Genomic DNA, 576,716 nt, shown 5'->3' on the forward strand with positions numbered 1-576,716 from the left:
CTTTCTTTGCATATGTTATACCTTCAGGCGTATAGATGTTAGACTTTTTATTTCATAGCGTTCGCTATTCTTAGCAAAATGAATAAATGCAAGAAATTGTGCCCAATATCCTATTCATATTATGGTATCAGAGAACCTGTCAAAAAATGAGCAAGAACAAGTATCTTCAATTCGATTCCGAGCATTCACAATTATTGCATTTAAAGAAATTGACAGTGTGTCATTTTGTTTTTAAAACTGTTAATCTGCTGGCGATTTCCTTTCCTCTTGCCTCTGCGACGAGAGACTACGGATACCTCAAGTGCAATCTGCAAATAACGGAATATCTATTGAGAAACTAGGTCGTTTTACAATTGTATTGGATAGCTTGAAAAAGAAAAAAAGTTAAGTTAAGTCGGAACAACGGGGCAAAGATGTAATATTTTGTATATATTGCAAATTTTGCATATATTATACGTTGTTCATATTTGAATACCTTGTGTGTGTTTTTTCATGTATTGTTTATATTTGATACATATTATGTCCTGCATATTTGTGCTGAGATGAGAATTGGCAATTATATGACCGTATTGTGTTGTAAGTGATTTAAACACAGTAAACATCACTGTTTACGCATCTTTACGAAAAATAAAAATATATGTTAGCTTCTTAATTTTTCATTTGAATAAGTAACTTAATAAATAAAGCAAAACAGATTTAGATCGACAATTTTTACGTACTTCGAAAAGTAATGGTAATTTTCAACAAACAATTTAAACTCCGGAAACTCCATAAGGAGAGAATGTCTTCTTCTTACCCACTACTTTTATAACATCACATCTAATACAAACATAAAATGATTGAACTAGGATCACCGCATTGGAACGCTGAAAGTAAACCATATTGGTTTTGTGAGCTAACAAAATTTGGCAAAATAGACGAGTACAGAAATGAGAAGTGTTGTCGCAACATGTACTATTTTATAAATACGTTGCCGATATGGCTTCAAACATTTTAATTCAGTAGGAACTGTGGGATTCGGTCGAAATGGCACTACCAATTCCTCGTATTTAATGTTCTTAAATGTCGTTAACAAAGAGTGGTCATACTTTAAAACAGGAAATCGCGTCGCGTGTCAAATAACTTATCGATAAAATTGCTATAAATGCTTCTTCGTCGAAGAAGTGCAGACAACATGTTTATATTGATGTATTGTTTATAAATGTGCGATCAAATAAAAGAAACACGATCTTAAGTAATTAATACATTTACAGCTTGACTCACTATTAGTATACAATATCAAAGCAGCCTTGTGCGAGAACAGTTATTAAGGCATCTAGCAAATAAGCTTCCGAATTCACAAACAAAATATTATGACTCTTATTTCTCTTTTAAATGATCTCTTTTATGGTATTACAAATTATCGTTAAGGACCCTATCCACACCTGTGGTCCATGTCTTTTTATATACATTTGCTGCGCATGTAGTTTTCTTTTTATAAAAAATCATCGTATAGGACCCCGGTCACATATGTAGTCTATGTCTTTTTATATACATTTATTGCGCATGTATTTCTTGTTCAGCTGAGGTTAAATATTATATTGGTTTTATATGGGTATTATAAATATTAATATTCTAGTATATACGCTTAGACAATAAATCCGAAAACAACTAAAGTAAATATTGTTAATACGTTTGGTATAATTAAAATATGACAATTGTTATGGCTAAGCAAGATTTAGTCAACAACTTGTGCACAATTACAATTAAATATATATGTATATTGAATAAACTACATCAATCAAACAAGTTTTACCGGTACTCTTAGTATAGTTGTCTGTTGTTGTTTCTTTTTCTCTGTGCGCCCACTAAAACGACATACGATATGGGTCCAACAGATGTATTTGTTTACGCTTTAAAAAGTATTGGATTCATTTGGATTACAATTGCTTAATTTAAATTTAAATTTAGTTGAGAAACAAAAATCGAGATTGCAATGATCATTATATTTTTACGAACACGGCATGCCGGTAACTCTGTCATACGAAAGAATGAGCGGGCCTTTCTCTGACAGCTTTGGTGTTCAATAATTCTGGTATAGACTGTACATTTTTAACTGACTCATTTGTTCGACGTTTTTGCAGGGCGTGGTGTTCCTGACACCAGAGGAAATGCATGCTAAGATGTTAGAGATGTTCGATTAATGCACAGAGATGGCAAACGACACATTGCACAGCAATATATCAGGTCAGTCTTAATTGGCTGGGTTGAGGTAATTTTAACGATCACTCTGGCAGCAAGCCAATTTATTAGCATTTTTGTTCGTCAGCCAGTCATGTAAGGCTCGAGCAAACTGTCGCCTTGATATAAGGTACATCTTTCATTATCAGACTAATAAGACTTAGACCCAGCGCATTATCTAAACAAAACATATAAACGAGTTAAATCTAGGAAAGTTGTCATTAAAGAATATACACGAACATATATTTGTTGATCATTAAACTGTTTGAGAACTGTGACATCAACGGTCAAAGTTTAATCGCTTCTTCACGTTCATGTTTGATTGTGTTCATTTATAGTTTAATGAGCTATTTGAGCAGAGTCCGTAAATATTCACTGTATATACTGTCCTCAGTATCGTTCCTTTTAATCACATTTTATAAATTAATTTAAATGTCATCGCAATATACAACACATGTAATATATTGTGGTGCAATCATCTATTCTGGAAGCTGTCAATTAGCAACTCAACAAATGATGACTATTCAAGTATTAATGTTTTGACTCGGCTGTTCTTTATCTAAAATCATGTACGTTTGCTTGTATACAACTTTCCGTTTGCGACCCCCATCATTTTCTGAACAAATTGAAATGACCTCTTTGTGATTAACAGTTTTATATGTCGTTTTATTATGAAACCCCTGACGTTTGGGAGTTTTTTTAATTTACATCGTACATTTTTGCTGATAAATGATTTAAATCACGTATAATATATATTATTCTAGAAATATCGGTAATGGATCTCGTTAATACAGCTGAGACTTCATTAGATATTTTTGGAACTTAATGTTCTGGAGAAATATCAAATATATATTTGAAGTAACATTATAGCTCAAAGATTAATGAACTTAATTTGTAGATGATGGTAAAGAGGGAATGTTTAGCTGCGACAGTTTTTGCAGAGAAGCGGCCTTTATACACTTTATCGGCCACATGTATTCCCAAATGTCATGTTTACAAAGAGAGAATCTTAAGAACACTCTAGAGGACACACTTATTGTTCAATCTTAATGAAACTTGATAAGAACATTTGCGCAAGTAAAATCTTTCGTTCGAAACAACGTCTCGGCTAAGTTGAAAACTTTGTCAAGTGGGTAAACATCTAGGTCACTAAGTCACACCACAAACATTATTGAAGACTCTGGAGGCCACATTTTAATTATGAATATATAATCCCTAAAGTGTGGGGGATTATTTCTTTCTACTTTTTACTACTGAATGGATCTCGTTTAAACATTCAAAGTTGAATGACTGTAGGTGCAGATTATCGTAAAGAAAGAATTTTAGCTGCGATGAGCTTTAGAAGAAATGTTCTTTGTCCATTATAGAGCATATAGTTCCGAAGGTGTGTGTTCAACACTTTTAACTGCTTCGAGGATTTAGCTCAAACTTTCAAAAACGATTATGCAGATGCTCATAATGGAAAGAAATTTAACTCCGACCAGTTGAGCTCTTTGTCGCTTTGCCCACTCTAGAATATATACTGGATGTTCTTTTTCAAATTTTTATTGTCAGGGTGTAAGTATTTGTTACACTTTAATAGTGTTCTTCTATTGCGGGATTTTTTCCATATTATGTCTAACGATGTCGAATCTTAACAGACTCGGAAATGAAGATAACTTCTTGATATAACATGTCGCAGGTTGTGTGATTGTGTCATTTAATTTCTGCTTGCAATCAAAATACTGTGTTTGTGAGGTTCAACTTTTGAATTTTTTCATTCATATTATGCAAACATTTAAACACTGTCTTACCAGATCATATATAGAAATAAGTCCAGCGTCATAATAATTGTTCAGTGAACAATGCCATTGAACGATTGTTAAAATATAATTGTGTTGTTTAATCTTTTAAATGTAAAGATATGAGCTATGTTATTGTATTTTCATATCGAGAAAACTATCACCGGGCATTGTGCATGTATACTTGCTATTTGAGAATACATTGTTCAATATGTAAGTTTTATTACATCGATGTTGTTTTTTTTTTTAAATCGCTTAGCTAAGCTTAGTCTATTCCAAAACTTTTCTTATATAATATATTTAAAATCACTTCGTATTTATAAAGTCATCCATGCAAAAAGGATCCATTTTTTTACAAAGGACTTATAATCATGCTTTTGAATTAGAAGTTCACTATAACACTAGGACATATATATAAAAGTTTCCTTTTTCTCATAAAACAATAAGCAAAATATACTTGTAACAAAGTTGTTTAGGGTGTCAGAATTTGCATTTGTGTTGAATTAATAGACTGCCAGCAGACATGTGAATAAAATGGAAACATAAAACATAATGAAATACCAACGAACATATATAGGTATGGTAACTTTATTGTATTCCGTTAACCAGCGTGTTTGATAACTTATGCTGTATTTAATTACACATAGTTTAGAGTTCATCAATTCTGATCGTTGAAAATACATCACTTGAATACATCAAACAGAATTTGAAAAGCATATTCTCAAAAAAAACTCTTATCATTAAATCATAATTGTTTTGGATTTACTGTTGTCCCAATAAAGTTGTCAACATTTTAACACGAAATATCGCAAAGATATTTCTGAGTTTAAAGCATCAAATGCAAATTAGAATATCGCGTTCGTAATTCGTATGACTTAAAAGTTCAAAACCACACTACTGTCATTATTTTACATTAGACATGAAATTTTTGACGACATTTACGTGCAGAGATAAAATCAATTCACAGACTATCCCATGCATTTGCATGGATCGCTGTTCTAATGTGAATGCCAATATATTCTCTCAAAAAGACGTTTGCTGTCGTGTTATGGAATAAAATGGTATTATGCCATAACTCTTTATATTTGTGCTAATGAATTCAGCAGGTCACATTTGCGAACATAATATATCAATCCTTTGGGAACAATAACTATACGTTACTTTTTGTTCTAGAATTAAAGTCATATTCATTTAGATAGATAGATAAATAGATTTATTTCAACATAAAATGCATAGATTTACATGGCAGCATGTTATATACACACAATAAGTAATAAAAACAACCTGCATGTATAAACAAAGCCATGTCAATCAACATTATACGTTAAGGATTGCACAATAAAGGGTTTGCAATTAAACCCTTATTTCCATTGTGGTCATTGTGGTTTACATTTAATGTCATGACATAGTAAAAGACAATGGAACATCATGGTATTTGTATATATTTTAATAATATACATTCCCTTATTTTCTTCAATACATTATCAGTCAATAAAGTATGTTACACTGTTATGGTTGCTTTGAATAGCATTAACAGAAATCACAAACGAGTATTGTATATCCATGTTGTTGCTATTATTAAAAGTGTATAATAAGTTAATACCATTTCATGTTTATAGTATGTAATAGTAATAGAATATTAAGGGTTTTCGCAAAAAAATAGGGTCGGATAAATGTTAACAAACAACTCTTTAACACCTACAAATTACTAAAACCTAGATGCGTCTGGTTGCATCATGTCATCGGTGTGTGTTCAATATAAACAACGGTTAAAAAATAACTTGTGATTTTTCTTAAGTTTTTAGCATAAATGACACAGTCTTATTGTGTGACTCAGTTTTAATTAACAGCAATTTAACCGTTTTTCTAACTTGAAATTGAGTATTGTTTTGGGTTTTCGATAGCTCTATTAGACAAACTGTGCAATATCGAAGCAAAGAGAATCGGCTCGTTTAATCGCGTCGTCATTGCATACCATCTTTTTCAAGTGTAATACAGAGAAACCACGTATTCTGCTTAAAATGTTGCGTATGAAAACATTAGATTAGAGGATATATTGAATTCATATAATGCTTAAATAGTGACCAATAGGCGATCCAAATTAATGCCCTTCTCAGATATATTCCAGCACAATATTTTAGCATATTCGGGCGTGTGCCCAACCAGAACTACGTCCCGCAGACAAATGACCTCAAAGACAAATATTTTAAAGTCAATAATCGCATTTTATTTTTTAGTGTATCACAATTAGTTACAATTAGGTATGCCATTTACTTGCTAACAAAGAGTGCGTTCTCAAGAGCGCTTTCTCAATAAGATTGAACACTAAGTTATCGATTGAGACAAACTGCCATTTTGCTGATAAATCAGCAAGTATCCGGAAAGTCAAATCTGCGAAATGGCAAATGACTGGTTAGGCATATGTTCTACATTCGCGTATCAAGAATTAAGTACGTCACTACTGGTAGTTTTAGAACACTTATTTGTTTTATTTGCAAACGTAGAATTTCATGAGACCCACATATATTAATAAAATTTGATGTGAGTGTGAGTAACAAAAACCTGGACAACGCAAACTTTTAAAGTAACGTATTTTAAACGTTATATAAGTACATGTTTCTCAGTCTGTAATGTTTTTTTCTCTTGTTGGAATATCGTGTAAACATTCGTTCTCGAATCAAAGACAAATATTTGATTATTTGCTCACAACTAAAAACAAGTACTTTTAATTTGGTTGCATTACTCAAAAAATGACGATCAATGGCCTGCATGTGTAACTTTGCGTATGTACTATGTACTGTTTTTAGTGAGTTACAAAAACCTTTTGATAGCTGCAAGTGTTTCTCTTCATGGCATGTATGACTTGCGTTGGTGCAGACGTCGTTTTGCTGCCATTTGTTTTTAGATGTTAAAATAACGAAATAAATTAATCAACTAAAATCAACCATTTTGCACAATAACCAGCATCAAAAACATAGAAAATATGTAAATACATACCGCACGTTAACGTCACGCGATCGAAAATAAATCGAACTTGGCAAACAAAGGGAAAATAAAAATGGTTGGTTGGGGCGGTCGTTTCCTCCACCCTCGAAGTACCATGTGATTCCCGGAAATCGAGAGTGTACATGTTTTTATTATGAATTTGTTTTCTATAGTTAAATCAAAAATCATAGGTAATTGTAAACAATGCCAAATGTATTCATTTCCTGATATCACTTTTTCTGAACTCGTATTCAGATTCTATGTTCCTCGACCATTCATCTGTTTTGATTTTTTCAGTTATATTGTGTTTGAACAAGTATGTTTTTGTGAACAGATATAATTGTATGTGTTCTTATCTCCTTGTTTATTGGTTTTAGTTCATGTTTTCAAGATTAATACTCTTTAATAAGAGATTTAAATGTTGTATATAAGTACAGTATGTTTTATACAATTAAATGTATTATATTAAATGGAGAATCATAAACAACTGTCAAAAAGATATTCTTTTTGTGCAATAATTTGTAATGAATGAGCTACGCGTTGTTTTCTTATTATCGTTGGTTAAATGATAACGATAACAGATTTTATTTGATGTAATGAATTATATCAAAACGCTTTAAGATGACATCTTTTTTTCAAGAAATTCACTGGAATGCGCAAATGAAAACACGTATTTCGAATGGTCTCGATTGCTTCATTAGCGTTGGGTCAACTTATTTGATGGGGAATATGACCATCTTATTACAAAATACAGTTGTAAAACGGTGATAACATAAATATTACTAAGTTTCTATTCCCAACAATTCTTTACTTTATGTTTATGACCCGGATGAAGACAATCCGTCTTTAAATGAACAGGAGTTTGATATAAAATCGATAAAATTTGCAAAAGCAATACAAATTATAATTTGAGACTTGAATTAAATGCTCGACCCAGTATTAAATTTTATGTACTATTTATAATCAAATATGTATAGTATAGCAATAGACCTGTTATTTGTGTAAATAATTAAATAGAAATTCCAAATACTTTTAGACATATTAACTGTGAGAAATAACTGAAACACATGGAAGCGGTCTTACTCATTTCAACAAGCCGCCTTGACATTTTACCTTATTACGAATAATATGAGTGGATAAACAAATGTTAATAACAAACAAGCTATAGATCAGAACATTCAATGATTGACATGTTTGAAAGTTTTAAAATTATAGATGGTAAATATTTATTGAAATTTAATAACGACTTGCTATCTGATTTTGATTTTTTGTCAGAAATGTATGCATTGAAAGATGCTATTAAACTGAAATAATGCATTCCTTGGTGTTATTTAGACGCGTTAAATGATATTCATCAGAGCACAACAGTCAGTTTGTTATTAACGATCAGCTTTTTCAAGAAACATTGTTTATGGGTATAAGAGGAAATACCGTCTCTTATCCAAATCACGAAGCATAATCACGAAGAGCACACGGAAGTATATTAATATCAAAACTGATCTTTTGGAGAAAACACAGACAGAGAAAAACAATGAGAAATTTATTACACGTTTTAATTATTTGAGAATTAATTAGACAAGAAAGAATGAAGGATTGCTTTATATGTTCTCGTTCAGACTGGATAGATCTATTGTCATTCAACAAAATCTCTCCGAAAATATTGTTTTGCATTCAAAGAGAAGATTGAACAGTGAAAAAGACAATTAAAAATAGTCTTAATATAGCTAAATGCTTTCAGAAAAGTTTATATCCATAACAACAAACTACCGATTATGATATAAATGATAAATTTAAAATGGTGCATCTTCGAAATTTACTGATTTAGGAACGAACATGTTAGAGCTATTTTCTCTTCCAGAGGAGACATGTTCTCTTAAACAACATTTATAATGACTAGAGCCCGGGCTCCAATTTATGCATGGCCAATGTTCGAAAACATCAGGTGTCTGTGTGGTTAGAACAATTAAATACAATGAACTTATCATACACAATAACTTTCAATAAGGCGAAAACAGAAAAATGGAACAAGGAGTAAAATTCTAAACATTTTTCAAAGGAAACCAATTTGCTTGTAAATACGGTATAAAAGCTAGCATCATGGACGCATGCTGCCGAGATACGGGCGTCAATATATAACACACCATCCATAAAAGCAACGAGGAAACTAGTTTGAGAATGTACATTAGTTCAATTATTACTTTTAACTTTTTATGTTGATCTATTTTTACTGATTAAGAAATATTATCATTGTAATCTGGTTAAATTAAAAGATAGCTTAAATAGATAACATGAATAGGTAAGTACACATTCACATTATGAAGGTATAAAAAGGTGTACTTTCTTCATAAATGGCCTTATTAAAAAGGTGAAATGAGAACAGTACAAAGTACACTTATACCCCAATTTGTAAACCCATATTAAACATATACGTCTGAATTAATGCAATAAGATACAATAACATTTGTCAAAACGGAATCCCAACATGCCAATCAATCTCGACTAAATACTTTGTAAATGATAACAGTCACTCGATGAAATGTCGATTATAAAGTGTTGAAAAACAAAACAAATATATAATATATTAAATGGATACAAACTGGGATTAATCATAGAATATTGGGAACAAACTCACTCCTATTCAGAATGGGCTCCTCAGATAGTATTGCACGACCATTCATTTTCATTTTTCAAAATGTCAGAAGTTAGAATCAAGTAATCCCAAATGTTGAGGGTCAAAAGGCTTACCCAATATAAGCTTAATTTTGAAAATTAATGCAAGCACAACAATTTAATCAAATCATGATTTTTTTTCGAAAGTTATAAAACGTATATGTAATTAGTAATAAATTAAAATAAAATAATTATGTAAAACTAGAAACTCCCATTATATATTACACTCTTCAACTCTACTTGATTTATTTATTTGTGTTGATTGAATATTTGACTCACAGTTACAATTGATTGTATTGTAAAACCTACTTCTGAGTGTTATATCAATTGTTGTTATTTATATCAATTATTAATGAAACTAGCCAACTTAACATATTTGTTTTTTATATTTGTTTGAACATTATTATCATTGTAAAAGTGTATGATGTTGTAATTCTGAACTCTATTCTGTAATTCTGTTTGCGAAGAATCACGTAATTTTTAAGTGTTTTGTTTTTGAAAAGTAAAAGTAAGTATTGTCACTTTTTGTGACTAGTTGTGTTTGTGTATAGATATTAATAACACAGTTTGTACACATTTCATACCGTAAAATAGTATATGCATGTCTTGGTAAGTTACATATGTATTAAAATTAGTACAATCATTGAAGCAGGTTAATAATTGAACTTTTTCCTGTACAGAAAAATACATAAAACAAACTATAAATTGCAAAATAATTGGGTCACCGCCGTCAGTGTTTTCTTAATAAGATAAAGATACGTTCTTATCCAACCTTAGGGGCTAGGTAATATCAATATCCCATTGCATATAACGAAGTAAGGTGTAAAGGAACTACTTTCTGGTTCGAATGTGTTCAAAGCTAGAGGCCCATACGGTATCCTGAATGTCGTACGCAAGAACTGTGCAGCTGAACTAGCTCTTGCAATTAAATATATCTTCTAGAAATAATTGGACCAAAGGAAACTTCTAGTCGCCTTGCGGAATGAAAAAATCGACTCTGTTCTCAAGTAAGGAGATGTTCACCTAGCATAGAACTATAGACCTGCTAGAGGTATCTAGCATTGATATAATGTAAGCTATTAGAACGCATAATCGGCAAAAACATATATGTACTTAATCATCTAGAACAGTACAAGATATTTTTTTTCACTCAGGTACGGATTCAGATCGGAATATTCCTGCAAATCGCAATTAATGACAATCATTCATAAAATTCTGATTAGCTTTGACGGGAAACGAAATAAACATAGCCATCCTCATATTATCGAAAGCGTTCGAAACCGTTCCAAACGAAAAACTAAATAAACTTGCCAGTTATAGTATCGATGAACCACTAAATACATGTCTCAGATACTTACTTACAATCCGCCACATGCAAGTTGTTCAAGCCAATGAGAAGTCCACATCTGCCCATGTTGAACCGGGAGTCCCTCAAGCAACCGTCCTGGACCCAACCTTGTTTTGTGCCATATGAACGACCTCCCTGAAACGTTAAAGTCGCAAGAACTACAATTCGCCGACGATTACTTCATGTACATACATAAAAGAACTATACAAGACCTCACAGCCCTTCAAGAAGACCTGAAATCGTTGGAAACATTTGCATTTTTATGGGGAATGCGTGAAACAAACGTTTCTTAGGTCATCCTTTTTTACTTTTTCAGGATTAACACAGAGCATTCAAAACAGGAAAGTCAAACAAAAATGTTCAAGTTTGTCCTTACACGGCCGTTGCTGTAGTTATTATGCATACTATTTAGCGAATTGCGAATCCTGCAAGGGTATAAGTATGACAGTATGACAAGTGCACGTGTTAGTGAAATAGCTTGTTTTTCAAGTTGTACTATTTTGCAAACACATACATTTTGTGTTGAAATACGCTGTTCATTCAATACGTGTATCATACTGAAGAACAAACACGGTGTAAATTGTATATGTTATAGAAAAGAAACTATTCACCGAAACGTGGATGTATCTATTGTGTGCCGCCACTCCAAAAGAAATTGCATGAGGGAGACGATTCCGTTGATGCGTCTTGAAATTGTGTTATTTAAGTTCAATAGCCCTTTGATTGTAAAGTTCACTGCTATACTCTGTGTTTTCCGTCAGCGATTGTCTTGATCGAAACATTTAGAATTATTACTTATGAAACATTTAGAATTATTACTTCTAGACATAAATATTTTACCTCATAATGCATATATAGAGTATTATTCTTGTCTACGCCATATCCAAAACCAGTATTTTAAAGATCATCGTATCTTGATGGTATAAGAAAAACAAATAAAAGGAACATTATTGCTGATTTACGTTTGTCGCCTAACTAACTTATTATAGAAACGGAAAGACATCAATACATTGTAAGAGATCAACGCAAGTATGTGTTATGTAACGAAAATGACCTCGCGGATAAATATCACTGTGTTCTTAAATGCCCTTATTATACTGATGTTAGGAGTGCAATAATGCCAGAGTATCATCAAATTAATCGAATAATCGAACTATTTAATAGCTCAAACGAAGTTGTATTTAGATAGCTGGCCATGTTTAGTTAAACATGCTTTGTAATTCGAACACATGTCATATTTATGTATTTTAAAATATTGTGCACAATAACGAGTTCCATAAATTGATAAGATCGCACCAGATGCTATCATTTTCTGGAATTTTAGAGGCAATTTAACATATCAATAGCATACTGATTGTATGGCACAAAGAAGCATCCTGTTTGGCCCTCGGTATCTGTCGCATACTATTATTGTTCATTCTTGTCGGCATGCATACTTTGACACAATGCCGTGATTGCATTGTGCTTGCCAGATCCAGTAAATGTCATATATGTTCAAAAATATTATTTGGGAAATTCATATTGTTGTCTGGATGTAAATGATCGCCCATGATCTTTATCAAATGTGTGGTATTTCCTTCAAGACAAAACCATATATAATTGCAACACTTTTGACGAAAAAGACACTTGATATCACGCATTTAAAAACATCACCATACGGAATTAAAATCATAAGAAACTATGTACCACAATGCGCGTTTAATAGTGATGAATTTAAGGAATATATGAAATTTCAATAGGACATTAATTGTTAAGCCATAATGTGGTCATAAATAAATCAACTTGTTTTTAAGTAAACATATGTACAACCCTCTAATTTTACCAGCTATAATTTATTTTATACAATTATTTTGTTCTTTTAATTATTCTATTATCGAAATATCTGGGAGAAGCAACTTAACAAATATGTAATATCTTGAAACTGCAATATACTTTACTTCCGTTACTACTCCGTTAATACAACAACTGATTCAGAGATCCGTTTGTAAGACAGAAGGCTACACGAAGTTGGTATATATTTCTCTTTTTTTATAAAATGCAAACTTAAATCAATAATGTGATGGTCAGCGATATATGTTGCATATGTTTTGGAATAGCACTTGAAATATTCATTTGCATAAGTTGTTTAAAAAAATTTACATATTTTCAACAAAATATCGAGACATATTGATAATAATGAACACTAGTACTCATTGCGTGGCAAGAACACAATGCTGTATTCATTCACATAGTTACACAACTCTTTTATTGAGTCATTAATTCCTGGTACACATATTAATTTCTGAGAAAATTTCAAGTTATTATATATATATTAGTATTGTTTGTTTGTTTATTTATGTATCTATTTATGTATTTCAACGCTTTTGTCTTTTCTTTTCATCGTAGCTAATATTTCTGATAAGAGTTTCAGAATGTTCGTATGTTTCTTATTTTAATATTTGATCTTTAATAAAATTCAGTTTTGGTCTCCGATAAACGTCAACAGCGTTATAAATTCACATGTTGAAATAATGGAAATTGTATCCGTATATCATCGTATTCCTGTAGAATATATTTGCACAGTACGTTTAAGTCATTTAAGACATCAATTGAACTTTTTCTTCCTTCCTAAACCTACACTTGTGTGTGTTTGTGTTTTATTGTCGCCACTGCTGGTTAATATGCCATAAACAAAAGACTGTTCTACGTTTACTATTTTAACTTCTTGCTCGCTCGTTTAATAGTGTTTACTGTAGCTTTTTAATATGATTCCACGTGACCTCGGACGAAATCCAAGATGATGTGCAGATGTTTTACGATTAGTGTGTTTGTTACGTTACATTGTTTAATATAAATAAAATATGGTTAACGCAAATCGAAATAGTCGTGGTTTGTTTGTAATAAGGACTATGGTTTGTATTAGGAATAACCTCATTGGCATATGATGTCATATTATTGCCATAAAGCACTCTCGTATTGACATAATATGCTTCATAAAGCATATAACGTTAAAATCGGTCCTCGTAACCTATTCCCTCGTATCCTTTAACTGACCGTTAACAGTCTTTTAAAGCACTTAAATAGAATAGTAATTGCAAGTAGGTTGTACTTTTACATTCCAATTAACTCAATTTCGATCTCAGAGTTGTGCTGCCTGCACGTTGCCCTAATTTTTTACCATGTGAGATTGTGCCATAATATAATGCTGACTCCAGGTTGATGTTTGTTCTAGATGGTTCACTTTGCTAGAATGTTGATCATAGAACGGATATAACACAGACTGTGTTGCACAATTTCCATAATGTACATGCTGCCCAGCGTGAAACCACCTTGTAGTGTGTCTATCATTTACATTTAATGCCACGCTGATAATAACGTCTCAAAGTGACATCGCAAGATTGTAACTTGAGCAATAATTATGTTATAGAAAACAAAACCATATTGTTTTTAAAATATATTTTTTTGTTCTATTATATTTTTGCATACTTCTCACTTTAAAAGAGCGATCATAATCAATATTTAAGCAAATGTCGAAGGTTACTTTGCGTCGAAAATTCTCTATGAAATGTCTACGTGAGAAGATATAGATGTATTTCGTGGTTTTGTACAAGACAAAATGTAACAGGTGAAAGAAATAGCATAGGTAGCATATAATTATTTTAGCCTCATTCTTTGAAACCTGTGCTTAATGAATGCACGTGTAGGCTTATCTGGGACGACCCTTACCGCTTAAAGTGATATTAAGGGCATTTTCCACTGTTGAATTGAGGTGAAAAGAATTAACAGGTCAAAAGAGTTAGTTTAAATGTGGTAACTGACCAATTATCTGCAACACATCTTGCTACCAGTTTTTTTTTTTAATATATATTATATTCGATATTCTACATGACTGTCCCAATCATCTAAGCCGAGCGGAACTGTCTTTTTGTTAGCATCGTATCAATAGATATCGTTGCAGGAAACTAAAATAATTCGTAAAACAAAATTGTGTCTTTGTATCGTATGAACGAATCTGCACTTAATCTCAATATAGATTCACATCGTACATTTCTGTCGTCAGTTGTCAAAACGAAAGTACGAGTGATACTCAAATGCATTATTTTTCTCTTTCCGTGATATTGTTTTAGTATGTTGATGCTGCATTAACAAATACAAGTGTATATGAGGTGAAATAAACAACGGCTGCGACAGACACCTATAAACATAGCATATACTGTACGCATCTTATGTTATTTTTAATGGACTTTTACGTTTAAACGATCCATTTTTAGGCGGAAAGTATCGCCCCTGATTAGCCTGTGCGAACTCCATAGGCTAATCTGGAACGACACTTTACGCGCATGCATTAAGCTCAGTTTTTACCAGAACGAGGCTTATTTTAACGCGTCTGTTTTCAGGTGTTCAGTGTCCGGCTATTTGGGACAAGGTGATATGCTGGCCTCAGACTTCAGCGGGCACCCTGGCCAGTCAAAAGTGTCCGCATCATATCAACATGTTCAAAACCTATGGTACAGTGTTCAATTTTATACTAATTTCGTGTGGCCAGTCAAACATATCCGCCTTATATCAATATTTATAAATCCTAGTGTACAGCGTACGATTATTACCCATGTATTTGCTGTATTTGTTTTACATAATTTAATGAACAGAACAAATAAGAATATTGTTCATATATAATAAATGTCCGCCTTATATCAACATGTTTACAACCTATGGTGCAGTTGGTGCCTTCATGGTGCATTACTGATTTACTTTATGTTTTTAGTTTTTTTTACTTACTTTAAAATATATTTATTATTTTAATTTTCTTTAACGTTAGAGTATTTAAAATCTCCATAACCTATGGTACAGTGTTCACAGATTTTCTTCAAGTTATAGTATTCTCAATAGTATTTTAGTGTATCTGTTTTCGGGGCTATATGTGGTCGATGACTCAATCAAACTTTATTTGCGGTCTAAGGAAACGGGGTTTAATGCCTGTGCATAAAGTGTCGTTCCATATTAGCCTGTGCAGTCCGTATTCTCCGCAAAAACGGGATTTTCGTTTAGAAGAGACTTCTTTTTGAACGAAAAATCCTAAACCAGCAGAAAGTGTGGTTGCGGACTGCACATACTAATCTGGGACGACACTTTAAGCAGATGCATTAGACCCCGTTTTTCCAGAGCGCGTATTATTTCTATTCTCCAGAATGGATGACAAGGGAATGTCTTCCAAACGGTACCTGGCACGACCCGCGACCAGAGAGGGCGTCGGACGTTGGTTTCACAAACTAAACTGCATGCATCGGAAATGTGCCACGTCGCGACATACCGTTTAATAGCTCTGGACACTCACATACAGTTATCGCTTCGATGACGGTAAGAATTTTTCCTGCAGACTGGCCTGATGACTTTGAATGTTGGGTGTGTTAGAACACAAATTTCAAACTAAGACGCCATGGCTTTATTTTAAACCTATTTATTTTAGCTCGATTGCATAGATAATCTAAGGCTTAATTGAAACGTTCTCGATTCCGTTTACTGGGACTAGACCAGTACTTCGTGTTTATAGAGGAGATCTAAAGAATGCTCCCACAGCGGGTATAGAACCCGTAACCCCCCGATCGCTAGGCGGACACGATATCCACTACGCGACGGCGGTTTACGTCACGGACTTTACCAATGAACAACTGAAATATGTTGTTCCACAACAACTTTATGAAGTATTGAAAGCAAGGCCTGCTTTTGAGATTAACAAATTCCATATTCATAGGCTAGAACGTTTTGTAATGCAAACGTGAATCATTTGGAGTAGAACTGTGCGTTTTGCATGAAACAAACGCTTCTGAGACGTTTATCGTTTGATGTAAGGTAAGAAGGCTACAACGCTATTTATCAATAATGCTATGAATAGAATATATCAGGTTATCTACGGAAACGGATTGCCTGGAATATATTATCTTAAGACAACGTGGTCATTGACTAGCGACCCATATCTAAGATTATCGCGTACATGGTTATTCGAGTGTTGATTTTGGATTGTTTCTAGAACGTATAAGTCATCGATAGTTGAATGCACACAATTCTCTGTACAATACAGGCGTATTTATCAAACGACGTCTTCAATGCCTATGGCAGCAAGCACCCATCTAAGAAATTTGCTCAGTTCATTGTCTGCCCGTTTATTTGAGTAATTATCTTTACGGTGAATCAAACGTTGTGACTCCAATAGCAATTTATTGAGACATTCAACGTGTAAGGTCTGTAATTGGTAAACTATGACTTTGCAACACATGCCTTTTAAACGGTTAAGGAGGGATCACACCATTTGTACGTACAATAAATAAAATAGCGATAGCAAATGTGTGTTTTTTTCTAGTGACGGATATAGCTGAATGATGAACCATCAGAAAACTGCGAGAAAAGAAAATTTCGTCACCATCTTTTAGTCCTTTATCAAATGCAGGAAACCGATAGCATACACGAGAAAGTAAAAAAATAACATGAAACATAAAAAAATGGTTGGATTTTATTGTTTATATTGTTTAAATCTGATTACTTTGGGGGGTAAGCTCCTGTGTGCAGCCAATACAAAGCATTTGGGTCTAAATCAAATAAAAAGCACGTTGCACATCATACTGAACCACAGCAGCATGAGTAACTCTTTAATTGTCTTATTGTTTTATAGAAATGTTATTTTAGTTATGGCAGCATTCTCTTGCAATATCATTGCATTGTAAGAACAATTTGATTGCACAATCATACTTAAAACGCGGTATAAGCTTGTGTTCAGCATATTACAATATAAATATTATAATTGACTTTAAAAAAAAAGATAATATTTAAATCGAATATTGAACTTTCAGACTTTCATGTATTAATGTCATATAGTCTTCACTGTGGTTAGCCCATTTATTAATAGTTACTCTGTTACTAACTAATGGTGCATGAGATATACACCCTCGGTAATTTCATACTGAGTCATACATGTGGCATCTAGATTTGACCTGTTTACCAAGTGTTTGATCGCATGTGACCTAAATTGAAGCTCTTGAAAAAAAATCGAGATAAATAATCTGATCAAGTTTCCTCAAGATTGAGTCGTAATTTGTGTGGTATAATTGTTACAAGTTTTTTTTTTTTTAAGGTATAACCTTATGACCTAGGTTTTGAACGCACATGACCCAGATTTGTACACTACTTAGTTGTTGCCAATACAAACATGCTTACTTATTGTCATCACGATTTAGTCATATATGTGGCCGCTCGATTGGAAACAATGTTTTTATACGATTTGACTTGGTGACATAGTTTTGGACGCACGTATTCCAGATTTAACTTGTCAAATATGTCAATATTAACATTCTGACAAAGTGTCATCAAGATTAAGTCGTAAATGTGACCTCTAAAGTGGTAACTGGGTGCTAAAATTTGACCTGGTCACCTAGTTTTTTATTAGCACGTAACCTTATAACTCAGCCTAGATATTGTCAAAATAAGCAATCTGACCGAGTTTCATCGAGATTTACTCATACATGAGTGATGACAATTTGTTTCTATGATTTTTCTGGAATAACTGTTTTTCACGCACGTGACCCAGGTTCAAACCTGGCCGAGATATTGTCCAGATTAATATTCTGCCCAAGTATCATCAATATTGGATATAAATGTAGCCTCTAGAGTTGACGTCGCACATCGTAAGACAACGGACGTCAGACGTTGGGTTATTACAATAACTTACTTTGAGCTCTCAGTGGTAAGCTAAACGACGGCAACTAAGGAATATTCGAAAAATATGGGATCTAATTTCCGACAAATACCACTCATCTGCGCTATTAGTTCACGTGTTCATTTAGTGAAAATATGCACATGGTTTAAGCGCTGCAATTCTCAGAGTTATGTTATTCAGTTCGAGTACGTTTTTAAATAGCCAAATAATAACGAAAATCTTTGCATACAATTTCTCAGCAAACTAATTGGGACCATATAGATGTAGACCTAGACGTAAACACCGCGTTAATGTCACAAATACTTAAATTCGTCGTTGTTGTAAGCGTTATTATCGAACTTATATCAGCATTTAGCAATGCAAAGTGTTAGGTTAAGTGGCTAGTTCGAATTAAGACTGTTGTTATCTTAGCTCATGTCTGTTGTGATTCTCTTATTAGTACTTATTTTACAGAAGCGCATTTTAATGCAACTGAAGGGTTTAGCTTTTTTCGAAACAGTTCAAAAAGCGAAATAATAATTGAACTGCTTTATTTAATGTGTCCACGAAAATGCGCCTCAACGGAAGCTTTGGTATATATAGGTAACATATCGTCTCGCTGTCTTTCTGACCTTCTTTTTGAGAGGAGCTTCATACAACTAAGGGGATTAGAAAGATGCCAATAGATTACGTTCACTAAACATTCTGCGTGGGCAATGTCGAATACTACCAAACGTTACTATACCATTACAGGTTTTTAACATATTGATTGAAGACGTCATATATGTATATCACTCAAAGTCACTTACGAATTATCTCAGTGAACATAAACGAAATTGCAATGCTCTAAATGAATGATTAGGTAACCATCTATACATATAGTTGTTAAAGTCACTTAAAATAACACGATGCATATTTGGATTAATAGAGTAAAATAACAGTAATCATTCCGTCAGTATTAACGCGCATGTCTCACGTGATTTATTTTAACGGTGAAAAGAATAATTGTGTCTTGTTCTGATAAAACTGGGCTTCATTCATGTGCGTAAAGTGTCGTCCCAGATTAGCCTGTGCAGTTCGCACAGGCTAATCAGGGACGACACTTTCCGCTTTTATGGTATTTTTAGTTTCAAGGAAGTCCCTCCTTACCGAAAATCAAGTTTTAGGCGGAAAGTGTCGTCCCTGATTAGCCTGTGCGGACTGCACAGGCTAATCTGGGACGACACTCTACGCACATGTATTATGCCTAGTTTTATCAGAAAAAGACACAATTATTTATCTGGTGCACGACTCTAAGAAAAAGTATTTAAGGGATTTAAATAATATGTCAACATAATAATGACAAATTCGTTAAAGCTTAAGCGTTGATTGTAAGGTCGTTAAGGCTTTCACCAATATAACAATTTGTGGAAACACGCATCGTTCACAGTATGAACGCAAGTGAGTTTTGAATAAATATCCGAATTAAGTGTTAAAATTCACTATTAATATACCGCAATATATTTAAATGACGTATATAATTACACAAAATGAATGATTTTACTATGGTTTTACCATTTTACTGCATAAAGAACCTTTCATGACTGAAATAAACGGCATTTTACATGCATACCGTCTTTAAACCACTGTCGGAATGTGGCCGTTAATCATAAATAATTGCTTCCCATAGAATACGCCGTTTTGCTAATAAGCAATAAGGCAATACGACCCCCGTATTATGAAACCCTGCACTTGACCTGCTCCCGAAATATGAAGACATAGCGAATGCAATATCTTGAAGTGCTATAAGCATAGCGCTCTGTGGTTTATATAGAACGGTTTTATGCGCGGGCATGTAATTAAAGTTTCGGTTTGTTTGACTTAAATAAAAAACCCGCCGATCTGAAAGGGAACCTTTTTTTTTAAGAAATACTTCTTGGCAGGATGCATGCAATTATAAATTAACGTTACAAGCGCAATTAACTGAGTGTGTCTTGTTTACGTCTACTGTCGAACAGATGACAATTATGCAATTAACGGTGATCAGATTTTACGATTAGACTGTCAAAACACGTAACAATTAACACAGTTGAATAGGACAATTATCAGTATGGAATGTTGCAGTTTGTGCAAATTATTAGTGTTTGTAGACTCAAACAACTACCCTCTTAAATGCAATATTTACGTTTGAACACCTTTACAATTACGATTTAAGCTACATTATGCCAGTAAACAGTTTCTAAACTTTCGATAGCTAAGTCACTTTTCCGCTCGCTGCGACTATTTTTGCATTACTCCCTATAAGGCTTGGTTACATGTCCGCTCTATGCAACCAATGTTTTTAACATCAATTCCTATATGATCGTTTTGGAAGCTCGAAAAGTAAACAAACAAATATTTTTTTTAATAAGTTAGGTTTCTGTATTGATCAAAATCAGACTACGACCATTGCATATTTAAATGACACTTTTTCTTTTTAGGGACTAGTCCATCACTGGTAAAAAGTATTAATTAAATAGTTTTATTCAAGTTAAACTGTACATACATTTTTTGCAATGGACATTGAAAACCTATTGAAATACCTATAAAAAGGGTGAAAGCTGATTATTCTCTGGTGTAAACATTCATGTACAATATTGTATGTACCGTTCTTACTTAGCATTATTTAACTTCTATTATACTTAAAAACACTTTTCGTATAGAAACATACTTATTCAAATACACGGCAGTTAAGTGAAGACTTAATTCATTGCTCTAAATAGCAATGTATTCAAAACGTTGACATGGACACCAGCGTTGAAAAGAGCTACTCATTTTTCTGGAAATCTGTGGTCCATGACCGTCATTATATGTGTAGCTATTTTATAAATTAAACTGATAATTTGCATCCTTAATATTTATTTGTTTTAGAAATATCAAGGAGCTTTGAGGGCCATGCACAACGTTGGGTTTGGCGTGTCACTCGTGGCCCTACTGATGGCGTTGTTTGTAATGTCCTACTTCAGGAAAGCATTGAGTAGTGTCTGTTTGTTAATCCTGATGGCATTGTTTGTAATGCGATATTTCAAGTATGCACAACACAGTGTTCGTGATCTGACCTTGTTTGTAATGACATACTTCAGTTTGCGTGTTACCATGGGTATATTCAGTTTGTTTTTCTTTGTAACCACAAATTGTGCATGCATGTCCTTTTAACAGACTGCAAGTGCTGTATCGTCGTTGTTACTGTATTCACCATATTTACAAGCATAACGAGCCCCACCAGTGTTGTCAAATACATGTGCTTATCTTTAAACAAACAGGATGTGTTGCACATAATCGTTGTTCATTTAGTTAAATATTTTTCTTCGAAGCAAACTAAAAAATGCTCCATATACCGGACACAGAACCGCATCAAAGAGCGTGACCCTACAAATTATACTCTTGATGATTCGGATAAACATATGTTTTGACGCATTCTTGAATATATCGCAATGTTTGGGCGTTTTCAAAATAATAAAGATCGCAATCTTTATAAAGAGGATGCATATCAAAAACCTTATGCATTTCGATCGTGTAAATCTGGATAGCCATGTCAAAGTTTCCTGATAATCGGGTCTTGCGGTACAATTTGTTCGAATACCACTGCATACTTTATTGCGAAAATACCTTCCCCTGTAAAATGATATATATATTAAGCTATTATCAATTTCCTTTAATTTTCCAAAGAGTTCAAATAATTGGAACTGGGAATTCCTCTCATTTTTCGGTAACATCTGCATAGTTTATGACAACCTAGTGGATTACACCACATAGGCCGCAAAGATAAGCTAATTAGCGGTGTAACATTTAATGCAAAAACGGATCAGCGTGGGCCATACGTATTACCCCGAAAAGAATTTAGCTGTCAAAATTTGCATTAAGCATATGCATTGTTTGATTTCTTCAGAGACTTGGTTCTGATAATTGATAACCAAACATGACGCGAGCTGCAAGTTTATTATCAGTCCCATCAATAGACAATGCAAGAGTATTTTTCTTCTCATATCAGCAGAAAAAAACATGCCAATTTCTTTGAGGTTGTGCGCAGTCCGAAATCTAGGCATTGTTTGACTTTAAACATTCTCGTTCCGAAAAATGTGTCTAGTACGATGCTATTTTGATTAGAATAGCACAAGGGGAAGATTTATGTGCAATCCCTAATACGAGCTTTGTAACAGTTGGCTTAAACCAGATATCAATGATACAATTCAAATATAAGCAGTGAAGTTTCTTTTTATTTTGTTCTGATAACAACAGCTTACTCAGAGAAAAACATGTGATACTGATCCTTGCTCTGCGACAGCGGGGTTTAATGCCTGTCCGTAAAGTGTCGCCCCACATTAGCACGTGGAGTCTGCAAAGGCACATCAGGAACGACGCTTTCCAGATAAACTGGTTTATTTGCTAACAATATACTTCCTTTTAAGGAAAAATATCATGACAACAGTAAGTGCCGTCCCTGATTTGCCCGTGTAATCTGTACAGGATTATCTGGGGCGACACTTAACACAGAGCCCTGTTTTCTAACCAGCAAGGCTCAATAACTCTTACAAACCAAGAAGTGTGTGCATACTAAAATATTGGAATTGTAAAGATTTGCTGCTCAACCAGCAAAGCTGCTGGCGCTGATAGATATAGAGAAATCAAACAGGTATAATGCTGCGTCACCAAGTCATTCTCAATATTTGTGTGTAATTTATTTTAATTTTCTTTAAACTATCAACTGATTGATAAATCGTTTTGTGTCTGTTATTGGTATTTTGAATGTGCGAAGGTTAATGTGTGCACCTGTTAGAACTCGATCGGAGACAGCGCGAAACGCACCGCTCTTATCGCTCAGTAGTGATGCGTAACACAACGTTTTAGTTCTTGATAATAGCGCAAGTGCTTTTATGCCCCAACAATAGCATCAATGCTCGCATGTTTCGATAGAAACGCGCGAGACGATATGTCCCAATAATATCACGAATGTTATCATGGTTCGATAGAAGCGCGTGAGAAGCAATGCTCGTATGTCCTTCTAATAGCACGAATGTTATCATGGCTCGATACAAGATCGCGAGACGCAATTTTCTAATGTCCCAATAGTAGCACGAATGTTATTATGGCTCGATAGCCTTATGACCAAATAGAAGCACGAATGCTATTATGTTAAAAAAAGTAACGCCTGCTCTCATGTACAAGCAGTAGTGCCAACGCTTTTATGTCGGAATAGTAGCACTAATGATTTTATGTCGCAATAGCAGTATTACTCAACACAAATAAAAAACCGCTTTAGATTGAGATAGTGTGCGGAATACACATGTTTACATTGTTTGAACGATACTATCATGAGGTGATGTATACGAAATGCATGTGTTGGATAACAAACAACTGTGTATGAAATGGCTGTTTTCGAAAATTGTATGAAGTTAATACACGTCCGTATTTCAAAACGCTATAGATTGTCGCTATTATTATACGTAGTATAATAATAATAATTAGAAAAATAGTTTCAATGACAATTGTATCAGGATAGTCGATATTTTTAAGAACAACTACACCATCGGTGTTTAGGCAGCTAACGATCAAAACTAAAAAGCAGTATTGTTCATGAGTTAATTATAAATAAATATAATGTTAAAAGATAACACATTTGTTTCCTATAAGATCAATGACAATAGGTCGGCTAAACTTTGTTTGGTAATGGCTCAGTTCTCATTCTGTAGGAGATGCAATTTAAACTATACTAACACACATACAAGCATGTGTTGAATTTAGTCTTGTAAATGCATTATCAATTTTACTTTGTAATTATGATAATTATGTGAATTATAATGTCTATATCAGGAAACTCCACTGTCGCCACACTAACATTCACATAGTTTGGGGCTTGTATTTACCACGCATTTTTTTTAAAATTCATTCTTGAATATATGTGGTAAAATGTTTACTTCATAATAACACGAATATTGCTGTGTATTGCAGGAAACTCCGCTGTCCCCGCAATTACATTCACCTGAACCTGTTTGTTGCATTTATTCTGCGCGCGTGCACGAACATCATCCGAGAGAACACGTTCGTTCACAACCCGGGGTTTGAGAAGGACGTGGTGGAGTTACCCAACGGTAATGTCACTTTCACGGAAGGATTGGTAAACATTGCTGTGAAAACTGTAAAAATTACTCTTTACCTCTGAGATACGCATTTCGACCCGCTGATTTGTAGTCCCTAAGACAATAAAATAGAATTAACGAATTTTGCTAATATATTAAAGTTGTGAAGGCTTAATTTCCAACCTTAAGACGGATACAGTGATGAGCAGCAAACAGCATACAACCTTAAATTAAGATTGCAATTTACAACTTACTTTCAGGCTGTTCTAGTTTCAGGCTGTTTGCATGTAGCCATTTCAATTTTGCTGTTGTTCTGGAAAGGAATTAATAATTGTATTTAAATAGCAAAGGGTTAAATAATTGTTTGTTTAAATAGCATACACAGAAGAAACAAAATAATAAACGTTTTTTCTCCCCATGGAGCAAAATGCATCAAGGAATGAACTTTTCTGTCCATACGTACATATATTCTGAAGCATGTGTTTTTGATGTCTCTTAAAAGTAACATAAATACTCAAAATCAAGGAATATTTTGCTAAATACTTCGTAAAATAAAGTTAACCAATTCAAAAGCAATGTACCTAATCGCAATACTCAAAATTTAAACGCTAGATGTGGTATGGTAGCATAGATTTAACGAGATACAAAATGCTCATTTTTATTTTTTGTGGCACAATATATTTCATGCAATTTCTCGCAACGTTATCTGTTCATACGACACACGAACACTAACTTGGTACATGAACATGTGTTGAATATATTGTCCCGCAAAGAACAAAAAAGATCATTATCTATCATGTTAAATATATGCTACCAGACCACATCTAGCGTTGGAATTATTGCTATTGCTATATGGAACATTGGTTTTAATGTGTTAACTTTATTTTTAGAAATAATGTATGAAATATTCGTTGATTTTGCGCTTTTAACTACTTGGTGGATCAAACTCAAACATTCACAGTTTAATATTCTTTATTTGCAGATGATTTTAAAGATAAGAAAAAAGGCTGTAATAAGCCTTGGAAAAACTATTGCCCTTTGCTTATCCACTTTTTAATATGCATTCCCTTAAGCTTCTGTTGTTCACTCCTAAGTTGGAATATTTTAGGCCAAAATATTACAGCACTGAAAAATCAAGCTTTTTACACCTGTATCTTCAATGATTCCAAACACTGCTTTTATGCAGCCACCATTGAATCTTTCATAGCCTTGAAATTTAAGCCTCGCTATGGGAAAATGGGGCTTCATTCATGTGCGTCAAGTAAGTGTCATCCCAAATGAGGGACAACACTTTTCGCTTATATACAATTTTTCATTTAAAGACAGTCCATTCTAAATGAAATCCAGGTTTAGGCAGAAAGTGTGATCCCTGATAAGCCACGTACGTTGCACCCCGTTTTCTTAGACCGAGGCTCATTTATATTGTGTATTCTATAGCACTGGTAATGCAGGCTGTTTTATACGACCTACAACTATGTACTGATGGCCAGCTATGTCTGGGTGTTCGTTGAGGCACTCTTTATCCACACGGTCATCTTCATTGCTGTCTTCACAGAGAAAACCAAACTCATCTGGTACATCGTCTTTGGATGGAGAAAGTAAGATAAGTAAATACGATTGTGAAGCAAAAGCTCTTTCTCACCATTTTGAGAAATATGACCTGCCCTATGAAAGCGGACGAGCGTATGAAAAGAAATACACACACTTCCAAGTTTTAGTCCAAACAACAGAATGTGTTTCAATCCAAAGGGGAATGGTGAAATAAATCAATGGTTGGCCTACGAATGAACAAAATAATCGAAATTAAGTATGTTTACATGCAGCACACAACTGGGATAATTGAAATATCGATTGCAACTGAAACTGTGCTGTACATTAGAGTGATGACACAATTTAAGCTTTAACAGGAGTCATACAAAAATAATGTAGTACAAACAACACACTACCCTGAATGCAAACAATAGCAACTTTAATCAATTGCTTCGAACAATAAAGTTACTATATGCATTTCTATGGCAAGCGAAATGCACATTTATTCCTTAAACCACGGTTTAACAGTTAACTATAGAGTTAAGATACTTTGAACTCGGGTTCAAAGTGCCGTTTGCACACCGCGGTTTAAAGTCTCTTAACTCTTTAGTTAAGAAACGACCAATGAAATCGTGACTTTTGCCTTCCAATCGTGGTTCAAGCTCCGCTGAGTGGTTGTCCCTGAATTATATAGATATCTATCTTTAGACACACTTTGAACCGCGGTTCAAACTCTTGAACTCGGGTTTATGGAATAAATGTGCAAACGGCACTTTGAACTTTGAAAATTGCAGACGTATTTAAATGTTTATGAAAAATTGTGATGAATGTTTCTAACCTTATTGTTCCAGACTACAATATTACCAGCCTGTCAATACCATATGTTTTTTGTCTTGTAGTAGCTTGGCGAATGATATGCATATTTCAAAGGAAATGTAGCGATTTGTAGACACTGATAGCATTTACTTTCCGGAGACATAAGATAAACATACCATACTTCTGCTGCACAAGCAATGCATTTCATTTGGCTCTTAAATTGCATTGAACCGATTATGTAAATATTATACAATGGTGAGTTTTCTTATCTGTTAATCATTCAATATGTATCATGTTCAATCTTCTGTTTTGTTTTTACTAATGTATGATTTTGTAAGTGTCTTATTTATTTGAAACTGTAAAAGAAATTCGAAAGGAAATTTCTATCTAAAAATATATTTTCTTAAATATTTTAAGGTCATATAAATTGCAAATTATAAATGCTTTTTGTTGTGGTGTGACATTTTAATATGGAGGAATTACTTTAGTAGTTTTATACAGACAATAACTAAAGAAGTTTAAGGCATTATGAAAATGTACGGCAGTGTGTTTAAATAAGTCTTTCAATAACATGTCCCATTAAAAACTTAAAAAACAAACACAAACATTAAATGTTGCTGAAAACCATTGTGAAACTCTTTGAGAAGTTTGTGTGCAATCATAGATTGATACTAAAACACCAATATGTGTTATAGAACATGTATAGTTAAAAAATAACTTTGTATTCGTAATTCGGCCAATCATAAAAGTTTGAGCTATGCCCCGTTAAAAATCTTTAGCTAAGTTGAGTGAAGGAAAATTAGAGAAGTATTTGTGAAATAATTATAAAACTTATTAATTAATTCCTGCTTGTAAGGACACACATCTGACTTGCAGAGTTCTAGTTTAAAAATGCATCGTTGAAAATGTTAAACATGTCAAGAAATCTCATATTACAATCAAAATATATAATGAAGTTCACCTGTAACATGCAGTGTCGTGTGTTTAAAACTTTGAATTTAATCAGATTTATTGTTGAATTTGTTGACATAATTTTCTGCTAAACTTTCAGCATTTCCTATACCTTTTGTGCTAGCTTGGGCCATAGCCAGAATCTATGTCAACAACCAATAATAAGTGTTTATCTTTTTGCTTGCTTCAGCCAAGGTCAGAAGCATGTCAGCCAATTGTAAGCATAAATCGTTGTGCTAGATTTGACCATATACAGAATCTTCAAAAACCACAAATCGTTAGTTTAGCCCTTCATTGTAACCTTGGTTAATGACCAGAATCTAGGTAAACAACCAGTATAAATAGTCCTTTGTGCTAAATGTAGTTTGGGCCTTGGTCAAAATCTACATAATTAACGATATCAAGTATAACCCTTTGTGCTAACTTTGGCTTTGGCCAGAATCGACATAAACAAACAATATTAAGTATTTCTCTTTGTGCTATCTTTGGCTTTGGCCAGAATCAACATAAACAAACAATATTAAGTATTTCCCTTTGTTCTAACGTTGGCTTTTGCCAGAATCGACATAAACAAACAATAGTAAGCAGTTCCCTTTGTGTTTACTTTTGCTTTGGCCAGAATCGACATAAACAACCAATAAGTAACTGTCATTTGTGTTAGCTTTGGCCAAAACCAACCAAAAGTAAGTAAAGCAATTGGGTCAGGATTTCCCTGGCTCACTCACCATGAGGCCCATATTTTGTAGTATGTGTAAGTCTGCATTAATAGGATATATTCTGAATATATTGTATACCGTTTTGCACACAAACTGGATAGTTGACCATACAGAACAAATTCCATAGCGAGTCTGATATAACGTATTCTGGAGGTAACCATCATACTTGCGCAATTTTTCGACTTAAAATATCATTTATTCATAACAAATGACTTAAACTATTAAACATGGGCGCAAATACTGTGCACATGAATAAGAAATTTTAAGTTTGTTGACATAGTTCTTCTTTAACAAATGAACACCAAATTTAATTTTAATGACACAATTTTTATTAGAATTTCATATGTTTTAACCAATCAAACAACACACATGACCACATTCTGATCACTTTTCCGTTCAAACACTTTTTTAATCTGGGAGTTTTTTCTAAACAACAATCTGCAATTAAAGGAATAATGTGGTAATAATTAATGTCATTGTTAAAGTTGCATATATGAAACAAAACAATCGGGGTGCAACACTATATTGGTATACCTACAATACATTAAAATGGTATGTTGTATCAGTACCGTTTATTGTATCAGTATAGTATATTGTATCAGTATGATATATTGAATCAGCACAATGTTTTGTATTAGTAAGGTATATTGAACCAGTACGATATATTGTATCTGTATGGTATCTTGTATCATCACGGTATATTGTATCAGTACGGTATATTGTATCAGTATGGTATATTGTAAAAGTACGGTATATTGAACCAGAACGGTATAGTGTATCAGTATGTGTATAATGTATCAGTACGGGTATATTGTACCAGTACGATATATTGTTTCAGTATGGTATATTGTATCAGTATGGTGTATTGCATCAGTACAGTTTTGCTGCCGCTTAATATCAATTAAAAATTTGTACGAAATGCCCAGGGCTTTCATTTGACCCTGTCCTCTAGGTTTTTATGCTCATAAATTGTTTGCATATTATGATTGCACCCTTACGATCCAACGCTTACCTGGCCAAAAAAAAATTCACTTTTTAAATAAATTTACGCTTAGACCAAACATTCATCATGTTTTCGACATTGACATCAAAATCTGGCTTAAACCATATGGAAGGATTCGTCATTGACATACATGTTCAAATTTAAAGGCAGAAAAAAAAACATTATTATAGCTATTTACTTAAATAAATGAATTTGCTGGTCTGCATTTTATAAATTTTTGATTAAGTTTTAACATTCTTTTGAAATTTTGTTAAAATATGAAGAAATATTAAATGAAGATATTCATTGTATTAGAAGATATGTTTCGTAAATGAATCTTGTCAATTAAATAAAAAGTTCTCAAAACAGTTATATACAAGTCGCGATTAAAGAAAAGTGTGCTGCTATAGGACACAGTTTTTTAAACATGAGGGAATCTGACCAACAATTTAGGGGAATCGGATGCAGCATATTTGGTCCAGAAATCCTGGATATGGAAAAAAGTCTTGATCAAGTGACTAAGTATTCCAGGCAAATCTAATTATTAGAAAGATCCATTCCGTCCCATTCCATCGTGGATTCAGTATGGCGTTCACCAATGTACAGATATTTACATTCTCGGTGATTTATGTCTTAATATTGACATGACTTGAATTACACTGTATTCATTTGATTTGTACGTGCTTGATTAATATTGAATCCCCTGTGTTCCTCTCTGCCAGTTCTTATTCGTATTCTATCGTTCCTAATCTTTCATTTTTTACCAGCGTTTGGTAATAAGAACCGTTGACAGTGGAAAAATGATGGGTTATTTTTCTAAATACATGTTTAAAGCTAAAACAATTCAAAATCCAAGGTGATACAATAAATATATTGCAATTTGGAATTTTCAATAACTTGGAACAAGGAATATTCTCATTTTGGGGGGATGGTTAGTTTCTTTGCATTATCATTATTAAAAATAAACACAAACTATGTTAATACTAATGTTTAACTGAACAAACAATTTTTAAATTCCATTCATCATTGTTCTTTGTTAATTTGGTGGAAGAAGATTTTCGTTCACAGTGAAAGGGGCTAAATTTTCGCAAACAAATATGGAAGAAAATATGCCATGTAAGCTATGAATAAATGTCATTGAAATATCAGATTATTCACGTTGGTAATGCGGATACTTGAATAACGGATGGCACTTCTGTAACATAGAATACAGAAAAGCCATATAACGAAATATCAATTGCTTTTTTAATGTATATCCTTAATATACGTTTTTGAGACACGGTACATGGTGAAGTTGATAAATGGTATATCCTTGTGTAGTATGAAGGAAGAATTTCCATGTAGAATGATAGATATTTAACATTCCTTCGGAAAAAGCATACACTGGATGTTCAGTACCTATTTAACAAAATAAACATACTTAGAAATATTGCAATTCTGTGTTTGCTATTGCATGTAGAGTAATAACTGTGCTTTAAGTACTGATATTTTGCTAGTATTCGGTAATAAATTTTACTAGGTATGTCTACCAAGTAACTTCCAGTTAACTATTAATAACGCAAGTATATTGATCATCGTCGTCACGTGGTAAACACAGGAATGCAAATTGCGCGTGCGTAGTGTATTGTATACATTATATATATATAATAATCGATCTACTTGCGTTACTTATAGTGTGTATATCGATATGTCACCTATTTTCGTGATGTACTTTCGATTTCACAACGCGAAAATTTTATTTCCGAATATACTGAAAATATGTAAATTTAACACCTTATTTTTCAAGTAATGTAATATGCCAGTCGTGATATTTTAATCAATATCAACTAATAATTGAAAAAAATACGGTATTTTAGAAATTTTCTTTTTTCGTTAATCTGGTTGACAGCCCCTTTAAAGAGTTAACTGTGTATATACAAATGTTATGTCAACATTTAATATTCTAAATCTTAAACCAACTCTTCAATGACAACAAGCACAGTGAAATAAATACATAAATTACATGTTAATGATACCATTAATAATTGTTTTTACTTCAACAAAATTAATTACAACCAAAGAAGTATTTAAGCACTTTGCTGGTGCCGTAATGTTTTCATTGGTATCTGTTGACGATCAAAAACTTGTGTCCATTTATTGTAAGAATTATCGGCCTTCAACTATTTGTTCCTACTTTTCCTACTTTTCCCAACATTAAATTGTCATTTGCTTTTTTTACTTCTATTTTCCCACTTAAACATGCTACTTTTTTACTCTTTGCTGACTTTTTAAAGATGTATTTTCATAATGCAAAAGCTGTTAAACTGGAAATTTTATATTGAGGACAGATGTGGCTAGCTGTTCCAGCCATCTGATGTTTCTATGTTTTAATGTCAATATTGAAGTTAATGATGAATTGTTAGTTTTTAAATGGGTAAAACTCCAGAAGCATCTCGATGCGCTTTGAATTACAAGTCTTGTTCTGGGAAAACTGTGCACAAGTCATGTGCGTAAACAGTCATAAATTACTGATGTTTTTCTGAACAACTCTAGACTCTTTACATTCACTTAGTTAAACTAATTGGTAAAGCTACTAACTTTAAACTTATTGAAGAAGCTTCTTCGAGAAAGTAAATGCGCAACAAAGACTAGTATTTGTAAAAACAATTTTGAGTTTTAAAATATGGTTTGAGTGACTTTGTTGATGACTCTAGCTTTAAATCATCAAAGCGCTGCAGGCACTGAAGTTGTTCGCTGTTGTCGTCCTTGATTAGCTTGTGCGCATTTCACAGGCTGATCAGTGTGCACAGGCTTATCTTATTTGACGTGCATTAAGCCCCGTTTTCCATGTAAGCAGCAAATATGTACAGATTTCAATGATAAACACTAGACTGGCCAATGACGACGTACAAGCTGGTATATAAACTCACTGCTACAGGGTTTATACACTCACTGCTAGAGCAGAATCATTTATCGTCTGCTGCAGAGAGGCAGCGGTAATCATCCCTTGCAGAGTGAGTTGTGGTTCTTACCGTACTTAAGGCTTCTAAGCACTTACTGATTTGCAAAATATGCTCTGTAAATTTAGCTGGCCGCTAACGCGACCAACTTAAAACTATTTAGCGACCCAACAATTACTCATGCATAACAGTGTTGGCCGATCAACATTATACATCAGTATATGGTCTTTATTTTGCATTTTGCCTTGCATGTTGCAAATCTGGATTTTAATTTGCAAACGAATGTTTTACATTTAATACATTTATATGAAGACCTTACTACGAACCGGCAACAATATATATGCCTTCTTTATTGTCATTTTGATAACATGACAGTTATTTACTCTAAGCACACAACAAATGCATGTAACCATCATGTTTACTCCCACCAAATGCAGAACTAAAATGTGTCAATATGTTGTATGTAAATATCTTAAGAAATAACGGTGATTTCCCAAAAGAATATATCCTTTATGCTAAATAACACAACACAGATAGTAAACTAGTTTTTTATAGTATTATTAAACACTTTTTGAATATAATGCTTAGTTAAGCTATTTTTAACAAATAAGAACATTCCAGTTATCTATTCGGGCCTACTTGCTGGAAAGTTTTCCCAAAATTTTTATTTGCTATTTGATAAGTCCAATTGACATAAATCCCGAGTAAGACAGCTAAGCCGAAAAAAAAATTGCATTTCTGTTTGCCGAACTGATGATTTTTTCCATAACAGTGTTTCTAGCGATTATTGTAACTTATTATCTTCTTGTGTATTTGATATCGGAAATTAACCAATATTATGAGGTTATGACGAGCACATGATAATCCCCATTTCTTGCAGATACGCCTGTTTTTTCTGCCACTTGCGTTCCTAACATTATCCTTATTATAGGTGATTTTACTGCATGCTTCTTTTGTTTAAAGAGTTTTTTGTCCAAATACAATATTTTTTGGAATCCAAAATATAATTATTAGACTAGATTTAACTGAACATATATATTAATATGGATGTAGCATATCTTAATAATCCGAGAGGGCATTAACGTCCTCTCATGGATTTTTTGGCAAGATCCATCAAATCCCCTTGCTTGATTGTGCGTAGGCATGATCCATACATTGCTGCATCATGCAGGTATGTTTCCAGATTATATATATATCATTTGTACATTGAATATTGATTGAATATTTCACATATGTTTGCTATTTATACACATATTTTTAGCACTTGCTTACTGCTTTGAAAACATTTTCGGAGTTGACCCAACTAAAAGAAGGTTTTATATAAACATGCCAGTGATATAATAAATTAACTTATTTTTTCATACTTTTTACTGGAAACCAGTTGGAGATGTCATTTACTCTGCATAGCATTTAATGAGTTTTTCACTTTACAAACAATAATAAATTGAATTGTGAAAAACGCTATCTTTGAGTTGATGTCTTGGTGACCATGGCTTAGGAATATGTGTTAGTCACCTAGCAGTTTCTTCATATTTGTATCTCATTTCTGTGTGTCGGTCTAATTGTCTGGGATGAAACTTTGTATACAAAAATTTCACCAGAGGACTAAGGTCAGGTCGCTGTTGTAAAAATAAGAACACAAATTAAAATTGAAATAAATAGAAAAGAAAATGCCGTTTTTCGTCCATCTACATAAAATGGAATATAGGTTTTATGTAGGTCTGTCTGTCATTCCTTTTCTTTTATAATTGATCCTCTATTCGTCTATATGCAAACGACTTAAAAACCTTGAACACTGCAAATCATTTAATTGAATTCTGTAGTGTCTCAGAAAGAACTGAATGTTCTTGGGCAAAACTGTGTTTATCAAATGACATGTGGAAATTATGCAATACTTATCAGTCTTCACCTGAAGTCAAATGTCAAGTCACTGTTGCTCAGAAAAGAACAAAACTAAATATTGAAAATACTCAACAACAACAAAAGATTATAATCCTTCCTTTGTTCACCCATCCTCTGTTTGCAAAAACGAACATCTTGAAAAGCACATAAAATTGATTAAGGCACTTGATCTACATATTAAAAGTCATGCACAGCCCTGTATTTCTGCACTTGGTAGATGTTAGGCGACTGTTTCTCAAAATGGAATTACACAAAATAAGTTAGTTTGGTGGCCAATCGGATCTATCTGGTGTCCGCCTAGCAGCCTGGAGGCCATGGGTTTGATCCCCACTCTTGGAGCGGTCTCTAGATCTCTATCAAAGATACCAAGTACTGGTTCCTATTAGGAAATAGACTCAAGGGCATTTCAATAAGCCTAACGCCCTTGATGCCATTCAGTTTTAACAAATGGGTTTAAACTAAAGGAAGTTAGGATACAATCATGAAACTTGGTATCCTCTAAAATAGCAATGAAAGTGTTATATTCACGAGCTTTTTTAACTTGAGATTTATTAATCTGGTGACTGTTGAAATACAATTCATAATATAGGTGTGCAAATAGACGCTGTATTTCATTATGAAATATTACAATTGTACGGGTAAAGGGCAATGTGAATGTAATTCAGATTTTTGTTTGGTAAGGGTTTTCACCAGACCATTAGGGGACTGAGTATTGAGTACAATATTGTCAGCAACTTGTTCTAGCGTGTTATTCATCAATGTTTAATGTGTTTTGTAAAGACTAGTCAAATCATATATATGTTCGTTATAAAAGTGCAAGGTAATGCTATATTTAAATACCCTAATATCTGGATTATTTAATATAATTTAAACATTACACAAGATAGTTGTGACACAGAATCAGTCTATGAATTTGATAATGACAATTATTACACTTTTTTTCCAGAATTGTCTTTTTTTATTTAAAAACCAGTTTATTAAGAGACCAATATGGTTTCTCCCTTTTGTGGTCTCTTAAATCAAGATTGACTGTAAATTAATCAAAATTTTATAGTGTTATATAATCAATACTTGTCCCTAAAAAGTATCCACATTATAATGAGTAAACTGTGTTCTCTTTTTAAATTAATTTCAAGTGTGCTGCATAAATTATGCATTCTGCATCATCTTTTAACTCATTTTGTGAATCATTTGCATAATTCTTCATGAAATGTAAACAAATCACCATAATTGGTTGAACAAAAGGTCAAATATCGAAATGCATTTGACCGCAGCTTGATGCCTTCTGTCAGCTTTATAAATGAGCAACTTGCAAATTTGTCTGCAGTAGGCGTTGCCAGGATTTTCGCAATGCATTTCGTATTCTTCTTTTCATAAAATGGATTTGATAGAAGTTAATTCTGCGCATATATTTCATCATAAAGAAGTTAATTTGTAGCTGGGTATAAAGTAGTGACAAGGTTGTCTACATTTTTTTGAGAATTCTATTAATTTCATGTTAAAACTCTATTGAGAACCCAGGAAATATTATGAATGTATCTTCATCATTATTTTTTAATGTTTTCAGTAGCATAACATGTACAGAGAATATGCATAGTAATACCATAGAGTATTGCCTTCTGGGGGTTATGCTTAGAATTTACAAATTACTTTGCACTTTGCCTTTTTCAATTTAGTATATCCTTACTCGTGCTTTTTTGTGGTCCACATGCACACTAAATGATTGACGGAAATTTAATTTTGAGATAGTGAAAGCTTTTAACTTTAAACTTCAATTTCTCAAGTGATTTAATTCAAACTTCAAATATTTCTTCACCATGAAGTGAAGATGGGCAAGACAGGTTTTGTCCCCATACAACGCTTGTTCTGAGTAATTTGACCTCTAACAAGGCTGACAAAGGACAGTCAACGTAAATTGTTTCAAGTTTGTGGACTAAACTACCTCCATATTTCTCAAAAAAAATCTCAAATAATATAATAAAATGCCATCCCCTTAAAGTGAAAATGTACATGTGCAAGACATGCTTTAAATCAACATTGATCCACTAATTCCAACATTTTTGTTTAATTGAACAATACTTAGAAAGAGGTGAAGATGTATTTGCCAAGTTTGTGACAAATCTCTAGTTAGATTTTTAAGCCCACGTTTCCCACTGACTGGAATGTTTCAGGATTTTGTACTTATGTTTTTTTGCTATAGGCAAATTGCTCCGTTTCCTACTGACTAGGATGTTATTTGGTAATGCCAAATTGTATTTATTATGGGCGTATTGTCCTATTTGCAAATAAATTAGTTTAGACGTAGGTTTATTATTTTATTGGGTGTAAATTGTGTTTAACCCCTCTTTGGCCTGATTTACATATATTCTGATACATGTGGGTAATGCTTTTTTCTTACTTAAGTTACTTAGTATAAATATGTTTGACAATTTGACAAATTATTTATGCTTAGGAGGCATTATGTATATTAATCCCCCATTGAAGCATGTAGCATATAGCAGTTGCACTAAATGTATGTACTTGTCTTTATGTAAAATTTCGCATAAGTTATGTCTCAGCCATAAGTTGGGAACTATTTGCCCTGGCTACAAGGTCGAGGTCAAAATTAGCGATATGATTTTTAAGGCCACGTTTTCCGCTGTCTGGAATATTTCAGGATTTGTACTTATGTTTTTTTGCTACAGGCAAATTGCTCCGTTTACTACTGATTAGGATGTAATTTGGTAATGCCACATTGTATTTATCATGGGCGTATTGTCCAATTCGCAAATAAATTGGTTCAGACGTACGTTTATTATAATAGTAATACGTAACAAAAATCACATAATAGTGTCTAGGTTTCATTTTTTGGGTTTAAATTGTGTTTAACCCCTCTTTGGTCTGATTTACATATATTCTGATACATGTGGGTAATGCTTTTTTCTTACTTAAGTTACTAAGTATAAATATGTTTGACAATTTGACAAATTATTAATGCTTAGGAGGCATTATGTATATTAATCCCCCATTGAAGCATGTAGCATATAGCAGTTGCACTAAATGTATGTACTTGTCTTTATGTAAATCTTCGCATAAGTTATGTCTCAGCCATAAGTTGGGAACTATTTGCCCTGGCTACAAGGTCGGGGTCAAAATTAGCGATATGAGGTCAAAGCTGGGCCACGAAACAGCTTGAAAGATGCAGTCAAAGCTATAAATTTGCCATATATTGATGGACTTTGGAGTAATTTGACACAAATCATAGCCATCGTTTGATAATGTGTTGTCTATAACAACCGTCTCCGTATAAAAAAAACTTTGCTAGCCCTATTATCAACTTCAATAGAGATATTAGTTTAGACACAAGGGGTCATATTCTCACTTTATTTTTGACATAAGTAACCTTTTAGACAAAATAGGAATGAGGGAAAATCAGTGCCCTCTCGTCTAGTTTCATGAATTGACGATTGAGGAGAAATTTATTATAGGTTTGCAAATAATAAATGGATGAATTTGGTAATTAGATATCTAAGATGTGGGTATGTTCAAGGATTAATTTAAAAGATATTCATTTATAAGAACTTTGATACGAAGATGGCGTTTGGAAGATGAGTATGTTTCCGGATTGAAATTCTGCCCAACCATTGGCACGTTTCTGAGCACAACTCTTATCACACGAAGGCTCCTACCAAACACTTCCTTCTCACTTTCCAGACACTATTATTCCTACGCACTTGTTACAGTTTGAAGGTGGGTCTCAATGAGGGTGACCAGTGTTGTTGTTTTTTTATCAAATTGGAGGCCGCTATTCGGCCCAATTACAAATGGAAAAAAGGTATATATTTTCCCGAATGGGACCTTAAAATTCCCAATTGAATGTTTTAGCAACAAACACGTTTAAATGTTCTCAACATTAAATTCCCATCCAGCTCTATAGGTTAAACCTTTGTACATGTAATATTTAAAACACTTTAATTCTCAATTGTAATGTATTTGTTAGCACAGCAACAAATAAACTAATTTCCCAATTTTAGTGGGATGGACTACTGGTCTTCATATCATTATAATAAGTGACTGGACAGTAAATTGATGCCATCTTACAGTTTACAGGTCAATATGTTTGCCCATAAGAACCTAACACTCTATGCGTCCACATTGGAAAATGCCAAGAACCTTATGTAACAGATAACAAAAACTACAGATTCATTTTTTTCATAGACAAATAGTATGAAGACCGACATAATATGAAACTAGGATGCACCACAACACTTATTTTTGCCATTCCATTTCAAGGGAGGCACTCATGGGCGTTATGACAAATTATCTGCAAAATACCATCCTTATAACTTAATAAATAACATGTGTTAGAATTACATGTTTTCATTTTTTGTTAATGGTTTTTCTTGTCCCTATGATTAAATAAGATTTTCCCTAAACAGGTCTGAATGAATGACATCAACATAATCAAATAATGTTATGCAAAATGCATTAGTTTGGAGAAAACAGGATTGATCACTGAAATTATATTTTTGTTTATAATAGCTTACTTTCTCATTTTAAAATCCCATATAACCATCCCTACATACGTTTAATATCCTATAAATGTTGAATATACAGTGGAAAACATTGAAACAATAATACTTCCGTCTTGACGAAAGCGAAGCTATACATAAAACAAGGCTTCGCAACAACATACTAGCGCTCCTAGCAAGTGGACTTTTGAACAACACAGTGAGGAGATATGCATTTCATGCTATTTTGACATAAAACTTTTTCAAATGTTTCACAAACTTTTTGATTTTTTGTAAAGCTTTTTAATTCTACTAAAAAATTAATCATGAATTAGACTTGTTTTAAATGTGTGACATCACACATGGTCTGACTCCGCCCTCACCCCTGTCACAAACTGTCACACTTTCTGAAACCTCGTTCTACCCATGGAGCATGACAAACTTTATGGACAACAAGTTCAATCCCGAACAGGGTATAACTATGTATTATCTTCAAGCATGGACCTAAAATAAAAGCACTGTTTACACACACAAACATCTATAAGCTTACAACATTTATGTTCTAATTGAAGAAATAAGGATTGGTGTGCACTTTATTTTCTCAACATTAACTTGGTAAACGTTTAGTTCAGTATTTATTTCTCATATAATAATAAACAAGCAACGACATGTTTTGTGGTATTGTCAAGACTGCCTCTTTCAAAGGGATATCATACACTGTGGCATTCTGCCTCAAACAGTTGACATAACTGTCCTCCGGATGCTATATTCACACCGAGATAATATATTAATATACTGCTGGTTGTCTAAAATATATAGCCAGGTTAACATAAAAGTGTGTTATCTGGAATGGAAATGTTGTGCAGATAAAACAGTTTAACACCTGATTGAAATGTGATATGGTTGAAGGATAAAATACTGCGACTTTGGAGAAATTTGAAGTGACACATCTCTCATGATTTAGCATATATGTGTAAGAGATCATGTCCATTTTCAATTTTCTAAGGATGATTTACTTCTTACTCCTGTTATTTTCAAACAGGAGATTAAAACAAATTCCCTACACATTGGACACGCAGTATGAAAATAAGTAGATTCTCTATTAGAAGGCTTATTCAAAGATTATATCAATATAATTTCAGAAATTTATTGCTTTTCTATCAAAATGACGACTAAACAGATTGATAGGAAATATATAAACAAATCAGGGTTGCTAGGTTTCCTTCAAAGAATTTAAGGTCCCATTTGGGTCAGGGGCGAAGGGACAAAGGATCATGGTCTATGGGCACATGGGCAGAGGCACAGGGTCAAGGGCAAAGGGTCAGAGGCACGAGACTAGGGACACAGTGTCAGGGTCTAGGGGCACAGGGTCTATGGGCACAGAGTCAGGGGCATGGGGTCAGGGGTACATGGGCTATGGGCACTGGGTCATGGGCACAGGGTCAGGGGCACATGGCCAGGGGCACAGAGTCTAGGCCCTCAGGTTATGCGGCACAGGGTCATGGTCTAGGGGCATAGGGTCCAGTTCTAGGGGCACAGGGTCAGAGTCATATTTAAGCTACAGTATTATGTATATTATTGTTAGTGGGATGTTTTATCACAGGGTGAATAATTGAAAGTTCTGAGAATGGTAATGTTTGGATTTTGGGTTAAATTTCGTTGTAGATCAATTTCTATATTTTTTTTAAGTTACATTTACTGATTGAATCTCATTGAAAAACAGTATTTGGGGGATGTCTTAGAAAGTTTTTCACACAAAATGTCTATCTGTCTGTCTGTCTGTCTGTCTGTCTGTCTGTCTGTCCAATTTTATATCCTTTCATCTGTCTATCTTTCTTGAAAAGTACTGAAGATAGTGAAGATACTTAAGTTTTCTATATTAACGGCAATTAAAATTTTAAGTCTGTTTTTTAAAAGATATAAAGGATCAGGACATTGCACTTAACAAAAACAGAAATAATACATTTGTTGTCATTCAATATTATATTAGAATTTATCATTAAACATGGTTTATATATATATATATATATATATATATATATATATATATATATATATATATATATATATATACTCAGTAAGAGCAATCTGATAAATTATTATCTTAAACGCGAAAAAACATTGTTTAAATATCTTACCATGGAAAGAAAAAAAAAAACCGTAAATTTGCCTAATTAAGTTATGGTTGTTCATTTTACTCCATAAATATGTATATTGATTATTGACATACATATATTATAATGTTCATATTTTTGTTTCCTTTCATGTTCACAACTTTTTTTGCAGGTGAATGTCTTCTTCTTTATCATCATAGTTCGCCTTCTGTTGACAAAGATGAACTCTGTTCAAGAGCTTAACACCAACAGACATAGGCCATAGGTGAATTATTGGAGTTAAACATATATTGTTAATACCTACCAGTAAACAATTAATAACTCGACAGATGTATGTGAACCAGGTGCACTGGCGCATGTGCTCAACATCCGAGCCGCAATCCGAGGAAATGGGGTTTAATAAATTTTCCGTCTCATATAAGCCTGTGCAGTCTGCACATGGTAATCAGGAACAACACTTTCTGCTTTAATAGAAGTTTTTTTGTAAAGGAAGTCGTTTTCGAAATGAAAATCAATGCTAGGCAGAAAGTAACGTCCCATGGGGATTTTATTTTTTCCTAAAAATTCATAAAAATTTTAGAAGTGTTTTCAATAGTGTATTTTCTAAGGTTCAACCCATAAAGCTGCATATGTAAATTGACCAAATATTGCATTTAATTACAAAAAATAAGACATTTCTGGAAACCTTCAAAAGAAAATTTAGGCAGTCATTTGGGAAAAATTATTTACGTTTTGATATTTGAAATGGGGCAAAATAATCGCAAATTTGACAAAAAAAACACCCTGTATCTCTATGTCAAATACTCCAGATTCAATATTAATTCTTATAAATTGCTGCTTCTATGACGCTGGCCAAGAGCCTGGTGGTGCTGACAGTGCTGTTTGGGGTCCATTTCATAATTGCCACCCTGCAGGCAGAAGCCATCGACCCCGAGGGCACCGTCTTCTTTATCCTGCTGATCATCGAGATGTTCTTCAACTCCTACCAGGGACTGTGAATCGCTGTCCTCCTCTGCTTCACCAAATCTGATGTAATTTTGTTATGGTGATAACAGACACATAGATGGAAGCGATCTGAATCTTACTTTTAGTTGGCTGCAAATGGTATGCCCTGTCCTTTTGTCGTTCTGTTGTGGGGCATAATTAAACAAGGATTTTTTGTGGGGTAACATTTTCACTGCAATATTTCAGTGGGGTAGCAAACATTTCTAGTTAATTTTGTTGCATATTTCTAAAAAGGGGCTGACACTTGACAAGCATATTACCCTTCGTTTGCATTTCTATATTTTATTTTGCAGGTTTTGACACAACCAGTGAGTTTTAGCGCTTTTAAATACTAAAAAATGTGTCCTTGAAACTCAAAAACATATATCTTCTAGAGAGCTGAAACTTTTAAAGCATACTGGCCAGCATGTGAATGTACGCTCCATAATTTGGTTCAGAAATAGGGCCCTTTTTAAAACAAGAAAAAGTGTGTTTAGCTCACCTGAACACAAAGTGTTGTCAGTCTGTGAGCTGTGTCTATTGTTGTGCTTCGTGTTGTGAATCGTCAGAAACAGCTAGTTAAAACTCTAGAAACTTGCTATGAACATTCTTCTTATGATCTTTTCTCACACATGAGATAAGGTTCCTGTCCAAGGACAAACATTGCCGCAATCAAGTTGGACAGTTTTCATTATGTGGCTATAGTAAAACCATTGGAATAGTCTGGACAACGTTTTCTACACAATCATCATTAATTAAACTGGCTAAGGTCATTCAATTATTGTATTGTAATGATTTATTGGCAAGTTTAAACAATTATTTTCGAAAACATAGATGACACGAGTTCAAGCAATTTCCCTTATTTTAGTATTTAATGTGAAACTGTGTGAACATCTCCGCCTCAGCACAATTTAGTCCCATGTGGTCACAGGTTAGCGCCAAATGGCTTTTACCCCCTTTTTAAGCCTAAAAATTATTACAATTTTACATGGGCATAGTATTGTTAATTATGTAATGCTAGGTAAACTGCATAATTGTGTGCATGCTTAGGATTAAAGATACTATGCGATCATGTCACATTAATTAACTTCCTCAATTAAAAAAATCCGTTCTGATCGTGGCTAAGCTGCGATCCAATATATCACTATACATGGTTAGAAAGAAAAGGACATAAACGTTTGGCAGACCCCCTTCAAAACAAAATCTGTATGCCGTAAATCAAAATATTTACCTTAGAAATAACTTCTTGCCGCCATCTTGTGGTTGTCGTTGATAAATGTGTGTTTTGAAAGAGAAAAATAGAAGGGTATTTTGAGCCGAAGACTTCAATTGTTAATTGCAATGAATAATTGTGTGTATTGAAGTAAAAGGAGGGTGGTATTTTGAGTCCCACCTATGTTTATTGCAATGAATAAATTAGTGTATTGAAGTAAATAGAGAATGGGGGTATGGTGATCCCTGCCCTTTTGATTGTACATTCCAATAAATAAATGTGTGTATTGCATGAAGTAAAAATATAGACATGTACATATACACATTTTGTTTAAATATTTAAGGTTCGTTCTAAGGTTAAGAAGTCTTGGAGTAGGATAAGCATGCGACGGTCGAGTGCCGTATTCCGCACGAGTTTTCTGAATACCCGCAGGTCGTTCAGTATAGCAACGAAAACATCAGAAGTCAGTAATTTGAATTCTGCGCATAAACGTTACACGATAGGGTGGAAATCCTCTGTAACAGACATTGAACTGACTGTGCCATTTAAAAACACTCTTGTTGGACCTTGCTGCAGCATCGAATGCGACGCTACGGATACTGACATGGGTATGGCCTCGGAAAACAACCTGACCTCCGGCTCAAAATCAAACGGTCATTTGGACTTAAAGCCGGACAAGTTTGAACTTAAAATAAACGTGGTGAACATTGAGTTTACAATTCGCGATGGTTTGAGTCGAAACACGACAGCGTTAGACATTCAGGCGTTGAAGAATGGTTGTCCTATCAGCAGCGAATAGATTCTAAGCAATAACGTGAAAGAGCCTTCCCTTCGATCAGAAATGTTGGATCCTTTGTTTTATGTGGACATAAAGGAGACTAAGTAATGTTAGCCCCTTCTATATTTGATGATATAGCGCAAAGATTCTAAATAATAATTTGAAAGAGCTCTGCCTTCGCTGCGTTCATCAGAAACCTTGGACCCTTTGTTTTATGAGGACGACAATGAGACTATGCTATTTAAGTCTCTTCTATATTTAATGTTATATTGGGTTTGTGTGCTATCATTGTGTAACTTACCACTTTCTGAAAAAACAAAAACAAGTAATAAATTGTAGTACGATATTACCAGACCATTCTGACAGTGATGGTTTTGGGACTTTCGCTGAGACTGATTGGGTGTTTTATTTGACTCCGAATCTTACTAAAATGTAATTACTTTTACTATAATGGTATATTAAAATAAGGTTTTCTGAAACCACTTGTAATATTTCAAAATAATACTGCATCTACACATTTTTTTAATTAAATTATTTTGATTGCTGCCATTGAGGTGTGTAACTTGTGGGCTGTTTTTGGCATCTTTTTTATGCTCATGCATCCGAGTACCAAGTTTGCGACCTGTTTCTTCTATGTACACAGTTTCACAATTCTTGCACGGGATCTTGTATACACAGCCACACATCTCTTCCGTCAGCGTCTTGTCCTTAGGATGTACGAGAAAGCGTCTGAGAGTACTGTGTGGTTGCATTGCTACACTTATGCTGTGCTTTCTGTAGACTCGCGCCAGCGCCTCAGATACATTTTTCACATGAACAGAAGCTGTATTAAATATATTATTTATCTTAAAGCTGTTTATTAAAAGTAATCTGCTATATAACGGCGTATGCAGAACATTTTAGAAAAAATATCATTAAGAGACCATGTATTAAATTAAAAACAAAAACAAATGAACACTTTAATAGATAAGTAAGAATTGTTATGTTTATCATGACTTTTTAAGATGACTTTTTGGTTGAGTAGAATGTTTAAACTGCCTTGAAAAATTATTGTTAAGTAAAATGCACAGCAGAACTTAATAGATGATATTTTTGCTATTATATATTGCAATACTTTCGCAATATTGGCATCTCAAATTATTGGTATTGTAATGTTGATTTTTGTGTTAATTACTGTATTAAATGTTTTGTTTTTAAAAAACTGTCGCCAAAATTGCTTTGTTCATGAACATGTATACAAACTGATCATTTTATCACCATCAAATTTGATATCCAAATAAAATGATGTTTACCATGCAGTTTGACAATCTGTGTACAATAACTATATAATGTATATAGCCAACCTTGATATGAGCGTCCGAGAAAACCGGGCGTAAGACATGTGCTTAAAGTATGATCCTAGATTGGCCTGTGCAGTCCACACAGGCTAACCGAGAACGCAACTTTTTACTTTTATGGTATTTTTTGTTTCAAGAAAGTCTCTTTTAGCAAAAATGCTGTTTATGCGGATAGTTGCGGAGGGCGGATGCTAATCTGGGCTCACTTATGTTACGTAACGAATGTGTGTTATGAGTTGGTTGTTTTTTATGTTTTGTGTATTCTATTAAAACAAGAGAAAACCTTCCTCAGTATTTGTTGAGATATTTATCAATCCTTGTATTTTAGAAAGTTTGTGAGTATTTTTTCCCAATTTTTGTCTCAAGCAATTAAGAATTTTAGCCATGAAAGTCCCATATGAGCATGAAATTTACAAAAATAGAGCTCATAGCTTTCATTTTTATATAGTTGGAAGTGAGAATAATTTCCAAATGGCCATAATGCTGTAATGCACTTTGTATCTTACTATGTATAATATGTTTCAGCTTCACTATTTCAATACTAAGGCCGTTGACCATGCATCTTGAGGTAAACTAGTTGTCAAAAAGGTAAAACAGTTGTTGAAACGGTAACAAAGCACTATTCTTTCTCTAACAAAGCAGTTGAATTTGATTACAAAATCACCTACTGTGTTTCTGTCCAATGTTCCGTTTGTTAGAAGCACTTTTGAACAGTTTTATAAAGCATTTATGTATTACAGATCAATAATTTGGCTACGCTAAAGAAGAACATGCGGTATATTGGTCATTTGAATGACAAAGTTTTTTTCCATTCTGTTTCATAGAACGTCATTAAAATATATAATAAGCTGAATTAGTTTTGGAAAATGCTATGTTATGGCCCTTACATTATTTAACAAAATTTCAATATTTTCATTAGTCCTTCAGTATTCATCACATCTTCAACAAATTGCATGGTACTATTGGAAGATAAATTCCATTATAACCATATTTTGTTTTGAAAATTGTTGTGTTGAAGATGGTCTTTGAATTATGTGAAAATTGCCAAATGCCATTTCGGGTAGGCCAACATTTGCCATCTTTTCAAATTTCACCAAACTTTGAAAAGATAGGAAAATTGACCGTCAATAACTAACTAAAAAGGAAAAGATGAGATAGTTCACTAAAATTCTTTAACATATTGGCTAAATTTTAATGTAGAATTGGAGAGCGCAATGAATCTTGGCACAAAAACATAAATGGTTGAACAGACAATTTCCTAAATGAAAATAAAACAAGCTTTAAACATAAGGAATCAGCTATCATTGCAATTCATCTTAGAGACAACTTAAAACAATTCAGATATAGCAACATATTTTTCATACAAAATGTTACAGTTCGTTGCTCTTAGCTTGCATCTGTTATGTTATTTATATTTTACAATGGACATCGGATTAGTTTTCTTTCGATTTTGTGTAGCAAGAAAATCCGTATGGATAAAAACTCTCTATGTATAACGGATATATTAATAATTAAGTTTACAACACTAAAGTTACTGTTCCAAATTATACTTTCTAAGCAGAAGTATATCATAGGAAAAACGTTGTGTATAACAAGATTCTAGTTGAGAGCTTTTAATTTTAATCATTAAAAAAGCACCATAAGAATATTAATAAAATACAAAATTATAAATTATTAGTGTACTATATTCTTTAACTAAATTAGTAGTTTTTAAATTAACAACAAAATTACAATACTATAAAATTTAACAAGATTCACAGTGTAAATGCTGGATGCTGTTCTTTAATGCGCTTTGTGAATACGATTTGTTAATGCATGCGTTAATGCATTTAACAGAATGCACAGACAGAAACAGAAATAATAGGAACAAAACAACGATATCTTTTCAATTATTCTATGAAAGATCTTGAGGACAATAGCAACCTAACAAATATGCTAATGACTCTTTGGTAGGGAAGCTGCCTTAAAAGGTTATTGAAATTTTGTTATTAATTCCACAGATATTGTAAAGCTATGTAAGTGTCATACGTTTACTGAAATCAACATTTTCCTCAAAATTATTGGACAGGAAGGACCTGCTTATCCACCCTTATAGAACACTGTATACAGTTCCATTGATAAGGGATCTTAATGTACTTATTTTTCGAGAAGAAAACAAGTTCCATTATAAATGTCCTATGTGTAATCAGTGGAGAATGACTTTCTTGAAAAAATCGTTCGAGCGTTCGTCGTGACTATATGCGCCCCTATACAGATACCGCTTATAAAGCTACATCGATAGCATTGGTTCCTTCCCAAACGCAGGTCTTGATCACAATTTCTTTGCTGCAACCGCTGTATCCTGATTGCACGACACAATTCACAGTTTCATTTGCACAAAAGCGAAAGCCCGTTATCCTTACCTATTTAAAGTCTGTCATTTTCAGGAACCATCACGTACTTCAATTACTAAAGAACAGTTTTTATTAGTTCAATGCCTTCATAAGTTAAAGAATTGATCAATGTGTTATTTTGCTCATTTAGTTCCGCCAAAATGAAAGTAAAACTACTGCAAATTTTGTCACCAAATGTATGTATTCTGTCAAGTCTTGAGTTTATAAACACTTGACTTAGTGGGGTAGTGCAAACTTTGTCAACAAATGTATGCATTATTTTAAGTATTTTGTATATGAACACTGTGACTAAGCCTGGACAAATTAACATCACAGGTTTTTTGGATTATTATAATTGTGTCTATTATAAAAATGTCATTGAATGAAAGTTATACAAGTAATTGAGTAAAGGATATTGTTTCCAAAAATTAATTTATTTCTACTGCTTAACGGCTAAAATATCTTCATAATGGTTGATAATAGTAATGATAGCTATGCATGAAAATCTTTAATGGGAATGTACATAGATAACAGCGATATTATTCAGTATATATTCGTATCAAAAGTATTTCACAATTTGTATTTCTTTTGCTGGAATTTATTCTTTTAGTAGACAATAGAAAAATTAATACACTTTGATCACCAATACAATATTTTCGAAAAAAAATAATTGATTTTTTAAAACAAATATATGCACGAATATATCACAAAATCAATATAAACAGACATGCCATCCTTTGAATAAAGTCAACACACAGGAATATAACATCAAGAAAACAAGTTCTCTTTCTTCAAATGGAATAATAATTATCAGGGTAAATTTTTCACAAACGGTTCCATCTTTGTTTTTAAAAAACCTAAAAATACTCGATTTTGTATATTTCTTCTGATAAAATATCTTATTATTCGTGTTTTGCTTCTCTTTTGGCCGACAGTCTTTCCAAGTTATCACACTTTTGATTGGGGTATGATCTGCATATTGTTTTAGTAAGTAGGCATTATAAACTTACTATTTTAGTTGACATAACGGATGCTTTTAACTTGGTGTTGAAAAAGTTTTATTTCCGCTGCAGAAAATTCTAAACTAAGCAATATTTGCCGGCTTTACATGAGGTAAGTATGATTATTATCGTTCATAACTTAACATTCATTATACAAATGCATATTGGAGTCAGGTTCCGCAGCAAGAGAGACCTTATCTATTAAATGCACACATGGATGGTAAATGAATGGAGTCTTTTATTGTTTATCTCTTTTCGGAAGGTGTAGATATTCGATTGTTATGGAAAACATAAAAAGAAAGGTCAATATATAAAACACGATCGTGTTTGTATTTTCATAACAAGTCTGAACGAAAGATCGGTTGGTTTAGGACCATAACAATGGCTAATTATTGGGGACAGGGTCGCTTAAAGGAGCAAAACCTTTAGATATAAGTCTTTCACGTAATCTTCCACTCACGTAGTATACGACATGTTATGTAAGATAATTTGCATAAATATAAAAATATAATAATGTAACAAATTATCGTTCATATTTCAAATTTATTGGTTGTTTTAAGCGCGAAAAAATACTTTAAAATTATGATCGATTTTTCGCATAGTATCTAAATAATACTAAATGGATACATTAACATGATTGATAGCAAAACAAACCTTGCACCTAGAACGATGCGATCTTAAGAAAAAATGCGTTGTAACTTGATGTGCACTTTCACAATACTTGAGCTTAAACATATGATTAGAAATTGAGAAATTGTAAAACGGTATATTTCAGTTGCGTTTTATGTTTAATGTTTCTTAAGTGAATTAACGTCTTAAATTTAGTTCCATGCATAGAGAAATAAGGTTTTCGGATAGACCTTGATTAATTCTCAGACAGAATTGTTGACAATATAAGCGCGGAATTGTTTACAGTATAAACATAAACCTTTCAACAGGTTCGTGTACTATATTGTTGATGTATCGATGTCTTCCATAAAGTGAATTAAAATACATACATCTGCCACAGCGCTGGCATATGTATCATTATCATTGATGATACGTGATACATGATTGACATGAGGAAAAATATTGATTTAGTTAAGCGTACAATACAGTATTTAGGTACACAAATTACATTTAAACTTATTTATTTGCGTTCACTGGATACCCAAACTTTAAAAAAAAACAACTCATTTTTACCGTTTTGAGGTTTGTCTTTTTGTTGCTAGCTATGTGCATTCCTAAAAAGAATTGAAAGAACATAATGCACTGCTCTATTGACTTTCCTTAGTGTTTTCTTCCTCCCAAAAATACCTTGTTTAACCAATCTTAGACCTTTTGAATCTCTAAAAGTTCGGAAATATTTTAAGAATTAAAATAAAATTTATATTTGCTTAAAAATTACATTTAATACTAATTAAAGATGAAAATGCAATTTAATAGTTAAACAAAACTACACATATACTAAGACACATATTTAAAAGCTTTATTAATAGAAGTTTACTAATAGGTGTTCAGTACTGTTCACAAGAGTTTTTCCACCCATTGTGTCATAGCCTATGGCTCTGTCTGCCCGTTTAAACTTTTCTATGTCCATCCGTTCGTCCTTCGGGGGTATTCCTATTATTCTTATCTTTGAAACTAGATTTACATCTACATCTTCAAGACCTAACCAAATGTCTTACAATATCATCTCGACAGTAATATTAAGAGAGACAAAGAGGTAAATGCATAGGTTTATAGTCTATTATTGTACTAGATTTATCTGCAACCCGATCATGTTACCCGATCACTGGGATATAAATCGTCCGTTTACATTCTGCGCAGTATGCAGCCACGGCATTTTGGCTTATTGCCCTCACATGTTCCAAATTATAATCATGTGTGGAGCAAGCGTTGGATTAATTATTTGCTCAGGAAAATACCGTGATCTGAGCAGGACTGGAAGTAGGGACCTTCCTCTTGCTAGACGCGAAACCTACAACGAACCCACGTTCCTATGAAACAAAACAAGAAACCAAATTTGAACTCGATTACGACAGTATAATTACAATATTTTGCATCGTTACTTACACACTGCATTCAGATTGAATAATACACTCACCTGGTCTGTGTTGTATTGCCCGATGAACCAAATAATTCATGACGAAACTACTTTGTTTACACGTACTGGCCAAGTGCAAATCTTAACATTGCTTTACATTTATATGTAATGAAATGACTTCATTGTTTGTCGCGGAATTTAAAGCTGTGTCGTTCGACATTGCGTTGTAATTATAAGTATGAAATAGGATTTTCTGTATATCATAGGTGCATTAACTTGAAAAGTACGCCTAAATTGAAAATTTTCACTGTATTTTAACGAACAAAAAGATGTCCCAAATATCAATACGCTAAGATTCAAAATTGTATTGTGAGTCGTTTGAAAATCACTGTAATTGAGTCTTTAAATAATAAATATATACCTAAATCTTGTTAAATATATAATGTTGTTTGAATCAAAGTGAACAAAATAAGTGGCTTGTTTTTTTAATATTTTGGTGATGTTTCAGAGCATAATTAGAATGGTTAAAATAATTATCAGTTAATGTAGTGTTTTTAATGAGGCATATATGAATAATTTTTTAAAAATCAAATCATGTTTGTTGTTAAAATACATGTTTATCACATACCATACCCTGTTTCCCATGTTATATAACCATTACAAATATTTTTATCTTACACGTGTGTAATATACTTTTAATCGTTTTAATTGGCTTATTTTCGTTCGATTGACCAATCGCATTTTGTTATTTTGATAAAATGACGCTGCAACGTCAAAGGACGTCACGAAATGTAGACAACATTCGCGATTTAGCAATATGTTTGCGTACTTATTTATTTTATTTGCTCATTTAAAAGCATGTGATAAAAATATCTGACACTCGTTGTCATTTCATACCATATTTTATTAAACTCGTCCATGAAATTCGTTAATAAGCTCGCCAAAGGCTCGCTTACTTACACAATTCCTGAACTCGTGTAATAAAATATGGTATGATATGACAACTCGTGCCAGATCCTATATTTTTCATTCAAGCAGTTTTAATGATTCGAAATGATGATACACGTTTAGAAACACCAGACGATAAAGTATTTCGAAAGCACAAACAGCATGATGACATGATCAAATACAATACAACAAACGAGGTTCGCGTCTTAAAAGGTAGATTGAAATTGTTTACTTGTAACAAATTACCATAAAGATTATTTGTGTTTTACAGAGGTCGTTATCGTCTTCAATATCCTTAAATAAGAAGAAGATTATCAGTGGGTCTGCACTATGCTTATTTAACTATTACTATTATTACATTGATATGTTGAAATGCTGACGTTGATATCGTTGATAATTCTGCATTAGAATACTTGTTCAAGCAATCTCTAGACACACATAATGGTACTATATGAGGTGAACACGACAGGGTGAAGCATCTGAATCTGTATATTTTTTTTAATGTTTCATATCCCTTCTAGCTTTCTTTATGCATCTTTAAAAGCGTTCAATTTGACAACTTTTTCCGGAATTTGTTGCGTACACGAAGATGACACGTATAGCTGTATAGCTACGAAAACTTTGCATTTATCGACAGCGATCGGATTACCAGTGAAATTAAAACTAAAAGACGTTTTGATGGGCCAGATTAAGAGGCAATAAAACACTCTCAAGAGTTTAGAGTTCTTTAATCTCGTATCAATAGTAACAGTTAATGAATATCATAAAAAGAATGCGTTTATTTGCAAAACAATAATATTACTTTTAACGATTCAGCATCATTTAATAACAATTCGTACACGTGTTACATATATATGCATGTTTGTATGAGAAGATCATATCAATTAGTAAAGTTCTACAATTCCTCTAATCATGCGGAATATTAAATAATAGTTTGATTTATTTTTCAAGTTGTGTGCAATATTTTTTCAAAAAAGATGCATAGAACTATTCCAGAAATACACTTGAAGTCAGAGTTACGATACGTTATATACATAATCATTTCATCCTGCTGAATATGTTTTATAAACATGTTGTTGACGAATTTGTTAGTCAAAAGAATGACATCATCCAATTGAATCAAATCGTAGAAAGTTGCCCGCTTTATGCCTTATGTAAAATAATATCAATAAAGAGCATTTCATCGCTTCCTAATATATCAATAACACAAGCCAAGCAGAACCTTGATCCAATGCTTCATTGTTAATATATCTCATTTAACCATCTCAAAAGATTTATTTGCGTTACGTCACCAGATCTTAGCATAGTTTTATATACATTATATTTGTCCTAGTGCTAGTAGTTTGCGCTGTCGATGGACAAGAGACATGTTATCTTGCAGCGAAAACATCTGGCTTTGCATCAGTAATAATATCAATATCATCCTTTTCATAAACACAACTTCAGCATGGTGTGATTATCCTGAATGGTAAAAATGATAGGAAATCGATGAAAGTATTGGCAACTTATTGTATCCATAATTCGTATAAGTCGTTATTGTTTTGTTGATGTCAGAAATCTATCAAATATTCAATGAACATATCGCCTTTTAAACATAATTATGTATATACCGGGTTAATGAAAGATATTCTTACCTCCTTGGATTGCTGGCCTTCTCATTTCTTAATATTCAGTAAAGTATGAACAAACAATTATCAATCATGCTTAGAAACTTTTGTTTAACGTATCATGCACTTGTTAGTGCAAAATCAAAATATTACTACAGTATTAACCAGCTTAAAAAGTGAGAACACAGGCTAGATGAACATGTGCACTTATGTACATTACGACCACACGCGTAATTCTTTATCTCATATAATGGGCGTTTAGAAATTAAAACAAAAACAACCGAATACACTAATTTGCAACGTAAGCTTATTTACTTTTCACAAACTGGTCCAGTCAATAAATATGCAATATGTCTAAGACAAGATGTTTAATTTTCAAGTTTTATTGTTCAAATTTCTTATTCCACGAACTCAATCAATCTTTTGCTTTGACATACAAAACGACCATATATCCACCAATTAATGTATGCTAATTGACTCGTAATTTGTTTTTTAATGTTTTCCTTCTTATCACTTATTTGATAAACTAGGGTCGACTAAGGCGCAGGCACATTTATTTCTCGATGGTTTAGTTGATTGGGATGTGAAAATATACAATATTGGAATCACTATAAGAACGAACATGTTTTTGAATTGATTGAACGACTCGTAACAATCGAAAGATCAACCATATATTGAAATACTCTAATTAGAGTAACTCATTTATACTACTTCCCTACCATATTCAATGTTTCTTTTTGTAAATCAATTACTAAACTAGTTTATATTTGATCGGTTGACCTAAATTGAATGTGCCATAGTTGGAATAATGACTCACCGGTGCGATGAGTCTTTCAAATATGACGGTAAAATTAGAGACACCATAATAATGGAAATTATTATCATAACCTACAGGTCTTTTAGGTAATAAAAGTAACCACTTTTAGGTAATAAAAGTAACCAATAGTAAATCGATTCCGTACACTACTTAAATAACGAGACAGTATTTAGCTTAGCGATTATGTGCTTGTGCTATTGCCAATGCATTTACTTTTGATTGTGTTACATGTTACCATTTCAATATTCATAATATTTACTGTTCATTTAAATACATGGAAACCAAGTTTCTGACATAATTTATCTTTAACTGACAATTTTCTTTTTATAACTGACTTAATGTTATTTGATAACGAAACTACATCTCAGAATTATTCATACACTTAAGCTTCATAACATATTACTTAACATTTGGTCTTTCAACGAACACAATTGAGATTATTTTCATAATATGGTTTACTTTTGGTTTTGTCATCTTAGCATGCTGATTTTAAACATGTTCAAATATCAACATTAAAAAAATTGAATCCAGCCAACTTTCGGAAAGTTGGGTGTTAATTAAGTAATGTAAGTCTTGTTGTACCCAGTCTTATCTAAAAGTGTCATAAATTAAGAACTTTCTTAAAGCGTCCAAAACCATATGACACATATGTATATTTAAAATTTCGAATTTGTTTATTAACATCGTTGTACATTCCTAGTACGACAGCAACACCTATTATTGCATATCCCTATTTTTAAAGACTATCCAATATCTTGATAAAATTCGCATTTTAAACAGTGCTTTGTGGTCTTCATGAAAAAAGACGTACTTTCGTAAACTATGGTTGGAAATAGCAATAAGTCATGTTCAAGAACCGGTTGACTTTGACAAGAACAATTCATTAAGGGAAACCTCGATTCGTCTTGATCGTGGGTTCATAAAAGGAACTTGCACTGGGTAATGATATCTTGACATATTTGACAAGACAATTTAACACGTTTATCTTCGAACTCATGATAATATCCCGACACTTTTGTCTACGAATTTCAGAAACGTCTTAGCCATTTAGGTCCAAAGTTTATAACGTATTCATCACACAAATCATAAACTTACTGTATATCTTTGTAACAAACATGCAAGAAATAGTCAAGATCGCTCACAATTAAAATCATTATGAAATTTAGAATACATAAATCAATCAGTCTTAACGTATTGATGGTTCAACAATTATAGTGAAAATTGTCCCGGATTTCAGTTTCAGAGAAAGGATATCAATCAAGTTAAACATAAAAAATACTAATGTGCCATTTCATTACCTTATCGCCCTAAACAAATAGCATAGGACTCTCATTATTGCGATATGGAAATGAGAACAATTGAAATTCAACAATGTTTCTTTAAATGTAATTGTATTGACAAAACCATTGATGCTAAGAATGTTATAGTATGGTATAGTATGTTGCAAATTAGTCTATTCCGTTTAATGTCTCCTTAATGGCTTTATCATGTCACACATATGTTGGGAAGCACAAGATAATTAAGTGGGTCGGATTCCAGGCTCTAAAGTGATAAATCAGAAATTATGTGTTTGATTATTATTTTCTAGCTTGGATGCATCGTCTCAAACCTTCGAGAAAGTTTTCGAACTTAATGATGAAGACTAGTTACCTGTGAAAATTATGTTTTAAAAGCGCGATGATTGATTGGAATTTAATTTTTTGTATCTGTAGTTCAACGTGTTTTGTTTTTGTTTAAAATGTGTTATATAATCAATGGCAATACAATATGTATAAAGATCCCTGATAAATGATTTATTTACATTATTTGTCATATGAATTTTTTTTTTTAACTCAATGCAAGAGCATAGAAAAAATAAAGTTGTTTTACGAACACAAACCTTCCAATGCTGGTGTAATGAATATATCACGCCTGTTGCTTATGCCTCAATAATAAAGATGATATTGAACGCTTGGCTAGCAAAATTTATAATCTGCTGCATACTTCACTCAAAAATATTGATATACATATAAATACAGACAAAAACGTTGAAAACGTTGCGCGTAAATATTATAATTCTATGAAACTGTGAATATTAGTTCGCACAGCAATCTTCGTTTCTTCATGGGTTTTATTTCTAATCAAAATCATGCTCCATACGAAAAAGATAATATAAATATATATAATAATGACACAATACCGTTAATATCACTGCACATGCTACTTTTCATATTGTGTTGTTATATTGTGCTTCTGCTAGACTATTTATAACACATAACCGCTATTCTGAGCAAGATTGGTGCAAGCCGCCGTTTCAAGTTAAGAATTATTTTATCATTATCAAAGAACCTGTCATAAAATTAATATATCCCATTATCTTCAAATCGATTACAAGCATTCGCAATTACTGCGTTACATAAAATTCCCGTCTGTCATTTTGATTTTATCGTGTTAGTCTGCTAGAGATTGTGTACTCTCTTTCTGCTTTGCGGCGAGGATTTAAGGAAACGTATAGTACAATCGCATGTGCACGAAATACCGATTCAGACATAGCACAGTGAATGCAATGATTAGTGTTCGCATTTCTTATTTCACGAACTCACTAGATTGTGTCTTTTCTGCACCGACATAAAATTATCTATCTTTTTCTCCCTCCATTGATAATTGGAGTATAATTAACCTGTTGTAATTGTGCATGATTTATTTATTTTTATCACTGTGCTCAACTTGGGCGAAGACCCTTTTCTCGAAAAGCAAAAATAAGCAAAAATATAAATATAAAATATTGAACTTTAAAGCACTACCGTAGGCATCGTAAGATTAAGAATTGTTTATACTTAAATGAGAGACTTTCATGTTTTACTGCTTAGCGTATACAACATTCTAAAATGATTTAAATTTAACGATCAAAAGAGGTCATATGGCATTGGTAGACCGCTGTGAAATGTCTTCTTTCTGTAATATTTACTCACACGCGAGATAACATTTTCCAAAATAACATAACACCAGAGACTGTTTGAAAACCGTTTGCACATTTAATTGTCACCATATCTTGGAAATGGAAATCATTGTTAGTTATTACTATATTTCAATTGCATTTTATAACGTTCCTTGTTAAATTAAAGAACTGGAAAGTTAGCTTCTTCTCTGTTCCTATTACTCACCTTTTATAGATAGACAGTATAGACAGACGGACGGACGGACGGACGGACCGACAGACAGACGGACAGACATACAGACAGACAGACATATGTCAACATGTATACGCGAAGAAAACAAGTGCCAACATATATATGAATATGTAGTAAACAAATGTATATTTAAGAACAGAGGATGAACAATTGGTAAATTACTATATACGATTTAATTCGATCTTATACACAACGAATCTTTTACAAATAAAATTTTATTATTGCATAAACGCTATCTATAATGCCCTCTGGCGGGGTGCAGAAACTTGGCAAAAGGAGGGCTTGACCGGGAGAAATCGTGTATCAACAAGGCGATTCACGTGCCGTTCAAGCCCTGTTATGTGTTTTTCATATCCATAATATGGTCCACGCGCAGTTACTTCCCTTCTCCAGCCTTCGACGACTTTCCAAACATAAATGGGGAAACTGAATAAGCACCAGTTTCCTCATGCATGCAGGGATAATGACTATTTCAATCCACTTTTCAAGTTATACCATCTTGACAACAGCTTTATTTATTGGCAACGTCAATGAAGTTAAGGTTATTTACTCAACACTTTCAAAAGACTATGATGTCAATTTAAGTGTTTATGTACCTTCAACGATCCTGCTGTAAATTCCAAAATAATTCCTCATTTCTTCCTTTGCGCGGCCTCATTTCAACTTTGCATTAATCCGCTGTTTAAACAAATTTTAATCGAAAACTGCCCATCCTGGTAATGTTTGTGGGCATATAATCACTACTTAGTTTGATAATCTGCCCAATATCATCATGCTTCTCTCAATAATGGCCTGAGAATTAATCAACATTTGCCAAACAAAAAAATGTTGTCTGATCTCTTGTTTTCGGTCAATAATTTTACTTTGCATTTACCAATACATGTACATATATATCAATATAACTTCTATAGCGAAAATTAAGCCAAAGAGCGTCAGTGGCAAGAGATTTATAAACGCTTCATATTTTTATTCAATTAAAAGATATAATAATAATACGCATTATTAAAATAATTATCATCATGCCGTATATTCGAGTGATCTTTCAACACGGTAATCGTACAAAGCGCTTTCCTCAAATTGTCAGTGAATCTGTTATGTATGATACAACAATCGAAACGGATATATGTTCGAATTTGAACCATAATTCTACGTTCATATCAACCTAATAAAAGGGTACCTGATTATTGTTTCACACGCGAAAGGCCACAAAACAGCTTCACACGTGTTTTTTTAGTAATAAGTCCAAGTTCACATGACGTCATTATAGATACCTTAAGCGTCAGACAGCATATTCATTCACAAATGCAGATCTGTGTCCATTATATTTTATTGTTTATTAAAGGAAGGTTAAGAAGTAGAAGTATGCTTAACAGAAAAACTGTTATGCTATATATCAACGCATAATCTTGACTCATTTCTTAATCATGACGCTCGTGAGAATCATTTACATTATATCACCGTATTACTCAGGTATCAGAGATTGGTGCCTTCATAGTTTGATTGACGTGTTTATAGTGTAGTGTCTTGTTCTAAAATATGCTCCTGTAATTTAGCAGTCATATTTATTTTTGCTTGTGGCAACATCTGGCATTTTAAGTTAGCATATGTGTTATATTATCGTAAATGTTTTGTGTCTGTACTCTTAGATCATTCAGTTGCAGCATTCTTTGAATCAATATCTTTTATCACCATAATGATGCACAATACTATTGGAACATTGAACTTACAGCTATTTTTTCATTTGCTTTTTTTAAATAAGAAATAAGAAATTTATTAAATCTTTAAAAAGGCTAATCTTTATTTTCTGAACTCGATACATTATATGCATTATATACGTTGAATACATATTCAGCGTCTCTAATGCTTCATAAATGTTCAATATTTAAAAAAAACACACACGTTTAAATCATTATTAGAAGAAATGGCATCGGCGTTTTAATGAAGAATACATAACCATAAACTTAGTAATATATGCTAATTGATATCAAATTTATTTTGCTTCCACGTTCAGAGCATCATATTTAGACCTAATTAAGCACCATATTTGACTTTAAATGTTTTTAAATAATTTATCAAGAATGTTAAAGTAAATTTGGAACTCGCTCCTTAGCGAGATACTCCGTGCTAGAAATAATATGCAACAACATTACTTTATATTATATGATGCCACCGACTTGACCCTCTGTCTTGAAATATAAGGCGATGATATGATTAAGCCATTAAGACGACAAAATAAACGAAGATACCAATTGACAGAGATTATTACATAACATAGCAACAAATGGATTATTCAATTAAATGTCAATACATCTAAGAAAAAATATTAATTTTTCTCTTGTCTTACTCCATGGACCAATACGACTGTTTTTATTTTCACAAAAACACAGTAATTTATCAGCCCATTAATGAATGATAACTGATTCGTTGTTATTGTAATAGGAAAGCTTTGCTATTATTTGTTGCGAACCTAGTTGGTAAGGGCAAATCTGTTGATCTGTTTTCGGTTCATTTGTTCCTTAAATTGTAAACAATCTAGTAGTATACTTTAAAACATTGGCATTGATAGTAATACTAATTATCAGAATCGATTTCCGTATTTGACATATGCATACCTGGAATTCTGACTCACCTTTGCGATTGTTTAATACCCAAATTAAAAACGTGATACTTACACAGCATGATCAGGTAAAAAACCCTAATTAACCTCTACATATCTTTTATTTAATGCATGTGACCAATGGTAGTGCCAAACAATGAATAAAAACTGTAGAGACCGTACAGATCGATTTTGTTACCTCAGATCTATTTTTATTCATCCTATGACCGTTTTAGCTTTTAACTTACAAGTAACTGTGACGTTTGTAACCATCACGAGAAAATACTACAATTTCAATCAACTTTAATTACGTATTTGATATTTACTAAACGGATTGCAAAACATAGATTATGTTCATTCGCCTATATTACACAGTTTATTGGTTTGAGGACGGACTAACTAAATAAGGAAGCGCCACACTTCAGAAACACGTATACACTTAAGATTCAAAGTATTTCACTTCTCGTTTTGACCTTAATGAACACATTTAAAATGTATATGATATGGTTTACTTGTGGTTTCGTCCCTTTTCAATGCGCATATTAAACATAATCTTAGCAGAAACTGCAGATACTATTTTATAAAATACATCAATTAATTCTCCAGGAGCAGCACTGTTAAAGAAACATTTATGAACACTCAATCACTCCATCGGAACGACAATTCAAATAATCGTAGTAAACTGATTTAGGCACACTTAACAATCGTGTAAATTCGCTTTGGGATCGCTCTGTTGTTACGTAAGGAGAATATTCTAAGGGCGACCAGGTCCACACAGTCTTCATCTTTAAACTACATCATTGTGAATTTCAATCAAACAAAATATAACTTAGAGAAACATTAATCATCAAAGACCGTGAAGTTGCGTTTTATTGCAAATAGTTTGAAATATAATGGTAATATTTAAATGAGAAATGAAAAAGATAACATGTAATGAAACCTTGGATTTTTAAAATGCATCGCCATTTTATTGACGGAACCATCGGATGTAAAATATGTTTAAAATTAGTTTACTCCGTTGTTATGTCGCCTAAAAGCGTAATAAAGTCACCCACATATTGGGAGACAAATATAATCTTGAAGAATTTATAAGAAAAATATATTATGGATTGTTGTTTTGTAGAAAGGATAACTCGTCTAGAAATTGTCAGTTATTTTAGGAACTATTGTTTTGTTCGGAACGGCAATATTTCAAATAGGTTACTTCAGAAAATGCTGTTTCGAAACCCGATTGTTGATCTTTTTTTTCTGGTTCAAACATTGTTTATTTGATAAGTCGTATAAGCAACATATTAACGTAAATCCTCTGCAAATTAATAATTATTTTAAATTATTATTCTATTTTTCGTAAAATAAGCCTTAAAATTATTTGATCTGATCTGATGCATAGATATTCCGATCATGATATAACTTTTTTTATAACTTATCAGGATTTTAATAAGTGAATATGTTGTCGATGTAATTTACGAATTTTCACAGAAAATAAACGTAATTATATGAAGATAACATGTGCTTGAATAATGACAGTTATTAACTTTGGTAATTCTTTTTCATAAAACTTGCGGAACAGGCACCAAAACGTTTCTTTTCATCGCGTGGATGCATGACGCAACAAGTGGTAAATCTTCACTAAATGATTATTTATTCCCACTGTATTATGTTGGTTGTTTGTCTTTTGTTTGTTTACACATGCAATATAGTTTTTCACGTTATGTTCATGTACCTATTACTGTGTTACATAAAATGTAACAACGTGAACACAATAAAAGTCTGTAAAACAAAACAAATATGTACAAATGCTTTTACATTTTATCAGGAAGGACACACGCGTTTTTCATCCATAATTTTTTTTCATGCCTTGTTAAGAAATGTGCCATTCCAAAAGATTCATTGAAAATAAATTGATGTAGGGACTTTGAAGATTTTACAAATAAAAGTCCATTGCTTATCTAGGAGTAAAGAAGTGTGTAAACGGTAAATATTTCGGTTGTAAAAATCGTTCTCCAATGGATAGGACTTTATTGTAACTGATTAATAAACTATTTATATACAAGTTTGTAGGAGTATTTTGTTCGATTGGGTATTAAGCACACGAATATACCATATTGGATAATTTCAACATCTATGATAATTTTCTAAATAAAACAATTTGTTTATTCCTTAATCAATCCAAAAACAAATGTGCTAGCTTTGATGCTTTAAAATGCGTTCATTCAAATAGAAATTTACTGAGTATTGGCACAAAATAGATAAAGCATTCGCGTGTTATAGCATTTTGAAAATGTATCACACGCTAGAGGTGTCAGTGAATTGTATCTAAAAATTTGTGTTAAGCTGGTTTGAAATGCAATTTGGTTTCTTGAACTGTCTGGCTAATCGAATGAAACATGAAATGAAATTATTGATATAAATTCGTTCCCTGTGGAACACCGAAATAGAAATAGAACGCTTATCACAGTAAAATAGATTGCCGAGCTTGATTGAATGTTTTTGAATTTCGTTTGAAGACATTTCAAAGATGTAATACGCAATGTCAACTTTACAAGTACACCATGTAATGTTCAGATATAATTTTTATTTTTATTATTACCTTTGTTAAGTCCATTTGTTAAAAAAAATAGTGGTTACTTCGATAGTTGCAAAAATGCATAAGAACAATACCACGAACACAAACACGACGGATAAATTATTACAATACATGTGTAGTACACTGAATTTGTTTAGCATGCAGCTTTATTTGTTGGGTATTATATCTGCCAGTGTTTATTTAATAGAATATTAAACTTAAAACGTGTACTATACGAACAAATACATTATATACCATAACTGTCACAAAGCTTTTCTTGGCATACGTTAAACCTTCAGGCGTATAGATGTTAGACTTTTTATTTCATAACGTCCGCTATTCTTAGCAAAATAAATGCAAGAAATTGTGCCCAATATCCTATTCATATTATGGTATCAGAGAACCTGTCAGAAAATGAGCAAGAACAAGTATCTTCATATCAATTCCGGGCATTCACAAATATTGCATTTATAGAAATTGACAGCCTGTCATTTTGTTTTTTAAACTGTTAATCTGCTGGCTATTTCATTTCCTCTTGCCTTTTTGGCGAGAATGTACGAATACCTAATGTGCAATCTGCCTAAACCGAAACATCTAATGAGAAACTGGGTCGTTTTACAATTGTAATGGAAAGCTTGAAAAAGAAAAAAGTGAAGTTAAGTCGGAACAACGGGGCAAAGGTATTATATTAAATATATAAATATGTTAAATATATATATGTATATGTTAAATATATGCAAATCTTGCATATATTGTACGTTGTGTATATTTGAATACCTTGTGTGTGTTTTTCTTGTATTGTTTATATTTGATACATTGTATGTCCTGCATATTTGTGTTGAGATGAGCATTGGCAATTATATGACCGCATTGTGTTGTTAGTGATTTAAACACAGTAAACATCACTGTTTACGCATCTTTATGAAAAATAAATATATAAGTTAACTTCTTCATTTTTCATTTGAATAAGTTAATTAATAAAAATAGCAAGCAAAGACTAAGATCGACAATTTTTACGTAGTTCAAAAAGTAATGGCAAAATTTTAACAAACAATGTTAATGTAGTTCTTTTTTGCAAACACTTAAACTCCAGATACTCCATAAGGAGATAATGTCTTCTTTTAACCAGCTCCTTTTGTAACAGCACCTATTTAAAACATACAATGATAGAACTGGGATCACCGCATTGGAACGCTGAAAGAAAAACATATCGGGTTTAAATCCGTTTGTGAGCTTGCAAAACTTGACTAAAAAGACGAGTACAGAAATTCAAAGTGTTGTCGCAAAATGTACTATCGATTAATACGTTTCCGATCTGGCTTTAAATATTTAAATTGAATAGGATCTTAGGGATTCGATTGAAATGGAAATATCAATTCCTCGTGTTTAATGTTAAATAAAGGTCGTTAACAAAGCGTCTTAATACTTTAAAAAATGAAATTGCGTCGCGTGTCAAATAAATTACCGATACAATGGCTATAAATGCTTCTTTGTCGAAATACATGCATACCAGTGCGGACAAGATGTTTCTATTGATGTATTGTGTAGAAAGTTATCAATATACCCAATGAGTATACAATATAAGAGAAGCGTGGTACAAAAACCTGTATTAAGGTAAATAGCAAAACATTTTACGAATTCACAAACAAAACGTTATGACTCTTATTGCATCAACCATCAATAAATGATCCCTGGCCTGGTATTTCAAATCATCGTTAAGGACCCCATTCACACATGTGGTCTATGTCTTGTTATATACATTTGTTGCACATGTAGTTTTCTATTTATTAAAAGTCACCGTTAAGGAACCCATTCACACCTGTGGTCTATGTCTTTCATATAGATTTGTTGCGCATGTATGTTACTATTTCGGCTGAGGTTAGATATTATATTTGTTTTTTATGGGTATTATACATATTTATATTCTAGTATATGCGCGTAGACAATAAATGTTATAAATCCTAAAACAACTATAGTAATTATTGTTAAAACCTTTGTTATAATTAAAATATGATAATTGTTATAGCAAAGCAAGATCAATAACATGAGCACAATTACAATTAAATATATATGTATATTGAATATACTACATCAAACAAACACGTTTTACCTTTACACTTAGTATACTAGTCCGTTGGTGTTTCTTTTCCACTGTGCGCCCACTTAAACGACATACGATGGGGACCTAGCAGATGTATTTGTTTACGCTTGAAAAAGTATTGGATTCATTTGGATTACAATTGCTAAATTTAGATTGAACTTTAGTTTTGAAACAAAAATCGTGATTTTCAAATCAATAATCAATAATCAATATTTGTTTACGAACACGGCATGTCGGTAACTCTGGCATACCAAAGGATGAGCGGGCTGTTCTCTGACAGCTTCGGTGTTCAATAATTCTTGTATAGACTGTACAATTTATAGCTGACGCATTTGTTCCATGTTTTTGTAGGGCGTGGTATTTCTGACACCAGAGGAAATGCATGCTGAGATGTTAGAGATGTTCGATAAATGCACTGAGATGGCAAACGACACATTGCACAGCAATATATCAGGTCAGTCCTAATTGGCTTGGTCGAGGCAATTTAACCGATCACTCAGTCAGCAAGCAAAAGTAATAGCATTTGTGTTATCGTATTTAGGTCAGTCTTGTTAGGTCCAAAGAGTTTAGCAAACTGTTGCCTTGATATAAGGTGCATCTTTCATTATCAGATTATAAGACTTAGACCCAGCGCATTTTTTAAACAAAACGTATAAACGAGTTAAATCTAGAAAAGTTGTCATTTAAGAATATACACGAACATATATTTGTTGATCATTAAACTGTTCGAGAACTGTTACATTAACGGTCAAAGTTTAATCGCTTCTTTACTTTCATGTTTGATTTTGTTCATTTATATTTTAATGAGTCCGTAAATATTTACTGTAAATACTGTCCTCAGTATCGTCCCTTTTGAGTTTTGATCACATGTTATGACTGAATTTATAATATCAGCGCAATACAATATATTGTGGTACAATCACCTTTTCTGGCAGCTGTCAACTAGCAACTCAACAAATGATGACTATCTAAGTATTTATGTTTTGACTCGGCTGCCGTTATCTAAAACCATGTACTTTTGCTTGTATAAAACTTTCCATTTGCGACCACCATCATTTTCCGAACAAATTGAAATGAACTCTTTGTGATTAACGGTTTTATATGTCGTTTTGTTATGAAACCCCTGACGTTTTGGAGGGTTTTTTAACTTAAGAAGTCTTTTTTTGCTGATAAATTATTTAAATCACGTATAATAGATAGAATTCTAGAAATATCGCTAATGAATCTCGTTATTACAGCTGAGACTTCATTAGATATTTTGGGAACTTAATGTCCTGGAGAAATATTAAAAATAAGTATAAGAATACATTATATCTCAAAGATTAATGAATTTAATTTGAAGATTATGGTAAAGGGGGAATGTTTTGGTGCGACATTTGTTGCAGAATCATGGCCTTTTATCTGTTTTAGCTCACATGAGAACAACGTGAACATGGTGAGCTTTTGTGACCGCCTTTTATCCTTCGTTTGTTGTGCGTCGTGCTTCGTCAACATGTCTTTGACTACACTTTATTGCCCACATGTATTCCCAAATGTCATATTGTCAAAGGAAAAGAGAAGCTAATGAACACTCTAGATGCCCCACTTATTGCTCAATCTTAATGAAACTTTAAAAGAACATTTGTGCAAGTGAAATCTTTCCTTTGAAACAAGGTCTCGGCTGAGTTGAAAACTTGATCAAGTGGGAAAAAAACATATAAAAAACAATAAGTGAACACTCTGGAGGCCAAAATTTCCATAATGAATATATACTCCCAACATTTTGGGGGTTATGTCTTTCTACCTTTTAATAGTGAATGGATCTCGCAAAAACATTCAAAGTTGACCGAAGGTGTAGATTATCGTTAAGAAAGAATTGTAAGCTGCGATGAGCTTCAGCAGAAATATTATTCTTTGTCAATTATAGAGCATATAGTTCCGAAGGTTTGTGTTCAACTCCTTTAACTTCTTCGATGATTTAGCTCAAACTATCAAAAATGATTATGGACATGATCGTTATGGAAAGAAATTAAACTGCGACCAGTTTGGCTCTTTGTCGTTTTGCCCACTGTAGAATATATAGTGGATTTGCTTTTTTGAATATTTATTTGAGTGTGTAAGTATTTATGACATTTAACTAGTGCTCTTCTACTTTGGGATTGTTTCCATAATATGAATAACGATGTCGAATCTAAGAAGACTTGAAATGAAGATAATTTCTTGCGATAGAATATGAGTTATTTGATTGTGTCATTTAATGTGTATTGGCAATCAAAAGACTGTGTTGTATGTTTAAACTTTAGATTTTTTTCCATTTATATTATGCAAACATTTAAACAATGTCTTACCAGATCATATATAGAAATAAGTCCAGCGTTATAATAATTGTTCAGTGAACAATGCCGTTGAACGATCGTTTAAGAATAACTTTTTAGTTTCATCTTTTAAAATATAAACATATGACATGTTTTTTTAAAACTTCTTGTATTTTCATATAGAGAAAACTATCGCCGGGCATTGTGCATGCATAATTTTTATTTGAGAATGAATTGTTCAATATGCAAGTTTTATAAAATGGCTGATTTTTTAATCGCTTAGCTCAGCTTCTTCTAGTGTCAAACTTTTCGTATCTAATTATACATTTAAAATCACTTCGTATTTATAAAATCATCCATGCAAAAAGGATAAAAAAATTACTAAGGACTTACAATCATGATTTTGAACTAAACGTTCGATATAAATTTAAGTTTCTTTTTTGCTCAAAGAACAATAAACATAACATACCTATTTTAACAAAAATGTTTACGGTGTCAGAATTTGCATTTGTATTGATTTAATAGTCTGCCCTCTGGCATGCGAATAAAACTGGAAAAAGAAAACATAATGAAAAACCATTGAATACATATAGTTATGGTAACTTGATTGTATTATGTTTACCAGCTTGTTTAAAACCTAATGCTTTATTTTATTACACATATATTAGAGATAACATGATTTGAAAAGCAACTTCTCAAAATGCTCTCTATCATTGAAGTTTATAAAATATTTATATTAAAATGACTAGATATCATGATTTCATTGTCACACGTACAACGTATCATAATATCGTGTCCCAATAATGTTTTGAACATTTTACTACGAAATGTCGCGAAGATATTTCCGAGATTAAAGCATCACATGACAATTAGAATATCTTGTTCGTTATTTGTATGACTTAGAAAAAGTTCAAAACCACACTACTGTCAGGATTTTACGTTAGACATGAAATGTTTGTCGACATTTACGTGCAGATATAAAATCAACTTACAAACTATCCCATGCATTTGCATGGATCGCTGTTCAAATGTGAATGCCAATATATCCTCTCAAAAAGACATATGCTGTATTTTTATCAAACTAAATGGTATTGTGCCATAAATCTTTATATTTGTGCAAATGTATTCAGCAAGTCACATGTGCGAACATAATATAACAATCCTTTGGGAATAATAACTATACGTTACTTAATGTCCTAGAATTAAAGTCGTATTCATTTACATTTAATGTCATGATATAGTAAAAGACAAAAGCACATCATGGTATTTTTGTATATTTTAATCAAAGACATTCCCATATTTCCTTTAATACATTGTAAGTCAATAAAGTCTGTTACACTGTTGTGGTTTCTTTGAAACGCTTTTAACAGAAAACACAAATGAGTCGTGTATTTCTATACTGTTGCTTTTATTTTGTTTTTGTTTTCTACTTTACTAAAATATTGAATGAATTTCGAATAAATTAATATCGTTTCATAGTTATATTGTGATATGATTTTAAATAAATAAGTCGTTTTTGTTCATTCCTCCTACTTTTCACTTCATGAATATGCAAACGTGAAAAACTCTTTAACAATCACTTGTTTACTCAACATCTCCATAAAAGTAGTTAAACTGTATTCATTTTTCGATATTTTTTTACAATTTTCAATTTATCAAGAATATGCGGTATCACTCACAAAAAAAAATCAAATCACTTTTTAAATTATTTTTTAGTTAATTTAAGAAAATTACAAGTTATTTTAATGAATATGATCGAATATACCAACACTTACCACGATCTAATTAGTTATTTTGTAAATCAATCAAGAATTATCGAAAACGCCTGAAATAAGGAATTTAAAGTTAAGGTTTATGCAAAAAACTTAGAGTCAGTCAGATATATGTAAACAAACCCTTGTACGCCTACAAATTACTAAAAACTTTATGCGTCTGGTTGCATCATGTCATCTGGGTGTGTTAAATATAAACAACGAAAAAAAAACATGTTTTTCTTCAGTTTGAAGCATATGTGACACAGTCTTATTGTGTGACACAGTTCTAATAAACAACAATATAACCGTTTTCCCATTTAAATTGAGTGTTGTTTTCGATAGCTCTTTTAGACAAACTGTGCATTTTGAAGCAAAGAGATGAGACTCGTGTAATTGCATCGTTCTTGCATATCATCTATTTCAAGTATATAAAAGAGAAACCACGTATTCTGTTTTTGTCGAAAACGAAACAGATACAAATTTCAGATATCTTTTCAATGTGATATTTTGCTCTTGATTGTAAATGTTGCTTGTGAAAACATCCGATTAGATGATATATTGAATGCATAGTATGCTTAACACGTGACCAATAGGAGAACCGGAGTAATGCCCTGCTTAGATATATTCGAGCACGATATTTAAGCACATTCGGACATGTGCCAAACCAGAACTACGTCCCCCAGACTAATGCCCAGCAAGACATACATCATTAAGTCATAAATCGCATTTTGTTTTTGTAGTGTATCATTATAAGTTACAATAAGTTAAACTATTCACTTGCTTACAAAGAGTAGGTTCTTAAAAGAATGGAGCACTAGGTTATCGATTGAGACAAACGGTCATTTTGTTGTAATATTTCAAATTAGTGATAATTCAGCTAGTATTCGGAACGGCAAATCTGCGAAATGTCGTATGACCGGTAAGGCAAATGTCTAACATTCGCGCATCAAGATCTGGGTACGTCACTACTGGTATTTTTAGGACCCTTTTTTTATTGTTATTTGCAAACGTAGAATTACATGAGACCCACATATATTTATAAAATTGGATGTGAGTGTGAATAACAAAGACTGGACAACGCAAGCGTTTAAAGTAACAACGTATTTTATACGTTATATACTTACTTGTTTTTTAGTCGGTAATGTAATTTCGATTGTTGAAATATAATTCATACATTCATTTTCGAATAAAAGACACTTATTTGATTATTTGCCAAACTGTGAACAAGTACTTATAATGTGTGCGCATCACTCTACAAATGACGATGAAGGGCCTGCTTTGTCACTGTGCACCTATGTACTATGTACTTTATTTAGTGCGTTACAAAACATTTTGATAGTTGCAGGTGTTTTTCGTAATGGTTTGGTTGAATTGCTTTGTTGCAGACGTAGTTTTGTTCTTTGATTCTAAAATAACGACTCAAATATGTCAACTAAAATGAACAATTTTTCTCAATTACGAACAACGATGACTTCGAGTGATTGAAAAAAAAAATCAGTAACATTTTATAAGTGTGTTAGAACAAGTATGTTTTTGTGCACATACGCAATAGTATGTGTTCTTTTCTTCTTGTTTATTGATTTAATTTCCTGTTTTCAAAATTAATACTCGTTAATAAGAGATTGAAGTGTTTTATATAAATGCAGTATGTTTTATACAATTTAATGTATTCTATTTCATTGAGAATTATGTATTATTAGCTGTCAAACAGAGATCCCTTTGGTTCAATCATTTGTAATGGATGAGCTACGCGTTGTTTTCTTACAATCGTTGGTTAAATAGTAACGATAACAGATTTCATGCAATGAGTTATATCAACGCTTGGAATTGGCATCCTTTTTTTTCGAGAAATTCACTGGAATGCGCAATTGGAAACACATATATGTTTCCAATGGTCTCGAGTTTGCTTCATTAGCATTGGGTCAACTTATTGAAGAAGGTTTCTTCTTATTACAAAAATACAGTTGTTAAAAGTTGATCAAATAAATATGAGCCTCTAAACTAAGCACATATATATATATATATATATATATATATATATATATATATATATATATATATATATATATATATATCCAATCAGATTGCTTCATTAGCGTTTAGTCAATTCATTTGATGGGGATAATCATCTTATTACACAATTCAGTTGTATAAAGTTGAATAAATAAAAATGATTGCCTTTAAACTAAGTTTCTGTTCCCAACACTTCTTTAAGTATTGATTAAGGCCTAGATAAAGACAATCCGTCTTTAAATGAACAAATCTTATTTATACAATCGATACAATTGCAAACCAAATAAATATTATAATTTGATACTTGAATAACATGCTCGACAGTATTAGAACATTTATTGGAAAGCAATGTACATGATATTTGGGTAAATAATTAAAAAGGAAATCCAAAATACTTGAATACATATAAACGGTGAGAAAAACCGATACTCATGGAGGCGTTCTTAACCATTTCAACAAGCCGTCTGGATCTTTTTACGTTATTACGAATAACAGTAGAGGATATTTAATAAAAAGTGAACTACAAAAAAGGCTATAGAACAGAACATTCAATGATTGACATGTTTGAAAGTTTAAAAATTATAGATGGTAAATATTTATTGAAAATTAATAACGACTTGCTATCTTATTTTGAATTTTTTGTCAGATATTTATGCATTGGTAGATGCTATTAGACTGAAATAATTCATTCCGTGGTGTTATTTAGACGCGTTAATTGATATTCATCAGAGCCAAAGTCAGTTTGTAATTAACGATAAGTTTTTTCTAGAAACACTGTTAATGGATATAAGAGGAAATACCGTCTCTTATCAAAGTCACGAAGCATAATCACGCAGAACACACGGAAGTATATTATTATCAAATCTGATTTTTCGGTGAAATCATAGACAGATAAAAAAGGAAAAAATAACCACAATGTTAAATAATTTAAGAATTAATTAGACAAGAACAAAATGAAGGATTGCTTAAAACGTTTTCGTGCAGTCTGGATAGATATATTGTCATTCTAAAAAAACCAATCTCCCCGAAAATATAGTTTTAAAATTAAAAGAGAAGACGGAACAGTATTCATACATTTAACAATCTTATTAATAAAGCTAACTGCTGTCACAAAAATTTATATGTAGAACAACCAAAACCCAATTTTAATATGAAAGATACATTTAAAATGGTGCAACGTCCAAATAATCTTATTTAGGAGCGAATATGTTAGAAGTTACTCTTTCTTTACCCGAAGCTTCACGTTCTCTCAAACAGAATTGAAAATTACAAAGCCCGGGCTCAAATGTATTTTTTGGAAAAAGGTGTCTGTGTGGTTAGAACAATTATTTTTCATATCATACACAATAACTCAATAAGGTGAAAACAGGAAAATGGAACATGTTTTCTTAAGGAGTCAACTCCTTAAGAATTTTATAAAAAAGACAACCTGTTTGCTTGTAAACACAGTGTTTAAAGTAGCATCATGAACGATACCTAACATACTTACGAGAGTCCCAAATAATATAGTTACCAATGACAAAACTGATTTCATTCAAGGCAGGTAGATGGGGAATAATACCTGATTATTATATGATATTCTGAATGCAAGCATATCGCTATCCTGCTGATGCTAATTGATTCAAAAAAGAGTTCGATATTGTATTATTCCGTTTCATCAACCAAGTGTTTGTTTGTTTTTAATTTTGGGCCATTATTTTAGAACTGGATTACACTTTTTACTTTCATGGAAATTCAATCTAAATTAACGCATTTAATTCAAATAAAAGGAAGTGGTTGTCGACGGGTAGATCCGAACAACAATTAAATACACGCAATATCAACATTTGTTTATGATACCTGTATATTGATGAACGGGGAAAAACATTTGTATAGTTCAGGTGTATGATAGTGTTATTCTAAATCAGGTTTGCTAACAATCACGTAATATTTTAGTGTATGCATACACAAGCATACAAGAAACATTTTTGAAAAGTTTAAGTATTTTTACTTTTTGTAAGTTATGTTGTTTGTATTTTGATATTTATAACACAAATATTATGCATTTCATATTGTATAATAGTATATGCATGTTTATGTCTTTGTAAATTACAAATGTATTGACATAAGTACAATCATTGAAACAAGTAAGTAAATGACCAATTGCCTATACATGTAAAATAATACACTAATCATTGCAAAATAATTGGGTCATCTCCTTGGAACGGTCAAAGCAAAGTTCTGCAGATGAAACTTGTAAACTATCAAAAACAAAAGCCATGAAAAAAGATAAAACGTGTTATTATCCAGTGAACAGCATCCGAGATGTTCAGCTATGTTCAATCTTTATAGAATAGATTACATTGAAATCTGTACAAAACGTTGTGTGGTATTTTCATACGCCGGAATTTGATGTTATTATGAAACGACATTTCGTTGGATGTTCTCTTAATAGCGCTTTGCATGTTCTTCTGAAAATGGTTTGTCAAACATAATGTAAAAATATGTGCTTATGCAGACTTATGCTAATTATCATTATTTAAAAAAAATCATTTAAATAAAGATTTGTATAACCAGAACGTATCTTAAACTCGCTCAAGTCTGGGGATATGTTCAATCACGCCGCCAAGACAACCCAGGCATGACACCGTTAAAACGGGTCAACATGTTAATAACAGCAAAATAAAGGCTCAGATACTAATAGAACGATTCAGCTCCGTTTGCACTTAATAAATTAAAGATGAGCCCTTATCCAACATACGTGGATAAGAAAGACTAATATCCCTTTGTGAATAACAAAGAAATGCGTAAAGGAACTACTTTCTTGTTTGAACGTTTTCGAAGCTAGAGGCCTAGACGGTATCCCACACATCATACCCAAGAACAGTGCAACTGAACTAGAAGTCAGAAAATGTTTACCTAGCCGAGAACTAGGACTTGTATATCTAGCATTGACGTACTGTACACTATTAGAACGCATAATCTGCAATTATATTCAAGAAGACCTGAACTCGTTGAAAACATTTGACTTTATAGAGAATGCACGAAAAACGTTCCTTATGTAATTCTTTTTTATGATGAGCCCACAGATTTCATAACAGTTAAATCAAACAAATATCTTAAAGCATTTACTTACACGGACGTTGCTGTTATTATGGTGCATACTAGTGACCGAAATGAGAATACTGCATATGCGTAAAGGAGGCGATTCCGTGAAATGGTGTTATTCAAGGGCAATAGCCCCTTGAGTGGAAAGATTGAGTTCACGCAATGAGTTCAAACTCTGTGTTTTCCGTAAGCGATTGTTTTTATCAAAAGGGAACATTTTTACATTAAGTATTATTATTATTAAACATGAATAGATTATTTATTAAACATCTAATGCCAGAGTATTATATTACTCGTCCTCATATGTTCAAGTTTATCGAACTATTTAATAGCTCAAACGAAGTTGTATTAAGACAGCTGACAATGTTTAGTTAAACATGCTTTGCAAATAGAGCAAATTCCATATTTACGTAGTCTAAAATAGTGTTTTATCAAAATAAATTAGTACTTATAATGTTATAAGAATTGCAATTATTGAAATATTATGTTTGAAATTGTGTCGTTAAAATGTATTAACCTCCTCAATTTGACATTTTCACGAAAACCAGTTTATTTCCTGTCCATTGAAATGTATTGTTCTTCAAAGTATGTCTTGTATATAGTTATTACTATTTTAATAACGATTAGCTTTATATGCTTAAATCAAAATAAACTATTCTGTTCTGTTGATGTCTAGACCGTAATGATCAAATGCAAGCAAAATATTGTCTTCTTATATGTGTCATTTGAATATTTCTTCTTCATTTAGTTTAATACCACGTTTATCTCATACTGTAGCAACACCTGATAAAACTATTTTGATCCTTGCAGAATGTGTCCTACAAAAGTTTAAGAATGGGCTTAAGCATGAAACACTATAATTTTATATCGCCGTTATGTAAAATTGATAAGATAGCACCAGACGCCATCATTGTCTGGAATTGTAGAGGCTATTTTACAGCTCAATAGCACAGTGATTGTATGGCGCAGGGAAGCATCCTGTTTGTCTCGTGGTATCTGTCGCGTCCTATTATTGTGCTTTCTTGTTGGCATGCATACGTTGACACAAGTCTTGGATGGCATTATGCTTGGCAGATCAAGTTAATGCTCTATATGTTCAAAGATGTTCTTAGGGAAATTCATATATTTGTCGGAAATGTTATTATCCTTTACGTATGTGGCTATTAATTTATATATTTTCCTTTATGGATGTCCATGATATTTATAAAATGTGTCGTATTTCACTCAAAACAAAACCATGTGTAATTGCAACACTTTGAAAAAAAAACAATTTATATCACGAATTTAAATACAAAATCCCACGGAATTTAAATCTTAAGACACTATGTACCACAATACGCGTTTAATAGCGATGAATTAAAGTAATACATGAGATTTCAATAGGACATTGATTGTGAAGCCATTATGTGGTCATAAATAAATCAACGTGCATATTCAAACATCTGTACAACCCTCTGATTTAACCAACCATAATTGCGTTTATACAATCTAATTATACTTTAACGAAATATCAGGCAGAAGCAAACATACACATATGTAATGCCTTGGATCTACAATATACCTTACTTCCGTTACTATTCCGTTAAAACAACAACTGATTCAAAGATCCGTTTGTAAGACAGAAGGCTACATGAAGGTGGTATATATTTCTAATTGTTTCATTTTTAAGGGAATAAAACCTTAAATCAATAGATTGATGGCCAGCAATAACTGTTGCATGAATTTTGGGATAACACATGAAATATATACTTGCATAAGTTTAAAAAAAATGTAAATATTTTCAACAAAATCTCTAGACGTGTTGATAATAATGAACACTTTACTCATTGCGTGTGAAGAACAAAATGCTTTATTCATTCACATAATTACAAAACTTTGTTGTTGAGTCTACACCGTCGTAAATTCCCGGTACACACTTTAACCCATTTATGCCTAGTGGACTCTCCCATCCTTCTAAATTGGTTCAATTTATTTCCAAAATTAGGGATGTCAGGTATATATTAATTTCTATGTATATAATATTTCTTATAGAAATTCCTTTAAGCAAACAGCGCTGACCCTGATGAGACGCCGCATAATGCGGCGTCTCATCTGGGTCTACGCTGTTTGCCAAGGCCTTTTTTCTAGGCGCTAGGAATAAATGGGTTAATTTCTGAGTAAATGTCAAATTTATTTTGGGTCAAGGCCAGATAAGTTTTGTTGGTGCGTTCGAAGTAGGGCTCCGAGTTGATTTCTTAATAGCAATCGAGCAATTTGGGTTTAAGAGTATATTAACGGATTTGTTTGTCATAATGCATTAAATACGGTCGTCGTGGCACCTAAATATTTGTTTGTTTGTTTATTTATTTATGTTTTCATTTATTTCAACGCTTTATTTTTTTCTTTTCATCGCAGCTAATATTTCTGGATAGTTTCAAAATGCTCATATGTTTCTTATTTTAGTATTCGATCTTTTATAAAATTCGGTTTTGGTCTCCGATTAACGTTAACAGCGTTATAAATTTCTATTTAATGCTGAAATAGTGGAAATTTAATTTGTTATATTCTCGCTTTACTGTAGAATATATTTGCTTAACTTGTTTAAGTCATGTTTTACATCAAGTCAACTCTTTCTTCCTTCCTTAGCCTACAATTGTGTCTATTTGTGTTTTATTGTCGCCACTGCTGGTTAATATGTCATAAACAAAAGACTGTTCTACGTTTACTATTCTTACTTCTTTCGCGCTCGTTAAAAAGGTTTTACTCTGGCTTCTTTATATGATTCCACATGACCTCGGGCGAAATCCAAGATGATGTGCAGATGTTTAACGAGTTCGCTTGAGGAAAAAAGGCTGGTCCCATTATTGTTTTGTTGAGTACATTGTATAATATAACTACAATATTGTTAACGCAAACCGAAATAGTCGTGGTTTGTTTTTATTAAGGACTATATAAAGGACTATGTTTTGTAGTGGGGATAACCTCAGTGACAAATTATTATATATATATTTATATAATTGCCATAAAGCTTTCTCGTGTTTACATAATATGCATAATAAAGCATAAAACGTTAAAATCGTTACATATTCCCTCGTTTCCTTTTACTGACCGTTCATGTCTCTTAAGGCGCTTTAATAGAACATTCATTGCAAATAGGTTGTATTTATACATTCTTATTTGCTCCATAACGATCTGTGATGTGTACTTCTTGCACGTTGCCCTTATAATTGTCTGTACTAGTACGTGTAACAGTGCAATAACATAATGCTGACTCCCGGTTGATATTTGTTCTAGATGGTTTCACTTTGCTAGAATATTGGTCCTACAGTGGATATAGCATAGACTTTGCTGCACAATTTCCATCATTTACATGCTGTGCCGCGTGATACCATCTTGTAGTGTGTGTGTATCATTTCCATTTATTGCCTTGCTGTGAAAACAATGTCTCAGAGTAACATCACATTATTGTAACTTGTATTATCAACAATGAGCAATAATTATGTATCAGACAAAAAAAAGCTTTATTTTGTACGCAATATATATAATTATGTAATTAATAAATGTATTTAAGTAAATGCTGAACGTAACTCTGCGTCCAAAATTTCTCTCTGTAATGTCTACGTTAGAAGATATAGATGTATTTCGTAGTTTTGTACAGACAAAATATTACAGGTGCAAAAAAAAATCGACCGGAAGCATGGTTATTTTAGCCTCAATCTTTGTAACATGGGCTTAATAAAAATACGTACAGGCTTATCTCGGACGACACCTACCGCTTTAATGGAATTTTACCATTAAAAAATTTCTCTTCCTAGCGAAAATCTATTTTAAGTTGGAAAGTATCCCCCCCCCCCCTGATAAGCCTGAGGGAACTCCAGAGGCTAATCTGTATCGACACTTTAAGCACATGCATTAAGCTCAGTTTTTACCAGAACGAAGCTTATTTTAACGCCTATGTTTCCAGGTGTTAAGTGTCCGGCGATTTGGGACAAGGTGATGTGCTGGCCTCAGACTTCAGCGGGAAGTCTTATATCAACATGTTCAAAACCTATGGTACAGTGTTCAATGATTGTCTTTGTGTTTTTGTAAGTTTTTTTTTTAACTTTTCAACTGACTTCAACAAGAAGTTTGGCAAGTCGAAAGTGCCGCCTTATATCAACATGTAAATAACAAATGGTAGAGTGTTTAATGATTTCTTTTATGTTTTTATATTTTTTTTTACTACTTTAAAATATATATTTTGCAATTTTTCCTAAACGTAAGAGTATTCAAGATGTGCTTACCCTAGGGTACAGTGTTAAATAATTTACGTTTTTGATTTATATTGGGTAACAATATAATATACATATGTTTCATATTTTCTTCAAGTTATGGTATTCAAGATAGTATTTAAGTGCATGTATTTTCGGGGCGATATGTGGTCAATAACTCAATTAAACATAAGTTGCGCTCTAGGAAAACGGGGTTTGAAGCGTGTGCGTAAAGTGTCGTTCCAGATTAGACTGTGTAGTCCGTATTCTCCGCCAAAACGTGATTTTCGTTTAGAAGAGACTTCTTATTGAACGAAGAATCCCAAAACAGCGAACAGTGTGGCTCCTAATTATCCTGTGCGGACCGCAGATGTATTAAGCCCCGTTTTCCCAGAGTGCGCATTAATTCTATTCTTCAGAATGGGTGACAAGGAAAAGTCTTCCAAACGGTACCTGGCACGACCCGCCACCAGAGAGGGCGTCGGACATTGGTTTCACAAGCTATACTGCATGCATCGGGGACGTGCCAAGTCGCGACATCTTGTTTAATAGCTCACAAAAAGTTATCGCTTTGATGACGGTAAAAACATTTCCTTCAAACTGGCAAGATGACTTTGAACGTTGTGTGTTTTAAAACACATATATCCAATTAAGGCGTCACGGACTTCACCAATAAACAACTGATGTTCGTTGTTCTATAACAAGTTTATGAAAAATTCAAAGCAATCCCGGATTTTGAGATAAACAAATTTCATAGACGCGGGGCTAGAACTTCATGTAATGCAAACATGAATCATTGGTAGTAGAACTACACGTTCTGCATGAAGAATACGCTTCTGAGACGGTAATCGTTTGATGCAAGGTAAGAACGCTACAATGCTACATATCAATAATGCTATGAATAGAATATATCAGGTAATCTACGGAAAAGTATTACCTGGAATAGCTTACAAAAAGACAACGTGATCATTGACTATCGATCCATATCTTTAATTATCAATTGCATGATTGTTCGAGTGTTGATTTTGGATTGTTTCTAGAACGTATAGGTCATCGATAGTTGAATGCACGAAATTCTCTGTATGATATAGGCTTATAAATCAAACGACGTCTTCATTGCCTATGGCAGGAAGCACCCATCTAAGATAACTGCTTAGTTAAATGTCTGCTCGTTTGAGTAATTATCTCTACGGTGAATCAAACGGTGTGGTTCCATTAACATTTTATTGAGTTATTCAAAAAGTCAGGTCTTTATTTGGTAAACCATGAACACTTTGCAACACATGGGATTTAAACGGTTAAGGAGGGATCACACGATATAAACGTCCAATAAATACAATAGCGATTACTCAATGTGTGTTTTTTCTTGCGACGGATATAGATGAATGATGAACCATCAAAACAAATCCAGAAAAGAAAATTTCGTCACCATCCTTTAGTCCTTTATTAAATGCAGGAAACCGATTGCATAGACGAGAAAGTAAAAAAACAACATAAAACATAAAAAAAAAATTGGATTTTAATGTTTATATTGTTTTAAACTGATTACTTTTTGGGTCAGCTCCTGCGTGCAGCCCATACAAAGCATTTTGGTATATAGCAAATCAAAAGCCAGGGGGGGGAACCTCACACTGAACCACCGCAGAATGAGTAACTCTTCAATGGTCGTATTGTTCACAGAAATGTCTTTTTTAGTTATGGCAGCATTCTCTGCCAATATCTTTGCAGTGTAAGAACAATTTGTTGCACACTCATACTTAAAACGCTTTAGAAGCTTGTGTTAATCATATTACCATATAAATATTATAATTTACATTTAAAAAAGATATTTTAAGAGAATATTGAATCTTTAGACTTTCATGTATTTATGCCATCTAGTCTTCATTGTGGTAAACCCATGTATTACATGTACACTTCATCTTACAATACTGATTTATTTTAGATTGAATTCAATCTCTGAAATAAAAATCACATTCAACTTTTCATGTTGAAATTTCCAAAATCGGTTATTCTGTACACCAGGTCGATGTATACATGAATAAAAAGGCCATATTGCTGGTTTTGCGCTCACTTGTGTTCCCGGACACCAATCGTTAAAGACTTTAACGTATGGTCTAGTTTTGACCCCACTTGACCCAGATTCAAGAATGAAGTTCATAATGTCAGAATAAACATTCTGATCAATATAAATAATAGACTTAGTCATACATGTGCCATCTAGATTTGGCCTGTTTACCTAGTGTTTGATCGCACGTGACCTAAGTGGAACACTACTTATGTATTGTCAATATAAACATTCTGACTAATTGTCATCAAGATTGAGTCATATATATGTCCGCTCGATTGGAAACAATGTTTTTATACGATTTTACTTGGTGGCCTAGTTTTGGACGCACGCATTCTAGATTTAACTCTTCCTAGAAAATGCAAAGATAAACATTCCGAAAAAGTTTCATCAAGATTTAGTCCTTTGACATCTACAGTGGTAATAGGGTTTTTCTCAGATTTGACCTGGTCACCTAGTTTTTACAAGCACGTAACCTAATAACTCTGCCTAGATATTGTCAAACAATCCGACCTAGTTGCTTCGAGATTTAATCATAATGAGTGATGACAAAGTCTTTCTAAGATTTTTCTGGAAGAGCTGTTTTTTACGCACCTGACCCAGGTTCAAACCTGGCCGAGATATTGTCCAGATTAATATTCTGCCCACGTGTCATCAAGATCGGATACTAATGTAGCCTCTAGATTTTACGTGCACACTTTAAGACAACGGACGTAAGACGTTGCAATAGCTCACGTTGAGCTCTAAGTGCTAAGGCAAGAGGCAACAACTTTCGAGAAATTGGGACTTGGTTTCCGACAAAAAGCACTCGTCTGCGCTATTCATTCACATGTTTATTTAGTGAAAATATGCACATGGTTTAAACGCAGCAATTCCCATAGTTATGTAATACCGTTCGAGTACGTTTTTAAATAACTAATTAAAAACGAAAAACTTTGCATACAATATCTCAGCAAACCAAGTGGGACCATATCGATGCAGACGTAGACGCAAACACCGCGTTAATGTCACAAATACTTAGATTCGTCGTTGTTGTAAGCATTCTTATCGAACGCATATCAGCAATTAGCAATGCAAAGTGTTATGGTAAGTGCATGGTTCGAATTAAGACTGTTGTTATCTTAGCGTATGTCTGTTGTATTTCTGTTATTAGTACTTACTTTATAGAAGCGGCTTTTAATGCAACTGAAGGGTTAAGCTTTTTCGGAACATTTCAAAAAACGAAATAATAATTGAACTGATATATACTTAACGTGTGTACGAAAATGCTCCCAAACGGAAGATTGGGTATATATTGTTAACACATCATTTCGCTATCTTTCTGACTTGCTTTTTGAGAGGAGCTCCAGAAAACTAAGGGGATTCGAAAGATATTTCACTTACCAACATAATGACGTTCACTCAACATTCTGTGTGGGCAAGGTCGAATACCAGCAAACGTTACTTTACCATCCCATTTTTTAAACATATTGATTGAAAACGACATATATGTACGTCACTCAAAGTGACGAAGTCAATTACGACTTATCTCATACAATGAACATAAACGAAATTGCAATTCTCTTTATGAACATTTAGGTAACCATCTATACATGTAGTTTTTAAAGTCACTAAACATAACACGATGTATTTATATATTTATTGAATAAACGAACAGTAATCCTTCCGTCAGTATTTACGCTGTTATCTCACGTAAATTATTTTAACGGTGTAAAGAATAATTATTTATCTGGTGCACGACTCTAAGAACAAGTAAGGGATTTAAATAATACGTCAACATTATAATGAAAGATTCGTTTAAGCTTAAGCGCTGGTTGTAAGGTCCTTAACTCTTTTGCCATACTACGATTTAGGGAAACACTCGTCGTCGACCGTGGGAACGCAAGTGAGTTTTTAATAACTATGTGAATAAAGTGTTAAAATTCACTATAAATGTACCGCAATAGATTTAAATGATATATATGTACACAGATTTGGGACCATATGAATGATTTAACTATTGGTTTTACCATTTCACTATGTAAATGACCTTTCATGACTGAAATAAACGGCTTGCAAGAACGCAAACTAATACATGCATACCGTCTTTATACCACAGTCGGAATGCGGTCGTACATCATAAATATTTGCTTCCCATACTGAACGCAATTTTGCTAATAAGCAATGAGGCAATACGACCCCCGTATTATGAAATCCTGCACTTGACCTGCTCCAGAAATATGAAAACATAGCAAATGCAATATCTTGAAGTGCTATGAAAATAGCGCTCTGTTGTTTATATACAAGTTTTATGTCCCGGCATCTTATTGAAGTTGCAGTTTGTTTGACATAAATAAAACCCCGCCGATCTGAAAGGGAGCTTTTGTAGTGTTTTTTTTTTAAGCAAGACTTTTTTACAGGATGCATGCAACTGGAAATTAACGTTACAAGCGCAATTAACCGAGTGTGTATCTTGTGTACGTCTACTGTCTGACAGATAACAATTATTCAATTTACGGTGATCAGATTTTACGATTGAACTGTCAAAACACGTAACAATTAAAACAGTTGAATAGGACAATTAACAGTGTTTGTAGACTCAAACCACTACCCTATTCAAATGCAATACTTACGTTTGAACACCTTTACGATTAAGATTGAAGCTACATTGTGCCAGTAAACAGTTTGTTTGTAATAAACTTTAAATAGCTTAGTCACTTGTTCGCTATCTGCAACTTTTTTCTTAATTAATACCTAAAAAGCTTGATTACATATCCGCTCTATGCAACTATTTTTTTGAACATTATTATATATATATATGGTCTTTTGGGAAGCTCGAAAAGTAACAAATCAAATATTTATTTCAAATACGTTAGGTTTCTGTATTGATCAAAATCAGACTACGACCCTTGCATATTTAAATGACACTTTTTCGTTTTAGGGACTAGTCCATCATTTGACAAAAATGTAAATAAAATATTTTTAATAAAATAAAACTGTACAGACATTATTTGCAATTGACTTCGAGCCTATTGATATATCTATAAAAACGGTGCACGCTGCCTATTGTCTGGTGTAAACCTGCATGTACAATAGTGTATGTACCGTTATTATTTATCATTATCTAACTTCTATTATTCTCTACAAAACACTGTTCGTATAGAAACAAACTTTATTCGAATACACGGCAGTAAAGTGAAGATGTAAGTCATTGTTCCAAATAACTACGTATTCAATAGGTTTACAGGGACAACAGCGTTGAAAAGAGCTACTATTTTTTTCTGGAAATCTGTGGTCCATGACTGTCATTATATTGGTAGCTCTTGTATATATTAAAATAATAATGTGCATACTCAATATTATTTGTTTTAAAAATATCAAGGAGCTTTGAGGACCATGTACAACGTTGGGTTTGGCGTGTCACTCGTGGCCCTACTGATGGCATTGTTTATAATGTCCTACTTCAGGTAAGCATTACATAGTGTTTGTGTGTTAATCCTATTGGCATTGTTAGCAATGTACTACTTCAGGTAGGCATTACCATAACGAACTGTTTGTGTGTTAATCCTGATGGCATTGTTTGTAATGCCATCTTTCAAGTTAGCACAACAGAGTGTTAGTGCTCTGACCTTGTTTGTAGTGACATACTTCAGTTTGTGTGTTACCACGGATAATAGTTACCGGGTATATACAATTCGTTGTTCTTTGAAACCACAAAGTGTGCACGTATGTTCTGTTAACAGAGTGCATGTGCTGTATCGTCGTTTTTACTTCATTCAATATATTTACAAGCATAACAAGCCGTACCAGTGTTGCCAGATACATGTACTTATTTTTAAATAAACAAGATGTGCTGCACATAATCGTTGTTCATTTAGTCAAATAATTGTATTCGAAGCAAACTAAAAAATTGCTTCTTATTCAGGACACAGAACAGCATCGAAGAGCGCGACCCTACAAATTATACGCTTGATAATTCGGATAAACATATATTTTGAAGCATTCTTGAATCTATCGTAATGTAAGGGCGTTTTCAAAATAAAATAAAAAATCGCTATCTTTATACAGAGGATGCATATAAAAACCCTCATGCATTTCGATCGTGTGAATCTGGATATCCATGTTAAAGTTTCCTGATAACCGGGTCTTGCGATACAATTTGTGAGAATACCACTGCATACGTTATTGGAAAAATACCTTCCACTGTGAAATGATATATATATTAAGCTATTATCAATTTCCTTAAATTTGCCAAAGAGTTCAAATAATTGGAAATGGGGAATTCCTCTCATTTTTCGGTAACATCTGTATAGTTTATTGCCACCAAGTGGATTACACCACATAGGCCGCAAAGATAGGTTAATTAGCGGTATAACGTTTAATGCCAAGAATGATCACCGTGGGCCATACGTATTACCCCGAACAGAATTTAGCTGTCAGAAGTTGCATTTAGCATATGCATTGTTTGATGTATTCAGGCACTTTGTTCTTCTAATTGATAACCAAACATGACATAAGCTGCAAAGTTATTATCAACCTCATTAATAAAGAATGCAAGAGTATTTTCCTTCTCATATCAGCAGAAAAAAGCGCTAGTCGATTTCTTTGAAATTAGATTCGGCGCAGTCCGAAATCTAGGCATTGTTTGACTTAAAACATTCTCGTTAAGAACAAAAATGTATCTAGTACGATGCTATTTTGCTTAGAATAGCACAAGAGGAAGATTTATTTGCAATCCCTTATCCAAGCTTTGTAATTGTTGACTAAAAGCAGACTAAGCCTTGGTGCAATGTGAATATTAGTAATGGTAGTTTGTGTTTTGTACTGATAACAAGAGCTGACTCAGGCAGAACATATCATACTAAGCCTTGCTGTGAGACAACGGGGTTTAATGTCTGTCCGTAAAGTGACGTCCCACAATAGCCTGTGGAGTCCGCAAAGGCTAATCAGAGACGACACTTGCCACCTAAACTTGATTTTTTGCTAAGGAGAGACTTTCTTTGAAGGAAAAATAAAATAACAGCAATAAGTGCCGTCCCTGATTTTCCCGTTCAAAGTGCCCAGACCAATTTGAGGCGACACTTCACGGAAAGCCCCGTTTTCCAAAAGCAAGGCTCAATAACTCTTACAAACCATGAGGTTTGTATATTGAAATTTTGAAATTGTGAACATTTGCTGCTCAACTAGCAACGCTGCTGGCGCTGGTAGATATAGAAAAATCAAACAGGTATAATGCGGCGTCTCCAAGATATTCACACAATTTTTGGTCACTAATTATACTTTTCTCTAAACTATGACATGGTTGATAAATCGTTTCGTCTTTGCAATTGGTATTTTGTATGCACGAAGTTTAATGTGAGCACCTGTAAGAACTCGATCGGAGACAGAGCGAAACGCACTGCTCTTATCGTTCTATAGTCTAACACAACGCCTAACACACCGTTTTATGTGTCGATAATAGCGCAAGTGCTCTTATGCCCCAACAATAGCATCAATGCTCTCATAGTTCGATAGAAACGCGCGAGACGCAATGTTCATATGTCCAAAAAGTAGCACGAATGTTATCATGGTTCGATAGAAACGCGCGAGACGCAATTCTCATATGTCCCAAAAGTAGCACGAATGCTCATTTGTGCAAAAAGTAGTGCCAATGCTCTTATGTACCAACAGAAATGTCAACGCTTTTATGTCGCAATAAAAGCGCCAATGCTTGTATGTCGCAAAAGTAGCGGCAAATAGCTTATGTCCAAACAGAAACACCAATTTAGTTATGTTCCAATAGTAGCGCAAATGCTCTTATGCCTCAAAAGTTGCGCCAATGCTCGCTTGTTCCACTAGTTGCGACAATGCTCGTTTGTCAAAATAGTAGCGCAAAAGCTCTTATCGTACAATAATAGCGTCAATGTCTTATGTTCAACTAGAATCGCCTATGCTCTTACGTCCCAATGGTATCGCTAATGCCTTATGTCCAAATAGGATCGCCTATGGAATTATGCCCCATTATTAACGCCGATGCTTGTATGCCCCAATATAAGCGACAAAGCTCGTATGATAAATTAGTAGCGCCAATGCTCGTATGTTAAATGGTAGCACAAATTCTCGAATGTTCCAATATAGCGCCAATGTGTTCGCTTTTCATTGGATCCGCATTTATATGCACCCTATCAAATCGATATGGCGAGTATTAGCAAATGGCTGTATCGCAGATAACACTGTGATACCCAATATCTTTGATAGCGTGTTTGTTGCCTCGCATGCACTGTTTTATTTTTACTTGGAAACATCTCTCTTCCCGTAATCACCCCGATATGCTATGCAGTGAAAACTGAACAAAGGTATCATTTGTACTGAGAACCGGGTAACTGTATTTGTCGCGCATGATCAATGTTGATTATTGCCCCCCGTTTCCAAGAACATCGCTACTTTTCTGTTCACATATACCCGTGGATCTTTCGGTAGGTCGACAAAAGTTATCCGGCAATAACAACAGGCTCCTCGTGTTAAGACTCGTGTGCAGTTGTGTTTGTGGGCCAGATATCATGGTGAAACGGACAATCAGCATCAATCATAAGCGGATACTACCCTGTGTCTATGTTGGTGTTGCTCTCGCTGCTGACGGTGATTTTGATAATAATAATGATCATCATCGTAATCATTTCCGATTGAGCGGGCACTACCATGTGTCTATGTTGGTGATACTACAGTTGCTTTCGCTGCTGAGGGGGATTTTGATATATTAATTATCATCATCGTCATCATTTCCGATTGAGCGGGTACTACCATGTGTCTTTGTTGCTGATTCTGCAGTTGCTTTCGCTGCTGACGGTGATTTTGATAACATTAATGATCATCATCGTCATCATTTCCGATTGAGCGGGCACTACAATGTGTCTATGTTGGTGATACTACAGTTGCTTTCGCTGCTGACGGTGATTTTGATAACATTAATGATCATCATCGTCATCATTTCCGATTGAGCGGGCACTACCATGTGTCTATGTTGGTGATACTGCAGTTGATTTCGCTGCTGACTGTGATTTTTTTGCGCAACGACTTGTGCAATACTACTTTGCCACATAACTAGTGAAATATGGGAATGTTAATTTGTAAATGTTAATTTTTTTTATTTAAGTATTACTTACAACAAATGCAGAGCGCATAAGATTGCGATATTGTACGGAATACACGTGTTTAGTTGTTTACATTGTTTGAACGATACTAGCATGAGGAGATGTGTACGAAATGCATGGTTTGGAAATTACGTTAACTTCAACAAAAACAGTACCTTAAAGGTACGGAATCCGGATAGTGCCATCTTTAATCTCGCCCTTCTTTCATCGAGGTCGACACCTTACGAAGCGATACACGATTTTCGCGACAGTCGCGGCGACGCACGATATTTTTCGCGACGGTCTCGGCGATGCACGATATTTTATTATTCAAATATCGCCCATATTATCCGAATCTCGTGTATCGCGGTCTTATTTCAGAACGCGACACACGACGCACGAAGAGATACTCGATATTTTGCGCGACAGTCGCGGCGACACGCGATTTTTGTACTGTTCATATATCGCTGAAATGATATCGCCTGTCGACTGTCGCGTTTTCAAAAATTTGGAATTCGACAATTGCCCTTTTATATGCGATATCTAGCCCTTTGAACACGACCGTCGCACTTTATGAACACGACTGTCGCCCTTTATGAACGCGACCGTCGCCCTTTTATAGGCGATATCTCGCATATCGTGTATCGCTTTGTGTGTCGTGTGTCGACCTTGATGAGAGAAGGGCGAGATTATGGATGTCCCTATCCGGATTCCGTAGAAATGACTGTTTTCGAAATTGTATTAAGTTAATTCGCGTCCGTGTTTCAAATATCTATAGATTGTCGGTATTTTTATATTTCAATCGTTTAATTTTAAATATAGTTACAAGTATGATTCGATCAGGATACTATGTAATTTTATGACAGACCACACCATCGGTGTTTAACTAGCTTACAAAAAAAGCAGGAAACTCCACTGTCGCCACAATGACATTCACCTGAACTTGTTTGGTGCCGTTAGTTACCAAGCATTTGTAAAATGAAGTTTTGTACATGTGTTATTAATTTTATACTATCATTAATCTTGCTGTGTATTGCAGGAAACTCCGCTGTCCCCGCAATTACATTCACCTGAACCTGTTTGTTGCGTTTATTCTGCGCGCGTGCATGAACATTATACGAGAGAAAACACGTTCGTTCACAACCTAGGGTTCGAGAAGGATGTGGTGAAGTTACCCAACGGATATGTCATTTTCATGGAAGGATATTGCTATATGGATCATTGATTATGTATGTGTTAAATTTATTTTTAGAAAAAGTGTATGAACTATTCGTTGACTTTGAGGGTTTACGCGCTATAAACTACTTGGTAGATCACACTCAAAAATTCACAGTTTATTATTTTTTTATTTGCAGATAATTGTAAAGAAAGGAAAAGTGGCTGTGATAAGCTTTGGAATAACTATTGCCCCTTGTTTATCCACTTTTTATTATAATGACTGCATACATTTTCCAATTGAAGGCATCCAAAATAGCAGCATTTAGTAAATTTCTCTATTCAGCTCTATGAGTTGAACCCAAGTAAATAATATTATTGAAAACACTATTCTCAGTTTATAAGTATTTTAAAAAAAATACAAGTATACACAAATTTCTCATTTTAAGTCAAAACAATGCATTTTTTCCAAATCCAAAGGGGAATGGTGTAAATAAATCAGTGGTTGGACCACGAATCAACAAAATAATCGAAACTAAGTATGTTTACATGTAACAAACAAATGGGATAATTGAAATATCGATTGCAACTGGAACTGGGATGTAGAATATAGTATTGACTCAATTTAAGCTTTAACAGGAGGCATAAAAAATAATGTATTATAAACGACACACTTCCCTCAATGGAAACAATAGCAAATTTAATCCATTGCTTAGAGCAATTAAGTTACTATATGCACTTTCATCGAAATTTATTTCAAACTTCACTATTTTATTGTATCCCTTTCGAAGTTCATAAGTATGCATGACAAACACACAATATAAGATACTTTTTGGATTCGTTCGATGCCTTAAACACATATTCTACTGTTAAAGTCACTATCACGCTCACCAATACATACGGCTACTGTATTATGCTGTATAAAAACATTCGACAACAAGTAGTACCATACGATGGTTAATTACAATAGGAAGACCATAAAAACAAGTAACATTGATGTAAAAACGTTATATTACAAGCATTCGGCAAGTTTTAAGCATCTAAATATCTAAATATCGTTCCACGATGTAATCTACTTTCGCTTTCGAGTCAGGATCGGATTCATTCGGGTTGCGTTCATTTGCATAATTTATACAAGCCATTTTCGCATTCGCTAAGTTCCAGTTACCCAGAATTCATTTTGATTTCAAAGAATGTTTATTCATGAGAGCTACGTCATGCTTCCGACGCTTAACGTATCCAATCTCGTGTTCGCCCGTAAATGTTCGGATATTTCACGGGAGATATAAATGGAATTATTTGTGGCCACAAAAAAATAAAAACGAGCATTTTGTATCTCGTTAAATCAATTCTACCAGACAACATCTAACGTTGAAATTTTGCATTTTGCTAAAAGGAACATTGATTTTTGTATGGGTTAGCTTTATTTAACGAAATATTCGATGTTTTTGAGCGTGATTGTTAAAAAAACACAACGTCTCACTTGACCTTAAAATTCAGAGAATCTTACTTAAACTGGTATGTTTCGTAACATAAATTACGTCAAAGTCAAACAACATATGTCATGCATCGCGCAACCATTTAAATGAAAAATAAATGTACAGAGAGCTTGTGCAGAGATAAATTTCAGCAGAAGAGAAAACTAGGATTAAATGTAAAATAAACGATAACACACGGCAACGCAGGGCCGGACGTTTAAAAATTGCACACATTAAAATAATGATAAGTATATTAAAATCTCTGCGACAATTATGTTATCATAATAAAAAGAATAAATTAATTTTAAAATTTGATCTCCACACTCATTCCATTCCGCGAAACCCTTCAGGTGCTGCAATTATAAAGTATGCATAAGGCACTTTCATAATCCAGCAAAAAAAATTCACCATTTCTGTCTGAGAAATTACAATAAGAAAGTTGTTTTAATTTTGTTCCAAAATCACATTTTCTGCAAGTTAACAAATAGAATGAGCACTGAAACTGAAGATTTCAGCAAACCGACAGGCAAAATAATTTTTAGATGTGTGTGTGCATGTAAGTACTTAAAAATAATCATAATTTCCAATCGGAAGATTTCACAACGAAACATTTTCCAATTTCAGGGTCTTTCTTGCTTATTTTTCCCAATCTGCGCAGTACCGATATTTTTTCGAATTGTGCGATGAAAATCGCTGCCTTTTCTTTAGCTCAACAATAGCAACAGTGAGAGGAATGTGTTATGCTTTCTCCTTTTAACAAGGATAATTTAGTAAAAAACTTACACAAAACACTTCTTTTTAGAAAAATTGTATAAATCAAATATTTCTATTCTTACATCAGTAGTAAAGTTGCAATGTTCAATATTGATGAAGGTTTCAAATGTTGGCATGTTTTATACAGGGAAAGATAACACTTTAGGTGTAAGATTTAAATCTTAGAAGACATTTAAGTGCATTTGACAAATCTAAATACCTAATAAGACGAAAAAACATTCTAGTGTAAAAACAATTTATGACATACATAAAATGTGACACTAGCACTGGTATTTTCAAACTATGAAAATTGCAGACGTATTAAAATGTGTATGAAAAATTGTGATGAATGTTTTTAACCTTATTGTCCCAGACTGCCAAATTACCAGCCTGTCAATGCCATATGTTGTTTGTCTTGTAGTTTCTTGGTGAGTGTTATGCATATTTCAAAGCAAATGTAGCGATTTGTAGACACTGATAGCATTAACATTCTGGAGAATTAACCTAAGATCTCCATACCAGACTTCTGTTGCACAAGGCAATGCATTTCATTTGGCTGTTAAATGGCATTAAACGCAATAATGTAAATAATATACAATGGTGCGTTTTCGTATCTGTTAATCATTTAATATGTATCATGGTCAATGTACTGTTTTGTTTTTACTACTGTATTATTTTGTATGTTTCTTATTTATTTGAAACTGTAAAAAAAAAAATAAGGAAATTTCTATCTAAAAATATATTTTCTGAAATATTTTAAGTTCATAGAAATTGCAAATTACGACTGCTTTTTTGTTGTGGTGTGATATGTTACTATGGTGGAATTACTTTAGCAGTTTTATACGGACAATAACTTAAGAAGTTTAAGGCATTATGAAAATATATGGCAGACTTTTAAATAAGTCTTTTAATAACATGTCCCATTTAAAACATAAAAACAAGCAAAAACATTAAGTTTTTGTGAAAAACAATTGTGAAGACGCTTTGAGACTTTTTTGTGCGATCATAAATTGATAATAAAGCGCCAATATGTATAGAACACACACAAAACTTGATTGTATGCGTAATTCGGCCAATCATAAATATTTGAGTTATGTCCTGTTAAAAAACTTTAGCTTAGAGATGTGAAGAAAAAGTAGAGAAGTATTTGTGAAATAAAACTTATACATAAATTCCTCCTTATCAGGCAACAAATCTGACTTGCAGAGTTCTAGTTTTAAAAAATGCATTGTTGAGAATGTTGAACATGTCAAGTAATCTCATATTTAAGCAAAATATATTATGAATTAAACTTGTAACATGAAGTGTTGTTTGTTGAAACCTTTGAGTTGAATCAGATTTATTGTTGAATTTGTTGAAATAATTTTCTGATTAACTTTCAGCATTTCCTGTACCCTTCGTGCTAGCCAGAATCTATGTCAACAACCAATAGTAAGTGTTTATCTATGTGCTAGCTACAGCAAAGGATAGAAACGTATCAGCCTATAGTGAGAATAAATATTTGTGCTAGATTTGCCCATATACAAATTCTTAAAAAACACCAATAGTAAGTTTAGCCCTTAATGCTTCCTTGATCAATAGCCAGAATTTGTGTAAACAATAAGTATGTATAGCCCTTTGTGCTACATATATTTTGGGCACATTAACAACCAATATTAAATATTACACTTTGTGCTAGCTTTGACTTTGACCAGAATCTGCATAAACAACCAAAACGTAAAGTATCCCTTTGTGCTAGCTTTAGCCCTGGCCCTGGCCAGAATCTATGTAAACAACCTAAAGTAAGTGTAATCCTTTGTGCTAGCTTGGGCCAAAGCCAACCAATAGTAAGTAAAACAATAGGGCACAAATTTCCCTGGCTCACTCACCAGGCCCCGATTTTTCAATATGTGTAATTATTTTTGTCGAGACATATTCAGAATATTGTATACCACTTGTCACAAAAACTGAAAAATAGGCCATGAAAAGCAAGTGCCATAGCGAGTATGATAAAACGTATTCTGGAGTTAATCAACATACTGGTGCATTGTTCGGATTAAAATGCCATTGGTGCATTAAACATGCCTTAAACTATTTTAAATGGACACAACGACTCTGCAAATCAATCAGAAGTTTCTTCTTCAACAAATGTACACCGAATTAAGCTTTGATGACACAAGTTTTAATTAGAATTTCATATGTTTTTAACCAATCAAACTACACACTTAGCCCCATTCTGATTACCTTTTTCTTCAAACACATTTTTTTTTAATCTGGGAGTTTTTCTTTAAACAGTCAGTGTCTGCATCTCAATGAATGAAGTGGTATTAATTATTGGCATGGTAAAAGTGTTGTATATGAAAAAATCAATAGGGGTGCAACAATATATTGGTATATCCTAGTACATTCAAATGGTATATTGTATCAGTACGGTATATTGTATCAATACAGTATATTGTATCAGTATGGTTTATTGTATCGGTATGGTATAACAGATGGTATATTGTATCAGTACAGTATATTGTATCAGTACAGTGTATTGTATCAGTATGGTATATTGTATCAGTATAGTGTATTGTATCAGTACAGTATATTGTATCAGTACAGTATATTGTATCAGTACAGTATATTGTACCATTACAGTATATTGTATAAGTATGGCATATTGTATCAGTATGATACATTGTATCAGTATAGAATATTGTATACGTACGGTATATTGTACCAGTATGGTATATCGTATCAGTATGGTATATTCATAAGTACGGTATATTGGACCAGAACAGTATTTTGTATCAGTATGGGTATATTGTATCAGTACGGGTATATTGTATCAGTACGATATATTGTATCAGTATGGTATATTGTATCAGTACAGTTTTGCTGCGGCTTAATATCAATTAAAACTTTGTACGAAATGCCCAGGGCTTCATTTGACCCTGTCCTCTAGGTGTTTACGCACGTAAATTGTTTTCATATTATGGTTGCATCCTTACAATCCAACACTTTCCTGAACAAAAATTTTTTCGACATAGACATCAACATCTGGCTTTAACCATATGGAACGATGCGTCATTGACAGGCAGACACAAACATTATTATAACTATTTATATATTTTTTTGCATAAATGAATTGCTGGTCTCAATTTTATAAATGTTTCATTTTTTGTGTGAAAATTCTTTTGAAATTTTGTTCAAAAATGAAGATATATCAAATAAAGAAATTCATTGTATTAGAAGGTAATTTTCGTAAATAATTCATGTCAATTAAACAATGTTCTCAAAGCAATTATATACAAGCAACGATTAAAGAAAATTGCGCTGCTATTGAAGACAGTGTTTTGATCCACATGAGTGGATCTGATCAACAATTAAGGGGAAACGTATGCAGCAAATTGGGTCCAGAAACCCTGGCTATGGAGAAAAGTCTTGATCAAGTGACAAAGTATTCCAGGCAAATCGAATTATTAAGAAGATCCATATCGATCCATATCGTCCCATTCCATCGTGGATTTAGTATGGCGTTCATCAATGTACAGATATTTAAATTCTCTCTGATTTATGTCTTAATATTGAGCTGACCGAACATGACTTGAAAATTACACTGTATTAATTTGATTTGTACGGGCTTGATTAATATTGAATCCCTTGTGTTCCTCTCTGCCAGTTGTTATCCGTATTCTATCTTTCCTAATCTTTCCGTTTTACAGGCGTTTGGTAAAAAGAACCATTCACAGTGGAAAAAAAGTGATGGGTTATTTTTCTGAATACATGTTTAAAACTAAAACAATTCCAAATCTAAGGTGATCAAATAAATATATTGCAAATTGGAATGTTCAATAACTTGAAACAAGGTATATCCTCATTTTGGGGGGATGGTTAGTTTCTTTACATTATCATTATTAAAAATAAACACAGACTGTGTTAATACTTATGTTTAACTTATAAAAGAATTTTTAAATTACATTTTTCATTTGTCTTAGTTCATTTGGTGGAAGACGATTTTGGTTTACAGTAAAAAGAGGCTAAATTTTCGCCCCAAAATATGAACGAAAAAGTGCCATATACGCTTTGAATAAATGCCAGTCAAATATCAGATTACTCACGCTGGTAATGCGGATACTTGGATAACGGATGGCACTTAGATACACAGTGAAAAACAAAAGCCACGCGCGGCATATAAATTCCTCTTTTTTTAAATTTATATACTTAATTTAAGTTTTTGTGACACGGCACATGGTGGGGTTGATTAATGGTATATCCTTGTGTATTATGAAGGACGAATTTCAATGTAGAATGATAGATATTTGCCAAAATATAAGAACATTCCTTCGGAAAACAGCATACACTGGATGTTCAGTACCTATTCCAACAAAATAAACATACTTAAAAATATTGCAATACAGTGTTTGCTATTCCAGAATGTATAGTAATTACTGTGCTTCAAGTACTGAACTTTTGTTTGTACTCAATGAAATATGAACAAAGATAGAGTATATTTTAAAACGAGGTATGCATGATTTTGTAGACACTTCGATTCCCGATAAAGGGCACGTCGGATAACGAAGAAACTCAACAAATTGGGCACTCTGATATCCGAGTTTTATCTTCTACTTGAAATGCGTTTATTTATATTGTTACTATTCTTACCAAGTTGTTTGCTATTACAGCATGTAGATTAATTTCTGTGCTTAACATACTGAAATTTTGATGTTTCATGAAATATGAACGAAGACAGAGCATGTTTTAAAATGTGATATGCATGATGTTGTAGACACTTTGATAACGGACACGTCGGATAATGGAGACTTTTAACAAATCTGGCACTTTGATGTAGACCGGCGAGAGTACCTCTATAGTACCAAAGAAGTAGACATCGAAAGGAGTAATATAAGCTTTAGCGTTACAATCGATATAAGAAAACTAATTGAAACTTCACGATATAATGGTCAGAATTTAATACCCGAGATGTCTTGTCTTACTTGAATATGCAATGAAAAAGAAAATCATGCTTATATTTGAAAGGGATAAAAAAAATGAAGCAAATATTCGGTGATCCTTTTTTAATTTACTTAAGTCTAGAAATTGTTTTTTATAACATCTTTTCTATAACAGTATTCAACAGCAAATTTTTTATTACTGGTTCACTCAAAATTGTGTATTTTACCTGTTAAATAAGGGTCAGGTATTTGGAAGCAGAAGTGCCATTGTAATTGAGATTATCGGCTGAAGAAGTGTCCATGAAAATGTGGCATCCGTCTCTGTAAAATTCGAAAATTCCTCTACTATGTAAGTGAACTAGAAATTTAAGACGCTGTAACTTTATGTGACATATTGAACTTGTAATTTGAATACTGAACACGTTCTTGATTCATTTTTTTTAGTTGAAAATGTACTTTTCATCCAATTCATGCTTATTTTCAATGGAATGTTATCGTCTTTTTTCATATTATCAACCGTTTTTCCGCGAATTTCTTTCTTCGCAATACGAAGTGCTTGACCATTTATCGGCCAAACAATGTTCCGTGTCTTAAAACCCAATGAACAGAAAATAAATGCGAACAAGCTGAAGAACTCACCTCTTGTGCATGGCTTTTGTTATTTTCTGTTTTCGAAGTGCCACCCGTTATCAAAGTATCCGCATTACCGGCGTGTTATTTTCAAAAAACTATGCAACATCTTTTGGTATGCATCCCCCAGGTCTATGGAAAATCATACCCAGGAAAATAAATTTGCTTAAACCATTATATATTTATTGGTATCTGTTGCAGAATACAACCATGTGCCTGTGTGTTGGATGAATCATCAGCCTTCAACTATTTGTTCAACATTTCCTTCGTTTTCGGACATTAATTTGTCATTTCTTTTCGTCCTATTTTTCCACTTAAACAAACTACTAATTCTATTATATGCTGATTATTTTTAAACATGTATTTTCATAATGCAAAAGCTGTAAATCTGGAAATATATTGAGGACAAATGCGGCTAGCTGTTCCAGCCATCTGATGTGTCTATGTTTTAATGTCAATATTGAAGTTATTGATGAACTCTTTGTTTTAAAGGGGCCTTTTCACAGATTTTGGCATTTTATAAACTATTCATTAAATGCTTTATATCGATAAACGTAAACATTGGTTCGTAAAAGCTCCAGTAAAAAATCAAGAATAAAATTAAAAAAAGGAAAAGAACATTGCCCGGACCAGGTTTCGAACCAGTGACCCCTGGAGTCCTGAAGTAAAAACGCATTAGCCTACTGAGCTATTCCGCCGAGTACACATGTTGGACGTATTTTATACCTTATATAAGCAATCTTCGTAGTTTCACAAAATTTAACGACAAAAACTGAACTCTCCAAATTATTCAATCGTTTCGCGTTGCAACGCTTTATAATTTTTAGGTTTTAAAATCGTCAAAAGATGAATATAATGGCTATATTAGACCATGGAAAATGTCCAGTATTACTGTTTCCTCACAAATATCATAACTAAAACGAAAATTTGCGAATCTGAAACAACTTTTTTCAATTTTGTCAATTTACCAAAGCGTGAAAAGATCCCTTTAAATGGATAATACTTCAGAAGCATCCAGATACACTTTATAATATGAGTCATTTTCTGGGAAAACCGTGCACAAGTCATGTGCGTAAAAAGTCATAAATTACTGTGTTGCTGATGTTTTTCTGAACAACTCTAGCCACTTTACATTCACGTAGTTTACAAACTTAACGGAGAACCTTCTTCAAGAATGTAAATGCGCAACAACGACTAGTATTTGTGAAAACAAGTTTGGCGATTTAAAAAACAAATTCAGTTACTTTGTTGATCACTGTAGCTATAAATTACAAAATAATTAATCATGTATAAGAGTGTTGGCCGATCAACATTTCATAGTATATGGTCTTTATGTCTTTATGTTGCATTTGCCGTGTTGCAAGTCTGGATTTTTATTTTGGAAATCAATATTTTACATATAATACGTATCGTTGAAGACCTAACTTCATTTTTCACAAACCGGCAATAATATATTAGGCTGCTTTGTTGACATTTCCACAAAAAGCTGAACTAAAAATGTGTTTATGTGTCGTATGAACATATCTAATGAAATAATGGGGATTTCCCAATATAGTACTTCCATTATGCTAAATTACACAACACAGATAGTAAGCCAGTTTTTCCAGGTATAATTGCACACTTTTATAATATAATGCTTAGTATAGCTATTTGTAATAAATATGAAAATTCCAGTTATTCATTCGGCCTACTTGATGGAAAGTTCTCTAAACAATTTTATTTGCTATTGGTAAACGTCAATTAAGGTGAAACATGAGTTAGACAGCTTCCCCGAAAAAAATGCATTTCTGTTTGTTTTCCATTAAAATGTTACTAGAGATAATAATAACTTAATAACTGCTTGTATGTTTAATTTTGGAATTTAACAATAATATGAGGCTATATCGAGCACATGATATTCCCCTTTTTCCTGCAGATTTGCCTGTTTTTTTGCAACTTGTGTTTCTAGCATAATCTCGATTATAGGTGAAGCACTTCATGCTTCTAATGTTTAATATTTTTTGTCCAAAGATAATATTATTTAGAAATCCAATATATACTAATTAGATTGATTTTTTTGTTAAGACTAAGTTTACCTGTTCATATTTGGTAATATGGATGTGACATATGTTAATAATCCGAGAGGGAATTAACATCCTGTCGTAAATTTCTTGGCAAGATCCATCAAATCCCCTTGCTTCATTGTACATAGACATGGTCCATAAATCCCCTGCTGCATCGTGCATCGTATGTTTCAAGAGTATATCATTTGTACAGCAATATTTATTGAATATTTCATATATGTTTGCTATTTATGTAGATATTATTACCACTTGCTCTCTGCATTGAATACGTTTTTTGAGTTGACCCAACTAAAAGAAGGTTTCATATAAACATGTCAGTAATTGAATACTACAACTTTTTTTCCTTCTTTTTACTGGAAACCAGTTGAAGATGTCAATCACTTTGCATAGAATAGTTCAAATTTCACAACAGTGGAGATTTTGTTTTCTCACATGAATAAGTTTTTGACTGAACAAACACAAATAATTTGCAATTGTGTAAAACTCTAGATTCTCTGAGTTGATGTCCTTGTGACTATTATTTATGAATATGTGTAACTCCCCTTCTAGTTTCTTCATCTTTTTCTCCCATGTCGGTCATGCCTGGGATGAAACTGTGTTCCCTTTTTTTCACCTGAGGATTAAGGTCAGGTCGCAGTTGTGAAAATAAGACCAAAACTTAAAATTGAAATAATTACTGGAAAGGTACATTCCGTTTCTCTGTTCATCCACAAAAACTGAAATATAGGTTTTCTCTATGACTGTCTGCCATTGTTTTTCTGTTATCATTGCGCCTCTCTTTGTTCATCTGCAAAAGACTTACAAACCTAGAACACTACAATTTTTTTAATTGAATTCTGTAATTTCTCTAAAAGAACTGAATAATCTTGCGCACAACTTTGTACGAAATGCCATGTGAGAATTATGCAAGACTTATCAGTTTTCAGCAGAAGTTCAAGGTTAAGTCACTGTTATTAAATACATAACAAAACTAACTGTTGAAAATGCTCAACAACTACAACAGATATGTCTATGTAACTTGGTAAAATTATTTGGCTTCGGTCAACTTATCCTTCTTTTGTTCACACATCATCTGTTTGCAAAAAAACCTCTTGAAAAACACATACAAATTGATTAAGACACTTGCTTTGCATATTAAAAGTCATGCACAACCCTGTATTTCTGCTTTTGGTAGATGTAAGGCAACTGTTTCTCAATGTAGAATTACACAAAATAAGATAGTTTTGCGGTATAGTGGATATGGTGTCCACCTAGCAAGCACAAGGTCACGGTGTGATCCCCACTCAGGGCGCGTTCTTTATTTCTCCCTCAAAGATATCGGTAAGGTATGGTTCGTCTCAGGAAATAGACACAAGGGCATTTCAATAAGCCTAATGCCTTTGAGGCAATTCAGCTTAAACAAAAAGGTTAAAACTAAAGGAAGATAGGATACAATCATGAAACTTGGTATCCCCTAAAATAGCAATGAGAGTGTAATATGTACGAGCTTTTTAACTTGAGATTTATAATCTGGTGACTTTTAAAATACAACTTAAGAACTTTATTTTTGCTAATATCTCAAGTTATTGAAATACATTTGCACAAATCTGTATTGCATAACATTTACAGTTTTTCTTGCAGTTTGTACCGATACCTTAAGGTATAAGAATAAATCCTTGAATACGTCTGAAATCGGGGACAAAATTTAACGTTGCGTGAAACATAACCGGCCATTAACCGTGTACAACGTATGCAGTAAAAATGAACTTTTTGAACAAGAACACATGCTTATTAAATAAAGTAATTCTGATGTATTTCACATTGCCATAAGCAGCATAAAAATCTGTCTTTTATGCACTAGTTGAAATTCTAAAGAAAACTTGTTTAAAAGAGCTATTTGAAATAAAGCACCGCTTACCGTCGTGTTTAATCTATCGAAGTTAAAAAGTGGAACCCCAAAAAGTCACGTGATCCTGCACCCTGATTCATAATAAAGGTGTGCAAATAGACGCCGTTTTTCATAATGAAATATTACAATTGTACGGGTATATGGCAATGTGATGTAATGCAGATTTTTATTTGGTAAGGGTTTTCACCGGACCATTAGGGGACTAAGTATTGAGTACAATATTGTCAACAAATTGTTCTAGCGTATCATTCATCTATGTTTAATATGTTTTGTAAAGAAGAGTAAAAATCATATAAATTTATAAAAATGTTATAGTTTTATATAATCAATTATTGTCCCTAAAGAGTATTCACATTATAATGAGTAAACTTTGTTCTCTTTTACATTAATGTCAAGTCTGCTGCATCAATTATGCATTCTGCATCATCATTAAACTCATTTTGTAAATAATTTGCATAAGTCGCCTCGAAATGTAAACAAATCACTATAATTGAATGAATGAAAGGTTTAAGATCGAAATGCATCTCACCGCAGCTTGATGCATTCTGTCAGATTTATAAATGAGTGACTGGCAAATTTGTCTGCAGAAGGCGTTGCCAGGAATTGCGCAATGCATTTCTTATTCTTCTTTTCATTAAATAGATTTGATAGAAGTTACATCCATGCATTCATTTCATTGTAAAGAAGTAGATTTATAGCTGGGTATATAATAGTGACAAGGTTGTCTACAATGCTTGAGAATTCTATTAATTTTATGAGAAAACGTTCTTGGGACCCCACGAAATATTATGAATGTACCGTCATCATTATTTTTGAATATTTTAGTATCATAACTTATTGTTTCATGTCACAGAGAATATGCTTAGTAAAACTAATGCATATTGACTTGATTTATATCTGCGTTTATAGCAGTTACAAGGTTGTCTAAATGTTTTGAGAAGTCTATTGATTGCATGTGAAAACGCTCCTGAGAACCCAAAAAGTATTATGAATGTATCGTCATCATTATTTTTGGAATAATTTCAATATCATAACTCTTTGTTTCGCGTCACAGAGAATAAGCTTAGTAAAACCGTAGCGTATTGCCTTCTGGGGATAATGCTAAGAATTCACAAATTACTTTGCACTTTGCTTTTTTCAAGTGTTTCCCTAAAGCATGCTTTTTTGTGGTCCATTATGCACACTCAATTTTTGACGGGAACTTAACTTTAAGATAGTGAAAGCTATTTGCTTGAAACGTCAATTTCTCAAGTGATTAAATTCAAACTTCAAATATTTCATCACCATGAAGAATAGATGTGCAAGATAGTTGGTATCCCCATTTAGCTTAGTACTTGTTCTGAGTAATTTGACCTTTAACAAGGCTAACAGAACACAGTCAACGTAAATTGTTTTAAGTTTGTGGATTAAACTGCCTACATATTTCTAAAAAAAAATCTCAAATAATATAATAATATGTCATCATCATAAAGTGAAAATATACATGGGCATGGCATGCTTTAAATTCCGATTGATCTACATATTCCCACATGTTTTAAATTGTTGAATTGAGCAATGCTTAGAAAGAAGTGAAGGGGTATTTGCCAAGTTTTTTACAAATCTCTAGTTAGTTTTTTAAGGCCACGTTTTTCACTGTCTGGAATGTTTTAGGATTGTACTGGTGCTTTTTGGCTACATGCAAATTGCTCCATTTCCTACTGACTAGGGTGTAATTTGGTAATGCCACATTGTATTAATCATGGGCGCCTTGTTCTATTTGCAAATAAATTGCTTTAGACATAGGTTTATTATAGTAGTAACACGTAAAAAAAACACATAATAGTGTTTAGGTTGTATTGTTGTTAACCTCTTTCGGCCTGATTTACAAATAATCTGACATATGTGTGTAATGATATTTTTGTTAAAGTTAGGTATACATATATTTGACAACTTGACAAATTATTAAGGCTGAGGAGGCATTAGGTATTGGTTATGCCCTCCACCCCACTTTGAAGTATAGATTTTTTTTGTCCCCCTTTGAAGAATGCAGCATATGGCAGTTGTACTGTATGTATGTGCTTTTGTCTGTATGTAAATCTTTGCAACAGTTTGATCTCAGCCATAAGTAAAGCACATTATGCCCTAGCTACAAGGTCGAGGTCAAAATTAGAAATATAAGGTCAAAATTAAGCCATAAAAGAGCTTGACAATTCAACTCTCAGCTATAACTTTGCCATATAGTGATGAACTTTGGAGTAACTTGGCACAAATCTTAACCGTCTCTTGATATTGTGTTGCCTGTAACAACCGTTTCCTTACAAAAAAACTTTGCTGGCCCTATCATCAACTTCAATTTGGATATTTTTAGACGCGAGGGGTCATATTCACAGCTTATTTTTTTAACATGAGTAACCTTTTTAGACAAAAGTGGAATGCGGGAGAATCCGTGCCCTATCGTATTGTTTCATGTATTGATGCTTGAAGAGAAATTTATGTTTGCAAATCATAAATGGATGCATTTGGTAATAAGATATATATGATTCGTGTATGTTCAAGGATTATTTCAAAAGATTTTCATTTATCAGAACTTTGATATGAAAATGGCTTTTGGAAGATGAGTATATTTCCTGATTGAAATCCTGCCCAGACGCTTGGCACGTTTCTGAGCACAACACTTATCACACTAAGGCTCCTATTCCTAACAGTAGTTACAGTATGACGTGGACTCCTACCTTACAATTACGTTTCCCTGTCCAGATGTTATTCCTGAGCCCTAGTTACAGTATAACGTGGGCTCTTACCTAATACTTACTTCTCCCAATCATGATGTTATTTCTGAGCCCTAGTTACAGTATGATGGTGGGTCTGAAGGAGGGTGAGCAGTGTTGTTGTTGTTTTCAAATTCGTGGCCGGTATTCGGACCGATTCTGTATGGAAAAAAGTATATATTTTTCCCAAATAAGACCTTAACATTGCCAATTGAAGGTTTTAAGAACACAAAAATATTAAATAATCAACATTAAATTGCCGTCCAACTTTATAAGTTGAACCTTAGTAAATATAATATTTAAAACACTTTAATTCTCAATTGTGATGCATTTGTTAGCAAAACAACAACAAAACTAATTTCCAAATTGTAGTTAAAATGCCGTGATTTTTCCCAATCAAGAAGGACCCATTCCAAAAATGGTGAAAAAAAATACACTGGGGAGGCAATAAATCAGTGTTTCTGGTGTACATTACATAGGTTTGATCTAGTAATGGTGCAAATATGGGGATAGAGCAATACTGAGAAATACCTCAATGTGCCTGTGTGTCTCTTTGTATTTTAAAACTTGTGACCTGGTAATGGGTGTGGATGAGATTAGGTGATGCGATACATCAATATGCTGGCACTGCTTACAAAATGTGGGCCCCTATGATGGGACCAAGGTATGAGTAGGGAGCGAATTGATTGAGGCAATTCTTCAATCTGTCTAATTGCTTAAAAAAGTGACCAAGTTTAGGAACTAAGATGGGAGTGTGGGATGTGGTGGGGTCATGCATCAATCTGCCCGCTATGCTCACAAAATGTGTGACCTAGTTATATGGAAATACACTTTTTTATTGTAAATAGTAATTCGTTTTCATACAATATTTGGGGACCCGTGGGCTACAGGGCCTCATCTTATTTTAATCTGTGGAAGTGACTTGACAGTGAATTCATTTTGCAGTTTACAGATCAATATGTTTGCCCATAAGTACCTAACTCTCTATGCATCCACATTGGAAAATGCCAAGAATCTTATGTAACAGATAACAACCAATACAGATTAGTTTTTTCATAGACAAATAGTACATGTAGTATGATGACCGACATAATATGAAACCATAAAGCACCACAACACTTATTTTTGTCATTCAATTTCAAGGGAGACACTCATTTGCTTTATGAAGAGACGAATAATCTGCGAAATACCATCCTTATAACTTAAAAAAATAACATGTGATAGATTGAAATGTTTTCATTTTTTGTTAATGGTTTTTCTTTGGCAGACTTGTTCCTATGATTAAATAAGATTTTGTCTAGAAAGGTCTGAATGAATGACATCAAAATAATCCAATAATATTATGCTGAACGCATAAGTTTGGAGAAAATAAGACTGATCACTGAAATATTTTTTTATTATTATTATGCCTTGCTTTCTCATTTTAAAATCCCATATAACCATCCCTACATACTTTTAATAGCCTGTGAATGTTGAATATGCAGCCGAAAACATTGAAACAATAATACTTCCGGCATGACGAAAGTGAAGCTATACATAAAACAAGGCTTCGTAACAGCATACAAGCGCTCCTAGCAAGTGGAATCGTGAACAACACTGTCAGTAGACACGAATTTTAAACTATTTTGACATAATAGTAATTCAAATCTTTCACAAACATGGTGAACATTATTTTTAAAGCTTTTAAATTCTACTAAAAAATTAAAAATAAATTAGAAATAATATTTTTTTTTAAATGTGTGACATCACACATGGTCTGGTCCTGACCAAACCCCTGTCACAAACTGTCACACTTTCTTTTACCCTAACCTCCCCCCTGGAGCGTGACGAACTTTATGGACGGCCTTGTCTATCCTTAACAGGGTATAAATCTGTATTATCTTCAAGCATGGGCCTAAAATAAAAGCACTATTTTACATACACAAACATCTATAGGCTTACAACCTTTATGTTCTAATTGAGGAAATAAGGATTGGTGTGCACTTTATTTTTTCACAACATAAACCTGGTTAACGTTTAGTTCAGTATTTATGTATCATATAATAAAAAAAATAGCAAAGTCTTGTGGTATTGTCAATATTGCCTCTTTCAAAAGGTTATCTTACACTTTGGCATTCTGCCTCAAGCAGTTGACATTACTGTCCTCGGGATGCTATGATAACTATTCACACTGAGATAATATATTAATATACTGCTTGTTGTCTTATATATATGGCCAAGTTAACATAAAAATGTGTTATCTGGAATGGAAATGTTGTGCAGATAAAACAGTTTTACACCTGATATTGAAATGTGATATGGTTGAAGGATAATACATTGTGTCTCTGGAGAAATTTGAACTGACACATCTCTCATGATTTAGGGTATATGTGTGAGAGATCATGTCCATTTTCAATTGTCTAAGGATGATTTACTTATAACTCCTGTTGTTTTCAAACAAGTTACTTAAATATATTCTCTGCACATCGGACACACAGTATGAAAATAAGTAGATTATCTATAAAAAGACTTATTTAAAGATTATATCAATATTATTATAGAAATTTCAGAATTATTATGTTTTTCTATCAAAATGATGACTGAACAGATTGATAGGAAAGATATTCACATATTAGGGTTGCTAGATTTCCTTCCTACAATTTGCCTGTCAGTAAGTGGTGGACTACAAGTATACAGGTAAAGAGGTAACTTGTACTAAATAAAAAATATTTAATTTTTTGGTTGACTACTGGTAACTTCCTTACATATTACAATTAAAGGTCAGTTTTCTCTTCTATTTTTATGAGAAATAATAAAATTGAACAGAAAATATCCATTCTTGGAAGGTGTGCAATTCCGATCCACAAAACATACTGAACAAAACTGTATTGTCTCCCTTGTTGTTATATATATATGTAATGTTCAGAGTTTGACTCATATTGATAGACATGTGTTCTGTGAAAATCAAACCGGATGCAAAATACTAAAGGGAGAGATTATGATCAGAATTGCATGTTGGGTATAGGGGCAAAGGCCAAGGGTCATATTTTAGCTTCTTTCTAATGTCCATACCTCAAAGTTAGTGTGATTTGTTGTCATAGGGTGAATAATTGAAAGTTCTCAGAATGGCAATTTTGGATAACTTTGGATTGTAGATCGATTTCTATAACGTATTCAAGTTACATTAACTGATTGTACCTCATTGTAGAACAGTATTTGGGTGATATCTTAAATAGACATTCTGCATTGCATTCGCAGAAAGTCACGTCCCTGGGGCATTTTATTTTGTCCTACAAATTCTTAAAAACTTATAAGTGTTTTCAATAATGTATTTTCTAAGGTTCAACCCATAGAGCTGCATATGGAAATTAACCAAATATTGCATTTAATTACAACAAAAAAACAAAAAAAAAGGCATGTTTAGCTCACCTGGGCAAAAAGTGTTGTCAGTCTTTGCGAAGCGTCTGTTGTTGTGCGTCGTTTTGTGCGTCATCAGAAAAAGCTTGTTAAAACTCTAGAAACGTCTTACACTCGTTAAAACATTCTTCTTATGATCTTTTCTACACTTGATATAAGGTTCCTTTCCCTGGAATAAACACGGCCTCAATCAGGTTGTACAGTTTACTTATTTGGCTATACTATTTTAATAGTACAGAAGTAAAGTTTTTGACCCACTCATCATGAAACTTGCTCAGGTCATTCAATAATTGTGTTGTTATGATTTGTTGGCTGGTTTAAACAACTATTTTGGTTTGTTTGAAAACATAGACGACAGGTGTTGAAGCAGTTTTCCTTATTTTAATGTTTAATGTGAAACTGTGTGAAAACCTCCACCTCAGCACAATTTGGTTCCTTGTGGTCAGAGGTCAGCGGTAAACGGCTTTTTTAGCCGTTTTTATTTTTTATTTAATATTACAATGCCAGGTAAACTGCATGGTTGCGTATTGTCCTTAGCAGTAAGGACAATATGTGATCATGCCACAATAAGTGCCTTCCTCCATCAAATATGGCAGGTTGTAGGTTACACATGCTAGTCCTATATATAATTTTGCATTTTTTTTCATGTCTGTTTTGACCATGGTCAAGCTGCAATCCAATATATCAGTATGCATGGTTAGAAAGAGAAGGCCATAAACATTGGGAAGATCCCCTTTTAAAACAAATTATGTATGTCATAAATCAAAATATTTACCTTAGAAATAACACAGGTAATATACTACAGGCTATATACTACAGGTATATACTACAGGTAATATACTACATGTAAAATATTATAGGTAATTACTACAGGTAATATCCTACAGTTAATATTCTACAGGTAAGATACTACAGGTAATAAACTACAGGTAATATACTACAGGTAATATACTACAGGTATTATACTATAGGTAATATACTACAGGTATACATGCAATATACCAAAAAAGTTATATCAGCATGACAATTATTTTAAAGCTTAGCGGTGCACACTATGCAAAATAGTACAAATTGTGTTACCACCATATCCATGTTTTGCGACACACTTGTGAATGGCTTTATACAATTTCTTTCCATGTGTCTGAAGAAATCTGTTCCATGACTTACGCGCCATGCTTCCTCCTTACATGGAACTCATATTTATTTTGCCAATTGCAATTTAAATCATTTAAATGGTGTGTGGAAAGGTCTTGATGATGTAAACATTTGCCAAATTGTGCTTGAATTTGCATGTTGCATGACCTCTCATGAAAGCTGAACCCCACATATAAATAAACCTTTGAAGTTGAAATTCTCAAAGTGTATTTGTTAGCATGCTTCATTTTGTTTTTGGATAAAATGATTTATTTATAAATTTAAATATCTTTGTTAAGTTAACAAAATGTACAATCATTTTGCATGGTTTACTGGGTTCGCATGTAACGAAAGCATCTCATACCCTTATGTGTACTTGTACTAGAAAGAACATTTAAAGTTCGCATGGTGCCAAAACATGCTATACCTTTTACCAAATATATATAATACATTTGGGTTGCGTTCTACGAAAATGGGGTTCAATACATGTGCGTAAAGTGTCGTCCAAAATTAGCCTTTGCAGTTCCCACTTTCCAACTTAACTGAATTTTTGCTAACAGGAGATTTCATTAAAATGAATAATGGATTAAAATGGAAAGTAATGTCACTGATCTGGGACGACACCTTATGCACAAGCGTTAAGCCCTGTTTACCAAAAGCGAGGCTCATTTAATGTTCACTCCTGTACGTGTACATGAACACATTTGTTTCCAATATTTAAGGTTCGTTCTGAGGTTAAGAAGTCCTGGAGTAGGATAAACATGCGACTGTCGAGTGCCGTGTCCCGCACGAGTTTTATGAACACCCGCAGGTCATTTAGTATAGCAACGAAAACATCCGAAGTCAGTAATTTGAATTCTGCGAATAAACGTTGCAGGGCGGAAATCATCTGTAACATGCATTGAGCAAACTGTGCAATTTAAAAACACTCTCGCTGGACCTTGTTGCAGCATCGAATGCGACGCTACGGATACTGACATGGGTATGGCCTCGGAAAACAACCTGACCTCCGGCTCAAAATCAAACGGTCATTTGGACTTTAAGCCGGACGAGTTTGAACTTAAAATAAACGTGGTGAACATTGATTGTACATCTCGCGATGGTTTGAGTCGAAACACAACAGCGTTAGACATTCAGGCTTTAAAGAATGGTTGTCCTATCAGCAGCGAAAAGATTCTAAACAATAACGTGAAAGAGCCTTCTCTTTGTTCAGAAATGTTGAATCCTTTGTTTTATGTGGGCAAAAATGAAACTCGGTAAGCCTGTTACATATTTAATTTTAAAGCGCAAAGATTCTGAATAATAATTGGAAAGAGCTTTGCCTTCGCAAATCCATCCATCAGAACCCTTGGATCCTTTGTTTTATGTGGACGACAATGAGACTATGTAATTTAAGTCTCTTCTCTATTTGATGTTATATTCGGTTTGTGTGCTATCTTAGTGTAACTTACCACTAACTGCGAAAACATGCATTCAAGTACTTCAACGGAATTAGTTTTGAGGTTTTGTGAATTCTACTCACTAGGGGCTGACGAGGCCAAAGCGTAGTCCGTTTCGCTACGACGTCGGGTATATGTTTTACTACAAAAACATTGTTTAAATACACATGACATCGAGAACGGATTAGTCGAAAATTGTGTTTAAAACAGGTAAGATTATGCTGTTCTAATAACAAAACTCTGAATTTAAGCACAATGACATTTCATAGGTCTGTTAAATCAAATTATAATCCAAGATATGTCTGGTTTATGCAGTTAAACATGAAATATACCGCTGATTTATCAAACCGAAGACAAGTTTCACTTAAAAAAATGCAATTAAAGTTTACAAATGTGTTTAATTGACACAATTTTACAATTTTTATATTGATCTATGTATCGTTAAGCCACTGGTGTGTTTAGAAAGGTGTTGGGTGACCCAGTTAACAGAAATAAAGGCTAAATATTATTATAAGGCATGATCATGTCTCTGACAGTATACCTGTATGCCTCGCTACGACAACGCTTTAGCGTATATGCGTTTCTCACAGAAGACGTATTGGTTATCTCTCAAAGGCAAAATAAATACAGATTCATGGAGTCGCTGGATGTTTCCTTTGAGGAAGAGGTAGTAACAACGGCACAACATGATCCGAAGCGCACAGTCGACATGGTAATGCACATTATTATGATGTAATTAAATTCACGACTAGGCCAAAGGAAACGATTAAAATCGAAAATCCATATATAAGATGACAGTTAAGAGTCGAGAACCTTATGTCGTCGGTCTCCATAAAAATGACGCATCTTCACCTCGTGACAATCCCTTATACGTTCATTTTGATAGAGACCGACGATAGGTTTTCAGCATACGGTACTCTTTATAAAATAGCATTCGATTCTCGTTATCCCCAACTCGCTTATCTCGAAACTCTGCTTATGTCAAAGTAAATCCCATATCCCAACTTCGATCATTAGTTATCTCATACGGATTATGATTTTTACATTGTATATATCAAAGCGATTTTTCTTGAAAATCGGTGATCGTCAACTAATTTTGAGATGAATTTCATGTTCGTATACATGATTTTACCTGTAAAATCCACAACTGTAACAGCCGTAAGGTGTGGAAAGTAGGACACCAATGGCAAAAATCCGCAATTGCCTAATCAATATATTGTTGTTAAGGTGTGGCAGTGGGTTTCTGTCACAGGTTATTGTTTACTGCGTACATGACGGCCGGTAAATTTACCTCGTGTTACAATACGGTTAAGGCCCAGTCTCACTATGATTCCGGCTGAGCCACAGTGCGTGAAGAAGGCATCTACCGGGATGAACCGGGGCCCTACCGGGATGAACCAGTGCTCCACCGAGTTGAACCGTGAACGACCGGGGACAACTGGGGCTTAACCGGGAAAGTATTAAAATGTTTAATACCTCCGGGATGAACCGGGAGTCACCGGGTAGGACCGGCAACGACCGGCAAGGCACCGGGAAGAACCGGGACTGCACCGAGAACTACCGAGACGGCACCTTAGCCGCAGCTCTACCGGGGTCTGATGCCGGTATAGCCCCGGTGATTGTCGGCGTAGTGACGGTATACCGGGGCTCTGCCGGCTTTCACCGGGTTCAACCTTTTCGTTTGGATGTTCATGCGCACAGTGAAGCACGGCATCTTTTGCACTGTGAAATGGCAGTCTGCAGTAACTGCAAACTTCATGTGATATGTCCTGAAATGGATACAGAAACTTCGTTGAGCAACCTATACATTATATTTGTACTTCGTTGCGCAACCAATACATACTCTGTGCGAAACCTATACATAAAGCGACTTGTAGTTTCCTTCGAAACAAAGCATTTAGATAATTAAAATACATGTTCGTAACCTGTTTTGTACTTTAAAATGTGTAATGTATACTGAATAAAAGTAACATGTAGTTTTATTTAATTTAAGTTTCCGTAATTGGCTATTTTAACAGAATAACCACCTTATGCATTGCTTCAAATAAAAATATTTCGATTTTAGCTCAAAATAAACTTAAAGGTTGCAACTACGCGCATTTGTTATTAGTTTGTTATTGAAAATAAGTACCTACCATTCCTGGATGTTCCGTTCTCTAATCAATTAACACCAGAAAAGATGAACTCGCCTGATTAAGTAGTGTATTTACACAATTTTTCGTAGTAAAACATATACCCGACGTCGTAGCGAAACGGACTACGCTTTGACCTCGTCAGCCCCCATTGCTACTGTTAATTTTAATACAATGTCCTTCATTGTGTACCAGTCTAAAAAACTGATAGATCAACGCTAAGTGAGGTGAAGTTGTCATCTAAGTGGTTTTAGCAATTGTCGGATATCTTTTCATAACTGATGATGTATTTACGAAATCCTTAACCACAAAGTAATCATAAAGATTATGTAATTCAATGTTCAGCGGTGCTAGAAAAACACTTTGAGTTGATTAAAAAGCTGCATTTTCATTGCTTATTACCCTTTTTTATACACATTGCCTAACAAGGAATATTTTAATGTATCATATTTTTTATTTTAGACATATAACATTAACAAGATGTCCTCTGTCCTTGCTCCATAAGCAAACATGCTAAATTATTTAAGTTGAACATGCTGCGCGAAAGCTGAATATAGCAATTACAATGGTCGTGAGTATTTGTGGTCTTATTTTAAGATGTCAGAGTTTTCATTGTAACTTTGTAACACTAATTTTCTATCATAACACAATATTTTGGATGTAAGACCTTAGAGATCATATGTTCAATTTTGTCATATATTGCCTGTCTTGACTGTAATTGTGTCATCTCTCATGCAAGTTGAAATAACTTTCCACAAATAACTACCTAGAAGAGATGATGCATGTGACACCTTTTCCCTTCCTGAAAGGTCAAACTTCAGTATTATGCAATGTTAAAATATTTCATCAAAGCAGGAATCCAAGAGGACAAGGAAGCGTCTGTGCACAGCTACTCCTTCATTTTGCATGTGATTTTCGTTAAACTTTATCAGAACGATTATCTCAAATTGCTTCAGCGCATATTGTAAAGGTTTCACAATTCCTTTATGTTTTATAGAGTTCTTGTCCTTTGTTTAAAACGACATACTGCCAGTGCCTTGTGATTGCAGTTTTTTCGTTTTTTCTTAAAGGGAATGTCAACCATGACGACAAAGAAAAGAAAAGTTGTAAAATACCGTATTTTTTAACAATTATTAGTTTATATTGATTAAAATATCACGACTGGTATATAACATTACTAGAAAAAAGTTGTTAAGTTTTCATATTTTCAGTATAGTTGGTAATAAATTTTACTGGGTATGTCTACCAGGTAACTACCAGTTAATTATAAATAACGCCAGTAGGTTGATCATCATCGACACGTGGTCAACCCAGGAATGCAAATTGTGCACACGTAGTGAATTGTATATATTTTATATATAAAATGGTCAATCTACTTGCATTATTTATAGTCTGTATATCGTTATGTCACCTATTTTCGCGATGTACTTTCGATTTCACATTGCGAAATTCTATTACCGAAATACTGAAAATATGAACTTTTTTCAAGTAATGTAATATACCAATCGTGATATTTTAATCAATATAAACTAACAATTGTAAAAAAATACGGTATTTTAGAACTTTTCTTTTTCGTCATTCGTGGTTGACAGTCCCTTTAAAATTCTGCTATTAAATTCTTACTCTACATTTTGACAACAATGCACTAGGGCTTTGTGATACACTGTCTAAAAGCTTCTTGTAAAGATGTAACAGGGGTTTTCAACATAAAAACAACAACAAAGCCTCTTCAGAAGAATTATCAATACAAATGATCAGTACTAGCCCTTCAATTGATCGGAATACATAAACAGCATTAATTATCTCTTAACTTGATTTAAAATGTTAAACTTTGTAACATTGTTGAGCACCTTGATTAAGTGCTTGTGTCTTTAATCTGCAAATCACTTTTTGTTGACATACTGTATGATGTTCAATTAACAAAGCCCTAAATGACTAAGAGTGGTAAAATTGCGCATCACATAACCAAATTTTAATCTGAAGTTTGACCGGCATAGGGAATCTAGTAATTGCAGTTTTCAGGATATTTCTTATGTATGTTATATAGGGGTAAAAAGGGGGCTGGATATTGTTCGGTTTTGAGAGGATTCCAGTATAGAAAAACTGCAATTTTATGTATTAAACAAGAAATGTGTTTGTCAGAAACACTATGTCCCCTTCTGCGCCGCTTTAAATTAGTATTTTTGACATTTGACCTTGAAGGTTTACCTTGACCTTGACCTTTAACCACTCAAAATGTGCAGCTCCATTGAATACACATGCATGCCAAATATGAAGTAGCTATCTTCAGTATAGCAAAAAATATTGCAAAATGTTCAAGTTGGCACAAACAGACCAACAGACAGACAAACAGACCAACAGACAGGGCAAAAACAATATGTCCCCCACTAAAGTGATGGGGAACATAAAAATATTGTGGCCCAAGGGTAGGATATTTTTTTATGTTCCAAAATGTTATCTGAAACAAATTGACAGGTTGCATAAATATTGACATACTGTTCTGTGGGTGGGTTACAATTATCAAAATTATTCAATATGCTTTTATATATAAAATAACTGACTGTCAATGGGCTGACCTGAAAAGGCCTCGGATCAATTTGTATTTACAGTGCCGTACGAATTGTATTTATTATATTTTTAATATTAGGAAGGTCTTGTTAAATTTATGCTTTATTGGGTCACTGTTCTTGAATTATTCCCTTTAAAAAGAAATCATGCTTTTTTGGTGTTCACAGGTTTTTTTTGTTTTGAGTATGACTCTACCCTGCGTTAAAGGAGAAATATTATGAGCATATTCTTACAGCTGAGAATTGAGTTTTTGTACACTGACACACATTCTCAATACTCAGCTGAGTTAAAACTCAAATCTCATCTTCTGATTTGAGCTCAAAATTTGATAATGTTCGTGATACCACGCCTCAATGGCCAGTAAACAATTCCGGTCAAGAACTTTTTTGTAGTACGATATTACCAGACCTTTTGGCCAGTGATGGGTTTGGGACTTTCGCTGAGACTGCTATGGTGTTTTCTTTGACTCAGAATCTTATTTATATGCAATATATTGTACTTTGACGGTATATTAAGATAAGGTTTTCTGAAAACACTGGCAGTATTTTTTTAAAGTACTCCATATACAGAATTCTTATTAATTGGTTTGATTGCTGCCAGGGAGGTGGGCAGATAAATTATATTTTGCCATTTTGTATCTATATGCATTAGTTTGTCTTACTTCGAATTTGGTTACTCGTACATTGTATTTCCTCATATTTTCTGATACCATCTTGATTTTTCATGATTTATGTTTTTAAATGTTTCACTTCAGGATCATTGTAACAGAGCTTGCATTATTTTTTCATGTGATTAAGGATATGAGCAAAGCAAAAGCAATTTTTTGTATGTTTGCTCCAACAGTAGTTGTATTAAATATATAAATAATGGTCATGCTATGAATCAAAAGTAATCTGCTTTGTAACGGCTTATGTAGAGCATGTTTAGGAGAAGATCTTATAAGACACCATGTGAATAAACAACAAAAACAAATGAACATTTTCATATTTAATTAAGATTTGTTATGTTTATCGTGACTTTTTAAGATGACTTGTTGGTAAAGTTGAATGTTGAAACTGCCTTGAAATATTATTGAAAAGCAAAATTCACAGCAAAACATAATATATTGATATTTTTGCTATTAAATATTGCAATACTTTTGCAATATGGGCATCTCATATTCCTGGTATTATAATGTTGATTTTTGTGTACATTACTGTATTAAATGTTGTTGTTTTTTTAAACTGTCGCCAACATTGCTTTGTTCATGAACATGTATACAAACTGATTATTTTATCACTATCAAATTTGATATCCAAGTAAAATGATGTTTACCATGCAGTTTGACAATCTGTGTACATTAAATATATAATATATATAATTTAGCCAAACTTTATATGAGTCTCTGTCCGAAAAAACGGGCTTAATTTATGTGATTAAGGTATGATCCTAGATTAGCCTGTGCAGTCCACACAGGCTAATCGAGGACGAAACTTTTCACTTTTATTGTTGTTGTTTTTTTGTTTAAAGGAAGTCTCTTTTTAGCTAAAATCCTGTTTAGGCGGATAGTTGCAGACTGCACAGGCTAATCTAGGAGGACACTATACACATGCATTAAAACCCTGTTTTCCCAGAGCTAGGCTCATTTATGTTACGTTAAGAATTTGTGTTATGAGTTGGTTGTCTTTAATGTTTTGTGTATTCTATAAAAATTTGATAAAACCTTCCTCAGCATTTGTTGAGATATATTTATCAATCCTTGTATTTTAGAAAGGTTTGGAGTCATGTTTTCCAAATTTTTGTCGCAAGCAATTCAAACTTGTAGACATAAAAATCCAATATGGAGATGAAATGTACAAAAATAAAGCTAGCAGCTTCCATTTTCACATACTTGGAGGTGAGAATAATTTCCAAATGGTCACTATGCTGTAATGTACTTTGTATCTTACTATTTATAATATGTTTCAGCTTCACTATTTCAAAACTAAGACCGTTGACCAAGCATCTTGAGGTAAACTAGTTGTCAAAAAGGGAAAACAGTTTTGAAATGGTAACAAGGCACTATTCTTTCTCTACCAATTTGCAGTTGAATTTTATTACTAAACCACCTATTGTGTTTCTGTGCAATGTTCCTTTTGTAAGAAGCACTTTTGAACTGTTTAATAAAGCATGTATGTATTAAAGATCAATTATTTGCTACGCTAATGAAGAAAATGCGGTATATTTGTCATTTGAATGACACAGTTTGTTTCCATTCTGTTTTACATAACGTCATTCAAATATATTATAATTTGAATTTGTTTTGGAAAATGTTACGTTATGGCCCTTTATGTTGTGGAGGAAAATGGTCCTTGAATTATGTAAAAATTGCCAAATGCCATTTCGGCTAGTCCAACATTTGCCATTTATTCAAATTTCACCAAACTTTGAAAAAATAGGCAAAATTGCCGTCCATTACTAACTAATACGGAAAAGTTTAGATAGTTCACTTAAATTCATGAACATGTTGGCTAAATTTTAAGGTCAAAGCTGAAATTATGTCAGCAATTGTTGAATTAAGGCACTATTTGTTCAAATATTGAATTTGAATGATCTAAAATTGTCCCTTTTCTTTATTTTTAGTCTAACCATCCATTCTGATGTAATCCTCACATTAATTTTTTTTATCTTTAGTATTATTTTATACACAAACACAACTTCAGTTATTTCAGCAGTGCTTTATATGTGCTATAAATTTGGTTTTGGGAATATGCTTGTAAGAAGATCTTTAAGAAGTAATCTTCACATGATATGTAGAGAATGCTTTGACCTACAATCATACATCCATACCTGCAATCATCCATACATGTTTGTATTCTCAGAGAAAATAAAAATGCCTATTATGAGCAGTAGGTCAAATGTCAAGGTAACAGGGCTTGAAGCATGTGTGCTATGATATTTAGAGAACACTTGAACAGGTAAAATTCACAGGGGCTGGTGGCATAAATACCATTTTGGTAGTGCTTTGTGAAGAAGGGATGTAATGCATGTGCGTAGAGTGTTGTCCCACAGACGACACTTTCCGCTTGTATGATATTTTCTGTTTAAAGAAAGTCTCTTCTTAGGAAAAATCCAGTTTATGGGGAAAGTGTCCTTCCTGATTAGCCTGTGTGGATTGCACAGGCTAATCTAGTACGACACTTTACGCACATGCATTAAACCCCTTTTTCACAGGGCAACGGCTCATTTTGTTTTGACCTGGGTTCATTGAAATTGATACACTAGTTACTTGGGAGGAAAGGATAGAGCTTATCAAATGGAAGATCAACCGTCTGATGTCAAGATCATGAACTCATAACATGAAACTGGTTCCACAAAATATGTTAAGATCTTTTCAACTGTAGATAATATATATAAGTGTTGAAGGAAGGAAGACCCCTATGTCTGTTAAGATCAATTTTCGGATGCAATAACAAAAAAAAATGATAAAAACTATTGAAGATATTGACGACTTGGTCCTTAACCAGGAGGCATTGGTTTTCTAGACTTTAAATACCAAACGTTTTCAAAATAATGTTTCCTCTGTTTTGTCAACATATGTCCTGACATGAAAGTGCTTTGTTACTTATATGGTTTAAATAATGTTTTACTCGCAAGTATGACATTGCCATGTTTCAGTTAAACAAATAAATAGGATTTATCTTAAAGATAAAGAAACATTTGGAGTCAATGCCTAGCTTGCGCAAGAACAGTGTTTCTAGTTTAATTAACAGTTGTTAAATGACTAAAATAATGCGAAGTTATAGCAAACATACGCACAGTCATACACAAATTGTTATGTGAAATTCTTGAAGAATAACACAGAAGCGGTATTGGTTAAGCAGTTGCAGTAGGACAGAAGTGGACAACACATATACATATAAACATGTATACGCACGTACGAACACAGGGACATGGGTAACACAATATGCCCCTCCGCAATTATCATGGCGAGGGCATAAAAAATATAGGGAAGGGAATAATACAATTTCCAAACGCACACTAATAGGGAATGTGATTTTATATTTCACAAACGCGAAAACTACTTTTGAACCAATATCCCTTTATCAGATACGTGTGCACAGCAATATACAATATCAATCTTTTGTTATAGCGGTCAGAAAAATAAACCTTCGTTTATTAATTCACAATGTGCCTTTTGCGGGATTATGCCTAGATGTACAGATAAAACACAACGGGAAACTCCGCTTATTTGTGCAAACATTTCATCAATTATGTATCCAGTTACACTACTCGTCTCTCAATTGCAAAGTTTTAAAGTAATAGCATGAAAGTATTTGAAGTTTGAAAGCAATAACCTTGTTGCTTTAGAACAGCTATACAAATAAACTATCCATCAATTGTATCCGGTTGCCAGACAATATAATTATGTTACAATGGCAACTTGCGCGATGAATCTTGGCACAAAACCATTAAAAGTTAGACTGACAATTCCCTAAATGAAAATTAAACAAGCTTTAAACATAAAGAATCAGCTACCATTGCAATTCATCTAGGAGACAACTTAAAACAATTCAGAAATAGCAACATATTTTAATACAAAATGTTACAATAAGTTTCTCTTACCTTGCAAACAAATAGTACTTCGATCGTCATCTGTTATGTTTATTATTTTTTTACATTGGAAATCGGATTAGTTTTCTTTCGATTTTGTGTAGCAAGAAAATCCGTATGGATAAAAACTCTCAAAGTTTAACGGATATATTCATAATTCAGGTTACAACACTGAAGTTACTTATATTATTTACACCATCTTAGCAGATGCATATCATACGAAGAACATTATGTGTTTAAACGGATAGTCGAGCATGCTATGGCCTAGTCTGTAATTTTAATTTTTCATACTTAACTTTGAAGAGTTTAGATCATTATTAGACTTCTCACGTCTTGGCCCTCTGTGTTTTATAATAAAAAATGTAACGTCCGACATGTAATAAACAAATCATGGTTTCTTAATTTGCATTACACATGTTTAAGATAAAAAAAAATTGTTATGGTCAATATTAAACAAAATTAGCCAATAAAAAAGCTAAACAGCGTTACACATATTTAAGATACAAATAATTCGTTATGGTTATATTACATAGAAAACAAGGAGTTGCATGCGATAAACATAGTTCTATATACATATTAATTTTCACCCATGCAAAGACTAAGTAAGAAGGAAAATAAAAAACGAAACAAACGTGAGACTTAAGACCAAAAATCAGTTTGCCTTCACTTCTTATTTCCACACTCATATCCGGTAATGTAAATGACTATTTTCTGGGTTTATTTAAATGATTCATATGACGCCATCTTACATGCATTGCGGCAATTTTCGCATCAATGAATGGCTTTCCCAGTGATGTAAAGCCATTAAACGTACCTTTTTTGTTTACTTCAACCGTGTTTATACTATACTAACTTATCGCATTTAGATATCACCTTATTATATTAACACATTTACCAACAACTCAAATGACAAAAGCACAGCCAAAAACAGTTAGGTGTTGCAAAAGTAGGTTTGTTCACATGGTGCAGTCATATAGATCCGCAGATGATCTCGAAAGTTTAATTGAACAGACATTGAAGACAGAATGACCACGATCTAAGCCAAAACACGTTCCATTTTTGCTCGCCAAGCCTCTTTTCAGCTTTTGTAGCGACGTCATTAGGTTTATTACATTTGTCTGATTGATTGCAACGATAAATCCTTATCAATTGTGTTTTAAAATCAATGTGTATGGTGTCTCTAATGACGGTGCGTGTAGCAAATATATGGTTTGTTCCGTAATGGATCACCTTGACCTGGCTGTTCTCCTTGTCTACGTGTGTAACTACACCTTGATGTCGTATTCCATAATAGAGAAAGTCAATTATGGAACCTCGTTCTATATCAAACCAGCTGTATGCGTTATAAAGATTCACTAATTGGTGTTCACTGCTAAAATGTGGAGATACTACCAGCAGGTTACTTTCATATCCAACCTTTGCCCATTCCACAAAATGGCGATTTGAGTTTTCTTTACTGTCATAACGCCTTTCGTCGATCCGCGATCTGGCTCTTGCGATGACAGTGGTAGCATCGAAAGAATTCACGTATGCTTTTTGGATAATTGTATGTTTATGCAAATCGAAAAACATTGCTTTCTCAATAACTGTGGTAATTCCTTTCGGTGTTTGTTGATAATTAACAACATCAACGAGGCCAAGTTGTTTATCTGCCCTATGCGGTGAGACCACGGTTACTATACCTTCCTGAGTGTTACTCTCGAGGTTGAAGATTACTGCATCACCAGGTTTCAAGTCGTCTATATTCGTTACTTCCACACGGTCGAAGGCTGCAGCCATTCTTTTCCTTATGACAGATTGTTTGCCTTAATACACGTAAATCACTTTTTTGCTCAGTATAATACACTCTGAAATAAAATGTAAAACAACTTTCAGCGTATCATTTCTTCCCTAATCAATAAAACGAAGCATATTAGAATAATGTTAATATAGTTTATACCGAAAACTCGCGGCTGTCCATTACACGTTTAAACATATATATACTACAGTCGATTGGTGTATAACGGATAGCTAAGGACTTCGAGTCTCATTTCAACGTAAATACCACGTATTCAGTAATTAAACCATCAAACCTAGATAGACACATGTCTTTCCTATTGAAACATGCCAACGGTTTTAAATTTCGGAAAAATTATATTTGTTAACAGCGCGAATTTCATGGTACACTGATTCAGTCATTACCGGATCGCTTAGTTCTTTATCGGATTACATGTGTATCGTGTTATTTCTTGAAATGTGACACATCATTTCTACAAAATAATTGCAATATATGTAAATTTCCAGAAAGGAAATTTATTTCTGCGTTTAATAAGACCAAGTTCATGGAAATCGCTGCACAATTGATGAAGTACTGGCTGTTCAACGCGATGCACCCTATATTCGGGTCATTTTGAATTGAATACCTTGTTATATATATAGATTTGATAGTGAAAAATATGTTTTCAGAGAAATCGATTTTCGTTATAATTTGATTATTTTTCATTAAAAATGATGTTTTCACTAATTAATATCATAGCCACACGCTAACCAAATGTGTATTTGACAACTTCAATCGAGTTTATATTTATTTTGAGACAATCCCCACATTCCTGAATATGGGTCACCACATGTCCGTTATTCACTAAATCCCACGTTGCAGCTTTCATGCTTATTTTATATGGTACGCATCAATTTGGTTTCTGAGCATTCTTACTTTTGTACAGGACACATTATACTCAAATATTACATCAATGAACATTATGTTTACCAAACAAAATCTGCAAAATTCAAGAAACCATTCGTCTGCACTTTTCCTGTCGTCACAAAAACGGTGCGTACATAACGTGACCTTGTTTTGCTTTCGAAAAAAGAAACAGTTATAAACATTGACACACGTCAACAAAAACATGAATCGACTTAACAATGATAGGCTTTTTGTATTCAATTCATAGAAAACTATAAATCTTAACATAAATAAAAGTATTTTGCAAAAAACGTTTTACCTATCCGTTACTCACTAAAATCCGCTATACACCAATCGACTGTACTCTATCCGGGTTGTTCGCATAATCAATAAGCAACTGTAATTTAAAACTCTTTCCAAAAGACGAGACGACCATAGACGACTCGACAGTGTTCATGTTGTGGTTTATGACACGAACCACTAAATTCATCGATACATAATAATGGACATTAATATTCGATATATACTTATAAATACTTTATATATTAATATAATTTGTTTGAAAAATGCAACGACGCAAATATTTTTAAGCATTGTTTCGAACGTTTGGTCGTCTATTCCGACAATGGATGGCTGTTTAAATTGCAATAGGGGCTTAAACGATTTCCTGTCAATGCCTACTATTATACAAAAATGCCTACACAAATACAAAAGAACACTAGCTTTCATAGTCGCTTAAGGCCACATACATTGGCTTCTGAAATAGCAGCATACGCTTCTTAATTAAAAACTGTGGTCGTCTATGGGCACAGTATTTGGCTTTTTTCAAGGCACTCTGCTTCGGGTCTTCTTTGGCAACAGCAAAAATCCTAAGAAAGGGACCATAGTACTCCAAGTCTGATATTATTTGATCTCAGTTATTAACAAATCAGCATAAATCTCTATGTCGGGCTGCCTATAGCCAAAGCGCAAGGCTATTTGAAAACGACCATAGTTTTCCATGTGTGGTTGTCTATGACTACACAATAAAGATGCTTAAAAAGTAGTCTATAAAAAAGAAATTAGTTTTGACGTAGTTTCGTCGTTGGTAAAAGTAGTTAGCTTTTTAATTAGAAACCATAGTCTGTATATATTTTCCTCTGTAGCTACAACGCTTATTTTATTACTATTCAAAATGTTAGACATTAGCTATACAATGCATGCAATGAGATGTTCACAAAAGACGACATTATGTGACAAAGTCACTTTAAAATGCCCTCAATTTAAAACATCCCGAATAAGGCTTCAATGGCAACAGTTGCCAAATAAATGTTGATATAACAATCCCATAGTCAGCTATGGTTTTATCATGAACAGTTTCTGTGTGAACCATAAGGTATTTGTTAAAACCAGTTTATAACATCGTTTTAGGGGTTAGAGAATTTGGAGTTTGCCGGAAAAATAAGCCCTAATTCTCTTCTTTGTGCGTATCGTAGATACGGAACCTGCCCTTGATCGTTAGTGTTGTTTTTTTCTCAAATTTTCCATTTAATAAGTTTGAACGGCTCAAAACATTTGATACGGGATAAAAAAGACACCACACATACTGTTTAAATTAAAACGTTTTTTTACCATACAAATTATTACTGACAATTGAAACATCGTATATAAAAAAACAACGTTATTTCGTTTCAATGTTTCATACATTTTATTATATTTTGAAGTTTTTATTCCTTAAAAACTTTTACAAGAATAATTTAAACAAACTTTTACATATATACAATTTTTATTATTTTCAAATAATGTTGCACAATTAGTTACTAAAGTCAATCTTACAGATTGTAAAATATGTAAGATATTTTATATTCACGCACTGACAATTTGGTTCCATATATTTAAGGCGCTGTATATGTATATATTGTCGAAATTAAATCATATAATGCTCTTTTTCATAAAAGGACTTATGGAATTATATTTGCATCATTTAATTCACTATATTGACACATCCGTTAAGTATACAGCAATAATCGACCCGACTTGGAGATGTGTGTTACTTTTAAATAGTCGATAAGGCCACGTGGACATCAAAGGTGCGACTTCAATAGGCTTATAATGGGCTCGATTTTGGAAAACCCCAATAATGTGTGGGTACAAACGAACTAAACATGAAAGGTCAAAATCACGTACCAATCCGCATTATTGAGATGAAACTATCATAAGTGGATAGAATGGATCAGCGTTGTTTTTACCGGATTGGACGGGATGTTCCAAACTTGTGGAGATCCGGAAAACACCAATAGCTTATGTCTAGAATGTCGACTTTGCGACGTATTCAATATTTTGTATAATCATGTTGATGCCTAAACTATTGTTTTTGGATGTATGTCAATTTACACATACAGTTTAATGTGTGCCCTCATTACAAATCATAAAAGTATTATTTAATTTATTCGTGTAAGGCCCACATAAGATGTCACTATGTTTAGAATCTATGGTTCTTATATGGCTACAATAAATATCTCGTTTGTGGAAAAGAGACGCGTCCTTCGATTTTCAGCCGATATTAATTACTCCGTCACGATCTGACTATTGTATACAGTGTTCGATTTGTTTTGTACTCCGATATCCGATCTTTACTTTACTGAACGGAAGTAAATGTCTGGTAAATGAAGGGCAATTTCGGTTTAACACAATATGGATTTGTGAAAAATCTACAGGATTTCGAAATTCGAGTCCTTCTGGGATTGGCATTGTTATTTCGCTGGGTACATGATTAAAGCTTAACTTGCAACGTTTATTGATTTGCTTATCATATCTCAGTAGTGAATATAGTCCGATTTTTTTCTCAAGTGTCAAAGCATAGTGGTTAAATCAGCAAGTTATATCATCGACAATACATCATGTAATTTCTGATATGTAATCAGGAATTCAATACAGCAATATTTTCTACATACACTATATTAATTTATGGCATATACTTGCAATAGGAGAACCATATAAGCTTCGAGAAACGAGTTTTTGTTGACTAAATAAAATCGCGTTATTTCATTATAATTTCCAGCAAAAGAAAATGTAAGAGGGATGTAAACTGGAATCAGTTTGACCGTCTTGTATTTGGTGCGGGCCTCGGGTTTCTTGTCTTGGACATACCTCAAAAACTATCAGACATATCATCTTAAAACTTCATAAAAGTCATATAATTCATTAAATTGACGTGTTACGAGAGTATTGACGTGCAATGATTTACGTAAGCAGATAATTAAGCTAAAAGTAACAATAAATATGAACGTGTCACGATTAATTGTGTTGGATAAATAGCATGAAACATTCGCGATAGTTATATATTTGGTAACCTAGTAGGCAAAATAAATGTAACGTACATGTATGTCACTGTGTATTTACTTTGTATCCCGTTGATTAAAAAATACTTTTAACAATAATTTAACTAACAGGAATATATACGTAAAAAGTTGTAAATCCTGGTCTAAAACATGTCTTAATCTCCCCAAAACTATTTATCCGTTATGGAAAGTGCAGAAAAAGGCAAAATGAAAAACGTTGATTTATTCACCTCTAAGAAAACTAAAACAAAACAGTTAAATATGTCTGCCTTTTCATCGTTCTTTGGGCGAGTGTACCAATACAAATTCACTTTTGTGTAAGTAGTTTTATGTTTGGTGATCTTATGTTAATAAAGCATAACATTTTAAAGATAGACAAACGATCAGCTTGTTTCTATTAAAGAACAAAAACACTATGACATAATTTATTACGTCGGCATCCTACTAGAATATCATATTTGCACTTCTCAGCTCCTCCGTCATGAATAGATTCAACAGCTTTTAAAATAATTGGTGGATACCGATCATATCTGGGGAGATAATCAATATATTTTTTAACCTTATCAGTCGTTGTCTATAATTTGTATGAGAAGATAAAATTGACGAGATAAAAATTATATTGTTTTAAGGCATGTGTCCTTGGCAAACCAGGTGTTGGGGTTTATCTGTGTGTGTGATATGTACACGTAGAATCTATTACTAAAACTAAAATTAGTTTAAATATAAATTGTAGTCGTAGCTTGAAATTAAAAGCTGAACTAGTAACAATTGTTAAGTCTTGTTATGTTTGGTGACGAATTGTATGATAACTAAATTTAAAGGGATCTTTTCACGCTTTGGTAAATTGACAAAATTGAAAAAAGTTGTTTCAGATTCGCAAATTTTCGTTTTAGTTATGATATTTGTGAGGAAACAGTAATACTGAACATTTACCATGGTCTAATATAGCCATTATATGCATCTTTTGACGATTTTAAAACCTAAAAATTATAAAGCGTTGCAACGCGAAACGATTGAATAATTTGGAGAGTTCTGTTTTTGTCGTTAAATTTTGTGAAACAACGAAGATTGCTTATATAAGGTATAAAATACTTCACGTACATGTACTCGGCGGAATAGCTCAGTAGGCTAAAGCGTTTTTACTTCAGGACTCTGGCAGGACTCCAGGGGTCACTGGTTCGAAACCTGGTCCGGGCAATATTCTTTTCCTTTTTTTAATTTTATTCTTGATTTTTTACTGGAGCTTTTACGATCCAATGTTTACATTTATCGAAATAAAGCATTTAATGAATAAGTTAAAAAATGCCAAAATCTGTGAAAAGGCCCCTTTAAGAAGGGCGTATACAAATAGTACGAAAATATAAGCGCGATCCTGGGTTCTATATAACCAATAGAAAAATACTTGAACATTAAATACATAGAAGAAGAATCAAGTTTAATGCATGATGTGACGTATACATTTTGGCTCGTCTAAACGACATACCTTTTAAAATAAAGTCGTGAGATCTGCGAGCGATTTTGGCATATTAATTGTTATACTCTTTTTATTCCCGTCATATCGGGCCGGCGTTATTGCTGCGAAAATACAGCAGCCCTAGATGTGTTACGAACAACATGGACATCGTCAACCTCCGCGCAGAGATTTGACGGGAACCTGCATAGCTGGATCAAATTCCTGCCTTCATAACCAACCACGTGATGATAGCCTAGCCACGTGGAACAATCATTTGACCGTTGTTATTTTTACTTGTTTAATTTAGGTAATTATTTTCTTTATTATGAACCTTAAAACGTATACATGTAAAAGAAAATTATACTACTTTTCATATATAATACTTAAACCAATAAAATAAAATCCTACCAAATCTGGTAGGATATACTTGTGATGGCAGAGATTGTATGTGAGAGCAAGGAACGACAACTCTGCGTGGAGATTGGGACATCGTGGGGTCGTCGTTTTAGGTTTGACACAGAGAGAGGATGAGTCAGATGAGTGGATGTCATTTCACCTGCAACAGCAAATTTTGTCCACAGCTTAAATGCAATGTCGCTTACATAGATAAAAAATTCTTACACTTCTTACTTAATCAGACAGCATGTCACACACAATGTCTCAGATACCAAGGCCTTTTCCCTCTATGTATACCATATCAATGGATGTTTGACTTTTAACACTTCATACTTAACAAGGAAGCATGTCATATACATTATCTAAAAGAGGGGTCTTTTCTCTCTATATATAACATATCAATTGATTTTTGACTTTTCATACTTAATCAGACAGCATGCCATGCATAATGTCAAAGTCCAGGGCCTTTTCCCTAAATATATAGCACATCAATTGTCCTTGGACTTCTAACATTTTTTACTTAATGAGACAGAATATCACATAGCATGTCAGGTAGTCGGGCTTCTTCCCTATATATATAACTTATCAGTGGTCCTTTGGCTTCTTACACTTCTTACTTAATGAGACAGAAAATCGCACACAATTTTCCAGAGAGTAGGGAAGGTGAACATAATATATTCCCTAAATATATACATGTAGCATATCAGTTGTCCTTTGACTTCTTACACTTCTTACTTTATGAGACAGCATGTCATGCACCATGTCAGTGAGCAGAGCATTTTCCCTCTGTGTATAGCATATCAGTGGTCCTTTGACTTCAAATACTTCTTAGTTAATGAGACAGCATGTCATGCACCATGTCAGTGGGCAGGGCATTTCTCTCTATGTATAGCATATCAATGATTCTTTGACTTCTTACACTTCTTACTTAATGAGACAGCATGTCATGCACCATGCCACTAGACAGGGCCTTTTTCCTCTGTGTATAGCATATCATTGGTCCTTTGACTTCAAATACTTCTTACTTAATGAGACAGCATGTCATGCACCATTTCAGTGGGCAGGACCTTTTCTCTCTGTGTATACCATATCAATGGTCCTTTGACTTCTTACACTTTTTATATAATGCGGCAACATGTCACACACCATGCTACTAAGCAGGGCCTATTCTCTCTGTGTATACCATATCAATGGTCCTTTGACTTCTTACACTTCTTAATTAATGAGACAACAATTCATGCACCATGTCAGTGGGCAGGACCTTTTCTCTCTGTGTATACCATATCAATGGTCCTTTGACTTCTTACACTTTTTACATAATGAGGCAACATGTCACACACCATGCTACTAAGCAGGGCCTATTCTCTCTGTGTATACCATATCAATGGTCCTTTGACTTCTTACACTTCTTACTTAATTAGACAACATGCACAAATTCCGTGGGCAGGGCCTTTTCTCTCTATGTAATGCATATCAATGATTCTTTTACTTCTTACACTTCTTACTTAATGCGACAGCATGCCATGCACCATGTCCGTGGTCAGGGCCTTTTCTCTCTATGTTATGCATATCAATGATTATTTGACTTCTTACACTTCTTACTTAATGCGACAGCATGCCATGCACCGTGTCCGTGGTCAGGGCTTTTCTCTCTATGTATAGCATATCAGTGGTCCTTTGACTTATAACACTTCTTAGTTAATGAGACAGCATGCCATAGACCATGCCATTGAGCAGGGCCTTTTCTCTCTATGTATAGCATATCAATGATTCTTTGACTTCTTACACTTCTTACTTAATGAGACAGCATGTCATGTTCCATGCCAGATGGCAGGTCCTTTTCTCTCTGTGTATAGCATATCAGATAGAGAGTAAGTTGGTTCCTTTTTCCTAGTTCCTCATTAAGTACTCGAATAAGGAATAAGGAACTGTTCCCTATTCCTTATTCACGCGTCACATATTTGTTATAGGGTTCTAAAGAAAAATAATGCAAACAATTCGGAAGTAAATCAAAACAAAATAACTCGAATACATTTACTTTATGTATATCGTAACATATTCATGTTTCTTCTTCGCTCTTGCATAGGATTTCTTGTTTAAACTGAACCGATATTTTCTAATTCGAATACTAACTTCACATCAACAAAAACACCTAAAGCATATACTATTATTTTACATGTATGTGATATAAAAGTGAAATATTGTACATTTAAACATGTTTGTTTTTATTTATTATCCAGTTCTTTAATCGCGGCTGAATAAGAAAAAGGAACTGGTCCCTTATTCCTTTTTTCAAGTCGAATAAGGATCTGGCATTTTCTTACTAAAACATCAATGAAATTGATCCAAAGTTAACCACATATAAATGAACATATTATTTATATATTGGTTGTAGACATGTAAAATAATAATTGCAATATATTTCTACTAAGTTATAAGTGATGATAATCCAGTTCCTTATTCACTTTGAACAAGGAATAAGGAACTGGTTCCCTATTCCTTATTCAAATCGAATAAGGAACTGGCATATTCATACTAAACAAAATATGACAAAATGAACCAAAGAGACCAATAAATCAATGAAAATCATTGTACATGTAGGTTAGGTATCAAAAACATTAATTTAAGTACATCTCTTCTTTGTTTCATTTATCGATAAGATATTTCAAAATTCGGATTGGAAAAGGAATAAGGAACTGGTTCCTTGTTCTTTATTCAAATCGAATAAGGAACTGGGATGTTTCTACTAAATAAAATATCAAAATAAACCAAAGAATCGAGCAAATCAATGAAAATCATTGTTAATGCAGGTTGGGTATAAAAAAAAATTAATTGCAGTACATCTCTAATAAGTTTCATTTAATGATAACCTAATTCCTTATTCGGATTGAAAAGGAATAAGGAACTAGTTCCTTATTCCTTATTCAAATCGAATAAGGATCTCCCATTTTCTTACACACACACACATACAAATAAAATGAACCAAAGAAACCAGTATATCAATGAAAATCAATTTTAAATGTAGGTTGGGTATTAAAAATTTGTATCGTAGTACATGTCTAAATAGTTGTTTTTTTGCGACGTGATAACACATTTTTTTCGTGGCAAAAAGTAACCATGTGCACAATCTTCATAACAAAAAGGACTGGTAACTTCCAAGACCAGCGCTATTTTGTCGTTTATCACGACCTTTAATCTGGTGGCAATGTTGAAGATCGCCGGATGTACCGTTGGCATCCAATATGAAGAAGACACGTTTTTCGTTTTAATAGCTTGTTAAGTATGAAAATGCCAGTACCTTATTCGATTTGAATAAGGAATAAGGAATCAGTTCCTTATTCCTTTTTCAATCCGAATAAGGAACTAGGTTATCATTAAATGAAACATAGTAGAGATGTACTGCAATTAATGTTTTTGATACCCAACCTAAATTTACAATGATTTTCATTGATTTATTGGTCTCTTTGGTTCATTTTAATAGTGTGTTTAGCATGAAAATGCAGATCTTTATTCGATTTGAATAAGGAATAAGGAACCAGTTCCTTATTCCTTATTCGCACTGAATAAGGAACTGTGTTATTATTTAATACTACTAGGAAGAAATATATTGCAATACATATTTTGAACTTCGAACCTACATAAACCATGATTTTCATCGACATTTAATATTATATGATTAATTTCAATTTATGTTTGAGTAAAGCGATACCATTTCCTTATTATCTTCTTCATAAAACTTGTTTTTAGCGTGTATCGTCACATCGTCAGAATATAAAAAGAAATCTGACAGAATACGTCCATATAACATATTCAAGCTTAAATAACCCACACCATCTAAAATATAACATATCCGAAAGTTATCGTCCGAAATACAGGCTTCCGAATAAGGAACTAACTTTACACCCTTTCCTTATTCAGAGGCCATAATTTCGGATACTTTAATTCGTATCATTCTATAATAGTACAGCTTTATATTCGTTATTATTGGCGAGTTTTTGTGCAAGATTTGTAATGTATATCTCTGGTACAGTTCTTGAAGTCTTATCTGACCCTGAACTTTGGTCAAGACTATGTAATAGCTCAAAACTAAACATGTTTTAGATAAGAAAAAGGAACTGGCCCCTTATTCCTTTTTTCAAGTCGAATAAGGATCTGGCATTTTCTTACTAAAACATCAATGAAATTGATCCAAAGTTAACCACATATAAATGAACATATTATTTATATATTGGTTGTAGACATGTAAAATAATAATTGCAATATATTTCTACTAAGTTATAAGTGATGATAATCCAGTTCCTTATTCACTTTGAACAAGGAATAAGGAACTGGTTCCCTATTCCTTATTCAAATCGAATGAGGAACTGGCATATTCATACTAAACAAAATATAACAAAATGAACCAAAGAGACCAATAAATCAATGAAAATCATTGTACATGTAGGTTAGGTATCAAAAACATTAATTTAAGTACATCTCTTCTTTGTTTCATTTATCGATAAGATATTTCAAAATTCGGATTGGAAAAGGAATAAGGAACTGGTTCCTTGTTCTTTATTCAAATCGAATAAGGAACTGGGATGTTTCTACTAAATAAAATATCAAAATAAACCAAAGAATCGAGCAAATCAATGAAAATCATTGTTAATGCAGGTTGGGTATAAAAAAAAATTAATTGCAGTACATCTCTAATAAGTTTCATTTAATGATAACCTAATTCCTTATTCGGATTGAAAAGGAATAAGGAACTAGTTCCTTATTCCTTATTCAAATCGAATAAGGATCTCCCATTTTCTTACACACACACACATACAAATAAAATGAACCAAAGAAACCAGTATATCAATGAAAATCAATTTTAAATGTAGGTTGGGTATTAAAAATTTGTATCGTAGTACATGTCTAAATAGTTGTTTTTTTGCGACGTGATAACACATTTTTTTCGTGGCAAAAAGTAACCATGTGCACAATCTTCATAACAAAAAGGACTGGTAACTACCAAGACCAGCGCTATTTTGTCGTTTATCACGACCTTTAATCTGGTGGCAATGTTGAAGATCGCCGGATGTACCGTTGGCATCCAATATGAAGAAGACACGTTTTTCGTTTTAATAGCTTGTTAAGTATGAAAATGCCAGTACCTTATTCGATTTGAATAAGGAATAAGGAATCAGTTCCTTATTCCTTTTTCAATCCGAATAAGGAACTAGGTTATCATTAAATGAAACATAGTAGAGATGTACTGCAATTAATGTTTTTGATACCCAACCTAAATTTACAATGATTTTCATTGATTTATTGGTCTCTTTGGTTCATTTTAATAGTGTGTTTAGTATGAAAATGCAGATCTTTATTCGATTTGAATAAGGAATAAGGAACCAGTTCCTTATTCCTTATTCGCACTGAATAAGGAACTGTGTTATTATTTAATACTACTAGGTAGAAATATATTGCAATACATATTTTGAACTTCGAACCTACATAAACCATGATTTTCATCGACATTTAATATTATATGATTAATTTCAATTTATGTTTGAGTAAAGCGATACCATTTCCTTATTATCTTCTTCATAAAACTTGTTTTTAGCGTGTATCGTCACATCGTCAGAATATAAAAAGAAATCTGACAGAATACGTCCATATAACATATTCAAGCTTAAATAACCCACACCATCTAAAATATAACATATCCGAAGGTTATCGTCCGAAATACAGGCTTCCGAATAAGGAACTAACTTTACACCCTTTCCTTATTCAGAGGCCATAATTTCGGATACTTTAATTCGTTTCATTCTATAATAGTACAGCTTTATATTCGTTATTATTGGCGAGTTTTTGTGCAAGATTTGTAATGTATATCTCTGGTACAGTTCTTGAAGTCTTATCTGACCCTGAACTTTGGTCAAGACTATGTAATAGCTCAAAACTAAACATGTTTTAGATATCTTGTTACGTTTTCATACGAAAACTGTTACGAAGGCATATGATTAAGAATTCATGCAAAATGATTTCAACACGTCTCCATAAAAGAAAGACTGCACCGGAAGCAGCGGTCCAAATGCCTGTATTAGACTGAAAAGTTTCCTCGTAATGCCTCAATATTTTATTTTATAACTGAAACGAAAAAGCGCACATCCTAGCTGTAAAAGTGTGTTTTCTCGCTCATGCAGACCAACGGTACATTCGGCGACTTTCAACCTCGGCACAAGACGAATGCCAATGTTCCGGACAGCATTGTTCATCAGTGCGACGTCACTGATGTCAAAATAACGCGAGACTGAACCGGAAGCAGTGGCCTCTTGATTTCGTTGTTGCTATTGTTTTTTTTTTTCAAGTAAAAACCAAAACTTACACTGCTGTGATTGGGTGGTTTTATTTTAATGGATTTTTTTACCTCCGGAAGCGCGTTTCCTCGCTCTAGGATGCTTACATTACATCCGGCGACCTTCAACATTGGCGCACGATTAGAAGTCGTGGGAACTGACAAAATAGCACTGTTCTCGGTGGTTATAAGTGATATCTTTAGATATTGCAACTGGTTACGCTTTCCTTATTCATCCGCGGAAACGGCAATATGTTATCATTACAAAAGAATACTAAACAGAAATGTACTGTAATAAATACATATATTTTATTCCCCACATACATATAGTGATTTTTCTTGATTTATGCGTCTCTTAATTCATATTATTTTATTTGTTAAGTAAGAAAATACCAATTTCTTATTCGATTTGAATAAGGAATAAGGAACCAGTTCCTTATTCCTTATTCAAGCCGAATAAGGAACTATGTTATCATTAATAAAACCAAGTAAAAATGTACTGCAATTAGTATTTGTTGCACCCGACATACATTTACAATAATTTTCGTTGAGTTATTCGCCTCGTTGGTTCACTTTGATTCATAATTTATAGAAAGAACATCCCAGTTCCTTGTTCGATTTGAATAAGGAATAAGGAAAAGTTCCTCATTCCTTATTCAAACTGAATAAGGAACTGGATTATCACCACTTAAAACTTAGTAGAAATGTATTGCAATTAGAATTTTACATATACAACAAATATATAAATAATATATTCATTTATATGTGGTTAATTTTGGATCAAATTCATTGATGTTTAAGTAAGAAAAAGCCGGTTCCTTATTCGGCTTGAATAAGGAATAAGGAACTGGTTCCTTTTTCCTTATTCAGCCGCGAATAAGGAACTGGATTATAAATAAAAACAAACATGTTTTAAATGTACAAGATTGATTTTTGTATCACATACATGTAAAATAATTGTATATGCTTTGTTTTTGTTGATGTGAAGTTAGTATTCGAATTAAAAAAAATATCGGTTCGGTTTAAACAAGAAATCCTATGCAAGCGCGAAGAATTAACATGAATATGTAAAGTAATACATAAAGTAAATGTATGAGAGTTATTTTGTTTTGATTTACTTCAGAAATTTTTGCATTATTGTTCTTTAAAACCCTATAACAAATATGTTTCGCGTGAATAAGGAATAAGGAACAGTTCCTTATTCCTTATTCGAATAAGGAATAAGGAACTAGCAAAAAGGAACCAACTTACTCTCCATGCATATCAGTGGTCCTTTGACGTCTTCCTCTTCTTACTTAATGAGACAGCATGTCATACACTATTGTTACGCCCGAACCCCCGTAATAGAAAAACACCCTAGGGTAGCGTGGTGTGGTCCCCGAGCGGCAAGGGACTGATTTCTTTATAATGATTACTAGGGGCTGGACGCAAGCATTTATAAATAACACAAAAACACAATAGTCATTTACGCATTTATTAATCTTTTGAGTACGTTTAGATCTAGTTAAAAGTGTATTTCACTCACTAATCAATACCCTCAACGTACAATATTAATTTAACATACCATCGAGCTCGGAGCCTCGGCTTCCATCGTAAATCGAACTCCCGCCAACTAAACTATTTATGACGTCACTTAACACAGAGCAATTTTAGGTAAAGACCGAGGGACACCGAAACTAACGTAAAATATAGTTTAACAATCAGCGGTATAATATAAACAGATAATTAAGGGGTTCAAAGTCGTCGAACAGAGTTAATATTCGGCATTAATATATATTAGTTTCTATATTTTCGATTACATGTAAAAATTAATAGGCAAAGAGACATTTTGTCATTTATCATATAAAACTATGAAAAATATTAACCACATGGAATTGAGGTTACAACCCACTACAATTTTAACTATGGCCAAATCGACAAGTTCGCAACATTGCATCCTACCCTGCGAGCTTCAGTGCCTGAAGTAATAAAGTAACCTCAATTTAAGGTAAGTGATATCGTAAGGTAATATATTTTTACATTAACATATAAAACATGAATCTTCTTATAAGCACAATATTGACTTGACTGACCAATAAATGAATAAGGCAAAGACCTAGAGAATACATATTCTCTAGGTCTTTGAATAAGGTAACATAGCAAAAATGTAATCTATATCAGACATAGATTCAACCTTCAATTTTAGTAATATAACAGTTATTTGTTATGGCATATCAAACATACCATACTGTCTCCACTTAACTTCTTAAGGATTTTACACAACAATTTAACAAATTATTATACTTTAGCAAAACATCCCTCAGCTCTGAACGTTCAACTAGGTTGAATCCATTGAGTCTGACATCTAAACAATTTAGCAATGTCTTATATATCAAACATAGAATATATATTGCATTTTTTTGACAAAAATGGAAACAAAATGGTGTTAACATTAAACTCACAAAAACAATGGAACATCATTACATGGATTTACTATTCTAAGTAAACAAGACACAAGCACCTTTTATCTATATCAGTATATGATCTATATTGTCAGCAATTTACAGTAAGATTTCGAAGTGTATCATACATTATGTTACTGCATAAATCCATAGTCGTTCCAACAGACAAGACAAATAACAACAATTTAATCAATAAGTCAAAAATGCAAAAGTTTAACTATTTTCAAACTTGTTTGCATGTGGAATGACTTTGACATCTACTTATCAGGTTAAGAACATTAATAACCCACATTGCAGATTACTTAAATTATAAATAATGGTATCATTTAACAATGGTAATAACTTGTTCCTTTAATATAAAAAAGAACAACAATAACAAAAAAAAAAAAACAATATCAATAAAAAAAATGTTTGTAAATTCTATATGTACAGATCACCTCCAGCCCACTTTAATCCAGTCCCTGGACACACAAGAGTTTAACCCATTTATGCCTAGCGTCTAGAAAAAAGGCCTTGGTAAACAGTGTAGATCCAGATGAGATGCCGCATCGATCCAGATGAGACGCCGCATGATGCGGCGTCTCATCTGGGTCTGCGATGTTTGCTTAAAGGAATTTCTGTAAGAAATATTCTAAATATAGAAATAAATATACTAGACATCCCTAATTTTGGAAATAAATTGATTCAATTTAGAAGGATGGGAGAGTCCACTAGGCATAAATGGGTTAATAACTACCCAGACAAACATTTCCCAGCAACTAGAGATTTAACTAGAATGAACAACCCACAACTCCTTACTTGTGGACATACAACAAGGTACGGTGTTTACAAATAAAAGCAAGGTAATTCCTTTAATTATTTTTGCCTTGCAGTACAAGTAAAGAATAAATAAGTATATTAATCCATCATATATACACAATTAACAATGCATTTTATATAATAAAAAAAACACTTTTGGAGTGATTTCAAATCTGCCTTAAAATTCATATGAGAAGGACAGGCATTTGAAAATGTAGTGTATATCACCATTACAAATACTGCAATAGTGTTCCAAACCTTTAACTTAGGGCGAAAAAAACAACACACAAATAAACAACAAAATTAACCATATAGTAATCATACTAAACATCTTCATCTTCAGGTATCGTAGAGTCATCACTGTCACTGCAGGCCACTGGGTATTGAGGACTTACCCAAACCAAATTTATTATGGGGTATTAAGGAGTTACCCAAACCAAATTTATTACATCTGAAAGCAAAATGATATTTCTGGAACGTGTACTCTTTATTATAATTGTTATCTGAAAATAAATAAATATTAAGAATGAATAAATCGGATGAAGAATAAGATTTCTATCAAATAAAATTATTGTCATTTATTTTAGTAAACTTTATTTTTTCCTGAATGATGGCAACAAGGCAGGGCAATCAGTAGTATTTGGCCTCTGCCAGTAACTCGTGTAGATGCTGTAAATTGTATGGTAAACAGCCTTGTTCAAAGTTTCCACCATCTCTGTGGAAATTTAAAATAATTATCAAATGATTGCTGTCACGGTCAATAAAAGAACTTTCAGTTGCATTATGTAGTATGGAGTCAATGTCTGCCTTAACTAGGGTTTCCTTGCTGGTGGTAAATGTCATTCCGCCAATATTTACATTGAGAGTTGCTGCTGTCACCATTGAGAGTGGGGACGATAACATCAAGTGGAAGCTCCTCAGACATTGAGACATCAATGTCATGTAGCATGCTGAAGTGTTCCTCACGATCCTGTTCAAGTGTTACATGTGTAAAAATCTTTGGTTTCTCCATGGAAAAAACCATTTTTTTCTAAGTCCTCCAATAACTTCATTTCAATAAGGCCTCTGCCTCTTCTCCTCTTGCAGTTGACATGGTATCCACCAATACATAATCACATTTACTTGTGGTGCCGCATGGTTTGTGGGTACCGACATTCCTTGTGAAAAAACAGTTGCACCTCCTACTTTCGAATTATAGGCCAGAATGCATTTCCTCACAGTGTCTCTCCACTATAAATTTTTGATTGGCCCATGTGGCGTTGGGACATAAGGCACAACAATAGCGCCAACCCTAAAACAAAATTAAAAAAAATATTGAGATTTTAAAGATAAATAGCAAGTCCAAACCATATTTCTCAGCACAAAATATAATTTTACTACAATTTAACTACATATTAATTCATACATGTGAACAACACACAACTATTTACAAGAATTCACTCTGCATATACATTCACATGTGTTTGAACCACACGGGAGGACTATTTTCTTGATAAGGGTTTTAAAGGGGCCTTTTCACAGATTTTGGCATTTTTTAACTTATTCATTAAATGCTTTATATTTATAAATGTAAACATTGGATCATAAAAGCTCCAGTAAAAAGTCAAGAATAAAATTTAAAAAAGGAAAAGAACATTGCCTGGAGCAGGTTTTGAACCAGTGACCCCTGGAGTCCTGCCAGAGTCCTGAAGTAAAACCGCTTTAGCCTACTGAGCTATTCCACCGAGTAAACATTTTTGATGTATTTTATATCTTATATAAGCAATCTTCGTAGTTTCACACATTTTAACGACAAAAACAGAACTCTCCAAATAATTCAATTGCTTCGTGTTGCAACGCTTTATAATTTTTAGGTTTTAAAATCGTCAAAAGATGCATATAATGGCTATATTAGAGCATGGTAAATGTTCAGTATTACTGTTTCCTCACAAATATCATAACTAAAACGAAAATTTGCGATCTGAAACAACTTTTTTCAATTTTGTAAATTTACCAAAGCGTGAAAAGATCCCTTTAATCTATCATGATGTGCTAAATTGGGTTTTCCCCGTGCACCATCTTGTATTATGAACAAAACATCATTTATTTGTTTCATTACTACAAAAGGAACTTTCCAAGGTTTTTTTAGGTTAATGTTTTTCCCTTTATCTCTCTTAGGGTCATTTGTATTTCTATCTTTTTTTTTCATATACTCACTTGTCATATTTAAATGTCTTCTTGCAATTTCATGAATGTCTTCTAATTTGTTTTCTAAACACTTCACATATTCTGTTTCATTTACAGATACATCTTCAACTGGCCTACCCAACATTAAATCAATAGGCAAATTGACTTCTCTACCGAACATCATATGACAAGGGGGAAAACTGGTGGATTCCTGAACTGATGACCTGTATACATGCTAACATAAGTAGCGTTAATTTTTCATCCCAATCATTTTGACTATTATTTACAAAGTGAGACAACATGTCCTCAATGGTTCTATTAACTCTCTCAGCAAAACCATTTGATACTGGTCTGTAACCAGATGTTCTTGTTTTGTGAATTCCCAGTATATTACAAACTTCCTGAAAAAGTTTTGACTCAAAATGTGCAGCTCTGTCTGCATGTTACTCTAGTGGTACACCAAATTGGCATACACATTTGTTAATAAACTTGGTGGCTTACACTGCGAAGCTTCAAATGTTTGTTATGGAATTGCCTCTACCCATTTTATAAACATACACTCACTACAAAAATGTATAGATTACAAGAAGTAGAGATAGAATGAGGACCCTGAATGTCAATTTGGACTCTTTCTATGGGTTGACCTACATTATAAACTTTTATCGGAGACTTAGCCTTCCGTGATAAAGGTTTTCTACATGCTTATATGTCACAAGTCATAAACCTATATTTAACATATGCCTTGAGTTTATACCAGTGAAATCTCAGTCCTATTCTTTTCAGAGTTTTCTGCACACCAAAATGTCTAGCCGTGATCCTGTCATGTGAATGGGAAAAGCCTGGGTTCTGGAGAGATTTATGGACAATTATCTGTCAGATAGGTTTGTCTGAATTATCATTATACCACAAACGATATAAAATACCATCTTGTAACTCAATAGATTTCCATCTATGCCAGTATAATTTAAGCTCTTGTCCGACCTGAGAGATCTCAGACCATAAAGGTTACTTATCACTGGTCTGTTTCCAGCCTATAATTTGATGCTGCTGCAGTATATGTTATCTTTTGTTTGGGCTACCTTGATATCATTTAATGATATTGAGTCATGGCAAGGAGGAGTTTCAGTCTCCTTATTATTACAGTAGATTTCGCTTAATTGAATAGCACATTTGTCACATCTGAATATTCAATTATCCAGAGTATTCAATTATACGGAATCAGTTATATTTTCAAATGTTATCACTAACCGAGTGTAATCCTCCTGGAAATTGTGCTTTTCATGCATAATCAAAATATTGTTTCGACACATAAAGCGTTTAAAAAAAGTTAATATTGGAATTTAATATTGAATCCATTATAAATACAAGGGCTGTTTGTAAAACATGCATGCCCCCATATGGGCTCTCCGTTGTAGTTACAGCCATTGTGTTAATATGTTTTTTGTCACTGTGACCTTGACCTTTGACCTAGTTACCTGAAAATCAATAGGGGTCATCTGCCAGTCATGATCAATGTACCTATGAAGTTTCATGATCCTAGGCATAAGCGTTCTTGAGTTATCATTCAGAAACCATTTTACTATTTCGGGTCACCGTGACCTTGACCTTTGACCTAGTGACCTCAAAATCAATAGGGGTCATCTGCGAGTCATGATAAATGTACCTATGAAGTTTATGATCCTCGGCATAAGTGTTCTTGAGTTATCATCCGGAAACCATTTTACTATTTCGGGTCACTGTGACCTTGACCTTTGACCTAGTGACCTCAAAATCAATAGGGGTTATCTGCCAGTCATTATTAATCTACCTACGAATTTGTATGATCCTAGGCATATGCTTTCTTGAGTTATCATCCAGAAACCATTTTACTATTTCGGGTCACTGTGACCTTGACCTTTGACCTTGTGACCTGAAAATCAATAGGGGTCATCTGCGAGTCATGATCAATCTACCTATAAAGTTTCATGATCCTAGGCCTAAGCGTTCTTGAGTTATCATCCGGAAACCATTTTACTATTTAGGGTCACTGTAACCTTGACCTTTTACCTAGTGACCTGAAAATCAATAGGGGTCATCTGCGAGTCATGATCAATCTACCTCTTAAGTTTCATGATTCTAGGCCTAAGCGTTCTTGAGTTATCATCCGGAAACCATTTTTCTATTTTGGGTCACCGTGACCTTGACCTTTGACCTAGTGACCTCAAAATCAATAGGGGTCATCTGCAAGTCATGATCAATGTACCTATGAAGTTTCATGATCCTAGGCCCAAGCGTTCTTGAGTTATCATCCGGAAACCACCTGGTGGACCGACCGACAGACCGACCGACATGTGCAAAGCAATATACCCCCTCTTCTTCCAAGGGGGGCATAATAATATAAATGTTTCGTTGAAATCCCAAATGAGAATACAAATTTTGTAATCCAAAACACAATTTCTAGCTGTAAATAAAACGTCCACATGTATTTCCTTTGCCCCCAACAAAAAGCTAGCGAAAACTATGCAGCAATGTACAATGTCACGCCATAGGGTGCGTGTAATGATTTTTCCTATTTTCATTTTATAGCTTACCCAACGCTTACGCTAGCAACATCTATTGCTCATGTATTGTCCTGGTAAAAAGCGCGTGAAAATTAGCGTGGGTGTATATACACTGTCGAAGGAAAACTTTGTAGCGAGGAGAATGCTGTATCTTTGATGTTACGCTCTTTCAGGTAGTTTAGTATTGAAACAGATAATGTACTGTGTACTGATTTACCGGAAAATCTGGTCAATACTGGATTTAAATTTGGTTATTGTGAAAACATGATCAGCAGTGTTAAGACTGCCATGTTTTGACAAATGTGTGCGTTTTCGATTGTTTGACATCATGTTTAGATATAATTTACTGTGACGCATTTGTGTAGGTTTATATACATGAACAGAGAATATAGTGTATCATTCCATCACCTATTGAAAACTGTCGAGCAAGACATGTCAACAGTTTGTTTCTAATCAGCAACACACTCTTTAATTGTTTCTAAGCGACAACAAACTGTTGAAGTGTGTTACTCGACAGTTTGCATTCGAAAGTTTGCACCCGACTGCACACCGGAGACTCCAGTGTTTGCATTTTACTTGCTTGCATACTACACCTGTTAGTCACGTGACGCTTGACAGACGCTGCATACATGAATGGTGTGAAATTAAAATAAAGGCAGTCAGTTGAGTGTGCCTGTCAAAATCGTCGATACGATGCGTATCCTTGGAGATTTATGACATTCTTTGCTGGATTACAGTGTTCAATAGAAAATTGGCTATTCAATTAACCGAAATATGCCATATTTCCTATCAGAATATGTGGAGTGTTTACAACGGGAAGAGATGCAAATGGTTTGGTGTTTTCAATTTCTATTCAATTAACCGAATTATTCGATTATCAGATATTCAATTAAATGGAATCTACTGTATCACTTGGACTGGGCATTTGGTCTTCATGGATAACCGAAGCACTTGCACTACACTTCAGTGCCTTCTCATCTGATTTACAGTCTTTTGAAGGAGTACCCCTACAACTGTGTGCGGTTTTAACGTATTTAAATTCTGGTGCTTCAGGATTTAATTTCACAGTATTAACCTGTTCAGTGCAATATTTCTGTTCCATTCTAGCACTGTATTTACAATTGGAGTCAATACAAGGGCGTCTAGACAGAGAGTCACAATTGGTATGTATCCCTCCTTGACGATACTCAACTGTGAATTGATGCGATGACAGAAATTCTATCCATCGAGCTAACTGACCTTCGCAATTTTTGAATTTAAGTAAGTATTGCAAACTACCATGGTCTCGTTCAATTGAGTCAACAAGAGCTTTTAACTCTTTCCTCGTCACACAATAATTGATTTCTGTCTTTGTGAAACACCTGGAATAGTAGGCTATTACCCTTTTGTGACCATTTTGTACTTGTGAGAGTACACTACCTAGAGTGTTCTGAGATGCATCACAATCAATAATGTATTTACAGTCTGCATTGGGATAGGCTAACACAGGAGCATTACTTAATCTTCATTCAAGTGTCACAAATGCTTGTTCACATAAGTAATTCCAGACAAATATGCTTCCTTTTTCACTCAATTTGTTTAGCTTATAATAGCTGCAAAGTCTAAAATGACCATCAACCGCAATCGAGAAAAAAGAAAAAGAAAATATTACTTGAAAAAAGTTAATATTTTCAGTATATTCAGTAATAAAATTGCTCAATGTAAAATTGAAAGTACATCGCGAAAATAGATGACAACAATATACACACTATAAATAACGTAAGTAGATTTATCATTTTATATAAAAAATATACACTTCACTAAGCATGCACAATTTGCATTCCTGAGTTTACCACGTGACCATGATGATCAATCTACTTGTGTTATTTATAGTTAACTGGTAGTTACCTGGTACCTGTACTGAAAATATGAAAACTTAACAACTTTTGTCAAGTAATGTAATATACCAGTCGTTATATATATCAATATAAACTAATAATTGTAAAAGAATAAGGTATTTTGGAACTTTTCTTTTTTCGTCTATCGTGGTTGATGGTCCCTTTAATCATTTTCCTATAATAACTTGCCAATCCCACAAAACTTCTGTCTTCCTTAACTGTCTTTGGTCTAGGCCACTCAACCACTGCCTTAACTTTCTCAGGACAGGGGGTTACACCTTCCTCACTCATTTCTTGGGGCTTAGTTTTAATTTGGCCTGTCGTAACCGATCAAATATGGTAAACAGATTTTCCAAAATTGTTTCAAATGTTTTACTTGGGGACATCAAATCATCTAAATATATTAAACACTTTTCATATGGAAGACCAGATAAAACTTTAAATCAAACGTTCGTAAAAATGTGGACAAGTCATGATACCAAAGGGCATTCTTTTAAATTGCCACTGAGAACCGCCTGATATGGCAAAAGCTGTTTTACAACGGTCTTTTTCAGCAATAGTGACTTGGTAATATGCTGATTTGCAATCCATTGTAGAAAACCATTTATTTCCTGCTAAGTGACCAATTAAATCATCACATCTTGGTAAGGGTTGAGCATCGCCATGGACAATTGTTGTCCCCTACCGGTGAAACCGGAGGGGTCTTATGGTTTGCGCTCTGTCTGTCTTTCAGTCTGTCTGTCAGTCCGTCACACTTTTTTGGATCCTGCAATAACTTTAAAAGCCCTTCATATTTTTTCATGCTACTTGAAACATGGATAGATGGCAATATGGAGATTATGCACGTCATTTCATTTTGTTCCTACGTCAAGAATTATGGTTGCTATGGCAACAAATATAAATGTAAAAAAATAAATAAATACTGACAATGGTTGAGTTTCACCGGTAGGGGACCATATTGCTTGGCAATCTCTTGTTTTATTTAGTTTTCTGAAATCCAAACAAAATCGTTCATATCTCACCGCTGCCACCAAATTAATGTTACGCCCGAACCCCCGTAATAGAAAAACACCCTAGGGTAGCGTGGTGTTGTCCCCGAGTGGGAAGGGACTGATTTCTTTATAATGATTACTAGGGGCTGGACGCAAGCATTAATAAATAACTCAACAAACACTAACACGCATTTATTAATCTTTTGAGTATGTTTGGATCGAGTTAAAATATCAAAAACGTGCATTTCATTCACTAATTAATACCCTCAACATACAATATTAATTTAACATACCATTGAGCTCGAAGCCTCGGCTTCCATTGTAAATCGAATGCCCGCAAACTAAACTATTAATGACGTCACTTAACACAGAACGTTCTTAGGTAAAGACCGAGGGACTAACAAAAATACAGTTTAACAATCAGCGGTATATAAACAAATAATTAAAGGGTTCATAGTCGCCAAACAGAGTTAATATTTGGCATAAATATAAATTAGTTTCTAAATTTTCTATTACATGTACAAATGAATAGGAAAAGAGACATATAGAAATAAATTAATGAAAAATATTAACCACATGGAATTGAGGTTACAACCCACTACGATATTAACTGTGGCGAAATCGACAAGTTCGCAACACCATGCTACTATGCAGAGCCTTTTCTCTATGTATAGCATATCAATGGTCCTTTGACTTCTTACACTTCTTACTTAATGAGACAACATGTCATGCACCATGTCAGTGGGCAGGGCCTTTTTCCTCTATGTAAAGCATATACATGGTTCTTTGACTTCTTACACTTCTTACTTAATGAGGCATCATGTCATACACCATGTCAGTGGGCAGGGCATTTCTCTCTCTGTGTAAAGCATATCAGTGGTTCTTTGATTTCTTACACTAATTACTTAATGAGACAATGTGTCATGCACCATGTCAGTGGGCAGGGCCTTTTATCTCTTTGTATAGCATATCAGTGGTTTTTTGACTTTATGATAAAAAACCTGTTAAGTCTGTCTTGCAGTGTTTGGTTATACAGATACCAGATGTAGATGATCACCAGTTCTGGTTATGCCCCCCTTCGAAGAAGATTGGGTATGTTGGTCGGTCTGTCGGTTGGTCAGGTCGTCCACCAGGTGGTTTCCGGATGATAACTCAAGAACGCTTGGGGCTAGGATCATGAAACTTCATAGGTACATTGATCATGACCCGCAGATGACCCCTGTTGATTTTGAGGTCACTAGGTCAAAGGTCAAGGTCACGGTGACCCGAAATAGTAAAATGGTTTCCGGATGATAACTCAAGAACGCTTATGCCTAGGATCATGAAACTTGATAGGTAGATTGATCATGACTCGCAGATGACCCCTATTGATTTTCAGTTTACTAGGAAAGGTCAAGGTCACAGTGACCGGAAATAGTAAAATGGTTTCCGGATGATAACTCAAGAACGCTTATGCCTAGGATCATGAAGCTTTGTAGGTAGATTGATAATGGCTGGCAGATGACCCCTATTGATTTTCAGGTCACTAGGTCAAAGGTCAAGGTCACGGTGACCCGAAATAGTAAAATGGTTTCCGGATGATAACTCAAAAACGCTTATGCCTAGGATCATGAAACTTCATATGTACATTGATCATGACTCGCAGATGACCCCTATTGATTTTCAGGTCACTAGGTCAAAGGTCAAGGTCACGGTGACCTGAAATAGTAAAATGGTTTCCGGATGATAACTCAAAAACGCTTATTCCCAGGATCATGAAACTTGATAGGTAGATTGATAATGACTTGCAGATGACCCCTATTGATTTTCAGGTCAAAGGTCAAGGTCACGGTGACCCAAAATAGTAAAATTGTTGCCGGATGATAACTCAAGAACGCTTATGGCTAGGATCATGAAACTTCATAGGTACATTGATCATGACTGGCAGATGATCCCTATTGATTTTCAGGTCACTAGGTCAAAGGTCAAGGTCACAGTGACAAAAAACATATTCACACAATGGCTGTCACTTAATACAACAGAGAGCCCATATTTTCAATATCTTTGTTCCTAAAACATACATGTAGGTAAAATGGAATATAATGCCGTGTATAGTAAATGTTTATGCAGTTATGTAAAGGAGCATCATCATATATCATATAAAGTCTACATGCAATAACATTATTATTTGACCCATTTCCGTGTATTTTTTGCATATGATTTTAGTTGGCTCTTAGTAATATCACATGTAATTTCACCAGATCAGTGATTAATTGGCTTATTTAACCTCTCCGTACATACAGTCAACTCATCCTTGCAAAAGAACTTTTATTGTGGAGCAAACATCCATCAGTTTCATTGATATTCTAGTTATCTATTGAACTGGTCATCATTTGCAATATATTACGTAGTGAAAGATCATAATTATATAGCGTGTCTTTTCATATTGTTATGAAAACATTTTATGACCTGTGTGTGCCAATGTTGTTTGCGCTTTGACAGTCACTGAATAATTAATTTGAGGAGTGTAAGTATCATATTTGATTTGGGTGTTGTATAAATTTTTATGATATGCTTGAATAAATAAGAAGTTCTTTGACTTAATTATTTATACAGTGAGAATGAATTACTCTTTGTAAATGTAAAATATGGAAATTCTATCTGGTGTTATGTATAATAATGTATAATATAATAATTTTTAATCCTTTGCATTGAGCTAACATTCCATAATGAGAGAATGTGTAATTCCGCAATTTATTTCCTTCTTTATAAACTACCCATAAAAGGGCACTTTCCCAAGCATGGAAAAAAATTCCAAAATTCCCAAATGTCACTCAGCCTAAAAATTCCCAAAAGGAACTAAATTTCCATAAATTATGTTCTAAAATCTCATTGTCTGCAAGAGAACAAATTAAATGAGCACTGAAACTGAACAATTCAACAAAAAAGCATGTTTTTATAGAATATTTCGATTGCATTGTGTAATGAAGTACATTAAGCATTTAAAAAGACCCATAATTCCCTTATCTGAAAATTCATTACACAAATTGGCTTAATTTTAATCGGGTTTTTGCGCTAATTTATCATTATTTGCGCAGTACTGGTACTTTTCCCAATTAGGCAAAAAAATCACTATATCTACATAATGTAGTATTATAAGTCTTGAATGTATAATTGTATGTTACAGGTGTGCCCAGTGTTTTCAGCCTTTCCCAGATGGAGTATTTTATGAGGTAAGCAGGTTTTTTATGGAATCAAATCTTGATATATATAATAAGGATTTAGCTTAAGCAGAATAACAGATCCCCTCACATTCTGATGCCCCATCGTGTTAAAATATTTAGCCTCCCCCCCACCCCCTCCTCTTCCATTTGTATGCCCCTATTTTTATTTTATTGTTTGTCCTTTTTTTACCAAAACACCTATTGTGATTCTATTGGATATTGATAATTTCATAGAGTAACATCATACAGCATTGAATTTAATTACATTAACCATGGTCAAAGTTTGGCGACAATGTTTTATCACTTTACAGGCATTGACTTTTCTATGATTGCTCAGTTGTAAAGGACTATTTCATACTTACTGCTGATTAAAATGCACTGATAAATTCACATAGGCTTGTCAAGTCTATGCAAGTTAGAAAGTTAACCATGTAATTTTTATTTAAGGTGGACATTTTTTGCAATTTGTCATAATGAACTGAACAGCAAAATGCTTCTTCAGAGGGAATTGTTCATGTAATGGTTAAAAAAATGTTCATTAAATCTTCAATTGTTGAAATCATTGTGTGCAAGTTTATTATAAGTTCCACTGTAGTTTGAAAAGATATTGTATTGCGAGCCAAAATGTTTCATGTTGTCATTTTGAATGAGATCTAGCTTGTTCCAGAATGTTTGGGTATGGGGAAAACCACTTATAATACATGTAGATTCTAGATCTTAAGATAAGCAATTGTGTATTTTTATGACTGTATTATTACATGTTCATTGTATATTTCACAGTTTGAGGGGCGGAAGTATTGTGAACACGACTTCCATGTGCTGTTTGCTCCATGCTGCGGAAAGTGTGGTAAGATTTCAATAGCCTGGTTTTGTTTTCATGATTTCTTTTCTGATTTTCTAAAAGGTTACAAAGTATGAATGGCAAGTTTACCTAATTTTATATCTTATACGCTATTTAGTGTCGTTGCTTAAGTGAAAACATTATAGACACCTTTCAGCATCAGAAATTAATACACGAGAGAATTTTGTAATCTTAAGAAGTAGACAACTAGCTCGCTATGCTTGTCAGATATATACTGCGCTAAAAAGTCCAATGTAAGTAATTAAGTACTGAAAATTTATAAACATATGATATGGACTTAAGCAATTATGCATCTTCCAAAAATGTATCGTATCGTAAATGTGTATAACGATGTTTATTGAAACGGTCCCCTAACTAATATAATGATAATACAACCTCAAGCAACATAACCCAAGCAGATGAAAACATGCTGTGTATAATTGTAAAACATCCTTGAGCCTTTCACATGCTGGCTCATCCCATTACCAGGTAACAAAACCCCACAACAGCTTGTATTGATGTCAACTTGATTGCCTATTGTACAGCTAATTGTTTGGTCACACCCATCTGATTTCCATTTACAAATTATTATTTTTACAATTTTCTACACAAAAATACATTTGGAACAGCTTGTAAATGTAGTATTGCTGATAAACACTAAGCATTTTATTTTAAAGAATGAAATGATAATTGATATTAGGAATATTTAATTAGAACTGTAAATGATAATTGATATTAAGAATATTTAATTAGAACTGTAAATGATAATTGATATTAAGAATATTTAATTAAAACTGTAAATTATAATTGATATTAAGAATATTTAATTAGAACTGTAATGTGAATAGGTGTTAGTTTATTACAAAAAAATATGCAGTTCTTAGGGAAATCAGGACTTTATGCATATGTGTAGTGTTGTCCCAGATTAGATAAGCCTGTACAGTCCACACAGGCTTATCAGGGATGACATTTTCCGTTTTTAGGGAATTTTTCATTGCAAGGGAGTCTCCTCTAAACAAAAATCCAGTCTAGGAGGAAAGTGTGATAAACGATAAGCCTGTAGGGACTGCGCAAATTCATTTTTGCCTGTATGTTTTATGTGCCCCAAAAAAATCCAAGGTCAACAATTATGTGTGAAAAATTGGTCTCAGTATGCTTATCAATGTCGGAAATAGCTGAAATCAGAAAGTGTAGAATAGTTATCTATTAAACAAAATTTTTTATATGCATTTGTTTTTAAAGATAGATAGACAGACAGACATACATCAGGGTTCGCCAAAACTTGAAAAATCTGTCAGTCATTTGGACTGACAGACTTGAAATTTTTGTCAGTCCGAATCAGTTTCTGTCAGTCCCACTGTCCGACTAAACTATATCAGCAAAACACAACAAAAGAGAGTACCTTTTAGGTGTAAATTGGTTTTTATCAAATTAAAATACAATAAAAACATGTCCAAAGTCGATATAATGAAACAATTATTATATTAATAATAAACCACATATAAACCAAAGGCATGTCAAACTGTGTTTAGCCTCCACAGCTCTACAAATCAGTGTTCTTGAAAAGTTAGGGTGCCATCCAATCAAGTTTGACTTAATTGCACACACCCATTCACACTACTTTGGATGACTTCAATTTCTGTTTATTAGCCAATTTCCCAAGTTATAAAACAAAACCTATTGTTAAAATATTTTCTCTTAGCTGAGGTGGTTGATTTCCAGGTTCAATTAAATTAATGTCTTTCACACCTATTACTTGATAGAAAGGCCCATGATAATTACTACCATCCATTCTTGTTGTCTGAAATAACACAAAACATAATGCTACAATCTACCAACAACAAATTAAGTTTTTAATTAACACATGTCCGAATTTTAAATTATCCGAAATATAGTACATTGGGTGGAAAAACTTCGTTTGATTTCAGAAATTGTTGGTATGTCAATTAAAATATATCCTTCCCAGAACAATATAATAATGAAACTATTTAACAGAAATGCTCACAGATGACTGTAGAAACAAGTTTTCATGCCGTTTTTGTTGTGGAGAAATTAAATGGAACAAACAAAATGGCGGACGCACCCGGATGCTTTTTAAACAAAGACCGTTGATTTTGAACTCGCATGTGATAGTCAATTCTAATCCAACTTTTAACATCAAAACATCAAAATGAAGGTAACAAAAAAAAGGATTTTGACAGAAGTTGAACAAAACGCATTTACCTTCTTTTTATCCATTAGCACATTATACACTTTGAGTGATCTTTTTGAAACCATTTTTCATCCGATTGTGTCGGTCAGTCGGACCAATTATCTTAAATCACTTGTCGGTCCTGAGCAAAATTTGCCGGTCAGGACCGGCGGACCGACGGTTTTAGCGAACCCTGCATACATACATACAGACAGATAGACAGATAGTCCATAGATTTAACTGCCCATATTGTTTTAGGTGAGTTTATAGTCGGACGTGTGATCAAGGCCCTCAACAACAGCTGGCATCCGGACTGTTTCCGTTGTCAGTTGTGTGACAACTCCTTTGCTGATACAGGCTTTGTCAAGAATGCAGGAAGGTAGGTCTTTGTCATCAAGTTACCTTTTGGGAAAGCTTGCTTAGTACTTAGAGTGCTGGGTCCTTATTCACCACCCCATTACTAGAATTAAACATTATGAATATACTAAGCTTGTGTGTGGATTGGTCATATAATAATTTATGTCCTACCTCTGCTTAAATTGTGGCAGTTGTCAGTTACTGGCATAAGGTATGTGCACTTAATGCTGCTGGATCAGCTAACCCAGGAAAAATGTGACAGTGTTAACTGACTGCCGTTATAAGGCTGAAATTCTCTCAAAAAGAGCAAACAAAGATCAAAATAAGCCCCTCTCTGATAATAAGGGGCTTAATAAATGTGTGTTAAGTGTTGTCCCAGATTAGCCTGTGCAGGCTAGACAGGCTAATCTGGTACAACACTTTCTGATTAAAGTGGGTTTTTGCCAAGGAGGGACTTCCTTTAAACAAATAAAACCATAAAAGCGGAAAGTGTCATGCCTTATAAGCCTGTGTGGCTATATCAGGGACAACATTTTTCACACATGCTTTTAAAACAGTTTCCCATAGGAAGGCTCAAACAACAAAACTAAGCTCTATTTCATTAAGCTCTATTTCATTAAGCTCTATTTCATCTCTATTTCATGAATTAACTAAGCTCTATTTCATGCTCTATTTCATGCTCTATTTCATTAAGCTCTATTTCATCTCTATTTCATGATTTAACTAAGCTCTATTTCATGCTCTATTTCATGATTTAACTAAGCTCTATTTCATGAATTTTCTTTTACAGAGCCCTGTGTCGAGACTGCAATGCCCACCAGAAGGCGAGGGCTATCGGCAAGTACGTCTGCCACAAGTGTCACGCCATCATCGAGGAGGGACACATCAAGTACAAGGGAGAGGCCTTCCATCCCTACCACTTCAACTGCAACTCATGCAGGTAAGGAGGAACTTAGGTGTCTCACGAATTATCTCCCTTTAAATGCAATTCCTGCAGGTAATGACGAACTTATGCTTTCAACCAAATATCCCACTTGAAATTCATGCAGATAATGAAGAACTTCAGGGTCTCATCAGTTATCTAATTTAACTCTTTCCCACTTAGATACGTATTTTGATGTGTTTGTAGTCTCTTAGAAAGTTATATTTAATTAAAGACCTTTCTTACTAGATTCAAGTTTTAAAGGCTTCATTTCCAACCATTAGATACTGATGAGCAGCAAACAGCATAAAACCTGAACAGACTGCGAGTTACTCGCAGGCTGTTCTGGTTTTAAGCTTTTTGCACATAGCAATTTTCACTTTGCCTCTGAGTGGGAAAGGGTTAACTGTATAGAATGTATGTATTACAGGGGACAAAAATTCCACTCGTCCACTCGTATTGACGAGTGAAATCTTGAAAGGACGAGTGAATTTCCCTAAAGCTCTCGTCCTACAGGACGAGTGAAAAAAGCTGATGTTAAAATATGTATTTTTTGACCAGTAAGACTCTTTTTCATTCAATAAAATAATTTTCTTAAAGCATTTCTATTCCGAAAGTAGTACGCAAATGAACCAGAAATTGTAATTGTAAATTTCATACAGCAGGTGCGCGTTGTTATGCACTGACATGCGCACCTGCCAGTAATACCTGCGAGGGGAGTCCGGCAGTATTTACAGATAGATAGATAGATAGACTGTGTCCCCAGTAAATATTGGCATTTTGGTGTAAACATTGCGCTTCCATGTTGACAGGGAACCATCCGACTGCTTTCACTACATAAGTATTGATTTTTAGCTCATCTATTTTTTGAAAAAAAAATATGAGCTATTGTCATCACCTTGGCATCGGCATTGGCGTCCGGTTAAGTTTTGTGTTTAGGTCCACTTTTCTCAGAAAGTATCAATGCTATTGCATTCAAACTTGGTACACTTACTAACTATCATGAGGGGACTGGGCAGGCAAAGTTAGATAACTCTGGCGTGCATTTTGACAGAATTATGTGCCCTTTTTATACTTAGAAAATTGAAAATTTTGGTTAAGTTTTGTGTTTAGGTCCATTTTATTCCTTAAGTATCAAAGCTATTGCTTTCATACTTGCAACACTTACTTACTATCATAAGGGGACTGTGCAGGCAAAGTTATGTAACTCTGACTGGCATTTTGACAGAATTATGTGCCCTTTTTATACTTAGAAAATTGAAAATTTGGTTAAGTTTTGTGTTTAGGTCCACTTTATTCCTACAGTACCAAAGCTATTGCTTTCATACTTGCAACACTTATAAACTATCATAAGGGGACTGTGCAGGCAAAGTTATGTAACTCTGACTGGCATTTGGACGGAATTATGGGCCCTTTATACTTAGAAAATTGAAAATTTGGTTAAGTTTTGTGGTTTGGTCCACTTTACCCCTAAAGTATCATAACTATTGCTTTCATACTTGGAACACTCAAAAACTATCATAAGGGTACAGTAAAAGGACAAGTTGCATAACTCTGGTTGTCATTTTTACGGAATTATGGCCCTTTTTTGACTTAGTTTCGATCCACTTTACTTCTAAAGTATCAAGGCTATTGCTTTCAAACTTCAAATACTTTCATGCTATCATGAGGTTACTGTACCTGGCAAGTTGAATTTTACCTTGACCTTTGAATGACCTTGACACTCAAGGTCAAATTATTAAATTTTGCTAAAATTGCCATAACTTCTTTATTTATGATTAGATTTGATTGATACTTTGACAAAACTACTCTTACCTGACATACCACAATAGACTCCACCCAAACCATCCCCCGTGCCCTCCCCCCCTCCTTCCCCAAATCCCCCCCCCCTAAATTTTTTTTTTTAGATCATCTCACAAATGACCACCATACCCTCACACTATACCCCACCCCACGCCCCCCCCCCCCCCCCCCCCCCCCCCCGAATTATTTTTTTTTTGCATTTTTTCCCCCGCATTTTTGGAAGATAATGTAATAAATGTCCACACACCCACACTATACACCCCTCTTCACTTCAACCCTCCCTCCTATCAGCGATTTTCCTTGTCCAATTGGGAAAAGTACCCGTACCGGTCCAATTGGGAAAAATTGAGTCGTGAAATCCTCAAAATTGGGAAAAATCGAGTCGTGAAATCCTGAAATTGGGAAAATTGCGTTGTGAAGTTTTGGTCTTATTGAATACATCATACAGTTCATACTTAATTGAACATACCCATTAAAAGAATCATTTGCAGGCATGCCTTAATGACCACTAAGTAATAAAGTTGAAATAAATAACAAAATATTATAAAGAACACACAAAATCAATTACTAGTTGTTTTAATCTCTTATAAAGCAACGTCTCTCTCTTTCATTTTTTTGTGAAAATTTCAACAATCTTTGTTGTTTGATCATCACTCAGTTGCTGGCATCCCTCCCTGCACAGCATCATTAGTGCTGTCAATGTGTCCTGTGATAGATGGTTCCAATTGTTTTTTTGCATAATATTTGCTATTATGACTCATTTCAAACTACGATAAGGTTACAAACCGACGTAAAACAGTACGCTGGCTGCCTGACAAAAGAACTGGAAACAGTAACGACTCTATTGATTGAATGCGCTGAATAATAAAACCCGAAATTAATCGAGCTCGTGGTTACACACAACTATACGATTTTCTTTGTTTGCTCGCCGAAAGTTGGGTTTTGTTACGAAACTTTCGATCGTTTTGAGAAAAAATTCGGACGCCGATTGGGATTTTTTCAGATGCCCATTGGGAATTTAGGGAATTTTTGCTTGATTGGGAAAGTACCGTTTACCGGTACTTTATAAAGAAGGAGGAAAATCGCTGCCTATGTGATTGAAATTGAGAGTCCCTTCACCTTTAAAAAGAAAATAGATGAGCGGTCTGCACCCGCAAAGCGGTTCTCTTGTTATAGAATTATTTAACCGGAAAGTACGGTTTTAAACCAGTCTGAATTTCATCAGAAAAATTTCTGACATACGAGTGTTCTTTAAAGAGGGCGGGGCGATGTTTAAACGTCCAAAACGGAAAGCACACGAGCATTCGACAAAAAAAGGAAATTACAGCAGTCGGTGTACGATAAGACCAAACGTTTGTGAACTGTCCAAAATGCGTGGTTTGATGAATATTCGTGGGGCCTTTGAAATCTTTATTATGCCCCCCTTGGAAGAAGAGGGGGTATATTGCTTTGCTCATGTCGGTATGTCGGTCGGTCTGTCGGTCCGTCCACCAGGTGGTTGTCAGATGATAACTCAAGAACGCTTGGGCCTAGGATCATGAAACTTATAGGTACATTGATCATGACTCGCAGATGACCCCTTTTGATTTTGAGGTCACTAGGTTAAAGGTCAACGTCACGGTGACCCGAAATAGTAAAATGGTTTTTGGATGATAACTCAAGAATGCATACGCGGCCAACAGGGCGAACTCTGAACAATATAACTGAAGCAACTTGTCTGTAATCCTAAATCTATAATTATCAGTCCAATGAAACATCATCCTTTGAGTATAATAAAGTGGATCAGTAAAAATATTATCAGAATATGATTTTTTTGTATATTTTGTATATTAAATATTGCGTTAATGTTTAATTTTGTTGATTAATATAAATATAAGCAGGACAGGGGAGGTAATACACTATAATATCTTTCTTATATACAGGGGAAACAAATGCAATCAGTTAAAATTTTATGTTTAATGAATAGAGGATATCACCCCCCAATTTTTTTTTAAATATCATCTAATAAATTACCACACCCCACATTAAACCCCCCTCTCACCCCCCACCCCCCTACCCCCCCCCCACCCCTACCCCCCCCTACCCCCCCCCTACCCCCCCCCCCCCTACCCCCCCACCCCCTACCCCCCATCCCCCCATTTTTTTAAACATCTAATAAATAACCCCACCCCACATAATACCCCCCCCTCCCCCTCCCCTCCCCCTACCCCCCCCCCATTTTTTTGTTAAACATCTAATAAATTACCACACCCAACATTATAACCCCCCTCTCTCTCCCCCACACCCCCTACACCCCCCCCCCCCCACCCCCCTACCCCCCCACCCCCCACCCCCACATTTTTTTTAAATCTAATAATTACCACACCCCACATTACATACACCCCTCTCACTCCCCCTACCCCCCCCAACCCCCCCCCCACAATTTTTTTTAAACATCTAATAATTACCACACACACCCCATATTATACCCCCCTTTCACCCCCTACCACCCCCCCACCCCCCACCCCCCACATTTTTTTTAACATTAATAAATTACCACACCCCACATTACAACACCCCCTCTCACTGCCCCCTACCCCCCTAACCCCCCTAACCCCACACCCCCCCCCCAACCCCCACCCCCCTAATATTTTTTTTAACATCTAATTAATAACCACACACCCCACATTATTACCCCCCTCTCACCCCCCCCCTACCCCCCCAACCCCCCCCCAATTTTTTTTAAACATCTTATAAATTACCACACCCCACATTAAACCTCCCTCTCACCCCCCTACCCCCACCCACCCCCAATTTTTTTTTTAACATCTAATAAATTACCACACACCCCACATTATTACCACCCCTCTCTAACCCCCACCCCCCACCCCCCACCCCCCCACCCCCCCCCCCCCAATTTTTTTTAAACATGATAAATTACCACACCCCACATTATACCCCTCTCATCCATCCACCCCCCCCCCCCCCCCCCCCCCAAAAAAAATTAAAAAAAACAACAACGTCTAATAAATTACCACACACACATTTTACCCCCCTCTCACTCTCCCTACCCCCCCCCCCCCCCACCCCCCCCCCACCCAAAAAAAAAAAATATTTTTTTTAACATCTAATAAATTACCACACCCCACATTATACCCCCCTCTCACCCCCACCCCCCCACCCCCAATTTTATTTTTTTAAACATCTTATAAATTACCACACCCCACATTATACCCCCCTCTCACCCCCCTACCCCCCAACCCCCCCCCCCCCCCAATTTTTTTTAAAACATCTAATAAATTACCACACCCCACATGATTACCCCCTCTCTAACCCCACACCCCAACCCCCCCAATTTTTTTTTAAACATTATAAATTACCACACCCCACATTATACCCCTCTCACCCCCCCCCCCCCCCCCCCCCACCCCCCAAAAAAATTTAAAAAACAAAAACAAAAAAAACACATCTAATAAATTACCACACACCACATTTTACCCCCCCTCTCACTCCCCCTCCCCCCCCCACCCCCCCCCCAAAAAAAAAATAATTTTTTATTATTTTTTTTCAAACATCTTATAAATTACCCCACCCCACCCCCCCCCCACCCCCCACCCCTCCCAATTTTTTTTTTTTTAAACATCTTATAAATTACCACACCCCGCATTATACCCCCTCTCACTCCTCCCTTGATCATGACTGGCAGATGACCCCTATTGATTTTCAGGTCACTAGGTCAAAGGTCAAGGTCACAGTGACTCTAAATAGTACAATGGTTTCCGGATTATAACTTACATTAGGTCAAAGGTCAAGGTCACAGTGACAAAAAAACGTATTCACCTAATGGCTGCCACTACAACTGACAGCCCATATGGGGGGCACCAAAGTTGACCAAACATTTGTGTTGACATAAAAAAATGAAATTATTCTACTACATAAACTAAAACAGAAAATGCTATGTTTTTGATATTTTATCATAGAATACAGAATATATTGGTGGGAGAAAATCAATAGATATAGAATAAGGTTTGTTTTATTGCTGATATTCTTTCTACAACTGTAAAATTATATTAAGTTTTGTTAGAATTCAATGTATTCAAACTGGATTTTTACAAGGCCAACATTTGCTTAAAATGCTGGACTATATTTTATTCCCTAGAGTGTATTGTGGCGTTTATGATCATAATATTATTCATAAACAATATTATTATTTAAACCACTCATGAGCTTGTTTTTGCTAAAGATCTACCTTAACTTGAAACAAATACATCGTAAACAAAGAACTAAATTGTATACATTGTTTAAGATATTTTGATGAGGAGAGGTTTTAAAATTTCCTCTTACTCTAAACTATATTCAAAATCAAAGCACTTAAGGAACTGAATTTGTTTGCTGTTGTAAAATCTTAGACGCAACTCAGTTTTTAACATAGCTTTTTATATCGCAAGTTTGAAATGACCACAACCCATTCAAATTTATAAAGAGTGTGTCTTAAAACACAGGTCGAAATGTGTTGTTTTATATGCCCCCCTTCGAAGAAGAGGGGGTATATTGCTTTGCACATGTCGGTCGGTCGGTCTGTCGGTTGGTCCGTCCACCAGGTGGTTTCCGGATAACTCAAGAAGGCTTGGGCCTAGGATCATGAAACTTCATAGGTACATTAATCATGACTCGCAGATGACCCCTATTGATTTTGAGGTCACTAGGTCAAAGGTCAAGGTCACGGTGATCCGAGATAGTAAAATGGTTTCCGGAGGATAACTCAAGAACGCTTATGCCTTGGATCATTAAACTTCATAGGTACATTGATCATGACTCGCAGATTTTCAGATTTTCAAGTCACTAGGTCAAAATTCAAGGTCATGGTGACCCTAAATAATAAAATGGTTTCCGGATGATAACTCAAGAACGCTTATGCCTAGGATCATGAAACTTGATAGGTAGAGTGATCATGACTCGCAGTTGACCCCTATTGATTTTCAGGTCACTATATCAAAGGTCAAGGTCACGGTGACCTGAAATAGTAAAATGGTTTCCGGATAAAACTCAAGAACGCTAATGGCTATGATCATGAAACTTCATAGGTACATTGATCATGTCTTGCAGATGACCCCTATTGATTTTGAGGTCACTAGGTCAAAGGTCAAGGTCATGGTGACCCGAAATAGTAAAATGGTTTCCGGATGATAACTCAAGAACGCTTATGCCTAGGATCATGAAACTTCATAGGTACATTGATCATGACTCCCAGATGACCCCTATCGATTTTTAGGTCACTAGGTCAAAGGTCAAGTTCACAGTGACCCGAAATAGTAAAATGGTTTCCGGATGATAACTGAAGAACGCTTATGGCTAGGATCATGAAACTTCATAGGTACATTGATCATATCTGGCAGATGACCCCTATTGATTTTCAGGTCACTAGGTCAAAGGTCAAGGTCACAGTGACAAAAAACATATTCACACAATGGCTGTCACTACAACGGAGAGCCCATATGGGGGGCATGCATGTTTTACAAACAGCCCTTGTTTGTAATTGAAGTCTCATCAGTAATGTTGCTAAACCACGTTGATAGGACAGCCTGGTGTATAGCGGTATTGGACATATTGTTGGCATGGCCAGCCATAACTTACTGCGCAACAAACGAAACTGGTGTCATCTCAGTGGCCGGTACTTAGTGGTGAGGCAACTCTTATTGGCCAATAAGTAAAATAATTTGAGTCTTGCACTGGTGAAACCGAGACTAATGTGTGTGCATTAAATCGAAACTTTCCACTTAAACTGGATTAGTTTAAAAAGGAATTGATTTCATACAAAAAATTCCCTCAAAGCGAAAAGTATAATCCCTCATCGCCTTTGTGGACTGCACAGGCTAATTTGGGACGATACTTTACACACATGCATAAACCCCTTTTTCCCAGATGGAGGCTCATTTCATTGAAGTCTTTTTATGCCCCCGGATCGAATGATCGGGGGTATATTGTTTTTGGCCTGTCTGTCTGTCGTTGTATGTGTGTGTCTGTCACTAATCTTTAACCTTGGTCATAACTTTTGCAATATTGAAGATAGCAACTTGATATTTGGCATGCATGTGTATCTCATGAAGCTGCACATTTTGATTAGTGAAAGGTAAAGGTCATCCTTCAAGTTCAAATGTGAAATATATTGCTTCAAAGCGTAGCAATAGGGTCATTGTGTTTCTGACAAACACATCTCTTGTTTTTATCTTGATTGACACAATGCTGGATCTGGAACACAATATTCACCATCTACCATTCTTAGTCTTAAGTGTTAAGAATAGACTTAAATCCAAGTTTAAATCCTATCCAATCTTACTTGAGAGTTTTAACAGATCCTTGATACAAATGATGCTTAAGGTCTCCGTGGTGTAATGGATATGGAGTCCTAGTAACCAGGAGATCACGACTTCAATCACCACTGTGGGAGCGTTGTTTAGATCTCCCCCAAAGACAGCAGTTACTGGTTCCAGGCCAAGTAAGCGGACTCTAGCGTTTCAATAAGCCTGAGGCTTTCGATGCAATCGAGCTAAAATAAATAGGTTTAAACTAAACTAATCATGCTTATTTCATATGCACAATGTTCAATATGAAAAATGGTGTCATTTGAGGGGTCACAGCTCAATTGAGAATCAACAATAAAGAAAACTAAGAACATTTTAAAGAATATTCCTAAAATTCTTAGACTTAAGGCTAAGAACAGGTTGGTTTGAATGGCCCAGCTGTGGCCCAGCTGTAGCAGTGTTTGTAGACTCAAAGATTGTGGACTCATTGTGAGTTAGAATTCAGCGCTGGACAGTTTCTGGAAGGACCTGCAACAAATGTCAACACACACTTCTTTAGCCTTGCTGGTGATTCCTTTATAAGCAGCACAATAACAATTGTTTTGCCGGCAATTGGCATGTTTTTCTTGACAGATAAAACATAATTATAAGAAATGTTCCCATATGTTCATGTCTGCACAAAATTACAGTGTATTGTGAAGAGCAGTATTATAATGGAAATGTTTGTATCAATTGATCATCTGTGCACATTGCTCTTCACCTTCAAAACCTTGCTGGCAATATTGCATCTTACATCAATCTGACGGTGTGCATTTCTGAAATACTTTCCTCAATAAATGTTGTATCCACTGCCTTATGTTTCCACATTTAACCAATAAATTTAACTTCATAGAAGTCGTACTGAATGAAATTAGTTCTTATTTAATGAATAAGTCTATTTACAGAAATGCATTTGAATGCTGAGATAAATATTTTTTCATCACAGTTTAAAGATAAAAAGAGACATTTACAGTATGTTAAAATAAGGTGCATTTAATTATCAATTAACCCATTTATGCCTTGAGGACTCGCCCATCCTTCAAATTGGATCAAATTATTTTCAAAATAAGGGATTTCTAGTATACTTATTTGTATATTTAGAATATTTCTTACAGAAATTCCTTTAAGCAAACAGCGCAGACCCTGGTGAGACAAAAAAATTGTGGGGAGCATATAGTCTCCGCTTCGTCTGTCCGTGCTTGTGTGTGTGTGTGCGTCTGTCTGTCCGTCAGTGCACAATTTTTGTCCGGGCTATTTCTCAGCAACTAATGACTGGAATTCAATGAAACTTTATGGGAAGCTTCCTACCAAGAGGACATGTGCATATTATCAGCCGGTTCTGGTCGGATGATTTTTCACAGAGTTATGGCCCTTTGAAATTTTCTATTAACTGTACATAAAGTGCTATTTCTCAGCATATTATTACGGGAATTCAATGAAACTTTATGGGAAGCTTCACTACCAACAGGATATGTGCATATTATCAGCCGGTTATGGTCGGATGACTTTTCACAGAATAATGGCCTGTCGAAATATTCGATAAACTGTACATATAGTGCAATTCTTGTCCGGGCTATTTCTCCCTAACTACTGACTGGAATTCAATGAAACTTTATGGGAAGCTTAACTACCTTGAGGAGATGCGCATGTTATTTGTGGGTTCTGGTTAGATGATTTATTTAGAGAGTTATGTCCCTTTGAAATTTTTAAGTTGCTAAAACATCCATCGTATTATTTTGTCCAAAGTTATGCCCCTCAAGGCTTTTCCTTTTATCTAAATATATATAGTGCAATATTGTGACAAAAAAAAACTTTGGGGAGCATCACCCGTCTCAGACGGTTTCTTGTTCATTATGGGATGAATAAACTATTTTCTTCTCAAACTAAAAGTTTATCAAAATACACTTGGAATAACTTTTTAATTATAAGAGATAAATGCATACATGTAGAGCGTGAAAGGTAGACCAACATGTTAACTATCCATAAATGTTAACCCTTTACCAAACAACACATTTTGGACTGCCCCAAATTGAAAGAGATTGCAGACGAGAAATAATATTGTAAAGGACTACTTAGGTGATCTACGTCATTAGGTATTTTGCATATGTCATGAACTATATAAGTAAAAGAAAACTTTGAAACCTACAAACACTTTTTGGAATTTTGGAAAAAGATTCATGATTGAATGAAGGAACTTTCATTAATCTTGTAGAACATGCGTAGATTTGATCTAAAAATATGTGAAATAGAAAGAAGGACAATATCTTTTGGAGAGATAAATGTACCTACGTTATAAGCAAAGGACCTGTGCGACAATTCCTGGGCTTTTTAGTCTGTTTAGTTAACACCGTAGTAACGTTTTCCATATATAAAAATGCTCACCCTTCCAACTTTAAGCGTCCAGTGGGACGAGGGATAGAAAGAGAAAGTCACATATGCTTGAGTACATTTCACCACACGCGCATTGCACGCTATTTTCACATAAAAAAAAAACAGTGGAGTGATTCAGGGCCATCATGGCCCTCTTGTTTTTCTTAACCCCGCTTTGATTTCTAAATAATTTCTCATATATGTTCTTTGGTTCTCTTAAAAGAATCATGACCAATTGTGCCAGTTGATAATTTCACTCTCATATAATTAATATAAATGTTTTATAAAATATAAATGAGTGCGTATAAGTACCAATTAAACACTGCATTTGTACAATGCATGCCCCCCCCCCCCCCCCCCCCACCGCATCTACACTGTAATATTATACTTGCATATCATCTTAGTATTTAACTTGCATATCATCTTACTATTTAACATAAATATGTCCACTCCCATGAAATGATAAAACTTGTATATTTTTACAACTACAAGTAACACAATCAAAGATATCAGTGCCGATGTACATTAACCCTTTGCATGCTGGGAAATTTGTCTGCTAAAATGTCGTCTGCTGAATTATTATTTTTTTTAAACATTTTCTTTGATTTTTTTCAAAGAATACTAAAAGAATAGCAAACAGTTTGGATCCTGATGAGACGCCACGTTCTGTGGCGTCTCATCAGGATCCAAACTGTTTGCAAAGGCCTTCAAAATTCGGTACGAGCACTGAAAGGGTTAAGCTTGCTTCACATACAGGGCCATCTACTGAATTGTGTGATAAAAAACCAGGGCAAGGACAGATTCACGGTTATAGAGGCATTTAAAGTGCCAAATGCTCCAAGCAATTCGATTATGAGACACCATTCCGACATATGACAGTTTTTCAACTTAGGGGACCAGCTATGACAGAGATTAAATTCCTTATTTTCTCTGCCTCGACTTTTCATGCAGTCTTTTATCTGATGTTATCTGATATTGTCTTAAAATTTGTAATGCATGTTAATTAAACTAGTATTATTGCTAAATTCATGCATGTGGAAAGAAAAGGAGTTAAGGGGGATTGTGAAGATGTTACAATTCAATGTTTATTATTCTAATTCACTGTAATGTAAGGCGGGCATTTGGTTGATGCTTGTATGAGACAGGTTTGTGACTCTCATGTCCATGAATTAAATTATATGGTAATTAGTTGAAAAATTATTTCTAATCATGTACAACTGGTGGATACCTGGATACAAATTACTGTGTAGATAATTTCATATGAACATCATAAGGTTTTAATACTTGGATTGTTTTGTATTATTTATGTTCATCTTTCAGGTATGTGTTAATATATAGAGGATATTTGTAGGATTAGATGGAATAATGTTTTCATTTAATGAGTGATCATATAAAATATATAATTTTTTTATGATCACGAGTGAAATAAAATCGCTATTCCATGGAATCCAACAAATTTATTTTCATTTTATGCTTTTTAACTGTTTATTTACATTTTTAAAGAGTTTAACTGGATAATTTCGCTGGATTTATGACATCATTTCATAAAAAATGATGTCATTTCACAGTAAAACAGTTTTAAAAAAATTGATATTTTTCACTGTTATTTTTCACTGTTTAAAACAGTGAAATATCAGTTTTAATTCACTGATATTTCTCTTTAAACCACCGTAAAGCATAAAATAAAATAATTTTAGTATATATTTTTTTATAATAATAAATATCATTATTATTGTTTGAAGTGTTTCAATATATTGTATTCATATTGTTTCAACCTTTTGTTGTTGTTTAAGGTTTTGGCGTGAAGTGTTGTTCTTTAATTTGTTAATGCCTGCAACAATATAGAAGAAATCATGTATTTGTATGCCCCTAGCATCTGCAGATGCCACAAGTCATCTGAGGCTTCGGCTGTCAGTTTTTCCGTCCGTTCACCGGAAACATGTTGAAGACTTTTCAAATGGACCCATGAATCAATACTGACAAATCTTCCACTGTCCACATTTATTGAATGCATCATCTTTTATATAATGATTATAGTTATTGACATTATTAACCCTTTGAGTGCTGGAACCGGATTTTGAAGGCCTTTGCAAACAGTATGGATCCAGATGAGACGCCACAGAACGTGGCGTCTCATCAGGATCCAAACTGTTGGCTATTCTGATAGTATTCTTTGAAAAAAATCGAAGAAAATGCTAATTTTTGAAATTTAGCAGACGACATTTTAGCAGACGACAAATTTCCCAGCATGCAAAGGGTTAAACTTTATTTTGTATTTGTTCATCATGTTGATTGTTCAATCATATCATATGTACATCTAAAATAGTATGGGGAAAAAAAAAAGACAATGTTATAAATTTTTTATAATACCCCAATCAGCTTGTAATTATTATATACCTGAACCTACTGTTATTGATGATGGTATTTAAAGGCTTAGCATTTATTAAGATAAAAAGGGCTGTCCAGCCAGGGCAGTGGTTGGATGATTATGCAATTTTTAGGTCAGCTTTATATATTTCTTCCTACAATTAAACATTTAAACTACTAAATAAATCATAATTACCACACACAAACAATAATTATGCTACTGAGACATTTGAAAACTTCTGTGTAGTTTGATCCGCAGTACAATGCATGGTTAATTGCAGTACGTTAAAGCTACAACATTTTTTATGTCCCCCACCACTATAGTGTTATTGTTACAACATATTGTTTTTGCCCTGTCTGTTGGTTGGTTTGTGTGTTTGTTTGCTCCAGCTTTAACATTTTGCTATAACTTTTGCAATATTGAAGATAGCAACTTCATATTTGGCATGCATGTGTATCTCATGGCGCTGCACATTTTGAGTGGTGAAAGGTCGAGGTCATCCTTCAAGGTCAAAGGTCAAATATATGGGTCAAAATCGCTCAATTAATGTACACTTTTGCAATATTGAACATAGCAACTTGATATTTGGCATGCATGTGTATCTCATGGAGCTGCAAGTTTTGAGTGGTGAAAGGTAAAGGTCATCCTTCAAGGTCAAAGTTCAAATATATGGCGACACAGTGTTTCACAAACACATCGCTTGTTTTTAGTTATACAATAGTGGTTTCACAATCGAATAACTAAAACTTGGACACACAAGAAGACGCATGAGACCACCCAGGTCAAATTCTAGCACAAGTTGTTTCATTATGAAAACATGTTTGCAAATGTGTCATGTGTTATCAGAATATGTGTTATTTAGAATAATTAATTTCTTGTGTAAGTAAATTCATATCTTAGAAAAGACATTAAACAAAATGTATTGAAGGTTTTTTGTGAATAGAATGTACATGATAGACCTAAAACGTATGGCTGTTATAAACATGTTTTGGTTGTCAGCAAATTAAGCATGATGTTTTTTTTTTATCTAAATTCAGTTGTTTTTGTGTATGTTGAATGGAAGATAAACTTAACACACAAAAAACTTGACATCAAAAGTTACAAATAAGAATTTCACGACCTGAAATGTTCAATAAGTAGAACATCAAGTGAAAGTATAGGATTGAATTTTAAACATTTTTTTAGAAACACTTTGTACAATTTCAATTGGTGCACTTATTACACAAATGTAATCTATGTTAACTGGACACAAATGGATGAATTCTTTATGTCCAAATATTCTGAGGAACAAGCCATATTTGTTCAACATCTGCACTAAAGAACATAGCATCTACAATGCTTTAAAAGTAAATAGGTGATTGAAATTGTGCAATTTTTTACGTGATCTATTCAATACTTTTGTTGAAGATGTTTGTTCATCAGCAAATCTTTTTTTTCTGTCCATTCTACATACCAGTTATCATATTGTATGTATGTTTTATGATTAATGTACTAAAAATATGAAAACAACATACAACAATATGTCTTTATGTTTTTCTTCAGACTGCAGTTAGAAGTTAAATTTAGATTCTTATTAAAATGACTTTTTTGCATGATATTAAGTTCAACGGAGCACATGCAATAACCATATTGATCAAGTTCAACATGAATGAAAATATCTTACCAGGTATTATAAAGGATGTCAGATCATGTAATAAAAAGTTAAATTGCGTACAAAGAAATACAACTCTCAATTGACAAGTTTTCAACCGAATATTGGATTACTTCTCTTCTTACAGAATTTCTACCCATAGTTCTACTGCTGTAAAAATTATTTTGTATAATATAATTTTTTATCATTTGGAAAATTACAGTTGGATTAGCATTGTTGTCTTGCAAAGTCTTACAATAAGGCAGTGTATATAGTGACAGCAATATGTAAAAGTTGTTTAGTTTAAACCTATTTATTTTAGCTCGATTGCATAGAAAGCCTAAGGCTTGTTGAAACGCTCTCAAGTTCGTTTCCTGGGAAGAACCAGTACTTGGTGTTTTTGGGAGGTTGATCAAAGGAACGCTCTCAGTGGGGTTCGAACCTGTGACATTCCAATCCTGAGACGGACACCATATCCACTTCGCCATGGCGACCTCAAACTGTTGTTTTAACTGTTGTTGTTTAATATAAAAAAATCTTTTTTTAATTAAGAATTTTATATTCATACTCTATATGTTATCAGTTAATGGTTTTTATCAGTTTTCTTAAGATAAAAGGACATCAATTCATCAAGTTTTAACATCATATCAGGGGTGGCGAAATCAAATGTCTGAGTTGCCCGAGTCGTACATTTGCTTGTCTGGGCAACTGATTTTTTTCAATTAAGTTGTCCGTGGACAACAAGTTTTTTAAAAGTCGGGTCCAGGTATACAAAAAAATACATTGTATTAAAGCCGTAATTAAGTTTTACAAAACCGTAAGTTGACATGCGATTACATTGTCAGTGCTATTTGCGGAGCAATCAAGCTAAAATACGGGCACTCTCCTGCGCAGTGATCTCCCTTATTCTATAAGAGACCAGGAGCATGCCACATTTTAAACATTCGGCCCGACTGTTAGACAGTGTACAGACTGGTTTCTTTATTTTTACAATCAGACGGAAATAAAAAGTATCAAAGTAAGACAATCAAAACACGGTCTACCTTGTTATTTAAGACGACTTTAATGGTAAAAATGGAACATTTAGTTTTTTTAAATCTTCAACAACGGAGCAGAAACCCGAAGCTTTGAGCAGTCCACCTCCATTAATCAATAAATGCGTTTATAATTTATATAAACATTAACAGACAAGTGTAGTTCAGCAACGGACAAGTTAAATTTCCTAAATGGTTGCCCGTGGACAAGTATAGTTTTTTGAGATTTCGCCACCCCTGCATATTCCCAGTTTACAATACTGACATTTTAACATTTTTGTTTTACACAGTGAAAAGATTTGAAACCTGATTTATAAAACCTACTCCAGCCAGGCTTCAGACTTCCTTAGAAAAGAGACGACTATTGAAAGTCATCCCACCATGTTTGGGGGAAGTCAACCAGATCCCGTGACTGCTTATGGCAGCTACACAACACAGCCCACACAGGTAACATTCTGCTATGTAATGGTTACAATGCACTCTAAATGATCCCCGCTTTGGTAAAATGGGGTTTAATAAATGTGCGCAAAGTGTCATCCCAGATTAGCCTGTGAAGTCTCCGCTTGTATGGAATGTTTTGTAAAAAGGAAATCTCTTCTAAACGAAAATCCATGTTGAGATGGAAAGTGACTTCCCTGATTAGCATTTACAGACTGTGTTAACCCTTTGCATGCTGGGAAATTTGTCGTCTGCTAAAATTTCGTCTGCAGAATTTCTAAAATTAGCATTTTCTTCGTGTTTTTTTCAAAGAATACTATCAGAATAGCAAACCGTTTGGAGACTGATGAGACGCCACATTCTGTGGCTTCTCATCTGGATCCAAACTGTTTGCAAAGGCCTTCAAAATTCGGTTCCCGCACTGAAAGAGTTAAAAGCAACTAAAGGAAAAAGATGACAGTTCATCCCTCGATGTTTGGGGGAGGTCAACCAGATCTCACACAGGTTAATCAGGGACGACACTTTGGGCACATGCATTAAACCCCATTTTGTAAGGCATGGCCCAAACGTTTATGTAAATTGAATCATCCATGAATGATTTGCTGTGTATATTGTTTGCTCAAGTGAGCCTTGGGCCCAATAATTAAGGCAAGCATTAATGTTGTAGTCTTTGATTGTCTCTCATCATCATAATTGAGCAATAAGATTAAAAGACTTTATTATGGCAAGTTTTAATTAGTTTAAGATCTTTGTATTTTTGGTCAATTGTTGGTCATCTCTGTCGTAGTTTATCGTTTTAACTTAATTATTTCTCTAGATAAAGTATCCTGCTTTCGTATTTTAGCTTATTTGAGCCTGAATGCTGACTAAATGTGAGTCCTGATCACTGTCTAATAACACATGACATGAACACATTTTTGTCCCTAACGTGATAGAAAATGGTTTGACTATTTTAACTCTTTCAGTGCTGGAACCGAATTTTGAAGGATTTTGCAAACAGTTTGGATCATGATGAGACGCCACATTTTGTGGCGTCTCATATGGATCCAAACTGTTTGCTATTCTTATAGTATTCTTTGAAAAAAACATGAAGAAAATGCTAATTTTATCAATTCAGCAGATGACATTTTAGCAGACAACAAATTTCCCAGCATGCAAAGGGTAAAGCTTTTTGAGAATCGCTTGTATCCTCAGGGTAATGTACTTGAATGCAAGTAAATATTGCTTTTCCATATTTTGTGTGGTAGATGCGGTAAATTCTGACATATTTTGCTACAAATTGACATTTTGAATATATTATATATACTAGAAATGGCGCGGCAAAGGCCGCCACGCCGCATGTTTGACCCAGGGGCATCCCAGGGTTGGTAATGGGGCCATTCATAGTTGAGATTGACCGTATTGTCATAAGAGAAGTTCAGTATCAATAAGAAGTGAATTGGTGAAGAAATGAAGAAGTTCTAGTAAAGGGCAATTTTGGGTGGATGTGGCCTATGTGGGCGGGGCGCCCCAGGGTTGGTAATGGGGCCATGCATAGTTGAGATTGACTGTAGTGTCATAAGAGAAGTTCAGTATCAATTAAAAGTGAATCGGTGTAGAAATGAAGAAATTATAGTAAAAGGCAATTTTGGGTGGGTGTGGCCTATGTGGGCAATGCGCCACAGGGTTGGTAATGGGGCCATGCATAGTTGAGATTGACCGTATTGTCATAAGAGAAGTTCAGTATGAATTTGAAGTGAGTCTGTGTAGAAATGAAGAAATTATAGTAAAAGGCAATTTTGGGTGGGTGTGGTGCAGTGGGCGGGGCGCCCCAGGGTTGGTAATGGGGCCATGCATAGTTGAGATTGACTGTATTGTCATAAGAGAAGTTCAGTATCAATTTGAAGTGAATCGGTGTAGAAATTAAGAAATTATAGTAAAAGGCAATTTTGGGTGGGTGTGGTCTATGTGGGCGGGGCACCCCAGGGTTGGTAATGGGGCCATGCATAGTTGAGATTGACTGTATTGTCATAAGAGAGGTTCAGTTTCAATTTGAAGTGAATCGTTGTAGAAATGAAGAAATTATAATAAAAGGCAATTTTGGGTGGGTGTGGTCTATGTGGGCGGGGCGCCCCAGGGTTGGTAATGGGGCCATGCATAGTTGAGATTGACTGTATTGTCATAAGAGTAGTTCAGTATCAATTTGAAGTAAATAGGTGTAGAAATGAAGAAGTTCATGTAAAATAACCTAAAAAAAGAGTGAAAATCTCTGACCTGGCCCCACCCCAACCCCCATAACTTTTGACCCAGGGGTCTGATCAGAATTCCAAATAGTGCAGGGTGACACATATGCTCATAGCTACCATGTTTGTAAGTTTCAAGGTTCTAGTGCTTATAGTGTAGGAGGAGATAGTGGCCAGGACGGACAGACAGCGGAGATAACCACAATATCCCCACGCTTTTCAAAAAGCGTGGGGATAATAATGATTGCCCTTTTGCATAAAAGATGGTTACAATAACTGTACAAGTCATAGATCAATATGAGCATTATGAGTGCTATAGATACAGTAAAAGAAAACAAACTGTTTATTGATAGATCTTTGTTATGGCATGACTACAGGTAATACCTTTTTTAATGAGAAAAAATACCAAGTCCAAAGTTAGTTGAGTTCAGTAACTGTACTAAAACAAACACCTCATTTAAATCTTTTGATTTAGCTGTTATTACCTTGTCTAATTTATCAATGATTCAGGTATAAAATGATTTTGTTTCCACCATGGAAAGACTAGTTTTTGGCATCAATCAGGGATAGAAATTCATGTTTTCCTGTATGCAGGGTTAAGAATTAGGTCCAGGCAAGTAAATTTCAAAATGTTCAGGCAACTCGCTTTTTAAAAGAGCTTGAAACAGTTTTCCCCACACTTTTTTTTTACATCAGTTTGTTTTTAAAAAGCAAGAAGATTAATGTTTCTTAAAAGGGCATGCTGCATTGTGTCATGACATAAATGCTGTAATATTTTCTGATCTCTTTTCTTCAAAAATCTACAGTAAAAAGGTTAGTTTCTATCGCTGTTGATATTGTACTTGTCACTTATAAGTTGACCAGAAAATCCAACCAGTGTAATGGTTCAAAAACCAGTGATAAAATGAACAAGTCGGACATCCTGAGGAATCACACACACCTTGTTCCTTAATGTTAAGATGGTATGTTGTCATTCTTTGATTGTCCTCTGTATCTTGGATTACTTTAATAGTCTTAATGGATAAAAAAGCTGTTTTATTTTAAGTGAACATTTAAGTTTGTCTGGATGGAATGATGTTGGCAAAATTGTCTGGTTGAAATGAAGTCTTTTTTAGCTGCAATAGCACAAACATTATTTACCATTCACTGTTACCCAGGGTCTTCCCCAGGCCATTTAAGCCATTGAAATTTTCCGATCAGTGTATTCTTCAGTAAAAGAAAGTGGAGATTGTCAAAAAAAGTCAAGGTTTCCCTATCAGTGTATCAATATTCCCTGTTTTAAAAGAGCACTCGGTACCTACTTTCACAAGTAATCGCCATAAACACCACATGGGGTAATGGATAATCCTCTGATAAGAGAATAGCATGACGCGCGTATCGATTATTCTAGCCACATTACACGGTCATTTAAATGCTGACAAGGATTATCTGGTAACTTTCCAGTCGTCAAACTGTTAAGTTCATCGTCCAATCGGTTACGCGAATGCTTATGAGGGCGGGGTTAACTATCGACCATTATTTTTGATTGACGTCGGGCATGAAGTAAGACTTTATCGCAGCTTGATTAGCAAGTAGTTGTACCATTTGAGTAATATAAAACCGGTAATTAGTACAGTACAGAACATTAAAGACGGTTTCGGGCATCATCATCACACCTTTTTATTGTAAACAAATGTCACCTATGACTAATAATTAATACGAGAAATTAAGTGCAAGTGGTAAACAATTAATTATTATAGCGGTTACAATTATGTGATAACAATTTATTTAATTCCAGTACATGTATATTTCAACATGTCCATTTATAGAACTGATTCACCTCGTTTCTAAATGTTTCGTCCGATAATCGATAGTTAGAAGACTGATGATGGCAACCGGCCGTGATCCTCGTGGACAAGGTGAATTTCATGCATAATTCCGTCAAAACATTTATTCGACTCGTAAAGTGTGTAAACAAATTATCGTTTAATTTATAACGCAACGGTTAATATTTGTTGAAATCTCAAATGGGAATAATTAAATTTGTAATCCGAAACCCATTACCGTAAGTCGATGTTAACGCGTTTTTAATCCGAAACACACTTCGAATGTAAATGTTACCGCAACGTTAAATATTTTTGCTTCAAATTAGCTGTGCAAATTTATTTTGTGTCGAATCTTTTTCTCAATTAAAAAGAGCGCTAAAATTACGCAGCATGTACAACGTCGCTTCTATTGCATACAAATGGCGTGTATTGAGCGTTTTAACAAGCACACAACAGGTCAAGGGATTGACGCATATTCAGAGGCAATATTTCATCAAATCTATAAATAGTCACTTAAAAAATGTCAAGGTTTGTGTTAAAGAAATAACTGAAAGCTTTTATCGTAAATATTTACCAGAAAGAGATTGATAAAAACGGAATAAACGGGATTATCGGGTAATAAATAGAAACTTGCAAAAATAGAAAGTATACAGTAATAGAGTCTGGTTGAAACGGATGTATTGGGGAATCGTTCGAGTCGGGATTTTACTATCTGTGCGGAAAAGTTTTAAAACAAACAATATAAAAAAATATATTTTTAAATGACTGGGGGATTTTTTTGAAGAGTCATAGCGCACCAAATGACGTCTTTTGACGCTGTTTTTTAGCCGGATTTTTTTCGAAAAAATCTCGGCTTATAGATTGATGTTGTCGGGCGGGCGGGCGGGCGGGGGGGCGGGCGGGCGGGCGGGCGGGTGTCGTGCTCGAAAATGTTAAAGTTCTTATTTCATGGTATAACTTTGGTATGCTTGGACCTAGAGTCTTCAAACTTGACATGAAGGTTGGCCAGGATTAACAGATGACCACTGGTCATTTCAAGGTCATTCATTTGAAGGTCAAGGTCACTGTGACCTTCAATATAAAAAATGTTAAAGTTGTTATAACTTTGGTATGCTTGGACCTAGAGTCTTGAAACTTGACATGAAGGTTGGCCATAACTAGTTAGTAACCACTGGTCATTTCAAGGTCATTCATTTGAAGGTCAAGGTCACTGTGACCTTGAATGTAAAAATGTTAAAGTTCTTATTTCATGGTATAACTTTGGTATGCTTGAACCTAGAGTCTTCAAACTTGACATGAAGGTTGGCCAGGATTAACAGATGACCACTGGTCATTTCAAGGTCATTCATTTGAAGGTGAAGGTCACTGTGACCTTCAATATAAAAATGTTAAAGTTGTTATAACTTTGGTATGCTTGGACCTAGAGTCTTGAAACTTGACATGAAGGTTGGCCAGAACTAGTAAGTAACCACTGGACATTTCAAGGTCATTCATTTGAAGGTCAAGGTCACTGTGACCTTGAATGTAAAAATGTTAAAGTTGTTATAACTTTGGTATGCTTGGACCTAGAGTCTTGAAACTTGACATGAAGGTTGGCCAGAACTAGTAAGTAACCACTGGACATTTCAAGGTCATTCATTTGAAGGTCAAGGTCACTGTGACCTTGAATGTAAAAATGTTAAAGTTCTTATTTCATGTTATAACTTTGGTATGCTTGTACCTAGAGTCTTCAAACTTGAAATAAAGATTGGCCAGTACTAGAAGATGACCACTGGTCATTTCAATGTCATTCATTTGAAGGTCAAGGTCACTGTGACCTTAAATGTTAAAATGTTAAAATTGTTATAACTTTGGTATGCTTGGACATAGAGTCTTCAAACTTGACATGATGGTTTGCAAGCACACTTAGATGACCACTGGTCATTTCAAGGTCATTCATTCTAAGGTCAAGGTCACTGTGACCTTAAATGTTATTGTTGTTCATGTATATGCATGCATTCAAAACATAACACAAGGTTTGCTCATGCCTTGAAAAGTACTTACATTTCATTTTGACCTTTGAACAATATTTCAGTAATTTAAGTATTGCATTGACAAAAACACGAAAGGTACTTTCCTGTCATTTAAATCAAAAATCCGGCTTCAATGCGGTCATCTCCGACCGCGGAACTCTTGTCTTTGAGTTATAACGCACCACAGAACGTGAATTGACACGTTAAATTTTTTTTTAAATCAACGTCGGTAGGGGACACCCCTCCCGAACCCACCCCCGGGGCGCCTGAACAAATTCCTGGGGAAGGCACTGCTGTTACCATCAATTGCTGATTTTTGCTCCACAGCAATATTTTTTGTGTGAACTTGACTTGAATTAATGTCTTATGACATTATCATCATCAATCAATCATCATTATCATCATCAATCATCAACAACATCAATCAATTATCATCATTAAAATCAATCAATTATTATCATCATCATCATCATCATCATCATCATCAATCAAGCATTTCCATCATCAATCATCATAAACATAAACATAAACCGATTCTCATCATCATCAATTATCATCCTCTTCATCAATCAATCATTATCATCAATCAATCATCGGCATCAATCAATCATCAGCAATCATTATCATCATCAACCTTCATCATACATTCATAGGATTTAAATCCAACAAATTAAAAAATATTGCAATAAAAAAAGGAAAAAAATTGTAAGTATGCTTGCTTTAAAAATTACTGTTACAATATTTCTTTGATGCAGCTGCCATACTCAGTGGATAAGATGTGCAAAAGGCAAAAGGGGCTAAATGCATGTGCACAATGTGTTGTCCCAGATTAGCCTGTGCAGTCCACACAGGCTAATCAGGGATAACACACTCGGCTGTTATTTCGATTTTAGGAACCTTTCTTAGCAAAAATCCAGTTAAGGCTTCAAGTGTATTCCCCATTAGCCTGTGCAGACTGTACAAGCTTATTTGGGATGACATTTTACGCAAATTAATTTAGCCTGGTTATCCCAGACAGCCATCAGGCTTCATGCATTTATGTGTACATTATTGTGTAGGTTAGTCTGACACAATATTGGACCATTTTTACTGTTCATTTGTCTCTGTGATGGTGTTCCCAAACATGAAACAAACAGCATGTCTGAAGTAATTCTCACTGGCAGTCATTCACAGCTGCAGTCTTTGCACATGTGTCTGCCATCCCAAAATGTTCATTGCCTGCAGCAAGTTTGTAGAAATGCTATTCTTATGTCAATCTTAATTGAACCCAATCCACATGAGTCTTGATCTGGGATAACGGGGCTTAATGCAAGTGCATAATTTTTTGTCCCTGATTAGCTTGTGCAGTTGGAACAGGCAAATCAGGGAGGACACTTTCCACTGGTATGGTATTTTTTCACTAAATGGAAGTCTCTTCTTAGTGAAAATCCATTTTAGGCGGACAGTGTAAACTCTGATTAGCCTGTGCAGACTGCACTTTTGCCCGAGACCTAATTACAATACACTGACTCTTTTATCCCCCCCCCCCCCAAAGGCGGAGGATTATAGGATTGGCGTTGTCCGTCATTTGGTCAGTCCGTCTGTCTGTAACACAAATTCAACATGAAACTAAATGGGTGTATTGGTATCGATAAGATAAGAACCATAACCCTAAGCATTCTTAAATTAGAGTTATTGCCCTTCGTTGTTTTTTATATGATGTTACTTTGCAGGGCTCTATCTCAGATAGGCTACAAGATTTCAACATGAAACTTCATGGGTGTAAAAATATCAATTAGGAGAATTGCAATGCATACAAATAATTACCCGACACTTGACAAAAATGTTTGTTTTAGGATTATATCGTTTATCAAGGGATTTTCGCACATCCATAAACAAAATTTATTTGGCAGGGGATATCTATTGAAAAAAATTGCTTGTTAATGTCAATCTGCAGCATTATTGATATGCAATAAATGCATGTCAGTGCCATTAGGCAGTAGGTTTGATATTTGAATGGTTAATCCATGCTGTCAGCAATGTTGCAGCTGCAGTGTTTCTGTTTGCCAGGTGGGAAGATTAGCTGATAATTGATGATTAGTTGCCATGCTGTTATGAAACAGAATGATGGGCCATAAATAAAATATTGTTTTTTTCCTGTCCTTTGAAGGACTGAGTAAAATTGCTTCAACTTTACAAAAACATTATTGACCAATGAAAAGTGAAAAACTTGTTAAAGGGTTTAGGATAATTTATTATGATGATATACCCCTAACATGGTGTAATTAATGTTATTTTTGTCTGCTATTATGGAAAAGGAAAAAATAGATACCAGCATCAGCATTTAGAAACCAAGAGAGAGGATTGGAAACAACAGTAATGTAATTTCTGCTATACAGCATAGCCTAGCCGGCTCACCTTTTTAGCTCCACTGGCCAAAGGCCAGCGGGGCTTATGTCATGGTCCTTTGTCCGTCGTGTGTGCGTCCGTGCATGCGTGTGTGCATTAACTTTTTCTTTAAACATCTTCTTGTCCTAAACTACTCGTCCAAATCTGATGAAATTTCTCAGGAATGTTCCTGTGGTGAACCTCTTTCAAATTTGTTCAAAAAAATGCCCCTGGGGTCAAATTTGACCCTGCCCCGGGGGTCAAACAATTGAAAATTTGCTTATATAAGGCCTTTTTTGTGCAAACTTTATAAATCTTCTTGTCTATAACCATTAGGCCTAGGGCTACCAAATTTGGTATGTATTGACATCTTATAGTCCTCTACCAAGTTTGTTCAAATTATGCCCCTGGGGTCAAATTTGACCCTGCCCCGGGGGGTCAAAAAATTGAAAATTTGCTTATATAAGGCCTATTTTGTGCAAACTTTAAAAATCTTCTTGTTCATAATTATAGAGTCTAGGGCTACTAAATTTGGTGTGTAGTGATATCTTATAGTCCTCTACCAAGTTTGCTCAAATTATGCCCCTGGGGTTAAATTTAACCCTGTCCCGGGGGGGTCAAAACATTGAAAATTTGCTTATATAAGGCCTATTTGTGCAAACTTTAAAAATCTTCTTGTCCATAACCGTATGGCATAGGGCTACAAAATTTGGTATGTAGTGACATCTTATTGTCCTCTACCAAGTTTGTTCAAATTATGCCCCTGGGGTCAAATTTGACCCTGCCCCGGGGGGTTAAAAAATTGAAAATTTGCTTATATAAGGCCTATTTTGTGCAAGCTTTAAAAATCTTCTTGTCCATAACCATTGGGCCTAGGGCTACCAAATTTGGTATGTAGTGACATCTTATAGTCCTCTACCAAGTTTGTTCAAATTATGCCCCTGGTGTCAAATTTGACCCTGCCCTGGGGGATTAAATTTTTTTTAAATTTGCTTATATAAGGCCTATTTTGTGCAAACTTTAAAAATCTTCTTGTCCATAACCATTGGGCCTAGGGCTACCAAATTTGGTATGTAGTGACATCTTATTGTCCTCTATCAAGTTTGTTCAAATTATGCCCCTGGGGTCAAATTTGACCCTGCCCCGGGAGGTCAAAAAATTGAAAATTTGCTTATATAAGGCCTATTTTGTGAAAACTTTAAAAATCTTCTCGTCCATAACCATTGGGCCTAGGGCTACCAAATTTGGTATGTAGTGACATCTAATAGTCCTCTACCAAGTTTGTTCAAATTATGCCCCTGGGGTCAAATTTGACCCTGCCCTGGGGGGTCAAAAAATCGAAAATTTGCTTATATAAGGCCTATTTTGTGGAAACTTTAAAAATCTTCTTGTCCATAACTGTATGGCATAGGGCTACCAAATTTGGTATGTAATAACATCTTATAGTCCTCTACCAAGTTTGTTCAAATTAAGCCCCTGGGATCAAATTTGACCATTCCCCAGGGGTCACAAAATTGAACATATGCTTATATTGGGCCCATTTTGTGCAAACTATAAAAATCTTGTCCATAACCATTGGGCCTATTTCTACCAAATTCGGTAGGTAGTGACATCTAATAGTTCTCTACTTAGTTTGTTCAAATTATGCCCTTAGGAACAAATTTGACCTTGCCCCAGGGGTCACACAAATGAACATATGCTTAAATAAGGCCTATTTTGTGCAAACTTTAAAAATCTTCTTGTTCTTAATTATAGAGCCTAGGGCTACCAAATTTGGTATGTAGTGATATCTAATAGTCCTCTACCAAATTTGTTTAAATTATTCCCCTGGGCTCAAATTTGACCCGGCCCCGGGGGTCACAAAACTGAACATATGACGTTTACCAGTGGAGATTACTGCGGCCGTTTGGCTGTGACCAACAACAACATCAACATCTTGTAAACATGAGATAAAACCCTGTCATTTAGTGCCATTTTAGGTCAGATGGTGACTGCTTACAAAGGCATTGAAGTAAGAACATGTGTTATGAATGTTTTTCTTATAAACTGAAAAAAGTCGGGTTTTATTTAAATATGTCGAAAGTGACCATATATCCGGATGAAAATATTTTGGATGACATGTTAATTTCATGTCTTTTTTGTAGTGTTAAAACCAGTTTAATAATATATTATTGATTTTAAAAACACAACTTCCATGAACATAATTATTTCAAGGAAAATCAATATATGATACTGCACGGTAAACTCAAACTTTGTATCCAACAGAAGGTGTTGAAATTAATGAAGTGCAATGTTCTTAACTATCGTATATGCTGCTTTTTAATAACTAATGATTCATTGTTCCATTTGTGAATAGTGACTGATTGTGAATTGTTGAAATGATTGTCAATTGCTCAACAATCCATGTATATTTCTGACCATTTTATAATTTTCTTAATACAAGTTATGAATTGATCTTAGAAGTCAAATGTATTACTTAATTAAATACATTTATAAATATAAAGAAATAATCTTTAGATTATCATAATATTCTCAGGCCTGTTGGTCTTAGGGATGTGTGGGTTGATGAGCAATTTCTCCTTTTATCACAATTATTTCTACCCTACCTGATCATTTCCTTCATATTCCATTTTAATTCAATTGACGTCTGCAACCTCTTTCAAATTGGGAAAGTCCAAAATGTGTCGTTTGGTAAAGGGTTAAGGCATTTTGATTCCTATGGGTCTTGTGAATCTGTTTCAAATCAAATGCGTAGATTTGATCTTCAGCATCTAAAAATATGTGAAATAGAAAGAACGACAATATCTTTTGGAGAGATAAATGTACCTACGTTATAAGCAAAGGACCTGTGCAACAATTCCCGGGCTTTTTTGTCTGTTTAGTTAACACGGTAGTAACTTTTTCCATATATAAAAATGCTCACCCTTCCAACTTTATGCGCCCAGTGGGACGAGGGACAGAAAGAGAAAGTCACATGCTTGAGTACATTTCAACCCATGCGCATTACACGTTTTTTTTTTCACAAAGAAAAAACAGTGGAGCGATACAGGGCCATCATTGCCCTCTTGTTTCTGATTCCATGGTATCTTAAGTATGTTTCTTTACAGACAAGAATTTGATTCTAAGATAAGGTTTCCGATTATTGAATTAGATTATTGCATTATTTTTAAGTTTAGTACTGGGGTAATGCGAAATTTAAAGTCTGTTATGAAAAATCAGGTTCAAAAGTTTATCTGTGTATGTTTGGTAATGTGAGTGTATATTTAACAGGTATTCTACTAAATAAAAAAAAACACATAAAATATTTGAAATATATTTTGATGTCACGATGTAGATTTAATGTACAACATGTTATTTCTTTATTTAGAGTACATAAATACCACATAATTTCAGTTGTGGGGTAAAATTGTAGAATAAAAACATAACTTTTCTGAAGTATAAAATTACTTTTTGCAGTCTTAATAGACTGTTTATTTGAAGTAATATTCCTGTCAAAAGAAAGTATGATTCCAACTGGTAAATGTTGCATATGCTATTGTGGAATCATTTGAATTTGTTGACATAAAATTCAGTTTTTTTTTTTTTTTATTGGACATTTTCATTGGATCTTTAATTTGTGGAACTTACTATAATGTCTGATGTAACGTTGAAAGTAAAACTAGTCCACATTTATTTACCTCGGACCATCAATATCAATTCTCAACCAATTTATAATAATTAATGCGAACACATGTTTATCACTTGTTGTATACATACCTGATAATTCTGAATAATCCACTGCACTTCAATATTTAAAAGCTAATTCTGATCGAAAATGACCGTAAATGTGTCTTAAAAAAATGCATAGACACAAGCGGCAGCCATTTTGTCTGAAGTCTCAAGTTCGCAAAATTATTATTAAAACACGGTAGTACTGGGAAACGCATTTTTCGACTCGATTATTTCGGTCGGAAATTGGGAATGTTTTTTGATAATTGGGAAAAAACATCTATATTTGGCATTGGGAATGGGTCCGAATATTGGACCCGTGAGATAAGCAGTAAAAAGGCCTGCCGGTCCATCCCAGTTTGCTAACGCCGGTCACCTGGCGAGAAGCGGGATGATGTGTAGAAATTTTTTAAAGCAGTCACACTATTTCCTGGTGACGCCCCGGTTGAAGCCGGTCAACAACCCGGCAGAGTCCTGGTCAACCCCTGACTAGCTACGGTTTATCTTGGTGTAGCCCCGGATGGACCACGGTTGTCGCTGGTAATGCCCTGATGGAGCCCCGGTGAAAGCTGGAAGAGCCCCAGTATACTGTAACTCCACCAGCACTCACCGGCATCATACCCTGGCAGAGCTACGGCAATGCCCCAGTTTAACCTTGGTCGTCACCAGACATGCCGAGCAGAGCCCCGATGAATGCCTTTGGCATTCTGGCAGAGCGCGGGTTTACCGATGTACCGTAGCTATACTGGGACTATGCGGGCATTCATCGGGGCTCCACCGGCGACAACCAGGGCGTTGCCTTAGCCTTATGGGCCTCGTTGGAGCTACGGTGCCATCCCGGTTGTTCCAGGTGCTGCCCCTATTGTTGCCAGTCCTTCCTGGTGACTCCCTGTTCATCCCAATGGTATTAAACATTTTTATACTTTGCCGGTGGAGCCCCGTTCATACTGGTTACCGCTGGTTGAGCCCCGGTTCATCCGGGTAGAGCCTCGGTTCATTCAGGTAGATCCTGGATCACGCACTTGGGCTCCAACGGCATCTTAGTGAGACTGGGCCTTTAAGGATGGAAATGAAGCCTTTTAAACTTGATTATAGTAAAGAAGATTTTGAATTTAATTAGATTTTTTAAGGGACTACAAACATATAAAAAGTGCATGGATAAGGGGTAAAGGGTTACAATCACCTGAGCATTTCATGTTCATGGTGAGCACATTTAAATCAGGCATTGTGTGTGTTTTGAGTTGTGCATTCATCAACTTTTACCTGGTCACCAATCTAGAGGCCTCATTGTTCATTCAATCTTGATGAAACTTGGTTAGAATGGTTATCATGATAATATCTAGGCCTAGTTCATACCTGGGTCACATGCTTCCAACAGCTAGGTCACCAAGTAACTCTTAGAAAAGCCTTGTTACCACTCTAGAGGTCACATTTAGGATTCTTAAGGAAACCTATTCAGAAGGTTCATCCTCATAATAACTAGACAAATTTTGAATCTGGGACATCCAAAAACTAGGTCACAAGGTCAAATCATAAAAAACAACTTGATATTGCTGTGAAAGCCAAATGCTACAAGACTCAATCTTGATGAAACTAACACAAAATGTTCATCTTTACAATATCTAGGCCAAGTTTAAGTCTGATTGTGCATCACACAAACAAAATCATGAGGTCAAATCATAGAAAAATCTTCGCAACGCTCTGAAGGCCACCTTTTTAAATCAATCTTTATGACATTTGGCCACAATGTTTTTCTGAACAATAGACCAAGTTTGAATTCGGGACATGCACATCAAAATCCTAGGTCACCTTGTCAAAATGTAAAAATACCTTGTTACCATATTAGAAGCCACATTTATGACGTAATTTTCATAAAACTTTTTCATAAAGTTTATCCAGACAATACCGAACCAAAGTTTTAATATGTGGATCCAAAAACTAGGTCTTCTTATACAATCTTAAAAAAAACTTGTTACCTCTCTAAAAATCACATTCATGTTTCATACTTGATGACACTTGATCAAAGTGTGGATCCTGACAATATCTAGACCAAGTTTCAATCCAAAAAGCTAGGTCGTAAGGTCAGATCTTAGATAAAACCTTATTTCCACTTGACAAGACACATGTATGACTCAATCTTGAGAAAACATGGTCAGAATGTTTATTTTGACAATATCAAAGCATTGATTGAATATCAGGTAAGTGTAGTAAAATAAAACCAGGCCACAAGGTCTTGGACAATGGGTGTTCCCTGTACTCAGGTGAGCACTTTAGTGCCACTCTTGCCCTCTTGACCTTGTTGAATGAGAGTTAAGTCATGAGAAATGGCAAGAACTTTTTACAAGGATAAGTATTATGGCACTAGTAATATGAAGTGTGTCATGTGACCAAAATAGTTTGTTTTATTTTTTTTCAACACAATTTATTTTAACCCATTTATGCCTAGTGGACTCTCCCATCCTTCTAAATTGGATCAATTTATTTCCAAAATTAGGGATTTCTAGTATATTTATTTCTATATTTAGAATAATTCTTACAGAAATTCCTGTAAGCAAACAGCGCAGACCCTGATGAGACGCTGCATCATGCGGCGTCTCATCTGGGTCAAAGCTGTTTGCCAAGGCCTTTTTACTACACGCTAGGCATAAATGGGTTAAGATTGCAAACAAATGCATATATAAAAATGCAAAGTTACACAATAATGTTTTGTAATCAGAGATATGAATCATGTAATATTACAACAAATCTTAAGTAATATAAATACATTTTTGAAAATTTCTATAAGAGCATATGCATGTAAATTTTCTTGTATGTAATATGCTCGTAATGTAATTATTACATTTGCTAAAACAAGTTTTAGGCGACCAGAATAGTTCAAGCCCTGCCTGCACTTAATTTTGCCGCCTGGCCAGGAGCTACACTGTCTGCTTATGACCTTCTTATGACCCCACAAAGCCTTGGGTGACATTATAGGGGAAAGTGTCTAAGCTCCCAATCAGACCTGCTCTGACTTGTCAGGGACCATGCTAGCGGCATATGGCTTGCACCTCAATATAACAGGCTCTTTCACAGATTTGGAATGTTTGAAACTCAAGTCATGATTGCTATTTTATGTTAATTATGTTAATAAGGATTATTATATACCTATGTGTATGTATTGTTGTATAAAGTACCTTAAGTTTCAACATAAACTTTTTTATCTGGAATCTCTGTATTGTAAAGAAGTATATTTTACCGCAAAAAAAATACTTCAATTTGCATTTGAAAGTCTGCATCTTAACCCTTTCCCAACTCAAAAGCAAAGCGAAAATGGCTATGTGCAAACAGCATAAAACCAGCCTGCGAGTAACTGATGAAGCCCTAACAACCTGAATCTAGTAATTAAGAAAGCTCTTAAATTAAAAATTACTTTCTAAGGGACTACGAATGCCTAAAAATACATATCTAAGTGGTAAAGGGTTAAACACGAGCATTGGCGTAAATATATAGGATTTATGACTGTTTTGTCTTACATATGATTTATTTCCATTTTTTCTCCATCTCCAGACCATTTTATGACATTAATCTCACTGCAGATATCTGAGTTTTTGGTCTGAAACTGAAAGAATAATCATGTGAAATATTGTTTTTAGTATAACCCTATTTATTTTACCTCGATTGAATCAAAAGCCCTAGGCTTATTGAGACTGAGTCCATTTCCTGGGTAGAAAGAGTGCTTGCAGTGACTTTTTTACCTGCGAGTCCTGCGTCCTGGGCTCATAAAAACCTCTGGGGATGCAAAGTTTCGAATTATGTGAGTCCCAAAAATGTATTGAAATTTCTCAAAAAATAATATTGTTTAATATTTGGACTCATTCTTTCAATACGGGTACTCATAGATTTGCAAGTATTCGAGTCTCAGGACTCAGATGAGAAAATTTGTAAAAATATCACTGTAATCTTGGTGTCTTTAAAGGAGAGTGAAGCAACTCCCCCCCCCCCCCCACACACACACACAGAGTGAGGATTGAAACCCTGACCTATGGTCCTTATCCAGACACCTTATCCAATATGCACAGTGACCTTTTAAATATTGTTGTTAATGTGACTTTTTTGGGCTGTGATCCAAGTTGATGTGTGAACTGTTCTCGTCTATTTTTCTTCTTTTACTAATAATACATTATATATCCATACAAATAAGTCTCTTTCTAATGAAGTGCATTAAAAAACCTGGACAGTTTTGCATTTGCCGAATGGATTACGGGAGAGTATTTGTAATTATGAATGTATAGATGCATGTTTTGTGCATCATTTTCGTCAATTAACATGACGCTCCTAGCAATTATGTATAAAGTATAGCTAAATTACTTGGATGGGAATCAAAACTACGGATTGTGAGTGTTTTAGAAGAAAAACAATGAATTTCCTTTGAAAGCATACTTTCAACACATAGGCATACCCCAAAATGTGATGATGCTGATGGTTTTTGCACATTTTTTTGTAGGAGATACTGATGATTTTACTTTGAAACTATTTGCGCTTCTTTTCATCATTAAGTGAAGTTTTTCTTCGGATCATTTGCATTTCAAGCAATCAGTAATTATTATATTTGTTTTGGTTTAAGAATGAGGCATAGAATGAAAAGATGTATAGAGTAGTTGCAGCTCTGAGCAAAAATGCTAAATGATTATCAAAAAAAAAAGACTGGTTTAAAAAAATCTTGCTGTATTGACAACGAATCACAGTTTCTGATTAATAACTGATACAATTTAAATAATTGAAGGTTAATTTAAATACTTTCAGCATATCTAGTGCAGATTAAAAAGGAAAAAAAAACATTTGGAAATAAAATGCTTGCAACAGTTCCCTTTGGTTGTTTCAGCATTCTGTATTACCCTGGCAGGAGGGGTACTGTTTTTGGCAATTCTATAAGTCGGTTTGTCCACTTTATATTATATAAGATTTTGGATCAAATTACTGCCACATTTCTCAAGCAATTTAACTTCTGATCCAAATATGTCCTGAACAGTATATGTGCAAGACATATAGAATATTATGTGAGTTTTGGATAAAGATCAAGTTTATCATGCGAGGCTTAGAACCATGTTAGTGCGAGGCTTGCCGAGCGCTACCATGTTTCGAGCCGAGCATGATAAACTTGATCTTTATCCAAAACTCACATAATATTCTATTTATCCTATTATTTCCTCCCTTTTTCCATTAATAATTATAAAATGTTGCATTTTTTGATGATTTTATCTTTCCGTAGTTGACAAAAACATATTATCCAATTTTTGGAAAAACCCAAATCTGATCTAAAAATAGCGATAGTATAAAGCTAAAGTTTATACGATCGTTGTTATACTATCGATTTTCATCTGGTAATAGGATAAATTTTCATTCACAGTGCTCAAACATTCCTGAGTTATTTGCCCTTGAACATAGCTGACAAAGCAGTGCAGCTTAATGTAATTACTCAGAGTTATTTGCCCTTGAACATAGCTGACAAAGCAGTGCAGGTTAATGTAATTACTCAGAGTTATTTGCCCTTGAACATAGCTGACAAAGCAGTGCAGGTTAATGTAATTACTCAGAGTTATTTGCCCTTGAACATAGCTGACAAAGCAGTGCAGGTTAATGTAATTACTCAGAGTTATTTGCCCTTGAACATAGCTGACAAAGCAGTGCAGGTTAATGTAATTACTCAGAGTTATTTGCCCTTGAACATAGCTGACAAAGCAGTGCAGGTTAATGTCATTACTCAGAGTTTTCAGACATTCTAAATTTTCGGACACCGCATTTTATTGCCCAAATAATTCAATGTAAATTTTCACACATACAGGTTTTCGATAATAATTTATTACTCAATATTTTCTCACATTACATTTTACAGTGCTATTTACCTGTTTTTTTCCCCTGTTTTCGCGTACCTGGTGTCACTTTTATCATGCATTTTTATGACCCGATTAAGGTGCCTAAGGGCGATGGACCATTACGATTGCTTCATTGGGTAAACAAGCATAACTGGTTATAAACAATTGTTTCACCCGGTCCAGAAAGATAAGTGTGAGGAATACTTATCACTCCAAAACGGTAATAATGCATCCCTATTTTTATACAAACTTTGAAGGTCTTAGACAACAACTGAATAACAAACACACAATTAATAGGTTGCAGATTTTTTATTTAATTGCATTAATTACAGGTTCTTGCTAGATCATCTTTGAACCCGTTTGTAAAAAAAGAGCTTTATAGTAACTTTCTGTACACAAATAAAGCATGCGCAATTATGTTGAGTTGTTAATATAATACAAGTAATGTTTACTTATAATACAGCAGGTATGTTTACAAGCATGTTATATTAGTCGTTAATACAATGGACGTTATATGAAATAAAGAAAAAATATTTTTAAGTGTCGGAAAACTTAGAGTAATTACAGTATATGTGTATTAGTAATGTTTGTGACAGAGGATAGTTTAAATATCAAGTGCTTGAGTAATGTTTTAATGAATTTGCTACAAACAAATTAATTACATTCCTTGTTAATTGTATAATGCATGTGTAGACATTATTGGTACTTAAGAATCCTCTATTGTTGCAGAATTGTTTGTAGTGTTGTCAATAAGGAAAGCACTTCCAGTATTCAAATTGGCCTCTCTAAGAATGTTACTTTTGATTTGTAACAAAGCATCAAAAATAACTTATATATTTCTTTGGATGTGGCATGAACATGGTTATGGAATAAGTTTATCGCACTTACTCTTTTGATGGACATTTTAACTTGGTCCTGTTGCGTATTTTTCTGTTTCGCAATAAATCTACACTAAATCTCTTTAACTATTTGAACTCACTTCACAGCAGTGACATTATTCATAATTTCGCTATCTAAAGTTGAACATAATTGGTTCGCAATAGCTAATACAGAAGTTAGACGGATCACAATCAAGATAAACAGTTTTTAAACCTGGATAAAGTTAATCCTTATGCTACATACTATAAGCCATAACAATAAGTGATTCTAACAGGTTTGGATTGAAGGGTTTAGGATGTGTATGGAACTGGCATTGAACGGTTAAGTAGTAAAGTCTGACGTTAAACGCTAATTAGGCCAGGACAATTAATTGCTTGGTGTTTTGTATCCCTTGTCCGACCCAATTGTATAAAGGAATATTTATTATAAATAATATGGTTAGCAATTAGTGCTTTAAGTGGAATGCATCATCAATATCTGCAGTAGTGTTTTATGATTTGTAAAGACATCTTTTTTTGGTAATTGCTTCATATTGTGCTGAAATTACAAACGCTACATTAAATACATTTAATAATTTTGACAACTCTCTGTTATCTTCAAATTGTTCATGTGCTGTGAGTTAATGTTCATGATTATGGGAGTTCTTTTAGAATAAGCCTTCAAATAATAAAAAAACACATAATACATCATTTTTAATTCAAATGCATTCAAAGTATTTTACTTTCAATTTACATTCAAGCCAAGCGTGCTGCTAAACATATAATTAAAACCATGATCTTTAAGACCAAGGAATAGCTGACAATGATTAGTTTAGTCTACCTTTAGCTTAAATAACTTAAATACAATTATTGACTGGAGTAAATGTTTAGCCTCAATGTGAATCAGTGATTTGTAATTACATTTTTATTCAATAAGAATTTATGTTGTCTTGCCAATTAGTGGATATTTGTTCTTTAGGAATTAACACGCTATGGATATAAATTGATTGCAATTACATTAACACTGTGCATGGAATGCATTGCTAATTGATTATATTGACATTGTGTTGTTTAATGGAAAAAAACAACGCTTCATAACTTATCAAATTAAATTGAAAACATTAAGAACATTTGTTAGAATCAACCGCAGCAATTTTTGAAGGTTGATATGCATCTTGACTAAGGAACACATAAAAATGAACAAAGCACTTTGATTATGATTAATATGCTAAAATCGTAGATCAGAATTAAATTTCTCATTAAGATATTAACAATTAAATAAAATAAAATCAAACATGGCACTAGTTGGAGGTCGATTGCTGACTTTGCAAGGGAAATCAGACAGGACCGGTTTTACTACCGCTCTGGCACCAATTATGACGTCCAGCCTTCCATCACAGAATCTTGTTTACACCACACCTTTGACGATAGGCGTACCGGTAGGAGTTCTTGTTTTGTGATACATCTGTTTTGGGTTGGGAATAAAAACTTTTAAGGATTGGTTGGGAATAAAAACTTTTAAGGATTGCTGGTTATGAATATTTGTCTCTACAATATGTGTTCTCGTTTTGTGATGCATCTGTTTTTGTTTGAAAATGTTTTTTTGTATCAGGCATTGCTTGATAGGAATATATGTGTCTTGTTGAATGACTTCATGTGAATGTTTGCATCTTGTATGTAACATAAGCGTATAGTGCAGGCTTCTTATGAACAGCAGCATGTTGAGTTCCTAACCCTTTGCATGCTGGGAAATTTGTCGTCTGCTGAAATGTCGTCTGCTGAATTTTTAAAATTAGCATTTTCTTTGATTTTTTCAAAGAATATTATCAGAATAGCAAACAGTTTGGATCCTGATGAGACGCCACGTTCTGTGGCGTCTCATCTGGATCCAAACTGTTTGCAAAGGCCTTCAAAATTCGGTTCCCGCACTGAAAGGGACTCCTTTCATCTTTTTTTTTCCCACAAATTTATGTTTCTAATTCCCTTGAATTATGTTTGGTTTTATGTGCAATAAAGTATTTAACTTATCAAGTCGATAAAGACTTTTTAGGGCATTTATGATGTTCTAGCACTTGAACACTTCTCTGGAAATGATATAACTTATCAATTGGTTTAGTTCATAATGGCAATGTTGTTGGGCTGAGGACAGCAGTATTTGACTATTCCTGGAGGCCATATAGGCTGAAGGCAGGGACGTTACAAGCTGGGCTGATTTTTCAGTGTACGCAAACGGCAAGGCATGCTCCCGCAGATTTTGTTTATCTCTACAAAGCCGTACGTGCATTCTAGAGAGGTTTCAGACGATATTTTAGTGTGAAATATGGCGTGATAAACTCGGATATGATACCATTTATCTTTGATTTTAAAACATGTGATTTTCCTTTAAGATTTATATTCTAGAATTATGTCGGGGTATATCATTTAATGTATGTCTAAATAAAACCATGATATGGTATGGTATAAAATAGGACATCACACTTTTGGATAAAAGTCACTAAATCTTAATTTGTATTGTTAAAACGCAAATAAAAGAAACATTATTAATAAAGCCAAATATCCATCTTTTAGATAGCAACTATGTCTATCATATTTACTCGATAACTCTAGTCACTTACATCTCGTCTTGTATTCTCTACCTTTTGCAAAATACTTTAAAAACAATACACGTTAATTGTATACATTCTAATTAATGCAATGTCTCCTGTATTACATGCATTAGATTGCACACGAAATAAAAGGGCCAAACGTTGCTTCTTTCGTCTGGCAAATACGTCAACAACCTCCTCCAGATCGATAAAAAAAACATGTCAAATTTGTGCACATAAAATATAGTAATGCGTTTCTGATGGTTTAAACCCTTGCCGGAAAATAGCAATTATATTTGAAACTGTCATACCTCAGTATTTTACAAAATGATGATAATTTGGAAAAGATTTTAAATGTCATGAATTTGCATGCACATAGGACACTAAGGTTTAACCTACCTAACAGGGAACTTATACAAATGAACATCGCTCCAGTCAGCAGTCAACAAATGTATTTTATCTGTACTGCCAATGTTGGCTGGCCTGATTTTCTGTGAAAACATCTCTGTACGGGGGCGACCTCAAATTAGCAGCCATTCTTAAAATCGCCCTCTTCGTTAACAATCCATTTGGATACATATGTCACATTATGGTTAAAAATTGTAGCTGGAATATGTGGGTTTACCTCATGTAAGAAATATTGAACATTTTATCAAAAGGGCCAGTAAACATGACAGTCACAAAGTGCACATATGTTCAAATAAGCTTATCGATGAGGGAGAGATTTAAAAGAATAGTATAGCTGACACAAGGCCGGGTATGTTTGTATTGGTCAAGCAACGCATAGACTGACCAATGGGATTCTGAGTAATCTAGCCAATCAGCTTATTTAGAAGACTGACCAATGGGATTCATAACTGAGTTTCACGGGGCAAATGTTAGAGGGAAATAGTTCAGTTAGCGTTTAGACCTAGAGGTGTACAGATGGGAAAAAGACACAATCATGTAGCAATCACAACGTATTTGTATAACTGAAATATTAGTTAAGTCAGACATTAAATTGGACTAGAAACTGATATATGGTGTTGTTGAATATTTTATCCTACATTATGCAGAGAAATTAACATTAATAGAGAGGGACGGACTTGTCCCATGCGTGACGCGAGAAAATGGTAGTTAATGCAAATCTCGTCATCTTGGCAATACGCGCATGACGAGATATCGAATGATAGGCTACACACCGGTAATTTAAGAGTAATGAACATTGCTAGTAACTGTGTGTCGTCCATGAACTATGAACGATTACGTGACACATAGCAGAAAACAACGATAACGCGCAGTCGATGATAATGTTAAGTATAGTCATCACCAAAAGAAACGTGACCTCGCAAATGGTAAATCATGCGTATTCTATGAAGTCAAATAAAAAACAAAAACAGTTTAAGTGTTTTCGATATGAAAAGACATCTCTCACATAGAAAATATGCCTAACCCGGGTTAGGCATCACATTTTATTGCATTTTTTGATCACTTTAGTATTGTATGTTTTTCTAAACAGCGTACGCATGTGCGTATTTGCGTATGCCCAGCTACGCCCCTGGCTGAAGGTTAATACTTTTTTTTAGCCTGATAACCTGGCAAATATAAATTCAACTAACACATGGGGCTTTTATTTATTGGCAATATACTATTATGCAGTATATTTCAGTTTTACATCAGTTAAACATCAAACAAAAAAAATAAGTTGAAATTAACATTTTTTCAAAAATTACCGGTTACAGCAACAACAACATGCAAGCTAATGCTTTATTGCATATGAAATATATAGTTTTCCTGTATTATAAGCCAAAATTTTTTCTGTTTTGTTCACTTTTCTATATTCATCAGTTAGGTTCTTGCTTAATCTGACCAACAAAAACAGATTTGCATCCAATATTTTTAAGTGGATTAATGATGTATAATATTTTGCAGTCCAATATTGGCATTACCCAGGGTACCTAGAGATTAACATGCTTTATTTTTATGCCCCCCTTCAAAGAAGTGGGGGTATATTGTTTTGCACATGTCAGTCGGTCAGTCCGTTGGTCGGTCCGTCCACCAGATGGTTTCCGGATGATAACTCAAGAACGCTTAGGCCTAGGATCATGAAACTTCATAGGTACATTGATCATGACTGGCAGATGACCCCTATTGATTTTCAGGTCACTAGGTCATAGGTCAAGGTCACAAAGACTCGAAATAGTAAAAAAGTTTCCGGATGATAACCCAAGAATGCTAAGGCCTAGGAGCATGAAACTTCATAGGTACATTGATCATGAATGGCAGATGACCCCTATTGATTTTCAGGTCAAAGGTCAAGGTCACAGTGACTTGAAATAGTAAAATGGTTTCCGGATGATAACTCAAGAATGCTTACACCTAGGATCATGAAACTTCATAGGTAAATTGATCATGACTGGCAGATGACCCCTATTAATTTTCAGGTCACTAGGTCAAAGGTCAAGGTCACAGTGACTCGAAACAGTAAAATGGTTTCCTGATGATAACTCAAGAATAATTAGGCCTAGGATCATGAAACTTCATAGATACATTGATCATGACTGGCAGATGACCCCTATTGATTTTCAGGTCACTAGGTCAAAGGTCAAGGTTACAGGGACAAAAAACGTATTCACACATTGCTGCCATTACAACTGACAGCCCATATGGGGGGCATGCATGTTTTACAAACAGCCCTTTTTTAATGAGAAAATTAACCATTTAACAATTACCTGATGTTGTTTTTATTTAATGAGGCTCATTTATAATTATAAAAAACAGACCTGATCAGCAATATTTCTTGTATCAGATGACATTTTACGCGTAACAACCATCCATTGTCTGTTGTGTCATTTTATCCTTTAATCAGGTTGTCTTTTGGGCCTTTTGTAGTATTTAATACAATGCATATCCTGATGGTATTCTGTTGTAATGGAGTAAATCCTTACAGTATTTGTAACCAATTGATCATTTAAATACCAAGATGGTGTTACTGATTAGCCCTGATTGATTCTCACAAGATAACCAAGTTTTATGCCATTCATTGCATCAACTTGTAAAACGTCAGTGGCCCATATTTATTTCGACTTTTTTGTTACTTTTAGCTCACCTGATCACAAATGTAATGTGCTATAACTAAAAGAGATCTTGACATAACAGAGCGGGTAATCACGTGATAGTCAAGATGGCGATGTCCTTGGCGAGACAAGTATTTTTCGCAGTTTTATACCCTTGATTACTTGTGTTTAATTTTTTAATGACGTGCACTTTCCACGCATTTTAGTAAGAAAGTGATTAGTGTTTATTTTGTTTTAAAATTTTCTTTAATTCTCGATTTAAGTGGAGGTGTAATAAGGTCATCCCTCTAAGAAACTTGCAAGTAAAGTCAAGATATTGAGCAAATATCAATACGAAATAAGCCCTTTTAACCCTTTAAGCGCTGGAGCCGAATTTTAAAGGCCTTTGCAAACAGTTTGGATCCAGCTGAGACGCCACAGAACGTGGCGTCTCATCAGGATCCAAACTGTTTGCTGTTGTGATAGTATTCTTTGGAAAAAAATCGAAGAAAATGTTAATTTTAGACATTCAGCAGACGACATTTTAGCAGACGACAAATTTCCCAGCATGCAAAGGGTTAACTGTCTTGCTGATATGGCTGGAAAATGAGTGGCATTTAAAAAATTAATACTACTAATACAGGACATAAAACGTTCATAAATACCTGTCTCAGCATGGACGTCACCATCTTGACTTTCTTGATTACTCCTTCTGCATAATACAAGAACTTATTTTAAATAAATATTATTAATTAATTTTGGTTGCAATTAAAAACCACACACAAAATTATAACAAATTGGTACAAATATAATTATACTTCAAGTATACTTTAAATGCAAAAAATAAAAAATTGCGAATGTCACTATTGTGCGATACATTTGAGAGAATCATTTGAAAAGATTGCTTAAAAATGGCCATACAGTTCGGGTCTCAAAATGCTAACAAGAAAATGTGTCATAACTGTCCTTCCATACATTTCAAAGAATCTTTGCAAAAAAAAATGATGTTCTGTGACATCTGCACAAAGTCACAGAAATGAGTTATGCCTAGTGGACTCTCCCATCCTTCTAAATTGAATTAATTTATTTCCAAAATTAGGGATGTATAGTATATTTATTTCTATATTTAGAATATTTCTTACATTTTCTTCCTTTAAGCACACAGCGCAGACCCTGATGAGATGCCGCATCATGCGGCGTCTTATCTGGGTCTATGCTGTTTGCCAAGGCCTTTTTTCTAGACGCTAAGCATAAATGGGTTAACCCTTTGCATGCTGGGTAATTTGTCTTCTGCTAAAATGTCGTCTGCTGAATTTCTAAAATAAGCATTTTCTTCATTTTTTTTCAAAGAATACTATCAGAATAGCAAACAGTTTGGATCCAGATGAGACGCCACGTTCTGTGGCGTCTCATCTGGATCCAAACTGTTTGCAAAGGCCTTTAAAATTCGGCTCCAGCGCTTTAAGGGTTAACAAAGGTGAGAGATGCATCTGTAATTCAGAATTGTGATTCTTTTTTTTCAACAAATATTTGTTTGAAATTAATTGTAATATTTTTCTATCTGACATCCCATAGAACATAATTTTGTGAACATCTGATGGATTATGAGCAATGCTGTTAAGCAAAGCATCTCAATAGACTTAATTCACATAACAATATTTCTGTCCAAAAGTGAGTCTGCAATGGCAACTTGCGGGGATATGTGGGTGCAAATAAATGATGTGAAGTATTTATGATCCCGTACATTACAACATGCCATGTAGGTACTAAATAACTCAATATTGTAAACATGCCATATATATTTTTGTGGGTATAAAGCCTTGGCAGGAGAACTAGATATTTGACAAGTATATAATTGTGCTGTTATTGTAACAGTGTATGTTGTATTGAATGTTAATGGACAGAAGTATTAAATATGAATGACATAACTTCCCTTTTGTTCGTATTGTATGTGTTGATAATCAACGTGTTGATAATCAACTGCACACTAAGTAAATGCATTTTATATGTATTATCCATCTCATACTATAGTAGGGCAACAAAATGGCTCTTCGGGTGTTTTTTTTTTTTAAGTTGCAACATTTTTTTTTAAATTGTGAAATTAGGTGGAGAAAGAACATTTTTGATCAGCAAAAGCCCCTGGCCCATTGTATAAATATGGATAACTCTAGCCTATCTGAAAGATAACCTTATTCGGATAAAGATAACAGAAGTCAAAATTCCTTTGCAAAATCTTATCCAAAACTTAACCAAAACATGCACCTGTTTGGATATCTATTTTTTATACAATCGATAACCGAAAAAATATATCCTACAAAATTGAAGATAACCAAAAATCACGGTGGGGAATCATGTGATCACAAAAGTACATTGTACGCACAAAAAACAGAAGCAATTGACAGATGATGTCCTCAAAACCGTTCAGACGATGTACTCAAACAAAAAACGTTCAGACGATGTACTATTTTCCAAATTCCTCGCCACAAATCTAAAAAAGCTTAAACAACGTGCAAAACCTTGTACACAATATTCTAACCATGTTATCAAGCAAAAATTGTTGTATTTATTTCGTTGTGTGTCGTCTTGAATAGCAAACACGTCAAAATAAAGTATGTTCAGACGATGTACAATTTTCATTGTTTATTGTTCCTGAATGTTTGAGAAAACTACAGAAATCTAAGAAAAACTACAATTACCAGAGTACATAAGGCGACTAAGCGGGTACTCTGCGCATAGTTATCATTTATTTTGATATTGTAAAATATGAGAATACCTTGATTTTCGTCATTAAGCGAGAGCTTTTTCCGCCATTTTGTGCGTATGATGTACTTTTGTGATCACGTGATTCCCCGCAGTGAAAAATTATCTGCTTGATAAGAGATGTCCAGATTTATACAATTTGCTAATCATCCAAATAAAATTTAATTAAAAGTTTTTTAATCATGAGTAGCTAAAATACCTGGTTGGGGGCTTGTTGGCCCTGCAGAAGTTTTTAGGGTTAACCCATTTATGTCTAGTGGACTCTCCCATCCTTCTAAATTGGATCAATTTATTTCCAAAATTAGGGATGTCTAGTATATTTATTTCTTACGGAAATTCCTTTAAGCAAACAGCATCATGTGGCGTCTCATCTGGGTTAATTTTAAAATCTATGTTCTGCTGATTACATTACATTAACTGTTACAATAAGAAATGAAGGCACATTAAGTAGCATCACTTGAATCTTTGTTTAACTGTTGGTCGAACATTTCAAATTTAAACATAATGATTTTTAGCTCACCTGATTGCTCAGGTGAGCTTTTGTGACCGGTCTTTGTCCGTCGCCCGTCCGTCCGTTAACATTTTTTCGTAAACACTCTAGAGGCCACATTTATTGTCAGATCTTCATGAAACTAGGTCAGAAGCTTGGTCCCAATAAAATCTCGGTCGAGTTTGAAACTGGGTCGTGCCGCTTCAAAAACTAGGTCAAAAAAAAGGAAAAACTTGTAAACACTGTAGAAGTCACATTTTATGCCCAATCTTCATGTAACTTTGTCAAAATGTTTGTCTTAATGATATGTTGGTTAAGTTCAAAAGTGGTTCCGGTCCGTTGAAAAACATGGCCGCCAGTGGGCGGGGCAGTTTTCCTTATTTGGCTTTAGAGAAACCTTGTAAACACTCTGGAAGTCACAATTTTTGCCCAATCGTCATGAAAGTTGGTCAAAACATTGGTTTTATTGATTTCTCGAACGAGTTCGATAATGGTCCAGATCGGTGAAAAAACATGGCCGCCAGTGGGCGGGGCATTTTTCTCTATATGTATATAGTGAAAACATGTCAACACTCTAGAAGTCACATTTTTGGCCCAATTTTTATGAAATTTTGTCAGAACTTTTGTTTCCTAGATACGTGAGTAAAGTTTGAAAATGGTTCCGGTCTGTTAAAAAACTTCGTTGCCAGGGGGATGGGGCAGTTTTCCTTATATTTGTATAGTAAAAAGGCTTGAAAACAATCATGAATTAAGGTCATGTAACATGCGAGACAACTCTTCTAAATATTGCATTTAAGTTTACAGTAGTTACTCCCCTTTGATTATTATTGTTTTCATAATAATACAGTGTAGTTGTGTTTCATTTATGTGTTAATTGTTATTCGAGGTTGGATGTTTTTATGCCCCCTTTCGAAGAAAAGTGGGCATATAGTGTTCAGACTGTCCGTCCGTCTGTCTGTCTGTCTGTCTGTCTGTCTGTCTGTCTGTCTGTCTGTTCGTCTTTCTGTCCCACTTTGCATTCAGGTTTCCAAAAATGCTCATAACTTCTATGTCCCTTGAGATACAACCTTCATATTTGGTATGCATGTGTATATACAAGGCCTTTCCATATGCACAAACATTTTTAGCCCTGTGACATTTACCTTGAAGTTAGGGTCTGCGTTTAGGTTTCGATATCTGCGTTTAGGTTTCGAAAAATGCTCATAACTTATACATCCCTTGAGATATAACCTTCATATTTGATGAAACTCTCTAGAAGTCACATTTTTTGCCCAATTCATGAAACTTGGTGAATAGATTTGTTTTATATATATCTCAGATGAGTTTGCAAATGGACCCGATGGGTCAATGAACATGGCTGCCAGGGGGGGTGGGGCAGTTTTCCTTATGTGACTATATAGAGAGAAACCTTGTGATCGAACACTATTAAGTCACATTTTTTGTCTAATCATCGTGAAACTTAGTCAATAGATAGGTTTTATTGATTTCTTGGACAAGTTGGAAAATGGCTCAGATCGGTAAAACACACTTGTTAGCTCACCTGATTGCTCAGTTGAGGTTTTAGGATTGGTCTTTGTCCGCTGTCCATCCGTCCACATTTGGTTTGTAAACATTCTAGCTGTTGAGCAAAATCACATAATTAATGCCATAATTATTGCCCTTAGATTGTCAAAATTTTCATTATATTATACAAAATCATGTAAGCAAAGTTTGATGTTTGGTAAGGGGGGTCAACTCAAATTATAGGTCACCATTTCAAATCTTACAAAAACAAAAACACTCCCTACGCCAGAGTTTTGGTTCAATAATGATAAAACTTGACCAGGATGTTTGTCTGGTCAATATCTAGGTCATGTTTGACATAAGGTAAAGATTGAATGAACCGACTCCTCTCAGGTGAGCGAACTAGGGCCATCTTGGCCCTCTTGTTTCTTTGATCACATGATTTAACTTTGGTCAGATGATTTGATTCTGATCAAATGATTTGGGTCTGGTCAGTTGATTTGAATGTGTTGTTATGATTTGTTTTGGTCAGATGATATGTCTTTGGTTAGATAATTTGGGTTTAGTCCAGATTTGGTTAGGTGATTTTATTTTGTTCTCTTTTTTTACATATATATATATAGGTCAGATGATTTGGTATAGTCTAAACTCGCCCATGTTGAGATTCCAATCTGAGACCTTCGGAAAAATAACCCAGTAGTTTGCCAATGGTTATAAGGGAAATACCTATAAAATTGATTCCAGATCATGGTAATTGACCGGTGCATGATTGCAGGCCCAGTTGGTCCCATGTGGGATGGAATCCTGGCCAGCAATCACATAGCAATTAGCGATTGTCAGAGCACAGTGCTTTGTTTCCAGGGCACAAAAATAACAAGTCTGTTTTCTGTAAGAGAATCTAGTGTATAAACCTTCATGGTGTTTTATCATTCTGCTATTCTGAAATACAACATTAAGATTTTATACAGCTTCCGATACGTGATTCTTGTGATTTGGCTTCCAGAGTGAGTATCTATGCTGGATTTCCATCAAAATTCTGTGAAAACACACTGATTTTATTGTTATATCTCTCTTGCAAAGAATTTATGTTCTCTCTCACAGTGGGCTTTTATATGAAAGCGAGATAGTAACTCGACTGATTCAGCTACTGGTGCTAGTGTTTGGGGGACTCAAATGAAAAGCTGCTGTGTGCTTCAAAACTCAAACCCGAATGCAGGTTGTTTTCTTGTTGACTGAAGGCTCTGCGAGTTAAACAGTTAAACGTGTGCCAGAATTTGAAAGTTTAAATCATTCTGCAGGGAATTTTTAAGTTTACACTGTGCTGCGTACATTGTGTGTTTGTGGATTTTCAAAAGAGAGGTATTATTAGACATAGATATTAAGGATTTTTTCCGGTCAGAATATTTCACATTTGAATTTGACAGTCTGGTAAGTTTTTAATGTCTACTCAATATTGTTGTGTCATTGGTGTTTTTAGTAAATGTTCAACTCGTAATAGTTACATTGTCATATTGTATGATTTGATTATGAATCTTTGCTGCATTTGCACATGTTCAGTTTGGCAACAATATTTGCATGGAAATGCTAGCAAAGCAATGAACATTCAGTCCTTATGATTTTCTAATTTGTACAGTCTGGCAATTTTGTACATGCATTTGAACATCTTAACATCCCTTTCATGCACGGCCATGTGCTTTACGTGCTTTGTTTTATCAGAGAATCTGAACATGGGCTGGAAATAAACTGAGAAAGCCCTGTTGTTAGAAGATTGGTTTGTTGCAAAAGGATCAGATACTGATTCAATGACAACTCAGAACATTTTGCTGTTTAGTTGTTACTCAAATGATGTTGCGATAATGTCCGACACTGATTATTTATGTCAGACATTTGGAACTGTTTTTGCAAAAAAACATATCTGTGAAAACAAACATGGATGAATAGATTTGTGTTTTAGAGTTCCTGGTTCTACCCAGGAAATGGACCCAAAAGTTTATCAATTATGAAGCCTAGGGCTTACAGCAGCAATGGAACTGAAAGAAATAGGTTTAAATTAACAGCATAGCAAATGCATTGCCTTTCATCAAAGCTTATAATGTTATTTGCTATAAATTTGCTGTACCATTTATATAGTACAAGTAAAAAAGGAAATAGCTTGTATTGGTTTTATCAGCAGCTTTATTCTAGCCCTGCAAAGAGAATTATGTAGTTTGTAATCTACAAGACTTTATCCATATGTTTATAAACAGTGAATTGTAAATAGCATTTAACATTAGATAAAGTATGTTTCCCTGAATGACAGAAACAGGCCAAATATTTTGGGTCATAATATGCTGTTCTTTTGCGCTGATCTTTGTTTGCTTTGATGTTTTTCCTTGAAGAAAATTGTATCCTGATTGGTCAAAAGGTTTTTTTATGCCCCAGGATCGAATGATCAGGGGTTTATTGTTTTTGGCATGTCTGTCTGTCTGTCATTGTATGTGTGTGTCTGTCCCAAAACTGTAAGGTTGGTCATAACTTTTGCAACATTGAAGATAGCAACTTGATATTTGGCATGCATTTGTATTTCATGGAGCTGCACATTTTGAGTGGTGAAAGGTCAAGGTCATTGTCATCCTTCAAGGTCAAAGTTATTTTTTCTTAAATAGCTGCCGTGAGGCTTCAAAGCGCAGTAGGGGGCATTGTGTTTCACAAACACAGCTCTTGTTGTAAGTGATATCTGATTCAATATTTGATGGTTATCTTTATTCACTGCATTTAATGAGACAATGGACTGAGTTCTCTTATATTGAATACACATTTTCATATCTCTGTTTGTTTGGCTTTAAAAAAAAATGTTTTAGTGATTTCCAAGCAAACTTTGAACACATTACCACTTGTTCATGCACATTACCACTTGTTCATGCACATTACCCATTGTTCATGCACATTACCACTTGTTCATGCACATTACAACTTGTTCATGCACATTACCACTTGTTCATGCACATTTTACCACTTGTTCTTACTTGTTCATGCACATTACCACTTGTTCATGCACATTACCACTTGTTTATGCACATTACAACTTGTTCATGCACATTACCACTTGTTCATGCACATTTTACCACTTGTTCTTGCATATTACTACTTGTTCATGCACATAATCACTTGTTCATGCACATTACCACTTGTTCATGCACAGTTTACCACTTGTTCTTGCACATTACTACTTGTTCATGCACATTACCACTTGTTCATGCACATTACCACTTGTTCATGCACATTACCACTTGTTCATGCACATTTTACCACTTGTTCTTGCACACTACTACTTGTTCATGCACATTACCACTTGTTCATGCACATTACTACTTGTTCATACACATTACAACTTGTTCATGCACATTACCACTTGTTCATGCACATTACCACTTGTTCATGCACATTACCACTTGTTCATACACATTTTACCACTTGTTCTTGCACATTACCAAGTGTTCATGCACATTACCACTTGTTCATGCACATTACCACTTGTTCATGCACATTACCACTTGTTCGTGCACACTACCACTTGTATATGCTCATTACCACTTGTTCATGCACATTATCACTTGTTCATGCACATTTTACCACATGTTCTTGCACATTACTACTTGTTCTTGCACATTACCACTTGTTCATGCACATTACCACTTGTTCATGCACATTACCACTTGTTCTTGCACATTTTACTCCAAAATATCTGTTTACTCTATAATTTAAGCCGCCCTCTGTATAAAGGAGGTTTAATGCTTGTGTCATGGTTAAGTGTTGTCCCATATTAGCCTATGCAGTCGGCACAGGCTAATCAGGAACAACATTTCTGCCTAAACTTGATTTTTGCTAAGAAAAGACTTTCTGGAAATGAAAAATATCATAAAAGCGGAAACTTTACCCACATGCATTAAACCCCATTTTCACAGAACACGGCTAATTTATATGTAAATACGCAGCAAATGTTAATTTCTGAGAAAAAATCTTCAGTTAAGAGCTGAAATTGCCTGCTGAGTTAATTAAGAATGTTTTTTCGCTACTTGGAAATCTGTGTATTTCTGGCGACTTCCAACTGGGAACATTCAAGTTTTTAATGGAAATTCTTTCTGAAATTTGTGTTCACTTAATGCAGATGTATACAAGATTTATTTTGCTAGATTAAATTCCTATCAGTTAAGGAGAACATCTTTCAGCTAGCACCACAAAATGATTTGTGCATGTGGAGCAAATGTTTGTGCTAATTAAGAATTTGAAAAGGTAGTTATTGAACCCCACCAGTGAACTTTACTGTATAGGCAATTGCTATTTAAAAAAAAATTCAAATCTACACCCGTAAATTAAGAACAGTCAAGTTTTTAAGTGAAAATTAGATGTCCAACCTTTTTGATAAACAGTCATGCAGTGAGTGATAATTGAATACATTCTAAACAATACTGTATAATCACAATAATACGTAATTATAGTTATATCCCCTGTTACGAAATAAAGATGTACTTGAATCACCATGGACGTCTGGATGTCCATAGACACAAACTTTTCACCAGGCGTTCTTCTAAAATCTTCAAGTACAACATTCGCACTCAGGGCCTTTTTTTCTTCTTTGGCAAGGGCCTTACATAGGCCCCTCCCCCCAAGAGAAAAGACCCTTCCTCTAAAAGAATATCTTTAAAATGATGAAAATTTCCCCAAATTTCAAGATTTAACGTAAGGAAATTAATTCCCCTTTTTTGAGTTTTGTCGATAAATTTTCCCCTAAAATGGAAGGCCAATCTGGCCCTTCCCCCAAATCAAGAAAAAAAAGCCCCGGAATTTGCACACATTCTTCCTCATGATAATTTTTATGACATTGTCTCTAGGATTGTTATCATTCTACCATAAAAGTTACACATTAGTTACCAGCGGCTTCTCAGTAACAGTCGTTTGCAAGTTGTAAGTCCCTTGACATTTGGAACATCTCCAAGGTAATCAGCAATTACTGGTAATCTGCTGTGCAATAAGATCGAAAAATCTTGCACAGGGTTGTTTGAATGAATGAATACCACATGTTTTTACGTTTATTGGTACAATGTTACCACTTAATTACTGCCAAATAATCTGTTTGTCATGTTTTTTACATACGATAACTCATTAATGTAAGCAGATAGCAGAGATATTAATGACATTCTGATGGCATCATAATTATGTTGGCCTCATTTATTAGCTGGGCTGTTTTGGGAGAAAACCCGAGGTATTGTCATAGCCAGCTCGTCGTGTCGTGTCCGTCATCGTGTTGTCCGCGTCCACGTTGTGCTAAAACCTTAACATTTTGTCAAGGTTTTGAACATTGGCTCTAAAATCAAAGTGCTTCAACCTACAACTTTGAAACTTCATATGCAGCTGCACCTTGATGAGTTCTACATGCCACACCCATTTTGGGGTCACTAGGTCAAAGGTCAAGGTCACTGTGACCTCTAAAAAAAAGTAATCTGACAAGCTTTCATCTATTCAAAACTGCACCCGCAGCCAAGCGTGGCACCCGTTATGCGGTGCTCTTGTCATGCTTACAGTCCAACCCCTCTTAAGCAGCCAGTCAAGGGAAACAGCCAAATTGGCTGCTTAAGCGGGGTGGCCTCTTATGAGGGGGTTGGGTCATAGGGAGTCTGGAGTTGATGAGTGCATGGCCAACTGTTCAATTTTTGTATAAACAAAATGGTAAATATGTGTACATGTACTAAACAATGTATAGACTTAAAATAATTTTATTTCTTCCTTTCTAAAATCAGCTATAAGACAACATTTTTATTCAAAAAATATTCTATTCATCTTTCTAATCATCATCAATATCATCATCATCAGAATCAAGTCAATGAAAAAAAATCATTCTCATGATTCATTGTTTACACAATGCGCGTTGTATGGCCCCAATGCACTTAAGATGGGAACAGTTGTGAATCAGTTATGCGTGAATAACTCCCGTGTCACTATAAATCGATAATTTAATCGGTTTATTGCAGTTTTATGGCTTTGAATACCTACCGCACTAATTGGTCCCGACAGTGATCTCCTTCACGATAAAATCGTGGCCAGTTACTTAAGAGACTGATAATAGCAACCGGGTGTAATCCTCCTGGTAATCGTGCTTTTCATGCATAATATTATAAAAAACATTTTTTCGCCGCGTAAAGGGTTTTATCAAAATTAATATTGAAATCATTGTAAATATAAAACAAATATAAATGTTTTGTTTTATTCCCAAATAGAAATAATAATTTGTAATCCGAAACATACTCCCGATTGTTTAATGTTAACGAGACGTTTACAAATTCTAGCATCATGTATTTCTTTTGTCCCGACAAAAGCGCGCGAAAATTATGCACCAATGTACAATGTCACGCCATACCCATGGTTCGAAAGCATGCGTGTATTGATTTTTGGATAAAAACTTTTAACTTTTAATTAGCCGATAATTGTCATAAATGTGTGCTTAAAATAGTATGAGCTACAAATAATAAATTATAAATTAAGAATCTCCTCTCCAGTAATAATAGGTGATATTCGCACGTGCGGAAACAAAAAGATCAAACGATCGCATATTGCTTTTAACCCGATAACCCGATAATCCGCCGCTAATTAATTGCAATTTGCAAACTGGCTGTCAAAATGTTTATCACCCATCACGCTTCAGTACTACAGAGCCTAAACCGCAGACTGGACGTACGTATCGATTTTTTTGCCGTTGCGTCTGTGTAATTTTGCCAATGTACATGGCTGACTTACTTGCGCGTGACCACTCATATGGGGGAAATTTAACATTTGGGATGCAAAATTGCTGGCCGCTGGCCGGAGAAACGGGGTTACCGCTTAAGAGGGGTGCATTATATAGTGTTTATCGACGGTCGCGGCACAGACCGGCCGCCTACACGGGGTGACCGGCGATGAGGGGTGACCGGAAGTAGGGGTTGGACTGTATATTGACCCAAACATACAAATTGTGTCACAAAATAAATTATTGAAAGTTACTTTTGGTGAGTGTGTTTTTTTGAATTAGAATCATTGTGATTTATGTGGACATGTAAGCACAGCCTGTTGGTCAATACCATTGGACTAGTAAACATTGCCTGTTGTCAAATGCCTGTGGACAAGTAAAAATTGTCCTGTTGCCTTAAGTATGATGAGTAAAGCTTGCCATTGCCAAATGCCTTTAGACGAGACAAAGTAAGCATTATTCAATGTGTCTGGACAATAACACATTTCCCATTTTCAAATACCTGTATACAATGATGATTAAACTTTGCCTGTTGCCTACAGAGTGCCTGTGTGTTAGTACACATAGCATATTGCCCAATACCTGTGGATAAGTAAACATAGCCCAGTGCCCAATGCCTGTGTGCTAGTAAACATAGCCCAGTGCCCAATGCCTGTGGATAAGTAAACATGGCCAATTGCCAAATGCCTGTGTGCTAGTAAACATAGGATATTGCCCAATACCTGTGGATAAGTAAACATTGCCCATTGCCCAATGCATGTGTGCTAGTAAACATAGCCCATTGCCCAATGCCTGTGGATAAGTAAACATGGCCAATTGCCCAATGCCTGTGACAGTGCGCAAGAAAGCATAGCCCATTGACCAAAGCCTGTGTGCTATTACCATAGCCTATTGCCCAATGCATGAGGAAAAGTAAACTAGCTCAGTGCCCAATGACTGTGTGCTAGTAAACATAGCCCATTGCCCAATGTATGTGTGCTAGTAAAAATAGCCCATGATCTCATGCCTGTGGATAAGTAAACATAGATCAGTGCCATATGCCTGTGGATAAGTAAACAAAGCCCATTTTCCAATGCATGTCGATAAGTAAACATAGCCCACTGCCTGATACCTGTGGATAAGTAAACATAGATCAGTGCCCTATGCCTGTGGATAAGTAAACATAGTCGATTGCTAAATGTCTGTGGATAAGTAAACATAGCCCATTGCTCAATGCCTGTCAGGGTTCGCAAAGACCTTGAAAAGTGCTTAAAAATCAAGGTTTATCTTGAAAAGTGCTTAAAAAGGATCTGGAGTGCTTAAAAGTGCTTATTTTCAACTATAGCCTTGAAAAGTGCTTAGAAAGTGTTTGAATTTGGCTGGAAAAGTGCTTGTAAAACGGATAAAAATATTTAATTTCCGTGAGTCGGAAGTCGTAGTTATTTTTCACGATTTATGACGGTTCTGATCTGTTAATACGGGCAGGTACTGGATCGGTACGGGTTGGTATGGGTTTTAGAACCTAAGGGAGGCAACTACTACTAATCTTCTGCCAATTGGTTTACTTCGGTTTGTGTTGTACGCATAATGCCATTACGGTGCTGACAAATATGCCAGCGAATAAGTGCATTTTTCAGAAAGGGTGGCTTTTGAAGTACCCTTGGGTTGTTGACAATGCCGATTCTAAAGTCAAAGCATCTTGTAAAGAACGCAGAACAGGTATAGAGATCGACAGTATGGGGGAATCGGCGTTGAAAAGCCACCTAAAACGGAGTTTGTCTGTGAAGCAAATTCATTCAGTTAACCCAATTCATTCAGACGTACTGCAAAAGACAAAAGACAAAAAAGTTGCACTTGACTGATTGTCAAATAAATTAGATGATACTGTGAAGAAACTGCAATCTGTTTAAATGAGTGCAGACTCTCAGTCTGAACATATACAGTAAAATATTGCATCTCTAACAGATTTTACATGTACATGTGTACCTGCTGTAGAAAATTACTTAATAAGTATAATTTTTACAAGCCTCAATTAATACATGGCATTTTATATTGGCGTTGCGAGATTCTGTACATTTGTAGTTTTCTATTTTAACTTCAGATTTAATTTGTATCAGATGCATAATTGTCTTTAACATTTTGTAGCAGCTATATTATACCACTGGAATATCTGTTATGAACATTTAGAATACATAATGATATTCAATACAAATAACAGGGTTTTTTTGGTATGTGTAATGTCTTGGTCAATTACTATATCATAATGAAATATCTTACTTTTGATTAAACAGTTGTTACTGTAGCAGGGTAGTGCAGACTGTTGAAATTCACATAGAATGTTAGGCAAGAAGAGACCAATTTAGCGAAAAATATTGTCAGTATTGGCCACAGAATAATATACAGTTTTCAGTAGGTCGGACTAAAAAAGTGCTTCAATTTGGATTTTTTCCCTTGAAAAGTGCTTAAAAAGTGCTTGAATTTCATTGGAGAAAATCTGTATGAACCCTGCCTGTGGATAAGTAAACATAGCCCTTTGCCTATGACAATAAATGACTTTGACAGTGTGCTATAAAACATAGTTCAGTGACCAATGCCTGTGTGCTAGTAAACATAGCTTAGTGCTCAATGCCTGTGGATAAGTAAACATAACTCATTGCTCAATGCATGTGGATAAGTAAACATAGCTCATTGGCTCATTGCCTGTGGATACATAAACATAGCTCAGTGCCTGATGCCTGTGTGCTAGTAAACATAGCTTAGTTACCAATCCTTGTGGATAAGTAAACATAGCTCAGTGCCCTCCATTGCTCTATGACTGTGGATAAGTAAACAGAGCTCAGTGTTCAATGCCTGTGGATAATCAAACATACCGTATACGTGCGCTTATAAGACGCATTTTTGAGACTTAAATTAATAAGTTACAGTTGGGGTCGCGTCTTATAAGCGAGATACTGGTGAAAATAAACACAAAATTTCAAAATATCGAGTTTACTGGGCTTATGCTAGCCAAGTTGGACACTTGTCAGTTGTTTTGAATCATCGCGGCAGCCATTTGCATTTTCTCTAAAGTCTGTATTGGCCTGTACCGTGTATCGGAACGCTATGTTCAGTTACCGATTTATTTGTAATAAAATGTATTGTTACTGATTTTGTTGTCTATTATTTTTAATTTGAATTTTGTTATTTTTGGGGCGTAAGACGTTATATTGTCCGTGATTATTCTTGAAAAGTTTTTATCACCCGATTGTCTGCGCGCGATGTCGTTAAATGCCATATAAATTGGCCATTATAGTATACGTGTGTAAGCGTCTACACGATGCCAACAATATGCTAAAAACAACAGCAAAATCAATTCTTAGTTTGAAACTGTCAATTGTTTAATAAACACGCTGCCGGTTACAAATGCTATTTGACAACTTTGTATCACCTGATCGTCTTTGTTCCACGTCGTTAATTTTCAATTAAGACATAATTGGCAATTAGGGTATCCTCTGAAATAAGTTACCAGTTTGCAACTGTCAATTGTTAAATAAACATGTTTATTCAGACGACCCACTAATGCCGATGACACATTATTTATTAGGGGCCAACAACGAAGGGAGCAAAGAGCGACCGCATGCAATTATCCGCATATGGCTTTCTTCTTGACACGTGATTTCGATCTGCGCTTCGGAGTCTATCACTCTATCACGCGATTGGCTAATTTTATGAAAGTAGGCGTTACCTATTGTTGATAGACAATGGGCGTAAAATTTGCATAATCTAGGTAATAAAACTAAACGCTTTCAAAATATCTGCCTATTAGATTTCAATACCTGTCAAACAATACAATTAAGATGACTGACACAATCAATTTTGCTTGTGCATTGATATTACGAACGTAATATGTTTGCAATTGTTTGCAATTGTTAGGGCAAATGATTAATACGCAATTGTTAGAAATTTTGTCAATTTGATAATTATTTTTATTGCATGAATAATACTTGAAAATAAATTAAAACCCACTAATATATCATAAAATAAACAAATATTATTTACTTTGTTGTTTGATTGTTTTATTTTTCAGACTTGCGTGAAATACTAATTGCATGCAGCGCGAGTTTGAAAAATTCTCAATGTTTTACTAATTGATGATTTTCTTTAACATTCTGCCATTTTTCGTCCATTTTCCGGCCGATGAATATGGCACAATTTGACCGCGTCTTACACGCGGGTCAGTCTGAAATCCACCCATAAAATGTCCAAAGTCGGTGTGCGTCTTATAAGCGAGGGCGTCTTATAAGCGCACGTATACGGTACCTCTCAGTGTTCAATGCCTGTGACAATTGCTAGTAAACATAGCCCATTGCCTAATGCCTGTGTGCTAGTAAACATAGCTCAGTGCCCTTTGCCTGTGGATAAGTAAACATTGTCCAATGCCTGTGTGCTAGTAAACATAGCCCATTGCCGAATGCCTGTGGATAAGTAAACATTGCCCATTGCCCAATGCCTGTGTGCTAGTAAACATAGCCAATTGCCCAATGCCTGTGGATAAGTAAAGATTGCCTGTTGCCCAATCTCTGTGGATAAGTAAACATAGCTCAGTGCCTGATGCCTGTGGATAACTTTACTTAGCCCATTGCCCAATGCCTGTGGATAAGTGAACATAGCTCAGTGACCAATGTCTGTTGACCAATTTTCCATTGCTCAATGACCATGGGCAAGAAAACATGAAAAAGGCAGAAAAAAGAAGAAATATGTAAATATAGAGTAACTCGAAAGGCAAATATATAAGTGATTCATTAATGTGTTAAAGGGTGGAAACGCCTGATAGCAAGAGCCCCAGTTTGATGGTTGATTCTATCTGCATTTCTTTGAGAAAAACTCATAAGCTCATACAACTGTTGGCTTGTTCCAAAATCGAGCTGTTTTGATGATGGAGAGGACGCAAATCTGATGTGATCGTTGGTGGTGTGGGAGGGTATAAGGGTATAAACCTGTTTGGTGGAGAGGACGCAAATCTGATGTGATCGTGGGTGGTATGGGAGGGTATAAGGGTATAAACCTGTTTGGTGGAGAGGACGCAAATCTGATGTGATCGTGGGTGGTGTGGGAGGGTATAAGGGTATAAACCTGTTTGGTGGAGAGGACGCAAATCTGATGTGATCGTGGGTGGTGTGGGAGGGTAAAAGAGTATAACCCTGTTTGGTGGAGAGGACGCAAATCTGATGTGAGCATGGGTGGTGTGGGAGGGTATAAGGGTATAAACCTGTTTGGTGGAGAGGACGCAAATCTGATGTGATCGTGGGTGGTGTGGGAGGATATAAAAAGGGTATACACCTGTTTGGTGGAGAGGACGCAAATCTGATGTGATCGTGGGTGGTGTGGGAGGGTATAAGGGTATAACCCTGTTTGGTGGAGAGGACGCAAATCTGATGTGATCGTGGGTGGTGTGGGAGGGTATAAGGGTATAAACCTGTTTGGTGGAGAGGACGCAAATCTGATGTGATCGTGGGTGGTGTGGGAGGGTATAAGGGTATAACCCTGTTTGGTGGAGAGGACGCAAATCTGATGTGATCGTGGGTGGTGTGGGAGGGTATAAGGGTATAACCCTGTTTGGTGGAGAGGACGCAAATCTGATGTGATCGTGGGTGGTGTGGGAGGGTATAAAAAGGGTATAAACCTGTTTGGTGGAGAGGACGCAAATCTGATGTGATCGTGGGTGGTGTGGGAGGGTATAAGGGTATAAACCTGTTTAGTGGAGAGGACGCAAATCTGATGTGATCGTGGCCAGGTGGTGTGGGTGGTGTGGGAGGGTATAAGGGTATAAACCTGTTTGGTGGAGAGGACGCAAATCTGATGTGATAATGGGTGGTGTGGGAGGGTATAAGGGTATAACCTGTTTGGTGGAGAGGACGCAAATCCGATGTGATCGTGGGTGGTGTGGGAGGGTATAAGGGTATAAACCTGTTTGGTGGAGAGGACGCAAATCTGATGTGATCGTGGGTGGTGTGGGAGGGTATAAGGGTATAAACCTGTTTTGTCTGTTATGCCGTTCGGGGGGGGGGGGGGTCATTCCACTGAAATAGGTTTTCTTGCCAAATACAAATCTTAGGGTAATATTTTTTTCCTTTTTGAAGTAATATCCTTGTTATATGTAATTATTGATAAGTATCTTATAAAAACATACCATACTCATATTTGTTAAAACAGTTAATTGTTTATCTTTGTTTCCCTTTGAAGTAAACCTTAGTGTCTTTGTTTATAATTTTCTCAAAGGGAGATCAGGTTCCACAGACCTTACTTGACCCCTTAATGGCCCTTTTATCTGAGAATCTGGTCAGTTTTGCTGGAACTAACCACCTTAAATTATTCACTAATACTGAATTATCTCTAAACTCATCAAAAGTTAATCTGCAAACCATATGTCATAATCTCTTAGACATTAAATATGTCAGGGGCCCAAATTTACCTGGCTATGATTTGGCCCCAGATGTTTAAGGGATAATTATAGGGTTTTTATTGCTGGGTTTCTAGATAAGATTTGTTTGCATATGTGTAGACAGTATTTTCTGGAGAACTGTCAGTTCTGACAACAGGCTGGCATGTTCACTATGGTTAGAGGTTATTTAAGTTGTGACACTGCTATTTTTTTCTTGGGCGAAAAAGTAACGCTCATGATAAATTTTGTTTTGCTTTTTCTTTCGTACATGCCAAATATTGAAATATTGTTGGCACATTGCGCTATTATTGCATGCTTACTGGAAATGTTTGTACTTTTAGAAACCTATGCTTATCATAATGCCAGGTAATTGGCTTCAAAACTTCACAACCAACAAAAAGCTTAATGTGTACCCCATGGGTATTTAAGAAGATTTCCTATGCACCATGAAGTGTGTTGTATTCACTGTTGTAAAATTGTGATTAATTAATACCATGGCTTGTTGGGATTTCAAGGTTTAATTGATAATTTATGAAGGTGTCATTAATTTCCACACCATAAGACCATTTCAGCATGATAACATTTGAAATGAGAAACATTAAAACTCCTCTAAATGCTCATCCCTGCACTTTAATAATGATTGGTATCCTGCTGTAGATCTCTCTGTAGTATTAATTAATTAATACTTAAATTTATGTCTAATGGGATCTTGTTAATCAGTTTTGATGCCATCATAAAAATGTGAATAATGAGCTGTGCCCTCACAAAGTGTGTTTGTGTTTGTTTGTTGTTGTTTTTTATTTGGGGGGGGGGGGCATAACATATAGCACTTTTATGCCCTTCTTATAACTTCATAATTTATTGTGCAAATTTTGAAATAACTTGCCAAATATTATCACTGTGTCAGGAGGGTTATCCTGCACAACAACTTTGCCACACAATTAACCCTTTCCCCATCAGAAGCAAAGTGAACATGGCTTTTGCAACCAGCATAAAACCAGAACAGCCTGCGAGTTACTCGCAGTCTATTCAGGTTTTAAGGTGTTTGCTACTCATCAGTATCTAATGGATGATGGTTGGAAATGAAGCCTTTAAAACTTGAATCTAGTAAAAAAGATCTTTAATTTAATTTAACTTTCTGAGTGACTACGAATGCATCAAAATACATAATCTAAGGGGTAAAGGGTTAAAAGGTCTATTACAGCTAAATACAGTTGACTGTGCCCATCTTATACATGTCTTGTTTTTATGTTGCATTAACTCTTCCAGTGCTGGAACCGAATTTTGAAAGCCTTTGCAAACAGTTTGGATCCAGATGAGACGCCACAGAACGTGGCGTCTCATCAGGATCCAAACTGTTTGCTATTCTGATAGTATTCTTTGAAAAAAATCAAAGAAAATGCTAATTTTAGAAATTCAGCAGACGACATTTTTGCAGACGACAAATTTCCCAGCATGCAAAGGGTTAAATGGGGAGTTTGGGCTTGACCAGCATGTGAGTATGAATGAAGAAAATAATATAAAATTTAATAATAATCTTTATATGACACCGTCAATCAAATATTGTTTAATTAAATGAAATTGGTTACGAACAAGTTTAAAAGGATATCTACTCATTTATTGTTGTTTGTTACAGAATCAAAATTGTGTCTGTTTGTCGAATGTGTGTCGAATGAATTAATATGCGAAGAGTAAATGGGTTTTTCCCTGCTTTGAATAATTTGTCTTGCATAGATAGGGCAATTTTTTGCTTTACAGCGCAAAATTATGTGGCATTGATAAAAGTGTGCTTTCGTTTATTTTCTAATACTGATTCTTCTGAACTTGTATTCTAGTTTTTTATGCCCCCAGATCGAAAGATGGGGGGTATAATGTTTTTGGCCTGTCTGTCATTGTATGTGTCTCAGTGTGTGTGTGTGTCCCAAAACTTTTACAAAAACTTTAACTTTCTTCATAACTTTTGCAATATTGAACATTGCAACTTGATATTTGGCATGCATGTGTATCTCATGGAGCTGCACATTTTGAGTGGTGAAAGGTCAAGGTCATCCTGTAAGGTCAAATGTCCAAAAAAAAATCAAAGCGGTGCATTAGGGGGCATTGTGTTTCTAACAAACACATCTCTTGTTATTCACAAGTGTTATTTTTTCTGTTTTGAAACAAGTAATAATATACATAATTATGCTTTAATTGCTTCCAGCTGAGTTTTATTTACAATAATAATAAATTATGCTATCATCATAAACGTTCACAAAAAAAAGTAAAAATTGTTGATATGCATGTTAAAAATCTCTTGCTGCATTGGCACAGAATTTCTTCACCCCTTAAAAAATGATGTGAGGTTACTGCATGACTGTATTATAATGAATGTGTTGTTCACATGACAGTAATAAATAATTAAATAAGAGGTCAAGTTTATGTTTTGATCACACCTGACCTGTCACACAGTCACCTGATGAGCGATTGTAAGTGGTTTGAGTGTGAAAATGTTGTATCTGATCCTCATCTTAATATCAGATACAATTGATTAACGCTGAACCCTTGACATACAAAATGTTCTTGCTGTAGCCTCACAGACTGAGTACAATTGCATTAATTTGATGTTGTAATAAATGAGTTACTGCTGGCATTTATAGCCAGCAAATATTTGGCAATTATGTATGGGATTTATGACTGACTTGATTAATTTTTGCATCACATAATAATAATTGCGCTATTAATTAATGAAGACATAGAGTAATATGATGGACTTTGGGTCCAGTTCATTAACCCAATTAATTTACTATTGTCATGCGTTTGTTGTTAGCTCGGCTTTTTTCGGAGGAAACCGGAGGTATTGTCATAGCCAGCTTGTCCCCCGTCAGCGTCTAGCTAAAACCTTAACATAGGCTCTAAAATCAAAGTGCTTCCACCTACAACTTTGAAACTTCATATGTAGCTGAACCTTGATGAGTTCTTCATGGCACATCCATTTTTGGGTCACTATGTCGAAGGTCAAGGTCACTGTCCTGTCACAAAGCTTTCATTTATTCAAAATTGCACCCACAGCCGAGTGTTGGCACCGCTATGCGGTGCTTTTGTTACTGTTTATGTTCATTTGGGAAATAAATTTTCATTACATGTAAATCTCAATCAAACACATTGTAAATAATTTTAAGCATTAATATTCGGCAGTTGTGGTTTTTTTTAGTATCTTGAATAAGATCCATAATATGTGTAATATGTGTGAATAGATTATTAACCTTGTTTGTTTCTGGTACTTATTGCTTTCACATAATGTTTCTTAGTTCTTTCCTTCCCCTGCGAAATGTTGTTCTGCAGTTCACGAATAATTCGTGAACAGTTCATGAACTGTTTGTGAACTGAGTTCATGAACTGTTCACGAATAGTTCGTGAACAGAAAATGAGCCACGTCTGTGAAAAGTTCTTGAAATTTTAGTTCATGAACTGTTCATGAACACTAATGGCATGAAGTGTTCATGAAATATTCTTGAAACCTAATGGCATGAAGTGTTCATGAACTATTATTGAACCCTTATGGCATGAAGTGTTCATGAACTATTCTTGAACCCGTGTGGCATGAAGTGTTCATGAACTATTCTTGAACCATTATGGCATGAAATGTTCATGAACTATTCATGAACATCAATGGCATGAAGTGTTCTTGAACAGTTCATGAACAACACAATTCTTGAAAAATTCTTCAGGGTTTTGCTGTTCACGAACAGTTCATGAACATTTTCCTTCTATTTTTCAATGGCTCATTTTCTGTTCACGAACTGTAAGTGAATAGTTCATGAACCATAGTTCTTCAAGAGTTCATGAACTGAGGTGGCATGAAGTGTTCATGAACTATTAATGAACAAGAATTTGTCAATTTATGCAAAGGTTATCATAAGTGTTACTAAAGCTCAACAAACAGGTCAGGGTAAGAAGAAACAAGTCTTGTATTAGCACTTAACATATTGATAGCAACATATAACAATAATTTAAATATAACACTAATAACTGAGATACAAGTGGTTTGATAATACTCTTTAAATTTCATAATACAACTTTGCACTATATGTTCATGAATAATTCATGTATTGAAAAGATTATGAATAGTCTCATTTTCAGTTCAAGAATCATTTACTAATCAATGGTTTCCCTGAAATGGTTACACTTACAGTGCCAAAGAACTTGAAATGGAACCAATGGCTGATCAGTTCAGCTGGTAATTTATTAAAGACTTACATTTTCAAATATAACATAAACCATGTGCCTTCCGTTTCAACTTCCTGTGCACACAATATTCTTTCTTTGTAAAACCAGCAATGCAATGTACTTGAGTTCTTGATATCATCTTAAACTGTTCTTGAAATAAGATGTCCTTAAAACGTTCTTAAACTTGTCTTTTAAGTCTTCCAAGAACAATGACAGATCCTTTTAAGAACATATTGGATTCTTAAAAAGTCCATCATACGTTCAAAAACATTGTGTAGACCTGTTTAAGAACATCAGAAGGAAACATGTTGTTCAAAAAAGTTCTTAAAGTGTTCAAGAATAGTTTAAGAATAGTTCAAGAACAGGAAAGGTCCTTAAAAAGTTATTGAAGTGTTCCTGAAGGCAGTTCTTGAACAGTTCTTGTACAAATGTTCTTAAAATTCTCTAGAACAGGTCAAGAACTTTAACTTACAGTGGTGAAAGTACTATGCATATTCATACTAACTTCACAGGTTTCACAAATCTACAAGATTTGTATGCTAGACATTTCAATATTACTTTCAAAAATATGTATGAAACATCTAGCACAAAGGAATTCATGAATTATTCATGATGGATCCTTAAAGTCTGTCTCAGAAAAGACATTAGAAGTACTTGTGCATGAAATGTTCATCACTAAGTATTTATGGTTAGATGAAGAACTGTTCATGAACTTTGAAATGTTCAACAATAATTCATAAACAGTTCATGAACATGTCTTAAGAACAGTTTATGTCCAAAAGTTCATGAACCAAGCTCAGGAACTTTTTCAGAACCGTTCATGAACAGTTCTTGATTGGCTTGAAGTGTTCATGAAATCATGAACAACATTTCGCCGGGGTTAACTCTTTCAGTGCTGGAACCGAATTTTGAAGGCCTTTGCAAACAGTTTGGATCCAGATGAGCCGCCACAGAACATGGCGTCTCATCAGGATTCAAACTGTTTGCTATTCTTATAGTATTCTTTGGAAAAAAAAATGAAGAAAATGCTAATTTTAGAAATTCAACAGACAACATTTTAGCAGACGACAAATTTCCCAGCATGCAAAGGGTTAAAAAGCAGAAACATTTGTACCAAATTTTTGTTTCAAACCATGTCTACAGCGATAACAGCAATTGCCATGTTATGTTGCTGAGCATACATGTATACATCCATGTTTCTTACCAAAACATTCTGTAGCACCTATGCATTTATTATTTAATTAGACTGGTTCCTATCAGACCCTGCCCCAATTATTGATGTTGTACAGACCCTAATTAGCACCAGTCTGATCAAAATCATTCATAAACTGAATTTGTGAACTCCTGTCTTTATAAAGCCAGAGCAGCCTAAATGTTGATACTCAAAGCTTGTCTTGTAGTAGTTTTGCTCCGAGAAGAGATTTGGCCCTCATATTTTTACTGGTCTGTTATTTTTTGCTGCTCCTCATCATGATAATTGGCTACTTTTCCAGTAGGACTTATTTGCCAAATTATTTTGTTATGACAGGCGTTGATGATTTCTTAAAAATCTCCTTCTGTAACCAAGACTGCTTATCGTACTCAAGTTTTGCCAACTCATCAAAAATTGTATTTGTTAACAGTCATGTTATATGCAAATGTTTATCCTTTCAAACCTCTTAGAGATCTAGGTGATATCATTTGTTAACCCTTTAACCCTTAAATACATATTTTGATGCATTTGTAGTCCCTTGGAAAGTTACCTTTAATTAAATACCTTTCTTACTAAATTCAAGTTTTAAAGGCTTCATGTCCAACCCTTAGATACTGATGAGCAGCAAACAGCATAAAACCTGAACACACTGTGAGTTACTCAATAGCCATTTTCACTTTGCTTCGAAAAGAATTAACTTATTATGTTAAGAATTGAAATTATAACTGTCGAATCCTTAACTAGGTAATTACTTGTTTACATTTGTATTGACAGTTTTAGTCATAGATTATTAAAACAGATGCAATATTAAAGTTACATCTTAGAATGTTGATTAAAAAGTATTGTACAGCTTTGTTGTATTTAACCCTTTGCATGCTGGGAAATTTGTCGTCTGCTAAAATGTCGTCTGCTGAATTTCTTAAATTAGCATTTTCTTCGATTTTTTTTCAAAGAATACTATCAGAATAGCAAACAGTTTGGATCCAGATGAGACGCCACGTTCTGTGGCGTCTCATCTGGATCCAAACTGTTTGCAAAGGCCTTCACAACTCGGTTCCCGCACTGTAAGGGTTAAAAAAGAATTACTTAAATTTTCTATTTATTATTTATCTTTTGATTAATTTCTATCAAATTTATATAAAATGTTTATTGTTGTTCATTACTTCTCATTCTCAAACAAAATTTTAATTAAATAAAGTTAAAAAGCAAAGCATTTCATCATTTACTCTGGCAATTTATGTAAACATCTGAAAATACTATTGTTTATGTGAAAAAGACAGTGTTTTGTGTGCCCCATTTTTGGCATTCTATGATGCTAATTGTAAAGTTTTGCTGTTGAAATAGAACATTAATCAAATACCATCTCAAAATAAATAAAATTCATTTCATGCAGTTCAAGCCAGTAAAAATTGTTGTTATGCTGATGTGAATCAATTTTTTCTTCTTAATAAGAAATTCAACTACTGTATTATAAAGTTGACTTGCTCCATCAAAACTAGTAATTTGTGGAAAATGAAATTGTCTTATAAATAACAAATTATAAGTGATATGAAGACGAGTGATAAATGATTAGATGATTTTTATCTGCTGAGATTTATGCCCCTTGCCATTTATGAAGTGAAAATAATCAAGACTCGGCATCTGTAAATAAATCGTGGATAAGTTTGGGAATAAATCACGTGCAATGTGATATAAAGAGTTGTAAATAATTATTATTCATGTATCTGTTATTTTCAGATTGAAATGATTTTTTTCCTGAAACTTTTGTGAATAGAAACTAGACCCACACATTCTAGGTCCTGTTTCTAGCTGTCTGACATAGAAATAGATAAATAGAAGATGTCAGTGTTTCATTTGATAATTGATAATGGTACTGAACACTCAAGGTTATCACGAGTATTATTGATTACTTATCAAATTACTTTGTATGCGTTTGATTTTTCAATAACTATGATTGGATAAAATGACAAGCCTGCTGAAACACTTGCCAAAATGCTTATATTATACCAACATTGTTTGTTTCCAATGATAACCATGTGAACATTGTTATAACTCAGCCAACAATTGTACAAAAGTAATGGTTTTGTGGAAAAAAACAGGGTTTCATGGATCCATTTCATTCACAATTCCAGTTGGACAAAACTGGCATTGTGTTCACAACTTCATTCTCAAAATGATTGAAACAATGTAATTAACAGTGCAGGTCCAGATATAAATGTTCTAAGAGTTTAGCATTCTACAATCCAGCTAAAGTAAGTGAGATGATAAGAGGAAAATGTAGCAGCAAAGAGATAGGGTAATGGTCTGTGGAGGCATGAATGAATGAAACCCAGGGTGTGTGGCTTGTGAGTGGTCCAGAAATTGTTACATCAATCTATTGTGCGGGCAATTGGTTTGAATTGTATTTATTTATTCTGTTAGGCCAGGTGTATTAATGGACCTAAGTGGTCAGGACCTGCAATTTTGGTTGATCTGTAAATTTTGCTGGTAGGGGCAGGCTGTGCTCTGGCTCAGTTTCTTGGCTAAAAAGTATGGCTTGCTTTAACTTACATAGAAAACATGACATTTATCTAGCTCATTTCTTTTGCTAGCGACTTTTGGAGGAATAAAATAGTGAAATAGCTGAGCTGTTTCCGACATATGGGATTAAAATTTAATATATATGTGTTATTGATTTAAATGCCCAATATAATGCAAGCAATGTAGGTTAGGCACTCTTTGAAGAATACACTCATGTTTATCTAAATGATGCATTCATTTTAACCTACTCATTTTCCATGATTAAATAGCAGCTATTTTCAAAATTTAGTGCATATTAATTCGGTTAGGGGGTGGTGGATTTTTTTTACTAAGGGAGTTAATCCATTCAAAAGGCTTTCACTTAAAAGGATCTCATTATTCAAGTGTTGTCTCCCTTGCATCTTCTATTTTGTATAAAACTTAAACAACTTATATTCTAATGAATATATTTTGTCAAAATCTATTCAGAGTTTGTGATGGCTATTTATTTAAAAATTTTACTACATTGATTACTAGCAGATTTCTACCTATTTCTGCAAGTGTGAAAAACTCTCGTAAGCAATAAGATTACGAGCGCATTCAGGATATCAGTATAGGGCTAAGCAAATATTGTTAGTGTCATTGTTATTTTTGTCATTTTTTTTCACTTTTGCAAGTCTCATTCTATTTGTGGAGCTGATATTTACTGTATCAACATGAAACTTAAAGGAAATGTCAATAGGAAGCACACTCATATTTCATGAGTGAGATTTTTACTGCAGATTTTGTGAGGCATCATTAATATTAAAGGGCATCATTTTCAGCACTAGTTATATTTTTGCTATCATGCAAACATTTTACAAATCCCCTGCCACTCTAAATGCATGCTTTATATAACATGGTAGAGATTTTATCAGACCTGACTTTCTTGGAAAGATCATATTTCATTTTCATGCATTGAAAATTGTGAATAACATGTGCTCATAATTTCATACCTGATCAGTTGAGTATGGGAGTGATTTAGTACATCTTGTAACATGGAGGCAAAATATGTTTCTTTTCTGTTAATTCTTTTTGTCCTCCACTGACCCCTGGAGTCCTGGAGTAAAATGTCTACCACTTAGACCACTCGGCCATTCTTCCGAATACATAGCCAGATGTATTTTATACTTTGTATAGCAATCCTCGTAGTTTCACAAAATATAACGACAACAACAGAACTCTCCAAATTATAAATCGTTTTAAGATGCATATAATGGCTATTTTAGAGCATGTTAAATGTTCGTTATTACTGTTTCCTCATAAAATGTCATAACTAAAACGAAAATTTGCGAATCTGAAACAATTTTTTTCAATTTTGTCAATTTACCCAAACGTGAAAAGGCCCCTTAATATCTCCAGTACTCTTGTTATTTCTTACTCCATTACCTGAAATATTTCAAAACTCTGATCAAAATTCAGTCTCTTTTTTGTAACAATTTCCAGGTTTTTTTTCCCACTTTTTGGGTAGATAGCCCATGGCTTTGGAATTGGGAATTTTATCGGCATTTTCATGAAATTGGGAAAATAAATTCATTAGCCCTTTTTTCCACACGAAAAGTCCACTGATTAGGGAAATACTAAATTTGATTTAACTCTTTATAATCATTAAAATTAAAAGAAAAAAATCATATAATAATTTGTTAGATGTAATTGAATTAAAATTGAGATAAAATACACATAAGACTTCTTTCTAAAAAAAAAAAAAAAAATTTTTTTTTTTTTTTGGAAATTGGGAATTTTTTGCCACATTTTGGGAAAAAAGAATACTTTTTGGGTTAGGGAACATATCCGAATTTCGGCTATAAAATCGGGCCAAAAAAACCCCTGATTTCCATAGGTTAAAATAACATTTCTGTTACAATTTTGTGTTTAATTTATGATTTTTTTCATTAAGTCAATCATAATTTAGATTGGAAAAAACTTTAAATAATAGTACAATGATAGCAAATGTATTGTACTCTGTCAATGCAATCGGTAGTGAAATTTAATGAGAAAAACATGAATAAAATAAACAATTAGCTGATTGCTTCTAACCTTTTTATTCTGATTTAAGATTCTAAGAGAATGTTTGCAACAGGACAACAATGGGTGTGATTGTGGGAAAATAATTCAGCAGATAATAGGGAAATGTTGAAATGCACTTGTTCCATATCTTCTGGTGTTGCGTTTAACCCTTTCAGTGCGGGAACCGAATTTTAAAGGCCTTTGCAAACAGTTTGGATCCAGATGAGACGCCACAGAACGTGGCGTCTCATCAGGATCCAAACTGTTTGCTATTCTGATAGTATTCTTTGAAAAAATATCGAAGAAAATGCTAATTTTAGAAATTCAGCAGACGACATTTTTGCAGACGACAAATTTCCCAGCATGCAAAGGGTTAACATATTTTTCTGGCATAACTGTGAACATGATAGTCCTAGGCTATCTTGTTAGTGCACTTTGCCTATGGAATGCATGCATGCGCATTTGATGTGAACAAAAACCAAATTTGACAAAGCATAGCTGTGCCTGATGTGAAGTTGAGACAGAGATAAGACATATTATAAACGCCCATTGTTTTCTGGGCAGTCTTTTCTATGAAAAGCCTGATATTTAAATTGGTTAATCACATCACTATAAACTATGGTTGTCAGAAAAAACAAGGGTAATGCGGTAATGGTTATGCTATGAATGCAAACTGATAAAGGGAAAATGTGTGTATAAACAATTTGGCAACTTCAAGGCAGCTGCTTTTTGACATTTGTGGGAACATTTTGGACTAAAAGCAGGTCACAAATCTTGTATGGGTCTCTATGTTAATACATTTTAGGTCAGAAGCATGGGTTCAAGTCAACTTTATGCCCATATAGTCTAGATTGAAAGTCCATATTGGTTTTTCAGGTAAAAAAATTGTGTCCAAATTGATAAAACAATTTAAAGCCAGTGTCCATTAATCAATTTTTCAAGTCAAAAAGCAGCGTCTACATTGATTGCAAATCTCAAGAGCCAGTGCACTAATTGTCCACATTGGTTTATCAGGTCTAAAAGCAGTGCTCAGCAGTGTCCAGTTTGATTGAAAATGTCAAGAGCCAGTGCACTATTGTCCACATTGGTTTATCAGGTCTAAAAGCAGTGCCAAGCAGTGCCCAGCAGTGCTCAGTTTGATTAAACATGTCAAAAGTCAGTGCACTAGAGTCCACATTGGTTCACAGGTCTAAAAACAGAGCCCAGCAGTGCTCAGTTTGATTAAACATGTCAAGAGTCAGTGCACTATTGTCCACATTGGTTTATCAGGTCTAAAAGCAGTGCCCAGCAGTGCTCAATTTGATTAAACATGTCAAGAGTCAGTGCACTAGTGTTCACATTGGTTTATCAGGTCTAAAAGCAGTGTCCAGTTTGATCGAAAATGTCATAAGTCAGTCAGTGCACTAGTGTCCACATTGGTTTATCAGGTCTAAAAGCAGTGTCCAGTATGATTGAAAATGTCAAAAGCCACTGCACTAGTGTCCATATTGATAAAACAGGTCAAAGCCAGTGTCAATAGTGATGAAATAGGTCAATGCCAGCTTCAAAATTGATTTATTCAGGTCAAAAGCCCATGTCCACTAATTGGTTATTCAGGTAAAAACCAGTGTCAAAATTGATTGGAATGACACTTTATGCTCTTGCATTAAGCCCAGTTTTCACAGAAAGAGGCTCCTATGAAAATTGCTACAAAAGATTAAAACCTCTGGAAGTCGATGCACTTGTTGAGTATGCCTTCGAAGGAATTTGCTTATAGTTTCTGCAAGGTCCGCCTGTTAGTCTGTCGGCACATTTTGATGTCTGCTCTCTAACTCTACCATATTTTATCTGCTCATTATTAAACTTTCTGAAAAATGTGTTCATCATAAAATTGAGGTTGTGTTCATTAACCCTTTCAGTGCTGGAACCGAATTTTGAAGGCCTTTGCAAACAGTTTGGATCCAGATTAGACGCCACTTAACATGGCGTCTCATCAGGATCCAAACTGTTTGCTATTCTGATAGTATTCTTTGAAAAAAAATCAAAGAAAATGCAAATTTTAGAAATTCAGCAGACTACATTTTAGCAGACGACAAATTTCCCAGCATGCAAAGGGTTAATTACCTTCCTACCTTAAATGTCAAGGTCACTCATGAGAGTTCAAAAGTTTAAATTGGGCAAAAATACAGCTTAGCTGGACTGTTGCCTTGCAGGTATATAACATTGTATTTTAGACTAAATTACCATTATAATCAACATGGGGTGTAGGCATCTTATGTGTAAAGGCCTTTGCAAACAGTTTGGATCAAGATCAGACGCTACAAAACGTTGCGTCTGATCAGGATCCTAACTGTTTGCTATTCTGATAGTGGTCTTTGAAAAAATTGAAGAAAATGATGATTTTAGAAATGCAGCAGACACCAATTTAGCAGACAACAAATATCCCAGCATGCAAAGGGTTTAAGATCAAGGTCACATTGAGAGGTCAAAAGTAAAACTTGGCCATAAAACAGCTTATCTGGTTTGTAATTCTTTCATTCTTTTTTTAAACAAATGAACAGAAATCGCCACCGTAATGAGACTGAGTGTCGTGTGTTTCAACCTTCTCATTACCTCAAAGGTCAAAGTCACACTTAGAGGTCAAAAGTCCAGTCTCTGACCCTAAACAGCTTATTTTTGACATAGGTGGATTTTGAAGAGAACATAGGAATGTGTGGTTATCTGTGCATCAAGCACACATGTCTTGTTGTAAAATTGATTTTGCCGATATTGTCTTTTGCTGATAAAATAATGAATTTTCGCATGAAACTGTTATTTTACTCTCCATTTTACTCTGACACTGCACACCTTGAAATAATTTCAGTAAAACTGAAATCTGTTAAATTTGCCACCTGGGGTGCATTTGAGTGTCAGGTTTGAATAGTTTGTACCTTGCGCTTTCAATATAAATAAAGTGTTCTGTCAAAATGCACTTTCATCTTGTCAAAATCTGTATCACAAATTGAGCAGGGTGCTAAGGCCAACTGCCATCTTCTGCAGGATTTCAATGTACCAGATATAGGAGGACACTTGAAGAAGCAATGCTGATGCCACAAATCAATGTGATTAAAAGCCATTGGTTTTAAGCAATTATTACTTTTATAACCAGGCATTTTGGAAGAGGGGGTTTCAACTTCAAGTGGTTACAGCTATTTCGCAGCTAGATACGGATTTGTAAACAAATCTGCACGCCTCAAGTCGGAATCATATTTTGTTATTAAATTTTTGCTATTTCCCCATTAGATTAGGTTTTATTTCACATTCATCTGTTAAAGGATTGTGTTTGTTTGTATAGAGCGCCATTTAAACACCTACATGAAATATAACTGATAGACATCTTCGCGATGGTTTGTCAAAACCTGGAAATTTCTTACATGTTATGGTATTTTTTCTTCTGTTGATAATAAATTTTTATTTCTTATTGTAGACTTACATTTGAAACATTCTTTAAGAAGAAAACGCAACAACTTAATATTGAGGGGAAAAAAACAGTTTTAAATATGTCTTAAAATAAGTACTTATTCTTCATCTGAATAGTTTAAGAGTAAAAATAAACAGACATTGTTAATCCTTTCAGTGCGGGAACCGAATTTTGAAGGCCTTTGCAAACAGTTTGGATCCAGATGAGACGCCACAGAGCATGGCGTCTCATCTGGATCCAAACTGTTTGCTAGTCTGATAGTATTTTTTGAAAAAAAATCGAAGAAATGCTAATTGTAGAAATTCAGCAGACGACATTTTAGCAGATGACAAATTTCCCAGCATGCAAAGGGTTAATTAAAAATCAGTAAATCAGTAGATTAAAACTTAAGGTTATATACAAATAAATAGAAAATACTGGGTTAATGGTTATTACTTAAACCACGGGCCTTGGCAAGTGTTGAATGTTTTTGAGCAGAACATATTAACTTATCATGGGAGGAAATTATTGAAACTTGATACTTACAAACTTATCTTTGTTCAACTCTTACCTAGAACTATATTTATGCGAACATTTTTTATTTGTTTTTCTGTTTTTATTTCGAAAGCAAGCAAAAGAAAATGGCTTAAAACAACAATAAAACATCATATGAAGTCGTGAAAACAAACAATGATGCCACTATTTTTGTTAAAAGTCAAAAAGGGCCCAGAGTTTACAAAAATGACTGTTTGATTTTTGTTATGCACTAGTCATGCTTAAAATAAAGTTGTGAAGTTAGAAGATGAGGAAATGTTACTTAATATTTGGTATGCAAAGAGCTTGTGTATATTGAAAGTCATGTCTCTGTTAATTCTATGAACATTGACTCAACTCTCAATAACAGAACAGTTTGTTTACGACTTAAAGGGGCCTTTTCACAGATTTTGGCATATTTTGAAGTTTGTCATTAAATGCTCTATATTGATAAATGTAAACATTGGATCTTAAAAGCTCCAGTAAAAAATCAAGGGCTTGAACCAGTGACCCCTGGAGTCCTGGAGTTAGTCTGAAGTTACAAAACACATTAGCCCTCTCGGCTATTCCGCCGGGTATACACAGGATAAGTATTTTATACCTTATATAAGCAATCTTCGTAGTTTCGTTAATTTAAACGACAACAACAGAACTCCAAATTATTCAATCGTTGTTTCGCGTTGCAACGCTTTATAATTTTTAGGTTTTCAAATCATCAAAAGATACATATAATGGCTATATTGGACTATGGTAAATGTTCAGTAATGCTGTTTCCTCACAAATATCATAACTAAAATGAAAATTTGCGAATCTGAAACAACTTTTTTCAATTTTGTCAATTTACCAAACCGTGAAAAGATCCCTTTTTTTTCCTTTTTTATTTTATTCTTGATTTTTTACTGGAGCTTTTTAGATCCAATGTTTACATTTATCAATATAAAGCATTTACTGACAAACTTCAAAACATGCCAAAATCTGTGAAAAGGCCCCTTCAAGGATACACATCTCATCTTCAAAATAACAATAAAGCAATAATAAATACACATGTGTCAAAACAACAATTTTGTGTATGCATTTTTACTTTAAAGATTTTTGTGAGAATGTAATATGTAAGAGAAGGCTCTTTTTTTTAACAAAGTTAAGTGGATATTCAAAATCCGTAATTGATTGAAAAAAAATTATGCAGTTAGATATCATATACAAAATTTCAAATCTGGCGTGGAAATATTCTCCATTAATTTTCGACTAAGTCGCATTATACAATGTGAGCTTTGCAAGGATGTGCATTTCTGACACCATCACAGCTGTTTCAATATTATAAATTGTAGTCCGAATGATTGAGTGATAATTGTTGGATGCAATAACAGAAAACTGGCCTGCTCTTGTTTAACTTTGATGTGATATAGGAGTGCAAACCAATGCAAACAATGCAAATAGCGGTATTCAATATGGGACAAATCAGATACCTAAATCGGAAAAATAGGAAAAACAACAGACTTGTAACAAATGCTTTTTAATGATCCCTCCACAATCTAATTTGATGCCAAAGTATTAAAATACCTACTTAGGCGGATCAAATATCCACCTACTTTATCACCGGTGTACGAAATTTATATCAAGTATAATATTCTGTCAAAAAATCTCGGTGAGCTAAACTCTGTGCTGGCTGCATACCTTGCGATAAAATAACACTGTGACAAGATACTGTGGTTAAGGAGGAAGGTTCATTTACGTCTCAGGTATACTGAGTTTAAGTGTCATATACAAAACAGTTCCATTTTGGTATCTTGCATCTTGACCATAGTTTAAGAAATTGTGTTGGGCAAAGACATCTGCTGTGAACTGTAACTGTATATTGTTGAACTTCATCCTGTTGTCTGCTTGAAGTTTGAAAGTCTTCTGCTGTTTCTTGAAAGAGTCTGCTGTTCAGCTTAAAGTCTTCTGCAGTTTCTTGAAGTCGTCTGCTGCTGTTGATTTTGAAAGTCTTCTGCTGTTTCTTGAAGTCGTCTTCTGTGTTTTTTGTTGTCTGCTGCTGTGAGACCTAGCATCCCAAATGTCGGTCACCATTGGAGACATCAACGAGTTCATGAAGAGGCAGACGTTCCTATTGGCCAATCTACCACAGGTTTGATTAACATTTTAATTGCATTTTAATTGACAAAATTGCAGTTTGTTGAAGTGACGTATTCTTGATAATAAAGATGCATGGAAAAATAAGTACATTTTACAATGTAATGTCATTTTGATTGGAAAAAAATGCCACTTTTCTTTAATGACATCGTTTGATAGTGAAGATGTTTAGTAAAAATATAAATATTTTGCACAAATAATGGCTCGTTTGTTTTTTTGACCTCTAATCTTTTAAATATCATTATTAAACATTAAGGAGAACATTTTTCATATGAATCGCTGTATTTTAATCAAAGTTATTAATGATTTAGGGATTTAATATTACGTCATAATAATGAAACAGTCTTTGTTTTTTTTCACAATCCAAGATCATCCCTGCAAAGCAATGTTTGGTTTAAGTGATTGAGTGAATGCTGATTGAGTATAAATTATTCTGCTGTTGTTTTATATAATAACTACTATAGTGATGAAATATTGTGCTCTTATTTAGTTTATGGATGCCTGAAGATTAAATATTATTTTTGGATACTTTGTTTACCTACCTTAAAATATACATCAGAAAGTAGGAAGTAAAAAATGTTTTACACATTTAATAGTTACCCTTTTTTGCTGTCAATGGCAACACATTCAAATAAAAAAAAGAGAGAAAATAGACTGACTTTTCACAGCCCTCCTCACCGCCCCCCCCCCCCCCCCCCCCAATAAAAACAAAAAACAAAACAAAAACACAACAAACAACAACAAAAAACACAACAAACAAACGAAACAAAACAACAACAAACAAAAAACAACAACAACTCACAAGGCTTTGTAAATTGTTAGCATTTGTTCAAAACTATCTTGAATTGATCCCTTTTCTTCTGATTAGTGGCAACAAAATCATGTTCAACATTGCTCTATATTTATATAAGGTTCCCTATGTATTACAAGTTCACACTGGCTCAGTATATGAGCCTCACTCTTAACCCTTTGCATGCTGGAAAATTTGTCGTCTGCTAAAATGTTGTCTGCTGAATTTCTAAAATTGGCATTTTCTTTGATTTTTTTCAAAAAATACTATCAGAATAGCTAACAGTTTGGATCCAGATGAGACGCCATGTTCTGTGGTGTCTCATCTGGATCCAAACTGTTTGCAAAGGCCTTTAAAATTCGGTTCCAGCGCTGAAAGGGTTAAAAAAAGGGGCCTGTATGCATGTGTGTAAAGTGTCCTCACAGATTAGCCTGTGTAGTTCATACAGGCTATTCACGAAAGATAACTTTCTAGATCGACTTGATAATGGTATAGAAGTGACTTCCTTTAGATGAAAAATTCCATAAAAGAGGAAAGTGTTTTCGTTCCTGATTGGCCTGTGCAGACTGCACAGGCTTATCTGGGACGTCACTTGATGTGCATGCATTAAGTCACATTTTGCCAGAGTGCAGCTCATATCATAAACTGTCCCATATGGTGCAGGTTCAATGCCCCAGCATCTTGGATTGCGCAATCTGTGCCCATATAATGATTACTATTCCTTTGTTAACAAAAATATATATAATCAATTAAAGTTTATGTTTACAATGCTAGGGTAGCTATTATCAATGCATCCCGTATGTAACAATCATACTGAATAACATTCTAGAAATGTGACCTATTTATCATTCCTGACCCCTCACTCACTCCCGGACCTGTGTAAAATCTTTATCTCAATTTGAAGTCTGAACAAAAATTGTTGTTTACAGGGTCCTGTGCGTTAATCATTAAGAGTTTCAAGTCAACCATTTAATTAAAAAAATAAAAATGAATAAATAGACGACAATAACAGTATTTTGGTTTTATTAGAAAGTAAAAAGTATGACACTTTAATGAATGTATGCCTTTTCACTTTTACAGATGTGATGATGTACAGCTGTTGAATGTTGATTAATTGAGTCCTGTTCTGAGAAAACTGGGCATAATGCATGTGCGTAAAGTGTCGTCCCAGATTAGCCTGTGCAGTTTGCACAGGCTAATCAGGGACGACACTTTCCGCCTAAATTGGATTTTTGCTAAGAAGAGACTTCATTTAAACGAAAATTGTCATAAAAGTGGAAAGTGTCATCCCTAATTAGCCTGTGCGGGTTGCATAGGCTTATCTGGGATGACACTTTACACACATGCATTATGCCCAGTTTTCTCAGAACACGACTCAATTTATTGCAATATATTTGTTTAGATTTCATTTTTTAAGTTTTTGCCTATGAAGCAAGTTTACAAAGCTTCGGTTTAAACAACATTAAACTTAATGTGTGCTGCATAACAAAACAAGATGTGTTTGTGAAACACTATGTCCCCCCATATATTTGACCTTTGACCTTGAAGAATGACCTTGACCTTTCACCACTCAAAATGTGCAGCTTCATGAGATACACATGCATACCAAATATCAAGTTGCTATCTTCAATATTGCAAAAGTTATGACCAATGTTAAAGTTTGACGCAAGCAAACCAACAAACAAACCAAACAGACAGGACAAAAACAATACGTCCCCCAGTATAGACTGGGAGACAAAAAAACAGACTCTTTATTTTGCATTATATGTTTTATGATGCAAAATTTAAGAGGAGCTGTGTTTCTATTGAGATATATGCATGATAAAGCACTTTTTTTAATATGAATCGGATAGAGCACTTTCTTAATAGACCCTTAAAGAAATGTTCATGGATTGCATGCACATCCTGTAAAATCACATTATAAGCTTATCACAGGGCAGTAAAAGTTTATATATATATTTATATAACACTAAAATTTCATTTCATTTTTATTAGTATTTTAATAACTTTTCAAGTTATGACTTCTCCTTTTAAATTATTAAACACTCAAGTTGTTTGAGATTTTGTCCTTACCATGAGGTTCGCAAATCCGCAGAGATTGTTTTTGATGCACAAGAGTTTAGAGAATAGTTAAAATGTTGTTGATATTTGAATAGTTTTTTCCAAGAATCTTACTGGTTTTACTGTTGTATGATGTCTTGGAGAAATGATTCATTTTCAGAAAAACTGGCTTTTAATATGAATTTCTTGTGCTGTTTACTTACCTACCTTGTATGCAGGTACAAATTAACTCTTCCAGTGCTGGAACCGAATTTTGAAGGCCTTTGCAAACAGTTTGGATCCAGATGAGACGCCACAGAATGTGGCATCTCATCAGTATCCAAACGGTTTGCTATTCTGATAGTATTCTTTGAAGAAAACGCTAATTTTAGAAATTCAGCAGACAACATTTTAGCAGACAACAAATTTCCCAGCATGCACAGGGTTAATGCACTAACAGTGGTATTTTGTGTTGTGTTGGCCCTGAGAATTGCGTCCATTACTCTGGATCATCCTTCTGTCTGTCAGTTAAGTACTTCTGTTTTGCGCAAGATTTCAGAAACTGACGACCTGAATTAGATGAACTTTTTAAGGCAGCATCTTCAGAGTGTTTATATGAGCATATTGACAGGTCGCTGCAAGGATTTTTCAGGGAGTTAATGTCCTTGGAACACAAATATCTTTTTTAAAGGAATTTTGTATCTGCTTTTAATAAAACTTTGTATGAAGTTTCCCTATATAGTGGACAGCTTGCACATATTGCTATCAGCGCCCTCAGACTACTTTGGGGGAAGGGGTCCGCAGCCCTTAGGAGGGGGAATTTTTCGGGGCGTTTCCCTTTTTGGGCGATTTTTTTACTTACTCTCTCATTATTACATTTGTACATGTTTGCACTATATTCATTGCATTTTTCATAATTTAGTATGTTTGAAAAGATTAAATTGAAATAGAATTGAGATATAATAATCATGAGACACATCTTTCTATTAAAAAATGGAGAATTTTCCCCCCCAAAAGGGGAAAAAAGTACTTTTCAGGTGGGGGACTGCCATGCCGCCAAAATTCGGCGGCAGATTTGATAGATTGAGGGCCCTGGCTATTCATGACTGTCATTTATGTTACAGGCATCTTATTATTTGAGCTGTAATCTTTGAAAACCAGGCTTTAAATGCATTTGAGTAAAGGATCGTCTCAGATTAGCTTTTTCAGTCCGCCGCGCAGGCTAATAGTGATGTTTTAGGAAGTTTTCTAAACAATAATCTAGTGCAGGCAGAAAGTGTTGTCCCTGATTATTTAAAGGAAGTTTTCTAAACAATAATCCAGTGCATGCAGAAAGTGTTGTCCCTGATTAGCCAGTGCAAACTGCTAAGCCTAATGTGGGATGACACTAACCACACATGAATTAGGCCCCATTTTTCCAGTGCAGGCTTATTTTTTATTGTTTCCATGTTCACAATCAGAGTAATCAACTAACTAAAAGAGTAATCAGCTAACAAAAAAAAACATCATCAGGGAGCCCCCAACAGTACCAGCAGATTGGTTTAAAATACTGAAAAATACAACATCATTTTGTTAAATGAATGTTACATTGCTGAATAATGGTATAATTCAGAATGTTTCTAGAAATGTTAGTATATGTTCATGAGTGGTAACTCTGGCTTTGGTTTAAATGCATTGTTATCTCCCTTACTCAATCTCTGAACTCTGAAGCCATAGCTTTTTACCTTTTTTCCTTCTCTCCCTTTTCCTCCTTATAAGGGCACCAGCCCCCAAATAGACAGACCCAGATGCAAAATTTCCCCAAATGTTAAGCTTTTTTTTGGTAAACTTCTTCCTCTTTCACAATTTTGTCTATGTTATTTTTCTATAATTATCCCCAAAATTAAAGACAATTCCCTTTCCCCACATCAAGAAAGCAAGCCCAGGTTAATGTGACTCTTGCGCATTTCTGCACACTTTGCTATTAATTAAAATTCTCTCTGTTTTGAAGGTAAATGGCTTTAGTGCCTGATTTATAACACAATGTTGTATTTGGATATGACACTATTAAATTGCCATTGGTGGTTATGTAGCTGTTTTTAAGTACAATTTGCCATGCTCATTTCACTCATATTACTTGATACTGTATTTTGGTATGCATTATGCGGTTATGTGTTCTAGATTGTAAAATTCTTGTATTTATTTCATCGTTGACCTATGATCCTTAAATGGCGGGCATAATTTGATATCAGCGCAGAGTGTCATAAGATTTGGTATGTGGCATCCATCAACAATGTTTATTTATTATAAATGACACTGAACTGCGAAATATTATCCGTCTATGGTATGCGACAGGCTCAACAGTGCTCGACAAGCTCCGTGAATGGGCCTTAGCACCCATAGCTGCAATGAAACACTGCTAACATGGGCATTGGTGCAACCAACCAAAACATTTTTAAAAAGTCGTCTGTCTTATCATCCTAATGTATACCAGTTTCACCTATTTATATCACCTGCTGGTACTCAAAAGGTTGTATAACATTAAATGATTAAAAGAAATAATATAAAAAAGTTACGTGGGGACTGTTTTTAGCAAAAAGTTTTTAGTGGTTCGAAAAAGTTTTTTTGAAGGATTCAAGAATTTATTGAAATTTGATTTTTTTCGGCAGGGTGGGGAGTTTATGTTGGGATTAAAATGGGATTGCAAATAGATACCTTGGATGTTATGTTTGGGCGTGAAGCGAGGCGTGTAATCAGACCATCAAATATTTCTATTGAAGATGTTAAATAAGACTAGATAGTGAATTGTTGAAGAATGTCTTCTTTTTTTTGTGCCTCAATTTCTTCAAGGTGTGACATTTATCATTGCATAGTCTCATGTTTATGTGAAATTTGGTAATAAATATAATATTTTCGTGTCTCAGTACAATGAAAGTGGAAACTATTTGACAGAAAATGTATTTTTCTAATATTGATTTGATTGACGTGCTGTAGTAATTTCCCCAAGTTATGCTTGCTATTTGGTTTTATTGTGTTTATGAAATTTACAACATGTTTATTTGTTTGCATTTATCCAAGAAACCTTTGATGAGATTGTTGAAAATTTGATGATAAAAAATATAGGTCAATATATTTAAAATTCCATAGCAACCATAAACATAATATATGGCTGTATATTTTGCAAATATGTTATGTTTAAATTATTCAGAACTTGATTTAAGATTTGTGGAATATTTATTAGATATTTTTATATAAGGTATTACTTTATTGGTATTTTTATCACTGTTAGACTCGAGCATGACTATTCATAGACATGATACTAAGCTATTAAATTCGTTTTAATGCCCATTACAAATAGTTAACATTTGGAAACACTATGCAATTAAATTGACAGTGTTTTTTTCATTTTTACTAATGATTCATACATTGATAATGTTCACTAAAACAGAAAAATCATATTATGTTTACCTTAATTGATGACCCCTTAAAAAGTAGTGGGTAAACTATAAACCAATTTTAGGAAACCTCTCAAAATGGTGTTGCGATGTTTTTAATTGGAAAGTATTATGTTATTGTTTGTGACGGCAGTCTGGCGTATTAATCAATAAAACATGCTTGAAATTTAAGTATTGAATTTTAAAGCATTGTTAAAAAACACTTAAAAGTGTACTTAAATATACAGAGTTAAAAGTTTATTATTGCAGAGTTAGACATTATGATCCATTAATTATAAACTTCACTGAAGAATATATGAGTTGTTTTAGCTGTGAAACTCAGTTAATTATAATAAATGAACAGGTATCATGCACTCAGGTATATAACATACACAGTAGATTTGCTCGTAAACAGGCCAATATTGTATTAAGTTCAGTATTTAAGAACAAATACTTGATTATCATGTTGTATTCAAAGTAAGGTTGTCTGATAATAAATTTTAAATGAAATAATACATTGTTAAAATTGATTGAGGTACATTACCCTAGTGGCTATCTGGGATGGCATGCTCAATGATGCTGAATATTTTTTTAAAGTGTTTGCCTGGGTTACAATTTAGTATTGGATTGTAGGTTACAATCTAGTATTGTATTGTAGGCTTATTTGAGCCTTGCTCTGGGAAAACAGGGTTAAATGCAGGTTCTTAAGGTGTCGTCCCAGATCACCTTGTGCAGTCCACACAGGCTAATCAGTGACAACACTTTCTGCTTTTATGGTATTTTTCATTTAAAGGAAGTCCCAAATCCAGATTTGGCAGAAAGTGTCGTCCCTGATTAGCCTATACAGACTGCACAGGCTAATCTGGGACTGCATTTAACTTACATGCATTTTATTATTAAGCCCTGTTTTCCCAGAGCACGGTTAATTTATTTGTTGAATTTGATTTGTCTCCCTTTACACCTAACAGTGAACATAATAAAGAGTTGAAGTAAGAACACGACTTTTTATGCCCCCAACGGGCGGCATATAGTTTTCGCATTGTCGGTCTGTCTGTTTGTCTGTCTGTCTGTCTGTCTGTCTGTCTGTCTGTCCGGCACACTTTTCGTGTCTGCTCTCTATTTCAAGTAGTTCTCATCCAATATTCACCAAACTTGGTCAGAAGTTGTACTAGATAATGTCTAGGCCAAGTTCAAACATGGGTCATGCCGGGCCAAAAACTAGGTCACGGGGTCACTTAGTGCGTTTCAAACATTCATCATGGTATCCGCTCTCTTATTTAAGTAGTTTTCATCCAATCTTCCCCAAACTTGGTCAGAAGTTGTATCTAGGTAATGTCTACGCCAGTTCGAACATGGGCCATGCCGGGCCAAAAACTAGGTCACGGGGTCACTTAGTGTGTTTTAAACATTCAGCATGGTGTCCGCTCTCTAATTCAAGTAGTTTTCATCCGATCTTCACCAAACTTGGTCATATGTTTTATCTAGATGATCTCTAGGCCAAGTTCGACATGGGCCATGCCAGGCCAAAAACTAGTAAGTATAAGAAAATGTGTTTTTTTCTACAGTTGACAAAAAGATACGTGCATTCCTGTTATTTGCATGCAAAGAATTGGCAGAAAAAAACATCTACAAACTGCAGCAGATAACATTATGTAACAAACAACAAAATTTAAATATTGAACATCTGTTATGCAGCAATTAATAGTTTAATAAAATAAAGGCGATATATATCTCAAAAGCATTTACACAGTTATGCTTTTATGTAGTGACAAAGTTACAGTTGGGGGCATCCGTGTTGTGGGGACACATTTCTTGTTGTTTTAATATTTTGTTAAATGGTTTTTGGTTGTATAAAATAAAGATTGTCTCTGATGATTCATTACTTGTTTGATTCATCAATATAAATCATATTATGTTAATAGCTTGGCTTTGTTAATGATTGCGTAGTAAGTAGTTAGGCAATAAAAGCTTTCTTTTAATCATCAATCTCAATAAGTGATCATTTCTTCAAAACATCATGATTGGTGTTGTCTATTGTACAAATTATGTATTAATCACACACATTTATACACATGTATGTGGACATTTTATTCATATATAGATACTACTTTCTTGCATCACTTTCATTCAGCTATTAATTATAATTTATTCGAGTGGAATTCATTTTATTAGGGTAACTGTAGAAGGTGCGGAATATACATGTATTCATGGAGTCTTTGGTTTTGTTTATTTTTCTTATGCAAAGCATATCTATTGGTATTAATTAGATTATAATAAAATTGCATATACCAATAATGAAAATTGAGAATTATGTTTTTCAATAAATACTTACAACGGGGAGGGGGGAGGGGGGTTGAAGGAGGATGACAACTTTTTTTTGTCATTGATTAATAGAACAATAAATGATAGTTACCATAATTGTGTGATTTTGTAATTTCCAAGAATACTTAAATACAAATTAAATGACCAAGAAGCAATATGATGACATCATGATCATCAACAACAACGACAATTATAATAATAATAATTGCAAAATCTCATGGTAATAGCCTGCATGTAGAAAACTAAAGAAAAAATGTTTTGTAAGTGATATTTATGTGAGGTCTAACGTTTTCAGTGCTGGAACCGAGTTTTGAAGGCCTTTGCAAACAGCTTGGATCCAGATGAGACGCCACAGAACGTGGCGTCTCATCAGGATCCAAACTGTTTGCTATTCTGATAGTATTCTTTGAAAAAAATCTAAGAAAATGCTCATTTTAGAAATTCAGCAGACGACATTTTAGCTGACAACAAATTTCCCAGCATGCAAAGGGCTAAAGTGATAGAGGACAGAAATAATTTCATGTTGAATTGCAGATTTGCAAAAATTGGTCCCGGCAAATGTCACAAATTACTATTATCTGGGGACTCACATTTCAATCTGCCCATGAACAGTCCTGTGTATGAAGTTTCCGATGTCACGCCAGGCGGGTTTCCCCCAAAGGCCCACGGCTTGAATATTAATTATTTGCAAACTGTTGCAACAAGGGTCAATATTTTGAGAAAAATAAACTTACTGGAAATCGTTAAATGTAATCCTGATCCGGCGACATATGTTTCAATTATTGTTGTTAATGCTTTTGACGCCAAATGGACTTGATATTGGAAAGGGTTTTACATGAAATAAGTATCATACCTTGCTTGCTAAACAGTTGGTTATGATAATTTTCAAATGTAAGATTTCTTAATCAATTAGAGAACTCTAAAAAAAAATTGCGTTTATATTTGGGACAATTAAGTGTAATAAATCTCAGTAAAAATTTTGTCATTAATGATGAAAGTAACAAAATGGATATACATGTATGATGATCAAGTTAATTAAACTCAAATGTCAATACTATAGATCTCAGCAAAAACTGCTTTTGTCAATTATGAAAGTAACCAAACAGACATGCAATTATCAAGTTTGTGCAACTCAAATGAAACTGTTCACATACAGGCATTTAAATACATTATGGTCATACTCTGGTATGATGTTAACCCTTTGCATGCTGGGTAATTTGTCTTCTGCTAAAATGTCGTCTGCTGAATTTCTAAAATAAGCATTTTCTTCATTTTTTTTCAAAGAATACTATCAGAATAGCAAACAGTTTGGATCCAGATGAGACGCCACGTTCTGTGGGGTCTCATCTGGATCCAAACTGTTTGCAAAGGCCTTTAAAATTCGGCTCCAGCGCTTTAAGGGTTAAGAAAAGGTGCTTGAAGAAAACTAAACCCTCTCAAGTGGACAAAGTCTGCCCTTATAAGACCCAGATTTTATTTGGCAGGTATCACAAAGATGGCCATATGCTTCATTTGGGTATAAAGTTCAGGATACAGTATTTGAGACACATTTCGGTTGTGGCAGAAAGAATCGAGTGTCGCATTGAAACTAGTGATGGATAATTCAGTATTGCACCAAATACCTTGAGTTTGTTGTTATTTTGACACCTGTTGGGTACATTAAACCATTTTTTACAGATACTGAGGCAGAATCATATTTCATCTGGGTCTTTTCTCTGCAGATTAATTGCATTCCTATAAAGTGGCCTTAAATGTTTATGATTGCAATATCAGGACAAGCAAAGATACTGGAAAAATGTTTGTTTTCAAAATGATATGATAAATATGCACAAAATGTATGCCCCACTAATGCAGTGATCGTCATATTCATCTGTTTAGCTTTCCATGAGTCTTTTATGATGCTTCTGTGACTGGCAAAGTAGATATTACAATTAGTCTTGCCGTTTACCACTTAGATCCACATATTTACGTGTTTTTAGTCCCTTAGAGAATCAATTTAAATCAAAGACTTTTCTCACCTATACTAGATTCAAGTTTTAAAATCTTCATTTCCAACCCTAAGATACTGATGAGCAGCAAACAGCATGAAAACCTGAACAGACTAGACTGCAATTTGGATCTTCTGGTTTTATGCTGTTTGCATATAACCATATAATAGCCATTTTCCATTTGCTTCTGTTCGGTAAAGGGTTAACACAAAATTGCTAAAAATCATTGATATGTTTTCAGTTCTAGTTTAAAGATGTTCTGTATTCACTGGTACCACTCAACCTCGCTTTAAACTTGACCTTGCCTATTTGGACATTGTGGGCTATTTCTTGCTTAACTAGATAGCACTGTTTTGTCTTGCAGCATCACTGATTTGTACAGTACTTGGATGATTAAATATCAGAACAATTTTTGTAAAATTTTATAGCATATTGTTCATCGTTGTTCAGTATTTCATTAAATGTGTATGAAACAATGTAAAGTTAATATTTTGAATACATCTTATCATAATAAGTTTATGTTATTTTATGGGCAAATAAAATAATAGAATGTTTTCAAGGAACAAAACATTATTTTTTTGGCCTAATCAGCTCTTTATAGCCTCCCAGGTATTTCAATGAAGAAGTGCCTTCTAAATGGCTATTCAAGCGGTCAGCACAGGTCAGTGTTACAGATGGAGGCTGGCCAACTAGGGTCAGTGGTTCAGTCATTTTTCAGCCTTAATTGTTTAAACCTTTACTGCTAAACCTTTAAATCTTTTATTTTGAAGGTTTTAGTCACCTAGACAATCAATACAATTTATTACTTTTTTACTAGATTCAAGTTTAAAACCTTCATTTCCAATCCTAAGATACTGATGAGCAGCAGACAGCATAAAACCTGAAGAGACTGCGAGTTACTGAGTTACTCGCAGGTTGTAATAATTTTATGCTGGTTGTATGTAGCCATTTTCACTTAGCTTGCGAGCTGGACAGGGTTAAACCCTTGATGATGTCCCAGCATGCACCATACCATTGACATGTGCTGACCTGTCCCACTTGTAACTTCTGGGTCCGGTTTAATGAAAAATACAAAACCCGACTGTAGTCGGTTGACTGTGAAGTCTACCGACGCTCGTCAGCCGCAAACTAACCACTCGTCGTGTTCAAGGAGCAAGTTGTCATCAATGATGCCGTTGCCATCACCATTCAAGCGAAAATACATGTGAAAAATGGAAGACAAAGACAGCAACGATTCGAGTCAGTGCCATTCGTGGTCCAAAAGGAGATAGATATGCTTATAGAGATTGATAACGAGAACAAGAACCTGCTGGAGGGAACGCAAGAGCCATTGGTGACCGAGGCAAACAAGCCGAAAAAGTGGCAGGATATTTTGGCAGTCATAAACGCGTGTGGGGTGGGGTTGAGGACAGCAGACACATGTAAAAACAAGAATATCAGTGAAACTGATGGATGCTCCCCGATGATGCGCTTTGTCAATCTATGTGTTAATAACCACCTAAAAAAAATCTATTATAAGCTTCAGTGACCTTGACCCCAGTGACCTCAAACCTCATCAAAAGTTAGAGGTCCATGCAAGGTACGTACATGCCAAATATGAAAGAGATCGGTAAAGAAATGAAGGTGCTATGAGAAGATTTAAAAAAGTGTGACGGAAAAATCTATTATTAGCCTCGGTGACCTTGACCTTGAACCCAGTGACCTCAAACCTCATCAAAAGGTAGAGGTCCATGCAAGGTACCTACATGCCAAATATGAAAGAGATCGGTAAAGAAATGAAGGTGCTATGAGAAACTGTCAAAAAAAGTGTGACAGAAGGAACTACAAACTGGCAACTATATGCTCCACCGAAAATATTTCGGGGAGCATAAAAAGCTACGGGACATCAAGAGGAATGCACTAGACTGACCACTCGTGGCGTTCAATGTACAAGCAGGAGACTCCCAGATAGTCTGAGACGGTGCCAAGACCGCATTGACACCTGCAGGAGACTCCCAGACAGTCTGCGACGGTGCAAGACACCCTCCCAGACTGGCGGTGCACCATCAGGAGACACCCAGACAGTATGCAACGGTACCAAGACCGTCTGGGTACCTGCACTAGACTTCCATACAATCTGTGACGGTGCTAGGCAGTCTCTCAGACAGAAGGGGTTCCTGCAGGATCCTCCCAGGTCTGGTATATTGTCTGGCACCGTGTGCGAGTCTCCTGCCGGCGCCCAGTCTGGCACCATCTTGGAGTCTCCTGCAAGTACCAATACGGTCTTGGCATCGTCACCGACTGTCTGAGAGTCTCTTGCAGGGGCCCCCGAGGTCTAGGAGACTGTCTGGCACAGTCTGGGATTCTTATGCAGGTTCCCAGACGGTCTTGGCACCATCGTAGACTATCTGGGAGTGTCCTGCAGGTGCACCGCCGCTCTTGGAGACTGACACCATCGCACACTGTCTGGGAGTCTCCTGCAGGTGCCTCGCCGGTCTTTAAGACTCTCTGACACTGTCGCAGACTCTCTGGATGTCTTCTGCAGGTACCCAGATAATCTGGGAGACGTTCTGAAACCGCCGCAGACTGTCTGGGATTGTCCTACAGGTACCCAGACGATCTTGGTACCATTGCAGATTGTCTGGGAGTCTCCTGGCAGGGGTGTTGGGTGCCGACAAAGCGTCCAGCGACAAGCAGTCGTGGTGTGAGGGGTGGATTGCTGTCGCTCGACAGTATGTCGAACAACGCGCGGTGGACTGACGATCGTCGCTCTCTATTAAACCCTGTTATCGTCACACGACGATTATTCGCTGGTACAACCATAGTCGCCCGACCATGGTCGCTCTCATTTAATCGGACCCAGCCTTGTTGTGTTGGTGTAATAATTGTGATTATAATAATAATCAATTAATTTTCTGAGTGAATCTTTTGTCAAGTGATATATATTTATTTATATATATACCTGCTGACATATATATTGCTGACATGAAGTCTTCATATTGGTTGAGAGTTATGCATGAACAATGAGTTAATATGCAAAGTTCTGATTTGGTATACAGTTCTTTTTGGTCCACTTGTTGACAAGCCTAAAATGCATTTTAGTATTGTAATAGTTAAGTGGAACATCTTGCAAAAATTACCCTCGCTCTTGGAAATTGGGTTTTAATGCATTTGTGTAAAGTGTTGTCCCAGATTAACCTGTGCAGTCTGCACAGGCTGATCAGGGAAGACACTTTCCGCCTTCACTGGAGTTTTTCAAAAAAGATATTTCTTTCAAATTACCATAAGAACACAAAGTGTAGTCCTTTGTTAGCTTATGCAGATTGCAGAGGCTAATCTGGGACAATAATTAACCCTTTTAGCGCTGGAACCGAATTTTAAAGGCCTTTGCAAACAGTTTGGATCCAGATCAGATGCCACAAAAAGTGGCGTCTGATCAGGATCCAAACTGTTTTCTTATCTGATATAGGTCTTTGAAAAAAAGTGAAGAAAATGATAATTTTAGAAATTCAGCAGACAACAATTTAGCAGACGACAAATATCCCAGCATGCAAAGGGTTAACGCACATGTACTAAACCCCCTTTTCCCAGAGCATTGCTAACATATTTTAGGGGCTGCCCATCCATGTCAATATAGTTTTCATATTGTTAGGGAAGATTTTCATATGACAACATTTTAATATTACTTTTAAAAATATGTGTTGATTTTGAAAGCAGATAAGGTCTCAGGGAACCAACTGAAAATGGCTGTATGCAAATGAGGTTGGTCAGGTTTTATGCTGTTTGCTGCTCATCAGTATCTTAATGTTAAAATCGAAACCTGTAAAACTTTAATCTAATATTTAAGATCTCTAATGTAATTTGATTTTCTAAGGGACTACACACGTGTCAAAATGCATATCTTAACAGTAAATGGTTAAGTTAAAATTGCGAAGAGATGAAAACTGTGAAGAGAATTTTGTTTTCCAATCACTTAACATACCGTTTCTTGCATAAATTACTGCGTAATCTCAAAATCCATTCAGGTCCAATCATATCTATCGTGGTCGCTCGTATCAATTATTTTGACATCATTTGATAAAAAGAACCTATGCAAAACACCTACGCTGACTATTTTAAGTCCTTTTCTCAATATTAGACACTCTAGGTTTTCGATTGATTAATGTTTTATAATCTTGACTGTTCAATGGTTTTAATGTTGACTCGGTGAAAATGTTTAATATAGCACAATTAGGTGTCTGTTTTAAGGGTGGACCTTATACATGATAACTAGATTAGATCCACTTGGGGACTTTTACCCTGCGGTAAAAACAAATCATATAAGGGTGGGTGGAAGGTCGTGGGTGGATCAACAGAGTAGGAAACAATAATTTTCATGCTGTTTGGGTTTATATTAACCCATTTATGCCCAGTGGACTCTCCCATCCTTGTAAATTGGATCAATTTATTTCCAAAATTAGGGATGTCTAGTTTATTTATTTCTATATTTTGAATATTACTTACTACAATTCCTTTAAGCAAACAGCGTAGACCCAGATGAGACGCCGCATCATGCGGCGTATCATCTGGGTATACGCTGTTTGCAATGTCCTTTTTTCAGGACGCTAGGCATGAATGGGTTAAAAGATAGTTCACTTTTAGACTGATTACTCTTTCAGAATTCATATTGATATGCACTCGGGGAAAAATGGGGCTAAATGCATGTGGGTAAAGTGTTGTCCCAGATTAGAATGTGCAGTCCACTCAGGATTATCAGAAACAACACTTTACACATTGACTTTTGTTTTGAAGGGACTAATCTCTTAATGAAAAATTTCATAAAAGCGAAAAATGTGTCATCCCTGACATTTTGCATCTTGAGGCTTTTAAATCTAATATTTCAGGATTCCTTCCCATCCCTATTACGAAGTTTTTAATGCTTTATAATTATCTCTCTAATGGTTGTTAATCAGTGGTCAGTAATTTAGGTTTAATTAGGGGGGCTTAAGTTTTAGTGGCGTTATCATGGTGAGGGCTACAACCCACTAAATAATCATGGGCTATTCTGCAGGATGACATCTTCTTGTTATCATTTTCACCATGCATCCCTATCGCTGTCTTATTCAAGTTACAGTATTGTTAAGATAAAAGAGGATCTTTAAAGGTGGTAGTCCAACATTGGTTTTCATGAATTATTCAATTTTCATACAAGACTGCACCAAAAGTACAACTTTTTAGAAAGCTATTACATGGTGACTAAATGGTATAGAACATTAAGACATTGAAAATAAAAACAAATATAATGAGATCCCTTTGTACAAAACCTTTGCCTTCTTTATATTAAAATAAACGTTTAATGATGATCATTCGCAAACTGTTGGAAAGAGCAGAATCGGCATAAAAGGTAAAATGTATATACTCAAGGTTCATTACTCTTGATGATAGTAACAGAGTTATTTGCTTAATCATGTTATTGTGTATATTCTTGTTGTTGTTGTTTTTATTGCTTTTGTGCGTGTCATATTAGAATGGAACACTAAGGGTTTTCTTTTGTCAGGGCATGTTTCACTGTTTGTTGTTTGTAAAACATTTAACTATGCAACTTTTACAAACAAAGAAATTATCGAAATGTGTAAGAGTGCAATTGCACTAAGAATACTCCAAACAATATAACATACCTTACAAATGTCTTATCTTCCTTAGGAATGAGTACTCTGCCTTTAACAATGGTGATCACTCTTCAGGGAATTTTCAATTATAATAAGTTAGTATATGGTGAAACAATTTGTAAAGTTATCAGATGTTTTCTTGAGGAGTTATAAGTTCCTTTACCGACAGTTTTCTTTTGAATATTTAGCTCTTTTATATTTCTGTAAATTTGTTCTATGTGCGTGTTTATTTGTAACCGTTATAGCAAATTCTTGTAGCTTTGCAGAAAGGAATATAAAATTCTGGTATTTTAATTCTTATGTCAGTTATATGTTATTTAGATCTAAGAATGAGTTATTTAATACTCTGAAGTGAATTAATCCTGACAATGAAATTATTTATGTCTGCCAATGCCATGTTTATTGGGCCGCTGCCTGAAGATATGATATCATATTTAGACAGTTTCTGCGAAAAGTTACACCCATATAAAACATTAATATTCTATGAATTTAGTACTACATTCAGTATTTCACATTTGTTTTGTGTGGGCCATCAAGTATTTATTAAACCATTATTTCGATGCTAACTTTATCACAGCCAGTCATTTAATTTTTGAGTGTAGTATCATTTATATGGATATGATATTTCTGTGCAAGTTACATCTACATATAGCAGTAATATTCTATGTATGATAAGTATTACATATAGTATTTTACATTTGTTTTGTGTAAGACATTAAATCATTATTTTGAAGCAGTATTGATCAATACCAGTCATTGAAATATCAAGTAGAGTATCCATACTTTTTTTACAAAAGTGCATCATTGTTGATGCTGTTAACAAGTCAAACATTGAATAACAAGCAAGAATTAATTAAAGCAGCTGAGTTACGCATTGTTGCAAAATTGCTTTTCAGCAGCGTTTTGTGATTATATGAACAAGGAGTCACCACTATTTGTTGCATTCAAGTAGTTAGCCATCACCATACACCTCCAAGCTGGATTACTACGTTTTCTATCCATCATTGGAGGTAAGGGCAAAATAATTTCCTGCTCAGTCAAGCAGATTTTAGATACTGATACATTGTTTACTGTTTAAATAGTATCGTTTTGACAAGGAATTCAAAGTATTTGTAATTATCTTGCAGCTTCAGCATTTAATGATTTAATGTATGCCAAAATGTCTTAAATCATGTTTTGTATATTAAACGGAGTTTACTTTCATTTCTAGCTTGACTAGTAACTATAAATCGAACGGTTTTTGCTATACTACTCGCCGCCCATTTGTTCCTCGAGTTTTGAGTTTTGCGCGCTCTGATTAAGGAATCTGTGCAACAACTCAATATCACTGTTTCTACTCCAGGGCTTGTATTCACCAAACAAACCTCAGACGTAAGTCTTAGAATAAAGAATATTCTTTCAATTGAAATATTTAATAATTGCTTTCATTTTGCGTCAAACTTGGTGGAAACCACCTCTATCTACATCATTCTTCAAGTAGAACATTTTGTTAATGACGTAATCACTGTGACATTGGAAGCCGGTGTATTATAGATTCAAGCGCTAAAAATAATTTTCCTGGTTTTAAGTCTATTCTGTATTCGTAAGTCTTTGAATAGGTTAACCCATTTATGCCTAGAGTGGACTCTTCCATCCTTCTAAATTGGATCAATTCATTTCAAAAATCAGGTATGTCTAGAATATTTATTTCTATATTTAGAATATTTCTTACAAAAATTCCTTCAAGCAAACAGCGCAGACCCTGATGAGACGCCACATCATGCATCATGCGGCGTCTCATCTGGGTCTACGCTGTTTGCAAAGACCTTTTTTCTAGACGGTAGGCAAAAATGGGTTAATGAATACAGGCCCATCTATTCAAGGACACTTCACACATGTCTTCCCAAGGTAATTGTGTGAGGTCAATGACCAAGTTACATAGCTCTGAACTTTAATTTAACCGAATTATTCCCCTTATGGTACTTTGAAATGTCAGGTTAAAGTTTGTGTGTACCAACTTAATATCACAATAGTATTGAAATAAAATGTTACATACCCTAAAGTGTAAAAGTCCATGACTAACCAAGACATGTAACTTAATTGTTTCCTGGAGTCTGTTAGCTTAGAAATATGCTTAGCATTATAATATATGTTCTTTAGTTCCAGGGTGAATGTTTTGGCTCAAAATGAAATTCTGGTTAATGTAATATAATTATATTGAACATTTTAAAAACGGTTTAAAAATTGATAGCATATACAAATTTTTAAAGGGTTTTAAAAAAAGTGCATTTTTCTGAAAAGAAAAAAAAGAAAACTGTTTTAGCAATGGATAAATATGGCCAGCAAAACTCAATTCTAGACAAAACAAGAAAGAAAAAAGTGGACATGAATAATTATAGATGGTGGAATAGGCTGAAGTTCCCTAAACTAGCTGTTCCCATGATGTTATTAAATGCCTAAAATGATTAGGAGGAAGAAAAGAAATGAAGAGTTCTATACTCAGGGGAGATAAATCATACATACTGTCATATTCAATATATTGCACTCTACCTTACAAGTTTCCAGACCACCACCCTATAGTAAGCCTCCCAAAAATGATTCAGAACAATCTGCAATGGTATATTTCAATGCTACTAAAGAAACCAGGCTTGAGTTCTTGTGGTAAAATGTGATAAATATTATTTGAGTTTTGAGAAGTCTTGGCTATAACGAAGATAGTTAAGTTAATATTTTGACTTAATAAATTGTTATTTTTTTGTCAAATTTTAGATGAGTTTGAACACTATGCTCGACTTGGACAGTTATCACAAATGTTTTTAAAGCTTTGAGTCATTCTGAACTGTAAGTTTGCATAAAGATATGTGAGTATACATATAAAATTATACAAGATTTGAGATTGTTCTTGAGCTAACAGGATACTCTCAATGAATAGCTGAGTGGAAACTCAAGACTCCTCTTTTGAATTGAGCAAAAAAAAATGAGATTGGTTAACACACTAGATCCTGATTTCAGAAAAAAATCTGTGAATTTTTCATCCAAAATTGCATAATGTTATAGAAGCCATCAATAACACATATTTTTATATTTTTATCAAAACCTCTGAATACTGATTGTTACTCCTGATGCTTTATACTTTTCTTTAACCCTTTGCATGCTGGGTAATTTGTCTTCTGCTAAAATGTCGTCTGCTGAATTTCTAAAATAAGCATTTTCTTCATTTTTTTCAAAGAATACTATCAGAATAGCAAACAGTTTGGATCCAGATGAGACGCCACGTTCTGTGGCGTCTCATCTGGATCCAAACTGTTTGCAAAGGCCTTTAAAATTCGGCTCCAGCGCTTTAAGGGTTAATGTCTAAATTTTGGCTCATGTTTTATTCAAGGAACAGATGAATTTATTTGTGTGCATTCATGTATATTTTGTTCATTTTCTGTCTAAATTTTGGCTCAAGTTTTATTCAAGGAGCAAATGAATTTTTGTGTGTGCATTCCTGGATATTTCGTTCATTTTCTGTCAGTTTGGAAGGATTAATTTTTTTTAAAGAGTTGAAGTGTCCCTGTTTTCAGTCTCATACATTTGTTGTTTGAATCAAACATGTACTGGTCGTTTTGGACTTGCTTATCAATAACAACTGCTTGATTTATTGAAGTCCTATGTGAATGTATTGATATTATTGTCTTCTTTCCATCCATATTAAGGAAGAACATAACAGTTCTTAATTATCCCCTGCCACCAGGCGGAGGGATATTGTTTTGGCGTTGTCCATCCGTCTTTCCGTCTGTCCGTCCGTCCGGCACTTTTGTGTCCGGAGCCATATCTTGGAAGTGCTTTGGCTGATTTCATTGAAACTTGGTATGAGTATATATATGGATAAGAGAATGATGCACGCCTAATGGCATTGTACACCTTCGGATAATAACAGAGTTATGGCCCTTTGTACTTTGAAAAAGTGTTGTTGTTTTTTGTCCGCAGCCATATCTTGGAAGTGCTTCGGCGGATTTCATTGAAACTTGGTATGAGTATATATATGGATAAGAGTATGATGCACGCCAAATGGCATTGTATACCATCGGATAATAACAGAGTTATGACCCTTTGTACTTTGAAAAAATGCTTTTTGTGTGTGTCCAGAGCCATATCTTGGAAGTGCTTTGACGGATTTCATTGAAACTTTGTATGAGTATATATATATGGATAAGAGGATGATGCACGTTGGTGTTGTCCATCCGTCCAGAAAACTTTGTGTCAAGAAGTATAATGGCGGGGGATATCAATTCAACGAATTCGCTTGTTAAATATGATTTTGACTGCTTCAGCTTTGCTTATGATTTCTCACTTAATCATAAAATTGTTATAACAATATTTGTTTTAACATCTTCCGACCTTATCTCTTTTGTTAAAAAAAAGATTTGTACTCAGTTGCTGTGCTAAACTACAGAAACAAAACTCCTTCAAGACGTCAATAGGTGCCAGTATAATGCTTTTGGAGGACACAATCATAAAAAAAAAGATATAAAGACACCAGTCTGGGGCAATTGGTGCTGGAATAAGAAAATTGGCAGCCACTATTTGCCGCCTTCTCGGGCCAAGCATCATTTGTAAAGGTGATGAAAAAAAGATGCCAAGCTCTCTAGGGGGGACCAATTGCCTGCTGAATGATGTGCCAAACATCCAGGGGAAAGTGTTCATCATGGAGAGATTGCATTTGGTCATGATATGGGGATGCATATGTAAAAGTCTGTTGACCCTTTACCACTTAGATACATATTTTACCACTTAGATACGCATTTTACCACTTAGATACGTATTTTGATGCATTTGTAGTACCTTAGAACGTTAAATTTAATTGAAGACCTTTCTTACTATATTCAAGTTTTAAAGGCTTCATTTCCAACCCTTAGATACTGATGAGCTGCAAACAGCATAAAACCTGAACAGACGGCGAGTTACTCTCAGGCTTTTCTGGTGTTATGCTGTTTGCAAATGGTAATTTTCCCTTTGCTTCTGAGTGGGAAAGGGTTAAAAGGCACTAGCCCTGCAGGGGTAACAGTCAAAACTCAAATCCTCTAAAATTCTGCAAGAAATCACAATTGTATCTATGAAATAATCTTCATACAGATACAATGTTACAAAAAAACTTTTCACAGATTTTCACAGTGCTACAATGAAAATGCAGATTTTTTTAAGAAACATTTTGCAAAAACATTTTTCATGCGCAGTTATCAACATTTTCCTGACATATGTGCCCTTAATCATCGGCAAGTCTGCTATGCCTGTGACAAAACTGGTGCAGTTATATTTAACCCATTTATGCCTTAGCGTCTAGAAAAAAGGCCTTGGCAAACAGCGTAGACCCAGATGAGACACCGATGATGTGGCGTCTCATCAGGGTCTGTGCTGTTTGCTTAAAGGAATTTCTGTAAGAAATATTCTAAATATAGAAATTAATATACTAGGCATCCCTAATTTTGAAAATAAATTGATCCAATTTAGAAGGATGGGTCACAGAGTACACTAGGCATAAATGGGTTAAGCAAATTTTTTTTTGTATTATTTCATTTGTGAAAATCTCCTTTTCATCCATTCTGAATGTCATCTGTTTCATTCATCCGAATGATTTATGATTTTAATCAGAATCATTGTATTTCTAATAACGGAAAATTATTTGGGGTTGAAGGCTGAATGTATGGGGAATTTTCTATAAATTGATGTAATGCTATTTTCAGTGAATGCAAAACTTTGTGTGATGGTATGTCACACAGAAATATACTTATACAATTGCTTTAATTTATTGCTGTTTATGACAAACCTCAGAACGTTAATATCATCAAACACGAAACATGAAAGATTCGCTGCTCATGTTCAATAATCATATTTTGTCATTGTGGCGACTAGTGTACATGGTGGCAACATACTGATCAGGAGGTTGGGAGTTAGATCCTCATTCTGGCAGGGCTCTCAAGATCTTCAATTCTAGACACCAAGGACTTGTTCTACCCGGGACATGGATTCAAGACTGTCTCAATTAGACTTTTGGTGTGATCCAGATGAAATAAATCGTTTTAATCAAAACTTTATCATTATCCTGCTACTGTCCAGTATTCATTATGTCTGATTCTTTTTATGCCCCCGGTAGGGTGGCATATAGCAGTTGAACTGTCTGTCAGTTCGTCCGTCTGTTCGTCCGTCAGTCCGTCCGTCCGAAAACTTTAACATTGCCAATAACTTTTGCAATATTGAAGATAGCAGCTTGATATTTGGCATGCATGTGTTTCTCATGGAGCTGCACATTATGAGTGGTGAAAGGTCAAGGTCAACCTTCAAGGTCAAAGGTCAAATATATGGCTTCAAAGTGGCGCAGTAGGGGGCATTGTGTTTCTGACAAACACATCTCTTTTTGTTGCTGTTATGGATAATAATGTAAATGATATAAATGATAATCATATTTATTTATTTGTTATATTCATGATGTTTTTCTTGTTCTGATTGCAGTTTATGATTCAACTTTTCTAAAAGATACTTTCAAATTTCAATATGCTCTCTTTAAATGTGATATTTACATATTGAATAAGTATGTTGCTGTTAAATCCAAGGTCTTACCACCTTGTTTTGGCATTTATTGCCATGACTCATGATAAGCAAAAATAAAACTTGCAAAGTTATTTTCTGATGGTTTGACTGATCCAAAAGAGTAGGAATGTATACATGACCTGATGGCAAAGCCAGTGCCTAAGTAGAAGTTCATTTACTTAAGCCTAGCTAATCTGCTAGAGTATGCCGATGTATGTTACATTATGAAACATGCTGGGATAATAAATTTCATGTTTTGTAATAAAACGGGATTTAGGAAAATCTCATGGCTTATTCTGATATCTTTTGTGCTTGTGTCATACCATCTTGTTCCATTTTTGAGTCGCTAAAGGATAACACTTAAAAGCAGATTGGAGAAATAAAATAACCGGTGAAAGCAAAGAACATAATTTATTGCAAAGTTGAGTTCTTGTTACCAGTGGTCCTCAAGCAAGCTGTTTTACACACAAAAAAGTTTTGCAAATTTTGGTGAATTTATTGACAAGGCCTTTTTTGCAGTAAGATATGTCTTAAATTGCAATCTCTAATAGCAACATGTCGCACACTGTGAAATTGACACACACCATGAAAATGAAAAGCTAGTTAAATGTTTTGCACATCGGTTTTATTTCTTCAAGCAGCATCTGAAAATGTTTAACCTGATTACCGGTAAGTTTATATTGCAAACTTCATCTCAATTTGAAGGCTAGCATATCAGAAGTCCCAAAAAAGAATATGTTGATGGTAAATGGTCGAATAAATAAATGAAGATAAATGAATTCATAAAAGCAAATTCTTTATTTAGCAACTTGTAGGTAACATTTACAGGATTTAAATGGTCTTTGTTATGAATGGGCATGGTGAAATTTAAGAAAAAAGATTCTACCAATATTAGGTACCAGGTGTATTGGTTCTACCTGTATTTGGGTCTCAGGTATATTGGTTCTACCAATATTAGTTCTCAGGTGTATTGGTTCTACCCATATTAGGTCTCAGGTGTATTGGTTTTACCAATAGTAGGTCTCATGTGGATTAGTTCTACCCATATTATGTCTCAGGTGTATTAGTTGTACCAATGTTAGGTCTCATATGTTTTGGTTCTACCCATATTATGTCTCATGTGTATTAGTTCTAACCATATTAAGTCCCAGGTGTATTGGTTTTATCCATATTAGGTCTCAGGTGTATGGGTTCTACCAATATGAGGTCTCATGTGTATTGGTTCTACTTATATTATGTCTCAGGTGTAAGGGTTCTACCCATATTAGGTCTCATGTGTATGTGTCCTACCCATATAAGTTCTCATGTGTATTGATTCTACCCATATTATGTATCAGCTGTATTGGTTCTACCAATATTAAGTCTCAGGTGTATTATTTCTACCAGTATTTGGTCTCAGGTGTATTGGTTCTACCCATATTAGGTCTCATGTGTATTTGTTCTACTAATATTAGGTCTCATGTGTATTGGTTCTACCAATATTAGGTCTCATGTGTATTGGTTCTACCCATATTAGGTCTCATGTGTATTGGTTCTACCCATATGAGGTCTCAGGTGTATACGTTCTATCCATATTAGGTCTCAGGTTTATGGGCTCTACCCATATTAGGTCTCATGTGTATTGGTTCTACCCATATTAAGTCCCAGGTGTATTGGTGCTACCCATATTAGGTCTCAGGTGTATTGGTTCTACCCATATTAGGTATCAGGTGTATTGGTTCTACCCATATTATGTCTCTGTGTATTGGTTCAACCAATATTAGGTCTCAGGTGTATTGTTTCTACCAGTATTTGGTCTCATTTGTGTATTGGCAGGTTTTTTTTTCCTTCTTTGGGACCCGCCGAAAATCGGCCCTTTCCCCTCGGATTTTTTTTCCCCTCAGCTGGTAAAATTTCCCCTAGATTTCATTTTCCCCTAAGGCCACGACTTTTTTTTTTATTGGTTTACAAAAATTATTTTGAAAATGGTCCATCGGGCGGTCGAAAAAAAAAAAACAAAAAAAAACATCATTGGAAAAAAAAGTTAATACTAATAACATCAGAACAAAGACAACATATCTTTTATAACCTTAACACAGAGACAAAAAATCAAATAATGCAATGAAACACATCTATATCTTCAAATGAAATGAGTCCTAACAGCACCTTATGTAACATCAGGCAATTTTAAACACTCCATTACATGACATGCGTTCTTCTCCCATTAAGGTAGTGCACCTCTAATGGGCACATATCCAAATATAATCTAATTAATTATTTTCTTAATCAGCATCATTTCACTGAACTACATGCAAATTTGTAGGTAGGCTTTCCATGCTTTTTAAAAAAATATACCGATTTTTTCAAAACCACCCCCACGCTCGGCTTTTGTCCAGTTTATTTTCACCCCTGGGGTATATAAAAGTTCCATAATTCATTCAAATTTCCAAATATGGGCATGCAGTTGGTGTGTACAGATGCTGTAAAGGTGTTTGAAGTTTAAACAAGATGAAATAAGTATTCTTTTACAGACATTTATTTTTTACAAATTTTTATCTATGGAAGAGCACCATGAAATGTAAGTGATTTCAGCCAAGTAAAAATTGGGTCGGTTAAAAACAAAGTGTCATAAAATTCAAAATAGTATCATTTAAGTCATATTTTAAACTTAGTTTTTATAGAAACACTATATACAGCAAAAATACCAAGAACTAGACAGATTTACCGTTTACTTTTTGAAATAAAAATAAAAATGCAACATGCATGGTTCGTATTTTCAAGAGTAAATCACCCAATTTCGCCGTAACGTTGTTTTAATTTTAATAATTGAAAAATGTGCATAAAAATTGCAACATATTTAACAATAAATATAGCTTATATGCCATATTAAATCAAATTATGTTAGAAAATAAATAAAACGCGTCGCAAAAAAGTATACGTCGTCGGCAGGATTCGAACCTGCGCGGGAATATCCCAAAAGATTTCTAGTCTATCGCCTTAACCACTAGGCTACGGCACCTAATATTAGGCTCTTCAACCTTCGAAGAAATCGCGGGAAATCATTAGAGGTGCACTACCTTAAAACGAAAAACTGCGCTTCATTTCCAAAATTGGATGCGCACCATTACGCAATGCGATGCCCGTTGCATAAATCTTATATAAGATAAACTACTCATACACAAATTACCCGGTATGTGTTTGCTCTTACTCGACTTATGAGATCGTACATGAAAAAAAAAATCGAGGTAGATCGATCCATGCGTCGTCGCGGTAATGTTTGTCAAAGTTGTTGTTGTCATGAAAACTCGTTGATTTACAACGCAAAACGTCTTATTTGAACTGACGCGAATTAATTCAATCATATTTGTCAACTTCGCTTTTGCTTTATTTTGATAATTTAATCCAAAGTTTAATGTTAGCAAGTGTTTTTTTTTACTGGAATTGTAAACAAGGAGTCAGTTAAAGTCTTCCGAAAATGTGCAGTCTGTGTGAATTGACAGTTTGACGTCATCAAAGGAAAGCCGCTTTCTGTCGGAAGCAATTAAGCGACAAATTTCGCGCCGAAAAAATTGGCTTCCTTTGTCTAGCAATCAACATGCCGAACCAATCGTGTGTTTGTTTCTCAATTGCAATCCTCCAATTTAATAAAAGCACGTGCATAGCTCCGCCTTCGAATCTTTTGCAGAGAACGGAGGCGGAGTTTAACGGTTAATTGAGCTAGTGTTTTACACAAGTTGAGTTCCGATTTGCCGAAATTACTCGGCCCTAAGCATTGAAACGACAAATACATTTATCAATGATTTTCCGAGATATACCGATTTGTTCCGATTTCCAAACTTTCTGTACAGTTCCTATAAACTATGGCGGACGTGTTTACAAAATTCCTAAACACATATATCGTAAATAATGGCAGTGTTTTATTGGATTATTTATACTAATTATCAAATACTATCGGGTTTGTTTAATATAATTAACATGTTAAACAATATAGTTGCGTCACAGCACGGATTCTAGATTACACGGATAAGAAACGGGACCGTTACGCCAAATATCTTGTCGTGTCTAAGTCACGTGACCGTGTCGAAACTATCGATCTTTTATCGAAGCGCCGAGGTTATAAATTTGATGTACTCACTCACGTATTTTGTTAAATTATAGTTTCATTTCTAGGCCGATTTTGACAAATTATATATCATTAGAAAGCTAACGTAACGTAGTTTTCAGATATATCATTATATATTGAGTTTTTCTTCTGATTTCGGCAGCCCGGCGAGTTATAACTTTAACTTTTGCAAATAACATACCGTTTTGGAGTTTTAGAATCTAGATTTACGGTTGACATGTTCGTACTTTATACCGATTTGTAGCGTTTATATTTGGAGTTCAGTTTTAAAAATAACATCTTGCTTAGGAGAATAGAATTCTGTATACGATAGAAAAAAAAATTGTTTAAAAACTAAAGTAATTAAGGAATGAAGGCGGGAAAATGTAGCGCGCGTTCCTAACGCTCTGAACTGATGCTACGGTCTTGGCGATTATGCTTTTGTTTAGATACCGGCCATTGAATTTCCTTTGCCATGATTATTATATTTTTTATGAAATATATTGAAATATTTTGTTCTAGAGACATATCCATAAAGCTAAGTATTAATGAAGCTTAATAAATTTACGATTTCAGCTCTTGATTATAACACAGAAAGGGTGTTAATTTTATGATGAAACAGCGTATACAAATGTATAGCGGACCCTCTTGATATTTTTCGGCTTTGCATACTTCAAATAAAATGGGTGTCAAAACATTCATCGTTTGTTGTTTATTATCAAAAAGGTAATTATGTAAAATTATATGAAAGGTTATTAACCATAAATTATAAATTAATTAAAATTATTTAAAGATTCTTGAAAATCACGGTCAACTGTCTATGCATGTATATTGAAATATCTTTATAAGTTAACAGAGTTATAAATATATAGAATTCTAAATTAAAACACTGTATTATTTGTATTTTTCGGAAAGATTATTCATACACTCTTTATAGGACTACGAAATGACGGAGTTTTTTTACCGGTACCCGCTAAATACGTCAAATGTTAAGTATTAGATTTTTTAAATGTTTAAAATGTACATGTATAGGTATTAAGCACTTATAATTATTGTGATTTAGCTGGCTGACATCTATACAGTATTTAGTTTATGGCAATCTGTATGGGCAGATGACTATAAATGTTTTCAATACGCTACATATCTCATAAACGCAAAATTGAGTATTGGGCGTTACATTACTCCAAGAAATGACTACTAATACCACGAGAAGACATGGAGGTATCATAAAAAGTGTAATCTGACCAGACATTGCCACCTGTGGTTAGGGACCAATATACAAGTATAGGTCCCTGCTGTGGCGTATGACACCATAGTGTTATTTAGTATTGGTCGGCACAGTATCTGATCATAACGAGATAATTGGTTTGTGCTGAACACAGGGGCAATAAAACCACAGATCTATCAATAAACAAGATTATTGAGATATCTTTTTTTGAACACCGCGATAAAAATGCTCAAACCATGGACTCTAGAATACACGGATAAGAAACATGGCAACATTCTCAGAATCATCACTGCTATATGTGTAATCACCTAACAATTCGTCTAAAAATAATTTATATATTTGAGTTGAAGACGATGTACTGTTGTTTAAGTCTGAATAAACTATCTGTCTGCCTGTCTAAATCCAAGCCGTCATCGTCCCGGTGAAAAAATCTGATTTTCAATAGTTGGACATGATGCCCTGATGTCAAAATACGAAATGACCCGCGTAACACGGACCGTGATTTTCAAGAATCTTTAATAAATTGATAATTTAAGGTAAATAACATTTCAAATAATTATACATAATTACCTTGTTGATAATAAACAGCAAACGATGAATGTTTTTGACACCCATTTTATTTCAAGTATGCATGCAAAGCCGAATAATATCGAGAGGGTCCGCTATATACGCTGTTTCATCATAAATTTTACAACCTTTCTGTGTTATAAACAAGAGCTGAAATCGTTAATTTATTAAGATTCATTTATAATAAGCTTTATTGATATGTTTCGTGAACAAAATACTACAATATATTCCATAAAAAATATAATAAGATGGCAAAAGAAATTCAATGGCCGATTTCTAAACAAAAGCATAATCGCCAAGACCGTAGCATCAGTTCAGTGCGTTAGGAACGCGCGCTACATTTTCCCGCCTTCATTCCTTAATTACTTTGGTTTTTAAACAAATTTTTTTTCTATCGTATACAGAATTCTTTTCTCCTAAGCAAGATGTAATTTTTAAAACTGAACTCCAAATATAAACGCTACAAATTGGTATTAAGTACGAACATGTCAACCGTAAATCTAGATTCTAAAACTCCAAAACGGTATGATATTTGCAAAAGTTAAAGTTATAACTCGCCGGGCTGTCGAAATCAGAAGAAAAACTTAATATATATTGATATATCTGTTTACTGCGTAACGTAAGCTTTCTAATGATATATAATTTGTCAAAATCGGCCGAGAAATGAAACTATAATTTAACAAAAGACGTGAGTGGGTACATCAAAATGTATAACCTCGGCGCTTCGCTGTACGCTAATCGTAAAAGATCGATAGCCACGACACGTTAAAACGCGCGGTGGTAAAACATAAAATTTGTATTTCTTGTGTTTAACTCGCTATAAATCCATTAATAACAACAGGAATATACTAAAAGTTATATTTTTTTGAAAGAGGAATTAATAAGCAACAAGATAACGTATAAACCAATAAAATCGGATGAATAGTTTTTGCATAAGATTGAATTTACTAAAGTAAGGGTCAAATACTCGATTCATCTCCTGTCAATATACACTCCGTGGTCACAGACACGGAAATAAATTTTGATGGGGTCGACATTTGACTGACGCTGATTTTCTTATTGTCTGTAATTTTTACCCGAAATAAATTTTGAGAAGTGCCCATAAAAGGACTGGTACATAATGTGTCACATTGAAAAATATCCCGATCTCTGCAATATATGTGAACCAATGGTTGATTGTACTTACTTGATTTTATTCGCAACCGTACTCAAACCGGATCGTTTTTTTTCTCGTTTCGCTCGTTTTGCAGTGCGGTCGGGAATAAAATATTTAAAAAAAAGACGATTTTCCGATTTTATTTTTTTTCCCATTTTCCAAAAATTAGGGTCGGCGGTTTTGTAAACCAAGAAATATAAAAGTCGTGGCCTAAAAAAAAAAAAAAAAATATTTTTTTTTTTTTTTCCTTTAAATATATTAGTTATCCTGATCCACTGTAGAAACTAGAAAAATATTGCATAATTAAATTATCTGTTGCCTTGAATTTGTTTTAAAAACAGTAAAATATGTTAAATTGATTATTTTAGACTTTGCTTATTTTCCCCAAGATCCAGCTTTTCGCACAATTTTTTCCCCCAAAATTCGACGTTTCGCGCGATTTTTTTCCCCTCAAAAAAGGCCAGGCCCTTTCCCCAAAATCAGATAAAAACCCCTGATTGGTTCTACCCATATTAGGTCTCATGTGTATTGGTTTTACCAATATTAGGTCGCATGTGTATTGGTTCTACCAATATCTGGTCTCAGGTGTATTGGTTCTACCCATATAAGGTCTCAGGTGTATGGGTTCTATCCATATTATGTCTCATGTGTATTGGTTCTACCAATATTTGGTCTCAGGTGTATTGGTTCTACCTATATTAGGTCTCATGTGTATTGGTTCTACCAATATTAGGTCTCATGTTTATTGGTTCTACAAATATTTGGTCTCAGGTGTATTGGTTCTACCCATATTTGGTCTCAGGTGTATGGGTTCTACCCATATTATGTCACATATGTATTGGTTCTACCAATAATTGATATCGGGTGTATTGGTTCAACCAATATTAGGCTCCATGTTTATTGGTTCTACCAATATTTGGTCTCCTGTGGATAAGTTCTACCCATATTAGGTCTCAGGTGTATCGGTTCTAACCATAGTATGTCTCATGTATATTGGTTCTACCAATATTTGGTCTCATGTGTATTGGTATTACCAATATTAGGCCTCATGTGTATTCGTTCTCCCTATAATATGTCTCAGGTGTATTGGTTCTACCAATATTAGGTCTCAGTTGTATGGGTTCTACTCACAACAATAGCATCAAAACAGTGCTCATCACTATTAACATCAATGTCACTCTTTAATAACCAAACATGAAATGGCCATTGAAATATCCCCAGTTCTTTAAAGGTTTCAGAAAGTGTTAATGCAAATTAAACAAGATCAAAATCTATAGTTATTTATGAATTTACTTTCATTGTAAATACAAATCGTTTGTCTGAACATGTCTTCTATATGCAGAATGTTTGTCGTTATTACCATCGTCTTTGCCCATGGTAAATATTTAATTGTTGACATTTTCTATCTTCTAGTGTTTACTTAATATTCCTCAAGAACATGGCATCAGAAATTTTGAAAATGAGATTTTAATGGTCCTGTTATGAAATGAAAGTGTTCTAATAATGGATTTGTGTACGGGTGATTTTTGCGAGATCGATACTAAGTTTAGATGTCTAATAATAAATGTATTTGAATGCGTAAATAACAGTGTGATTAGATTTAATGCCAAATGAATATACTGTATAGAAATTAAACTTTTCCAAAACATGTGCATTTTGGTGAAAACGCAAAAATGTTTTCATTAGACAAATCTGTACATGTTTGCATTGTGTCTTTTATTACTTTTTGGTTCATAAAGTTCTTTACAGTTAGGTTGTTCGTGCATGCAGATTTATGTTTAATATTTCCCTCTTTTTAAGTCAAGATTTCCCATCACTCTGTAGAAAATATGTTAATTTGAATAACTTAATTGTTCAGCAAAAAACTATATGATTTATTTGAATTCATGTAACCACAAAAAAGAATTTTCTTGTATTTACTTTTGGTGTTAGCAACCAAATATTTTCAATGCTACAGCATCACAGGATGATCCTGTGTTTTTTTCACCATTTTGGGAATGGGGCCGGGTCCCATTGGATTGGGAAAATTTGCTGCATTTTGACTGAAATTGGGAAATTAGTGTTGTTGTTGTATTTCCAAAAAATGCTTCAAAATTGAGAAAACGAGTGTTTTCAGTATGAAATTTACTAAGGTTGAACTTATATGGATGAGAGTTGAACAAAATATTGAGATCTAAAAAAAAAATATGTTTATTTTTTGGGGGGAAACCTTTCATTGGAAAATTTTAGCTCCCATTTGGGAAAAATATTTACTTTTTCCATTGGTAATCATGGGCCAATTACCAGACCCGATTTTAAATGAAAAAAACACTGTGACATACATGCCAGAATTTTTAAGTTCCAAAGCGGGACATTCCATAAAAAATTGTCGGGACATTTGACCAAAAAGCAGGACACCTAAAACGTTCTATCATTCCACCTTTACTGTAGTCTGTATAGTCCCCTGCGAAATGTTGTTCTGCAGTTCACGAATAATTCGTGAACTGTTCATGAACTGTTCGTGAACTGAGTTCATGAATTGTTCATGAATAGTCAGTGAACAGAAAATGAGCCACGTCTGTGAAATGTTCTTGAAATTTTAGTTCATGAACTGTTCATGAACACTAATGGCATGAAGTGTTCATGAAATATTCTTGAAACCTAATGGCATGAAGTGTTCATGAACTATTCTTGAACCCTTATGGCATGAAGTGTTCATGAACTATTCTTGAACCATAATGGCATGAAATGTTCATGAACTATTCATGAACACCAATGGCATGAAGTGTTCTTGAACAGTTCATGAACACCACAATTCTTGAAAAATTCTTCAGGGTTTTGCTGTTCATAAACAGTTCATGAACATTTTTCTTCTATTTTTCAATGGCTCATTTTCTGTTCACGAACTGTCAGTGAATAGTTCATGAACCATAGTTATTCAAGAGTTCATGAACTGAGGTGGCATGAAGTGTTCATGAACTATTCATGAACAAGAATTTGTCAATTTATGCAAAGGTTACTCAACAAACAGGTCAGGGTAAGAAGAAACAAGTCTTGTATTAGCACTTAACATATTGATAGCAACATATAACAATAATTTAAATATAACACTAATAACTGAGATACAAGTGGTTTGATAATACTCTTTAAATTTCATAATACAACTTTGCACTATATGTTCATGAATAATTCATGTATTGAAAAGATTATGAATAGTCTCATTTTCAGTTCAAGAATCATTTACTAATCAATGGTTTCCCTGAAAAGGTTACACTTGCCAAAGAACTTGAAATGGAACCAATGGCTGATCAGTTCAGCCGGTAATTTATTAAAGACTTACATTTTCAAATATAACATAAACCATGTGCCTTCCGTTTCAACTTCCTGTGCACACAATATTCTTCCTTTGTAAAAACAGCAATTTAATGTACATGTTTGAGTTCTTGATATCATCTTAAACTGTTCTTGAAATAAGATGTCCTTAAAACGTTCTTAAACTTGTCTTTTAAGTCTTCCAAGGACAATGACAGATCCTTTTAAGAACATATTGGATTCTTAAAAAGTCCATCATATGTTCAAAAACATTGTGTAGACCTGTTTGAGAACATCAGAAGGAAACATGTTGTTCAAAAAAGTTCTTAAAGTGTTCAAGAATAGTTTAAGAATAATTCAAGAACAGGAAAGGTCCTTAAAAAGTTATTGAACTGTTCCTGAAGGCAGTTCTTGAACAGTTCTTGTACAAATGTTCTTAAAATTCTCTAGAACAGGTCAAGAACTCTTACTTACAGTGGTGAAAATACTATGCATATTCATACTAACTTCACAGGTTTCACAAATCTACAAGATTTGTATGCTAGACATTTCAATATTACTTTCAAAAATATTTATGAAACATCTAGCACAAAGGAATTCATGAATTATTCATGATGGATCCTCAAATTCTGTCTGAGAAAAGTCATCAGAAATAATTGTTCATGAAATGTTCATTACTAAGTATTTATGGTTAGATGAAGAACTGTTCATGAACTTTGAAGTGTTCAACAAAAATTCATAAACTGTTCATGAACGTGTCTTAAAAACAGTTCATGTCCAAAAGTTCATGAACCAAGATCAGGAACTTTGTGAGACCGGTTCATGAACAATTCCTGATTGGCTTGAAGTGTTCATGAAATTATGAACAACATTTCGCCAAGGTACTAACAAAAACTCTTGATACATTTATTCAAGACATAAAACATCTGATATGAAGCATGAAATCTGAAACATTACAGAATGGGTATCACTTATTGGACTGTTTGTTGCAGGTATATTGCACATTCTGATTATCCCGCTATTTTGGAACTAAACATTGAATGTAAAAGACACATTAATGACATAGAGTTAATTCTACAAAACAATTGTTTTGTAAACCGTTTCAAACAAAAACAAAAACAAACAAATTTTCAACATTATTTCTTTACAATTATCGATAGCAATAAGCGACCACTATCTTGAAGACCTCCATGGTGTGAATGCCTGATAAAATCAATAATTAGCCTATAAATCGCTTATAAGGTGTCATAAACAACACTGGTTCACACGAGAAGTAGAATCGGATTGTTAATTGGGGGCAATAAAGGGATTAGCGGTGGTAAGTGTTAGCGAAACAGAGCTTGAATAGCGAATTTTATTGGGAACCTACAGACCTTACATCGTTTTTTACGAATGTCGGGACAAATCGTCTCATATCGGGACGCCGGGACAAAGGGCCCAAAAGTGGGACTGTCCCGCCGAGATCGGGACGTCTGGCATGTATGCACTGTGATCTGTTACATAAATTATGAGAAAAAATTGTTACTATTATGAGACATGTTCTGGGAAAACTTTAACCCTTTCAGTGCGGGAACCGAATTTTGAAGGCCTTTGCAAACTGTTTGGATCCAGATGAGACGCCACAGAACGTGGCGTCTCATCAGGATCAAAACTGTTTGCTATTCTGATAATATTCTTTGAAAAAATCAAAGAAAATGCTAATTTTAGAAATTAAGCAGACCACATTTTAGCAGATGACAAATTTCCCAGCATGCAAAGGGTTATGTGCAAGTGTGTGTTAATTGCTGTCCCAGATGAGCTATTGCAGTCCGCACAGGCTAATCAGGAGTCCGCGCAGGCTAATCAGGAGTCTGTACAGGCTAATCAGGAGTCCGCACAGGCTAATCAGGAGTCCGTACAGGCTAATCAGGAGTCCGTACAGGCTAATCAGGAGTCCGTACAGGCTAATCAGGAGTCTGTACAGGCTAATCAGGAGTCCGCACAGGCTAATCAGGAGTCCGCACAGGCTAATCAGGAGTCTGTACAGGCTAATCAGGAGTCCGCACAGGCTAATCAGGAGTCCGCACAGGCTAATCAGGAGTCTGTACAGGCTAATCAGGAGTCCGCACAGGCTAATCAGGAGTCCGCACAGGCTAATCAGGAATGATACTTTCCGCCCAAACCCGATTTTTCTAAAAAGAGACTTCCTTAAAGTGAAAAATACCATAAAAGCTGGCTCTAGGAATTCAACATTATACAATTAGTTTGTACGATACAACCCACCAAAACACCAAAGTCATTTGAAGTTCACATTGTACTCTAAACTGTTAAATAGCCTTATATCGTAGAACATAATTAATAGCATTTATATTTTCTCCCTTACCCCACCGCCAGTCATTCAATATCCACAATGTACGCAAGTTTTTTTAAATAACAGCATATTTCTGAACTGAATACTGAACATATTTACTATTATTCATATTTTTCTCTCCCCCCTCCCCAACACACACTCAACAACACCTCAGGCATGATCACATATGACAACATTTTGTTATAATTAACTTGCACCCTCTGCAAAACCAACATCAGGTGCCCCGATTATTAATTATTTAATAGGCATTTTTACATGAATGACCTTCAATTACAGATTGTTCAATCAATATTCCGCTCAGTCCACTGACTCTCAAACTGTCCATTATCTGATTTTGACCATGTCCACCAATCTTGCCTATGGACATGGTCAATTTAATTCTGTCTGACCACTGTGTTATGGAGGGGTCAAATTTTTGCACTGGTACATTCAAATGGTTTGAGATTATGACAAGATGTTGATTGTCTGCAATTGATTCAGAGTATTGGCGTAATTGCTGCTGCAGCTGTTTTTAACGCTGCTTCCATGGTCAATTGCTGCTGCCTTTGCTATCCTATTGCTTTTTTTGGTGTAAGCATTTTGGTTGCTGATCCTATAGTTGCTCGTGTTGGTGTCGGCATTGCCGTGAAGTGCTGCTGAAGCGGTTTTACAAGTTTGTCATATTGCTATAGATTTTTTTTGCTGCTGATGTTTCAGCAGTTACTATTATATTTTATATTGCTGCTGATTTTCTCTGTGATTGCTTGTTATTATGTGGTAATAATAACTAAATCAAAGGCTGCATTTTATACTGTTGTTGCTGTTGTTGTTGTTGCTGCCGCAGTTTTGCTGATAATGAACACTCAGTGGGTTTTTTTACACTTAAACAAATACTATCAAGGATATTGTATTCAATGCATCTTGCATACTTCACATGTAATTAGGCCTCAACTTTGCAATGGTTAAGACTGAACAACCAACATTATTAATGTAGCAGTAACTATCTAGACAGTGTAATTAATTGCATATAGATGGAAATAAAGTTTCCACAATATATCTCAGCCAACATCAACTGGCCACAAATCTGAGGAAAAAAATCCATTAACTAATTTATACTAGAGACATGTGTGGGGTTGTTTTTGGGGTCATTGTTGCCTTTCTATACAATAATGCGGGGTTGCTTTTGGGGAACTGATGATGATGATGATGATGATGATGATGATGATGATGATGATGATGATGATGATGATGATGATGATGATGATGATGATGATGATGGTTGTACTGATCATGCCTCTGTTGAATCCTAGTGAATTTATTATTAAGATTTTTGTAAGAACTTTTTGCTTTTTTTAACAAACATATTTGTGTACTTCCCTATGAATCCTTTATTATAGATATGACGTCAATACTCGTGTCCTTTTCTTTTACAATGGTAATTTTATTTTGAATCCTATATTTGGATATGAAGATACTCGTGGTCTATTTGCACACTCGTTTTCAGACATAAAGCATCATAGCAACATGGGGAATTTGTCATTTATGGGTAATTAACGGTTGGAATCTTGCAAGGCTTCGATGGCTGTCCTGTCATATCTAAGAGAACGAGAATCGGAGTATGGAAATTCTGGGGAAATTCTATGTAAATGTACTGAGCTTGGATTCCCTGGATCTCCCATGCCCTCAGGCAAGACTGCATGGCCCATTTGACGTATTACTTGGGCAATTGACTTCGGTATAAATTTTACCCACTGTGCAGTTGCCTGCTGAAATCAATATCTTAAAGCGAGGGAAGGGGGGGGGGGGGGTGAAATGAAGCCCTTGATAATGACAATTCATTTTGCTGCAAATCATGAATCACAATTTTGTTTTCTGTGTTTAATTTTGTGATTAAAACCATTGGGTTCTTGTTTTTCATTGAGTAATAATAATGAACACCTTTCAATTTCTCTTTAAGTTGATTCTTAAACAAAAAGTGTTTGGATAGCCTTTGGTTGTTAAGATTCTCAAGCATCTATTTTGGGTAAAACTAGTAGGGGCACGATCATCTTTTTTTTTCAATGTGGCACATAACAATTGTCATGATAATGCTTTAACTCACTGTTCTTCTTTGCTTCAGTTGAATAGACTTTGGTGTCATTTGAAATCGGAAATTGAAAGTTGTATCTAGACTCCCTTTGGATTAATTATCCAGTATAAATAATACATTGCTGCTTTTGCTGCTTTCAACACCATATGGGCAAAAACACAATTTGTTGGTAATTTTAAATGAACCTTAATTCTACTGGGACCTAGCTTAAAATGATTTTTCTGCGAAAACTTGTTTAAAAACACGAAAACAATTACGTCCTTATGATCACCCTTTGCCATGGTGTAAATATTCATTAAATATTCCATAACCAAGCTCTGAGCCTTTTTGCAGATTTCACTTATTCTCGTTGTGCATTTTATTCTAGTGACCATTATCAATCATCATGCTGTTGCATACAGACACCCGCATGGCATTTTAGATAACAGCTTTTGTGCAAAAGTAAATTACACAAATTCATGAGAGTACATGATTTATAAAAGCTTTTGTGCCGATTGTTTGTGTGACTCGCCAGATCATGTAAAGTAAAGTAAACTTTTCACAACAAGTTGATTTGTTTAGCCATTGAAAAGTTTTCAAGCACCATGTAGTGTATTTGGTGACATAGATGGTTATTTATACCTGTGTCACCCTGGGCAAGTAATTTAAATATTTTTTCGTTATATACACTTTAGCATTGTGCCTATGGAGAAATTTGTTATTCATTTACCATTGCTAAACATATCAGATTCAGATTAACTTTACCTTTGTGTATTTTAATCGTGAATATTTTCTATTCAACAATCAGTGAACTGTATTTTATTCGTAAATGTTTTCTATTCATCAATCGGTGAAGCTCTCATTTATCGTACGCTTGTCAAATATAGCATAATTGCAAAAGGCGGAATTGTGTTTAAGGCCCTGTTTGGTGGTAAATATCTATAAAACAGTTTGAGATTAAACTCACTATTTGACATTCAGTGAAGCCCTCATGTGCTGTACAGTTGTCAAATATAGTATAATACAAGGCGGATGTGTTTCATGCAAAGTTTGGTAAACACCTATACAAAATTGCGAAATTAAACTGCTGCAAAACGTGAATATTTTCTATTCAGTGAGGCTCTTATATGGTGTTCAACTGTGCAATTGTCAAATATAGCATAATAAAAGGCGGATGTGTTTAAGCAAGGCCGAGTTTGGTGGTAAATACCTATAAAACATTGCAAGATTAAACTCACTGCTGTAATATACAGCAGTGTATTGACTGTGCATAACAATTGGATGGCTGGAAGGAAGTGGATGCTTCGAATAATAACAAATCGACTTAGCAACTGATTCATCAATAGTATTACTTCATCTAATAGCCCTTGACAAAACTGGTGACAGAAGCTGGACATAAACCATTACAGGATTGAGAAATTAACAAGGAGTTCTAACCAATATCAGGGCCTATTGATGGGCTGGCCTTGTTTTCTGCGTTTATTTGGACATTTGGACACGTACGGCGATATATTGATGAACATTTGTTGATTGGTAGTTATACAGTGTACGCGTGCTTTGTGGACAGGATTGCTGGTGATTTGGCTGAATAACATGCAATTTAATTATCAAGACGATATTCTTTGCATCTTTGACTCTGGTGTTTCGTGCTAATTTTCACGGCCAGTCAATTTCTTGTATTAGTAAACCTGGGATAACAGTGTCCTGGCTTGTAAAACAGATGTCTGTGTTATTGATTTAATTACAGAAATCTATTGAACGTTAATTAGTATATTAGTACTTGGTGCTAGAGTGCTAATTTCTGTGTGACTTTTGGGTAATTTTATAACTTTTGGGTTGACTTTCTGATCATGTGATGCTGGTATATGTCTTCTTTGTAAAAGTCGCCGCAGTCATTCCGCCAGGTTGGAATGTATTATTCGGGTGAAGTTTTAACGGAAATGAAAATTCGAACTGAGAATCCTGGATCCGGGCTTTCTGTGCTGTACCATCCATATCTTTCATCGGTAAGTCACACTATTATCCCTGGTTAAGACAAAATTTAATTGGTGCTAATAGTTTTGTTTTATCCATTTTTTCAAGAAAAATCATTATATGTACCATCGATATTCTTGATTCAGACGAAATTTTATTGGTGCTCATTTTTGTTCTATCAAGTTTTCTATGCAAATAATGAGATAAATTATACTTTGGTTAAGTTACAGTATTTATCCCTCACGACTTAAACAAAATTAAAATTGTGCCACTATTTTTTTATTCTATCAAGTTTTCTATGCAAATCATTATACAAATGATAATTTGTTACTTGGCATTTTTTGTGTTTCAACTATTATTTCCAAAGTAGCTATTATGTTTATGTGATGAATCACTAGGGTCTATCATTTATAAGTCTATTCGTCTTTAATGAATACTCATTATCTTTGTTTAAAAGATATGTTGATATATCTATTTGTTTGGTTTATTATCAAACTTGTAAAAAGAATGCAACTTGAGTGCATTATACTTTGCCTTCACTACCTTATGTTCATGTTTTATTATTGATGATAATGAATTGCCGTATGTATTCAGGCAATGATTGCTTTATCCAGAAAATTATAAGTTTATAAATATCTGCACTGAAAACTCTTTGAAGTCGCACATTTCATTCCTTTCGCTAGAGCCTGAATAATTTATTGTACCTTGCATCCATCATTGTTTTGAAATATATGCTACAGGTTTGCTTTTATTGTTGCTGGTAAAAAATGGCAGTTTGTACATGTAGAATAAATATTTAATAGAATGAGTTTACCATTTCATTGTGATCATACTAAAATTATACCATTAAAACTGTTAAGTAAATGTAAAGTAACATAATGGTTTAAAGTGGGCTATGATGGTTTTACACAATGGTCTAAATGGTTCACACTTAAAAAAGTTATAAACTGGCTGTAGATAGCTAATTTTTTTGTTTTGAATAGCTGCTTACAATATATTTGTATGAACATGGTAGTGTGTAAAAGTGTTTCTGTTAAACCATTACTTTCTGGTTGTTTCAAAAAGTTCATCGAATATGAATTTAAAAATACACTTGTTGTTCAATTTGATTTGTTTGCTTCTTGATGATTGAAAATATACAAAACCTTAAGCTGAGAATAATTTATCTTTTCAGTGAGTTATTTGTAAAGTTTCACTTATTTCTCTCAGTGAACTCTGTTTCACAAGAATTCGAATCATTTTCTCAATAAAGTTTGACATCAAAGGCTTTCTACTGAAACCCTATAATTTATTTCCAGTCTTCAACTTTATATTTGTTAAACAAGCAATTTGTCTATCTTTATGATTTGTTTGTGGAAAGTTGACCCCTTAGCTTAAATATAAAGAAGTGGCCATCTTTAGTGTTCTTCAAACATCAGTACAGAAACACAATTGACTTCAGTACACATGCTGACATCAGTTATTAGTTCCCCATAAAACTAAGAGCTCTCTATAACAATCCTAGTTGTGTAGTGAATCATTTTCAATCATTATTGAGTTATTAGCAAAACTGATTTCTTCAGCAATATAAAGAATGATCATTGACAATAGTGTCATCTCAATGCATGTCTGCCAGTTGGACTGCTGTTGATAATTTTAAGGGAATACATGGGTGTTTCCATGTGGTAAATGCTGCAAAATCATTTTAAATTGTGGGTAGTAATTTTTGTTAATTTCGTGGATTGATCGATCAGTGAATTCAACCAAAACACTTAGGAAAATGACACACTCAAATTCCTCTTTTTTCCCTCTAAAATCTGGAATCCACAAATTTACATGAAAATGTCATTAACCCTTTACCACTACGTATTTTTGCGCATTTGTTTTCCCTCAGAAAGTTACATTCAAATTAAAGACTTTCCATACTATATTCGAGTTTACAAGGCTTCATTTCGAACCCTTAGTTACTGATGAGCAACAAACAGCATAAAACCTGAAAAGACTGCGAGTTCATCCAGGCTGTTCTGGTTTTATGCTGGTTGCAAAAGCCATTTTCACTTCACTTCTTATGGGGGAAAGGGTTAAACAACATAAACTGTCATGCTGCCAAATATAACTGAATTTACAGTAACTATATGTGATTGCAATCAAAGATACATAATTGTCAAATCAGCAACCATAATTGACAGAAATTACACGTTTATAATTGTGTCATCAAAAGTTGCTGTCAGCTGACAGAGCTTTAATTCTGTTGGGCAAATATTGTGTCGCATGCAAATCTCATTTGTCATCAGCAAATTTCATTGTCATCATCAGTAAATATCATAATTATCATGAGCAAATATCATTATAATTGGCAAATTAATAATTGTCATCAGCCAATATCATTATAATTGGCAAATTTAAATCATTGTCATCAGCTAATATCATTATAATTGGCATTAATATCATTGTCATCAGCCAATATCATTTAAATTGGCAAATATCATTATGATTGGAAAATTTTGTCATTTATCAATTTTAATCACTTTCTGAAGAAAATATAATTTTCTGTACATCTTTACCACTTAGATACGCATTTAACCCTTTACCACTTAGATATGCCTTTAACCCTTTACCACTTAGATGCAAATTTAACCGGGCTTTCCCACTAAGATACGCATTGAACCCTTTACCACTTAGATACACATTTAACCCTGTACCATTTAGATATGCATTTAACCCTTTACCACTTAGATACACATTTAACCCTGTACCATTTAGATATGCATTTAACCATACATGCCATAATTTTTTAGACCAACTCCGGGACATTGAGTTAAATTGTCCGGGACTTTTGCCGATTTTCCGGGACATGTATAAAATGTAGCGATATTTATAGACATATGCATTTTTGGTACGTTTTTTTTTGTTTCGCATCGTTAATTGCAAAAGTTCGAAAGCCTATCCGAAATACACTTGATCTATTAACGTCAAATTCAACATTACTACTTCCGTTACTAAATACAAGCCACGTGTTTTCAGTGTAAGCGTTCTAAACATAGATTGTGACGTCACTGCGTTATTGTTATTAAGACCGGTGTGTAACACGTAGTTGTTGATACGCCTTTATTCATTTATAACATTTATATAATAAAAAATACAACAATACAGTACCGTTAGATCGTCAACTCAAATCAATTCACAATACATACAACCAATCACAATAAAACAAATACAACAAAACAGTACCGGTAGATCGTCAACTTAAAATCCGGACAGTCACACATTAGTTACACACTTGTTTCGCTGCTACACACATTTCACTCGTGATCTTAGTGTTTAATTTTTTACTCACCGATGTTGGACTTCAGATGTGTGAACAACTATCCTTTGCCCTTACGCAGCGGGAAAGAATGACGTTGTACATTAAAGTCAATTAACAACCACATTAAACAATGCCGCCTTTTCGGTTTGAACGCGAACGTGGGACAATCGATATGATAGCAGGACCCCTGTTAATTGATCGATTTTGACACGTAGCGTAGTCTGCCTATTCGGGTAGGCATTGTCATGGAGACGCTGCAAATATGCACAGATTCGAGGTGCAGTTAAGCCTAAGATGAGGTACATGTATATATGGATTTAGTAAATTCCGGGACATTTGACAGATTTCCGGGACAGCTGGACAAGTTCTTTATTTCCGGGACTGTCCGGGACAATCCGGGACGTATGGCATGTATGATTTAACCCTTTACCACTTAGATACACATTTAACCCTGTACCATTTAGATATGCATTTAACCCTTTACCACTTAGATATGCATTTAACCCTTTACCACATAGATACACATTTAACCCTTTACCACATAGATACGTATTTAACCCTTTACCACTAACATGTGTATTTAACCCTTTACCACTAAGATACGCATTTAACCCTTTACCACTTAGATACGCATTTAACCCTTTACCACATAGATACGCATTTAACCCTTTACCACATAGATACATATTTAACCCTTTACCACTAACATGTGTTACTTAACCCTTTACCACTAAGATATGCATTTAACCCTTTACCACTTAGATATACATTTAACCCTTTACCACTAAGATATACATTTAACCCTTTACCACTTAGATATACATTTAACCCTTTACCACTAAGATACGCATTTAACCCTTTACCACTTAGACACGCATTTAACTCTTTACCACTTAGATACTTATTTAACCCTTTACCACATAGATACGTATTTAACCCTTTACCACTAACATGTGTATTTAACCCTTTACCACTAAGATATGCATTTAACCCTTTACCACTTAGATATACATTTAACCCTTTACCACTAAGATACGCATTTAACCCTTTACCACTTAGACACGCATTTAACTCTTTACCACTAAGATTACGCATTTAACTCTTTACCACTAAGATACACATTTCACTCTTTACCACTTAGATACGCATTTAAACATTAGTGGTTTAAGGCATAATCTTGTATTGCTTTTTCATTAATGATTAACCTTGCAAAAAATTAAATTATTTTACATTTTGTGCATCAACAAATCTATTTGAAGAGGACTGAAATCATCAGTTTTATCAGAAACAGAAAGTGTGAATATTGGAACACAAAATTAATAATTTTAATAGGAATTAAAAGATTTCATATCTTGTGTTCTACTTTACTTATTTTCACAAAAGAACAAAGTTCTGTAAAAATAAGTTCATCAAATTATTTCGCTTTGTTTATGCCAGTCTTACGTTTGTTCGATTCTTCTCAAATACGAGTCGAGCGGATAGTAAGTTACGGCTAATGTCAAGACATCCGAGATTCCATTAATGAAATTCTGGATGACAGGAAACTGGTAAGTTATTGCGGTGGCTGTTTGCCAGTGTCTACAACAAATAGAATCAAAGACAGAATGATGTCCAAAAAATGTTTGTAGGAAACTGATTTCATTGCCGTAATAGGGTGCTGAAACAAAAACCAGAGAACTGGAGAAAGAAAGAGACATTTAAGCAAAATAGGTGCATTTAAGAAGAAAAAAAAGACGGTGCTTATAATATGTGTTGTATTGTTGTTGGTCACACTTCTTATGCCACAGTTTGGAGGATAGTGTTTTAATAATTGTAGAGCCATTAAGAATAGCACTAAATTATATAACCTTTTAAGTAAAATCCATAGGTGAAACGCATACACAAGAAGTACTGTATACTGAATCTTGAATGAAATGTCATCAAACATTTATTCAATGTATTTCATTAACAAAGAGTATAAGGTAATTTGCTTTTGTTAAAGATTATGTATTGTTAATGTTTGGCGTAGTGGAAATGGTGTCCCCTTAGCAATCGGGCGGTCACTGATTCGATCCCCAATATTGGAACGTTCTTTAGTTCTCCCCCATAGACACGCATTAATGGTTCAAGACCCAGGAAACTGACTCGAGAGCGTTTCAAATAAGCCTTAGGCTTTCTATGCAATAGAGCTAAAATAAATAGGTTTAAATTCGATCTCCAATATGGGAACGTTCTTTAGTTCTCCCCCATAGACACAGAGTACTGGTTCTAGACCCAGGATAAGGACTCGAGAGCGTTTCAAATAAGCCTTAGGCTTTCTATGCAGTCGAATTAAAATAAACAGGTTTAAACATAAACCTTAAGTTTGTTGGGGTCTTGTATACTATACATTCAAGTTGTACATCACCTTTAAGATATTCTGAGCACATGCTGATAACAGAGTGAACATTCAAATGACACTTCAACCCACCAATACTATGATATCATTCAGCCAAATATTTTGTAAAGGAAGACATCTCAAAAACATCTTAAAAATGGATCCTGAACCACTTGAAGTCATCTGGTATTTGAATACCGAACCACCGCCTTGGCATGTTTTTACTATATTTCAGATAACTTGTTTCGTTTTAGCATACATAATCTAGTTGAAATTAGCATATAAATTGCATCTCTAAACATTTCATGTCAGTGGACATGCTTGTTTGCTATGAAGACATGCATATTCTGGTATTTGTTCAGTAATCTGAATTTTTGTATCAGTGGTCTATTTATGTTTTTACATGTATTAGGAGGGGGGGGGGGAGTTGTGTATAAGTGTATTAACCGCAACAGAGTGAAGATGTTGTTTTGCTTTGTTTTCAGTTAAATGTTAGGCCACAGGCATTTTGCATTATTGTATGGCTAATGAGCAGGTTGCTCAATGGCAGTCATTTGTCAAACAATTTCATGTGACGTGGATTAGCTGTCACACAAGAAGGGACAAAAATGTATCTCCAAATGTCACATGTTAGTACGAAAACATTTCCAGATTTTTGTGAACTTTCATTGTTACATTTAGATGCAGATTTCCAGTATTATAATGATCACAGATTGCGCAAAAAAAGCAAACTCATTACCGTTACACATACTGGTGAAGCGTCCATTTTAAACCTCTGTTGTGTTTGGTTAAGTGTTTATGCAAACTTATAATGGTCAATGTGATTTATAAAAGAAAATTCATCTTAATCACAAGTCGTTATGATTGTGCAATGTCGTAATTGAATTGAAATGGGTTCACAATAAAGAATCATTCATGAATCAAAGTTACATGTGGGCGAATTGTTGGCCCATACAACAGATGTCACCTCTCCCCAGGTAGCATGCAGTCAGCAAAATCAACATGTTTTCTTACCCAATCCCCAACAAGCAGATCTATTACCTCCTTCCCAAACGTAGACGATTTGTTAAAATATTATTTTTGCAGCTTTTATGATGTTTCACAATGTTCGATCTTTCCTTAACCCATTTATGCCTAGCGTCTAGAAAAAAGGCCTTGGCAAACAGCGTAGACCAAGATGAGACGCTGCATGATGCGGCGTCTCATCAGGGTCTGCGCTGTTTGCTTTAAGGAATTTCTGTAAGAAATATTCTAAATATAGAAATAAATATACTCGACATCCCTAATTTTGAAAATAAATTGATCCAATTTAGAAGGATGGGAGAGTCCACTAAGCATAAATGGGTTAAAGTCGTCTACGCATACAGATGCCATTTTACTGCTTTATGGATGTGACATCTGTTCCAGTTAAGAAGTTAAGAACAGAAAAACTGTCTAAGCTCTATGCAGGGAATGTTACATGTGTGCGATTACTGCCAACAATTTGATTTTTTTTTCGCGTTTTCATGAGTTTGTTTCATGGATGTTGGCATTTGTGACATCGATCACATGATCAGGATCCACAGATTGTAAAAACCTATTCAAATTTTCTTTCTCAAGGGAAATAACTAATTTTCATATTCCGTGTATTGAGTTATATAAACCTCAAACTTTATATTTATGTTATTATATTCATGAAAATAATCCTTAAAATGTGCTATTTTATAAAAGTTTTATATGAAATGACTCTGGGACACTCAATCAAATCAAGATTTAACAAAAATGTAAACTAGGATTTTATATTAAGGGGCCTTAACTCCACCGGCCTAAGTAATAACAATCTTATATTATTTCAGATGTTTTACAATTTAAAAAAAAATAATATCAACAAGTAAACCTGGAGGTTTTAATTTAAATGATGGAATCCCACCCTTGTCAAAAAAATAACCCACTTTCATACCAAAACACACTTAAACCAACATAAAACTGTGTTTTTTCTGAGTTTTTCTCAGCGGAAGTTGGTTTTTGCTATTAAAAGCGAGTTTTATGTGCGCTAAACTGTGCTTAACTGAGTTTAAAGTTGGTTATTTTAAGAAGATGTGTGTTTAAGCGAGTTTTTTTCTGTAAGGAGTCAGTTTTTTGTGTGTCAAAAGTGAGCCTTTTTATTTATGAGTTGGTTTATGTGTGTTTAAGTGTGTCTTTTTGTTTTATAAGCGAGTCTTTTACAACAGAAGTTGATCCTTTTTAAACAGAAGTGGGTTTAAGCGAGTTTAAATTGGTCTTTTTGTAAATAATTTGAGAGCTGAAACCAGGCTAAAAGACTCACTTTAACACACTTTTCAATAAATTGGTCTTTTGGTTATAAATAATACTCATCAATAAAACAATAATTCTTCAACTAGGTCTTTGTTTCATGTTTATAGCCATATATAATACAAGTCAATTGTAAAGGGGCTTTTTTACAGCTTGTTTGCCATTGTTCCTATTGTAAATGTGTGTGCTCCCCATAATTTTTTAGTGAATATTGGATGAAAATGGCTCTTTCAGAACATCACAGGTTCACAGATGGACAACAAATATCACTGCCAAAAACTATAAAAATGATAAAACTTAGTTTTATACCTGAAAATAAAAGAGTTTGTGTTTCGCTTTGATTTTTTTCTTTATATTTGTTTGTATTATAAACAATATCTTATGATTGTTTTATGTCTTAAAATTATTTTTTTATTTTTATTTTAAAACAATCTTATATGATTGTTTATATTTGTTTAAAACAGGATTTACTTGTTAAATCTGCATATTTAAATAATTATGGTATTGGAAACATTATTTTGGAAATAATCTATTAATTTGTGTACATAAGTTATGCAAGATTTTGATATTTTCATATGATACCATTATATCCATTTTCTTAATTTGCAATTAAATAATAAGATGCCAGACATGACCTGTGTTACATAAACAGTCAACAAAATAACAAGACAATACCTAAAACCACCCCTTTTCACACCACTAACAATAAACAGATAACAATCTGTCAGGCATTCAGAGCTAAACAGGGTACTGATTATCAGGGGCAGATAAGGCTACTGATAGGGTTTGCCCAGACATAAGGCTGGAATGAGGTATAAGACTTTTGATTGGTTCAATTTTTTGCACAGGAAATTATTTGAAAACAACAACTTTTGAAAAACAAGCTGGTTTCAGCAATTGAATTGAGCTAAATTAAATTAACGTTAAGACTTATAATTGTTCTGTAAAATGTATTGAAATACTGTCAGCATGAAGTATTGTGTAATGAAAACAATGTGTATTTTACTACAATTTGGAAATCAACAATAAGTTTGTTGGAAAAGAAGTTCAACTGTTTTTTTTTTGGAATACTGAAGAACAGTTTTAACAGGTTTGTATTGTCATTTCTTCATCCTTTTTTTAATTAAGTTAACTGAATTAATTATGATAATTATTATATTTATGTATTGTCACTGGGAAATGTAAATTGATAAGTTAATGTATTGCAACTTAAAGGAAAAACAACACAATTTGAAGCAAAAATAGATGAACATACACATGACAAAGTTTAAATGTTGTGTACAGTGAATTATTGTGGTTGTGTTTTATGATTATTGTCATCTTTATTGTTATTTATAGATATTTCTGGTTATTACTGAACAGATTTCTTTCCCTCATATTTTAATTTTGAAGGTTAAACTCTTGCCCCAAGAGCAAAAGGGGTAATCATACTACCTGATGTATGGACTTTTACACCAGGCTTTTACCCTGAATGAGCTGGCCAACTTGAGGGGAACTGAAGTGGGCAAACCTCGCCCTGTCCTTGAACAAGAAAGCTGGATTTGTTGAGAGGTAAAACTATACAGGTTATTGCATTTTAAAAGCGTCACAATTCTGACCAATGTGACAAATATTTTTAGAGTTTGAAATGTGATGAAAGTAAATTACAAGCTTTGGAAAATTACCAATTGTAAATATTTTGTCAAAACTCCCTTTCTTTTTTTGGTTCCAGAGTATCATTTAAGCTGAAATCCAGCATGAAACCAGGGAGGTGATGGCCATCGCACAGGCCATGTGCCGACCATTCACTTTCCACCAGCTTGTGACTTGCTCCATGAAGGGAGAAACAACTACAACTGGGTCACCAAGACCAAGCCTCCCCGCTGCTGAGAGAAATGCAATCATTGGTACTTTTTCTTCATCATAAAAATTTGAAGTACCAGTTATCCATATAGAAATTCAATACACATTCTACAAATATTTTTCAGATCACTTACTGTTTACAGTCGCATAAATGATCATTTTATTACATCATTTGTGAAAAGGGGGAGTTTTTATAATCCAAGTGACAGTTAACAATAGTTTTTTTTTTATTCATGAAGACAGGGACTGAAAAACTTTGTCCGTGTCTCTAGTCACTGTCTCCAGGACAATCAGTAATAAACTCATTTGTGTTGACTTCCTTAATATGCAAATATTTAACCTCTTTTTCTGGCTAGAGTATTTTCTATTTAAGAACAGACTTTGTTGTTTTTTTGCATGTTTTTAAAATGAATAGTCTATTATATTTTTTCAGATGTCATAGCCAAAACCTTTGACAAGTCTATGATTGATGTTGAAGAAAAGATGAGAGGTTGTTTCAGGCATCTGCGGCTGATGCACAAGTAGACTGAAGTCTTTGTAAATTAAATGTGCTGTTAAAATGATTATTTAACCATTGTTTTCACTTTGTTATATAGATTTGCACCTGTTGCAACAACATTAACTTATTTTTATGCTCCCGGTAGGGTCTCATATAGCAGTTGAACTGTCCGTCTGTCTGTCTATCCGTCCGAAAACTTTAGCATTGGTCATAACTTTTGCAATATTGAAGAAAGCAATTTGATATTTAGCATGCATGTGTATCTCATTGAGCTGCACATTTTGAGTGGTGCAAGGTCAAGGTCATCCTTCAAGGTCAGAGGTCAAAATCCAATGGAAGAAATAAGCAAAGAGAGATAATTTCTATACCTGCCAAATGATAAATAGAAATTTTATTTCAAAGCGGCGCAGTAGGGGGCATTGTATTTCTGACAAACACATCTCTTGTTTGTATTTATTCCATACAATCGTACTTTTTTCAGTTCTTTCTTTGTGTTCAATGTTATGTTATAACACTATTATATTTTATTATAACAATGCCATGTCTGTCAAAATAGTTTTATCATGCTGTGTATATGGATATATATGTAAAGTTTTATGTTTTATCGTTTATAAAAGTAATTAGAATTTAATTTATGATATTTTTGTTCTTATCATAAAAAAGTTTTTCAGTTTTCAAGTGGGTGAAAAGTGGGTTTTTACTGAGCATTTAACAGGTTTTAAAGCTAGTTTGAACTGCGTTTAATCTGTGAAAAGCACACATTTAGCTCACTTAATGCTCAAATAAAAACCCACTTTTAACTCGCTTAAGAACAGGAAAAACCGACTTGATGTGTAGAAGCGGGTGTAAAAGCCAACATAAAGAAGGAAAACACACTAACTTTTAACCAACTTAAGTCGGTAAAACTCGGTTTTAAAGCGAGTTTTAACTGCGTTTAATCTGAGTTAAGCACACATTTAGCTCACTTAACACTCAAACAAAAACCCACTTTTAACCCGCTTAAGAACAGGAAAAACCGACTTGATGTGTAGAAGCGGGTTTAAAAGCCAACATAGAGAAGGAAAACACACTCACTTTTAACCCACTTAAGTTGGTTTAAGTTAGTTTTAGTTGGTTTAAGTTGGTATAAGAAGGTATAAGCGTGTTGGTTTATGTGAGTGAAATCCAGGTTTTACCTACAAAAAACCAAGTCGGTAAGCAAAAAGTGTGTTTAAAAGACACGCTTTAACCCGGTGCCAATACCGCAGGGTTTAACACGGTTTTAACACGGATTAAAACCGGGTTTTGCCCACTTTTTTGACAAGGGCACTTAATAACTTAAAAATATTAGCTTTCTCCATTGTCTGTCTGGAAGACAAAAGCAAAAGCCATAGCTTTGTTAACAGAAAACAAATTGTGTGTGTGTGAAAACGTCAATGTTATATTTTGTATGTTATATGGTCACCATTCCCGATTGTTTTTTTTTTTTCCGGAAAATCTCATCCCCCCCCCCCATACAAGCAGAATGCCAGTCATTTTGTTGATGCTCATTATATAATGTGTAATTTGGTGTTCAATACATTTCATTTCACAAACAGTGCAGTGTAGATGATCCAAATAATTATTGCAAGAATAACAACAACAATTCTAGCAAAAGACAATATTTGGAATATTTTTTTTTGACGATGCTGGAACAGCAGCGTCCAAGGTTTGATAACCAGTAAAAAAATTCTTCACAATTGCGACCTATGTAAAAGACCGAGCCAGTCCGATTGAGATAACTCGATTTTTCAGTTACTTCCCTTGGCATTCGCCACTGCGTAGGAGATTGCTCGTTGATTTTCATTGATAACATTCTCGTAGCGGAGTTGTCGTTCATGTTGATAAAGGTAAATATTAATAGAACAGCATATCCTGGGGAAACAGATTCAATAAGTGTATCAGAACGTTAATTTCAAATAAGTTATTTTACATCCATTTTATTTTTATAGACCAATGAAACAACTATATATTTTCTCTATTTTGTTTGATATTTGTTCTCGATTTAGTAAATAAATTGCGAATAAAAACATGTAAAATTAACTTTTTACGTGATCACAAAACTAAAGAATGCAAACGATTTCCAACCTGCAAATTGTAAACGCTGCACTGCTATGATATATATAGATAAAACAACATTTCGTAGCGTAATTGTCCGTCCCGCTAGTGCAGTGGTAAGGACGTTCGCTTTTTCACCTTTACGACACCGGTTCGATTCCCGCTCCCGGCGCAATGTTATATTTTGTATGTTATGTGGTCACCATTCCTGGAAATTGCAGCTATCATTCAAAATTCGTCCCAACTGTCGTCAATCTAATCTTATTAGGTAGGAGTGCTGGACACACTCCGGGTCCCAACATTATGCAGCCTCAGCGCGGAGGTAACTCATTACCTTGGAAAAACACGAATACACACACTGGGTGCAGCCGAGGCGCGTATAGACTCAAACAAGGCATCAAACTCAAGTGCAGGCACAATCATTTAAAATTTACATATTGAATACGATATTCTAACAGAAATTACACAACCACCGAAGTGTTACCATGTTTGATATTTCGTTTGATTGTTAGATTTCAGCATAAACATGTATAAGGTCATTTCGCTATTAGTTAACTTATCCATATGTTCGTGGGCGAACTCGGATAGTCAGGTGCTCATACGATTGAGCTCACATGGTCCGGCTATGTGCTCATACCTACTTTCGAGAATCATCATGAATGTATTGCCATACTTTATGAACAAGAATGTGACCCGCCTCCCAGTTTCGCTCAATGGGTCAAGTTACCCACGGGTACTACTTCCCCGTACCCCTAAATTTTTTCCGTGCAAAAAATGTTTCGTACGCAAATTTTTTATCGTACCCAAATGTTCGTATCAACATACACAATAGTGGTGATATAGATAAACTTAAATTGATGTTTTATATCCATCCTCTTTAAAAGCACCGTCACACCAGTACTGCCAGTACTTTGATTTTAAACTGTTGATTCTAAACCAAGGAAAATTAGTTTTCAATTATTTATAATGTAACAACACAATTTCAATATTTTTATTAAAATTACATGATTTGTTTTGTTAGTGTTGGTTCTTTGTTAATATTAACCTGTAATTTGCAACAAAATTATAACTGATTTGTACTTTTGCCCCATGAAAAATGTGTTCTAAACTGATGTCTGCATATTTTGGCTTGAGAATAAATTATTAAATAGACTTCAATATAGTGTATGTTTTAATGTTGATTATCTGTTTATATACAATAATTGTTGGTTCTGATGTACAATTCTTGCCAAGACATGACACTCAGCTCTTGTAAAAGACAAGAATGACAAAATCTTTTAACTTGTATCCCAACATGTTTAGTTCAACACTGTATTGCACAATTAACATATCTTATTATTGTCAAACTATAATTAATTCAGCCAAACTTCTTTGCAATAGCATACAATGTGTACAAAAAATCCTTAGTTACAGGAACAGCAAAGCACATATTGCAAGTTTAGTTTAAAACTAGTGTATCTAATAAAGGAAATTGTTTAACACGTACTACAGTTTTGCTCTTAACAATCTCTATATTGCATAGAAGGAAAGAAATGCACAAATCTTTCAGGTATTGAGGATAGTGTTTCATTGAAATTCAAACCATCATATAAATATAGAACTTTTCTTTTCAACGCTGAAAGAAAAGTGATAAATGATTGAAATGAGAAAGTTTGAAATATCAATATACGAAATCTTGGCCTATTGTGATATTATTTTCTTTTCTTGCTGGCTGGGTTATAACTCATTTCATTCAGATTTATGAATATAAAAAAAACTGATGACTGTTTTATGCCCAAACATGTTAATGCGTCTCTTTTTTCCATCGCCTTTTTTATCTTTTAATGGGATGAATACCGGTTAAACGATATGAGTTCAATATTTTTTCACGATTTGTGCTCATTAATAATGCATACAAGTTCAAGACTCGCCGAGTTGAAAGGATTAAATCACTTTTTTAAAACCTCTTCTAGGATTCTATTACCATTGTAATTTCCGATTTATTAGCCTGCCATATTTAGGTGGGTTATCACTCATATTGGCCTTCATAAGAGCTTGAAATTTCAGCTCAGTTGTCATTAACAATTCAAATCTTCGAAAAAGCAGTTATCTTAACTAGGGTTGCTTAAATCTAAAAAGGTATAAAATCACAATTGAATCTGTGGAAATTTTAAATATTGAAACAGGTAGATTTACTGTTAAGTTTAAGCCCCATTCAGCATTCCATTTCTGAAACTACCACAATGCATCACACAAACACATTCCCCCCCCCCACCTACCAACCGTTATGATTTGGGGTTCACCAACTTTTGCCTGCCAGTTACTAGGCTTGTATAGAAGATAAATTTTTGATAATACTATCTCCACTTCGTAAACTGACACCAATAAAACTATGGTATGTCCTATATGCCTAGGACCATAAACTGTTAGCAAGTGGATGGTGGGTTAAATTTATTCAGTGAAGGAAGAATTCGCATAAATAAAAATACCTGCTTGAAACTACCAAATTGAAATAATCTTTTACCGTCTTAACGTTGAAAGTACAGGTACCTACATTTTTGGACATAAATGTGATATACTGATTGTTACAGGGAAAACAGGCTGGTTTTATATTAAGTTTATAAGGTACTCTGAAGTTGTAAACATTTATGAGGGGTGTAATTTAGTAGGTATTTGATTCAATCCAAGGAGGTTGGGAGTGTACACACATTTAAACGTTGGTGCTCATGAAGCGATGATTAAACAGGCTAAGTCTGGCATACAATATCACCCTTATTTGATGGTAAGTGAACAGTTCTTGTTTGATTTTTATGTTTAAATGTGAGGGTTTTTTCAGCGACCACACCTACCTTTGAATTTGCTCTTCGTATTGCGCATTTGTTTGTGAGAAGCTTTTGTTGAATTTTTCCTCGCAATTTATCAGTGTTTCAATGAATTTTAAGTAGGTGTCGAGTAGGTGAAATATATTTTGCTTTATTTATGAGGTGAAATGGCCTTGAATTTGTTTGTGCACAACATGTTTTGTATAAATGTCATAAGAACAGATATCGATGCTATAGTGAGCTATAGGCATACATGTACCGGTATCATTCAATATAACGGAATATTTCTAGTGACTGTTTAACTTAAAATGTTGTATTATTAGGATTTAAAATTATAAAAATAGTTTTTAATGCATGTAAACTTCATAAAGGGTAAAGTGTTAAACGTTTTCAAACCATAAAGCATGTCAATTCTTTATGGTATTTAGAGTTCCGGTTACAGGTAATCAAATAGCTCTTTTTCTTTACATGAAGGAAGCCAATGAATAAATTGATATAATACTCCTGAATTCATCCATCAGGAAATAATGTGCATATGTAACAATAAACTGCCTTACGTTCAGTATTACCCCACCCACATAGTTTTGAAAGATGTGATAAATCCTGAACCACATCATATCATCTGATTTATAAGGGAAATAAAACTGCTGCTGTTATCTTGATAGTGCTTGAAAACCAGAATGTAAAGTGTTTATATCTTAGGTATTAAAGCTAGATTCAAACCCCCTTTGTAAAGTTTTAAAGCATTTAATTAACTGTTACCTCCATGAAGTTTAAACAAAAATATTTAACACTTATCCCCATGAAATTCGGAAGCATTTGACACTACCCTTCATGAAGTTTTAAAGAATTTAACACTGTATCCTACACTAGTTTTAAAGCATTCAGCACTGTACCATAAATCAAATACAGTACCAACAATGAAGTTTGCAAGCATTCAAACTGTATCCAAAATGAAATGTTTAAAGCACTATAAACACTGCAACCTCTATGACATTTTAAGAGCATTTTAGACTGTACCCTGATTAAATTTGAAAGCATTTAACAATGTACCTTAAATGAGGTTTGGAAGCAATTATTAATGTACTATAAAGTTTTCAAGCATGTAATCCAGTACCCTTTATGAAGTCGACTTTATAGCATTAAAATTCTATTCTCAATAAAGTTTCAAAACATTTTACACTGTACCATCAATCAAGTTTTTAAAGTATTAAAGACTGTACCCTCCATAATTTGGGAAGAATAATAGTGAAAACAACATCATAATAATCATATACCTATAAAATAATATTTAAAAACACACTACATGTTTAACTGTTTTATCGACAATATAAAAAGCCACAACAGGTTCAAAACTGTGAACATAGCAATATCTGAGTTGTTTCCCCTGTTTATGATTTTATTGGCTGAGGTTGCTGCAAAAAGGTACCCTGTGACATTTAATGTTAATGTCACATGGTACCTTTTTTGCACCAATGGGGTGATGTAATATGAAACAGAGTACATTGTAATCAACAATCTTAGCAAATTTAGTTTTCAACAGTTTAAAAAACGAATTTATACTGGAGAAGTTGTCTCTATCGGTTTGAAATACGAAATTTTATAATGGAGAAGTTGTCGCTATGTAAATTAACAAAACTAGCGAGAATGTATATAGGAGGTTACAGCACTGCTAATTTGAAATTTCAGCGAGATAATATCTATTGAGAAGTAGTTAAAATGAGACATGTAATATTAAATGAGGCTATGTCCCCAATCTTCTTACTTTATCATCCCAATAATGGTACAAAACTTGTTTCAGTTTAATTGAATTTTGCAAAGATAGTTTGAGGTTAGTTACCGAACTGTGTTGCAATACAGTCAAATCTTTATATTTTCTGTCCTACCTGCCTGGTTTGATTATTTTTCTGATCTTTGCAACTAAGTGTCTATTTAGTGTCGAGGGAAAACTCGACCATTGTCAGTTTTAACATGTAGGATAGCTCACATCTGTAACAAAGATATAAAAATTGATGTGATAATTTTTCTTTCTGATAATGTCAATGTTTTAAGTGGAAACATCTTCATCATGCATGAGAAATGTTATTCATACGAAATTGCTGGTTTATTGCTGGCAATTACTGGAAATCTACATTTTGATCATTCTAAGATGATTTCCACCAATGTTTTTCTGGAGGGTCTAACATGCGATTGGTATGAAAAACATTTGCACAATGTCGCATTTTTGGCATAGGGCTCATACCTTAAGTCAAGAACCCTTATAACTTCTGTCAATTACCTATTTTCATCTATTGGCGATGGATCAGGTTTTGTGAGGTCAGATTGCAGACTGTCTTTCTGTTGTTGTTTTTCTATCAACAGATTAAGAGTTTTAATGTTTAAACTTTAAACATTACAATTTTGGACATATTTATTGTGTGAATGCATGTAGTAACTGGCATTATCTACTGTATTTTTGGAGGAAAAATGTGGACAGTTTGAATGTTTTTGCATTCAAGAAGGTATTTTTGTGTCATAATTGCATATTCAGATGTAGGCTCTATATTTTGGTGGCCATTTTCATCTTGCATGAATAAGATGTCAGGACATATTTTCGGATAGAACAAATATTCGGATGAATAAGAAAAGTACACCAGGGCATGTTAGCTAAATTATAAGTCTTGGGGATGAAGTGTAGCTGACATTGTGCAAGACAAATATGTATCCATAATGACACAGGGAAAGACAATAGGATTCAGTGACAGTTGATTAATTTTAACTTGGCTTGCTTTTCATTAACTCATGCATAAATTATTGCACCATTGTTAAATGTATGAATGGAACAAGCATATACAGGGAAGGACAGTTTACTGAGAAATGGCAAAATCGTTCAAGGCAAACTTGTTTGTTAAAAACAATTCAATTAGAAGACAGATTATGTGGAACCTATGAAATTTTCAATGTGTATTTCTGAATGCTGTCAACATAAATCAACCAACATAAAGTATGCTTTTGAATTATTCTTACTGCTGCTCCTGCTGATTTGCCGTTGAACAAATGAATTGCTGCATCCCTATATATTTCCTAAAGCCCCTGGTGGTCTGACAATCACCCAAGGGGGTGGGGTTTGGGTGTTTTAATGACCGACATTCCCAATATTGGCTTTTTGATTTCTCCACTATAACCACATGTAGCTCAATGAAAACATTTCAGTGGAGAATTTACATTTCAATTTTGATTCCAGAAGAGGATTAAATTTTTGTCATGTCCTGGCTTCAGTATGTGCACTTAATACTGGTAAACCAGCCTACCCAGGAAAAGTGTGAGTACTGGTAAACCAGCCTACCCAGGAAAAGTGTGAGTACTGGTAAACCAGCCTACCCAGGAAAAGTGTGAGTACTGGTAAACCAGCCTACCCAGGAAAAGTGAGTAGGTTTATTGACCACCCTTTCATTATTGAAATACTGTAAAATATTATGAAAAATCCAAAATTAATAGACAGAAAAGTAGAAGTAGCAATAGCAGTAGCAGCAGCAGTGTAAAAGTAGTAGTAGTAGTTCAGGGGGGGGGGGGGGCACATATCTTGTTGTATTTTTGTTTAGCACAAACCGTGTGTTGATCGGCTGATTTTTGATTCTCTTGGCTTAAGGTCTGGCTTTTGTTTGATTATATTTTTCGTACTTGTGGTTGAATAATTGATCACCAAAATTAATGGTTTAATTACCGTGAAATGTTGTGTTAAGTGGTAATGCCAAATTGAGTGTCAGGCAGCTAGTGTTTGTTGATGTATCACTGCATAATTAAACAATGCAAGCAATATAGGGAAGGAATAAAAAAAAGAGATATTTTGTGAAAAAAAAACACACTATTAATGTTTAATTATGATGACTACTCATGAAATTATTGGTTAGTTTGTGAGGTGATGCTTCTGCAATCTTGGATGAAGTAACACAATGTATCATTGCTTCTTGTCATTCCAGATGAAGTACACAATGTATCATTGCTTCTTGTCATTCCAGATGAAGTACACAATGTATCATTGCTTCTTGTCATTCCAGTTAAACAGTCTTGGATGAAGTAACACAATGTATCATTGCTTCTTGTCATTCCAGTTAAACAGTCTTCCAATATAACCTTGTAACTAAAACAATTTAATTAACACATTGTTGTGTGTGTTGCGCTCATTGATGTTGGTTGTTGTTGTGGGTAATGAACAAAAGTGGGGGAAAAGGCCATCATAGCAACATGATATCTATATTTTGAAGAATGTTAAATGTGACCCCACGAAAATGTTAATGAATGGATGGCAGTCAACTGTTGACACACAAGGGCCATTATGTTGCTAGGTCATTAGTCGCTATCTATGGCATGTCAAAGGTCAAGCCCTGTTAAGCCCTCCGCCCTTTTAGGATAAATAGGGTGTGTCACAAACAGTAATGCATCTGAATCCTTCCCCACAGGTTTTAAATGGCTTGGGATGTGCAGTTGGCCTTTCAAAGAAAATGTATGATCGTTTTAACATCCCCCTGTCTTACTTATATAAGTATTCCCATGAATATACATTAATTCCACAATTTAGGGCACTGTACATGGGAGATTGATGTTAAAAATTAGTGTTCAGTATTTGGATACTGTAATGTATTTGACTACAATATCTTCACTCTTACAATGAAAAGGGTTTATCTTGATCAACATTTAACGAACAATACTGAAACCTTACGCTGGCGGATGTAACAAAATACGCTTAGGTCCATTAAACATTTCCCATCATTTGAATAGGAGTAATTCATTACCCCTAGGGCATTTTGAGTTATGTGCTTTCTTCTCAAATAATGAATAATGGAATGTATAACACAATTTGGCTGTTTTTTACGCCCATGGTGATGTCAAAATGCAAGCGTTTGAAAACGGTTTTCTGAAGTCTTAAGATTTTCTCCCCTATGCTTCAAATCACAGTTGTCTCCCATGCTTTTTTTTAATGATGTCATTTATTATGCTCCCCCAAAAAATTTTTGGGGGGGAGCATATAGTCGCCGCTTCGTCTGTTTGTCCGTGTGTCTGTCCGTGCACAATTTTTGTCTGGGCTATTTCTCAGCAACTAATGACCGGAATTCAATGAAACTTTATGGGAAGCTTCACTACCAAGAGGAGATGTGCATATTATCAGCGGGTCCTGGTTGGATGATTTTTCACAGAGTTATGGCCCTTTGAAATTTTCCATTAACTGTACATATAGTGCAATTCTTGTCCAGGCCTTTTCTCAGCAACTAATGACCGGAATTCAATGAAACTTTATGGGAAGCTTCACTACCAAGAGAAGATGTGCATATTATCAGCGGGTTCTGGTCAATGATTTTTCACAGAGTTATGGCCCTTTGAAATTTTCCATTAACTGTACATATAGTGCAATTCTTGTCCAGGCCATTTCTCAGCAACTAATGACCGGAATTCAATGAAACTTTATGGGAAGCTTCACTACCAAGAGGAGATGTGCATATTATCAGCGGGTTCTGGTCAATGATTTTTCACAGAGTTATTGCCCTTTGAAATTTTCCATTAACTGTACATATAGTGCAATTCTTGTCCAGGCTATTCCTCAGCAACTAATGACCGGAATTCAATGAAACTTTATGGGAAGCTTCACTGCCAAGAGGAGATGTGCATATTATCAGAGGGTTCTGGTCGGATGATTTTTCACAGAGTTACGGCCCTTTGAAATTTTCCATTAACTGTATATATAGTGCAATTCTTGTCCGGGCTAGTTCTCCCCAACTACTGACTGGAATACAATGAAGCTTTATGGGAAGCTTTAAACTATCTTAAGGAGATTCGCATGTTATTTGTGGGTTCTGGTTAGATGATTTATTTAGAGAGTTATGGCCCTTTGAAATTTTTAAGTTGCTAAACCATCCATCGTATTATTTTGTCCAAAGTTATGCCCCTCAAGAGGTTTCCTTTTATCTGAATATGTAGTGCAATATTGTGACAAAAAAAAACTTTGGGGAGCATCACCCGTGCCCGACAGTTTCTTGAAGCAGTAAGTTGTTGTGAATTATATGTTACTTAGCATTTGTTGTGTTTTTAACTCCTTTTGTGCATAATATCTTTGTTATAGAAATGTTGATTTTTAAATCCTTTATCATGTCATAGAGGTTCTCTAAAGGTGAAATATAATTGTCCAATCTTTTGTCAAAGATTCAGAAATAAAAGAACAACATACATCAGGGAATAGGTAGTACATATTATGTAGTTTTACGAATATGGTGTTTCTTTCAAGAAAAGCATGATTAAAATTTTGACACTTTGAACTGTGTTAGCTACTGACGCACCTAGATGGTGAATTGTTATTATAAAAAGCTATTTTTACTTTATACATGTAATAGGCTGTCTGGCAAGTGGTTGGTACACTCGCTTCTGAGACACCTTGGCAACCGGGTTCAATTCCCATTTCTGGCAGCATGTGATTTTGGTTGGTGGTCACCATACCAAACAGGTGGGGTTTCTTCCGGTATTACGGCTTCCCCTAACAACACATCTAAAATTGAAAAAATTTTCAGTAACAACAAAATAGCTGGTAATTGCAGCTATAATTCAACATCCCAATTTCTGTGAGTAGTAAATTTAATAGGTAGATGTGCTGGGGCACACTCAGGGTCTGCACATAACCCTTTGCATGCTGGGAAATTTATCGTCTGCTAAATTGTCGTCTGCTGAAGTTCTAAAATTAGCAATTTCTTCGATTTTTTTTCAAAGAATACTATCAGAATAGCAAACTGTTTGGATCCTGATGAGACGCCACGTTCTGTGGCGTCTCATCTGGATCCAAATTGTTTGCAAAGGCCTTTAAAATTCGGTTCCCGCACTGAAAGGGATAATGTAGCCTCTGGCTGGGAAAGGACCTCATAAACTTTGAAATATACCCATGTATACATATAATAAAACAGTTGTATGTATGTTTTAGAATGATCATAATAATATTATCATGATGGATCACATTCAAACAAACTGCTAACATGAGACTTTGTCTTCAATCTTGTACACTCTCTGCATTGTACGAGTTAAATCAACACTCATACATGTGAAATACATCAAAGTCAGCCGATAGGCAAATATTAATAAATCAGCTGATAAACCCTAATACAACAATTGAATGATAATACCTATCTGCATATGATTTTTATCAGAGAAGTTATCCAGTGGAAAGTTATCTGTAATTGTAAGATTACGGATCAGTGAGATATCTGCAAAGTTTGTATTGAATGTTGACGCACTAAATGCATCAGGAGTTCAGTGTTTGCCGAGATCATTGTAAAATATTGACTATACCTACAGACAATAATGGTCTATTTTCTTTTCATTTTACTGTTAATCTCCAAACACCACCAGAAATTTAAACAAACATGGCTTGATTTGAGAAAAGACCATTCTTCATTCTTTCAACTGATTTGTTCTGTACGATATAAATAGGGAAAATGAGTAAAACAGGATTCCCAGCTATTTTTCTATATCTCAAACAACGTTCTTTGCTTTTTGATGAACGCTTAACCGAATGGTTAACAAATGGTTTTCAAATCACTTCAGCAAAATGTAGTATAAGCAAAAGGTGTTGCTAGTTTGAGTGTCAATAATAAACTGCACAGTTGAAATTTGAGGGTACATAATTGATTATCAGTTGGTAGCTTTTGAGGTTGCAGGAGGGCATATAGTGATGGCACTGTCAGTCCGTCTGTCCGTCACACTTTGCATTTAGGTTTCGAAACATGCCTGCAACTTCTATAACCCTTCAGATGTAACATTCATATTTGGTATGCATGTGTATATGGACAAGGCCTTTCCATAGGCACACACAATTTGACCCCTTTGACCTTGACCTTGAACTAAGGGTCTGCGTTTTGGTTTTGAAAAATGCATTAAGGTTTCGAAAAATGCTCATAATTTCTATCAAAGCGTTTTTCGAGGGCATAATGTCATTCTATGAAGACAGCTATTGTTTTTAAATTACAATAAAAAATGTTAAAATTAATAATGTTTTCTTGAGTGTTCAGTATGAATAAAAATAACTCAATAATCATGGTGCATAACATGAAATTACCTTGTAATAGTGTAAGCTTAACATTTATTGAACTGATACTGCATTTTTTTCCTGCGCCTTTTATACATGTTTCTGTTTGAGCCTGTTGCCATCATTGACACATGGCATATTATATAAAAAAATATGTTAAAATGAGGATGACAACTCATGATTTTTTGTGTTTGTGAGCATTTTACTAAACATTGCAGTGGATCTTACAACAAACACTTGGATGACTGGGATTCCGTTCTGGTTGCTTTACATCTTTTCATTGTTATAGGCTTATAGCTTTATGTGTGCTTGCTCTTGAAGTAATGCATGTGAGTAAAGTGTTGGCCCAGATCGGCTTGTGCAGTTTGCACAGGCTTATCAGGGACAACACTTTCCGCTTTCATGGATTTTTTTTTCGTTTGAAGTAAGTATCTTCTTAAATCATACCCTGTTTTAAGGCAGAAAGTGTTGCCCCTGCTTATCATGTGCAAAATGCACAGGCCAATCTTGGATGACACTTAAAGCTTTTGCATCAAGCCTCGTTTTCCCAGAGCGAGCTTCATATTGCCTCCCCCCCCCCCCCCCCTAAAAAAAAAAAAATATGAAAAAAAATATAGAAATGGCGCGGCAGAGGCCAATGCGTATCCCCACGCCGCATGTTTGACCCAGGGGCGCCCCAGTGTTGGTAATGGGGCCATGCATAGTTGAGATTGACCGTATTGTCATAAGAGAAGTTCAGTATCAATTAGAAGTGAATCAGTGTAGAAATGAAGAAGTTATAGTAAAAGGCAATTTTTGGTGGGTGTGGCCTATGTGGGCGGGGTGCCCCAGGGTTGGTAATGGGGCCATGCATAGTTGAGATTGACCGTATTGTCATAAGAGATGTTCAGTATCAATTTGAAGTAAATCGGTGTAATAATGAAGAAGTTATAGTAAAAGGCAATTTTGGGTGGGTGTGGCCTATGTGGGCGGGGTGCCCCAGGGTTGGTAATTGGGCCATGCATAGTTGAGATTGACTGTTTTGTCATAAGAGATGTTCAGTATCAATTTGAAGTAAATCGGTGTAGAAATGAAGAAGTTAATGTAAAATAACATTTAAAAAAATAGTGAAAATCTCTGACCTGGCCCAATCCCAATTACTTTTGACCCAGGTGTCAGATCAAAATTCCAAACAGTGCAGGGTCGCACATATGCTCATAGCTACCATGTGTGTAAGTTTCAAGGTTCTAGTGCTTATAGTGTAGGAGGAGATAGTGGCCAGGACGGACAGACAGACAGTCAGCAGAGATAACCACAATATCCCCTGGAGGTATTTCAATCTGCATACCCAGTAATATAATCTTTCAGCAAGGACAGGGTTTTTGACATGGATATTTCAGAAGAGCAATATCAAGTAAACTATCCTGCAGCTGCGACTTGGGTATATTTCAACATGGATGCATAGGATCCAGCTTCTTTGAAAGTGATACTAGCCTTTGGTGTGAATTGAAAACAGAAATGTTGTGTTGGGTTTGTGGTGTTATTGTGCAGCCCTTTTGGGGTCTAATTCTTAAAACCATTTGATTACATGTCATTTGCACCGCAGATTAATAAATTAGATATCTTCTGTAAATATCTTCAAAGGAACCAAAGTAAAACAATTTAAAACAATTTTAGAATTAGTATTTACTGAAATGCCCATCAAAATGGAAAATAATGTCATATGATGTACTTTTCACAGTGTTTTGCATTTATATATGCAGTCAATTGCATATTTGAAGATTTTATATTGTTTTGCATTTATATATGCAGTCATTTGCATATTTGAAGATTTTATAGTAATAGTTTTATAGTTATTTGACCATTTGAATATTTGTTTAATAATATATGTCATTTGTATATTTGTTTATTGTTGTAGGGTTTCATGATCTTGTACAGCTACACTTGATGTCTGTTTTCTTGTCAATCTCTGGCAATATGATATTTAGGGGTAACACAATCTTAGTTGTAAATGCAATATTATACAACATATTTACATCACTTATTGTTAAGAGAATCATCAAATACCTTTCCAATATTTCCAATATAAGCAACAATGCTTGTTAAAGATTATTGCATCAACATTACATCCTTCTACAGTTTTGCTGTAACACCTTTTCAATATTCCAATATTGTCAACAATGCATGTAAAAGATTATAACATAACATAAATTAAGTCACAAACAAATTATTCATGTTGAGATCTTAAATGACAGCCTGTTATTGGCATCTTAATCAAAGCTCCCTTTTGATGTTACAACATACTTTGTTGTCATTACCTAATTGTGGGTCAGAGCAAATCTAAACCAAATGTGACCATAACAACAGCAGATGGCAACCAACTCCTATATAAGCCAAACGCAGAATGGATTCAATACCTCTGCTCTATTGCCATCTTGCTGTGTGTTTGTGTCAATAAAGTTCTACAGTTAATGTTGCTCTGACTTACAGGTAAGACATTTATTTTATTTCTACTTTACTTGTATAAGTGATATAAGTTCAGTATTTTGTATGTATTACAATTGTTCATTCTTCATGCAAGTCTAAATATTTGGTGATTATTTTATATATTAAAATTCTTCAGTTACCTCTTGCTAAAAGCGAGTTATTCCCTAAAGTTTGATGTTTTAGATATTGAATACTTTCAGTTGTAAAATTTGTATTGTTAACAATTTATAGCATTTGTTCAAGACCTCTGCTCTATTGCCATCTTGCTGTGTGTTTGTGTCAATAAAGTTCTACAGTTAATGTTGCTCTGACTTACAGTCTTTCATTATCCTGCGCACTTGGGGAAACAACGTGAAAGTAACAAATTGGTCACTCATAAGAAAGAGCACACGCTAACCGGACGTGTGACAGTGGTGAGAATCAGACGATCCCATGAAGAGGACCCCATCAGTGCCAGATCCATATCTACTCAGATCCTTGACGAGGGCAACAGAGGACCAGACCACAGCTGGGACAGCCTCAGCCAACCACAGCTCGGATCAAAGACAGCCGTCTACAGCGGGACCAGTCACTGCCTTCCACAGAGGCGAGCACAGCAGGCAACCCAGACCACAGCTCAGACAACCACAATCGACCACAGACAGCCTCCACAGCCCGGACCAAACATCTCCCTCCACATTCTAGGGAATGGCAAGATACCAAGGTAGGCCCAGTTTTTACATCGAATTGCCTAAGAAATCTAACCGACTGAAGGGTTTACTTTGGGAAATTTTTCAAAAGAATCAATCGCATAAATAACAAATAAAATGGGTTAAATTTAATTTATTAAAAATATGTAAAATTCCACACACAAAAATAGAAAAATTTATGATAGAAAAGGTAAATTATGAATTGAAACTGTATATAGCCTAAATTCAAACAACAATAAAAAAAACGGGAAAAATGTTATATAAAAAAAGGACAAAGAAACAGTTTTTGTGTACATATTATGTTTACCTGTATTTTAGTGATAGTTTTTTTCAAATATATTGTCAGTTTAATGGTAGGTGTTCCTAACATTTGTTAACCATAGTTTAAAAGATCATTTAATTTACTTCATTCTGATAATGGTAGTCTGGTATTAGGATTTGCAGTCTACATGTACTATGATTATGATCATAGTAAGGACCATTTAACTGTAGAATTACGGAATATTATGTTACAAAAAAATGATCTATGATCTTGTAACTTCCAAGAATTCTACAGCATATTAAACGGTCAGGTCGCTATCTTTTGTCAGTGACTCTACCTAAACTTCACGGTAGATGTACTCCAACATGCATAGGTGACAAACCATGTTTGTGTGGAACAACTGATAGGACTTTCACACTGGATCTGCCAGTCATTTTCCGAGATTGTATTTTTCTCTTTTAGACAGACATTAGACATTATAAGAATGTCTACACTTCCAAATACCAGACATACAAAAATAAACATAACATAGGGAACCTTTTTTTTCAAGATTGGGCGTGTGTTTACGAAAGAGATGTCAATAATTAGTAGTTTTATCATCATAAAGGGGTTGTTTTTAAATTATCCGAGGTTAGATTTCTCGCATTTCCATGTAGGGCCCTACCAAGACAGAAAAGAAGAAACTGAATCGTTGATATATGTAGTGTTTTGTCATTTCACACATTTTGTCTGTGTTTAGTTTTTCTCATTATGTCATTAGTTTGTTAGTAAGTTTGGGTTATAACCTAGGTTTATGTTGATCCTTTAAGATTCTTAATATAGAGTTATCTTGTAACATGACAGTAATCTAATTAAAATTTAATTGTCCCATTTAAACAATACATTGCCTCCATTTAAAATGATGAAGCTTGCATTTTTGTTAGATGGCATACCTTTCTTGGTTCAATATTAAACCTCAACCTGAGTTAGTCTTTACAGTGGGTTAATTTTAAAGTAATGACTGATCATCATGAATAAAGTGCTAAGAACTAAGTGCACGGTTCTACAACCCATTCTAGAGACAATAACTCTAAATTAGGCCTAATGTTGTCTATACGGGATTTTTTTTTCCTGTTCATTCCATTGTTGGTAACAATCATTTAAATGGAGCTGCAATTGTGCAAGATTTTGAGTAAGAACACTTTGTTAATTACTTAACTTATAACCTTTTTTACAGTCTAGAATGTTCTGTTTCATGTTGTTCTCATGTTGTTGTAAATATTGCCTAACCTCATCATATAGTCATCATTTTAAATTGTTCATTTAACTGGATACTTCACAGTTTCTTTGATTTGTTTACAATGCAGGAGCATTGGTTTCACAGCGCAGGGGAAGATTTCACAGTGTTTTGCATTTATATATGCAGTCAATTGCATATTTGAAGATTTTATATTGTTTTGCATTTATATATGCAGTCATTTGCATATTTGAAGATTTTATAGTAATAGTTTTATAGTTATTTGACCATTTGAATATTTGTTTAATAATATATGTCATTTGTATATTTGTTTATTGTTGTAGGGTTTCATGATCTTGTACAGCTACACTTGATGTCTGTTTTCTTGTCAATCTCTGGCAATATGATATTTAGGGGTAACACAATCTTAGTTGTAAATGCAATATTATACAACATATTTACATCACTTATTGTTAAGAGAATCATCAAATACCTTTCCAATATTTCCAATATAAGCAACAATGCTTGTTAAAGATTATTGCATCAACATTACATCCTTCTACAGTTTTGCTGTAACACCTTTTCAATATTCCAATATTGTCAACAATGCATGTAAAAGATTATAACATAACATAAATTAAGTCACAAACAAATTATTCATGTTGAGATCTTAAATGACAGCCTGTTATTGGCATCTTAATCAAAGCTCCCTTTTGATGTTACAACATACTTTGTTGTCATTACCTAATTGTGGGTCAGAGCAAATCTAAACCAAATGTGACCATAACAACAGCAGATGGCAACCAACTCCTATATAAGCCAAACGCAGAATGGATTCAATACCTCTGCTCTATTGCCATCTTGCTGTGTGTTTGTGTCAATAAAGTTCTACAGTTAATGTTGCTCTGACTTACAGGTAAGACATTTATTTTATTTCTACTTTACTTGTATAAGTGATATAAGTTCAGTATTTTGTATGTATTACAATTGTTCATTCTTCATGCAAGTCTAAATATTTGGTGATTATTTTATATATTAAAATTCTTCAGTTACCTCTTGCTAAAAGCGAGTTATTCCCTAAAGTTTGATGTTTTAGATATTGAATACTTTCAGTTGTAAAATTTGTATTGTTAACAATTTATAGCATTTGTTCAAGACCTCTGCTCTATTGCCATCTTGCTGTGTGTTTGTGTCAATAAAGTTCTACAGTTAATGTTGCTCTGACTTACAGTCTTTCATTATCCTGCGCACTTGGGGAAACAACGTGAAAGTAACAAATTGGTCACTCATAAGAAAGAGCACACGCTAACAGAACGTGTGACATACTAAACAACATGGGGTTGTAATACGGTCACATGCATATACATATATTACATATCATGTGACATGTAAAATAGTTTTTTTCCAGGAACGGAAGGATTGCCAATGCACTGTCAGCATTTTAAATAATAACCATATCTGCCGATAGTATTGTTTATTTAATTAAGATAATATTAGCATGATATCATAATTGATCAGATATTGGTGGGCATATCAAAAGTGCATTGTTCTGCTTAAAATATGCTGTTTGTAAAGATATCACACACTGACACAATAAAAAGATTTACAATTGATTGACTGGAAGAGAAAGCAATCTTGTTTGTCAGTTTTCCATAGAAATTAAGCTCTATGGTCATTGATTAAATGAACAGTCAACAATGTGTGTGGTTATATTTGTTGCATATGATTTATGATTTAATTTTGTTTCAATTTCAAATATCGAAACAAACTTTCATGAATCCATTATTTACTGACATTGATGAACTATTTGTATGTATAACCATTAAGACAGGTTTGAAATTTGAATTGTCTACCCTTGAATTCATATGAATGTTAATTAAAAATAAATCAACTCAAGAATTTTGCTTTTCAAAGATTACATAATTGTATCATAGTTTGGGTATATTATTATTCAATACCTTTTTTATTATATAATATTGTAATATCGGATAACAGTGTCACAAACTTCACAAGTAAAAGCATTAGTACATTTTGTACAAGCCTCAAGCCATTGTAATTGATATAATCTATTAATAATTAACAAGGTACGAACAGGTTTTAGATAAACAGCTTTTGTTGTTCAACCTTACGACACACCTGACACTTGGGAATACACCTCAAGTTATTAAATTATAAAAGAACTATCCGCAGATATTGTTATTTTAAAGTACGCTGCAATGAACACATTATACAATCTAAATATGAGATCACTGACATATTATTCTTTCTTTTGTTCTATAGAATTCTGTTATATAATGCTAAAATAACATCTCAACATGCTTGAGGTAAAGTGAATTCAGAATTTTCTGTCACAAAAGTGCCACTGTCAATGTCACGGGGCAATCAAGGTAGCTGGTGAAAGGGTCCTCTTGTTTTCACTGAAAGCCTGAATGTTTTTGTTTCATTACTGTGTCAACATGCTTGCCTAGAGGGAATGTGGTTAAACTCCACTGATACTTACTGATCAAATATCTGATATTAATGGAGCATGATAACTTGAACTATTCTGGTTTCAATGTATATTTTCACCCACATTAACCCCCCACCCCTCACCCCATCATAATTCAGCTTTTTTCCCCTGCCCTGTACAGTAAATGAATTCACACATACTTGAAATATTAACTTACCTACAGAGATTGAATTTAATTAGGAATTTTAGGCCTTAAAAATAAATAACACTAAGGTGACATCTGTCACCATGTTGTTGATTTCAATTTTCTTTTTGGCAGTTGAGGCTGCTTTGGGTTACATTTTAGGTTGCTTTGGGTTACATTTTATTTACAGTTTTTGAGCATACTTGTTGGCAATTTTAGAAGCTAATCAGGGCATAGCCATAGAAAGTCTCACATAGGCTAAAATATTTATGGAGTCAACCGAGGAAACAAATTACTGTCAAAATTTGTCTTGATTTTCATATACGAAAATATCAAATGCCATTCATGTAGTTAGCATGCTGTGAAAAATGAGAATAATTTATTCAAAATGGGCTCGAAAAGCGATTAAGTCACGCAGTGGCGATCTCTATTTCGGTGAATGGCTGTTTTGTGTCAAAATGAACAATTTAAATAAATTTTCTAATGGGAACATTTGTGGTAATTTTCACTGCAGATTGGAAAGCGGTGATGTACTTACTTTCTCATTAAGGACACTGGTGGGAGTTTGTTTTTTACAATTGTATATTATTTTTAAATTATTCTTTTTTAGACTTATAATGGACAATTTATTTTAATGCAAAGTGCTGATCATACAGAATTTAGTGTCTTAACGCCTATAATGGAGATGTATGATGTCTCTGACTTAATACACTAATCAATATCATTAATTATGTAAAAGCCAAGGCTATATACCAAAAATATTGAAACTGAGTTCTCCAAGAAAAAAATGCTTACATAATGTCAAAAGCTCTTGCCAGAGGTAAACAACAAATAACTGCTCTTCATCTGAAAGAAATTTCCCTACAGCTACATAATGAGGAACCACATGTTAACCCTTTCAGTGCGGGAACCGAATTTTGAAGGCCTTTGCAAACAGTTTGGATCCAGATGAGATGCCACAGAACATGGCGTCTCATCAGGATCCAAACTGTTTGCTATTCTGATAGTATTCTTTGAAAAAAATTGAAGAAAATGCTAATTTTAGAATTTCAGCAGACGACATTTTAGCAGAAGACAAATTTCCCAGCATGCAAAGGGTTCACAACCTCCATGTATCATCTCTGTCTGGGATGTTTCATAATGTGTTGCCTTAATAATTTCTGAGTTCCTATGCTGAACATTCATAAAACTATGAACATGAGATCAGTATTGTGGAATTAGGGAGGTTGATTGTCCATTTAATTGATGGGCGATCCTTCCTGAACTGACACACTGAGGCGCACCATTTCTCAATAGCCAATTCTGTTGTGCTTAAAGTAATATTATGTGCATCTAACAGTATATGCTAGGTTTATAGGTTTCTATCGCAATCGTTGTTTATTTTTGGTGTTTTTACTTCATAATTATATACTTATATTTGTTAACGCAGCATCAACATACTAAAACAATATCCTGGAAAGAGAAAAATAATGCATTTGAATATCAACCGTACTTTCATTTGACAACTGATCATGCATGTACGATGTGAATCTAAATATAGTTTTAGTGCAGATTCCTTCATACGAAACCCAAACACTAACTCTGATCCTAATAAAAAGACAGTTCCGCTCGGCTTAGAAGACTGTACAGTCATGTAAAATATCGAATATAATATATATTTTTTATAAACAACTGGAAGCAAGATGAGTTGCAGATAATTGGTGAGTTACCACATTTTAACTAACTCTTTTGACCTGTTATTTCTTTTCAGCTCAATTCAACAGTGAAAAATGTGCATAATATCACTTTAAAGAAACCATGCCCACTAAAAGTTATATATAGGGGCTAACGCAGAAATGGAATATCATTTAGGAATTTGCTAAACAATAACATAAACATGTAAATGTATTCTTAGTGCACTTTGGTAATGATGTTGATGAAAAAAAGCAAAGCATCAAAACCCCAGGAAGATTTCCAAACTTTTCATACCCCAGTTTACAAGATCCGAATATTCAGAAATACATGCATGCCAAATTTACAATAAAGCCCCTGCCAGCTTTCTAAATGGCTAAATACAGTGTCACTCAAGTCTCGCAAATAAGACAATTTTTGCTTACAAATATAAATTGTTCCTTACAACAAACTTTCCTTTGCAAAACTGGTCATGGCAATTGATTTTGTTCTGTTATGCAGGTACAGAATGTTACATGATGCATACGATGTTTTTGTATCATGATATTTATACATGCATCAAGTGTTCCGGAGATATCAATTGCCACGCGTATCAATTGCCCAGACAATCAATGCCGTCTGAAAGGGATTAACACACTGACTTGTTCAGTCAACTCGATACGTTTAAATCCAATTAAAGCAATTGTATGCAATTCTTGTAAAACAAATTGTTGTGAAAGTGATTGTGCATGAGAGTCTGATGGTAATGAATGAACTTAATTGATCAGATAATTAATGATGTCTCATGATTTATCCATCATAATAATTTCACGACTAGCTCATGTCTCTGCCTACGCAAAAGACAAGTACATGTGTATATTACAAGTGTCTTCACAATTATTTGCATTTTTAGTCTGTTTTGTTTCGGTTGGTGTAGGGGGTTTGCGGAAGGTCGAAAAGGGGACAAGGGATGTACAAGTATTAGTTTGAGGCTTTCATTGAAAATTGGCCTCTGAAACTTATTTGTAACAATTTTAAACAATTTTTAAACAATAATAAACTTCCATACTATAAGCATACATAACCTCACCCCATACATATATTTGTATTGAACACGTGAAACATAGGGCCAAAACACCTGATCTTGACAAATTGTTCAAGGTGATTAATGCCAAAATCAATACAATGGTTGAAAGCTCCAGGGCAAGTTTTCCCCCAGTTTTCCATCTGCATAATTTTCAACATTAGCTTGGCTTGTAATCTGTAATTTGTTTGCATTGGGACTTTTAATGAAGTGGGATCTTTTGTTGTGTTATTAGTCTTAAATCATGTCCACGAGACTGTTCTGTAATAGACTTTTCAGTCCTGCATTGTTGATACGGCTTTTGATTTCCGTACAATCTTGGTTTGGTCAACTGCAAAATGGACTTGTAAGGGCATTAAGAGACAGTGGCATATTTTCATGGCAGGGCTATAATATTTGATATAATAATAACTACAAATAACTGAAACACCAAAATGATCTTCAACATTTAAAGAATCTTAAAAAAATAAACTTGATTTCCATCATTTTCACACTTTCCTTTGGAAGACAATATATCAAATACTGGTAAGGATACTTTGTACATCATTTGTTCAACATTGACAATTTGGAAGGTCTCATAATGCTGCTGATTGTTAGGCAGGCTTCGCTCGTAACATTTGCGCAGAAAAGTAAACATACAATCATATAACTTTTCCTGGTGCTTATAGTCCCACGGTGCCTATACCACGTGATAATGCTGTTGATTGTTGGGCAGGCTTCGCTCGTAACATTTGCGCAGAAAAGTATACATACAATCATATAACTTTTCCTGGTGCTTATAGTCCCACCGTGCCTATACCACGTGATATTTTTAAGATCTGTATTGGGGGAATAACGCGCGACCCAGTTAACATTTTTAAGGATCTCTTTTTAAATATTTTACCATTTTTAATTGGATAAAGTGGAGAGCCCGCTCATTCGTAAGAGTTTTCTATAGGTATTATGATCTTTTTTAACAAATAAATATTTTTTCAGTAAAGTGCTACTGCATGTTTGAACGGTTAGAAAAATGTCGGATCAGTTTGGGGACTTCATATTACAAACGCGCGGTTGTACTTTGCTGAAAAAATACTTATTTGTTTAAAAAGATCATGATACCTTTTATAGAAAACTCTCACGAATGAGCGGGCTCTCCACTTTATCCCATTAAAAATGGTGAAATATTTAAAAAGCCATCATTAAAAATGTTAACTGGGACGCGCTTTATTCTCTAAACAAGATCTTAAAAAGTCACGTGGTATAGGCACCGTTATTCCATCTATAGCATATAAAACAGGAGAACATCACCAGCTGTAACTATGGATGTATATAACTTCTTGCATCCATTGTATATAAATATATACTACAGCAATTTTTTTTAGAACAACTGGATAAGCAACTACAAACAGTGATTTTAACTCTTTCAGTGCTGGAACCGAATTTTGCAAACAGTTTGGATCCAGATGAGATGCCACAGAACGTGGCGTCTCATCAGGATCCAAACTGTTTGCTATTTTAGCAGACGACAAATTTCCCAGCATGCAAAGGGTTAGTCCATCTATAGCAAATAAAACAGGAGCTCATCACCAGCTGTAACTTCTGTATATGACTTCTTGCATCCATTGTATATAAATACCGGTATGCAGTATAAAATATATACTACAGCTATTTTTTTAGAACAACTTGATAAGAAACTTCGAACTGTGATTTTAAATGTTCAAAGAGTGCAATCCCAATAACTGAAAAATCCTGGATGGAGACTATGATGGATGTATGAAAAAAATGTTTTTCATTTATTAAACAAAACCATTACAACTCTAGATAGGTGATATAACACAATGATAATCACTGCACCTTTGGTCTGGCTAATGTTTTCACTATTGGTCATATGAAACTTCAATCCTATAAATTCCATTTCCAATTTGTTGTGACACATACCTGCCTTGTTATTTGCATTACCAGTGCTTCAATCAAAAGAGCTAGATCTAGAAAATAAAAATGAAGTACTTAGAGCTTTTTATATTCTGAGTCATTGAAATGTCAACAAAGTTAATGTGGCTACAATTCACTTTCTTTTGCCTTTTTTCACCCAAGCATAAGGACTTTTTTTGCGAAACATTGTTAGAAACTTACAGTTTATGATTATTTAATTATTGCATAGTATTCCTGTCAGAAACTGTTCTCATTCATAATGATCGAGTTCAAATGACATAGATATTGGCAAAATAGCATGATAAAAATCTATAAACTTTGCCTATTCAATTGAAATTAAGGAAACATGATAGGTTTGTGATTTTACTATGAAAGGTTAACATTTAAATAGAGGTCAATTTGATACTGGTCTTTGACTGGGCTATTATTGTAATGACTTGGCTGTCATTTTCATTTAAGGGCTGTTCAAAAAGTCATGGGTTAAAACTAAGGTTATGATGATTCTTGTTTTCAGACTGCGTGTTTGCATGTTTTTACATCAAGATCAACTTTTATTTTGTATCCATCGTTTACTGGTAGAACAGCAGGCCCCTTATTTTCAAGTCACCTTAGCACGAATACATTCAAGACGGTTTGCTTAAATTAGTTGTTTTCAACACGTTTGGTGAATTTAATCATTTTCATAAAAAAGACAGTCATTAAAAATGACAAATATTTCACAAAACTTAGTGTTTTAAAAGATCCACGTGATTATTTTAATAAATTTGAAAAAAGAACTTTGAATAGCAATAAAGCACACCCCAACTTTCTTTGCGATTCTGTTCATGCCCCTGCGAAATGTTGTTCTGCAGTTCACGAATAATTCGTGAACAGTTCATGAACTGTTCGTGAACTGAGTTCATGAACTGTTCACGAATAGTTCGTGAACAGAAAATGAGCCACGTCTTTGAAAAGTTCTTGAAATTTTAGTTCATGAACTGTTCATGAACACTAATGGCATGAAGAGTTCATGAAATATTCTTGAAACCTAATGGCATGAAGTGTTCATGAACTATTCTTGAACCCTTATGGCATGAAGTGTGCATGAACTATTCTTGAACCCGTGTGGCATGAAATGTTCATGAACTATTCTTGAACCATTATGGCATGAAATGTTCATGAACTATTCATGAACATCAATGGCATGAAGTGTTCTTGAACAGTTCATGAACAACACAATTCTTGAAAAATTCTTCAGGGTTTTGCTGTTCATGAACAGTTCATGAACATTTTCCTTCTATTTTTCAATGGCTCATTTTCTGTTCACGAACTGTAAGTGAATAGTTCATGAACCATAGTTCTTCAAGAGTTCATGAACTGAGGTGGCATGAAGTGTTCATGAACTATTCATTAACAAGAATTTGTCAATTTATGCAAAGGTTATCATAAGTGTTACTAAAGCTCAACAAACAGGTCAGGGTAAGAAGAAACAAGTCTTGTATTAGCACTTAACATATTGATAGCAACATATAACAATAATTTAAATATAACACTTATAACTGAGATACAAGTGGTTTGATAATACTCTTTAAATTTCATAATACAACTTTGCACTATATGTTCATGAATAATTCATGAATTGAAAAGATTATGAATAGTCTCATTTTCAGTTCAAGAATCATTTACTAATCAATGGTTTCCCTGAAATGGTTACACTAACAGTGCCAAAGAACTTGAAATGGAACCAATGGCTGATCAGTTCAGCCGGTAATTTATTAAAGACTTACATTTTCAAATATAACATAAACCATGTGCCTTCCGTTTCAACTTCCTGTGCACACAATATTCTTTCTTTGTAAAAACAGCAATGCAATGTACATTTAGTTCTTGATATCATCTTAAACTGTTCTTGAAATAAGATGTCCTTAAAACCTTCTTAAACTTGTCTTTTAAGTCTTCCAAGAACAATGACAGATCCTTTTAAGAACATATTGGATTCTTAAAAAGTCCATCATACGTTCAAAAACATTGTGTAGACCTGTTTAAGAACATCAGAAGGAAACATGTTGTTCAAAAAAGTTCTTAAAGTGTTCAAGAATAGTTTAAGAATAATTCAAGAACAGGAAAGGTCCTTAAAAATTATTGAAGTGTTCCTGAAGGCAGTTCTTGTACAAATGTTCTTAAAATTCTCTAGAACAGGTCAAGAACTCTAACTTACAGTGGTGAAAGTACTATGCATATTCATACTAACTTCACAGGTTTCACAAATCTACAAGATTTGTATGCTAGACATTTCAATATTACTTTCAAAAATATGTATAAAACATCTAGCACAAAGGAATTCATGAATTATTCATGATGGATCCTTAAAGTCTGTCTCAGAAAAGTCATTAGAAATACTTGTGCATGAAATGTTCATCACTAAGTATTTATGGTTAGATGAAGAACTGTTCATGAACTTTGAAATGTTCAACAATAATTCATAAACAGTTCATGAACATGTCTTAAGAACAGTTCATGTCCAAAAGTTCATGAACCAAGCTCAGGAACTTTTTCAGAACCGTTCATGAACAGTTCTTGATTGGCTTGAAGTGTTCATGAAATCATGAACAACATTTCGCCGGGGTGTCTTTCAATTTTTTCTTACAAAAAAGCCAGATATTGAAAGTTAAATCACAGCTTCAGTTTTGTTAAAATGTAAATGTGACAGCACAAATTTCTCTGAATTAAAGTGCATCAAAATGTTCTCACAACAACAGTTACTGGTTATCAATAAATTATTTCCCTATTTTTGTTACAGTACAGTCTGTTTTCTATTAATAGGAATAAATCACTGAGGGTTTATGGTGTTTATGAATCATTTGGATTCAAGATAGATCTGAGAGAAAAGTAGTTAATGTTGCTGATTAGGTAAATTATGATCATCTGACAGCTATTTCTGTTGGTGTACCTTTGATTTGGGAAGTATTTTGCTAGATATAGATAAGAGCATGTTGTTGAAAATTTATGCAAATTATTACCATCTATCTTCATTTAGTGTAAATTATGGTGCATAAAGTATCAAAGAACAAACAAAACGTGTGTGTATTACGTTTGAAGCATTGATTTGGTTTTGTTCTACTTGTTTAAACAATGACAGAGTGATGTTAGAGAAAAAAAACTATGTTCTTCATTTTTGGTAGACATTTTTGGGAATTATGAGCACTATTTTAAAATCTGACACCTGGAAAAACAATTTGCATGTTCTCATACATACATTCTTTCATTATCAATTAGAAAAAAATGGAGTTACCAGAAAGTGTAAACACAGACAGGACTCTTATTGACCTAACATGCAAATTATTAATATGGTGCTTATACATGTAATAAGTTAACATTTCTATCATTTGCTTGGAGAAAAAACAACAGCTCTGTCTTTTCAACATTGACGATAAGATAGGCAGTTAAGGAAGTGTGAATCCACTTGGGACAAGTGTCTAGACATTCCTATATAATTGTATGAGCTTTGCTCTGCGAAAACGGGTTTAAATGCAAATGCATCAAGTGTAATCCCAGATTAGCCTGTGTAGTCTGCACAGGCTAATCAGGGTGAACACTAAGCCTAGACTGTATTAACGCTAAAAAGAGGCTTCCATAAAACGATAAATACTATATATGCGGAAAGTGTTGTCCCTGACTAGCCTGTGTAGAATTCAAAGGCTAATCTGAGACAACACTTTACACAAATGCATTAAGCCCCATTTTCCCAAAGCAAGGCTTATACTCAGAATGCAATGCACTAATATTGGACAGCTGCAGTGTCCCTCTCCTTCTGTGTCAACAGCTTTAATGATCTCTGATTAAAACACAGTTACCTCCCATGTGCCTCCTGTCAGAAATATTTTGTTGTTTTACTGAAAGATTTTTTTTATCCTTTTAAAATAATGATTATACAACATAGCACATGACAGCAGTGGTTAAAATAGGACATTATTTAGTGTATGTAGGAATAGCAAATGTAAACTCTTACAAGAACAGGCTTTTGCTAAAAAATTGAGTTATGTATTGATATGTAGTAAAGAATTTGATGTAACCAAGCATAATTTAAATTATTGTATAACTTTTGGGTAAAGTGTGAAACTGCCAAACATTTCTGTCTCAAATACAATAGTTTCCACACTCATATGTTTTGTGTGCATTGGGATGGAAACTTATAACCTTTGCTGCCTCCGGTTTTGTTGCATTATCAAATTTTAGGTGTAAAGGTGTATTGCTTCCATAGGCTTTTATCAAAAAATACATTCCACCAACAGATAAAAGATGAATAATAAATAATGTCTCAAACTTATTTTCTTTTCTCCAGCCCTGTCATAAAGATAAACTATTTTCTTTTGTTTTGGAATTTATCACAAAATAACAATGGAAGTTTATCATTTAACTGTTTGTTCAGTTTATGTCCATGGCATTTTGAGAGTGATGCATCAAGTGTTTATTTAATCATCAGGTAATTTATTTATGGACTCTTGATGGGCCCAATTATCTGCATTTTATCTGTATCCATTGTCTGAGCTGCCATATAATTATTATGCTTGGACTAATAGCTGGTCCCTGAGGGGGAAACGTCTGTTGACCCTTGCACTGCCAGTACTTAACCCATTTCCCCCCAAAGGGGCCTTGTGAGTGAATTAATGAAGTATCCAATTATTAATCAATTAGAACTATGGACAAAACTATGAAGGGAGGGATTCAGGATATTTGAACATGCTATGTGTCAGGGGGAATATAGGTAATCAATGATTTGGCCATTCACCATGTTTTGTTCCAGGAATTACTATTCAACTTGTTTGTATCATCGGAAGCACTCTTTTGTGTCTGGGAACAAAAAGAGCAAAATTTAATATCCCCAGAAATTAATTATTGTGGTGATGAAAGAAATACATCCTTTGTGGTTTATAACCCATATCAAATGTTGATCCTGATGGTTTTATCTCTGGCAAATTATTCTTTTATCTTATTGTGATTTGGGTCTTAGCTTGTTTTGAATGTTATAAATGATTTACATGGTGGAGTGAATGACCTGTCAGGGTTTTGGTATGTTGGGTGTCTATAATGTTGGCCGTTTTATTTGAGATGTCACGAAGGCAGGCGGTCTGCATTTCATTTATTTTGGGTGTCTGCTATATGATCCAAAGAAATTGCAAATTCAAATGTATTAAGTGATCTTTCTTTACTTGCCTTAGTAAAGTTTATTCTTGAAACTTGGTACAGAAAAAATCAGAATGTAAATAATATAGCTTCAATTTTATGCGACAGGTGTTGCCATTGTTTTTAAACACACATCATACTTAGAAATGTCATTTATTAAACCTTACCACAGCTATTTTCATGGCAAATGGTATATTTCCCACTTCAGTTTTACTATCAAAATAAAATGATAGGGAAACAGGTGTTGTAAAAACCCCAAAACTTATTTTGTTGCTCAGAAGCAAAGCAGTGCATCTGCAAAAAAAAGAGCCTTTTTGACAGCTTGATTGCACTTATTATATACATGTAGTAATTTAAGGTATAATGTACAACAATTTTTCATTTCTGGTACAGACATAATTATTTTCAACCCTAGATGTATAATTGTTGATCTGCAATAATTGTAGGCCTTTTGTACTGCAGTATTGCACTCTTGGTAGGAAAAAACTCACTTATATTACTAGGATGCATAACAGTTTATCTGCAAGTAATTTAAGGAGTTTTATACAGGTGTATTGCACTTATCTATCTCTGACCTCTAGGATGTATACCAGTTTATCTTCAACTTATTCAAGGCATTCAATAGAGCTTTATTGCATTTATCACATATAATCACTATTAAATGAGGAGGAGGCGGCCTGGCCCTAGTCCTCTGATTTTGATACTAATTAAGCCAGTAACTCTTAACGTGATTGGCAGGAAAGCCTGTCTAGGCTTATCAGCTGGGAATCACAATGCTTAATTGACTGAAGATCCCGGTGGGATGGGGTATAAACGCTTGCTGATAAGGCTGGCAATAGGCAACCCGAGAATAACTGAACAAATATGAAATAAAACTTTTAACAGGGAACAGATAAGGGACGTTGATAAAGAGGGAATATTTTTTACATTATTTTTTTTAAGACTTTCTCACAACCTGCAGATTATTTATTGAGTGGTAATGTTTGCGACTGTGCATTGTAGTTTGTGACTGTGCATTTTTTATTGCCACTGTGGGTTATTGTTTGCAAATGTGCATTGTTGACTGTCATACTCAAACATGAAAAATTGAGTATTGAAGATTTGATTGAACATTCTTGATATTGACACCATCAATGGTGAGTACAATAAATTGTTGAGTAGTTGAAATTATGTTACTCTATTGCAATCTTTTTATGTGAATATGCAATTAAAAAAGAAAATGCTTAGGACATTTTTATATAAAAAATTTATGAATGGGTGACTGGCAGGCCTATGAAAGGCCATGAATTAACGCATTTATGCCTAGCGTCTAAAAAAAGGCCTTGGCAAACAGCGTAGACCCAGATGAGACGCTGCTTCTCATCAGGGTCTGCGCTGCTTGCTTAAAGGAATTTCTGTAAGAAATATTCTAAATATAGAAATAAATATACTAAGCATCCCTAATTTTAGAAATAAATTGATACAATTTAGAAGGATGGGAGTGTCCACTAGGCATAAATGGGTTAAAATAATTTCTTTCCTGTCTACAATATGATGCTCATGATTTCCTGAATGGGTTGATAAATGCAGAAGATTCTGCAGATAGTGAATGGGTTTCATATATCTGATAAAGCCCTGGTGATAATGTAACAGTTTTTCTCTTGTTTCTCTGTACACAAAGGAAATAATTGATGTGATAATCAAAGGTCATTAACACTATATGCTGTGCTAAACGTCTCAAAGTATTTTATGTTTGCTCATAATTACTGTGAATTGGATAAGTGGCATCAAGGATTTATAGTTCAGTAAGGAAAATTTAAAAGTTTTGGGGTGAGTTTTTTTTCAAAATGTAGTTTGTTTTGAAAAAGTTTTATTTCGCTAGTTGGAAGTGCATTTATTAAAATCAATAAATGGTAAATTATAAATATGTTTTATTAAGGTCTACGTTACATAACATCATCTGGGTCAAACCAAATTTATTATTGAAAACTTTATCAAATTAATTATTTGGGCAAGTTAAATCAAAATTCATCGATTCAGTTATGTTCCTGAACAGGTATTGACAAAAAGGAAACATAACCTGTTAAGTACACGTGAATTAAGCTAATTCAGTATTGAAAGTCTACCAGAGTCCTGACATATTTATTTCATGATATAAATAATTTTTAATTTTATGAAGGAAATCAATTTAAATATAGGTAGGTCTATATATTTTCCTAACATGGGGCATGTTTTGCATTCAAGAATAGTCAAATGCAGTTAAAATATAAAAAATGCATCTATCAGCCCATGTTTTGTTACTAAACATAGGTTAAAAATCATGTGACCATAAAATACCACAATTTTAAGATTTTTCGAACGAATTCTATTTCAACAATAACCTCTGCAGCATATTAAACAAAAATATATATAGAAGTGTGTTTAGACAGTATTTTGTCAAAAGTATGCTATGTAGGTGTAAACTTTATACATCTATGTTATTATGCTGCCTATTTCAGTCAGTTTTGCATTTAAAAGCAATGTTGGGTTGTTTTTATGTTGACTTTCAATCAACCTTCAAACCCTTCTGTATTTTACTTAGCAGTCATGTTTAGTCAGAAAACAGCAACATTTTGTTTATGATGACCAGAAATGAGCATGATGTGTTTATTTGGGCTGTTTGCAGATATTTATGCTTCATTTTAAGAGAATTTGATATAGACCTGTGTGTTTGTTGGAAAAGAATATTTCTTTTTAATATTCCTGGAAATTAAGCAATAACCACGCACCTGCTATGCAAATTATTGCGCAATCGGTGTTCAGGCTAAAAGTTGACCGAAAAATGTGGGGTGTTTTTAACGCTTCACTACGAGCATGAAAGAAGTAATCCAAATGAAAAATTTGCATATGTGGGAGGAGATATGTCCAAATAAGCAGTATCTGACCTTGCCATGACCGGAAAATAAAAAATCATTGCTCAAAAGTGAAAGTAAAAAATTCGAAGGCCAATATTTTGCAGAAAGAAGGCAGATTCACTTGAAATTTAGCTTTTAATAAATCAATTATTGTGTTTTTTAATAAATTCTAACCATTTGAATCAGGTATATGCGCGTGAAATAATATATATTTATTTATTTCCAACACCACTATTCCTGTGCAGTAGAGTTGCTCCCCTTTACGCGGAATTATTACATTGTTGTTACGGTGAATTCGGGAGCGATCTTTTGAGCAGTTTTACGGATATCGGTACGATAAACACAGTATTTGTTTGGCAGGAAGAGAAATCGTCTCATTTGGTATCGATGCAGGTATGAATTCACTTAAATCACCTAAATTATTGTGTTAATTATGTCAAAGAAAATCTGTTCCAGATCGTACCCGCGCCATGTCGTACCGGACTTGTCTTCATTTGTAACAAATGTAAAATGTAACTTCTGTGATTGATCATAATCATAAACTTAAAAGCTAAGGTACGTTATTAGTTTTAAGTTGATTATACATTTAGGGAGCATTATAATTCGCACACCATCTCATTATTAGTTTTGTTAACGTGTTAAAACTGCTATAATTAATTTCAGTTCTTATTTCATTTACATGATTAATATACAAAAAATAAATGGATATTATTATATATAAAGGTTAGGTTCTAGAATTAACCTTTGCAAAATTGAGGATGCAATGCTAAGACTCGGTTATTATGTGTCGCAGGTTTTGTGCATACCGGTATTGAAATTCTATTTTATTTACTTGTTATTTTATAGAGAACATGACTGACAAAGATCTATTGGACAGTGATTATGATGGGATTTCACAAATACATGAGCACAGTTACATTGTGGTAAGTAACATTTTAAGCAGTTGCATGTTGAAGACATTGAATTTGATGGTTAACAATTATATCCTGAATTTAAACTTAATTATTTAATAATACAGAATATACACATGCCCCTACTGTAAGAAATAATATTATTGTTGGAAATGTACTTTGTAAGTATGATGACAAAAATATGTATGTGTCTGTTCATTTGCATAGATATCGGACTCTGACGAGACACAACCACCTTCACCTTTTGGTTGACAGGAATATTCCAGTGAAAGATCAGTTGTTCAACAGCCTTTTTGACAAACAGTATGTGTGGCTGCATCTTATTATTAATTTTAATATTACTATTAAAATTAAATTGGAAATTACTTCAGTTGGCAAAGGAATTCCAGTTATTTCATCATATGGCGCTACATTAAAAAGATGACTTAAATGGATGAAATATTAAATGCCCTTACAATTGGCTAATTTTGATCTCAGCATGATTTTTTAGCAAACTTTGAAAAAAGAAACATTGAATCAGTAAAAGCTTGTAGAAAACATTTGCGGTTAAATGTTCTGTTCTTTCAGTTTGTCAGTATCACTTAATTAATATTTGCATGCAGTGCACTATTATATTTCAGCATCTTTGGAGTTCCTTTCATGAAGAAAACAAGCTCTTAATTAATGTATCGACAATGATTTACTAAATCCAAGAAGTTGTTTAAAGATATTGAGCTGTTACATACATTCGCCTATTATGAGTTCGAAACTTCTTACAGTAATTATTATAATATTTTTTTAATTATTTTATTATATGTTTGTCTTTTTTTGAATAGGTGTGTGTTAAACTATTCTAACAAATAGTGTTTCTGTTTCATCTTACAAAAGTATATAAGATTTAATTTAGCAATGCATTGTCGATCTTTTAGAATTCCTGGTGCTGCCATTCCTAATCAACCGACATATCAGAATTTTGGATAAGAATTCAGATTACTGGCTGCATATTCAACCGTAAGTGTTTTTCCTGTTCAATTTAACTGCTAATTCATAAATAAAACTTTGTTTAAGAGAAATAATATTACTTAGAAAATGTTCTTAAATACCAGGTTGTATCACATTTGTATTGGGTGGGTGGGGCAGTTGTACATGTTTTGGATAATGTTTTTTTTTTTAAATACTAACCAAATAAGTTTTTGTTTTTTTGAACATTTATTCTTGTTTTGTTGTACATTATTTCAACTGTGATATTGAATCACATGCACATTTGCAATTTAGAAAAATCAACTTTGTATTGTCTATTTCAGGAATTTTTGGGTCCTGGGTTGGTGGGGGGTAACGTGTTTCAGACCAGAATCCTGCCGGACCATCCAATTGCAAGGACATCTAACATAGCTGAAATGTATCTGTAATGAATTATTAAAAGTTTGGATAAAAAATGTGTTCTTAAATCATTATTTTAAACAAATTATACACCCAGGTTGACTATTTTGAAAAAATGAAAAATGACAATTTTTACACATGGGATTTTTCAATGTTTCCGCATTCACTAACATTACTTTAGACAATGTAAGATAGACAAACCATACATATTTGGAAATGGTTTACTAATATCTATCAGAAAATGTATAATTTTACTGGGTTTATGTCAATTTTCAAAATCAGTGGTTATTGCTACTGGAATTGAAAAATAACCTTGCTGCAGTGCAGTAACTGTAAACATGAATCAAAACCAAGAATTTGTGGGCCCTCTTGCAGAGTCAACCCTGTTGTGTTAATGGCTGAACTGGCTCTAAGGGAGATAACACCAATGGCTGAATTGGCTCTAAGGGAGATAACAAATGAGTTATCTGAAGACAAGGTAGGCGACTCCAGCTGTGCCCTATCAGCTGAGCAAGGCCAGACTGACAGAAAAGATGCATCAAGTTGTTGTTGTGGGATTCTTGAGCTGGTGGTTATGGCTCAGATAACACCTGATAGATAATAGGATAAATGTTAAGAAACCTAGGGACCTTTGAATTGTCTTATCAGTTATCTCCCATGATGTATGGTTAATTTTTGTTGGGCACTTCCTTTGTGCGACTTTAAGATGGTGTATCAGGTGTATGATTGATGCTATTTCCTTCTTCCCCTTTGCTGTTTATCTTCTGTCCAGAAAATGTGTTTCCTTATGTCCCAAAAGCTATTAAAAGCCCTCATTTTAATTTTTCGACCTGGATGAAACCAACACCATCGTTTTCTTTCTTTTTTTCAATTGTACATTTTTGTTTATCAAAGAGTGAATGATTTTGAGATAATTATATTTCTTAATTTATCAATTTTTATCAGTACCTTGACAATTGTTCAAGGTGTTGAAAAAAATCAGACTTTGACATTACCTAAATCTGCAACATTAACATAAATATTACTTCAATTTTGATGTAAACAACATTATTCATAGAAACATAAAATGTCATTTATACTCACCTGATATCAGTCATGAAATCTGCAAGTATTTGAAATAAATTTTGTGGTAATCTGCAGATTGACATGATAATGTTATTGTTGATGTTTTTATAGTTTGTTCAATCACAGAGGCTTACACTCAAAATGGTCTTTTCGTTCAGCTTGTGACTTCAAGTAATTCATGTATTGCCATTAAAACTGTGAATACTATTTTTACATTTTTGATACAATATGATTGATATAGAGCTCTGGCGTGTTTAAAATAAACTGGTGGTGCGTGTGTTTGGTGTAAGGTTATCATGTTAGATTTGATGCTAATGTTAGCAATCTTTCTGAGAAAAGCCAACATGGCTTATCAATAAATCCTTGATTTCTGATTATTTAAATGCTGATTATCAGATATTTTTAACTTCTGGTTGATGTTTGTATGATTTTTCATGTTAATGAAAGAATCCTCTGTAGTTTTGTTTTATTGTGTAAAATAATACTTCAGTTACACACGAGTTTGCGAACAGTTGTGTTTTTTTAGCTCACCTGAGCACAACGTGCTCATGGTGAGCTTGTGTGATTGCCTTTTGTCCGTCGTGCGTTGTCCGTTGTGCGACGTCAACATTTGCCTTGTTCACTCTCTAGAGGCCACATTTATTGTCCAATCTTCATGAAATTTGGTCAGAAGATTGGTTTCAATTATATCTTGGATGAGTTCGAAAATGGTTACGTTTGCTTGAAAAACATGGCTGCAACAGGGAGGGGCATTTTTCCTTATATGGCTACATATGGCTATAGTTAAACCTTGTTAACACTCTAGAGGCCACATTTATCGTCCAATCTTCATGAAATTTGGTCAGAAGATTGGTCTCAATGATACCTTAGATGAGTTCGAAAATAATTGTTTGCTTGAAAAAAAATGGCTTCCAAGGGGCAGGGCATTTTTCCTTATATGGCTTTAGTAAACTCTTGTTAACACTCTAGAGGCCACATTTACTGTACGATTTTCATGAGACTTGGTCAGAAGATTCATCCAGATAATATCTTGGATGAGTTAAAAAATGATGCCGGTTGGTTGAAAAACATGGCTGTCAATGGGCGGGGCATTTTTCCTATTATGGCTATAGTAAAACCTTGTTAACACTCTAAACCACATTTATTTTCCGATCTTCATGAAACTTGGTCATAAGATTTGTCCCAATAATATCTTGTTATCTCAGGTGAGCGACTTTGGGCCTTTCAGGCCCTCTTGTTTTCATTATTGTAATATTGTCTAGGGTTTTATGAAATCAATAAAAAAAGTTCAAGTTATTAACAATTGTTTAAAACTATCAGATGTTTAATGTCAAATTGTTGTGGTTAAACATTTTATACACATATAATTTCAATAACATTCTAGCTTTATCTGTATGGCATTTTGTGCCAGACGCTGAATACATTTGGACAAGTATGCGTATTTGTCTGTCTTGGTTAAATATGTTTATTTTTCTACCCAATTTACACCATCTTTGTAGACAGGATTATATGAAGAGTACATTCCTCCCATATAAAAGGAGCCTTTAAATTGAAGAGCCAGCTTATAATTTTCAGTTCCTCTTTTGAAGAGGGTATTTAACTCAATCACACCATAAGAGGCTTAAGGTAATTTAGCAGAAAGATGCTTTGTTGTACAAGTGAATGTTTGCAGCTACACCATGAAAGGAAACTGGCAATAAAATGTTTATAAATATGTGGATCATGTTATAAACTCTACAGTCGTGTTAGGGAACAATGGCCACAGTGTAATCCCCATTGAATCATTCAGTCCAGGGGTGCACTGTTATCACCACAGTGCAAGATGCTTGCTAAATATGCCATCAAGTGTTAAATATGCTTACTCATGCCCCCCTCCCCTGCTTTTTGTGCATTCTTAATTAAATATCTGAATGAGATTGGTGTTACCACTAAACAACTTAATTAAATATCTGAATGACATTGGTGTTATCACTGGACATATCTTTAACTAATTGAGCAATCACAAGTTTTCATTGTGGATGCCTATTTCAGTCCTCATTCTAAAAGTCTTGTCTAAGTTTTTTAGCATATAAGAAATATTTTATGTGAAAAACATCCTCCTAAGGATAACAGATATAAATCAAGACCACTGTTTGATAAACTTCCTATTATCTGGAGTAATGCAGTCGATTTTGTACCAAATTCAGCCTTTTGAATTTTTGGTTTGGTATTCAAACTTAAATTGGAGATGAACTTTAATTGAATACAACTGCTTGTTATTGTAAACAAACTAATAAAGATAAGATTTAATTGAATACACTGGTATTTCTAAAGACAGCAGCATATATACCTTTTCAATTCTATTACTTCTCATATGTGTATATGTTCCTAAAAGCTGTTGAATCATTTTGTAGTTTTGCTTTGAATATATATTATTTTAAATAATTATATTACTGTCTTTTTCTGGAACATTGTGAATTTGCATGTATCCAGTAAAAATCACTATGTTTTTTTACTGCAAACGGAGTGTGTTTCCCTCAATTACATAACATGAAAAGTTACCACATGAATTTGCCCCCCCCCCCCCCCCCTGCCCCCCCACCCCCTGCCCTCAATAACACGACAGGAGTAATAACCATATGAATTTAGTTGTCTGATGAATGTTTCTGTCACACTGTAGCTGCTTGTTACACAGTTATTTAACAAATTACTTTTGTTTGATGAATGTTTCTGTCACACGTTAGCTGCTTATATAGGCTTATGTTACATGAGTTATTTAACGTAACATGTTACCTTTTGCAGGAAGAAAAATAGGTTTGAGTAAAGTTATGTATAATGATGTAGTTTATATGTTTTAAATGTTCATTTCTCTGTTTATCCTAAATAAGTAATTTAGTTTAAATCTTGTTGTCCTATCAGTAATACAAATCAGTTCAGATTTTTCTTAAGAAAAATTTAAATGCAGTTAAATCAAAATCAAATTTAAATCTTAGTTTAAGGTACGAACAAAAAAAATGTTGTTTTCACTAACTTTGTTGTAAGCAACGGTAGATATAATTCACTTAAGTTTTTCGTGAAGACGGTGGAGAGAGCTTGTTAAAATAACCCATTTATGATTTTCTATCAGCTAGAGCACAGAATGATTTGCTCAATTTTGATATAAATCAGTCTGATTTTAAAATAATCATACACCAACAAAAGTTTCATCATACCCACAGCCCAAGTTCTTGCAAAAGTAAAGACGGAAACAGACAAAATGTGAAGTGCCGTTTTAACGATGTTTTGAATATAAGCTGAGTTTTCCTGGTGTAAGTGGATACATCCTGATTGGGTACTAACGTCATCCGCTCAAGTGACAATACATGCTTTGTAAATGCATCCTTGTTTATCAAATTGAACTGATGATCAACCTTGATGCGTTAAGTTGATTCATATGCAAATTGTTGTTGTGTGAATTTTGGGATAGTGTTCACATTTATCATATTTTGAGATTTTTGGGTGCGATTAGGCCTTGAATTATTGTGAGTATTTTTTGTATTTTTTGTTGATGCTGATTTAAGATGACATTGTGTTTTTCTTAATAGGTAAAGCAATAGGTGTGAATTTTACTGACTTTATTGTATTTTTATTGTTTTTTGAAATTTAGTCTATATTCAGTTTGGATATTATTTATATCAACATGCATATTTTTGCACATGCTTTACTTTCTTTCTTCTATTATTATTAACTGTAAATGTTAAATTCTGTATAAAGTAACATCTGTATGTTCAAGTGCAGTACACAATTATTCTTAATGATAATCTTTTAAATAAATAAATAAAAATACTGATTTAACAAGTTTAAAAACTTAATTGGTCTTGTATTCAAACACAAATAGGCCTAATAATGTTTTTTTTCAGATTTTTCATCCGACATAATTATGAATACATGCCTGGATATTTATTTCTCTAGACCTGATTTTTGACATTTTGCTTCTAACTACTGACAGTTCATAAAAAGCTTATAACTAGAGATGTTGGCTTTCTGTATTTTTTTGTCACATTACAGGACATGTTTTGCATGCAAACATGATAAAACACTCCAACTCATGCTTTGAATTATGATATTATATTTTTCTGAAAATGGAACAATAAATTATTAACAAAGGGAGGTAACTGTTACCATGTTCATTGACTTGTTAAGACTATTCCACTGCTGTAGCAGACATAACTGAGCCTTGATGTGAAAACGGGGCTTAATGCCTGTGCTTTAAGTGTCGTTTAAGATAAGCCTGTGCAGTGTGCACAGGCTAATCAGGGACAACACTTTTTACATACACTGCAACTCCAATATATCACGGTTGAAGGGGTCCAAAGATCGCGACCGTGATATATCCGGCGCGCGATATAAATCGTCAGTTTATGTATGCATGTATATGTATACATTAGCATCATTATGCAATCTCAAAACACGCTATTTACCAACCTTATTCAAGTTTGTGTTATATCCATATGTCATTAATTGGTATTACACAAAACATTATTCCATGTGAGTATTTTCAAATGCGTATAATTAAATTTTTAATCCGAAAAACCTTGCCGAGTTTTATTGTTCAAGAAAGCATGCACAAATTAGACCCATGTACAAAATGACGTCATTCATTTCTCATGAAAAGCATGCACATCATGGGGTTTAATAGTAGAGCATTGTGACTAACTGATCTATATTGTATACTGTATCTAACGCACACAGATTGTTGAGATAGGTCAGTATTGACTTGACATTTACTGTTATAATTGTGTTCACCTTCATGTGTGCACTGATGCGTTTCGGCAGTTCAAAGCAAATTCAAAAGAGAATTGTAACACCCGAAATGACCTGTCATGTTTGACAAATGGGTCTTTTGTTTATCGCAGTACACAGGTGTTAATGTGATGTACAATGTAAGCAAACAATCTGGTCAAAACTGGATTATGACTGTTGGATTAAAGTTGGTGAAAAAAGGGAAAAATACTTGCTTGAAACGGATTTTAATGCATCAAATTCTCAGATAAAAACATTTTATTTAAGGATTATGCTCGTCAGATTTTTGGGAGCCATAGCCGATTCGCGATATATTGGACAACGCGATATAACGGACCGTGATATATTGGAGTTGCAGTGTATATGGATTTTTTTTTTAAGGAAGTCTCTACTTAAAGAAAATCTAGTCTAGGTTGTAAGTGTAATCTCTGATTAGCCTGTGCGGACAGCACAGCCTATCTTGGGCTGATACTTATGCACATGCATTCAACCCAGTGTTGACAGAGTTAACCTCAATTGTTTTGAGAGTGTTAACAAGAAACCAAAGGCTATCAAACATCCTGCATTATGACACCTGTAGGCAACAGAGCACTATGTTTGTATCTGAGGCCTGAGGGCCCAAAATGGCAATCTTGTGTTACAGATAAATAATATTCTTTACCAGTTTGATAAAAGAAATTATCTGCTTCGAATACCACTGATGCTGGATTGGTGGAGATTGTGTCAAGTCAATGAACTTTGGTGTAAAATAAAAATATTTGTCATAGATTTATTGCCATAATTTTTTGTCATCCCTCCTGAAGTAACTGTAAAAAGGTGAGGCTGGGGACTTTTTATCTTTGAAAACCGTAAAAAACGACATGTTTTCACTGTTTACAAAATTAATCAAATGCAAATTGTTTTATTTATTTTTTTACAAAATGTATGCAAGCATGCAGCTACAAAGAAACGTTTTATTGATGATACATTTCTTATACATTGAAAAGGAATATTTTCTCACTAGTATAATACCCAGCTGTGTTGAATTTCTCACTGATTTTGTCAGCAGTGTGTTAAATTGTCTATTAGTTTTGGTTTGATATCAGAAGGCATGGTGGTGATTAGGAAATCAGTGGAGCGTAGCCACAAACTGAGTTGGAGAGAGAGCTGGTAACTGTTCATGCACGGCAGAGTTTGTACTTGCATTTCACAAGTGCAGCAGAGCGTAACCTTGCCCCAAAGGCATTGATTCGCCTGTCAAATAGTGAATAGCGAGTCACTACTACTGCTAAGTTGTAACGTAACTATATATCCACCTCTGTACTTATCTGTTTTACGTTAGGACAGTACTGCAGAGCTAAGGGGCGTGAGTGGTTCAATAAATTGTTAACATTTGATTTTATAAAAGTTAATGGGCCGGTGGTTTTCATCAGTTTGGTTGAGGACTGTGGCAGACTAAGGTTGTTGGTGATTAAACAGGACAGTGTTTGGGGAATCTGATATTTCCGAATTTTGTAGGAGATCTGTAAGACATTGGTTGAATTTCTTCTTCTCAATGCTCCGTGAAGCAAATTATTTTGGACCAGTTAACTTTGGTTTATCACTGTGATAGGTGTATTAATTTAGTTGAGGTTTATAAGGGTTGGACTTAGGAGGAGAAATTGTGAAAGCCCTGTGAAACTATCTGTGGTATTCTATTCAGTCTTGGTGGTCATCCACGGTCATCTGAGGTCAGTGAACGAAAGAACAGAGAAATCGTGAATGTTCACAGCTTGTAGTGAAAACAGAATAAAGGACACTTTCGGACAGTACATTCTTTGAGACGCTTTTAACAGGATATTACTAAATCGTTGACAGTCTCCTGTTTAATTGATATTTTTTAACGCTAATCAAGGTAAGCTTTTTTTACTTAAATGATAGTAATAATATCAGTATCCATTAATAGTTATGTGTGTAATTGCTGAATGGAATGTGGTTTCAGGCATGCGTAATTGCTTTGTCAGTAATTGGTTACTTAGAAAACACTTGTAGGGCAATTAGGAATTTAAATATAATCTGTGGTAATTACTGCAATTTATGTGTGTAGTTAACAAGCAACATTTTATATGAATTATTGGTATTAGCATGTATCTTAGATAATATTTTAAAACATGCGTTGTTTTTTTAACTGAATTAAGAATTGTTTTATGCATAATCAAAAAGGCATTATTGTAAATATATTTGTGGTCTTCTTGAACATGTAAAACAAGTGTTTAGATTTATGAAATTGTATGCTATTTATTGTTCATTTTAAATTTAACGTTCTATTATTTGCTTTTATTTTTGTGTTGTCAAAAACTCATACAATTCATTTAACATTTTGTTCTAGTGCTAAAAGGCCACTAGAAGTACTTTAACATACATGACTGTTACGACTTCTGACTTTTGAAATCTCTTGAGCTCTTAGAGGCTATCAATAACTTAAGATGCCCCATACTTCTTTCAAAGTTATTGATTCTTGTCCCTATAAGTTACATCTACCTTTTATGTAAAGTCTGTGTGTTATACATTCCTCAAATATTTTCATTGCAAATCTATTTTTAAGAGAATTCAATAAAGCCAATGGATAGTATTCTATTAGTGTATAATGGCTGTTTGAACACTGCAATAGTTAAAGGTAAACATAGCCAATATACTTGAAAGAAGGATCTTTTTTAATTGAAGATAAAAGCTTAAATAAGGGATATTATTTTGTTATATATTTACCATAAGACTTGTTTTTCAGGTCATTACTGAAGTAGGTATATCAAACATTGCTTTGATTTGTAAATGGGTGTGAGTTTTTATGAAATCAAAATAAAAAAGCAGAGATGAAGACTGAGGATCAAAGAGATCATGTAAATATCTAGAATAATATAATGGTCTATTAAGGCATGGTGCAAGTGAATTGGCTTTTAAAGCAACCCAAAGAAGAAGAAAATAATTTTAGTGACAGCAATATTAAGGTGGATCAATCTTTCGGGGAGTGAATTTACGCTCGCAATAAAATGATGCAGACAACATAATAATTATTATGTCTTATTCAAATACATGGTAATGATTGCATAGTTAATAATTTGTACTGGCAACAATTAAGTACATTCTGTTCATTATGGCTTCATTCAAAAAAGGAAAAGAAGAGCAATTGTTAAAAAAAAGAAGAAAAACCAGGGTAAAATAATCTTAATTAACAGGTACTGAGGGTACATTTCCCACCGTGCAATAAAGACTTTCATTTTCGTCTTGAGGACTACAGAATGGTTTCTCTTTTGAAGGTCACCCTCCACTAAGATTCAGATTAGGCAAGGCGGCTGTATTAAGTTCGTACACAACTTCCTTTGCGGTAAAGCTGGATTAGCATTTAAGAGGATTTTATGACATAGACTGCACAAAGATAACAAAAAATGTTTGCAGTTAAGGTGCATCTGACAGTAAATCAGTCAGAGTGTAGAAATTTGTGTACAATATGGCATAAGTGTTGTTAGACTTTTTAAACACTTTTGACCCAAATGGGAATTTAGGGATCATAAATTGTAGCCATCACATTTATTGTTTTCTTATTTTATAGTCAAGATTTGAATGATTTCTGACATCTTATATTGTTTATAAGTGACCCAATTTCATCCCCATAGATCATTCAATCTTCCATCCCCATAGATCATTCAATCTTCCATCCCCATAGATCATTCAATCTTCCATCCCCATAGATCATTCAATCTTCCATCCCCATTGATCATTCAATCTTCCATCCCCATAGATCAGTCAATCTTCCATCCCCATAGATCATTCAATCTTCCATCCCCATAGATCATTCAATCTTTCATCCCCATAGATCATTCAATCTTCCATCCCCATAGATCATTCAATCTTCCATCCCCATAGATCATTCAATCTTCCATCCCCATTGATCATTCAATCTTCCATCCCCATTGATCATTCAATCTTCCATCCCCATTGATCATTCAATCTTCCATCCCCATTGATCATTCAATCTTCCATCCCCATAGATCAGTCAATCTTCCATCCCCATAGATCATTCAATCTTCCATCCCCATAGATCATTCAATCTTCCATCCCCATTGATCATTCAATCTTCCATCCCCATTGATCATTCAATCTTCCATCCCCATTGATCATTCAATCTTCCATCCCCATAGATCATTCAATCTTCCATCCCCATTGATCATTCAATCTTCCATCCCCATAGATCATTCTACTTAGAAAACCTTAAGTTAATACATTTTATGAAATTCAATGCCATATGATATGAGTTGTTTCGTGAGCGGAATGTAAACATAAGTGTTACTGTATCTATAAAACGCTTGAAATACGATATTTACCTTTCAGTTAGACAATTTATTAGATCGTATCTTCGCACAATTCAGATATATTATGTCTTGCAATACAATACTATTGAATCAGCATATTCATGAAACATGATTCAATTGTTTACCACTATGAAACTTTTATTACACCTTCAATACTTATTTAACTTTGCTGGAGAAATAACAGTGAAAGAAAAAAAGAAAACTTGCTTTATCCTTGAATTAGTGAAGCACATAAATTGGTGATAAACAAGTTTGGTTTCTGGCCACTTATCAAAATATTTTGTCAATTGAGGGAGATAAAATAATTTGTGGTTTACTCACATAAAGATAAAGTAAATGGTTGCCAAGCCCTACAAAAATTTGAGTGTGAAATGCTAGCAATTCTGCATTGAAAGGTCAGAGAAGCTAATTTTCAAGTCATAGTGTAGTATTTTTATGAACATTCAAGGCTTAATTTATCTTTGATAGTTTCAGGATGGCTTTTTACCATATAATCACCCAATTAGTATCAGTTAAATTGTTATTCTGAGTTCCAAGATAATGTTTGGCTATTCAGGCCTGCATTTCCCAAAATAACCAGAAATAATAAACAAGCATTCTGCATTTGCTGCATAAAAGCAATTGTGCGATTTCCGGAGATACAAGCAAATAGAATTGTATTACATGCCACGTAGAATTAGGTGCAAGATGATAAACAAATGCTTTATCTTGTTTTTGGTATTTTTTTTTATAATTCTGCAATTCTTCTTACCAGTATTGATAAAAATGATATAGGGTAGTCTTGGTGACAAAATAAGTATTTAAGTTCCAGAGCTTTTTATTGGTATATGTTTTGGATTTTCTACTCATTTTTAGCATAACATTTAAAATGGTACTTTGTATAACAATGTGTACATGTATGCATTCCACACAACTAGTTTAGGAAAGAATTAGAGCCAGTTTGAGGTCAAGTTTGCAGCATTTGAGTAAAAATGTTAAAAATACCAAGTAGAAAAGAGCGCCATATTGGTGCAAAAAGTTACCATGTGCCTTCTAATTTCAATGTCACATGGTACCTTTTTGCATCAAGGGGGCGATAGTATCATTGATAAACATCACAACAGCAGGACTGTGAATGGGTGTGAAAAAAGGATAAATTTTGAGTATTTAAGACGCCTTATTATGGGGTAATTAGACGGGGGCGGGGTGTATGTATGAAACCTGCTGTGTTCCTCCACGAAAATGCCAAGGTGTTGTCATCCACATAAATTGAAGGATGATACTTTGGATTGATATTTTTACTTGTGGGATAAGATAAGAAAAGCTGTAAATTCATTTTATTTTTAATTAGGGCTCTGTTATGGTTACTGTAAATATTTTGCTGAAGTGAGCAAAAAACTTTTTTTCACCCTTTTGGATCATGTGGAATTGTCAAACAATGTGGTCAAAAATGGGTAAATATTCTCTCTTCCAACATATATACATGTAATTATATAAATAAAATTGGAAGGACTACATGTCTCTTTTAGTTTTTGTTGGATATTTGTTTCCTTTGAAAAACGCGACTATCATGTACAACTTCTAAGATTTTCTTCTAAGGTTTTTCTCTCATTTGACCTTGAAAACAACTTAAATAAATCAGAAGAAAAAAATGCTTAGACGCCTACAATTTTAAAAGTGCAAAGCCATTGAAAAGAAAATGCTGGGAGTAATCTGCACAATGGGTGGGATCTTAACATAGCAATTTATTGCATACTGCGGCCTGCCAAAATAGTTGCACCAAAATCACGAATGAAACAAGATGATTGGTCATCACATTCCTGCCAATTATGGTAGGGAAGGTCTTCAGTTTAATACCTGTAATACTTTAATAGTCAGAATAATTCTTCAGTACATGAATCTGGTGTTTATTGTTACCCCATTGATCACAATGTGCTCCCTTCTGCCCTAGAGGGCTGAGCAGTGTCTGCAGCTCTGGAACATTATGATAAATCTATACATTTGATCAAATTGCCCATAGGCAGCGTAAAGGCAAATGCAGTTTGTTGGTAACATTTTCACATAACTCAAATTATCCGCATTAAAGCTAGTTAACCGCTGATAGACTGGTATTTTGTTTTTTGGTTGTGATAACTTTGTTGTAATGAAGAGGCTTGTATCCTTAAAATAAGAGGGTAGGGGTTGGGGGGGGGGGGGGGGCAATTAAAATTAGGTTTGCAGGATCTCTTTTGTATGTATTGTTTTGTGCAAAATAAAAAATATATATAAAGGGCATTGATATCATATTGTTTTCAGGTGGTATCTTTGTAAATAAAATTTTTTTATTAAAATTGGGTGCAAGTAGTTACCATTTTATTTATCAGTAAAGTACCAGAACTGTCCTGTTAGTTTTTGTTATTAAACAATTTTGTTCTTTAAAATTAAAAACTAAATTATATCAAGTTATTTCCCGTGCTCAAATTTCTCTTTCATCTATTTATTCATCACTTTACTGTTTCTGGTTGATATGCTTTATTTATATATTTTTGCTAAATTTCAAAGACCTTCGATATTCTTTCAATTCCAGCTTTTCCTTTTAAAAGAAAATGCTTACAAATTACTCAAGTGTAATTCTTTACAAATGCGATTTCAACGTTTCAATAACTGCATTTAAATTGTTGAATGAGCCTAAATGACTCGCAATTTATTTTTTCTTTCAACTGTAACATATCAAGTTGACAGCGATCATGAAAAAATGCTCATAAGCCTTTTGTAGATTTTTAGTGAATGAAAACCTTATATTTTAATGTACTATTGGCTTTATGGATTTGTTCAAGCGATACCATCGAAAACAATATCAAAGTCACGTAACACTGCATGACTTATTATAAAGTGCATTTCTTTAAAAAAAAAAGGCATTTCTTAATGTAAAGAGTCTATAAAAGTAATAAAGGATTAAAGCATCATCTTTAAATATGCCAAAATATTGAAACTGTTGCATTTATAATCAGTAAGGTCAAGAGTAGGTTTAATTTATAGACACAAAACCCAAAAATGTCAGCTGTCTCTCAATTGCACTATTTTGTTTACGTAAACAAGTGAGCACATTTTTCGCATTTTTGTGTAGCATGCCTTTTAAAAAGTTGGCCATTGACAAAGTAATTGTCAGAGTAACAAAAATAAGTTAGATAATCAAGACTTGATAAAAGGCCTTTTGTATGGGCCCGTCTTATCTGAAACCCAATATGCAGTATTTTTTTGCCCCAATTTTTAAGTGCTTTTCCTTCCGTTTTGTAAGATTTTTTCAGATTTTTTCTTGACCATGAATGCTCAGTCTTGCTCATACTTGCATGCACTTGAATTGAACACTTTTAAGGCCCCCGGATTGAATGATCGGGGACATATTGTTTTTTGGCCTGTCTGTCTCATTCTGTCCCAAAACTTTAACCTTGGTTAAAGTTTTGTGATAACTTTTGCAATATTGAAGATAGCAACTTGATATTTGGCATGCATGTGTATCTCATGAAGCTGCACATTTTGAGTGGTGAAAGGTCAAGGTCATTCTTCAAGGTCAAAAGTCAAAAAATACAATCCAAGGGAAGTTATAAGTGTTAAAAGGGAGATAATTTCTAAACCTGCCAAATGATATATTGAAATATTATTTCAAAGCGGCGCAATAGGGAGCATTGTGTTTCTGACAAACACATCTCTTGTTTAATGCAGACATCATACAACATAGACTATACAATAGAGGCAAATTTCTTTGAATTTCTCGTCAAATGTATTATGCACTTCCTAGAAAATTAATATTTCTAAAGGATGCAACATTATTACAGTGATTCATTGAGCGTTGTTGTTTTTGCGTAAAGCTGTTGTTCATGCAGATAAATTAAACATGGTTGTATCTGGCAGCTTTCCAATTGTGCAGTGTCATAAAAATATTTGTGGCGTTCCCACTTGTTTGTTTGTTGTTTATTTTTTCATTTGATGAAACTCTTAGTCATTGTTAACCCATTTATGCCTTAAGCGTCCTGAAAAAAGGACTTTGCAAACAGCGTAGACCCAGATGAGACCCCGCATGATGCGGCGTCTCATCTGGGCCTACGCTGTTTGCTTAAAAGAATTTCAGTAAGTAATATTCTTAATATAGAAATAAATATACTAGACATCCCTAATTTTGGAAATAAATTAATCCAATTTAGAAGGATGGGTGCGTCCACTAGGCATAAATGCGTTAATTTTACCTAATGGCAAGTGTAAATGACTCAAACTCCCACGCGTTTTGAATCATGTAGTTGGTGCAATTTCGCCCAAGTGTAATTGTGTTTCAAATTTATAGTTGTAATGAACGCCAATGATAATTTAAGGGTTTTGGGGTGTTTAAAATGCAATAAAGCTTGTTTTATTGTGATATATCCTCACCGACTTTTGTTGTTATAATGGCTGTTTGTTATGGCAATATCAAAGCTATATCAAGGGTTTAGCATTAAAGTGTTGTATCAGTCACATTTCTTTTCAAGATACAATAGTTTTGCACTAAACCCACAAAATATATTTTTTAAAGGGACTGAGTAAGAAAGAAACTTTAATCCTGTCTTTTTCTATTTTTTAAGCCAACTTATACTTATGGAAATATGTAAGAAACTACAAGTTCTTGCGTTATATCAGAGAAGGTCATTGAACCTGCTTTGTACTGCTTAGTAGTGTACAATAATTGTTTTAAGCATTATATTTAAGAAATGATTTGCAATTTATATCTTAATTATGTTTTGTTATGATATTATGTTTTTGACGACTTTTGAACTTTCTTGCCTAAAAGTATGTCTGTCTTGAAAAGGTATAACTGAAGTGTTTGTTGGTGAAGTAGTAGTATTTGTTCTTTTCATTGTTGTAGCAATTGTTTTGGTGGTGTTGTTACTTACGATCATACATGTGATAGTTTAATGATAATTGTGTGAGTTTAAGTAGAATTTAATGAACAAGACCTCGATATATATAAATATGTACAAAATTTAGAAACAAACGATTCACAGTTAAGATTGTAATTTACAAAGCTGCTTTAAAAACTGTCATATTTTAGCTTAGCTGTTAGTTCCTGTAAGGCCGATGTTGTTTAGGCAGAATATTCTTTTTTATACCCTTTTTCTGGCTCCCCTGCCATTTTTTTATTCGGGCTAAATCCCAAATATCCGTATTCTTTAATACAAACGGAAGACTCCAAAAAATTAATGGATCTTTTAGCATATCCTTAATTATCCAAGATTATACCTGATCTGGGATAATACGTACGGGAATGTAGGAAGTGTCGATTGAAATGGCATTAAGCAGATTGGTTTTTTCTGATACAATAATGCGGAGCACTTGTCGACTAACGTTTTTCCAATACTATCAATGGTACTTTTGTAAATTTTGAGTGTTTAGAGGATATGTGGAGTTAATCCCATCAAGCCAGAACAAAACGTCCATGAAAAAGTATTTTTGGGGTTTAGGGTTATTGTTAAGAGGGATGCCGCGATCATATTTACTTTTTTCATGGATCAATTGTGTTTTGGAATGATATTGATAATAGGGAAAGAAAAACAATTTGTGTTTGGTGTTTAGGTGGTCAGTGGTTCTGGATTAAGGTGTTACATTCAGAGCAGGATTGTTGTTATTCCTGGGTCAATATTGTCGTAAACAATTATTACGGTCACAAGCATAATGTTATGGATGATGAACGCTTAAAAGTGTGCGACAGAGCTCATGTCTCGAACTTTAAAAAATAAAAATAAACAATCTGCTAAAGTGTTTTGATTATTTTGTGTACAGATATGGGTTTTGTAAATTAAAGCTAAAGAAAACTGAAAGTCACATGGCTCTCTGTGCAAAGAAACTGAAATAATCCTTATTTTTAAGATGCATATTCTGACACATATAAAAAAAGACAGTCAAAGCCAACAATCACCCTGCCCGTATAAAAAAAACACCAACAGTAAAAGTATTTACAACAGTTTAAAATATGACTTTGTGAACACAAAAATATGTTCTCTGTCACTGAAATACAACACATAGATGTAGTGTATATTTCATCACCTTAAGCCATCAATGGCATGTCAAAACAGAACACCACCAGTGTGTCAATTAGGCTTCTGGCTATAACATAACATGCTTTTCCTTGTCAATTTTCCTTGAAAACTTAGCATCTTACTTTGGTTATTTATGGCCTGTCACATAGTTTACTTATAACGAATATATTAACTTCTTTTTTGTATGCTTTATGCTTAGGTTTGGCCTCGAGTTGTCAAATTAATGTTGCTGGGTTCAAGTTTATGTTGTTTTGAATCTCTGTAAGTGAAATGCTCCCATGCAAATTTACTGGGTTTCATAATATTGTGTTTTGAAAAAGAGCTATAATTCATGTTTGTTTATAGGAATGGATGGGGAGGTTAAGGTTTGTCATAAATATTGGTAAACATTTAAATTGATATGAATGATTTGGGAAAACTAGAAGTTGCACCTTATATAATAACAATTTCATGCCTTTTTGAAATACTTAGATCAAAACATCGGTATGAAGGCAATATTGACTTCTACAATCAGTTGATAAAAGGAGAAGAATGAAAATTGTATGGTTAAGGGTAGTTTATTTAATATTGTATGGCAAACCACTTAACTTGGAAACATGTTTATTGCTGAAATAACATTGCTATAAAGTTATGCTATATAGATGTAGCCTGTGATACAGTATCAGTTCTTCAAAGGGATATTAATAAATCACCATAACTGATCATTAATCTTTTCGGTCCATGATCCCCCCCATCCGCACTTACATCACTAACTGGCGTGCTGTACACCAATAACATGGCTCGGATATATGATTTTCACAACCAATTTTTGTTGGTTTATGTCCATGGCTAGAATATACAAGAGCAAACATGTACCATGGTTTTCTAAATGCCTCTCTCAAGTGTCTTTGCCTGTGATAGGGCTTTAGGAGGGCTGACCCAGAATGTGTTGTGATCATTTCAATATTGATCAAAGTGGGCACTCATTAACATCAATAACTTGTGTAACTTTTATGACTTTATGAGGTTTGGAACAAAAGCCATTGTCACTAATTAAACAAAGCTGATGTGACATGGTATTATATTAGACTATTTTCAGTTAAGTATTCTTTTACTTTCATGTAACATTGTATAGTTATTTTAAAAACTCAAAATGAAAAACCATGACCATCTTTTGTATTATATTTCGTCATTGACCAAATGAAAGTATCTTTTTTCTTTTAAAAATTCACCCTTTGATGGGCAATTTTTTACCATCTTTAAATTTTAACCATATTAGAAACAGTGAGATTTTAAAGCATTATTCCATTTTATATATTACAAGATCACCCTTTGCGGGCGGCGTACACAGCAGCTCTCTAATTTAAATAGTGTTCATCCAATCTTCACCAACATTGGTCAGAAGTTGTATCTAGACAATATCTAGGTCAAGTTCTAATATGGATCATGCCAGGTCAAAAACTAGGTCACGAGGTCACTTAGTGCATTTCAAGCATTTAGCATGGTGTCCGCTCTCTAATTGAAGTAGTTTTCATCCGATCTTCACCAAATTTGGTGAGAAGTAATGTGTCTAGATGATATGTAGGTCAAGTTCCAATATGGGTCATGGTAAAGTTATCCAGTTGTCCAAAACCTTCAAACGGGTGTATCTTGTGACAGTTTGGCACTCTTGTTAAAATATGTTGTCAAAAGCCAAGAAATAAAGGACACAACATACATTCCAGATGGTCCCACAATCTTTGTAATGGTCCTCATCTAAATAAGTACCACTTCGTAAAAGTTTTAACTACGCTAAAGTTTTAATAGCGCCCCTCTGCATTCTCATCGCGAATTTAATCAGCGTAGATTTGTGTCTAGTGTTTATTAAGTAAAGGTGGGATTGTGGGTATGTAATCAAATATTTCTATAGTAAAGTAGAAAGGTAAATTTACATTGAACGTTCAGTCAGAGGATAACAGATAACTGGGTATGTTTATACAAGTCTTTATTCAATACAGCCCTTTATTGGCATAGATAAGTTTTCGCATTTCGTATACCATTGAGCTCAATGTGCGATTGATTTCAGTTGTATGTAGGGTGTGATTCTCTGTGTTTGTACACACATTAATTTATTTTGAAATAAATACGGGATTGTAGAATTTGTGAATGACTGACTCGCAAAGAGAAATTTAAAAGTAGTTTGTGAATTTTCCGAGTGTTTTGATTGAAAGTTTGTTTAAATAAGGAGTTTAATTGCTGATATAATAAGGTAATGTAAAATCATGTTAATTGTTATTAAAATTTTGTAAAAAGAATGAACATTATACATTTAAATAAGTGCACACACATGTTTATTTGCATGTGTGTTCTTTTCGAAATAAATGAAAAGTATTCACAAATTATTTTGATCTGTTCATTATGTAACAGGTTAGAAAATTGCTAGAAAACCATAAAGTTTCATCTGGAATTTCATTTAATTTGATTATATTTAAATGATTGTTGCTAACTTTAACCCTTTGCATGCTGGGAAATTTGTCGTCTGCTTAAATGTCGTCTGCTGAATTTCTAAAATTAGCATTTTCTTCGATTTTTTTTCAAAGAATACTATCAGAATAGCAAACAGTTTGGATCCTGATGAGACGCCACGTTCTGTGGCGTCTCATCTGGATTCAAACTGTTTGCAAAGGCCTTTAAAATTCAGCTCCAGCGCTTTAAGGGTTAAATATTCAAACAGGACTTTACCCACTCATGCTGGTATTTACAGACACTTGGCAGATGATGTTCTGCTTGCGATATAGGAGACAGTTTTTACGCTACTTAAATAAATTATTTTAAACAGGCAACCTGATCAAACCGGAAACTATTGCATGTGACTTTCCTAATGCAAAGTATCTTATGTAGAGATATTGAATGTTCAATCGCTGCATTAACTTATAATTTGGCATAATTAAGGCAAAATGGCGCTTCGATTGAAATTCATGAAACCGATGTAAAATGTCAAAATTATGTTCTTAAATTACTGTGAACAATTAACTGTCGTACAGTGACATTCACTTGTGAATTAGTCATTTGGGCATAGCTTTTAAATCGGAAACAACCTCTTATTTGGTTGTCGTAGTTAAAACTTCAGTGCAGGAGAAACACAAACCACCATGTTTGGTACTTTCATTGTAAAATAAGAGTTATTTAATTACTTAATTCTGCATATTGAAGCAATTAATTAGTTTGAATTTTGATTTATTTAATGCACATCAGTTTTAAAATGATGTTTAAAATACCAACCTGTAAGTTTCACATTTTTGTTGCTACCCTTTTTGTTCTTAGCTTGATGTGTGGAAATTTTTACTTGAACATTTATCACATTTTTATCATAAAACCAATTGAATATGTTGAGTCAATAATGGCGACCAAAACTGTGCAGCAGGAAATCATCAAATGCACACACACACACAAAACCTGTTAGATAAAAAAACATGATGTCTATAAATCTGTTAAGTTATAAGTTCCTGTTGTTTTATTCTTTCCATAGCAATCATTTCCTTTATCATCCACTAAAAAAGCCGAAGGCTATACAATCAACAACAACAATGACAATGTATTTGAAACATTTGCGCTGATTTTTGCATTGATTTCAAGTTAAAAGCGTCCCAAAAACTGATTTCGGGCCGAAAATGTCCCATCAACGATAGGTCAAAAAGATAGCTATTTTGAAAATGTCAGAGAAAAATCATAATACTCTGGTCAGTAATGGCTTAACATTTTAGTATTCCTTTTTATCCCATCATCAGACCTGCATTGTCGAAATAAACCACTGTGGAATAAATTTTCCTCTATTTCGGCACTGCTAAAATATAGCTGTCACGCGCGGCGGAGAATGGTCATATTACTCGGAATCAACTATAAAGTAATCATTTTTAGTAAAATCGAATCAGATTCAACAAAACAAACAATTTGATACCAAGATGTAATATATTTTTAACACATAATGCAACTCAAAAAGCAAAAAAACATTATTTACAAATATTAAGTGCGCGTACTCGTGACGTCATTATTAACACGTCATACGACACAATGCATGTTCTTTCACGCTAAAGCTGATGTTGTTAAGTGTGTTTTTTTTCATTATTTCTTAAAAATAGGGGACATAGAGGTATGATAAACAGAAAAACAGGTTAGCTACTGATCTTTTTGTAATGCATTAGGCTCGGCACAATTAAAATAATGTTTGCTTAAAATAACTTTGGGATTTTCCGTGTAGTTTGATTTTCCTTTTCCTTTTTTTTTAAGAAATAATTTACGACCTAAGAAAATTGATGGGATAAATCGAATACTAGGTCGGTGCCGAATAAAGTAAAGTTTATTTTGCTCGGCACAAAAATCTGAACCACTCGCCAAGGCTCGTGGTTCAGATTTTCTAAGCCTCGCAAAATAAACTTTGCTTTATTCGGCACTGACCTAGTATTCTCTATATCATCTATATGAGTCTTTCCCCGGAAAAACGGGGTTTAATGCAGGCGTGTAAATGGTGGTCCGATATAAGCCTGTGCAGTCAGCATATGCAAATTAGGAACTATAGTTTCTGCGTATACTTTAATTATTCTAAGACACTCCCTGTAAACGAAAAAAATACCATGAAAGGGGAAAGTAACTTGTCCCTGATTAAGCTTTCTTCAGCTTGTATATTGTGTACTTTTAATTTTCAAATTTGACCACGTCAACTAAGACTATTTTATCATGCAAAATAAATCTTTGCAAAGTATTTTTTTAAAAACATCAGTCATGTTAATTGAATGCATTCAACAAACGGTTTCCTAAGGACATGATTATCAGGACTTCCCCTGGCTCAATATTTTCTTGGGGGGAAATTGTAACCACTTTTGCAAAATTCTTCTTTATTTTGCTCTTTTATGGGTCAGTTTATGTTAAAAAAGTTTTAGACAAAATTGACCTTTATTTAGGCAAATTTTAATTTGTAGCTATTGACTTTTGTGGAAAATGGCAGATTTAGCCCCGATTATTGTTGTCTCCTGATTGACACTGATATTGTACTCTAGGCAACAAACATTAAACAAGAATAGCCACTATTAAAAAATACAAAAGGACCTTACCTAACAAAACATCAACTACAGTCGGATAAGTATACGGATAAGTATACGGCCTCCATTCTATGTTGCCTTGAATGCAAGTCCATTAATTAAAAGGGTGTTTCGAAATGTCCCGTTATTGTTTGTTTGGAGTCCCTGAGGCAAAACGGTGTCAAATTTGGAGGCAGACTGAGCTGGTAGTAAAAAATGGTTGCTGTCAAACAGTATTGTTGCCCAGCATAATGTGGTGGTTTGTAACATTTAGACATTTATTGTGAATCTAGACCTGTCAGAGAGAGGTTTTGATTATAAAAGTGTGCTTTTGTTTTCGCCTCAAAATTTTGTAGTTTATGACTTTTTTTCGGTAGGATATTTAATTTGTTGTTGTTGTAGTTTTTTCGTTGCAATAATACAAACGGATTACAGGATTTTGTTATTTATGATTTGAGAATTGTGCGGAATATTTCTTTAATTGAAGGGAAAATTCATTAATTATACTGTGCAGAGTTATGGAGAATCTACTGTGGGACATGCTAATGGTAAGAAAAATGTCTACCGTGTTCCAGGGGCTAGTTTCACCTAAGTATTTGAATTTATTTAAGTCACATTTCGAGTTCACATAATCAGTAAATAGAAGTATATATACAAATGTATGTATGAAATTTCGTTTTCAGTATGTGTTTTTTTCATGAATATTAACTTGATATGAATATAAATGGTATATGATTGTAGAGTAAAATGTAACGTCACTTAAATTTCTGTAGATGGCGATTTATATAAAGACGCAAAGAGTGGTTTATAATATTCATAAAACAAATACCTAGGAAGAGTTACTATTTTTTAGCCTTTAAAAAACTGTATTTCTTTATATCTTCTCCAACCTTATGGCTGGAAAATTATGAACATGTACATAAAACTGTATCATTTTCACTGTCACACTTGTTACATTTTGGACCTAGTTTTAAGAAGTTGAGTCTCGTTCTGTGGCGTCTCATCTGGATCCAAACTGTTTGCAAAGGCCTTCACAACTCGGTTCCCGCACTGTAAGGGTTAAAGTACTGAAAAATGCAAAGCGTGTACTATTTTAATGTCTATCAGTTCTTTCAACCATAGCATGTCAGATGTTTCATAGATATTAGCATGTTATCTTGAAAGAGCATGCTAGCACTTTACTTTGATGCTGGTTTTTTAGAGGGTTGTTTTTACGGTTCTGCAATTGCGTGTAGTGAATGTGTAAATGTTTGTGGCATTAAAGACTTTTTGTTCGCTGTCAAGCTTATCAAGACAAACTATGGAAAAACACACAAACAAATGTAAGCTTGAAAAATGTATCCACTGCCACACACAAATTATAACTTTCAGAGCTATAATCACTGTCTAGTTTAAATAAATAACAGTACCAATTAACAAATGCATCAAGACAACAAAAGTTTTAAGTAAAACTCCAACTATGATACAAGATTGTATCAAAATTATTTTTTTTAAACAACTGTTGTTGTGTTTTTTTTTAAATTATTTTAAATGGTGCACTATGAAATTACGGTCGAAATTGTATATAGATGCACTCTAAAATTACATTGAAAAATTGTAACTAGATGCACTTAAAAATTACATTGAAAAATTGTAACTACATGTTGATGCACTCTAAAAATACATTCAAAAATCGTAAATAGATGCTCTCTAAAATTACACTTTAAAATCATAACTAGATGCACTGTGAAATTACATTCACAAATGGTAGCTAAATGCACTCTTAAATCAAACATTTAAAATCCTAATTCCAGGGAAAACCCGAAGTCCCTAAACAGGCCTGGACTCTTTGCCAGTTAGCTTGTTCAAGTTGATTCATAACAGAGTGAGAGAGAGATAGAGAAACATTGCTATTGGGTTGGGGCTACATGTTGTATTTTATGCAGTCATTGCTCACAGTTATTAATAACTCATGTGATTCTGGTGAAGCACTTGTGGGTTGTTACTTGTTAGTTTTGGATGTAGAGTAATATTGTTGGATTTAGTACAGAATTTCAGGTACTTGGGTGTTATGTAGTGTTCTGTTGTTGTTGTTTTGTTGCCATTTTGTTTGCAAATTTCTTTAATATTGTTGTTATGTGGTTCATTTTTACGTGTCTTTTTATGCACATGTTCACTGTTGTTTCAGTGTTTCAGATTGAAACCCGTCTCAGATTAATTAATGACCCAAATATTGAATTTTAAGTTTTTGTTTTGACGTATGTGCCTTACATACAAGGTTTGAGTGAAGTAGATGCCCATTTTCTTGACTTGAATAAACGTGTCTTAGCTGTCAAGTACATGGTCAAAGTTATGTAGGTAATAAATAAATTTAGATAAGACTGAAATAAACCTGAAATGTATGTCTCCATTTGAGTGGTCACATGTTGACAGCAGTAAATGTAGGCAGTAAAAAGAGACGACGTCTTGACTATTAATAAAAATTTTATGGGCAAAATATTGAAAAGTTTAAAAGCAAGTGACAGAAATGTGGGTGGGGGTCAAAATTTAAAATATAGATCCTGGTGTCCTCCAATATATAATTGTAAATCAGTTAGTGTGGAGTTATACAACTATTGATTTTTATGCTTGTTCTAATATGTTAATTTGTCATTAAGTAGTGTTTGATGAATGTGCAACATCCCAATTTGACTACACCACTGCACGGCCGTTAAACACGCGCGCCACCTCTTTTTTGAGATGCATTAATAAATGAGCCAATGCAACTTCCGAGGTGGCGCTCGGGCCCGGATGTTTTGAAATTTAACGGATAAGTTAACAGGGTGATTAGGTTTAATATGATTTTCAAGACATTTCGCAGTATTTTAACAAATCGGCCAATGTAGTGCGATTCAGCGATTATAAATTCATCTAAAAATGTACAGAAACATTCAATCACAACCCATTTGGAAACGTGCGGACAATTATAAGTTGTGGCATGGTAGAATTCGTAAATGCAAATCGATGTCTTTTGCCTGTGTGACGAGCAAATTCCCTGCCAATTAAATCGCCCATTACATAAAACGATTGCTTTGAACCTGTACAAGTTAGTGCGTGCACAAAAACGTCGGCTTCTAGCCGATCTAATAGACAAATATATATTTTTCAAAAAGAGATGGAGCCAATGCCAAGGAGGTGGCGCTCAGATTAGGAGGTGGCGCCAATGCACATTTATAGCTAATTTGAAGTGAACTATTTTATGCTATGGTTTCTCAAAGACCTATAGATTACAATTGTAATCTATAGGTCTTTGGGTTTCTATTACGCTTACAGAACTTACATTATTTACAGAGTAGGAGGTGGCGCCAATGCACATTTATAGCTATTTAACAGTGACACATTTTATGTTAGGGTTTCTATTATGTTTACAGGACTACTATTCTATTTTGTAAGTTGACTACTTCAGCACATTTGAGTCGCGTGCGTTTTAATTAGAAAAAATAGTTTTCTAATGATGTATTGATGGTTTTAAACGATCGTCTTTGTAAGATAACAACATTTAACATGATTTATACAAATATGTTAACGGAAAAAGACCGAGCTATCTTCATTTTTTGGAGTTAATAGTTGGGAAAAACAACATAACTGAGCCTAATTAAGATGTGTTGACCTTGGTCTTTTAGTAAATTAAGCATTTGGATTAACGGCCACAAATCATAGTTTCAAGAAGAAGTGTTATCTTATACTTATTTCGTGAACTTTCATACTGTAAACAAATATTGATGTCGATGAATTATTTTGATAATATTGAACATTAAGTTATTGGTTTGATTGAGTATTACAAATTGTTGGTATACACCGTACAATAAGTTTCATTTATGTTGGTGACTTCTTAATTGAGTTGATCACTTATATATTTAAAAAAACTACATTATATTTATTACATATTGAGTTTATGTTCTGTAAATATTTGGGCCTTTGTATGTACGTTGAAAAATAAATTTAATATAACAAATATCATTATCCATCAAATCTACGTCATGTGATAATGTCATTGCGATACGACTGTTAATTGATAACATCCTGCATTGGCGCCACCTCCTATCATTAGCGCCACCTCCTAAGCATTGGCTCCATCTCTTTTGGAAAACTGCAAAATTATCTACTACGTCGGCAAGAAGCCAATATTTTTGTGCATGCAGCATCTAATGTATGTTGTACGCAATCGTTTGATGCTGTTGGCTATTTAATTGGATGGATATTTTCTCATCACGCATGAAAAACTCATCGAAATGCTTTTTAAACTCCACCATGCCACAGCTTATAAAGGTTCTCACGTTTTTAAATGGGTTGAGAATGCACGTGTCTGAACATTTTTAGACGACTCAATCTTCGCTGAATCGCACTACATTGCCCGATTTTAAAAAATACTGCGAAATATGTTGTACAAACATATTTAACCTAATCACCCTGTAGAGTTGTCCACGAAATTTCAAAACATCCGGGCCTGAGCGCCACCTCGGAAGTTGCATTGGCTCATTTATTAATGCATCGCAAAAAAGAGGTGGCGCGCGTGATTAACGGCCGTGCACTGATGTATTTTTTATTGCTATTATCTTTCATATTTAGCTGGGCTTGCTCTCTTTTTGCGAAATTATCGGAAAAAATTATAAAAACCACTCTCATTTTTGCTGTTGTATGATGTTTTATGAAGAAAAAGATGTAGAAAAATGTCTTTTGTTTTAGCTTAATTTGTTAAGTCTCTTTGTACTTGATACTTTTATCTTATTTTTTATTTGCATACTTGACTCTCTTATCTTTATCAGTCATTTCTTTGCAGACGTATTTTGTACTTTTGTACTTTATCCTTTTATCTCATCTGCCTTTTTCATGTTTGACACTTGTCTCTTGTGTCTTTGCAGACGTATACCCCGCGCAGTATGCCTGCCGCAAGTCCAAACACGTCCCAGTCGAGCGCCGGCAGCCAGTCCGGGGACCAGCTCAGCAAGACCAACCTCTACATCCGGGGATTGAACCCCAACACTACCGACAAAGATCTGGTCAACTTATGCACTCCGTAAGTACATTTCTGTTACGTTATCGACAAAGATCTGGTCAATTTATGCACTCTGTTTGTACATTTCTGTTACCGAACACTATCGACAAAAATCTGGTCAATTTATGCACTCCGTAAGAACATTTCTGTTACCGAACGTTATCAACAAAGATCTGGTAAACTTATGCACTCTGTATGTACATTTCTGTTACCAAACACTATCGACAAAGATCTGGTCAATTTATGCACTCCCTTGGTACATTTCTTGGATATTGTTTATTCATGTTATTTTGCTGTGGGCCGAAAATGTGCAGTAATTAAATGTGATAAAATTATCCTGTTCAAGACCAACCTCCATGATTGTACAATCTTGCCAATTTATGCTCTTCGTAAGAACAGTGCTGACTTCATTATAAGGCGGACATGACTTTTGTATTAATTCGACCTTATTTTGCATTGAACATATTAATAGATGGGGTAAAAAGAATATCCACACATTTGTATGCCCCCCTTCGAAGAAGAGGGGGTATATTGTTTTGCTCATGTCGGTCTGTATGTCCGTCCACCAGATGGTTTCCGGATGATAACTCAAGAACGCTTAGGTCTAGGATCATGAAACTTCATAGGTACATTGATCATGACTCGAAGATGACCCATATTGATTTTGAGGTCACTAGGTCAAAGGTCAAGGTCATGGTGACCCGAAATAGTAAAATGGTTTCCGGATGATAACTCAAGAACGCTTATGCCTAGGATCATGAAACTTTATAGGTACATTGATCATGACTCGCAGATGACCCCAATTGACTTTCAGGTCACTAGGTCAAAGGTCATGGTGACTTGACACAGTAAAATGGTTTCCGGATGATAACACAAGAAAGCTTACGCCTAGGATCATGAAACTTCATAGGTATATTGATCATGACTGGCAGATGACCCCTATTGATTTTCAGGTCACTAGGTCAAAGGTCAAGGTCACAGAGCCAAAAAACATATTCACACAATGGCTGCCACTACAACTGACAGCCTATATGGGGGGCATGCATGTTTAACAAACAGCCCTTGTTTGGATAGAAGCAATTTGTTTTATTGTACTCTTGACAGAAAATCTGTAGTAGTAAATAGTGATAAAATTATGCTGTGCAGAAAAGCCTCTTTTTTAGTATGTGCATTTAATTTGTATGGACACCCTGTGGACATATCTATTTATAATAGATTTAGTAAAGTACTAGTTGGTGCTTTTGAGTAATTAAATATGTTTTACTTGAGTTCTGCAACTCTGAATTTTGCATTTGTATGAAATTGCTATAAATGTAACCTTTATGTTGATTTGGTATCAGTATTGCCAATTGGACTCCAAGCTGTAGAACTTCTTGCAGACTAATTTGCTTCTTTGAAAAATAAAATATGTTTCTGTCAGGAAACAGTGTCTGTTTGATGTCATAGTGGCATTAAAATATTGTGTTTTACAACCCACACTGCATCACCTGTTGAGGAAATGAATAAAAGATCATGCCCAACTATCACCATGTGTTCGACAGTTACTATCGCACCCTACTATCGCAGCTGGCTCCCAAAATATGTTACCCTACTATCTCTATGTCTTGCATGTGTGGAGTGGTGTTCTTAATCATAAAATAAATGTTTCAAGCCTATCGTTTGAATGAATCTCTCCTAAAATAAGTGATAACCGTGAACTTTAGTCTACCAGAGTCTGATATTATCTAATATAGAATTTATTTATCAAAGTCAGTATGAAAAGATTAGATGTGGATACAAATGATAGCCGGTCTGTTTATACAGAGAGCTTGGAGAGCTTTTGAACTCCATGATAGTAAGATTTTTTGCTAAGTCCACTTATCTTTTATGCGAAAAAATGGTTTGTCCGTTTGGGGCAAGTAAGATTTTCAAGAAATACTGTAATGTTCTTCATCCTTCTTGAGCCAATTTAAGCTAAATGGTATAGTGAATGTGAATTAAATATACCACCCTTGTGTTAATGGTTTTATTGTCGACTGTTATTTGAAAAAATATATTAAATCTGTATCTCATTACAATGTTAAAAATACTATAATGAATTTAAGTTTACCACCCTTGTGATAATGGTGTGATAGTTGACTTTAATTTGTAAAATATTTTAAAATGGTAATTTATAACAATGTGAAAACTTGCCTTGATTTAAAAAATAGTTATTTCTTTGTTGTCTTTGGCAGTATTAATCAACAGAAACTTGGAATACATTTCAAATTAAGCCATAGAGTCAGTTTAGGCCGTGTTCATGTAAAGTGCGCAACATATCTTTGCAAGAGACAGTACAATATATGGTACATAAGCTGGAAGTGACTAATATTTAATCCTGATCTATGTTAAATGCGCCAAACCTCGATATTGAAATAAACTATTAGTCATTCAATTTTGGCATGCTGTCTTGGTTAAAAATATTTGTGGAAATATGTTTTGAGATAATCATACGTAATTTTGTTTCATAACCGCTACCTATGTTGTTACTTGGGTTGGTAATTGCGTAAATTGTATGCTTGCCTGTTTAGTAAAAATTTGCTCTTTCAGTTTGTTCAGAAACTAGGCTGCATCAATGCTTTGCAGTATATTAGTATGCTAATTGAATAGAACAAATTGGGGCTTTGATTTGCAGCAAGTTGACTCAGAAGAGTTTAGCATTTAGGAACATAGGCCTCTGAATGTCATCATTTGCATAAGCAGTAGATATATGGAATATTATTGAGGTTGCATACTTTATATCACAACATAGTTTGAGTTTTTCTTTTGGTACATAATTCAGGACTGTTTATATGCCCTTAAAAAGATGAAACTGTGAACACCTGTGGCAGATGATCATGTGCATAACAAATCTAGGTCACTATAGGTTAAATTTTAAATTTTTGACAAACCTTGTTACTAATCTAGTGGCCACATCAATGAATCACTCACAATACATTTTTGTCAGAATGTTTATATTGACAACAGCTAGTCCAAGTTTGCATATGGTTCACTTGTGTCGAAAAAGAAGGTCACCAGGTCAAATTTTGGAAAACCCATTTTACCTCTTTGGAAGCCACTATTATAACTTAATCTTGATGAAACTTGGTCAAAATGTTTATCATTACTAAATCAAGGTCATGTTTGAATCTTGCTTAAGTGGAGGTAAAAACCTAGGTCAAGACTTCAACAATTGGTGTCCCTTGAACTCAGGTGAGCGCTGCTAGACCATTATTGCCCTCTTGTTTTTAAAGTTTGTCTATTTTTGGTTTTAGTCTAGACACATTGAATTGATGAAAGCATGCATCTGCATTTAGAAAGTACAGTCATGAAGTATTTAAGTTTATGAAGTTATGAAGAAATTTATTGTGTAATTATTTTGTAGGTACTGCCCTTTATTGGCAATGCCAAGGGTGTTTTATTATTATAATGATTTAGCTCATTTTAATTCTTTGAATATTTTGCACTACATAAGTCTTGTGTTTTCACATTAAAAGTATCTTTTATTTGGTTTTTAGATTAAAAGATATGTAAATTGTCATAAGTCATCAAGTACAAAAACCTTAAATTTTGTTGAAGGTCCATGTTTCAGAAAAGATTCCTGATGATTAATGTCAAAAGTCGATGCTAATGGACTCTAATGTATTGTATGCAATAAGAACTATGGATTCTTCTGTAGGCAAATTGACATTACCAATTTGTAAACTTATTTAGGAGAAATCCCTTCAAATGCTCTGTTTTGTCTTTCTGCTTAGTGGAATTTGAGGATGTGGGGTGCACAACTTCCTGTTCACAGCTCAGTTTTGAAACTACCCAGAATCCCTATTTAGACTGGCACTTCCTTTTTTTGATAAATGAGATTTTACAGGTATCTTCAGAAACATGATGGTTATCAAATTGGAATATGATTTTAGATGATAGTCATAATTATGATCTGGTCTGGTCTGATTTGCTCTGATAAGATGTTTAATATATGATGGCTCCATAATTTAGTTTTTTACCAGATGTAAAATGACATGCTCTGAACAGGTCGATATTAAGATTGATTGTAATGATAATATTGAAGATGAATAAAAGCATAAACATATCTTTTTAATGTTTGATAATTCTGCATGGCCACCAGGTAACATTAAAGAACTGTTGCAACACACCCCAAAAATATGGCTGAGAGATGACTAATCATGTTCATACATTTCCTTTTCCTAATTTGTAATCAAGGAACAAAATGGTTTGTTTGACTTTCGTAACAGCTTTCAAAGGAAAGTCCTTTAATCTGCAAAAAAATCAAATCACGTCAAAAATGGTCTCCCCAGCCAACCATTCAATTTATTCGCTAACCTTTTATCAATTTATACAGACATCCATTTAGAAAAACAGATGTTGCTGTCTCAAATGATTTGCTCTCAATGTTTGCCTTGTTATTGATTCAAGCCCATGGTTTACTAAATTTGCAGCAAATATTCCTTATTTGGTGCTTTTTTCCTAATCTTTGTGGTTTTTAGTTCTCTTTGGTATTATAATATAGAATACATTTGGCGTGTTACAAAACACTTTGGTGCTGTTTCTTCTACAAACAAACCTAAGATGCCTGGAATTTTATGACGTTTCTTTCTAAGATGGTACATTGAAGCCATTATTTTGTGGTATACTTGAGTGTTCAGGCATAAGTGTGTACAACTTATATTTTGTTATGAAATTATTTAGTTAAAAGAATGACCTAAGTGCAGATATTAAATTACTGTCTCATTCATTTTACTGCAAGATATTTCAGAACAAATTTTCCTCAAAATGTTTTCATAAGCTATTAACAAAATTTGGTTGAACGTTTTTGATCTTGGTATAAATATCTAGAGTATTTATTATGAATGAAAGAAAAATAAATCGTTCAATGTCCCATACAAATGGATCAATATGAATCCTTTGCAGAGTAATGGAGTGTCATCAATTGCATGGACCAGACATACTGACTGGGATCTGTTGTAGAAAATTACCTAATACAGATATGGCCTGTCAACATAATTGCTGGTTATCATTTAATATTGTACAAGTTTTTAGTGGAGATTAGCCTATTTGCTAAAATATTGTGCCTAACCCATCATATCTGGTATGTGACATAAATACCTCCTTTTGAAGAGTAGAGAAGAGGGTGGATTTCAGATGATTAAACTTCTATGCCAACAGATATCCCTTAGGGGTTAGAGATGTTAGATAGACTGGTGACAGGGTTTCACATTTGGTGTAAAGTCCCTAATCAAGTGGTTTTGATGTTGGGTTTAAGTCATGAAAATCTGGAAATTTAAGACACATAATAACATGTTTTCCTATCCCAAACTATTCTCATCCAACTCATGAATGGTTTCTTAAGCAAGTTAAATTTGAAATTGCTATGACTTATTTTATTTTGTGTATTTTTTTTATAGTATTTATTTAGTTCATTGTTTTATTTAAGAAAAAAGACTGTTAAGAGTGATATAATATCTTAAGCATCGTGACCAGTTATATTGAGTTACCTTAAAAGTCTAGTCTTAAATCTAAACTTTTTATGTCCCCCATCAGTATAGTGGGGGACATATTGTTTTTGTCCTGTCTGTTGGTTGGTTTGTGTGTTTGTTTGTTTGCTCCAACTTTAACATTTTGCCATAACTTTTGCAATATTGAAGGTAGCAACTTCATATTTGGCATGCATGTGTATCTCATGGAGCTGCACATTTTGAGTGGTGAAAGGTCAAGGTCACAAAGGTCAAATATATAGCTTCAAAGCGGCGCAGAAGGGGACATATTGTTTCTGACAAACACATATCTTGTTTTAAAGAATAAATTTCAAAATTATGACTGATATATTTCATTAATTTAACAACCAATTGCCTATAAGCCATATGAATACTATATTTGCAAGGTAATTGTCATGTAAATGCTGGTGAAAGAAAAACAATTGTCTGTAGTAAAGAATTTCAGTTTCAACTAGATTAGAAACTGAGACTGCATGGTATGACATAGGTTGACTCGGGTTTTTAACAGGTCTAAATATATGTACACATGTAAAATGCTATGTGCTTCCAAAATGCTCATCCAAGCCATATTTTATTATGCAGCACATTGAACACCTGTTCAAACCAATCTTTGGCTTCTTTGACAAATTGGATTTTTATCTAAATTTAATATTCATTACATTTACAAATGTTGGACTGTCGCTCATAATACATTGCGTGTAATACAATAATAATATACCTTTACAGAAAGCTACATATGTTGCTATACCTGTTGTATCCTTGATTTTAGTATTTCTTGATGCCTTATTGCACACGGTTATATTGCGTGAAGTCCTAAAAAATTATTACTTTAATTGTCGTCATGGTTAGTGAGCCAGTGGATTACTTATCCTACCTTTTGTGACCCATAAAAGTGTGACGATAATGAGGAGAATAATGACCGCATAAATATGGAAATAAAAAACTCTACATAATTGAGTAGAAGTTATATTCAGTAGTTACCATAGTTTTCATGTGACAACTATTGCTACTGAGGTTCATTGACATTTTGATGGTGTCATTAAACATACTTTCCATATTCATTTGAGGTATGAATTTGTTCACTGTACTAAATGGAGAATTTCGTTTTTGCCACGGTCCATTTGATTTGATTAATAAATGATGTATATTATATTGATTGTAACACTTTGATGTTTTACAAATCAAAGAAGGAGAGGTTTTATAACTTAAGTGGGATTTTTCTGTTATAGTGATAAAATTATATGTTGTTTTCTTTTTATTACATCACTACAGAGTGCTTGTTATAAAACAAAATAAAAAAGAAATCCCAGGCCAACATTTTATGCTTTGATGTGAGGTGGAAAAAAAATGTGATGAAAAGTAAATTAATTGCCTACAGTTACATTTGTATGAAGCTTCGGGTCATTTAGTTATTCAACCACATTTAAGAGACCTGAATAATGTACATTTATACATATAGGTAAAGTAGCTGATGTGAATATATAATCATTCATGCTGTCATCCACACACAAGTACAAAGATGCTATAGTTGATACAATCAGCTCTACTTAAAAGCCTGAGCAATTTCTAACTTGCTGTGGTTGGCAAAATACATATTTTATGCTAATATCATTTTTTTTAAACCAGTGAAATTTCAAAAAAGTTTTACTTTTTATTTTCTATAGAGGCAGCTACATGGTGGCTACATATCAATATGTCCGCATTTTAGTATTTATTATATGATGTTTATAAAAAAGAAATGAAGACAACTTAAAACTTTTGTTCTGAATCAAAAATTAAAGTTACAAAAATGTTGTGACATTCATTTAACACATACAGGTGTTATCTGGTCAAGCAACTTGTCAATTAAGTTTACACTCAACATTCCTTTTGTAAAGAAGCATTTGAGAAAGGAATTTCACAAGTTTAAGGACCAAAAGTTTATTGAATTCCGTTGTTGCACAGATTTCTACCTTTTGCTGATGTAACATTTCAAAATGGATTTCAAAGCAGATTTATTTCCCTTAGTTGATGCCTTTTACTAGACATTATGTTACCTCCCTTTTTGTTGATAGTACCATTTGCAATGTTTTTGCAGTTTATATTATACCTCAACAAAGTGGTATGTTAGAGTCTCTTTGAAAGTTTGTGGGTTAAATTTTCTGTTTGTTGATTGGTCGATTCACATATATGATATTAAGTTCATGGGGTTACTAACTAACTTATTTCTTAAGAACAAATGACTAAATTGAAACCTTAAAAATGTTATCGCTTTGAAGGGTGGACATGTCATCACTTTGAAGTATGTGCCAAATATCCACACATTCCACAGATATTTGCTCTAGGACAAAGCCATATTTTTGCCACAAGTGTTTGTCTTCCCTTTCTTTGTTAATTATATGTATATTGTAAAGAAGATATCTATATCGCTGTTGTTTTCTCTTTTCAGATATGGCAAAATAATTTCCACCAAGGCCATAGTGGACCAGACCACGAATAAATGCAAAGGTTAGTTCCTTTTCCCAAACAATTTGAACCAAACATTAGCATAACAATCCTTTTGCAGTCCATCAAAGTGGTGTGCTAATGAACATAAAGTGGGCTGTTGTCAGATGAATATTGCACAAATTAAAATCAATTAGGCTAAGGTTTTACCTTGAACAATGTTGCCCAATGTATTAAAATTTAAATTTAAAATGTGCAATTAAGGTTACCATAAATTCTATGAGTTTGATTTTATAATTTATCTTCATTTTGGTTTGTTTTATTCGTATGAAACATTTGTTATGGTATAATAGTGAAACATACTCATTTTTTTAGTTGTTGATGTTTGCAAGGAGACTTTAATAGTGTTTTTTAAGTCCACTTCCTACTCACTTGGGCGTTCACCCATTTTGTGGGCTTCACTGAACCCTAATAGCCGTAGAAAAGGTGTAATGTCCCCAAAATTAATTTTGGAGACATCAAGAGTTGATATCTATTGGTCTAAATTATTTTACATATACGTGTTAACAGGAATACTGATGTAAACATCTGGAAATGTATTTAATCTACACATTTAATTTAATCTTGAAACTTATCTGTTTGCACCTGTGGTATGTTCAGTAACAATATGATGATCTGACTTGTAATTACTTGCAGAAACTAAGAACGTTTTTGAACAAGTTTAATAAACACAGTCAATTTAATCATGCAAACATGCAGGATATTTTTATGGCTGTTATAAAATTTCAATTAAAACCATAGCAGTGTCTCCATATCCCAATATCTTGAGCTATTAGACCCTGTGTGGGCTATAAAATGCAGATTTGATGAAATAATAGTCTGAACATAATTTACATTTCCAATTGGCAAGAACGTCTAATTATGCTGTAAAAAAAACAACTTCATATTTATTCATTGAGCTTTCTTGAAATTATTGTCTTTGAAATAATATCTATCTTTAGTGCAATTTGTCCAGCTTGAACTATGACAAAGAATGTGTAACCAGTTGACAGTTATGTGTGCATGTGATGCTCAGAGAAAGTGTTTTAATAACAGGTAAAATCTGATGTTCAAGCTATACATTATAAATTTTAGGATGCTCTCAAGTCATTAATTAGTTTTGCCGATTGCAGAAACACACTATCTCATATTATACAAATGTAATATTTAAATCAATTTGGTGCATGAGGCAGATGATGTTTTGGAATATCTGTAAAATGAGCAACTTTTTTGTCCTTCCTTAACTCAGTTTGAAATTAATGTGGGGGGGGGTTAAATTAATGTGGGGGTAATTTGTAAAATATTTTATGAAACCACACCACTCTGTTATTTCTTCTCCACAATAACACATTGTTTCCAATCTTAACAAGTGAGAAGTAAGGACCCTTTTTAATGTGTTAAAAAAAGTTTTTTTTCAAGATTTGTAGCATAGTAAGATTCATTGTTAGAAAAAAAAGGTCTTGTGATTTTTTCTTTAGTAATTTTTGGTAAACTGATTTTACTAATAGATTACAAAAAGTTAAAAATATTTTTTAAGTCTTTTGTTCTAAAACAGCATTGCAATTATCAACAGTTAAAAAACTAATGTTTTCCAACAATTGTTTAAACCATTACTTATAGCTTATTTTACGCATCTTAAAATAGTGAGTGTTTTGAAAACTTGATTCCTATGATTTATATACGAGACAAGAGGCAATAAACTGTAAGGCATGTGTTACAAAGCGGGGATTTATTGTTCACTTGCCACAAGAACATACAAAACATGTGTATATTGGCAATACCTAATAGAATTGACACAGCCGCAGGTAATATAACACTACATGAAAACCTGTCACTGCTCTTTGTGACAATTTGCAGCATCTGTGTTAAATATATTGAACAACAATGCAATGGATTGTAATTGAATACAAGCAATTGCTGGCTTCAATATGTGCATGTGTATTCACACATTTAATAAGTTTGAATGTTATCCATTATGAAAATAGATGCTGAAAGAAAGAAATACAAGTTTTTAAACTAAACATTTTTAGATTATTATTGGATAAAAAAGTTAGTTACTTGCTTAAGCATAGAACAATAAAACAATGTCTTTATCCCAGTCAATGTTTGACTCTAAAAAATATTGAAAGATGAATTTGTAAACTGTCTGAAATTGACAGTTGTTTGTTCTCTGACATAAGACTTGCTTTGGAAATAAAGCTGTGAACATGCATAACACGCAGTTAATCACAATTTATTCATGGCACCTATATTAATTAAGAACTTTATATAGTTATACCTTGAACTTGTTATAAAGTTTTTCCAGTTACTGTAAACAAGCGTTTGCAAGTGAAAGAGAAAACAAATAAACACACAGCCTAGATATTATGGACATAATAAATATTTCATAAATCTCAAAAAAGAATGATGGCTTCAATTGCTTCATTAATATTTATCACAGAAACTTGATCACATGCTTTATGCATATTGATAAGTAATCATAGTAGAAGACAAAGATTTTTGTTCCTGGGAGAAATAAAAGCGACCATTTTCTTCCAAAAGTAATTCACTTGCTCACATAAGTATCTCTCCACTACATATTTGCTGGTCTTTAAGCTATTCCAACTTGAGCACCAGTTATTGGCAGGCAAAAACAAGTAGTTTTATCTCCTAAAACACCTTATGGGAATTGAGAAAGTGTTATGTACTGAATAAACCAAAATAATGTTTTGATTTTTGGACTTAAATTGTAGGGGAACGGTGAAATGTAAATAACCAGTAAAATTGTTTCGGATCCATTAAATCTGCACAATTGAGCATATGAATCCAAATATTAAATATCTTAACACTCTGACATGAAGTCTTGAATATTGTTTTACATTCCTTTTTGTCATATTTCCCCATGTCAGTGCTCATATCCATGACTCTTATGATCTAAATATAGAACAACAAACCCTTTGCATGCTGGGATATTTGTCGTCTGCTAAAATGTCGTCTGCTGAATTTCTAAAATTAGCATTTTCTTCAATTTTTATTCAAAGACCACTCAGAATAGCAAACAGTTTGGATCCTGATCAGACGCCATGTTTTGTGGCGTCTGATCTTGATCCAAAACTGTTTGCAAAGGCCTTTAAATTTTGGTTCCAGCGCTATAAGGGTTAAAAATGGTGTGCATTCATTCACCATTATCTTTTTCACAATGTGTTATGCCATTATATTATTCCATTAGACAGACTGTTGATAGCCCATTCATGTCTTTGAGAAATCTCTCCAGCAATTTCATTTTCCCTAGACAGTAGACAATAAAAAGAACCTTATAAAGATAACTTAGACATTGATTTGGTTCCATGTATTTGGAAGAATTAGTTTAAAGTGACCCTCAAAATAAGTACATAAAAGTCATTATATCTCCTGTGTTTATTGAAAATAATCGTCAAAGCAATCTGTTGTTATGTGCAACAGCATGGGATTTTTAACAAATGATAAATAAATGTGTTTGACTTTTTAATGTCTGACTTTTATTGTTGAATATACCTATTATTGTCTTTATTTGATTTTAAAATGTCTTTGCTCAGTTATTGTTAAAATTTGATTGTGTAAAAAAAGAGTTGTGTTAAGGTCACAATATACTAATTCCAAGCCTAATGTGAGTTAATGTAAAATCTTACTTTAATAAAAAATAAAGTCAACATTGTGCATGAAGGGACTAAACATACATTTTCTTAAAGAGCATTCTATGCTGGATGCGTTTAACTCTTTCAGTGCCGGAACCGAATTTTGAAGGCCTTTGCAAACAGTTTGCATCCAGATGAGATGCCACAGAACGTGGCGTCTCATCTGGATCCAAACTGTTTGCTATTCTGATAGTATTCTTTGGAAAAAAATTTTTGAAGAAAATGCTAATTTAAGAAATTCAGCAGACAACATTTTTGCAGACAACAAATTTCCCAGCATGCAAAGGGTTAAGAAATATAAAGGTATTTCAAATGATATGTATGAAAGAACTTGACAAAAGTCAAAGTTCTAGTTTTTTAAGGTTATTTTTGCTGGTTTTGATTGTAACTTGCCTTCGCGCAAGTTTTTAGTTGTTATTTCCGATCTTAAAATAATATAACTTTTTAATTAACATCAATTCTTTACCTGCACACTTTAGATAAAATAGCATAACCATTATCAATAACTGGAAACATGTCTTCAGGTGAATAAAGATGATCTGTTTAGACTAAAGAGTACAGCATTCACATCTCAATCATATAGTACACTGTAACCTTATATTGAGAGAAAATGAAACAATCAATAAATGACATAAGTAAAGTACACAGAGCCCTAGAGATGAAAACAATACTACAACATATAGGAACATAACAACAGGCTTTTGTTGCAGTAACAGAGGAAAATGTCTGCCATTAGTCATGAATATTCAGTTATCTTTATTAGCAGGGAACTCCAGTTTTGCATTCATATAAATGACAAAGATATATTATGCATGTTGTTTTTAATGGCATGAAAGAATGCCTGTTTTGCATTGAATGTAAAGATTTAGATAAATTACTGGGTGGAGTTTTTAATGAGCATTTTAGTTAAAACCAAGGGGGATTGGGGGGGGATACATATTTTATAGGAGTAATAAATGCTTTCAAGAAAGGTTTATCCGCATAGGTGGTCAAGGTTATACGATATTGATTAGACTAATTGCAGTTTTAGTCAATATTTGGTTTTCTATAGTAAACACAATGAATTCAAATCTTGAACTATTTTCTTTTTTTTTTTTTAAGTTTAATTATCTACTTTTACTGATGCTTATTGGATTGCCAGGCCCAGCTAGCTGAGATGGAACTCTGAGCTCTGGACTGTCTGTCTGTCTGAGTTTCCAAACTGCACGAGTTACAATCTTTGAGAAGCCACATTACAGGTCTCCATGGCAAAGTGGATATGATGTCAGCCTGGTGACTTGAAGGTCACGGGATCGATCCCAAATATGGGAGAGTTCAGATCTCCCTCAAAGTACTGGTTCCACCCAGGATATGGACCTGAAAGAAATTCAACAAGCCTTAGTAATTAAATGCTAGCGCACAAAATTAAAAGGTTTAAACTAAAGCCACACATCTTGTAGTGGGATAGGTCTTTTTTTTCTGTGGTCATTCTCTCCAGATTGTTGATGGATTGGTTTTATGACAAATGTTTACTTACTTGTTTTATTTGTTTTTGAGATGAGGGTAAGGATTGGGACTGAAATAAAAACTCAGTTTTAGAAGAAAAAAAATGTAAAAAAACAACGACATAAAATCATAATATTTGGCCAGTTTTTAGGTGTAGGAAGTTATGTGTTGTTAAATAACAATCTCAAATAACAAACTGGCAGTCTAACTTTAATATCAAAACTTTGTTGTACCAAATGTTGTTTGTCAGGTAGTATTTACACTTATTTCCTAGATGTTTTGCTACATAATTTTTCATGGATGATGCATTTTATCATCATAAAACACCACGGTGAATTTGTTTATGATTTTTATGGCCAATCTGAAAATTTATTGCCTGATCAACGATTATTTTGCCTTACAAGAAAATGCTATATTTTACGACTTACTATTTCTGCACAGTGAGTGGTTTCACAGGCAATCTGTTAAACAACTTTTTTCCATTTAAAGTTAACCATCATTTCACAGTTAGGTAGCTTTTAAAATGACATCGATAATATCAAGTAATATGAAAAACTCTGTATACGATTCACTGCACACTTAAGACTTAAATTATTTAAATTTGAATTGCCATTTTCCTATGAATATTTTTAAAGCGTATTCGTAGATAGGTGCCTATAATTTGTTTCAAAACTGGTTTGATATAATCGGAAATGAAGTTTTGTAACGAATCTTTCTGATGATGGAAGAAATAGGGGGAGATACTTAAATTTAAATCAGCGTTTAACCTGCTTTCAAAGATATTCACGGTTAGCTGAACATGTAAAATGGGCATTTTGATAACTTATGCAGGAAAGTAATGTTGAATATATTTGATATTGAAATCCGGCAAATTTGCATTTAGATGATGCATTACAGGGGTAAATGTCTCTTGAGGTCTTGGCGCATAAAGGAGGTAACTACCTGACTTGTTCAACCCACTTTAGAGCTGTTTCGCTGTGATCTTTATGTATACACGTAAGATGGGGATATTTACAAAATTGATGAATACATCTCGTTGAATAGAACTCTATAATTGTATCTTATAGCAATGGAAAAAACAACTGCTTTTACCTATGCCTGTTTAAAGTAATCTGTCTGTTTTCGTTTAAATTGAATCTACTTTTTGTATATATAAAGTGTCATTAAAATGTGTCAACATCGATCAAACTATGAATTGGTTTGTTTTCATTGAATTATAAGTTTTTTATGAGAATAAGAGACATTCTGAAGAGATACTGTAATCCTAGTTAAGATGTGATTCAAGGTCATATTATTCCAGTAGAGAGATGTCATTTTACCTTTTCGTCACACTTTATAGAAGCGCGAAGTTTGTTGCCATTGATTACATACCATATATACTCTAATAAATGAATTGCCCATTATAATATGCCAACATAAACATTAATTTGGTGGGATTTGTTTGTAGTTTTGTGTTTATTAGTGTTGGAGCATTGATGAATAAAATACGGTTGCTTCCTTTCTTTGTACTAAAAGCATTGGTGGATTTTATTGTAGCGTTTTAACATTTCCAGCCATAATATTAGTTTTTCATGTTTGTCTTAGCCTTTTGTATTTAACAGTTTTCAATTCAAGGCCATTATAAAAAAGCCAGAATAGCTGCTGATCTAAGCCATGTCTTTGATGCGGTTGCCTGTCCGGTATGGATCCAAGTTTATGGATGATTTTCTATGCAATTACACGGCCAAATTATCTGCCCTGTTTCGTGATTGTAATCTCCAATATTTCCCTTCAATACCAGTTTTTATTGGTTCTCTGTTAACATGACAAAACATAATAATGCTAAATGCTGGTCGCTTGTTGCATGGAGTGTTTTCCTTGAAAATTGGAATTGATTTCTATCCTAGTAATTGAACAATATTTGCTGTACAAGCCCTTTGGTCTTCATGTCTTAATAGCGACCACCTCATGGGATGCAAAATAAGAAGTATTTAAAGAGCCCAAATAGAAAGTTCAAAGGACCAAAAGAAAAGGTTAAAAGTTTCCATAAAATTTAAAGTCACAAAGACAAAAAAAGTTAATATGTCTATTAAAAGAGCCCAAAGGCCATGATAAATTGGCCCAAAGAGTAATTGGACAGTCAGCAACTTAAGCGGAAGAAACAAGAAAACTGACTTTTTATCAGTCAGGGAGTTGATTAAATTGCAAAAGGAAGTATTTTGTTTAAAAAAAGCTAAATTTGCATTTAATGAAATATTATATGTTCATATATTCCTTGTAATTCATTACTTAAAACATGTTTTTGTTTGATATGTAAATAAACTATAGTCAAATTATATCTCTTATTTCATCACGTGAAAATCTTGTATGAGTGTTCAAAACAGGAAACAGGAAAACATTTTGTAGCAAGATTATCAGTTTGCACACTAAATGATAAACATTATCTTCTTAAGTCCACTTAAAAGTATACATGCAGCATCCTTCATCTTAAATTCAACAAGAAATGTATGTACAAAAAAATGGGGTTCATTGTCCACATAAGAATATGGATTTTAAATTTTAAAGAAATTACCTTTACAAGACACAATGTTGTTTGTATGTATACGTTAGTAAAAATTGTCGCTTAACTCTTTCATTGCTAGAACAGGATTTTAAAGGCCTCTGCAAACAGTTTGGATCCAGATGAGACGCCACAAAATGTGGTGTCTCATCAGGATCCAAACTGTTTGCTATTCTGAAAGTATTCTTTAAAAAAAAATCGAGTAAACTGCTAATTTCAGAAATTCAGCAGACAACAATTTTTAGCAATCAACAAATTTCCAAGCATGCAAAGGGTGAAAGTGCTTCAAAGTAAAGTACATTTTTTATTTGTCTGTAGACTTAATGGACCATGATCTTGTTTCTTGCAATGGAATGTGTACGTGAAGGCATTGAACAGTTTAATCCACATGTTCATTTACTTACAATTTTTACTCCCAATCAATAATAAAATATAATTTTACAATTTGAAACAGCATTTTGATTTGGTTACCAGAATAATTTAATTATTTGTGTTGCTTACTCACGTTTTGGGAGTCCATTTGTCTGTGATTCATGGGCCATGTTGAAATTGGCCTTCAATATTTGCATGAAACTGTCCCAAAGCAGGGATATTGATCGAAAGATGGAGAAGAAAATTCTGCACAGATTAGTCCTCCTTACAAAGACCACTTGAATGACATTAGAAGGTCTCAAAGAATTGATATGGTCTTCCAGCTTTTGTTCTTTAAGTGCGGACATGACTTTTCTTTCACTTATCTGATGGAATATGTTATACTTGATAAAAGTTGACATAACAGATCTTGCTATTTTTTCAGTTTTAATAACACATTTATTTTTTCAATTTACCACTTATTTAAAAATTATAAGAAGTGTTTTGATTGAAGACATTTGCTGCCTCAAATTGTCCTTTTACAGACTAATGTTATGATCAGATACTCCTATTTGCTTTTTGTAATGAATAAGTTGATGAATAATGGCCCTATACAGCATAATTTTCCCAAAATTTGTTTAATTACAATAATCATAAAAGTTTTTATAGAAAAAACAAGCACTTAGTATGTTCCTTAAACCATGAATCATGCAAAACAAAGTGCTTTTATTTGGCATAAAACCATATAATGAGCTATTAATAACCTTAAACGTAAGTGTATGGAAACGGTTAAGAAACATTAATCACTACCAAAAATGCTTAGGGCAGCGTTGCTTAATTATAAAGTGACTAATAACAAAATTACCAGGTAAAAGATTCAGTTTTGCATATAATGATAGTGAAAGAAGAATGATTTAGTGGAGGCTTCCATATATAACAAAAATACATGTCATGACGTTCTCCTGGATTTCCAGAGAAACCAATGCTGGAAAACTCTGCGATTGTTTTGAATGCAAAATACTGAAGATAATACTTTTTATGTCTTGGAAAAATTCATCTAAATATGGAAGCATTGATGTGGAGATATTTTTATAAGAAACCAAGAGGAATGGGACAAGTTTATAGAAAAGGGAATTGATGCCCATTTTATAACATTACGGCCAGGAATTTTTTGATCTAATGAATTTACTTGATAACTGGTTGATGAATGACATTTTGTAGCGAATGTCATGATCAGAATAATTTGAGACACATGTCATGTTGTATACATAAATATTGAGACCATAATACCTAACAAATATTAATTAAAATGAACGGGGCTTTTAAAAATGTGGGCTTAATGCATGTGCGTAGTGTTGTCCTGCATTAGCCTGTGCAGTCCGCACAGGCAAATCAGGGACAACACTTTCTGTCCTTATGGTATTTGTCATTTAAAGGATGTCTGTTCATGGCGAAAATCCAGTTTAGTGGGAAAGTGTTGTCACTCTTAAGCCTGTGCGGACTGCACAGGCTAATATGGAACACCACTTCACACACATGCATTAAATGGGGTTTTATCAAAGCGAGGCTAACATTGTATTTACAATATATATTGCAGGTGTTGTTGACATGAAATGACCAATTAACAAAAACTCAGCTTAATTAAGGAAATAATTGAAACCATATTGTAAACTGACTTTGTACTTATGGACATGCCCTCTCTTTCTTGCTGCAGGTTATGGGTTCGTTGACTTTGAGACCAACCAGGCGGCCGAACTGGCTGTACAGGCGCTACAAGCTCAGGGCATCCAGGCTCAGATGGCAAAGGTACAGATTGTACGTTACATAACAAGGCTCAAACTTTTAACTGAAATGCGTGTTGTATGGAGCAGTTGGTACCAACTGTTCTATGCCTTAGCTACAAGCTCAGGGCATTCAGGCCTCAGATGGCAAAGGTAGGTTACGTAAAAAGGCTCAAACTTCTTACAAGATTATGACATTCAAGCTCAGAGCTTACGTAAAAAGGCTCAAACTTGTATTTTGTAAGGTCTTACAAGCTTATGACATTCAAGCTCAGATATAAAAAGGTACGTAACTTTAAGTCTATTTATTTAAGCTCGTTGCATTTAAAGCCTTGGCTTAGTGAAACAAGCTCAGATATAAAAAGGTATGTAACTTTAAGTCTATTTATTTAAGCTCGTTGCATTTAAAGCCTTAGGCTTAGTGAAATACTCTTGAGTTAGTTTCCTGGGTAAAGCCAGTGCATGGTGTCTTTTGGAAAAATCCAAAGAACACTCTCCATGTAGAGATGGAACCCATGACCTCGCGAATGCTAGACAGATAGCATATCAGCTACACCACTGTGACCTCATAAGCTATGTTACAAAATTAGGCTCAAACTTGTACGTAATTAAAGTGCATGTTGTTTGCAACAGTTCTAACCCACTTTTTTATGCCTTAGAAATATAAGAGGCTTTTATATGCTTTCCACCAAAAAATACCATGTGACAATGTCTTTAGTTCATAAAGGGTCCCTATAACATGTTGATTCAGTTCTACAAAAGTTTATTTCGTTGCGGACAACTTTTTAGAACAACATTATCTATTAACAAATTTAAAAATATGGTAAATGATTTTGCCTTTGGCTTTTATCTCAATTTTTTTGCTGATTAAGTGCTTGGAAAATTTAGAACTCTTAGATCATATCCTGCAATGCTTCATCATGTGTAACTTCTTTATTATTCAGCTTGTAAATCAGAAATCCATGCCAGCATTGATGCAAAACTCCATTTATTTCTATCAGTGTGATTATATTGTTATGCGTGCTGTTTTTTTTCTTCATCTTTTGGGAAACATCTTGATTTACATTTTTGAAACTTCCCCGTTGTTTCTTGAACAATAAATGCATTTCAAGTTTTTTTTTCGCTCATTTTTTTCCTCCTCACAATCTGTTGTTATCAGTCTTATGCAGGTACAATATGCAGATTGTTGCTGTGAGAATGGATCCTTGTTGATTTTTAGTCTGCGTTTTATTTTCCTCAACTTCAAGCTATTTTTTTGACTTCATGTTTTTTTTGTCAGATGTTGATAAGGTTCCATTGTAGGATTAAATTTCATTAATAATTTTTCTTTTATGTTGTTTTCATATATATGTTTAATTACTTGGTTGACTGACTTGGTATTTTTGTGTGCCTTGAATGTTTAGAAAATGAGTATATGAAAAGCAAACTTACAGAAAAGTAATAATAAACAAATACATGTCAACAAATAATTTATGAAAGCTGATTAGAATATGGGAGTCTGTATATGTCAAAGATTAAAAAATAAACAGATTTTGCACTTAATAACATAAATAATAATTATTTTGTGTTCTGAAAAAAATACCCACTCTAGATCGATTAGAGCACTTCACTTAACCCATTTATGCCTAGTGGACTCTCCCATCCTTCTAAATTGGCTCAATTTATTTCCAAAATTAGGGATGTCTAGTATATTTTTTCTATATTTAGAATATTTCTTACAGAAATTCCTAAAAACCAAACAGCGCAGACCCTGATGAGATGCCGCATCATGCGGCGTCTCATCTGGGTCTACGCTGTTTGCTAAAGCCTTTTTTTCTAGACGCTAGGCATAAATGGGTTAATATAGGAGATAAAGATGCAGAAACATCCTTTCACATTGACTCTCGAAAGTCAGTCAATTTATAAACATGATCGGTCCAAATGCAAATACAAATTGTAGCAAAAGTCATTTTTCAGTATTTATATGTCTTCAGTATGTATATGTCCCCCCAAAATGCTGTCTTTTTGAACAGAAAATCTTGAATTTCATTTCAAATATCCCTGGTGTGTCATTAAATCTCTCGGATGTATCAAGTGTTTGGCCAGTTTTCAATATCAGAGTATACATGCCCTAAATAAATCAAAGTAATCTGTTTTAATCTTTAAAAAGGGGAACATAAAATCTACTCAGTTATGTTAGTGTACTGCCATTGATAATTTATTGACTGGGTCTTGCGAACTTAACCCCCTTAATGTTTTTTATGCTCCATTTTGCATAATGTTGTTCTGATAAATCGTTTGTGACACTTTCGCAATTAAGAAAAGAACAATACTGCATTGAGATTTGAAGAATTACCGCGGTAACTTTTTTGGAGTCACAATGTTTATTTATCGATCAACCCTCATTTTGTTGTTGAGTTTAGCAAGGGTTTAAGTATCAACCTCAAAATTATTGCTGAAATTATAAGTTACTAAGAATTGGCTATAATATGAGATATCAATATATGTTTAGAGTTTTTCAAATATATTTTCACTTCAGCTTATCGTTGTGTTTGTTCCTCATGGCTCTATAGAAGGGTGTGTTTTGCTGTACAAAAGATATTAAGCCCAAAAGTTCTTTTCAAAAAGCATGAAACTTTTGATTGAAAATTCTTCTCTACAAGTCAAGTCGTAACATGCAGATGCTTTTCATGAGTGTCCACAAATAAATCTCATTTTATGAGACTGATCTTTACAGCAAATAAAAATAGCGAGCTATTTTAGGGTGTTCAATGCTTGACAAACATGGCGGATCAGACTACAATTTGATTACAGCATTATAGTCCCAGTGTTTGTAACTGTCTAATGACCGTATTAAAAGGTTATTTCTGTTGACATTTAGTTTATTCATGCACTTTTAAATAAAGCTTTTCTTCATATTTCATGGGACTAAAATTCTATGTGAATTGATCTTTTCACCTCAGTTAAAGACTGAATTAATTTGTCTGATATTGTCTTTTTTGTTTCCAAGTGTAAATGAGTACTAAATGATTTTTATAATTTTAATAATGTTGAATTTCCTTAAATAGTTATTAATAGTGAGTAAAAAAGGACCTTAGCGTTTTTGTTTTTGATGAGCCTTGTGGCATATGTTTTATTTTAAATTTTGTTGAAGCCAACAAAAATGACATAAATAACTGCAATTTTCAGCTGAAAACTTTGGATTGACATTAATTTTAATTTATTTCATTTTTTAATTGGTGATAACCTGCATCTGTAGTTTTTGAATAAATTACAGACTGTACATCCATTTAGGCTTGGCTGTAATTCCTATGTCAGTGGAGCAGAAAAGTGTGACAAACTTTGCTTTTCAATTATTTATGTAGCTTAATGCCCTACAGTGAGTAATAATGATTCTCTTGTTCATGTCTAATGCATGATCATCTCATTGAAATTGACTTATAGTGTTCGAAATGTACAAGTAGTTATAATGAAATAAACTTGTAGTTTTCGAAATTGACTTTTGTTAGAAATGAACTTGTAGTTTTGAAATTAACCTGTAGATGTGACATCAACATATAGATTTGAAATCGACACCTGATTATGAAATCCACAATCATGTAGTCATGAAATTTACATGTAGTTGTGTTATAATGGATTGATGAAAAAAATGTGTGTTCAAGGGCGATTGATAATTGCAATATATCAACTGGCCATGAGCAATAAAATTAAAGTGTTTTAGATTTTGCTGGGTTGTTTATCTGAGTAACTGGCAGTCTGTTCAGGTTTTATGCTGTTTGCTGCTCATCAGTATCTAAGGGTCTTAAATTAAATATAACTTTCTAAGAGACTACAAACAAATCAAAATACTATCTTATGGGTAAATGGTTAAACTAAAAATACCATACAAGCGGAAAGTGGAGTCCCTAATAAGCCTGTGTGGACTGCATTAAGCCTGGTTTTCCCAGAGCTTAGCCTAAGACTCCTTAACTTATTCTCTTACTATGTGAGTGCAAAAAGTAAAAAAAAGCTGAAACAATGGATACTGTTTTAATTTTTTGTTGAGAGCCAACCCCCAAACCACACTAACCAACAATAAGAATTCTTAGTATTGTACGAATGTAACAGATCTTTTATAAAATATGTTTTAATACGTTCTATTCTAACTTCATTTCTTGCATCAAGAAGAGCAGGGCTGCATCAACTTTGCTGCCATCTGCCGAGGTACTTTCCATCCTTCAGTCCTGTCCAGCAATAAAAACTACTAACACTGTGTTGTGTGAATTTGGAATAGGACATCAAACTTGGAATGGACATCATTTTGCTTTTCTCAAACAAAACTGTTATGAAGTTATTTGTGTAAAATTCTGTCTATACTTTCAGTATAATAAATACTTTTCCATGATTAATCAACAGTGATGGTATTTTTTATTTTGTTGACAGTATTTGTAATCTTTGGTCATGTATGCATGCAAAAGGTTTCATTGTTTTTTGGAATTAAAAAATCAAATATATATTCAAGTTTTAAGTTAAATCATTCTTTATGATGCAATTTATACGCCAGTGTCTATTTAACTTATAATGTGTCAAAATTAGTAAATACAACTTGTAAACTTGTTGAAAAAAGACAGTTTATTCTAAGATTGATGTCTTATTCCAACTTCACATACTAGGAAGCGTACTCCAATTACAATTATTGCAATCGCAACTTCAACTTCAGTAGTTACAAAACATTAAAGCAACGTTTGAGGACAACTGGGCTATATGCAATGTGCATCAAGTGTTGTCCCAGAATGACCTGTGCAGTTTGCTCAGGCTAACTAATCAGGGACGACACTTTCCCCCTAAAGTGGATTTTGTTTGGAAGAGACTGCCTTCAAACTCTGCACAGGCTAATCTGGGACAAAACTTTACGCACATCTATTAAGCCCAGTTTTCTCAGTGTTAGGTTCATACTTATTCCCTTACTCTGAAAGCAAGGTCAAACTTTTTCAGTTAACCCTTTCAGTGCTGGAACTGAATTTTGAAGGCCTTTGCAAACAGTTTGGAAACAGATGAGACGCCACAGAATGTGGCATCTCATCAGGATCCAAACTGTTTGCTGTTCTGATAGTATTCTTTGAAAAAAATCGAAGAAAATGCTTATTTAAAAAATTCAGCAGACAACATTTTTAGCAGACGACAAATTTCCCAGCATGCAAAGTGTTAACAACATTTCTTCCTCTCTTGCAGCAACAAGAGCAGGACCCAACAAACCTCTACATCGCCAACCTGCCGCTGTACTTCTCCGAGCAGAACCTCGAGAACATGCTTAAGGACTACGGGACGGTGATCTCCACGCGCATCCTGCGCAAGCCCGATGGGGTGAGCCGCGGCGTAGGCTTTGCCCGCATGGAGTCGAAAGAGAAGTGCGATCAGGTGATCAACGCCTTCAATGGAAAGATTCTGCCAGGTGCGTACCACAAAAAAAATAAGGGGGCCATTAGTTTAAAGCTGTTAGGTTTAGTAAGATAGCATCCAAAGACTTAGACTTATTGAAACGTTCTTTAGTCTGTTTCCTGGGTAGAACCAGTACTTGGTGTCTTTGGGGGAGATCTTACGAACCCTTTAACAGTGGGGATCAAACCTGTTACCTCTTGGTCTCTAGGCCAACACCATATCAACTACGCCACGGCTAAGGGGCTGATTTTCTCTCCCTTTAGCTCACACGGCTTCTTTGCATCATTTTAGGTGTATGGCCTATTACAGTGAAGTTTAGAATTTTAGCATCAATTCACAATGACTTGGGGAAAAAATGTTATTGTTTGATGTACTAATATTGAGCTGTTGGTGATAAAACCTAAATAAGTCAATCCTAAGCATCAAGAAATCTGTAAAATGGATATTAACACTTCACTACTTTTTTTCTAATCATCTCTTTACCTGAACATCAACAAGTCAAAATCACAGCCATAAAAAATATTTGTTTCCTGGATAAAAACAATAATTAGTGTAATATGCATTTGAGTAACCAGATTTCACTATCTCAAATTATTACATAATTTCACTTATACTAAGTTATATTTGTTTGTGTAGATATTTTTTCATGAAACAATATTTGCACGTTTTCTGCATACAAAGAGGCAATAGAAATCTACAATATGAATCTTTGTTGAGTACAACTGTTTACATTTGACACACTTTCATAATTTAAAACTATTTTCTTTGGGATCTTTTTTAGACATGAAATATGAATATTTCCTCTTCAAAACATGTTTACTTATGTTTACATCTGTTACAAATTCCATGTTATTGGTAAACTGAAAAAAACAAGTGAATTAGTGTTAATAAGCAGCATTATTTCTTGAACATAAATTGATCATTAACCTATTTACCTATTTGCAAAGGTTTGTTTATTATTAACTTTGAGGCCGCAAAATACACAAATGAAATCACAGACCTGTCAATATACAAATGTTTGTCTATCTGCTCAATATACACAAGAACGTTGTGGAGTTGCCTTATTCAAACATGGCCCTTTTGTATCTATTTAATGCTCTATGTGAGCAAACAGAAATTGTTTAAAGTTGCCAAACATTATACAAGACTTTTAAAAGGCTTTTGGCAGTTAGGTTAACCCGTTAGGGGCCGTGTGCCAAAAGAACAGTCCTGAAAGCGACTATTCGAAAAGATGTGAAGTATTTATTAAAAGCTAGATGTGTGTATTTTAGGGGAGTGTAAACGTCAATGAAATTTATTAACACTCATATGTTGTAAACCCTTAAGTAGTTTTGATAAGTTTTCTCTTTCATTACAGATATGTATATATAACTATGATTTATAAATGACGTACATTTTTGGTCAAGAATAGTAGATCAATGTTATTGAATATGTGATTTTTTTTGCTAAAAGATTGTCTTTTAATAAGGATTGATGATTTTGGTATGATCGCGTGGTCGACACAATATTTGTTAATGCGCCATAAAATCACTCCGCGAGTTTGTTGATACCTTTCCTTTATAATTAATTTAGTTATGTTATAATCATGCTTTAATATTGAATATGTATTTAACATATTTTCAACATACAGGATGCGCTGAGCCTCTGTTAGCGAAATTTGCGGATGGTGGAAACAAGAAAAAGGTGCCGTATATTCAACCCACAAAATTATGGGCCGATCGGACGGATGTAGTAAGTTCCGACTGGTCCTTAATTTTACATAAAAATATATTATTATCATATATGCAATGTATCATAATTAGATGTGTACCCTTTGTTATAATCCACACTATAATTATCCACTTTGGTTAAATGGTCTACATAACATTTACCTTATTTGTTCACTGATCACATTTTCTCTAAGGGTTATTTCTGGACATCATAAGCTTTGTATTTTTTACTGAATCTATGGTTAGAAGTATAAAAAATAATAAGTTGTATTTTAAAAGATTGGATTGAAGCCTGTTTCATTGAATATAACAATTGATAAAAATACACTGATAAAATGGGGCAGAATCAAGGGAAAATACTCTTGTAATATTTATTTAATTTTTGCATGCAGAGTTGTGTTTCTTCCATCAACCATGAATGTGACATTTAGCATGTTGTCTTGTATTAATCAGTCCTTTCATTTTGTATAAATCACACTGTAAACTACTCCATGTTTTAGTTGGTATAAACAATTATATATAAAAATACATTCAAATTTTGAAATGACTTCATGGCTGTTAATAGATATCGTTGTGTTAAATAGCACACGTACATTCACACTTAATTCAAATCCTAGTGTTAATTTGAAATAGTGTGTGCATATGCAAATTGTAACCATTTCATGGAGTAGTTTAAATGTTTGCACATATTTGTATACTTTAAAATATCTTACCAGTTAATTTGCCACGAAATCCTTCTTAAGAATTTTGTTCAACAAATGTTGAAAACATTAGAATTTACAACAAGTTCAAAGACATTTTTGAGAAAATAAGTATTTTGTTTTCAACGGCAAAGTCTGCATTTAATATTACTGTTTTGGCTATTATACATTGAAGCTTTTTGTTGAAAGTATTTAAAAAAAAAGAGTGGATTTCAACCTTGGGTTTTGTTCTTATATTGGTGTATAAACAACTGCCTATTTCCTTCTTATTCTGACATGTGTATATATAATAATATAATTGTTGTCACCTTCCTTTTGTCTTAAAGGGGTTAGTGAAAATATGACATGACCTGATGGCCTAATTCATAGATTTGAATTGCTTTTAATAGTGTGTTTCGGGCTCTTCTTTTTTTACAGAGCTTTAAAGGGGCCTTTTCACAGTTTTTGGCATGTTTTAAAATAAGTCATTAAGTGCTTTATATTGATAAATGTAAACATTGGATCTTAAAAGCTCCATTAAAAAATCAAGAATAAAATTTAAAAAAGGAAAAAAAAAGTAGCCGCAGCTGGACTCGAACCAGTGACCCCTGGAGTAACCTGGAGTAAAAACGCATTAGCCCGCTCGGCTATTCTGCCAAGCATAATTGGTTGAAGTATTTTATGCATTATATGAGAAATCTTCGTAGTTTCACAAAATTTAACGACAACAACAGAACTTTCCAAATTATTCAATCGTTTCGCGTTGCAACGCTTTATAATTTTTAGGTTTTTAAATCGTCTAAAGATGCATATATTGGCTATATTAGACCATGGTAAATGATCAGTAATACTGTTTCCTCACAAATATCATAACTTAAACGAAAATTTGCGAATCTGAAACAATTTTTTTCAATTTTGTCAATTTACCTAATCGTGAAAAGATCCCTTTAAATTTGCACAAGCATGAAGAACATTTATATTTTTATAATAACCCATATTTGGCAGTTATCTATTATGTATTTCACATCTTGTTGCAAACCATTTGAATAAATCCCCAATCATAAAAGCATTTAATTTACATTAATGGACTGATCAACAAATTTGTTCATAGTTGAGTGTAAATGTTAAAATGTAAACTTTAATTAGTAAGTTGCTCTTTAAAAATTTGTTGATTTTGTGATTACAAAGCTGAATCACCTATCTATAGTACTTAGTAATAGAACTTAGTCCTAATATTTTAAAACAAATGTTAACTTAAGGAAGATCAAGACACTTGTTTTATGCCCTGTAAAATGTTTAATTATTCACTTATTCTGCAAACCATAAAATTAAATATATGAGCAGTTGCTATAAAAGCTATTTAAAGCATTGTCCGTACTTTTTCATTAAATACTGTAATAAAGAATTAAATATATAGCTAATGGGATCATAATTATGTATTAAAAATGTTGAACATATTTGGTTCCCACTTACATTAATATAAATAACTTTCAGCTTAAATTAAACGCATCATCTTAAAGAATGTATTTTTAAGTATTAATAGGGAGATATGTGTTTTCATTTTCCATGTGCATTTTCTCGATTTTAAATTGGCCCTTTTCAACTTCTGTTGGTAAAATGCTTAATTTCCATGTACCTTCTTTTCAGACAATCCCAACAATTGCATACGACCAAGCTGCCTTAACTCAAAATGGGTAAGATATACATATAATGAACATATTGTAAATTTAATTGACCAGATTTTATAGCGGATGCATTCACTAATTCAGACCGAATATAGACGGTTCGACTGAGATGTTGTTGTGAAAGCTTGTTTCTGTTTCAATTATCTTTTAGCAATATCTTAAGGAAAAAAATCATGATTGCCTCTTAGATTGATTGGCTAAGACAACTTGTGTAGAAAAAGTCAGTAGATTAACAGAATATTATGCTGAATTTTACTGCAATTATTAATTAACTGCTAAACATTATACTGCAATGTCCAATCAAACAAAACTCAAGTGGTTTATTCTTTATACTGCCCGTGTTGTAACAGTACCCCCCCCTGCTCACCCCGGCTGTAACTTACGAGCCCCCCCTGTAATGTTGTCGCAGCAGGCTATTCTAATTGACCCCCTCCCCCCCATTCATTTTACAGGCTGTTATAACCCCCCCCTCCCATCCAGTACCTTACTAACGCCTGTAAAAATTGTTGCAGCAGGTTGTTCTAATTACCTCCTCCATTCATTTTTAGGCTGTACCTGCCCTACAGCATCGGGACCCCAGCTGCGGCGCTCATGACCCCTGGGCTGCTGCCTCGTTACAGCATGGCCACCTCGCCCACGACCTACCAGGTCCAGTCCAACCCTGGGGCTTTCGTCACACCGCAGTACATTATGCAACCACAGATGGCACACGTGAGTAATCATTACGTGAGTGCGGGAGCTTTTAACTTTAATGAGTAATCTTAAAATTGTTTTGTTATTTACGGGGCGGTGAATTTAAATAAGTTAAGTATCATTTTTTGGGGGCTTCATATAATGTTGTTGTTTTTCTGGCAAAATGAAATTTAATTTTGGGGCACATATTTTGGAAACACAAATATTTCCAATTTTTTTGTCTTGCATCGTTTTGATTTAAGATCTTTTTTACATTTTTTTAATATATGTTTTTGATGGCCCAAAACCTTCTTTTTTGAAGGGTTAATTAGGAAAAAAATATTTCTTAAAATGTATATAAGACACAAGTCTGTAGTAATTATCAAATACTTTTCAGTGCACTATTTTTGTTTATTTTTATAATTATTTTGTGGTCAAAATGCTTTACAAAATAATAATATTTTGAAAGCAGTTAAATGTTAAATTTTAAGCAGATGATAGCTTCCCACTCGATGCATACGGGTAACTCACAGAACGGCTTTGATCCTGCCTCCTTTGCTCAATTAGCCAATCAAATGGGACAGCTGCATATTTCCAACCAATCGATAGTCGAGGTGGACACACCTCTCATTTGAACTGACCAATCGTCTTGAACATCTGTCTTTTGATTGTTTCATGAGGATGGTTGAAAAGAATGAAATGAATCTCTAAAAAAAACAACATTCTAAACAGTTTGTGTGCATGCAAACTCAAAAAAAACTATTCATCAAAGAACACAGAACTAAAAATCATAAATAAGACAATCAAGGTTTAAATTTGAATCTAAAAAAAACTGGGACAAAGATGTGATGTTTAAATTGAGCTGAAAAAGGAGTTTGTTTTCATGAATGGGATGCAAAGTGCTCAAACTATGTTTCTTTTGGTTATTTGATTGTTTTTGTTATTGTGTTATTTATCAATTTCTTCAATTTGTTGGTTTTGTTTTTGACTTGTTTAGGAATCAGGGTTAAATGTTTTGTTGATGATAAGGGCCAAGTTTTTTTTCTGTGTAGTTTATATCTTGCTGTATTGATTATCTGTTTGCCAGTTGGCCATCTTGTTCAAGAATAGATCATTCTTGAATATGATGGTGGCTGATTATTCCCTAAAGTGCCAAAATAAAGGACAGCACAGTCCTTTTGTACAAAGTGTGAATTCATTTGTTATGTACCCCCCCCCCCCCCCCCCCCCCAAAAAAAAATAAATAAAAAAAAATATATATATATATAAAATGAAACAGCCTGGCAGTTTCTGGTACTTGATATCGTGAAACAAATAAGGATTCTTGAAATGTTTAATGTAGAGTTTGCAGTGGTTTGTTAGTAAGAACTCTTAGCTTTTAATGTCGACCGAGAAATTTAGAGCAGACAACATTGAAATTTGCACTGGAAATGGCACTGGCTCTGAAAGGAATTCTCTATAAGACTTAATATATTTTCTAATGGTCCCACTTCAAGGACAAAAATGTTGATTAACCTCGCCAGTAAACAAGGTTGATGTCTAAAAACTGTTTTATATCCATTTTGTCCCAGACTCTTGACATTGCATATGAAATGTGTGCAGTCTGTTTTTTAAATACCACAATATTGTATGAGTTAAATAAGCAAAGGTGGATTTTCCAAATCTATTAAAAAATTATTGGAATCTTTTATAGCAGAAGGGCTTTTACCAACAGTGTTTCAGTTAGATTATAATTTGAAAAGAAATGACTGTGTTGGAAATGTCCAAATTAGAATAATTTTGCAAAATAGCTTTTTTGTCTGTTGGCTTAATGTGGTAAACTGGTAAGCAGACGCAAAATTGCTAATGGTTTTCGTTTTGTTTTCAGTATCAGTTTTAGGCTAAAACGGTTTCTAAGTTCTCAGGTATTTTTTCTTCCAAAGTATTTTATCTTCATAATGTAAATATATAGCACAGTGTTTACATAGAGAGCTGACCAATGTATCTGTTTTTTTCCGTGTACTATATAGTCATGGTTTGAGTTATTACATGTAACCAGAGTTTATTCGACATACCCCTTACAAGAATCACAAACTCTAGTCAAAATTGTAGCCTGCATTTACAGTATGAACATATTATTTACTTCAGATCAAACCTCATGTATATATAACACCCAAGTCAAAAATGTCCGCACTCGAGGCTTAACCCTTTGCATTCTGCGAAATTTGTCGTCTGCTAAAATGTCGTCTGCTGAATTTCTAAAATTAGCATTTTCTTTGATTTTTTTCAAAGAGTACTATCAGAATAGCAAACAGTTTGGATCCTGATGAGACGCCACGTTCTGTGGCATCTCATCTGGATCCTAATTGTTTGCAAAGGCCTTCAAAATTCGGTTCCAGCACTGAAAGGGTTAACCATACTTCAGTTTATTATGCTTATAAAAAGTTGGCCATTGCATTAATCGACCACAATAATATCTTTAGGTGTTCAAGCTTTCTTAATTTTCACTTTAAACTTTTAAAAAAATCATACAATGCAAACTTTTCCCGAATTACAGAGTTAATGCTTTATTTTAAAAATAACAGACAAAAATATAATTTAAAAAAAGATTTCAATGATTTGATTTTGTATGGACACGCATTCCGTCAACTAATTGTGCTTACAAAACCCAGATATTTTGTATTATTTTTATTTGCCTTTGTTAATGTAAGCTTGACCGTTGTTACTACATATATTATATAAAATGCATTGTATTCATAAAAAAAGCAGCACTGAATGGAATATGCAAATATCTGACAATAGTTAATTCTTTTGAACAAACATACCTTTAGGCACTTATAATTAATTGTAAAAAAATTATTATATTTCTTCACGGTTTGTTTTTTAAAAAAATGTATGTTTCACCTCTCCTATCCAAAGCAACCCTTCAGACTTTAGTTCCAATATCGTACCTTCAATTTGAAATGTATTTCCAGTACTTGATCAAATTATTAAGAAAATTATCTTAAAAACGCATAAAATAAGGACTAAACATTTCAAGAATGTTCCGGATATTCCCTGTTATGGAATTGTTTCTTTAATTGTTGACCGTGGATTGGAAAACTATTATATTGCAAAGATTAAGATCAGGTGAAACTATTTTGTTCATAAGTATTTATATCTACCAGTATTTGGGCCTCAGAATACAAAAAAGTATTTGTCATGTTTAATTAAAAAGATGTTGGCTATTTTTGTAAAATTGGTAAAATAATGGAAATCCGCATATTCCATCAAAACATGGTGCAGTGTAGCCACATAATATTTACCACCACCTTTGCATATGTATCGACTGCCAAAGCTAGTACTGTTCAGATTTAAAACTTGTATGCATTGTACAGTATATGGCAACCTGTTAGTTTGTTGGTGTTGTTATTAATTATTTTAACAAATTTATTTTTAAGCAGACTTCATATAGTCATGTTTTGTTTTAATCTATGCGTGGTATTGCTCATTTATTTACCTTTTTAATTTGAAAAATTTTATTGTAAAAAGTTATCATTTGATTAATACATTTTTATTTTTAAGTTTTACAGTAATTTTTCATCATTTACATTAAAACATTGGATTCTCAGCATTGTTCAAACAAAAAGGAACAAACAAAGTTTTATAGTCCTATTTATATATATCTTTTTATAGAAATCATGAATTTTCCGCATGATTCCTTAGTGTGTTAAAAAAAGGTCAAGGGGTATAAAGGCCAGTTTATCAACTTATTTCTTGTTATTGTTCAGAATTCATTTACAGTTCGAATGTTGAATGCATATATCCTCTTATACAAAATCTCCTGAAATTTGCTCAAGTGTAAGTAAATAAAATGTATTATGTAAGTTATTGATACAAGCCTTGTCCGTTCATCAATTTGTATAGCTACACATTTATTTATAGGTTATTTTTATGCATTGTGTATGTGTAATGATATATTTTGTACCAGAACACAGCTGGAATACTGTACGTGTTATCCCCCGCCAAAGGCAGAGAGATATGGTTATGTGTTGTCCTTCCGTCTGTCAGTCCGTCGGTCAACATGAAATATGGGTGTATGGATTAGAATTGCCAGGCTCAAGAACCATTACCCTACACTTTCTTAAAAAAGAGTTATTGCCCTTTGGTCACAAACTTTTCTGGTCTATATCTCAGAATTGAACTATATTTCAGCATGAAATTTCATGGGTGTATGGATGAGAATTGCCATGCTCAAGAACCATTACCCTATATTTTCTTAAAATAAGTGTTATTGCCCTTTTTTGTTTTATGTAACTTTTCAACTTTTCATAGTACACCAAATTTCAACATGAAAAATGCATGGTTTTATGGATATCTATGAGTAGAAGTGCCATGCACAAGAACCATAACCATGCACTTAATCAAATGAGAGCTATTTTCTTTTATTTCTGCACCCATCCTTCAACAAAATTAACTTGCCAGGGAATTATCAATTCAATCAGTTTGCTTGTTTAAATGGAAGGTCACTAGGAAACTAATTAATATGTATTTAAATGTTGAAAGTTATTTGGATTTTTTTCCATTGTTGATTTGGGTATGTGTGAGGAACTTTTGCTTTATATAGATGTAAACTGATTTGTATGTCCCCCACCCACTATAGTGGGGGACATATTGTTTTTACCCTGTCTGTTGGTTTGTTGCTTTGTTTGTGTGTTTGTTTGCTCCAACTTAAACAGTTTGCCATAACTTTTGGAATATTGAAGATAGCAACTTCATATATGGCATGCATGTGTATCTCATAGAGCTGCACATTTTGAGTGGTGAAAGGTGAAGGTCATCCTTTCAGGTCAAAGGTCAAATATATGGGTCAAAATCGCTCATTTTATGTACACTTGCAATATTAAAGATAGCAAATTGATATTTGGCATGCATGTGTATCAAATGGAGCTGCACATTTTGAGTGGTGAAAGGTCAAGGTCATCCTTCAAGGTCAAAGGTCAGATATATGGGGACATAGTGTTTCACAAACACATCTTGTTTTAATTCAAAATGATAAGTTAATTTGTACATCCTTTTTGCTTATATTGAATTAGTAAGTAAACCGTGAGTTGGTTTGTATGTGATGACAATAATTGTCGATTAACTTATTGTACATGTTTGTTTAGGTTTATTGGATTTTTGCAGTAGTAAAACGTGTCATTACTTAATTATTATCTTTATTAAAACAATCTGTAAACATTTTGTTTCTTATCATATAACCCTGATGCAATTAAAGACTGCTTTTAACCCTTTCCCACTCATAAGCAAAGTGAAAATGGCTATGTGCAAACAGCATAAAACCAGAACAGCCTGCGAGAAACACCCAGCCTGTTCAGGTTGTATGTTGTTTGCTGCTACTCAGTATCTAAGGATTGGTAATGAAGCCTTTAAAACTTGAATATAGTAACAAAGGTCTTTAATTAAATTCAACTTTCTATGGGACTACATCAAAATACGTATCTTAAGTGGTAAAGGGTTAAAAGGCTGATGCAAAGATTGGCTGTCAATGACCTACACAGGGCTCCCCAAGTAATTAGAAAGAGCCTAATTGGAAGAATACAATATTATGCTACCCAGCATTAATTCAACTAACAAGAGTTAAGGGCTCCTTGAAACAAAACATCTTTAATTGAAAAAAAGATATGAAAAAGTGTTGACAAAAATACTAATATGCTGTGAATGTGAAACGTAAAAGAGTTATCTAAATTAGCTAACTGGAAGATGCCTTTTGCTGAAGAACTTATACTTGGAGTAGAAGTAGTCATCCGTGGATTTATCAGCCAGACTTGAATTGTCAATCTTGGATTGCTAAGCCGAACTTTAAAGCCAGCCAGGCAGCATTGAAAAGTTCAGCTAGGTCAATTTGAATTAGTCAGCAAGACTTAAAGGTCAACCTGGATTAGTCAGCAGGACCTAAAGGTTAGCCTTGGATTTGCCAACAGGACTTAAAGGTCAGCATTGGATTGGTCAACAAGACTTAAAGGTCAACCTTGGATTGGTCTATGTGACTTGAAGGTCAGGACTGGATTGGTCAGCAGGAGGTAAAGGTCAGCATTGGATTGGTCAACAGGACTTAAAGGTCAGCCGGTCAGCATTGGATTGGTCAGCAGGGGGTAAAGGTCAACCATGGATTGGTCGACTCTTAACAAGACTTGAGTATCAGTACACAAAGTGCAGAGTGATTTGCTGTTTGATTTAACATAGGGAGGCTGCAAGTGTTCTAGAAAAGTGTTCATGCTCATGTAACTGATCCCATTATATTACTTTGCATCATTTAACTGATCCCATTATATTACTTTGCATCATTTAACTGATCCCATTATATTACTTTGCATCATTGATTTGAATTATGAGAAAAGCGGAATTTCAAACTTTTCCTCATTTATTTAGTACTATTCAATTAAAATATTAATGTGTTCGGATTAACAAAAGCAATAATGTGACAATCTGTAGGATGTATGCAAAGGAACATGTGTAAAGGTTCTTTTAAGATTGATGCTATATTTCAGTTAAATGAGCATAACATGGTTTTTAAATTGTGTGATTTTGCTGTTAACACACGTTAGCTGGAATAATATGCACACAACTATGCACAAAACGAGGGATTAAGTGTTTGAACAATTGTATTGTATCTGTAAATAGCAGAATCTAAATTTTCAAGCTCTGCTCTTGGAATTTTTCTGATTCACTGTATTATAATATCTTGTTAGTTTACATTTTTAAGTTGAAAAGCTTGGATTTAGAAATGATAATTAAAATTAGTTAATTACCTATTTATAATGGTACTTAGAAGTTAATTGAGGGGTTTGTTGTAACGATTGTTTGATATAGGTTTATAACATGATAACAATCAGTTTTAACGAGTTAATAATGCAATTGGCTTTCTAAAAAGTCAATAAAGTATGTGACTTAATGCTAACTTACAATGTGTTGTTTTTTCTTCATAATCTTTTGTTATTAAATACCTATCAAATGTTTGCGAATAATTTTGTTGACTTTAGGACAGAAAGTTAATACTGTGAAACCATTATTAATCGTCAGGCATTAATTTTCATAAATTTCGTCAGTCGACCGATCGGCGAATTTAAGATCCTAACGAACAATCATGCTCTTTGTTTGAACAAAAATAAACACTAAGTTGAACAATATTTTAAAACTTTACCGTAGACATGAGGCATTAAATTCCAATATAATCCATGCACACATTCACTGCTGTTTGGTAATCAAGATTAATCCGGTTTTGACACAAAGGGATGTAGATTACACAAGGTACTTAACTGACACGTTACACTTCTTTAAAACGCGTGTGCAGTACAGCTGTATCGAATGCGTTGACTTCGTTTATGTAGAATGGTCATGAATTAGCGCTAATTGTTTATAACTTTATTACCCATTAGGTGCATTGTGTTATTCAGGGGTGTTGCATATTAGCCATCACGCAGCGAATGCCGATGAAAGACAATAAACCAAATGAAAAGATGACGATGTGTGATCAACATGCGTATTTATCACAAATAAATAAAGATTATTTTTATTGCTGTTTGTTGTTTGATTGTTTACGTTTAACCACACTTATTACTATTTTATATGTATCAATTTATTTATTTTTAAATTATTGACATTATTGATTTATATACCGGTAGTTTACTTTTTAAGAACAAACACACACATAGAGTTTATAATTTTAATGTTGATATCAGAATAAAAACACATTTTATTTGAAAAAAAAATCACTTAACAATCTGGAACCTCTTTCGTATAACACAAACAGATTTAAAACAGTATTGACAGCATTTTAATAAAATTGTTATCAGTATGGCAATTATAATAATAGAATAAGACTAATTGGCCATTGGCTTTGTTGTTACAAACACTCGTTAACGGTTATTCGATCCCACTTGTCCGCTTATCATAACAATGAACGTGTGAATGGCATATATTATGAGGGTCCATTACTGTCCCTTGATAACAAAAGACTAGTTAATTGGCATGTGACAAACAGGCCCCACCTCCTGCAGTGATTCTCAAGTGTGTTCCCACATTCGTACCACGATTTTTCGCAACTGCGATTGATCGCGAATATGTATTACACACAAATCGGATATTGACTGACGCATTTTTTTAAAATTCAAAATCAGAAATCGGCGAATTTAAGTGCTGACGAAATCGTAATTTTTATAAAAATTTTGTGCTGTCGAGAATAAATGGTTTCACAGTAATAGTAATATAACCCTTTCATAACTTATTTTGACGGATATAAGAGGACACTTTGAACAAATTGCACTCCCTTTGAAACGAAGGTTTAAAAAAGAAACGCATCACTTAAAATCTTATTGTATTGTCCGATCGAAAAACAAACAATTATTTAGAAAACTAAAAGTTGACTTTCAAGGTTTTCAAACGCTGCTTGTATATATAGAGCTAATTACTTCAATGGTTGTAATTTGTTAACTTTCATTTGTTTGCTACCTATCTCTGTGTAATATATCATAGCGGTTACTTATATATAGCTTTGAAGTGCATGCTTTTGTCGTAACATATTGTGCATGTGTCATAAAAATACTACAGTTTAGTGATATTTGTGACTATAAATTCTCTGTTATGGTTCTTTTTTTGTAACCATATATTGTTCTTATAAAACGTCTCAGATATTGGTGCTATAGAAATGTATTTTGTGTAATATTCTCAATTTCTTAAATTTTTGGAATGACAACGGTTTGCAAAATCAGTTATATAAATGACTTCTGCTTATTGATGAAAATATGAGTGTTTTAATGTGTTATGCAATGGTTTCAATGGATGCAAATATTTAAAGGGTGTATGTAGTGTGGGTGGTTGGTAGTTTTCTAAACCTGTTTGCTTAACATTAATATTAAATAAATAATCATTAAAATGATCGAAAAATATAGAGTTGTGTAAATGTTGTGACACAAAAGTGTCACTCTTCTCTTTCAATGTCTTTTTTTTTGGATGAAAACATTGAGATGGACTGCTATTATGATCCTGAATAATGGCCAGGCAAATTTTGATGGTGAACTCAATGGCTATTATTTCTGGTTTAAATGGCAGAAAAAGATTTGTATATCACCTAAATCAACAAGAAAAAATTTGTTGACCAGTATAATTGTAATTTCTTGAAAGGTTGCTTTTTTTAAATATAAAAATGTGTATTCTGTTCCGTTACAGTACGCTGCTCTGGCAAATGCTGGTTACCAAGTTCCTTACCAGGGGACCATTTTACAAACAGTTCCACTTGAGGTGAGTAATTTCTTTGGTTACCTTAATGCCATGGCAACCATGCAGTGTTGTTGCTATGTGTACCGCAATGCCTTGGAAACCATGCACAGTGTTGTTGCTATGGAAAATGTCTAAGCAGCAACTCATTGGCAACCATGCACAGTGTTGCTGCTATGGAAAATGTAATGTCTAAGCAACAATTCAATGTTGTTGCTATGGATACTGAAATGCATTGGCAACCTTGCACTGTGTTGTTGCTAAGGAAACATCGTTGCCATGACATAATGAACTTTGGCTTTTCCAGTATAAGAAAAATAAAAATTTACAAAACAAACATGCAGTAAACTTGGGAAGTGTTGGGAATGCGTTGGCAACCTTGCACTGTGTTGTTGCTATAGAAACATCGTTGCCATGACATATGAACTTTGGCTTTTTCAGTATTAGGAAAATAAAAATTTACAAAACAAACATGCAGTAAATGTGGGAAGCTGTATATTTGGTAAGGCATATAACAATCTATGTGTAAATTATATCTTTTGATACAAAGTGAACTTGGGGAAGTTCGCTAAATGTATTTCAAAAATGTTTGCAACAGAATTCACATGTTTTGTAAATTTTTGTTTTGATTTTTAGCTCACCTGAGCACATAGTGCTCATGGTAAGCTTTTGTGATCGCCTTTTGTCCGTCATCCGTTGTCCGTGGTTGCCAGGGGGCGGGGCATTTTTCTTTAAATGGCGATAGTAAAACCTTGTTAACACTCTAGAGGCCACATTTATTTTCCGATCTTCGTGAAACTTGGTCAGAAGATTTGTCCCAATAAAATCTTGTTATCTCAGGTGAGCGACTTTGGGCCTTTCATGCCCTCTTGTTCCACTCTAGCCATATATATGCATGATGTTTTCTAACAAAACGAATGAATTTAATTCCCACATTAATTATAAATGAATATTTTATATAATTGCTATCAAAATAAAGTTACCCTCAATATGAACAAATGAAAATCGTGCATATATGTAAGTACTAGTCCTGTTGTGTCCACCCTTTGGTTGTTGTGTAGATATAACCTGTCACCAGCACAAATCTTGTAGTAAACAATTGAAATCCTTTACAATGATTGTTCAAGACTGCATTAAGTAAAATATAATCACAAAAATACATATTGTGCAACACTTGCAAAAAAAACTTTTCAAAGGATTCATCTTTCTGTTGTATCTGTTAAATATTGTGCGTAACTTTATTTTTCATTGTTATCTTTTGAGACAGAAAGGGTGCATTTTGTTGTTGAAGCCACTACCATTTTCCCTACCAATTTACCCCCATATAGTTGCAAAAACAATCACACTGTCTTATTCTGTACCTATGCTAACGATTCCAAAGTCACAATTTCTATCTAAAATGCAGTGTTCTCTGTTCAACAGTTTTCCATATGATCTGAAATTCATATGCAATAATCCTTTTAATTAATTTTGTTTGGCAAGATTGTACATAACACAGAAGTTTACTAAACTTTACTTAGATTCAATTCTATTAGACAAACTGTGTTATTTTCAATTCTTTCAACAAACAATCAAGACTTTCAACTATCATCAAATTCTTGATGAATAAAAAAATTCCAACATTGAAAAAAATCCATTTAGCTTTATCTTTCCATTTGTTGATCACGTGCAATGCACCACTCTCCTCATATCTGTTAATTAAACCAATTGTTTCTATTTAGGACTACGACACAGAAGGAAAACACAACCTCTCTCTCTATCTTTCCACAGGAACACACGGTTGAGGACATGCATCGACACTTTCAAGCCTACACCCCCACCCCTGCCAAGTAAGGCACAGCAGTAAGTTGTCTCCCCTGTTGAGCTCTTTAAAAACACTGGACAATAACAGTTGTTCCCCTTTGTTGCTCAGTTGTCATAAGTTTTAAAATTTGGACAGGGGTGCTTCCCTTTACACTGTACACAGCAGATTGTATTAAAGCGTGTCTGGATTTCCTTTTTTCAGTATCAGATGCAAATATTCCTCAAATTTTATGAATTATAAAGCAAATATCTGATCTTTTTGGGGATATTTCTTTTAAAATACAGAAATTCCTTAACTGAATAATATAGCAAATATAAAATCTTATTTTAAATATTGAATAAGACAGCAGAAACAAAATGTGGACAACAGATTGTCACCCTTTATTGAGCTCTTAAAGAATGGCGAGACAACCAATCAAATGTGTACCCTATCTGGCTTTAAAATGTGTGTCTTTCTCTTGTGTTTCAGTTTATTAATGTTGTGTAGTATAGATTCATATCTGTTTATAGCAATATACTTTTCCTTACAAGTCTGTTCAGTATTAATTTGTGTTTGACTATGGTAAAATAAAATAATTGTAGCTTTTTCTTTTTCTTTTGGAATGGAAAACATATTTAATCTGAATTCAGAATGTTATTTAAGACATGTTGATATATATTGATGACAAAAAACAACTGACGTTGGAAATCATTTTGCTTAACTTCCTTAACACATATTTAAATTGCTAAAAGACCTTGGCAAAATTTTTAACTAATGCTATGATTTCAATATATAATTACTCTTTTAAGCTTTTTAAAGAATTATTGCCTGTTAGTTTATAGAACTGCAATGTGTATCACATAATTTTATTTACTATGGTTATGAAAATTCCCTCACAAGAATTCCTTGGCACTGTTATTCTAAACACTTACTTTTTATCGTGAAAATTGGTGTAGAGATTCATGGGATTAAAATAAGATGTGTTCCAATGTTAAGGTAACCAGGTCAAAAGATAAAGGTCACATGGGCATGTATCAAGAAATTGGTTTCTTTATTATATCTATAGAATGTTTTGAACTATGATCGTCTTAATGTGAATACTGGTAAGTTGGGAGGAAAGAGCGATATCCTTTGATTTTGAGGGCAATAGGTCAAAGGTCAAGTTCAAAGGGGCTTATAACAACAAATTTCATTCCTCACAATATCTTGAAGGGTTTAATCTACGGATCATGTAAAGTGATGTAGTGGTTATTTTGGTGGAAAGAAAGCTGTCTTATTAATTTTGATTTTTACGTCATCAGGTTAAAAGAAAATTCATTCGGAATTTTATCATGATATTAGCTTTGGAACAATATCAAGAGAATTCTTTGGATGATATAAAGTGGTATGTTTGTCATGCTGGGGGTGGGGTTGGGGTGGGGGAGAGGCATATATGTTTCAAAAATATATACTATTTTTGGACTGTGTGTCATGAGGTGTATCCAAAATCTTGATTTTTTTATTTCAGTCCAACCATCTTAGTTTAAAAAGAACATTTCCGATGTGATATGGAGGCTAACAAAGAGCCAGCTACTCACCACGTCACATGATCAACTTACTCTCATCTGATTGGATGTTGCTGCTGTCAGACAGATTTTGATTGGGTAGATTATGGTTTTGCAAGAAAGACTTGATCTGATTGGATGATTTGAATTTAAATTAGATAGGATTGGTTTAGGGTGGTGTTACAATTTCATTTTGTTTGTTTAATATTTTGACAGTGGTTTATCCTGGAACTGTTTTGTAAAATGTTTTCTTTCATGTTTTATCTATTTGATTTTTGTTTCTGCTGATTTATGATTACAATTTTTTGTCTTATTTTTTATTTTTGTATTGTTTAATTTTTCATACTTATGTTTGATGATTAGTGTTAATGTAGATATGCAACTTACAAAATGAAATAGCTTTAGGCAACTGTTTTTATCCAAACTGTACAATTTGAACTGTATGAGATTATGAAATAAGTACCTCAAAAAGCTCATAAAACTCTTTAGACTACATGTAGTTTTACCAATAGTAACATTGACTTGCCCTAAAATAACAATTTTCGCAACTTACATTGACTATTATTTTGAAATAATTTACAGGGAATTCCCGTGACAAGTTTTGTCCTACAGCACTACCTAGAAATAGTTCATATTGGCTTGTCGTTTTGAAATTGAATTTTGTTTAATTTGGTGATTGTAAAAGAAAGATGTTTGTAAAAGATTGACTTGAAATGGACAAGATATTGATCACATACAAATATGCAAAAAACTGTTAAATGCATACTGTTGTTTTGTGAATTGTTATGTTTACATTACAGTTTAAGTAATTGTATGCACTGGTTTTGATGTGTACATACCTGGTGATTTGTCGAAAACCCAAAGTCTAAATTGTTATAGACATAAATTGTTGTACATATTTTTTTAAGTAGATCCTAGTGTCATTTAGTATAGATGTTTTTGTGTGAACTATGTTTGTTTTGATGACTCTTTTTGGAAAACCTAATTTTGCCTTTAACATGATACAAAAACGTGAATAATTTTCGTTCTTTATCATGTTATTCAAATTTAAAGGGATAATAACTGCACACAAAAATGGGATGATTTCTTGAAAGAATGGGATTTAATCTTAAATAAATGGGATTATTTGATATTAAGGATTGGAAGTGGCAGAGTGTGTATAAACGCTCAAACTGTGTATTGATGGCAGAAGTGTCTTAAGTCATGTTATCGAGTTATCTCTTTAAATGTTTAAAACAAAATAAAACAGCAAAATTGAATAGTGCAGTAATTAGGTTTTCTTATTTTTATTCATTTTCATTTGAACTGTTGCAAAAAGTAAGTCATTTTTTGTAGCATCTCATCATGTTGTCAAATAAAAAAAGTTTGTTGCTGGGGTTCTTTTCCAATTGAAAATAGTGCTTTACGTTTTGAGTGTTTGTGTGTGTACGTACGTGAATGAATTCAATTTAATATATGAAACAATCACCCTGTAAATATTTGTTCATTATTTCATTATTTTTGATGACTGCCTTTTAAAGAATTTTGCCTTTTCATGATTAATACTTTTTGTGTACATAATGTTTAAACGAGTAAATGAATTTATTCAATTGTGTTGGGGAAAAATGAATGTGGAGTAATTTTACAATTTCTTTAGTCGTTCGTTTCTTTACTTCTAAAGCAAATGTGTCTAAAAGTGCTCATTCATTTGATTAATTACACCATCTTCAAATATTTGTTCATGTTTTTGACAATGGATACAGTCAAAATGAAGAAACAGTAAACAATGAGCAAATTAGTGATAACGTGTTGCACACAAGTTTTGATAGATATATAGACTTTATGAGACCAAAGTTAATGATGTATCAATCAGTTTTAGGCAAAATGCTCCACGATTTGATGGCACTCTTGTCTGATTTCACAGAGCTATTTTCTTGAATTTCACGGTCCATTCTGTTGTTCCTTAGATATACTTGATTCAAAAAAGATGTGCGAATTAAAACTGCCTCAAAAATTCTTACAAAGAGGTGGGTTCAGCATAAAGTTTGACTGTATCATTAACTTATCTGAGGTTCAAATTCTGTTTTTTTACCAAGAGGGAAACTTGCTTTTGTTCATTCCAGCTTAATTATTTTATAGTGTGAGTGGAATCGTCCTTTACATTTTTTTTTTTTTATTTACATGTTGCATTTGTTGGATAAGGGATCAACTATTTTGTTATTTTTGTTTGTAAGTTACACTTGATGTGACTATGTCTATGTTAAATATGCAGACTTACGGAAACTTAATCAGGAAAAGGCATATTGTACCCAAAGAGAAAATAAAGAAAAGCGTGAAAAGTGATAAACAAATGAAAGTTTTGCAAAAAAGCAGAATAACTATAACTTTCAAATGTGTATTGTTAAGAGTTTTGTTCAGACCTGACTTTCATTTAAAAAAATGGTGCTTTTTGTTTTTTCAGAGTTCTTGGCTTTTTTCTTCGCAAGTTTATTTTCATATTTCTTGTGTTCATTCTTTTGTCAGCAAAAGCGAAGTTCAGTGTGAATGTGAGAATGTGTCAGTGTCGGTTTTGGTCATTATAGCATGTTCAATTTGCAATTGTGCCAGTTTTTACAAGAAATGATACAGAAACTGTTGTAACTGAGGTCAATACACACACAAAATAATCAAATCAAAATCAAATTGTATGTTTTCTTGACTATATATTGTAAAAGATTACTTTTAGTTAACTGAATTTGCAATACATGGATAATAGTATTTCATATGAATATATTTATATCTACCAAGATATTAAACAGCCAAGAGTATTTATTCCACGACGAATGTTACTAACTCAGGCACACCAGTTTCTTGTGTCATTTTTAATAATGTTTCATGATTTTGGTATTGTTTTGGTGTTAAAAGCTATATATTAATCAAGTACCCACATGTTATTATGTGAGATAAGAAGGGGTTTGCACTTGATTTGCTGAAAGCATTTTTCCATCTGGGTTTAGTGTTGAATATAATAGCCACTTTTATGTACATAGGTTTGTTAAGTTTTACAAATCTAATAGTTTTTATTGAAAGTAGTTATGTATATGTTTTTAATTTGTAATTTTAAATATATATTTTATCTATTTTTTGCCTTTAGTGTTTTTTAATTTATATCCTAATTTATATTTTTATTATTAATATATATAGTTCAAAGAGTGTACTGTAAATTATTTTAACATATTTATTGGCAGAAAACAGATGGTAAAATGCTTTCTCGCAATTCTAAGTTCGAATTGCTTTTTCTAATCTGTATAGGAAAGGCGTATGTGTAACCCACATGCATTGTAGCTGAGCATTTACAATATTTTGCTTTTTTCAATATTAATTTCTGAACCAGGTGCTATTGAGTATAATCAATGTTAGATTTAGGTTTTTAACGGACACTACAACCCATGTAACCTTATTAGCGTATATCGTGTACTTTGTACAAAGTTTGAACAAAGAACAAGCTGTGATATGGATCATTTAGAAAGAAAAGGCAATTTTTTTCATTCAAAATACTCAGTTTTCCCCCTCAGTAAAACCTCACTTTCTGTTTTTTTCACACCTTCCTGGAACCGTTGTAGACGCATACCATACATTACTCATCACCTTTTGTGTATCGTGTGCAACACCCCTTCCTGGAATGTGTCTGCCTTTGGTACCAGTTGGTCAAATCTGCATCATCTGAACAGGCCGATAGTCCTCAGACTTTGAACTGATTCTTCAGGTTTTAAACTTAAGACTCCAGATTTTGAACTTAACTTTTCAGTGTCAAGTCTTGTTGTCATGTTTATTTTGTTTTCAGATTGTGATCTTTGGTCTTCACAGATGTAAGGCCAGTAAAAGTATGCCTAAGCACAATTTTGTCTTGAAACAAATCGGCATATAAAGTAAAGTTGTTTTCTTTTGCTTTACCTTGTTCGAATTCAATTATCCCTGAAAATGGTGCGATGACTTAACTAAATAATTAAACTAAATAACTCTTTTGAAATCCATTTCCGATTTTGTAGAAGCTCATAGATTCTCTGGAACTGTGTTATGCATTTTATCAGGAGTGGAAACACCTGCAAAATCAAACTGCGTTCGTAATTTGCATATTTTATAAACATTATGCACGATATTGTACTGCTGAGGCCTGTAGATCAATAGTATTGTCTTCCAATAATAAACAGCAATACTTTTTAACTGTCTTCTAATACGTAACTGTTTTCTTTATATTTTTACCACTGAATTATTGAATTGCTATACAGAATTGTTATTTCTTGTTACAGCTGTACTTGTTTTGGATACATGTCTGTTTAGAAATGTTTTAACTAATTACAACCATTTAAACTTACATAAGTCTATTGTGCTTTGAAAATCTGTAAGGTCGCAGTTTTACTAAAATATAAAAGTTGATATGGTATTCCAAAGGTAGACATTGCCAATGTAATCACTGTATATGTACTGTTTGTAGCTTACATTATTGGAATATAAACTTTTAAGAAACCTTAAAAAAATATTTTTTTTAATTTAGATTTTATCCAAGGACATTTTCCTTCCCTGTAACCATTTTACATATGATGCATTCTTTTAATATGCATTTGTACTTTTTGACGATTTTTTGTGTGTAAATATTGTCATTTTTTATTACCTTAGCAACCAATCTACCTGACACAATTTCTTCTGTTTTCCAGATTTTTTGTTTGTGCAATACCATAATAGTTATATACAAGAACAAGTTTGAGGTACTTATAATGACGTAATCTGGTATCAAAATGACCTGGTATCTTGGTTTTAATGGTTTCAAACACATTGTTCAGTTTTTTCGTTCCCTAATGAAAAATATTGATAAGACTGATTTTAAATGGCCCAATATGTGTGTACAGAACAGTGGTGGTTCAACAATAAATTGTTGCCGTTGAAGAATGCCTTAAAAAAAAAAAATATACTGTTCTACTATTAACTTGTTTTAAGTGTTTATGTTATTGCTGTCTTCTATGGACTTGTATAAGACAGAGGTTACGGATGTCAAATGGTGTTTATTTGACATTTTCTGCTTATATTTAGACATGTTGAATGTGTATGAGAGAGTTTGTACAAATGTATTTTCATCAAGGAACCTTTTTGTCATTGGAATTGTAATTGTGAACATCATTCTGGAGTAAATGAATTGCTGAAATTATCTTGGTTTTCTGGTTGTATTTTGCCCTTCACTTTTTAGTTTTGAACATTTTGTTACGTCATTCAACATGATATCCAGGATTGTTCAGGACTGACTGACTGTTCATGACTGACTGTTTATGACTGAGTCGGAGTGTGTCAATTGTCCCAAGTTTGAAATCCGGAAAATTTAGCCGAGAGTCTGAGGCTGTAGGTCCCCAACGGGTAGCAAGGGCAGACCCCGCCCCCCTCTACGAGATCTAGCTTATTAATCTTTTCTAAAGTCTATGTTGCAATTTCTGGTGAGTACAAAGCAAACTATAATAAACCAGACCTTCCGTAACAATGCATGTGTACTTGTCATTTTATATTGATGTTATAAAGAACGTCAAAAATAAATTAAAATCGACGAAAAAATACTGTATCCAAAAGACTATCCGAAAGCATATCAAGATACGTCTTTTGCACATAAAATAAAATATGCATATCGTTTGACTTCAAAAAACGATAACCAGTAGCCGAGCAAATACGCAAGCATTATATAATTTGGTTAACATAATGTTTTACAATATTATATTGCAGTCAGTGCTTTACGTAGGTAATCAATTAAACTTTAAAGCTGGCGGACATTTTTAACATTTCGTAGAATTGTAAGATTTTCGGAAAGTAGATGAGAGGTTTCGTCAATTACCGTTCATGTCCAGGGGTTGATCCAGAATGCCGAGGAAGCTTAGTTCTCAAATTATCGCTCACTCGAACGACTTTGCCCATACACAAACCACATACCCTTAAAAACTCATCGGATTTACATTGATCTCAAAATCGACCCTGGACGGCTCAAATCCGATTGTCCGGAATAATTCGGACTATTGACATGTCAGCTGACTGACTCTGTTTATAACTGTCTGTTCAGGATTGACTCTGTTCATGACTGACTGACTCTGTTCATGACTCTCTGACTGTTCATGACTGACTGACTGACTCTGTTCATGACTGACTTAAACTCTGTTAATGACTAACTGACTTTATTCATGACATACCGACTGTTAATGACTGACGGAAACATTCAAAGTAGTGATGTAAAATATGAAACCAGTCAAAAGTCATGGAGTTAAATATGTAACCGGTAAATAGTCATAAATTTTGAAAACTCTCAATAGTCATGACTCAAAATATGGAACTGGTCAATTGTAATGACATAAAATAAGAAATAGGTCAATAGGCATGACTCAAATTATGAAATCGGTCAAAAGTAATGATGTAAAATATTAAACCGGTAAATAGTCATAATGTAAAATATGAAACCGGCCCATAGTCATGACTTAAAATATGAAAATTGTCAAAAGTCATGCCGTAAAATATGAAACTGGTCAAATGGGCATGACACAAATTATAGAATTTGTAAATATTCAAGGCGTAAAATCATAAACCGGTCAATAATTATGACAAAATATTAAACCAGTCAATAGGCATGACACATTGCATAATTAGTAAATAGTCATGATGTAAAATATAAAACTGGTCAATAGTCATGACATAAAATATGAAACAGGTCAATTGTCATGATTTGAATTTTGAAAACGGTCAGTAGTCATGACGCAATATATATGAAACAGGTCAATTTTTATGTGAATTTTGAAAACGGTCAGTAGTCATGACACAAAATGTGAAACTGGTCAATAGTCATGACATTAAATATGAAATCAGTTAATAGGCATTATGTAAAATATGGAACCGGTCAATAGTAATGACATAAAATCGGTCAATGAGCATGATGTAAAATATGAAACCAGTCAATAGGCATGACACAAATTATATAATTGGTCAAGAGCCATGACATTTAATAAGAAACAGGTCAATTGTCATGACGTAAAATATTAAACTGGTCAATAGTCATGATATTAAACCAGTCAATAGGCATGACGTACAGATATGGAAATGGTCAATGGTCATGACATAAAAAAATAATGGTCAATAGTCATGACGTAAAATATTTTACAAGTCAATAGTCATGACGTTAAATATGAAACCGGTCAATAATCATGGCGTAAAAATATTAAACCAGTCAAAAGGTATGAGATGAAATATGACCCTGGTCAATAGTCATGCCGTAAAAAATGAAACCGTTTAATAGTCATGATATTAAACCAGTGAATAGGCATGACATAAAATATGAACATGGTCCATAGTCATGACGTAAATTTTGAAAAGGATCAATGGTCATGGCTTAATTGATGAAACCGATCAATAATATTGGCGTAATAGTATGAAACTGGTCAATAGTCATGACATATAATATTAAACCATTCTATAGGCATGACATAAAATATGATAAGGATCAAACAGGCATTACATAAACTTTAGAAACTGTCAACAGTCATGCCGTAAAATATGAAACCGGTCATTAGTCCTGAAACAAATAATATAATAAAATCATGGTCAAATATCATGACGTAAACAATAAAACCGGTCAATAATCATGACATAAATTATGAAAACAGTCAAAAGTCATTACTAAAGATATGTTACCAGTCAATGAACATGACATAAACTAGGAAAACTGTCAATAGGCATGACATAAATTATGGAAACTGTCAATAGTCGGGACGTAAATATGAAAACCATCAATAGGCATGATGTAAATTTTGAAAAACGGTCAATAGTCGTGACTCAATATATGCAACTGGTCCATAGTCATGACATAAAATACGTCAATAGCCATGACGTAACATATAAAATCGGTCAAGTCATGATGTAAAATATATACACTGGTCGATAGTCATGACAAAATATGAAACCATTCAATAGGCATGACGTAAAATGTGATACCAGTCATATGCACGACATAAAATATGTTACCAGTGAATGGCCATTACGTAAAATATGAAATCAGTCAATGGGCATGATGTGAAAATATAAAAACTGGCCAATAGTCATCACATAAACTATGAAACCGATCAATAGGCATGATGTACAATATGAAACCGGTCAAAAGGCATGATGTGAAAATATAAAACAGGTCAAAAGTCATGGCGTAAAAATATTAAACCAGTCAAAGGACATGACATAAAATATGAAACCGGTCAATAGTCATGCCATAACATATGAAACCGGCCAATCATGATGACACAAACTATTTTTAAAAAAGGTTTAAAGGTTTATAAGTTTAGGAAATCATGTACGCCTCATCCAGTCCGTCTCGTCCAGTCAGTCAATTATTGTCAGTCTGACCAGAAGATGAGACGTGACTGGCAATACACAATGATTTGACATTTCTGACTCGATTTGAAAGTCAAGCAAGTCCAAATGTCAAGTCAGTCTCTTGCGTCTGTCATGACCCATCAGTCCATATGTCATGTCCCATCAGTCCATATGTCCTGTCCCTTCAGCCGATATGTCATGCCCCATCAGCAGCTATGCCATGTCCCATCAGTCCATGTGTCATGTCCGCTCAGTCCATATGTCATGTCTCATAACTCTGTCATTTCTATTCAAGTTCAGTAAATTTAATTAACACTCATACAAGACATTCTATACTTTAATACATCTATTATAAACATACAATGACGGAAATTGTGAAAATTAAAAATCCATGTAACGTGTCAGCACAATTGTCAACATGCATTCCATATCAAAATACATATATTTATAGTAAAGCTGTGCTAACTCTTTAACATCTGATCATTTTTATCAAATTAACAGACTCACATGCAATGAACATGATTAACTTTAAAATATATTTCTTATTTAATAATTCTTTTATAACATTATACTTCAAGGTATTTCATCTGTAGCACAATGAAAATGTTCAAAATTTGTGAACAAATCCATAACCAACTGTAAACAAATGTCAATACCAAAAACAATAAGCACTAAAAACTATTTTAGACGTACAAGGCATCTTTGGTGTTTTCACAAGGTTTTATCCTAGTTCACAAATACAATAGCATAACAACTGGTTTTACGTCAAATAACATCTTTTACCAGGTAATGTATTTTTTTTGTTTATATTCTCTCCAAGTAATATTTATTTTTGAATGTACCAATTATGCACAAATTAAAGCAGAAAGTAAACAGTAAGCATAACATTATGACTGTTATTTTTGAGTTCATTTAAAGAAAGAGTACAGAATATTATTTCATAGATGGACAGGTGCAAAATATATTTGAGTAGGAAAACACTTTTAAGGTCTTATCATTATTGACAATGCATATTAATAATAGCGATTTTTATACAAAGTAATATGAGAAATACGTCCATGGCAAAATCCTACTTCAACATGATCATACCCTGACGTAAAGCAGCAAACACTGAAATTGCCAAATAATAGACAACATGAATTACAAAAACACAGTTGTTCAAGGTATGCATTGTTTATTAAGTGTAGTTAAATCTAAAATATCAAGCAAGCATCTGTACCGTGAAAAAAACTATTTTGCGACTAAAAAGGTATCTTGTAATGAGAATTAACAACCTCGGCGCAGAATTTTGATTGAAACCAGCATAGCTGGATCAAATCCATGCCGTTATAACCAACCACATGATGATAGCCCAGCAATATGGTACAATAATTTTCCCGTTATTTTTACTTTATGTAATTTCGGTCTTTTACGTTTTATTATGAACCTAAACTTATATACTATTTTCAAAATATTAAAGAAAATGATACTACTTTTCATAACTACTTTTCATAACATACTAGTAAAACAAAAACAAAATCCTTCCAGATCTGGTAGGATTTTCTTGTGATGGCAAAGTCGATTGTATGCGACAGCATGGAACAACAACTCTGCATGGAGATCGGAGAATTAAATATAAATATAACTTTTTTTTTTCAAATTTGCTTGTAATATGTCAATACATCTACACATAAATAATTGTAATGAGTGTAAATACTCCCAAAAAGTATCTTTTCAAAAATGTAATGGTCATTTACATTTTGAACAAACATACCTCTGAACTGTATACTTGTAATCAATATACCGGTAAAGAACCCTATCAGCAAATGGAAATCTCCTAAAATCAGTTTGTTTATCATAATTAAATCATTACCCGTTTGATATTGCTGAGTATAGTCCTTTACAAACTTATTATATAGACAGGGTGGAATGTCATTAATATGGTAAAAGATAATAATGTCCAAAATTTAATTTTTAAAACAAACTTCAGATAAAAAAATCACCAGATTTGTCCATGAAGATAATGAACTTTACGTTATGTTTTACAAAGCATCCTTAAGGCCGTTATTGTCCAGGTTTTTTCTATGAAATATGGATTTCCACTTTGCTTCTGAGTGGAAAAGGGCTATGACAAACACAAGGATTATGGCCCATACATGTTCTCTGACACACACACAGAAAATGCTTGTAGCTGATAATGGCTGTTTGTATTTGAATTTAGAATGAGTACATAATCATGACAGGATATCATATAATCAAAAGATTTATTAAAAAACTCAATACAAATTATAAATAACCAAGCATGGAATGTTCAATTAGAAAATGCTGCTAATTTTAATATCATGTCCACACCGGTCTATTATACAATTCAATCTTAGCCAACCTAACAATAGCCAACACAATATCAGTGAAAACACACATTGTATATGAGCCTTGCTCTGGGAAAACTGGGCTTAATGCATGACCATCAAGTGTCGTCCCAGATTAGCCTGCACAACCCGCACAGGCTAATCTGGGCAAAACTGTCCGCTTTCATGCAATTTTCTGTTTTTTAAGGAAATCTTTTCTTTAAGGGACCTTTCGACAGTATTTGCAAGTTTGGAAATGTGTCATAAAATGCTTTAAATTGATAAATGTAAACATCCAAACTAAAAGATTTCAGAATAAAAAATAAAATTAAATTAAAAAAAGAAAAAAGGAATCTACACCCGGGCTTGAACAACTGACCCTTGGAGTAAAAGTCTAGCGCTGAAACCACTCAGCCATCCATGCTTACATAACACTCCATGTATTCCATTCCTAATAGAAGCAATCCTAGTAATGTCACAAAATATACTTATAACACTAGAACTTTCCAAATTATACAATCGTTTCCCGTTTGTAAATCTTTGCAATGTTTTGGTTTCTAATTGTCAAAAGATGCATATAATGGATATTTTAGAGCATGGTAAATGTTCAGTATTACTGTTTCCTAGTAAAAACATTAAACTACAAAACAAGGTTAATCTGAAAAAACAAAATATTTGTGTCAATGTATGATAACGTGAAAAGGTCTCTTTAAAGGAAATCAAGTTCAGGCAGAAAGCACCGTCCCTAATCAGCCTGTGCGGACTGCAAAGCCTAACCTGGGACGACATATTACACACATACCATCAGCCCTGTTATCCCATAGCTTGGCCAATGTCAGTTTGCACAAGAAATCTGGGACGACACATTACACACATACCATCAGCCCTGTTTTCCCATAGCTTGGCCAATGTCAGTTTGCACAAGAAATCTGGGACGACACATTACACACATACCTTCAGCCCTGATTTCCCATAGCTTGGCCAATGTCAGTTTGCACAAGAAATCTGGGACGACACATTACACACATACCTTCAGCCCTGATTTCCCATAGCTTGGCCAATGTCAGTTTGCACAAGAAATCTGGGACGACACATTACACACATACCTTTAGCCCTGTTTTCCCATAGCTTGGCCAATGTCAGTTTGCACAAGAAATAAACATTCAACTGTTAAGGTATGTTTCTCTTTGGATTGTTAGCATTATCAGTGGCTAAACCCAGAAGATGCATACAATATTTAAAACCTGTATGAGTTTCAGCACTTTTGATTGGTCAATTGAGTTTTTCCTTAATGAAATAAGGATTTTCTTTCCCCCGCCCCCACAAACATGATGCCGCCATTTTGAAAAGAAAAAAATGGAGATCTAAAAATTGTAAAATGTTCCAGGGTTGAAACAAAGTATGCGAAACAGATCAGGACTTTTGGTAAACAATAATGTTAACAGAACAGTCCAATATTTGAGAATGAACAGAATACAGCAGACTTTGGACGTTACTTTTAAAAGAGCCTCTTGTTCATAGTTCCAATTCACACAAAAGCTATAAGTATAGTGCATGAATTAATAAACATGTGAATTAAAAAAAAGTCCACTTTGAAAAACTAACTTTTAAAAAATCTCCCTTCAGTTTTTAAATTGAAAAGAACTTCACTAAAGAAAACACTGCTATTAAGCTATCAAATACAAGAGTTCCGTGGTCGGAGACATATGCCCCCCACCCCCAAAGAGGGCTTTGAACTAGTGACCCCAATTTCAATAAGGGTCATCTACTGTTCAAGGCGAATGCACATGTGAATTAGTCAATTTGTTGACGAGTTATTGATTGGAAACGATTTTCAAACTTATTGCGACAGTGACCTTGACCTTTGACCTAGTGACCCAATTTTAGAGGGGGTCATCTTATTTCCAAGGCCAATGGGCATGGGAAGTATCAAGCCAATCGGTCAGTTGGTTGACGAATTATTGATCAGAAACGATTTTGACACTTATTTAGACAGTGACCTTGACCTGTGACCTAGTAACCCCAATTCCTGTAGGGGTCATCTACAGTCCAATGACAATGCACATGTTAAGTATAAAGCAAATCGGTCAATTCGTTGACGTGTTATTGATCCGAAAGGATTAGACACTTATTGTGACAGTTACCTTGACCTTTGAGCTAGTGACCGAATTTCAATAGTGGTCATCTATTGTCCAAGGCCAATGCACATGTGAAGTATCAAGCGAATTGGTCAATCCGTTGAAGAGTTTTTGATCAGAAAAGATTTTCATGATTATTGAGACAGTGATCTTGACCTTTGACCTAGTGACCACAATTGCAATAAGGGTCATCTACTGTCCAAGGCCAATGCACATGTGAAGTACTAAGCCAATCAGTCAATTTGTTGACGAGTTAATGATCGGAAACGATTTTCACACTTGTTGTGACAATTACTTTGAACTTTGACCTAGTGAACCCAATTTCAATAGGGGTCATCTACTGTCCAAGGCTAATGCACATGTGAAGTTTCAAGCCAATCGGTCAATTCTTCGACGAGTTATTGATTGGAAATGATTTTCACACTTATTGTGACAGTGACCTTGACCTTGTGACCCCAATTTTAACATGGGTCATCTACTGTTCAAGGCCAATTAACATTGAAGTTTCAAGCAGATCGGTCAATCCATTGACGAGTTATTGACTGGAAATGAACTGGTCTATCGACAGACCGACAGACAGACAGACGGGGGGGGAGGTAGCGCACCTCTAATGGGCACATATCCAAATATAATCTAATTAATTATTTTCCTAATCAGCATCATTTCACTGAACTACATGCAAATTGGTAGGTAGGCTTTCCATGCTTTTTAAAAAAATATACCGATTTTTTCAAAACCACCCCCACGCTCGGCTTTTGTCCAGTTTATTTTCACTCCTGGGGTATATAAAAGTTCCATTATTCATTCAAATTTCCAAATATGGGCCTGCAGTTGGTGTGTACAGATGCTGTAAAGGTGTTTACAGTTTAAACAAGATGAAATAAGTATTCTTTTACAGACATTTATTTTTTACAAATTTTTATCTATGGAAGAGCGCCATGAAATGTAAGTGATTTCAGCCAAGTAAAAATTGGGTCGGTTAAAAACAAAATAGTATCATTTAAGTCATATTTGAAACTTAGTTTTTATAGAAACACTATATACAGCAAAAATACCAAGAAATAGACAGATTTACCGTTTACTTTTTGAAATAAAAATAAAAAATGCAACATGCATGGCTCGTATTTTCAACAGTAAATCACCCAATTTCGCCATAACGTTTTAATTTTAATAATTGAAGAATGTGCATAAAAATTGCAACACATTTAACAATAAATATAGCTTATATGCCATATTAAATCAAATTACGTTAGAAAATAAATAAAACGCGTCGCAAAAAAGTATACGTCGTCGGCAGGATTCGAACTTGCGCGGGAATATCCCAAAAGATTTCTAGTCTATCGCCTTAACCACTAGGCTACGGCACCTAATAGTAGGCTCTTCAACCTTCGAAGAAATCGCGGGAAATCATTAGAGGTGCGCTACCTTAATATAATGCAAACTAATTTTCTACAACATTTGGAAACAGATGGCATATACGGTACTCAAGACAAGGGGACATAGTTAGAAAAAATATCCTATCAATTATATAACAATTGAACTATATGAAACAAACTGTTATTAAAATCTCTAAATTCCTCTAACATGTTATATAGAAAATCTAGTAACAAATAACACATATAATAGAACAAAAATATTTCATGTTATATATTTTTTTCTAAACGTAATGCCAAGACATTCATTTATGTACATAAACAAACAACACTACAAAGAAGTAGAAATAATTACATGTGTACTGTCTGTTATAATGTAATTACAAAAAAAAAACAGAAACTTTAAATATCAGCAGAAATTCTTAAGAACACACCAAGTCAGTATGTATATATTAACTATTTCTTCAAAACTAATAAGTAATACCTTTCCCACTGAATGCTATTTATATTTTCTTGAATTACAAACAGTAACCACATTTATACTTTTCTTTAAAATGTATACAATTTATTACTACTACAATTATTAGATTATTATTATTATTATTATAAAGCAGATTCAATCAAATGAAATGCAAAGTGAGTATTTCTTTTGAAAGAGTGATCACTGAATTAAATCGAATCACATCAGCTGCCTAAACAAAGCATGTATCACAAATGAATAAAGCATTGAACGGTGCCCTTAAAAATAAATAATTAACTTGAAATTAAGTTAACAAATGCTTAAAATTTTCGAAATAAACAGTTATCAAGAAAGCTGATGAAATATTGGCAAGAAAACTTTTTACTTTGTTGTACAATAATTTTTAATAACAGGTTCAAATGTATACAATATAATTGTATGAATAGTAAGAAGAAATGTTTATAATGTTAATACCAATTAAAAACAAAATGCATTTAATGAGTGGCACAGAAATGAAACATCAGTGGCCTGGTCCCAACTACAATAATAACGACATATACAAATATTAGGCAAACCTTCCTGTGAACAATTGAATTACATGATATATACAGCTAACCCGTAAATACACCTTTGATTCAGGCATCAATGTACAGAGGCTGTTTTTCCAGCAATAAAAGACTTTTTTAGCCATCTAAAGTTTCAGTAGTTAAGCCTGCTTTTTCTCCTTTTTTTACAAGAACAACAAGGGCTGTTTGTAAAACATGCATGCCCCCCTATATGGGCTATAAGTTGTAGTCGCAGCCATTGTGTGAATACGTTTTTTGTCACTGTAAACAACTGTGGTGGTGGTGGTGGTGGTGGTGGTGGTGATTATTGATACAATGCATTACAAAAATGCAGTTAGCCTTACATTTGGTAAAATTTAAATAGATTACAAGGGAGGCAAATGCTGTAACAAAAACTTATTGCAATTGTTTCCCCTGTATATAAGAAAGATATAATAGTGTATTACCTCCCCTGTCCTGCTTATATTTATATTAATCAACAAAATTAAACATTAACACAATATTTAATATACAAAATATACAAAATCTCATATTCTGATAACATTTTTACTGATCCACTGTATTTTACTAAAAGGATGATGTTTCATTGGACTGATAATTATAGATTTAGGATTACAGACCAGTTGCTTCAGTAATATTGTTCAGAGTGTGCCCTGTTGGCCGCATATGCATTCTTGAGTTATCATTCAAAAACCATTTTACTATTTCGAGTCACCGTGACCTTGACCTTTGACCTAGTGACCTCATAATCAATAGGGGTCATCTGCGAGTCACGATCAATGTACCTATGAAGTTTCATGATCCTAGGCCCAAGCGTTCTTGAGTTATCATCTGACAACCACCTGGTGGACGGCCCGACCGACCGACCGACAGACAGACAGACCGACATGAGAAAAGCAATATACCCCCTCTTCTTCGAAGGGGGGCATAATTATCAAAATTGTTATCAAGTTTTTTCCTCCGTATTAATTCTCTTCTGTAACTTATGATCTCTCACTGCAATTGTAAAACAAGAGGGCCATGATGGCCCTGCATCGCTCCACTGTTTTTTCTTTGCGAAAAAAACGTGTAATGCGCATGGGTTGAAATGTACTCAAGCAAATTGTGACTTTCTCTTTCTATCCCTCGTCCCACTGGGCGCTTAAAGTTGGAAGGATGAGCATTTTTATACATGGAAAAAGTTACTACCGTGTTAACTAAACAGACAAAAAAGCCTGGGAATTGTTGCACAGGTCCTTTGCTTATAACGTAGGTACATTTATCTCTCCAAAATATATTGTCGTTCTTTCTATTTCACATATTTTTAGATGCTGAAGATCAAATCTACGCATTTGATTTGAAACAGATTCACAAGACCCATAGGAATCAAAATTCCTTAACCCTTTACCAAACAACACATTTTGGACTTTCCCAATTTGAAAGAGGTTGCAGACGTCAATTGAATTAAAATGGAATATGAAGGAAATGATCAGGTAGGGTAGAAATAATTGTGATAAAAGGAGAAATTGCTCATCAACCCACACATCCCTAAGATCAACAAAGCCTGAGAATATTATGATAATCTAAAGATTATTTCTTTATATTTATAAATGTATTTAATTAAGTAATACATTTGACTTCTAAGATAAATTCATAACTAATATTAAGAAAATTATAAAATGGTCAGAAATATATATGGATTGTTGAGCAATTGACAATCATTTCAACAATTCATGATCAGTCACGATTCACAAATGGAACAATGAATCATTAGTTATTAAAAAGCAGCATATACGATAGTTAAGACATTGCACTTCATTTATTTCAACACCTTCTCTTCGATACAAAGTTTGAGTTTACCGTGCAGTATCATATATTGACTTTCCTTGAAATAATTATGTTCATGGAAGCTGTGTTTTTAAAATCAATAATATATTATTAAACTGGTTTTAACACTATAAAAAAAGACATGAAATTAACATGTCATCCAAAATATTTTCATCCGGATATATGGTCACTTTCGACATATTTAAATAAAACCCGACTTTTTTCAGTTTATAAGAAAAACATTCATAACACATGTTCTTACTTCAATGCCTTTGTAAGCAGTCACCATCTGACCTAAAATGGCACTAAATGACAGGGTTTTATCTCATGTTTACAAGATGTTGATGTTGTTGTTGGTCACAGCCAAACAGCCGCAGTAATCTCCACTGGTAAACGTCATATGTTCAGTTTTGTGACCCCCGGGGCCGGTCAAATTTGAGCCCAGGGGAATAATTTGAACAAATTTGGTAGAGGACTATAAGATATCACTACATACCAAATTTAGTAGCCCTAAGCTCTATAATTAAAAACAAGAAGATTGTTAAAGTTTGCACAAAAAAGGCCTTATTTAAGCATATGTTCATTTTTGTGACCCCTGGGACAAAGTCAAATTTGTTCCTAGGGGCATAATTTGAACAAACTAAGTAGAGAACTATTAGATGTCACTACCTACCGAATTTGGTAGAAATATGCCCAATGGTTATGGACAAGAAGATTTTTATAGTTTGCACAAAATGGGCCCGATATAAGCATATGTTCTATTTTGTGACCCCTGGGGAACGGTCAAATTTGATCCCAGGGGCTTAATTTAAACAAACTTGGTAGAGGACTATAAGATGTCAGTACATACCAAATTTGGTAGCCCTATGCCATACGGTTATGGACAAGAAGATTTTTAAAGTTTGCACAAAAAAGGCCTTATATAAGCAAATTTTCGATTTTTTGACCCCCCAGGGCAGGGTCAAATTTGACCCCAGGGGCATAATTTGAACAAACTTGGTAGAGGACTATTAGATGCCACTACATACCAAATTTGGTAGCCCTAGGCCCAATGGTAATGGACGAGAAGATTTTTAAAGTTTTCACAAAATAGGCCTTATATAAGCAAATTTTCAATTTTTTTACCCCCCGGGGCAGGGTCAAATTTGACCCCAGGGGCATAATTTGAACAAACTTGGTAGAGGACTATAAGATGTCATTATATAGCAAATTTGGTAGCCCTAGGCAAATTGGTTATTGACAAGAAGATTTTTAAAGTTTGCACAAAATAGGCCTTATATAAGCAAATTTTCAATTTTTTAACCCCCCGGGGCAGGGTCAAATTTAACCCCAGGGGCATAATTTGAACAAACTTGGTAGAGGACTATAAGATGTCACTACATGGCAAATTTGGTAGCCCTAGACTCAATGGTAATGGACAAGAAGATTTTTAAAGTTTGCAGAAAATAGGCCTTACATAAGCAAATTTTCAATTTTTTAACTCCCCAGGGCAGGGTCAAATTTGACCCCAGGGGCATAATTTGAACAAACTTGGTAGAGGACAATAAGATGTCACTACATACCAAATTTGGTAGCCCTATGCCATACGGTTATGGACAAGAAGATTTTTAAAGTTTGCACAAAATAGGCCTTATATAAGCAAATTTTCAATGTTTTGACCCCCCGGGGCAGGGTCAAATTTAACCCCAGGGGCATAATTTGAACAAACTTGGTAGAGGACTATAAGATGTCACTACATAGCAAATTTGGTAGCCCTAGGCCCAATGGTTACGGACAAGAAGATTTTTAAAGTTTGCACAAAATAGGCCTTATATAAGCAAATTTTCAATTTTTTGATCCCCTGGGGCAGGGTCAAATTTGACCCCAGGGGCATAATTTGAACAAACTTGGTAGAGGACTATAAGATGTCACTACATACCAAATTTGGTAGCCCTTGGCCCAATGGTTATGGACAATAAGATTTTTAAAGTTTGCACAAAATAGGCCTTATATAAGCAAATTTTCAATTTGATGACCCCCCCCCCCCCCTGGGGCAGGGTCAAATTTGACCCCAGGGGCATAATTTTAACAAACATGGTAGAGGACTATAAGATGTCAATACATACCAAATTTGGTAGCCCTAGGCCTAATGGTTATGGACAAGAAGATTTATAAAGTTTGCACAAAATAGGCCTTATATAAGCAAATTTTCAATTTTTTGAATCCCCGGGGCAGGGTCAAATTTGATCCCAGGGGCATAATTTGAACAAATTTGAAAGAGGTTCACCACAGGAACATTCCTGAGAAATTTCATCAGATTTGGACCAGTAGTTTAGGAGAAGAAGATGTTTAAAGAAAAAGTTAACGCACGCACGCACGGACGCACATACGACGGACACAGGACCATGACATTAGCCCCGCTGGCCTTTGGTCAGTGGAGCTAACGAGTATGCAACATGTCTGTTTAGTTTCCTTGGGAGAAGGAAATGACTTTCATCTGAGCCTTGAAAAATATAAGATGCTTTGATTTTATGGCAGTTTAGGTAATACATTTTAATCTGTGGCCACATGGAACACATCTATTGTCATGATTGGAGAGAATAATTCAATTGTAATTGTAAATCTGGATTACATGAGACTATTGGAAATACATATGCAAGAAAAACGGTACGTATCTAGTGATTCATAACATAGTCCGTCTATAATGTGGATTGGTGGCTATGTCCAGTCTATAAAAAACAACAGATGTGTTTGTCAGAAACACAATGCCCCCTAATGCTCCGCTTTGATTTAAAAAAAAATGTATCATTTGGCAGGTACAAATAATAATCTCCCTTTAAAGCTTATTACTTCCCTTGGATTTGTTTTTGTACCTTTGACCTTGAAGGATGACATTGACCTTGACCTTTCACCACTCAAAATGTGCAGCTCCATGAGATACACATGCATGCCAAATATAAAGTTGCTATCTTCAATATTGCAAAAGTTATGGCCAATGTTAAAGTTTTTGGACGGACAGAAGGACGGACAGACGGACGGACGGACAGACAGTGCAAATGCTATATGCCACCCTACCGGGAGCATAAAACATAATTTAATTTCCAATCTTGCTTTGAACAAGAGACAGTTTTTTATACACACTGATACCCTCTATTGGTTCAGGACAATTCAACTTAGGTCAAGGTTGAAAAGAGGTTGGGCAGTATTACTGTAATAATGTTTACAATGATTAGCCATAAGCATTCCTGTAATTTTGTTCAGATGGATTCCCCCCCCCCCCCCATTTTCAACAGTATTTTAATAATATAACACTTGTCAATTAACCAACTCACATTTTTCCTTAGTTAGCGATCAGTAACTGACAACTCCACTACTTGAATCAGAGGTAGGATAGAAAAGGCAATGGAAGGGTTTCCAATAACCAATTTTGCCACACAAGCTATGCAGCCTGACTGGGGATCAAACCTGCAATTCTCGGATACGTAGTCCAGTGCTCTAATCAGTCTGGTAGGGCAATATGTGTTGATAAGGAATGGATCAAAACTGTGCTCAGACAAGATATCATTAGAATTAACTAGTTCTACCTGTTGTGTTAAGCAGTGTTTTGAAAGTGTTAGAATTGAAATTGAAAATAAATTATGTTTGCATTATAATTTAAATTTAAAAGCCAAAAAATATAATATTGATAATTATATTGTTTTTATTTAGTGTGATATAAATTTAATCCTCTGTGTACATTCTAACAGCTTCTTCCTATTATTATATTGGATAAACACACACACACATATACATGAGACAAGCAATACATGCTCCTCTAAAGATTTGTTCTTAAGTGCCATGAAACTAGAATTATACAAATTTGAACAATACTCTAATCTTAAACTGAACTCATTATTATTTGTCAAGTAACTTAGACACAAAATTAGAAAAATATATTTGCTTCTCTGGTTATGAAAAGTTGTGTAATACAAAGTGAACAAGATTACAAAACAACAATATATCTTGCAAAATAATCTAAATGGGGTTTAGTAGAATTCAGAATCTGAGCTTGGTAGACTTTGTTCTTTGGTACTATCGTTGTGGGGTATCTCAAGGGTTCTAGTTCCACCTGAAGTAGACACATCAAAGCACTCAAATTCAATCAAAGATACATGTACAGAAATGAAAATAAAATATTATGTACAAACATGTTAAAACACTTTAGTTCAGTTAAATTGATAGGAATGTTGTATAATAAGGATGTAATCCCTGTCAAGAATGTAACAATAGATTACACTGCACATTGTCATGCTTATGTTAGAACATGCACAGGTAATACGAATGTTAAAGCATTCATTGGCAGAATTGTAATATTTAATAAGTTATGAAACTGCAGCGATCTCAAGCTTTTTCTTCGATTTGCTCTTGTGACTTAAAATGTATGACCCTCACAAAATCCACTTCAGAACTTGGCCAAGATGTTTTTCAAACACATCTTTGAGCAAGTTTGGGAAAAATTGGGTAACAATAATAAATTTTAGACGGTTAAAAACATTTTATTCTTACTTACCCACTGACCTAGTTTTTGACCTTTCAAGACTCAGTTTCCAATCAAACCAAAATAAAACATAAGAACAAATATGTTCTTGCAAATTTCATGCAGGCATAACATTTATTTTAAGATTGGTTAGGTAGCAAGCATTAACTGTTCTCTATATAAACATTTAACAAACAACCATGTACCCCTTTGGGACTTGTTTTTACAAAGAAAAGGACCATTTCCAAACTCTAATACATGAAATGTGATTACTTGATTTGAGAACATTTAAAGCGGGTATATACGATCTTGTCAAATATTTATTAATTAATATAAAATGTGTAAAAAACTTATTATACATATATTTCAATATAAACTAAAATAAAAGTTAAGAAGAACATGTGTCGAAAAATGCTAAATAAGCCAGATATTCAATTCTGAAATCAAAAAAGGCTGTACAGCCGAATTCGCCAGCATGTATATCATGCATGTACGATGTGAATCTAAATTTAGTTTAACGGTTCATTTGAAATTCCTGCAGCGATATCGATTCATACGACACATGAACACTTACTAAAAAGACGAATGCATCGGTTATTGTAGGAAAATAATTACGAATTATCTTCGTCACAATCGCCTCGGGGCGCTAATTTGTATTTGCTGTATTTTATGAAATTTGTCTTAAAAGTATCATTTTTCTTACATATTGTGTGTTATTATAACATATTTGTATCAATATTTTACAATTCAGCACATATAAAAATTGTATATACCCGCTTTAAAAAATGATTTAAGAGATTTTACTTTAAGAATGGTTAAGACTTTTTCTACACCAATTAAAGAAAACTGCCTTGCCCCCCCCCTCTCCAAAAATTTAAGTGCAACTCTACACATAAATAACAATTTCAAAGTAGCAGTTAATTGCTTCACCTTCATCCCTAGAGTTATTAGTAACAATTTGAACAACTTGGAATGAGAATTAACCAAGAATCATTTCAGTGATGTTTCATGAAAATCTACTAAAGTGTTCCAGTTAACAAGTATTTTGAATGAAAAATTGACAACTCTACACAAACAAATAGCAATATTTACCTCCTTACCTAACATTGAATGATAAATGTTGTTCCCTAACTGATGTTGATTTATTATTTTTGTTACAATCCCCAATGTTGAATTATTACTTCCTTACCTAGGGTTGAGTTATTATTGTCGTTATGTGTTGACCTGCAGAAAGTACTCGACATAGAGGGAGCGAAGGACATGTGAGCGAGAATAATAGCCAGGCAGTCAGCCACCCGATCGTTTGGCGCACAACTTAGCGCCGGAGAGTAACCTAGAAAAGGAGAATAGCAAGCATGCAGAGCACATTACAGCAGGGTTTCAACCCTTTACCACTTAGATACATATTTTGACATGTTTTTAGTCCCTTAGAAAGTTAAATTTAATTGAAGACCTTTCTTACTATATTCAAGTTTTAAAGGCTTCTTTCCAATCCTTAGATACTGATGAGCAGCAAACAGCATAAAACCTGAACAGACTGCGAGTTACTCACAGGCTGTTCTGGTTTTATGCTGTTTGCAAATAGCATTTTCAATTTGATTCTTAGTGGGAAAGGGTTAAAAGATCGTATAAAAGAGCATGTCATGGAAAAAACTTGCACATAATACACACATGAAGTCATCACAACAGACTGATGTGTCAATGACTTTCGCTTTAAGCATACAAAGCCAATTAGAGCAGGATATTGACAGATCATATCAGAAGTGTGCAAAATGGGTCTTATGACATATGCTGGGCCAGCATAGCTGGGCCAGCATAGCTCAAAACCAGCCTGCATATTTGTGGAGTCTAGTCAGAAGGTTCCCAGTCCGCTAATGAGACCACTAAACTTTGTGTGCCTTGATTGCGGGCAGGGTAGCTCCAGACCAGACAGCCTATAAGACCCATTTTCATATCACTTGGTTCATATAATGTCATTGGAAAATGATTTTACATATAAACATGATTAGATGGCATAAGACCCTTTTTCACATCACTTGGTGCATATAATGTCATGGGAAAATGATAATACATATAAACAGGATTAGATGTAAATACTTTTAAAGAAACAGTTTCATAATTGATAGTGATGTAATTTTATTATTTAGATTTTTAACAACATACAAAGATTCCAAAGCCAGTAAGAGCATACATATAAATAAGACATGAGAAAATATTCATACAAAGGCAAAGAGCTTAACTTCAGAACAAGTCCTTTTAACCAAAGCAATTTGCAATTTTACAACCTGTTTATAAACATATTTCTGATACAGCCTATTTTAGCAATTTATCATTTAATCAGAGTAACCTCCTATTCATAAAATAAATCTTTATGAACATAAATAATGTTCCTATAGCAATTGGTCTTAAGTATCCACATCATATGCTTAGCCCTGATCAATACATAATGCTGTTTTTTTAATCTAATTTCTGATTTAAAAGAACAATAAAACACAAGAACTATGAGATAGACATACAGAAAAAAAAAACACTAACCGTCGCAACTAGCACAAGGTTAATACACAGGGGAACTTAATGCATAATAACATTGGAAGAAATACATCAGGCAAGTACTGTACTTATTATCTCAAGTAACAGTAAAATCTAATATGGTAATAATACACGCTCTCAGAACAAAAATATAAAAGAGGCACCGGAAAATATGAAATTTAAAGAGAAGACACATGTTTTATCCAATTCATATCATAGGTAGCAGTACATGGTAGGAAGCAGAAATATGCGAATTGGCCCGGGTTAAAAAGTAAAATATTGGAAAAGGGTTGGTTTCAATGTCAAATTTGAGGGTAATAGGTCTTATTGTATCCCCAAATTGCATTAAATCCTGAGAATATGACCATTTTCAAATGCAAAACTGTGGGGTCATGACCTGTTGTTGTTGTTGTGTTCTTTGTTACTCAGGAAGGAAAACTGCGGTAGGCATATTGTATTTTGAGTTCTTTTTAAGCTGGAATCGCTAGTAGGGTCACGCTGTGAATTATTGCGCAGAAACCACCTGGATACCTGGTATTTATTCATGGTTTGATGGGTTGTGCTATGTTTTGCGTGTAAAAATATCATTCCAAAAGCAGGCTATCATTACCTTTCATTCGTTCCTAGCCACTTTCGTACATGGTAAAAAGTGGATTTTAAAGCCCCTTTTTGCAGCCTTGTCATTCTTGCATTTTTGTCATTAGTATCACCTGTACAGGTTTCATATGCTCTTTATTTATCTTAAATGTAAGTTTCAGACTACTTGTGTGCAGCAAATGTGTTTTTATGATTGCAGGTGTGTTGTTTTCTGAATTGAGCGTGGTGGAGATCAAGAAGGCGTCCGCTGCTCCGAGAGAGTGTATGTCTACTGTGGTCTGCTACCATAAGTATCTTAGATCTTTAAATATTTCTGGGATATACATAAAGAATAGAATTTTGTTTTACATGCCCACAAACTCACTTTCAATGCCCACAGGGGAGCATTCAAATGTTGTACACTTGTAATATCAATAACCAAATAATAATAAAGCGCTAAAAAAGAAAGAAGGAACTTAGATTTTCATATTAACTGTGTGAATGCATTCTGTCTTATCCCATTTAAACTTTGTCAAAAATATTTCAATCGATAGCACAAGCAAACATTATTTTTTCTGTGCAAGTGCAAGCGTTTAACAGTGTGTACATAGAAATCAATATCTTTGGGGCTAGTTTATTTCCTTAGTGCATTATAACATCCCCTTGCATCTGTGTAGGAACTAGACATAAGAATCTGGCATACAATGATAAGAAGGATCCTCTTTGATGAAGGTGCTGCAATCGCTTGAATGGTATGTCATTGCTGTAATTGATATTCTAACTTTAAGCAGCACATTTACCTTTGTTATCAACTACTGTGAGACTGGCCCCTTTAGAAATGAGATCCTGAACCACCGGAGTTAAACCCTGCTTCGCCGCTATGTGTAGTGGCCTGTAAAACATAGAACACAATGAGATCCTGAACCATCGGAGTTAAACCCTGCTTAGCAGCTATGTGTAGTGGCCTGTTAAACATAGCACAACAGGAGATCCGGAACCACCGGAGTTAAACCCTGCTTAGCAGCTATGTGTAGTGGCCTGTAAAACATAGAACACAATGAGATTCTAAACCACCGGAGTTAAACCCTGCTTCGCCGGTATGTGTAGTGACCTGTCAAACATAGAACACAATGAGATCCTGAACCACCAGAGTTAAACCCTGCTTTGCCACAATCTGTAGTTGCCTTAAAACATAGAACAACATGAGATCCTGAACCATCAGAGTTTAACCCTGCTTTGCAACTATGTGTAGTGGCCTGTAAAACATATAACAACATGAGATCCTGAACCACCGAATTTAAACCCTGCTTTGCAGCTATGTATAGTTGCCTGTAAATAGAGAATACTTGGTTGGTGCTGAATAAAGCGAAGTTTATTTTGCGAGGCTTAGAAAATCTGAACCACGAGCCTTGTCGAGTGGTTCAGATTTTCGTGCCGAGCAAAATAAACTTTGCTTTATTTGGCACCAACCTAGTATTCTATTTATCCCATAAATTTTCTTAGTCTTAAATTATTTCTTTAGAAATAGTATAGGAAGATAGAACTACACGGAAAATCCTAAAGTTATTTTAAGCAAACATTGTTTTATTATTTTAATCTTGCTGAGCCTAATACATTACAAAAAGATCAGTAACTAACCTGTTTTTCTGTTTATCATACCTCTACATCCCCGATAATAAAGTAATAATGAAAAAAACACACTAAACAACTGCAGCTTTAGCGTGAAAGAACATGAATTGTGTCGTATGACGTGTTAATAATGACGTCACGAGTATGCGCACTTAATATTTGTAAATAATGTTTTTTTTTTGCTTTTTGAGTTGCATTTTGTGTTTAAAATATATTACATCTTGGTATCAAATTGTTTGTTTTGTTGAATCTGATTCGATTTTACTAAAAATGATTACTTTATAGTTGATTCCGAATAATTTGACCATCCTCCGCCGTGCGTGACAGCTATATTTCAGCATTGCCGAAATAAAGGAAAATATATACCACAGTGGTTTATTTCGACAATGCATGTCTGATGATAGGATAAAACATAAAACAACATAAGATCCTGAACCACCAGAGTTTAACCCTACTTCGCCGCTATGTGTAGTGGCCTGTAAAACATAGCACAACATGAGATCCTGAACCACCGGAGTTAAACCCTGTTTTGCCGCTATGTGCAGTGGCCTGTAAAACATAGAACAACATGAGATCCTGCACCACCGGAGTTAAACCCTGCTTAGCAGCTATGTGAAGTGGCCTGTTAAACATAGCACAACAGGAGATCCTGAACCACCGGAGTTAAACCCTGCTTAGCAGCTATGTGTAGTGGCCTGTAAAACATAGAACAACATGAGATCCTGAACCATTGGAGTTAAACCCTGCTTCGCCTCTATGTGTAGTAGCCTGTAAAACATAGAACAACATGAGATCCTGCACTACCGGAGTTAAACCCTGCTTAGCAGCTATGTGAAGTGGCCTGTTAAACATAGCACAACAGGAGATCCTGAACCACCGGAGTTAAACCCTGCTTAGCAGCTATGTGTAGTGGCCTGTAAAACAAAGAACAACATGAGATCCTGAACCATCGGAGTTAAACCCTGCTTCGCCGCTATGTGTAGTGGCCTGTAAAACATAGAACACAATTAGATTCTAAACCACCGGAGTTAAACCCTGCTTTGCCGCTATGTGTAGTGGCCTGTCAAACATAGAACAACATGAGATCCTGAACCACCAGAGTTAAACCCTGCTTTGCCACAATCTGTAGTGGCCTGTAAAACATAGAACAACATGAGATCCTGAACCATCAGAGTCAAACCCTGCTTTGCAACTATGTGTAGTGGCCTGTAAAACATATAACAACATGAGATCCTGAACCACCAAATTTAAACCCTGCTTTGCAGCTATGTGTAGTGGCCTGTAAATAGAGAATACTTGGTTGGTGCTGAATAAAGCGAAGTTTATTTTGCGAGGCTTTGAAAATCTGAACCACGAGCCTTGTCGAGTGGTTCAGATTTTTGTGCCGAGCAAAATAAACTTTGCTTTATTTGGCACCGACCTAGTATTCTATTTATCCCATAAATTTTCTTAGTCTTAAATTATTTCTTAAACAAGGGACAAAATTGTCACAAAACCAGGTTTTTATTGTGTAAAAAAAATCTGATAAAGGGAGAAAACTCAAACTGAACTTTTGAAATGAACAAACAAAATTAACCCCCTTTGTAATTTTTTTTTTTTAAATATATTTTTAGTCGTGGCGACCTTGACATTGGAGATATTGACGTGATTCTTTCGTGCGACACACCGTCCCATGATGGTGAACAAATGTGCCAAATGATTTTAAAATCTCACAATGAATGACATAGTTATGGCCAGGACAAGCTCATTTATGGCCATTTTTGACCTTTGAACTCAAAGTGTGACCTTGACCTTGGAGATATCGACGTAATTATTTCGCGCAACACACCGTGCAATGATGGTGAACAAATGTGCCAAATGATTTTAAAATCTGACAATGAATGACATAGTTATGGCCCGGACAAGCTTGTTCCTCCCGCCCGCCAGCCCGCCAGTCAGTTAGCCAGCCAGCCCGCCCGCATTCGCCAATCTAATAACCAGTTTTTTCCTTCGGAAAACCTGGTTAAAAATAGTACAGGAAGATAGAACTACACGGAAAATCCCAAAGTTATTTTAAGCAAACATTGTTTTATTATTTTAATCGTGCCGAGCCTAATACCTTACAAAAAGATCAGTAACTAACCTGTTTTTCAGTTTATCATACCTCTACGTCCCCGATAATAAAGTAATAATGAAAACAACACACTAAACAACTGCAACTTTAGCGTGAAAGAACATGAATTGTGTCGTATGACGTGTTAATAATGACGTCACGAGTATGCACACTTAATATTTGTAAATAATGTTTTTTTTTGCTTTTTGAGTTGCATTTTGTGTTTAAAATATATTACATCTTGGTATCAAATTGTTTGTCTTGTTGAATCTGATTCCATTTTACTAAAAATGATTACTTTATAGTTGATTCCGAATAATTTGACCATCCTCCGCCGCGCATGACAGCTATATTTCAGCATTGCCGAAATAAAGGAAAATATATACCTAAGTGGTTTATTTCGACAATGCATGTCTGATGATGGGATAAAACATAGAACAACATGAGATCCTGAACCACCAGAGTTAAACCCTACTTCGCCGCTATGTGTAGTGGCCTGTAAAACATAGAACAACATGAGATCCTGAACCACCGGAGTTAAACCCTGTTTTGCCGCTATGTGCAGTGGCCTGTAAAACATAGAACAACATGAAATCCTGCACCACCGGAGTTAAACCCTGCTTAGCAGCTATGTGTAGTGGCCTGTTAAACATAGCACAACAGGAGATCCTGAACCACCGGAGTTAAACCCTGCTTAGCAGCTATGTGTAGTGGCCTGTAAAACATAGAACAACATGAGATCCTGAACCATTGGAGTTAAACCCTGCTTCCCCGCTATGTGTAGTGGCCTGTTAAACATAGAACAACATGAGATCCTGAACCATTGGAGTTAAACCCTGCTTCACCGCTATGTGTAGTGGCCTGTTAAACATAGAACAACATGAGATCCTGAACCATTGGAGTTAAACCCTGCTTAGCAGCTATGTGTAGTGGCCTGTAAAACATAGAACAACATGAGATCCTGAACCACTGGAGTTAAACCCTGCTTGGCAGCTATGTGTAGTGGCCTGTAAAACATAGAACAACATGACATTCTGAACCACTGGAGTTAAACCCTGCTTAGCAGCTATGTGTAGTAGCCTGTAAAACATAGAACAACATGAGATCCTGAACCATCGTAGTTAAACCCTGCTTAGCAGCTATGTGTAGTAGCCTGTAAAACATAGAACAACATGAGATCCTGAACCATCAGAGTTAAACCATGCTTCACCGCTATGTGTAGTGGCCTGTAAAACATAGAACAACATGAGATCCTGAACCATCGGAGTTAAACCCTGCTTTGTAGCTATGTGTAGTGGCCTGTAAAACATAGAACAACATGAGATCCTGAACCATCGGAGTTAAACCCTGCTTAGCAGCTATGTGTAGTAGCCTGTAAAACATAGAACAACATGAGATCCTGAACCACTGGAGTTAAACCCTGCTTCACCGCTATGTGTAGTGGCCTGTAAAACATAGAACAACATGAGATCCTGAACCACCAGAGTTAAACCCTGCTTGGCAGCTATGTGTAGTGGCCTGTAAAACATAGAACAACATGAGATCCTGAACCATCGGAGTTAAACCCTGCTTGGCAGCTATGTGTAGAGGCCTGTAAAACATAGAACAACATGACATTCTGAACCACTGGAGTTAAACCCTGCTTCGCCGCAATGTGTAGTAGCCTGTAAAACATAGAACAACATGAGATCCTGGGCAGAGCCTATGCTAATAAATAAGGTAGATCAGAAAAATCACTTTTTTATGGAATGCACGTTTAAATGCCCATGGGAACACATTTTCAAAATTCATGCTCAATATTGAAATATAGTCACACAAAATTGGTACGCAATGGTTCAATTTTTTGTTTCCTTTTAATATCCATTTATCAGCAAAATATTTTTACTGTGTTTGTAGTAGGACATCTGATCAATTATTAATTTCTCAATCATACATCTCATAAAATCCAATAGATGTAAATGATCTTTATCATTCAGGGGCGGGATTAACGAGAAATCCAAGGGAAACACAATTTTGCTGACTGATTTTGGACAACCTTATGTGCATAACAGGTTGACAAACATTCTGACAAAGTTTCATCAAGTCATAAATGCGTCATTAATGTGGCCAGCAGAGTGGTAACAAGCTTAAAGGGGACAGCACACAATAAATGACACACAATGAATGCCTGAAGCCGGCCATAAGGTGACCGTTCAAGCTCACCATGAGCACTTCATTTTCAGATGAGCAAAAAAAAATACCTGGCAAGTTGCAACTTACGTTTTCATATCATTATTTGGCTTGTTTATCACATTTTGGTCGTCTATTTTGTCCAGCAAGATTAAGGCCACCTCTTCATGCCCCTGGAAAAGACAACAAAAGTTTTAAGAATTGAACTCCATCCATATTAAATGATGTTCTTAAATAATCTAAATTTCAAAAGGTCACCATCATATAGTGGATATAGTGACCTCCTAGCGACCAGGAGAACACAGGTTCAATCACCACTGTGAGAGTGTTCTTTAGATATACCCAAAGACACCAAGTACTGATTTCACGCAGGAAACGGACTCTATAGAGGGTTTCAAAAAGCCCTAAGCTTTAGATGAAATCAAGCTAAAACAAATGTTTAAACTAATGTGAAACACTATGTCCCTGTATATGACATTTGACCTTGAAGGATGACCTTGACCTTGACCCTTCACCACTCAAAATGTGCAGCTCCATGAGATACACATGCATGTCAAATATAAAATTGCTAGCTTCAATATTGCAGAAGTGACATTACATGAACAATTTTGACCCATATATTTGACCTTGAAGGATGACCTTGACCTTGACCTTTCACCACTCAAAATGTGCAGCTCCATGACAAACACATGCATGCCAAATATCAAGTTGCTATCTTCAATATTGCAAAAGTACTCATAAAATGAGCGATTTCGGTCACATATATTTGACCTCTGACCTTGAAGGATGACCTTGACCTTGACCTTTCACCACTCAAAATGTGCAGCTCCATGAGATACACATGCATGCCAAATATCAAGTTGCTATCTTGAATATTGAATTATTGCAAAAGTGTACATTAAATGAGCGATTTTGACCCATATATTTGACCTTTGACCTTGAAGGATGACCTTGACCTTTCACCACTCAAAATGGGCAGCTCCATGAAATACATATGCATGCCAAATATCAAGTTGCTATCTTCAATATTGCAAAAGTTATTGCAAATGTTAAAGTTGGCGCAAACCAACCAACAGACCAACCAACAGACCAACAGACAGGGCAAAAACAATATGTCCCCCACTACTATAGTGGGGGACATAAAAAGTTATGGGCAATGTTTAAGTTTTCAGACAGACTGACGGACAGTTCAACTGCTATATGCCACCCTACCAGGGCATAAAACCACAACATATTAACTTTCGTATGGAAGGTTTGTAGTTCACAACAAAATTAGGTATCTATAGCAACAGTTACGAGAAGTTAATACGTCCTCTTCAATTTTTAAAATATTTAATACTGACAAACTTACCAACAAACTGACTGACTGACTGACCTAAAGAGTGACTCAAACATGGCCCCTTTCAAACATCTTTCATAGGCACTTACAAATTATGTCTCGATTTTGGTCTGACATAAGACACTTACATGCATGCAAGCATAGTGCAGTGCGGTATTCTGTGTGTCATCTATGATAGTCAGATCAGCGTGACTCTGTAACAGCAGCTCTGAAATCAATGGCAAACAATTGTCAGAATTCCATAAAAGTGGAAGTGTTGTCCCTGCTTAGTCTGTGCGGATTGCACTGGCTAATCTGGGCGTACACTTTACCCACAATGCCCATATTCAACAATACATTCTTAGACTTAACAATTAAACAAGATGTGTTTGTGAAACACTATTTTCCCCCCACTATATTTGACCTTTGACCTTGAAGGATGACCTTGACCTTATCCTTTCACCACTCAAAATGTGCAGCTCTATGAGATACACATGCATGCCAAATATTGACCAAGTTGCTATCTTCAATATTGCAAAAGTTATGGCCAATGTAAAAGTTTGATGCAAACAAACCAACAGACAGGGCAAATTCAATATGTCCCCCAGTATAGACTGGGGGATATAAAAAATCTTAGGCTCATTAAAAATACCTCAGAGATTGCATATATACAGGCTACAAATGGTGCTTATATCTTCATTGGTCTAAACAAATATTTGTTTAATTATAGGTGTTAACTGTAATGATAGACATGAGTAACAATTAGTGTAAGTTTGCCCTATTCCCTTACAAGGTTAAATGTAACTCTTCATTTGTATATAAATCAAGCAAAGTAAACTTGAGCTTTGTCACACACGTGACGAATACCCCCACAAGCCGCATTGACACAGAATATTTTGCACGTTGTCTTCACAAAAAACAGAGAACACCATGCTCAATGTTTAAAACATACTAAGTGACCCCGTGACCTAGTTTTTGATCTGGCATGGTCCATGTTCAAACTTGGCCTTAAGATCATCTCAAACTGACAAAGTTTGGTGATGATCGGATGAAAACTACTTGAAATAGAGAGGGGACACCATGCTGAATGTTTAAAAAGAGGGCCTGAAAGGCCCAAAGTCGCTCACCTGAGATAACAAGATATTATTGGGATAAATCTTCTGACAAAGTTTCACGAAGATCGGAAAATAAATGTGGCCTCTAGAGTGTTAACAAGGTTTTACTATAGCCATATAAGGAAAATACCCCCGCCCCCTGGCAGCCATGTTTCTTAACCAACCAGCATCATTTTTGAACTCGTCCAAGATATTATCTTAATGAATCTTCTGACCAAGTTTCATGAAGATCGGACAGTAAATGCGGCCTCTAAGAGTGTTCACAAGATTTTACTATAGCAATATAAGGAAAAATGCCCCGCCCCTTGGAAGCCATTTTTTCAAGCAAACATAATTATTTTCAAACTCATCCAAGATACCTTTGAGACCAATCTTCTGACCAACTTTAATGAAGATTGGACTACAAATGTGGCCTCTAGAGTGTTAACAAGGTTTTACTTTAGCCATATATAGCCATATAAGGAAAAATGCCCCGCCCCTGGTGGCCATGTTTTTAAGCAACCAAAACCATTTTCGAAATCATCCAAGATATCATTGGGACAAATCTTCTGACCAAGTTTCATGATGATCGGAAATAAATGTGACCTCTAGAGTGTTAACAAGGTTTTACCATAGGCATATAAGGAAAATAGCCCCACCCCCATGGTGGCAATGTTTTTCAACCAACCGGCATCATTTTTTATCTCGTCCAAGATATTATTTGGATGAATCTTCTGACCGAGTTTCAGGATCGGACTATAAATGTGGCCTCTAGAGTGTTAACAAGTCAAATATTAACGCCGCACAACGCACGACGCATGACGAACAAAAGGCAATCACAAAAGCTCATCATGAGCACATTGTGCTCAGGTGAGCTAAAAAAACGCACAAAGTGACCCCGTGACCTAGTTTTCGGCCCTGCATGGCCGATGTTCAAACTTGGCAAAGAGATCATCTAGATAAATTTTCAGACCAAGTTTTGTGAAGATGGGATGAAAGCTACTTGAACAAGAGCACCGCCTTGCGGGTGCAGATCGCTCATCTATTTTTCTTTTTATTTAAAGGCGATGGGAACTATCTAAATTTCAATCACAAAGGAGGAAGGGGTGGAGTGAAGAGGGGTGTATAGTGTGGGGTGTGGTAATTAATAACATTCTCTTCCAAAAATGCAAAAAAAAAATAAAAAAATTGGGGGGGGGGGGATTCTTGGGTGGGATGGTTGGACGGTATTTCAAAAATAAAATAATGAAAATAAATATTTGTGTTTTTTAACCATGTTTAAAAAAATATATTTTTTTGTTGGGCATGGGGTGGGGGCGGGTATAGTGTGAGGGTGTGGTTGTCATTTATTAAATCTTTAAAAAAAAAATTAAGGGGGGATTCCGGGGCGGGCATGGGGGATGGTTTGGGTGGAGTCTTTTGTGGTATGTCAGGTAAGAGTTGTTTTGTCAAAGTACCGATCAAATTTAATCATAAATAAAGAAGTTATGGCAATTTTAGCAAAATTTAATAATTTGACCTTGAGAGTCAAGGTCATTCAAAGGTCAAGGTAAAATTCAACTTGCGAGGTACAGTACCCTCATGATAGCATGAAAGTATTTGCAGTTTGAAAGCAATAGCCTTGATACTTTAGAAGTAAAGTGGATGTAAACACAAAATTTTACCATATCTTCAAAGTTACTTAGTAAAAAAAGGGCCATAATTCCGTAAAAATGACAACCAGATTTATGCAACTTGTCCTTTACAGTTCCCTTATGATAGTTTGCGAGTGTTCCAAGTACGAAAGCAATATCTATGATACTTTAGGGATAAAGTGGACCAAAACACAAAACTTAAAATTTTCAATTTTCTAGGTATAACAAGAGCACATAATTCTGTCAAAATGCCAGTCAGAGTTACATCACTTTGCCTGCACAGTCCCCTTTTGATAATTAATAGTTGCAAGTATAATAGCAATAGCTTTGATACTTTAGGAATAAAATGGACCTAAACACAGAACTTCACCAAAATTTTCAATTTTCTAAGTATAAAAAGGGCACATAATTCTGTCAAAATGCATGCCAGAGTTATCTAACTTTGCCTGCCCAATCCCCTTGTGATAGTAAGTAAGCGTACCAAGTTTGAATGCAATAGCATTGATACTTTATGAGAAAAGTGGACCTAAACGCAAAACTAAACCGGACGCCGACGCAGACGCCGACGCCAAGGTGATGACAATAGCTCATAATTTTTTTTCAAAAAATAGATGAGCTAATAAAAGAGTGGACAACATGCTGAATGTTTAAAATGAACTAAGTGACCCCGTGACCTAGTTTTTGACCCGGCATTACCCATATTCGAACTTATCCTAGACATCATCTAGATACAACTTCTGACCAAGTTTGGTGAAGCTCAGATGAAAACTGCTTGCATTAGAGAGCCGACTACATGCTAAATATTTAAAACGCACTAAGTGACCCCATGACCTAGTTTTTGACCCAGCATAACCCATATTCGAACTTGACCTAGACATCATCTAGATACAACCTCTGACCAAGTTTGGTGAAGATCGGATGAAAACAACTTGAATTGGAGAGCGGACACCATGCAAAATGTTTAAAACGCACTAAGTGACCCCGTGACCTAGTTTTTGAACAGGCATGATATTCGAACTTGACCTAGACATCATCTAAATGCAACCACTGACCAAGTTCGGTGAAGATCGGATAAAAACAACTTGAATTAGAGAGCAGACACTTAATACAGACCCCTAAACTTCGTTTGTGGGGGTATAATAACTATTTGTACAATTAGTTTGATATTAAAAGGAAGGAAATCACCTGAAATGAGGAAAAAATCACAACCCTTTTAAATTTAAGTTTTTAAGCCCAGTTTTCCCAAAAAGCGTCTCATATCGACCGTACCGACGGAGCTGAGGTGTCCCTGGGACATGAAAAATTCCATAGAAGCAGAAAGAGTTGTCACTGATTAGCCAATTGTACTGCACAGGCTAATCTGGGACGACATTTTACGCACATGCATTAAGCCCAGTTTTCACGTACCGACAGAGCTGAGGTGCCCCTGGGAAGCTGCCAGCATGATGGGAGTCCTGCCCAGCTTATCCACTTTGTTCACACTCGCACGGTGACCCAGAAGTAATGTCAACGACTCCACTTGGTCCCTGAACGAGGCTGCATGCACTGGAGTCCTGCAATGTTAACAATAATCCCATTGTATGTTTCCTATGTGCATTGATGGTTGTCATTTGTTTGTCCTTCTTTCGAGAAATAACAGAATAAAGTTAAAACGTTATACTGGGAAACAACAAATAATGATGACAGTCCCGTGCATTTTACTTTGATGCCATGCTATGATTTTTGGGATTCGATGACACACATGTTAAAAAACAATTTTAAGTCTGACCCATATGTCTGACATTTTAATGCGACAATTTGATTCCATGTTTCACTGAAGTTGTTTACAAGTCTGTCCATTTAAACATTGAGCCAGTTTATTTGCGCGATGAACGATTACAGTCATGAACATGTTCAGCATTTTTACACTTTGATACGGTCAGTTAACATCATGTGTAAAAATATGACATTATTATTATGACCTTATAAACAAAAGATGCCATACTAAGACAACATAAAAACTGGATGCTATAAACAAATTAGTTTATCCTTTGTCATTCAAAATATCCCGCTTAGACTGATTTTGCATATGATTGGCAAGAATGATAATTTTAAGCCAAGACAATTTGATGGGCCTGTCTATAAACAAGAGGGCCATGATGGCCCTGAATCGCTCACCTGACTAACCTTGCTACATCAACTTAAATTCTATCAGACCTATATACAATCCCAAGCCAGATTTCATTAATTAAGGGGTGTTGCTGCAGTTTTGCTGATTTTTTTCTATCTATTAACTTTTGCTCAAATTTTTTATTCAAGTACTACATACAAATACTATATGAAAAATGAAATAAAAGCATAGGGTCACCGGCCTTGTTTTGATTTTATTCACCTTTATATAACATGTACTTTTTCATTAAAACTGAAAAATCTCTGATTGCATAAAAATGATTAATAACCTATGAAATTGGCAACATGTAGATATTATATAAGCTAATATATATCATATACCATTTAATTAAACCACAAACAACCAAACAAAATGGAGAACATAAGTTAAATTTTAAGTAATTTAATTTTTATAATTTTTATGTCACCCAAAAAAACATCAATTTTTTACTATTTTAACCACAAAAATGGAATTTAAAAAGTTCTATCTAATAACTTTTTGCAAAACTGCTCAAATATGTTCATTTACGTATTGTTATCATAAGACAAAAATAAAATAAGGGGGTCACCGTACTTTTTACAGAGATTTTTTTGTTTAACTATCCCTACCGTCTGTGTCAAATTTCATACAATACAGCAATTAGGCGAAACCGGTACATAGACTGTTAGAGATATGCAAAAAATTATATATTGTTTACAATCTTAATTGGGATCACAACGGCACTAATACAATATTTAATCACAAACATAAGACCATACAGTATCAAACTCGACCTTAATCATCAATAACAGGGACTTGTTGACAGATTTCGGCATGTTTTAAAGTTTCTGATTAAATACTTAAAATTGATTAATGTAAACAACAGGACTAAAGAGCTCAAGAAAAAAAAGAATGAAATAAAAGAAAGACAAGAAGAATTTAAAAAAGTTAACCGCACCTGGGATTGAACCACTGAGTACCTATTATGAACCTACTCGGTCATTAATTTGTGATGATTCTGATAACAAAACTATTGGGTTGTGATAATTATATCGGTGTTGCTATAAATATATCCTCGGTTAAATAAACTGCCGCAACACCCCTTAATACATTCTGACAAAATTTCATTAAGACATGATGAAAACTGTGATCTCTTTCATCTACACAAGGTTTTATTAGAATTTGCCCGGTGACCTAATTTTTGACCCCAGATGACCCATATACGATCCAAAATCAGATATTATTAAGATAAACATTCTGACCAAATTTCATAAACATCTGATGAAAACTGTGACCTCTATTGTCTACACAAGGTTTTTCTATTATTTGACCTTGTGACCTAGACTTTGACCCCAGGTGACCCAAATACAACCCAACACAGATTTCATCAAGATAAACATTCTGACCAAATTTCATAAAGATTGGATGAAAACTGTGACCTCTATTGTCTACACAAGGTTTTTCTATTATTTGACCTAGTGATCTAGATTTTGACCCCAGATGACCTAAATACAACACAACCCAGATTTCATCAAGATAAACATTCTGATCATATTTCATAAAGATTTGATGAAAACTGTGACCTCTATTGTCTACACAAGGTTTTTCTATTATTTGACCTAGTGACCTAGTTTTTTAACCCCAGATGACCCAAATACAATTCCAACCCAGATTTCATCAAGATAAACATTCTGACCAAATTTCATAAAGATTGGATGAAAACTGTGACCTCTACTGTCTACACAAACAAATTGTTGACGGACACACGCACGCACACACGCACGCACAACGGACGCCTGACATCACACGGTCACATAAGCTCACCATGTCACTTCATGACAGGTGAGCTAAAAAGACAAGATTATAATAAAACACAGGTTAAGCAGGTTTTTCTGTCCACTGATGTCTGTCAAATTGTAGTTGTACTGCATATAATCATTAATTTAACAATTCATTACATCTATAATCCAACTAACTCCCAACTAACTCATAAAAAGCCTTTATTTCTCTTTGTTTACTGGCTCCATCAGTACTTCTGCGATATGCTTTGCTTTACATGTACACAAGCCACGTCTTAGTTGGTAATTAGTGTTATTTAAATTTGTCAATTTACTTTTGGATCGGCCCCCCCCCCTGGACCTACATCACTTATTGCATTACCAACAACTCACCTGCCCTTACTGTCCACAAGATCCACTATGGAATCACCAAGAGTGTCCAGAAGTAGCTCAGTACAGCTGTCGTTCCCATTAGATCTGTGCAATAAAATCAAAACAGAATAGTACAGTAAAGTTATCAACAGCAGAAATGTTTGTCATACATTGTTGAAATCAATTTCTAAATGTCATTTAGAAGTTTTTGGTCATTCGATGGCATCACTATTTAACAACTCAAACAAACTTAAGGATGCTGTGGTGTAATGCATATGGTGTCCGCCTTGCAACCGGGAGGTCACGGGTTCGATCCCCACCGTGGGAGCGTTCTTTAGATCTCCCCCAAAGACACCAAGTACTGGTTCTAGGCCCAGGAAACGGACTCGAGAGCGTTTATATAAGCTTTCGACGCAATCAAGCTAAAATAAATAGGTTTAAACTAAACTCCTGTGGTTTCAGGCCTAAGGCCAAGTACGCCAAACTTGTTGGTGATACATACAGCCAACCCAAAAAAATGTGGGGATATATATAAATTCCACTTTCTTGAGGACTGCAGATATTTAAATAAATAAATAAATAAAGTAACCAAATTTTATAGTTTTGTGTGTTTTGTTTGTTAAAGAGAATTATAAAGATGTTTATTGAGTGTAAAGCTGTCAATAGTACCTTACATTGGAATGAAATAATGTCCGTTACCGTAGAACACGGATGCCCCCTTATTTTATTGAAAAATCAACTTACGCCCAACACAGATTGAAAACTGTATATATTTTTTCTCTAAAAGATGGGGGCATAATTCCAGTAATGTATAAAATATCAATACCAAAATATGAAGGTGCATACTTTCACATGCTCGTTGATATATTTGCACACTGTCATCGCTTTACAACAGATGTTATAATAAAGAAATGCACTACACAAACAAGTGGGACAGACAGAAGGACGGACAAGGCGGAATCCATATGCCTAGCTCTCATAAAGTACGGTAAACAAAGTCTGTGGTTGAAAAATACAAATCTTAATCTTAATGTTACAATTTACAAATCCTTGTATGGACAAAATCAAGAAAACCAAATGAACAGAAAGAAAAGAATCTTGAAATATTGTAATCATACTGGATTTTCAGTTCAGCATCTGATAAAATAAAATAAAAACAATGGTAAAATTTAACTCACACAGCACAATGCAAAGGAGAGAAGGTGTTGCCAGTAAATTTTCGATGTTCTTCATTTTCCAATAGCAGATCCACACACGCCTCATGACCTGCGAATCAAAATGACACTTCTACAAAGTATGTTAAAACAATATGTTTCTTGGTTTATTAATTTGATTCCAATAAATTCAAAAGTTTTTCAGTCACATCATGGAAGTCTGTTAACTCACTTGTACTTTTTGTATGCAGGCTGACCAAACTTTGTTTACCAGTACTAAGTGCACATGTATGAGTATCAGGTTCGTATTTGCACAGTCTTGCAATCTATAATTACCATTATAACATGCAAAATGGAGTGGGGTGTAGCCCAGTCTGTCGTGGATTTTCTCCACTGGTCCCATCTGAAATAAAACAATAGTAATATTTTAGTTATAATAATGAAATAGTGTAATAGTATTTTTTTCCGGGTTGTAAGACGCAACTTTTTTAAAGACAAATCATAACTGCTGGTATTCCCTTGTGCGTCTTATCAATTATTTTAAAGTCAGAATGTTTTATTAGAAGTCAGAATTGAAGCCAGTAAAAACCCCATTAAGAAGCCAATGTCAACACCATAGGCATGATCTGAAGAAACTTAGTACAGGACCAACAAACAATTTCAAATGCCAATTAAGTACCAAATCATTTGTGAACTTTTTAAAGTTTTCACTACATACATATATGGAAAACAAGTACCACTCAGGAATGGGAAAGTTTTATTGTCAATTTGTTACAACTAGATTGTTAACTTTTGCAGGTACTCTCTAATAGATTTCTCTTTTTTTTCATTCCTCAATTTAAGATTGAGTGTTTATTTTTACTCAATTTTAATTGTAATCTACATTCATATTTGACATCAAAACTTATTTAGTTCCCTGATATTAAACTCATGCCATGAGTGAAAATACACTGTGTTTTTCTGTCTATGAATTGGTTATCAATAGGACTATTAAAATTCAACAGCATATACAAACTCTTTGCTCTACACTTTAGACCATATCATGTTGTAAACATTTTGCTTATAAACCCGTTACTATTGGTAATAAGATAAGGGCACTTGAACAACTAAAGTAGAACACGCTACACAATCCCATGTCTGGATAAAACCTGACATGGGTTAGTAAGTTGGAATTTCAAGGTTTAAATTAGCAACGAAAGAAGTTATCAATAGTGACAAAATGGCTTCTTATATGGAGAGTTCGATTCATAGAGGATCAGAATCATTCTTTGACTTTTCTTGCTTTACATGTCAGGAAAATGACAGAAACACTGAGGCTGATTTTTACTGTGAGGAATGTTCTCAATTTTACTGTAGCAAATGTGTTGAGCATCATAACTATCTTTACAAGAAGCATGCAATTTTGGACAAGAAAAACATCAGCCAGTGGCCTGAGACTGATGTGTCTGAACAAGAGATATGTCAGGTGCACAAGAAGGAAAAGCTGACAGGATTCTGTGAGGACCACAGTCAGCTGATATGTCATGCCTGCCATGTCCACAATCATCAGTAAGTAAAAAGGACTGCACTCTATATAAAGATTTTTTGTGCACATGATTTTTATTTATTTCTAATTGACAATCAACCTGTGTACAGAGACCAGTTCAGGTAAGTGGTCAAAATGGCTGATTTAGGCTACAGTCAGGTTACAAGCATAGCAATATACAGTACAACCTTTGTGCAGAGGCAAGTCAAAGGGGTGGTCAAAGTGGCTGATTTAGGCAAGTGAATGCTACAGTCAGGTAACAAGTATTGCAATATACAGTACAACCTATGTACAGAGACCAGTCAATGCAAGTGATCAAAGTGGCTGCTTTAGGTAAGTGAATGCTACAGTCAGGTAACAAGTATTGCAATATACAGTACAACCTATGTACAGAGACCAGTCAAGACAAGTGGTCAAAGTAGCTGATTTAGGCAAGTGAATGCTACAGTCAGGTAACGATCTATTGAGTATTGCAATATACAGTCAAACCTATGTACAGAGGCCAGTCAATGCTACAGTCAGGTGACCACATTTTAGATTGTTGGGCAGCTTATAGGATCAAAAGCTTTGAAAACCTCATGTGTGCACAAACATCATTTTCATTCAAACAAACACAAGCTTAGCACGTCTTATCTTTTCGTTCATAAAACGTGAAATACTTGTGTTTCAAGCTCAATAATATTTCATCATTTATTAATCTGATTCCATTTCAGTGTAAGCTAGAAAGTTCAGTTAAAAAATGATACAAAATGTTATTTTAAAATCCATATTTAATTATGCAATAACTACCTTTACTTATAATTTAAATGGAGATAATTATTTAAAGCATTCTATGATAATTATTTTATAAAGATTTCCCAATAATTATCCCATTTGAAGTACCACTGCCATCACAATTTTCTAAAAAATTTCTAACAAGTTTTAGAAAAGGGCGAAAATATACTTTCAATTTGCGAAAAACAAGTGGCCAAATCGGATTTTCATTTATTTTTCACTTAAAAAAATATCATAAGTTACTCGACTGGAAACCATTCCTGCGTGCGGGAATCTCAAACATGTATACGCCACAAAATATTCTGAAGATCTAGCCAGTATAACCTCCCCTTGGTTGAGTCTAATAGGAAGAAATAAACGTATTATCCAATCAGAACGCATTAATTGCCACACATGAAAAGTGTGTCTCTAATGCCCGCATGCTTCAATTGAAAGAGTTGTTATAGTTTGAAGCATTTGAGGGTTTTAGATTTGTTTGGTTTAATGTTGCTTATCCGTGTGTATGTATCCGTTTATTCTGTATCAACACTGTGATAATTAATTCGTGATAAACAAGTATGGTGTCCATGGATGCTCATAGTAATTAGTGGTAAAGTTATTTATTTAAGCATTATTTTCATGATTGCGCTAACCAACAATGAAATTAAATGAAATTAAATAAGACAATAGCAAACAACGAAGATAATATTCATCTTTTTAGAGTACAAAATCTGGAACATTACGACAACAATACTCATTATATTACTTTTAATGGCAAACATTAACGCAGGGGAGGCTATCCAGTACACTGAAAGTACGGGTTACAGTAAACTATTACAATAACACAAGACCACTTTAACTGTTTGTTGCAATGTTTTTTTAAGCATGTATCCATGCGCAGTTTGTTACTTGTCAATTGTCGCGGCTTAATTGGAGTAGGGTCAAACTGTCATGCATAGCAACCTCGTTGTTTTTAGCTTAATTGGAGTAGGGTCAAACTGTCATGCAAAGCACCTCGTTGTTTTTCTTACAATTACACCCAATTACACTAGACAGGATGGGTATCACTTATTGGACTGTTTGTTGCGATTTTGGTGTATTGCACATTCAGATTATCCCGCTATTTTGGAACTAAACATTGAATGTGAAAGACCCATTAATGACGTAGAGTTAATTTTACAAAACAATTGTTTTGTAAACCGTTTCAAACAAAGACAAAAACTAACACATTTTCAACATTTATTTCATTATAATACAACTATCGATAGCAATAAGCGACCACTATCTTGAAGACCACCATGGTGTGAATGCCTGATAAAATCAATAATTAGCCGATAAATCGCTGATAAGGTGTCATAAACAACACTGGTACACACGAGAAGTAGAATCGGATCGTTAATTGGGGGCAATAAAGGGATTAGCGGTGGTAAGTGTTAGCGAAACAGAGCTTGAAAAGCGAATTTTATTGGGAACCTATAGACCTTACATCGTTTTTTACGAATGTCGGGACAAATCGTCTCATATCGGGACGCCGGGACAAAGGGCCCAAAAGCGGGACTGTCCCGCCGAGATCGGGACGTCTGGCATGTATGTTAGTAAATATGTATGCTAGAGTCTTGATAGTGAAGTAGAATCTTGGCAAATTTACATACTGTTATGATACCATTATATTATGTAGATTTTTTATGGAAAGCACACATAAATATGAATGAAATAACGTTCCCTTTCTTTGCATTGGTATTGCATGGTAATAATTTGTTAAGAGATACACACTACGTAAATTAATTGTATATGCATTTTAGACTAGGATTTAAAAATGGCTACAAAATGGCTCTTATTTTTAAAATGGCGAAAAAAGGCAAATATGGGTGGCAAACAAAAATTTCATCCAGCGAGAGCCCTGATATGATTTGTTGTCAAATCATAAGAAGTAAAAGTATCGCTAGATATTGTTCGGAAAAAAAATTCATATGACCAAATAATATGCTTAAAATCAATTGTATACCTACCAATATTAACAATGCTTGACAAAACGCATACATAATCCAACTTTAAGTGTGTTTGTTTTTGCAGGTTATGCAGTCATGTGGTTCTAATAGCTGACAAGGTGAAAGACCTCCATCAAAATAGAGATTTCGAACAGTTGTCAGCAACTCTTGATACACAACACCAGCAGTTGATAAAGAAGAAAGATGACTTTGAGGAAAATTTGAAGTCTCTTGAGAAATCTTACAAGAAAATTCTGGAAGAAATCGATGCTTTACGAAAGACTATAAATGACGCTTTGGATCAACTGGAGAAAAATACCAAGAAGGCTTTGGACACATTGTTGGTCAATGTGAAGACATCTATCAGAAATGACATTGAAAACTGCAATAAGTCCATAAAAAATATATCATGCTTACAAGAAAATTTGCTGACAAGTAAAGACAAAAAAGAAGCACTGAGTTTTATCAAGTACAGAAAATGCCTTGACCAGTCCCTCAAGGTAGAAGCATCTTTACAAGATATGACAGCAAATAATGAGAGGACAATAACCTTTAATCTTGATAGAACCTTCCAACATACCCTGTCCGCTCTATCTGAATTGGGACAAATACTGAGCACAGTTAAACAATCACAAGCCACTAAAAGGACAACACAGAACACAAATACAAGACAGATTACACCTAAAGCATGCAGCCAGTCTGACCCCGGAAACCAAACAGCTTCAAGATTAAAGGTAAACACATCCATTTCAGAATCAAGTTCATCTAGACACTATAGCCCTGGAAATCAAAACAGTCATCTGCCCAAGTCAGGCCTGATATCTGATCCTGTATCAAGCTCATTACACCAGCTGGTCCAGGGACATCAACCAGGTGCAGTAAGCAAACCTGATCAAATCATCAAAGTGAAGAGTAGTAAGAAGTACAGTGTGAAGATTGAGGGTGAAAAAGGCATATGCTACATAACTGGTATCTGTGAGACAGCTTCTGGAGAACTCCTCATCACAGACTGGCAAAACAATAAAGTGAAGCTCCTAGATCAGACCTACAAGGTGGTGGCCCACTGTGACTTGCCTGGTGGACATTTGTCCATGTGCAGCATTGACTCCTGTCTGGTGGCTGTTACTGTGGATTACAAGGAGGTCCACTTCATCAGAGTAATCAATAGTAAGTTGATAAAGGACAGGATACTGAAGCTCAAACATGAATGCTGGGGTATTGCCCATCAGCATGGTAACCTGTACATAACAGATGGTGATGCTCTGTATCATTATACTCTGGATGGAAGACTGGTGAGCAAGATGTATAAGGATGAATCAGGTAAATTTATAGATAATAATTATAATTAGCATTATTCTAATGTTCCAAACAGTTGGGTCCAGGTTTCTACCGTCATTGAAATTAAGGAGTTATAAGCTTTACATACCAGTAATCTTAGCAACCAATTGTATGTTTTGTGAAAAATTAGCTTAACATGTTGATCCAACATTTAATTTTGTATGCATATTCACAAATTTTTATCACAAGTTAACAATTTTATATTGAAGTTAAACAATGATGTCTTTGATAATTATTCCCAAATTTAAACATGTAACCAATGTATCAAAATAAAGAACTACAATATATGTCATTCAGAATACAACTGGTCTCTATGTATAGTTGACATTTGATGTTTTTAATTTCAGCAGTGTTTTAGTGTAATTTCATGTTCATTAATGTTATTAAGTGTTTTATTACGTAGTATATTCTACAAAAAAGCTGAACTTTATTACATGACAGGACCATTAGACTTTCATTTTTTTATCATTTCCTTTATTTCAATATAATAACAACATCTTATCATCACTGTCTTCTATACCACAGTGGCCTCCTGTGCAGTGAGTCAAGATGGTGACAGGATATATGTGACCAACGCGTACAGTAAGCAGCTGGTCACACTGTCCAGGGATGGCACAGTGATCTCCACCCTGACTGTACCTGACCTGAGCTTTATATATAAACTATCTGGCCTACATGTGACAGATTCAGGACAAGTTCTGATTTGTGGAGACTATGCAGGCAAAATCTTCCAGGTTGACAGGGATGGTAGACAGATACTGGCAGAGGTGGTCACAGTGAATAATGGTGTGTCTCACCCTATATCTGTCTACTACAGTAAGCACACACGCTCAATCATTGTAGGAATGTGGAAAAATAATGACATTACAGTGTTTAAGGAACAGTGACTGTTGCAGAAGGATGATTTATAATCATTCATTATAATTTACACATTCATTTATACAGTCCTCATTTTAAAATAGTTGAACTCTTAATAAATTGTATATGAGACCTGTTGCAATAGGACATATTCAATATTCGCTGTGTAAAACCCTCACATGTACAACTTTACCATAAAACCAGTCTTTATCAACCTGGTATGATATTATGATATATAAACTGAAATATGCTCACATATAATTTGAAAAATAAATAAATAGTTAGTTTCATCGAAACTAGATTTTAAAGTGATTGTACAAACATTTCTGAACCAGTTTATCAATTGTTTTTTTTTTTGTTTTTTTTTTTGGGGGGGGGGGGCAAATAACTTATCTCATTGTTAATAAATATCATCTATTGATATCGTTCATGAGGTGCATGATATTTATATTTTTATGAACATTATGTGTGAGTGTGTCAAGTATTGTTCAAAATTTATATGCATGTGAGTATAATATCTGACAACAATTATCATTTTCCAAATCACACATCAAAGCAAAACATATGAAACTCCGCCACAAGTAATGTCAAAATAAAAGGATTTGCAATCAAATAATAGTCTGATCCAAAAGTCCCTTAATCAACATAAAAAAATCAGCAACGTTACATTCTCAATTAACCCCATGCCAGCAGAGATTATTGACCAAACCTTTCTAACAATCCTCGGTAAAAACACGAGATAAACATAAGTGAAAGCTTTGTGCATTAAAATTACTCTCTTTAGAGACAGGGCAGAATTTCCTGAACTTCCAAGGTCCTCTTAATGTCCTGCTTGAAATAGCCCACCTCCCCCCTGCATTTGCAGTTCAGTTTTAAGACCTAGTTTTCCAACCATACAAGCTTTATCACATATTATAGTCCCAATATGCCACAGTCCAGGTTCAAAATTAACATCCACAAGAGCAATAACAGTGAAAATATGAAAACAGGAGTTATGTTTAAAAACAATTCATGTGTACGTCTTAGTTTTCGAGTTATGGCTCCAGAAAAACAAGGGCTGTTTGTAAAACATGCATGCCCTCATATGGGCTGTCCGTTGTAGTGGCAGCCATTGTGTGAATACGTTTTTTGTCACTGTGACCTTGACCTTTGACCTAGTTACCTGAAAATCAATAGGGGTCATCTGCGAGTCGCGATCAATGTACCTATGAAGTGTCATGATCCTAGGCAAAAGCGTTCTTGAGTTATCATCCGAAAATCATTTTACTATTTCGGGTCACCGTGACCATGACCTTTGACCTTGTAACCTCAAAATCAATAGGGGTCATCTGCGAGTCATGATCAATCTACCTATGAAGTTTCATGATCCTAGGCGTATGTGTTCTTGAGTTATCATCCGAAAACAATTTTACAATTTCGGGTCACCGTGACCTGTACCTTTGACCTAGTGACCTCAAAATCAATAGGGGTCATCTGCGAGTCATGATCAATCTACCCATGAAGTTTCATGATTCTAGGCGTAAGCGTTCTTGAGTTATCATCGAGAAACCATTTTACTATTTCGGGTCACCATGACCTTGACCTTTGACCTAGTGACCTCAAAATCAATAGGGTCATCTGCGAGTCATGATCAATGTACCTATGAAGTTTCATGATCCTAGGCCAAAGCGTTCTTGAGTTATCATCTGACAACCACCTGGTGGACGGACCGACAGACCGACCGGCAGACCGACCGACAGACCGACCGACATGAGCAAAGCAATATACCCCCTCTTCTTCGAAGGGGGGCATATTTATAAACACAAAAACAGCATAATGTTATAGAATGTCTTTTTTAAAAGGGGCATGACATTTGTAATTTTTAATGTATGATGATAACAAGAATACCATGATGACCTCTAGGTGCTCACAGACTTGACGTGAGCTATTTTTTTACCAAATTTGAACCAGATTTAAACATGGTCTATATATTGTCACAATGACTTTTTTTACTTTATTAGTTTGTTTAGATGTGTGTTTATAATCAGATTGTTTGCAGTTTACTAATTTAAGGACAACTATACCTTATTATCAGAAACGTTTTGATTCATTCATGTAAATATGCATATTAAAAATAGTGTTTGTCAATCATTCTGTTGTAATCTTATATTAATATAGTCTTGCAATTCACAGTTTGTAGGATTAATATTAATTAATCATCCTTTTGTTATTCCCATGTTTTGATGTGTGCATAATGCCTTTCAACGTTTATTGAAACTGTTTATAAAAGATTAAAAAGAAGTAACAAGATGTCAACAAAAAGACTCATATATGATATACATAGTTTGAACATTAGGCAGATAGAAACTTGTGGAAATCAGTTACTGAACACTTTTGCAACACTAGGAACTTGTGTAATTATGTGTATATTTTGTAATTAAAATCATAATATTGAAAGTAAATTCAGTGTTTGAATTAATTCCCTTAAAGGAGTATTACAAAGGCCAAGCCAAACTTCCTTTGTGAAAATATTGTAAAGATGCACATTCTAACCAAGTGTCATCAAGTTTGTTTTAACCTATTTGATCCAGATTAAATTCAGCTTAAATATTACAACAAGAGGCCCATGATGGCCCTGAATCGCTCACCTGACTCATTAAGATCAGATGAAAACTATGACCTCTATTGTCTACACAATGTTTTTCTATGATTTGACCTAGTGACCTAGTTCCTGACTCTAGATGACCCAAATACAATCCCAATCCAGATTTCATCAAGATAAACATTCTGACCACAGTTCATAAATATTGGATGAAAACTGTGACCTCTATTGTCAACACAAGGTTTTTCTATTTATTTGACCTAGATTTTTACCCCAGATGACCCAAATACAATCCCACCCAGATTTGATCAAGAATTCTGACCAAATTTCATAAAGATTGGATGAAAACTGATCTCTAATGTCTACACAAGGTTTTTTTATTATTTGACCTAGTGACCTAGTTTTTGACCCCAGATGACCCAAATAAAATCCCAACCCAGATTTCATCAAGATAAACATTCTGACCAAATTTCATCAAGATTGGATGAAAACTGTGACCTCTATTGTCTACAGAAGGTTGTTCTATTATTTGACCTAGTGACCTTGTTTTTGACCCCAGATGACCCAAATACAATCCCAAACCGGATTTCATCAAGATAAACATTTTGACCAAATTTCATCAAGATTGGATGCAAACTGTGACCTCTACTGTCTACACAAACAAATTGTTGACGGACGGACGCACGGACACACGCAGGCACGCACAACGGACGCCGGACATCACACGATCACATAAGCTCACCGTGTCACTACATGACAGGTGACCTAAAAATATGTGTCGGAGATAAACATGAACAGTTGTGGTTAAAATCCCATAGAAACAAGGGCTGTTTGTAAAACATGCATGCCCCCCTATATGGGCTATAAGTTGTAGTAGCAGCCATTGTGTGAATACGTTTTTTGTCACTGTGAATGGTGGTGGTGGTGGTGTAGTAGTAGTAGTAGTAGTAGTAGTAGTAGTAGTAGTAGTAGTAGTAGTAGTAGTAGTAGTAGTAATAGTAGTTGTAGTAGTAGTAGTAGTAGTAGTAGAAGTAGTAGTAGTAGTAGTAGTAGAAGTAGTAGTAGTAGTAGTAGTAGTAGTAGTAGTAGTAGTAGTAGTAGTAGTAGTAGTAGTAGTAGTATTAGTAGTAGTAGTAGTGGTAGTAGTAGTAGTAGTATTAGTAGTAGTAGTAGTAGTAGTAGTAGTAGTAGTGGTAAAAGTAGTAGTTGTAGTGGCAGTAGTAGTAGAAGTAGTAATAGTAGACGTGGTGGTGGTGGTGGTGGTGGTGGTGGTGGTGGTGGTATTAGTAGTAGTACTAGTAGTAGTAGTAGAAGTAGTAGTAGTAGTAGTAGTAGTAGTAGTAGTAGTAGTAGTAGTAGTAGTAGTAGTAGTAGTAGTAGTAGTAGTAGTAGTAGTAGTAGTCAGGGCCCTCAATCTGTCAAATCCACAGCCGAAATTCGGCCGCATTTCCCCCCTGAAAAGTATACTTTTTTCCCCTTTTTTGGGGAAAAAATTCCCCCTAAAAAAAAAAAAAAATGTTGTTTTTTTTTGTTTTGTTTTTTGATAGATGTCTCATGATTTTTACATCTCAATTCTATTTTAATTTAATCTTGTCAAACATACTTTATTATGAAATAAGCAATGAATATAGTGCAAACATGTACAAATGTAATAATTAGAGAGTAAGTTAAAAATTCCCAAAAAAAGGGAAACGCCGCGAAAATTCCCCCTGCTATGGGTAGCGACCCGCTTCCCCTAAAATGGATTGAGGGCCCTGGTAGTAGTAGTAGAAGTAGTAGTAGTAGTAGTAGTAGTAGAAGAAGATGTAGTAGTAGTAGTAGTAGTAGTAGTAGTAGTAGTAGTAGCAGTAGCAGTAGCAGAAGCAGTAGCAGCATTACAAGACCAATACTTAAGAATGATCAAATAGGAAAAGGTAACCTAGCACTGGCAGTAAATATGGGGCTCATTTACAGGTCAGATTTGGAATCTCTGCTGTAAAATGAGATTTTGAATGAATTAAAGGGAGGCAAATCTGTAATAAAAAGAACATGCATAAACCGTAGTTGTTTCCCTTGTTTCAACCATGCTAAATCCTTACAAGTTTGGAAAGAATTGGATGAAAAATTTGGACTTTATTGCATAAACACCATTTTCTCAATTCAAGGGGAGGTAATTCTGTACTTCATGGACCAATAATGCTCATTTTTTGTAGTGTTCGTGTCCTCATTGATATAAAGACACTGTGCAAATTTGGAAAGGATCGGACAAAAAATGTGGAAGATTTTTGAAAGTTTTCACAAAATAGGCAAAAACGAATAAACATGCAAAGTTCAACGAGCTCCTGCGGCCATGTTTTTTGACGATTCAAATTTCTTTGAACAATTTTTTCAGAGGAGCCTTCAAAGGTCATCCCTGTGAAATTTTTTGAAAATCTGATGAGCGGTTTCTGACAAGAAGATTTTTTAAGGTTTTTACCATATATGGTCATGGAGGCCATCTTGGTTATGTGATCAAATTTTTTTTAACAATTCTTTTGTCCCATGACCTAGGGATGCTCCACATGTAATTTAGTTGAAATTGGCTCAATGGTTTAGTAGAAGAAGATGTTTACAAATTGTTTACAGACAGACGGACGGACGGACGCCGGACGCCGAGTGATCACAATAGCTCACCCCGAGCTATCGCTCAGGTGAGCTAAAAATAAATAGTATGACCAAGTTTCCTCAATATTGAGTTATACAATTTGCCTCTAGAGAGGTAACAAGGTTTTTCTAAGATTTTACCTTGTCACCTAGTTTATGGTCACATGTGACCCAGATATAGAACGCAGCCACAAAAATGTCACAATAAACACTTGGACCAAGTTTCAGAAAGGTTGAGTCATATATGGGGCCTTAAGATTGGTAAAAATGTTTTTTTATTTGACCTTATATACTAGTTTTTTTATGAACATGACTCTGGTTCGGACTCTGTCCTGATATTGTCACTATGACCAAGGTTTATCAAGATTTCTGCCATGCTATTGTCAAGATAAACACTATGACCAGGGTTTATCAAGGTCTCTGCCCTGATATTGTTAAGATAAACACTATGACCAAGGTTAAGTAAGATCTCTGCCATGATATTGTCAAGATAAACACTATGACCAAGGTTTAGCAAGGTCTCTGCCCTGATATTGTCAAGATAAACACCATGCCCAAGGTATATCAAGATATCTGCCTTGATATTGTCAAGATAAACACTATGACCAAGGTTTATCAAGATATCTGCCCATCTATTGTCAAGATAAACACTAGGACCAAGGTTTATTAAGATCTCTGCCCAGATATTGTTAAGATAAACACTATGACCAAAGTTTATCAAGGTCTCTGCCCTGATATTGTCAAGGTTAACACTATCACCAAGGTTTATCAAGATATCTGCCCTGATATTGTCAAGATAAACACAATGACCAAGGTTTATCAAGATATCTGCCTAGATATTGTCGAGATAAACACTATGACCAAGGTTTATCACGATATATGCCTAGATATTGTCAAGATAAACACAATGACCAAGGTTTATCAATATATCTGCCCTGCTATTGTCAAGGTAAACACTATCACCAAGGTTTATCACGGTCTCTGCCCTGATATTGTCAAGATAAACACTATCACCAAGGTTTATTAAGGTCTCTGCCCTGATATTGTCAAGATAAACACTATGACCAAGGTCAATCTAGGTCTCTGGCCTGATATAGTCAAGATAAATACTATGACTAAGTTTAATCAAGATCTCTGCCCTGATATTGTAAAGATAAACACTATGACCAAGGTTTATCAAGGTCTCTGCCCTGATATTGTCAAGATAAACATTATGGCTAATGTTTATTAAGATCTCTGCCCAGATATTGTCAAGATAAACACTATGATCAATGTTTAACAAGGTCTCTGACCTGATATGGTCAAGATAAACACTATGACCAAGGTTTATCAAGATCTCTGCCCTGATATTGTCAAGATAAACATTATGGCTAATGTTTATTAAGATCTCTGCCCAGATATTGTCAAGATAAACACTATGATCAATGTTTAACAAGGTCTCTGGCCTGATATAGTCAAGATAAATACTATGACCAAGGTTTATCAAGGTCTCTGCCCTGATATTGTTAAGATAAACACTATGACCAAGGTTAATTAAGATCTCTGCCCAGATATTGTCAAGATAAACACTATGACCAAGGTTTTGACGGTCTCTGACCTGATATTGTCAAGATAAACACTATGACCAAGGTTTATCAAGGTTTCTGCCCTGATATTGTCAAGACAAACACCATGACCAAGGTTTATCAAGATATCTGCCTAGATATTGTCAAGATTAACACTCTTACCAAGGTTTATCAAGATATCTGCCCTGATATTGTCAAGGTAAACACTATCACCAAGGTTTATTAAGGTCTCTGCCCTGATATTGTCAAGATAAACACTATGACCAAGGTCAATCTAGGTCTCTGGCCTGATATAGTCAAGATAAATACTATGACCAAGTTTAATCAAGATCTCTGCCCTGATATTGTAAAGATAAACACTATGACCAAGGTTTATCAAGGGGTCTGCCTTGATATTGTCAAGAAAAACACTATAACCAAGGTTTATCAAGATCTCTGCCCTGATATTGTAAAGATAAACACTATGGCCAAGGTTTATTAAGATCTCTGCCCAGATATTGTCAATATAAACAATATGATCATTGTTTATCAAGGTCTCTGACCTGATATTGTCAAGATAAACACTATAACCAAGGTTTATCAAGATATTGTCAAGATAAACAATATGACCAAGATTGATCAATATTAAGTCATACCGTTAAAACTCAGTCAGACGTCCAGATTTGTGTCCTTCAAAAATGTATTTAAAGTAAAATCACGACTCATGAGGTACATGAGGTGTACACCGGAGACACGAAAGGACTGAACTATTATTGTGAACCACCATCATAATTTAACACACAAACTGAAATATCCCACCATCATAGTATTTTGTTTTATGGTCGTTATCATCCTCGGGATGAAGCAACTACAGCAGGTGTTAAAAGCTTGCAATTTAGCCAAAATTACAAGGCAAACTAATACATATCTTGAAAGCTTTATTTTTCAACAGACTGGAACCATAAACAGGCTCAGTTGAAACAGCATTCGATCAAACATTTTGATTAAGTTTCATGAAGATAGGGAAAATGTGACTTCAGTAGAGTTAACTAGGTTACAAAACAGCTACATAAGGAATACTGCCCCAAACCCTAGCGGCGATGTTTTCAATAGACCGAAACTAAATATTATCTTGACCTAGATACCTGTAGAATAAACATATTGAGAGAGTTTCATGATGACTTAATAAATGAATGTGACTTCCAGACTGCTAACAAGGTTTCAATACAGCCACATAAGGCAAAATACCCTGCTTCCCAGTGGCTATGTTTTTCAACGGACTGGAACCTTTCTATCTCGTCCATGTTATCAAATGTGCTGACCAAGTTCATAACGATTTGACTTAAAATGTGACTTCTAGAGTGCTCACTTTTTTCAACTAAAGGTTTAACTACAGCCATATAAGGAAAACTTCCTTGCCCCATAGCAGTCATATTTTTTAAAAGACTGTAAACAATTTTTTATTCTGCCAAGATATCTTTACAACAAATGTTTTGACCAAGTTTAATGAAGATTGGACTATATTAATGTGACATCTAGTGTTCAAGCTTTTTTTTGTTTGACCTAGTGACCTAGTTTTTGACTTCATATGACCCAGTTTCGAACTCCGCCAAGACATAATAGGGACAAATCTTCTGACGAAGTTTCATAAAGAACGGACAATTATTGTGGCCCTCTAGAGTGTTAAACGGTAAATATTGACAACACACGGCAAACAAAAGGTGATCACAAAAGCTCAACATGAGCATGCTGTGCTCAGGTGAGCTAAAAAGCAAATTGGTTGGTAATTAAAGGGCCATTATTATTATCAAATTAAGGAGAGATATAACAAGAATATTGTCAAGCAATATGGTCCCCTACCGGTGAAACTCCACCATTTTCAGCAATATTTCTACTCTATTTGTTGCCATAGCAACCAAAATTCTTGATGTAGAAACAAAATGAAATGACGTGCATAATCTCCATATTGCCATCTCTCCATGTTTTAAGTTTCATGAAAAAATATGAAGAACTTTTAAAGTAATCGCAGGATCCACTATTTTAAGCAATATTTCTAGTCTATTTGTTGCCATAGCAACCAGAATTCTTGACGTAGGAACAAAATGAAATGACTTGCATAATCTCCATATTGCCATCTGTCCATGTTTCAAGTTTCATGAAAAAATATGAAGAACTTTTAAAGTTATCGCAGGATCCAGAAAAGTGTGACAGACTCACAGACACACAGAGCGCAAGCCATAAGTCCCCTCCGGTTTCATCGGTAGGGGAAATAACCATTATTTACCTCAATGAAAAAGTTGGTATAGATTGGATGAAGTGCTGTTGGATTTCATGAAAAATTTCCATTAATGTTGTTTTACAATCAATTTCAATGATAGCATGACAACTTCTCAAGTCATAAACTGTAAAAGTTGTATTTGAACTTTTTCTGTTATAGAATAACTTAAGTATGGGCAATATTTATTATGCTGAAAATCAAACCTTGTGTCTCTTTTATGAACTAAAACATGATTCCTATAATAATGATGACAATAAAATACATGTATGCTGGTCTGCTGTTATTGTTTACTAAAACCTAAATTTATTTTTTTGTTCTTTAAAAAAGCATAACCCTAGAATATTTATTTAAATAGAAAACACACCCATGTGCCTGATAACCTGTATAAAAATAAAGATTTACTTGAAAGCAATTTAAAAATATTTATCAAAATTTTTCCTAAAAATCTAACCCCCATAGATGAACCTATTCTGAAGGATTCTTTGATACATTCAGCTTTTCCAAACTCTAGCCATTACCGAATAATCCTGTATATTAAAGACTTTCATTTTTAGAAGAACCTTTATTCAAATGTTGACAATAAAGGAATTTCAGATAACATAAATAAGCCAGGCTCTTGACAAAATGCATGTTCGTAAAGTGTCTCCCCTGATTAGCCTGAGCAGTCCGCACAGGCTAAGCAGGGACAACACTTTCCAATTTATGCCTCAGTCACAAATAATCCGGTCGCTGGCCGATGTGTCCGATCTCCAGGCATCGGGAAGACTGGACACGTCGGAGCCGTCCGCCATCCGATGTGTGACAAAGTTTAAAACCTCAGTCACAAATAGACACCAATCACCGGCCGACATTTTTTTCCGCACATCGGGTCATTTTGTAGCATCGGGCGGCGTCCGGATTCATTTTTTATATCACAGTTTGTTTAACCCGATGTCGGGCGATCGCCGGGCGATACCCATGGGTTGATCGTCCGATCTTGTTCTGATTCCTTCCCAGGCCCGACGTCGGGTAAAATTTACGATGCTACAAATTTGCCCGGTTTCCGGGCGATCATCGGCCGGTCGCCAGCCCGATGAGCGGAAAAATACGTCGGCCGCTGATCGGACGGTGATCAGTGTCAATTTGTGACTGAGGTATTAATGGTATTTTTCCTTTAAAGGAAGTATATTTATAGCAAAAAGCAGTATCTATAGTACAAGTGTCTTATCTGTAACAAATCTTTACGCACTTGGATTAAACCCTGTTTTCGGAGATTGTAGCTTAAACAAAAGATTTCACTACCAAGTCATGTTTTCGGGTGCAACAAATATCACTCTATAAATGAGTTTCGGATAACATTAATAAGAGAGTTCACTTATAACTCACGTTTCTGGCTAAACAACAACCATCTGTACATACCAACAAAAGTGATCCAAGCAGGCCCACATGTCCACACATGGCTGACAGGTGGAGGGCCGTGCGACCTCGCATGTCCTGTATGGAGATGTCAGCCCCGTTGTGCAGCAACGCATCCACGCATTCCTCGTGTCCATTGGCAGCCTGCAAAAACAGACAGTATTGTGTCAAGAAAACTATGTTTGATTAAGTACAAGTCTGTTTGCAGCCTCTCAATACAGAAAAGATTGTGCCCAGAAAAACTGTGTTTTATTTAGTACAGCTGCATCAAGGAAGAAAAGACGTCTGCTCCCATGTGAAGTAACTTGTCCATGTATTCTCGTGTAAGTTTGGCAGCCTGCCAAAACAGAAACAATCATGTCAAGAAAACTTGTTTTGGTACAGTTTTTGGGATGTTTTAAGGAATAACAGTAGTTTTTATCTAGGTTTTACTCTGTATAACACCAACTAAAAGGGGTCTGAAACAGTATTAGAACAAACTAAAGTTTTTACTAAAAACATATTTTAAACAAGAGATTGCCAAGCAATATGGTCCCCTACCGGTGAAACTCCACCATTGTCAGTATGTTTTTATTTTTTTTATTTGTTGCCATTGCAACCAGAATTTTTGATGTAGGAACAAAATGAAATGACATGCAAAATTTCCATATTGCCATCTATCAATGTTTCAAGTTTCATGAAAAAATAAGAACTTGAAAGTTATCGCAGGATCTAAAATGTTCAATGTTTTTTACCATATAAGTCAATATAAATCATATGCTTGGGCAAGGTTAATTTTGATCCTAGGTGGATGATTTGAAGAAAACTAGAGCTTTGTCACAGACGTGACGTATACCCCCACGTGCCGCATTGACACAGACTATTTTGCATGCTGTCTTCACAAAACAAGAGAATCGGCGATTTCTAAGAATTATTATGCCATTTTTGACCTTTGAACTCAAAGTGTGAAATTGACCTTGGAGATATCGACATAAATCTTTTGTGCGACACACCGTCCAATGATAGTGAACAAATAATTTTAAAATCTCACAATGAACGACATTGTTATGGCCCGGACAAGCTCATTTATGGCCAATTTTTACCTTTGAACTCAGTGTGACCTTGACCTTGAAGATATCGACGTAATTCTTTCACAAACACACTGTCCAATGATGGTGAACAAATGTGCCAAATGATTTTAAAATCTCAAAATGAACGACATAGTTATAGCCTGGACAAGCTCATTTATGGCCATTTTTACCTTTGAACTCAAAGTGTGACCTTGACCTTGGAGATATCGACATGATTCTTTCGCGTGACACACCGTCCAATGATGGTGAACAAATGTGCCAAATGATTTTAAAATTTCACAATGAACAACATATTTATGGCCCGGACAAGCTTTCGAGACAGACCGACAGACCGACCGACCGACCGACCGACAGACAGACAAAGTGACTACTATATAAACCCATTACCAATGGTAATAGGGGTATAATAAAAAGGATACTATGCTATGGACCAAATATCGTACCCGTAGCCCTTGTGGTTTCTGAGAATATTTTTTAAGTTAATTGACACTTTGGCATGGGATGTTTTGACGCCAGGGGCTTGATTTTAACAAACTTAGCAAAGACCGTAAATACTCAATACAGAGTAACAAAACTCTAGGCACTGTGGTTTAAGAGAAGATTTTAAGAGTTTTCACTACATACATATATGGAAAACAAGTAACCCCTAGGGCAGTGCACATTTTGACCCCAGGGGTAAAATTTGAACAAACAGTGGAGAGGACAACCATAAGATGTTGAATACCAAATATCAAACCCTTGATCATATTGGTTTCAGAGATTTATACAGATATTTAATAAACAAGTCAATAAAAATATTGTGACCCCAGGACCTGGCCAGTATTGACCCAATCGGAATGATTTTAACAAATAACTACGGTAGAGGACCACCATACAATGTTATATGCCAAATACCAAACTGTTCTGCCATGAGATCTCATAAAGATTTGATTTTAAGTTTCAATAACCATAAATTTGCGGCCATAAGTCGACCTAAAAACGCTCCCAAAATTGACTTTAAAAGTCAACTCAACTTATGGATGAGGTACATTAAATAAAAAAAAATTAAATAAAAATTCTGTGCGGGATTTTTTTTAAAATAAAGAATCTCCGAAGCGGAGGAATGATGACTGTTTATGGTAAGGCAGACTCGTCTTTTCCTTAAATGTCCGCCGATAACAAAATACTCATGTTTACATTGGTTTTTAATTCATTAATCTTCGTAATAAGTCCAAATAAAAACATGTGAAAATAACTTCGAAAATATTAAACGTTTGTGACATACGGTAAAGTGGCGAAAATTATACATAGCAATTTGTCTATCGATACATCGTCTGTTGTCTGCTAAGAACAATAGAAAATCGACTGCTGACACTTGTACCCATTTAAAGTTAATCCATGTAAATACAAACAGTCAACAGGTGCAGGTGTCTTTATGCCACCAATTATCACTTCTCGGCCTTTTGACTAAGATCGAAGTGTAGTGTTGGCATCCTTTCGATCATTTGTCTTTATTGCGTCACGCCTAAAATAGTTATCCATTAATGATATGCACACCGGTTCTGCTACAAACTACTTCTGACCAATCAAAAATAAGTACTCGATCATTGGATACGCCTTTAACCAATCGCTATTGTTCAACTTTACATGGTATATTTTTTTATTGGATGAAGGTGTGGTTTCGTTTAGTTATTCACAACTGTCCCACAATTAATGCATAATCATTTCGTAAATAAATAGATCTTATTTGAGTGAAGATTTCATTCATTGTTTGATTATAATAATTTTACGCACTCACCATCGATTATTAAAAAGTGTAATTGGACATATTAAATACACAATTACTTTCGATTATCTGCTAAGTATTATTAGATGAGACGTTTTTCCAGAATGCAGAAAATATTCCTCGGGTATCTCGTGATTTACGAATATGTAACAGTCGAATAGCGAGCGATGCGAGTGTTGGTAAATTCACATGTTTCACGGATAATGGCAAAAGTGTTGTTGATTATTTGAGAGCAAGTTACAATTATTTTGACCATATAATGAATTTCTGCGTTCAAGATTTTACCGAATTTTCACACCAATAGCACTAACATTTGAATACAAAAATCATACATGCCATATTTTTTTTAGGTCCAAAGCGGGACATTCCATAAAATATTGTCGGGACATTTGACCCAAAAGCGGGACACCTAAAACGATTTATCATTCCACCTTTACTGTAGTCAGTATAGTACTAACAAATACTCTTGATACTTTTATTCAAGACATAAAACATCTGATATGAAGCATGGAATCTAAAACATAACAATAACAGTTTTATAAAATAAGACAATAGCAAACAACGAGCATAATATTCATCTTTTTAGAGTACAAAATCTAGAACATTACGACAACAATACTCATTCAGGGACCTATACAAACAAATAGGTCCCTGACTCATTATATTAATTTCAATGGCAAACATTAACGCAGGGGAGGCTATCCAGTACACTGAAAGTACGGGTTACAGTAAACTATCTACCAAACAGTTACATCAGTTACACACGGAATGCGCGGCCGTACACATTTCAGAGTTAGGTTTTTGGTGGAAGCAAACCGTCTTTGTGTTCATTTTAACTCTCAACAACGCCTCAACCGTTTTTACACCAACAAAAACAAAAGGACAAAAGAAGTCTATGGATGCCTTACTCGAATTATTTTTCTCTAATGTTAATAATCATATTTTGTTTTCTTCTTATATACACAGATTAAACTGAATTGTGAATTGTCAGGCGCTGTATTGGGGTAGTGTCAAACTGTCATGAATAACAACACGTTGTTTTTATTACAATAACACAAGACAAGATGGGTACCACTTTTACTGTTTGTTGCGATGTTTTTTAAGCACGTATCCATGCGCAGTTTGTTACTTGTCAATTGTCGCGGCTTTATTCGAGTAGGGTCAAACTGTCATGCATAGCACCTCGTGGTTTTTAGCTTAATTGGAGTAGGGTCAAACTGTCATGCATAGCACCTTGTTGTTTTTATTATTATTACACCCAATTACACTAGACAGGATGGGTATCACTTATTGGACTGTTTGTTGCGATTTTGGTATATTGCACATTCGGATTATCCCGCTATTTATGAACTAAACATTGAATGTAAAAGACTCATTAATGACGTAGAGTTAATTTTACAAAACAATTGTTTTGTAAACCGTTTCAAACAAATACAAAAATAAACACATTTTCAACATTTATTTCATTTTAATATAACTATCGATAGCAATAAGCGACCACTATCTTGAAGACCACCATGGTGTGAATGCCTGATGAAATCAATAATTAGCCGATAAATCGCTGATAAGGTGCCATAAACAACACTGGTACACACGATAAGTAGAATCGGATTGTTAATTGGGGGCAATAAAGGGATTAGCGGGGGTAAGTGTTAGCGAAACAGAGCTTGAATAGCGAATTTTATTGGGAACCTATAGACCTTACATCGTTTTTTACGAATGTCGGGACAAATCGTCTCATATCGGGACGGCGGGACAAAGGGCCCAAAAGCGGGACTGTCCCGCCGAGATCGGGACGTATGGCATGTATGCAAAAATATTTGCTCATAATATAAACGCTGAAAGTTATTACGTTAAATGGGATGTTGAATGTTTCGTTTTAAATATATTGTTATTATTAAAATCCCAAAAAATGTCAACTGCTGGTACATAAGCCCTCAGAACCATGACTAAAACGTCACTTAAACATGTCCGAGATATTGAGGAAATTTACCCCCGACTTATGGCAGAGTCAAGGCAAAACAAGATGTGTTTGTGAAACACAATGTCCCCCTATATGACGTTAGACCTTGAAGGATGACCTTGACCCTTCACCACTCAAAATGTGCAGCTCCTTGAGATACACACGCATTTCAAATATAAAATTGCTAGCTTCAATACTGCAGAAGTGACATTACATGAGCAATTTTGACCCATATATTTGACCTTGAAGGATAACCTTGACCTTTCACCACTCGAAATGTCCAGCGCCATGAGATACACATGGATGCCAAATATCAAGTTGCTATATTCAATATTGCAAAAGTATTCATAAAATAAGCGATTTGGGCCACATATATTTTACCTCTGACCTTGACCTTTCACCACTCAAAATGTGCAGCTCCAAGAGATACACATGCATGCCAAATATCAAGTTGCTATCTTCAATATTGCAAAAGTATTCATAAAATAAGCGATTTGGGCCACATATATTTGACCTCTGACCTTGACCTTTCACCACTCAAAATGTGCAGCTCCATGAGATACACATGCATGCCAAATATCAAGTTGCTATCTTCAATATTGCAAAAGTATTCATAAAATAAGCGATTTGGGCCACATATATTTGACCTCTGACCTTGAAGGACGACCTTGACCTTGACTTTTCACCACTCAAAATGTGCAGCTCCATGAGATACACATGCATGCCAAATATGAAGTTGCTATCTTCAATATTGCAAAAGTAATCATAACATGAGCGATTTTGGCCACATATATTTGACCTCTGACCTTGAAGTATGACCTTGACCTTGACCTTTCACCACTCAAAATGTGCAGCTTCATGAGATACACATGCATGCCAAATATGAAGTTGCTATCTTCAATATAGCAAAAGTTATTGCAAAATGTTAAAGTTGGCGCAAACAAACCAACAGACCAACAGACAGGGCAAAAACAATATGTCCCCCACTATAGTAAAAACAAGTTTTTCTAGCCACATTATACCCCTCAACTTAGGGCCGAGGTAGACTTATGGCCGCGAATGTACGGTATATACATATAAGGAAAACAAGTCACCACCTGGAAGGGGCCAATTTTGAGCCTATAGGGGTATAATCTGTAGAAACTTTGTAGAGGACGACCATACAATGTTACACACTAACTAGTCAATGACCATTGCAACCTAATATATGATTTTCAAAGTTATTTATTATTCAAGTTATTATTCTAATTACTTAACCCTGGTGTGTGTCAAGTTTTGACCCCATGGGCATGATTTGAACAAACTTAGCGGGGAACCTCTAGAGGATTGTACACACCAAATTATAAACTTTTGACCCTTTTGGTATCACAAAAGACAACATTGAAGTGCCCTTTTTTTAAATTTTTTTTTTTTATATTTGAGCTCCTACATATACAATCCCACTGGAATTCCTGTGAAGTTTGATAACAATGCCCAACAGTAAAGGAGAAAAAGTTGTTAAAAATAGTTATTGGACGTGTGTTACAACACTATCTGAAGCACAATCTACATGTTATATTAAAATCTTCAATGAAGTTTCTGAGGGGGGGGGGTCATTAGAAGAAAAAGATAACGCACACATTCACGAAAGTAATGACCAATGACAGACAACATGGTATCCTTAAAGTTCCCCATGAGCACTATAGGCTCATGTGAGCTGTTCATTTTCCACCTAACAAGTTTCAGCTCATTCTTTCAGCTCTCAATATAAGATGCATGTGAATTGTACTCAATTTTAATTGAATTCTACATGTACATTTTGTATGAAAACTTGTTTAGTTCCCTTAAGTTTAACTCTTGCAATTAATAACAAGAGCACCGCATAACAGGTACCAACACCCGGCTGCGAAAGCTTGTCAGAATTTTTTTTTAGAGGTCACTGTGACCTTGACCTTTGACCTAGTGACCAAAAATTTGGTGTGGCATGTAGAACTCATCAAGGTGCATTTACTTATGAAGTTTCAAAGTTGTAGGTGGAAGCACTTTTGATTTTAGAGCCAATGTCAAGGTTTTAGCACGACGCCTACGGCAGACTGCTGACGGCGGACCGCGGACGACGAGCTGGCTAAGACAATACCTTGGGTTTTCTTTGAAAACAGCCAAGCTAAAAATGGGTGTAGCGTGTAGAAATGAGGAAGGTGTATCAGGTTTTTTTGCCCGATATTAAAGCCGAATTTCGGCGTTGTTCCCAATCCCAAAAAAGTATACTTTTTTCCCAAAATGTGGCAAAAAATTCCCAATTTCCAAAAACAAACAAAAAAAACAAGGTTTTTTTTGTGTTTTTTTTAAAGAAGTGTCATATGCGTATTTTATCTCAATTTTAATTCAATAACATCCCACAAAGTATTATATGATTGTGTTCTTTTAATTTGAATGATTATAAAGAGTTATTTCAAATTTAGTATTTCACCAATCAGTGGACTTTTCGTGTGGAAAAAAGGCTACTGAATTTATTTTCCCAATTTCATGAAAATGCCGATAAAATTCCCAATTCCAAAGCCATGGGCTATCTTCCCAAAAAGTGAAAAAACAAGAGCAGTCACCATAGGATGACTTATGCCCCCTATAAACGCTCGATAGAAGTTATGAGCTTTTTTCGAAACCTAAACGCAGATTTCGAAACCTAAACGCGGACCTTAAGTTCAAGGTCAAGGTCACAGGAGTCAAAATGTGTGTGCGTATGGAAAGGCCTTGTCCATATACACATGCATACCAAATATGAAGGTTATATCTCAAGGGACATAGAGGTTATGAGCATTTTTCAAAACCTAAACGCAGATTTCGAAACCTAAACGCGGACCCTATCTTCAAGGTCAAGGTCACAGGGGTCAACATTTTTGTGCGTATTGAAAGGCCTTGTTCATATACATATGCATACCAAATATGAAGGTTATATTTCAAGGGACAGAGAAGTTATGAGCATTTTTCGAAACCTAAACGCAGATTTCAAAACCTAAACGCGGACCCTAAGTTCAAGGTCAAGGTCACAGGGATAAACATTTGTGTGCTATGGAAAGTCTTTGTCCATATACACATGCATACCAAACATGAAGGTTATATCTCAAGGGACATAGAAGTTATGAGCATTTTTCGAAACCTAAACGGAAAGACGGACAGACAGACAGACGGACAGACAGACGGATGGACGGACAGACATACGGATTGTCAGATCACTATATACCCCCTTTTCTTCGAAAGGGGGCATAAAAAACCTGTGAATGTACATATGAAGTTAAAAATTTGTAAGTGGAAGCACTTTTATTGTAGAGTCTATATTAAAGTTTTATATTAGATGTCACAGCGACCTTGACCTTTGACCTAGTGACCCAAAAATGGGTGTGGCGTGTAGAACTTATAAAGGTTCATGTACATATGAAGTTTCAAAGTTGTAGGTGGAAGCACTTTCATTTTAGAGCGAATGTAAAGGTTTATGTTAAAGTTTTATATCAGAGGTCACAGTGACCTTGACCTTTAACCTAGTGACCCCAAAATGGGTGTGGCGTGTAGAACTCATCAAGTTGCATCTACATATGAAGTTTTAAAGTTGTAGGTGGAAGGACTTTGATTTTAGAGCCTATGTTAAAGTTTTATATTAGAGGTCACAGTGACCTTGACCTTTGACCTAGTGACCCAAAATGGGTGTTGCGTGTAGACCTCATCAAGGTGCATCTACATATGAAGTTTCAAAGTTGTACGTGTTAGCACTTTCATTTTAGAGCCAATGTTAAGGTTTTAGCACGACGTCTACTCTATGGCGGACGGCGGACGTGGACGTCGGACGACGAGCTGGCTATGACAATACCTCGGGTTTTCTCCGGACACAGCCGAGCTAAAAAAACACAACATATATATCTGTATATAACTCGTTTATTGATAAAACTTATCAAATTAAACAGCCTATGAAAAGTGTTCTGTAAACATTTTAAACCATATCGTTGTGTACATAGTTTGACGTATTTGCAAAATGCAAATATTATTAGTGATAAGGATGCTTCTAACAACGAAAGTAGGACACGATACCCAATCATATAACCGGATATAACCTGACATTGGTTACTAAGATTTCATTTCAATGTTTAAGTTGACAACCACACAAGTTATCAGTAGTGACAAAAATGGCTTCCAACATGGAGAGTTCAATTTATAAAGGATCAGAATCATTCTTTGACTTCTCTTGTTTTACATGTCAAGAAAATGTCAGAAACACAGAGGCTGAAATTTACTGTGAGGATTGTTCTAAATTTTACTATAGCAAATGTGTTGATTATCATAACTCTTTTTACACAAAGCATGCAATTTTGGGCAAGAAAAATATCAGCCAAAAAAGAAAAACTGACAGGATTCTGTGAGGATCAAAGTGAGCTGATATGTCATGCCTGCCATGTCCACAATCATCAGTAAGTACAGGTGCACTCAAATTTAGACACAATAGTTAAGCATAATTATGTAAGAATGTTAGCATATAAATGCAATGCCATGACAAATTCATAACACAAGGTGTCAAAAAATAATTATGTTCGCAAATCGATGCCAATAAAAAAGTACTCATGTATTAGTTATTTAAGTGATCTTTACCAACAACTGGCTTCACCTTTGCCTCTTTAGTAACTACTAACTACTACTAAATTGGATATTCAAAGGTCAAATCATTTTCTTAATATACTATTTAACAAGGACCAATACACATTAAGTTATTGGTAACAAGTTATTATCTACAAACCTGAACCATGATTTACAGGTATTGATTTTAGTCAAAACAGCATAATAACTCTTGCTTTATAGTGAGGTTTGTTACCATTTGAATTTTATCAGTATTTTATGGTGTTAAAACGTGTAACAAATAAGGGTATCACGTTTAAACGGTCGCGTTTCGTGTTTTGCACAAAAAACGTTTACCAAAACAGTAAACATTTAAACAACAGTAATTAATTTGTGATGGGTGAGCAGATGGCACAGACATAAACGGAAACTAACGGAAAATCTTCGCTACTTTACGAAATTGTACAATTACAATTTGGCAACGAAACAGTGCATATGCCGCCATCTTGAAATATTTTAATGAATCGATAAGCAAAGTAAAACACTGCGGTAGCATTTTGAAAAGCAATATTTTAACCAAGTTATATATTGATTAACGTTTTGCTAGTTAACTGGTGTTTCAGTTTCTGCAGTCAAACGATACGCACATTGCATTTCATGTGCAAAATACATTTTTTCCGAGTGTTGTTTTCGGATATAGTATTTTTCATCGATTTTACATTATTTTTGACGTTCTTTGAATTGTTTTTATAGAATGACGAATACACATGTGGTGATACGAATAGTCTGGCTTATAATATTTTATGGTTTTAATATGACGTCATTGCGTTTATTTAATTTTGTTTAAACGTTTACAGATTGCTTTTCCTTTTTTGTGACCCGCCGAAAAACGGCCCTTTCCCCTCGGATTTTTTTCCCTCAGCAGGTAAATTTTCCCCAAGATTTCACCCCCCTACATTTTTTTTTTAGCTTTAAATACATAAGTTTATAACCTGATCCAGTGCAGAAAATATAACCTATTGCATAATTAAAGTATCTGTTGCCTTGAATTTGTTTTAAAAAACAGTAGAATATGTTAAATTTGTTATTTTAGACTTTCCTTATTTTCCCCAAAATCCGGCGTTTCGCATGATCTTTTCCCCCAAAATCCAGCATTTCGCGTGATTTTTTTCCCCTCAAAAAAGGCCAGACCCTTTCCCCAAAATCAGATAAAAACCCCTAGTTTAGAAAAATCTGTAAACGTGATACCCTTAGTAACAAAAATAATTTGAAAATGCCAATAGTTTGTTTAGTTACATTTCATCTGAAAACCATGACATTAAAGACCAGCAAACTAAACTTCTTACTTTGTGTGAGTTATAACAAAAATTATTTTACATATTTACGCGGATGGCAATAACTAGTGAATAAGACTGCCATCATTTTCTTTAAGCCTTAACCTGAGACCACAGTCACAAACCGTTTAAGACTTTACCTGGTGATCTATTTTTGTACCCAAGTTGACCTAGATTCAAACATGGCCTCAATTATGTAAAGATAAATATGCTAACCAAGTTTCGTCAATAGCGAGTCATAGATTGAGACAAGTTTCTATATTGTGACCAACGTTTTGGACATAAATATTCCATATTCAATTCAGCCTAGGTTATGCCAAGATAAACGTTCTGTCAAAGTTCAGACATGATTAGATGACAAATGTGCCAGGCCTCTAGAGTGCAAACTAGCTAAAATGGCGGTCCTACTAAATGCTGCTAAGACGCACAAAGACACAGAAAGACGCACAAAGACACACAAAAACGCACACAGACGCACAAAGACATACAAAATACTCATTCTTAATACTTTATATATTAAAATAGATCATTGTAATATATTAAATGCAAATCAAACATTTCTGAAAAAATGTATTTAGGCACCACTTCGGATGTAAAACTTAAAAATGTGTTGCCAGTCAGCACGTGCAAAGTTCTGCCTTTTAAATCTTTTCCAGAGAGTAAAGATGGAGTTTAAGATTAAATGCACTACCTGATGCACTGATATTGAACGTGTCGTCTGATTCCTGCATGTTTATTTCCGAGTGACGTCTTATTCCTGCATGTTCAGTTCCGAGTGTCGTCTGATTCCTGCATGTTCAGTTCCGAGTTGCAATCGTAATCAATCAGCATAAGCTTGGAACCAATGAATAAATTTAACTTGTATTTCCACAAAAGGCCAAGTAGTTCCGATATACCAACTTCTGGTACATTTACAAAAAATATTGTGTTTACAAAATTCTTAAAATACATTTGTTTTCAATAACGGCAACGGTGTTTTGTTGGATCATAACTAGTCAAATTGCAAGCTATATGATATTTGTAACTACACTATAATATCTGGATTATTTAATATAATTTAAATGCTAAACAAGATATTGGTGGCACAGAATTGGTCTATAGATTTGTCCATGATGATGATTTTACTGTTTTCCAGATTGGTGTTTTTTTATTAAGATTTTTTAAATATCATTTTATTAAGAGACGTCTTTTGGATACTGACATTGAGTGGTCTCTTAATACGAGATTAACCCTAAATTTACAAAATTTGTGTATGTGTCATAACACATGTAATGGGTGCATTAATGTTTATGACGCATATATTTTTTTATAAATTATGAGCTTTAACATCATGCAAATATATTGTTCAACAAGAGTTGAGTATTTAAAGGATTGGTATTAAAAATATAATAGTGCTTTTGAACACACCATGTTTAAATATCACTTCATAAAATTTGACTTTGCTGAATAAAGTTAAAAAAAATATGTGCATGTATATATTTTATAATAATGTTAATTCCAGTACCCCTAGGTATGTAAAGCATTGCAAACAATTTTGATTCATCATGCAAGAGAGCGTGTTGTACACTTCTGTCATACAGGTGCTGGCATCTCCAGTTCGTGTTTAAACCAATTATTATGGTACATCCTACTCAGATTACATGCTTCAATGGAAACCATGTCTAGATTTCTTTGCTGATATGTAAATGTGCGTAATATAAGCTATAAACATGATGTGTATTAAGCAGATTTGGCGACATATGATGCTACATGTGCAGTATCAAACTGAAAATAACTCTTGGGCAAAAGATTGTGAAAAAAAAATATAAATCTTATTTTATTTTCACTGATTTAATGGTGAACATGTAAAAAGATATGGTGGGAATTTAGGGATGGTATATTTTGTTTTAAAGGAGGCTTTTCATTAGCCGCGCAGACTTATTATTAATTATTGTGTTAAGTGCAATAAACGTTGTACACGGAATCATGAATGCGCATATTTTATATATACTTGTCCTTTACCCGTTAATCGTAAATTATGGGATAAAAAGCGCACATCTCTACATGTATTTCCACAAAACGTTCCAGCTTCAGTGCAAAATATGGATATTAATTTTATACACAGTGAGCATTTCTACACCCTGTTGAATAAAATGAATAGCTTTATAGAGAATATTGCATAAACGACAATAAAAAACAAGTCCAAAGAGACAGACACCGGTACTGCCCACAAATATGATTTTCAAATTTTGAAACAAAAACATATCAACAACTGCATGAATTAATGAATCTACATGTAACTTTATTCAAGCAAATATGTTTGAGCTTTTACAACTTTGGACAATATCGTAAAATAACCTTCTAAAAGTGATGAATTGAGGCAAAGTACCGCTCACACATCTCTTTCTAACACCATCAATGTAATTTGTGCGTCGTTGTGTGTCTTTGCTGGAGTATTTTATACATTTTGTTTTCAAAAATGTTTGATTTGCATTAACATATTATAATGATTTATTGTAACATATAATATAACGTATTAATAATGAGTATTATGTATGTCTGATGTCTGTGTGCGTCTTTGTGTGTCTTTGTGCGTCGTTGGGTGTCTTTGCTTGAGTATCTTACTCTTTTTTGCAAAAATTTTTGATTTATATTATTATATTATAATGATGTATTGTAATATATTATATAAAGTATGAATAATGAGTATTTTGTATGTCTGTGTGGGTCTGTGTGCGTCTTTGCGTGTCTTTGTATGTCTTAGCAGCAGATAGTAGGACCCCTAAAATAGTGGTAACAAAGTTTTTCTAAGATTTGAGCTGGTGAGTTGGTTTTTGGGGGTATCTGACCCAGATTTGAATTTGAACTAGGCCAATACAATGTAATTACTCTGAACAATTATCATCAGGATTGAGTGTATAAATGTGCCTTAAGAGTGGTAACAATATTTTTCTAGGCACGGAACGAATCATAAACGTAGATCTATTTCGGATTCAGTGCTTGTCATTGTATAATTGTGAACGTCAATAGGAATAAAATAATTTGCTACGGCAGGATTTCTATTTCGTAAATCGGGTTTTTGGTTTGCTTTTCGATACACACGCTATAAAAAGTGATTTAAAATACATTTCGATAATAGGGATGGAAAAACAGAAAATGGATTTCGACAAAGGGATGGAAAAACAGAAAATGAATGTGTAGTAAATTTATTGTTATAAGCAATTGATTAAAGTTGTCTTTAAGGTAAATACAATTTAGTTTTTGAATTGCTGCTGCATTTTTTTCATTTTTTACCAAGAAAAATGTCACTTTCTCGATTCGTTTTTTTATATTTCTTCTCATATTTCCAATAGGAAAGTATTGAAAGGAACAGTTTAAAGTGGAACTATTTTTTACAATTGGTAGTAATTCGGTCGTCTGGAATGTTGTGTACATGTAGGAGGCTCGACAAGAATGCATGTAATTATATTGTAATGTCAATTTAACATTTGTCTTTGATATAATGTGTCAACGGCATGAAGCAGGATAAATAGAAAACATGGTTGGTGCCGAGATGGGAAAAGTTTATCCGGTGAGGCTTAGAAAAAGAAAACCAACCATGTATTCTCTATATACATGTATTTCCTTTAAAGGTGTAAGTAAAATGTTATTTTATGATATGTGTCCTTTTGTTCTGAAATACAGTGTTATTATATTCATGTTGAAAATAACATTCACATTCTTAATAAAAAAATGTACAGCGAAATATTTGCTATTAAAAACATTTGTTTTCATAGAAAGTCAATTATATCAAATAATAGAATTCAAAATCAATTGCATATCTTGGAATATTTTTTTAAATAATAACAAGATATGTGTTTGTCACAAACACTATGTTCCCTTTAGCGCCGCTTTGAAGCTATATATTTGACCTTTGACCTTGAAGGATGACCTTGACCTTTCACCACTCAAAATGTGCAGCTCCCTGAGATACACATGCATGCCAAATATCAAGTTGCTATCTTCAATAAAGCAAAAGTTATTGCAAATGTTAAAGTTAGGGCAAACAAACAAACAAACCAGGGCCCTCGTGTTGGCTTCCCCCATGAAAAAAGTATACTTTTTCCCCCTTTTCAGCTACAAATTCCCCCTCCAAAATTTTTTTTTACATTTTTAACCTAAAATATAGCAGTTTTTGGTGTTGAATGGTTGGTGAAAAGATCTTAAATTCCCATTTTCGACCAAAACGATGCGAAATAACCTCCTCTAAGGGATCCGGCCCAAATTCCCAAAAGAGTAGCAAGGGCCCTGCAATACAATATAGTCTAATATGGGTGTCAAAAATATTCAGTTATAAAAAAACAAATGAATATAGTGCAAACATGTACAAAACTAAAAAAGTTTGTAATGAGAGACTAAGTAAAAAAAATCCCCCATCAAAGGTAATCGGCGGAAAAATTCCCCCTCTTGAGGGATGTGGGTGACTTCCCCTGGCGGCAAGAGAGGTCCCTGCAAACAAACACACAAACAAACCAACAGACAGGGCCAAAACAATATGTCCCCCACTATAGTGGTGGGGGATATAAAAATTTCAGTGAGTTCCTTTTTTGCAGGAAATGCAGCCATGTGGTTCTTATAGCTGATAGAGTGCAAGACCTCCATCAAAAAGGAAACTTCAAACAGTTGTAAGAAACAATTGATACACAATACCAGCAGTTGATACGTAAGAAAGATGACTTAGAGGAACATATGAAGTCTATTGAGAGATCGTACAAGATCATTCTGGAAGAAATCAATGCTTTAAGGAAGACAATTAATGATTTTTTGGATCAGCTGGAAAAGAGTACCAAGAAGGATTTGGACACATTACTGGAAAACACAAGAACATCAATTCAAACTGACATAGAAAACTGCACTGAGTCCATCAAAAATATTACATGTTTAAAAGAAGATTGGATGAGAATAAAAGAAAAAAGTGAATCACTGAATTGTATCAAGTATAGTAAATGTCTTGTCAATTCCATCAAGGTAGAAGCAGTTTTACAAGAAATGACAAAAATGAATGAGATGAAACTCATCTTTCGACCTGATACAACTATCCAACAAAACCTGTCCTTTCTCTCAGGATTGGGAGAACTATTGGGCTCAGAGAAAAAAATACAACCTGCTCAAAGGATTACACAGAACCTAGTTACCAAACAGAATAAATCTGCAGCATTCAGCCAGTCTGACCCCGAAAAACAAACAACTTCAAGATTAAAGGAAAAATTTTCCATTCCAGACCCCAGTTCATCTAGGAAGTACACACCAGGAAACCAAACAAGTGATCTGACCAAGTCAGGCCAGGTGTCTGATCCAGTATCAAGTTCATCTTATCAGCTGGTCAAGGGATATCAACCAGGTGCTGTAAGTAAGTCTGATCAAATCATAAAAGTGAAGAGTAGTAAAATGTACACTGTGCAGATTAAGGATGACAATGACACATGCAAGATAACTGGTATCTGTGAGACAACTTCTGGAGAACTCCTCTTCACAGATCAGAACAACTATAAAGTGAAGCTCCTGGATCAGACCCACAAGGATGTGGCCCACTATGACTTCCCTGTTGCACTATGGTGCATGTGCAGCATTGACTCCAGCCTGGTGGCTGTTACTGTGGTGAACAATCAGGTCCATTTTATCAGAGTGACCACTGGCCAGTTAATAAAGGACAGGGTAATAACGCTCCAACATGAATGCTGGGGTATTGCCCATTATCATTGTAACCTGTACATTACAGATGGTAGTGTTCTGTATCTTTATACTGTGGATTGAAGACTTGTGAGGGATATGTATAAGGATACATCAGGTTACAATAGAGGTAAGAACTATTCCTAGCATTATTCTAATGTTCATAACTTTTAGGACCCATGTTTCTACTGTCATTGAAGTCAATAAGTTATAAGCTACATATATCAGTTATCTTATCAAACAAAGTTATTTTTGTAAATATTAAGCTGCACATTATTTACCAAATACAAAATTGTACTTTTTATGCATATTGACACAGGCAGATGACTTGAGAATGAAGAATTTTAGGTTATTAGACGATTCACTGTAAAATACGGAGATTTATTTGGACGAGCACACAGTTTGACGTCATATTGGACGAGCCGTTAGACAGTTAAAACGTCTAATAAGCTTTTTTATTCTATATCCTGTTCTTCAGCTCTTTGTTTCATTTTAATTTTGATTTTAAAATGCTTTAATTGCATCTATGCTATTTTCAAGACAAGAGCCCGTGTGAGTCGATTATAGTACATTCGGATACTTTTTCTCGGTCACGGCTTTTATCGTTATAAAACAATTGCTTAGTGCACTTGTATTCAACTGTCCAATATGGAAAAAATACAGACTTTTTGGATCCAATACGGGAATATATTGGACGGTCACGTGGTACATATGAAGAATGCCGATTTGATGAATTTATTGGATAGAGAATAAAGTATTGTTATCATCAGGAGTTAACAACTTTATATTGAAGTTAGACAATGATGTCTTTAAGAACTATTTCCAAACTAAATAAAGAACCACAATATATCACATTATCGATACAACTGGTCTTTATAGTTGATATTTACTGTACTTTATGTTAAAAGCATTCGTGTATGTCTATTTATTCATGTATATTAATGGTGTTAAGTTTTTTGTATGCACTAAGTTCTACAATACATTTTATAAATTTATTATGTAACAAGAACATCAGACTTACAACTTTTTATATCATGATTTTCGTTTCAATATCTACACACCATACCACAGTTCTCTCCTGTGCAGTGAATCCAGATGTAGACATGATATATGTGGTCAACTACAGCAGGTGCTTGCTGGTCACACTTTCCAGGGATGGCACAGTGATCTCCGACCTTTCTGTACCTGCAAAACCTACAGGCCTACATGTGAGAGAATCAGGACAAGTTCTGCTGTGTGGATACTCTACAGACAAAATCTTCCAGGTGGACCGAGATGGGAGACAAATACTGGCAGAGATGGTCACACAGAATGATGGTGTGACTCACCCTATATCTATCTACTACAGCAAGCACACAGGATCACTCATTGTAGGAATGTGGGACATTAATGACATCATAGTGTTTAAGGCACTGTTGGAGTAGGAGGATGTTCATTATAATAATTTAATTATAAACTCGCATAAACATCGTCATGTAATAAGTGTTACAGTTTTGTATACATGGTTTTAAAGCCAGTGGCTGTTGGAATAGGACATATTGGTTTTTCTCTGTATGAAACTATTGCACATTTTCAACGAAACCAGTCTTTAACAAGCCTGTATCAATATGAACTATAATTAAACTATGCTCATATATTAACAGCAAAAAATAATTGATTAGTTCAATTGAAACTAGTTTTAGAAGGATTGTTCGAACATATTAGAATAGTCTATTCACAAGATTATGTTTATGAGTCCAAGTGTATTTATTGCTGAAAAAACTATATTCTTGTATTGTTCATGACATGCATTTCAAATACCGTTATTAATATTTTAATGAATACATTGTCTGAGTCATTATATAAACTATCAGTCAAATTCATATTTATGTGAATATGATATCATAAAATTATCATTTTACAAACCGCACATTATAGCAAACTAATTTGAACACTGGCACCAGTACTGTAAGAATACAATGATTAAAATCCAAGCATATGTGGCACAGGCATTGTACACATCGTATGTTTATACACAAATCGACTTTTTTAGCTCATCTGATTGCTCAGGTGAGCTTTTGTGACCGGTCTTTGTCCGTCGTCTGTCCGTTCGTCCGTCCGTCCACATTTGTTCGTAAACACTCTAGAGGCCACATCTATTGTCCGATCTTCATGAAACTTCACTGGGGGCTGACGAGGTCAAAGCGTAGTCCGTTTCGCTACGACGTCGGGTATATGTTTTACTACGAAAATATTGTTTAAATACACATGACATCGAGAACGGATTAGTCGAAAATTTTGTTTAAAACATGTAAGATTATGCTTTTCTAATAACAAAACTTTGAATTTAAGCATAATGACATTTCATAGGTCTGTAACATCAAATTATAGTCCACGATGTGTGTGGTTTATGCGGTTGAACATGAAATATACCGCTGATCTATCAAGCCGAAGTCAAGTTTCACTTTAAAAAATGCAATTAAGGTTTACACCTGTGTTTAATTGACACAATTTGACAATTTCCATATTGATCTATGTATCGTTAAGCCAATGGTGTGTTTAGAAATGTGTAGGGTGACTCAGTTATCAGAAATAAAGGCTAAATATTATTATTAGGCATGATCATGTCTCTGACAGTATACGTATATGCCTCGCTAAGACAACGCTTTAGCGTGTATGCGTTTCTCAAAGAAGACGTATTGGTTATCTCTCGAAGGCAAAATAAAGAAAAGTTTTTTTGATACAGAGTCATGGAGTGGCTGGATGTTTCCTTTGAGGAAGAGGTAGTAACAACGGCACAACATGATCTGAAGCGCACAGTCGACATGGTAATGCACATTATTATGATATAATTAAATTCACGACTAGGCCAAAGGAAAAATTGAAAATCCAAATTTAAGATGACAGTTGAGAGTCAAGAACCTAATTTCGTCGGTCTCAATCAAAATGACGCATCTTCACCTCGTGACAATCCCTTATACGTTCATTTAGATAGAGACCGACGATAGGTTTTCAGCATACGGTACTCTTTATCAAATAACATTCGATTCTCGTTATCCAAACTCGCTTATCTCGAAACTCCGCTTATGTCAAATTTTGCAATAACTGCATGTGATATATCCTAAAATGGATACAGAAACTTCGTTGAGCAACGTATACATTATATTTGTACTTCGTTGCACAACCAATACATACTCTGTGCGAAACCTATACATAAAGCGACTTGCAATTTCCTTCGAAACAAAGCATTTGAATAATTAAAATACATGTTCGTATCCTGTTTTGTACTTTAAAATGTGTAATGTACACTGAATAAACGTAAAATGTAGTTTTATTTGATTTAAGTTACCGTAATTAGCTATTTTAACAGAATAACCACCTTATGCATTGCTTCAAATAAAAATATTTCGATTTTAGCTCAAAATAAACCTGAAGGTTGCAACTACGCGCATTTGTTATTGAAAATAAGTACCTACCATTACTGGATGTTCCCTTCTCTAATCCATAAACACCAGAAAAGATAAACCTCGCCTGATTAAATAGTGTATTTACACAATGTTTTCGTAGTAAAACATATACCCGACGTCGTAGCGAAACGGACTACGTTTTGACCTCGTCAGCCCCCAGTGAACTTGGTCCCAATAAAATCTCGGTCGAGTTCGAAACTGGGTCGTGCCGGGTCAAAAACTAGGTCACTAGGTTAAAAAAAAAACTTGTAAACACTGTAGAAGTCACATTTTTTTGCCCAATCTTCATGTTACTTTGTCAAAATGTTTTTCTTATTGATATGTTGGTTGAGTTCAAAAGTGGTTCCGGTCCCTTGAAAAACATGGTCGCCAGTGGGCGGGGCAGTTTTCCTTATTTGGCTATAGAGAAACCTTGTAAACACTCTAGAAGTCACAATTTTCGCCCAATCATCATGAAAGTTGGACAAAACATTGGTTTTATTGATATCTCGGACGAGTTCGAAAATGAACCAGATCGGTGAAAAAACATGACCGCCAGTTGGCGGGGCATTTTTCTCTATATGTATAAAGTGAAAACATGTGAACACTCTAGAAGTCACATGTTGGCCCAATTTCCATGAAATTTGGTCAGAACATTTGTTTCCTTGATATGAGAGTTGAGTTCGAAAATGGTTCTGGTCAGTTGAAAAACATGGCTGCCAGGGGGGGGGGTCCTTACTTGGCTATAGAGAAACCTTGTAAACACTCTAGAAGTCACAATTTTTTGCCCAATCATCATGGAAATGTGTCAAATATTGGTTTTATTGATATCTTAGACGAGTTCGGAAAATGGTCCAGATCGGTGAAAAACCATGGCCGCAACTGGGCGGGGCATTTTTCTATATATGTATATTGTGAAAACATGTGAACACTCTAGACGTCACATGTTTGGCCCAAATTTCATGAAATTTGGTCAGAACATTTGTTTCCGTGATATGAGAGTTGAGTTCGAAAATGGATCCGGTCAGTTAAATAACATGGCTGCCGGGGGGGGGGGCAGTTTTCCTTATTTGGTTATAGAGAAATCTTGTAAACACTCTTGAAGTCACAATTTTCGCCCAATCATCATGAAAGTTGGTCAAAACATTGGTTTTATTGATATCTCGGACGAGTTCGAAAATGGTCCAGATCGGTGATAAAACATGGCCGCAAGTTGGCGGGCAATTTTTCTCTATATGTATATAGTGAAAACATGTTAACACTCTAGAAGTCACATTTTTGCCCAATTTTCATGAATATATATATAAAGGGAACATGAACAATTTTCCACTGTTACCTTGATCTTTAAACATGTCAGTTGTATGTGGCAAGTTATCCTGATATCATCTCAATTTGTGCCCATAACGTTTGAAAACCCATCATGCACCAAAATGTTAAGGGATAGATCCGATAGAGACTTATAAGATCTTTAACCTTATCCATAAGAGGAATATGAGAAAAAATGTGATTGTGACCTAAACCTTAAAAAAACGTCACATGGTATGATGGTCATTTGCGCTAATTTATTTTTAAAGTCCCATACTGCACGACATAGTTAATGACCAGTCAGAAACATGTACTTTTACTACATTCGCATAACGAATATGCACAAACTCTAAGTACCTATGGTGACCTTTACCTTTAAGATCCTAAACTGAACGACACAGTTATCTGCCGTGCACCATCATACATTTTTTATACCGATAAAGTTCAACCAAGGATCATTTTATGCTTTACAGATATTCCTTGAAATTATCTGTATATTGTTAAAGACCATCTCACATGGATATTTTGGGAAGAATATGTGGGAGAAGATATGCAAAATGCTGACAATATTAACAACATTTGACCACAGTAAATGATGACAAGTGACTGACCACAACTGCTCAACGTTGAGCACTTTTAGTTCAAGCATACCAAATATACTGAAATCTGTATTAATACTTAAAACTTTTACCTCTGAATAATGATAGTGATACTTGTTTCTTCAGTGCTCAAGAAAGATTTTGAAAACGACAGAATGCTTCTGTGTCAAAATTAAATCATAGACAGTCATATTACCCCTGAGGCATTTTTCAATATAGCAGTAATGCATATGTAAATATTTCATATTAAACGCATTTTCTTTAAAACTTTTGTTCTATCATTAACAATAATTGTAAAATTGTTATTAATTTGCAATTGAAATTTAAATAAACTTTTACCCTTGTATAATAATGTGATTATATTAAAGAGCATAGCTGGGTTCCATGGGGGCAGGGTGTGACATAGGGCAGGAAAAGTGCTGCGACCCATCCATTTGGGCGTAGCTTCGAAACTTTAGTAAAATAAGGTCACTTCCAACAGCCTTGCTGTTGAGCTAGCTCTTTACCGACGCGGTTAGATAGTCTGACTACCACTCTAAAGTTCACGGGTTCAATGCCCCGCTGAAGCTCAAGAATTTTCTCTTTAATGGTAACGATTCGAACGATTCAGAAAGTGGGTCTGAACTGTTAAATGGTTTTTGGGTGGGCCATGCAGGTGCAAGACATGCTGTTGCGTGTTTCTGGGCCTTGAAACATTAAAACGGAGAGAAGTGTAGAGAAATAAGGTCACTTACAACAGCCTTGCTGTTAAGCTAGCTCTTTAGCGACGCGACAAGAGTGTCTGACTACCTCTCTAGAGGTCGCAGGTTCAATCCCCGTTGTAGCTTAGGAGTGTTCACTTTAAACCCAAAAAGCTTGATGGTTCGATAGCAGTATAATAAAGGTCCCATAATACAGATTCTCGTATCAAATACATCAAATATTTCCTTTGAACACATTTATTACGAATTCCAACATACCCCTTTATGTAATGCACTGCGTCCATGTATATCTCGTAATTGTATGCACTGGTTTTGGTGTGTACATACCTGGTGATTTGTCAAAACCCAATGTAAAATGTGTTATAGACAGAAATTGTTGTACATATTTTTTAAGTAGATCCTAGTGTCAATTAGTATAGATGTTTTTAAGTGAATTTTGTTTGTTTTGATGACTCTTTCTGGAAAACCTAATTTTACCTTTATCATGATAGGAAACGTGAATTATTTTATTTTTTTATCATGTTCAAATTTAAAGGAAGAATAACAGCACACAAAAATGTGATGAGTTCATGAAAGAATGCAATTTAATCTTACATAAATGGGATTATTTGATATAAAGGATTGGAAGTGGCAGAGTGTTTATAAACGCACAAACTGTGTATTGGTGGCAAAAGTGTATTCAGTCATTGTATTTGGTTATCTCTTTAAATGTTTAAAACAAAATAAAAAAGTAAAATTGAATAGTTCGGTGATTAGTTTTTTTATTTGTATTCATTTTCATATAGCAAAAGGTTAATCGTTTTTGCAGCATTTTATCATGTTGTAAATTATAACAAAAATGATTATTGCTGGGGTTCTTTTCATAGTTGTGTACATAATATTTTTACGAGTAAATGAATTTATTTAATTGAGTTGGGTGGAAAATGAATGTGGAGTAATTTTACAATTTATTAGGTCGTTTGTTTCTTTACTTCTAAAGCAAATGCGTCTAATGGTGCCCATTTATTTGATTAATTACACCATCTTAAAATTTGTGTTCATGTTTTTGACAATTGATACAGTCAAAATGTAGAAATAGTGAAAACGAGCAAATGCAAATTATTGATAACGTGTTGCACACATGTTTTGATAGATATACGTATGAGAACAAAGTTTATGATGTATTATTCAGTTTTAGCCAAAATGCTCCACGATTTGATGCCACTCTTGTCTGATTTCAGTGAGCCTTTTTCTTGAATTTCACGGTCCATTCTGAACTTTTTGCAACGATGCTTGAAATTCTTACAAAGAGGTGGGTTCAGCATAAAGTTGACTGTTATTATTCACTTATCCGAGGTTTAAATTCTGTTTTTTAACAAGAAGGAAACCTGGTTTTTTTCATTTCAGCTTAATTATTTTATAGTGTGAGTGGAATTGTCATTTACTTTTTTAAATTTTGATTTACATGTTGCATTTGTTGGATAAGTGATCAACTTTTTTGTGTTTTTTTTGTTTGCAAGTTACACTTGATGTGACAATGTCTATGTTAAATATGCAGACTTACGGAAACTTAATCAGGAAAAGGCATATTGTACCCAAAGAGAAAATAAAGAAAAGCGTGAAAAGTGATCAACAAATGAAAGTTTTGCAAAAAAAAGCAGGATAACTATGACTTTCAAAAGTGTATTGTCAAGAGTTTTGTTCAGACCTAACTTTCGCATTTAAAAAATGGTGCTCTTTTGTATTTTCAGAGTTCTTGGCTTTTTTCTTCGCAAGTTTATTTTCATATTTCTTGTGTTCATTCTTTTGTCAGCAAAAGCAAAGTTCAGTGTGAATGTGAGAATGTGTCAGTGTCGGTTTTGGTCATTATAGCATGTTCAATTTGCAATTGTGCCAGTTTTTACAAGAAATGACAGAGAAACTGTTGTAACTGAGGTCAATACACACACAAAATAATCAAATCAAAATCAAATTGAAACACCGATTTGTTCTGTATGATTTCTTGTCTATATATTTAAAAGATTACTTTTTATCAACTGAATTTGCAATACATGGATAGTAGTATTTCATATAAATATATTTATATCTACCAAGATATTAAACAGCCAAGAGTATTTATTCCACGACGAATGTTACTCAGGCACACCAGTTTCTTGTGTCATTCTTAATAATGTTTCATGATTTTGGTATTGTTTTGGCGTTGAAAGCTATATATTAATCAAGTACCCACATGTTATTATGTGTGATAAGAAGTGGTTTGCACTTGATTTGCTGAAAGCATTTTTCCATCTGGGTTTAGTGTTGAATATAATAGCCACTTTTATGTACATAGGTTTGTTAAGTTTTACAAATCTAATAGTTTTTATTGAAAGTAGTTATGTATATGTTTTTAATTTGTAATTTTAAATATATATTTTATCTATTTTTTGCCTTTAGTGTTTTTTAATTTATATCCTAATTTATATTTTTATTATTAATATATATAGTTCAAAGAGTGTACTGTACATTATTTAAACATATTTATTGGCAGAAAACAGATGGTAAAATGCTTTCTCGCAATTCTAAGTTCGAATTGCTTTTTCTAATCTGTATAGGAAAGGCGTATGTGTAACCCACATACATTGTAGCTGAGCATTTACAATATTTTGCTTTTTTCAATATTAATTTCTGAACCAGGTGCTATTGAGTATAATCAATGTTAGATTTAGGTTTTTAACGGACACTACAACCCATGTAACCTTATTAGCGTATATCGTGTACTTTGTACAAAGTTTGAACAAAGAACAAGCTGTGATATGGATCATTTAGAAAGAAAAGGCAATTTTTTTCATTCAAAATACTCAGTTTTTCCCCTCAGTAAAACCTCACTTTCTGTTTTTTTTTACACCTTCCTGGAACCGTTGTAGACGCATACCATACATTACTCATCACCTTTTGTGTATCGTGTGCAACACCCCTTCCTGGAATGTGTCTGCCTTTGGTACCAGTTGGGCAAATCTGCATCATCTGAACAGGCCGATAGTCCTCAGACTTTGAACTGATTCTTCAGGTTTTAAACTTAAGACTCCAGATTTTGAACTTAACTTTTCAGTGTCAAGTCTTGTTGTCATGTTTATTTTGTTTTCAGATTGTGATCTTTGGTCTTCACAGATGTAAGGCCAGTAAAAGTATGCCTAAGCACAATTTTGTCTTGAAACAAATCGGCATATAAAGTAAAGTTGTTTTTTTTCCTTTACCTTGTTCGAATTCAATTATCCCTGAAAATGGTGCGATGACTTAACTAAATAATTAAACTAAATAACTCTTTTGAAATCCATTTCCGATTTTGTAGAAGCTCATAGATTCTCTGGAACTGTGTTATGCATTTTATCAGGAGTGGAAACACCTGCAAAATCAAACTGCGTTCGTAATTTGCATATTTTATAAACATTATGCACGATATTGTACTGCTGAGGCCTGTAGATCAATAGTATTGTCTTCCAATAATAAACAGCAATACTTTTTAACTGTCTTCTGATACGTAACTGTTTTCTTTATATTTTTACCACTGAATTATTGGATTGCTATACAGAATTGTTATTTCTTGTTACAGCTGTACTTGTTTTGGATACATGTCTGTTTAGAAATGTTTTAACTAATTACAACCATTTAAACTTACATAAGTCTATTGTGCTTTGAAAATCTGTAAGGTCGCAGTTTTACTAAAATATAAAAGTTGATATGGTATTCCAAAGGTAGACATTGCCAATGTAATCACTGTATATGTACTGTTTGTAGCTTACATTATTGGAATATAAACTTTTAAGAAACCTTAAAAGAATAATTTTTTTTAATTTAGATTTTATCCAAGGACATTTTCCTTCCCTGTAACCATTTTACATATGATGCATTCTTTTAATATGCATTTGTACTTTTTGACGATTTTTTGTGTGTAAATATTGTCATTTTTTATTACCTTAGCAACCAATCTACCTGACACAATTTCTTCTGTTTTCCAGATTTTTTGTTTGTGCAATACCATAATAGTTATATACAAGAACAAGTTTGAGGTACTTATAATGACGTAATCTAATATCAAAATGACCTGGTATCTTGGTTTTAATGGTTTCAAACACATTGTTCAGTTTTTTCGTTCCCTAATGAAAAATATTGATAAGACTGATTTTAAATGGCCCAATATGTGTGTACAGAACAGTGGTGGTTCAACAATAAATTGTTGCCGTTGAAGAATGCCTTAAAACTTAAAAAAAATATATACTGTTCTACTATTAACTTGTTTTAAGTGTTTATGTTATTGCTGTCTTCTATGGACTTGTATAAGACAGAGGTTACGGATGTCAAATGGTGTTTATTTGACATTTTCTGCTTATATTTAGACATGTTGAATGTGTATGAGAGAGTTTGTACAAATGTATTTTCATCAAGGAACCTTTTTGTCATTGGAATTGTAATTGTGAACATCATTCTGGAGTAAATGAATTGCTGAAATTATCTTGGTTTTCTGGTTGTATTTTGCCCTTCACTTTTTAGTTTTGAACATTTTGTTACGTCATTCAACATGATACCCATGATTGTTCAGGACTGACTGACTGTTCATGACTGACTGTTTATAACTGAGTCGGAGTGTGTCAATTGTCCCAAGTTTGAAATCTGGAAAATTTAGCCGAGAGTCTGAGGCTGTAGGTCCCCAACGGGTAGCAAGGGCAGACCCCGCCCCCCTCTACGAGATCTAGCTTATTAATCTTTTCTAAAGTCTATGTTGCAATTTCTGGTGAGTACAAAGCAAACTATAATAAACCAGACCTTCCGTAACAATGCATGTGTACTTGTCATTTTATATTGATGTTATAAAGAACGTCAAAAATAAATTAAAATCAACGAAAAAATACTGTATCCAAAAGACTATCCGAAAGCATATCAAGATACGTCTTTTGCACATAAAATAAAATATGCATATCGTTTGACTTCAAAAAACGATAACCAGTAGCCGAGCAAATACGCAAGCATTATATAATTTGGTTAACATAATGTTTTACAATATTATATTGCAGTCAGTGCTTTACGTAGGTAATCAATTAAACTTTAAAGCTTGCGGACATTTGTAACATTTCGTAGAATTGTAAGATTTTCGGAAAGTAGATGAGAGGTTTCGTCAATTACCGTTCATGTCCGGGGGTTGATCCAGAATGCAGAGGAAGCTTAGTTCTCAAATTATCGCTCACTCGAACGACTTTGCCCATACACAAACCACATACCCTTAAAAACTCATCGGATTTACATTGATCTCAAAATCGACCCTGGACGGCTCAAATCCGATTGTCCGGAATAATTCGGACTATTGACACGTCAGCTGACTGACTCTGTTTATAACTGTCTGTTCAGGATTGACTCTGTTCATGACTGACTGACTCTGTTCATGACTCTCTGACTGTTCATGACTGACTGACTGACTCTGTTCATGACTGACTTAAACTCTGTTAATGACTAACTGACTTTATTCATGACATACCGACTGTTAATGACTGACGGAAACATTCAAAGTAGTGATGTAAAATATGAAACCAGTCAAAAGTCATGGAGTTAAATATGTAACCGGTAAATAGTCATAAATTTTGAAAACTCAATAGTCATGACTCAAAATATGGAACTGGTCAATTGTAATGACATAAAATAAGAAATAGGTCAATAGGCATGACTCAAATTATGAAATCGGTCAAAAGTCATGATGTAAAATATTAAACCGGTCAATAGTCATAATGTAAAATATGAAACCGGCCCATAGTCATGACTTAAAATATGAAAATTGTCAAAAGTCATGCCGTAAAATATGAAACTGGTCAAATGGGCATGACACAAATTATAGAATTTGTAAATATTCAAGGCGTAAAATCATAAACCGGTCAATAATTATGACAAAATATTAAACCAGTCAATAGGCATGACACATTGCATAATTATTAAATAGTCATGATGTAAAATATGAAACTGGTCAATAGTCATGACATAAAATATGAAACAGGTCAATTGTCATGATTTGAATTTTGAAAACGGTCAGTAGTCATGATGCAATATATGAAACAGGTCAATTTTTATGATGTGAATTTTGAAAACGGTCAGTAGTCATGACACAAAATGTGAAACTGGTCAATAGTCATGCCATTAAATATGAAATCAGTTAATAGGCATTATGTAAAATATGGAACCGGTCAATAGTAATGACATAAAATCGGTCAATGAGCATGATGTAAAATATGAAACCAGTCAATAGGCATGACACAAATTATAATTGGTCAAGAGCCATGACGTTGAATAAGAAACAGGTCAATTGTCATGACGTAAAATATTAAACTGGTCAATAGTCATGATATTAAACCAGTCAATAGGCATGACGTCAAATATGGAAATGGTCAAAGGTCATGACATAAAAAAATTAATGGTCAATAGTCATGACGTAAAATATTAAACCAGTCAATAGTCATGACGTTAAATATGAAACCGGTCAATAGTCGTGGCGTAAAAATATTAAACCAGTCAAAAGGTATGAGATGAAATATGACCCTGGTCAATAGTCATGCCGTAAAAAATGAAACCGTTTAATAGTCATGATATTAAACCAGTGAATAGGCATGACATAAAATATGAACATGGTCCATAGTCATGACCTAAATTTTGAAAAGGATCAATGGTCATGGCTTAATTGATGAAACCGATCAATAATATTGGCGTAATAGTATGAAACTGGTCAATAGTCATGACATATAATATTAAACCATTCTATAGGCATGACATAAAATATGACAAGGATCAAACAGGCATTACATAAACTTTAGAAACTGTCAACAGTCATGCCGTAAAATATGAAACCGGTCATTAGTCCTGAAACAAATAATATAATAAAATCATGGTCAAATATCATGACGTAAACAATAAAACCGGTCAAAAATCATGACATAAATTATGAAACCAGTCAAAAGTAATTACTAAAGATATGTTACCAGTCAATGAACATGACATAAACTAGGAAAACTGTCAATAGGCATGACATAAATTATGGAAACTGTCAATAGTCGGGACGTAAATATGAAAACCATCAATAGGCATGATGTAAATTTTGAAAACGGTCAATAGTCGTGACTCAATATATGCAACTGGTCAATAGTCATGACATAAAATACGTCAATAGCCATGACGTAACATATAAAATCGGTCAAGTCATGATGTAAAATATATACACTGGTCGATAGTCATGACATAAAATATGAAACCATTCAATAGGCATGACGTAAAATGTGATACCAGTCATATGCACGACATAAAATATGTTACCAGTGAATGGCCATTACGTAAAATATGAAATCAGTCAATGGGCATGATGTGAAAATATAAAAACTGGCCAATAGTCATCACATAAACTATGAAACCGATCAATAGGCATGATGTACAATATGAAACCGGTCAAAAGGCATGATGTGAAAATATAAAACAGGTCAAAAGTCATGGCGTAAAAATATTAAACCAGTCAAAGGACATGACATAAAATATGAAACCGGTCAATCATGATGACACAAACTATTTTTAAAAAAGGTTTAAAGGTTAAGTTTAGGAAATCATGTATGCCTCATCCAGTCCGTCTCATCCAGTCAGTCAATTATTGTCAGTCTGACCAGAAGATGAGACGTGACTGGCAATACACAATGATTTGACATTTCTGACTCGATTTGAAAGTCAAGCAAGTCCAAATGTCAAGTCAGTCTCTTGCGTCTGTCATGACCCATCAGTCCATATGTCATGTCCCATCAGTCCATATGTCCTGTCCCATCAGTCCATATGTCATGTCCCATCAGTCCATATGTCATGTCTCATAACTCTGTCATTTCTATTCAAGTTCAGTAAATTTAATTAACACTCATACAAGACATTCTATACTTTAATACATCTATTATAAACATACAATGACGGAAATTGTGAAAATTAAAAATCCATGTAACGTGTCAGCACAATTGTCAACATGCATTCCATATCAAAATACATATATTTATAGTAAAGCTGTGCTAACTCTTTAACATCTGATCATTTTTATCAAATTAACAGACTCACATGCAATGAACATGATTAACTTTAAAATATATTTCTTATTTAATAATTCTTTTATAACATTATACTTCAAGGTATTTCATCTGTGGCACAATGAAAATGTTCAAAATTTGTGAACAAATCCATAACCAACTGAAAACAAATGTCAATACCAAAAACAATAACCACTAAAAACTATTTAAGACGTACAAGGCATCTTTGGTGTTTTCACAAGGTTTTATCCTAGTTCACAAATACAATAGCATAACAACTGGTTTTACGTCAAATAACATCTTTTACCAGGTAATGTATTTTTTTGTTTATATTCTCTCCAAGTAATATTTATTTTTGAATGTACCAATTATGCACAAATTAAAGCAGAAAGTAAACAGTAAGCATAACATTATGACTGTTATTTTTGAGTTCATTTAAAGAAAGAGTACAGAATATTATTTCATAGATGGACAGGTGCAAAATATATTTGAGTAGGAAAACACTTTTAAGGTCTTATCATTATTGACAATGCATATTAATAATAGCGATTTTTATACAAAGTAATATGAGAAATACATGCATGGCAAAATCCTACTTCAACATGATCATACCCTGACGTAAGGCAGCAAACACTGAAATTGCCAAATAATAGACAACATGAATTACAAAAACACAGTTGTTCAAGGTATGCATTGTTTATTAAGTGTAGTTAAATCTAAAATATCAAGCAAGCATCTGTACCGTGAAAAAAACTATTTTGCGACTAAAAAGGTATCTTGTAATGAGAATTAACAACCTCCGCGCAGAATTTTGATTGAAACCAGCATAGCTGGATCAAATCCCTGCCGTTATAACCAACCACATGATGATAGCCCAGCAATATGGTACAATCATTTTCCCGTTATTTTTACTTTATGTAATTTCGGTCTTTTACGTTTTATTATGAACCAAAACTTATATACTATTTTCAAAATATTAAACAAAATGATACTACTTTTCATAACTACTTTTCATAACATACTAGTAAAACAAAAACAAAATCCTTCCAGATCTGGTAGGATTTTCTTGTGATGGCAAAGTCGATTGTATGCGACAGCATGGAACAACAACTCTGCATGGAGATCGGAGAATTAAATATAAATATAACTTTTTTTTTCAAATTTGCTTGTAATATGTCAATACATCTACACATAAATAATTGTAATGAGTGTAAATACTCCCAAAAAGTATCTTTTCAAAAAAGTAATGGTCATTTACATTTTGAACAAACATACCTCTGAACTGTATACTTGTAATCAATATACCGGTAAAGAACCCTATCAGCAAATGGAAATCTCCTAAAATACAGTTTGTTTATCATAATTAAATCATTACCCGTTTGATATTGCTGAGTATAGTCCTTTACAAACTTATTATATAGACAGGGTGGAATGTCATTAATATGGTAAAAGATAATAATGTCCAAAATTTAATTTTTAAAACAAACTTCAGAAAAAAAACTCACCAGATTTGTCCATGAAGATAATGAACTTTACGTTATGTTTTACAAAGCATCCTTAAGGTCATTATTTTCCAGGTTTTTTCTTTGAAATATGGATTTCCACTTTGCTTCTGAGTGGAAAAGGGCTATGACAAACACAAGGATTATGGCCCATACATGTTCTCTGACACACACACAGAAAATGCTTGTAGCTGATAATGGCTGTTTGTATTTGAATTTAGAATGAGTACATAATCATGACAGGATATCATATAATCAAAAGATTTATTAAGAAACTCAATACAAATTATAAATAACCAAGCATGGAATGTTCAATTAGAAAATGCTGCTAATTTTAATATCATGTCCACACCGGTCTATTATACAATGCAATCTTAGCCAACCTAACAATAGCCAACACAATATCAGTGAAAACACACATTGTATATGAGCCTTGCTCTGGGAAAACTGGGCTTTATGCATGACCATAAAGTGTCGTCCCAGATTAGCCTGCACAACCCGCACAGGCTAATCTGGGCAAAACTGTCCGCTTTCATGCAATTTTCTGTTTTTTAAGGAAATCTTTTCTTTAAGGGACCTTTCGACAGTATTTGCAAGTTTGAAAATGTGTCATAAAATGCTTTAAATTGATAAATGTAAACATCCAAACTAAAAGATTTCAGAATAAAAAATAAAATTAAATTAAAAAAAGAAAAAAGGAATCTACACCCGGGCTTGAACAACTGACCCTTGGAGTAAAAGTCTAGCGCTGAAACCACTCAGCCATCCATGCTTCATGTATTCCATTCCTAATAGAAGCAATCCTAGTAATGTCACAAAATATACTTATAACACTAGAACTTTCCAAATTATACAATCGTTTCCCGTTTGTAAATCTTTGCAATGTTTTGGTTTCTAATTGTCAAAAGATGCATATAATGGATATTTTAGAGCATGGTAAATGTTCAGTATTACAGTTTCCTAGTAAAAACATTAAACTACAAAACAAGGTAAATCTGAAAAAAAAATTATTTGTGTCAATGTATGATAACGTGAAAAGGTCTCTTTAAAGGAAATCAAGTTCAGGCAGAAAGCACCGTTCCTAATAAGCCTGCGCGGACTGCAAAACCTAACCTGGGACGACATATTACACACATACCTTCAGCCCTGTTATCCCATAGCTTGGCCAATGTCAGTTTGCACAAGAAATCTGGGACGACATATTACACACATACCTTCAGCCCTGTTTTCCCATAGCTTGGCCAATGTCAGTTTGCACAAGAAATCTGGGAGGACACATTACACACATACCATCAGCCCTGATTTCCCATAGCTTGGCCAATGTCAGTTTGCACAAGAAATCTGGGAGGACACATTACACACATACCATCAGCCCTGTTTTCCCATAGCTTGGCCAATGTCAGTTTGCACAAGAAATCTGGGAGGACACATTACACACATACCATCAGCCCTGTTTTCCCATAGCTTGGCCAATGTCAGTTTGCACAAGAAATCTGGGAGGACACATTACACACATACCATCAGCCCTGTTTTCCCATAGCTTGGCCAATGTCAGTTTGCACAAGAAATAAACATTCAACTGTTAAGGTATGTTTCTCTTTGGCTTGTTAGCATTATCAGTGGCTAAACCCAGAAGATGCATACACTATTTAAAACCTGTATGAGTTTCAGCACTTTTGATTGGTCAATTGAGTTTTTCCTTAATGAAATAAGGATTTTCTTTCCCCCGACCCCACAAACATGATGCCGCCATCTTGAAAAGAAAAAAATGGAGATCTAAAAATTGTAAAATGTTCCAGGGTTGAAACAAAGTATGCAAAACAGATCATGACTTTTGGTAAACAATAATGTTAACAGTCCAATATTTTAGAATGAACAAAATACAGCAGACTTTGGACGTAACTTTTAAAAGAGCCTCTTGTTCATAGTTCCAACTCACACAAGAGCTATAAGTATAGTGCATGAATTAATAAACATGTGAATTTAAAAAAAAGTCCACTTTGAAAAACTAACTTTTTAATAATATCCCTTCAGTTTTTAAATTGAAAAGAACTTTACTAAAGAAAACACAGCTATTAAGTTATCAAATACCAGAGTTCCGTGGTCGGAGACATATGTCCCCCCCCCCCAAACAGGGCATTGAACTAGTGACCCCAATTTCAATAAGGGTCATCTACTGTCCAAGGCGAATGCACATGTGAATCAGTCAATTTGTTGACGAGTTATTGATTGGAAACGATTTTCACACTTATTGTGACAATTACATTGACCTTTGACCTAGTGAACCCAATTTCAATAGGGGCCATCTACTGTCCAAGGCTAATGCTTATGTAAAGTATCAAGCCAATTGGTCAATTCTTTGACGAGTTATTGATCGAAAATGATTTTCACACTTATTGTGACAGTGACCTTTACCTTTGACCTAGTGACCCCGATTTCAACATGGGTCATCTACTGTCCAAGGCCAATGAATATGTGAAGTTTCAAGCCAATCGGTCAATCCATTGACGAGTTATTGATCGGAAATGAACTGGTCTACCGACAGACCGACAGACAGACAGACAGGGGAGGGGGCCTAAAAATAAGAAGATAAGATTTTGTTATACTCAACTAGTTGTCAGCTTAAATGTTCTCTACTTGGTGTAATAACGGTAAGTATTTAGATCACAAATAATTTGCTTCTAAGAGTTTGAAATCTGTTTAGGTTCTCGCTATGTAAAAACACAACAAAATTTAATAAAATGCAAACTAATTTTCCACAGCATTTGGAAACAGATGGCATATACGGTATTCAAGACAAGGGGACATAGTTAGAAAAAAAATCCTATCTATTATTTAACAATTGAACTATATGAAACAAACTGTTATTAAAATCTCTAAATTCCTCTAACATGTTATATAGAAAATTTAGTAACAAATAACACATATAATAGAACAAAAATATTTCATGTTATATATTTTTTTCTTAACGTAATGCCAAGACATTCATTTATGTACATAAACAAACAACACTACAAAGAAGTAGAAATAATTACATGTTATAATGTAATTACATGTTATAATGTAATTACAATAAAAATGAAACAGAAACTTAAAATATCAGCAGAAATTCTTAGGAACACACCAAGTCGGTATGTATATATAAACTATTTCTTCAAAACTAACAAGTAATGCCTTTCCCACAGAATGCTATATATATTTTCTTGAATTACAAACAGTAACCAAATTCATACTTTTCTTTAAAACGTATACAATTTATTACTACTACAATTATTAGATTATTATTATTATTATTATTATTAAGCAGATTCAATCAAATGAAATGCAAAGTGAGTATTTCTTTTGAAAGAATGATCACTGAATTCAATCAAAACACATCAGCTGCCTAAACATAGCATGTTTCACAAATGAATGAAGCATTGAACGGTGCCCTTAAAAATAAATAATTAACTTGAAATTAAGCTAACAAATGCTTAAAATTTTCGAAATAAACGTTATCAAGAAAGCTGATGAAATATTGGCAAGAAAACTTTTTACTTTGTTGTACAAGAAGAATTTTTAATAACAGGTTCAAATGTATACAATATAATTGTATGAATAGTAAAAAGAAATGTTTATAATGTTAATACCAATTAAAAACAAAATGCATTTAATGAGTGGCACAGAAATGAAACATCAGTGGCCTGGTCCCAACTACAATAATAACGACATATACAAATATTAGGCAGGCAAACCTTCCTGTGAACAATTGAATTACATGATATATACAGCTAACCCGTAAATACACCTTTGATTCAGGCATCAATGTACAGAGGCTGTTTTTCCAGCAATAAAAGACTTTTTTAGCCATCTAAAGTTTCAGTAGTTAAGCCTGCTTTTTCTCCTTTTTTTACAAGAACAACAAGGGCTGTTTGTAAAACATGCATGCCCCCCTATATGGGCTATAAGTTGTAGTAGCAGCCATTGTGTGAATACGTTTTTTGTCACTGTGAACAACTGTGGTGGTGGTGGTGGTGGTGATTATTGATACAATGCATTACAAAAATGCAGTTAGCCTTACATTTGGTAAAATTTAAATAGATTACAAGGGAGGCAAATGCTGTAACAAAAACTTATTGCAATTGTTTCCCCTGTATATAAGAAAGATATAATAGTGTATTACCTCCCCTGTCCTGCTTATATTTATATTAATCAACACAATTAAACATTAACACAATATTTAATATACAAAATATACAAAATCTCATATTCTGATAATATTTTTACTGATCCACTGTATTTTACTAAAAGGATGATGTTTCATTGGACTGATAATTATAGATTTAGGATTACAGACCAGTTGATTCAGTAATATTGTTCAGAGTGTGCCCTGTTGGCCGCATATGCATTCTTGAGTTATCATTCAAAAACCATTTTACTATTTCGAGTCACCGTGACCTTGACCTTTGACCTAGTGACCTCAAAATCCATAGGGGTCATCTGCGAGTCATGATCAATGTACCTATGAAGTTTCATGATCCTAGGCCCAAGCGTTCTTGAGTTATCATCTGACAACCACCTGGTGGACGGCCCGACCGACCGACAGACAGACAGACCGACATGAGAAAAGCAATATACCCCCTCTTCTTCGAAGGGGGGCATAATAATCAAAATTGTTATCAAGTTTTTTCCTCCGTATTAATTCTCTTCTGTAACTTATGATCTCTCACTGCAATTGTAAAACAAGAGGGCCATGATGGCCCTGCATCGCTCCACTGTTTTTTCTTTGCGAAAAAAACGTGTAATGCGCATGGGTTGAAATGTACTCAAGCAAATTGTGACTCTCTTTCTATCCCTCGTCCCACTGGGCGCTTAAAGTTGGAAGGATGAGCATTTTTATATATGGAAAAAGTTACTACCGTGTTAACTAAACAGACAAAAAAGCCTGTGAATTGTTGCACAGGTCCTTTGTTTATAACGTAGGTACATTTATCTCTCCAAAATATATTGTCGTTCTTTCTATTTCACATATTTTTAGATGCTGAAGATCAAATCTACGCATTTGATTTGAAACAGATTCACAAGACCCATAGGAATCAAAATTCCTTAACCCTTTACCAAACAACACATTTTGGACTTTCCCAATTTGAAAGAGGTTGCAGACGTCAATTGAATTAAAATGGAATATGAAGGAAATGATCAGGTAGGGTAGAAATAATTGTGATAAAAGGAGAAATTGCTCATCAACCCACACATCCCTAAGACCAACAAGCCTGAGAATATTATGATAATCTAAAGATTATTTCTTTATATTTATAAATGTATTTAATTAAGTAATACATTTGACTTCTAAGATAAATTCATAACTAATATTAAGAAAATTATAAAATGGTCAGAAATATATATGGATTGTTGAGCAATTGACAATCATTTCAACAATTCATGATCAGTCACGATTCACAAATGGAACAATGAATCATTAGTTATTAAAAAGCAGCATATACGATAGTTAAGACATTGCACTTCATTAATTTCAACACCTTCTTTTCGATACAAAGTTTGAGTTTACCGTGCAGTATCATATATTGACTTTCCTTGAAATAATTATGTTCATGGAAGCTGTGTTTTTAAAATCAATAATATATTATTAAACTGGTTTTAACACTATAAAAAAGACATGAAATTAACATGTCATCCAAAATATTTTCATCCGGATATATGGTCACTTTCGACATATTTAAATTAAACCCGACTTTTTTCAGTTTATAAGAAAAACATTCATAACACATGTTCTTACTTCAATGCCTTTGTAAGCAGTCACCATCTGACCTAAAATGGCACTAAATGACAGGGTTTTATCTCATTTTTACAAGATGTTGATGTTGTTGTTGGTCACAGCCAAACAGCCGCAGTAATCTCCACTGGTAAACGTCATATGTTCAGTTTTGTGACTCCCGGGGCCGGGTCAAATTTGAGCCCAGGGGAATAATTTGAACAAATTTGGTAGAGGACTATAAGATATCACTACATACCAAATTTAGTAGCCCTAAGCTCTATAATTAAGAACAAGAAGATTTTTAAAGTTTGCACAAAAAAGGCCTTATTTAAGCATATGTTCATTTTTGTGACCCCTGGGACAAGGTCAAATTTGTTCCTAGGGGCATAATTTGAACAAACTAAGTAGAGAACTATTAGATGTCACTACCTACCGAATTTGGTAGAAATAGGCCCAATGGTTATGGACAAGAAGATTTTTATAGTTTGCACAAAATGGGCCCGATATAAGCATATGTTCTATTTTGTGACCCCTGGGGAACGGTCAAATTTGATCCCAGGGTCTTAATTTGAACAAACTTGGTAGAGGACTATAAGATGTCAGTACATACCAAATTTGGTAGCCCTATGCCATACGGTTATGGACAAGAAGATTTTTAAAGTTTGCACAAAAAAGGCCTTATATAAGCAAATTTTCGATTTTTTGACCCCCCAGGGCAGGGTCAAATTTGACCCCAGGGGCATAATTTGAACAAACTTGGTAGAAGACTATTAGATGCCACTACATACCAAATTTGGTAGCCCTAGGCCCAATGGTAATGGACGAGAAGATTTTTAAAGTTTTCACAAAATAGGCCTTATATAAGCAAATTTTCAATTTTTTGACCCCCCGGGGCAGGGTCAAATTTGACCCCAGGGGCATAATTCGAACAAACTTGGTAGAGGACTATAAGATGTCACTATATAGCAAATTTGGTAGCCCTAGGCAAATTGGTTATTGACAAGAAGATTTTTAAAGTTTGCACAAAATAGGCCTTATATAAGCAAATTTTCAATTTTTTAACCCCCCGGGGCAGGGTCAAATTTAACCCCAGGGGCATAATTTGAACAAACTTGGTAGAGGACTATAAGATGTCACTACATGGCAAATTTGGTAGCCCTAGACCCAATGGTAATGGACAAGAAGATTTTTAAAGTTTGCAGAAAATAGGCCTTACAAAGCAAATTTTCAATTTTTTAACTCCCCAGGGCAGGGTCAAATTTGACCCCAGGGGCATAATTTGAACAAACTTGGTAGAGGACAATAAGATGTCACTACATACCAAATTTGGTAGCCCTATGCCATACGGTTATGGACAAGATGATTTTTAAAGTTTGCACAAAATGGGCCCGATATAAGCATATGCTCTATTTTGTGACCCCTGGGGAACGGTCAAATTTGATCCCAGGGTCTTAATTTGAACAAACTTGGTAGAGGACTATAAGATGTCAGTACATACCAAATTTGGTAGCCCTATGCCATACGGTTATGGACAAGAAGATTTTTAAAGTTTGCACAAAAAAGGCCTTATATAAGCAAATTTTCGATTTTTTGACCCCCCAGGGCAGGGTCAAATTTGACCCCAGGGGCATAATTTGAACAAACTTGGTAGAAGACTATTAGATGCCACTACATACCAAATTTGGTAGCCCTAGGCCCAATGGTAATGGACGAGAAGATTTTTAAAGTTTTCACAAAATAGGCCTTATATAAGCAAATTTTCAATTTTTTGACCCCCCGGGGCAGGGTCAAATTTGACCCCAGCGGCATAATTTGAACAAACTTGGTAGAGGACTATAAGATGTCACTATATAGCAAATTTGGTAGCCCTAGGCAAATTGGTTATTGACAAGAAGATTTTTAAAGTTTGCACAAAATAGGCCTTATATAAGCAAATTTTCAATTTTTTAACTCCCCGGGGCAGGGTCAAATTTAACCCCAGGGGCATAATTTGAACAAACTTGGTAGAGGACTATAAGATGTCACTACATGGCAAATTTGGTAGCCCTAGACCCAATGGTAATGGACAAGAAGATTTTTAAAGTTTGCAGAAAATAGGCCTTACATAAGCAAATTTTCAATTTTTTAACTCCCCAGGGCAGGGTCAAATTTGACCCCAGGGGCATAATTTGAACAAACTTGGTAGAGGACAATAAGATGTCACTACATACCAAATTTGGTAGCCCTATGCCATACGGTTATGGACAAGAAGATTTTTAAAGTTTGCACAAAATAGGCTTTATATAAGCAAATTTTCAATGTTTTGACCCCCCGGGGCAGGGTCAAATTTAACCCCAGGGGCATAAATTGAACAAACTTGGTAGAGGACTATAAGATGTCACTACATAGCAAATTTGGTAGCCCTAGGCCCAATGGTTACGGACAAGAAGATTTTTAAAGTTTGCACAAAATAGGCCTTATATAAGCAAATTTTCAATTTTTTGACCCCCTGGGGCAGGGTCAAATTTGACCCCAGGGGCATAATTTGAACAAACTTGGTAGAGGACTATAAGATGTCACTACATACCAAATTTGGTAGCCCTTGGCCCAATGGTTATGGACAAGAAGATTTTTAAAGTTTGCACAAAATAGGCCTTATATAAGCAAATTTTCAATTTTTTTAATCCCCGGGGCAGGGTCAAATTTGATCCCAGGGGCATAATTTGAATAAATTTGAAAGAGGTTCACCACAGGAACATTCCTGAGAAATTTCATCAGATTTGGACCAGTAGTTTAGGAGAAGAAGATGTTTAAAGAAAAAGTTACCGCACGCACGGACGCACACACGACGGACACAGGACCATGACATAAGCCCCGCTGGCCTTTGGTCAGTGGAGCTAACGAGTATGCAACATGTCTGTTTAGTTTCCTTGGGAGAAGGAAATGACTTAATTTCATTTGAGCCTTGAAGATGCTTTGATTTTATGGCAGTTTAGGTAATACATTTTAATCTGTGGCCACATGGAACACATCTATTGTCATGATTGGAGAGAATAATTCAATTGTAATTGTAAATCTGGATTACATGAGACTATTGGAAATACATATGCAAGAAAAACGGTACGTATCTAGTGATTCATAACATAGTCCGTCTATAATGTGGATTGGTGGCTATGTCCAGTCTATAAAAAACAACAGATGTGTTTGTCAGAAACACAATGCCCCCTAATGCTCCGCTTTGATTAAAAAAAAATTGTATCATTTGGCAGGTACAAATAATAATCTCCCTTTAAAGCTTATTACTTCCCTTGGATTTGTTTTTGTACCTTTGACCTTGAAGGATGACATTGACCTTGACCTTTCACCACTCAAAATGTGCAGCTCCATGAGATACACATGCATGCCAAATATAAAGTTGCTATCTTCAATATTGCAAAAGTTATGGCCAATGTTAAAGTTTTTGGACGGACAGACAGACGGACGGACGGACAGACAGTGCAAATGCTATATGCCACCCTACCGGGGGCATAAAACATAATTTAATTTCCAATCTTGCTTTGAACAAGAGACAGTTTTTTATACACACTGATACCCTCTATTGGTTCAGGACAATTCAACTTAGGTCAAGGTTGAAAAGAGGTTGGGCAGTATTACTGTAATAATGTTTACAATGATTAGCCATAAGCATTCCTGTAATTTTGTTCAGATGGATTTCCCCCCCATTTTCAACAGTATTTTAATAATATAACACTTGTGAATTAACCAACTCACACTTTTCCTCACAGGGTCCAGTAAAAAAAAAAAAAAAAAAAAAAAAAAATGTTTATGTAAGAAAAAGGAAAAGGGCACCAACGCAATTCAACTACTGGACATGAATTCCAAGGCACTACTACATAATTCATATGTTTATCATCACAAACTCTACACAGTTTTACAGCAAAATAAATTATCTCTCTAACGGTACTAGTGTCATTCGATTCGACGCAGTATTATAGTGTCCACATGGCCTCAAACACGAGAAATTGTCCAAAATTCGGTCGATGTAGCTAAGCCTGTCCACTTGTGTTTACACTGGACGAGTCCTGTTGGGCACGTAATAAGCGATTCCCCGATAAATTGTCTATAGCTCCATATATATCTTACATAAACATTTTTTTTTATTTTTTTTTACTGGACCCTGTGCTTTTCCTTAGTTAGCGATCAGTAACTGACAACTCCACTACTTGAATCAGAGGTAGGATAGAAAAGGCAATGGAAGGGTTTCCAATAACCAATTTTGCCACACAAGCTATGCGGCCTGACTGGGGATCAAACCTGCAATTCTCGGATACGTAGTCCAGTGCTCTAATCAGTCTGGTAGGGCAATATGTGTTGATAAGGAATGGATCAAAACTGTGCTCAGACAAGATATCATTAAAATTAACTAGTTCTACCTGTTGTGTTAAGCAGTGTTTTGAAAGTGTTAGAATTGAAATTGAAAATAAATTATGTTTGCATTATAATTTAAATTTAAAAGCCACAAAAATAAAATATTGATAATTATATTGTTTTTATTTCTTGTGATATAAATTTAATCCTCTGTGTACATTCTAACAGCTTCTTCCTATTATTATATTGGATTAACACACACACACATATACATGAGACAAGCAATACATGCACCTCTAAAGATTTGTTCTTAAGTGCCATGAAACTAGAATTATACAAATTTGAACAATACTCTAATCTTAAACTGAACTCATTATTTTCCAAGTAACTTAGACACAAAAAAAGAAAAATATATTTGCTTCTCTGGTTATGAAAAGTTGTGTAATACAAAGTGAACAAGATTACAAAACAACACTATATCTTGCAAAATAAGCTAAATGGAGTTTAGTAGAATTCAGAATCTGAGCTTGGTAGACTTTGTTCTTTGGTACTATCGTTGTGGGGTATCTCAAGGGTTCTAGTTCCACCAATCGTGATACATCGGCTATCTCGGATTCCTCCGTAAGATAGGCCTCGTGGCTAACGGTCGCCATATTGCCTTGTATTACTACTTTACTACCCAAAAGGTTGTCAGTCTATTGTTATGAGGCTGTATACATGCGCGTTGAACTAGCGCCAAACTTTTTACCGAAACTTTGATATTAAGAGCACTATTAACGTTCATTTGTGTTGCATTTTGACCTATTATCCAAGTGATTTACTTTTCCATTATTATTTAATCACCCTATCATCCAATTTTTAAGATGAAAGTACGGTGTTTACAAAACCAACCAAACCGAAAGTGAAACTGGATGCATTACGTTTCGCGATGTAAACATTAAATATTTGTTCAGTTTGAGGAAGCGAATCGATAATAGAAGTTGGAATATGTATGCAATACAGACTATCATTGCCGATTGTAGTACTGGCTAAAAAATACCTTTTATGACAGGTCATGTATAGAACGTTAATCAAATAGTGACCATAAATCACTACAAATGTTTGGGTTGTTCATTAACCCATTTATGCCCAGTGGACTCTCCCATCCTTCTAAATTGGATCAATTTATTTCCAAAAGTAGGGCTGTCTGGTATATTTATTTCTATATTTAGAATATTTCTTACAGAAATTTCTTTAAGCAAACAGCGCAGACCCAGATGAGACGCCGCATTATGCGGCGTCTCATCTGGGTCTACGCTGTTTGCAATGTCCTTTTTTTTCAGGACACTAGGCATGAATGGGTTAATATAATTAATGCACGTTTCTGATCTAATTGCCTGTATCTAGTTGTAATTACCAATATATTGATAAAATTAAAACGTTTTTTTTCATAAATTAACATTACATGTTTTATTTTTATCATTTAGGGAATATATAATTGTATCATTATCATCATTAAATATTCTGAAAATGATCTAAATTATCATGATTACTTTAAAGTAGAATTTTTAAATTTTACTCATTATTTTTAATGAATTTGCACATTTGCTTGATTCAAAATAAAATGTATTAATAAGGGTTTCAGTTGTTAGTTTTAACCCATTTTTAGTTCGATTAAATTTAAAGTACTAACTACGTACATGTATGTGAAATGCTCTTGAGTTCGTTTCCTGGGCCTAGAACCAGTACTTGGGTGTCTCTTGGAGATTTCTTAAGAATGCTCCCACACTGGGGATCAAACCAGTGACCTCCAGATCATTAGGTGGACACCACATCCATTACACATCAGCGACCTTTAATTAGTAAATTACTTTAGTATTGCAGCATTATATAATGTTATGTTGCTACATATTTTTGGAAAATGATTAATGTGCAGTACTAAATAAATCTAAATGCAGACAATTTTAATTGTGTATATTGTGTGATTATTAGTTACAAATTCCCTTTTTACAGGTATACTGGATTATGAAAGACTGATAAACATAAAATTGACAACTCATCTCCCCAACGATACTTTGTGTGGCTCATTCTCAGAACAAACCCAGTCAGTGAGAAAACTGCAGTGTAAAAAGACCACTTGATTGTGACAATTATGGCTGACAAAGCAAATGTTATCATTTAAAATAAAGAAAACTTCCAGTTCAATATACATTTTATACCAATTATGACATTGGCCAACACAGAAAATAATTATAAGGTTGATTTTCCCAAAATTGACTGTTACAATTGGATACTGTTTTAAGCTTCACTCTACTTTGTCTGAAAATAAAAGTCCTAAATGATGTAATAGAAACATACATATTTAATTTTTAGTTTTACAAGGATATATATATACATACATATATTATAATATCTTTGTATCGATGGTCAATCAATTTAAGTTTACAATGTAACTAATATATACATACACATTTTATACATGTGTATGCTTTGATTTTTTCTATTGAAGCCAAATTAATATCCCATTAGATAGATAGATAATATCACAGCAGTATTCCTATTTTGTCTGCAAGTACTGCAGAAATCATGGATTATTATTTTACTGAGTCAGCCTTAATCTTTATATTATAATTGTTAAAACAGATTAAGATGTGCATTATACAATTGAGGATGCATCAAGATTAAATAAAGAGCTGCGCCATGAGCGCATGATACGCCCGTCGTTCGCCAATGAAGTAGTAAGGTAATAAATAACCCTTTGAATCATTTTTTTACTTCAGTTTATTTGTATTTGAATACATGGTTTATTTTATAAGTACATGAGCATGGAGCGCCGTCTCCTTGACATTCAACAAAGTCCCATAACTGTGGAACAACAATTCAGAATTCCGTCAAAAACGAAAGGGGATCAGGGTTTATCAATATTAAGATTGTGTTGAAATTTGAAAAAAATCCATCGAAGGATATTTGAGCTACGGTAGGACATTCAATGAAATAACGAAATTTTGACGAACAAAGTCCCATAACTCTGGAACGACAATTCAGAATTCCGTCAAAAACGAAAGGGGATCAGGGTTTATCAATATTAAGATTGTGTTGAAATTTGAAAAAAATCCATCAAAGGATATTTGAGCTACAGTAGGACATTCAATGAAATAACGAAATTTTGACGAACAAAGTCCCATAACTCTGGAACGACAATTCAGAATTCCGTCAAAAACGAAAGGGGATCAGGGTTTATCAATATTAAGATTGTGTTGAAATTTGAAAAAAATCCATCGAAGGATATTTGAGCTACAGTAGGACATTCAATGAAATCACGAAATTTTGACGAACAAAGTCCCATAACTCTGGAACGACAATTCAGAATTCCGTCAAAAACGAAAGGGGATCAGGGTTTATCAATATTAAGATTGTGTTGAAATTTGAAAAAAATCCATCGAAGGATATTTGAGCTACAGTAGGACATTCAATGAAATCACGAAATTTTGACGAACAAAGTCCCATAACTCTGGAACGACAATTCAGAATTCCGTCAAAAACGAAAGGGGATCAGGGTTTATCAATATTAAGATTGTGTTAAAATTTGAAGAAAATCTGTCAAAGGATATTTGACGTAGCGTACGACATTAACAGACGGACGGACGGACGGACGGACGGACAGACGGACGCGGGGTATACCATAATACGTCCCGTCATAGACGGGCGTATAAAAATGGTACATGTATAAATTAATAAAGAATCAATAACAATCAGAAACTGTGCATTTTTTTCAGTATTGTGTGAAAGGATTTGAAGTCATGATGTGTTTTTGAAATATGATTTATGTGAATTTGAATAAATATATAAAATTTAGTGATTTTCTCAGACAAAACTGTTAATTACATACTTAAGTATTCAGAATGTATTATTGTAATATTCATTCGAATTTTTAAGTACAAAAAGCACTTTTCCCTGGCATTTGTATTTATAGTAATTGCATATTTTATAATTCTGACAGCATTTATAAACTGTGTTCATGCAAGCATGAACACGGTTTTATTTTTTGAGTATTTAAACAAGAAGGCCATGATGGCCCTGTATCCCTCCACTGCTGAAAAAAAGGCTGAAACAAATTTCTCTGCATGTGCAAATACTTAAATATAGGCCCTATTTAAGCACATGTACACTTTTGTGACCTTCTGGGCTGGGTCAAACTTAACCCCAGAGGCATAATTTGGGAAAACTTTGTAGAGGACTACTATATCTCACTACATACAAAATGTGGTAGCCCTAGGTCCTAGAGTTAAGGACAAGAATATTTTTAAAGTTTTCACAAAATAAGCAAGATATAATCGTATATAATGTTCAATTTTGTGACATGCGGGTCAGGATCAAATTTGACCCAAAGGGCATAATTTGAACAAACTTGGTAGAGGACTATAAGACTATAAGTTACTGCATACCAAATTTGGAAGCCATAGTCCAAATGGTTTTCGACAAGAAGATTTTTAAAGATTTCACAAAATAGGCGCTTTAAAAGCGTTTATTCAATTTTGTGACCCCCCGGGGCAGGGTCAAAGTTGACCCCAGAGGCATTATTTGAACAAATTTGGTAGAGGTTTATTAGATGTCACTACATACCAAATTTGGTAGCCCTAGGCCCAATGGTTATGGACAACAAGATTTTTAAAGTTTTCACAAAATAGGCCCCATATAAGCGTATGTTCAGTTTTGTGACCCCGGGCAGGGTCAAATTTGACCCAAGGGGCATAATTTGAACAAACTTGGTAGAGAACTATAACATGTCACTACATACCAAATTTGGTAGCCCTATGCCTTATGGTTAAGGACAAGAAGAGTTTTAAAATTTTCACAAAATAGGCACTATATAAGCATATAATGGATTTTGTGGCCCTCGGGGCAGGGTCAAATTTGACCCCTGGGGCATAATTTGAACAAACTAAGTAGAGGACTATACAATGTCACTACATACCAAATTGTGTAGCCCTAGGCCTAATGGTTATGGACAAGATTTTTTTTAAGTTATCACAAAATAGGCATTATATAAGCATATGTTCAATTTTGTGACACCCGGGTCAGGGTCAAATTTGACCCTAAATTTGAACAAATTTGGTAGAGGACTATTAGATGTCACTATATACCAAATTTGATAGCCCTAGGCCGGATTGTTATTGACAAGAAATTTTTTGAAGTTTTCACAAAATAGGCCTTATATAAGCATATGTTCAATTTTGTGACCCTCGGGGCAGGGTCAAACTTGACCCCAGGGGCATAATTTGAACAAACTTGGTAGAGGACTATAAGATGCCACTACATACCAAATTTGGTAGCCCTAGGCCCAATGGTTATGGACGAGAAGATTTGTCAAGTTTTCACAAAATATACCCTATATAAGCATATGTTCAATTTTGTGACCCCCGGGGCAGGGTCAAATTTGACCCCAGGGGTATAATTTGAACAAATTAGGTAGAGGACTATTAGATGTCTCTACATACCAAATTTGATAGCCCTAGGCCCAATGGTTATGGACGGGAGATTTTGAAAGTTTTCACAAAATAGGCCTTATTTAAGCAAATTTTCAATTTTGTGACCCCAGGGCAGAGTCAAATTTGACCCCAGGGGCATAATTTGAACAAATTTGAAAGAGGTACATCCCAGGAACATTCCTAAGAAATTTCATCAGAATTGGACCAGTAGTTTAGGAGAAGATGTTTAAAGGAAAAGTTTATGCATGGATGCACGATGGACACAGGACCTTTGGCCAGTGGAGCTAAAAATCAAATTAAACATTTAGTTTTGATTTAATATCAGTTTTTATATGCAAGTGTCTATTTCACTTATAAATTAAAACAGCATATTATTCATTATTGAAAAGATTATTCCAAGCTTGATGTCATATTTCAACTTTGCATAGTGTAGTTAATTGAACATTGTATTGAACTGTATGGGCAGCTATATTTTTTAATTTATGTATGTTGTATTATACAAAATGCATTAATTCTACCACAAGTAGACCATATAAGGCCTACTGCTACTAAATAGGCACTGGTATGAATTTGACACTGTTTTTGATGCTCATACAAAACTTTAATTATTACTACGCTTTAGTATATTAAATATTTTCAAGTTTTTGTTCAACATTTTTTGCAAAAGAAAAGAGTGTCTTAATGCATTTGAAAATATACTTAAAACAAACTAAAAATGCATTTTAACATACCTTTTTCCTGGTAAAGTGTATTTGGGATGATAAAAAATACACTTGAAGAGTATTAATGCAGGAAAAATACAGAAAAAAATACATTTGTTTCTGTTAGAAGTGTGTCTTGTCTGCATTTTTAAGTGTATTAAATGCACATCAAATGCAGATAAATACAATGCCAATACTGTTACATGTATTGTAATGGACATAAAATGCACTTGTTCTTGTAATTAAATGCTTTAGTAAATTGAAATAACCTTTAATAACGTTTTAACAATTAATAATACCTTTTTATATAAATTTTCTTTTGAAATGTGACACTTAAATGATTTTTGCACCACTAGTAAGAGATATAATTTGTGCTCATAATGCTTTATCATTACACTACATAATATCATTTGTTGTATGAAAATTACCGGTAAAATTCTTGTGAAAGCTCAAGAGATCAATAGCAGCGTGCTATACCCTGCTCCTTTTTACATGACTTGATGGTATTTAGTCCCCAATTCTACATGGCTAAGGGAAAATTAATGTGCAGATTTGACAAATAAGTCTTAACTGGGATCCAATAGGCAGACTTTCATATTACTTGTATTTAATTTAAATCATGATCTGAATTGCTCTTTGGAAAATCTTTGTTGGTCACAGTATTCAACTGAATTTTGTTCACTTTGTAGTGATTATATTTTCTATATTTATCAGACAACATCTTTCTTCAAAAGTTTAACATGATTGCTTGGTTAATTTAGAAACAAGATCAATGCATCATAACATAAAATGAAAAAATGTGTAATAGTAAAAATGGAAGCAAAAAGCACTAGATTATCTGCCTTAAATCTGAGACGATATGTTGATGTATTGGAATTTCTCATAAATAATGTGCTCCATACATGTAGTTGTATAATTGTATAGTCGCATGCATGAGTGGTGTCAATGTCACAATACCAATTAAAGCCTATAATTTACTAAAACAATTTGAAGTTTGATGTGAGTTTTTTTTCAAGATCTGTTATATATAATTATATATACATGTATATATATATATTGTTGAAAAGTTAACATGCAATAAGTTTACTGTAATTAAGTGACAAATAGTTTTACTTATTTGGTTGGATGCATATATGCAGATATATCATGGTTTGTGCAGAGGACAGTAGCAAAAACAAGAGCTGTCTCCGTAGGATGACATACGCCCCCGATAAACGCTTTAATAGAAGTTATGACCATTTTTCAAAACCTAAAAGCCGACCCTAAGTTCAAGGTCAAAGGGGTAAAAATTTGTGTGTGTATGGGAAGGCCTTGTCCATATACACATGCATACCAAATATGAATGTTACATCTGAAGCGACATAGAAGTTATGAGCATTTTTTCGAAACCTAAATGCAAAGTGTGACGGATAGACAGACGGACAGTGCGATCACTATATGCCCTCCTTTGGGGGCATAAAAATGTGTTTCACATTGTTTTGGTAAATTAGTAATGTAGTTAAAAGAACAGAATCATCAATTATAAAGTTATTGATTATAAAGTGTTGCTGGCATATTTGATGCATTCATCTAGCTATAAGAAGGTCCCTGTTTTATCCCCACTGGCACCGAGTGAGGGTTTTCAAAATCTTTAAACAATATGAATAACTACATATAGGGTCGAGAGCCTTGTTGATATGGGGGCTAAACACCTGAAATCAAAGCGACCCAGGTTAAAGGCCGAGGCCAAATTAATAAACCAGAGGCCGCATGAGCCTGCTATACTCTGAACAAGTATTGTTTCTTCTCAGAAAACTGGCTTAAGTGTCTTACTAAGCTTTAGACTTTGAGTTTCCGTGCAATCAATCTAAAATAAATTGGTCAAATTAAATAATAATTTGTAAAAAATAAACATTCTGCACAAATTCAATTATTTACTTTACCTGTGTGCATGAATCATTTCAGTCTTGATGGTTAGTGAACTATGTCAAAAGCACCATATCTATGAAACACTTGTTTTTTGAATAGTGCAATGTTCCACAGAAATGCTGCTGATGATTATTCTACACGATGATGAATTATTAGATATATTTCTAAATTCCATTTCCACCAACAATTCGGTTATTCCACTACCAGTTCACATGCTTCATACACAGTTGAAAATAACACTATTTCACTCAACAACCGTGACACATGTACTCAATTTTTCAACTTTTCGCAATTAAAATTGTCTTCTACTGTTATTGTTGTTGTTGTACTTTTGAAAGTAGTTCGAAAGATGGCGACCATTAACCCAGAGATTGATTTATGAAATAAATCGTCTGCTGATCCAGAGTGTAGTTCCACCTGAAGTAGAAACATCAAAGCACTCAAATTCAATCAAAGATACATGTACAGAAATGAAAATAAAATATTATGTACAAACATGTTAAAACACTTTGGTTCAGTTAAATTGATAGGAATGTTGTATAATAAGGAAACACAGATGCAATCCCTGTCAAGAATGTAACAATAGATTACTTTGCACATTGTCATGCTTATGTCAGAACATGCACAGGTAATACGAATGTTAAAGCATTCATTGGCAGAATTGTAATATTTAATAAGTTATGAAACTGCAGCGATCTCAAGCTTTTTCTTCGATTTGCTCTAGTGACTTAAAATGTATGTCCCTCACAAAATCCACTTCAGAACTTGGCAAAGATGTTTTTCAAACACATCTTTAAGCGAGTTTTGGAACAATTGGGTAACAATAATAAATTATAGACGGTTAAAAACGTTTTATTCTAACTTACCCACTGACCTAGTTTTTGACCTTTCAAGACTCAGTTTCCAATCAAACCAAAATAAAACATAAGAACAAATATGTTCTTGCAAATTTCATGCAGGCATAACATTTATTTTAAGATTAGTTAGGTAGCAAGCATTAACAGTTCTCTATATAAACATTTAACAAACAACCAGGTACCCATTTGGGACTTGTTTTTACAAAGAAAAGGACCATTTCCAAACTCTAATACATGAAATGTGATTACTTGATTTGAGAACATTTAAAGCGGGTATATACGATCTTGTCAAATATTTATTAATTAATATAAAATGTGTAAAAAACTTATTATACATATATTTCAATATAAACTAAAATAAAAGTTAAGAAGAACATGTGTCGAAAAATGCTAAATAAGCCAGATATTTAATTCTGAAATCTAAAAAGGCTGTACAGCCGAATTCGCCAGCATGTATATCATGCATGTACGATGTGAATCTAAATTTAGTTTGACGGTTCATTTGAAATTCCTGCAGCGATATCGATTCATACGACACACGAACACTTACTAAAAAGACGAATGCATCGGTTATTGTAGGAAAATAATTATGAATTATCTTCATCACAATCGGCTCGGGGCGCTAATTTGTATATGCTGTATTTTATGAAATTCGTCTTAAATGTATCATTTTTCTTGCATATTGTGTGTTATTATAACATATTTGTATCAATATTTTACAATTCAGCACATATAAACATCGTATATACCCGCTTTAAAGAATGATTTAAGAGATTTTACTTTAAGAATGGTTAAGACTTTTTCTACACCAATTAAGGAAAACTGCCTTGCCCCACCCCCCTCTCCAAAAATTTAAGTGCAACTCTACACATAAATAACAATTTCAAAGTAGCAGTTAATTGTTTCACCTCCATCCCTAGAGTTATTAGTAACAATTTGAACAACTTGGAATGAGAATTAACCAAGAATCATTTCAGTGATGTTTCATGAAAATCTACTGAAGTGTTCCAGTTAACAAGTATTTTGAATGAAAAATTGACAACTCTACACAAACAAATAGCAATATTCACCTCCTTACCTAACATTGAATGATAAATGTTGTTCCCTAACTGATGTTGATTTATTATTTTTGTTACATTACCTAATGTTGAATTATTACTTCCTTAACTAGGGTTGAGTTATTATTGTCGCTATGTGTTGACCTGCAGAAAGTACTCGACATAGAGGGAGCGATGGACATGTGAGCGAGAATAATAGCCAGGCAGTCAGCCACCCGATCGTTTGGCGCACAACTTAGCGCCGGAGAGTAACCTAGAAAAGGAGAATAGCAAGCATGCAGAGCACATTAGAGCAGGGTTTCAACCCTTTACCACTTAGATACATATTTTGACATGTTTTAAGTCCCTTAGAAAGTTAAATTTAATTGAAGACCTTTGTTAATAGATTCAAGTTTTAAAGGCTTCTTTACAATCCTTAGATACTGACGAGCAGCAAACATCATAAAACCTGAACAGACCGCCAGTTACTCACAGGCTGTTCTGGTTTTATGCTGTTTGCAAATAGCATTTTCAATTTGATTCTTAGTGGGAAAGGGTTAAAAGGTCGTATAACAGAGCATGTCATGCAAAAATCTGGCACATAATACACACATGAAGTCATCAGATTAGACTGATGTGTCAATGACTTTCACTTTAAGCATGCAAAGCCAATTAGAGCAGGATATTGAAAGATCATATCAGAAGTGTGCAAAAATGGGTCTTATGACATATGCTGGGCCAGCATAGCTCAAAACCAGCCTGCACATTGGCGGAGTCTGGTCAGACGCTTCCCAGTCTGCTAATGAGTCTACTAAACTTTGCGTGCCTTAATTGCGGGCAGGGTAGCTCCTGAGCAGACAGCCCATAAGACCCATTTTTACATCACTTGGTTCATCTAATGTCATGGGAAAATGAGTATACATATAAACAGGATTAGATGGCATAAGACCCATTTTCACATCACTTGGTTCATCTAATGTCATGGGAAAATGATTATACATATAAACAGGATTAGATGGCATAAGACTTATTTTCACATCACTTGGTTCATCTAATGTCATGGGAAAATGATTATACATATAAACAGGATTGATGGCATAAGACCCTTTTTCACATCACTTGGGTCATATAATGTCATCGGAAAATGATTATACATATAAACATGATTAGATGGCATAAGACCCCTTTTCACATCACTTGGCTCATATAATGCCATGGGAAAATGATTATACATATAAACATGATTAGATGGCATAAGACCCTTTTTCACATCACTTGGTTCATATAATGTCGTGGGAAAATGATTTTACATATAAACATGATTAGATGGCATAAGACCCTTTTTCACATCACTTGGTTCATATAATGTCATGGGAAAATGATTATACATATAAACATGATTAGATGGCATAAGACTCTTTTTCACATCACTTGGTTCATACAATGTCATGGGAAAATGATTATATATATAAACATGATTAGATGTACATACTTAAGGGAACAGTTTCATAATTGATAGTGATGTAATTTAATTATTTAGATTTGTAACAACATACAAAGATTCCATAGCCAGATAGAGAATACATATAAATACGATTTGAGAAAATATTCATATAAAGAAAAAGAGCTTTAACTTCAGAACAAGTCCTTTTAACCAAAGCAATTTGCAATTTTACAATCTGTTTATAAACATATTTTTGATGCACCCTTTTTTAGCAATTTATCATTTAATCAGAGCAACCTTTATAAGAGGTGCCTCCTGTCCTAATCAAATCTTAATGAACATAAAATAATGGTCCTATGCAAATTTGTCTTAAGTATCCACATTATATGCAAAGTCTTGATCAATGCATAGTGGTGTTTTATATATAATTTCTCATTAAAAAGAACAACAACAAAAAACAAAAAAACTTTGAGATAGACTTTAAGGACAAAAAAACAACTGGCACATGGTTTATCCAATTCATATCATATGTGTCTTAGATCTTTAAATATTTCTGGGAAATAAATCAAGAATTTCGTTTTACATGCCCACAAACTCAACTTTCAACGCCCACAGGGAAGCATTCAAATGTTGTACAATTGTAATATCAATAACCAAATATTAATAAAGCGCTAAAAAAGAAAGACGGAACTTAGATTTTTATTTTAATTGTGTGAATGCATTCTGTCTAATCCCATTTAAACTTTATCAACATATTTTAATCGATAGTACGATCGAACATTTTGTTTCTGCCCAAGTGCAAGCGTTTAACAGGGTGTATATAGAAATCAATATCTTGGGGACTAGTTAACTTGCTTAGTGCATTATAACATCCCCTTGCGTCTGTGTAGGAACTCGACATATGAATCTGATATTCGGCATACCATCATACGAAGGATACTTTTTGATGAAGGTGCTGCAATCGCTTGAACAGTATGTCATTGCTGTTATTGATATTCTAACTTAAAGCAGCACATTTACCTTTATTATCAACTACCGTGAGACTGGCCCCTTTAGAAATGAGATCCTGAACCACCGGAATTAAACCCTGCTTCGCCGCTATGTGTAGTGGCCTGTACAACATAGAACAACATGAGATCCTGAACCACCGGAGTTAAACCATGCTTCCCCGCTATGTGTAGTGGCCTGTAAAACATAGAACAACATGAGATCCTGAACCATCGGATTTAAACCATGCTTCACCGCTATGTGTAGTGACCTGTAAAATATAAAACAACATGAGATCCTGAACCACTGGAGTTAAACCATGCTTCACCGCTATGTGTAGTGGCCTGTAAAACATAGAACAACATGTGATCCTGAACCATCGGAGTTAAACCCTCTTTGGCAGCTATGTGTAGTGGCCTGTAAAACATAGAACAACACGAGATCCTGAACCACAGGAGTTAAACCCTGCTTCACCGCTATGTGTAGTGGCCTGTAAAACATAGAACAACATGAGATCATGAACCACAGGAGTTAAACCCTGCTTCGCCGCTATGTGTAGTGGCCTGTAAAACATAGAACAACACGAGATCCTGAACCATCGGAGTTAAACCATGCTTCACTGCTATGTGTAGTGGCCTGTAAAACATAGAACAACATGAGATCCTGAACCATCGGAGTTAAACCCTCTTTGGCAGCTATGTGTAGTGGCCTGTAAAACATAGAACAACACGAGATCCTGAACCACAGGAGTTAAACCATGCTTCACCGCTATGTGTAGTGGCCTGTAAACATAGAACAACATGAGATCCTGAACCATCGGAGTTAAAACCTGCTTCACCGCTATGTGTAGAAGGATGTAAAACATAGAACAACATGAAATTCTGAATCACTGGAGTTAAACCCTGCTTCGCCGCAATGTGTAGTAGCCTGTAAAACATAGAACAATATGAGATCCTGGGCAGAGCCTATGCTAATAAATAGGGTAGATCAGAAAAATCACTTTTTTATGGAATGCACGTTTAAATGCCTATGGACACACATTTTCAAAATTCGTGCTCAATATTGAAATATAGTCACACAAAATTGGTACACAATGGTTCAATTTTTGGTTTCCTTTAATATCCATTTATCAGCATAATAATTTTACTGTGTTTGTAGTATGACATCTCATTAATTATTAATTTCTCACTCATACATCTCATGAAATCCAATAGATGTAAATGATATTCATCATTCATGAGTGGGATTAAGGAGAAATCCAAGGGAAACAAAATTTTGCTGACTGATTTTGGACAACCTTTTGTGCATAAAAGGTTGACAAACATTCTTACAAATTTTCACAAAAAGTCATAAATGCGTCATTAATGAGGCTTCTAGAGTGGTAACAAGCTAAAAGGTGAAAGCACACAAAAAATGACACACAATGAATGCCTGAAGCTGGCCTTAAGGTGACCGTTATAGCTCACCATGAGCACTTCGTTTTCAGTCGAGCAAAAAAAAAAACACCTTACAAGTTGCAACTTACGTTTTCATATCATTATTTGGCTTGTTTATCACATTTTGGTCGTCTATTTTGTCCAGCAAGATTAAGGCCACCTCTTCATGCCCCTGGAAAAGACTACAAAAGTTTAATTATTGAATCAATCCTAATTAAATGATGTTGTTAAATAATCTCTCTCCCAAAAGGTCACTATGGTGAAGTGGATATTGTGACCATCTAGCGACCAGGACAAAACAGGTTTGATCCTCACTGTGTTAGTGTTCATGAGATATACCCTAAGACACCATGTACTGGTTCCAGGCAGGAAAGGAACAGGGTTTCAATAAGCCCTAAGGTTTAGATGCAATCAAGCTAAAACAGATTTTCTTCAAATAAAATTCATTTTAATTATTAAAAACTTACCAGCTATCCCTAGCTCTACCTTTCAAGGTGGGTTAGCCTCTCCAGAAATCTTCAAGCGCCGGAATTCGGCCACCTCTCTAACTGAAAACAGATCGGGTTAAACATAGTACAATGTAACCTAACCGAAAATCAAGAACAGCAACTCATCTTACTTTTCATGCATTTATGCAAATATTAATCAATGAGCGGGGTGGGAGATGGGACTTCCCGATACCAGGTAAGTATTTAATCATTATAATGAATTTTATTTTAAGAAAATTTGTTTTAATGTCATAAATACATACCTGCTATCCCTAGCTGATTTTGTAGCTATGGCGGGAGGTTCTCGTTATATTGTCCCATCACAGCAAAAACCCATATTCAGGTTTTGCAGCCAGAGATAGTAGAAATATGTCCTCATATAATCTTCGTTAGTACAGTATTGTACATAGATTCTGGATAGCACCAGTACATTTACGCCATGGAAGAAACTACTGTTTGAGCAACCACAAGAGGACCCAACATATATAAATTGTCCTGTTGACACTCAAGAGAACGAAGATAGAATGAGGAAAAGGTGGTCGGATTCCAAGTGGCACACCTGCCAAGAGAGTCTCCTCGTCTAGCTACCACTGAAGATGTGGTATTAACTCCGGAAGAATAGGAATCTGCGATAACTGATTGTCCGGAGACCATTTCCAACAAGCTGAGAGGTAATGCTGAAAAGGACGAAGGAACAGACGTCCTAATTGTACAAAGTCTGCTACTGAGCTCAGGATACAGTTGAGAGATAGGAACTCTTGAGCTGTTATATGAGATTGGGACAAAACCCAATTGACCTTCTGCAGAAGGTCTGATATACGTTGACGAGACACTCTGACTTTGTTGATGTGAGTCCAGAAATTCATTCCCACAAAAGTGAAATCTTGAGATGGAATGAGGTCTGATTTGTCTGCATTTAAAAGGAGCCCTAATGATAGGAGTTCTTTCCAAACAAATTCCAGATGGTGTAGAAGCAATTGACGATCGAGCTGGTGTAACAGTCAGACGTGGAAGTACTGAAGAAGCAGAATACCGTGAACTCGAATATGTGCTTCTACTGTAGCCATAAGCTTGGTAAAGACTAGAGGGGCTGTTGCCAACCCAAATGGCATCGCTCGGAACTGGTATAACTGGCCTCGAAATGCAAAACGAAGGTATTTCCGGTAGTTGGGCTGTATAGGAATATGGAAGTACGCATCTTCCAGATCCAAAGACCCCCCCCCCCAGTGCAGAGGTTTGATGGAATTCCTTATGAAGGAAGAAGTCTCCATCTTGAAAGTTGGTTTGAGTAGATACGTGTTGAAAACTTTTAAGTCTATAACTGGTCTCCAGGAACCATTTTTTCTTTTGGACAAGAAAAAGATGACTGTTAAATCATGGAGAATAAGGGTCTGTAACCCTTTCTACCGCCTGTTTTTCCCAAGAGACCGAGAATGAACTCTGGCATCTGTGGATGCGGAGATACCAGCTATACAGGGACGCGAGAAAGTGGAGGTCTGTTTTCGAATGGAAAAGTCAGGCCTTCTGTAACTAGAGAATGAACCCAAGCGTCAAAGTTATATGAAGCCAACGATTTGAAAAATGTAGAAGTCTGGCCCCTACTGGTATTTCCGGCATCGGATGAGAAGGCGGTAGAAAGGGTAGGTACCTAGGGCTGGTAAGCAGGAGGTCCTCCCTTGCCGGTAAAAGGTTTGGAATAACTCTTTTCCCGCTGAGACTTGTTCTTCCTACCAGATTTCTTAACAGAAGATTTCTGAGAAACAGAAGGTCTGTTAAATGACTCTTTGTTAGGAACTGACCGAGGATTCAAGGAAGGCCTTTTAGAGAAAGGTTATTCCTCTTATCCTACTTAACTACTGGATTTGCCATTGGTCTAGAAGCAGGCCGCCTAAAGGCCCCTTGGCGTTGGCCAGAGTTGTTTCTAGCTAATAAAGCATGAAGTTGATCATCTTTGTCCGCTGAAATTGCGTCTTGTATCCTTCCACCGAAAAGAAATCCTGATGAGAGAGGTGCCGTTCTGAGAGAATTCATACCTGGTTCTAATAGAAAATCTTTAGGTAAAGAAGAATGGATAAGATCTCTACGAATCCTTAGCATCTCCAACATTGAAGAAGCAGCATTATGTGAAAAGGACAATATCGTTCGTGAAAGATGAATTAACAAATCACGAAGTTCTTCAGGAACCGAGTCCGACCAATCACACACCAACTGCAAAATAGTTGCTAGCATGAGATCTATCAGGTTGGTAAGACCTAAAGATCTGCGTTCTCTCACTTCCCAATGTTCCAACATTGAATAAGGAACAGAAACAGAAGTTGGAGAAGTAGGCATATTAAGCAACAGCTTATTGATGTCAGGATCCTGAACCGGTAATTTGGCAAAATCCAAGCCGGAAGTTGGATCTGGTACAGGAGGCTTGTAGCTTCTAGTATGTTCATTATGCTTAGGATCAGATAAATCCCTCGGCACTTTCCACAGTTCTCCTAGTTTTGGAATGGTCTTATTACCTGATTCTAACGATTGAAAAACTGATAATACAGTAGAACCAATAGGAAGGCGTGTATCAAGGCGAGACGTAGCCTTAGAAAGCCTGTTGAGATCAAATGTACGAACTAATTTTTCCGTGATAGAGATAGTCGAATTAGTAGACATCTCTGCAGGTCTGGGGCAATAATCATCACCAAGAGTTTGAAATATCAGTTCATAGATCCGATTAATTGATGACAAATATTGATCAGTGTCATCATTGGAATCTGCCTCTGAATCGGCCTCATTGTCTACAACACCAGTAGTGTGTATAGAATCAGCGGAAACAGTAGAGGAAATACTAAGCCGATTATCATGCACCAGATTGCGAGTATCTGGTAATGATGAATGACCATCTACACAATCAACAACTTGACAATTAAAACCGGAAGACGACGGTAACTTATTAGGATTGACTGGTAAGATTTGTCCATACGAATCTTGAAGCAACGTGTCCGGATTAGATGGTGCCGTAGCAGGAGGTACCCGAATAGGTAGCGTAGCCGATACCCGTGAAGCAGAGTAAGTATCTGTAGTGGTGAGAAACACACCAGAAGACAAGGTCTGCGAAGTAGTACCAGTCACAGCTACATTTGTTAATGTTAAACTGGAAACTGGATCTGGTAAATTGGGTACAGCAACATTACAATCCGAGACAGGATAGTACTGTTTAGGAAAATGGTAGTCAGAGCGACACTGTCTACTTGAATCATGACGACGAGTTTTATCCCTGCGATGCCGAGAAACAGATCAGCTTCGATGGGAACGACGTCTCGTAGAATAACGTCTCCTAGAGTCTCGAGATGATCGGTATCAATCTTATCGCGTCCGTGAATGAGGGCTACTCGATAAAGGAGATCGTGTAAGACGTCTACCTCTATTGTCAGTACTATTTGACGACCCAGATGACTTTGAAGAAGAAGAAGAGGAGGAATAGTCCGATGATGATGATCGATGTCTCTTTCTTGATCGATGAACGGTGACCGTTAGTACTGACCTGTGACCGGTGACCAGTAGTCCCTGGTGACCGGTGGTATTGACCGGTGATTGGACCGGTCACTGTTGATAGATGACCGGTGACCGGACCGGTCCCCAGTGACCGGTGCCATGAACCAGTGACCGGACCGGTGACATGGACCGGTCCCCGGTGACCGGTACCATGGACCAGTGACCGGACCGGTCCCTGGTACCATGGACCGGTGACCGGACCGGTGGCCGGTCATACTATGGCCAGTGTTGTCACCAGGATATGACCGTATGGTCGTAGTCCTTGACCAATGCCATCGGGCATAGACCGGCTGATGGTTGTCACCATATGGTCTAATGCTGATCGACTTTCTAACGAAGTTAGAATAGTACGATCTCCATCTTGCCCTATACCCTGTGACTGATGCTGAAATTCTCATCCGTAGTCTGTTAAGTCACCGGGAATTTCTCATCTGATGAAGGTTCATCTATCCGTTTTCAGCTCAGAAACGTTCTGCAACGGATTGTTTTCTGCCACGTCGCATAGTCCCATGCACTATCAACAGAGCATTTATGATCAAAGGTACAATTAGTACATGACAAACACGTCTTGTGGGAATCCCACGAAGCCTTAATGTGACCGCACGAACCTCTAGTTTGTAAATTCATTCTTATTCTGAAAGTAGAAAAAGAAAAGAATCCACGTAAGAAAACAGTGTTAAACGAACAAAATAACTGAAATAATCAGTTAAACAAAGTATTAACACTGTACAATATAGTCAATAACTTGTTGACAAAATTCACGAAATCCTCGTGCTCAAATCATGAGCACATGTAAAAAAAACCCGGGAAAATGTGAAAAAACAATTAATTATCAACAAATTAATACAAGAAAATATTTCTGAATAAAGCAGAAACGATAAATTATACAATTCATCAATTTCAAACCCGATTCCACCAAGCAGAATTGAACAAAAAGTTAAAATTTAAAGCCGATAAAAAATGGCGATCTGCACGGTGTGTCTCCAAAAAAGGAAGATGAGTTGCGGTTCTTGATTTCCGGTTAGATTAAATTGTACTATGTTTAACCCGATCTGTTTTCAGTTAGAGAGGTGGCCGAATTCCGGCGCTTGAAGATTTCTGGAGAAGCTAACCCACCTTGAAAGGTAGAGCTAGGGATAGCAGGTATGAATTTATGACATTAAAACAAATGTTTAAACTTATCGCACTTCCAAATATTATTCCAAATGAGTTACAGTTCAGCAAAGAAAACAATATCATTAACAAGCATGTTTTAGATACCTACCTTCTAAAGTATGATACTAAGGATATTCATATACAGTAAGAATGGGAACAAATCCAGAAATAATATTTGAATATTTAATTTTCCCTTTTCAAATTTATTTAAATATTTGAATGATAGACTGTATTCAACTTTTTCTTCACCTTTTCCTAATATGGTGTTACTATAAAATAACTGCTATGTTATTAACCTAACATTGTTGCATACCCACAGGTAAAGAATAAAGAAATCTGAAAATAAAAATATTAATGTTTTACACAGGAGACACACGTTCAGATTTATAATCAGTTTGCACATGTTAATGTTCAAATAAAGAAAACACAAGTTCTCATTTACTTGCACATGCATTTCATGAAAATCATTTGTACTGCAAGAAAACAAGCGGGTATGATATGCAAACATCACAATGTCCTATAACCAACTAGGATAGCATGGAAAGCATGTGTGTATTGCCTTTTTAATAAAAACTTGAAATGCTTTAAACTACGACATTTTTACTAATGTATGGCATGTTTGTAGTGCACAACAACAAAATTAGGTATCCATAGCAACAGCTACGAGCAGATAATGATTCCTCTTCAATTTTTATAATATTTCATAACAACAAACCGACCTAGAAACTAACTGACTGACCTAAAGAGTAATTTTTACATGGCCACTTTGAAACTTCATTCGCAGGCACATAAAAATTACTTCCCGATTTCGGTCTGACATAGGACACCTACATGCATGCTGGCATAGTGCAGTGCGGTATTCTGTTTGCCATCTACGATAGTTAATAGGACACTTACATGCATGCTAGCATAGTGCAATGCGGTATTATGTGTGTCATCTACGATAGTTAATAGGACACTTACGTGCATGCAGGCATAGTGCAGTGCTGTGTTCTGTGTGTCGTCTACGATAGTTAATAGGACACCTATGTGCATGCAGGCATAGTGCAGTGCGGTATTCTGTGTGTCATCTACGATAGTTAATAGGACTTTTACGTGCATGCAGGCATAGTGTAGTGCCGTGTTCTGCGTGTCAACTACGATAGTTAATAGGACACTTACTTGCATGCAGACATAGTGCAGTGCTGTGTTCTGCGTGTCATCTACGATAGTTAATAGGACACTTACATGCATGCTGGCATAGTGCAGTGCGGTATTCTGTGTGTCATCTACGATAGTTATTAGGACACTTACGTGCATGCAGGCATAGTGCAGTGCTGTGTTATGCATGCCATCTAGGATAGTTAATAGGACACTTACTTGCATGCACGCATAGTGCAGTACTGTGTTCTGCGTGTCATCTAGGAAAGTTAATAGGACACTTACGTGCATGCAGGCATAATGCTGTATTCTGTGTGTCATCTACGATAGTTAATAGGACACTTACGTGCATGCAGGCATAGTGCAGTGCGGTATTCTGTGTATCGTCTACGATAGTTAATAGGACACCTACATGCATGCAGGCATAGTGCAGTGCGGTATTCTGTGTGTCATCTATGATAGTTAATAGGACACTTTCGTGCATGCAGGCATAGTGCAGTGCGGTATTCTGTGTGTCGTCTACGATACTTTATAGGACACTTACGTGCATGCAGGCATAGTGCAGTGCGGTATTCTGTGTGTCATCTATGATAGTTAATACAACACTTAGGTGCATGCAGGCATAGTGCAGTGCGGTATTCTGTGTGTCATCTACGATAGTAAATAAGACACTTACGTGCATGCAGGCATAGTGCAGTGCTGTGTTCTGTGTGTCATCTACGACAGTCAGATCAGCATGACTCTGTAACAGCAGCTCTGAAATACATGGCAAACAAACTTCAGAAGACTTAAGAACAAGAAACCGTCTGAAACGGGTGATGTTCGTCAAAGTTTTTTTTGTCACAATATTGCACTATATATTCAGATAAAAGGAAACGTCTTGAAGGGCATAACTTTGGACATAATAATATGATGGATGTTTTAGCAACTTAAATATTTCAAAGGGCCATAACTCTCTAAATATATCAACTAACCAGAACCCACAAATAACATGCACATCTCCTCAAGGTAGTTAAGCTTCCCATAAAGCTTCATTGAATTCCAGTCAGTAGTTGGGGAGAAAAAGCCCTGACTAGAATTGCACTATATGTACAGTTTATAGAAAATTTCAAAGGGCCATAACTCTGTGAAAAATCATCCGACCAGAACCGGCTGATAGTATGCACATCTCCTCTTGGTAGTGAAGCTTCCCATAAAGTTTAACTGAATTCCGGTCATTAATTGCTGAGAAATAGCCCGGACAAAAATTGTGCACGGACGGATGGACACACGCACGGACAGACGAAGTAGCGACTTTATTCTCCCCCAAAACATTTTGGGGGAGCAAAATAAAGAATACATTGTAGTCTTAGACTCATTAAGAAGACCTCAGAGCTTGCATATATATATAGTCTATAAATGGTTCTTTTTTTAAATTGGTCTTTACAAAGAATTATTTAGTTAAAGGTATTAACTGTCATGCTAGACATGAGTTTTAATTCCTTTGAGTACATTACAGTTGAAAGAATAATCTTTTTATAGAATAATCTTTTATTTTTAGATTTAGGTCTAAGAACAAGTTGGTGATTACTACCCGGTGCTTAAGATATAACTTAACAAATAAGATCGTGAATGTATAAAATTAAACCTAACAAGAGTGCCAAACTGTCACAAGATACGCCCGTTTTAAGGCTTTGGACAACTTGATAACTTAACCATGACCCATATTTGAACTTGACCTACATATCATCTAGACCCAACTTCTGACAAAAGTTGATGAAGATCTGATCAAAACTACTTCAATTAGAGAGCGGACACCATGCTAAATGCTTGAAATGCACTAAGTGACCTCGTGACCTAGTTTTTAACCTGGCATGACCCATATTTGAACTTGACCTACATGCATATATTGTCTAGACACAACTTCTGACCAAATTTGGTGAAGATCGGATTAAAAACTACTTCAATTAATGAGCGGACACCATGTTAAATGCTTGAAATGGTTTAAGTGACCCTGTGACCTAGTTTTTGACCGGGCATGACCCATATTCGAACTTGACCTGAATATTGTCTAGATACAACTTCTGACCAAGTTCAGTGAAGATCGGATGAAAACTACTTCATTTAGAGAGCGGACAACATATTTAAAGCTTGAAATGCACTTAGTGTGCCTGTGACCTAGTTTTTGACCCGGCATGACCCATATTCAAAATTGACCAAGATATTGTCTAGATGCAACTTCTCACCAAGTTTGATGAAGATCGGATAAAAACTATTTGAATTCGAGAGCGGAAACTGCTGTGGACGCCGACAGCCAGCCCACCCAACCTCCCGCTCGCCGCCAAGGTGAAACTATAATACGTCCCGTTTTTTTTTAAACTGGCGTTTAAAAAATAATCAAAATATGTGTTTATCAGAAACACTATGTCCCCTACTGCGCCGCTTTAAAGCTATATATTTGACCTTTGACCTTGAAGGATGACCTTGACCTTTCACCACTCAAAACGTGCAACTCCATGAGATACACATGCATGCCCAATATGAAGTTGCAAACGTTATGGCATAATGTTTAAGTTGGAGCAAACAAACACACAAACCAACCAACAGACAGGGCAAAAACAATATGTCCCCCACTATAGTGTTGGGGGACATAAAAAGTGTAAATATGGCCCTTGCTTGTTTGCTACTTCTTCATATTCATGTTTGAAACTAAATTAAAACTGCAGACCAAATTCTCAAAAAGGCCCAGAGTGTTGATAAGCTTATTTTCTCTAATTTCATGTAACTACATTTTGCACCCAATTTATTTTTAAATACCTTCTTGCACAACAAACTTTTAATCTGGATTTTTGTTCAGGCAAAACCTTCTTTAAACCAAAAATTTTGTAGAAGTAGAAAGTGCTGTCCCTGATTAGCCTATGTGGACTGCACAGGGTAATCTGGGACGACACTTTACGCAAATGCATTAAGCCCAGTTTTTTCCATACCGACAGAACTGAGGTGCCCCTGGAATGCTGCCAGCATGATGGGAGTCCTGCCCAGCTTGTCCACTTTGTTTACGCTCGCACGGTGACCCAGCAGTAGCGTCAATGATTCGACTTGGTCCCTGAACGAAGCCGCATGCACCGGAGTCCTGCAATGTTAGCAATAACCAAATTGTATGTTTCCTACGTGCTTCGATGGTTTTCATTTGTATGTCCTTCTTTCGAGCAATAACAGAATACAGTAAAACGTGATACTGGGAAACAACAAATAATGCTGACAGTCCTGTTTATTTTCATTGAATGCCATGCTATGATTTTGTGATTCGATGACACCACAATTTTTAGTCCCATCCAAATGTTGGTTTTGACATTTTAATGCGATACTTTGATTCCATGTTTCACTAGAATTGTTTACAAGTCTGTCCATTTAAACACTGAGCCAGTTTATTTACGTGATGAACAATATCAGTCATGAACACGTTCAGCTTCTATACACTTTGACATTGTAAGTTAACATCATGTGTAAAGAACAATAACAGGCGTGAACATGTTCAGCTTTTATACACTTGGACATGGTGAGTTAACATTGTGTATACAAATATAACATTGTTATCCTTATTAACCTTATTGCCATACAAAGATAAAAAAAAACTGGATGCTTTAAACAAGTCGGTTTATCCTATGACTATTCCAAATAGCTCGCTAAGACTGATTTTGCATAATATTGGCATGAATGCTAATTTTAAGCTGAGACAATTCAATTTTATAAGCCTGTCTATAAAAAAAGATTACAAGGAAACAAAGTTTAAGCAGTTCTAACAACTGATGTCTGTAATCATTACTTTTGCAATTCATTGCATCTATAATCTAACTTACTCATAAACAAGAGATCTGTTTGTCAGAAACACAATGCCCCCTTATGCGCCGCTTTTATTAATTTTTTTACCTTTGACCTTGAACGATGACCTTGACGTTGACCTTTCACTACTCAAAATGCGCAGCTCCATGAGATACACATGCATGCCAAATATCAAGTTGCTATGTTCATTATTGCAAAAGTTATCGCAAAACTTTAACCAAGGCTAAAGTTTTGAGACAGAATTACAGAGTGACAGAATGACAGACAGACAGGCCAAAAACAATATACCCCCGATCTGTCATTCCGGGGGCATAAAAAGCTTTATTCTGTTTTTACTGGTTCTATCAAGAATTCGGCTCATATTTGCTTTACATACAGACCAGCCTATGCCAAGTTTGGAATCAGTGCTGAATGTCTTTATTTGTTCGTGAACTTTTAGATAACCTCCCATGGATCTAATAGAGAATACTATGTTAGTGTGATTGTGTACTTAAATTTATCCCACGAGTGAAGAAAGGTTTACATGGCGAGGCTTGCCGACACACTAACATAGTATTCTATTTATCCTACAAAATAATTTAAAGAATGTTACGAATCTATACGAAACGATAATGTAACAAAAATCGGGGCTGTACCTTTAAGTTTTTAACCTATTTTTACTCGCGTATTAATTTACAAACAGGTCGATCTTCTTGCGCAGGAACGCGAAATAGTTCGAAAGTTAAACGTACGATTGCTGAAAAATAAAGGGATTAAACATCATATACCTAGTTTAAATTTATTCAATTTATTGCAATACACATTTTTATTATAAAATATTAAGTATTAAATGAGAATTAACAAATAATTTTCCGTCATAAAGGGTGAAGGTCGCCATTTGCAATCATAAATGAATCATGCACATCACACGTGGCAGTGTTACTACACAACGAATGGAACTGGAACGAAAAATTAAACAAATATCACGCGAATTACACAGAGCGTTGGATTTAATTGCTGTAGAAGTTGAAATTGGTAACATTGAAAACTGCCCCATTAAACTGAGAGTGTGTCAGAAGGAGATTCATCGAAGATGAGACGGACACGTGATTCTGTTCCGAGTGGGTGGGAAAAGAATGAACAGCAATGTTTGGAATATTGACGGGCCGGGGTTCGGGTGTTGGTTTGAAAGCGCTAGACGTAAGAGATGGTGCTGCATCGCGATCATCGTGATTTTCAAGCCTTGATGGTGATGGTGGGGACGTTACAGTTGCAGTGACTGAATACCGTCGTTTCCCAGACAGGATGTGTGATCCGGCCTTCTGTGTGGATTCAGAAATTGCACTGTAATTTAATACAGATTGGATGTTTTTGTGGCCAGTGAAATGCATAATGTCAGTTGGTGCGACGTTTTCGTCCCTGAGCCTTTGGACCATTCGCTTGCGAACAGAGTGTTTAGTCAGGCGCTGACGGTCCAGCCCGCACTGCTCAGCCATCCTTTGAACCATGTGTCCATGTTTATTGAGGCCGGCCCTCTGCATAATAAACCATTGGTCATCTGGTCCTGTCAAAGCCGGGTCAGTATAAAACGCGGCATTTAGCGCAGACTGCAAATTGCAGGCTGCGTTATCGGGCCATAAAACGCAGCCAATATAGACATCGTTGCAGTCAATATAGATATCGTTGGAACACGCAGGCAATATAGACAAAGAAGGAATACGCAGACAATATAAAACTATAAGGCAAAACGGGTGAAATTCGAGAGAATTACCGTATCAATAATTCGAAGGTTTTAATTAACAGTATATGTATGAAAGTGGTAAAGGTCCAAACAATTATAAGACGTAAATTATCGTTTTAATCGCTAAAATGGCAGTATAATTATAAACGCATTGAGTTTTTCTGTATAAAGAAGAAGACATAATAATATGTTTTGATTGTTTATCATAATTGTTTATGAAATTAATGTATGTAAAGTATATGTACAGATTAAACGGGTTGTTGTTTTCAACGCAGTCAATGCAGCCAATATATAGACATCGTTGCAGGCAATATAGAAATCGTTGGCAAACGCAGCCAATATAGAAATAGAAGGAAAACGCAGCCAATATAGAGATAGAAGGCAAAAAAGTTCCGAGAATGACTGTATCAATAATTTAGGTTTTTATTTATGAAAGTGGTAAAGGTCCATACAATTTTAAAACTAATCGTTTTTTATCGCTATAATGGCAGTAAATTTATACACATTTTATTATTTTGTGTATCAAGTTGAAGACATCATAATTTGCTTTTATGAGCACAAATGAGGTATAAAAATTGTATTAACATAATTATATAAAATGTATAAAATGTATGTATGTATATGTATGAATAGATTGAACGAATTGTGGTTTTTAACGCAGACAATATGGACATCGCTGCAAATTGCAGACTGCGTTATCGGGCCATAAAACGCAGCCAATATAGAGATAGAGGGCAAAAAAGTTCGAGAATGACTGTATCAATAATTAAGGTTTTTATTTATGAAAGTGGTAAAGGTCCATACAATTTTAAAACTAATCGTTTTTATCGCTATAATTGCAGTAAATTTATACATATTTTATTATTTTGTGTATCAAGTTTAAGACATCATAATTTGCTTTTATGAGCACACATGAGTAATAAAAATTGTATTAACATTATTATATAAAATGTATAAAATGTATGTATGTATATGTATGTATAGATTGAACGAATTGTGGTTTTTAACGCAGACAATATGGACATCGCTGCAAATTGCAGACTGCGTTATCGGGCCATAAAACGCAGCCAATATAGACATCGTTGCAGTCAATATAGATATCGTTGGAAAACGCAGGCAATATAAACAAAGAAGGAATACGCAGACAATATAAAATTATAAGGCAAAACGGGTTTAATTCAATATAATTACCGTATCAATAATTTGAAGGTTTTAATTAACAGTACATGTATGAAAGTGGTAAAGGTCCAAACAATTTTAAGACGTAAATTATCGTTTTAATCGCTTAAATGGCAGTATAATTATAAACGCATTGAGTTTTTCTGTATCAAGAAGAAGACATAATAATATGTTTTGATTGTTTAACATAATTGTTTATGAAATTAATGTATGTAAAGAATATGTACAGAATAAACGGGTTGTTGTTTTCAACGCAGTCAATGCAGCCAATGTATAGACATCGTTGCAGGCAATATAGAAATCGTTGGCAAACGCAGTCAATATAGAAATAGAAGGAATACGCAGCCAATATAGAAATAGAAGGCAAAAAAGTTCGAGAATGACTGTATCAATAAGGTTTTTATTTATGAAAGTGGTAAAGGTCCATACAATTTTAAAAATTATCGTTTTTTATCGCTATAATGGCAGTACATTTATACACATTTTATTATTTTGTGTATCAAGTTGAAGACATCATAATTTGATTTTTTGAGCACACATGAGTAATAAAAATTGTATTAACATAATTATATAAAATGTATGTATGTATGTGTATGTATAGATTGAACGAATGGTGGTTTTTAACGCAGACAATATGGACATCGCTGCAAATTGCAGACTGCGTTATCGGGCCATAAAACGCAGCCAATATAGACATCGTTGCAGTCAATATAGATATCGTTGGAAAACGCAGGCAATATAGACAAAGAAGGAAAACGCAGTCAATATAGAAACAGAAGAAAAACGCAGCCAATATAGAGAAAGAAGGCGAAAACTTATTGATGTTGTTTGTGGCTAATTTTATTTTATCGAGATTGTCTAAGTGTAAATATAGGGATGTACATCAATTACCTGCCAATTAATACTTCCCTTTGAATTTCAACCCAAAAGACCCTTAATTATGCCGGGTGTTTATTTGCTCAGATGACTTCAAAGTGATTTAAATTGCATCTTAAGGAATGAAATTTCACACATATTGTTAAAGAAATTGTTATATTTTAGCGAGTAATTCTTAGTCATATATTTATATCGGATTTTTTTATTCATTTCATATCATTGTTATTACTTGTAATACCAGTGCTGTCAGTGATTATCGTGATATTTGGAATACGTGTTTTGTGTGTGTTGTGTGTAAAGTGCTTTTTCGTGTTTTTCAACAGGTTTTTGTGTGTGTTTATTGCGATATTTGGAAGAAGTGTTTTGTAAAATTGTGTTATTTTTAGGTGTATTGTTCCTATAGTGTTTTCGTGTGCCGTCTAGTGAGTGTAAAAGAATGTCATCGATTTTCGGACACAGCCAGGTGAAGTATATGCACCAGTATCTCAAAAGTGAGGACATTATAACATTGTCATACTTCGGTTTCACAACGGTAGATCTGTGTGAAGAGGAGTCGATTTTTGAAATCGTGCCCTCCTGCAAGGTGAGGTAACGTTACATGTTGTTGCTTTTGTGCGTGAATAAAACCGTATTGTTATGAAACATTTTTAAATTTAATTGGAGATATACTTTAGAAGTTCGTCTTTAAATTTACCAAAATTTATAAGTATATTTATAAGGTCAAGATGGAAATAATACAAACAATAATTTACTTTGTATAGCTGGCTAATATCAACATTACACATTCCTCCATATATACGAACAAAAAATTATTAACCAGCTGTATAATTAAAAATATAAATCCGTTCCTATGTTGACAGTGTAATGGGTTACCCGTGTAAAGCACAGAATGTACTGATGTTTTATTGTTAAGTGGCACCACTTGTTTATTGTTCGTACTGTCATCTTAATAGGAATTTTATAAATATTGCAACTTAAAGCAAAATTAATAGTTGCATTTGATGCAATCGTCACATTTGCAGGGGTGGTAGCTTGGGTCCTCGTAACATCTCATGACAACTCTCTTGTGTAACACTTTGGCATTACCCGTTAATTGGATCATAATTGAGACGAAGGCCCATATAGTTTTGATGACATATCTGAACTGTTACTTGGGTGAATCAAAGCGCTGAAGGCACTGAAGATGTTCGCTATTGCATAATTTAACACGCAATTCATTTTTCAAAACCAATCGCAAGTTTGAAATGAACACACGCCATTCAACTTTATAAAGTGTGTGTCGTAGCGCACGGGTCGAGTTTTGTGTGCACTTTTTATCATCCTTATTATTTCATAGAAATAACTAAGACAAAATAAAAACAGCATGCTTTTTGGAAGTTCTGAAAGCATAGAAAGTATGATGAAAATGGTAATGAGAACTTAATTTAAAGAAAATTTGCAATCACCATCATATTAAAGGAATATTTTTTCTAATATCAATGACTATCTCACCAAGAATATAAATTCATAATGAAAGTTCCGTGTACAAAACTTTTGATTTTTGACACCATATACAAATTCAAAATATACAATAATCTTCGTATCTTGTATATGGAGGAATAAAAGTATATGTATAAACATTGCTGTTTATGCTTTACTTGTTACCCTAGCAGTTAACACGGTGTCAATAACGCTAAAATAAACATAGGTATAGAGCACTAATGCGCTTTTAGACAAAGCTGTTTCAGTTTTCATTTTAGTGACTTTTACATAACGCCAACAGACACACATGCATATTTTCGATTCTACCACGGCACATGACTTGTTTTCTATATACAAAGAAGGAAAACTACTGTTGGTTATTACCCCGATATACCAACGGTTGTTTAAAGTGACGTCACTTTGATTGTCCGCGCACATTTTATGCATGAAGACGACGTCATTTAATTGTAATTGTTGTGGTGACGTCACGTTTTCGCGCATAGTGGAGGACGATTGGTTAATATAACTCTCATTTATAACCTTTAAATCGCGGATAACTTATAAATGAAATCGTGTTAGAATCGAAATAATCCACGGGTAACCGTTGGTTATTGCGGTAATAACCAACGGTATGGAGTTCCGATGCTTGTTATCAAACCACTCGGGCTACGCCCTCGTGGTTTAATTCCTACGCATCGGAACTCCATACCGTTGGTTATTACCGCAATAACCAACGGTGACCCGTCGATTATTTCTTAAATATTTAATAAGCTGATTCGAGATACAACCTCTGAATATTTGCTACATCACTGCGTATGTGCTCAATTCAAATGATGTAGCACTGTTCAGTTAAAGGAATTCCGGACTACTCTCTGTATGCTCAAACGACACAAATTGTGGCCCTGTTACAATTACGCGTTAAAATCCATCTCGCAGAATTTCACTTTCGCCTCCAAGATGAGAAATCAATCATTAGCGAAATGGTATAGTGTCACGATAAGAGAAAATCGTTTAATTATCATACCACACTGTTTGCCGTACTTGGTCAGCACGTCTGGAAATCATTCCTTAATGTGTGGATAGGCTGCCATTATTAACAAGTTTGCTATTTTGAATTCAATTTTGTATCAAAAAGCATTGTTCTTAAATGTGGCATTTTCAATTTGCAATGAGATTTGTAATGACCCTCGTCATGGGAAAATGGGTCTTATTCCATATGCGCCCATCATATAAATAGCCCACTCAGCTATCCCTCCTTCTGGTAAGGAGAAACATAACATATTGAGTGATTCTACCACGGCACGTGACTTGTTTTCTATATACAAAGAAGGAAAACTACTGTTGGTTATTACCCCGATATACCAACGTTTGTTTAAAGTGACGTCACTTTGATTGTCCGCGCACTATTTATGAATGAAGACGACGTCATTTGATTTTATTTGTTGTGGTGACGTCACGTTTTCGCGGAAAAGTGGAGGACGTTCGGTTAATATAATTCTTAGTTATAAACTTTAAATCGCGGATAACTTATTAATGAAATCGTGTTAGAATCGAAATAATCGACGGGTAACCGTTGGTTATTGCGGTAATAACCAACGGTATGTCGTTCCGATGCTTGTTATCAAACCACTCGGGCTTCGCCCTCGTAGTTTAATTCCTACGCATCGGAACTCCATACCGTTGGTTATTACCCCAATAGCCAACGGTTACCCGTCGATTACTTCTTAATTTTAAGTCGAACAGCATCGCCTATGGCCTGACTGCGCAAGAGCACATGTTGGGTTTAACACACGCTTGTCGAAACGCATAGGACCCATTTTCGCATGACGGCGCTATTGACCTGTGATTTAAATGTGTCGAAAGAAAATTGCGTTTAAATCAAATATAAACATACGATATATTTCGATAGTGAAGAAAGATACTCATAACAAGGCATATGAGGACACATATGAAGTGCTCGCCCGTAGTATATTTTTTATTTACTCACACTAATGTCTGGTTTGACAATGCTAACACACATTTCAAGCGGTGAATATGCAGCTTACAAGTGAAAAACACAACACAATAGTTTAACTTTTGTTTAATTGTACTTAATTATTTAGAAAAGTAAATTGCTAACTTTATTTCAAAGTCAGCGTATACGCCGACTACAGTTTTAAAAGACATTTATTGTTATAAATATATTAAATACAATATATTTAGTTGTTTTCGGCTTTAGCGATTATAAAGCATTTTCGAGGTTGCCTATAGTATGCCTGTAGTAATAGTAACTCATATCCAACTGTCTATGTATTGCGAACTGTGAATATAAACAAGCTAAACCGTCTACCAACCTTCTACTATTGCGTTGCTAGCACCCGTAAATACAAAAGATCGCCACTGTCTGTTGAGAACCGAAGAACGTTTTCCAGAAATACCCGCTGTAGTAGCATGAACGAGGTTATGAAACAGGTCATTCGTATTATTATTATTATTAATTGTTTGTTATATTCGGGTTTAGCGATTATGAAACATTTTTTTTGTTTTTGTCTATCGTATCGCTGAAGTTATTGTTGAACTTATGTTCAACGTTTTATAAATTGAGAATATAAATAAGCGTCAACTTTTCCCCAAATCTCTCAATTTACGACCTGTACTACGTCATTGAGTTGTATGTGAGAGCGTAAGCTATTGCGTTGTTATCGCCCGTAAACTTTCATTTGTTTATCGACAGGCGAATCTATTATAGCCTCATATCATGAATGCCAAGACACCCGCGAAAAAGAACCACGTGACCAAATAGGACGCTAAACGCAAACACCATGCGACTACGACTTTTATGTAAGAACGCTCCGCAATTCCTTTGAAGCCGGGGCCTTGTGATTGCTATTACGTAAAGAATTGACCTCTAACTGAAGTAAGCAAAGGAAACGCAGCACCTAATTGACCCATTCCTTCTATGTGCGAAGGCAGATTGAATTTTACTAATGTATGGTTTGCCTATTTTAACACACATTATAATGCGGTAAAAATGCAACTAAAAAGTAAAAAACACTAAAATTAAACTTTTGTTTTGAATTAAGTTATTTAGAAACCAAAATTCCAAACCTTATTTCAAAACAGCAAGACTACATTTTTTAGAGAATATTCTTATTATATTTAAATGTTTTTTAACAGTTTCAGCGATAATGAAACATTTTTTATGTTGTCTATCGTATCCCTGTAATAATTGTTGAACTCGTGGTCAACGTATTATTAATTGAGACCTGTGAATATAAACAAGCGTAACCTTATACTTGTGCGTTATTCTCACCCGGACTCCCCTTTATTTATCGCCAGCCTCAGATTTATGAATGAAATGAGCGAAAATACTACGTCACGCAGACGCAGCAGAAAGTGGACTATTTTAATCATTCATAAACAATCTCCTCCGCGACACGTACAATACGATCATTGCTTTTTATTCTTTTCTATAAAACACCATTCGAAACTATTGCATTTAACACGGTATTAATATAATGTTTCCATTTGTGAATAAACATGATTGGAGAACTCAACCCTCTTGCATAAATTATACAACTCTTTCTTCGCGCGTAGTAAGCGGGAATTGGGCTAATCATACCTAGGCCGTACCGACTGAATTTTACACCAAGCACTTTAGACGGTCGCTAAAGCGACCATCTAAAAATGTTGAAGCTATTGTTTTTGCAATTTCCTTGTTAAATGTATAATATATAACACTACACGTGAATTTACTGTTTCAAATAAATAAAAAACAGTTATATTTTGATATAATTAATGCTTGGGTACTATAAAACGGACATGTCGGTTCTATAAAAGCTATACGCGAAAGATTCAACTCGCATTATTGCAGCGCGAAATGCTTCAACAAGTCGCCCGTTTGTCAAAATGTAAAAAAATGTTGAAGCTATTGTTTTTGAAACTTCCTTGTTAAATGTATATTATATTATTGACTGTTTCAAATATATGAATACCATTTATATTTCGATATAATTAATGCTTGGTTACTTTTAAACGGACATGTCGGTTCTATAAAAGATATGCGCAAAAGATTCAACTCACATCATTTCAACGCGAAATGCTTCAGCAAGTCGTGCGCGAATAGATGCGAACTAAATTAAACAATTAAACACTGATAAAAATGACATCTAACATCACGCCAGCAGGCCCGAATGAATACACCGTGTATTTGCAACTTGCTGTGGTGATCCCTCTATTATCATCTCAATACAGGGATACACTCAATACACTGATTAACTTTGTAATCCGTCTTATTTATCATATATTGTAAATTAGATACATTTAAAACATAAATACAATATATATATATATATATATATATATATATATATATATATATATATATATATATATATATATATATATATATATATATATATATATAGGACATTTGAATCTTTTATTTAAAAAAAAATCAGCGCGTAGTCGCATATAAATAAGATACATTAATGACAAAAAACAAGTCTGGGTAATTAATATTAACCCTTTGCAAACATCTCCCAATTGATAACATCAACTCCATACAATTTCATCCGTAGGCTAAACAACTCAATTAGTGCACACGCTTGTCGACTAAAGGTGTGATAATCCCTATTTATACCAATTTACCGAATCTCTTAAAATAATAGTGGTAGTAAATGTTGACTTAAAGACTGAAATAATAAGATCTTTGGGCATAATACAACATTCGACTGCCGTCTAATACATAGAATTATTTTAACAAATTATGTCAACAAGTCTGTGGAACGTTGCCGTAAGGTATTGAACTTTATCGATCTTGCAAGGATAAAACGAAAAGATGTCATTGATTTATTGATTTGTATGTGTTATATATTACTTTCCTTTACCTGTGGAATAACATAATCAATAATCATACAGTAATTGTCGGTATAGCAGAACTTCATCTTATTGTGTATATGTATTTTTGACATGATTCACTTTGCCCAAAGCATGTATCGCTGATTATGGGAATAAATAAACAATAAATGTACGTAAATTTCTTTCACAATTTTTGGAGTAACGTAGCTAGTGGCCGCCTTATTGCGTAGATAAGATCTGGATCACCACAGCAGGTCGCTTATACCCAGTGTAGGCAACCGCTGTTTTATGGGGGTGGGGGGGGGGTGGGAGGGTGGTTCAAATAAAGAAGAGCATATCGAGCTTTAACACTTAAAGCTGTAAAATATAATTGAGTTCATGTTAATCAGAAAAACCATCCAAGAAATGCCGTTGATTGGATATATTGAGTACATATGTTATATTTAAAAAAAAAATGAAGTTGCAAATAAACGATTCATTGTTTTTTAACCGCTTGCATAAATAAAAAAAATGAAATTACTGTTGAAATACAAAAAGCATTGCTCAAGCAAGTTGTATGAATTTATCATATAAAAGTTATGCGCGTTTTCTACATATATCGTTTTTTGTGTTGATATATATTACGTATTGAATAATTCTAAAAGAAAGTTATACGTCTGATTTTAATTGTTAGGTCGTGGTCATCGTTGCGGGAGCGAACGACATCGGCCATTCGTCTCCTGCTGAGATCGTTCGCGATTTCCAGCAGTTGTGTGAAAAGGTTTGCTCTGCTAACCCACGGTAATGCCAATATTGGTCACACTTAAATAAATGTTTAAAAAAAAAGTAGAACTTTTGTTGTGGTCAAGTCTTCATAGTTATTAGTTATCATCCTTGAATGTTCCTTAAATTATTCCATTTTGTGCTCACAAATACTCCGAAAAATGCGATTTGACACTATACTATTAAATATGTTAATACACAGGAACACGCACTGAATTAATATAAATCGAAATTGTTTTAAGTGCGAGCATCGTGCTTGTGGGGATTTTGCCGAGAGGCGGGAACATGTTTCCTGGTTGCTCGATTCCGGCGAGCGTTCTGGATGCATTTAACCAGGATGCGACCTCGGTAAACAGGATGCTGGCCAGAGTGGCAGTCAAACTGCCATGGCTGTACTTTGTGGAAGTGCCAGGCTTCTGTAGGGCACATGGTATAAACATTTACATTCTCTTTATTTTGTATATTCTATGCCACTCATTGTATAATGGATTGCGTACCACATTACATAAAGATACTCCTGATTGAATTAATACTGTATATTACTTTTAGAGGAACGGCAAGTTAGTTAAAAGGAAGCGTTCGTTCTTGTCGTGTATTCATTTCAGAATGGTTAAACATTTACCCGTCCAAGGAATATTACATGTCCTTTTTTTATATATCTACCACTATGATTAGATATGTGTGATTGTATTTTAAATGCAGGCAAAATTCTTAAAAACAGGTATCGTCCGGGAAATGCTGAGTAGAGACGGGCTGCATCTCAGCATTAGGGAAACTGCAGAAGTTGTATCGTGCGTGGAGCGAACAGTGAGGCAGCTTTTAGCCAGAGCTCCAGCGCCTCCTGCTGCAGCCAGAGCTCCGCGTCTGCACCGGCTGCAGTTCCAGCGCCTGCCAGAGCTCCAGCGCCTGCCAGAGATTCAGCGCCTGCCACTGCTCCAGCGCCTGCCACTGCTCCAGCGCCTGCAAGAGCTCCAGCGCCTGCAAGTGCTCCAGCGCCTGCTAGAGCTCCAGCGCCTTCAAGACCTTCAGCGCCTTCAAGATCTCCAGCGCCTGCAAGATCTCAAGCGCCTGCAAGAGCTCCAGTGCCTTCAAGACCTTCAGCGCCTTCTAGATCTCCAACGCCTGCAAGATCTCCAGCGCCTGCAAGAGCTCCAGCGCCTTCAAGACCTTCAGCGCCTTCAAGACCTTCAGCGCCTGCTCCTGCTGTGGCTACTGCTCCTGTGCCTGGAAGAACAACAGCCCGACTCTACAGCGACGTGGTCAGAGAAGGACCATCTACAAGAACATCGAGACCGACCCCCCAGGGAACACCAGCTAACACAACACCGACGAGGACAACAAGAGGACAACACGGAACCACACCGACGAGGACTACAAGAGGGGGAAAAGGAATCACATCACCGACGCCGGCCACCAGAATAACGCCAGCAACCACAACACCGACGAGGACAATTAGAACCACCGCATCGAAACCGGCCACCACAGGAGAGCCTCGAACCACAAAGACGCTGAGTACAAGAGGGGGAAAAGGAACCGCAGCACCGACGCCGACACCTTGAATAACATCAGCAACCACAACACCGACGATGACTACTAGAACAGATCAACCGACTAGAACGCCGTTGACTGGAGGAGGTAATGAAGTTCCCTTTTTTTCAAAGACTGATAGATTTTTAACGAACTCGGAAGCTGTAGATATTTTACAACAAGAATGTAGTGATTCTATAACAACTGAGGTGCCTTTTAAATCGAAACCAGGAATAGTTTATTTATATTCCGATAATGGTAATACTCACAACAAAGAGGATTGGCGCGCGGACGGATATACATGGAGAAATTACGGGAAAAGATTATTTGAAAGCGAAGGATTTTTGGTAGAAAAGCATGCGTTTAGGTTTGTTATCAACGGCGAAGCTCGTGCTAAATTTCAAAAACATGCATTTAGGTTTAGCTATAAATATAATGGTCAAACGTTAATTGTTTATTACGGGGATATAGACGAATATGAAAATATGCCTCATGGAAATCGCAAGCGTAATAAAAGACCGCACAAACGTGTTAAACCATCGTTAATTCAATCCATACAAAGGCGGAAAGACGAAAACCCACAGGAAATATACAATTCTTTTAAATCCGACAATCCCGATGAATTATTGCAAGGCACTTCAGTACCTAGAAATAACATGCAAGTGCAAAACATACAGGCGTATTTTCGTAAGAAAACTAAATTATCGCATGATTCGTTGTATGGTTTACATTTGTTGGTCAATCAATTAGACAATTTCATTTTAAGTATCAAAACTACGCCTGATTTAGAGGTTATTGTAGGGAACAACGACATATTTGAAGAGTTCAATCGCATACTATGTCTTAAGGACGAAACGGTGAACGTGTTTTATGACACTACTTTCTGTCTAGGCGATTTCTACGTATCCGTCATATCTTTTCAGCATTTGATGTTCCGAGAAAAACCAATTATACCACTAGCATTCATGATTCACGAAAGGGATTTTCAAAAGTGCCACGAACAGTTTCTTGAATTAATAAAATCTAAAATTCCGAACATGGCTAATTCAAAATTTTGCGTGATTATGGACAGAGAAATAGGAATCGTAAACGCTTTTAAGAATTGCCTTCCGAACAGTAAAGTTTTGATTTGTTGGAATCATATCTTGAAAGTTTTAAAGTTTTGGCTCACGAATCATGGCGCTAAAGCGGATGACAAAATTATTTATGATAAAGATCTTAGATCTCTGTTTACTTGAGAATCCCTTGATCACTTCAATCTAAAGTATGAAGAGCTAAAAATAACATGGAGTGAACCGATGGTAGAATACTTTGATAAAAATCTAAGCGAAACAATAAGAGAGCACGCGGGTAGATGGATTCTCGAACAATATGACAATTACAATCCGTATTCGGGCATTACAAACAACGCTGCAGAATCTGTTAACGCGGAACTTAAGCGACTAATTGATTTTAAAGAGAGAGAAAATGATAGCATTGTTTTATTTTTTAACTACTTGCAATGGAACAAAGTAACCGAACTTATACGCGGTTTTGTGGCGAAACTGAATGGTACTTTCTACCGCGATTCCATTACACTAAACAAGATCCCGACACAGTAGAAATTCCTAAAGCATGTTGTCAACCGGATAAGATCATAGATTTAGTAAGAGCTAACATAAGTTCGTTAAACCAGCCTACTTCAGTTCCTTGTACGTCGGAAGACATTGTCAATAAAGCAGTTTCTACGGCAAACGATGCCTGGATCAATTACAAACACAAAGTCGTACTCAACATTCATTGGCATTAAATACACTCAGTAATAACGGTATTGTTTTAGTACCAGAAATGGGCGCGTTCATGGTAAAATGTTCCAAAAATGATAAGTATTCTGTGACACTCTTTCCGAACGAAAAATGTAATTGTCAATCAACAACGCGCTGTTATCACATTATCGCTGCTATGCTTGCCATCGGAATGCCAATAACTAATGAAAAAAAAATACAATCTTAGTCAACTTAGGCGAAATGCACGTCCAAAACATAGCAAAAAATGTGGTACTAAAAAGGGTCGCAAGGGGGATCGCGATATTGAAGACGAAATAATGCCAGCACCTGATTCCGCGGTTAAGAATCGTTCATTGGCATCGGCCGAAATTCCAACATCAAAAAATAATACTTTTGACACTGTCGGTGAAATTCCTAATACAGCAACAACAAAAATATTTTGGGAATCGACACCAAAATCCATTCTTAAGAAACGCGACGAAGCGAAATGTCATTCTGTAAGTTCGGACAAGAAACAAAAATTAACTTTTCATGACAATTTGGAGGCAAAACTAGCAAAAATTCCACACACTGATATCGAAACTAACAGCGTCGACGATTTATTAGCACAGTCTCACCCGGTTAATATGAAGTCGCAATACAACACTCCCGCTAATGATTTAAATGGTATAGAAGTTAATAGTAATGTAGAAGCCAATATTGAACGAAAATCAAGTATAGGTTCTGACACAAGCAACGTTGACGAGTTAATTGAATTAGACACAAGTAGAGACGACATCGTAGTCGAAGAAACCATTTTCTGGAAACAGCATCTCGCTTAAAAAATACAGGACAAAAACGAAATATTACAGAATAAAAAGCTTACTTCGTATCCTATGGAGGCAGTAAATATTTTACATAAGAAACAATTTAGTAGTATTAACGGTTTACAGTTAACGGAACAGGTGCCGGCTGTCGCTGCGAAAAATAAGAAGAGGTGGGTAAGTAAAGTCCCTATGGAGTCAGTAATTGAACCTGCTTGTCAAAGTCATTACACCCATAGAGATCATTGGGTTTCTACTATCTTATTCAACAACAAAATATATTTTTTGGACAGTTTGGGTTTCGAACGCTCGGACGATGCAATAATTCCAGACGGTTTAAAAATTCAGTTATCACATATATATGGTCGCGATAAGAAACAAATTTGTATTGAACTCCCCGAGGTTATGCGTCAAAATAATAATGTAGACTGTGGGTTATTTGCCATTGCTTTTATTACTGCTTTTTGTTTCCGAAAAGAGATTTGTTTAGGCCTCATATTCGATACGACACAAATGCGCCAACACCTATTTAATTGAATAGACACCGAACAAATGACCGAATTCCCATTAACATAGAAAACAATCAGCGTACGACGAAAAAAACATTGTAAAACTTTTATTATTAAAAACTACTGTATTTGTAATTTGCCTGATTGCGTCGAGGATATGGTTCAATGTGATACCTGCAAAGAATGGTTTCATAAAAGTTGCGTTTCTGTTCCACAAGATAAATCGCTAGATGATTATGATTTTTCGTGTAATGTGTGCATTAAAAGTACTTGATAAAAGCATTTCTTTTGCCATATAGGTTTTTCATTCTTACGTGCCGGTAGTTGAAATGATCGTCGTACGATACGCAGGTCTGATTCTCGTGTTCTCCGTTTCAAAAACAACAGTTTGCTTTCTTTTAATGCCCCAATTATCTCACGGCTTTTGCAAACAACAGGTTTAATACAGTGCTTAACGACCAAATAACGTAATAATGATTTTAATATAATGGTTCATAATACCGTATAATACTGCTGTTCAGAGTACGTTGCGTTCACATTTAAACATTGGAGTGTTTTTTCATGACAATTTATATACATGACAAGGATTGAGTTTGTATTGATTGGTTTAATATCTACAGATTCCGAGTTGATTTACTACTGTGATTGTTATTATTTACGTAGCTAGTTTGCATCTTTTCTTATTGAATACTGTAAGTAAAGAGACAATCCATTGTTTATATTGTGATTATATTGGCTTGTGTTTTTGTTGTTTGCTATTTTGTTTTTTTCACTTTTATTGTTGTTGCTGTGCAGTCCGCACAGGCTTATTTGGGACGACACTTTCCGCTTGTATTGTATATTCTGTTTAAACGAAGTCTCTTCTTAGCGGAAATCCAGTTTCGGCGGAGAGTGTCGACTTTGATTAGCATGTGCGGACTGCACAGTACTAAGAAATTGCATTGTTTATATTGTGTTTATATTGGCTGGTGTTTTTGTTGTTTGCTATTTTGTTTTTTCACTTTTATTGTTGTTGCTGTGCAGTCCACACAGGCTAATTTGGGACGACACTTTCCGCTTGTATTGTATATTCTGTTTAAACGAAGTCTCTTCTTAGCGGAAATCCAGTTTGGGCGGAGAGTGTCGACTCTGATTAGCATGTGCGGACTGCACAGTTCTAAGTAATTGCATTGTTTATATTGTGATTCTATTGGCTGGTGTTTTTGTTATTGCTTTTTTTGTTGATTGCTGTTTTGTTTTTTCACTTTTTTTGTTGTTGCCGTGCAGTCCGCGCAGGCTAAGTTGGACGACACTTTCCGCTTGTATTGTATATTCTGTTTAAAGGAAGCCTCTTTTTATTGTTTTACTATTATTGTTGTTGCTGATAGAATTATGGAAAAGAAATTATTTTAAACAAATTTGCATTGCTCATATTTTGATTATATTTGTTGAGTAACACAGGCGTTTACATAACGTGCAAATGAATTACTTATTTATTAAATTTGTGAGACCTCCATTTTCATAACTGCACAGACATATCTACGAACATAAGATACATAAGCCTTCAGACCAATTAAGTGCAGTTAAAACCCCGGTGACCGGCGTCCTTCGAACGTCTACAAATGTCAAATATTGAGAAGTTAGTCAACAGGAGTCACATTCATTATATTTGTATATTAAGTTGACAGATTTCGCACCTTTTTTGAACGCACTATCCCACAATAAAGGATAATCGGACAGACACTGTAACAGAGTAGCGGATCCGTGGTCTAGTGGTAACACACTGGCTTCACGATCCAGAGATCACTGGTTCGATCCCCCGCTGCACCTAACCTACTAACTCGTCTTTCGCATGAGACGTTAAACCGAGGTGCAGTGTACTAGGTGCTATCCACCGGGCACTAAAAGACCCAGGGTCACCTCTGGAACGGGGTGTCTCCTGTATCTTGCACTATCCCCCGTAACCAACTAACACGTCTTTCTGGGGGCGATGGCCATATGGGAGACAATCCCGGTGCACTCGATAAAAAAACAACAACAACAACTGTAACAGACCCCTGGTTTAACATATATAACACTCCTTTCAAACGGTCTTTTGTTTATTCTTAAGCTTCTCATATCGTTCTTCAATTATAACAAGTAAACATTCAAAATAAAACTTAGTCACGTGTCAGAAATATGCTCTCTCCATTTTCTCCCTAAGATGAGGATTAATTTATGGATGATAACACAAAACAAGGTACAATCCAATTCTTTACTGCTTTACTGAGTTCGAAACGTATAATGCTTTTAGATTTCATCATTTAACATAAATAATGACCATCCGCGCGAAACCTGCCTAATTAGTTTGCCTCCATATCTACATAGGCTGCGCTAAAAGCTGCGTTTTCCATATATATATGCTGCGCTGTCATCTGTCTTCCTGCTTACGAATTCATAATACCGTATAATACTGCTGTTCAGAGTACGTTGCGTTCACATTTAAACATTGGAGTGTTTTTTCATGACAATTTATATACATGACAAGGATTGAGTTTGTATTGATTGGTTTAATATCTACAGATTCCGAGTTGATTTACTACTGTGATTGTTATTATTTACGTAGCTAGTTTGCATCTTTTCTTATTGAATACTGTAAGTAAAGAGACAATCCATTGTTTATATTGTGATTATATTGGCTTGTGTTTTTGTTGTTTGCTATTTTGTTTTTTTCACTTTTATTGTTGTTGCTGTGCAGTCCGCACAGGCTTATTTGGGACGACACTTTCCGCTTGTATTGTATATTCTGTTTAAACGAAGTCTCTTCTTAGCGGAAATCCAGTTTCGGCGGAGAGTGTCGACTTTGATTAGCATGTGCGGACTGCACAGTACTAAGAAATTGCATTGTTTATATTGTGTTTATATTGGCTGGTGTTTTTGTTGTTTGCTATTTTGTTTTTTCACTTTTATTGTTGTTGCTGTGCAGTCCACACAGGCTAATTTGGGACGACACTTTCCGCTTGTATTGTATATTCTGTTTAAACGAAGTCTCTTCTTAGCGGAAATCCAGTTTGGGCGGAGAGTGTCGACTCTGATTAGCATGTGCGGACTGCACAGTTCTAAGTAATTGCATTGTTTATATTGTGATTCTATTGGCTGGTGTTTTTGTTATTGCTTTTTTTGTTGATTGCTGTTTTGTTTTTTCACTTTTTTTGTTGTTGCCGTGCAGTCCGCGCAGGCTAAGTTGGACGACACTTTCCGCTTGTATTGTATATTCTGTTTAAAGGAAGCCTCTTTTTATTGTTTTACTATTATTGTTGTTGCTGATAGAATTATGGAAAAGAAATTATTTTAAACAAATTTGCATTGCTCATATTTTGATTATATTTGTTGAGTAACACAGGCGTTTACATAACGTGCAAATGAATTACTTATTTATTAAATTTGTGAAACCTCCATTTTCATAACTGCACAGACATATCTACGAACATAAGATACATAAGCCTTCAGACCAATTAAGTGCAGTTAAAACCCCGGTGACCGGCGTCCTTCGAACGTCTACAAATGTCAAATATTGAGAAGTTAGTCAACAGGAGTCACATTCATTATATTTGTATATTAAGTTGACAGATTTCGCACCTTTTTTGAACGCACTATCCCACAATAAAGGATAATCGGACAGACACTGTAACAGAGTAGCGGATCCGTGGTCTAGTGGTAACACACTGGCTTCACGATCCAGAGATCACTGGTTCGATCCCCCGCTGCACCTAACCTACTAACTCGTCTTTCGCATGAGACGTTAAACCGAGGTGCAGTGTACTAGGTGCTATCCACCGGGCACTAAAAGACCCAGGGTCACCTCTGGAACGGGGTGTCTCCTGTATCTTGCACTATCCCCCGTAACCAACTAACACGTCTTTCTGGGGGCGATGGCCATATGGGAGACAATCCCGGTGCACTCGATAAAAAAACAACAACAACAACTGTAACAGACCCCTGGTTTAACATATATAACACTCCTTTCAAACGGTCTTTTGTTTATTCTTAAGCTTCTCATATCGTTCTTCAATTATAACAAGTAAACATTCAAAATAAAACTTAGTCACGTGTCAGAAATATGCTCTCTCCATTTTCTCCCTAAGATGAGGATTAATTTATGGATGATAACACAAAACAAGGTACAATCCAATTCTTTACTGCTTTACTGAGTTCGAAACGTATAATGCTTTTAGATTTCATCATTTAACATAAATAATGACCATCCGCGCGAAACCTGCCTAATTAGTTTGCCTCCATATCTACATAGGCTGCGCTAAAAGCTGCGTTTTCCATATATATATGCTGCGCTGTCATCTGTCTTCCTGCTTACGAATTTAATTTCAAGTAGAAATCAAATTATTTAAATAACTTGAAAGCAATAAAATGTGTGAAATGTGTATTTCATTAATAAAATAATTTTTAATACAAATTAGTATTCTTTGATTACAAATCGTGTTCATTTGTGTGCAATAAACCTCTTGGTATGAAGATTAAATTCAACTTGTTCGATATTCCGATTAAAAATATATTAGGTTAAAAGTTTTACAATAATATGGACCTTACACACTTTCATACATATAATGTTAATTAAAACCTTCGAATTATTGATACAGAGTCAGTCATTTACAAATTTCACAAGGTTTTGATTTCTATTTCTATATTGGCTGCGTATTCCTTCTATGTCTATATTGACTGCGTTTTCCTTCTATTTCTATATTGGCTGCGTTTTCCAACGATATCTATATTGCCTGCAACGAAGTCTATATTGGCTGCGTTTTATGCCCGATAAGGCAGCCTGCGATTTGCAGCGATGTCCAGATTGGCTTCGATGAAAACAACATTGCGTTTAATCTATACATACATTAAATATACATACAGTTATATAATTATATTATCACAATTCAAATTATTTAATTGTGCTCATAAAAACACATTATTATGTCTTCATCTTGATACAGAACATCTAGGTTACTACATTCATATAAATAAATTCACAAAACAATTTCATTAGTTCAACGGCTTAAATGCTAGATAGTTTTTATTTAAAATAAATAATGCCCATCATCGCGAAACATTGATCTAATCTGTTTTCTTCCTTTTTATATATTGTCTGCGCTAAAAGCTGCGTATTCGTTTATGAGTTTAGCACGTATAAAGCTTTTATATTTCATTATTTTAAACAAATAAGGATAACCATCGCTCTTAATTTAAATTAGAATTTCCTATTATTTGAATAAGTGTCACGCAATAAAATGTGTATATACAGTCATATTTTTTTTTATTACAACTTTATATTCTTTTTTATTTATATATCGTATACATCTTGTGAGATAAACCTCCCGGTATCAATATTCAACTTCAAATTGACTGATATTTATTTTTTGAATGTTCTTGGTTCATAAATTCAACGAAATGCACTAAAACTTACAAGTATTTAATTAGTTAAATATAGCACATTCATTTTTAGAATGTTCTTGGTTCATAAATTCAACAAAATGCAATAAAACTTACAAGTATTTAATAAGTTAAATATAGCACATAAACTATATTGCATATAGTCTGCGTATTCCTTCTTTGTCTATATTGCCTGCGTTTTCCAACGATATCTATATTGACTGCAACGATGTCTATATTGGCTGCGTTTTATGGCCCGATAACGCAGCCTGCAATTTGCAGTCTGCGCTAAATGCCGCGTTTTATACACATCCTTAAACCCGTCAAAGCCCGAGTCCTAGGCGCAATGTAGAATGGACTTCCTGCTTGACAATATCCACTGGGTCGCTTGGAGGCAAACAACTTGTAGGCTGCGATGGGGCATCTGTCGTCTTGTGTCTCATACATCCTAGGTGGCACTTTCCTGATGTTTGAAATGTCACCCCCTGTCCTTGTTTTGGTCTGGCGCTCATTCAGTTCAAGGAACTCCGTGCCATCTGCTGCCGTTCTGAGGGAAACGTCTTCCCAGCTTAAAATAATGAACATTGAAAACCTTGAAAAGTGAGACAATTTAGTTTTTTAAGAAATAAAAACAAATATTAGTTGAATATCGCCTCATTGGTGCCAAAAAAGTACAATGTGTCACTGAAATGGCAGATGGTACCTGTTTGCACCTATGGTGCAAATTATCATTTGGAAAATTCTTGTTAAAATAATAAATTTCAAAACTTTGTGCTCTACCGTGTTCAATAAAAAATAGTACTTTGCAGACTTATTTGGTGTTTTATTTTTTACTATTTGTTTAGAATAATCTCTCAATGTTACTTAAATGTTTTTTTTATTTCAGGACATATAGAAAACTCAAAACAATTGGCTTAACGATTATAAATCACTCAAACCATAGATTATACTGCTCCGTGGTTCCCAAAAGGCCAAAGTGGACACAGTTGTTATACCACATGGTATTCAGCAAGGAACTGGGAGTCTGACAACCAAGAATCAGTTTCTGGTATAAAGCCTCAATCTCGTCGTCAGTCAACGGAGAAGCAGCTTTTGGTTGGTTACCTTTGCCTTGTCTCTTAAGACTCTTGGACTTAGCAGCGAAGGCATCCCTCGATAGACTGAACTCTGGGCCAGTGTTCGACATGATAAGATATGGATATTTATGGTGTTTTAGTTCCCTGTCTATGCTTGACATGATGTTTCGAATACTAGAGGGTTCGTAATCTTTTCCCGACTTAGTCTTGCATGAAAGAATGAAATTTGCCACATATTCATCTAAAATGTCAACATTAAGTACATGCATTTCTCTGCTCTTGCCCTTTAATTTTAGGAATCGTCTAAATTTTCAACATCATTTTTTGTTTTTTGCAATGTTGCTTTGTTTTCTTGTTCTAAAATACGTTATTTAACCGTGCAAATATCCTCAAATTCGTTATTTAGTTCAGGAATCGGAATGCTGGCTACTACATAAGAAGTTACATTTTCAAATTTATCGTCCAGAACCCTAGCATCAAATCCATACAATTTAATGAAATCTTCAAATGATACCTTTTGAACAATTTTATCTGCACTTTGTGATTTTATCGTTCCGTTTTCTTCAATTTCGCTGTTTTGTTTGTAGTTTTAAGTGAGTCATCTTCCATGTCATTTTCCATAATATCATCCAATAAAATGTTAAATGTTATATTATTAATATTATCTGACATTTTTATTTTTCTGTTTAGAATTTTCACTTGCTCATTTTTTTTTGAAGCAGACAACAGTACCTCTGTGTGTAATAGTGATTTATTTATTTATTTGTTTTATTCTTATGATTATTGTCATTGATAACAATTTAATAAAATAAAAACAAATTCTACAGTTTTCTTTTTTTTATTTGGTCAATACAATGATTATTAAATATGATACATTTAACAAGTAAAATCGTCTACTAGTTTTAACTGCATTTGACCTTCAACCAGGGTATATTTTTTGTTCAAAAATTCCCAAATTCATGATAAAAGGTCATATTCCAAAAATCAGAAGAAATCATTTCAAGGGCATTCAATGCACAACTAACTAGTATATGGACAGGCTGTTATTAAACATAATATTAAATTTACTTATACAGTAAAATGTTGTTCAAATAGTTACAAATGTATCTAACTTAAACATATACTTACGGAATTCCAACAGTCTGTCGTGAATTTTCTCCACTGGTCCCATCTAAAAAAAACAAGAGTAATAGTATAGTTAAAGAAATAGTGTAATAGTATTTTTTCCGGGTTATTAAGACGCAACTGTTTTCTAGACAAAAGATTATTGCTCGTATACCGCGGTGTGTCTTAAGTATGAACAAAACAAGAGCTGTTTATAAAACATGCATGCCCCCTATATGGGCTGTCAGTTGAAGTGGCAGCCATTGTGTGAATACGTTTTTTGGCACTGTGATCTTGACCTTTGATCTAGTGACCTGAAAATCAATAGGGGTCATCTGCCAGTCATTATCAATGAACCTATGAAGTTTCATGGTCCTAGGCATAAGCATTCTTGAGTTATCATCCGGAAACTATTTTACTCTTTCGAATCACTGTGACCTTTACCTTTTACCTAGTGACCTGAAAATCAATAGGGGTCATCTGCCAGTCATGATCAATGTCCCTATGAAGTTTCATGATCCTAGAGGTAAGCATTCTTGAGTTATCATCCGGAAACCATTTTACTGTTTCAAGTCACTGTGACCTTGACCTTTGACCTAGTGACCTGAAAATCAATAGGGGTCATCTGCCAGTCATGATCGATGTATCTATGAAGTTTCATGATCATAGACTTAAGTATTGTTGAGTTATCATCCGGAAACCATTTTACTATTTCGAATGACTATGACCTTGACATTTGATCTAGTGACCTGAAAATCAATAAGGGTCATTTGCCAGTCATGGTCAATGTACCTATGAAGTTTCATGATCCTAGGCATAAGCGTTCTTGAGTTATCATCCGGAAACCATATGGTGGGAAAGGAGACCCCACCACAACAGTACATAATATACATGTAATCTGAAAATGTGGTCCTAAACTGCATCCAAGACCGAGTCACTGTGACCGTGACCTTCGACCTAGTGACCTCAAAATCAATAGGGGTCATCTGCCAGTCATGATCAATGTACCTAAGAAGTTTCATGATCCTACGTCTAAGCGTTCTTGAGTTATCATCCGGAAACCATCTGTTGGACGTACGGACCGACCTACCGACATGTGCAAAACAATATACCCCCTCTTCTTCGAAGGATAAAGTAAAGTCAGAATGTTTCATTTTAAGTCTGAATTGCAAGGTAGTGAAACCACCATGCAATTTTCAATGCCACCTAGAGTTTTGTCACAGACGTGACGAATACCCCTACATTCCGCATTGACACAGACTATTTTGCATGTTGTCGTCACAAAAAACAGCAGACAACATGCTCAATGTTTAAAATGCACTAAGTGACCCTGGGACTTAGTTTTTGACCCGGCATGGCCCATGTTGGAACTTGACCTACACATCATCTAGATACAACTTCTGACTAGATTTGGTGAAGCTCTGATGAAAACTACTTGAATTAAAGAGCGGACACCATGCTCAATGTTTGAGCGCACTTAGTGACCCCGTGACCTAGTTTTTGACCCGGCATGACCCATATTCGAATTTGACCTCGACATCATCTAGATACAACATCTGACCAATTTTGGCGAAGATCGAATGAAAACAACTTGAAATAGAGAGCGGAAACTTAACACGTACCGACCGACCGACAAACAGACCGACAGACATACAAGCTCACTCCTATATACCCCCCCCCCCCCCCTAAACTTCGTTTGTGGGGGTATAATTAAGTACCAAATCATTTGTGAGATTTTTTAACTTTTCACTATGAACATATAAAAAACAAGTACCACTCAGGAATGGGAAACCTTTTATCACTAATTTGTTACAACTAGATTGTTAACTTTTGCAGGTAGTCTCAAATATATTTCTCATTATCTTTCCATTCCTCAACTTAAGATTGAGTGTATATTTTTACTAAATTTTAATTATAATCTACATTAATATTTGACATAAAAACTTATTTAATTCCCTGAAAAAAAATCATGTCATGAGTGAAAATACACCGTGTATATCTGTATATGAATTGGTTATCGATAAGATTATTTAAATTCAACAGAATATACAAACTCTACTATCTACACTTTAGACCATATCATTCTGTAAATAGCTTAACGTTTTGCTTATAAACCCGTCAATATTGGTAATAAGATAACAGTCATTGAACAACTAAAGTAGAACACGCTACACAATCGCATGACTGGATATCACCTGACATTGGATAGGTTAGTTGCAATTTCAAGATTTAAATTAGCAAGGAAAGAAGTTATCAATAGTTACACAATGGCTTCTAATTTGGAGAGTTCAATTCATAGAGGATCAGAATCATTCTTTGACTTTTCTTGTTTCCCCTGTCAGGAAAATGACAGATACACACAGGCTGAATTCTACTGTGAGGACTGTTCTAAATTGTACTGTAGCAAATGTGTTGAGTATCACAACTATCTTTACAAGAAGCATGAAATTTTGGACAAGACAAACATCAGCCAGTGGCCTGAGACTAATGTGGGTGAACAAGAGATTTGTCAGGATCACAAGAAGGAAAAACTGACAGGATTCTGTGAGGACCACAGCCAGCTGATATGTCATGCCTGCCATGTCCACACTCATCAGTAAGTAAGAAGGACTGTACTTTATATAAATATGTTTTTTGCACATGTTTTTTTATTTATTTCTTATTTGACAATCAACCTGTGTACAGAGGCCAGCCCAGGGAAGTGGTCAAAGTGGCTGATTTAAGCAGATGAATGCTACAGTCAGGTAACAAGCATAGCAATATACAGTCCAACCTATGTACAGAGGCCAGTCAAAGGGGTGATCAAAGTGGCTGCTTTAGGCAAGTGAATGCTACAGTCGGGCAACAAGTATTGCAATATACAGTACAACCTATTTACAGAGACCAGTCAAGGCAAGTGGTCAAAGTAGCTGATTAAGGCAAGTGAATGCTACAGTCAGGTAACGATCTATTGAGTATTGCAATATACATTCAAACCTGTGTACAGAGGCCAGTCAATGCTACAGTCAGGTGACCACATTTTAAATTGTTGGACAGCTTATAGGATCAAAAGCTTTGAAAACCTCCTGTGTGCACAAACATCATTTTCATTCAAACAAACACAAGCTAAGCACATCTGATCTTTTCGTTCATACAACGTGAAATACTTGTGTTTCACGCTCAATAATATTTCATCATTTATTAATCTGATTCCATTTCAGAGTAAGCAAGAAAAATCAGACACAAAATAAAATGTTATTTTAAAATCCATATTTAATTATGCAATAACTACCTTTACTAATAATTAAATGGAGATATTTTTTTAAGCATTTTATGATACTTATTTTATGAAGATTTTCCAATAATTATCCCAATACAATAAACCTCAACAACATTTGAAGTACTCCCGCTGCCATCACAATTTTCTAAAAAAAAAGGGGGGAAATTTACTTTCAATTTGCAAAAACAAGTGGCCAAAACGGATTTTCATTTATTTTTCTCTAAAAAAATATCATAAGTTACTCGACTGGAAACCATTCCTGCGTGCGGGAATCTCAAACATGTAAACGCCACAAAATATTCTGAAAATCTAGCCAGTATAACCTAAGCTCCTCCCCTTGAAGAATTCTAATAGGAAGAAATAAACGTATTATCCAATCAGAACGCATTAATTGACACACATGAAAAGTGTGCCACTAATGCCCACATGCTTCAGTTGAAAGAGTTGTTATAATTTGAAGCATTTGAGGGTTTTAGATTTGTTTGGTTTGATGTTCCTTATACGTGTGTACGTATTCGTTTGTTCTGTATCAACACTGTGATAATTAATTTGTGATAAACAAGTATGGTGTCCATGGATGCTCTAAGTGATTAGGACTGTGGTAAAGTAATTTTATTAAGCATTATTTTCATGATTGCGCTAACCAACAATGAAATTAAATGTTATTAGTAAATATGTATGCTAAAGGCTAAGTCTTGATAGTGAAGTAGAATCTTGGCAGATACTGTTATGATACCATTATATTATGTAGATTTTTTTATGGAAAGCAGACGTAAATATGAATAAAAAATAACGTTCCTTTTCTTTGCATTGGTATTTCATGGTAATAATTGGTTAAGAGCTACACCCTACATAAATTAATTGTATATGCATTTTAGACTAGGATGTAAAAATGGCTACAAAATGGCTCTTATTTTCAAAATGGCGAAAAAGGCAAATAATGGTGGCAAACACAAAATTTAATCCAGCGAGAGCCCTGATATGATTTGATGTCTCAGAATGGGTCAATTTATTATAATAAAGAAAATTAACTGAATCTGATTCTTTAATTGCAGAATAGACAATATGACCTGCAATGTAAGAGACAACAATGCTAATAGATTAAACCGAATGTTTATTTTTCTCAACTTGCAATAATGCCTTGTGACCGCTAAAGGCAGGTGACAATTGCTATTGGTGTGAAATTAAATGGGTCCTGGTCGCTTACGGCAGGCTACACTCAGGAGAAATTAACAATGAATTTGGTGGGGTGAGGGGTAGTCTGGGAATCTAGACTGACCGCTCATACCAGGTGACCACAAACTCAGATTGGACTGTAGATAGATATAAGTAAAAGCATCTCTAAATATTGTTCGGAAAAAAATTCATATGACAAAATAATATGCTTAAAAATAAATTGTATACCTACCAATATTAACAATGCTTGACAAAACGCATACATAATCAACTTTAAGTGTGTTCGTTTTTGCAGGTTATGCAGTCATGTGGTACTAATAGCTGACAAGGTGAAAGACCTCAATCAAAAAAGAGACTTCGAACAGTTGTCAGCAACTCTTGATACACAACACCAGCAGTTGATAAAGAAGAAACATGACTTTGAGGAAAATTTGAAGTCTCTTGAGAAATCTTACAAGAAAATTCTGGAAGAAATCAATGCTTTACGAAAGACTATAAATGACGCTTTGGATCAACTGGAGAAAAATACCAAGAAGGCTTTGGACACATTGTTGGTCAATGTGAAGACATCTATCAGAAATGACATTGAAAACTGCAATAAGTTCATAAAAAATATATCATGCTTACAAGAAAATTTGCTGACAAGTAAAGACAAAAAAAAAGCACTGAGTTTTATCAAGTACAGAAAATGCCTTGACCAGTCCCTCAAGGTAGAAGCATCTTTACAAGATATGACAGCAAATAATGAGAGGACACTAACCTTTAATCCTGATAGAACCATCAAACAAACCCTGTCCGCTCTATCTGGATTGGGACAAATACTGAGCACAGTTAAACAATCACAACCCACTAAAAGGACAACACAGAACACAAATACCAGACAGAATACACCTAAAGCATGCAGCCAGTCTGACCCTGGAAACCAAACAGCTTCAAGATTAAAGGTAAACACATCCATTCCAGAATCAAGTTCATCTAGACACTATAGCCCTGGAAACCAAAACAGTCATCTGCCCAAGTCAGGTCTGGTATCTGATCCTGTATCAAGCTCATCACACCAGCTGGTCCAGGGACATCAACCAGGTGCAGTCAGCAAACCTGATCAAATCATAAAAGTGAAGAGTAGTATGAAGTACAGTGTGAAGATTGAGGGTGAAAAAGGCATATTCTTCATAACTGGTATCTGTGAGACAGCTTCTGGAGAACTCCTCATCACAGACTCTAACTACTACAAAGTGAAGCTCCTGGATCAGACCTACAAGGTGGTGGCCCACTGTGACTTGCCTGGTGGAAAATTGTCCATGTGCAGCATTGACTCCAGTCTGGTGGCTGTTACTGTGGATAACAAGGAGGTCCACTTTATCAGAGTGACCAATGGTCAGTTGATAAAGGACAGGATACTGAAGCTCGAACATTACTGCAGGGGTATTGCCCATCAGCATGGCAACCTGTACATTACAGATGGTGGTACTCTGTACCTCTATACAGTAGATGGAAGACTGGTGAGCAAGATGTATAAGGATGAAACAGGTAAATTTATAGGTAATAATTATAATTAACATTAGTCTAATGTTCCAAACAGTTGGGCCCAGGCTTCTACCGTCATTGAAATTAAGGAGTTATAAGCTTCACATACCAGTAATCTTAGCAACCAATTGTATGTTTTGTAAATAATTAGCTTTACATGTTGAGCCTATGTCCAACATTTAATTTTTTATGCATATTCAAAATTTTTTATCACAAGTTAACAATTTTATATTGAAGTTAAACAATGATGTCTTTGATAATTATTCCCAAACTTAAACATGTAACCAATGTATCAAAATTAAGAACTACAATATATGGCATGAATACAACTGGTCTCTATATATAGTTGACATTTGATTTTTTTAATTTCATCAGTGTTCTAGTGTTATTTCATGTTCATTTATGTAATTAAGTGTTTTATTATGTAGTATATTATACACAAAGCTGGACTTTGTTACATGACAGGATCATTAGACTTTCTTTCTTTATCATTACCTTTATTTCAATATTATAACAACATCTCATCATCACTGTCTTCTATACCACAGTGACCTCTTGTGCAGTGAGTCCAGATGGTGACAGGATATATGTGGCCAGTGACCAGCTGGTCACACTGTCCAGGGATGGCACAGTGATCTCCACCCTGACTGTACCCGGCCTGAGCTGCCCTATGTATTTTCTACCTGGCCTTCATGTGACAGATTCAGGACAAGTTCTTGTGTGTGGATACCTTACACACACAGTAGTCCAGGTGGACAGAGATGGAAGACAGATACTGGCAGAGGTGGTCACAGAGAATAATGGTGTGATTCTCCCATTGTCTGTCTACTACAGTAAGCACACACGCTCAATCATTGTAGGAATGCGGAACAATACTGACATTACAGTGTTTAAGGAACAGTGACTGTTGCAGAAGGATGATTTATAGTTTAAAATAGTTGAACTCTTAATAAAATGTATATTAGACCTGTTGCAATAGGACATATTCAATATTCCCTGTGTAAAACCCTACATGCACAAATTTACCATAAAACCAGTCTTTATCAACCTGGTATCATTAAACTGAAATATGCTCACCTATAATTTGAAAAAAATAAATAAATAATTAGTTTCATCGAAACTAGATTTTAAAGTGATTGTACAAACATTTCTGAACCAGTTTATCAATTGTTGTTTGTTTTTTTTGGGGGGAGGGGGGCAAATAACTTATCTCATTGTTAATAAATATTATCTATTAATATCGTTCATGATGTGCATGATATTCATATGTTTATGAACATTATGTGTGAGTGTGTCAAGTATTGCTCAAATTTATATGCATGTGAGAATAATATCTAACAACAATTATCATTTTCCAAATCACACATCAAAGCAAAACATATGAAACTCCGCCACAAGTAATGTCAAAATAAAAGGATTTGCAATCAAATAATAGTCTGATCCAAAAGTAACTTAATCAACAGAAAATAATCAGCAACATACATTACCAATTAACCCTATGCCAGGAGAGATTATTGACCAAACCTTTACTAACAATCCTCGGTAAATACACGAGATAAACATAAGTGAAAGCTTTGTGCATTAAAATTACTCTCTTAACTTTTGAGACAGGGCAGAATTTCCTGCACTTCCAAGGTCCTCTCAATGTCCTACTTGAAAAAGCCCTCCTCCCCCTTGCATTTACAGTTCAGTTTTAAGACCTAGTTTTCCAACCATACAAGCTTTATCACATATTATAGTCCCAATATGCGACAGTCAACGTTCCAAATTAACATCTTCAAGAGCAATAACAGTGAAATTATGAAAACAGGAGTTATGTTTTAAAACAATTCATGTGTACGTCTTAGTTTTCGAGTGATGGCTCCAGAAAATTATAAACACAAAAACGGCATGATGTAATAGAATGTCTTATTTAAAAAAGGGACATACCATTTGTAATATTTAATGTATGATGATAACAAGAATACCATGATGACCTCTAGGGGCTCACAGACTTGACGTGAGCTATTTTTGACCAAATTTGAACCAGATTTAAACATGGTCTATATATTGTCACAATGACTTTTTTGACTTTATTAGTTGTTTAGATGTGTGTTTATAATCAGATAGTGTGTGTGCAGTTTAATAATTTAAGGAAAACTATACCATATTATGAGAAACTTTTTGGTTCCTTCATGTAAATATGCAGATTAAAAAATAGTGTTTGTCGATCATTTTGTTGTAATCTTATAGTATAGTCTTGCAATTCACAGTGTGTTGGATTAATATTAATTAATCATCCTTTTGTTATACCCATGTTTTGATGTGTGCATAATGCCTTTCAAAGTTTATTGAAACTGTTTATAAAAGATGAAAAAGAAGTAACAAGATGTCAACAAAAAGACTCATATATTAGATATACATAGTTTGAACATTAGGCAGATAGAAACTTGTGGAAATCAGTTACTGAACACTTTTGCAACACTAGGAACTTGTGTAAGTATGTGTATATTTTGTAATTAAAATCATAATATTGAAAGTAAATTCAGTGTTTGAATTAATTCCCTTAAAGGAGTATTACAAAGGCTAAGCCAAACTTCCTTTGTGAAAATATTGTAAAGATTCACATTCTAACCAAGTGTCATCAAGTTTGTTTTACCCATTTGATCCAGATTAAATTCAGCTTAAATATTACAAAAATAATAGTATGACCACGTTTCCTCAATATTGAGTTATACATTTTGCCTCTAGAGAAGTAACAAGGTTTTTCTAGGATTTTACCTTGTCACCTAGTTTATAGTCACATGTGACCCAGATATAGAACACAGCCACAAAAATGTCACAATAAACACTTGGACCAAGTTTCAGAAAGGTTGAGTCATATATGTGGCCTTTAGATTGGTAAAAATGTTTTTTTTTTAAATATTAACCTGATATACTAGTTTTTTTATTAACATGACTCTGGTTCGGACTCTGCCCTGCTATTGTCACTATGACCAAGGTTTATCAAGATCTCTGCCATGCTATTGTCATGATAAACACATTGACCAGGGTTTATCAAGTTCTCTGCTCTGATATTGTTAAGATAAACCCTATGACCAAGGTTAATCAAGATTTCTGCCATGATATTGTCAATATAAACACTATGACCAAGGTTTAGCATGGTCTCTGCCCTGATATTGTCAAGATAAACACCATGCCCAAGGTTTATCAAGATATCTGCCTAGATATTGTCAAGATAAACACTAGGACCAAGATTAATAAAGATATCTGCCTTGATATTGTCAAGATAAACACTAGGACCAAGGTTTAAAATATATTTGCCCATGTATTGTCAAAATACACACTAGGACCAAGGTTTATTAAGATCTCTGCCCAGATATTGTCAAAATAAACACTATAACCAAGGTTTATCAAGGTCTCTGCCCTGATATTGTCAAGATAAACACTATGACCAAGGTCAATCAAGGTCTCTGCCCTGATATTGTCAAAGTAAACACTATCACCAAGGTTTATCAAGATATCTGCCTAGATATTGTCAAGATAAACATTATGATCAAGGTTTATCAAGATATCTGCCTAGATATTGTCAAGATAAACACTATGACCAAGGTTTATCAATATATCTGCCCTGCTATTGTCAAGATAAACACTATCACCAAGGTTTATCAAGATATCTGCCCTGATATTGTCAAGATAAACACTATGACCAAGGTTTATCAAGATATCTGCCTAGATATTGTCAAGATAAACACTATGACCAAGGTTTATCAAGATATCTACCCTGATATTGTCAAGGTAAACACTATCACCAATGTTTATTAAGGTCTTTGCCCTGATAGTGTCAAGATAAACACTATGATCAAGGTCAATCAAGGTCTCTGGCCTTATATAATCAAGATAAATACTCTGACCAAGGTTAATCAAGATCTCTGCCCTTATATTTTAAAGATAAACACTATGACCAAGGGTTATCAAGTTCTCTGCCTTGATATTGTCAAGAAAAACACTTTGACCAAGGTTTATCAAGATCTCTGCCCTGATATTGTAAAGATAAACACTATGGCCAATGTTTATTAAGATCTCTGCCCAGATATTGTCAATATAAACAATATGATCATTGTTTATCAAGGTATCTGACCTGATATTTTCAAGATAAACACTATGACCAAGGTTTAGCAAGATATATGCCCTGATATCGTCAAGATAAACAATATGACCAAGATTTATCAATATTATGTCATACCGTTAAAACTCAGTCAGACGTCCAAATTTGTGTCCTTCAAAAATGTATTTAAAGTAAAATCACGACTCATGAGGTACATGAGTTCCCTATGCCCTAAGGCGCACACCGGAGACACGAAAGGACTGAACTATTATGAGAACAAGGACTTTATTGTGAACCACCATCATCATTAAACACACAAACTGAAATATCACACCATTATAGTATTTTGTTTTATGGTCGTTATCATCCTCGGGATGAAGCAACTACAGCAAGTGTTAAAAGCTTGCAATTTAGCTAAAATTACAAGCCAAACTAATACATATCTTGAAAGCTTTATTTTTCAACAGACTGGAACCATTAACAGACTTAGTTGAAACAGCATTCGATCCAACATTTTGATTAAGTTTTATGAAGATAGGGAAAATGTGACTTCAGTAGAGTTAACTAGGTTACAAAACAGCTACATAATGAATACTGCACCGAACCCTAGCTGCAATGTTTTCAATAGACCGAAACCATTCATTATCTTGACCTAGATACCTGTAGAATAAACGTATTGAGAGAGTTTCATGATGATTTAATAAATGAATGTGACCTCCAGACTGTTAACAAGGTTTCAATACAGTCGCATAAGGCAAACTACCCTGTTTCCCAGTGGTTATGTTTTTCAACGGACTGGAACCTTTTCTATCTCGTCCATGTTATCAAATGTGCTGATCAAGTTCATAACGATTTGACTTAAAATGTGACTTGTATAGTGCTTACTTTTTTCAACTTAAGATTTAACTACAGCCATATAAAGAAAAATTCATTGCCTCATAGCAGTCATATTTTTTAAAAGGCTGTAAACAATTTTTTTATTCTGCCAATATATCATTTCAACAAATGTTTTGACCAAGTTTCATAAAGATTGGACTATATAAATGTGACGTCTAGTGTTCAAGCTTTTTTTAGTTATACCTAGTGACCTAGTTTTTGACCTCATTTGACCCAGTTTCGAACTCCGCCAAGACATAATTGGGACAAATCTTCTGACAAGGTTTCATGAAGAACGGTGTCCTTCTAGAGTGTTAAACAGTAATATTTATAAATATCATGTTTACTAAAACCTAAATTATTTTTTTTTTCTTTAAAAAGCATAACCCAAGAATACTCTGTACTTAATTAAATAGAAAACACACCAGGTGCCTGATAACCTGTATAAAAATTAAGATTTCCTTGAATGTAAAGCAATTGAACAATATTTATCAAAATTTTTCCTAAAAATCTTACCCCCATAGATGAACCTATTCTGAAGGATTCCTTGATACATTCAGCTTTTCCAAACTCTAGCCATTACCGAATAATCCTGCATATTAAAGACTTTCATTTTTAGAAGAACTTTTATTCAAATATTGACAATAAAGGAGTTTTAGATAAAATAACTAAGCCAGGCTCTTGACAAAATGCATGTGCGTAAAGTGTCTCCTCTAATTAACCTATGCAGTCTGCACAGGCTAAGCAGGGACAACACTTTCCAATTTAATGGTATTTTTCCTTTAAAGGAAGTATTTATAGCGAAAAATGCAGTTTAGGCGAAAAGTGTACAAGTGTCTTATGTGTAACAAATCTTTATGCACATGGATTAAACCCTGTTTTCGGAGATTGTAGCTTAAACAAAAGATTTCACTTACAAGTCATGTTTTCTGGCGCAACAACCATCACTCTACAAATGAGTTTCGGATAACGTAAATAAGAGAGTTCATCTACAACTACAACGTTTCTGGCTAAACAACAACCGTCTGTACATACCAACAAGAGTGATCCAAGCAGGCCAACATGTCCGCACATGGCTGACAGGTGGAGGGCTGTGCGACCTCGCATGTCTTGTATGGAGATGTCAGCCCCGTTGTGCAGCAACTCATCGACGCATTCCTCGTGTCCAAAAACAGAGAGTATTGTGTCCAGAAAACTTTGTTTGATTTAGTAGAGATCTTTGATAAAGTACAGCGGCACCAATGAAGAAAAGACATTTGCTACATTGTGTAGCAACCTGTCCTGGCATTTTCTCAAGTATCTTGGTAGCCTGTCAATAAAAACTGCTGCATCAAGGAAGTAATGTTGTCTGCTATGTTGTGAAGCAATGCCTCCACGCATTTCTCATGTCCATTTGCAGCCTGCCAAAGCAGGAACAAGAGCACCGCATAACGGGTACAACGCTCGGCTGCGAAAGCTTGTCAGAATTTTTTTTAGTGGTCACAGTGACCTTGACCTTTGACCTAGTGACCCAACAAGATATGTGTTTGTCAGAAACACAATGCACCCTACTGCACCGCATTGAAATAACATTTATATTTATCATTTGGCAGGTATAGAAATCATCTCCCTTTAAAGGTTATTACTTCCCTTGAATTTTGTCCAATCCAACCTGGGGGGGGGAGGTCTCACAGTCAATTATGACCATCTCAGACATCACTGACAACCATGGCCTGTGATTTAAAAGAGATCATAGCCAGAGTGTTTTTTTCCTTTTCATAAAATTCATTCAAACGTAACTTGGGGTGTAGAGTGCCCCAAGTACCCGCTTAAGATAATTAAATAGACAATAGCAAAATAAAGATGACTTAGTATGCTAGGAAATATTAACACAGTTATAAGAAACACAATAATATTTTTCAATTGATATCAGTCTTTTTACGCCTGCACGCTTAATTTATATCACAGTTTTTTGTTCACGTCTGCACGTATAAATATGTATATGATGTTATTGAAAAACAGAGAGAATTGTAAGTTTAAAGTTGTTAACAAATAAAAAGTCATCTTCCTTAATTAAAGCGGGTCTGAATTAGTATTTTGTATTGCGTTTGTTTGTTTCCATTTATAAAAAGAGTATTGTAACCACACTTCCTTAATAATTATAAAAAATGACAAAAGAAACATATAAGGTTGTATAATTAAATGAAAAAACTTTAATAAAATAAAATGAGGTTTCCAGCGAACCACCTCAGGTCATGCACGGGAAATTCCCGCGATGGTCCGCCAGGAACATGATATAAAAGTCTACAGCTGCCCTGGATGATGGAGTTGAGGCACGTGACAGCCTTCGGTACCACTACTCACCCGCCTCAACCCCATAATCCAGTTAAGTCTGAACAAGTGTGAAAAAGCATGTATGATATTAAATATTATTTTGAAAGGAAACTCAATACGCAAGAAAGGTTAGTACAATGTTCCTATGACCTACATGAGTGAAAATGAGGCAATGGTATGGCGTATATACATAGTGATGAAACATGAATGATAATGATATTCAATGAATGAAATGAGATAAGCCCAAGACCGGGTTACACAGTATATGAAATTATGATTGAAATGATTCATAGCAGCAATGATGATTACAGTTATGAAACATATATAAATGCATCAATACAAAAACATATCACACAAATGACACGAAACACTAAACACTCTGTTGCTCTCTCTCTCTCTCTGACCCAGGATGACAACCCGAGCACCGGCTCTCCAAATCCTCGCTGCTGTCATCCTGAAATCAGAGAGAAAAAGCAAACAGCAGAAACAAGTACATTTTTATAAAAATTTTAAGTAATGTTTGTATTCTAGTTCTTTATGATAACAAATTTTTTCATTGGTTGTGTGGCATAACCCTCTCCAATATAAATAAAAGAAATCATTTGGTTAACGGTGAAAATGTAATGAAATTCTGAACTTAATTCTATTGATAAATTTAACAAGTAAGTCTAAGGGAGACAACAATAATTTTTCATGTTTTACTAAATTCTTCATTTCCAAATTATATACCGTGACTCCGACAAAAATACTAAATACACATATTTTAATTCAGCATCTGAATTATTTACATAAAAATGTGAGAGTATTTAGATGAAATAGAAATGTTTTCAATGGTCAGAATGTCCATTAAAAATAGAACAGTTTTATTCAAAGGGGTGGTCATTATACAGTTTAAAAATAAATGTTGCAATGTTTCATCACTTATACAAAACGTACATTTTTTACTTGCTTTATTAAATTTTTGTCATATAAATATTTGTTAACATACAAGACTGAATGAACTAATTTAAAACACGTATTTCTACAGTCAGGGTCAACTGCTGTAGAAAAAATATTTTTAAATGCATTTTTGAAATCAATTAAAGGGAACTCCTTTTTACATTTAGGATTATATTCATTATTAGGATTTATTAAAAAAAAAGTCTATATTTGTTTGACATTCCTATGCATTAAAATTATCAGTCTTCACCTCTTTTACAAACTTTGACATTGAACAAAATATAAGACTTTTGAGATTACATATGTATTTAAAACTGCACTTTTGCCTTTATAAAATCTACATTTATTTGACCACAAATTTAATGTATTCGAAAAAATAATATAATGATTATTAAAAATATCGTCATCTGTTAAATTGTATCCAAATTTATAGCCTAATAATTTAGAATTTTTCACCCAAGAAATGCCAAAGGGATGGTCTGATCTTTATTTCCATTTTCCTAAAAACATGCCACAACTTTTATTGTAATTAATATTTGAACCAGATACTTTTTGAAAATCAATAACATGATAAAAGAAATGATACATAGATTTGTCATCAGTTGAAACAGAAGTATTATCGTCTGCATATAAGAACATTTTAGTATGAAATTTATTTCCTGGTGCTTGTATACCATTTATATTTTTATCATCTTGGATGACTTTGGCAAAGGGTTCAAGACAGAGTACATATAGAAGAGGTGATAATGAGCAGCCCTGACGAACTGAACGAAATAATAAGAAAGGATCAGATATATGACCATTTACAATTACAGACGATTTAATATCTTGATATAAATTTTTTATTCTTGTTATGAATGTATCTGAAAAGCCAAATGAGACAAGTGTATTATATAAGTAGGACCAGAAAACCCTGTCGAACGCCTTCTCCTGATCTATACAAATAAAACAAGCATTACAATTCTTTTGTTCAACATAATCAATAATATTTCTAAATAAATGTACATTATCAAAAAAGTGCGACCTGGGATGGAACATGTTTGGGAAATGCCAATGATTGAGTCTAAAACCTTACCTTATCTGTTTGCTTATATTTTTGATAAAATTTTTCTATCAATATTTAAAAGAGAAATAGGTCTATAATTTTTAACTGATGTTTTATTATTTGGATCTTTGCATAATAATGTAATATAAGATATTTTTTGTGATTCAGACATATGGCCTAAATCAAAACATGTATTGTATAATTGTAATAAAATATTGCAAAATAAATGGAAGAATTTAATGCAAATAAAGGAAGTTAAACCATCACTACCTGGACTTTTAGTGTGATCCATATCTTTTAAAGCTAATTTAATTTCATCTAATGATAAGGGGTTATTTAACATATTATTATCATCATTTGATGCTTGAGGTAAATTATTAAAAAATGTATCATTTAAGGATGCATCTACTTGCTCTTCTGTATACAGTTCTTTATAAATATTTTAAACGAATTTAAAATGTCATAAGTTAATTTTTTATCAACTCCACCATCAATAATATGGTGTATAATTGTGTTATTACCATTTTTAAATTCCTTGTTATGATAAAATGTACTAGAGTTTTCATTGTTATTTAAAATATGTACTTTACTTCTTATTTATGCCCCTTTATATAAATTGTCTTGAAATTTATTTAATTTATCTTTAATATCTACTTTTTCAGAAATATCAATACAATGCTTATATTGTTTAACTAGCTTTTTGATTTCATCAAAAGATTTTTTATTTTTTGACTTACTATAATAAATACAGAAACCTTTAATAAGTGTTTTCAAATTATCCCACCACTCTAACGTTATAGATTCAGTTCTACTTACAATTTTAAAATAAAATTCAAAAGCAGAAACAAAAACTTTGTCTTCAAAAATGGAATTATTTAATTTCCAATATGAATTTCCTATGTTAATATTATTTGTGTAATGGATATTATCAAAATTTAAAATCAAACTAACAAAATTATGGTCTGAATATGGACATGGAATAATATCTTCACTTTACTATTTTCAATGAGTGAGTTTGGAACATAAATTCTGTCTAAACGACATGATATTATTTCATTTGAGCATTTTCTACTCCAAGTAGTACTTATTCTTTCAGGATTCATGTATCTGTAAATATATGTTATTTTAAATGTATTAATAATTTGTTTAAAAACTTTACAACCTTTAATTGCATCAATTAATGTTCCTCCTATTTTATCTAAATTTGGATTTAGAATGAAGTTAAAATCTCCTAAGATAATTACTTTTTTTTATGATACTAAATATTGTTTTATTGATTCGAAAAAATCATTTCTGTCACCAGGTTTATTTGGTGCATAAATATTACAAATTTTAAAATAATCCTTCAAGTATTCTATTTCTAAGGAAATAAAACGGCCATCAAAATCAATTTGAAATTTAGAACATTTAATATTCGTATCAGTAACGATTATGCAACATCCGCATGAACGGTTATTAGAAAAATTCCAAACATAAAAGTATTCTGTTGATATTAAATTTTCTATTTGTTTCGATTTTTTAAATTATTTAGATGTGTTTCTTGTATGCATAATATGTTTATTTTGTTAGTTGAAATATCATCTTTAATAAAAGTTTGTTTTTGTTTGGATCGAAATCCGTTAATATTTATAGTTTCTATTGTTAACTCCATGTTCTAGTTTATAACTCAGGTTGTCAGGGAAAAGAAAAGATGGCGGCGTCCATGATTTAGTGTTAGAATAGAAAAACCGATAATATTGTTGAAAATTATTGTCTGCAACAAATCTCTATTTTTAGTAGCCAATAATTAAAAGCCACTATACTGTGACTGTAGATTCACCACTCAAAATGTGCAGCTCCATGAGATACGCATGCATGCCAAATATATAAAGTGGCTATGTTCAATATTGAATAATTTTCTCCCTTTTTTAAGCTTATTACTTCCCTTATTTTTTACCATAGACCGTAAAGGATGACCTTGACCTTGACCTTTTACCACAATGTGTTTGTCAGAAAAACAATGCCGCCTACTGCGCCGCTTTGATTTATTTAACAAAAATATATACGTGGGCAGGTCAGATAACTATGTCCATTTAAAGCTTATTACTTCCCTTGACTTTGTTTTTTCGACCCTAGACCTAGAAGGAAGATGTTCACCTTAAACCTTGACCACTCAAAATGTGCAGCTCCACGAGATACACATGCATGCCAAATATCAAGGTGCTATCTTCAATATTTAAAAAGTTATGGCCAATGTTAAGGATTTAGCACGACGTCAACGGCGGACGGCGGACGACGAGCTGGCTATGACAATAGCTCGGGTTTTCTCCGAAAACAGCCTCCCTAAAAATTGTGCCAAGATGTTGTTTTTTTAAGCACAGACGCCTGTTTTGTTGTGAAGCTACCCTCGCATTCTTCGTGTTCCTTTGCAGCCTGCCAATACAGACAAGATTGTGTAAAAAAAAAACTGTGTTTTTAATTAGTACAGCCGCACCGAGTAAAAAAACAACATCTGCTCAGTGTAGTAATACTTCCACAAATTCCTCCTGTCCTTTGGCAGCCTGCAAAAACACACAAGATTGTTTCAAGAAAACTATGTTTGATTTAAAATACAGTTGCATCAAAGAAGAAAGGGCGTCTGCTTCATTGTATAGCAACATGCCCACAATTCCTACTGTATGCCTTGTCAAAAAAACTGTTTAATTTAGTACAATTCTTTTATAAAGAATAGCTGCACAAATGAAGAAAAGACGTCTGCTTTCTTGTGAAACAACGTGTCAACACATTTCTAGTGTCTGTTGGCAGCCATTATAGCAGACAATATTGTGACAATAAAATGATGTTTGATTTATTATAGCTGCACCAAGGAAGAAAAGATTTCTGCTCCAATATGAAGAAATGTGTCCACGTATTCCTTGTGTAAGTTTGGCAGCCTGTCAATATAGAAACAATCGTGGCAAGAAAACTTGTTATGGTTCAGTTCTTTGACAAAGTAATGGCTGCACCAACGAAAGAATGATGTCTGCTTCAAAGAAATGCATGCATGTCTGTGGGTAGCCTGCAAACAACAGACAAGATTGTGCTTTATTTAGTATGAGAGTACAAAGGAAGACAAGGAACAAAATTGTCACAAAACCAGGTTTCCCCCTTATTTCAAATTAAATCTATTTTTACTTGTGGCGACCTTGATTTCAATTGTTTTTTTAAAGTCTGTTAAAGGGAGACAACTCAAAATGTGCATTGTTACTGATTGTTCATAGTTAATCCCATTGTTTCAAAATCAATCTATTTTTAACTTGGCTGTTTTCAGAGAAAACACGAGGTATTGTCATAGCAAGCTCGTCGTCCGCCGTAAGCCGTCCGCCGTAGGCGTCGTGCTAAAACCTTAACATTGGCTCTAAAATCAATGTGCTACCACCTACAACTTTGAAACTTCATATGTAGATGCACCTTGATGAGTTCTACACGCCACACCCAATTTTAGGTCACTTGGTCAAAGGTCAATGTCACTGTGACCTCTGAAAAAAAATTCTGACAGGCTTTTGCAGCCGAGCGTTGGCACCCGTTATGCGGTGCTCTTGTAAGTCGTGGCGACCTTGACCTTGGATATATCGACGTAATTCTTTCGCGCGACACACCGTCCAATGATTGTGAACAAATGTGCCAAATGATTTTAAAATCTCACATTGAACGACAATGCTATGGCCTGGACAAGCTTGTTACAACCGCCCGCCGCCGACATTCGCCAATCTAATAACCAGTTTTTTCCTTCGGAAAACCTGGTTAAAAACAAGCGGGCCTATTTAGGCACTATGATACTCACCCGAGTAATTTAGAAACTAACACCTAATGTGTAATATTGTGATGTTTTATGTAACTACAGTAGTTTTATCTAGGTTTTAATCTGTATGACACCAACTAAAAATGGTATGTGACAGTATAAGAACAAATTAAAGTGTTACGAAAAATACATTTAAAAAATACGTCAAGTAACCCCCACCTAGAGTGGGGCCTATTTAACCCAAGGGTCATTATTTGAACAAACAGCAGTTGACCATCTCATGATGTTGACCACATAATTTTAAACCCATTACCCTTGCGATTTCAGATAATAAAATGTTCAACGTTTTTTACCATATTATTCAATACGAATCATGTGTTTGGGCATAATTGCTTTTGACCCTAGGTGCATAATTTGGAAAAATGATGAAAACAATACTATGCTACAGACCAAATATCATACCGTAACCCTTGTGGTTCCTGAGAAGATTTTTTTAGTAACAAAACTGTATAAGTAATTTTACCCATTTGGCATGGGAAGTTTTGACGCAATGGCTTGATTTGAACAAACTTGGTAAAGACCTCTATATAACTATATACAGAATAACAAATACCTAGGCCCTGCAATTTAAGCGTTAATTTTTCACTACATAAAGATATGGAAAACAGGTAGCCGCTAGGGAGATGCACATTTTGTCCCCAGGGTTATGATTTGAACAGTGTAGAGGACAACCATATAATATTCAACACCAAATATCAAACCGTTTACCGTATTGGTTTCAGAGGAGATTTATAAAGATATTCAATATATAAGTCTATATAAATTGTGTGACCACTTGGCTTGGCCAGTGTTAAATCAATCAGCGTGATTTTAACAAATAGCTAGAAGACCACCATACAATGTTATATGCCAAATGCCGAACAGTTCTTCCATGAGATCTCTCACAGATTTTATTTTAAGTTTAACTTATATACATAAACCCAGAGGCATTATCTGTAGAAACTTTGTAGAGGACCACAATACAATGTTACACACTAAATAGTCAACCATTGACTATTGCATGCAGCCTCATCTAAGATTTTTAAAGAAATTTACTATTCAAGTCTCTATATTTTATATATAAATCACTTAATCCCTGAAGTGTGTCCAGTTGTGACCACATGGGCATAATTTGAACAAGCTTATCAGGGAACCTCTATATGATGTTACACACCAAATTATAAACTTCTGACCCTTTTGGTATCACAAAAGACAACATTTAAGTGCCCTTTTTTAAATATATTTTCGCTCCAGTTACCTACATAATTATGCAACCCACTAAAACAAGTAAAACAACTATGAAAAACAATCAATCAAGGATCAAGTTGTTGAAAAAAAAACAGTTAGTTGACATGTGGAAATTTTAAGAAAAAGATAACGCACACATTCACAAAAGTAATGACCAATGACAGACAACATGGTATCCTTAAAGTTCCCCATGAGCACTATAGGCTCATGTGAGCTGTTCATTTTCCACCTAACAAGTTTCATCTCATTCTTTCAGCTCTCAATATCAGATGCATGTGAATTGTACTCAATTTTAATTGAATTCTACATGTACATTTTGTATGAAAACTTGTTTAGTTCCCTTAAGTTTAACTCTTGCAATTAATAACAAGAGCACCGCATAACAGGTACCAACACCCGGCTGCGAAAGCTTGTCAGAATTTTTTTTTAGAGGTCACTGTGACCTTGACCTTTGACCTAGTGACCAAAAATTTAGTGTGGCATGTAGAACTCATCAAGGTGCATCTACTTATGAAGTTTCAAAGTTGTAGGTGGAAGCACTTTGATTTTAGAGCCAATGTTAAGGTTTTAGCAGGACGCCTACGGCAGACGGCTGACGGCGGACGACGAGCTAGCTATGACAATACCTCTTGTTTTCTCCGAAAACAGCCAAGCTAAAAATGGGTGTGGCGTGTAGAAATGAGGAAGGTGAATCAGGGGGTTTTTTTGGCCCGATTTTATAGCCAAATTTCGACGTTGTTCCCAATCCCAAAAAGTATACTTTTTTCCCCAAAATGTGGCAATAAATTCCCAGTTTCAAAAAAAAAAAAGTTTTTTTTTTTAGAAAGAAGTGTCTTATGCGTATTTTATCTCAATTTTAATTCAATTACATCTCACAAAGTATTATATGATTTTGTTCTTTTAATTTGAATGTTTATAAAGAGTTTTGTCAAATTTAGTATTTCCCTAATCAGTGGACTTTTCGTGTGGAAAAAAAGGCTAATGAATTTATTTTCCCAATTTCATAAAAATGCCAATAAAATTCCCAATTCCAAAGCCATGGGCTATCTTCCCAAAAAGTGGGAAAACAAGAGCTGTCACCATGGGATGACTTATGCCCCCTATAAACGCTTGATAGAAGTTATGTGCTTTTTTCAAAACCTAAACGCAGATTTCGAAACCTTAACGCGGACCCTAAGTTCAACGTCAAGGTCACAGGGGTCAAAATGTGTGTGCGTATGGAAAGGCCTTGTCCATATACACATGCATACCAAATATGAAGGATATATCTCAAAGGAAATATAAGTTATGAGTATTTTTCAAAACCTAAACGCAGATTTCGAAACCTAAAAGCGGACCCTATCTTCAAAGTCAAGGTCACAGGGGTCAAAATTTTTGTGCGTATGGAAAGGCCTTGTCCATATACACATGCATACCAAATATGAAGGTTATATCTCAAGGGACATAGAAGTTATGAGCATTTTTCGAAACCTATACACAGATTTCGAAACCTAAACGCGGACCCTAAGTTCAAGGTCAAGGTCACAGGGTTAAAAATTTGTAAGCGTATGGAAAGGCCTTGTCCATATACACATGCATACCAAATATGAAGGTTATATCTCAAGGGATATAGAAGTTATGAGCATTTTCGAAACTAAACGCAGATTTCGAAACCTAAACGCGGACCCTATCTTCAATGTCAAGGTCACAGGGGTAAAAATGTGTGTGCGTATGGAAAGGCCTTATCCATATACACATGCATACCAAACATGAAGGTTATATCTCAAGGGATATAGAAGTTATGATCATTTTTCGAAACCTAAACGCAAAGTGTGACGGAAAGACGGACAGACAGACGGATGGACGGAAAGACAGACGGACAGTCAGATCACTATATGCCCCCTTTTCTTCGAAAGGGGGCATAAAAACCTGTGAATGTAAATATGAAGTTAAAAAGTTGTAGATGGAAGCACTTTTATTGTAGCGGCTATATTAAAGTTTTATATTAGAGGTCACAGCGACCTTGAACTTTGACCTAGTGACCCAAAAATGGATGTGGCGTGTAGAACTCATCAAGATGCATGTACATATGACGTTTCAAAGTTGTAGGTGGAAGCACTTTGATTTTAGAGCGAATGTAAGAGTTTATGTTAAAGTTTTATATTAGAGGTCACAGTGACCTTGACCTTTAATCTAGTGACCCAAAATGGATGTGGCGTGTAGAACTCATTAAGGTGCATCTACATATGAAGTTTCAAAGTTGTAGGTGGAAGAACTTTGATTTTAGAGCCTATGTTAAAGTTTTATATTAGAGGTCACAGTGACCTTGACCTTTAATCTAGTGAACCAAAAATGGGTGTGGCGTGTAGAACTCATCAAGGTTCATCTACATATGAAGTTTCAAAGTTGTATGTGGAAGCACTTTGGTTTTAGAGCCAATGTTAAGGTTTTAGCACGACGTCTATGGCGGACGTGGACGTCGGACGGCAGACGACGAGCTGGCTATGACAATACCTCGGGTTTTCTCCGAACACAGCCGAGCTAAAAAAAACACAACATATATATATTTGTATATAAATCGTTTATTGATAAAACTTATCAAATTAAACAGCCTATGAAAAGTGTTCTGTAAACATTTTAAACCATATCATTGTGTACATAGTTTGACGTATTTGCAAAATGCAAATATACCCAGTGATAACGATGCTTCTAACAACGAAAGTAGGACACGATACGCAATGAAATAACCGGATATCACCTGACATTGGTTACTAAGATTTCATTTCAATGTTTAGGTTGACAACCACACAAGTTATCAGTAGTGACAAAAAAGGCTTCCGACATGGAGAGTTCAATTTATAAAGGATCAGAATCATTCTTTGACTTCTCTTGTTTTACATGTCAGGAAAATGACAGAAACACAAAGGCTGAAATTTACTGTGAGGATTGTTCTAAATTTTACTGTAGCAAATGTGTTGATTATCATAACTCTTTTTACACAAAGCATGCAATTTTGGGCAAGAAAAACATCAGCCAGTGGCCTGATACTAATGTTAGCCAACTAGAGCAATGTCAGGAGCACAAGAAAGAAAAACTGACAGGATTCTGTGAGGATCACAGTGAGCTGATATGTCATTCCTGCCATGTCCACAATCATCAGTAAGTACAGGTGCACTCAAATTTAGACACACTAGTTAAGCATAATAATGTAAGAATATTAGCATATAAATGCAATGCCATGACAAATTCATAACAAAAGGTGTCAAAAAAACAATTATGTTCGCAAATCGAAGCCAATAAAAAAGTCTTCATGTATTAGTTATTTAAGTGATCTTTACTAATAACTGGCTTCACCTTTGCCTCTTTAGTAACTACTAACTACTACTAACTTGGATATTCAAAGGTCAAATCATTTTCTTAATATTCTATTTAACAAGGACCAATAAACATTAAGTTATTTGTAACAAGTTATTTTCTTCAAACCTGAACCATGATTTACAGGTATTGATTTTAGTCAAAACAGCATAATAACTCTTGCTTTATAGTGAGGTGTGTTACCATTTGAATTTTATCAGTATTTTATGGTGTTAAAATGTGTAACAAATAAGGGTATAACGTTTAAACGGTCGCGTTTCATGTTTTGCTAATAAAACGTTTACCAAAACAGTAAACATTTAAACAACAGTCAATATCAATATAATAAATATTGGGGTGCAAATAGCGTAGCTGACTGGCGGTACGAAGTATATCGATGACGAACTGCGAAATCCGAGTACTTGCGGTAAATCCGGGCTACCGAATTCGACAGTAATTTATTTGTGATTGGTTAGCAGATGGCACAGACATGAACGGAAACTAACGGAAAATCTTCGCTACTTTACGAAATTGCACAAGTTGGCAACGAAACAGTGCATATGCCGCCATCTTGAAATATTTTAATGAATTGATTAGCAAAGTACACTGCGGTAGCATTTTGAAAAGCAATATTTTAACCAAGTTATAAATTGATTAACTTTTTGCTAGTTAACTGGTGTTTCATTTTCTGCAGTCAAATGATATGCACATTGCATTTCATGTGCAAAATACATTTTTTCCGAGTGTTGTTTTCGGATATAGTATTTTGCATCGATTTTACATTATATTTAACATTCTTTGAATTGTTTTTATAGAATTACGAATACACATGTGGTGATACGGATGGTCTGGTTTATAATATTTTATGGTTTTAATATGACGTCATTGCGCGATTGCGATATGCATTGAATATAACTTATGGAAATAATTACTATTTTCAGTTTGGAAATGCGATGGTAATGATGCTTTTTAAACGGACATAGGGATACCGTTTAAACGATACCGTTTATTTAATTTTGTTTAAACGTCTACAGTTTTTTTCCTTCTTTGTGACACGCCGAAAAACGGCCCTTTCCCCTCGGATTTTTTTCCCTCAGCAGGTAAATTTTCTCCCATATTTCATTTCCCCCCCCCCCCAATTTTTTTTTTAACTTTAAATACATAAGTTTATAACCTGATCCAGTGTAGAAAATAGAATCTATTGCATAATTAAAGTATCTGTTGCCTTGAATTTGTTTTTAAAAACAGTAGACTATGTTAAATTTATTATTTTAGACTTTCCTTATTTTCCCCAAAATCCGGCATTTCGCATGATCTTTTTCCCCCAAATCCAGCATTTCGCGTGATTTTTTTCCCCTCAAAAAGGCCAGGCCCTTTCCCCAAAATCAGATAAAAAACCCTGGTTTAGAAAAATCTGTAATCGTGATACCCTTAGTAACAAAAATAATTTGAAAATGCCAAGAGTTTGTTTAGTTACCTTTCATCTGAAAACCATGACATTAAAGACCAGCAAACTACTTACTTTGTGTGAGTTATAAAAAAAAATATTTTACATAATTACGCGGATGGCAATAACTAGTGAATAAGACTGCCATCATTTCCTTTAAGCCTTAACCTGAGACCACAGTCACAAACTGTTGAATACTTTACCTGGTGATCTATTTTTGTACCCAAATTGACCTAGATTCAAACATGGCCTCAATTGTGTCAAGATTAATATGCTAACCATGTTTCATCAAGAACGAGTCATAGATTGAGACAAGTTTCTATATTGTGACCAACCTTTTGGACATAAATATTCCATATTCAATTCAGCCTAGGTTAAGCCAAGATAAACGTTCTGTCAAAGTTCAGACATGATTAGATGACAAATGTGCCAGGCCTCTAGAGTGCAAACTAGCTAAAATAGCGGTCCTACTAAATGCTTCTAAGAGTAAGACGCACAAAGACACACAAAGACGCACAAAGACACACAAAAACGCACAAAGACACACAAAGACATACAAAATACTCATTCTTAATACTTTATATATTATATTACAATAAATTATTATAATATATTAAATGCAAATCAAACATTTCTGAAAAAAATGTATTTAGGGACCACTTGGGATGTTAAATTTAAAAATGTGTTGAAAGTCAGCACGTGCAAAGTTCTGCCTTTTAAATCTTTTACAGAGAGTAAAGATGGAGTTAAATATTAAATGTACTACCTGATGCAGTGATATTGAACGTGTCGTCTGATTCCTGCATGTTCATTTCCGAGTTGCAATCGTAATGAACGTGTCGTCTGATTCCTGCATGTTCATTTCCGAGTGTCGTCTGATTCCTGCATGTTCATTTCCGAGTTGCAATCGTAATAAATCCGCCTAAGGTCACAATATACCAAAAGATTTCCTAAACAAATTCAATGTAAAATCAACAACTTCAACAAAAAATAAAGTCAAACTTTTGCGCGTAGACACCTCCATATACATACCTTTTCTTAAAGAGCATGCCAAGCCGAATGGATGAAAACAATAAAAAAGATAGGTCATGCAGTATGTAAGAAAGAACTCGACGCGAATCAACGGTCACTATTTTAAGGCCACCTTTTTACCGGCTGATCTCCAGCTGATGAGGGTTTCCCGCCATCTGTCAAAATCTCATGTAGTCTCCAACCTATAAGCAAAACACTGAATTTATAGTATACACCAATGTTTTCCCTACCACATGCACACAGAAATATTAAAAAATAAAGTCATGGCAACTGTCCACGCATAGAATTGTGTCTTCAAATAAATGACGTTCCATTTTTCGAGGGTATAGCATTGAACACCAAAATGATTAAGTATATTGTAACCCTAAGCTTGGAACCAATGAATAAATTTAACATGGCTTTCCACCATTCTATACATAGATGGTGACGTCACTACGTTATTGTCACCTCTATCTTAGACGCATCACACACCTCCATTTGGAGGCATTTATGACTACGACACAAAGAAGTCCGCGGATGAATGAAGAATTTGTTTTAGAAGTAAACATTATTGTTATGATTTAAAATTTAAGTGTTATTTTGTTCAGTCTTATGGTCTTACGTTAGTATCAGTTAAAATTTTCGTCAGTTTTCAACAAGTTTTCTCTTTATTCATTTTTTTAAACTGTACTTTCACTTTCGGTTGTATAACAACATGGATCCTTTATTGACGAAAGTTTGCAGTGAAATAGGGTTTTCAAAACCGCTTAAAGAGTTTCAGAAGGAGTGTCTGATGCATGTTTTGACCAACGTCTGGTACATTCCCAAAAAAATATTGTGTTTACAAAATTCTTTAAACACATTTGTTTTTAATAACGGCAATAGTGTTTTGTTGCATTATAACAGGGACCTATACAAACAAAGGGATTAGCAACCTCGCGATATCCCGTTACAGCACGAAAAATAAACCGAGATTTGATAATCTCGATCGATTGGTCCCTGTGTAGCGATAATAAACCGGTGCGCGAGATTTGATAATCTCGATTGATTGGTCCCTGTGTAGCGATAAGTCGGCTACACGATATCGATTGCCAGGGATTTCTCTTATTGAGCGGGTTACGTTTTTTTCGGATTCAAATTATATTATGTTAAATAAACAAGTACCTATTTCGCTCATTGATGGTGATAGTTGTTTCGCAATATTCGACTTTCGTTGTGTAATAAACAAATATATATTCGTTCAATTTTGCCTTGTTTGTCTTGAAAATAAATAATTAGTAATATTAACACGCAGTATGCTACACGGAACCCAATTACCGGATGCGTTGACGAGTAACAATACCATTTGTTTCACAGGGTTTCAATTGCCATTGTATATCGCACATATGTGCATGTAGCAAAGACCGGTCTTTTAACTAATTAAAAATGTTACTCTGCTGTGTGAAAAATATCAACATTATTAACGCCTGCCAATTGCTCACAATTTAAAATGTATAATTGTTTTTTATCATCCGAGACAATGAAGGTTCGCATGCCATTATATTATTCTTTTGGACTCCTTTTGAACATGATATCCATAGTAGTAATGAAAGTAATTTCGTGATTTCGTGTTCAAGTATTGAACAAAAATCAGCAGAATTTGAAGGCAAGGCAATTCATAAAAGTCGTTTATGTTTTATTTCTCAGTATAAATCAGTTAATCACTGAAACATACACATTAGTTCATGCATGATAGGTAATCTTGGTATTATTTAAGTTTAAGAGTATGTGTAACAATACATTCATGTTACTAAGTGTAATGAGCATTCAGTTAAAGAAAATATTTTACATACTCAATAGCATGTACAAAAAATCACATGTTTGTAAAAGATTTTGCACAAGTAACCATTTGCAATGTGAAATAGCACAACAAAAATTTGATAATAATACTAACAAAATATAACAATTTTCTATTTATTATTTCAACAACAAAAGATTGAGATTCCTCTTGACATGGTAATGCAGAAGATTTATTCGAAGCCTACAGCAATACAAAAAGCTTACTTAAATTAAATGCCAAATTATCTTGTTTAAACAAGTTTGAAAATTTTATATTTATAATGAGTTTTGGGAACACATTTTTGATTAACATGATCAAAGATCTAACTGTCACTTTTGAGTTAAGCAGAGATATTTACTGCTGCAATGTGTTCATTTATGAAAAAATGCAACAGTTTAATTTAATCAATTGAATATTTAAAACTAATTCATACTGAATTTTCTTTTGTCTTCGGCAAGTCTGAAGGTTTGTAAAGTTTGTTGTCGCCACTGCTTTATATAGTAGACATGAATATAGTAACATCATCTTAGTGCTGGGATGGTCAAGGTACGTCTCAGGAAAAGAAAGGAATCCAATTTCCGTGTTGAATCAGACAGTATCAGTATCATTGGCATAGCTGTGAACACACATGTATGTCAGTACTATTTAAAGTCCACAATGTTTTTCAACCATTAAAAGTTCATAATGTGGAAACGACCTGGGTTTGTACGCCCAAGTTTCGCTGGCGTCATGACATTTTCCTTTGCGGGGTCAAACCCTCTTTTGCTTCTTTTCAGCACACTGAAAATAAAAAACAATATGAATTTAAACCAACAAGATTAATAAAGGGCTAGTATTGACTGAGCCTTTCCAAAAATGCTGCGACATATGTTGATCAAATTAATAGTGGTTATAAAATAATAATAAAATGACTAAAATTGTATTGTTTTTGAGCTTATACAAAATTATGATTTTTCAAATAATGCAAATGAAATTTGCACCACACAATAGATTGAAATGCAACGTTTGTAAAGATACCATCATGATTATTATAGGGCTAGTATTGACTGAGCCTTTCTTAAAATGCTGCGACATATTTGATTAAATTGATAGTGATTACAAAATAAAAAAATGTCTAAATTTGTATAATCTTTGAGCTAATACAAAATTATGATTTTGCAAATAATGCAAATAAAATTTGCACCACACAATGCATTGAAATGTAACGTTTGTAAAGATACAAACATGATAACTATAGGGCTAGTATTGACTGAGCCTTTAGAAAAGAGCCACGACATATGTTGATCAAACTGAAATTGTAAACAAAATAAAAAAATGACTAAACTTGTATTGCTTTTGTGCTCATTCAAAATCATGAATTTGCAAATAATACAAATAAAATTAGCATCACACAATGCGTTGAAATGTAATGTTTGTAAAGATACCCATAAGATTAATATAGGGCTAGTATTGACTGAGCCTTTCGAAAAAAACCACGACATATGTTAATCAAACTGATAGTGATTACAAAATAAAAAAATGACTAAAATTGTATAATCTTTGAGCTAATACAAATTATGCCTTTGCAAATAATGCAAATTAAATTTGCACCACACAATGCATTGAAATGCAACGTTTGTAAAGATACCATCATGATATATATAGGGCTAGTATTGACTGAGCCTTTCAAAAAGAGCCACGACATATGTTGATGAAACTGATAGTGGTAAGAAAATAAAAAAATGACTAAAATTGTATTGCTTTTGTGCTCATTCAAAATCATGAATTTGCAAATAATACAAATAAAATTAGCATCACACAATGCGTTGAAATGTAATGTTTGTAAAGATACCCATAAGATTAATATAGGGCTAGTATTGACCGAGCCTTTCGAAAAGAGCCATGACATATGTTGATCAAACTGACAGTGATTACAAAATAAAAAAATGACTAAAATTGTATAATCTTTGAGCTAATACAAAATTATACTTTTGCAAATATTGCAAATTAAATTTGCACCACACAATGCATTGAAATGTAACGTTTGTAAAGATACCAACATGATATATATAGGGCTAATATTGACTGAGCCTTTCAAAAAGAGCCACGGCATATGTTGATGAAACTGCAAGTGGTAAAATATAAAAAAATGACTTAAATTGTATTGCCTTTGTGCTCATTCAAAATCATGAATTTGCTAATAATACAAATAAAATTAGCATCACACAATGCGTTGAAATGTAACGTTTGTAAGAATACCAGCATGAACAGTATAGAGCTTTATTTGACCAAGCCTTTTGAAAAAAGCCACGACACACGTTTCTCGGATTATGGAAGTGTAAACAATGATACGCATGATTTGGTGAAAATACCCACCGTTGTTTTATAAGTAAATACAAAGCATAGTCGAAAACAAATGAAACAATAAGATGTATCAAACTCAACAAACCTTTGCAATGAATACTTCTGTGTTGGCAACACTTGGTTAATTTGTTATCTTATTCTGTCTCGATTGCTTTGTCACGGTCTCGCTTTGTCAAAATGGCGGCTGTGAAAATTTGCCTCGTCGCGCGAAGTCTCGTTGGGTCGCAAGTCTCGTTTCCCTTTTGCGTAACAACGCGTTAGCTTGTTCTTCGGTTCAGTGAGTGTCTCGTCCCTTTGTTTGTATAGGTCCCTGATTATAACTAGTCAAATTGCAAGCTATATGATATTTGTAACTACACTATAATATCTGGATTATTTAATATAATTTAAATGCTAAACAAGATATTGGTGGCACAGAATTGGTCTATAGATTTGTCCATGATGATGCTTTTACTGTTTTCCAGATTGGTGTTTTTTTATTAAGATTTTTTAAAGATCATTTTATTAAGAGACGTCTTTTGGTTACTGACCTTGAGTGGTCTCTTAATATAATGATTAACCCTAAATTTACAAAATTTGTGTATGTGTCAAAACACATGTAATGGGTGCATTAATGTTTATGACGCATATATTTTTATAAATTATGAGCTTTAAAATCAGGCAAATATATTGTTCAACAAGAGTTGAGTATTTAAAGGATTGGTATTAAAAATATAATAGTGCTATTGAACACACCATGTTTAAATATCGCTTCATAAAATTTGACTTTGCTGAATCCAGTTTAAAAAAATATGTGAATGTATATATAATATAATAATAATAATTCGAGTACCCCTAGGTATGTAAAGCTTTGCAAACAATTTTAATTCATCACGCAAGAGAGCGTGTTGTACACTTCTGCCATACAGGTGCTTGTATCTCCAGTTCGTTTTTAAACCAATTATTATGGTACATCCTACTCAGATTACATGCTTCAATGGAAACCATGTCTAGATTTCTTTGCTGATATGTAAATGTGGGTAATATAAGCTACAAACATGATGTGTATTAAGCAGATTTGGCGACATATGATGCTTCCCCTGCAGTATCAAACTGAAATAACTATTTGGCAAAAGATGGTGAAAAAAATATAAATCTTTTTTTATTGTCACTGATTTAATGGTAAAAAGATATGATGGACCGTATTTGGCCAGATCATTTAGGGATGGTATATTTTATGTTTTAAAGGAGGCTTTTCATTAGCCGCGCCGACTTATTATTAATTATTGTGTTAAGTGCAATAAACGTTGTACACTGAATCATGAATGCGCATATTTATTATATACTTGTCCTTTACCCGTTAATCGTAAATTATGGGATAAAAAGCGCACATCTCTACATGTATTCCCACAAAACGTTGCAGCTTCAGTGCAAAATATGGATATTAATTTTATACACAGTGAGCATTTCTACACCCTGTTGAATGAAATGAATAGCTTTATAGAGAATATTGTATAAACGACAATAAAAACAAGTCCAAAGAGACAGACACCGGTACTGACCACAAATATGATTTTCAAATTTTGAAACAAAAACATATCAACAACTGCACGAATTAATGAACCTACATGTAACTTTATTCAAGCAAATATGTTTGAGCTTTTACAACTTTGGACAATATTGTAAAATAACCTTCTAAAAGTGATGAATTGAGGCACAGTACCGCTCACACATCTCTTTCTAACACCATCAATGTAATTTGTGCGTCGTTGTGTGTCTTTGCTGGAGTATTTTAAACATTTTGTTTTCAAAAATGTTTGATTTGCATTAACATATTATAATGATTTATTGTAACATATAATATAACGTATTAATAATGCTTATTATGTATGTCTGTGTGCGTCTTTGTGTGTCTTTGTGCGTCGAAGGGTGTCTTTGCTTGAGTATCTTACTCTTTTTTTTGCAAAAATGTTTGATTTATATGATGATATTATAATGATTCATTGTAATATATTATATAAAGTATTAATAATGAGTATTTTATATGTCTGTGTGGGTCTTTGTGTGTCTTTGTATGTCTTAGCAGCATTTAGTAGGACCACTAAAATAGTGGTAACAAGGTTTTTCTAAGATTTGAGCTGGTGAGTTGGTTGTTGGGGGTATCTGACCCAGATTTGAATTTGAACTAGGCTTATACAATGTAAACACTCTGAAAAATTATCATCAGGATTGAGTTTATAAATGTGAACTTAAGAGTGGTAACAATATTTTTTTAAGAAATGACCTGCATGGTGACTTAGTTTTTTAACCCACATGATTTTAATGCTTCTTTAACCAAGATATTGTCAGGATTAATACTTTGGCCTTGTTTCATCAAGATTGAGTCATGCATTTGCCCTTTAGAGTAGTACCAGTTAAGGGCATCACGTTTACCGATTTTTCCTAACGTTAAAACGGAATGAAATAAACAAAACGATACCGTTTAAACGGTTTCCATACGTCCGTTTTAAAAGCATCAGTGCCATCACATTTCCAAACTGAAAGTAGTGATTATTTACGGAAGTTATACTTAGTTCATAACCCATTTGCACAATGACGTCATATTAAAACCAACTGTTCTCGTCGTTGTCTAACCATTGGGTTACGCGTTTTCTACTTACATGCCGTTATATTTTGTAACAAAGATGAATTAATATTTAACCCACATTTCTTCAATAAGAGTACACCGGTGTTAATTGTTTTTATTGTTTTACTTAACAAGATGTACATCAAAACGAGTATCTGTTCATTAGATTAAAAATGAATACCGATGAATAAACTGCGGGAAATTTTCCTCATGCACTTCATGCCGACGCGCGTTGAATGTTAAAGACGATTAGGGGCATGATCATGCAAGAAATAGCGGGAAACTTTTCCCGAGCACTTCGTGCCGATGCGGGTTAAATATTCAAGACGTCTAGGTCGTACAGGTGTATTGTTATGTCTACGGTACTGTGAATAAGAGCCATCTGGCGCACGTGATACAAATACGAGTCTTTTTCAGCAGCTTTTAATGAGTTTTGCAACATCGTAATGTAATGAACTAAAATGGATTCTGTTGACATTGACTGTCGTTTAAACGTTTACTGTTTTTGTAAACGTTTTTGAGCAAAACACGAAACGCCATCGTTTAAACGTTTAAACGTGATACCCTTAGTACCAGTTATTAACTCACAACCTGGTGACCTTATTTTTGGCATAGATCTACATGACCAACATTCAAACTCAACCTTAATATTGTCCTGATAAACATTCCGACCAAGTTTCATCAGGACAAAAACATGTGGTTTCTAAAGTGGTTATAATCTAACTAAACTTGATGACACACACCATACACCCGACAACAGCTGACACTGCAAAGATATATTTATCCTGCCTCTGTTGCAAACATTTACCAAATAAAGCAGGGTCGAATACATTTTCCTATCTCCGGTCAACAGAAAGTAGTGTTTTCATACGCACGCTGTGACGATTAACATGTTCTAATATTTGTCATTTGAAATTTATTAGAACGTATCGTGAATGCTATCGTAATATTATATATCATCCTTTTTTTCTTCTTCAAAATATATTACCGAGCCAGCTTTCCGTATTTATCATTTTCATGTACTTGATTACGCAATCTATGACGTTTCTAGTGTGACGCCATTTCTTAGACGAAACAATCTAGTTTCTTTCAGGATTTTATATATATATAGGGACAACAATTTTGAAATGGTGGTTTTAACAGTATTTTTTAAATATTTTTAAGGCACGGAACGAATCATAAACATATATCTATTTTGGATTCTGTGCTTGTCTTTGTATAATTGTTAACTTCGATAGGAATAAAATAATTTGCTACGGAAGGATTACTATTTCGTAAATCGGGTTTTTGGTCAGAGTGGTTAGCATTCGATACACACGCTAAAAAAGTGATTTAAAATAAATTTTGATAATAGGGATGGAAAAACAGAAAATGGATTTCGACAAAGGGATGGAAAAAACAGAAAATGGATGTGTAGTAAATTTATTGTTATAAGCAATTGATTAAAGTTGTCTTTAAGTAAATAAAATTTAGTTTTGAATTGCTGCTGCATTTTTTTCATTTTTTACCAAGAAAAATATCACATTCTCGGTTGGTTTTTTTATTTTTTCTCATATTTCCAATAGGAAAGTATTAAAAGGAACAGTTTAAAGTGGAACTATTTTGTACAATTGGTAGTAATTCGGTCGTCTGGAATGTTGTGTACATGTAGGAGGCTCGACAAGAATACATGTATTTATATTGTAATGTCAATTTATCATTTGTCTTTGACAAAATGTGTCAACGGCATGAAGCAGGATAAATAGAATACATGGTTAGTGCCGAGATGGGAAAAGTTTATCCGGTGAGGCTTAGAAAAAGAAAACCAACCATGTATTCTCTAGTTACATGTATTTCCTTTTTAGGTGTAAGTAAAATGTTATTTTATGCTATGTGCCCTTTTGTTCTGAAATACAGTGTTATTATATTCATGTTGAAAATAACATTCACATTCTTAATTAAAAAATGTACAGCCAGATATTTGCTATTAAAAACATTTGGTTTCATAGAAAGTCCATGATATCAAATAATAGAATTCAAAATCAATTGCATATCTTGGTATACTTTTTTTTAATAATAACAAGATATGTGCTTGTCAGAAACACTATGTCCCCTTTTGCGCCGCTTTGAAGCTATATATTTGACCTTTGACCTTAAAGAATGACCTTGACCTTTCACCACTCAAAATGTGCAGCTCCCCGAGATACACATGCATGCCAAATATCAAGTTGCTATCTTCAATATTGCAAAATGTATTGCAAATGTTAAAGTTGGGGCAAACAAACAAACAAACCAGGGCCCTCGTGTTTGCACTTTTTACCGCCGAATATCAGCGGCTTCTCCCATGAAAAAAGTATACTTTTTCCCCTTTTTCAGCTACAAATTCCCCCTCCAAATTTTTTTTTTACATTTTTAACCTATGTTGCCAGCTGGTATCGTGCTACGGACCTTTGATTAAATGTATATTTATGTAAATCACATTAAAATATAGCAATTTTAGGTGTTGAATGGTTGGTGAAAAGATCTTAAATTCCCATTTTCGCCCCAAACGATGCGAAATAAACCCCTCTAAGGGCTCCGACCCAAATTCCCCAAAGTGTAGCAACGGCCCTGCAATACAATATAGTCTAATATGGGTGTATAAAATATTCAGTTATAAAAAAACACATTAATATAGTGCAAACATGTACAAAACTAAAAAAGTTTGTAATGAGAGACTAAGTTAAAAAAAATCCCCCATAAAAGGTAATCGGCGGGAAAATTCCCCTCTTGAGGGATGTGGGTGGCTTCCCCTGGCGGCAAGAGAGGGCCCTGCAAACAATCACTCAAACAAACCAACAGACAGGGCAAAAACAATATGTCCCCCACTATAGTGGTGGGGGATATATAAATTTCAGTGAGTTCCTTTTTTGCAGGAAATGCAGCCATGTGGTTCTTATAGCTGACAAAGTGCAAGACCTCCATCAAAAAGAAAACTTCAAACAGTTGTCAGAAACAATTGATACACAATACCAGCAGTTGATACGTAAGAAAGATGACTTAGAGGAAAATATGAAGTCTATTGAGAGATCGTACAAGAACATTCTGGAAGAAATCAATGCTTTAAGGAAGACAATTAATGATGCTTTGGATCAGCTGGAAAAGTATACCAAGAAGGAGTTGGAAACTTTACTGGAAAACACAAGAACATCAATTCAAACTGACATAGAAAACTGCACTGAGTCCATTAAAAATATTACATGCTTGAAAGAAGATTGGATGAGAATAAAAGAAAAAAGTGAATCACTGAATTTTATCAAGTATAGTAAATGTCTTGTCCATTCCATCAAGGTAGAAGCAGTTTTACAAGAAATGACAAAAATGAATGAGATGAAACTCATCTTTCGACCTGATACAACTATCCAACAAAACCTGTCAACTCTCTCAGGATTGGGAGAACTATTGAGCTCAGAGAAAAAAATACAACCTGCTCAAAGGATTACACAGAACCTAGTTACCAAACAGAATAAACCTGCAGCATCCAGCCAGTCTGACCCTGAAAAACAAACAACTTCAAGATTAAAGGAAAAAATGTCCATTTAAGACCCCAGTTCATCTAGAAAGTATACACCAGGAAACCAAACAAGTGATCTGACCAAGTCAGGCCAGGTGTCTGATCCAGTATCAAGTTCATCTTATCAGCTGGTCAAGGGATATCAACCAGGTGCTGTAAGCAAGCCTGATCAAATCATAAAAGTGGAGGGTAGTAAAATGTACACTGTGCAGATTAAGGATGACAATAACACATGCAAGATAACTGGTATCTGTGAGACAGCTTCTGGAGAACTCCTCATCACAGATCAGACCAACTGTAAAGTGAAGCTCCTGGATCAGACCTACAAGGTGGTGGCCCACTATGACTTCCCTGTTGCACTATGGTTCATGTGCAGCATCGACTCCAGCCTGGTGGCTGTTACTGTGGTGAACAATCGGGTCCATTTTATCAGAGTGACCAATGGCCAGCTAATAAAGGACAGGGTAATAACGCTCCAACATGAATGCTGGGGTATTGCCCATCATCATGGTAACCTGTACATTACAGATGGTAGTGTTCTGTATCTTTATACTGTGGATGGAAGACTTGTGAGGAAGATGTATAAGGATACATCAGGTTACAATAGAGGTAATAACTATTCCTAGCATTATTATAATGTTCAGAACTTTTAGGACCCATGCTTCTACCGTCATTGAAGTCAATAAGTTATAAGCTACATATATCAGTTATCTTATCAAACAAAGTTATTTTTGTAAATATTAAGCTTCACATTATTTACCAAATACAAAATTGTACTTTTTATGCATATTGACACAGGCAGATGACTTGAGAATGAAGAATTATAGGTTATTAGACGTTTCACTGTACAATACGGATATATATATTTGGACGAGCACACAGTTTGACGTCATATTAATATGACTTCAAACTGTGTGCGAGTCCAAATATATCACGTATTGTACAGTTTAAACGTCTAATAAGCTTTGTATTATATATCCTTTTCTTCAGCTCTTTGTTTCATTTTAATTTTGATTTTAAAATGCTTTAATGCATCTATGCTATTTTCAAGACAAGCGCCCATGTGAGTCGATTATAGTACATTCGGATACTTTTTCTCGGTCACGGCTTTCATCGTTATAAAACAATTGCTTAGTGCACTTGTACTCAACTGTCCAATATGAAAAAATACAGACTTTTTGATCCAATACCGGAATATATTGGACGGTCACGTGGTACATATGAAGAATGCCGATTGGATGAATTTGTTGGATATAGAATAAAGTATTGGTATCATCAGGAGTTAACAACTTTATATTGAAGTTAGACAATGATGTCTTTAAGAACTATTTCCAAACTAAATAAAGAAACACAATATATCACATTATCGATACAACTGGTCTTTATAGTTGATATTTACTGTACTTTATGTTAAAAGCATTCGTGTATGTCTATTTACTCATGTTTATTAATGGTGTTAAGTTTTTTGTATGCACTTAGTTCTAAAATACATTTTATAAATTTATTATATAACAAGAACATCAGACTTACAAATTTTTATATCATGATGTTCGTTTCAATATCTACACACCATCTCATTATCACTCTCTTTCATACCACAGTTCACTCCTGTGCAGTGAGTCCAGATGGAGACATGATATATGTGGTCAACTACAGTAGGTGCTTGCTGGTCACACTTTCCAGGGATGGCACAGTGATCTCCGACCTTTCTGTACCTGCACAACCTACAGGCATACATGTGACAGAATCAGGACAAGTTCTGCTGTGTGGATACTCTACAGACAAAATCTTCCAGGTGGACCGAGATGGGAGACAAATACTGGCAGAGATGGTCACACAGAATGATGGTGTGACTCACCCTATATCTATCTACTACAGCAAGCACACAGGATCACTCATTGTAGGAATGTGGAACAATAATGACATCATCGTGTTTAAGGCACTGTTAGAGTAGGAGGATGTTTATTATAATAATTTAATTATAAACTCGCATAAACATCGTCATGTAATAAGTGTTACAGTTTTGTATACATGGTTTTAAAGCCAGTGGCTGTTGGAATAGGACATATTAGTTATTCTCTGTATGAAACTATTACACATTTCCAAAGAAACCAGTCTTTAACAAGCCTGTATCAATATGAACTATAATTTAACTATCCTCATATATTAACAGCAAAAAATAATTGATTAGTTCAATTGAAACTAGTTTTATAGGGATTGTTCGAACATATTAGAATAGTCTATTCACAAGATTATGTTTATGAGTCCAAGTGTATTTATTGCTCATAAAACTATATTCTTGTATTGTTCATAACATGCATTTCAAGTACCGTTATTAATATTTTAATGAATACATTGTCTGAGTCATTATGTAAACTATCAGTCAAATTCATATTTATGTGAATATGATATCATATATTATCATTTTACAAATCGCACATTATATCAAACTAATTTGAACTCTGGCACATGTACTGTAAGAATAAAATGATAAAAATCCAAGCATATGTGTCACAGGCATTGAACACATCGTATGTTTATATCGATTTTTTTAAGCTCACCTGATTGCTCAGGTGAGCTTTTGTGACCGGTCTTTGTCCGTCGTCTGTCCGTCCGTCTGTCCGTCCACATTTGTTCGTAAACACTCTAGAGGCCACATTTATTGTCCGATCTTCATGAAACTTGGTCAGAAATTTTGTCCCAATAACATCTCGGTCGAGTTCGAAACTGGGTCGTGCCGGGTCAAAAACTAGGTCACTAGGTAAAAAAAAAGAAAAAAACTTGTAAACACTGTAGAAGTCACATTTCATGCCCAATCTTCATGTTACTTGTCAAAATGTTTTTCTTAATGATATGTTGGTTAAGTTCAAAAGTGGTTTTGGACCCTTGAAAAACATGGCCGCCAGTGGGCGGGGCAGTTTTCCTTATTTGGCTATAGAGAAACCTTGTAAACACTCTAGAAGTGACAACTTTTGCCCAATCATCATGAAAGTGGGACAAAACATTGGTTTTATTGATATCTCGGACGAGTTCGAAAATGATCCAGATCGGTGAAAAACATGGCCGCCAGCGGGCGGGGCAGTTTTCTCAATATGTATATAGTGAAAACATGTGAACACTCTAGAAGTCACGTCTTTGGCTTAATTTTCATGAAATTTGGTCAGAACATTTTTTTCCTTGATATGAGAGTTGAGTTCGAAAATGGTTCTGGTCAGTTGAAAAACATGGCTGCCAGGGGGGGGGGGGCAGTTTTCCTTATTTGGCTATAGAGAAACCTTGTAAACACTTCTAGATAGAAGTCACAATTTTTGCCCAATCATCAAGAAAGTTTGTCAAAACATTGGTTTTATTGATATCTCGGACGAGTTTGAAAATGGTCCAGATCGGTGAAAAATCATGGCCGCCAATGGGCGGGCCATTTTTCTCTATATGTATATAGTGAAAACATGTGAACACTCTAGAAGTCACATTTTTGGCCCAATTTTCATGAATATATAAATATATAAAGGGAACATGCACAATTTTTTACTGTTACCTTGATCTTTAAACATGTCAGTTGTATGTGACAAGTTATCCTGATATCATCTCAATTTGTGCCCATTACGTTTGAAAACCCATCATGCACTAAAATGTTAAGGGATAGATCCGATAGAGACTAATAAGATCTTTCACCTTATCCATAAGAGGAAAATGAAAAAAAAATGTGATTGTGACCTAAACCTAAAAAAAGGTCACATGGTATGATGGTCATTTGCGCTTATTTATTTGTAAAGTTCCATACTGCACGACATAGTTAATGACCAGTCGGAAACATGTACTTTTACTACATTCACATAACGAATATGCACAAACTCCAAGTACCTATGGTGACCTTTACCTTTAAGATCCTAAACTGAACGACACAGTTATCTGCCGTGCACCATCATACATTTTTTATATCGATAAAGTCAACCAAGGATCATTTTATGCTTTATTTTACAGATATTCCTTAAAATTATCTGTATATAGTTAAAAACCATCTCACATGGATATTTTGGGAAGAATATGTGAGAGAAAATATGCAAAATGCTGACAATATTGACCACATTTGACCACAGTAAATGATGACAAGTGACTGACCACAACTGCTCAACGTTGAGCACTTTTTGTTCAAGTATACCAAATATACTTAAATCTGTATTAATATTTAAAACTTTTACCTCTGAATAATGATAGTGATACTTGTTACTTCAGTGCTCAAAAAAGTTTTTGAAAACGGCAGAATGCTTCTGTGTCAAAATTAAATCATAGACAGTCATATTACCCCTGAGGCATATTTCAATATAGCAGTAATGCATATGTAAATATTTCATATTAAACGCATTTTCATTAAAACTTTTTTTCTATCATTAACAAAAGTAGTTGAATTGTAAAAATGTAATTGATTTGCAATTGAAATTTAAATAAACTTTTACCCTTGTATAATAATGTGATTAGATTAAAGAGCATAGTTGGGTTCCATGGAGGCAGGATGTGACATGGGGCAGGAAAAGTGCTGCGACCCATCCATATGGGCGTAGCTTCGAAACTTTAGTAAAATCAGGTCACTTCCAACAGCCTTGCTGTTGAGCTAGCTCTTTACCGACGCGGTTAGATAGTCGGACTACCACTCTAATGTTCACGGATTCAATCCCCAGCTGGAGCTCAAAATATTTTCTCTTTAATGGTAACGATTCGAACGATTCAGAAAGTGGGTCTGAACTGTTCAATGGTTTTTGGGTGGGCCATGCAGATGCAAGACATGCTGTTGCGTGTTTCTGGGCCTTGAAACATTAAAAGGGGGAGAAGTGTAGTGGAATAAGGTCACTTACAACAGCCTTGCTGTTGAGCTAGCTCTTTAGCGACGCGATAAGTGTGTCTGACTACCTCTCTAGAGGTCACGGGTTTAATCACCGTTGAAGCTAAGGAGTGTTCACTTTAAACCCAAACAGCTTGATGGTTCGATAGCAGTCTAATAAAGGTCCCATAGTACAGATTCTCTCATCAAATACATCAAATATTTCCTTTGAACACATTTATTACGAATTCCAACATACCCCTCTATGTTGTGCACTGCGTACATGTATATCTCGTAATTGTATGCATTGGTTTTGATGTGTACATACCTGGTGATTTGTCAAAACCCAAAGTATAATGTGTTATAGACAGAAATTGTTGTACATATGTTTTAAGTAGATCCTAGTGTCAATTAGTATAGATGTTTTTGTGTGAACTTTGTTTGTTTTGGTGACTCTTTCTGGAAAACCTAATTTTGCCTTTAACATGATAGGAAACGTGAATTATTTTATTTCTTTATCATGTTCAAATTTAAAGGGAGAATAACAGCACACAAAAATGTGATGAGTTCATGAAAGAATGCGATTTAATTTTAAATAAATGGGATTATAAAGCATTGAAAGTGGCAGAGTATGTATACACGCACAAACTGTGTATTGGTGGCAAAAGTGTATTCAGTCATTTTATTTTGTTATCTCTTTAAATGTTTAAAACAAAATAAAACAGTAAAATTGAATAGTTCGGTAATTAGTTTTTTTATTTGTATTCATTTTCATATAGCAAAAGGTTAATCGTTTTTGCAGCATTTAATCATGTTGTAAATTATATAAAAAAATGATTTTTTTTTCTTGGGGTTCTTTTTATAAATTATAAAAAAAGTTTATTGCTGGGGTTCTTTTCCAATCAAAAAATAGTTCTTCACGTTTTGAGAGTTTGTGTTTGTACATATGTGAATGGATTCTGTAATATCAAACAACTATCACCCTGTACATGTTTGTTCATTATTTCATTATTTTTGATGACTGCATTTTCATGATTAATACTTTTTGTGTACATAATATTTTAACGAGTAAATGAATTTATTTAATTGAGTTGGGGTAAAATGAATGTGGAGAAATTTTACAATTTCTTAGGTCGTTTGTTTCTTAACTTCTAAAGCAAATGCGTCTAATGGTGCCCATTTATTTGATTAATTACACCATCTTAAAATTTGTGTCCATGTTTTTGACAATTGATACAGTCAAAATGTAGAAATAGTGAAAACGAGCAAATTATTGATAACGTGTTGCACAAATGTTTTGATAGATATACGCATGAGAACAAAGTGTATGGTGTATTATTCAGTTTTAGGCAAAATGCTCCACGATTTGATGCCACTCCTGTCTGATTTCAGTGAGCCTTTTTCTTGAATTTCACGGTCCATTCTGAATTTTTGTCAATGATGCTTGAAATTCTTACAAAGAGGTGGGTTCAGCATAAAGTTGACTGTTATCATTCACTTATCCGAGGGGTTTAAATGCTGTTTTTTAACAAGAGGGAAATATGCTTTTGTTCATTCCAGCTTAATTATTTTATATTGTGAGTGGAATTGTCCTTTACTTTTTTAAATTTTGATTTACATGTTGCATTTGTTGGATAAGTGATCAACTATTTTATTTTTTTGTTTGTTAGTTACACTTGATGTGTCTATGTTAAATATGCAGACTTACGGAAACTTAATCAGGAAAAGGCATATTGTACCTAAAGAGAAAATAAAGAAAAGCGTGAAAAGTGATCAACAAATGAAAGTTTTGCAAAAAAGCAGAATAACTATGACTTTCAAAAGTATATTGTCAAGAGTTTTGTTCAGACCTAACTTTCACATTTAAAAAATGGTGCGTTTTTGTATGTTCAGAGTTCTTGGCTTTTTTCTTCGCAAGTTTATTTTCATATTTCTTTTGTTCATTCTTTTGTCAGCAAAAGATAAGTTCAGTGTGAATGTGAGAATGTGTCAGTGTCGGTTTTGGTCATTATAGCATGTTCAATTTGCAATTGTGCCAGTTTTTACAAGAAATGACAGAGAAACTGTTGTAACTGAGGTCAATACACACAAAAAATAATCAAATAAAAACCAAATTGAAACACCGATTTGTTCTGTATGATTTCTTGTCTATATATTTAAAAGATTACTTTTTATCAACTGAATTTGCAATACATGGATAGTAGTATGTCATATAAATATATTTATATCTACCAAGATATTAAACAGCCAAGAGTATTTATTCCACGACGAATGTTACTCAGGCACACCAGTTTCTTGTGTCATTCTTAATAATGTTTCATGATTTTGGTATTGTTTTGGCGTTGAAAGCTATATATTAATCAAGTACCCACATGTTATTATGTGTGATAAGAAGTGGTTTGCACTTGATTTGCTGAAAGCATTTTTCCATCTGGGTTTAGTGTTGAATATAATAGCCACTTTTATGTACATAGGTTTGTTAAGTTTTACAAATCTAATAGTTTTTATTGAAAGTAGTTATGTATATTTTTTTAATTTGTAATTTTAAATATATATTTTATCTATTTTTGGCCTTTAGAGTTTTTTAATTTATATCCTAATATATATTTTTTTTATTAATATATATAGTTCAAAGAGTGTACTGTAAATTATTTTAACATATTTATTGGCAGAAAACAGATGGTAAAATGCTTTCTCGCAATTCTAGGTTCGAATTGCTTTTTCTAATCTGTATAGGAAAGGCGTACGTGTAACCCACAGGCATTGTAGCTGAGCATTAACAATAGTTTGCTTTTTTGAATATTAATTTTTGAACCTGGAGCTATTGATTATAATCAATGTTAGATTTATGTTTTTAACGGACAATATAACCCATGTAACCTTATTAGCGTATATCGTGTACTTTGTACAAAGTTTGAACAAAGAACAAGCTGTGATATGGATCATTTAGAAAGAAAAGGCAATTGTTTTCATTGATAGTCATCAGACTTTGAACTGATCCTTCAGATTTTAAACTTAAGAGTCCAGATTTTGAACTTAACTTTTCAGTGTCAAGTCATGTTGACATATTTATTTTGTTTTCAGATTGTGAACTTTGGTCTTCATAGATGTAAGTTAAGGCACTTGGCCAGTTAGAAAATTGGCCAAAAGTATGCCTAAACACAATTTTGTCTTCCCTGTAATCATTTTACATGATGCATTTTTTTCAATATTTTTTCTTCAATGAATTCTTTTAATATGCATTTGTACCTTTTGACGATTTTTTGTGTGTAAATATTGTCATTTTTGTTACCTTAGCAACCAATCTACCTGACACAATTTCTTCTATTTTCCAGCTTTTGTTTGTTTGTGCAATACCATAATAGTTATATACAAGAACAAGTTTGAGGTACTTATAATGACATAATGTGGTATCAAAATGAACTGGTATCTTTGTTTTAATGGTTTCAAACACATTGTTCAGTTTTTTCGTTCCCTTATGAAACATGTTGATAAGACTGATTTTAAATTGCCCAACAATGCCCAATATGTGTATACAGAACAGTGGTGGTTCAACAATAAATTGTTGTCCTTGAAGAATGTCTTTAAACTTAAAAAAAATATACCGTTTTACTATTAACTTGTTTAAAGTGTTTATGTTATTGCTGTCTTCTATGGAATTGTATAAGCCAGCTAGAGGTTACGGAGGTAAAATGGTGTTTATTTGACATTTTCTGATTTTATTTAGACATGTTGAATGTGTATGAGAGAGTTTGTACTACTGTATTTTCATCAAGGAACCTTTTTGTCATTGGAATTGTGGAGTAAATGAATTGCTGAAATTATTTTGGTTTTCTGGTGGCATTTTTCCCTTCACTTTTTAGTTTTGAACATTTTGTTCCGTCAATCAACATGATACCCATGATTGTTCATAATTGACTGACTGTTCATGGCCGAGTCGGAGTGTGTTAATTGTCCCTAGTTTGAAATCCGGTAAATTAAACGTAAATTAAGAGAGTCTGAGGCCGTATGTCCCCAACGGGTAGCAAGAGCTCTAGCTTTTTAGTCTTTTCTTCCGTAACAATGCATGTGTACTTGTCATTTCATATCAATGTTATAAAGAACGTCGAAAATAAATTTAAATCGACGAAAATAAATATACGAAAGCATATCAAGATACGTCTTTTGCACATAAAATAAAATGTGCATATAGTTTGATTGCAGAAAACGAAAAACCAGTGAATAGTAACCGAGCAAATACGCAATCACTATATAATTCGGTTAACATATTGTTTTACAATATTATATTGCAGTGCTTTTGCTAATCAATTAAACTTTCAAGCTGGCGGACATTTGTAACATTTCGTAGAATTGTAAGATTTTCCGAAAGAAGCAAAGAGGTTTTGTCAATTATCGTTCATGTCCGTGGGTATTTCCGGAATGCCGAGGAAGCTTAGTTCTCAAATGATCGCACACTCGAACGAATTTGCCCATACACAAACCAAATACCCTTAAAAACTCATCTTAATAACACTGATCTCAAAATCAATCCTGGACAACTCAAATCCGGATTTCCGCAATAATGCAGACAATTGACACGTCAGCATCGACTGTTCATTACTGTCTGTTCATGACTAACTGACTCAGCTTATGACTAACAGTTCCTGACTGACTGACACTGATCATGACTGACTGACTATGTGCATGACTGACTGACTCTGTTCATGACAGATTTACTCTCTTAATAACTGACTGACTTTACTTGTGACAAACTGACTGTTAATGACTGACGGAAACATTCGAAAGTAATGATGTTCAATATCAAACCAGTCAATAGTCATGGCGTTAAATATGAAACCGGTAAATAGTCATGACCTTAATTTTGGAAACTCAATAGTCATAACGCAAAATATGGAACTGGTCACAAGTAATGACATAAAATATGAAACTGGTCAATAGTCATGCCTTAAAATATGAAATTGGCTAATAGGCATGACACAAATTATATAATTGGTTAAATAGTCATGACATAAAATATAAAACCAGTCAATATTCATGACATAAAATATGAAATCGTTCAAAAGTCATGCCGTAAAATATGAAACCGGTCAAAAGGCATGATATTAAATCAGTCAATAGGCACGACATTAAAATATGGAAATGGTCAATAGTCATGACATAAATTTAGAAAATGAACAAGTTTCCTGACGTAAAATATGAAACCAGTAAATAGTCATGACGTAAAATATGAAACTGGTCAATAGTCATGGCATAAAAACATTAAACCAGTCAAAAGGCTAGAGATGAAATATGACCCTGGTCAATAGTCAGGGCGTAAAATATGAAACCGTTTAATAGTCATGATATTAAACCAGTCCAAAGGCATGACATTAACTATGAAAATAGTCCATCGTCATGACATAATTTTTATAAAGGATCAATAGTCCTGGCATTAGATATGAAACTGGTCAATTGTTGTGACGTAAAATATTAAACTGGTCAATAGTCATGACATAAAGTATTAAACCAGTCTATAGGCATGACATATAATATGATATGGGTCAATAGGCATGACATAAACTATAGAAACTGTCAATAGTCATGCCGTAAAATAGGAAACCAGTCAAAACAGTCCGGACACAAATAATATAATTTGTCAAATATCATGATGTCAAATACAAAACCGGTCAATAATCATGACATAAAATATGAAACCTGTCAAAGATCATCATTTAAAATATGTTAAAGTCGATAGTCAGGACATAAAATATGAAAATTGTCAATAGGCATGACATAAACTATGGAAACTGTCAATAGTCAGGACGTAAAATATGAAAACCATCAATAGTCATGATGTAAATTTTGAAAACTGTCAATAGTCGTGACTCAAAATATGGAACCGGTCAATAGTCATGACATAAAATACGTCAACAGCCATGACATAAATAATATAATCGGTCAAGTCATGATGTAAACTATAAACACTGGTCAATAGTCGTGACATACAATATGAAACCGGTAAATGGGCATGACATAAAATATGTTATAAGTCAACAGGCATGACATAAAATGTGTTTCAGTTTAGTAAATCATGTCCGCCTCATCCAGTTCGCCTCGTCCAGTCAGTCAATTATGTCAGTCTGACCAGAAGATGAGACGTGACTGGCACTACACAATGATTTGACATTTCTGACTCGATTGGAGAGTCAAGCAAGTCCAAATGTCAAGTCAGTCTCTTGCCTCTGTCATGTCCCATCAGTACATATGTCATGTCCCATCAGTCCATATGTTATGTTATGTCCCATCAGTCCATATGTCATGTCCCATCAGTCCATATGTTATGTTATGTCCCATCAGTCCATATGTCATGTCCCATCAGTCCATGTCATATGTCCCATCAGTCCATATGTCATGTCCCATTAGTCCATATGTCATGTCCCATTACTCTGGCATTTCCATTCAAGTCCAGTTAATTAAATTAACAGTCATACAAGACATTCTATACTTTAATAAATCTATTATAAACATACAATGACACAAATTGTGAGAATTAAAAATCCATGTAACATGTCAGCATAATTGTCAAAATGCATTCCATATCAAAATACATATATTTATAGTAAAGCTGTGCAAACTCTTTAACATCTTATCATGTTTATCAAATTAACAGACTCACATACAATGGACATGATTAACTTTAAAATATATTTCTTATTTAATAATTCTATTATAGCATTATACGTCCAGGTATTTCATCTGTGGCCGAATGAAAATGTTCAAAAGTTGTGGACAAATCCATAAAAAACTGTAAACAAATGTCAATACCAAAATCAATAAGCACTAAAAACTATTTGAGACATACAAGGCATCTTTGGTGTTTTCACAAGGTTGTATCCTAGTTCACATATACAATAACATAACAACTGGTTTTACGTGCAATAACAAAAGTACCGGGTAATGTATTTTTTTAGTGTATATTCTCTCAAAGTAATATTTATTTCAGAATGTACCAATTATGCACAAATTAAAGCAGAAAGTAAACAGTGAGCATAACATTATGAATGTTATTTTTTAGTTCATTTTAAGAAAGAGTACAGAATATTATCTCATCGATGGACAGGTGCAAAATATATTTGAGTAGGAAAACACTTTTAAGGTTTTATAATTATTGACAATGCATATTAATAATTATAGTGAATTTTATACGAAGTAACATCAGAAATACATGCATGGCAAAATCATACTTCAACATGATCATACCCTGACGTAAGGCAGCAAACACTGAAATTGCCAAATAATAGACAACATGAATTACAAAAACACAGTTGTTCAAGGTTTATTAAGTGCAGTAAAATCTAAAATATCAAGCAAGCATCTGTACCGTAAATAAACTATTTTTCGACTAAAAAGGTATCTTGTTATGAGAATTAACAACCTCCGCGCAGAAATTTGATTGGAACCAGCATAGCTGGATCAAATCCCTGCCGTTAAAAACAAACCACATGATGATAGCCCAGCCATATGGTACAATAATTTTCCCGTTATTTTTACTTTATGTAATTTCGGTCTTTTACGTTTTATTATGAACCTAAACTTATACACTATTTTCAAAATATTAAAGAAAATGATACTACTTTTCATAACTACTTTTCATAACATACTAGTAAAACAAAATAAAAATCCTTCCAGATCTGGAAGGGTTTTCTTGTGATGGCAAAGTCGATTGTATGCGACAGCATAGACAACAACTCTGCATGGAGATTGGAGAATTAAATATAAATATAACTTTTTTTCAAATCTGCTTGAAATATGTCAATACATCTATACATAAATAATTGTAATGAGTGTAAATACTTCCAAAAAGTATCTTTTAAAAAAAGTAATGGTCATTTTGAACAAACATACCTCTGAACTGAATCAATATAAAGAAACCTTTCAGCAAATGGAAATCTCCTTAATTTAAATACAGTTTGTTTATCATAATTAAATCATTACCCGTTTGATATTGCTGAGCATAGTCCTTTCCAAACTTATTATATAGACAGGGTGGAATGTCATTAATATGGTAAAAGATAATAATGTCCAAAATTTAATTTTTAAAACAAACTTCAGAAAAAAAACTCACCAGATTTGTCCATGAAGATAATGAACTTTACGTTGTGTTTTACAAAGCATCCTTAAGGCCATTATTGTCCAGGTTTTTTCTTTGAAATATGGATTTCCACTTTGCTTCTGAGTGGAAAAGGGCTATGACAAACACAAGGATTATGGCCCATACATGTTCTATGACATACACACAGAAAATGCTTGTAGCTGATAATGGCTGTTTGTATTTGAATTTAGAATGAGTACATAATCATGACAGGATATCATATAATCAAAAGATTTATTAAGAAACTCAATACAAATTAAACAATAACCAAGCATGGAATGTTCAATTAGAAAATGCTGCTAATTTTAATATCATGTCCACACCGGTCTATTATACAATGCAATCTTAGCCAACCTAACAATAGCCAACACAATATCAGTGAAAACACACATTGTATATGAGCCTTGCTCTGGGAAAACTGGGCTTAATGCATGACCATCAAGTGTCGTCACAGATTAGCCTGCACAACCCGCACAGGCTAATCTGGGCAAAACTGTCCGCTTTCATGCAATTTTCTGTTTTTTAAGGAAATCTTTTCTTTAAGGGACCTTTCGACAGTATTTGCAAGTTTGGAAATGTGTCATAAAATGCTTTAAATTGATATATGTAAACATCCAAACGAAAAGATTTCAGAATAAAAAATAAAATTAAATTAAAAAAAGAAAAAAGGAATCTACACCCGGGCTTGAACAACTGACCCTTGGAGTAAAAGTCTAGCGCTGAAACCACTCAGCCATCCATGCTTCATGTATTCCATTCCTAATAGAAGCAATCCTAGTAATGTCACAAAATATACTTATAACACTAGAACTTTCCAAATTATACAATCGTTTCCTGTTTGTAAATCTTTGCAATGTTTTGGTTTCTAATTGTCAAAAGATGCATATAATGGATATTTTAGAGCATGGTAAATGTTCAGTATTACAGTTTCCTAGTAAAAACATTAAACTACAAAACAAGGTAAATCTGAAAAAAAAATTATTTGTGTCAATGTATGATAACATGAAAAGGTCTCTTTAAAGGAAATCAAGTTCAGGCAGAAAGCACCGTTCCTAATAAGCCTGCGCGGACTGCAAAGCCTAACCTGGGACGACATATTACACACATACCTTCAGCCCTGTTATCCCATAGCTTGGCCAATGTCAGTTTGCACAAGAAATCTGGGACGACACATTACACACATACCATCAGCCCTGTTTTCCCATAGCTTGGCCAATGTCAGTTTGCACAAGAAATCTGGGACGACACATTACACACATACCATCAGCCCTGTTTTCCCATAGCTTGGCCAATGTCAGTTTGCACAAGAAATCTGGGACGACACATTACACACATACCTTCAGCCCTGTTATCCCATAGCTTGCCCAATGTCAGTTTGCACAAGAAATCTGGGACGACACATTACACACATACCTTCAGCCCTGATTTCCCATAGCTTGGCAAATGTCAGTTTGCACAAGAAATCTGGGACGACACATTACACACATACCTTCAGCCCTGTTTTCCCATAGCTTGGCCAATGTCAGTTTGCACAAGAAATAAACATTCAACTGTTAAGGTATGTTTCTCTTTGGATTGTTAGCATTATCAGTGGCTAAACCCAGAAGATGCATACAATATTTAAAACCTGTATGAGTTTCAGCACTTTTGATTGGTCAATTGAGTTTTTCCTTAATGAAATAAGGATTTTCTTTCCCCCGCCCCCACAAACATGATGCCGCCATCTTGAAAAGAAAAAAATGGAGATCTAAAAATTGTAAAATGTTCCAGGGTTGAAACAAAGTTTGCAAAACAGATCATGACTTTTGGTAACAATAATGTTAACAGAACAGTCCAATATTTTACAATGAACAGAATACAGCAGACTTTGGACGTTACTTTTAAAAGAGCCTCTTGTTCATAGTTCCAATTCACACAAAAGCTATAAGTATAGTGCATGAATTAATAAACATGTGAATTAAAAAAAAGTCCACTTTGAAAAACTAACTTTTAAAAAATCTCCCTTCAGTTTTTAAATTGAAAAGAACTTCACTAAAGAAAACACTGCTATTAAGCTATCAAATACAAGAGTTCCGTGGTCGGAGACATATGCCCCCCACCCCCAAAGAGGGCTTTGAACTAGTGACCCCAATTTCAATAAGGGTCATCTACTGTTCAAGGCGAATGCACATGTGAATTAGTCAATTTGTTGACGAGTTATTGATTGGAAACGATTTTCAAACTTATTGCGACAAGACCTTGACCTTTGACCTAGTGACCCCAATTTAAAGGGGGTCATCTTATTTCCAAGGCCAATGGGCATGGGAAGTATCAAGCCAATCGGTCAGTTGGTTGACGAATTATTGATCAGAAACGATTTTGACACTTATTCAGACAGTGACCTTGACCTGTGACCTAGTAACCCCAATTCCTGTAGGGGTCATCTACAGTCCAATGACAATGCACATGTTAAGTATAAAGCAAATCGGTCAATTCGTTGACGTGTTATTGATCCGAAAGGATAAGACACTTATTGTGACAGTTACCTTGACCTTTGAGCTAGTGACCGAATTTCAATAGTGGTCATCTATTGTCCAAGGCCAATGCACATGTGAAGCATCAAGCGAATTGGTCAATCCGTTGAAGAGTTTTTGATCAGAAAAAGATTTTCATGATTATTGAGACAGTGATCTTGACCTTTGACCTAGTGACCACAATTGCAATAAGGGTCATCTACTGTCCAAGGCCAATGCACATGTGAAGTACTAAGCCAATCAGTCAATTTGTTAACGAGTTAATGATCGGAAACGATTTTCACACTTGTTGTGACAATTACTTTGAACTTTGACCTAGTGAACCCAATTTCAATAGGGGCCATCTACTGTCCAAGGCTAATGCACATGTGAAGTATCAAGCCAATCGGTCAATTCTTCGACGAGTTATTGATTGGAAATGATTTTCACACTTATTGTGACAGTGACCTTGACCTTTGACCTAGTGACCCCAATTTTAACATGGGTCATCTACTGTTCAAGGCCAATTAACATTGAAGTTTCAAGCCAATCGGTCAATCCATTGACGAGTTATTGACTGGAAATGAACTGGTCTATCGACAGACCGACAGACGGGCGGGGGGGAGGGGGGGCCCACGCTCGGCTTTTGTCCAGTTTATTTTCACTCCTGGGGTATATAAAAGTTCCATTATTCATTCAAATTTCCAAATATGGGCATGCAGTTGGTGTGTACAGATGCTGTAAAGGTGTTTACAGTTTAAACAAGATGAAATAAGTATTCTTTTACAGACATTTATTTTTTACAAATTTTTATCTATGGAAGAGCGCCATGAAATGTAAGTGATTTCAGCCAAGTAAAAATTGGGTCGGTTAAAAACAAAGTGTCATAAAATTCAAAATAGTATCATTTAAGTCATATTTGAAACTTAGTTTTTATAGAAACACTATATACAGCAAAAATACCAAGAAATAGACAGATTTACCGTTTACTTTTTGAAATAAAAATAAAAATGCAACATGCATGGCTCGTATTTTCAACAGTAAATCACCCAATTTCGCCATAACGTTGTTTAAATTTTAATAATTGAAGAATGTGCATAAAAATTGCAACACATTTAACAATAAATATAGCTTATATGCCATATTAAATCAAATTACGTTAGAAAATAAATAAAACGCGTCGCAAAAAAGTATACGTCGTCGGCAGGATTCGAACTTGCGCGGGAATATCCCAAAAGATTTCTAGTCTATCGCCTTAACCACTAGGCTACGGCACCTAATAGTAGGCTCTTCAACCTTCGAAGAAATCGCGGGAAATCATTAAAGGTGCGCTTCCTTAATATAATGCAAACTAATTTTCTACAACATTTGGAAACAGATGGCATATACGGTACTCAAGACAAGGGGACATAGTTAGAAAAAATATCCTATCAATTATATAACAATTGAACTATATGAAACAAACTGTTATTAAAATCTCTAAATTCCTCTAACATGTTATATAGAAAATCTAGTAACAAATAACACATATAATAGAACAAAAATATTTCATGTTATATATTTTTTTCTAAACGTAATGCCAAGACATTCATTTATGTACATAAACAAACAACACTACAAAGAAGTAGAAATAATTACATGTGTACTGTCTGTTATAATGTAATTACAAAAAAAAAACAGAAACTTAAAATATCAGCAGAAATTCTTAAGAACACACCAAGTCAGTATGTATATATTAACTATTTCTTCAAAACTAACAAGTAATGCCTTTCCCACTGAATGCTATTTATATTTTCTTGAATTACAAACAGTAACCACATTTATACTTTTCTTTAAAATGTATACAATTTATTACTACTACAATTATTAGATTATTATTATTATTATTATAAAGCAGATTCAATCAAATGAAATGCAAAGTGAGTATTTCTTTTGAAAGAGTGATCACTGAATTAAATCGAATCACATCAGCTGCCTAAACAAAGCATGTATCACAAATGAATAAAGCATTGAACGGTGCCCTTAAAAATAAATAATTAACTTGAAATTAAGTTAACAAATGCTTAAAATTTTCGAAATAAACAGTTATCAAGAAAGCTGATGAAATATTGGCAAGTAAACTTTGTTGTACAAGAATTTTTAATAACAGGTTCAAATGTATACAATATAATTGTATGAATAGTAAGAAGAAATGTTTAGAATGTTAATACCAATTAAAAACAAAATGCATTTAATGAGTGGCACAGAAATGAAACATCAGTGGCCTGGTCCCAACTACAATAATAACGACATATACAAATATTAGGCAAACCTTCCTGTGAACAATTGAATTACAAGATATATACAGCTAACCCGTAAATACACCTTTGATTCAGGCATCAATGAACAGAGGCTGTTTTTCCAGCGACAAAATACTTTTTTAGCCATCTAGAGTTTCAGTAGTTAAGCCTGCTTTTTCTCTTTTTTTTACAAGAAAAAATATCAAATTTATTATCAAG

The 576,716-nt window shown here is 34.4% G+C and overlaps 5 protein-coding genes and 4 long non-coding RNA genes across 41 annotated transcripts in view; 6 read left to right on the top strand and 3 right to left on the bottom strand.

The window, feature by feature from the left end:
- Positions 1-41,604: 41,604 nt before the first annotated feature.
- Positions 41,605-45,803, top strand: LOC127856408 (uncharacterized). The gene is made up of 2 exons (XR_008038017.1): positions 41,605-42,236; positions 43,746-45,803. It is a non-coding gene; the product is annotated as an uncharacterized LOC127856408 (long non-coding RNA).
- Positions 45,804-117,553: 71,750 nt separating this feature from the next.
- On the bottom strand, positions 117,554-121,279 carry LOC127856005 (uncharacterized). Its single transcript, XR_008037814.1, has 2 exons — positions 121,107-121,279; positions 117,554-119,972 (listed from the first exon to the last, which is right to left on the bottom strand). It is a non-coding gene; the product is annotated as an uncharacterized LOC127856005 (long non-coding RNA).
- Positions 121,280-134,003: 12,724 nt separating this feature from the next.
- LOC127856000 (RNA-binding motif, single-stranded-interacting protein 2-like) lies at positions 134,004-381,651 on the top strand. 25 transcript variants are annotated; one of them, XM_052391948.1, is made up of 20 exons: positions 134,004-134,268; positions 137,804-137,930; positions 138,470-138,567; positions 141,334-141,486; positions 146,262-146,307; positions 147,079-147,145; positions 149,589-149,709; positions 150,478-150,627; positions 166,425-166,581; positions 335,874-336,028; positions 343,943-344,001; positions 353,720-353,811; positions 357,930-357,968; positions 358,977-359,196; positions 360,814-360,914; positions 363,220-363,266; positions 363,806-363,983; positions 373,116-373,187; positions 374,934-374,992; positions 376,454-381,651. In XM_052391948.1, exons 9-20 carry the CDS (start codon positions 166,516-166,518, stop codon positions 376,470-376,472), a joined length of 1,107 nt encoding a protein of 368 aa, XP_052247908.1. In that variant the 5' UTR covers positions 134,004-134,268; positions 137,804-137,930; positions 138,470-138,567; positions 141,334-141,486; positions 146,262-146,307; positions 147,079-147,145; positions 149,589-149,709; positions 150,478-150,627; positions 166,425-166,515; the 3' UTR covers positions 376,473-381,651. The 25 variants fall into 25 exon arrangements, with proteins under 25 accessions (XP_052247908.1, XP_052247910.1, XP_052247911.1 ...); XM_052391950.1 differs by lacking the exon at positions 146,262-146,307; XM_052391951.1 differs by lacking the exons at positions 134,004-134,268; positions 137,804-137,930; positions 138,470-138,567; ... (3 more) ...; positions 149,589-149,709; positions 150,478-150,627 and adding an exon at positions 162,097-162,247.
- Positions 143,916-150,631, top strand: LOC127854699 (LIM domain-containing protein unc-97-like). The gene is made up of 5 exons (XM_052389758.1): positions 143,916-143,929; positions 146,262-146,307; positions 147,079-147,145; positions 149,589-149,709; positions 150,478-150,631. The coding sequence occupies exons 1-5, from the start codon at positions 143,916-143,918 to the stop codon at positions 150,629-150,631; spliced, it is 402 nt and encodes a 133-aa protein (XP_052245718.1).
- On the top strand, positions 307,772-310,076 carry LOC127856003 (uncharacterized). The gene is made up of 5 exons (XR_008037810.1): positions 307,772-307,909; positions 308,363-308,439; positions 308,635-308,730; positions 309,336-309,417; positions 309,711-310,076. It is a non-coding gene; the product is annotated as an uncharacterized LOC127856003 (long non-coding RNA).
- A 5,009-nt stretch (positions 381,652-386,660) lies between the features above and the next one.
- Positions 386,661-576,716, bottom strand: part of LOC127855998 (serine/threonine-protein phosphatase 6 regulatory ankyrin repeat subunit A-like) — a 282,105-nt gene continuing 92,049 nt past the window's right edge. The window contains exons 27-28 of the mRNA XM_052391934.1: positions 573,964-576,716; positions 386,661-389,013 (exon numbers count right to left, since the gene is read on the bottom strand). The exon at positions 573,964-576,716 is cut by the window's right edge and continues 1,707 nt beyond it. The gene's annotated coding sequence lies outside the window, so the exon portion shown is untranslated. The remainder of the gene's footprint in view (positions 389,014-573,963) is intronic.
- LOC127855999 (E3 ubiquitin-protein ligase TRIM33-like) overlaps positions 417,594-576,716 on the top strand; it is a 193,066-nt gene continuing 33,943 nt past the window's right edge. Inside the window, exons 1-3 of one of the 7 annotated variants that reach the window (XR_008037809.1) lie at positions 417,594-418,016; positions 420,820-422,054; positions 422,598-423,744. Coding sequence is in view for 6 of the 7 variants with exons in the window: in XM_052391941.1 (XP_052247901.1) it covers positions 417,688-418,016; positions 420,820-421,234; positions 527,566-527,799 (978 nt within the window). In the remaining variant the exon portion in view is untranslated. Of the gene's footprint in view, positions 418,017-420,819; positions 422,055-422,597; positions 423,745-524,618; positions 525,017-527,150; positions 527,800-576,716 lie in introns of those variants that run through there. The other 6 variants (XM_052391941.1, XM_052391935.1, XM_052391936.1 and 3 more) reach the window with 6 other exon arrangements.
- Positions 463,669-467,176, bottom strand: LOC127856004 (uncharacterized). Of its 3 annotated transcripts, none has more exons than XR_008037811.1 (2): positions 466,844-467,176; positions 463,669-466,539 (listed from the first exon to the last, which is right to left on the bottom strand). It is a non-coding gene; the product is annotated as an uncharacterized LOC127856004 (long non-coding RNA). The 3 variants fall into 3 exon arrangements; XR_008037813.1 differs by lacking the exon at positions 466,844-467,176 and adding an exon at positions 466,768-466,821; XR_008037812.1 differs by lacking the exon at positions 466,844-467,176 and adding an exon at positions 466,692-466,745.
- On the top strand, positions 559,225-560,881 carry LOC127856002 (uncharacterized). The gene is made up of 2 exons (XM_052391969.1): positions 559,225-559,388; positions 560,381-560,881. Exons 1-2 carry the CDS (start codon positions 559,358-559,360, stop codon positions 560,731-560,733), a joined length of 384 nt encoding a protein of 127 aa, XP_052247929.1. The 5' UTR covers positions 559,225-559,357; the 3' UTR covers positions 560,734-560,881.

The sequence above is a fragment of the Dreissena polymorpha genome, chromosome 13 (assembly GCF_020536995.1).
Source record: "Dreissena polymorpha isolate Duluth1 chromosome 13, UMN_Dpol_1.0, whole genome shotgun sequence".
Lineage (NCBI taxonomy): Eukaryota > Metazoa > Mollusca > Bivalvia > Myida > Dreissenidae > Dreissena > Dreissena polymorpha.

Coding starts and splice junctions, on each gene's coding strand:
- LOC127854699 (XM_052389758.1), top strand. Junction 147,146..149,588: donor TCCATGCTGCGGAAAGTGTG/GTAAGATTTCAA, acceptor ATATTGTTTTAG/GTGAGTTTATAGTCGGACGT. Junction 149,710..150,477: donor TTTGTCAAGAATGCAGGAAG/GTAGGTCTTTGT, acceptor TTTCTTTTACAG/AGCCCTGTGTCGAGACTGCA.
- LOC127856000 (XM_052391942.1), top strand. CDS start 264,313: ATGTATTATTCGGGTGAAGTTTTAACGGAAATGAAAATTCGAACTGAG. Junction 353,812..357,929: donor TCCAGGCTCAGATGGCAAAG/GTACAGATTGTA, acceptor TCTTGCATCAAG/AAGAGCAGGGCTGCATCAAC. Junction 359,197..360,813: donor CAATGGAAAGATTCTGCCAG/GTGCGTACCACA, acceptor TTCAACATACAG/GATGCGCTGAGCCTCTGTTA.
- LOC127856002 (XM_052391969.1), top strand. CDS start 559,358: ATGTATAAGGATACATCAGGTTACAATAGAG. Junction 559,389..560,380: donor TACATCAGGTTACAATAGAG/GTAATAACTATT, acceptor TTCATACCACAG/TTCACTCCTGTGCAGTGAGT.